The sequence below is a fragment of the Sus scrofa genome, chromosome 6 (assembly GCF_054392235.1).
Source record: "Sus scrofa isolate SSC_HxYL_T2T_F1_AM1 chromosome 6, Sscrofa_HxYL_maternal_Yorkshire_Landrace_v2.0, whole genome shotgun sequence".
Classification (NCBI taxonomy): domain Eukaryota; kingdom Metazoa; phylum Chordata; class Mammalia; order Artiodactyla; family Suidae; genus Sus; species Sus scrofa.
Genome location: NC_139388.1, coordinates 12,068,918 through 12,645,633, shown reverse-complemented (window position 1 = coordinate 12,645,633; position 576,716 = coordinate 12,068,918). Strand labels below are relative to the sequence as shown.

Below are 576,716 nucleotides of genomic sequence, written 5' to 3'. Positions count from 1 at the left end.
ATCTGATGGCTCCACAAAGCAAAAATTAATTGGTGGTAGATAATGTTTTGTATGTATCTATTTCTAGTCCTGTATGGAATAGAGGTAGCTGGGGCTCTAGAAAGGGTACATTTTTTTTCTTATAAATATATATTCTGTGACTGTTTAAGGTAGGCTAGGCTAAGCTGTGATGTTCAGTACCATTTTCAACTTTACATGTTCAATTTGTAGTGGTTTTATCAGGATGTAACCCCATTGTAAGTTGAGGAAGATCTGTACAGTTGACCCTTGAACAGCATGGATTTGGACTGTGAGGGTCCACTTATACACAGATTTCTTTTAGCAGGAAATACTGTAGTACTATGTGATCTGCCATTGGTTATATCTGCAGATGCAGAACTGTGGATATGGAGGGCCAGCTGTAAAGTTATACACAAACTTTTTTTTTTTTTTTTTGCTGCACCCACAGCATATGGAAGTTCCTGGACTAGGGATCGAATCCAAGGTCAGCTGTGACCTATGCCAGAGCTGTAGCAATACCGGATCCTTAACCCATGTACCATAGTGGGAACTCTATACACAGATTTTTGACTTCATGGTGGGACAATACCCATAACTTTCATTGTTCAAGGGACAATGGTATATTGTTCATAAACTCTCAAATAATTAGAATAAGTTTGAAACAATACTATAGCATAAAATACTATAGCTTTCATTTGAAGTTTATTAGGCAGTTAATGTATTTTTAAGGTAATGTATATATATATATATTTTTATATAATTTTTTTATTTTCCCACTGTACAGCAAGGGGGTTAGGTTATCCTTATATGTATACATTACAATTACATTTTTTCCCCCACCCTTTGTTCTGTTGCAACATGAGTATCTAGACAAAGTTCTCAATGCTATTCAGCAGGATCTCCTTGTAAATCCATTCTAAGTTGTGTCGGTAATGTATATTTTTGATGTGACAGATTTGGGTTCATGAGAACTTCGTAAGGTTACATTTAGCAAAGGTGTCTTTGAAAGAAATGAACCAAAACATCAGCTAACTGGGCATTTGCGATACACATAAGGTATTGAATGATTTGAGAAGGAGTAATGTTGAGGATGGAATAGAGGAAAAAGAAACAAGTGGTCTCTACTCTCCCCCAATCTTCCTTGCAAAGCATTGCATTTTCACCTTCATTCGCCTTCCCTGTACCTGTGTACATGTTTGCTTTTCCTACTAAATTATAATATCCTTGAAGGAAGCCTTAATTCATCTTTTTTTTTCCTCAAAGCACTTCGCAGTTCTCCTTGAACAATTTCAATAACTCAGGAGCAGAAGTTGATTTAATGATGTGCTGTGCTTAAGCTAAATGACGAGCTTGCTTTGTAAACCACCACAGTTAGTGAAAAAATATGGTGATCATGGTAATTACCTAGGTAATTAGGTTATCATGATACAGTCAGGGGGTTTGAATGGTGGCCTGCAAAAAGGTATCCAGGAACCAATTCCCAGAAACTGTGAATGTGATCCTAATGGAGAAAGAGTCTTTGCAGATGTAATTAAGTTAAGGATTATGAGATGAAGAGGTACAGTAAGTTTCTTGTAAGAAACATCTGTGAGGGAGATTTGACTGAGAAACAAGGAGGAGGCAGAGTGACCATGGAGGCAGGGATTATTGTGATGCAGCCAGAGCCATGGAAGAACATTGTCAGCAGCCACCAGAGCTAGGAAAGAGACGTGGAATGGATTGTACCCCCTTAGAACCTCTGGAGGGAGTCCAGCCCTGTTGGAATCTTGAGTTCAGGTTTTTGTGCTCTAGAACTGTGAGAGAAGATATTTCTGTTAAGTTATCAAGACTGTAGTAATTTGTTACCTGCTGCCCTAGGAAACTAACCCAGCTTAGCTCTGGAGAATCCCCCAGAGACCACCTACCCTCCCAACGTCTGGAGAACCTGGGTGGCTAAGTGAAGCCATGGGCTTCCTGATGCTCTTTTCTTAAATGCTTCACCACTCCAGGCTGGAGGGCTCCTCCCCTGCATAGATTCTGGGGGACAGAGGAAACATATCTTCACTTGAAACCAGAAACCAGGAGCTGCTGCACTCTCCAGAGGACAGTTGAGGGTCAGGAAGGGGAGGTACTGCTCTCTCAATCTCCTGCTTTTCTTTCTTTTTATTATTACTCAATGAATTTATTTTTTTTCATTTTTTTATTACTCAAATGAATTTATCACATCCATAGTTGTATAATGATCATAACAATCTGATTTCACAGGATTTCCATCCCACAATCCCAGCACATCCCCCCAACCCCCTATTATTACTCAATGAATTTATTGCATTTATAGTTGTACAATGATCATCACAATCCAATTTTATAGGATTTCCATCCCACAACCCCAGCACATCCCCCCAACCCCCTGAACTATCTCCTTTGGAAACCACAAGTTTTTCAAAGTCTGTGAGTCTGTATCTGTTCTACAAAGAAGTTCATTCTGTCCTTTTTTCAGACTCCACATGTCAGTGAAAGCATTTGATGTTGGTGTCTCATTATCTGACTGACTTCGCTTAGCATGATAATTTTTTGCTAAAAATGCTGGTACTTTGTTTCTTTTAATGTCTGAGTAATATTCCATTGTGTATATGTACCACATCTTCTTGATCCACTCCTCTGTTGATGGACATTTAGGTTGTTTCCATGTCTTGGCTATTGCAAATAGTGCTGCAATGAACATTGGAGTACATGTGCCTTTGCGAGTCATGGTTTTCTCTGGATAGATGCCCAGGAGTGGGATTGCTGCACCAAATGGTAATTCTATTTTTAGTTTTCTGAGGCATCTCCATACTGTTTTCCGCAGTGGTTGCACCAATTTTCAATCCCACCAACAGTGTACTAGGGTTCCTTTTTCTCCATACCCTCTTCAGAACTTATTGTTTGTAGACTTTTTGATGATAGCCATTCTGGCTGGTGTAAGGTGGTACCTCATCGTGGTTTTGATTTGCATTTCTCTAATAATGAGTGATGTTGAACATCTTTTCATGTGTTTTTTGGTCATCTGTATGTCTTCTTTGGATAACTTTAGATCTTCTGCCCATTTTTTGATGGGGTTGTTTTTTTTTTGGTATTGAGCAGTAGGAGGTGTTTATAAATTTTGGAGATGAATCCCTTGTCAGTCGATTCATTTGCAAATATTTTCTCCCATTCTGTGAGTTGTCTTTTCATTTTGTTTAGGGTTTCCTTTGCTGTGCACAATCTCCTGCTTTTTGAATAGTTTTCTAGAGCCCTACTTTCATTGCCTTTTGGAATCTAATTCCTGTAAAGAGACGAGGTGCTCTTAGACACCAGGGACTGTTTCTGGCGAACATTTGAACACATTTATGACAGTGCAACAGAGAAGAAAATCATAGGGAAGGAAGTTTTTGTAAGACAGATGCTTCTTGGAGGAAGGGAGTTTTGAGCTGGACTGTGGAAAAAAAAATAGAGGGTTTGAAAAGTGGCAAGTAGAAAAGAACATATTTTAGGTGGCAGCCTAGAAGAAAGAATAAGCAGAAGGGATGAAAGCTAGTGTTGCTCAAAGGGAAGATCAGCAGGGCCATGGTGAATGCTAACTAGGGCATTTAGTTGCCATCAGAAGAGTTTGGGTTTATTATTCTAAGGAGCCATTGTAGTTTGGTGAGCAAGGTAATGAGGCTTTAAGGAGATATCGCCGCTGGTGGGGTGGATGATGCTGTAGGCCTCCTACACGTGTTCTTCCTCAGCAAGTCTGACTTCTCCAGGCAAGGATATATGCCCTTTTCTCTGTGCCTAACGACACTCCTGTGGCGAATCCCCGCATGTGGTTTGGATTCCTCCTAATGCAAAAGGCCGCCAAGGGAGGTGCATTCCCAAACCCAGCACTGGTACCTACCAGTAGGTCCTCTTAACACCACTTCTTCTAATCTCAATTCATTGTTGATTATGACTCATATAAAGGATTAAAGACCCAAATTCCACCTCTTACAGCTGTTGTCCTTTCATAGCCAGGAGCTGTCCAAAAGGATTTTTAAGAAATAATTTTCACACCAGGGCAAATATGACCCTGGTGCCTAATTGAGGAAAACGCTCTTTCATGTTTTCAGTCTCTGTGCGTGGCTCACCCAAGTAGAAAGCGTGTCTTCACTGAGTCAGTATTATGTCTAGAGGACACATGGGGCTAAAGGACAGGGAACTGCCAGTGGTGGGTGAGGACCTGATAATGTATGAACACCACGTTTGAGATCATGTTGAAAATGCATCAGCTAATACACGTTTTGTTTTTTGTTTTTGTATTTTCTTTCTTGTTTTGTATTTACTTTGTGTCGGTGTTCCAATACACTACTTATTGACATTTGTATGTATATTATACTTCAATAGAGCATTTCACTTAATAAAAATGAATATTAACCGGATGCTATGTCTATCCTAGTGTTATCAATCTCAAAATAATTGGATCTAATAGTTGACATTTCTTTGTACTAACATTACTTTTAGTGAATGGATGAGAAGAAATATTTGAAAGAAATTGAAGGGCAAGAAGAAATATAATTTGATTAATTTACCTTTTTATTTTATTTCTTTTAGGGCTGCATCTGTGGGATATGGAAGTTCCCAGGCTAGGGATTGAATTGCAACTGCAGCTGCTGGCCTCCACCACGCCACAGCAACGCGAGATCCGAGTTGCGTCTTCGACCTACTCTGCAGCTCATGGCCACATGTGATACTTAACCCATTCAGCAGGGCCAAGGATCAAACCCGAATCCTCCTGGATACTACTTGGGTTTGTTACTGCTGAGTTCCCAGTGGGAACTCCTAATTTACCTTTTAATCAAAGTAATTGATTAAGAATATTCCCAGATCAGGAGAGAATTCCAAAGTGTTTAAGACAAGATGCTGTGAGATGTTTTGGAGAGATGAAGACCATCCTTTCCCAAAGAGAAAAACAAATAATTTAGAGTAATCTTAAGGTAGTAGACTTGCATACCTAGTTTGTAATGGAAATTTGATTTAGATTGAGTATAATACTTATCCATGGAATAAATATTTGCTGTGCAAAAGAAAGCACATCAAATTGAAATGAATGAGATATCAATTTTGTTTTAAATTAATCCTAAGATATTTGAGGGAGAGATAATTAGCAGCTAGACTTGAAGATATGGGAGCAATATGACAAAGCCAAAATAAGTAAGCAATAAAATAAATGACAGTAGAACATTTCCTAAAATAATTACCTGCATATATTGCTTTCTGGAGAGACAGACAAGGCAAATAAAACAAAATCCCCGATGCCTTTATCCTATGTATATTCAGGTCTTAAAACCTTAAAATCGGGGTGAAAAGTCATCAACATTTAACGTGTGGCTTAAGAAATGTTATGAAAAACCAAGCAGTTGCTGAAAGAATTATGTGGAAATTAAAAAAAAAATCATTGAGAATTCCCGTTAGACCTCTCAGAAGTGTGTCTAGAATAACAGAGAAGATATTTAAAGGCCCATAACAATTTGTTGGAATGTAAATGTAACGAGTGTTACAAATATCTCAAATTATCTTTGTGTAGGACTACCTAAGCACTCCAAATCCCTTGTGTCTGCTGGCGATAAGACAGTCACATGGAAACAGTCAAGGCTGTTGCTTAGCATCTCTATGAAATGAAATTACCAGGTTTTCCCCGACTTTTTACACATTTAGTTTGAATATTCCCAGTAACTAAGATGTGTGAAGGAGGTTTACAGTGTCCAAGTGCAGGACAGTTCTGGTTCTTACATTCAGAATCTTCACCTATAAGATAGTTTAGGAGCACGGTACTTTTACCATATTTGATTTCTATTATGTATTTGAAGAAGGGAGAGAAAGGAGGAGGAAGTGGAGGAGAAGCAGGAGGGGGTGGAGATGGGCGAGGAGAAGGAGAGGGAGGGAAAGGAGAGAAAGCAAGAGAACAAACTTGAGGTTTTAGTCAAATCTGGCTGAAAAAGAGAGATTCCTAAGCTCCAAGACCACCCTGTGGAATTAATAAAAATCTCTTTGGTGGTTCTCATCATCAGCAGAGGTGGGGATAGTTTCAGAGAAATTCGACAACAAATGTAACATTAAAATTATTCTGTTCAGATAATTTAAAAATAGCTTAAAATGCTACTTGCAATACAATATGCTAAGGGTGATTTTTTTTTTCTTTTGTCTTTTTAGGGCTGTACCTGCGGCATATGGAAGTTCCCAGGCTAGGGGTCACATTGGAGCTGCACTTGCTGGCCTATGCCACAGCCACAGCCACGCCAGATCCGAACCGCTTCTGTGACCTACACCACAGCTCACGGCCGGCAATGGCAGATCCTTAACCCACTGAGTGAGGCCAGGGATCAAACCTGTGTCCTCATGGATGCCAGTCAGATTTGTTTCCACTGAGCCATGATGAGAACTTCCCTCAGAGCCCTTTCAATGCCTCACCCCAAAAGAATGAAGAGCCCTCATGATCAGGACATTTGGGGGGATATTTTGGAATAGAGGGGGCTTCTTGGGCTCCTAAAATTGTAACAGACTCATTGAGGGCAAAACATGTGTCTTTTCAACTCTACCTCCAATGCTTACCAGGGTGCCTAGTGTGGAATATAGGATAGTAAATGCTCTGATTTTTGATGCATTACACAGGGTTTGTGGGTGTCACCCAAGGCTAAATTCTAGTAGAGAACTTGATTTGTTATGTTATCATTGCTGATAAGAAGCTTAGGATGCAGGAATTAGATTTAAAATAAATCCATCTATACTGTAAGAGCATTGTTTGAACTTAAATCCAGGAAGGGACTATTTCTATTATGCCCTCCCTGGAACATACAAACCCAACCCCATTTGGAGTGGGAAGATGGCTTCACAAGGAAGAGAGAAGTGGGAATGGCAGATGGAGGAAAGCAGGAGAATACACTCACCTTATCAGCTGTCCTAATACTGATCCTGGGTGGGGTAGCAAGCAGTGGCTAATACCCCAAATCCAGGAGAAATTCAACAGTATCTTTCAGTAGAATCAAATAACAGATAATCTGTATGGTCAGCTAGGTGGTCTAAGAACCTTCTTCTGTTCAACTTTAATTAAAATAAAACAAATTCTTCTGAGTGGAGCTCCCACAGAAACAATCACCAAATAAAATTTCCCAAGGAGAGGTGGGACTCTCAAAGTGTCTTTTATTTGCTTGTTTGAAAAAAACCATTGCATTTTATAGTCCAGCTCTGTGAGGAATTTCAATATGATTCAAGTGTTTTAATAGGCTTAAATGAAAGAATTCTTATTGCTGTGACTAGTTTTTATTTGGAACTTTATTAAATACTCTAGAATATAAATGGAACAATTTCTGTTTAAGAGTGTCTTGGTTGCCACGGGGTAGCGAGAGGATTCAAAGAAATTTTTGTATTTCATGAGAGTAATTTTGGGACCCCATCCACACCTTCGCACAAAATTATGGCTACTAGCCTGTACAGTATTCTTTGTATCTTCTAACATATGGCAAGACATCTGATTTAGAGTCAAAGAGTGTTACATTTTAGATAAGGTAGCCAAATGTATAAACACATTGTTTCCGTAAATTTCACCCTGCCTTGTTATTCGGGCACCTGCTGTTCAGAGAAAGAGGAAAGCTGAAGGAAATCAAACTCAGCACAAAATAGAGCAGCCCTTGAATGGTAACTGCTGGGATGTACAAAGAGGAGACTCAAAATGGAAAAACAAAATGCATTTTTTTTAAAAGATGGGGGGAAGAGCTTCTTTTCAATAGGGTATTATATTTAATTGACAAACAATAAGGTGAAGTGAAATTTGAGGGGAAAAACAAAAGAGTTTTAATTTATTTTAGTTCACAGACTCTTAAAGCTGGAATGAGTTTTATAGAATCCCAATGCTGTCATTTTACAGCTAAGGAAAACAAGGCTGAGAGAGGTTGGTACCTGCAATTCAAGCGACTCTCATGTTTGCTGGTAGAATTCTCTCTAGAACTATCATTTCTTTTACAAACTAAATGCCCACTTTATCAACAAAATGCTCACTTCATTTATTTATTTATGTGTTTTTTCCTTCCTGGAGGAAAGATACAATAATAATATTCATGAAACAGTTGAGTAGTTTTTGGAAGAATGGCATGTGGAAATTGGAGCTGTTTTTTGAGCCACAAGAGGCTAAGTGGACGCTGAGCCTCCAAGTCTTAGCCTCTGTGGGCAGAGGGCTCTTTCCTGGTACCATGCATGGTACCAGGGACAAGGGATGCTGCTGATCTCTCCAAAGACTTCATAATTCAATTCCCCTCTCACCTTCCGGTCATAGACTCTAAAGGCCTTGCTGGGATGCTGGAGATTCTTGCAGAATAAGCTGGTAGTGGAAACCCTTCTGAAAATACTCTTGAGTGTCAGAGGTTGCGGATTCTGTTCAGCATCCACCTGTGGAACTTGGGTTGAGTTCCTGGAGTCTGGGGGCTCCTGTCCCTGGGGTGGCTGGGTCACTGAGGAGTCGCAGGCATGGAGTCAAGCCAGTGAATTTTGAGTCTGCAAGGCAACCATCCTTGTGATCATGAATGCACACTGAAGTCTGCATCTCTTTCATTGTGACGGAAACAGACATCTGGCACATAAAATTCCCAGGAATGGCCTTCTCTGCCAAACACAGAGGCGTTAAACGGGACGTTTGCATTAGTTTCCCTCCAGATTCCTGAAGATATTTCTTTGACTCAGTGTAGAAGCTGATAGCACTAATTTTTTCTCGGTTATCTAATTTGTAGACTTGGAATTAAGAACATTCAGAATCCTCTTGGATCACTCACACAATGAGATGATTGGCCATTTCTCTGAAAACAAAGAACATTAATTATTAGTCACTATATAAATAAGGTGGTTTTTTTTTTTTTTTTTTTTTGTCTTTTTTTAGGGCTACACCTAAGGCATATGGAAGTTCCCGGGCTAGGGGTCGAATTGGAGCTGCAGCTGCTGGCCTATGCCACAGCCACCTCAAAGCAGGATCTGAGCCACATCTGCAACCTACACCACAGCTCACAGCAGTGCCTGATCCTTAACCCACTGAGCGAGGTCGGAGATGGAGCCTGTGTCCTCATGAATGCTAATCAGATTTGTTTCCACTGAGCCACGACGGGAACTCCATAAGTAAGTTTTTAATATTGGCTCTACTAATTTTCCCAGCCTTCTCTCTGAATACCAATCTTGGCTTGATTGCTGTTGTTAAGATACACAATGGGCTATCACAATTCACAATACTCAGACAAAGAAAGGGGAGGGTGGTGCTTGGGCAGAGCTGCCATCAGCTAGCCTGGAGGTCAAGGTTCTGTGGAGGAGTGGAGCTTACTGATTTTTAAAAAACGTATTGGAGTTCCCGTCGTGGCGCAGTGGTTAACGAATCCGACTAGGAACCATGGGGTTGCGGGTTCGGTCCCTGCCCTTGCTCAGTGGGTTGACGATCCGGCGTTGCCGTGAGCTGTGGTGTAGGTTGCAGACGCGGCTCGGATCCCGCGTTGCTGTGGCTCTGGCATAGGCTGGTGGCTACAGCTCCGATTCAACCCCTAGCCTGGGAACCTCCATATGCCGCGGGGGCGGCCCAGGAAATAGCAACAACAACAACAAAAAGACAAAAAGACAAAAAAAAAAAAAGAAAAATAAAAAACGTATTAAGATAGGAGTTGTCTTATGGCATAGCGGGTTAAGGATCCGATGTGGTCGCTGCAGCAGCTTGGGTCGCTGCTGTGGTGTGGGTTTGATCCCTCACTCAGGAACCTCCATTGCTGCAGTTGTGGGTAAAAAAAATTTTTTTTTAATTGAGGTATACTTAATATACAAAGAGTTGCATGTATTGTATATGTTTTGATGAGCTTGGACTGATACATACACCTGTGATAACCATTACCCTATACAGGGAAACGAACATATCCACCAGCTCCAAAGGCACTCTTGTGTTCCTTTGCTTTCTTATTCTCTGTGGAAAGAACACATCGCATGAGCTCTACTGCATGGGCAAGTTTTAAGTGCATAATACTGAATTGTTAACTATATGCTCTAAGGTTTTACATAAGAAGAAGAAGTTCTAGAGAGCTGCTGTACAACTTAGAGTTGTATGATTTTTAAAGATGTGATTATTCAGTGCAGGGTGTTTTGATTAGGTGGGTTGATCCAAGCATAGCATTCTAGGAGGAAAAGAACATTAAGTGTTGTGGCCTTAAATTAAAAAAAAAAAAAATCACAGAGGAAATTGGCAAGAATCTTAGATTAAAAACAAAAACCAGCCGCCATAACGAAAAAGATTGTTGCATGGAATATAAATTATAGAAAAAAGTAATATCATTTATAGTTTCATTTACAGCATAAGTACTTGAAAAGTGATATTAATGTTTTTTGATATTTCCACAAGCCCTTTCTAGCAAAGAATTTAAAAAATGTACTTGCATGATGTTCTTCGTTCATTCAGCTTCTTTCACTGAATGCTTACAATAGGGCACAAACGGTGTGACTCTACAGTGAGTTAAAGAAGAGCTTTAAATGTTGGGAAAAAAAAACAAAAAACCCAACACTCTGGCAGGGTAGAGAGAGAAAATAATCAAGCACATAATATGCTCCCAGGCACTGAGAAGTGTTATGAAGGCAGATAAAGGGACGGTCCTGGTCTGTTTGAGATAGGCCGGTTGTCAAAGTCCTCCCTGAGAAAGTGACTTTGGAGCAGAGACCTAAATTAGGTGAAGGAGGGAGCCCCATGGAGTTCTAGGGGAAGAGTATTCCAAGTACAAGGGACAGCAATGACAAAAGGAAGCTTTTTTTTTTTTTTTTTTGAGGTAGGAAGGAGGGTGTCATGTACCCAGAACAGAAAGAGGAGAAAATGGAGAAGGTGAGAGCAGAAGGATAGAAAAGAACCCTCCAGGCTGTAGGTTTTGCTCTGAATGTAAAGAGAAGCTTAGATTTTTGTGTCAACATTGCTAGTCTATGGTGCTGAATGATTTGGTCAAACACTAGTCTAGATGTTGCTGTGAAGGTATTTTTTTAGATGGGATTAATATTTGAATCCTGTAGACTTGGAGTAAAGCAGATTGCTCTCCATGATGTGGGTGGGCCTCATCCAATCAGTTGAAGGGCTTAAGAAAAAAAGATTGAGGTTCCCCAAAGAGGAAGGGGCTATTCTTCCAGACTGAAGCATAGAAATTCTCGCTGAGCTTCCAACCTTCAGACTCAAGAGTACAACACCAACTCTTGCCACAAATTCCAGCCCACTGGCCTACCCTGCAGATTCTGGATGTGCCAGCCTCCACAACTGCATCGGCCAATTGCTTAAAATAACTCTCTCTCCCTCTCGTTCTCTCTCTCTCTATATATACATACTATTGGTTCTGTTTCTCGGGAGAACCTTGACTAATAAGGAAACAATCCAACTTATTTGAGCAAGGGCATGATATGATCTGATTTCCATTTCAAAAATCATTCCTACTTCAGGGAGGGAGAAATGACTCTTGGCAGCCGGTGGGGAAGCAGGCTGTCCTGGTTCTGTAGGTGAGACCTGACAGCAGCCTGGAAGTGATTGGAGGTCGCTGGTTTTGAAAAATATTTTGCAGGATTTTCAGACAGATCAGATGAAGGGTGAGAGAGAAACAGATAAATCCAGGCCTACGTGTTGGGCCTGAACAGCTGTGTGAATGGTGTGCTATTTATAAAGACAGTTCTGAAGCCTGAGTGAAGAACAGGTGTGCAGAGGTGGTGGAAAAGGAGGGGAAGGAAGATGTATTAAGGATCCAGAGTTTTATTTTGAGCACGTTAATTTCATGCAGCCCATTTGCTGTCCAGTGGAAACGGCAGTAGGACTGTTAGATGCAGACACACGCTGCTGTACAGGGTAGTTAAAGGCACAGTCTCTGGAGCCAGAATGTCTGGATCCAAATCCCAAAGCCACTCTTGAGAGTGAATTTCACTGTCTTGGTCTTTTAATGTGAAAGAACAGGATGATGTACATACCCTGTTAATATGACATGAGGATGAAATTAATCAACATAGCAAGCTCTTAGAACGAGCCTAGACGATCATAGAAAAAGTTATGTAAGTATTAGCTATTGTTACAGATTTGTATCTTTCTGGCCCATGAGATAAATACCTAGATTGAAGCAGGGGCTGGGGAGTGTTTCCCAAGCATCCTGCTTTGCATGTTTTTTTTTTTTCTTTTTCTCTTGGCCACACCCACAGCAGATGGAAATTCTTGGATCAGTGATCAAACCTGTGCCACAGCAGTGACCTGATTCGCTGCAATGACAGTGCCGCTGGGTACTTAAGATGCTGTGCCGCAAGGGAACTCCCTGCATCGTTTTTGATTACTAGTTCAAAGAGGTCAAAACACAAACAGGAACTGGGTGAAGCCAAGTGTTTTGTCTTCCCTTTTCCTGGACAGTGAGCATTTTTGGAATGACATTATCATTCGATCACTGGCTCCATTGCATCATGGAATGATTACAAAATCAGCTTGTCTGAGGCAGCCCCGTTCCCCCCAAATACCTCCTTGTTTTGACTGCATTGTGTATATCACCTTCTTATATACTATATGTGACACGTTTATTTATTTTCTGTCTTCTTCTCTCGGTAGAATGAAAGCTCTAGGAAGGTAGAGATTTTTGACCATCTTTGGTCACTTTAGCGCTTGGAAGAATGCCAAGCTCATTCCTTACAGGAGGAATGAATGGTATTTCCTAGTGTTTCTTGTTCTCTTTGTTTAATTCTACTTCTTCAAATGTTTTCTCATGCCAAAAGCACATCAAAAAGAAGGTTGCACATTAATATGATTCTCTGGACCTTCTACCTTGTACGGAAGGTCAGTATTCATTGAGACAAACCTCATCTATGAAATGGAATTTCAGAGGAGGCCTCTGACGGCAGTTTCAGTTTTGACTTTGGCAATCAATTCTGGAATTGACATATGGTGTCCTAAAAGGGATGATACTTGTCTGCTGTTGGCTGTGCACTCTGTTTCCCTGCCAGGCTAAGTGCGGCGGTAATCCACTCCAACTGCGGATTCCGATCACAGATCTGTGCTCAGCAGAGATTGCTGATGAGCTGCATTGAGAGCTCTGCTGGGTGGAGGCTGATACATGACCAAGTCAATCTATGACTTATGAGACTTATTGTACATCTAAGGCACCGTATTTATTCTGCAGAATGGACTGGAAACTGACCTTCGTCTCACAGACCCTCTAACTTGCTCCTCATCTGTTTATTCCCAATGGAACCTTTGCATCATCCAGCTTTGTTCCCAAATCATTAACTTTTATTTCCCTTTACATTCCGTTGTGATTTTACCCTATGTATGAAGAGCAGACAAATGGATGTCTTTAGTTAGCACAAAAGCATAGGTCCTGTTTCAGTGTCAGCTTTTCAGATGCAGTTAATTTTATCTTCTCTCACCACATGGTTTTAATATATAGATTCTATTTCCTTGGCTAAACAGGCATTGTGTCAAAATAAATTTCATTTGACTCTTACACTACTTGTATCAGCACTTATTAAAAATTACCCTCAGCACATTGTATTACAAGTAGTATTTAAAAATATTTAAAAATTATCCTGATCAGATTAATCCTAATTTCGTAGGTGTTATCTTATTTCTCACTGTGGTTGTATCAACCAGGACATCATAGCACATAGCTGGAGTTCAGCAAATGATAGTTGAAGTGAGTTAAATATTAATTCCTGAGGCTCTACAGGAATGGGCATTGCCAGTCTGCTGCTTTAAGGTTTTCCTTTTATCTATAGAATGAATGATAGGTTGAAATGGACTCCTCATCAGCCATTCTCTTTGTTCTTGAAAGTAGGTATAGACTGGACCTCCAAAAAAAAAAAAAAAAAAAAAAAAAAAAAGAAAAAAGAAAAAAAACCTGTTTCTGAATTAAGTTACGACCCTTTTGTGCCTCTGAATTCCAAGCATGTTTTATATCATTGGAGGATGGTTTTTCCATTCTAATGACTAAAATTAGAGAACATCCATTCTAGCTGGAAGGAAGGCTGTAATTCTACTAGAGAATGTTCACTGCGCAGATAAGTAGCAAGGACTGAGAATTTAGGGACTTACCCCAAGCCTCAGAGTTACCATCTCATGTGGGAAGGAGATTCATGGCTCCTGGACTCTGCTATGATATTAGAGCTTGATTTGGAGGTAGTTACTTGATTTCCTGGGCACTTATCTAAGGCAGAACATTCTGAACAGAACCTCCATTCTGTTTCAGAGATGACGAGATGCTTCCACTGAAGCCAGCCAGACAGGGACATTAGTCTATGAATTTGGTTTCTGCAAAACACATACTGATTCACTTTCTCATGGCTCTTGATGCTCAGAATTGTCCCATCATCATCCAGTTCTTTACTTTTGCTGTGTTTAGTTTACCCGAGAGGGGAAAAAATTGAACCGAGCAACACAAGATATGTGGATAATAAAAAAAAAATTAAATAAACATTTCTTCCCCTAAGGTTAAAAGGAAAGAGAAGGATTCAAATAAAACCTAGGAATAATGGTGCATTTATAATAAACATCATATTCCTTGCCTTGGCTCTATGATGTCATCACTATTATTTACATAACATTCCAGACAGTGCAGCCCAAACTGGTGATGCTGCATCAAAGGGTGGGAAGCCTCACACTTACTGTTATATATCAGTATAGTCATTTTATTCATATACAAATAAATGAACTTAAGTTGCAGTATATTAAGTGATAAATGCAAAGAAGAAAAATAAAGAAGGAGAGGAGAGGTGATGGTGATGACAGGTGGGCAGCCTTAGATAGCCATAGGAACGAACGTCTTATTTTAAACACTTTCCAGGTTTGCAAGCTATGCCCTAAATAGCACTATATGGAATAGATGTGGCCAAAGCCACCAGCACTAAGAAAATGGGGTCACAGCCATGGAGATGAGGCATTTGACCCTTGTGCATGCACCTAGTTCTCTGCAGATAGTGCAAAAGCAAGTGGATATATAACCATACCCCATTTTCTTGAATTTAACTGTTATAATGTTTATTTTTATTTGTATCCAGAAAGAATTCTGACATAGAGAATATCAACTTTATTTTTCAATATAAAAGCCAAGTTATTATACATAATTTTAACAGTGATTCGAGTGACAGATCAACTAACAAATGTTTAATTTAAATCTACTTAAAGAGGACTCTTTCCTTCCTTTTTAAAAAATGTTTATTTAATTAAATATTTATTAATTTTTTTGGGGGTCTCAAGTTGAAGTCACTTTTGAAGCAGCTTTCCTGGACGTAATTGACACCAAGAGTTCCTGCTATGTTCTCTCACTTTTTTCCTTTTATTATAACATGAATGGTTCACAGAAGGGCTGTGTTCTGTGAATATTGGAAACTACAAATATAGAATTGAGCCCTTTGCAGAGATTTTGCAGCTGGAGTGATGACAGACTGGATTTTACTGAGGAACAGAGTCTAAGTCATACCATTCAGGTGTCTACCAAATCTGAGAGGCTGAAAATCCAGTGCACGTGGAAACTATAAAACCCCTGTGCGTTTGACAGTGATTTTCTCTGCATGATGAGGGAGAGGGAGAGGAGGGAGCCTGGAAGTCCTGTAGCAATGAGATGACCAGTATGCGGACCTAAACACCTCCTTGCAATGGTGTGGCGGGCAGAATCCTGGCCCTCTTAAAGACGGCCACACTTTAATCCCCGGAACCTGTGAATGTGTTACTTTCTCTGGCAAAGGAACTTGGGCGATGTGATTAAGGGTATGCACCTTGAGGGGGGGACCTTATCTTGGATTATTCATGCGGACCCCATCTAATCTGGCTTGGCCATAGAGAGAAGCGATGGAAGAGGAGGGAGAAATTCAGAGTGTGAGGGCTCAGCATTGCTGCCTTTAAAGGTGAAGGAAGGGGACAATGACCCAAGGCATGTGGCATCCTCTGGAGGCTTGGAATGGCCCTTGGCCAATAGCCAGGAAGGAAAGAGAGACGCCAATTCTACAGATACAGGAACTGATGCACCAATAACCTGTATGATCAAGGAAAGGTATCTTCCCCTAGAGCCTCCAGGAAGGAACATAGTCCTTCTAGTACCTTAATCGCAGCTGGATGAGACCCATATCAGACATCTGATCTACAAAACTATAAGCCACGTTCTTTGGGGTAAATTGTTAGAGCAGTGGTAGGAAACTATTACAAATGTTAAGAAAGGAATGAAAAAGATGAAGCTTGGGGTCTTCTTTGGGTCACTTTCAGGACTTGGAACAAGCTACCATGTGGAATGAGGCAAAGCTCTATTTGCTTTCATATTTTGAAAACACTCATTATTGACAACTCAGGGAAACACCTGGGTCAGTGAAAATAATGGATAAAGGACACATCTACCCAAGAGTCAGACTATGATGATGTGGTATATAGTTCTTCCTTTTCAGACAGGTCCAGGAGATAGGAGACATAGCCTTTTTGTTGCGATATTAAAAATTAACTTCCGAATTCTTTTAGCGAACTCTTTCTCTTCTTGTTTTCAGGTAGGTGTCCATTGCAATTGCTCAAGCGTCTTACGACAGTTAATCATTTGACATGGAAAGATGATGTAGCCAGGAGTTAGGTCCATTTTTATATCAACTTCTTTGCTTTTTCTCTGCAGTTTATTGAATCTTTTACAGTATCCGTGCTTGAGTATATAGCTGACCCTTGAACCACTTGAGGGTCAGGGGTGCCAACCTTTCATATTATTGAAAATCTGTGTATAATTTATAGTCCACCCTTCAAATTCGTGGTGCCTCCACATTCATGGCTCCTCACCCCGTCTTTCTTCTGTGACCGGAGGAAACACACCTGGTTCCGCATCCGCAGATCCAGCCACCTCCGGTGGTCTAGTTCTATATTATTTAGTATAGCCAAAATCCACTTGTAAGTTGACCTGTGCCCTTCAAACCCATGTTGTTCCACGGTCAGCTCTAATCTTTCTCCCTCACTTGGCTTTGTTTCACTTAATTCAGATTGCTCTGAGAGGCAGGGTCTGAGTCTGTTAAAGGTATACACACACAAGTAGGCCTTGTGAGGTCCATCCTGCATGGGTGTAGTCTCCTTAATAGGGTTAAATTGTTGTGTTTGTGCCCGCGTGTTGTTTTAGGTTGGGCACAAGCCTGACAGATCTTCTCCTCCTTAGGCCCAAGGCAGAGCATTTCAGGCCTGTTATGGACGGAATGGTGCTCCCCTCCCCCCAGTTCACATATTGAGGCCAAAGAGACTGTATTTGGAGATGAGGCCTCTAAGGGGGTAAATAAGGTTAAATGAGTAGGAGTAGGTCCTGTATGATAATATGACTAATGTCTTTTTTTTTTTTTTTTTGGTCTTTTTGCCTTTTCCTGGGCCACTCCTGCGGCATATGGAGGTTCCCAGGCTAGGGGTCCAATTGGAGCTGTAGCTGCCGGCCTACACCAGAGCCACAGCAACACCAGATCCGAGCTGCGTCTGTGACCTACACCACCGCTCACGGCAACGCCAGATCCTTAACCCATGGAGCGAGGCCAGGGATCGAACCCACAACCTCATGGTTCCTAGTCAGATTGTTAACCCCTGTGTCATGACGGGAACTCCCTAATGTCCTTTTAAGAAGGAGAGACGCCAGAGCTCTCTCCTTCTCTGCACTCATAGAGGAAAGACCAGATGAGGCCCCAGCAAGAATGAGGCTTTCTGGAAGTCAGGAGGAGTGATCGCACCAGAAACCAAATTTGCTGGCACCTTGATCAGGAACTTTGAGCCTCCGGAATTGTGAGAAAATACATTTGTATTGTTTAAGCCATCCAGTCTGTGGTAGTTTGTTATGGAAGCCCTGGCAGATTAATACAAGAGGACTTCAGGAGTCTGCATTTCATTCTGGGAAGTCCTTGAGGCAAATTAATTTTGGGACATGCGGCCCTGTCCACTTTACATTTGAAAGCAAATACCTCTGGCTGTTGTGTAGAAAATGACATGCAAAGGAAGGAGAGAATAGAAATGGAAAGTTAGCGGAGAGCCCGCATGAGAGACGACATTCTCGAAGGTCTGACTGTGTAAAGCAAAAATGATAGCTCTAAATGGTGCAGCTTATAGCAGGTGAGGCTAGAATACGTATCACTGCAAGAGCCAGAGTGGAGATTTAGGGTTCATAGACTTATGCTGTGGAAAGGTGTGCTTTCCACGTAAGAGAGTCCACTGTGAACACTAAATTGTGATAATTTTGTGGTTCATCATGTAACCTCTGGGTTAACATGAAAAAGTTACAAGATGTATAGCTAAAAAGACAATAAAGGAACTTAAAAGAAATACTAAGGGTATTTTATTAACTCAAAAATGAGGCAGAAAAGAAAGGATAGAGGAAAGAAAAACAGATGGGACAATGAGACCAAACAGCACAATGGTAAACCAAAATCAAGCTATGTCTAAAATTATATTCCTTGTAAGTAGAATGAAGATGCCAATTAAATGACAGAGATTGTCAAGCAGGAGGTAAAAAAGAAGCAAGATCTAATTAAATCCTATGTACGGAAACATACTTTACTTACCAAAACCAGTATAGAGTGACAGCAAAAGAATGGGAAAAGATATGCCATCCTGACAAGAAACATGAGAGAGATGCGATGGCTCTATTTATATTAGATAAGCTAGAACTGAAGACAAGAATGATGATAAAGAGGGTTATTTTATCATGAAAAAAACAATACCAACTCATCACACAAAGACATAACAGTTATTAATACACATGTGCTTAATAATAGAAATTCAAAATACACAAAGCAAAAATAGACAAAATTGAAGGGAAAAGAGATAATTGCATAATGATATTGAAGATAGTCACATGTTTTCTCAAAAAAGTTTTTTTCAAAAGAAGAGGAGGTATAATTTTATTATCAACTAAGGTGGAACTCCCTGGTGAAAACATGAAGTGGTACAAAAGGGGGAACTTTACAATTATATAAGGTACAGGTCACATCAAGATGTAATAGTTATGACTGTCCACGTACCATATAGCATAACACCATTATTCAGAAAGCAGAAATGATGGGATATTCAAGTAGAGGTGTATTAACACACCAGCAACTAGATACAGAGTCACCTAAATAAACTCAAGCCAGTGAATTTACTAAATTCCTATTAAGCACTGGGGATGTAGCAATTAAAGAAATAGACAAAGACTCCTTCCTCTGTGTATCTTGTATCCTACCATGGAGAGACAGACAACAAGCAAAAGAAGTAAATTATACAATATGGTATAACATGATTGATTCTATGGAGAAACTGCAGTACTGAGGGTGTTCGGTTTCAATTTGAGTGGAATGGACCAGGAAAACCTCAATGAGATGGTGAAATTGATGGATGTTTTGAAGGAGATAACTGGATAAGAGGGTGTTGAGAGAGAGACTGATGGGAAGGAGGTAAAAGAGGCAAGGTGTAAAAAGAACATCTTGAACAATGTAGTTATATTGCCTTTTCAGAAAATTTAAAATATATTATTTAGAGATCTTTTCCCCTCAATAATTAATACAACCAGACTAAAAAAAAAAAAAAAATCAGTAGAATAGATGACTTGAGCAGTGCTGTCAACCTCCTTGATGTAATCGATACTTAATAAACTACAATAGTCTATAACTAGAATACACATTCTTTAAAGAATTTTTTAAAATTGTTATTTCCCCAATACATATTTTTTTTCTACTATACAGCATGGTGACCCAGTTACACATACATGTGCACGTTCTATTTTCTCACACTCTCATGATCCATCATAAGTGACTAGATATAGTTCTTGGAGCTACACAGCAGGATCTCATTGCTAATCCATTCCATAGCAATAGTCTGCATCAATTAACGCCAAACACCCCATCCATCCCACTCCCTCTCTCTCCCCCTTGGCAACCACAAGTCTATTCTCCAAGTCCATGATTTTCTTTTCTGTGGAAAGTTTCATTTGTGCTGTATATTAGATTCCATATATGAGTGATATCATATGGTGTTTGTATTTCTCTTTCTGACTTATTTCACTCAGTATGAGTCTCTAGGACCATCCATGTTGCTACAAATGGCATTATGCCGTTCTTTTTTATGGATGAGTAGTATTCCATTGTGTATATATACCACATCTTCCTAATCCAAATGCTTGTCAATGGACATTTGGGTTGTTCCCATGTCTTGGGTATTGTGAATAGTGCTGCAATGAACATGCAGGTGCATGTCTCTCTCTCTCTCTCTCTCTCTTTTTTTTTTTTTTTGCGATTTCGGCATATGGAGGTTCCCAGGGTAAGGGTTGAATTGGATCTATAGCCACCAGCCTACGGCAGAGCCACAGCAACACCAGATCCGAGCCACGTCTGCAACCTACACCACAGCTCACGGCAATGCTGGATCGTTAACCCACTGAGCGAGGCCAGGGATCAAACCCACAACCTCATGGTTCCTAGTCGGATTCGTTAACCACTGAGCCACGATGGGAACTCCAGCATATGTCTTTTTTAAGGAAAGTTTTGTCTGCATATATGCCCAAACATGGGATTGCTGAGTCATATGGCAGTTCTATGTATAGATTTCTAAGGTACCTCCATAGAATACACATTCTTTTTAAGAGGCATAGAACTTTAAAGATATATGATATACTGAGCCATAGAATAAACATTGATACCAATGTTTGGAAGTATCTGTAAAGCTAAACTTAGGTCTGCCTTATGGACTGGCATCCCTCTTCACAGGTATTTACCACAGAGAAAAGGATAAGTACAAGATTATTCACAGCAACATTATTCAAAGCATCCCAATTCCAAAAAGCAGCTAAATGCCCATCACCAGGAGAATGGAGACATTGTGGTATATTCATATGAAAGAATATAACACAGAAAGAAAAATAAACTTAGTTACACAAGCCATCGTGGGAGAATCTCACAGATGTAATGAAGAGCTCAAGAATCCGGTTATAAATCTAGTCGTGTGAGTTCACACACGTGAAGTTTAAGAACTGGCAAAACGAATCAACAGTTATAGATGGCAGAAGAGTTGGAGTAGCTCTTAATTCCTGGTGTGGGGGACATGCCTGGAAGGGCACATGGGAGCATTCTACATGCTGATAACGTCTGTCCTGTAGTTAAGCCCACATCAAAACAACTGACTGGTGTGGTTTGAGAGGCTCAGCCTTCACCCAGCAAAGCCAACCGTATAAACAATATGAGTTATAAGGACCTTGGTTTTCCAGTCAGGTTTCCTAGGAGCTCCCAGGCGATGCCCAAAAGTGGAGTTGATAGGTCCTTTCCACGCCTCTCCCAATGCATTATTTCCAAATCTGATGACTTGAACTGTGTGCTCCTTTGGGAAGATGCTTACAAACAGGTGGACTTTTTACCAACTGTATAAAGAGATTTTCTTGAGCAAATTACTGATTGAATTGATCCTGCAAAGAGGTCTTTGATTGACCTGAAAATACAAATTGTTAAGAATCCTTTAGAAGCAGTGACCACAAGTTACATACTGATTAATCTTTTTTTTTTTTTTTTTTTTTTTTTTTAAAGTCTACACCTGTGGCATATGGAGGTTCCCAGGCTAGAGGTTGAATCAGAGCTGCAGTTGCTGGCCTACACCACAGCCACAGCCGCACCCATACAGGATCCGAGCTGCATCTGCAACCTATACCACAGCTCACTGCAACGCTGGATCCTTAACCCACTGAGCGAGGCCAGGGATCAAACCCGAATCCTCATGGATACTAGTCGGTTTCATTTCCACTGAGCCACAATGGGAACTCCAAGCTTAATCTTTGAAGTGTGGCTTTTGATGCGCAAAACTGTGTGGCCAGTTGAAGTTACTGTGAACTTGTGAAAAAATGTTTTTCCTTGAAAGCATTTCCTACTTTTCATACATTTCCTTCCTTTAGCTGCCCCTTCCTGACTTCCGTCCTTGTTACTGCAGTAGGTGGCATCTCTTCACACCAGCCCAGACAGGCTTGGGTAGCCTTGCATGAAAACTTTTTTTTTTTGGTCTTTTTAGGGCCACACCCTAGGCATATGGAAGTTCCCAGACTAGGGGTCCAATCAGAGCTGTAGCTGCCAGCTGAAGCCACAGCCACAGCCACACCAGATCCAAGCTGCAGATGCAACCTGTTTCACAGCTCATGGCAATGCCAGATCCTTAATCCAATGAGCGAGTGCAGGGATCAAACCCGCATCCTCATGGATACTAGTCGGGTTCATTACTGCTGTGTTACAACGGGGGCTCCTCATAAAGACTTTTGATGGAAAGGGATTGGGCATTGTGATTTTCCCGGGGTGCCATCGCTTTAGTGCCATCAAATAAGTCTCATGCACATACATGTGTTACTATAGCATGTGCCACTATAACAAGGGTTGGAGTCACATCTGAGTTTAAACAGTGACTTTCATACTCGCAGCTGTGCAATGTTAGGCAAGTTGCTAAAACTCTCTGAGATTCAGTTTCCTTGTCTGTAAAATGTAATTAATAATCATTGCTTCATAGGGTTATTGTGAGGTTACACATCTAGAATGGAGTCTGATATATTGTAAGGCTCAGTAAACAATGGTATTATTACTTTAGGATGTGGTGATGCTGCTACTTCTGCTGACATTAAATGTAGTGGAATGGTGCAGCGGATATGAATCTGACTAGTATCCATGAGGACGCAGGTTCAATCCCTGGCCATGCTCGGTGGGTTAAGGATTTGGCATTGCCGTGAGCTGTGGTGTAGGTCGAAAATGCAGCTCGGATCTTGCATTGCTGCGGTGTAGGCCAGTGGCTGCAGCTCCAATTTGACCCCTAGCCTGGGACCCTCCATATGCCACAGGTGCCCTAAAAAGACAAAAAAAAAAAAAAAAAAAATTCGGTGAAATTCTGACCTCCCTCCATAAATCTGGGCAAAAACATAAGCACACAGTTATGCACAATTAAATGAGTTCTTTTGCTCTTTACTTTCTGGATAATGGGGCTTATCAATTCTTCATAATGCATTGTGTCATTCTAGAGTAAAAAACTCTAAAGAAGTCTAATGACTAAATAAAACCGAAATGTCATTAGTACTTTACATAATTAACACAGAGTGCCAGAGGGATATTTAGAAAATAAATAAGTTGAGTTGGCTCTTGTGTTCTCTGTATGATTTCTACCAAGATGTTAGGAAACCAGTAAAAATACATTATGAAATGTATTTCTGTTGATTTTTTTGAAATCCTGCATTGCTTAGCTGAGGAGGATGTGACAGTAAGAGAGTTTCAGCCTGGTTCATGAGCTTTCAGAGTAAGAGCTCTGTGGATGACGTCATCACCCTCAACCTTGGAGCTCTTGACATTCTGTGCAGTCACTGCAGAGCAGTTCACGTGTGGCCTGCGTACCCGCTCGTTTCCTCTGACACAGTCGTTCTTTCTTAACGTCTGGGGAATTTAGTGGTCCTTATACAAATAATTGGCATGGGGACGCAAAGCGCTTTTCTCTTTTGAAATAACAATATTGCCCTTACCCAGTGTATCTTGGGAAGGAGATGAGATGACAGTACAGGGGACGTCTGTCAAAAAATACAAAATTAATATGTATTTGTTGTTAGTTTTCCATTAATGTTATCAGTGAGAGAGAAGATTGGATGACAAACAGAACATGATATGAAACGCTTAGCTCTGTTTGAAAGAAGTAGGAGTTTAATTCAAGTGAAACAAGGGCTACAGTTTATTATTTAATCTTTGCAGGAACCTGCTTTAAGGGTTTTACACATATTCTCTGTTTTAATCCTTCATTGCCCCTTGTGAGGAAGTTCTTGATGGAAAATACCGTATTTTTTCATCTAGTATTTATTGACTACTATCATGTGCCAGATGTCGTGCAGGGCATTGGGATTTCAGAACAGCTATGGCTGTGGCCCTGGTTCGGTGTAACTTAAAATCTTCTCAAGTACTTTTAAGGTGTGGCTGCATTAGATTCCCAAACACTAATTTGTTTTATTTTTATTTAAAAAATTTTTTAAAAAATGATTTTTATTTTCTCCATTATAGATGGTTTACAGCGTTCTGTCAATTTTTTTCTTTTTTCTTTTTTTTTGGTCTTTTTACCATTTCTTGGGCCGCTCCCGCGGCATATGGAGGTTCCCAGGCTAGGGGTCGAATCGGAGCTGTAGCCACCAGCCTACGCCAGAGCCACAGCAACGCAGGATCCGAGCTGCGTCTGCAACCTACACAGCTCATGGCAACGCCAGATCCTTAATCAACTGAGCAAGGCCAGGGATTGAACCTGCAACCTCATGGTTCCTAGTCAGATTCATTAACCACCGCGCCACAATGGGAACTCTGTGTCCTGTCAATTTTCTATGGTACAGCAAAGTAACCCGATCACACACACACACACATATATACGTACATTGTGTGTATACATATATATACACATTCTTTTTCTCACATTCTCCTCCATCAGGCTCCATCAACAAGAGACCAGATACAGTTCCCAGTGCTAAACAGCAGGATCTCATTGCTTACCCATTCGAAAGGCAGTAGTTTGCCTGCCAAACACTAATTTAATATGATTCAGGATGAACACCCTCAATAGTTAAAGGAGGTAATTAATTGTGGGGAAAACCAGTGGCGAGATAACATGGAACATTAACAGAGAAAAAAAGAATTAAACTTTCAAGTAGATGAAATGGAACAACAACAACAAAACTACTTTCTGAAAGAAAAAAATTCTGGATTTCACAGTCCAGTAAAAGAATTAAAAGAATAGATCCCTGCTGAGAACTTAATTATTGTCTTTGAAACCCAAACGGAATACGTAGCTTACAAGACAGATAAAAAGAAACAGAAATCAGAAGTGGAAGATACTTTTTTTAAAATTTATTTTTTATTGTTATTTCCCCCAACACACTTTTTTTTTCCCCACTGTACAGCATGGGGACCCAGTTACGCATACATGTATACATAATTTTTTCTCCCATTGTCGTGCCGCATTGTAAGTGACTAGACATGGTTCTCAGGGCTACACAGCAGGATCTCATTGTAAATCCATTCCAGAAGCAATAGTTGGCATCCGTTGACCCCAAGCTCCCAGTCCCTCCCACTCCCTCCTTCTCCCCCTTGGCAACCACAAGTCTGCTCTCCAAGTCCATGATTTTCGTTTCTGTGGAGAGGTTCATTTGTGCTGTATATTAGATACCAGAAAAGAGTGATATCGTATGGTATTTGTCTTTCTCTTTCCGACTTATTTCAAAAAATAAAAAAAGAAGTGGAAGATAATTAGCTGATGACTAAGAGGGAAAAAGAGCAAGGAGGAGAAGATTTAATAATGAAACTTTTTCCTGAGTGGAAGGACGACTTAGATCTAAAATTTAAAAAGGCTCAGTGGCTCCCAAACAGCACTGAAATGAAGGGTCTTAACTATCAAGTGGGGATCTAGGAACAGATAACTGATTACTTACTTTAAGATCAGAACTCTGAGGATCATTTTTCTCTTAGGAAAAATTATTATGATTATTTTTTTTTTGGAGAATGCAGGATTCAACTGGCATACTACCCATCCATTGCATGTAAGAAATTATTCAAGTATAATAGAAAAGGTTTGCGTCATCTAAAAGGATGAAAGTAATACAATGTGAACCCAGGATGTGGGTGGATGGCAAGTGGAGACAGACTGGGAGTAAAAGCATTCTGAAATTTTCACTTGGTGCCAGGAAAAGTACCACCGGCAAGGAAACTGTCTTGATTGGCAGCGACATGACTACTTCATGAGCTTCATCAATAGAGAAATGAAGCTTTCATCATATTAGGAAAGGATATATAACCAGAAATAATATCAAAAAGTATGGTTATCTTTCCAAAGTAATCAGGTGTGTAAGTGATGGATACGAGGAATAATATGGAAAAAAAAAAAAACCACTTGCCAAAACATAGTAAAAAGGAGAACAAAAAGCAAACAATGAGTAGATCAGATGAGATTAAAGTATAAGAATAAATCCAAGTATAGACATTATACAGTTCACGAAAAAATACTGGCTGACCCTCCTTAACACAAGTCAAAAAGTCTCACGGGGAGTTCCCGTCGTGGCGCAGTGGTTAACGAATCCGACTAGGAACCATGAGGTTTCGGGTTGGGTCCCTGCCCTTGCTTAGTGGGTTGACGATCCGGCGTTGCCGTGAGCTGTGGTGTAGGTTGCAGACGCGTCTCGGATCCAACGTTGCTGTGGCTCTGGTGTAGGCCGGTGGCTACAGCTCCAATTAGACCCCTAGCCTGGGAACCTCCACATGCTGTGGGAGCAGCCCAAGAAATAGCAAAAAGACAAAAAAAAAAAAAAAAAAAAAGTCTCACGGGATGTTCAAATGCAAAGTAGACAAAGAATATTGACTAACAATTGCTACAATCAAGATATTATTACTTAAATGAACCAAATGTGTGACAAAACTCTAAAAAATAAGAATGAGTTGGACCAAGTTATAATAGTAAAATAGTATAATAGTATAATATAATAGTATAATAGCAAAATTATAGTATAATAGTAAAATTATAGTATAATAGTATAATATAATAGTATAATAGTAAAATTATAGTAGTAGTAGGTTTTTTATATAACTTGTTAAGAAAAATTTTTGTCATCAATACAATTATTGATTTCGCTCATGTAATTAAAAGCTTACACTTGTAATTTCACTCATGCAATTAAAACCTCAAAGCAGGAGTTCCCGTCGTGGCGCAGTGGTTAACGAATCCGACTAGGAACCATGAGGTTGCGGGTTCGGTCCCTGCCCTTGCTCAGTGGGTTGACGATCCGGCGTTGCTGTGAGCTGTGGTGTAGGTTGCAGACGCGTCTTGGATCCCGCGTTGCTGTGGCTCTGGCGTAGGCCGGTGGCTACAGTTCCGACTGGACCCCTAGCCTGGGAATCTCCATATGCCGCGGGAGCGGCCCAAGATCAAGAAATAGCAAAAAGACCAAAAAAAAAAAAAAAAAAAAACCTCAAAGCAGTATGTTCTAAAGAAACATTTTAACTATGTGCAAAGAGCAAGCATTCTTTTTTGGTTCACAGGCATGAATAAGACCATAACATATTAAAAATTCAGAGATTTTACTGGTTACATTTCTGATTATGCCTAATAAAATTAGAAACCAGCAGCACGATTACTATAAAATCTTAATTACTTGTAATTTAAAAACACACATCTTCAATTAAAGAAGGAATTCAAACCATCACAAATTATCTAGAAAAGCAAATGTCACAAGTCTCTTTACATTATAGCGTATGTGACACAGCCATTGCTTTATTCAGAAAAATTACCGTTATTAGCATTAATGTTCAAGAAAGACTCATAATAAATAATAACTAACATAAGAAACTAAAGAAAATGGTTCAACATATGAAAGAATGAAGGTAGTAATAATTAGTGACTTAAAAGATAAAATTAAAGAAATAGTTTTCTAAAGAACCTCTGTACTGTTTTCCATAGTGGTTGTACCAATTTACATTCCCACCAACGGTGCAGGAGGGTTCCCTTTTCTCCACACCCTCTCCAGCATTTGTTATTTGGAGACTTGTTACCGATGACCATTCACTGGTGTGAGGTGGTACCTCATAGTAGTTTTGATTTGCATTTCTCTAATAATTAGTGATGTTGGGCATCTTTTCATGTGCCTATTGGCTATCTGTATGTCTTTGGAGAAATGTCTATTTAGATCTTCTGCCCATTTTTCAGTTGGATTTCTTTTTCTTTTCTTTTTAGGGCCACACCCATGGCATTTGGAAGTTCCCAGGCTAGGGGTCAAAACGGAGCTGCAGGTGCTGGCCTTCACCACAGCCACAGCAGTGCCAGATCTGAGCCATGTCTGCAACCTACACCACAGCTCGTGGCAATCCTGGATCCTTAACCCACTGGGCAAGACCAGAGATTGAACCCTCATTATCATGGATACTAGTCAGATTCTTAACCCCCTGAGCCACAATGGGAAGTCCTGTTTTTTGTTTGTTTGTTTGTTTTTGAGTTGTATGAGTTGTCTGTAGACTTGGTTGGTGTCGCCCTTGTCACTTGCATTGTTTACAAAGATTTTCTCTTTTGTGGGTTCTTTTTCTTATGGTTTCCTTTGCTTTGCAAAAGCTTTTGATTTTAATTAGGTTCCGTTGGTTTATTTTTGTTTTTATTGTCATTATTCTAGGAGGTGGATCAAACAAGATATTGCTATGATTTAAGGCAAAGTGTGTTTTGCCTGTGTTTTCCTTGAAGAGTGCTATAGTATCTGGCTTTACATTTGGGTATTTAATCCATTTTGAGCTTATTTTTGTGTGTGGTGTTAGAAAATATTCTAATTTCATTCTTTTACATGTAGCTTTCCAGTTTTCCCATCACCGCCTATTGAAGAGATTATCTTTCCTCCCTTGTATGTTCTTGCCTCCTTTGTCATGGATGAGTTGACCATAGGTGCTTGGGTTTATTTCTGGGCTTTCTATCCTGTTCTATTGATCTATGTTTCTGTTTTTGTGCCAGTACCATGCTGTTTTGATTACTATAGCTTTGTACTAAATAGTCTGAAGTCAGGAAGCCTCATCCTCCCACTTCCATTTTCTTTTCTAGTATTGCTTTGGCTGTTTGACGTCTTTTGTGTTTCCATCCAAATATTAAAATATTTTGTCCTAGTTCTGTAAAGAACGTCACTGGTAATTTGGTAGGGATTTCATTGAATCTGTAGATTGCCTTGGGTAGTATACTCATTTTGACAATAGAAAAAGAAGTAGTATATGTGTATACAATGGAATATTACCTAGCTGTAAAAAAAGGGTAAAATTTTGCCACTGTGACAACATGGATGGACCTGAAGGGTTCTATGCTTAGTGAAATAAGTCAGATAGAGAAAGACAAACATTGCATATTTTCACTTCTAAGTGGAATCTATGAAATAAAACAAATAGAATTACAGATACAGAGAACAAACCAGTGGTTGCCACAGGGGATGAGAGGGGTTGAGGAAAATAAGTGGAGGGATTTAAGAGGTACAAAATATTAGGTGTAAAATAAATGTTATGGGAGTTCCCATTGTGGGGCAGCAGAAGCAAATCTGACCTGTATCCATGAGGATTCGGGTTCAATCCCTGGCCTCACTCAGTAGGTTGGTGACCTGGTGTTGCTGTGAGCTGTGGTGTATGTTGTAGATGTGGCTTGGATTCTGTATTGCTGTGGCTGTGGCGTAGGCCAACAGTTGTAGCTCCTATTTGACCTCTAGCCTGGGAACTTACCTATGCTGTGGGTGCAGCCCTAAAAAGCAAAAAAAAAAAAAAAAAAAAAAAAGTTACAAGGATATCATGTGTAGCACAACGACTATAATCAATATTTTATATTAACTTTGTAAAGAGTATATTCTAGAAAAATATTGAGTTACTCTGCTTTATACCCCAAACTAATATAATATTGTAAGTCAACTAAAAATGAAAAAGAAGCAGCATGTGGTCAAAGAATATATACACCAAAATATGAGTCTTCAGATAAAGCAAAACACCTGGCATGTTGATTATGGAAAATATGGGAAGATGTACAATAATTATATATACAGTAATTAGTTGTAAATATATACTATAAAGCATAAATGACAATACCACAGATACTGAAAAAATAAACAACTTTAAAGAGAATACTATTTGTATTTTTTCTGAGGATCATATGTTATCGATGACCAGTTTCTTATTTTAATATTCTGATTATATTCATTTCACCTACAGTCTTTGCCATTTTGCCAGCACTTAAGCGCCATCCTGTTGGCAATTCCATTTAGATCGGACAGTTGTCTTCATGGCATCAAGTTACTCACATCGTGTTTCTACCACCTCCGTCTTGCAAACAGAATTGCCGTTTAGCAATAAAGAGTGTTGTTTGCCGTGAACAGCCGTAGTCGCTGTCTAGCAAGGAGAAACTCCCCTGGCAGAGGCAACTTATTTGTTCATTGCCTGTTTTCGTGAACCAACATCAAGAGATTTTCTGTGACTGCTATTGTACTGGCTAGATTCAAGAAGCGCACGGTCTAATGTCAACTTTTGTTTCTGAAACTCAGTATCATGAGGCAGTTCAAAATCAAGTTTTCAGACCCTTGCCTTTGAACTGGTTTTATTGAGCTGACTGAAATGTGTTTGAGTATATATCGGGAGTAAATTTCCTTACGCCATTGTGCTATCCATGGAAGACGCTTTAACCAATCTTCAACCTAGTCATTGAAATTTTAACAACAAATGCAAACAAGTGAAATACATATCTCTTGAGTATCAAAACCAGTGTCTCAACAATGACATTCCTGGGAAATGATTAAAAATGATGATGGTAACTCCTGGTGGGGCATGATGTGAAAACTGACAGAGAAAATCTCTATAGTCAGAGCGTAGAGACTTTGAATTAGACTAGGTAAAACAGCTGCTGATAAACATACTCAACATTTGATGTTATTATTTAAAAATTGCCATTTTGGGATATTCAAAAATATTTTCCCCCTACATTTTCCCACTTACTATAACTGCCTAGGCCACCAATGCTGGAACCAGGTCCTTGGTTTAAGTAGGTGCAAGCTTCTTTTCCATTGGCTTTCCTGCTTAGAGCTTTTTATGTACACCCAAAGCAAGCTTTAACAAAATGCTTTGGCTTTGTTGATAAACAAGACAAAGATAATGTCTGGTAGCTTCACTAAGTTCTAACTAAAGTGAGATTTATTTCCATTACTGTCTGCAATTTGTCCAATAGGTATTATAATATCTTAGTATTATATGAATATTATAATACTGACTTAGTTTATGGAAATATTATAACTAAAACTTTTGAAAATTGAAATACAGTTGAAGTTTAATATTATTTTAGTTTCAGATGTACTGCTTCTCAAGCCAGAACCCACATTTTCTTTAAAACACATAAAAATAAGTTTTAAAGATTGTGATTTTTAATACTGCTATTCTCAAGACATATGTCTAATGGATCTTACTTTGTGCTTTTTGTTTTTCTATCCTCCAAGGAAAGGAATTAAAACAGCCTAGGTAAAATGAGTAAGTGACAGAATGCATGATTTCAGTTCATCTGCTGTCATCTTATTCTAAGTTAAATTATGTGTTTCAATTTTGTATTACCCTTTGTGTACTTATTCTTACATACTTACAAAGAGACAAGCTTTGTTCTGTTGAAAATCCTTGAATTTGTAACTTAAACCTTGAATTATGACAGATAAAATTATCTGAATTGCTATAATGCACTTATCACAAAGCTCCATTTCGCTGTGCAGCGGAGGATGAAGCAGGATGGAGATGATACAAAATGATATTTATTATTTAAAAGATGATGTAGCAAGCAAAAAAATATTTAAACCAATACATGTATTTTCAGGTGCTTAAATAAAAAAACAAATACTAAGCTGAAATGTTTGATAGTACAGAAGCAATTTATAATGAATATATTATAATGTTATAGACCTTACTCCTACTTTGCATCACTAAAGTCCATGTAGCTTGATCTTAAATTTTGTGGAAAGGTTTGCAACCTTTTAAGCTCTTCTCATCTCATCTTGATCCTTCCCAAGGAAAGGGAATTAGGTTGTTTAGTGTCTTTATAAAATTGTTATACATTTATGTATTTTTCCTTCAAAGCAGTAGCAACGATAGTTTATAGAATGCTTTTATGTACACATAATCCTGAAGATTATTCTGATTTAATGACTTCATGAGAACATAGATCTATCCAATAATAGAGCTGGAAACTCTGAGGAGCTGCTTTGGGATTTAGGATACAGAGCATGTATATTTTCTTATTTTCGTGAATAAAGTAGAGAAGCTGTCACAAGAGTGATTATGCACACATGGAAATATTTGTTAGTTGTATCAGGCCCTTATTGTTACACTTCCTTTCATACCCAGCTCCAACTTCTTTAGCTCTTCTTAGAAATATTGTTTGCTTTTTGATCCAGTTGTCCTTTCATCATGTTTGCCTGGCAAAGTCGAAGCCATCGTTCAATCTAATTGTCCGTCTTACTTAAACCTACTCCTGGAGTTCCTGTCGTGGCTCAGTGGAAATGAATCTGACTAGTATCCATGAGGATGCAGGTTCAATCCCTGGACTCACTCAGTGGGTTAAGGACCCATTGTTGCCATGAGCTGTGGTGTAGGTGGCAGATGCGGCTGGGATCTGGCGTTGCTGTGGCTGGGGTGTAGGCCAGTGGCTACAGCTCCAATTCGACCCCTAGCCTCGGAACTTCCATATGCTGTGGGCTTCGCCCTAAAAATCAAACAAACAAAACAAGACAAAAACAAACAAGCAAAAACCCTACTCCTAGGTTGCCTAACACTGCTGGCCGTAGAAGTCAGTATCTATCACTTCATAACCGGTATCCTTACCAAGGGGGAAGAACTGTATCATGGAAATACTGTGGATGACATTTCTCTCTTGCCCAGCTGTTGATTTTCACTCATAGCTTCTTGTTTTTCAGCATTTGATATTAGCATGACATAAACCTAGGAATATATTTTATTTTGAACATATGGTATTTAACATAATCTTAGAGCTAATAATTTGAAAAGTACATGCTGTCTCAAAGAGGTACAAGATACAAATAAAATATATTATTATGTAAAGCTTATATCATTAAGTAATATAAAACATAAATCAATCTACCTCCAAGTCGACAAATGAAGTGATTCCACAGGAACTAGAGAAATATTCCTAGAGAAATATTCTAAAGTGCCAGATGTTTCATTACTTGAGTATATTTTTATAAAATGGAAATTCATTGATTACCATCAGATGGAAGTTAGAAAATCAACTGTTTAAAATCATCTCATCAATTTATTTTATCTGATAATTTAAGCATATATATATATATATATATACACACAGTCATCAACTTTACATATGTATGATTTTGCTAAACTCGTGCAATACAATTTACTAAAACGACTATATTTTAATAAATATATTTTTAATTTTCTTGAAAATATCTGACACTAGTGTATATACCAAATGTTGCAAAGGTAGTGTAATTACTTCCACAAAATGAGGAGAATATGCATCTGTAGCAAAACCTAAAGACACCACCAAAAAACTACAAGAGCTCATCAATTAATTTGGTAAAATTTCAGGATACAAAATCAATATACAAAAATCTGTTGCATTTCCATACACTAACAATGAGCTGTTATCAGAAGTTAAAGAGACAATCTCACAATCACATCAAAAAGAATAAAATACCTAGGAATAATATTTTACACAAGGTGGTAAAATACCTGTACTCAGAAAACTATAAAACACTGATGAAAAAAATTGAAGGTGATACAACAGATGTAAAGATATTCTGTGTTCTTAGATTGGAAGAATTATTATTGTTGAAACAACCATAATACCCAAGGCAATCTACAGATTAAATGCAATCTCTGTAAAAATACCAGTAGCATTTTTCACAGAACTAGAACAAATTATTTAAATTTTTTTACTATTTTAAAATTTTTATAGAAACATGTGCCTGATTTCAGACTATAGTACAAAGCTACAGTAATCAAACGGTATGGAATTGGTACAAAAACAGACAGATACATGAACAGGATAGAGAGCCCAGAAATAAGTCCACACAGTTATGGGCAATTCATCTATGACAAAGGAGGCAAGAATACGCAATGGAGAAGGACAGTCTTCAATTGGCGGTGCTGGGGAAATTGGAGAGCTACGTATAAAAAAATGAAGCTAGAACATTTTCTAACACCCTATATAAAATAAAGTAAAAATAGATTAAGACTTAAATGTAAGACCAGAAACCATAAAAATCCTAGAAGAAAACATAGGAAGAACACTCTTTGACATAAATCATAGCAATATATTAAATTTTTTTTTCTTTTAAGGAAAAGGATACAAAAGCAAAAATAAACAAATGAGATCTTAATTAAACTAAAAAGCTTTTTTCATGGCAAAGGAAACCATTGACAAAAAGAAGAGACAAACTACTGAAATGGGGGAAAATATTTGCCAATGATATCTATAAGTGGTTAATATCCAAAATATTGAAACAGCTCATACAACTCAACATCAAAAACTCAGGTACAAATGGGCAGAAGACTGGAAAAGACGTTTTTCCAAAGAAGACATACAGATGGCCAATGGGCATATGGGAAGAAGCTCACCATTGCTAATGATCAGAGAAACGCAAATCAAAACGCCAGTACACCTCACACATGTCAAGATGGCTAGCATCAAAAAGACCACAAAGAGCAAATGTTGGTAAGGAGATGGAGAGACAGGATTCCTGGCATGCGGTTGTGTTGGTAGGATGTAAATTGGTGCAGCCACTATAGAAAGCAGTATGGAAGTTTCTCGAAATACTGAAAATAGAACTGCCATGTGAAATCCAGCGATTTCACTCCTGGATATTTATCTGAAGAAAATGAGAACATTATTTCAAGAGATAGATGCACCCCAATGTTTATAGGCCTTTGATTCCAATAGCCAAGATATGGAAATAACCTGCCCCTGACAACAGATGAATGTACTGAGAAGTGTATATGTATATATAATGGGATACTACTCAGACATAAAAAAGAACAAAATTTTGCCATTTGCAACAACGTGGATGGACTCGGATGATATTATGCTTAGTGAAATCAGTCAGACAAACACAAAGACTGTATGATATCACTTGTAAGTAGAATCTAAATAAAAAGACAAACTAGTGAATATAACAAAAAACAGACTCACAGAGAGAACGAACTCGTGGTTGCTGGTAGAGAGAAGAAAGGAGGGAAGGGCAAGATAGGAACAGGAGATTAAGGGGTATAAACTACTATGTATAAAATAAACAGGCTTTGAAAAATAAAGAACAGCAGTAAAGGTAATTATCAGTGATGCTTTAAATCTTACGCAAGCGTCTCAGTCACCGGATCTTTGAGATAAGGGTATTTACACAATTTTAAAAAAAATTCAGATGCATATTTTATTTTTTAAATGTTAAAGCAGCCCAGAAAGAGAGGCATGTGGGAGCCCAGTGTTCCCTTTCCAGCAGTGATTCCTCCAACAGGCCAGGTCCCAGCCAGATAAGGGGGCTTTTTAGCGCACTGTATAATTCCCTGTTTCATATGTGCCAGAGCCGGCCCCTGTGTCTGAGCCGATGGTACAATTTTCAAGGAAAGGTACAGAATATAAAACAAGAGTGTACGTTGTAGGCACACACAACACATCCCAACTCCTAGATCAGCTCATGGAGCTTGATGGATTCACCTCCAAAGGCCATGATGCCCAGCAGGAGCGTCTGGAGATTCTTCCTTGAGTGACTTGTCCAAATGGGTTTTATAACCACATTCTCACAAGGAGCAGCCGTCCCGTCTCTGCAACAAAGCTTTCCATTGCCTGTGAGCCATCTTACTCGAGGGGCCAGCTCCCTTGAAAGGAGGTAGCCAAACGTGGCTGATGGGTGTCCTGGGGGCAAAATTTAACCCCCCCCTTTTTTTTGTTTTTTTTTAGGACTGCACCTGTGGCATATGGAGGTTCCCAAGCTAGGGGCTGAATCAGAGCTATAGCTGCCGGCCTATAGCTCCGAGCTGTGTCTGCAACCTACATCACAGCTCACAGCAACACCAGATCCTTAACCCCCTGAGTGAGGCCAGGGATCGAACCTGCATCCTCGCAGGTACTAGTCAGGTTCAAGGAAGGCTACAGTATGTAAAACAAGTGTGTACATTGTAGGCACGCACAACACATCCCAAATAAGCAACAAATAAATATCAAATATGACCTCAAACGGGAGGGTTAAAAATTAAGTGTGGCTAATCCGTAGATTTTTAAAAAAATGGCTTTATATAGTTGGTGCCATAGTGAATAAAGCACTGTTATCAGTATGCAGCGTCCCTGAGTGGGAATCCCAGGGCCGCAGATGCTTCATCTGCCTGATTCTGTGTTTCCTAATCTGTAACATCATAGACTGCCCTGGGTGGCTCTGAGCATTAACCACAGCATAAAACTATGTGTGTGTCACCTGACGAGGATTCAGCCCAAAGCAGCTGTCATCAACAGAAAGGTACTACTCATTCATACTAACTAATTATTATGTCGTTTATATGCCACACCTCATAGGGACATACTGAGCACTTTCCCAAACTAAGTTAAAAAGCTCAGAGAGGCTTATTAAGCATCAACGTGTGTAGATTGTGTAGCTTTCTGGGAGTTCATGTTGAGGGGTGGTAATTAAATGGAAAAAAAAACCAACCCCGACTTCATGAATATACTATTCTTGAGTTTAAACAGGTGACCGTGGAGAATAGGGAGGGTAGAGGTGACATGGGAGCGATACTGTGAATGAGTCCGTGTACCCGAGCATCCAGGAGCTGAGTGGTGGGGCCCAGGGCTTTTAGCGGGTACCACGAAACCACTCAGAGGAGAAGGCAGATACCGGCGAGTTGAAGTGAGGCCAAGGAGAGAAGAATGACGCGGATGAGAGAAGAGAGCTGATCCTGTGTAGGAGGTCAGAGGGAAGAGTCGATAACCTGGAGAAGTAAAGAGAATCGAATGGCTCATTAAGCAAGTAAGCAAAGGAGGGAGACCTCAGGATTCCTGGTGGAAGAGAAGGTAGAATCGTTTGTGTCTCTGGCTTCAGCATTGAATATACTCCTATTTTTCTTCTCAGTTTCTTTTTTCTTTTTCTTTTTTGTTTTGGTCTTTTTGTCTTTTCTAGGGCTGCACCTGTGGGCACATGGAGGTTCCCAGGCTAGGGGTCTAATTGGAGCTGTAGTTGCCAGCCTATGCCACAGCCATAGCAGCACCAGATCTGAGCTGCGTCTGCAACCTACACCACAGTGCACAGCAATGCGGGATCCTTAACCCACTGAGCGAGGCCAGGGATCGAACCTGCAACCTCATGGTTCCTAGTCGGATTCGTTAACCACTGAGCCACGACGGGAACTCCTCTTCTCAGTTTCAATTGAACGTTTCCTCTCCCTCTGGAGACGGTAGAGTAACCGTAGCAAAACTGTTGTAAACATATGGTGTGTGTTACTGTGAGCGTTCGCCTCCTCATTATGGATTTAGTGTGACCATTAACATCTAACTGCCTAATTTCTCCATAACCATTGAAAAATTAGAGCTGCATCACTGCCACCCTACTACTCACCATAGTAATTTTGTCATTTCTAAAAGCATTTAATCTTTGCAAAATGATGCAAATCATTTGCCTTTTGTAGTACTTTGACTTTTGACCTATATTTTTGTATGATTATTTGCGAATTATGTCTGTATAAAATAAAAACCACACATTAACAGTCCTTTACATAAAGATAAATTAAAGTTATCTAATTTTTAGGATTATTTTTCCTTTATGAAGTCAATGTTTATTTACTCTTTGTATATCTGGGTTTATACCAGCTTTTAAAGAATTATCATTTATATGTGTATGGTAAAATACCCAAATCTTTCTCTGTTCGAGTTCCATAAATCACCAAGAATAAATTCTTACTGCATGCACAGGCATGATTCATTATTCATTGGGAAAATTCCTATGAAGCTCAAGATTTTTGTGTGCTTCTGGTTATAGAAGGATATGCGATCTTTGAGTAATTTCCACATCGAATAAAAATACATTAGCAGGTGCACACACAGTAATAATAACATGCAAAGTCATCTATTCTCTCTTTCTCACACATACATACACACACACATTAGTCACACACAATCACACTAAACTGCACACATGTACAATATCTGCACTCTCCAATGCATATGGAGGTATAGATATTTAAAGTGCATTGTGAAAATTTTCCTTTTTATTTAGAGCACCAGGAACGTTTCTTTTACCACTGTATTGTTTTCACTAATATTGAGACACATTCTGATATTTAGCTGCCTTCCAACTTGGATGTGAATAAACAGACCTATTTATTTAATAGGTTTACACTGTTGTGTCAGTTTCTGCTGTACAGCATGGTGACCCAGTCACACACACACACACACACACACACCCACCCACCCACACATATGTAGGTATATATATACTTTTTCTCATGCTATCTTCCATCATGTTCTATCTCAAGAGACTGGATACAGTTCCCTGTGCTGTACAGTAGGACCTCATTGCCTATCCATTCTAAATGTAACAGTTTTCATTTACCAACCCCAAGCTCCCTGTCCATCCCATTTCCTCCTCCATCCCCCTTGGCAACCACAAGTCTGTTTTCCATGTCTGTGAGTCTGTTCCTGTTCTGTTGATAGGTTCATTTGTGCCATATTTTAGATTCCATGTATAAGTGATATCATATGGTCTTTGTCTTCCTCTTCTGATTTACTTCACTTTGTATGAGAATCTCTAGTTGTATCCATGTTGCTGCAAATGACATTATTTTGTTTTTTTTAATGACTGAGTAATATTGCATTGTGTATGTTTCACATCTTTTAATCCATTCATCTGTGGATGGACATTTACGTTGTTTCCATGTCTTGGCTATTGTGAATAGTGCTGTAGTGAATATAGGGTGCATTTATCTTTTTGACTTTACAGTTTTTTGTTGTTTTCTTAATTGAACAGCACAAGAAGTCTGGTAACTATCACCATAGAAAGTTATTACAATATTGTTGATCAGATTATGCTGTGCCTTGCACCCCTATGACTTATTCATTGTATCACTGCAAGTTTGTACCTCTTAATTTCCTTCACCCATTTCACTCAACACCCAGCTGCTTTCCCTCTGGCAACCATCTGTTTTTTCCTCTGTATCTATGAGTCTGTTTTTCCTTTACTTTGTGCATTTTTTGTTTTTAGAGTTCACATATAAGTGAGATCATAAGGTATATATCTTTTTCTGTATGACTTATTTCTCTAGCATAATACCCTCTAGATCCATCCATGTTGTAGAAAATGGCAAGATTTCATTCTTTTTTAATGGCTGAGTAATATTCCCTCACACCATATCTTTATCCATTTATCTATCAATGGACACTTTGTTTTCATATCTTGGCTATTGCAAATAATGCTACAATGAACACAGCAGTGTGTCTGTCTCTGAGTTATTGTTTTTATTTTCTTTGGATAGATAGCTGGGTGTGAAATTGCTGGATTATATTGTAGTTCTATTTTTTAATTTTTTGAGGAATTTCCATACCTTTTTCCAAGTGGCTGCAGCAGTTTACATTCCTACTAACAGTATATAAGTGTTCCTTTTTCTCCACAATCTTTTTTTTTTTTTTTTTTTTTTTTTTTTTTTTTTTGTCTTTTGTCTTTTTAGGGCCACACCTGCAGCATATGGAGGTTCCCAGGCTAGGAGTCCAATTGGAGTTGTAGTTGCTGGCTGATGCCACAGCCACAGCAATGCAGGATCTGAGCTGGGCTGTGTCTGTGACCTATACCACAGGTCACGGCAATGCTAGATCCTTAACCCACTGAGTGAGTCCAGGGATCAAACCTGCATCTTCATGGATTCGTTTCTCCTGAGCCATGATGGGAACTCCCTTGAGTAAATTTCTGTGCTTCTGTTGGCCATCTGTATGTCTTATTTTGAAATATGTCAATTCAGGTGCTCCGTGCATTTTAAAAGTAGGATTGGGGAGTTCCCGTCTTGGCGCAGTAGTTAACGAATCCGACTAGGAACCATGAGGTTGCGGGTTCGATCCCTGCCCTTGCTCAGTGGGTTAACGATCCGGCGTTGCCGTGAGCTGTGGTGTAGGTTGCAGATGCGGCTCGGATCCTGCGTTGCTGTGGCTCTGGCGTAGGCTGGTGGCCACAGCTCTGATTAGACCCCTATCCTGGGAACCTCCATATGCCGTGGGAGCGGCCAAAGAAATAGCAAAAAGACAAAAAAAAAAAAAAAAAAAAAAAAAAAGTAGGATTGGTTTTGATATGGGGTTGTGAGTTCTTGGAATGCTTTGGATATTAACTCCTTATTAGATATATCATTTGCAAATTCTTTTCCCATTCGTAGATTTTCTCTTTGTTTTACTGATGATTTCCCTTGTGCGAAAGCTTTTCCATTTTGACGATGTAGTCCCATTTGTTTATTTTTGCTTTTGTTTCCTTTGCCTGAGGAGGAAGATCTTACATTTAAGTCCTTATCCATTCTGAGTTTATGTTAGTGTATGGGGTGAGAAAGTGGTCCAGTTTCATTCCTTTGTGTGCATCCTTTCAGTTTTCGTAACACTATTTATTGAAGAGACTCTCTTTCCTCCACTTTACAGTATTGCCTCTTTTGTCATAGATTAATTGATCATAAAAGCATGGCCTTTTCTTCTGATCTATTTTCTTCCACTGATCTATGTATCTGTTTTCATGCCAGTACCATAGTGTTGGGATTATTATAGCTTTGTACTATAGTTTGAAATCAGAAAGCATGATACCTTTAGCTTTGTTCTTTCTTAAGATTACTTTGGCTATTCAAGGTATTTTATTGTTCCATATAAAGTTTTAGTATTATTTGTTCTATTTCTGTGAAAAATGCTATTGGTATTTTGATAGGAATTGCACTGAATCTGTAGATTGCTTTTAATTGTATAAACATTTTAGCAGTATTAATCCCTTTAGTCTATGAGCATACTATATCTTTCCATTTGCTGTATCTTTCCATCTTCTATTTCTCTCATCAGTATCTTATAGTTTTCAGAGTACAGTTTTTTTTTTTTACCTTCTTGATTAAATTTACTTCCTAGGTGTTTTATTATTTTTTATTTAAAAATTTACTTCCTAGGTGTTTTATTATTTTTTATTACTCAATGAATTTTATTACATTTATAGTTGTACAATGATCATCATAACCAAATTGTGTAGCATTTCCATTCCAAACCCTCAGTGCATCCCCCCCACCCCCAACCTTTCTCATTTGGAAACCATAAGTTTTCAAATTCTGTGAGTCAGTATCTGTTCGGCAATGAAGTTCATTGTGTTTTTTTAGATTCCACATGTAAGTGATAGCATTTGATTTTGGCGTCTCATTGTCTGACTAACTTCACTTAGCATGATAAAGTCTAGGTCCATCCATGTTGCTGCAAATGCTGTTACTTCTTTCCTTTTAATGGCTGAGTAATATTCCATTGTGTATATGTAGCACATCTTCTTGATCCACTCCTCCGTTGATGGACATTTAGCTTGTTTCCATGTCTTGGCTATTGCAAATAGTGCTGCAATGAATGCTGGAATACATATATCTTTTCAAGTCATGGTTTTCTCTGGATAGATGCCCAGGAGTGGGATTGCTGGATCAAATGGTAATTCTACTTTTAGTTTTCTGAGGCATCTCCATACTGTTTTCCACAGTGGTTGCCTCAGTTTACATTCCCACCAATAGTGTAATAGGGTTCGTTTTTCTCCACACCCTCTCCAGCACTTATTGTTTGTAGACTTTTTGATGATGGCCATTCTGGCTGGTGTAAGGTGGTACCTCATCGTGGTTTTGATTTGCATGTCTCTAATAATGAGTGATGTTGAACATCTGTTCATGTGATTTTGGCCATCTGTATGTTTTCTTTGGAGAATTGTCCGTTTAGATCTTCTGCCCATTTTTTGATGGGGTTGTTTGTTATTTTGGTATTGGGCAGTAGGAGATGTTTATAAATTTTAGTGATTAATCCCTTGTCAGTTGCTTCATTTGCAAAGATTTTCTCCCATTCTGTGGGTTATTTTTTTGTTTTGTTTAGGATTTACTTCACTGTGCAGAAACTTTGAAGTTTAATTAAGTCCCACTTGTTTATTTTTGTTTTTATTGTCGTTACTCTAGGAGGTGGATCTGAGAAGATGTTGCTGTGGTTTATGTCAGAGAGCGTTTGGCCTATGTTTTCCTCTAAGAGTTTTATATTTTCTGGTCTTATATTTAGGTCTTTAATGCATTTGGAATTTATTTTTGTGTGTGGTATTAGGAAGTGTTGTAATTTCATTCTTTTACGTGTGGCTGTCCAGTTTTCCCAGCACCAATTATTGAAGGGCCTGTCTTTTCTCCATTGTATATTCTTGCCTCCTTATCAGCTAGGTATTTCATTCTTTTTGATACAGTTGCAAATACAATTGTTTTCTCAGTTTCTCTGATACTTTGCTATTAGCATATAGAAACTCAATGGATTTACTGAGTTCATTTATTAATTTGAGTAGTTTTTTGGTGGGGCTCTTGGGGTTTTCTCTATACAGTATCATGTCATCTGAAAATAGTCACTGTTTCACTTCCTTTTCAATTTAGATGCCATTTATTTATTTATTTATTTAGTCTGATTGCAATGCTATGTTGAATAAAACATAGAAAGAATGACTATCTTTGTCTTCTTGTTAAGTTTAAAGGAAAAGCTTACAGCTTTTCAGGATTGAGTATGATGTTACCTGTTGTTTTGTCATCTCTGGCCTTTATTATGTTGAACTCTATATGTCTCCTCTATAGCCACTTTGCTGAGAATTTTTATCAGAAATACATGGTGGCTTTTGTAAAGTGTTTCTGCATCTACTGAGATGATCATATGGCTTTTATTATTCTGTTTCTTATTGTGGTATATCACATTGATGGATTTGTAGATATTAAAAAGTCCTTGTATCCCTGAGATAAATCTCACTTGATCATGGTGTATGATTCTTTTTTTTTTTTTTTTTTTTTTTTTTTTTTGCTGAAGTTCCTGGGCCAGGTATTGAACCTGTGCCACAACTGTAACCGGAGCCATAGCAGTGACAATCCTGGATCCTTAACCTACTGAGTCATGCGAGACGCATGGTGTATGATCCTTTTAATGTATTGTTGAATTTGGTTTGCTAGCATGTTTTTTTTTAAATTTTTTAATTTAATTTAATTTTTTTTTTGGCCATGCCCACAGCATGTGAAAGTTCCCAGAACAGGGATTGAACCCGTGCCACAGCAGTGACAATGCTGGATCCTTAACCTCCTGAGGCACCAAGGAACTCTTGACTTGGTAGTATTTTGTTCAGGATTTTTCCTCTATGTTCATCAGCAACATTAACCTGTAATTTTCTTTTCTTTTTTTTTTTTGTGATATCTGTATCTGGCTTTGTTATCAGAGTAATTCTGGCCTCAAAGAACAAATTTGATAGTGATCCTTTCTCTTCACTTTTTTGGAATAGTTTAAGGAAGATAGGTATTAAGTCTTCTTTAAATGTTTGATAGAATTCACCTGTGAAATTGTCAGGTCTTGGACTTTGTTGGAGTTTTTTGATTACTGATTCAGTTTCTAGTAATTGGGCTGTTCAGATTTTCTATTTCTTCCTGATTTAGTCTTGAAAAATTATATGTTTCTAGGAATTTATAAAATTAAATTTTATGTATTCAATTTTGAAATATACTGAATGCTCCTATTCATATCAACCCTTAATTTTCTCTTTGGGTGTTTGATTAATCTTAAAAGCATTGGGAGCAGCAATGACATATAAAGTTATAACTTCAACCTTTCCATTCAATACATAGTAATTCATAAATTTCAAAAAAAAAGAGTTAATAATCATTAGTAAAATATGTTTCCCATTAGGATTATAGCTAAATGCACAGTGATTCTGCCTGAGGTTTTCCTTCTACTTTCTTTTGTAGTGGATTTTTACTTCATGTACATTCATGTCTCACATCCAATCTAGACAAGTATGCTGCATATTACTACTGCATCCAGTCCAGGACAGTTGAACAACTGTATACGTATGAGGTAGCTATGCCTTCATAACCTTGTGTAATCCTTCCGTCTTCATTTTGAGGAAACCAATCCATAAATATGAAGGAATGTATATAAATAACATCAGCCCTGCCTTGGCCTCTCTTTCTTAAGAAAGAGGGGTCTGAACAGGGCCAGCAGATGGTAATGAGGAGTGATTCTGTGATATTCTGCTATGCTTTGCACCTAAGGCCATTGAAACTGTGGCTGAAGACAACATATTCTGCTATCTGACATTTGGGAGTTTCAAAACTTGAACTTAGTGGGTCCCTAAACCTAATTAATCAGTCTGACTTTCTCTGAATATCCCTTTGGCGGTGCGAAAATTAAAACTCAAAGAAGGGAAACAACTTGCTTATGCTCACAAAAATAGTTTGTGTCAAAGCTAAGGCTCTGAGAAAAATCTAGTTCCTAATCCAGAGTGTCTTCCTTTACCCCCTAAGGATTTCTGACCGCCCATTACTTGGGTAATTCACCTGCTATTGCTTCTATTCTACTAAGTTATGAGTGCCTGAATAGGGTGAACTCTATTATGCACATTCTATAGACCTGCATTTTTCTTTCTTGCAGGATCTGTCTCTTAATTATTAGCTTGAGCCCAAATGTGAGTGATTTTGCCAATACCCAGGCCTTCAGTAATACAAATCAGGTTCCTATTATTTTTAGTATCAGTGATTCACCTCTTTTAGAAATGGCTTTTGAAATTGTGTCCAGAAGCTCTTTTGTTATCCTATTTTAAATTGTAAAAAGTGGACACCATGGAAGGGGCTCCTTCAGTTTCACAAGTATCCAAATGATAGTATTGATCTGAAATAAATGTGAGATAAGAACCTGTTTCACACCATATGTTTAGTTCACTCCAGAGTTTTTAGAAGGGGGTATATGCTCAACATTTTTACAATCATATGCGCTTTATAGCTAACTTTATGGAATTATGTTTGGTTGAGACTTTTCAGCAAAAGGATGATTTGAGCAGGTGATAGCATCCAGGGTGAGGATGTGGTTGACCTGTTGGCTGGCTGGAGTTCAACCAATTCATTGGCAGAGTAATTAAGCAGCCTTGATTTGCTCTGTGGTTCTACATGTGCACTCTTTGTAGGCAAGGAGGATGTCTGATGGTTTAGAAGATTTTTATGAAGATATGTATAATGTGAAGTAGATGAATTAATTAACACTTATTATTCAGAGTAGGAGTTTTGGTTTTAATTTAATTGTGCTGGTAGCCGTTTTACACCTGTTTTATTTTTTCTTCTAATTTTTTGCCTGATATATTGTAGGATGTGAGAGGGAGGTAAAAAAAATTCCTGAGATCAAACACAATTTCTAGGTGGCTTCTTCCTTTCCCGTGAATTTACTGTTAATCCTCTTAGGCGTAATCTCTTCAATTGAATATACAACACCATTCTCCTGGTTGAGAATGCTGAATATCATTTCAAAGTGATTAAAAACCTGGTGATAAAAAAATTTCCAATAACGTTCTCATTTTATGACTGTTTCCTTGGATGACTTCCTAAAGATGAAGAAGCAATAATAATATGTGAGCATTTAATATTACGTATTTAGAGACTTTAATAATTTTGAGATTAATATTTATAAAACTTTTATGGGTAACACAGCTAATATTTAATGAAAATATCTCATTACATTGGTATTACTAGATTGATGGATAGAGCAGTGAAATATTAATTATGCATTTTCTCATTGATCCTTGACAAGTTTTTGTATGGAAACATGACTGATGGGGTGGATATTTATAGTCTTTGGAATTGTTCCCACATGAGATTTAATAGTGGCTTTGGGACTTATTAGCGGGGAGGGCTTCAGAACGTTAATTGTGCTCAGAAACGTTTTCCTTACCTAAGAAATGACCATGGTAATTCCTGTCTTCCCTGATTTCTTCAAAGTATTAATGATATCTTGTATAGGTGCCTAGCATAATGGTTAGAATGTAGTGATAATAATAGAGAATAATAATAGTAACAAGATCATTACTGTAAGGAACAAGCTAAAATGTAATATGAAACAGTTAATATTGTCCTTCAGAAACACATTTCTGTTTCCCAAATTTCCAAGTATTTTATTTATCATCTTGCAGTAAAAACCAAGGAATTTAAGTAAGACCTGCTTTATATTCTAGGAATTAAAAGGAGGCAGGAGATGAAGTTTAATTCAAACAAAAGCCCTAATGAACGTTTCCCAAAACCTTTGTAAAAATTGCACCGTCAATAAGGTGGCTTAATTTCATTGCTAGAGGCACCGATGCATATTTCATTCATTTTAAGCATTTTCTTTTTCAGAGCCAGAATGAAAATATAATAATTGCATTGTCCACGATTAGCCAGCTGCTTAGCAATTTCCTTACTGAATATTTTCTGCTGTATCTTTCTGCCAGCAATAGATAGCAAGTAGACACATTAGCTGAGAATAGACTTTTGTTTTGACATAATTGCTGCCCCTTTAATGGAGTAGGGGGGCAATCAGCAGTGCTCACTACCTGTGTATTTACAAAAATGGAAGAGCACATCCTAAATGCACAGGTAGCCCTTTTCATGAAGATGCAGCCAGTTTTTCCACTTTGGTTTTGTAACTCTTTCTTTCTTGCTTTGGGCCTAAAGCCTTTGTTGAGGGAGGACCATGGGCTTCTCTGCCTCTGTGCTGAGTTCTTTACCCTCATAACGAGTCTTCCTCCTGGGCCCTCAGAGCCACCTTCTCTTCACCCCACCCCCAACTCTCAGGCAGAGGAATATTCCAGAGAGAGATTAAACCTGTATTTAACAGTGTAGCCCAGGGCTGGAAGTCATCACAGATTCCTGTAAGAAACATTTCAGGCGTCCAAGGTATACCATCACTCCTTCTCACGACTGTCTGGCTAGGAAATTGCCCCAGACATCATGCGTGTCCCCGAGAGCAAGGCACGCTGTTAAACTAGAGGACTTGGGAAGAAGGGTGGCATTTGTTTGGTGTCCTACTTTTCCATTCTTGACAGATTAGTCTTTCCGCATCGTCGACGGTCTAGCTAAACTCTTCTCTAACATCCCTGCCTTGGCATCCATTCTGAGGGGCCAGGTGCCCTGCAGGGGCCTTGGCCTGACCCTTGTCCCTTCCTCCAGGTACATACCACAGGTAACAGCCTGCAGAGTCATGAGTAAATGTAAACTCCTGATTCAACTCCCCCAGCAGAGCATTCTTCACTGCCTCCCAGGGCCCTCCCACTGTGTGCACCGTATATAAGACCCCTGAGAAGCTGCAAAAGTTCTGTTCTTTTTGTTTTCAACTGACCTGTCTCGCTTTAGCCCAGGAACCCCAAAGCACTCCACCCGTGGACCCTCACAAAGGCACATGCCACAGGTCCTGCAGAACTCTCCGCCTGTCTCCTGCTTTGACCTCCTCCTGTGGCCCCTGGAGATCTGCCATGTCCTTCCTCCAGTAGCTGTGAGCAATAAACTCTTCATTTCTGTTTCCTTGTGGTCTTCTGTTGAACTGCTCGGCTCAGCATCTGATATCCCAGGACTCTGCTTAACAAATGCTAATTTAATAGTCACAACACGGATGAATCCTAAATGTCTGCTGTAATTATCCAAGTGACCCCCTAACCAAGACCAGTGCAGCCCAAGTGGTGTTTAAGATCCCTTTTCTGGGGAGTTCCCGTCGTGGCGCAGTGGTTAATGAATCCGACTAGGAACCATGAGGTTGCGGGTTCGGTCCCTGCCCTTGCTCAGTGGGTTAATGATCCGGCGTTGCCCTGAGCTGTGGTGTAGGTTGCAGACTCGGCTCAGATCCCGCGTTGCTGTGGCTCTGGCGTAGGCCGGTGGCTACAGCTCCGATTGGACCCCTAGCCTGGGAACCTCCATATGCCGTGGGAGCGGCCCAAGAAATAGCAATAATATCAACAACAACAACAACAACAACAAAAAAAGACAAAAAAAAAAAAAAAAGATCCCTTTCCTGCCCAGGAGAGAGACCACGTAGCCCAGACCGTCATCCCCATGCTACATCATCTGGCAGGAGCTTCTAGGATTCCTTTCAAGGCTCCTTACTACCTCTCACTTCCCTACTGCCTCTTATGAGCTGGTCCACGTGTGTGCACTCACACCCATTTCCACTCTTCTGGCACAAACACACATGAAGAGGCGTCTGTCTGTGAATTAACCACCTCTGCTTCCTAGTTTTTCCTGCCTCCTGAGTCTTTCCCCTTGTCTCCAGTCCGTGAGCTGATGCTATTAGCATTTCCCAGGACTCGACTCTGAACCATCCTTCTGGTTAGGGATCAGGTTTGCTTTTGATTCGTGTAAAACCTCTGCTCCATACTCTTAAAGTGTGTTGTAACAACTAACTAGGTACGTTGCATCTGGCTCACTCTGATCCAGCCATCTTCGATGTTTATGTGCTTGGACTGGATTTGAGTTTCGTTGCAACCCTCATACTTGATGGGATCATTAGAAATGTTTCTCATCTTTGTCCCTGTGGGTTCCCCCCCCCCCATATTTATAAAGGGGGACTATATCCTACAGAGAGGAGGATTTTAAAGCCTTCTTGTAAGGTGGAACTGCAATATAGTCAAACATTCCTCTTGACATTTCCCACAGGTAACTCAAAATACACACTGTATGGACATGAATAATCTTCATACAACCAGCAAAGTCAGACAGCTTTTCTTGAAGCATTGATCCCGTCATTTCTTCAGCTGAATGAGGTTTTCCCTTGAGTTTTGACATCATGCTATGTGAAAAAAAAAAATTTAATCCTGGAATCATGTTCAGTGAGCTGAGATACTCACAGTCTTGGAGGCAGATGGGTTGACTGAAGCAGCAGCAGCGTCGGTTGCTGGGGTTGCACTTGCTCTGTGGTATGTGCTCAGTGAGGGAACGGAGAACCCGTTGCCAACTTGCTCCTTCTCCTCGTCTTCAAACAGCTCACTTGAATTTGGTGATATCAAATGTACACATGACAACATCCCACTGTTCTTTTGCGCACCTCCAGCCTCCCCCTCAGCATTTTGCGTGGCCGTGCATGGAGTTAGGAGGCAATGGTGAAAATAATGATCACCATTTATTATTTGCTATGTGTACAAAGTTCAATGCTGTCTTATGTCATAATCCCATTTGATCTGCACAACTTTATGGATTCTGCACTACTAGTCCCATGTCCCAGGTATATATGTAGGGATGAATTTTAAAAATTGAGCTTTGGTTGATGTACAATATTATATGTTGTAGGTGTGTAATATAGTGATTTACAATTTTTAAAGGTTATACTGCATTTATAGTTATAAAATATTGGCTGTATTCCCTGTATTGTGCAGTGTATATATGGATTTTAAAAGAATCTTTGAATCTTCGAAAAAAATCTCCAAACAAACCAAGGAACAGATATCTCTCACCTTCTACTCCACGTGTTTGTGTGTATGTGTGTTTAAATGTGTTTGTGTGTACCTGTGCCTTGAATGCCAGCTGGCTTATAGAATGTAACATTTTAAAGAGATGGGAGTTGAGAAGGTAGCAAAAATGGTTTTCTATTATATTTACAATGAAATGACTGAGGATTAAGGATTAACAATTCTTTCTACGTCATATGGAATTTTGAGCCATGTTGGTTCTCATTCTTTGCATGAAGGGTATCTATTTTCTAGGTTTCCAGGTTTCTCAAGAGCTAGGACTTTGGTAATACTGTAAGGTATTGTATACTACCTGCTTTCACCCTGTAGCTGCTTGGTTTCTGAGTTTTGTTTTTTTTTTTTTTTGAACTAGATAGTTTGTACTCAGCCTTGGTATTTTCACATAGAGAGTATCTTGAAGATTTACCTGTTTTCTAGTGTAATACCATTTCCCCTTGCAAAAAGGGGTTTATTATTCTCTAGGGGCTAATGTGAGTTGCTCTGGGTATAATTTAAAGTGTTTCTTTCAATAAAGATCTTAGTATTAAGTTACCTGGTTGGGCAGAGTAACACTTGGTGTTATCTGTTTCTTAGAGATTTAATATGGAATTTATCGTATTTCCATTTACTGTGATATATCACTTATTCTGCTTTTTAATTTTATAAAACTATAATATCTGTTTTAATATGTCCTTTGATATCTTATTATGTATGATTTTTGTTTTGTTCACTCATAATAGTTTTGAAGATTTAGGGAATATACTTTAATTATTTTGGTGTTTATTGCTATAATGTTAAATTATGATCACATACTTATATACTTTGTATCTTTCTTTATTGGTGTTTTAACTTTAAATGAAATTATATGGCAGAAATTACATGGCAACCTCCAGTTTATCGTTTTGTCGATAGACAAGCTACTTAAGGCAAATCAAAGACTAACAGTCTATTTTCTACTAGAATAACTAGCACCAAACCAGTTGATTTTCATAATGACCTCTTAAAACACACCTTTCAAATTTTCAGGTATATTTTGATTTCTATTAGTCTCAGACTTAAAAGTAGACAGCCTTTAATTGAATTGATTTCCAAATAATAGACGTTTTCTAAATATGGTTACCAAACAACCTCTAGGCCGACAGCAGAATTTTATAATAAAATATTGACCGTTAGGTATTTTCAGAAACTAATTTACATTCTCATTCTTTAAGTACCTAAAACTGCATATTCACCTTTCAAATATAACCATCAGGGGGGCTGTTCAGCACAGTGCAGCAACAGCGTATTAAATATCATAAATGAGACTGTGCCAGGAAGACATTTATAACAGAATAGTATCACCGTCAGCTTTGCAGACATAGGATGTGTACTGCAGTGACTTTCATGAAAGTTGGCAATCGGAAATAGGATGTGGAAATTGACTTTAAATTCAAAGATGCATGTATAAATATGTGTGTGTATGTATACATGTGTTGTGTATATATATATACACACACACATATATAATATATTTAGAACAAGAGTATATATGGATATTATTATATGATCATGTAATAATAGGAAACAGTTGCTCAAAGACATTAATATTTGTGTAATAAAGGAACAGAGAAACTGCTCAAGAAACTGAATCTCAACCAAAGTTAGAACATCCTGAATTATTTTTGCATTTCCGTATATATTATTTATTATTCTTTTCCATTATGCTTTATCATGAGACAGTGAATGTAGTTCTCTGTGCTATACAGTAGGATCTCATTGATTATCCCCTCCATGCATCATAGCTTATGTCTGCTAAGGCCAACCTCCCACTCCATCCCTCTCCCAAATCCCTCCTCCTTGGCAACTACAAGTTTGTTCTCTGTCTCTTCTTTCTGTTTTGTAGATAGGTTCATTTGTGTCATATTTTAGATTTCACATATAATTGATATCATATGGCATTAGCCTTTCTCATTCTGACTGACTTCACCTAGTATGATACTCTCTAGTTGCATCCATGTTGCTGCAAATGGCGTTATTTCATTCTTTTTTATGGCTGAGTAGTGTTCCATTGTGTATATATACCGCATCTTCTTTATCCATTCTTCTGTCAAGAGTCATTTAGGTTGTTTCCATGTCTTGGCTGTTGTGAATAGTGCTGCTATTATTATAGAGATGTATGTATCTTTTTGAATTATTGTTTGCCTGGATATATGCCCAGGAGTGGGATTGCTGGATAATATGGTAACTCTATCCTTAGTTTTCTGAGGAAACTTCAAACTGTTTTCCGTAGTGGGTGTACCAACTTACATTCCCTTCAACAGTGTTGGAGGGTTCCTTTTTCTCTACATCTTCTCCAGTGTTTGTTATTTGTAGACTTGTTATTGCTGGCTATTTTGATCAGTGCAAGGTGGCACCTCATCGTAGTTTTGATTTGCATTTCTCTAATAATTAGTGGCGTTGAGCATCTTTTCATGTGCCTAGTGGCCATCCCTATGTCTTCTTTGGAGAAATGTCTATTTAGGTCTTCTGCCCATTTTTCTTTTGGGTTATTTTTGTTATTATTGTTGAGTTGTATGAGCTATTTGTATATTTTGCAAATTAAGCTCTTGTTGGTTGCATCATTTTCAAATATTTTCTCCCATTCCATAGTTTTTCTTTTTCTTTTTTTTTATGTTTTCCTTTGCTGTACAAAAGATTGTAAGTTTGATTAGGCCCCGTTTGTTTATTTTTGTTTTTATTTCTTTTTTATTTTATTTTTTTTCTTTTTAGGGCTGCACATGTGGTGTATGGAAGTTCCTGGGCTAGGGGTCAAACTGGAGCTGAAACTCTGCAACTCTGCAACTGGGGCCTACACCACAGCCATGGTAATACCAGATCCAAGCTGCATCTGTGACGTATGCTGCAGCTTGCAGCAATGCTGGATCCTTAACCTACTGAGCCAGGCCAGAAATTGAACTCAAATTCTTAAAGAGACAGTGGTACTTAACCCATTGAGCCACAATGGGAACTCCCTGTTGTTTTTATTTCTATTGCTTTAGAAGACTGACTGAAGAAAACATTGGTATGATTTTTGTCAGAGAATGTTTTGCTTATGATTTCTTCTAGGAGTTTTATGGTATCATGTTTAAGTCTTTAAACCATTTTGGGTTTATTTATGTGCATGGCGAGAGGGTGTGTTCAAACTTCATTGATTTACATGCAGCTATCCAATTTGTCCAACACCACTTGGTGAAGAGACTTTTTTCCCTTTGTATATTCTTGCCTCCTTTGTCAGAGATTAATTGGCCATAGGTATGTGGGTTCATTTCTGTGCTGTCTATTCAGTTCCATTGATCCATATGTCTCTTTTGTACCAGTACCACACTGTTTTGATTACTGTAGGTTTGCAGTGTTGTCTGAAATATGGGAGGGTTATGCCTTCTGCTTTGGAGAACATCCTGAATTTTGAAGAACAGGGTTACTGTTAAATCTTGAAACGTCTCACTTGCTTTTTAATTATGCTAATCACTTTCCCAGGAATAAATAGTGATTAAGTGGAGAACATAGAAAATCCATGTGTGTATGCATGTGTGGTCCTTGTGTTTTAATTAAGAACACAAATCTGCAAAGAAAATCTAGATAATAATTCCTGGTTCTTTTCTCCTGGCATTTAACTTGTTGCCATGCTGCTGCTCATTGTGAGCACTGTTTTTTTTTTTTTTTATGGCAGGAAGTGATGACAAGCCTATATTTCATATCAGAGGATTCTTGCACTTTCTTTTACATCTTTTCATGATTCTACAGCTCCGTGTAGATCCCTTCCCTTAGCAGCATGGTGGTTTGCCCTTTGAATTTAGCATCTACTCTGCAAAAGACATGAGGCTCTTTTTTGTGGACAGTAATTCATCTTTCAAGGAATTCATAGGAGAGGTTAAAAAAATTACACAAAAAATATCTGTAATGATAAATTAAATGTAGTAAGTGTAGCAATATCCAGGAAGCCCAAGGAAGAAATAAAAACTTCTCTGGTGCAGTAAAAGAAAACTTCATGGGGGTATTTGTGATTAACCTTAAAGACTGGGTGAGATTTCATCCAAAGAGATGCACAATGTATATGCAAGGAATGCCAATTGGTGGAGACAGAAATCCCTGATAATTATTGCAAGGAATCCAATTTGAATACTGCCAAGGGAATGTGAAGAGGAATTATGGGAGAATAGACCAGAAAATTAAGACAGGTCCATATTGTTTTCCTGGAATTAGTCTTTCCCAACTGGGGTTCCACAAGAGAATTAAGCCTTACATAAAATAAATTGAGTGATTATTTTCTCAATCCTCCCCAAGTTACTACATAGCTATCACCAGTCTAAATGCATAGGAGGGAAGTTAATTCATCACATACAATGGGTGCCCAGAGCATTTGGGTTTAATTCTCTCTGGGAATCTCCATTGAGAAAGCCTGGTCTAGACTCTAGACAAACAAAAAACCAAGGAATATACGTGAGTTGAACTGTGTCATGATGTAGCTGTGTTTCAGGAAAGCTTAAATGACAATAGTATTCAGAAAAGTTTGAGGAATGTGAAACTAAAGATGATTAGACCTTTTGTAAGGTGAAAAATCATGAAGGATGTGAAAATCCTACTTGAAAAAAGGTGATGATGCCAAAGATTTATTGTTTCATTTATTTAAAGCAAATATATATATATATTGGATAACTACTGGATGTCAGGTATTGTGGCTACTATGATGCGTAGAAATAGACCTAGCCATTACCACCTAATGGGAAGAGAGACATTGAGCAAATGAGCACAAGTCTGTGTCAGTTCTTAATAGAGAAAAATGCTACGAAGGGAAGTTTTTCAGTATATGTAACAGTGACCTAACATCTACATACCTAGAGGAGAGGATAACAGTATAACAAAATGAGGCTTTTTGTATGTGTTAAGTTTGAAATTTATTTTATCATTAGTGAGAGACTAATGGATATTTTAAACTGGGAACTAACATTTATAATAGCAATCTCTCATCTCCTCTTCTTCTTCCATGGCTTATGGAAGTTCCTGGGCCGGGGACTGAATCCAAGCCGCAGCTGCAACCTACAGCTGTGGCAGTGCAGATTCTTTAACCCACTGCACAGGGCAGGGGATTGAACCCGCATTTCCACAGTGACCTGAGCTGCCACAGTTGGATTCTTAGCCCATTGCACCGGAGCGCAACTCCTCCTATATCCTTGTCTGATCATGAGATCTTTATTTTAATGATAGTAGGTTTACATTATATTCACTCTAAATTGTAATCTTGTAGCCTTTGTCCAGTGATCATTAAAAGTCACTACTTGATTCTTTCACACCAATCTTTACCAAAGAATACTTTTGTGAAAATTGTAATGATTTTTGCATAAGGGTATAAACACAAATACAAACAGGATTTTCCCTCTTTGTGAGCTGTACAAGCTTAATTACTATATTTATCTACTCTGTTTGCGTTCTATTGTTACTGTAAAGCAGGCTGTACCAGGCATGCTTGAGTGCATTTCTCCAAGTTGACGAAGAAGCAAAACTACTCCTGGAACTCAAATTAAGTAAGAATCAATGAATAGACGCTAACATGAAAGAAACATAATTTTTAAAAGGTTTACGTGATTTTTATGAATCTGTTATTGAAGGTACTGTCAGGAATCTTACCCATTCTCCAGCACATTTAGGTCCCTCTGTGAACATTTCCGTTAAAATTTAGTCCTCAGTCTCATTAGGAAGTTTTTGTGGTTTCTCACTTTTAAAGTCGAGACTTCTATCCTGAATTCAAAGAGATTAATGAACAATTTTGATGATGAAGCATAATTAGTTATACTTTGCTTCTTTGGATTAGAGGTCCTAATTTTCTTCTCTTTTATTAATCCTACTGTATCCATGTCCCATTCAGTTTGCCACTTCAGATAGGGAACGTCTAAGTTAATGAGTCATTATGATTAATCAGACATTTCCCATTCTTAGTATCTAGTTAATTGAGTCTTTATATGATGCTTGAATCTGACACTCTGTTAAGCAAAGATGCCTTCTCTTTGCTAAGCAGGTCATAGCATGAACAAGCTTTCTGGGAATGAAATCCATTATGAAGAACAATGAGCATTCCAGTCTCATTCTTGCTGTTTATATTTTTTATTAAAACACAAGTGTGTTCTGCGAAGAATTGGCAAAGCAGGCTTGGAGTTTTTGACAATGTGAAAGTCAAGCTAAAAATGTGTGGGTAAATCTATATCTCAAGACAGGAAATAAACCATAATTTTAGCTTTTACGGTTGTAAGTGTTGTGAAATAAATGTCCATAAAAGTCTTGACTAACACAGAGGGATTTGGAAAAACAAATGGCAGAGCTACTTTTAGTAAATCCCACTGAAAGTGATAAAACTGCTGAAGAAAGTGTAACAAAAATCTGTAAAAGATAAAGATTTATATGGAACTCTGGGATTTAATTAGATCCGAAGACATGAAAGCTGTGTTATCCAATATGGTAGCTAATAGCCAACTACTGTATTTAATTGTTGAGATTTTCTCTGTGACTTTAATCTTCTTTTGATTTATGAGCGTTGTTTTGTATCTGTCTTGCCCATACAATACACCCTTGTGGACAGCTATCTCCTTGACTGGCTGTCAGCAGAATGCAAAGTCAGAGAATCAGAACCTTGGGAAGAGAAATAACCTAAGGCTTCCATCATCTGCTGCCATACCTTCCATCAAGGAAAACTGTTGTGTTCTAGCATCAGTCATTCCATCCTTAGGCAAATACAAAGGTTTCTTTTACTAAGTTAGAATCAGTTTGTTAACATTGTTCCTAATTCTGCCCTTCAGAGCATCAGGGGCCATGTCTAATCTTTCTTCTGCTCAACATTTAAAAAATATTTAATACAAACACCATAAAACCAAGAAAAAAAATCTTCATCTTTTACTGGGAAGGCATATTAGATGCCACCCATACATGAATAGTTATTGCCTTAATAGTAACTACCCTGTAGTGAATCAGTCAACAATCACAAAATTGTGAACTATGGCTTTTACTTACACGATTTCTAGTACATACAAGGTTAATGTAGATCTGTAACCAACAAGATAATTACTGATGTTTTCCAAGTTTTGCAGTTGAGAGGAGTAGTCACCTTATTTAAGGGACACAAGATGACCCAGATTCAGGTCTGACTATAAATCCTTTGTTCTTTTGCTGTTCTACACACTTTTATATAAATTGCAAGCCCATGCCTTATTGTTAACTCTATTATTCTGGGTGAATCGCATTATTCTTCAAACTCCGGTTTTCCTTTCAAAACAGTTGATTTTGGGGCTGTGGGAGTAACCAATATGATCTTCCCTTGGAGAGAGTAATTTTAGGGAATGAGTTTTAAATCAGGTTTAAGAGGCTGATTGCTTAGAAGAGGCAGGCTCATCTAAGCTTCATTTAGCATGGGACAGAATAAGAAGTTGCCTTGTCAGCAATCAAGAAAGAATGCACCCAGCCTTCTTCATACTCACCACATCTTCGGCTGAGTCCAAGGATATTTAAGTTTCTGGTGCCTGTATATGTCTGTGATTCAAGAACAGCTAATGAATGAACCAATGACAGAGGTTTAGTACCTATCAAATATATATGCATATATGCATGACATATATAATATACAAGTATGGTCTACATGATTTATGTGGTCTTTGTAAAATACATATGTGTGCATATGTACATATAATATACAAATATTATATATGTGTCTATAATATATTTTCAACCCCAAAGAAAAAAGTGCAAATTTATAGTTATAAATAAAAACCATAGAAATGTTTAAAAATAAATTTAAAGTCATCTTTTTAGTACTCACACCCTCCACCACAGCCTTTTAACAATCTGGACGAATATTTCTCTAAACCTTTCCCTGCGTTTAACCTTTCCCTGCGTTTTTCTGTCTTTCATTTTTCAACAAAAAAGTTTAAAGTAGGAAACTCTTAGAACTGATTTCCACAGCATATGATAGCTTGTTCAAATAATAGGTGCCTTTTAAATTTATGGAAATTGTTTGATTATTTTTTGCAAAAAAATTTTTGCAATCCACACTTTAAGAATAATTTAGACATATCTTTTTTCCCCTTAAATTCTCTCCACCTCAGGTCATTATAATTTTTTTAAACTTCGGCTAATCTGATGAGTGAAAAATGTGTCATTTATAATGTATAATTTGGATGCCTAGCAATACTGAAAATCTTTTCATGTTTAATGACCATTTGTGTGTCCTTTTTTATGCAAATGTGCATTGTGCATTACTAAATTTTCTGTTTTTTTTTTTTTTTTTTTTTTTTTTTACTATTTAGGGCCGCACGCAAGGCATATGGAAGTTCCCAGGTTAGGGGTCGAATTTGAGCTATAGCTGCCGGCCTATGCCACAGCCACAGCAACATCGGATCCGAGCCGCGTCTGCATCCTACACCACAGCTCACAGCAACACTGATCCTTAACCCACTGAGCGAGGCCAGGGATCGAACCTGCAACCTCATGGTTCCTAGTCGGATTGGTTTCCATTGCACCGTGACAGGAACTCCATTCTATGTTTTTTTTTTTTTTTAATTTACTCTTATTTATTAGAAGAACTTTGTGTATATTAAACATGTTATCTTTGTGTTTGTCATGATCATTCTAAATTCTTTTGCCCATCTGTTTTTTAAAATCCTCTCCTTTTGTTTATAGAGGTTTCGGCTAATGATTATTTTATGTCATAAAATAGAGTGATCGTAAGAAGATCCCCTCAAGTACGGGTGAAGGTTAATTGCCTGTGTCACCTTGACAGGGCTACAGGCTGTCCAGATAACTAGTTCAGCGCTATTTCTGGGTGTGTCTGTGAGGGCGTCTCTGGAAGACATTAGCATCTGAATTCACAGACTGAGAAAAGATTATCCTCACCAGAGTACGTGGGCATCATCCACTCTTTCAAGGGCCTGAAGAGAACAAAAAGATAGAAGAGTGAATTTGCATTTTCTGCTTGTGCTGAGACATCCATCTTCTTCTGCCCTTAGACTTTCTCCGGCATTTGGTCTCCACCGAGACTTAGCCTATCAGCCCCCAGATTCTTAGGCCTTCAGATGGAGGCTGAATTACATCATCAGCTCTCCTGGTTCTCCAGCGAGCGGACTGTGGGCCTTCTTGGCCTTCACAACAGCATGAACGATTTGCTACAATAAATCTCCTCTCACCTCTCTGTCCTTTTGCATCTATTCTTCCAGAGAACCCTAAGATAGCATGTTATAAAATTTTTCTTCAGAAGCATTTTTGTAGTTGTTACCATGAAATTAATTTTGGTATGTTATGTGAGATTCTGGTTAAGTTTTCCTTATAGCAGAAAAAAAATTCCAACTTTATAGGATGCATTAAAATTCTTTCTATTTTTGCCTATGACTTGGAAAGAAATAGTATTATATTATTTAACACTAAGTACAATTCAGCTGTAAAACAATCTGGAGTGAGGTCATCTTAAAGGAAGAAGTTTAATGGTCTACTCTATGACTGTGTGTCTGTTGAGATGATTTGTCTTATGGATCACGATTTATTGTTTTCCTTTGGATGTCTCACCGTGGATCTTATGCCTTAAATTCCTTGTGAGATCTTATATTTTTCATAAACTTAGCTTTATATCTCTTTAGTTTCTCTCGTTTTCTTAAGTCATGTGACAAAAGATTATCTATGCATTTCTAAACCTAGTCATGTTTGTGTATCCCATTCACCAGTATACCTTGACATGTGATATTCTCTTCTCCGGTGGCAAATTAGCAGGTGATGGAAGGCATGGCAGTTCTCATAGGGGCTCCGAGTGGGTAAGTCTGTAGACACTAACTCTTCTGCTACAGTTTGGGAATGATGCCTCGCTGCTCTCTTTGTCTAAGGAACCACTGCCATGTCCCAAAGGTGGACTTTGACCATAAGTGCTACTTCTTCCACCAGGGACCACTAGGGTTACCAGTAGCTGCTCTAAGGAACACAAGAAATAGACAGACACCTGCCACGCATCCTCCAGGGAACCCAAGACTTCAGCCACTTGGGGCCACTCATCAACAGTTTCCCAAGACTGAGAAGAGTTAAACCTTATTTTTTCTGCCAGGTCTCTTTGACAGGGAAGCCATGCCTTAATTTCCTTCCCTGCAGATGCCAGCAGGACTTGTGGCTTGTGATGCACCCTCCACGGTCCACTGGAAGCATGCTTGCCTGGGTCCGCACCTTCTCAGGAGAGGGGTTTGGGAAGGAAAGTAGAGTGACTAATGTTCCATTAGCTAGAGTCCCACGGGAATGACCTCAACATTTAGATGTGTCTATGGAAGATAAAGAAATCTCCTGTGTTGATCTTTTTTCCTTCTTTATCTCCCTTTAACACATTTTAGAACCTAATGCAACCAAATTTAAGTGCTTCTTTCTTACAAGTGTGGTATAATGTGAATGGAAGGAGCTTTAGAATTTCAACGCTGAATTTTCTGCTCCATGTCTAAGCATAGTCATAGGAGTATCTTTCTGCTCTTCTAGATGCAGAGTGCCGTCTATGTAGCATCTCTCTATCTAAAGCTCTGCATGTGTTCTATCACCCTCTTACCAAAATGCTTCGTGCTTTTCCTAAGCACTGTTGCTGTGGTCTTGACTGTCATTTCGTTAGAACCATCTGTAGACCGATATTTTATGGGAATTTGTATGACTTCCAAGTAAGACTCGAGCTCAACAGGCCAACACATTTAGTTTTTAAGAGAAAAGAAAGTAATCGATCAATTCCTATTGTAGTTCACTCTCTTTTTTTCCCCCTGCTTCTTCCCATTTTACCCTCACATGAAGATATTCTTACAGCTTTGAAATGGAGTCAGATTTCCAGGCGGCACAATTAAATTCCAGTCAAAAATTCCACTTACCAGAATGCTCACAATACTAATAGCGTTGTTAGAAATAAGACACTTGATTAAAAGGCGGCACACTTGTCTATATCTTTAATGTGCATTCCTAATGAGTCTTAGCAGGAGGCTGATTCACATGAAAATGCACAATTAGCTCATCCAAGTTTAATATACCATTATCGGCACCCAGGCCCTCTCTTCATTACCATTTGAATGCACTGTTTTCTTTGGAGTTTTGTGCAGGAAACAAATCCCTATATATGGCACACAGCTCTAGACTCTGATTTGTCTGCATTTGCCCTTTAGAGAAAAGGCCAAAACAACGTGCTCTGTGGTGCATTAATTTTCAGTCTCTGGCTATTTTTGAAATTGTAATGCAGCACGTTTCCTTTTCCAGGGGACTTTAGTCGAACACAATGTGGAAGTGAGTATAGCCAAGGGATTTGTTTGTTATTCTGAGTGGTGGCACACCACCTTTCCCAGTAGACTCCAGATAAAAGGGGCTGCTTTAAAGACTTGAAATCGTATGAAATAACTTATTACTTGAAAACTGATTTCGCTACTATATTGTGTCTGTAATACTACCCGGACTTTGGAATCTGAGACAACCATTTGCCTGAAATGAAAACTGAGAAAACAAAAGTTGTATTTGATTCCTATCAAGGTTATGACTTGGCCTTTCATAAATTTCCAGTGTTCCTGGCATGCCCCACTCCCACAGTTCTCTAAGCTTCCCTGCTCTCTAGAATGCTATTTAATCTGAAACAGATGAAATCAATAACAGATTAAAAATGCTATAAACCTTTAAAATAGTTCCTTCTCACTTTTTTCTAATTTTTCAACATAATGTATCTTTAGCCCTTCAAAGAGAGTTAAATAATTGAAAAAAGTGAAAATGTCTTTCCTATGACGTAAGTGATTCATTATTCAAGAGTAAAAACTGTCACATTGGACATTTTACTAAGGATGAGGTCATTTTAGGCCAATCCAAGTGGTTCTTATTTTGTGGATTTACTTAGTAAAACAAACAGATGTATTACACTTGAGGTGCACACATGGGCAGAATTGTTTGCTTGGAAGGTCATGTGAAGAATAAATTAAAGAGTTCCTGGTATGGCTCCATGGGTTAAGGGTCCAGCCTTCTCTCTGTGGTGGCCTGGGTTCAATTCTCGGCCTGGTGCAGCAGATCAAGGATCTGGCATTGCCATAGCAATGGTTTAGTTCACAGCTGTGACTTGGATTTGACCCCTGGCCACGAAGCTTCCAAATGCCATGGGTGTGATCCCCCCCCCCCCCAAAAAAAAGAATAAATTGAAAAGTGTGAAGGAAACAAGACTTATTGGAGGAAATGACATACTAGAAAGTGGATGATGTTAGAGGTCATTTGAATCTATAATATTAGTTTATAGCCTTTACAGCTTACTACCTTTGTTTCTCATACATTTTTCTTAATTTCTCTGAGTCTCAGAATTCCTCTTTCCTATTTGTAGAAACGGCATAGTAATCCTTTGTTCATGAATATTGCGAAAACAGAGATAAAATTGTATGCAGCAATAAACAAATTCGTAAAGATTTCGAGGCATCAGATCAATTAAAAAATCAGCTGTATTTCTCTACACTAGCAATCAAAAATTTGAACTTGGAATTAAGAGAAAATTCCATTTGCAAGAGTATCAAAAAGAATAAATACTTAAGTATAAATTAAAAAAATAAAGTGCAAGACTTGTACACTAAAAACTACAAAACACTGGTGAAAGAAATTAAGACCAAAAATAAATGGAACGATATTTCATGTTCATGGCTTAAAAGATCTAACATTTTTAAGATAGTAATACTATCCAAATTAATCTACAGACTCAACTCAATATCTCTCAGACTCCCAGCTGTTGTCTTGTAGAAACTGACAAGCAGATCCTATAATTCATGTGAAAATGCAAGGGACCCTGACCCTGATGGCAAAAACAATCTTGAAAGAGAGAAGCAAAGTTGGAGAACTCACACTTTGCAATTTTAAAACTTACCACAGTTTAAATAAAATTTAAATTTACGGAAATTGACATTGTGGTACTGGCAGAAAGATAGACATGTAGGACAATGGAATAGAGTCAAGGTAAAGAAAGAAATCCATATACCTCTGGTCAGTTGATTTTTTGATAATGATGCCAAGAAAATTCCATGTGGAAATAATAATCTTTCAACAACTGGATATCCATTTGCAAAATAATGAATTAGGACCCCAACTTTATATCATACACAAAATTAACTCAAAATAGATCCTGGATATTCTACAGAATATACTTAACTACGAAGGTAAAATGTTTTTACACTGAAAGCTATGAAACACTAATGATTAATGTGGGTACAAATAAAGACATTCCATGTTCATGGATTAGAAAACTTAATACTGTAAAAATGTCTCCACTATTCAACACAATCTATAGATTCAATGTAATCCCTATCAAAGTCCTAGTGGCATTTTTACAGAAATAGAAAAAACAACCCTAAAATTCATATGGATCCATAAAAGACCCAGCATAGCCCAAACAATCTTGTGAAAGAAGAACAAAGCTGAAGGCATCACAGTTCCATATCGCAAAACTACAGTAATTAATACAGTATGACACTTGTATTAAAAAAAATATATATAGGACAAGAGAACAGACTAGAAAGCCCCCAGTAAGTCCACACATATATGGTCAACTGATTTTTAAAGAATGTCAGGAATATACAATGGAAAAGATAGTCTCTTTAATAAACAGTATTGGGAAAATTGGATATCCACACACAGGAGAATGAAATTGGACCCTTATAGAATATACACAAAAAAACCCTCAAAATGTGTTAAATATATAAACATAAAACCTGAAGCTGTAAAACTCCTAGAAGAAAACATAAGGAAGAACTCCTTGGAGGTCCCGTCGTGGCACAGCAGAAATGAATCCAACTAGGAACCATGAGGTTTCGGGTTCGATCCCTGGGCTCGCTCAGCTGGTCAAGGACCCGGCGTTGCCGTGAGCTGTGGTGTAGGTCACAGACACGGCTCAGATCTGGCATTGCTGTGGCTATGGCATAGGCCAGCGGTGACAGCTCCAATTAGACCCCTAGCCTGGGAACCTCCATATGCCATGGGTGCGGCCCTAAAAAGACAAAAAAAAAAAAGAAAAAAATCTTCATGACATTTGTCTTGGCAATGGTTTCTTGGGTATGACACCAAAAGCACAAGCAACAAAAGTAAGAATAGACAAGTAGGACTACATCAAACAAAGAAGCTTCTGTCCAGCAAAGCAAACAATAAACAGAGTGAAAAGGCAACCTACAGAATAGGAGGAAATATTTGCAAATCTTTCATCTGATAGTTAATCTCCCAAATACGTAGGAAACGTTTAGAACATAATAGCAAAACAGCAACAGCACACCAAAAACAACATGTTTAAAAAAAATGGGTTAAGGATTTGAATAGACATTTCTCCAAAGAAGACATAGCCAACAGGCTTATGAAAAGATGTTCAGCATCTCTCATCGTCAGGGAAAGGCACATGAAAACCACGATCATGTCTTACCTCTTACCTGTTTCAGTGGCTCTTTAAAAACCCCACAAGACCCCAAAACCATAACACACACACACAAACACACACAGTAAGTATTGGTGAAAATGAGAAATTGGAATGTTGTACAGTGTTGGTAGAAATGAAAAATTGTGCAGCTCCCGTGGCAAACAGTGTGGCATTTCCTCAAAAAGTTAAAAATGGAACGGCTGTTGACCCAGGTATGTATCTGAAGTGTTTGCAATCAGGATTGCAATGGGATATCTGAACTCTTGGGATCATTGCAGCGCTAATCACAGTAGCTAAAGGGAGCAACCTAAGTATCCGTTGACAGCTGAAGAAGTAAGAAAAATGTAGAATATGCATACATCACAATGTCATTCAGCTTTAAAAGGAAGGAAATCCTGCCACGTACAATAACTTGGGTGAAACCTGGGGACAGTACATGAAGTGAAATAAGCCAGTTGCAGGAACAATACCGCACGGTTCCACTTATATGAGATATTTAAAATAATGAAGCCCATAGAAACACAGGGTAGAACGATTGTTGCAGCGGCTGGCAGAAGCGTGAAATGGAGAGTTAGCGTTTAATAGAATATACATTTTAAGTAAAGAAACATGAATAAATGCTAGCGATCTGTTAGATCATGCTTATAGTTAATGCTCTCTTGAGCACTTAAAATTTTGTGACGAGGGTGGGTCTTATGTTAAGTGTTCATACCACAAGGAAAAAAAAAAGTTCTTAGCACCTGTAAGGGAGCAGTCATTCATGAGCAAGAGTTAATTCAACTACAAATAAGAGAATCCGTCCAAAAATGTGGGAAAAATGAGTTATGATTAAATTAATTGACACATTAAAATAATAAGAAATTCAAACTTCTCTCTCTCCCACACACACACACACATTTATATGACACATTATGGTACTTCCAAATCCGTGGAGAAAAGCAGTGTAAAAAAACTTCTCATGAAATTGAGGTCACAACGTAACATTTAGAGTTGTGTGTTTCTCTGCTTTAAGGGGCAATGTGCCTGGAGACTCGGGACTGTGCTTTTGCTTGGGATGTGAAGTGATGAGTTACCGTGGCAATGATTAGTTGAAAGCCTGTTTCCTTTAATCCTCTAAATATAAACAAATGCCTCTTCCCCCCCCCCCCCCACCGTCCCAGTCCTCTCCTCGCCCAAATTTTCATTCTCAGTCCTCAAACTCTGATCATCTTTGATTCATCTAAATTGACAAGGAATATTTTTGAACATTAAAAAAACATCTCTCGGGGAGCCCCCCCCCCCCCCCCCGTCATGGTGCAGCGGAAACAAATCCGAGTAGGAACCATGAGGTTTCAGGTTCGATCCCTGGCCTCGCTCACTGGGTTAAAGATCTGGCGTGGCTGTGGCTGTGGCATAGGCTTGCAGCTGTAGCTCGGATGAGACTCCTTGCCTGGGAACCTCCACATGCCACAGGTGTGGCCCTAAAAGGGCAAAAGACAAAAAAAAGAACAAAACCAAACCATCTCTCATATACGTTATGATGTAAAGGATGTTAAGATTACACAAATGTCTTTTATTTTTGATGCTCTGACTAACAAACCACTCTGCCTGCCAGGATCTTGACTAATTGATTGTCAGGGAATAGCTAGGGGTTTATTTACCAGCTTCTAGATGAGGATATTTGCAAGTGTGGAGAAAAAAAGCCCTTTTGAAGAAGTGACTTGGTCTATTAAGTATGACTTTAGGAAATTCTTCTGGGTAGGTTTAATTAATTTCCTGGATCAAAATATGAGGTGCTTTTGCTTTTATAATGGAAAAACTATTTTAAAACTAGCTCCACTCATTTTGTAAGGGTTAATCATGATGCCTCACGTTTTAAAAATTTCCGTCCTAATTCTACATCTTATCAACAGACATAGTAGTCAAGATTGAATGTAGAATGATAACAGGATAGTGTGTTGCCCACACTAGTTAAAAAAATGACACTCTCTAGGTATTATCATTTCCTCTGTGGCAGTCTATTACACTAGTATAAATCACACTTATGCCAGGATTAAGTAACATTTGATTAGATTACAGAGAGGTAGGATGTGAGTGAAATGGGGAGAGACCCTCTCTGATAGAAGCCCCTTGTGGGTCAATCTCACTCCGGAAGCGAGCCCTCCGTGGAAGTAGCTAGAAGCCAGAAGAGAATCTAGTGGAGGAGGCGCAACTGATGCCTCATGGCTGAACACTTAAAAGAAGCGACCAGATGTCTCGTCTGCCTCATTTATCTTGAAAAGCCATGTACCTGAAATGTGGGCATGTCTCTTGCCTCCAAGCCTTCAATTCTCTGCAGACAGAGCTCGATTAGGGGGGGTTATTGTGCCCCTTCTGCTCTTTGGTCTTTCAGAATTACAATCTCAGCTCCAATTGCCAGATGGAGGAGCTGGTTTCTAAGTTCTAGGAATAAGAGCTCCAGCTGAGAGCTATTCTACAGATGAATACGAGGATGCTGAACCTCTAAAGGAATATGACCTTGGATGTTGATACAACCTAGGATTTCCTCCTCATTTCAGATGACCTGAGAAACATCTACTTTGGGAACATCAAACAGAGGGTGTAAACATGTGTCGAGAGATTCGGCTGCTTAATTTGTGTCTTGAGCTCCCCTTGATTCGCTTCTAGCTGTCATTATTGGGAGATGAGTGTGGGACAAGGCAAAGAATGCTGAGATTATGTTCACCAATGAAGAGAGATCCAATTACCCACAGAACCTGGATTTTGGACCTTAAGCCTGAGACAAGCTACTTTTTGGCTGACACTGGGCCATATACTGCCCTTTGGGCTAATCTCCAGTTACAGTGAATGGGAATTTTCCAGGATGCAGATTTTGAAAAATTTCTTTTTAGGAAACCTTACATCTTTATGTTTACCAAAATTTCAGCTTCAGAGCTATTGTGCCCATTCTTTTCTCCTTCAAGTCCAAGTAATGGTAATCAAGTCTCCATGGATATCTGTCTTGTGGATCAATTTCAACTTTCTGTTGTTCCCCCATTATAACCAGACGTGGACCAATAAACCCAAAATAACAAAATAATTTTATGGCAAATGTCTTTTTGCTCATCTTTTCCACTTAGTACATACATTAGACAAAATATTAGAAAAATTGGGACTATTTCATGATTCATGAACATAGAATATAAGTTGTATCTTAAATGTTAAATCTCATGGTAAAAAATACTCTTGATAATCAAATAAATACACACTAAGTACCAGAATAAATATGCTAAAGCATACATAGAACACCTAGAAGAAAATTATAAAATATTCATGAGAGCAGTTACAGAAAGCTGAAATAAATGAAGGTACATACCATGGCAAGGGCTTGGAAGATTCCCTTATATTTTTATTTTTTATTAAAGTATAGTTGATTTACAATGTTGTGCCAATTCCTGCTGTACCACAAAGTGACCCAGTCATGCATATGTATATACTTTTCCCTTTTTATACTATCTTCCATCTAGGTCTATCCGAAGAGACTGGATATAGTTCCTTGTGCCATACAGCAGGACCTCATTGCATATCCTTTGTAAATGTAATAGTTTGCATCTACTAACCCCAAACTCCCAGTCCTTCTTGGCAACTACAAGTCTGTTCTCTCTTTCAGATTCAGTGTTATAAAGTAGTATTTTTCTAATATATATAATATATATGAAAATATATGGAAATTTAAATATATGTACGTTTAATTAATCCATCCTCAAAATTGATAGCATTTGACAAGTTTAATTTTAAAATTTAGCCAGACCAATGAGCACCTCCTGTATAACATAGGGAATGCTACCCAATATTCTGTGATAATCTATATGGGAAAAGAATCGTAAAAAGAACGGATGTGTGTATATGTATAACTGAGTCGCTTTGCTGTACAGCGGAAATTACCACAACCTTGTAAATCAACTCTACTTCAACAAAACTTGAAAAAAAAATTAGCCGGAATTGTGAAGGAGTAATAATAGCCAAGAGTCTTGAAGAGGAACAAAGCTGGAAGAATTATGCTATTGAGTGACAATAGTCGCTATAGAGGCACTCTAGATTATACAGCATGATATTGGGGCAAATATAGGCGATTAGGTCATTGGGATAAAATAATTAAAAATGAACCCACACGATCATGGGCAATAGATAACATTTACTCTTTGCAGTGACAAAGGCAAGTGTTTTCAGAAGATGGTGCTGGGTCAATTGCATGCCCAAATGGAAAAAAAAAGGATATTACATCAGAATCCAAAATCAATTTCAGGTGGATCATGGATCTTAAAATAATGCAAACATGAAGATCTCTAGAAGAGATTACATGAAAAAATCTCTTCGAGCTGCAGTTATATACAACGAGGTACATATGTTTCATGAACTGCTGAGCAAGTTCACCCTATTATTACTTTGCTACTGGTTTGGCATGTTCTTTTTCCTCTTGGCATGTGGCTTAGAAAGTCTTAGTTCCCACATACCATGAGCATTTTCTGTCCAGAGGGGGTGTGTTCTGTGAGTCATTTCTATATCATCATCTACATTGTGTAATTTGGAGGATTTATATTTTGCTTTGGAAGTTTATTTGGTAATCACTAACTTGAGCCTAATTTCTGTACTTACTATATCATGCAGATAGTTCGAGAATTGACATCAAAATCCATTTGTTGGGGAATTATTTGCACTTTTAATGTAAATATTTATATTTGATGACTTAGTATTTACACTTTATGTTCTTAGCTGCCCCATTCTGACATAAAAGATAAGGAGATGGCCCAAGATCCAGGAAACAATTGTTTTCACATTTATGTTTCGTGGTGGTTTTATGGGTGTGTACTTCAGACGGGTAAATTGTCTGCATTAAATATGTACAGCTTTTTGTATGTCACTTATACCTTAATAGGGTGATTTAAAATTATGTTTAATGGAATGAGAATAAAGATTTCTTTGTCTTATCAAATCATCCTTGGTTACTGAGTCAGGATAACTGGCGAAGGAATAGGTTATACTTTTGAGAGGGAATATATTGTCACCTAGAAATACCTCATGATACTAGTTATATGTCCTTATTATGCTTTCCTTAGCACTGAGATGATCCGGTGGTAAACTCTTCAATTTATTTTGAGAGGAGTTTTTTTTTCCTGTGGAAGTATTTCTGTATTGGTGGAAAACAAGTCCTAATCTCTGCTTTTGGGGAGCTGGTTCCAAAGAGGGACTCTATGATACCTTTTCAGTACAGTTTGAAAAAAAATGGCAAAGTTTTTGTAACAAGGACTAAGAAGTCATAAAGCCATAACCTCTGCTCCTGTGGGAAATGAAAGTATTTTTTGTCTGTTGGAAACATAACATGCAGCTAAAAAGATGTTGCTTTTATGCTCCAAAGAATGTTATTTTCCATGGATGCATGGTTAAAAGTACATACAGAACATGTTCTCACAGATGGTCAGTAGTGGATGGTCTATATGTATGTATTAATAAATGCATTTTGAATGAATGGAGATTACATTTCTTCCCTAAAGGAAAACTACGAGTTACTATCTGAGCCAGAAGTAGATGCCAAATGAGCTCTTTGGCTTTAGAACTGAGGTAAATATTTCAGGATGAAGAAACACACTTTTCTTGATATACTTGTTTTGAGGGACATCTGTTCTTTGATGAAATTATTTAAAAGTGGTCATTGGATCCTTAGTGTTTTTTTTGACATACTTTGCAGATCAGATCAAAGACTCTGCTCTGTTGTTGGTAGGGCTCCAGCAGCACGCAGGATTGTCAAATGCAGGATTAGGTTACAAGCCCATTTTGCCTTGAGGCTAGATCCAGTTGTGAGATGCCTCAGCATTGTTTCCTAAAACGAGCGATGGGTCTGGGATCCCCCAGTGGGCAGAGTGGCTGGTGGTGAATGTCCTACTCTGAGTATAAGGAAGATCCCAGGAAGGTGTGTAAGAGCTTATGCATTACCTGCTGCGGGACTCTGTAACCTGCTCTAAGACAGCTTTCCCAGGGAAGAGGAAGCCTGGATTTTATCCAGAAGAGGAATCAGTAGCAGGCACCAAGGGTCCCACATTTCAGTAACAGCCTTTCTATTCATCTGTGTTTTAATTTTGAGGGTGTTGTGTTGCACAGTATAATTTAACTAAATGAGATATAGTGATAAGTGTAATTATTCTTTTTTTGTTTTGTCTTTGGTGTTTTTAGGGCTGCATCTGTGGCATATGGAGGTTCCCAGGCTAGGGATAGATTCGGAGCTGTAGTGGCTGGCCTGAGCCACAGCCACAGCAATGCGGGATCCAAGCTGTGTCCATGACCTGCACCACAGCTCAGGGCAATGCCGGATCCTTAACTCACTGAGCAAGGCCAGGGATTGAACCCACATCCTCCTGGATACTAGTTGGGTTCGTTAACCACAGAGCCATGACAGGAAATCCAATTCCTGATATTCCTATTATTATTACTACCACATACAAATTTAGGAAAAGATTATTTTTCCTGGTCCATCTTGTTTAAAGGGTTAATAGGTGTTGTGGATCAAAGACCACAATAATTATCAGCTCTATGTAAAGTTGCCCTTTGTCTCTTTACCTTTTTCTTTCCTAAACTATTTTTTTTTTCAGCCAATGCAATATAGCGAATAGAGCTGATTATTCTATAGGAAACACATAAAAGAATAGAGAGTTAATGGGACAAGGAAGGCAGACACATGTTATTGGGAAATTGAATAATAAAAATAGACATTTGGATAATTGCAACAGATGGGCTTGACACAAAACAGAACAGTGCCAGTGTGGAGACTGCTACATTTTCACAATTAGTAGACAGAACTGTATTTATTTATCCAAAATATTCCATTTATATGTAGACAGACCGAAGTGCACCAAAGTTCATTTTTTTAATACCACACTTACAATGACATAGTTTGTATATGTGTTTGAAAATAAACATTGTTACAAAAATAGCATTATATATAGCAAGTAATATTACAAAAGAGTTGCTACATTTATGGGTCACACATATTTACATATATGCATTCTTATAACTTCAGTGAAAATGACTTCTATGTCCACGCACGAAGTGCCCCTGGGCTCTGGAGAACCAGTCAGTGAATTAGGTCTTATTATCATTGCAAAGCCTGCTTGTCTCTTTTCTGTTCTTTTTGGCTGCGCCCACGGCATGTGGAAGTTCCTGGGCCAGGGATCGAACCCGCGCCACAGCAGCGACCTGAGCTGCTGCAATGACAATGTCAGATGCTTAATCTACTGTGTCACAATGGAACGCCAAAGTCTGCTGGTCTTTGGCCCAGTCTTTTACTTTTATGTATTTATGTTGTATTTTTTTAAAGATTTTGCAGTTCTCGTCGTGGCGCAGCAGAAACAAATCCAACTAGGAACCATGAGGTTGCGGGTTTGATCCCTGGCCTCGCTCAGTGGGTTAAGGATCCGGCGTTGCCATGAGCTGTGGTGTAGGTCACAGACATGGCTCGGATCCCACGCTGCTGTGGCTCTGGCATAGGCTGGCAGCTGTAGCTTCGATGAGACGCCTAGCCTGGGAACCTCCATATGCCGCGGGTGTGGCCCTAAAAAGGCAAAAAGACAAAAAAAAAAAAAAGATTTTAATTTTTTCCATTTCAGTGGATTTACAATGTTCTGTCAATTTCTGCTGGACAGCAAAGTGACCCAGTTTTATATATATATATTCTTTTTCTCACATTGGCGCACTCTTTCTGCTTTCCCAGTCATGTTCTTGACTTTGACCGGGGGCAGGTATGCACCTCCATCTTCTGTTTGCTTCCTCCTCGCTCCTCCAACTCTGAGCCAATCTTTGTCTCAGCTCTGCTGCAAAGTAACTTGTGAATCTGTACTATTTCTAATTTCATACTTTTTGGGGGATCACTGTGAATGGTCACCTTGGCACCTAAGGCATGAGCCGGTGTCTCAACTTGTTGCTTGTTGGGTCGGGTTTGGCAGTTAGGTCACTGATGAACCTAACAGGAGGGGTGTCTGTTGAGAAGCAGGAAATCAGGCTTGACTGGAGTGGGCTGGAGACGAGGAATGGGGGAAGTTCTAGAGCTCTCTCTCTCGAGATATAAAGGGGAACAAAGAAATGAGGCATCAGCTATAAAAATATGAGCATGTGTGTATGTACGTATATAATTTTAAATTATGCTATTTGAATTTACTTTCATTTATTTTTAGATAATGAAACTTGCATGAGCTTGTTTGCTCAAATAAATAATCCGGTTTAAAGAGGGGTAGGGAGGGAGTAATCACATGATCGAAGGGTTTAGCCTGGGTCTGGGAGGTGGCATCTAGGTACTAAGTAGGGGAAGGTATTAGCTATTCTGGGGGGATATGGGGCACTTACTGCCTTGGGCCAGGAAGCAAGAAGGAGATGGATTTGAGGACAGGTATGTAGGTTGCTTGGTGGAAAATTAAATGTATTCACATATGTTTACTCTGATTTTCTGCATGAAATACGAGGCAAGAAAAGTCAGGTGTGAGGAGGCAAAGTGAACGGGCTTTGTCGGAGAAGAAAATGTATGAACTCTTTCTCTCAGGCATGGGACAGGAAGCTTCCTAGAAAATAATAGGATTCGTGAGTCATATTAAGTGCCTGTTTGAGACGTGCAATCACGACTAGAACGGGAATGCAGTCGGCAGGGTTGTTGGTGGAGGGGCTGAGTAGATTGATATCATGGTTCATCCAATAACCTGCGGTGATTCCCAAGGAGAGGGAACGAGCTGAAAGAGCATAACGTTAAGGGCATTTTAAAGGAGTGCTTAAAAATGATAGACCAAGGAAAGAGGCTGGACAGGGGGCGGTGTGTGGGTGGGACTAATGGCATTGGGGGTGCCAGGCCAGGAGACTGGAGGTCTCAGATGGTCATGGATTGCGCTCGTGATGAGGCAAGTGCACTGGCTTGATCAGACACTGAATGCTTCCAAACCCGGGTTTCAGAAGTGGTGTAAAGTGTGGTGAGGACAAGACGCAGGGAGCTAGGGTGGGAGATGGAGGTTTGGGCGGAAGGAGATCAGAGAATCAAAAGTATAAAATGTTCGCCTGTTGCTGTGGACATTCTGGTCACTGAGGATTTTGAGGACGTTGGGGAAATGCTGAAGACCCTGAGTCAGGACCTTCCTGCCTTCATTAGTGAAGAATGTCCAGGAAATGAGCAAGGATGTGCAAATGACAGGTGGGGGTGGCGGGAGCAGAGAGGAGGCTGTAGTCGGAAAGATGAATTCCAGGGACCCGAAGGAAGGGGAGTGTGGAGTGGAAAAAGCCCCAGCAGCTGGGAGCACCCCTGGATGCCGGCGGGACCAGACGGAGGTATGCAGAGCAGGTTACAAAAGCCAGTTTGTGGTAGAGAGTATTGCAGAGACGTCCCAGGGAGGGGCTGGGTTTCTGTAAAACAAACCATTCTCCACATAAGTCAGGGCTGAAGAAAGATGCGTGATCCCAGAGAGAAGGTGGAGAGCAGCACACGCTGTGGAAAGCTCTGCAGGAGAAGGTCAGTTGAGAATTAGATGAGGCACATGGCATCCTCTCTCAGCGATGCTTGTCCGACCAGCTTGCAGACAAAGCACCATGCCCCTTGTCGTTAAGTGAGCAAAGGACAGTGCTGTGTCTAAGCTGGACTCTGCTCCTTTACAGAAAGTCGGGTGGTAAACATATATTGTTAACACAGCTATTGGAAAACAAACGTTCCTGAACTCCCTGGAAAATGAGCTCAGAACCCCTGCCATCCCACCCTGAGATCAGCAACTTCTGTCAACCACTGCTGTCCCTTCACGGGCTCTAGATCCTCAAAACGATCTTCAGTCGGGCTCATTGTCTCAGTTTCCCTGATAGGAAACGGTCAAGGCTGAAATACGTGTCCTCACCTCTGGGGCCGATGACATCAGAGGGATTCACTGAGACACTTGTAGCATACTTCAGAAAATAATAGGAAGGGCGGAGTCATTTAAAGCTGGTTTAGATCACTATGCCAGCCACAAACATGCATTATATTTTGAATGGTTAGATCAACAGTAACGTTTCAATCAACGTTTTGTAATTGCATTTCTTTTGTTGAAGCAATGCAATAGCATAAAAAAAAAAAAAACAAAGAAAGTAACCAAGGCTCGGTTTTGATTTTTTTTAAGTTAAAGACAGGTTTTTCTTTTTCTTTTCTTTTCTTTCTTTTTTTTTTTTTTTGTCTTTTGTAGGGCTGCTCCTGCTGCATATAGAGATTCCCCGGCTAGGGGTCCAATTGGAGCTGTAACCACTGGCCTACACCAGAGCCACAGCAACGCAGGATCCGAGCCGCGTCTGCAACCTACACCACAGCTCATGGCAACACTGGATCCTTAACCCACTGAGCAAGGCCAGGGATTGAACCCGCAACCTCATGGTTCCTAGTCGGATTCATTAACCACTTCACCACGACGGGAACTCCTTTTCCATTTCTTTTTAAAAATGTTGTAGAAATTTTTATTGGTGTACAGTTGACTTACAATGTTGTGTTAGTTTCAGGTGTACAGCAAAATGAATCTGTTATACATATATCCATTCCTTTTCAGATTCCTTTTGCATGTAGCTTATTATGCAGTGTTGAGTAAATTTCCCTGTGCTATACAGTAGGCCCTTGTTATTTATCTGTTTTATATATGTCAATGTATATATGTTCATCCCAACCCCATAATTTTTCCCTTCCCCCAGTGTTTCCCCTTTGGTCGCTATAAAATTGGTTTTAAAATCTTGAGTCTATTTCTATTTTGTGAATAAATTCTTGTGTATCCTTTTAAATTAGATTCCACAGATTAGGGGTCTCATATGCTATTTGTCTTTCTCGAAGACAGACTTGTTCAACATCTTCTTTCATCAGTCCTAGAGTCGCACATCACCCTATGTTTGCACTATGTATCTGATCACTGAAATAGAGATAGTAAATTAAAGCTAACATGACATGTGTTTATTATAATATAATTTTCACACTTTTCCCATAGCTAAATGCAAGGGAGGGAATTCGTACTGATACTACGTCAAGCAAGGAAATTTCCCAGATTTATGTATATAGTTAGGAGAGACATTTGAAAGAGCTGATATCTTTATATTACTTTAAACTTATTTATCCTATTAGAAAAGGTCACTTTCCCAGTAGATTTAAAAAGTAAAGATCACGTTTGCTTAGGATTAGAGGACAGGTGTTTTGCGTTTTTTTTTTTTTTCCTCCTTTTTGGGGCCGCACGTGCAGCATATGGAGATTCCCAGGCTAGGGGTCAAATCGGAGCTGTAGCTGCCGGCCTACACCACAATCACAGCAATGCCAGATCTGAGGCACATCTTTGACCTACACCACACCTCACGACAACACCAGATCCTTCACCCACTGAGTGAGGCCAGGGATCAAACCCGAATCCTCATGGTTGCTAGTTGGGTTCATTACCTCTGAGCAACAATGGGAACTCCTGGACAGGTATTTTGTACAGCTCTAAAATATTTGAATCCATTTTCACCCATCTTCTTTTATGCTGCAAATAGGATGTCACGTAAAGATAAAGTTCCATTAAAAAAGTAGTTATGGACTTGCATGTGGTCACAATTCAGAAAGCAGTCACAGTATAAGAATTAGAGAGTTAGGATTTGAGCCAGGTCGGTGTATTTAAAGTCTATGCAGGAATTCCCATTGTGGCTCAGTAGTAACGAACTTGACTAGTATCCACAAGGATGCAGGTTCGATCCCTGGCCTCTCTCAGTGGGTTAAGGATCCAGCGTTGCCGTGAGCTGTGGTGTAGGTCGCAGGCATGGCTCAGATCCCGCATTGCTATGGCTGTGGCTGTGGCCGGCAGCTGCAGCTCCGATTTGACCCCCACCCTGGGAACTGCCACATGCTGCAAGTGTGGCCCTAAAAAAAAAAAAAGTCTATGCATATTTTTTCTGCCACAAAAGTCTTACTGTAGATCATATAATTTTATAGCTCCATATCTTGACGTTCTAAACTCTGCCTAAATGTTCTTCCCCCCATTTGTGAGTCTGTTTTCATGTCTTTCATTTCCAACGATGTCTTGAATGTAATTTTTTCCATAGAGCTTCCCTTTTCTTCCTACTGATCTTGGCAGTTACATGCACACTCCTCTGGGCTGTGAAACAGTCCTTGGGTTATTCTGCTAGCACTGCATTTACCACATGAGTGGACATAAGCTGTTCATTGAGGCTCCAAGTACACACACACACACACACACACACACACACACACACACACACGAGTTCCATTTGGCATTAGAATGCAAACTATAATACAAACGCAGTACATACTTGATATAAGAATAATCATTATTAAAAATAAAAGAATCTACTTAAGGCTTGATGGGGTCTAATATTTTCTTTATGCTATAGGTAAAGCAAATAAAATGAATAATTTGAGTCTATTGATGGTGGAAGCTTGTGAAGGCTTTCTGGGAGTGAAAATATTTGAGAGAAATCATTACGATCACAGATTTCTTAAAATTAATGTGGAATTGATTTACAATGTTGTGCCAATTTCTGCTGTATAGGAATGTGACTCAGTCATACATATGTATACATTCTTTTTAAAAATATTATTTTCTATCATGGTCTATCCCAGCATATTGGATAGAGTCCCCTGTGCTATACGGTAGGACCTTCTTGTCTATCCATTCTAAGTGTAATAGTTGGCATCTATTACCCCCAATCTCCCAGCCCAGCCCATCCCACTCCCTCTTCTCTCCCCCTTGGCAACCACAAGTCTGTTCTCTGGGGCTGTGAGTCTGTTTCTGTTTTGTAGATAGATTCATTTGTTCCATATTTTAGATTCCACATAGAAATGATATCATATGGTATTTGTCCTTTTTCTGACTTATTTCCCTTAGTATAATAATCTCTAGTTGCATCGATGTTGCTGTGAATGGCATTATTTTGTTCTTTTTTATGGCTGAGTACTATTCCATTGTTTGTACATACTACTATGAGCACGGTTTTTAAAACGTATTTGGAATCAAAATTTCATATTTGCAAGGAACACGGAACAAGATCTTTAGAATTTCAGAAACGTGAAACTAATTTTACAAGTTCCTGGTTCTAGCCTGATTTATGCACTGTTGAGATTTGTGCATTGCCTGTATATAATCTTTACTGCACAAATAACTGCTTCTCGGTGTTTATTTTGCTTCTCTTTCTTCACATGTGGTTGTTTTTCAGATGAAGCAGCAAACTTTTAATCACTTCACATGACACCTTATAGGTCTAGTGATGGATGGAGTATGACCTATTCCTTTGTACTTGAAGGGTATATACCGCAACAAAATTACAAATCACTGCTAGTCATGGTCCTGTGTCTTACCTATAAGTAGAGATTTAGCATGAATACTACATTTGCAAATTTCAAGGTATAACTATTCGCTGTTTACCTAAATCTTAAGATGGTGTTTAGAGCAAATTTTTGCAACTATGCAACTAATGAGTCCAGGAAAAAATCCCTTGGAACCTGCTGTATTTCTTTTGAGAGAGAATTGAGAGCTGAGCTTACATATAAAATGTGTTCCCCCACCAGATTGAATCAGAGTTTTTAATGAAAAGAATTTATAGTTGTAACACCATCCTATTGTGATGGGGTTTTGGAGTTAATGCTACTGCACATGTGGGGAGAAAGCAAGGTTTATTGTTGCCTAAAGCTTTGGAAATAAATTGAGAGTGATCTCAAAGGAAGACCCTTCCACGAATGACCTGCTCTCTTTTGTATTCTTGTCTGTTGCTATTTCAAGATGTTGTTTTGTTATTGCTAAGAGCCAGTCCAAATCTGATCAACAGAGGTTTCTCCAGAGAATGTGGGTGAGCTTTTTATCTTTGGAACTATTCAGTTTATCTTTAACTTTAAACTGTCTGAGTAATTAGTTTGATTTGATGCTTTAATAGAAAGCAATCCTCAAAACTCTTAGTAGAGTAAAATACTGATAACAAAAAAGGAAAAGATAATGAAACACTTTTCTTAATTTTTTTCAGTTTGAAGAGTACAAGATGATAAATTTTATATACTCATAGTATCCTCTGTATATAGAATACACATAGGAATATGGAAATAAAACATAAAAAACTAATAACATTAATAAGAAAGTATAGCATGACTTACATGTTCTGAAAAATGTAATCATATGGCTTAGGAACTTTTAAAAGCCTTTTTCTGATGCTGATTCTTGCCACAACAATGGTTGCGCAAACTGGACCTCAGATGTATGTTTGATAAGATGTAGGGCTATGAAATTATGGATTACTATAATGAAGCTATTTACATTAATGGAATGTTTCTAGTGTCCTGTAAAACAACACTTCTTTTTGTTGCCCTTTAGCATGATTTTTATTCTTCAGATAAGGGTGGATGGTATTAGGCTTGGAGAAGTGAACAATTTACAGAAGAATCGCCTCCACCGCCGGCAACTATGAGGTTTCGCAAAGTCGTCTCTGGGGAGCTGATCAATTTTGAAAGATGGAAACAACGTTGTTCAGTTTTGCCGTTGCTCTCTTTGGAATCCTTGTAAATGTGGGTCTCTACAAAGTCACTTTGGTGAGCCGAGGGCAGAGGAGATGACTAGATTGTCCTTATATTTTATCAACCGCAGTGGCATGTAAGCCATTCATTTGTTTGCAGTCTGGATCAGGTATTCTGTAAAGAAAGTGTCACGGAAAAATAGAGCTTGAAAAATGTTGACTTGGTACAAAACATTCAACTTACACATGCTAAAACTAGGACTGTCTGTCTATCTGTCTGTCTGTCATCTCTCTCTCTCTCTCTCTCCTAAGGTGAAAGCCAGTCTATGGCAGAATCAGGACTATATATTTATTTGTTCTTTATGCATCTTCACCTCTCTCGCTTTTCTGCATCCCTGCTTTCCCCCCACCTCCTCTGCTCCCTTCCTTCCTGATGTCATCCACCAATCATGAGATAAATATTCTATTTTCAGCACACTCTTTGCCCCAGAGGGCACTATGCTCTAGCTTAAAAGGACAAAATAAACAGGTAAATCACAAAATAACATGGTGAGTGCTACAATAAAACTATGAAGGAAAGCTTGAGCACAGTTGACTAGATTACAGTAAGATAAGCACTTGTCTTTCCTGAGTCATGGTATAGTAGTTAAGCACTGGAACTGTGCCATCAGATTTACTTTCAAGTCTTCTCAACGACGGATTAGCTGTGTGACTTTTAATGACTTCCTTAATGTGAATTGCTTCATAATTCTTGGAGAAGGGAGTTGCAATCGGACAAGCACTACCTCTCCTTCCTACTTATGAATCCATGGGAATGTCTCTCTGCCTAAAGTAAAAGCCCGTTTTCCTATATTCATAGCACCCTGATACCACATTGGATGGATTTTTTTTCTCACACCAACTGATTCATCCACTCTCTGGGCACCAATTGGGTGTCCTCCAAGTCAATGATGACACTAATAAGCTTGAGTTAGGGCAGATCCTACAGGTTAAGGGCTCAATGCCGCAAGACTGGTCACCACTTCAGATGCCGATTGTACCTGTACTTCTGACCAACTGGATATAAGTCATGGGTTCCCAGAATCCCTCCCTCAGGCTTCATAATTTGCTATAATGGCACACAGAACTCAGGGAAGCACTTCCTTAGACTTAACTGTTTGATGAGAAAGGACATGAAAAAGGATACAGATGAACAGCCAGATGAAGCGGCACCTAAGGCAAGGCTGGAGAGGGTCCTGAGTGAGAGCTTCTGTCCTGTGCAGTTGACGTGCTCCACCCTCCTGGCACATGGGTGTGTCCATCAGCCAAAGTTCTCTGAACCTCCTGGTTGAGGGATGTTTATGGAAGATCTGTCATGTGGGCATGACTGCTCATTAGCTCAGTCTCCAGCCCCTCTTCCTCCCGGGAGATGGGGAATGGAGCTGCAGAGTCCACGTTTCTCTTCATGCTTGGTCTTTCCAGGGACCAGCCCCCACTCAGGGGCCCATCTAAAGTTGCCTTCTTAGAACAAAAGATGGTCCTGTCACCCAGGAAATTCCAGTGGATTTTGGAGCTCTGTACATAATGCTCCAATCATCTCCATCACTCAGGAAATTAATAGTGTTTTAGGAGTTCTGGGTCAGAAGCCAGAGTCAAAGACCAACTATGAGAACAAAAGATGCACCTGGCACTCCTATCACTCAAAAAATTGCAAGGGTTTTTGGACCTCTGTGTCTGGAATCAGTGACAGGGTAGAAATACATATTTCTTTTGTCACAGTCCACTCTCTGGTCTCAGGCCATGGATTCCCTACAGCAAGAATGATCTCATCTTCCAGGGCATTTACGTTTGGTATAGTACTTGTAGATCATATACAGCAATAGTATCAACATGGATAAGCCTAACATTTGGAGAAGCCAGGGTGCAATAGGGATAGATTTACAGAAACAACAAATTTGTCTTATAAAAGCATTACATACATTTGTTCATCCTTGAGCAGTTTGATTATTCCACCACTGCTTGATTGACTGATAAGCTTGTGCAGAACCATTCAGCACAGCAATCAGCCGATGAACAGCTAGGTCCAGTTCTTTCTCAGGCCTGTCACTCTCCATAGGTACTCTATCCCAAGGAACTTTTGACTCGTTCTTCCAGTGCATTTGACCACCAACATGAGTAATATCATAAGATGTATTTACATGAGGTATTTGCGTTTTACCAACACCACCAGTATTACACCATAACAGCATGATCGTGGCATCATTCAGTTTCAGTACAGAACAAATCAGTCAGGATGACAGAGGTATTTGCTTTGCCTTCCCAACAGGATCTGCCTTTGCCCTTACACAAGACAGTAACGAGGACAGGCACCATTATAACTGGCCATGATTCATTGGTATCTGGGTTCCATGATAACTTGGGACAAATCCAGTCACCTCACCTCATCTCACAGACTTGCACTGAAATTGATTTCCATTTTGTATTGTTACGTAGCAGGGCCCCCCTGTGTTTAGAATAGTTTTCATCCCTACTAACTGTGTATCCCAGGATTTGTTGGACTTTGACTTGTTTTGGGTACATATCGATGTAATTTCCCAGAGAATATTCATCAGCTCAGAGGGCCATGATTCCCACAGGTGTGTCCCTTGAGCCTCAGTGGCTAGGATGGAGGGCCATTACCCCATGGCCACTTCAGCCTACATGTGCAGTATAACAGTCAAGAGATCTTGTTGGGTCAGGGCACAAGCCTTTTCCAGATGCTGAATTCTAACGTTATGCAGCATTGTTTGTTGATTGATAGTATCCATGTTTATATCCTTTAGACCCACATCTCTCTCCTGCCATTGTTTGTTTCTCTGTTTCTTCTCACAGCAATCTTCCTAAAAATTTGCTTAAAATATATATTTATAGCCTTCATTTCATTTCACCTTTTTTTTTTGGCTGCACCCATGGTAGATGGATGTTCCCAAGCCCAGGGTAAAACCTGTGCCATAGCAGTGAAAATGCTGGGTCCTTAACCCACTGCACCACAAAGGAACTCCCATAGTCTTCATTTCTTCATCTCATATTTTTTCTTAACTCTTAGTATACCAGACAAAACAGTCATCACTGTTTATCATTAGGATCTATTGGATTGTCATCTATCTAAAATATTTATTAGTTATTTTTATTAATAATTAAAAAATAAAAGGATAATGAAAATTACTATTCAAAATTGTTATAAGCATTAATCATAGAAAATCTCTCTATATCAGATAATTTTTGATACATGCACCTCATTCAAGACTAAAGAATGTCAGATGTGGAGTTCCCGTCGTGGCGCAGTGGTAACGAATCCGACTAGGAACCATGAGGTTGCAGGTTCGATCCCTGCCCTTGCTCGGTGAGTTAACGATCCGGCGTTGCTGTGAGCTGTGGTGTAGGTTGCAGACGTGGCTCGGATCCCGAGTTGCAGTGGCTCTGGCATAGGCTGGCAGCTACAGCTCCGATTCCACCCCTAGCCTGGGAACCTCCATATGCCGCGGGAGCGGCCCAAGAAATAGCAAAAAAAAGACAAAAAAAAAATAAATAAAGAATGTCAGATGTCATATATGCTTTTTCAGCAAAGAGGGAGAGTCAAGGTTTTTGTTGTAAAAAAGGTGTGTGATGAAGTTCTTCCTATTAAATGACAAGTGACTAATTGGGTGAGAATACTACATTTCTTTTTTATCCTTAGATGTATATTGTTGACCCATTGATTCTTGAGTTTGAGAAAATTATCTATATCATCATCTAAAGTTTCATATATGACATTTCACTTATATGATTGATATCATCATCATTAGAGCCCAGAGTGCTATCTCTTTGTATTCATCTTTCTAATAATTGTGAAATGTGTATTTTCTTTGCCATTATTGGCAGAGGAGAAAAACTGAATTCTCAACTGTGCATAAAGAGAAGTTAAAACAGACTACAAGATAATTTTTCCATAATTCTAAAAACCTTTTTGAAAGATGATGTAATCCTTTAGGTCACAGAATAAGAAAATTGAAGGGTGATGATTTATTTCACTATTGCACTATCCTTTTAGGTGAGTTTAATATTCTCCCATCTTTCTATTTTATTCTTTTTTTCTTAGCATACATGAGAATAATTGATGAATAGTGAATAAATAAATTCTGGGATTATGAAATAAATGATCCTAGATATAAGAAACAAGATCACGGAGATCCCATCATACACCGTAGATTTAGAAAAGGGTCTGATGGATTCAATGTGGTAATTAAAATACAGTGGGTTTTTTTCCATTAGACATGAACTTTTTTATCTGGAAGAACTTTAGGAAAAACTAAAAGTAATAAAATGTCAATCTTCACAAACAGAACTGTTCAAAAGAGAAACTTAAAAGTGAAAATTGGATCCAGTGGACTCTGGGTATTGATTAGCCCGCTCTTATTGAGCTTTCTATCTGCCACAAATACAATAAAATCACCTTTTTAAGGTCATTAATAACTTAAGTCTTGACAAAATATGTAGTCAATTTTGAGTTTTCACTGTAATGAATGTGTTCAAGGTCCTACATAGCAGATTGCACCTTCACTCTGGAAACTCTGTCTGAATGACTTCTGCAACATCACACTCACCTAGTAGTTTTCTTCCTACCTCACCTGCTGCTGCTTGTTCATCTGCTCTTACTCACCCAGTCTGAACACCTATAGCCTCTGTCCCCAGGGTTTCTCTCGTTGGCCCTCTTTCTGTAGATTATCTCACCCAATCCCCCTAGGTTAGTGAGTCTTTATTTGGCTCACGATGAACTGTTGTGCGCCCAGCCTCCACACTGACATTCTCCATCACCATGTCTGCCCTAGCTCAGCAAATAGCACCATCATTCACCTGTTGCTTGGAACAAACACTTACAGATCATCCTTGATTATTCAACGGTAAGCTCAGGTGCCACAATCTTCCGAATATATTTAAGATAGAACTTTTACCATCCCCTGTGAAATAACTCTAGGCCACCCTTGTCAGTCTCTTGGACTACTCAACCTGTCTTGTAAATACTCTCCAATCTTGTTCTCCTCCAACTTCGTTTCCAACCAGCAGCTAGAGGGAGTTTTCTAAAGACACTCTTACATTGTATTCCTCTCCTGCTTCAGACCATTTAAGGGTTTCCCCTTCCAAACTTTAGATGATCTAGTTCTTATCTATACCTTTTTCTTTTTGCTCATCCAATTAGTCTATTCTCCAGGCACATTGGACTTCATTCCGTTTTGCAGACACTCAAGAGAAAACTTTGTCTTCTTCCCACAAGAAGGAAGGATTCCACAAGGACCCTGAGTTGTGACCTTCCATTTTGCCAAAATGATGAAAGCTTCATACTGTAGACCTGTAGTCAAACTTTCCTTGAACCCCGCTGATATGTAGTATTATTCCTCCTCCTTTGGGGGAAAATGGAGTTTGGAAGGGGCGTGGCCAGTTTTGAGTTATGTGCTTTCTATGTTGGAAATTAAAATACATCATGATGCATATAGAGTCAGAAGTAAATAGAAGGCAGATGTCATTTATTGTTGGTCATGAGAACCAGGGGTCTGCTTTTTCAGGAAGACTTATCAGCAGGGAAAAAACCCCTTATTTTACATATGTATATATATATATTTTTTTCCTAAAGTTTTTGACCATGACAGGAGTTCCCTTTGTGGTTCAGTGGTTAATGAACCCAACTAGGATACACGAAGATGTGAGTTTGATCCCTAGCCTCGCTCAGTGGGTCAGTGACCTGGCATTGGTGTAAGCTATGGTATAGGTTGCAGATGCAGCTTGGATCCCACGGTGCTGGCTGTGGTGTAGGCTGGCGGCTACAGCTCTGATTTGACCTCTAACCTGGGAAACTCCATATGCTGTGAGTGTGACCCTAAAATAGCCAAAAAAAAAAAGTTTTTGACCATGATATATTGTTAGACATATACTTTAGCTTATGGCTCCAATCATACAGGCATAAATACATATACATGCAATTGAAACCAGAGTTTCACACAACTCACACTTATTCTTACAGTATGTGATATTCTCTGACATTTTCTACAATATTCTATTTCATTTCCATTAAAGTTGAATTCTGGTTACAACCCACTAAATTGATTTCATAACCTACCAATTAGTCATACGGCACAGTTTGGAAGATACCACCACCTTTGTGTCCACAGGTTGCCATGACAGCAACAAAGAAAAGCATCTGAATCAGATGGGAGGTTCACAACAGGTTTCTCAGGGGACTTCATATTCCCTGGGAAAGAGAGGATGTCCATGATGTTGAAAACAGAATTTGATGTACCTTCTGTGATACACTGAAAAACAAGTTCTCCAGAAGAACTTGCATTGAGACAGAGTATGGATAAGGGATTGAATGAACATGAGAATGGGGGAGTTCAGAAACAGCTATAATGCACAAAAGCCATGCTTAATTCCTATTAATTTAAAATTAATTCACACTTTGAGTTAACATCACATGTTTGTTTTCTGACCGTGTGAAACATATCACATGTGTAAACATTTATCAGAGGATATGAAATGCCTCTAAAATTCCCAGAACGATATTGCTTTTCACTTGTAGGAGTGATTATAATACTTAATAATAATTATTAGGTTGTATTCTTGCATGTCAAGCACTCCTGAGGTATTAAGTCTGGAATATGAAGGTGGAAGACTATGAGAATAATACTGGAAATAATGATAATAGCAGTAATAGCTAATATGTATTGGGTGTATTCTGCCCTCAACATCCATTCTGGAATTATCTTAGTGAGCTTGAGTCACCATGAAAGTGAACTGTAACTTTCACGGGATTAGTTCTTTCACTTAGGCATTGAATTGTCTTGCATTTAATAATTTTCCTATAAAAGATACTTGAAGGAATCTGGTGGGAAAAAGCTGCAATACTGACAGGCATACTTTAACACTAAGGCTTATTCTAGGCAAAATAATGAACCAATGTTAATAGCCCCTTTGTGGTAGGTTTAACTCTTCTGTCTCACATGGGATTTTGAGATGTTTTGTTTTATTTTTATGTCTTTGCTACGGTCCAGGAGAACAGACTGGTTTTCAATAATTGCAATACCCCTCCTTCTTCACGTTCAAGTTTTCTCCCCTTCTCTCTTTTCAGGTTGCAATGTTTCTTGTTACATTTCTCTTTAGAGAGCATAGCGTGGAAGCAACCTAGGGAGATGGGGTTATTTTCCTGCCCGCTGCATGAGGGTGCCTTGCGGGAGAGCCGTTCCCATGTTCAGAGGGGCTGCATGGGATCCTTGGAGACAGAGGCTGGGCTTCCAGGGCTGAGACCCGCCCATATGCAGGTCTCCCAGGTGAAGGGATGCCTTTTGCGTGAAGGATGGAGTTCCCAGGGGGCAAAGTCCAGAGGAAGCCACAGGAATCTGATGAAACAACTCAGATGGGGGAAAAGAGAGAGGATGGCTTGTGGACACCTGGCTGAGCAGGAGGTTTGGAGAATTACCTGTGGGGATTTCAGATTATTTTCTGTGAATATTCTCTCCCTCAACTCCTGCCTAGATAGATAATAATTCCACAGTGCCAGTGGTGCTCTTGTGCGACTGTGTTCTTGGCATAGCCAGTGCCCGATGACCAGGAGCGGTGCTCGAGATCCAGACTCACAGAGCAAGGAGAATTCCCCCAACGTCTCCTCCTCCCTTGACCTGCCCCACAACCTCCAAGTCTCAACGCTGCCCTTAGTAAGCATGGGGCCTCAGGCCAGATCCCCAAATTTAAGTTTCTCCATCTACTGTAACGTGAACAGAGGGAGGGGAATAATAGCCGCATAGAATTTTTCAAATGTTAAGTTTAAAAATGTATGTTTAGGACCAGACAGTTCCCAGGGCTACACAGCAGGATCCCATTGCTTATCCATTCCAAAGGCTGTAGTTTGCCTCTATTAACCCCAAATTCCCAGTCCCTCCCACTCCTTCTCCCTCCCTCTTGGCAACCACAAGTCTGTTCTCCGTGTCCATGATTTTCTTTTCTGTGGAAAGGTTCATTTGTGCCCAATATTAGATTCCAGATAGAAGTGAAATCATATGGTGTTTGTCTGGTCACTAGTGATGGAGCATGATCATGTGAGAAAAAAGCATGTATACATGTATGTGTGACTGGGTCACCTTGCTGTGCAGTAGAAAATTGACAGAGCACTGTAAATCAGCTGTAATGGAAAAAATAAAAATCACTATAAAAAAAAATGTATGTTTAGGAGTTCCCATGGTGACTCCATGGAAACGAATCCAACTAGTATCCATGAGGATGCAGGTTTGATCCCTGGCCTCGCTCAGTGGGTTAAGGATCCAGTGGTGCTGCAGGCTGCAGTGTTGCAGGTGCGGCTTGGATCTGGCGTTGAAGGGCTATGGTGTAGGCTGACAGCTGTAGCTTCGTTTTGACACCTAGCCTAGGAACTTCCATATGCCACAGGTGTGGCCCTAAAAAGACAAAAAAATATGTGTAAATATTTAGGTATATAAGGGTTACTTCATAAAGCTGAATTTCCTTCACACTCTTCCATTGTTCTGCAGACTCCTCTTGGGCTCCACGAGAGAAAGTGGTCACTAACTCTGCCCTGAAAAGATTATGTCAGATTCTCAGGGCGCAGCTGTAGTGTAAGCAGTGCTTTCCTTCAGCTCTGACTGTTTCAAAAAGGCCAATAGGTGCCGTAGCGTATAATTTGCTGCTTGTCTCTATGACCGTGTCTCTCTAGTGGTTCCCAGACTTTTTCTCCAGGTAGCTCTCCTGGCTTCTCTTTCTTGAGAAGCTGATCTCAAGATAAATGATCTCATAGCAGTCCAATCACAGGGAATCTCAAGACTCTTTTTTTTTTTTTAAATATATTTTTATTTCTAGTTTTTCACTGTGGCAAACAATGCTATAACAAACAGCTTTACACATTCATCTTATATACGTGTTTTTCCTAAAAAAAATCACAGTAAAAGAGAATCCCACAAGTAATGTCGCTCGTTTAAAAATAGAGGGTGTGTGTGGGAGTTCCCGTCATGGCTCTGTGGTTAACAAATCGGACTAGGAACCATGAGGTTGCGGGTTTGATCCCTGGCCTTCCTCAGTGGGTTAAGGATCCGGCGTTGCCATGAGCTGTGGTGTAGGTCGCAGACGCGGCTCAGATCCTGTGTTGCTGTGGCTCTGGCGAAGGCCAGTAGCTACAGCTCTGATTTGATCCCTAGCCTGGGAACCTCCATATGCCATGGGAGCGGCCCTAGAAAAGGAAAAAAAAAAAAAAAAGACAAAAAATAAAAAAATAAAAAATGGGGGGGGGGATAAGTTGGGAGGATAGGATCAATATGTAGACACTACTATATATAAAACAGATAACTAACAAGGACTTACTGTATAGTGCAGGGAGGTTTATTCAGTGTTCTGTAATAATCTATGGGAGAGGGAAAGAATGGATATAAGCGTATGTATAACTGATCCACTTTGTTGTAAACATGTGCTAAGAAAACATTGCAGATCAACTATACCCCAATAAAATAAAATTAGAAAAAGGCGTATTTTAGGAAATTCCCTGTGTTGCTGTGGGGTAAGGACTGGCCATTACCACAGTTGTGGCACAAGATGCAACTGAGGCATGGGTTCATTCCCTGGCCCAGGAACTTCCGCACGCCATGGTTGTGGCAAAAAAATAGACTTATTTTATTTTACTTTTTAGGGCTGCACTCATGGCATAGAGAGGTTCCCAGGCTAGGGGTCTAATTGGGGCTACAGCCGCTGGCCTACACCACAGCCACAGCCACAGCAATGCCAGATCGGAGCCACGTCTGCAACCTACATCACAGCTCACGCCAACATGGGATCCTTAACCCACTGAGTGAGGCCAGGAATCGAACCTCATGGTTCCTAGTCGGATTCATTTCTGCCGCTCCACGACGGGAACTCCTGGACATATTTTAAATTTTAATACACATTTCTAGATTATTTCTCCCAATTTGTAGCAATTCATACTCAAGAATCAACAAAGTTTAAGGATGAGTTGTCCTCATTAGCTATGGGTGTTATTGCCTTTTAGAGTTTGTGCTAATCTAATGGGTGAAAAATAGGTTATTACATCAGATGTTCCCTGAATTTTAGTGGTTTGACCTAAGGATTTTTTTTCCTCATTAAGACGGTGTGAAAATGGCAGCATTCAATAGAAACTGTACTTAAAAAATTTTGAATTTTGATCTTTTTCTGGTCTAGTGATGTGAAGTCTGATCCTCTCTTGTGATGCTAAATAGTAGCTGTGAGCTGCAGCTCCCAGTCAGCCACACAATTGCAGTCATGAGGGTGAGCCCTACCTGATACACTTAAAACCATTTTGCACCTGGCATCCGTTCTGTTTTTCACTTTCAGTACAGTATTCAGGAAATTACATGGGACATTCAACTCTTTTTTTAAATTATTTATTATTTTTTTATTTTTATTTTTCCCACTGTACAGCACAGGGACCCAGTTACACACACATGTATACATAATTTTTTCTCCCATTGTCATGCTGCGAAGTAAGTATCCAGACAGTTCTCAGTGCTACACAGCAGGATCTCATTGTAAATCCATTCCAAGAGCAATAGTTTGCATCCATTAACACCAAGCTCCCAATCCCTCCCCTCCGTCTTGGCAACCACAAGTCTATTCTCCAAGTCCATGATTTTCTTTTCTGTGGGAAGGTTCATTTGTGCTATATATTAGATACCAGATATGAGTGATATCATATGGTATTTGTCTTTCTCTTTCTGACTTATTTCACTCAGTGTGAGAGTCTCTAGTTCCATCCATGTTGCTGCAAATGGCATTATGTCATTATTCTTTTTTATGGCTGAGTAGTATTCCATTGTGTATATATACCACGTCTTCCTAATCCAATCGTCTGTCAGTGGACATTTGGGTTGTTTCCATGTCTTGTCTATTGTGAATAGAGCTGCAATGAACATGCGGATGCATGTGTCTTTTTTAAGGAAAGTTTTGTCCGGATATATGCCCAGGAATGGGATTGTTGGATCATGTGGTAGTTCAATGTATAGATTTCTAAGGTACCTCTGTACTGTTCCCCATAGTGGCTGTACCAGCTTACCTTCCCCTTGACAGTGCAGGATGGTTTCCTTTTCTCCACAACCCCTCCAGCACTTGTTATTTGTGGACTTACTGGTGATGGCCATTCTGACTGGTGTGAGGTGGTATCTCGTGGTAGTTTTGATTTGCATTTCTCTAAAAATCAGGGATGTTGAGCATTTTTTCATGTGTTTGTTGGCCATCTGTATATCTTCCTTGGAGAAATGTCTATTCAGGCCTTTTGCCCATTTTTCCATTGGGTTGTTGGCTTTTTTGCTGCTGAGTTATATAAATTGCTTGTGTTTTAGAGATTAAGCCCTTGTCGACATTCAACTCTTCATTATAAAATAGCCTTTATAACAGATGATTCTGTCCAACAGTAGGCTAATGTTAGTGTTCTCCGCAAGTTTAAGGTAGACTAGGCTAAGCTTTAATATTTCATAGGTTAGGGGTATTAAATGTGTGTTTGACTGAAGATATTTTCAACTTACGATAGGTTTATCAGGATGTAACCCCATCATTGGTTGAGGAAGAGCTGCATCTTTAAAATTTGCAATCATTATTTCTTTAAAAATTGTAGCAAGAACACCTAACTTGAGATCTATGCTCTTACCCAGTTTTTAAGTGCATGGTACAGTATTGTTAACTCTAGGCATATGCTTGTATAGCACATCTTGAGAACATATTCCTATTACATAATGAAGCTTTGTTGAACAGCCTCCTTATATTTTGCTCCACCCAGCCCCTGGCAACCACAATGATACTTTCTGTTTCTATGAATATGTCTGTTTTATGAATCTCATATGAGTGGCAGCCTGTAGTATTTGTCCTGTCGTGACACTATTATCTCACTTAGCTTAATATCCTTCAGGTCTATCACATGTGGCAGGATTTCCTTCTTTTTTAAGGCTGAATTTATTGTTGCTTTTGATGTTGTTTATATGGAAAATAAGGTACTTTGAATTTTCTGGAGTGCTGTGAACTTAACAAGTGATACAATATTGTTTCTGCTTTTCCTTTCTTTTTATTTTTTTTTAATTAAACCAAAGTCTTCAATTTAATGTGAAAGCACATTTTACTCTCCAGCTGACAACTGTGTTTTGGTGATTGGTTGTTTATGTGATAATCCGAAACAAGTACACTAAAATTTTTTAATTCAGGGTGTAATTCCCTAATATGATGCCATTTGATATTTTGTAGAATAATTACAATTCAAATAGTCCATTCAATGAAATTTATAAAATAATGTAAGTTAGTATGAGAGTTGTTTCTATATTTTGAGATTTCTATTGTTTAAAAATACACACAATAAGGGAGAATATTTATGTGCGTAAAATGTACTTAGAGGGTTTTTATAACAGCATTTTAATCATTTTGAATTTATAAGAAATATATTTTCTCATGCAGTGACCTCTTTAACAAGAAGATTATCATTATGGCTTCATTTTTGAGACGATGTCTTATGTAGGCATATTTCCATATATTGGCTGTATTACAAACAGACTTTTAACATCTTTCAACTAGTAGGAACCAGAGAGTAATGTTTTCCTTTAGCTGTCTTTTTGGGCTTTATGAAAGATCAGAAAAGAATGTCCCTATTCGGGGGCAAAATTGTAGTGCTAATGACCAAACTATTTCTCTGTGTGCAGTTCCTATGCATTTTACTAAAAATGAGAATCATAACTTCTTGAAGAAAAAAAATAACCACTCTGTACAATGCTATATTCAAATATTTGAATATACGCATTTTTGGGCTTTGTATAAAGTCACATAAACATTGTTGTGATTTTTAAAAAATTGCTGAAGGACATAAAAATATGACAAATAATCTAAAGATATGCCATTTTGCCTGAATGGAAGACTCAATATTTTGAAGATACATTATATCTCTGTATAATTTCATTGTGGTCCCAATAAAACATTTTAAAATAGAATTTGAGAGGTTGTGTTTTACGGGAAGAGCCACTGGTAATTTTGATTCTATTAAGATAAACAGCGTATGAAAAAGCAGTCAACACAGTTAAATATAAGTGACAATGGAGCAAGGGGGAGATATTCTTTACTGTGTTAACCAATAAAAGAGTAGCATCTAGAATTTCCAAAAAGAAACATTTGAACTATTTAAGAAGAATATTCATAATACTATAAAAATGGACAAAGGATAAAAAAAGATGAATCACAAAAGATGAAACACCAAAGTTCAGTAAATATGTATGTATAGTAAATATACATACATTTCAATCATGCATTTTATCATAAAAATTAATTGAAAAAATTTCCCTAAATAGAATGACAAATTTTTTTTATAGAATGATCATTAAAAAAAATACAGCTAATATCAGGTACAGTAAAGGTGCAATTAGGTCCTGTGAGTCCTAGTGGATGGCATAGATCCTAGGGAAGGAAATTTGGTAGCCTTTATTAAGTGTTAAATGTGATGCCTTATGATACTTCTGTTCCTCTTTATGATGTTAACCCATGTGCCCAGCGGTAGGCATAATAAAGTAACTAGGGAGCAGCCACATTGCCATGCCTAGGAAGGGTTACAAAACAGGACATTTGCTGCAGACTGATTTGCAAGATAGGATATGAAAAAAAAAGCAAGGTGAAACTATACAAAGTATTGTATTAAGGAATTCCTGTCGTGGCGCAGAGGAAATGAATCTGACTAGGAACCATGAGGTTGTGGGTTTGATCCCTGGCCTCGCTCACTGGGTTAAGGATCTGGCGTTGCCGTGAGCTGTGGTGTAGGTTGCAGACTTGGCTCTGATCTGGCATTGCTGTGGCTGTGGTGTAGGCTGGCAGCTGTAGCTCTGATTCGACCCCTAGCCTGGGAACCTCCATATGCTGTGGGTGTGGCCCTAAAAGGCAAAAAGAAACCCAAAACCCAAAAAAGACAAAGCAAAACAAAAAACAAACAAAAAACCAAACAAAAACCACAAAGTATTGTATTAAAACGCAAAAATATTGAAAATTCTGTTTCAGTATAGGATGATGTATACTTTCCTAAATGGTACATAATTGTAGGACACACATCACAGGAATGACAGTGGTTCTGAGGCAGAGGAGACCGAGGGTGTGGGTTGGAGAAAAAGAAGGAGTTTGGGTCACCTATTCTAATTTAAGTATTGTTACAGAAATTTACTAAGATATTAACTGTGTAATTAAGCACTTATTTTTAAATTATTCTTAAAAATAAGTTTTATTGGGGTATAGTTGACTTGCAGAGTCATGTTAGTTTCAGGTATACAGTAAAATAAATCAGCTACACATATACAATATTCCTTCCTTTTCAGGTTCTTTTCCTATATAAGTTATTATGAAATATATCAAGATATTAGCTGTGTAATTAAGCACTTATATTTTTTACTTTTTAAAGGAAATTTTATTGGAGTATAGTGACTTACAGTCATGTTAGTTTCAGGTGTACAGCAAAACAAATCAGTTGTACATATATTTATTCCTTTTCAGATTCTTTTCCTATGTAAGTTATTACACAGTATTGAGTAAGTTACCCTGTGCTATATAGTAGGTCTTTGTTACCTATCCATTTTATATATAATAGTGATTAAGCTCTTATTATTAAAAGAATTCTAGGGTGTTCCAGCCACGGCGCAGCGGAAACAAATCCAACTAGGAACCATGAGGTTGCGGTTCAACCCCTGTCCCTGCTCAGTGGTTAAGGATCTGGCATTGCTGTGAGCTGTGATGTAGGTCCCTGATGAAGCTTGGATCTGGCGTTGCTGTGGCTCTGGCATAGGGGTGCAACTGTAGTTCCAACTGGACCCCTAGCCTGGAAACCTCCATATGCCACGGGTACAGCCCTAAAAAGACAAAAGAATAAAAATAAAAATAAAAATAAAAAAGTAAAAAAATTAAAAGAATTCTAATTGTCCATAATTAAAAAGATACAGCTTTGAATAGGGCTTATAAGCAAGGGCATATCGTTTAAATTTTTATTTTGTTTGAAAAAATTTTTTTAAAGTATAGTTGCTTTACAATGTTGGTTCAATTTCTGCTAACCAGCAAAGTGACCCAGTCATACATTTATATATACATTGTTTTTCTCATATTATTTTCCATCATGTTCTATCATAAGAGATTGGATATAGTTCTCTGTGCCATACGGTAGGACCTCATTGCTTATGCATTCTACATGTAATAGAATCTACTAACCCCAAACTCCCAATTCCATCCCCCCTCTCCCTCTCCCCCTTGGCAACCACAAGTCTGTTCTTCATGTCTCTGAGTCTGCTTCTCTTTTGTAGATACGTTCATTTGTACCACTTTTTAGATTCCACATATGAGTGATATCATATAGGATTTGTCTTTCTCTTTCTGACTTACTTCACTTAATATGAGAATCTCCAGCATGGATGTTGCTGCAAATGGCATTATTTTGTTCTTTTTTATGGCTGAATAGTATTCTATTGTGTATATGTACCATATTTTCTCTTTTTTTCTTTTTAGGGATGCACCTGTGACATATGGAGGTTCCCAGGCTAGGGGTCTAATCAGACCTACAGCTGCCAGCCTACACCATAGTCATAGCAAAGCAGAATCTGAGCAGCATCTGCGACCTACACCACAGCTCATGGCAGTGCTGGATCCTTAACCTGCTGAACAAGTCCAGGGATCGAACCCGAAACCTCATGGTTCCTAGTTGGATTCGTTTCCACTGTGCCATGACAGGAACTCCTGTACCACATCTGAATCCATTCGTTTGGGTTGTTTCCATGTCTTGTCTATTGTGAGTAGTGCTGCTCTGAACATATGGGTACATGTATCTTTTTGAATTGTGGTTTGTTCAGATATATGCCCAGGCGTGGGATTGCTGGGTCATGTGGTAGCTCTATAGTTAGTTTTATGAGGAATCTTCATAGTGATTTCCATACTGGTTATACCAACTTACAGTCCCACCAATGGTGTAGGAGCGTTCCTTTTTCTTCACATCCTCTCCAGCATTTGTTATTTGTAGACTTATTAATGATAGCTATTCTGACTGGTGTGAGGTGGTACCTCATTGCAGTTTTGATTTGCATTTCTCTAATAATTAGTGATGTTTAGCATTTCTTTTTATGTGCCTGCTGGCCATCCATATACCTTCTTTGGAGATAAGTCTATTTAGGTCTTCCGTCCATTTTTCGATTGGGTTGTTTGTTTTTTTGTTGAGTCGTATGAGTTTGTATATTTTGAAGATTAAGCCCTTGTCAATTGCATCATTTGCAGTTCTTATCTCCCATTCTGTAGGTTGGTTTTTTTTTTCCTTCTTTCTTTATGATTTCCTTTGCTATGCAAAATGTGTAAATTTCATTAGGTCCCACTGGTTTGTTTCTGTTTGTATTTCTATTGCCTTGGGAGACTGACCTAAGAAAACATTTGTGCAGTTGATGTCAGAGAATGTTTTGCCTATGTTCTCTTCCAGGAGTTTTATGGTGTCTTGTCTTATGTTTAAATCTTTATGACATTTGGGTTTATTTTTTGTGCATGGTGCGAGGGTGTGTTTTAGGAAAACCACACAATCATCTCAATAGATGCAAAAAAGCATTTGATAAAATCCCACATCCATTCATGATAAAAACTCTGATCAAAGTGGGTATAGAAGGAATATATCTCAACATAATAAAAGCCATTTACGACAAACCCACAGCCAGTATAATACGCAATGGAGAAAAGCTGAAAGCCTTCGCACTAAAATTTGGAACAAGACAAGGATGTCCATTCTTAATACTTTTATCCAACATAGTACTGGAAGTTCTAGCCACAGCAATCAGACAACAAAAGAAATAAAAGGTATCCAAATTGGAAGAGAAGAGGTAAAATTGTTACTCTAAGCAGATGACATGACACTATATAGAAAACCCTAAGGACGCCACATAAAAACTACTTGAACTGATCAACAAATTCAGCAAAGTAGCAGGATACAAGATTAACATTCAGAAATTGGTTGCATTTCTGTATGCTAACAATGAAATATTAGAAGAAGAATATAAAAATACTTTGTAAAATCACACCTGAGAAATTAAATATCTAGGAATAAACCTGACCAAGGAAGTGAAAGACTTATATGCAGAGAACTATAAAGCATTAATCAAGAAAACTAAAGATGATTCAAAGAAATGGAAAGATATCCCATGCTCCTGGATTGGAAGAAATGATATCATTAAAAGGTCCATACTGCCCAAAGCAATCTACAGATTTAATGCAATCCTTATCAAATTTCCCATGACATTTTTCACAGAACTAGAACAAACAATACAAAAATTAATATAGAATGATAGAAGACCCAGAATTGCCAAAGCTATCCTGAGGGGGAAGAAAACAAACAACAAGAATGAGGCATAACTCTCTCAGTCTTCAGACACTATTACAAAGCTACAGTACTCAAAACGGTGTGGTACTGGTACAAAAATAGACATATGAACCTAAGGAACCGAATAGCCCAGAAGTAAGCCCAGGCACCTAGGGTCAATTAATCTTTTGACAACAGAGCCAAGAATATAAAATGGGAAAAAGTTTCTTCAGCAAGTGGTGCTGGGAAAACTAGACAGCTGCATGTAAATCAATGAAACTAGAACACACCCTTACACCATGCACAAAAATAAACATCTTTTAGGTAAATGTAAAAACATTCTTTTGCTTCACTGAAATAGAATGCTATTTGAAGTTTATAAGAATGATTGAAGATTTTTTTATTTTTATTTTCTGGTCTTTTTAGGGCTGCACTCATGGCATATGGAGGTTCCCAGGCTAGGGGTCTAAACAGAGCTACAGCTGCTGGCCTATGCCAGAGCCACAGCAACGACAGATCTGAGCCATGTCTGGGACCTATACCATAGCTCACGGCAATTCCAGATCCTTAACCCACCGAGCGAGGCCAGGGATAGAACCCAAAACCTCACGGTTCCTAGTCGAATTTGTTTCCCTGTGCCATGACGGGAACTCCTGAAGATTTCTATAGATAAGATTTGACCCTGAGCTGGGGAACTTCCATATACCTTGGGTGTGGCCCTAAAAAGGCAAAAAAAGAAAAAAAGAAAAACAAAGAGTTTAACTATTTTCATTTAAGTGGACTCATACTGATCAGAAGTGGATTTGTCCTTCTGTGAGTGGCTTATTTCATTTAGCATAAGGTCTTCCAGGCTTATCATTGTTGTGACATATAGCAGGATTCCCTTCTTTTTGAAGATTGAAAAACATTCCGTTGTCTGTATACAGACATTTTCTTTATCTCCTCATCCGCTGATGGACATGAGGTTGTTTCTCAATCGTGGCAATTGTGAGTAATGCTGCCCTGAACGTGGGAGGGAAGATGCTTTTTTGAGATCCTGGTTTCTGTTCTTTCAGAGCTGGGATTGCCAGCTCATACTGTAGTTCTCTTTTTAATTTGGGGGGACCTGCCATACTGTTTTACAAGGTGGCTGCACAATTTTACACTCCTTCCAACAACATACAGGAGTCCCCCCCTTTTCTATTTTTTTTAATATAATTTTTAAAATTTTCCCATCCCCTTTTCTATTTTGTCTTTTTAGGGCTGCACCCACGCAGAGGTAGGTTCCCAGCCTAGGGGTCGAATTGGAGCTGTAGCTGCCCGCCTACACCACAGCGACTCGGGATCCAAGTCGAGTCTGAGACCTGCATCACAGCTCACAGCAACGTGGGCTCGCCAACCCACTGAGCTAGGCCAGGGATCGAACCTGCATCCTCATGGATTGTAGTTGGATTCATTTCTGCTGTGCCATGACGGGAACTCCCCAGTGTTCCAGTTTTGATAATTGTCATCCTACCGCGTGTCCTTGTTGTGGTTTTGAGTTGCATCTCCCTGAGAAGAGTCCTCCTGAACATCTTTTCATATACTTGTTGGCCATTTCTGTGTCTTCTTTGGAAAAATGTCTATTCCTTTGTCCGCTTGAATTTTTGTCTCTCTGTTTTTGTTTTAGAACTGCCTTGTATATTTTGGAAGTTAACCCCACATCAGATGTATTGTTTGTGGATATCTCTTCCCATTCCTTAGTTGCTTTTTTACTCTACTGATTGTTTCCATCGTTGTACTCTCACTTGTCCATTTTTGCTTTTGTGCTGATTACATATGTGAATAGGGGCTGTGTCATTTCAGTGAAATAATATGCTTGCTGCACTGTGGTGCATGGAATACACTAGGTATGTACAAAAGATGTTTCTAAGGATCCAGTTGTTTACGGTAAATCAAGACATTCTTTTTAAAAAGGCCAAGACCATGTATTTTTTTTTTAAAGGAAGCACTATTGGGAGTTGCAAATTTTTGTCTATTTGGATTTTTGATTGGTCCCTGCAAGAGAGTAGTTATTAAGGAAAACAAAGTAAGTAAAACATATTTTATTAATTTACGTGCTTGGGGGCAGCTGAACCCTTAGGGTAGAGATAAAATTTTCCAATAATGTTTTTGTCTCTGCCAGACTGTTGAGATTAAACTTTGTTCAACCTGGAACCTGTGTCCTTAACTAGATTACCAAATAACCCATGAATTTCCCCCTCAGTATTAAGTTCCATGTGGTGATTTCAATATTCAATAAATGCATAACAAGACAAGACACTCCATTAGAGAAAACAATTCTCTTCTCTCTTGATGGATAAACAGTTTAGCATGAGATTGTTTGATAGTTTGTGCCTTAAACTATTTGGTCTCCCAAGGCAGAGGTATTTTTTAGAGCCAGCCCTTGCACTGTGTCATTGTAATGACACCGTAAAACAGTTTCTTTTTATACTTTCCAATAAAGCAGTGTGACATCTTAAATCTGAGTTGCTTTACTTTTTAAAGGGTGAAGAATACATGATTCCTTTCCATCTGCCTCCATCCAGCCAGGCAATCATCAGGCACAAAGGAGGAAGCTCAGGGGAAACACATTCTCCCTCCATAAGTGCATTCAAGGTAGCCCTATAGACGGAGGGGGAATTATTCACAGTCTGAGAAGATAAGACGACAAGGTGACGATAACCTAGAATTATTCAAAGATAGACGTCTAGGTTTTTCAGTGGGTAAAGATAACATAATGGAGGACTCTAGAAGTGGTTTTCAGGAACCATCCCAGGGCAGGAAAGTTTGGGATGAGCCACTGAGACGCTTTGTTCTGAAAAGTATGGCTGGATTCTGTTATAAGGATCAGGTAGGGTCAGGTGGGAGGGGAGGCAGAACAAAAAGGGAAATGTGCAAGCAGGTGGTTTCTGGAAGTTGTGTTCAACTAGAACAGATCTCTAAAAGAAGAGTTAGCATTTCTTTCTAAAACTTAAATTTTGGTAACAAACAAATGCAAAGAAATAAGAAGTTCATCTATTTCCAGTGGACTCTCCCTTTCCTAAAATGAAAGTATAAGCAAGTAAACACAAACAGGACATGCTCAGAAGAGAGTCTGTGTGGCAGATTGCTTATACGTGTTCTGGTAATAATTATGATTTTAATTAATATTATCATGTTGTGCCCTCTCAATTCTACTTTTGCTCTGAGTCAAAATAACCAGCATCTAACTCATCAGAAGGAACTGCGTGGAAGGAAGCATTTGAAGGCATTAGTCTGTCAGAGAAAATGAACTGTTTCTAATAGGTGGTCCTGTTTGAGGATGAGACAGATTTCAGGTAGACGGTGATCCTAAAGTTTAAAGTGACTGTCTTAGTCTATTCTGTTGTAAGAAAATATCACAGTATTGTAAGTCTGGGTGGCTTATAAAAACCAGACACATATCTCACAGTTCTGGAGGCTGGAGGTCTGAGCGTGGGGCATCAGCATGGCTGGGTGAGGACCCTCGTCTGGGTGATGGACTTCTCATCGTGTCCTCACATGGTGAAAGGGGCTAGGGAGCTTTGCGGGTTTCTTTAAGGGCATTCAATCCATCCATAAGGGCTCCACCCTTATGACCTCAGCACCTGCCAAAGGCCCCATCTTCTATACTATCGCATTGGGCATTAGGGTTTCAACATATCAATTTTAGGGCAGCCACAAGCATTTAAAGCATAGCGATGGCTGTGTCCTGATGCTGTAGCCAGCGTTCCCTCTGTGACTCACTCAAGCCTATAACGAGAACCAGACCGCTGATCTTTGCAGATAATCCACAGACAAATGTCTTCTCTGAATTCATAGTTGGGCTGAAATTCCCAGCATTTTATATTAGCAGTGCCATTTTGCAAATATTGGTTTAATATCTTGATTCTCCTTTCTTCAGAGTCCTATATACCTCAGTAAAACCCACTCTCACTTTCTTTAATATTCATTTGCATAATACAAACCGAAGATGGGCATCCTAAATGCATGCTAATGGGAAGCACTTTGGCTTCTCTAATTCTGAAAAATAAAGCTGATGACCATGTGAGGGCAGACCCTGTCTACCTGAATGCCCTCTTTGAAATTTCTAGTCACTTGGCTAAGGAGCATTCTCCTTCCCAGTGGAAATCTCGACATACCGATAATTCTTTAATAATAATCATATTTTATTTTACAGTTTGTTTTTATTTGTATCACACAACACAACTGTTCAAAAACTTTTTGCCACCCTGGAAAAGAAAAGGATTCCTTAAATAAAAGGACCAAGGGGCTCCCCCTGTGGTGCAGTGGGGATTGGCAGCATCTCTGGGGTGCTGGGATGCAGGTTCGATCCCCAGCCTGGCACAGTGGGTTCAAGGATCCGGCATTGCCGCAGCTGTGCTGTAGGTTGCAAATGCAGCTCAGATCCAATCCCTGGCCCAGGAACTCCATATGTTGCGGGGTGGCAAAAAAAGAAAAAACAAAAAATAGAAGGACCAAAATGATAACAGGGAAAATAAAATAGGTTAATGCAGCGAAGTGTGGTTTTGGATTCTTTATCCAAAAATAGTGTGATAGGCAGAAAAAGTTCCAAGGTTTACTTCCAAGAACCAAAACAAATGAAATCCTAGAAAAAGTCTATGGAGACCTATGACCATTCATAGGTATAGTATACCCCCCTTTCCATTAAATTCCATCACCAAGGGGTCCCGTTTCTTCTGCTCGGGGCCAGGAGTGTGTTCATTGTGATGCTCAGAAAGACAGCAGAGGACCGCTTCTTACTTTTAGTGCATAGTGAACACAACATTCCACGGAACCTTTTGGGTTTCGTGTGATGACTGTGAAGAAAAAGAAAACCAGGCTGCCCTGGCTGGAGGAGAAAAGTCTCAAGGTCTCCTTGCCCTGTGCACAGCCTTTCAAACAAGCCCCTGGTTTCCGGACGAGCCTCCCCCCGACACGTCTGGAGCCTCTTTCTGCACAGCCTCTCGGGTGTCTGCAGAGTCACCTCTTCGTCTTTTGGTGATGCCCTGCAGGTCCAGAGACTCCAGCTTTTCCATTCTGCTTCGTTACCATCCCTCCTTGCCTTTTGATGAAAAAAATCATTCATTTCTTAAAGCAATTCTTCTTGTTTCCCCGAGTCTGTCTTGCTCTGATTTCTGTCTCTCTAATGCGTTTTGCTCACACTCTTTTCTTGCTTTCACCTTTCTCAGTCGCTCGCTCTCTCTTTTAAGCAGGAGCCTAATTAGTTTTTTGAGAAGCCTGATTAATGAAGGAAGAAGGAAGGAAAGAATTGCCTTCTGAGGTGGTGTGATGTTGAATTCTGAGTTTGAAGGGAGGTATTTTTTAGAGAGGGAAGATGTCAACAGAATTATACAAAAGAAAATATCATGAATCCATCAGAGGTATAGCTTCCTGGGAGCTAAAGGTATATTCTGTTACACTGATTGTGTTCTGTTGGGCCTTGAGAGCTTTACTTTTGTTAAAATGCGTGCATCTCTTTGCTCAAAAAGTCAGATCTCTTTCAAGCAGTTATGCTACTGAAATATGCCCTGGCTTTCTCTACTGTTCCAAGTTTAATGATATGCATTTCTCAAGACCAGAGTCAAAGTGCAGAAGTTCCAGTTTTGTTTGCTCTTTTCCTCAGGATATTAACTAGCCCATCCACTGGGAGCAAACCTGGGCCTCACAAACACCATGCTTCATCAAGCTGCAAAAAATGGCCACATTTTTAAAAAAGGGTGAAGCTAGCCTATTAAGAGTACTTCAGTCAAATTTTATGAAGCTTTAAATAAATGGATTTTATGGTTATTGTTGCAAAGCTTATTCTTTTTGCGTTAACTTGCAACACAATATGAGGCTTTCTCTCTTTTGTCACCCCAAGTTCTCTTAGCATGCAAACTACTCCCTGGGGATAAGCATCTCAGATGGAGTCATAAGATAACTGTAACTTAATGGGACCCCAGTGGCCTTTAAAAGTTAATGCTGCTAAAGCAATTAATGGAGCTTCTCAAGTAAGGGATGTAAGCCCGAGGATAATTTATGCATTGGGATGATCGAGCTCATTATTGGCATTATTTAACATTCCCCAGGCACTCAAGGAGATCATGGCTATACATTCAAAAATAGGACAAGAAAATATTTTTGACTCCTATAGATAGGAAAATATTTTTCAGATTAGAACAGCGAAGAAGATCTTGAAAGGGAACACAATGATGCGGAAGGAGAAGGAAAGTTCTATAAGAATTCAGCTCCTAAGTACATAGATGAAAGCATGGCAGCATCCTAAAGCTGCATTTTGCAACTCTGGGTGAAATAATGGGTTTAGGCAACCATCATGAATTTTAACATTAGAGGAGCGCTTGATTGGAAATTTTAAAATGAGGACAGGCTGGCATCATCTGAATCCACAGATGCATCTTAGCATCATTAAATATGGCAACCAGATATCATGGGGCCTCAATGATGAAGTCATAGGAAGCATAAAATATCACATGTGAAGTGTGCTGGCCAGAATACTCCAGCCTGGAGTTTCCGTCATGGTGCAATTGTTAACGAATCCGGCTAGGAACCATGAGGTTGCGGGTTCGATCCCTGGCCTTGCTCAATGGGTTAAAGATCTGGCGTTGCTGTGAGCTGTGGTGTGGGTCGCAGACGCGGCTCGGATCCCGCGTTGCTGTGGCTCTGGTGTAGGCTGGTGGCTACAGCTCCAATTTGACCCCTAGCCTGGGAACCTCCATATGCCTCAGGAGCGGCTCAAGAAATGGCAAAAAGACAGGTGAAAAAAAAAAAAAAAGCTTGAGCCTGCCTGTCTTAGGTTCTCCAAGATCTTCCTGTCAACTTAGAGGAAGTAGAGGGAATGGAGGAAAGTGAACAAACACCTCACGAGGAAGTAACCAGTCAAGGGCAGAATTTGGGACATGCAATAGTTCCTGTCAATGGAACAAATAAAACTTGAGCGTTGTAACAACTTGGTGCAATTTGTGGACATCAAAGGATCTTGATTCAAATAAATCAAGTACATAGGAAGCAATCGTTGACTTTTAAAGTACAGTGATTATTTAAAAATAGTCTTAGGGAAGCGTACTGAGTATTTACGGCGGAAAGGCCATGATGTTTTGAATTTGCTTTAAAATATACATATGTGGGTTAATAGCGGAATTGAGGCTGGCCATAGGTTAATATGTGTTAAGGCTGGTAATGGGTATATGAGGGCTGATTAGCATGTTCTCTGTACTTTTGAAAACTTGCATATGAAAAGGAGAACATGAGTAGCCCATGATAGACACAAAGATGGTAAGTGAAAGAGGTGTGTCGTCTAGGATTGAGGACGTGAAGACAAGGTGACATAATCCCATCAGTGATTATGATGGGTGTTGTTTGGAGCTGACATAAAAGTTTTAGACATTGTTTGTTACAATCATGAAAAAAGAGGGATGCTTCAACTTTGTGTGAAATTACCATTCCCAGAGTTCCTCTTCTGGTTCAGCGGGTTAAGAACCCAGCTAGTATCCATGAGGATGCAGGTTCAATCCCTGGTCTCGCTCAGTGGGTGAAGGATCGATCCAGCATTGCCACGAGCTTGTGGTGTAGGTCAAAGATGCAATTCGGATCCTGTGTTGCGGTGGCTATGGTGTAGGCTGGCAGCTGCTGCTCTGATTTGACCCCCTAGATGGGGAGTTTCCATATGACACAGGTGCAGCCCTTTAAAAAAAATGAATGAATGAATGAATGAATGAATAAATAAAACTACCATTCTTGTAAATTTACTCACTCTTTGTGAATTTTTTCCTAACACAGTTTCTAACACATATTACTGATAGTTGCTCTATTAATTTAACCAAACTAAAATAAGAATTTTATTGGTTCTGATGGTTTTAATACTGTGAAAATACTAGATTTCGTAAAACTTTTTTAGCCATGCTTAGGGAAAAAAATGATCTCCCCTTCTTTTGTAAATACTTTCCAACTTTATGTAAATAACTTGTAATGACAAGTAGAATGATCGTCATATTTGCTGTAACTATTTATTTTGAAGATATTTTCTCACCCCTGGCTCAGAGGTTGTAGATACACACAGCAATTTAGTTCCTTTTAAGCAAACCATACAAAGTGCATTTTCAACAATTGTATTATAGGCGATTGTATCCAGTTAAGCACCTGAAATAAACACCAGTGTGAAATTGGGGAAACTGAAGTAATGAATAATATTTAAGGCCCTGCATCGTTTCAAAGGTGCTGAAAAGCAAGACACTATGAATTTAAATAAGGCAGTCCTGTGTGTGTGTGTGTGTGTGTGTGTGTGTGTGTGTGAAGAGGGCCTACCCTATGATAGAAACATTTAGCCACACACATCCTCCTCACAGATTCCCCCCAAAGCAATTGAGTTCATGTGGTGCCCTGACTTCCTTCATCTCCTCTTTATCATTCATCTTTTCAGACCCGTAGAACACAAACCTTGTGTGAGTGAAACTATATCTGCCACTGCTAAGACCTCATCTACAAAACAGAATTTGAGACGTTTCATGCTAATGTCTCACCTTTACACACACACACATGTTTAAATATTCTCTCTCTCTCTGTCTTACACACACGCACACACACAAATATTATTTTGGTGAGAATGCTTAACATGTGTGTATCTACTGCCTAACAACATTGTAAGGGGACAGAACGATATTGTTGTCTCCAGGTACAGTGTAGTAGAGCAGATCTCTGGAAATCTCTAGAACGTTTTTATTCAGCCTGGTCAGTACTGTTATAGTATGTCCCCCTAGTGATCTGGGAGCCGTTTTGTTGATTGTTCTGTCTGATTCCCCTCTTGTTGTGGGTACACGTCTTTGTAGTGAGCGTGGCCTCTCAGATGCGCCTCTGCAAGAGCTCATCTCTTTCTCTTCTGCTGCCCCGGGTGCCACTCCAACGCACAAGACTGGGACTCATGTCCCACTGGGTTCTCTTCCCAGCTTATTGTTGCTCTTAATAAGACTTTAGTTTACATCCACTCCCTGTAGTAAGTGAGACACACTCAACATCAGATAAAAAGGGAGACGACAAGTATTAGCGTCTTGTGGATACCCTTGGTTTCTTTGGGGGATTTCAATTGCAGTGTTTTGCTACTTTAATGAGACTCCGCGTTCATGGGAATAGGGAGCAGCATAAAATGCAATGATGCAAAGAAATCTGAAAGGCCAAACACGCCAATAAAATTTGCCTTTGGGACCCACTAGATCTTTGAAGGAGGCCTATAGAACACTATTGTCTTGAAGCACGGCAGGTCCCTGAGCAGGTGTGAGCTAGGGACATGTGGAAGTTTTCCGGGTGTCGGATGGGTACCAGCCATTGTTTTATGGAAAACATCCAGTCAAGTGTTCGTTAGCTTTTCGTGTGGAAGAAATCTCATTCACATTAAACTAATTCAATGTCTTCAGAGTAGGAAAAAAAAAAAGGATCTCTCAGATACAGGAGATGAGGTAATTCCCAGGTGGGTCTATTCATTTCCTTGAAGTAGTGGCTCTTTCAGAGTTTGGTCTTGGGACCAGCAGCATCACCATCACCTAGATATTTGTTTAAAATGCAAATTATCAAGCCCCACTCCAGATCTACTGATTCAAAAACTCCCCAGGGGCACCCAGAAATCTGTTTTCATAAGCCGACCAGGGGGCTCTGGGGAACGCACACATGGAAGAACCACTGGTTTAATGTATATTTTTCAAAAGAAAGATTTGGAAAATTTTAATCCATTAGAATCTTTTTCTGAATACAGTAAAATCTTTTGAATTAATCCTTCCAGTCAGGTAAACTGAACTCCCCCCCCCCCCTTTCGAAAGTATTGATAAAAGGATGAGCTTTGTACTGGCTTGATAATTCTGCTTATTGATGATAACACAGAAAATATTCATATTCAGTTTTATTACAGCTGTCACATTTTATTGTTTTGCTGACATTCAGCCCTGTAAACGGCCTGATACAGAGCTTTAGCACCTGCATAATTCTAAGGAGAACAAGAAAGGAATGCTCATAGCTCCTTTGGGATCCATGGATTAATAATGAAGCAAAAATTAGTCAGGAAGAGTGTGAAGCTCAGTTCAGTTTCAAATTCCAGGTCTGAACAGCAGTATTTCCCTGGTACATGTGACAGTCACTGTCTTGGCAAGCAATCCAAAGGGGCTTAATGTTAGTTTTTATTATCCACATGCTTTTCAATACTGTTCCAGAGAAGGCTGCTACCAGCTGCCCCGTTCATGCCATTGTGAAGCTTGACTAATTGACAAAAACAAAAAAAAAAATGAAACGCCTCTTCAACAGCCCAGTTTCTCATGTGACTCTACATATAAATTCTAAAGAGAATGTTAGAATATGGCAGTACATGAAACGTCAATTTAGTATGACAAAGTTGAATTCAACTCTCTTCCGATGACCTCTGTCTTTCAGAGCTGTCATTTTATTATAAAGTGATGCTGCTTTGCTTCAAAGTCGTCTTTGTCTAATGTTAATCTAGTTACACCAGTTTTAGTTCCTGATCTTTTTTGGCTTATCATTCCTTATCTCTTGGTTTTAGAGAGAGTTTTTCATCATTTAAAACATATACCTTATAAAGAGCGGGTAGTAGAGTTTTCTTATTTCTAGCCTTTCTGAAGATCTTTGCCTTTTGTAGAATGTTTATTCCATTAATATTAACTTTATGTAGTTATTACTGTAATTACCACGCCATCTCCTCTCTTGCTTTCTCTTTTTCCCTTCTCTCTCTTTGTCTTCCCATGCTTGCAAACCTTTGGATTTATTGAGTATTTTTGTCATTCCCGTTTTTCCCCCTCATTTTTAGTACGCATTAAGTCAATGGCTGTATTTATCCTTGACTTGTTAAGATTTACTTTAAATCAATACTTTAAAATATATTTCCATGGGAGTTCCTGTCGTGGCGCAGTGGAAATGAATCCGACTAGGAACCATGAGGTTTCGGGGTTTGATCCTTGGCCTCGCTCAATGGGTTGAAGATCTGGTGTTGCCATGAGCTGTGGTGTAGGTCACAGATGCGGCTCGGATCTGGCGTGTCTGTGGCTGTGGTGTAGGCTGGTAGCTGTAGCTCCGAATAGACCCCGAGCCTGGGAACCTCCATATGCTGCGGGTACGGCCCTAAAAAGATAAAAGACAAATGTGACATATATATATACACACACATATATATATTTATCCAAAATAATTCAATTTTAAGAGTTTAACTCCGTGTAAGCCCTCCTTGGGAATTTCTATTCTTGTTCTTCTTTCGTGTTACTACCATTCTCTGTTTTGTCTTTGAGGACTTTTATTGTATTTATTTAAAATTCTTTGGAGTTCCCATCATGGCTCAGCGGAAATGAACCTGATTAGCATCCGTGAGGAGGCAGGTTCAATCCCTGGCCTTGCTCAGTGGGTGAAGGATCCATCATTGCCATGAGCGGTGGTGTAGGTTGCAGGTGCAGCTGTGGCTGTGGTGTGGGCCAGCGGCTACATCTCTGATTCAGCCCCTAGCCTGGAAACCTTATATGCTGTGGGTGCAGCCCTAGAGAGACAAAAAATAAAATAAAAATAAAATAAAATAATATAAAATAAAATTCTTTGTCCATCTGTTTCAGTCATTCAGATGGTATGTCTTCTTCAGTTGTGTTTCTTATTGTATTTACATTGCTCTTCCCCTCCCCCTAGTTTTATGGCCTGTGAACTACTTACGCCCCTCAGTTATTAGCCGCCCTAACTGCTAGGAAGAGCTGTGACTCTCCCACTGTGTTTAGACATAAGGGAAGGGTGGGCTTCGTGATGGACAGGTACCTTCGATCTGTTGTCCTCAGCTCTGAAAGGCTCTCTTCACCAGGTGAACCGTCAAGTGGGGGAGGAGGAACCTCCTTCGGTTTGGAGGTGAGGGTTTCACTCTAGAGAATGGAGGAGTCAATGGAAGTGGCAACACAATAGCCCATCGATGCCCATTGGCGTTCTGTTCTCATAGTGTCGTGACAACACGGGGATGCCCAGCTTTAATGTCAGGCAAATGTCGTTCCCAAGCACATGTGTTGAGAGGGGGTGGAGGTGGATGGAGACTAAAGCTGAACTTGGGAAGTTCTCCTCCAAGCTTGAGTCTCACTGTCTTCTGTCAAAACCTGCATACTCACTCTTGTGACACATAACCTTACAAAGAAACATAATACAATCCACCGCAACCTCTGATCTCTTCAGGAATGTCTCATAGTTATTATGTATTTCTTCAAATTCATGCTGTCTTTTCATTCTACAGTATTTCTGCAAAGACAGACCCACTGGCCTAGACTAGGTCCCCACAGAGTCAAGACTGTTATTTCTTTCATGGTCCCCTTCCTGCTCATTTCCTTCAGTTCCCTTCTTGAAAGTCATCAACTGGGTATTTTGATAGAAAAGAAGACTCATGAATCAAAAACCAAAGCTGAGTGTAAATACTTGATAGAATCATTTGCGCTGGGGAGATGATGTGTCATGACAGGGAAAGCCTCTCTTCATTCCCATGTTTTGACCAAGTTCCACATCCAGAAATCAGAGATGGAAATGAAAGTGAGATCAATGGTGTCTTTTTCCTGCTCTCACTTCCTGCTGGCCAATCAGGGGAGAGGAGACAGCCTCTAGAAAGGGGTGGTATCATCACAGAGAAGACCTTGTGCCTGGCTGTGCATTGGGAGCGTGGGAAGGGGCTGTCTGAAAGGGTTTCCTTCCCCATAAGATAGAGATGTAGCGTGAAGTGGGATGTCTGGGCTGAGAAGGCTTGAGAGAGCCATCTAATTTCCAAGGCGCTGAGTGTCATCTCAGAGAGCAGTCAAGTTTCTCCTTTGATATAGGGCATGGGGATAGCCTCCAGGCACTAATTCGGTGGAGAGCTGTCCTGCCCTCTTGGGGCAATTCCTATCCAACCAAGGGAGGTGTTATTGAAACAGGTGTCTTTCTATCTCACCTTCTTCTTGACCTCCTTCCCCTCTCTCCAGCTCCACTCTATGTGAAAACAGAAAAAAAGAAGCAGGAAATTCAGTTATACCAGAAGATGTGGTTGCCAGCAGCATCTTGTCTTCTTAGTTGGTGCTTTGCTTTGAAGAATCTGATAGATCTGCTACCCTCCCCATTAGGAGCAGCAAGAACCTGCTGCTGCCCTGTGGGATTTAGGTCTCAACACTGACTGTGTACTAGAAACATCTGGGCAGTTGTGAAAAATAAACAGGGATGCCCAGCCCAAGACCAGAAACCTTGACTTTAATTGGTCTTGTGTGGGGCCAGGACACAGATATGTTTTAATGTTTCCCAGCTCCTCTTACACATAGATAGCAATGAGAACAGGGCTGGAGCTCTGCCCTGGTGGCGTGCCAAGAGTTTAGACAAAGGAGGAAGTAGGGGAGGAATAATGCAGATCATGACTTCCCAGAATTCCATTCAGAAGGTGACATAATAGGAAAGGCAATGCCTGGCCTCTCCCTCGGGATCTCATATTCATGAATTGTGAGTTCTGCATCGTGAGTCACATTCTTACAGGTGTTGTGAGTTCACTAACCTCATCCATCACATCTTTTCTTCCGGGTTTCTCTTCTCTCTTGTTACTTATGGTGATTCTCATTGTCACATCTTCACACCACTCAGCACAGGTGCACCTGGTTCCTAGTTATTTTCGTATTGATACCTTGGTGGGCAAAGGCATGCAAAATGCTTACAACTTTATTGTATAAGAATTTACTCTCTGCCCTGGCAACTACCATCCTTGCCAATTTGTCTGCTCCAAACATTCGTCGTGCTCAGGAAGCAGCACATCTTTCTATTACTGTATCTCCTCTCCTTAGAAGGAGTGGGGGCTTCTGAAGTAGTGTAGATGTTAGGAAGACCTCTGCTTGTTATTGAATTTGCCATTGTTACTGTTTGGAGGATTTTAGATAAACTTTACTTTCTCAACTTTTAGGATGAACACTCAATAGAATGGCAATTTTGATCTACGGATAGTTTTCTCTCTCTTTTAGTGACTGAAACAAAGGGGAATGAAGGTCACAAATAGAATTAGGTTGCTAATCAAGTCATTTTAAAATAGATTATCCTAGATTATAATCCCAAACGAGTTTTAAAGTGGAAGAGGGAATCTGAAGAACCAAAGAGATGGTAGTGTGAGATGAACTCTGCCATAAATTGTTGGGTTTGAAGATGGAGGAAGGGAACCACCAGCCAAGGAATGCAGGCCTCCTCAAGAAGCTGAAAAAATTCAGGAAATAAATTTGCAACTAGATCCTCCAGAAAGGAATGCAGCCATGTGGATACCTTGAGTTTAGCCCAAAGATGTTCTTTTTAAATTTAGGCTCTCCAGAGCTGTAAGAGACGATCAACTTGAGTTGTTTTAAGCCATTAATTTTGTGACACTTGGTTCTAGTAACAATAGGAAATGAATACATTGTTGCAAAAGGATGAAGAAATTAAACATTCTTTAGAAAGAGGTTTAACTGAAGAGCTGATTGCCTGTTTTTGCAGATTTTTTCTTTCATACTTAATTGCCCAATGGAAAATCAGTTCATAAGGTTCTTAGAAGTAAGTTTAAGGGACTTGAAATGGAGCCGTTTCAACTTTTCTGAGTATAATGTACTCAAATCCATTTTATTCTACCAAGGCAAGAATGCCTCTGTATCCTATCATAGATTTCAGTTTTAATGAAACATTTATTAATCTTAGTGAAAGATGGCAAAGTAAGCATGAAGTCAATCTGGGTCTATATGGTTTTAATTCATTTTTATGCATGTCTATTCATGGAAACTTTTTTTTGGTGTGTGTGTTTCTCATAAGGATTTTTTTTGGTCTTTTTTTTTATTTTGACTTTTTGTGTTTTCTAGGGCTGCACCCACTGCATGTGGAGGTTCCCAGGCTAGGGGTCTAATTGGAGTTGTAGCTATGGGCCTACGCCACAGCCACAGCAATGTGGGATCTGAGCCGTGTCTGCAACCTACGCCACAGCTCACGGCAACCGGATCCTTAACCCACTGAGCCAGGCGAGGGATCGAACCCCCAACTTCATGGTTCCTGGTTGGATTCGTTTGCGCTGTACCATGACGGGAGCGCCTCATAAGGAATATTTTTAATAGAAAGGAAGAGGAGGTAACAAAAATTTTCTTTGCTACCTAATGATAGTTGCAAATGAAGCAATGAGAAGATGAAACTGATAATTAAAAGCAACAACAACAACAAAACAACTATTGAAATACCACCAAGGGGGTCAGACTATTGCTAGCAGCCTGGTTCTTTCTTTGCATAGTTTTCATATAACTACCCAAGCTTATTTGGCAAAGTGGAAGTTTAGTCATTGCCGAAACTGTTTGCAAGACTCTAAGAACAATTCTTGAAAACATATTTGGGATAATGAAGAATTTGGATGTAAGAAAACTAAATAGGTGCTTTCTCCTTGAGGTCTATGATAGCCACTCTTGCAGCCCAGCCTAAATCTATCTTGCTTTGTATGTCCTCGAAGAGAAAATGTTTCATTTTTGTGAAGAGCTGTTGGACACAGCCAAACTTCACCTTCAATTAGATTATTTCTAGGCGCAGGAACAATCGAAGCATTGTTTCTCCAAAATCACTGGACTACACTTCACAAGCCCTCCTTGTAGAATACGCTTTAATTTAGGTCTTATCACGGCTTGTCAGAGCTTTTGTGTCCACCTCTCTTTTGTCTCCAAATGATGAGTGGAGTTGGCACTACACAGACAATTCAGAGAGGTGTTCTGGACTGTCATTGTTTTGGAAGTTTTTATTCTTCTAAAGACCGTGGAAGAAAGATGCGGTAAAAGATGTTAGGTCAGACACTTAAAAAGTTTTTTCCACCCTTAATTCCATTGTACGTTTTCTCTACCTGATGGTGTTGATACATTTATGTGAGGGCATTTTCTTTGACGAGGTTCAAAGATAGAGTACAGGGTGTTTCATTTTGATGGGTGTGCAAGTGGCTGGGGCGACGCTCTGTGGAAGAGAGCTTTCATGGCTTTCTAAATGCCATGTATTCTTTGCTCTATACTTTTCAATTTCATCCAGACACCGGTTTTTAACTTGTGTGTCCTTGGTCCCACTTCTTCAAGAAAGGAACCCGATGGGCCTATGATATTTGCCACGGCAATAAGGAAAATGTGACATAGTTACTGTCAGTACTTCACAGGATGCCCTCGCCCAAATTCATTTGATGTGGAATGATTTTTAAATTATAGAATGTGACTACATAGTTATGGGTTTCTTCATTTAAGTTTTATTGCCATATAGTTGATTTATAATGTTGTATAGATCCTTGTTACACAGTTATGGTTTTAATCTTCTTTCTTAACCAAATAAAGCAAAGGTATGTCTTCACACATTATAAATCAATTTTCCATGAATTCATTGCTTTGAAATTTTCATTTTCCCTTTATCAACTGTTTTACTTCCCTCTACATGATGTGGTTTATCTCCCTGGGAATATATTTCATTTACACACGTATAAGCCTTCTCATTCGAGTTATCCTTGGAACTCTTTATTTTTTTGTTCTTAACATTTTTTCTGTTTTACGAAATTTAAAGTAGAACTTCCACCTAATCCAGCAATACCACTTCTGGGTATATATCCAAAGGAGTTGAAATCAGGATCTTAAAGGGAGATCTGTATCCCTGTGTTCATTGCAGCAATATTTGCAATAGCCATGATATGGAAATAATTCATATGTCTATAGATAGGTGAATGCATGAAGAAAACATAGTAAATTCCATATTTTCACACAATGGAATGTTTGCAGCCTCAAAAGGAAAGAAATCCTGCTGTATATGACAACGTGGATAAACCTAGAGGACATTGTGTGAAGTGAAATATGCCTGTCACAGAGGGTCCGTGCTCGATTTCTCTGCTGTTCAGGATCTAAAATAGTCACACGCATCGAAGCAAAGAAAAGGTGGTGGTTGCTGGGGTGAGGGAGGGGCAAGTTGTTCAAGGAGTAGAAAGTTCCAGTTATGGAAGAAGGATATGTCCAACCATCTGCCATGCAGCATGTGCCACAATCAGCAGTAAGACACTGTGTATTTTAAGGTATGTGAAGAGAATGGAGGGGTTCCCTGACGGCCTCGTGGTTAAGGAATTCCATCCCTAGCCTGGGAACTTCCGCATGCCACTGGTGGCACCAAAAAAAAAAAAAAAAAAAAAAGGATAGATTTCATGTTAAGTTTTCGTACCTTCAAAACAAAGTAAACAAACGAGAAAAGCTCACAAAAGAACATAAGGAGGTTTTCGGAGGTGATGGATGTGTTTAATACGTTGGTTGTGTGAAGGCACCATGGGTGTATACAGTTGTCCAAACTCATCATGTTGTAAACATTAAATCTGTGCAGTTTTTTGTTTATCAGTTATACCTCGGTAAATGTAAATCGACATTGTGTTTATAACTATTGAGACCTGCCTGACTTTTTTACCTTCTTCCTGGAAATCCTTTCTACTCCCAGACACAAGTGCCTATGTTTGCTCCTCTCTGTCCCCACCTTTCTTCAGGAGGCGTGGCCACAAGGAACGTTCCACACAAGGTCTCTCTTTCTATGTCCTGTCGTTTTCCTACAGGAAATTCAACAATCTCATCCTTAGGGAAGTGGTTTCTATTTTCCTTTTCCAATTCTTAACTAGGAATTTAGAACAATCTTAAAAACATGTATTTTTAAAAAATATTTCATTACGCTGTATTTTCCTAGGAAACGTTGGAGAGAATTAAAGCATTCACCAATACACGATGATGATATTTTGATATAGATTACGTTATCTTTATAATGCTTTATTTTAAGGTTGAAGAGCAGATTCTAAAATATAAATTCAAGAAGTTCCTGTTGTGGCTCAGGGTAAAGTACCTGACTAGTCCCCGTGAGGATGAGGGTTCTATCCCTAGCCCTGCTCAGTGGGTTAAGGATTCAGTGTTGCTGTGAGCAGCAGTGTAGGTCGCAGACATGGCTCTGATCCCGCGTTGCTGCACCTGTGGCTGTGGCTGTGGCCAGCACCTGTGGCTCCTATTTAACCCCTAGCCCGGGAATTTCCATGTGCTGTGGGTGTGGCCCTAAAAAGCAAAATAAATAAATAAAATAAATTCAGTTGTGTAAAGTATATGTGTGTGCTTTCGGAAAAAGTTATTGAAAAGCTATAGACCAAAATGTTAGCAGTGAGAATCTGTTGTGGATGGTGGAATTATGCATTTTTTGTATAATTTTTACTTTCCTTTGTTAATTTTTCTCTGCTTTATTATTTTTTAAAATAGCAAAAATATTTTTCTTACAGTTACAACTTATTTCTCTTTGGGGGTCAGGGAACCCCTCCATTCTCTTCACATACCTTAAAGAAATAAAAATCAGTTAAAATTCACAAATTTAGCAAGTACCTTGTGTAGCATCTTGCTTTTTTTTTTTTTAAATTGTTTCTCATATACAATCCTAACCCCCCCCCCAATATTTATTGCTCTGTTCTTTATATCTAGTTTGTTTTCAAAGAAATATTTTTCTTCTGGGCAGCATTCTTTTCTCTTAATATTTTAATGCAGGCAAAGATTGGTTTTTAAGTTTTCTACTGACTTACTGTGATTGTGAGCCTTATTAAAACCAGAATCAGTTCTACTTGATTTAATTTAATTTTTTTTTTTTTGGTCTTTTTTTTTTTTTTTTTTTTGGTCTTTTTGCCTTTTCTAGGGCCGCTCACGTGGCATATGGAGGTTCCCAGGCTAGGGGTCTAATCGGAACTGTAGCTGCCAGCCTATGCCACAGCCACAGCAACGCTGGATCTGAGCCAGGCCTGCGATCTACACCACAGCTCATGGCAATGCCGGATCCTTAACCCACTGAGCAAGGCCAGGGTTCAAACCCACAACCTCATGGTTCCTAGTCAGATTCGTTAACCATTGAGCCACGATGGAAACTCCCGGAATCAGTTCTCGAGTGATAATTCCTTGTCCTACTTCTGGTGGCATCTGTGAGAACTGGTTTTCAAATTTGCGGGCCTGAAACGGACACCTTGTCAATGAAATTATATTCCTTGTCAGTAGGAGGCATACATACATTGGTCAGATTTTTATAAATTAAACATTCCAAGAAATCAAACTCCTTTATCTCTACTTCTGTAGACCATGGGGTGGATTTTTTTAAAAAAATTGTAAGCCCCAGAGAATCTCTTACAAATTTAGAATGTAATATATTGGCATAGAATTGATATGATTCATCAGTGAAGTTTTTTTTTTTTTTTTTTTTTTTTAACCTCAATGGGATTTTTAAAATAGTCTAGAAAAACCAGTTTATTTGACAAACAAGAGACCTTTGCTGCAGAGATGTAACCTGTCTAGGATCTCAGTACGATTACTGGCGTTTAACAAATGATTATTGAATAGCAAATATGTGCTGGGCTGCCTGGTAGATGTTAGGAGTTTTATGCTCGTTGTGAATTATTTTCAGTTTCTTCACAGTTTTGATCATAGGAAGTATCTTTTCCATGGCAAATAATCTCTTTCCTCTCTGAAAACCTGTTACTGAATATGAGGACAGTAGTTGTTCACATTCTGTTTCTTTGGCATCGTTGTTCCTTGTTATATCCTGTTTCCTAGTGGTTCCTTGTGGATGTAAAGTGACTCCCATTCAAAACATGTAACATGTTATTTCCAAGAACATAAAAATTAAAGGAAGTTCTTGCTGCGGTGCAACGGGATCAGTGGCGTCACTGGAGTGCAGGGTGCCAGTTCGATCCCTGGCCTGGCACCATGAGTTAAGGATCCAGCATTGCCACCATTGTGGTATAGGTCGTAGTTCCTGCCTCGGGAACTCCCTATGCCTCAGGGTGGCTGGAAAAAATAAACGACTACAGTAATTTCTTGGAGTTCCCCTTGTGGCTCAGTGGGTTAAGAACCTGACATGGTGCCTCTGAGGATGCGGGTTCAACCCCTGGCCTTGCGCAGTGGGTTAAGGATCCACTGCTGCACAAGCTTGTGGCATAGGTCACGGATGTGGCTTGAATGTGGCGTGGCTATGGCTGGGGTGGTGGCCAGCAGCTGCAGCTCCAATTCAACTCTTGGCCTTGGAACTTCCTTATGCTGCAGTTGCAGCGCTAAAAAGAAAAAAAAAAAATTAAGACATACATTCCCACTGAAGGAAACAAACAAAATAGAAAAACAGAGGATAAAGATTTCTCACCCAAGCACACACATGCCCACACACGTGTGCACACAAGCGTGTTTGTGTTATCCCAGGCCACTTCCCACTGGTCATCTCTACCCCTGTTAAGCCTGGTATGCATGCTTCCTGACATTTTCCTGTGCACTGAAACTTGCACACAAAGAAACCTAATGATATACTTATTTTTATGGAACTTTATTATACTGTACATATTTACCATACCATTTACTCTTCAGAGGGAATTAACTTAAGCAATTAAATCTTTTCTTATAGATTCTTTGGCATCAGCAGATGAGCCCATGTTTCTTAAAGCCTGCATGATTGTTCACAGAATGATTGGGAGAATAATCACGTATTTTTCTGCTTCCTAATGAATAGATGTTTCGACCGCCTCCATGGTCTAGGGTGTCACACACAGGTACTGGGAAACGGCTTTAACCCCGCTTTTGTATAAATACATAGAGATGGAGAACGAGGGCCAAACGGGGCAAACTTGCAGAGGACTGGTGTTTAAATTATGCTACATTGCCCTTCAAATGGTAGAGCAGATTACGGCAGAATCATCTTCCTGCTCCTTTGTCCACACTGCCTGCTCTCCACCAAACCGAACTACAGCGTCCGTGAGATTAGAGAGGACCAAGTGCTTTCCTGTTACTGAGCTTTGCTGGTGGGAATGTGTGTGCAGAAAGACCACTTTAAGTTCTTGCTATAGAGTGGAAGCATGGTTGCAAAAATTCAGTCCTAAGAAATGCGGTAGTACCATTCAAAGGTTTAATATAAGCAGCACATCTGTAGGATGGCTTTTAATGGATGGAGGGGGTGGTAGCAGTGGACCAGCAACATAGCACTGCCAGATGTTATAGATAAGACAGCTTTATCTTTACCCACATCCTAATTTTTTGAATGCCCAGGTGCAAGGAGAAGGACCGGAGAACCAGACTGCCTATATGTTACCCATGTATTTAGCTGAAATCATTTATTGTAAAAACTCCTAATAACTCATCCATCTGATACAATTCTTTTGTTTGTTAGAAGTCAACACATACGTATATTTTTATCAAGGAAAACTTTTGCAGGTGATTATCTCAAGACTGTAATCACATATGATTGGCAATTTTGAACACAGGGTTCTTCAGGGTCAATTTTGAACACAAGGAAAAATAATTTTTTTCTCCTTAATTTGTTTGTAGGGGGAAAATATCCATGCACAGGGGCGCGCGGGCACACGGACTCACACGCCCACACACCCCTCGATTCCAGATTTCTATCTGCTATTAACAACACTTTCGGCTTTATGGGCCAGAACGGAATTTTTACTTTTCTCTTCTCACTTTGTCCTCACAGTTCCTGCCAAGTGGGAGTTCACATGCAGATGATCCAAAATCATCCTACAGACCTGTCATTTCACCCATATTGTTTTCATAAATTTGCTACCTCCCTGGGTGCAAACATATGATTTTCTTCTTCAGTTCACCTGAAAATTGCTTCTTCAAGCCTTCATTTGGCACAGTATAGATTTGGGTGTTGCCAGCAGTCCAGGGATACATTTGAATAAAGTCACTCTCCCTAGATCTAGGGCAATATCATCAGTCACATGTGTGTCATGGATTTGTTTTCTGGCCCCACACCTCTTTGGCTCTCAAATGAGCTAAGTCCCTCACTTAGCAACGGGGTCCACAGTCACCCTGGAGGGGAGTCCTTCTATCAATTTCTAGGTGACTGGACCACACTTTTGCTCAGATGAAGTTTGGATGTGTGGATATGTTCATTGAATGTATAGCTTTCTTCTAAAAGCCTCAACTATTTCGGTAAAAGAACATTTTATCTAAGAGAGCTATTTCTATAAGAAACTAGAGTTCAAATATAAATAGAGTATGTGAAAAATTAGCTGTTCGAAAGGACACTGAAGGCAAGCTCCAAATATGGATAACAGGTCCAAATTGAGTAGCGTTGGGCTAAGCAGAAAAATTCCAACTGTGAAAGAAAAATCCCAATATACAATAAAATAACTTTTAAATTATAAAAAGTAACACAGGCAGTCTGCACTATGAAAACATGGAAAAGAAAAAAATTCCAACTCTCTTGGCAAAGAAAATATCTGTGTTCGTTAGTTTGTTTCCTTCTAGTATCATTTACATCCATATGTCTATATAAAATCCGTTAGTATATTATGTATATACAAATATATGTTAATATAATAATGCTAATAAGTAATATTTATTAAGCACTCAGCTAATGTACATATTCCAGTTATTATTCAATTCTAGTGAAAAATCTGAAATATGTGTATTATTTCATTCATTTTAGACATGAAGACTAAAACTTCGAGTGCTAAATTTTCCGGGGACACAAATTTACTACATTGGTCCTTTGCCTATGCATAGTTTTGCAGCCTTGTCTTTTTTAATCTGCACTTTGCAATTAACATAATTATGTTACATTCATTGTCCATGTTGCCGTGCAGTCTTTACAACGGTAATTTCTAATGACTATATTATGACCATTAAGTTGCAAATGCCATAAACTTGAACTATTCTACAGTTGAAAATTGCAGTCACTTTTAAAAAATTCAGCAGAGTACTTTGTCAAATATATTTGTGCTCATTTTCTTTTCCACGTTTTGGATTATTTTCTTAGGCAATGGGGTCCATGATTAAAATTTATGCTCCTAAAGGAGAAGCATTTACATTTTCGGTATCCCGGATGTGTATTGTTGAACTGTTTTCCAAAAAGCTTATACTGATCTACACATTTACCAGTAGTTCTTAGAGTAGTAGCTTTTCACACCTTGACCAAGATTAATATAGTAAGTTTAGCTTTTACAACATACTTGAAATAGAAGTTTACAGAAATAATAATAAAATTTTCAGGGATGAATAAAATAATGAATTAAAACTTCTTACCTCTCCCCAAAATACACTCCCTGAAGTAGCAAATATTTACAGTGCCCATATTTGCTTCTAAGATACTTTCCATATAAATTTGTCTGTCTGTCTGTCTGTCTGTCTGTCTGTCTATCTATCTATCTATCTATCTATCTATAAAGAAGAGTGTGACATCCGTTATTTGTGTTTGGTTATCTAAGTAATGGATGTCTCCCCACTTCCTAGTAGCCTGTTTTGGGGGGCAAGGTGGTATCTGTTCTCCTGGGCCGGCCTTAGTTTTATGCAGATCCTTGGTCTCTGATTCTCAGGGGTGGGGTTTCTCAGTAACCCCGCCCCTGCACCTGTTAGGAAACATCTAAAGGACTGAGTCCAGAATGGTTTCCTGCTTGTTCCTTGAGGGATTTTCTTTTTCCCCTGTCCCCCTTTCCACAGCCACAGTGGATCTTTCACTCTGTCCTCAGGCACAGCATTTGTGGCCTGAGGCTTTTTGTTCCCCAATGGCTCAAACCTTTCGTTACTTAGAGGAGAAGGTGCCGGGTTTGTGTTTTTCTCCTTTCCCATCCTCTTGGCCTGCAACACCTGTCTTCCTCTCTGCCCCTGCGCTTTGTCTTATGCACCTGGTGAGTCCTATGCATCTGGTGGGTCCTGTGTACCTGGCAAGCTCCTGGGGAAGAGTCTCTAAGTGGGTGCAAAGTGCTGTGTGTCTGTAGCTCTTAGAGGTTCTCTTCTCTTACAGCTGCTCATACTGGGCCTTCCACCATTCACTAAAAATTTAGTTGAACCCCTTTTATCTTCTTGTGTAAGGATCTCATCTTCCTTCTGTTGCAACTATTACAACAGGGCTCATACCCTGTCTCCTTTGATATTAGAGGAGTTGGATGTTCTATTACCACAGCTTTTTGATGTGTCCAAGCAACATTATAATTTTGTACATTATCCTGCATTTTCTTGTCATTAGGGTGGGAGTGATGCTCTTAGCAGCTTTCTACATCGCAGGCGGAAACTGGGAGTCTGTCTACATTCATGGAAAACAGTTTACAGGTATTCCTAAAAAATGTCTTTTGCTTTTGCTGGTTTGCTTTTTTCCTGACTTTCATTTTTTTTTCTCTGCAATTTTTACATTTGGACTGTTTTCCTGTGATGTTTTTGAAACGGTGCTCTTTCTTTCTTCAAAATGTTGCCTCTTTTCCAGAATTGGCTCAGTTTTCTTCACTGCAGTGCCTTTTTTTTTTTTTTAATGTGTTTTTTAGTAATTTCTCCTGGGTTTATAAATGTCATCTATCGTGCGGTCGGTTTGGTAGACGCTTTCATGGCCACATCACAAGCGGACTGTCGAACATTTGCTCTTATCTCAGTCTTCAGTTTGGGATCAGGGTTGTCAACATACGTGGGGAGTCTAATATGATTTAACCCTAGTTTTCTGCTTAGTCCTGCCAACCTGTGTACCCACAGATTTTAGTCCGTTAGATTTCCCCCCAGACTGGACCAGGCTGGTGTTTACTACCACGAGGGGGGGGACTTTCTTTTAAGATTCACAGACATTTGTAGCTCTAGCCGTGCCCTCTTAAAGTCTCAGCGGATATAAGCCCAGGATTGTGTAATTTTAAAAGCTCCTCAGGTGATTCTAAAACCTGATCAATTTCACCCCCTCCACACACACTCAGACAAGTTCTTCTTGTTCTACAGTTTCCATGACCTTACCCAGTGGCAAAACCCTTCATGACGAATTGAGTTTTAAAGGTTGTAGAAAATTTAGCATTGCGAACAATGAGGGAGAAAACTCATGCTTGACAATGCGAGGAGCACAACGAAAGAAACAGGCAGACAAGGGAGGTGAATGTAATTACTCTGTGTTGGTGGAATACAGTATGCTTTTTGGCAATTAGTTTGGGGCTAGATTTTGGATAGCCTTGGAGGTCAAACTACGGATATAGGGTTCATTCTCTAGTTAATAGGAACTCAATTAAGGTTTTTGAAATGAAGCATAGCATGAGTAGCGTTGCCTACAAAAAGACTAATCTACAAGCTTCTATATGCCTGACTGACATTACTGAGACCAGAAGTAAAAGGAATATTTGCAAGAGGCTAGGAGAGAGTAATTGTGGGCTTGAACGAGAGGTTGATCATTGGCGTGTAAAAGTTGTGATAGATGTGAAAACTAATAAGGCAAAAGGATCAATAGGCAAGGGCAGTGCCAAGGGTAGCACTAAGGTTTTAAATGTAAATGATGAGAAAAACTAGGCTGTCATTTACAGCAACTAGGAACAGAGAAGCACAAGCAGCTTTGGGGAAAAGATAAAACATTTAATTGGGGTTAAAATTCTTTGAGGGTTTGCTGGTACTTCCAGTTGGTGATAAGGCAAACTAGTCTAAGTTCATTAATGCAAAAATACAGTCGATCAGGCATGCAGACTTTCTATTTTTAATAGTAAAATTCTATAATTGAGATTTTCTCATTTAATCCAGAATACCCTATGGATATTTTGACTACTCGAATTTATTCATTTTGCATTTAATAAGTAATATTTCATTTCATAATAATAATGTGATCTTTTGAAGAGTTTTCAAAACTTTAAATCTTTTAAAGAAGGAGTCATGAAATTAGATGTACTCTCTAGTACGAGGTCCTAACACTATTTATCCTCTGGTTTCTTTTGTGATTAATTCTGACATTATGTTTTAATTTTAACATCATAGTTTCATTGTTTTTCATCTGTATTTTAAAACCATTTTTATCAAGTTGTAATATACATCTAGAAAAGTGTGCAAATAATAAGTATAGACCTTGAAGAATTTTCACAAATGTCCCCTCCATTGCATTGCCCACCTTCTCTAGAGGAAACCACTTTTTTTCACTTTTAGATTGGTTTTGTCTGAATGGAATAATGTAATGTGTATTATTTCATGTCTGGTTTCTTTCACTCAAAGTTATGTGTATGCTATGGTTGCATTTTGTTTTATAAATAGTTATTTATCTTTATGAATTCCTCTAATCTTTATTAACATTTGCCTTTTTCTGCCTTGCAGCTATCAAAGAATGCTATTAGAATATATTTATGCAAATCTTTCTGTATGTATATCTGTGTGTGTGTGTGTGTGTGTGTGTATAGGTTCTTTTAGATCATTTTCATTAGATTCCACATTTTGGTGACCTCATATGATATTTTTCTCTCTCTTTACGACTTTACCTAATATGATAATCTTGAGGTCCACCAATGTTGCTGCAAATGACATTATTTCATTCTTTTTTATGGCTGAGTAATATTCTGTTATATATCTGTACCACATCTTCTTTATCCAATCCTCTGTTGATGGACATTTAGGTTGCTTCCCTGTCTTGGCTGTTGTACATAGTGCACAACTGCAGTCTTTTGAATTTCAGTCAAATTGATATACATGCAACTGTAAATCACAGTTGGAATTAATTTACACTTTTATGGTGATTAAAGAGACTCAACATTTTCTCATATAGAAAACCGGCAGGACCCTCTGGGGCTCCTGGGCACAAATCCTTTTTGGGTTCCCCATTTCTTGTTGGCTGAGCATCATTCAGCCTCCTTGACTTTCCCTAACTTTCAAAGGGCACATTCAAACAGTTGGTAATCAGGAAAGGGAGGGGATGCAGAGACAAGGGAAGGAACAGTCAAGAAAAAATAGTGTAGGCTTGGGGCAGGGTGCTGCTTCCTCCTCAGGTGATATACATAATGATATCTTTGAGTTCTTCTGTAGGAACTAAGGCCCCCACCCAGGTAGAGGCTGAGCTTAAGATTCCTGGAGCACTGCCCTGTTACCTCATCACCAACCAATCAGAAAAAAGCCACACACCCTGCAGCCCTCACCCCAAATTTTGCCTATAAAAACTTCTCCCCCACAACCATCAAGGAGTTTGGGGGTTTTTGAGCATGAGCCACCCCCCTATTCTTCTTTCTCAGCCCTGCAATAAACCTTTCTCCACTTCAAACTCTGACCTTTCAGTTGGTTTGGCCTCCCTGTGCATCAGGCCAACGAGGTATGTTTGGTAACAATATGTTTATGATCACAGGTTATCCTCATCGGAGGAGTCGCAAAAGATTCTTGGCTGTCTACTTTTTTTTTTTTAATACAAGGAGTTTTATTACAGAATTAAAAAAAACTGAAGTGCAGTTGATATACCTTATTATATGTTACAGGTGTACAATATAGTGATTCAGTTTTTAAAGGCTATACTTCATTTTTTATTGTACAATATGCCTGTGTACTAATTTTATACATAATAGTTTGTACCTCTTAATTCCCTACCCTTGTGGTGGCTGTCTTCCCTTCCCTTTCTCTTCGGGTAACTACTAGTTCATTCTCTATGTCTGTTAGTCTGTTTCTTTTCTGTGGTATTCATTAATTTGTTGTATTTTTTAGTTTCCACATATAAGTGATTTCATACCCTGTTTGTCTTTCTTTCTCTGACTTATTTCACTAAGCCTAATACCCTCCAGCTCCATCCGTGTTTTTGCAAATGGCACAATTTTATGTTTTCTTATGGCTGAGTAATATTCCATTGTACTTACATACCATGTCTTCTTTATCCACTCATCTGTTCATGGGTACCTACGCTGCTTCCAAGTCTTATAATTGTAAATAATGCTGCTATGAACATTAGGGTACATGTATCTTTTTGAATTAGTGTTTTGGCTTTTTTGGAGATACTACTATGAATGGAATTACTGAATCATATGGTAATTCCATTTTTAGTGTTTTGAGAAACCTCTGTTTCTCTCCACATTGGCTGCACTACTGAATATAATTTTTTGATATAATGTCTTTTTTTAGGTAGCTTAAGGAAGACTTCTTTTAGTATTATAACAAGTTTTTATCATGAAAACATGAAAGAATGTTGAATCTTAGTATATGCTTTCTTTGAAACTATCAAGATGACCATATATTTTTGTCTTTTATTTTGCTACTGTGATGAATTGCATGACTTATTGCTTTATTAAAAGCAATTGTCCATTCCTTGAATTAATCCAACTTGTATATATTTCTGGATTATTTTTGCTGCTATTTTATACAGAATTTTGTTTCTATGTTTATGTCTCTCAGATTTTGGTATGATAGTTACATTGGTTTCATAAAGTAAGTTGATAATTTCTTTTTTGTTCTATTTTCTAGAATAGTTTTAAAAATAAGATCAGTGTTAATTATTTTTTAAATAAAAGAGAAATTCACTTATGAAATCCTCTCAGCCTGACGTTTTCTCTGAAGATTTTCATTTGAGCTGCAGTTTTTAATAGCTAGACAATACTCATATTTTCTATTTCTTTCTATGCCAGATTTACTAAGTTGTGTTTCACTATAAATCTGTTCATCATTCAATCAAAGTTTATATAAAGTTGTTCCTATCTTTTTACATTTTCCTTGTATTTTTCTTTCCTGATATGGTGTCTTTGCATCTTTTCCCTTTGTGTTTCTCTTCAGAGTCTTCCATGGAGCTGATAGTTTAATTAAATTAGTATTTATTTTATTAAACTATTATTTTTCAATGTAGCAGTTTAAAAATGTTTCTCTCATATGTGTTTTTCTTTGTGTTTCATTGATGTCATCGTATTTTTACTATTCTCTTTCATTGGGCAACTTACTGAGATGGACGCTTAGAACATAGAGTATCAGCATTCTTATTATCAGCATTTATTCTTATTTTTTACTTTGTATTAAAGTATAGTTGATTTACAATGTTGTGTCAGTTTCTGCTGTACAGCAAAGAGCATTTATTCTTTTTCTTAAAATCCCTTCAAGGCTATACATTTCCATCACAGACTCTTTAAATTGTCCCAGAAGAGTCAATATGGTTATGTTTATTCTCTTTCCATTTGACTGATTTAAAACATTACATTATGACATTAACTTGGACTCAACTATTGGGAGATATTCTGGTCTTACTTCTCTTTTGTTGTTTCCTCCTTAATTCAACTTGGTCAGAGATAAACATGGAATTATTTCAGTCCTTGAAAATGTGTTGAGACTTGCTATGATACCGCATATTATCAGTTTTGAAAAATTCCCCACATCATCCTGGGAGAAATGTGTGTTCTCTGTGATTGAGGAGGTTGTTACATTCATTGATGGCATCAAAATTAAAAATTTTTCTCTTCAAAACTTTTCTGTTTTTACTTTAATATTGACTTCCTTTAGATAATATAAGAAAGAGAGTGTATATATATGTATGACTGGGTCACTTTGTGTACAGCAGAAATTGGCACAACATTGTAAATCAATTATACTTTAATAAAAAAATAAAACAACAAAAAATATTGACTTCTTGTATTAGTTACTGAGAGCAGTAGTTGAAATTTACTACTTTGCTTATATATTTCATACACTAGTTTATGAGATATATAAATCTTTCTGATGGATTATTTAATCATAATAAAATATCTTATTTTTTTCTCTAATAATCTTCTTGCCTTGAATTTGATTTATTTTTTTCTATTGATATAGCTATACTTAGACGTGGGGGCAGTGTTTGTATTATATATCATTTTTGAAATCTTTTACTGTGAAAATATCCTTCTCCTTATATTTAAGGCATGTGTTATTATTGTACTTCATTTTATTTAGCCAGTCTCATGAACTTTCTTTTAGGAAGTATTTAGTCCACTTATATTCCATTGAATTACCTATGTATTTTGGATTATATTTAATATTTTATTAATATTTCCTGACCCTATAGTAATTTTAGCACTTAAAATTTTTTGTCTGCTGGTGAACAACTCTCAGGTTTGTTCATTTGGAACTCTTTCGATTTGGCTTCAGTGTTGAAGGATGTTTTAGGTATAGCTATCTAAGTTAAAATACTTTTTTTTTTTTTAATTTTAGCACTTTGTTGTGCCATTGGCCTTCACATTTTCCATTCAAGTGTACACTATCAGCCTTATTGTTGTTCTTTTGAGGCTGATTTGTCTCTTTTCTCTAGTTTAGGAGTTATGCCTTGGTACATGTTGAATTTTCCTATTCCCTGAAAAAGTGGAGACCTCTGCTTGTTTCCTCAGATTCTGTTGGTGATGTTATCAGCTTTACCTCTATCTGTCAGAATTTTTGCATCACTAGTGAACTCTATATGGTGGACTGCATATATGGGCCTGATGGGTTTTTCTGGAAGGCTGCTCTAGTTGATCACGTGGTAGTGCTTAAAATGCTCAGGAATTAAAAATCCCTGAAAGTAGTCCTTAATTAATGACTGGTAGTTGTTGCTGTATAAATTTTAACAGCTCCCCGAGTCTTGGGTGGGATAATCCTGAAGTATGTGTTTTACACCATTTTTTTTTCTTTTTAAGGCCTCAACCTGTGACATATGGAAGTTCCCAGGCTAGGAGTCAAATAGGAGCTGCTGCTGAGCCCTACGCCACAGCCATAGCCACAGCAACCCTGAATCTGAGCTCCATCTGCGAACTACACCACAGCTTGTGGCAACACTGGATCCTTAACCCACTGAGGCGGGGGATGGAACACACATCCTCATTGACACTGTGTTGGGTTCTTAACCTGCTGAGCCACAGCGGAAACTCCTACACCATTTTTTTTTTTTTAACCTTGCGTTTCCCTTATGGGATTAGCTAGTTTAGTAACGTATCTTTTATTAGTTGCCACTCCTATTCTGCATCGCTTCCTCCCCGTGAGTGTTCCCTTCACTCCCAAATAAACCACTTGTGATCGAATCCTCATCTCAGGATCTGAGACCTCTCTATTCTCAAAAGACTGAAAAAGATGGCTATGGTCCTCCTGCTTGAGAGGGTGACACAAAGGTCAGGTGCTATAACGGAGTCCTGGCCCAATTCTGTCTCACTGTGAATTCAGCGGTTCGTAGTGTACCCTAGTGAATTCCCTAGTCCCACATTACATAATAGAGGTGCATATAATTTGGCATAATTCTCACATCGGGTACCTGACTTTTAGGGGAAGCGACAAAAGTTTGGGCAAAACATGTAGCATCCCCTAAAATTTCTCCCTGGTTACGAGATTAATGGGAGGTAAATGAGAAGCGTAATATATCCTGAGAGAAATGGCAGATTTAGTGCCACCCTGTGGGCTTAAAGGACATGAAGTTGGTGGTCCCTGTCATATTTCTATTCAGTTAACTAACCTGAGTCTTGAAAATATCAGTAGGATAAGGAAAATTTTGGGGAATGGCCATACATTTAACCAAGTGATAGCACCAATCACTGTTGTGTGTTTGCAGTTGTCCACACAGTGATAAGGGCAAATGAAACCTCAATTTTAGGATAATGTTGACTCCTGAAAGTGTCATGGACACCTGCATAGTCTAGGGACCAAGAGTGGGAGTTGCAGTAGTAGCCCCTTTAGCTGTTACCCCTAATGACCCATTTGAGGAATTTGTGCTTCAGCTTCCAGAAGAGAAAAACTTCTATCAGGCTACACAGCATGAGTTCCACAAAAGCTAAAATTACAGCTATTCCCTCGTCATTCTGCGCGCTCACATAGGAGTGCAGAGGCAACTGAGAAGTTATTACACTGTCGGTAGAAATTGATCATTATTATCATGAGGCTATAGAGTTGCTGCTCTATAATGAAGGCAGGAAGAGTCACCGTCTTTAGCTATCTAGTAATTTATGAGAAATGGGTACTAGCAGAAAGCATGACCTAACCAGACCATGGTAACTAGGGACGTGGACCTTCAAGAATAAAGGTCTGCTTTAGCCCAGATCATGAGAAGTACTGGCCAATGATAAGGGGAGATTAAGTGGTAGAAGAGATATATAGTGGATATTGGTTGCAACTTTTGCATGAATGGCCATGAAGCATGTCTCTGGTTTCACTAAAACTCCTGTACATGCATTTTTAAAAACATTTGACCTTGAAGAAGAAATGACAGAATAGAGCAAACTTAACTTGTGGTGTGCGTTGTTTTGAACATCACAAAGGGCCGACTATATGTAGCAGATACTGTCAGTACCTTCTCAAATACCCCAAAGCTGACCATATCTGTGTGCCCTAGGTAACTGGCAACTGACCATATCTACATCTTAATGCTTCATGATTTATTCTCGAGGGCAACTCTACTGCACCCAAGGAAGGCTAGAAATGCTCTGGAGTTAAATAACACCTCTTCAATAGCCTTCATCTAATGCCTGGTAAGAAAGAATGTGCAAAAACCTCAGCCCCATCAAGCCTTAGATGGGATTTATCTGAGCACAGGATGTGTTTTGCAACACTTCCCAGACTCTAGGGTTAAGTTATAGCTGTCCTTCGTATCCTGCTTAACAGGGTAGTCCTAATTGGAGTTTTTCCTTCCCTATATCAGCTCCCACTTCCCTCTTGACCTTCCTGGCATCTCCCAAAATGAACTTCATGCACCAAGATCTTTATGTCAGGGTCTGCTTCCAGAAAAACTCAAACTAAGACAGATGTGTAGCCACTACTTTTTGATAGGTTTTTCTGCTTCTTGGCCACTGCTTGGGAATTAGAAAATGCCTCATGGGTAAAAGTAATTTTAAATATCAAGCTCACTTCTCTGCTCTTCTTTTCTCCCTGGGTTTTTGACCCTTCCAGTCCTTCTTGATTTGATAGCCCTCTGATGCCTTCAAACAGCCTCTAAAAATGTATCTGGTTATTACGGTTGTTCTCAGTGGGAGAATTGGTCCAACATAACTGATAGCAGAAATCAGTTTCTTTCATATATCCATATGTGAATCCAAGAAACGTTAATGAGAACTTGAAAAAGCAGTTACTGCCTTCTTCCATGACATTTTGAAAACTCAAAGAACATGTAACATCCAATTTTCTGGAGGTGAAAAATAACCAAGCCAAGCTCAAGGCATTCTTACGTTATAACTCGTTCAATCACCGCCGATTCTTTGCTTTCGGCCAATCTCTACATCTTTTGGGTAGTTTCTTTGCTCTCATTTTAGGAGATAGGATTAGACTTTTAAATTTGCTATTGTTTTCGTGACATGCGCAAGGAGTAATTATCTGGCTTTTAAGGATCAGACACTCATTCCTTTGGGGGTAAGGAAGCAAGTATAAAACAGTCATGTTTCTCTTCATTTTTGTTCCAGTAAATATATTCTGAGGGGGTACAGCGTAGTGTTTTAAATGGAAAGAGAGGTTAAAGGAAGGAAAAAGTGCTTGTTTGAAGAGTGTACCGGTAAGACTCATTCTGTAGATTAATAGATCACCAAGTCTCCAGGGTTAGCAAGTCAACCATTTCATTAAAATTAAATTTACATGAAAATGTGAAGGAAATGAATAGCATTTCAATCTTTGTTGGTAGCAGGTCAAAAAGCCACATCCCTACTGAATTTGGAACTCTGCTGTATAGTGACTTTTTCTATGACCTATTTTCCAGCTTTCATTTTATTGACTGACTGAAGGCTTCTCCATGAACCAGTTGGTTTCTTTGTACTTTTCAGTTTCATGTATTCAGGAAGCTGTAAGTATCATGCTCCATGTGACTTGTCATTTAGTGAAATGCCCTGAAGTTTGATTGTTTCATGAACAGCAATAGATTTTGCCTAATTGTCTCTGTATTCAGGAGTTGGACACAGTGTCGGTATCATCTCGTTTGCTGATGGAAGGAGTAAGCCCTTCATGACTTGAGAAAAAAATAAGAGGGGAACAAAGTATGTCTTACTTCTCAAAAGGATGAGTCACAACTGAATGTTTATCCCATAAGATCAAAAAAAGAAAGAAAAAAATGCCTAAGTTTTCTCCTTCTGACAATTAAGTATAGGAAAAGAGTTTTCGTTAGTCTCTCTGAGAAAGAATATGAGTTGTTGATCTAATATTCATTTTCTCCATTATAAGAGACTACTCGGTAGCCAAGGGGTATGAAAATATTACCTTAGTCCTCTAGGTTAAGCATCAGAAATGCTTTTAGGTTAATATCGAATGTGCAAAAGCAGAGTAAAGGAGGCTTGCCTGTTGTCTTAAACTCTATGTGTTCCTTTCTTACTTTTTTGGTAAGTCTCCTACTTAACCCTGGCATTTGTACTCTTGCTCCAAACTTAAAATTCCTTGAGAAAAGAAGAGGTGGACAGAAATCTTGATGATCACTCTTGTCCACTGCATTGTGGGTGCTTAATTGGCACACCCAACTTGAAACAATTTAAATCATGAAGCAGAGTCTATATCAAATGCTTTAATATGTGGCAGTGATCTTGTCTAAATTTTCTTTTTGGTGATGGTAGGGTGGCCATCCAAATACCGCTAGGAGAGGTACCCAAGGAGCAGTTCTGATATGGGTACGATGGCTTTTTAAAAATGTCTCTCTATAGAGGACTTAAAAGTTAGATCATTTCACTTATAGCCTATGTATATTCATCAGATGTTCTCCCTAAATGTCATGCAGTATTTTAATATATTTGCTATCATTCATTCATCCAAAACATATAGAAAAGTTATATGCTAAGAAGATTGCTAAGTTGTTGATTTAAAAATATTTTGAAAATAAATGGCTTGCTTTCAGAGAGCTGGCTGAACACTGGAAATTTCAACTTCTAAGTCACATACATATTTCATTAGTGTTTGTCTTTCCAAAAGTAAGTGCCAGATTTAGGGCTAGATATTTATGCTAATGTTTATGACTCTATGTTTAAACACCATGCTACATAATTTATTTAAACTAATGTTCAAAATTTCCTTCAAAGGCAGACCAGAAAAGAAAATCCAACACGCACTATCCTGAGATCAAGATGAATTTTTATTGTACGAGGTGAATCTGGGAAAGAGAGACAATGTAGCGTATGCTCGTCTCATCCCAAATAGATTTTTTTCCCCCCTGTCTCTGATATTTACTGAATGCTAACAATGTACTCTAAGCAATTATTGCCTTTATATTGCATAATCCCTTTAGGTGCTGCTGTTAATGTTTCAGTTTTGCAAATAAGGACCCTGAGCTTGTAGAGTCTCAGGTCACATGGTTAGAACGTGTCCAGCCTTCACTCAGCCCCTGCGCCTCGAATCCTTTTGTTGCCTTACAATCAAGAAAATTTGGAGTTTGTGTGCAGATTTTCTTTTTAGTTTATAAACCATGGGTTCATGATGAGTTATGGTCAAGTCATTTGCCTCACAGGCCCATCGAAATGCTTAATAGCATTTTGAGCAGGAGGGCATCCTGCACATCAATGCTGCCCCTGTATTTTGTTCCTGCCTGATTTTTTATGTTCAAGGGAAACATGAAATGAGGAAATGAGAAGTTTTGTAGAAATGAGTGAGTGCTGTAGGGCATTTGTGGGATCAGAGCAGCAGATTAATACTCTAATCTACTGTTAGCTGTCTATTTTTCCTGAGTACCACATGCTGGCATCAGTAGGGTTGGGGGATTTTTCTGAGTTTTCCTGACTTAAAGCAAGGAAGAGGAGAGGGGAAAGTGACACATGAACAGAAGAAAGGAAGGAGTGACATGGCAGGGAGAGTGATGTTGGAATGGAGGGTGAGCAAAGAGGACGCATATGGAAGGGGGCAGCCCTGAAACACCGGAGTGCTGGCTGGATCCCTGGCAGGTGCCCATTCTGTCAATTACTCCCTTCCGCTCTGGTGAGGAGGGAGAGAATTCATCAGAAGCTCCTTTTTTTTTTTTTTTTTTTTTTTCTTTTCCTTCTTCTTGCACATTTCTCTCTGGGGTTAGAAAGGTGAGCAATTTGTTACAAATGCATGATGAATTTCATTAAGTATTCACAACTGCTGTTAAAATCACTGGAGATCTGCAAAATAGAACCCAACATGCCCAGAACAGATTTGACACACAGAGCAGAGATGTGAAATCTGCCAGAAATTAAAAGCGGTGCTGGTAAATTCAGGTCCTTTATGATTCTTCTACATTTTTTTTTTTCCTGGAGCAGAACATGATTTTATTGAAATAATGACAGTTACATGTTTTATTAATGTGCTTTTTAGACAGGCTTCATAACATGATCTCATCATGAAATTCTGAAGGTAATGGATTTATCATTCAATGAGTTAATGCAGGAGAGAGTGTTCTATAGCCTGGAAAGTGCTAAATAAATATTAGTTATTGCGATCCTAATCCACGTGGCATTTTGTCTTATGGTTTTTTTTTAAATTTAAATAAGCTTTTTATTTTACAACAATTTTAGATTTACAGAAAAATCGTGAAATTGTATGTTTCCACACCCACCCCTGGTTCCCCCATTATAAACACCTTAACGTGGAATGGCACAATTATCGTAATTAAAGAGCCATTGTTAGTACCTTATATAAAGCCCCGCATTTTATTCACTGAGGGTGGCGGAACCCCGTAAATTATGTGAGATTCTCCTGCTCAGGAAATTTCTCCCTCTCTCTTTCTCATTTATTTATTTACTTACATAACCATATACTTCGTATACTTATAACCATATGGAATTATAAATATGTGTATTTTACTTTGTATTAAAATCTAATATACTTTTATACAAAGAAAATGTCTATTGTTTAAGCCACCCAGTCTCTGGTACTTTGTATAAAATCTAATATTAAAATCTAATATTGTGTTGCTCAAATGATTCCAGCTTTGGCCATAGGGAGCATTTATGTTGGTGCTTAGCTCCCTTTGGCATACCTGCATCATTCTGTGTGGGGTTTTTTTGGGTCTTTTTTTTGGGGGGGGGCACACCTGCAGCATATGGAAGTTCCTGGGCTAGGGGTTGAATCAGAGCTGCAGGTGTGGGCCTATACCACAGCCACAGCCACAGCAGATCTGAACCACGTCTGGGACCTACATCACAGCTCATGGCAACGCCGGATCCTCAACTCTCTGAATGGGGCCAGAGATCAAACCCGAGTCCCCGGGTTTATTATCACTGAGCTACAACAGGAACTCCTTTTTTGTTGTTGTTGTTGTTCTTAATGATCATTTTTGTTTGGCACTTTCATACTTTCTGGGATTTACAAGATGCTCTAGGCTCACCTTGCAGATATTCTGCCCCAGTATTGGGATCAACTGTTTCTTCCAAGAGCCCTGGTTCCTTTTATTGAACTGGCATTAGAAACTAAGATAGGAGTTCCCGTCGTGGCACAGTGGTTAACGAATCCGACTAGGAACCATGAGGTTGCGGGTTCGCTCCCTGCCCTTGCTCAGTGGGTTAACGATCCGGCGTTGCCGTGAGCTGTGGTGTAGGTTGCAGACGCGGCTCGGATCCCATGTTGCTGTGGCTCTGGTGTAGGCCGGTGGCTACAGCTCCGATTCAACCCCTAGCCTGGGAGTCTCCATATGCCGCAGGAGCGGCCCAAGAAATAGCAACAACAACAAAAAGACAAAAAAAAAAAAAAAAAAAAAAAAAAAAAAAAAAAGAAACTAAGATATGAGGGATACTATCACTACCAAGATACTGTTTTTCTGGGTTTCTCAGATGACAAAAAAGAAATACATGTGTGTATACTAACCCATGTATGTACACTTATCTATAAATATTTTTATGTAACCATATTCATGTACATTAAGATAAACATGAGTTTATATTGGTGTTTCTAACCATAATCCATTATCACATGAACTACCTCCTGTTCTTGCTTATCTGTGTTCTCTCTCTTTTTTTTTTTTTTTTTTGGTCATGGTGTGCAGTGGTTTGATATGGGATCTCAATTCCTAGACCAGGGATTGAACTTGGGCCATAGCAGTGAATGTGCTGAATCCTATCCACTAGGCCACCAGGGCACTCCCATGTTCTTGCTTATCTGAAACATCTCATTCCAGCAGTGAAAACCTTGACTCCGAAGATCACCATTCATTTATTTTAATGACTTAGTTATAGATTTCAGCATTTACTGTTTGTATGCGTCTTGTGTCCAAGAAGCAGACATCTAGATAGAATTAGAATGCCCAAGGAAAGCAAGAGCAGGAGTAGATAGAGAGAGGTATTAGACCATGATGTAGGTGTCACACTTGTGAACAAAGAAAGAGGAGGAGGAGGAAAGAAAGGAGGGAAAGGAGGGAGGGAGGGAAGGAGGAAGAAGGGAGCAGGAGGGACCCCGCAGTGTGGTGCAGCCCTGAGAGAATCTCAGTCAGGACACTGAAGAGTCACAGAGCAATTATTGCTCATTGGAAGAGATCCATGTAGGGCAGAAACAGCCTGGCTCTAGAGCCCTCAGTGTGCCCAGTCATTGGCTGGGAGCATCTTGGAGAGAGTGTGGCTTCTGTGTAAACATTACAACAGATCTCAGGGGGTGGAGACTGCCATCCAATGGTGTGATTCGTTGTAGAAGATCTGTAGAGGAAGATCTGAGCCAGCCCCTTCCATGGGCCTCACAATTCTCTCCCATGTAGATCTGCTATGGGTTAAACGATGTCCTCTCCCAAATGTATATTTCGAGGTCCTGCCTCCCCACCCCGTACCTCAGAATGCGACTGTTTTTAGAGATAGGACCTTTTCCAGGAGTAATTAGAGTAAAGCAAGGTCATAGGGTGGGTCTAATTCCAATATGACTCATGTCCTTACACGGAGAGAAAATCAGGACACAGGTTCACCCAGAGGGAGGACCATGCAGAGACACAGGGAGAAGATGACCATCAAACTGGCCAAGCAGAGAGACCGCCGAAGAAACCAACCCCGCTGACACCTTGAACTTGCACTTAAAGCCTCCAAAACTGTGAGAAAATGTCTATTGTTTAAGCCACCCAGTCTCTGGTACTTTGTTACGGCAGCTCTAGCAAACTAATACAATGTCCAAACATTTAAAAGTCTTTAATGAAAAAAACACCACCAGTTCCATCTCAGACATCTTCAAGTATATTCAGGTAGAAGGCTGGGGTGTCTGGAATTTAGTTTGCTGTACTTCAGCCAGAAGAAAGGAGGACAGATGATAAAGAATGGCCATATGATTATCCCTGTGGAAGCTGTTTGGAGAACATGAAAATTCATCATCTGTTCTCTCTATTTTAGTGTGTGATTGAAGATGGACATAATAAATAGTTTCAAAATATAACTAACTCATTACTATTAATTACTGATGAGTCTACTGAGTATATCATGCCAGGATCTGTATGGATTTAAAAATGTTAAATTTAGAAAACCTTGATGAGAGTTACTTGCAGAGAGTCAGGAGTTCGACAGCACACTTATGTAAGCTTTTCCAGTGGTTCTAACACAGACTAATAAGGTAATTCTTACTGGCACTAATTTATGAAGTTCGTACATAGCTTACTTTGGACTTGAACAGTGGCCTACCTGTTTCAAAAGCCAGTGATATTCCCACCCTACTTTTCCTTATGCCTTCCAGAATCATAAATATTTTTACTGAGTATAGACTATGTGTCTGGCCTTTTGTTGGGTGTCATCTATCTTGAAGAATGTCAAATCTGAAAAAAATACTTTTTATGTATCTGTTGATACGCTCGTATGATTGTTCTGATTTATTCTAGTTAGGTGGTAGAATGTAATTGATATTTAATGCATTCGTATATACTTGACCTGTAATTAATTGCATACATTTAAAATTAATAATTTATTAGATTTTCATATGTCTTTGCCCCTGTGAAACCATCCCTACAAGCAGGATAATTACCGTTTCTATCACCTCCCAAAGATTCCTCATGTTCTTTTATAATTCCTTACTTCAACCCCCTTCAAACCCTCACAACCAGTGATCTGTTTAATGTCACAATAAGTTTGCTTTCATCTTTTAGAACAATTATCAGCAAACAGTGGCCTGTGGGCCAAATCTGGCCCAACCACCTGCTTCTGTAAACAAAATTTTATCAGCACCCTGGCATACTCATTTGTTTCCCTATTGTGAGGGTTGGAGAACACGGCCAACATTTGGGCAATTTATGACTTTCCCCTGGCTTTCAAGTTTCTGCAGATTCTCCTTGTATTGTATCAGGGCTCTTGGGAGAGAGAGGGCCCTCCCTTGTTTATCCTGAGTGTCTGTGCAGTTTTGCACCCGGACACAGGCTTCCTGGAAGCTAGAGATATATGGGAGCCTATTAAGGCCCCCTAATAGTATCTCGTTGCATGACCCTGGTTAAATGTGTGGCTAATCGGGCAATCTGCTGCCTGCCTCCACCAGAACGGCTGTCTCAGTCTGGCTGTGCTTTCAGTCTCTCTGTCTGCTTCCCACCAGGATTGCTACTGTTTTGGCCAATGTCCAGGAGTTTGGGATTTTTCTACTTTCTGATTCAAATTATGTCCATGCCCTGGAGCAGTGGAACTGCTGGTTCCTGCCTAGTGAGCTGTGGGGTAGGGGTGGGGGAGATGAAAGCCGCCCCAAGGTAAAACGCCATCCAGTCCCACTGTTTTTGCCTCAGGTTTGGTAGGTTTTCTTCAATCAACTCTTCTTCATTTTTAAAATAGGGCTCCCGTTGCTCTTCAGAGACCGGAAATGGTTGTTTCGGTCAGTTTTGTCCAGCTGCATCATTGCTTTCCGGGGAGAGGTTTTGCAGAGCTCTTCACCCCACCATTCCAGAAAGTCCTGCCTCCTCCGTGCCCTCATTTAAGAACCATTATTATTTCATTATTATTAGTCCTCTGATTACCTCATTCCCCTCCTTCTAAGAGTGGTCAGCCGTAACGTTCATTTTTCTTTGACGAAGTTAAAAAACTCACATCCTGTTTTGTGACCTTCATTCCATCTTCTGTGCTGTCTATAAATTCTTTTATTCCTTTAACAAATATTCTCTCTGTATTTACAGTTTGCTTGTTTGTGTGGCAGGTTCTGAGTTAGGAAAGGTGCCTCAAACTGACTGGGCCCTTGCCCTCCGGAAATTCATGTGAAGTCCATATATAATAAATAGATAAACTGACATGTGAAAACAATCAGTGCTTTTTTTTTTTTTTTTTTTTTTTTTTTGTCTTTTTGCCTTTTTGCCTTTTCTAGGGCCGCACCCACAGCATATGGAGGTTCCCAGGCTAGGGGCTGAATCAGAGCTGTAGCCACTGGCCTACAGCCACAGCAACACGGGATACGAGCTGCATCTGCAACCTACACCACAGCTCACAGCAACACAGGATCCTCCACCCACTGAGCAAGGCCAGGGATTGAACCTGCAACCTCATGGTTCCCAGTCGGATTCGTTAACCACTGAGCCACGATGGGAACTCCAAACTATCAGTGCTTTTAAGTAAATAAAACAGTGTTCTAAAAGGGGCATAACTGGGGTGGTAGATGAGAACTCTTTTGGATAGAATGACAAACTTGAAAAGAAGCTGTATTAAAGTATAGTTGATTTACGATGTTGTATCAATTTCTGCTATACAGCAAAGTGACCCAGGTATATATATAGTTTTTCTCATATTCTCTTCCATCATGTTCTTCTCCAAGAGATCGAACATGGTTCCCTGTGCTCTACAGTAGGACCTCATTGCTTATCCATTCTAATTGTAATAGTTTGCATCTCCTAACCCCAAACTTCCAGTCCATCCTACTCGCTCCCCCTACCCCTTGGCAGCCACAAGTTTGTTCTCCGTGTCTGTGAGTCTGTTTCTGTTCTATAGATAGATTCATTTGCTCCACATTTTAGACTTCACATATGAGTGATGTCATATGGCATTTGTCTCTCTCTTTCTGACTGACTTCACTCAGTATGAGAATCTCTAGTTGCGCTGATGTTGCTGCAAATGGCATTATTTCCTTCCTTATGGCTGAGTAGTATTCCATTGAGTATATGTACTACATCTTCTTCATTCATTCATCTGCTGATGGACAGTTAGTTGTTTCTATGTCTTGGCTGTTGTGAATAGTGCTGCAGTGAACATATGGGTACATGCATCTCTTTGAATTGTAGTTTTGTCCAGATTTATACCCAGGAGTGGGATTGTTGGATCCTATGTTAGTTCTATATTTAGTTTTCTGAGGAACCTCCATACTGTTTTCCATAATGGTTGTACCAGATAGCATTCCCACCTACAGTGTAGAAGGGTTTCCTTTTCTCCACACCCTTTCCAGAATTTGTTATTTGTAGAACTTATTAATGATAGCCAGAATGCCATGCTTTTAAAAGGGAGAGGAGTTCCTGCTGTGGCACAGTAAGTTCAGGGTGCAGCATTGTGTCTGTGAAGGCATGGGTTTGATTCCCCAGTCCTGAGCAGTGGCTTAAGGACCCAGCATTGCTGCAGCTGTGGGGTAGGTCACAGCTGTGGCTTAGATCCTGTCCCCAGCTTGGGAACTTCCATATGTCACAGTGTGACCAAAAAAAAAAAAAAAAAAGTGGTAGTTAAACGGTGGTGTGAGTGCTAAGGCCTCCTGATGTGGTGGACTGGGGAAGTATGTTTCAGGAAGAGAACGCTAAGGGCAAATACTTTTAAATTGCCAGTTGACAGCATGTAAAATGATAGTCCTGGAAACTGGGCGAGGTGAAATCTGGCAAGCAGGAGCTATGGCGAAAGAAAAAAAAAAAGGTCAGTAATTGTTACAACCACTGGAAAAACGAATGAATATTATAGGTATGAATTTGAATACATAGGTAACATTTGCTCTAGAACCCACTCATATGGTGAAATTCCATTTCCTTCTTTGACGTTTTCAGTAACACAATTTTATTTCCACTCCCTGAAGAAAGTTCCAGACTTTCAAATGGATGCTCTCTTTCTATGTCCTCCCAATTTGTTGAAGATTTTTCATTGTCTTAATTTCAAACTAGATATCTGAATTACTGGGCTGGGAAGGAAGTTTAACATTTTGGTTTGGATGGGCTAATGTATCAGTTCCTCATACTGTCTAACTGTTTCGTGAACCAAGAGATGGTTGACACAAATAAGGATAAAAACTGGGTTATTTTATTTTATTTTATTTATTTATTTTTTTATTTTCCCACTGTACAGCAAGGGGATCAAGTTATCCTTACATGTATACATTACAATTACATTTTTTTCCCCCCACCCTTTGTTCTGTTGCAACATGAGTATCTAGACAAAGTTCTCAATGCTACTCAGCAGGATCTCCTTGTAAATCTATTCTAAGTTGTGTCTGATAAGCCCAAGCTCCCGATCCCTCCCACTCCCTCCCTCTCCCATCAGGCAGCCACAAGTCTCTTCTCCAAGTCCATGATTTTCTTTTCTGAGGAGATGTTCATTTGTGCTGGATATTAGATTCCAGTTATAAGTGATATCATATGGTATTTGTCTTTGTCTTTCTGGCTCATTTCACTCAGGATGAGATTCTCTAGTTCCATCCATGTTGCTGCAAATGGCATGATGTCATTCTTTTTTATGGCTGAGTAGTATTCCATTGTGTATATATACCACATCTTCTGAATCCAATCCTCTGTGGATGGACATTTGGGTTGTTTCCATATCCTGGCTATTGTGAATAGTGCTGTAGATGCGGGTGCATGTGTCTCTTTTAAGTAGAGTTTTGTCCGGATAGATGCCCAAGAGTGGGATTGCAGGGTCATATGGAAGTTCTATGGATAGATTTCTAAGGTATCTCCAAACTGTTCTCCATAATGGCTGTACCAGTTTACATTCCCACCAACAGTGCAGGAGGGTTCCCTTTTCTCCACAACCCCTCCAGCACTTGTTATTTGTGGATTTATTGATGATGGCCATTCTGACTGGTGTGAGGTGGTATCTCATGGTAGTTTTGATTTGCATTTCTCTTATAATCAGCGATGTTGAGCATTTTTTCATGTGTTTGCTGGCCATCTGTATATCTTCCTTGGAGAAATGTTTATTCAGGTCCTTTGCCCATCTTTCAATTGGGTTGTTGGCTTTTTTGCTGTTGAGTTGTATAAGTTGTTTATATATTGTAGAGATTAAGCCCTTGTCTGTTGCATCATTTGAAAGTATTTTCTCCCATTCTGTAAGTTGTCTTTTTGTTTTCTTTTTGGTTTCCTTTGCTGTGCAAAAGCTTTTCAGTTTGATTAGGTCCCATGGGTTTATTTGGGAGACTGACCTGAGAAAATATTCATGATGTTGATGTCAGAGAGTGTTTTGCCTATGTTTTCTTCTAGGAGTTTGATGGTGTCCTGTCGTATATTTAAGTCTTTCAGCCATTTGGAGTTTATTTTTGTGCATGGTGTGAGGGTGTGTTCTAGTTTCATTGCTTTGCATGCAGCTGTCCAGGTTTCCCAGCAGTGCTTGCTGAATAGACTTTCTTTTTCCCATTTTATGTTCTTGCCTCCCTTGTCAAAGATTAATTGATCATAGGTGTCAGGGTTTATTTCCGGGTTCTCTATTCTGTTCCATTGGTCTGTCTGTCTGTTTTGATCCCAGTACCACACTATTTTGATGACTGTGGCTTTGTAGTATTTCTTGTAGTCTGGGAGAGTTATGCCTCCTGCTTGGTTTTTGTTTCTCAGGATTGCTTTGGCGATTCAGGGTCTTTTGTGGTTCCATATAAATGTTTGGATTGTTTGTTCTAGTTCTGTGAAAAATGTCATGGGTAATTTGATAGGGATTGCATTGAATCTGTAGATTGCTTTGGGTAGGATGGCCATTTTCACAATATTGATTTTTCCAATCCAGGAAAATTCAATATCTTTCCATTTCTTTACATCTTCTTTGATTTCTTTGATTAAAGTTTTATAGTTCTCGGCATATAGGTCCTTTACCTCTTTGGTCAGGTGTATTCCGAGGTATTTGATTTTGTGAGGTGCAATTTTAAAAGGTATCGTATTTTTGTATTCCTTTTCTAATGTTTCATTGCTGGTATACAGAAATGCAACTGACTTCTGAATGTTAATCTTATATCCTGCCACTTTGCTGAATTTATTAATCAGTTCAAGGAGTTTTGGGGTTGAGTCCTTAGGGTTTTCTATGTATAGTATCATGTCATCTGCATACAGTGACAGTTTGATCTCTTCTCTTCCTATATGGATGCCTTTTATTTCTTTTGTTTGTCTAATTGCTGTGGCTAGGACTTCCAAAACTATGTTGAAGAGCAGTGCTGAGAGTGGGCATCCCTGTCTTGTTCCAGATTTGAGTGAGAAGGCTTTCAGTTTTTCCCCATTGAGTATTATATTTGCTGTGGGTTTATCATAAATGGCTTTGATTATATTCAGGAATGTTCCCTCTATACCCACTTTGGCGAGGGTCTTGATCATGAATGGATGTTGAACTTTGTCAAATGCTTTTTCTGCGTCTATTGAGATGATCATATGATTTTTGACTTTTTTTTTTTTTTTTTGTTAATGTGGTTGTATGATGCTGATTGATTTGCGTATGTTGAACCATCCTTGTGAACCTGGGATGAACCCAACCTGGTCATGGTGTATAATTTTTTTGATATGTTGTTGGATTCGGTTGGCTAAGATTTTGTTGAGAATTTTTGCATCTATATTCATCAATGATATTGGGCGATAGTTTTCTTTTTTGGTGGTATCTCTGTCTGGTTTTGGAATGAGGGTGATGGTGGCATCATAGAATGTCTTTGGGAGTATTCGTTCTTCTTCAACCTTTTGAAAGAGTTTAAGGAGGATGGGCACCAGTTCCTCTTTATATGTTTGATAGAATTCGCCTGTGAAGTCATCTGGTCCTGGACTTTTATTTGTAGGGAGTGTTTTTATGACATCTTCAATTTCATTTCTAGTGACCGGTCTGTTCAGTTGGTCTGTTTCTGCTTGATTCAGTTTTGGCAATCTGTAAGATTCTAGAAAATTGTCCATTTCTTCCAGATTGTCAAACTTGTTGCCATATAGTTGTTGATAGTATGCTCTTATGGTTTTTTGTATTTCTGCTGTATCCGTTGTGATTTCTCCTTTTTCATTTATAATTTTGTTTATTTGGGTTCTTTCTCTTCTCTTTTTAGTGAGTCTGGCCAGTGGTTTGTCAATTTTGTTTACCTTTTCAAAGAACCAGCTCTCAGTTTTATTAATATTCTCTATTGTTTTTTGAATCTCTATTTATTTAATCTCTATATTATTCTTCTTTGATCTTTATAATTTCCTTCCTTCTGCTGACTTTAGGACTTTTTTGTTCTTCTTTTTCTAGTTCGTTTAGGTGGAGGGTTAAGTTGTCAATTTGGGATCTTTTTTTTTTTTTGAGAAAGGCCTGGATTGCTATAAATTTCCCTCTGAGCACTGCTTTCGCAGCATCCCATAGATTTTGAGAGGTTGTGTCTTCATTATCATTTGTTTCAAGGTAGTTTTTAATTTCCTTCTTGATTTCCTCATTGACCCATAGGTTTTTTAGTAGCATGTTGTTTAGTCTCCATGTAGTAGGTTTTTTGTCTTTCCTTTTCCCATGGTTGATTTCTAATTTCATGGCATTGTGGTCAGAGAAGATACTTGAGATAATTTCTACACTCCTAAATTTATTGAGGTTAGCTTTGTGTCCCAATATATGGTTGATTCTTGAGAATGTTCCATGAGCATTTGAGAAGAATGTGTATTCTGATTTTTTTGGATGTAGTGTCCTGAAGATATCAATTAAGTCTAACTTTTCTATTGTTTCCTTTAGGATCTCTGTTGCTTTATTGGTTTTCTGTCTAGAGGATCTGTCCATTGATGTGAGGGGGGTATTTAGGTCTCCTACCATGATTGTATTCTCATCAATATCTCCCTTTATGTCTGTTAATATTTGTTGTATGTATCTGGGTGCGCCTATATTTGGGGCATATATGTTGACGATAGTAACATCCTCTCCTTGGATGGATCCCTTAATCATTAAGTAGTGTCCTTCTTTGTCTTTCTTTATGTCTTTTGTTTTAAAGTCTATTTTGTCTGATATGAGCGTTGCGACTCCTGCTTTTTTGTCATGTCTATTGGCATGAAATATTTTTCCCCACCCTTTCACTTTCAATCTATATGTATCCTTTGTCCTAAGGTGAGTTTCTTGTAGGCAGCAGATTGAAGGTTTTTGCCTTTTTATCCACTCAGCCACTCTGTGTCTTTTGATTGGGGCATTCAGTCCATTGACATTTAAGGTGATAATTGATAGATGATTATTTATTGCCATTTGAACCTCGTGTTCTGGTTGATTCTATGGTTCTCCATTCTTCCTTTCTTTTTTTTTTTTGGTTGGATGGTCTCCTGTTATTATCTGCTTAAGTGTATTTTTTTTTCATTTTTTGCAAATGCAATATTTGGTTTTGGCTTGTGGTTGCCCTGTTTTTTAAGTATGCTAACCCCTTCCTATAATTGTGTGTTTTAGCCTGATGATCCTGTAGGTTCAAACACTTCATTACTATGTTAAAATTAAGAAGAGAAACATACAAACAAACAAACAAAAAGGGTTATTTATTTCCTATCATCCCTTGCCCACATTTTATGATTTTGATGACTCTTTTTTATTTTTTTCTTTTTAATTTTATTTTGTTTGAAGCATGTTCATGATTAAATCTGTATGCTGGCTTATTTGAGTGACTGCCCTCTGATTGGGGTTTCCTCAGTCCCAGTTCTTCCTCTTCTTCTTCTTCTTTTTTTTTTTCTTTTTTTCTTCCTTTTCCTTCTTTTTGGTTTACAGAAGCCCTTTCAGTATTTCTTTTAGCCTGGGTTTTGTGTTGCTGTATTCTTTAAGTTTTTGTTTGTTGGGAAAAATTTTTATTTCCCCTTCTATTTTAAATGATATTCTTGCTGGATAGAGTATTCTAGGTTGCATATTTTTTCCTTTGAGCACTTTAAATATCTCTTGCCATTCCCTCCTGGCCTGTAGTGTTTCTGTAGAGAAATCAGCTGATAATCTTATGGGGGTTCCCTTGTAGGTGACATTCTGCTTTTCTCTTGCTGCCTTTAGGATCCTCTCTTTATCACTAACTTTTGCCATTTTTATTATGATGTGTCTTGGTGTGGGTCTATTTGGGTTCAATTTGTTTGGGGCCCTCTGTGCTTCCTGTGTCTTGAACTCAGTATCCTTTAGATTTGGGAAGTTCCAGCAATAATTTCTTCAAATATATTTTCCATTCCCTTATCTTTTTCTACTCCTTCTGGAATTCCTATTATGCATAGATTGGCCCGCTTTATATTATCCCATAGGTCGCTTATATTGCTTTCCAGTTTTTTGATTCGGTTTTCTGTCTGTTGACCAGATTGAATGATTTCCATTATTCTATCTTCCACATCACTGATTTGTTCTTCTGCATTATTCATTCTGGTTTTTACTGCCCTTAGTTCAGTTTGCATCTCTGCAAATGAATGTTCTAGTATTTCTTGGCTCCTCCTTATATTTTCTAGTTCCTTTGTGAGGGTATCTGCATTACAGTTCATATCTTCTCTTAATTCCTTCAGTATTTTCAGTATTTCTCTTTTGAACTCCAGGTCTGTCTGACTGCAGAGATCTGTTTCACTGTTGACTGTTTTAGGTGAGTTCTCCTGTTGGTTTGACTGGGGGTGGTTTCTCAGCTTCTTCATCTTGCTTGTTGTTTTCTTTCTCCTGAGGGAGTTGTACTCTCTGTTATCGGGCAGTGTTTGCCTTGTCACTGCTGTGGAATATTTCCTGAGGGCTGGCATTGTTGGTCAATCTTTTTTGAGGCAGTGTGGCTTTTCTGGATTGTTGATGGGGCTAACAGTGTTTCTTTGAAGCAAAGGAGGACTTCCTGAGGGCAGACAGGACTGGGAGGTCCACACCACGATGGTAGCAGATTTCACTTGGCCATGCAGAGCTTGCTCTGGTGTTTTTAGGCTGTGGGGTTCTTGCAGGGGGTTGGCAGTGTTGGGCAGCTGCTCTTCAGGGGTGCATCACCCCCCGGGGGCTGGAGCAGCTATCTGGGTTACTGAGAACCTATGAGGCTCTTCCTTAGGGTAGCCCAACTCAGAAGGACAGCCTGAGAATGTAGGCGGATCTTTTCACGGTCTGGCCGAGCTTGTTGCAGCTTTTCTGGGCTGCAGGGGCTCTTCCAGGGGGCTGGTGGTGCTGAGCAGTTATTTCACGGGAGTGGGGCACCCCCTGGGGGCTTGGGCGGGTAGCAGGGCCGTTGGAAACTGAAGAGGCTCCTCCCCGGGGCAACCCGACTCAGAAAAACCGTCCGAGAATTAGGCCGATCTATTCACAGCCTGGCTAAGCTTGTTCTAGCTTTTCTGGGCTGCAGGCCTTTTCTCGGGGGCTGGTGGTGTTTGGTGTTGCTCTGCGGCGGTGTAGCCCCTCCAAAGGGCAAGCAGGCCTGTGCAGGGACAGCCCTTGTGGTGGTAGGCTTCAGGCAATTGTTGAGGCCAGCCCTCCCAGATGGCAGGCAGCCCCAGGTCCGGCGAGTGGGTAGGGGGTGATGGGGGTGGGGGGAGGGGATGCACTGGGAAGCACAGCCTTCTGCTAGCTAGCGGGCCGGTAAGCTTGCTGTGGCATGGGGAGTATTCTATGGGGACCCACCCCTTCTCTCCCCTCCCCAGCATGGGCACAGACCAGGCTCTTCTCCCAGGTTCCCTCTGATGTGGCTTTCCACTTCCCTGCCCCTAGAGTATTGCTCCCTTCCTCTGTGACAGCTTTGTTTTCTAGTCTCCCAGGCAGTCTCTGCCCCCTCAAACTTGATAGACCGGTTTCTAGACCTCCCAAGCAGTCTCCGCTCTGCCCCGCCCCCCCAGCCCTTTCCTGGGGACTAACCTCCGGAGCCGAGGTCTCGGTGCCCAGCCCCCACCCAGGTGTCTCAATTTTTGGTGACTGTGCCCACAGTTTAGATCGTCCGTTCAGTTCTCGATCTGCTTTTCAGAACTCCAACTTACTGCTACACTCTTCTCTGCATCTGGAGATTCCTCTGGTTCGTTTGATCTTTCCCCCGAGTAGGTGACTTTCCAGGGTGCGGGATCCCTTTCTCCTCCTCCGTTCCCTTTTGGGAGTGCCCATCCAGCTTTGATTCACCTTCTCTCACTCTCCTCTTTTCTCTTGTTTTGCCTAGAAATGTCACAAACTTCTTGCCGTTATTGGAGTTTAGGTTCTTCTGCCAGCGATTGGTTGCTGTTCTATGCGAGTAATTTATCCTGTAGATGTGCTTTTTTTGTTGTGTTTGTGGGAGAGGGTGAGTGTGTCCCCCTACTCTTCTGCCATCTTGTCTTCTCCCAAAACTGGGTTTTGATTTTCTCTCATTTGCTGACTGAGGTTAGGGAGCCTGAACATGATGAGTGGTTTCCTTACTACAAGTGTATTAGGGCCCTTGACCCTGAAACCTGGTTAAAAGTTAAAGTCCAACACCCTTATTTTTCACAATGAGGTTTTGTTGCAGCTAAACAGCAACCAAGGGATTTACGTGTTATGTGGCGGTGGCAGCACATGACAGCTGCAGCAGCAAATTACAGAACCCCAGCCTGACCTTAGCTTTTAGTAAACATAAAAAAAAGTCGAAGAAAGCATTTTACTTTCAGATATGAAAAATAAATATCTAAGCAAGAATTCAGATAATGAATTATTGTTTTAGACTGGACATAAACTGAAACAGATGCAAACAATGGCATCTACCAGGGGACCATTCTGGACCTTGTATGCTGTCCCTCACAGGCCAGAGAAAAGAGAGAGAAACTAAAGTCCTCCAAATTCAAATAAATAAATTTCTTTTTCTTTTTTTTTTTTCTTTTTTTTTTTTTTTTTTTTGTTGTTGCTATTTCTTGGGCCGCTCCCGCGGCATATGGAGGTTCCCAGGCTAGGGGTCGAATCGGAGCTGTAGCCACCGGCCTACGCCAGAGCCACGGCAACGCAGGATCCGAGCCGCGTCTGCAACCTACACCACAGCTCACGGCAACGCCGGATCGTTAACCCACTGAGCAAGGGCAGGGACCGAACCCGCAACCTCATGGTTCCTAGTCGGATTCGTTAACCACTGCGCCACGACGGGAACTCCTAAATTTCTTTTTCCATTAGACTTCTAAGAACAAATATAATTTTGGCAATATATAATACTTCACAGGAAGGCATCACAATTTTTATTTATTTATGCAGAAATGGAAACGGATGACCTCATACTCTTAGACTATAGATGCATGTTCTTCAAAGGATGAGTATATATTGTTAGATACCTATTTCAGCAGAGAACTGACATAACACAAGTGCCTTCCATGAAAATGATGAAATCGGAAACATGTGAAGTGTGAAAAGAATCATCTTCAGAGAAATATTTAAAAGTTGAGCAGAAAGTCCTGAGAAATCCCATATAACCATGTCCACACATTCATATCCTTCCCAGCTGTCAATATCCTGCACGGAGTGGTCCTTCAGTTATAACTGATGAACCTACACTGACACTTCATCATCCAAACTCCCTAGTTTACCTTAGGGGTCACATTATCCATTGTGCATTCTATGGGTGTGGACAAGTGTCTAATGACATGTATCCACTACTTTCATAACGTACAGAATAGTTTCATGCATCTAATATCCATGAAGATGTGGGTTCAGTCCCTGGCTTTGATCAGAGGGTTAAGGATCCAGCGTTGCCATGAGCTGTGGTGTAGGTCACAGACGTGGCTGGATCTGGTGTTGCTATGGCTGTGGCATAGGCTGGTGGCTCCAATTTGACCACTAGCCTGGGAACTCCCATACGCCCCAAGTGCAGCCCTTAATAAAGGAAGAAAAGAAAGAAAGAAAAATATATACGCAATATAATATATATTTCATAACATGAATGCAAAATTCTAAATAAATTTGTAAATAAAATCCAGTAATTATAATTAACACAATATATCATGAACAAGTGAAGTTTATTCTAGGGATGCAAGATGAAATTAGCACAGGCAGTTCCCGGTTAAGGATGCAGCATTGCTGCAGATGTGGTGCAGATTGCAGCTGTGGCTTGGGTTGGAGCCCTGGCCAGGAAATTTCCATGTGCCAGGGATGTGGCCAACAAAATAGAAAGTAAAACAAATGAGTATGCTTTAATCACTAACAGAGTAATTGAGAAATGCCCAGTTCTCACCTCAATAGATGAAGAACAGTCACTTCATAATGCCACACGCATTGTTTAGAACAGTTAGCCCCCTATCAATGGAAACTTCCTTAGAATGAGAGCATCCATAGATTCCTAAATAATCATTAATGTTCAGCTACCAAAGCTTTTATTTCAAGATAGAGTCAAACGAGGAGGCCTGATCCCGTTGCCTCATTCAACATGGTAGTGGAGAGCTCAGCCCATTCAGTGGTGCTGACGTTGACGTGAAAAGAGTCCGGGAAAGGAAACCAGCCATTACCATTATAACCATAAATGTATACATGGAAATTATTTCAGCAATCTAAGCACAGAAAACTAGAATATACTAGTATCTAACTATATACAAAATTCGTATAAGACCGTTTAATTTGATATTTTACAAACTTACAGAGAAGGTGCATAAACCCTTTTCCTAAGGTCTTAGCATGGACTTAATAAAGCAGAAAAATCTATGGATTTTTATTTTCAACTCAAAACCAGGCATTGCTATGTATGTGCTGTGTATCTCAAATGATTTTAATAATATTTTATTTACCATACACAGGAGCAAAATTTACCCACTCCTTCTAAGGGTTACAATTAGATTTTGTATCTATGAGAAATGACCTGCCATAAACAGAGCTGGAAATGATGAAAATCAGTGCGACGTGGTACATGGATGAAAGAACAAATAACGTTTTGTCTGTCTTCAAGGATGTTGCTTGCTTCTGAAATTAAACCCAGCAGGTAGGAAGATTCTAAACAGACTTCACATTGCTGAACATCTGCTTGCCCTAGCACCATCTAAAACAAGGAATGCATAATATGCTACAATGCTAAAATTCATGCCATCTAGTTAGAATCATTACACGATTAAATTTTGGGGCAGTGGGGGGAAAGCATGTCTCCAACAGAATCCAAAATAGCTTTGCTTCCAAGTCACCAAATACTATGAAACTGACCCAAACAATTCTTTCATTATGTTAAAAAATAGTTGACAATCTTTTGCTAATTTAGGTTAATATCATTTCTTAAAATGTCTCAGAATGAAGAGTACACTTAATAAACTGTAAGGCCAATTATATTTAGATGAAAGAGAAATTTAGATTTCAGCTTTAAGATGAAGCCACTTGAGTTTCTTCTTGCATATCCATATGGTACTGTCATATGTTCTGGTTTGCTGCAGATAAGAAAAGGGTCCGTGCAGGTTAGGGTGACAAAAGTACCCAAGAGTTTATTCTACTTACTAATGCAATGGTTATTCGAAAGAAAATGCTTGGGTCCTTCTAGTCCTGATGTCATAACCCACAGCCATCACAGAACTTGAATATTCTGCTTCTGTAGACAGATGTCACCTATTCTGATCTGCTGAGGTCCCAATGTGTACAAACGACTTGGCTTAACGAGTTTAAAGACTAGTGGGTAAGAAGCTGCCATAAATGGCTCAAGAAGTTCGTCTTTCACAGCTGCTCTCATTGCCCAAGTTCATTTTCTGTGCTGAAAAAGTCAGGTCACCCCTCAGCTTTCAAGTTGGTCATGTCCCTAGTCACAGACAGAACAGGTTGAACCCTGTTGGACGTTCTCCAAAAGACAAAAGAATAGTGATGGATGCGTCCAGTTTCCAGGGCTTAGGGGAGGAAAGGAAGGTGTAGCTTCTGAAGGGATAGCTTTGGGGTTTTTTTTCTGAGGTGGTCGAATAGTTCTGTATCCTGATCATTATGGTAGTAACATGAATCTGTACATTTGCTGAAATTCACAGATGTGCACACCCCCTCCACAAGAAGAGTCCGTGTTCCTGTACGACAATTTAAAAGCTAACATTAAAAAAAAATCCTTCTAAAAGAAAATTCAAAATGTTATTATTTGTAGAGAGGGTCTCTGCCTGACCCCAGATCCACACCCACGCAATCCAGTTAAGTAAAAAGTTTTCCAAGCACATGCCGTCCATGTTCCTCTGTGCCTTAAACAGGATTATTTAAAAGCATGCTAAGGCAATTATCTCCTGTTGATGCCTAAGGAGAAGAAAAAAGCTGCGTTTTAAAAAGCTTTTAAACAACATTTAAAGCGGTAAACAGCCTTTGAAAAAGCTATTTTCTTAAAACATGCGCCCCTCCTCCCCACAAATGGTGCTCTCGTTGGCGCCTGTATGAGACTGCAGGCGAGAGCAATACATTCAAAATCCTTCACTTTAATGTAAAATTGACTCAAGATTGCCCTTTCCCCTTTCCTCTCTCAAATCCTCACGACCACGTACCTGTATCATTATTCAACAAGTGTGAGAACAAAGAACAATCCGTCTTTGATGGCACAGCAGTATAGAAAAGCAAATTGTAAGGTTTGTGAAACTTATTTTTTTTCTTGTATTGTGTGCTTTATATTTCTGGTACTGCAGTTTTTTGGTTTTTTTTTTTTTTTTTTTCCAAGAGTGGAGAGTTATCAGATAATAGAAATGTAGAGACAAGCAGAAGCAGGACTGTGATTGCTGTAATTTGTCCGAGATAAACTAAAATCATAAACGTAGCATATTCTAAGAGTTATATCTGAATAATTTATTTATAAAAGGATAGTGTATGTAAGAATTAGTATGACAAGACTGCATGCATGCATGGCTGTAAAATCAGAGATAAATCAATAGCTAAATATCGTGGAGCTTGTATCAGGGACTTCAGCAACATTCTTTGTACTTGGCCTTTTCTCTTTTTGCAGCGAAAGGAATCAACTTACTCAGAAAATAGTTAAATTTGAAGACATCTTTTTATGTCTTTGTCTTTATGTAAATTTATCACAGTGCAATAAACCTGAGTTTCTAGCTAAAATCATTGATTTCCTGGCTAGAAATATGGGTAACTTTTCCTGGATGTGTGGCTAGCTTATTCATTCAAGATAACTTGTTTCATGAGTTCCTGTCATGGCTCAGTGGAAATGAATCTAACTAGTATCCATGAGGAACACAGGTTCGATTCCTGGCCTTGCTCAGTGGGTTGAGGATCTGGCGTTGCCAGGAGCTCCGGTGTAAGTTGCAGACACAGCTTGGATCTGGTATGGCTGTGGCACAGGTCGGTGGTTAGAGCGCCAATTTGACCCCTAGACTGGGAACTTCCACAGGCCGTGGGTGTGGCCCTAAAAAAAAGACAACAACAACAAAAAAGATAACTTGTTTCCAAACAAGAACCAACCCAACTACCAGGGATTGTACAGAACCATATGCAGACCAAGCCCTTCTTGGCTTGCACCTTTCATGGGGGGTCTCAAGATGCTAGAACTCACATTACTCAATAAATTTCCTTGTACTGAGTCCCTTTACCCTATGAGTCTGAGAATTGAAAATTTAATACAGTGAGAAGTGAGACTTAGTTCTTATTCCAGATGGGCGTGTTCTTACTCTGTGATTCCTTTTCTGAATTTCTCTGGGCAGTTCATTAAACTATTTCTGTTGGTATATTGTATCACTTGCCTTAGAATATTGCTTTCATATTTTTTGCATTTGTTTCCAGTCGTGCTTAGGTTGCTGCTGCTTCTAGACGTAATACCACATGGGTAGTTTGTGGTATAAACATATTCTTAACAACCATGAGACAAGGGATTAACTAGAAAAAAAAAGAGATTTAAAAAGTGATGAGAAATCAATTGCTAAAGACTATTGGTAAAATGTATTACATTATATTTAGGAAGAGGTAACATAGAGAAGAGTTATAAAACTAAGTATTTCAGCATAGAAACTGGCTTGTTTATCAAATACCTGACTTTCCTTATAAGCAATGTGATTTTACCTGAATTGATGAATGTAACTGAGACATTATTTTTCTCAGCAAATTTACATTATAATAATAACGCTCTCTTAAATTTGCTGTGAAAATGCAACAAACCAATATGTACAGTTGACGAAGGTCTGGCATAGTTCCTGGTAGATAGTGAGCACGTGTAATTCCTTCTCCTTGTCTTTGGACATTTAGAACCGGGTTCTCAAACTTTTAAAACCCAGAGAAACTTTTATTTTCTAGTGAACTCTCACCTGGAGCCTATCACATCCCAGGTGAAATTGGAGCTCTTTTGGTTGCAGAGGAATTGAAATCCTACGTGTAGAGTCTTTGGTCTGCTGCCTTCTTCCCCGCATCTACTTTACTCTCCTCCGCTTCCTCTCTCCCTCCTCCACTCCCATCCCCACCCCCACAGTTCTAGAAGCTCTAGACCTCAATATTCTAGAACTCTAGCCACCTTGAAAACTCTAACAACAAAATTTAGAAAGGGAGCATGCCCAGGTTTGATAGCCGCGGTGTCTTGTACGCAATAATATTCGCCACAAATGTATTAGACACAATTATGTTCGTTAAACAGGAAAAATCATGAAAATATTCATGTGAACCTAATGTTTTATGTTCACTCAAAAACACATGCGTGAACATTGTCTTTTCTCATAGAACCAATTCCTTTTTTTAAGAACAGGGTGCAGTTAATTGTGGTTCTTAGGGAAAAAAATGCCAGTAATTCTATTACCTGTGATATCTAGTTTGACTTAAAAAAAGTGTACAGTTCAGTGGTGTTAATTATATTCACTTTGTCATGAAGCAGATCTACAGAACTTTTTCCTGTTGCAAATCTCAAACCCTCTTCCACCTCTCCCTTCCCTTCTCTCTGATGGCATCTTTTAAAAGGAGAGTAGTGCATTAAAGAGACTTGTGTAGCCATCTAAGAGTAAAATCTTTCTATTTGTGTTTCTGCACTTGTCCTGGACTGTCATTCGTATTAATTCAAAAGCATTTTTACATGATGTTCTTTTATCGTGTCCTTCTAAAGCATTCAAATTACTTTTCTCAGAAGAAACAGGTATCCTCTTTCCCTCATGGTTCATTGTTTTTCGTTATAATTTTGTTACAATTTAATTGCATTTCATGTACATGTATAGAAAGCACAAATTAGCTTATGACATGAGACTATCTCCACGCACTCTTAGTAAACACATATCTGTTTGTAGAAGCAGGGACAGGCACTCTAGCAAATGGTCTACAAGCCATGAGCTGTACCATGTTGGGAGCATGCTATGAACATGTGTGAAATGTATTGATTAATACAACGTTTGTCAAATGCACATCACTGGCAATGAGAAAATGTGCTGCCATTTATCTATCTATCCAAGTATCTATCTGATCTATAGGAATATCTGTCTCTATATCAATTTGAAAATACGGAGTTGGAACGATGAAAATGATCCTGGCCACTAATTGTGCACTTTGAAAATGGTTATATGTAGTTCGCTATACCATATAGCTCAAGGACTTTGCTATGATGCTGAAGACATCAACAGGAGAAGGCAAATAAATAAATCCATCATGTGTAACCATAAGCAATATAGCTTGCTTTCCCTAGCTAAGACATAAAATTTGTCTTTTTCTTCAATGTAGCATAAATTCCCTTCGTGTGCTGCCTCAAGTATGGGGGAATGAGTGTATTGACTCTGAAATGGAAGGAGCCAAGGAGGCAAAATATTTTTCAATTTGGGAGCAAGAAAGTCTAATTGAGGGTTACAAATTCTAGGAGTTCCCGTCATGGCTCAGTGGTTAACGAATCCGACTAGGAACCATGAGGTTGTGGGTTCGATCCCTGGCCTTGCTCAGTGGGTTGAGGATCTGGCAATGTCGTGAGCTCTGTTGCTGTGGCTGTGGTGTAGGCTGGCAGCTACAGCTCCGATTGGACCCCTAGCCTGGGAACCTCCATATGCCACAGGTGCAGCCCTAGAAAAGGCAAAAAGACAAAAAAAAAAAAAACAAACAAAAAACCAAAAAACAAAAAAAACAAACCAAAAAAAAAAAAAAGGTTACAAATTCTAAGAGTATGCAGACTTTAAGACAGAAATGTGGGTTTTTTTTTTTTTTATAGTCTGAAGACCAAATTGAAAGTTATGAAATATTTCAGAGCTCCAACATGTGAAATTGATGTAGAATTTATCAATGGACGGCTGATAAGGCAGAGCAGCCCACTGCTTCCCCTTGGAATGTTGATGAAAATTTCTCATCACACTTGTACTCTTCACTCACACTGGTGAGCAATTAGGTACAACTTCGTTGAAAATCTTCGTCACCTGCTGCTTTTGACGAGCTGGGAACGGATCCAAGTCTTTGACTTACGGCCGTTTTCTTTTAACACTTGCTTTTTAGCTTCTCTCTTTCATCTTCAGAGCGTTGTCGATCAAACTCTGTCAAACTCCCATCTTTAAAACATGAAAGTCCAAGATAGACCTTACAAATCTGGGCTTCTCTTTCTAACAATTTCCAAACATATCTGTTTGTTTTTTAACGACAGATACTCTATAAAGGGATTAATGGCTTTAACTCACCTCCTATGAAAGCGCCTCTCTCATACTCCTTGGCTCTAGGCTATTTTTTTCTCCAACATCCTGTTGGTTTTTTGAAAAATTCAGTTGCTTTTTCAGTGGCATGTGTGAGAACCTCGAGACTGCCACCTTCTATGTCGTACTCTTTCAGGTTATTCTCGAGATGAGTCACATGGCTTTGGATTCCACTCATATAAGGTTACAACACAGAAACAATGTCTGTGAATTCTTGGAAGCAAGCAAGCACTCGAGTGCTACCAATTAATTCTGCCATCCTTGAATCCATGTTTGGTGTTTCAGCTAAAAAAGGAAGCTGCGTAATACATAGTTTGGATGTCTCATGAGTTGATGGGAGAATATATTCTGTTAAGACGACCTACGAAACAAGATCTTCTTTGGGGGATTCTGGTTCAGTAAACTGCTCACCATGTGAGATTCAACGGTCTGGTCCTCAAGCAGGCATAGTGTGCTGATAGCAAGTAGTTTGTACATCTGCCATTTATTTAGCTCTTGAGTGTGCAGCTTGGTCCAGGCTCAGTGGAGGATGCTTGTCTTTCTTGCTTGTGGCTGGGGCGGGGAGCAGATTTCGGTTTTAGAATGGCTGGCTCACATGAATGACAAATTGGCCACCTTGTGGCTCTTCTTATGGGCCTGTGTACTGAGTCTTTGCAAAGGTTGCTCCAGCGTCCTTACAGCATGGTGTCTGGGGTTCAAGAGGGAGTGTCCCAAGAATCAGAATGTAGAAGCTACCAGTTTCCTAAGGCAGGGGCCAGAAACTGGCACCAAACCTATTCCCACCTTATTGTGTCGTTACAGCACAAATTCAAATGGAAGGCACATGCATCTCACGTCTTGATAGCAGAGATGTCAGAGGTTTTTGAGCTGTGTTTTAAAACTAATATGTCGTTTATTTATAAGTATTTTAAAATGTAAACTATTATTTTTTTTTTTTTTTGTCTTTTTGCCATTTTCTTGGGCTGCTCTCACGGCATATGGAGGTTCCCAGGCTAGGGGTTGAATCGGAGCTGTAGCCGCCGGTCTACACCAGAGCCACAGCAACGCGGGATCCGAGCCGCGTCTGCGACCTACACCACAGCTCATGGCAGCGCCGGATTGTTAACTCACTGAGCAAGGGCAGGGACCGAACCCGCAACCTCATGGTTCCTAGTCAGATTCGTTAACCACTGCGCCACAACAGGAACTGCCCTATTATTTGTTTTTGATAGCTAGCTTAGTTAAATCAGAATTGTTTACTTTATATATAAGGGAATTTTCTAGTTATATTGTTGTTACTAAATTCAAGCCTAATTTTATTCTATGGTGGAAGATTATTGTATAGCAATCAGTTCTCACAATGCTTAGGACTTGTTTTATATTTCAGGATATGATTGTTTTTAACAGTTCTTTATAGAACTAGAGGAAAAATGAGATAGAGTCCAAAGTTTTGGGGTGTACCATTTAGTATATAAGAGTTAGGTTAATTAATTTTTAAATTATCTATGTTTAAATTTGCTCTATTATTGATCATTTTTATTGGCTTCTTTAATTAGGTGCTAGGGTCAATTAAGATATCACGTTAATGATGGATTTTCTATTTTTCCTTTAGGCTCCATCAATTATTTTCTGTATGTATTGTGATTTACAATATTGCATGAGATTCAAGTATACAACATAAACTCTTTTCATCCCTCAATATTTTGATAGATTGTACATCATTTAAAGTTATTATAAAATATTGGCTATAGTCCCTGTGCTGTGCACTATGTCCTGGTAACTTCTTTACTTTATACCTGGTAATTTGTACCTCTTAATATCCTTCATCCATTTTGGCCGTCCCCCAACACCCCACCATCTGGTATCTACTAGTAAGTTTTCTGTATCTGTGGGTCTGTTCCTGTTTTGTTATATTGGTTTGTCTTATTTTTTAGATTATACATATTAGTGAAAATATGCAGTATTTGTCTTTATCTATCTTACTTAGTTCACTAAGCATAATACCCTCTAGGTCCATCTATGTTGTTGCACATGGCAAAATGTCATTCTTTTTTATGGGCTGAGCAATATTGCATTGTGTAAATATCACATCTGCTTATTCATTCATCTGTTGATGGACACTTAGGTTGCTTCTATATCTTGCTTATTATAAGTAATGCTGCTGTGAATGTAGGGTACACATATCTTTTTGAATTTGTGTTTTTATTTTCTTTAGATCGGTGCCCAAGAGTGAAATTACTGGGTCGTATGGTAATTCTATTTTTATTTTTTTTGAGGAAACTCCGTACTACTTACTGTAGTCCCTGCACTAATTTACATTTCCTGCAACAGTGTACCAGGGTTCCTTTTGCTCCAGATCCTTGCAATGCTCCTTATTTCTTGTGTTTTTGACAGTAGCCGTTCTGACAGGTGTGAGTGATATCTCATTGTGGTTTTGACTTACAATTCTCTGATGGTGAGTGATGTTGAACATCTTTTCATGTGCTTCTTGGCTATTTGTTTTAAATTACTCTTTTTATTTCACCTACCTGTGCTGTTTCTTTTCCTTTCCATCCATATCATAAGTTAAAATGTATATTTTCTTTTGTCTTTTCTCCTCCATGATTTTTTAAGTTACACATTCTTTGAAAAATCTTTCAGTAATTTTCTAGAGATGCAGAGATTCATGCCACATGCATAGCTAACTTATCAAAGTTAACATAGACTAAAATTGTTCCTTCCCAGAGAAACCAAAATTCTAGTAGTATATTAACTTGATCTATTATTGTTCTCAGGCATTTTAATTTTCTGTATTACATATTTTAAATGTCACAGTGCCTTATTATTATTTTATATAGTCAACATTCATTTAGAGTCACCCAATATTTTACACTTTTACACAGAATACCTTATTGGTATTTTAAAAAATTTCACTTTGGAGATTTCCTTCCATGTCTGTTTCTGTAATTTCTGCTGAAAAGTCTGTTGCTAGGCTTATTCTTGGTTTCCTGAAGTTACTGCATATATTCCAGTGAATAATTATAAAATTTTTTCTTTTTATTTGGTTTTCAAAGAATTACAAAAAGATTTCCAAAACATGATATGCCTGTAATTATTAGATTATTGTTTGTTTAATCCTCCCTCCCCCGCCTTCAGCTTTTTGAATTTGTGGTTTGATGTCTTTTGGCAGAATTCTCAGCCAATCTTTTTTTCTGCCCTTTCCTCTCTATTCTCACTTTCAGTTTTCCAGTAACAGGTAAACTCTTTTCATCCCTCAAGTAACTTACACCCTACTTTTACTCTTTTCCCCTATTGTTTGGTTTGGCCATTTTATTTTTTTTCCTGTGTTACAGGAAAATTGATTTTCTCCTTAGCTTTGTATAATTTGCTGTTAAACACATGGATCGTTTTTAGTCTCAATAATTGATCATTTCGCATTGTACGAATTCTATTTTTATTTTTTTGTTGTTGTTTACCATGCCAAAGTTTTCGATCTGAACTTTTCTCTCCTTAAGCATCCAATGCAGAGTTATTTTAAAATTCATGATAATTCCGCTACCCAAATCCTATGTAGATTTATTTGTATTCTCTGTTGCTTCCTTGATTTTGTCATATAGTATCACCTGCTAATAGGGACTTTTAAAAAAATTCAGTGATGTATATTGTGAATAAGAAATCATCAAAATAATTTGCACCATAGAAGAATGTACTCTTTACCCAGAGAGGGTTTAAGTTTGTTTTGAATGGAAGGTAGGGTCATGAGAAATCAATGATCCTATGAAGGATGATGCATCTCAAGCTTATCCTTTTTTTTATTGGATAGCCTTTGTCATTTATCAAGTTTTTCCTCTTCTTGGAATTTCCTTATTTCTTTTCTCACATTCCTAAACTTGTAAGTCTGTCAGAAGAGTTCCTGATTTTTTCAGCCTCTTAGGCACTTCTAAAATTAACATCAATTTCTGTGATAAATATGGACTTTAATTCTGGATTCATCTCACTGAGTTTCATAGGCTGGACCTTTGCTTTTTAATTTTTCTATTGCCTCATTTTCTTTGGTGCCTTCACATATAATTTTGTAATTTTTTTCCTTTCAGTTTTCCTCATTGTTCTCAACTAGAAGGTTATATTCTCAGAGGTAAGGTTGGCCATTTCCCAAACCAGAGTTCTTATTTCTTAAGTACAGCAGAAATTCTACAGAATTATTAAGCAAATAATTTATAAACATGTAATTATATTCTTAGGTTCTTATGGTTAGAGCTGTGAGATGCAGGTGTTCTGTGACCCATGAAAGTTTTCATCAACCCATCACTGTTATTCAAACTTCTGACTTAGGTCCACTCAATTTTGTGACTGTGCTTAAAATAGAATGCGTTAAATTTTTTTTAGAAACATCTTGAACATCAGTCAGTCTGTCCATTTTATATATCATGTAATACAATGTAGAACAGTAGTGGCAGCCACAAGAGCATCATTTATGCTAAATGTGCAAGACAGGATTTTTACCTGTTATCATACAAATAATGAATGTTTAGGTCAAACATCACGCTTATCCTATACACTCACTTTATTGAGTATAAGGGTATATCTCAAGGATACTTTCATCCTGAGGCCATTAGGACTCTAGGAGAGTTTTGTCACCAGTGTCCAACAAATGCTCCCCGTAGACTCTTCCATGATTTTCTGCATGAACATGATAGTTCCTTGCCATGTACGAGGAAATGGTTCTCCTTGTTAAAGCAAAATCTGTTGGGTTAACCATTGCCTATAATCAGGAGACCAGCACTGAAAGATAAGGTCAGAATAATTTCACTCTGTCTGTGCAAGAACCAGATCAAATGAGGAGTGAGGAGACAGTGTGCTTAATAGTCTAATTTTTTATATTTAATACTTCAGCACATCTAGCTCACACACACATAAAGAAGTGCAAAGAAAGAATCTCTGAAAAATTGTGTCACTTCAGACCTAGAACAGAAGATAAAGATCAGTGAACTTCTTGTTATAGATAATACGTTAACCATCATTTCAAGAGCAATTATTTTTGAAACGAAGTCCTAGTTCTAGACTCCAGACACTTTATTGCCATCTAACCATGTAAGAGAATATGTTTTATTCTTTTCTACGTTTTTCTATCACATGCTAGCTGCTGAATTTTATGCAGTCTGTTACATTTTATATCAAGGTTATCAGTTTGAGGGTGTATTTATGCACTACAAAAATCTTTATCACTTTCATTTCAAAACGACCTTATTTTGAGATGGGAAACAAACTTTTCTTTAACCAAACTAATTTACATTTTAAATCTACCCTTAGTGAGATATAGTAATTCCAGTTCAATTTAAAAATTAGGTGTCAAGCATTACACATGATTTTTTTGGTTATTATCCTTTTGTTATTAACATGAGTCAGGTTAAAGGAAAATATTAAAACGAAAAAACTGAAAAACATATGTCGTATGGGAATTTCTACTTTTAAAGAACACATTTTCAGATAAACATAGGCAGTTGGTTTATAAGCTTTCAACTAATTTCATTAGCGTTTGAATCAACAAAAAATACTAGATTCTGAAAATAACAGGAGCATATCTCAGGTAATATGATTTCAACATTATGTCTACTTTTTTCTCTATTACTAATATACGATGGTTGTAATTCACAAGCCATTATTTAATGCCGTATAAATTTAATATGCCCTTAAGGGAATTTGCCCTAGGGACACATTAACAAGGCTAAATATGGTTTTGAAAGCTGTAAACTGTGTTTTCCTATTTAGTGTTATTCAATCAGACCTAATTTATATTTTCAGCATAAGCTAGAAACAGAAACAGAATAGTCAGAGTTTGCCTGGTTAATGTCCAGGCAAAAAGGAATTTCTAAGCAACTCCTTTAATTAATAAATTAATACTTCTTGGTTTTTTTTTTTTTTTTTTTTTTTTGTCTCTTTAGTGCTGCTTCTATGCCATGTGGAAGTTCCCGGGCTAAGGGTTGAACTGGAGCCTCAGCTGCCATCCTACACCACAGCCACAGCGACACCAGATCTGAGCCACAGCTGTGACCTGTGCTGCAGCCTCCAGTACCATCAGATCCTTAATCCACTGAACGAGGCCAGGGATTGAACCTGCATCCTCATGGAGAGTAGTCAGATTCTTAACCCAGTGAGCCATGACAGCAACTCCTAGTTGATACTTCTATTGATAAAATACTGACAATATTTATTAGTATCCCTCAAGAGAAAGAAATGCTTCTGATAGCCTTAAATGTATTTGCAAACATCATGTTGCATTTTGGATCAGTGAACTTATCTCACCCAATTCCTTTCCCTTGGCATGATTGTCAGTATGGGTTTCTGCCTCTGTTAATAGCAGAGGTTTCATTGTAAGTCTGATTCGGTGTCTAATTGTTCTCCTCCCACCCCTGGCTTCTTTCTGGCCAGGAATCAGTCTTTAAGCTTGTGCACCGTACCCCTAAGTACTGCTATTAACACTGTGACCGACAAGTACAGCACGTGTCTATTGACATATCCCAGCTGTGCTGGTAATTGTGACAAGCAACAGAAATACAAACTGCTTTAGCTGAAGGAAAGCAATTTAGAGACTCCAAGGCCAAAAGTCCATCTCACGGACCTTGGAGTATTTAGGGGAACTGAATACCGTTGTCTTGGCTGTGAAGACAGAAATGCCAACATGTGCAAGCTACTCTCTGTATAAAACCTTCCACCTGCGTGATTTCGTTAAAAAAAGCAGCATGGCTGAGGTCTAATTCACATACCATAAGCGTTACCCCTTTAAAGTGTACGACAATTTTTGCTGAATTTATAGAGTTTTTCAGATAGTATCGTTCTCCTCTATTTCCATCTCTCCGCAGAGATTCCTCATGTCCATTTGGAGAGAGTTTCAGTTCCTACTCCCAACCCCAGGCAGACAAGACTCTGCTTTCTGTTGCTATAGATGTTCCTTTTCTAGACATTTCCGATATATGGAAACATTTCCTACAAATGAAAACATATACGTATGGTCTTTTGTGTTTGGCTTTTTTCCCCTTAGCATAATACTTTGGAGGTTTGTCTATGCTTTGCTTGCAGCAGTAGTTCGTTCATGTTCAATGCTCAGTAATATTCTACTACATGAATGCACTACATTTTATTACTCTATTAATCAGTAGATGGGTTTTTTCACTTTTCAACCATTATTTAAAAAAATTTTTTTTTATTGTTATTTCCCCCATATAATTTTTCTTCTACTGTACAGCATGGTGACCCAGTTACACATACATGTATACATTCTTTTTTCTCACATTATCATGCTCTGTCATAAGTGACTGGACATAGTTCTCAGTGCTACACAGCAGGATCTCATTGCTAGTCCATTCCAAAGGCAATAGTTTGCATCTATTAACCCCAAGCTCCCCATCCATCCCACTCCCTCCCCCTCTGCTGCTGGAAACATTAATTCACAAGTCTTTGTAAACGTATTTTTCATTTACCTTGAGGAGTTACCTACAAGTAGAACTGATGAGGTATATGGGCAATTTGTATTTAAAATTTTAAAAAGGGGCAACACCATTCTCATTCCCACAAAAGTTTTCTCTATGTTTTTTCTAAAACTTCTTATGGTCCATTAAATTAAAAAAAAATTATAGCCATTCTAGTGGTGTAAAGTGGGATCACGTGGTATTAATTTACCTTTCCCTAATCACTAATGATGTTAATTATCTTTTCTATGCTTATTAATCACTTATTAACCTTTTGGGGTAAGATGTCAGTTCTATACTTTTGTCAATTTTAAGTCATATTCCTTAGTTTTCATCTATCTTACTTTAGGAATTCTTGATGGCTTTTGGTACATCTTTTATGAGATATTTTGTTTTGCAAATAATTTCTACTCATGCCTATTTTTAAACTTTCCTAATGGTATCTTTTAAAACATAAGTGTTTTAAATTTTGATAAGGTCTAGTTTATTTTTTCACTTGTGAATGGTGTTTTTGGTGTTGCATCTAAGAAAGTTTTGCAGAAGCCCGATTAATCTTATAGTGTCTCCTATATATTCTTTTGAAAACTTTGTAGTTTTGGCTCTTTCATTTATCCTTTGCTATGTCTTGGGTTAACTTGTCATGTGGTTCCTTCCATCTTCAAAGCCAGCACAGAGACTTTCTCTTTTGTTTTGCTTTTTAGGGTCACACCTATAGCATATGGAGGTTCCCAGGCCAGGGGTCAGCTGCTACCTACACCACAGCCACAGCAACGCAGGATCCAAGCTGCATCTGTGACCTACACCACAGCTCATGGCAACACTGGATGCTTAGCCCATGGAGGAAGGCCAAAGATTGATCCTGCATCCTCATGGACAGTAATCAGATTTGTTACCCCTGAGCCACAACAGGAACGTGGAGACTTTCGATTTGAATTGCCTCCATGAGATTTAAATCTTTTTCTCCGGGAAGAATCTTGTCTATTTTTAGGACTCACCTGATTAGGCCAGGCCCCTGGGGGATCCTATGTTTTTTAAAAAGTCGATTGTGCCAAATAACACAACCTAATCCTATTCTCTCAAATCTTCTAGTACCTCCCACATTCAACAGAAGACGGCTTTATAGGGGTGTGAGTCTTAGGGAGGAATCGTAGGAGTCTGTGCCATAACCCTATGTCTATTAAGGCATATTCTATTGAGGGAAAAGGTGTGGGCTAACCGCTCTCAGGGAATTTTTTAAGTCAAGAGGAATGGAATGAAAACAAAACTGTTTATTTCACCTTCAGTTTGTGTATTCAAATATTCTTGGACTATGATTCTTGCATTGAAGTGTTCTTAAGTGTGAAATTTCAGGCCTCTAGTCTGATATATGATTGTTCAAACTGAAATAGGTGTAATCACTATTTAATAGTAGGCAATGCAAACTTCAAATCTCATAGTTTATTAAAGATATTTTTATTTGTAACACTCTTTCATTTTCTATTTGCTAACGCATAAAGATGAATAGAATGGGGTGAGAAAAATATTTTTGTGATAAATAAGAATTAGTGTGGTTGCCTTCAGAGTTAATGTGCAGTTTGTGCTGGTCTTTTTCAAATTCAAGTGCATGATAAATTTTATTTTCAAGAAGATACCTGTGTTTAGAATGATGGACTCACAGGAGCTATAAAATGCTATACTTAATGGCTTTGGAAGTAAAAATACAGTTATTTGGAAACTGATATATTGAGGTAGGTTAGAATGTATTTGATTTTAAAAGACTTAAGCCACTCTAATTCTTCATTAAGGAAAATCAATCACAGGATGAGAACATGAATTAGATATCCCTAAATGTCATAACATTTATATATTGGATTTTATTTTTACTTCATTAAGAAACCAAATAGGACTGTAATTACAGAAAACGATAGCATATGGTAGAGAGGCTGTTCGTGGTTTTCCCAACTTTAAATGGCATTAGAAATTCTACACTATGAAGGACAAGCCAAGTGAACTTATATGCATAATTGATTAGAAACTTATCCATTTTTAAATCACAGAGAAATCTACTTTTATTTAATTTGAAATCTGTTACACAACTCTGTTTGAAATTGGATGCCCTAAAAACTTCCCATGAAATTTGAAAGGGTATGAAAATAAATGAGGGAGCAAGGGCTTGAAAAGTTCCCTCGTGATATTATTTAATTTTATAGACTTATTTAGAATAACTCCATCTTGCAATTAATTTTTTTATGACGTCTATAGTAACGGGTCAATATTTCTCTTCAAAATTGTGGGACAATAAAAATCATTTGAATGCTCACTGTGCATCGAGTGCTGGGAAAAATTCTGGGCAAACTGAAACAAACGATTTGACTCCTGCGCTCATCCAGTGGGTTGGAAAACAAGAGAAGCCAAGTACTAGTTACAAGATGTTGTGATAAACGCTTTCGGATCTGAGGAGAGTGATTCGAGGACACACCAACCTGCGATCTTAAAAGTTACTGGGATCACCCACAGATGATCAGGATTCGACTTTATTTTTTTCTTCTCCCATCCCAGGTTTCTGGCTTGTTCACACAACTACAGTTTTCCTTCTCCGTATTCATGTATTTCATAAGTATCGACATAAATAGCTTTCTGAAGTCCATACTGATTTTTATGCTGGTCACTCTTCTAATCTTATGAAACAGTAGAAGAACGAGATGCCTTGGAAGGTCAATACTTCCTGTTTTCACTCAGGACTGAGCCAGTGCCACATGTGTAGCGTTTGAATAGTTTATGTTTCTTGGTTTGGTGTGGGTGGATTGATGTGACGCGTGTTGTGGGATGGGGTAATGTGGTCTCTAAGGGATGGTCGATGTGGGGGGGTGGCGTGGAATGTGGTACAGTGTGTGCTTTTCGCTGTGGTGTCGTGTGGTATTTTAGGGTGGTACAGGTTGGGATGTGTGGGTGTGTATGTGTGTGCATGTGTGTGTGCACGCACTGTGGGGTGTCATGTCCAGGGTGGTATATAATACAGTAAGAGCTGTCGATGTGGTATATAGGTGGCATATTCTGAGAGATGGCTCGTCATACACATTGCGTTGTATTGGAGATGTGAAGGCCTGGGAGCGTGGGGAGTGGTATGATACGATGCTGTATTTTGTGCTACTTTTTTGAAGTGCCATGGTCCCTCAGTCCTGTAGACACTGAAGGGAATATAAGGTCCCGCCATCAACAAGGAACCCAGCTTATACTCATGTAGTATTTACTGTGTGAACTTGCCAAGTTGTGATATATCCTTCCTGTGATCGATGCAACAGCCCACACATATCAAACACTTGTTGGACGCAAGGCTAGGGACCGGATGGCCTAAGATGAGGACGGCAAATTGAGGAAGCGTTCTTTAAGAGCTCTGGTCTAGGAAGACCCATGTGCCACCAATGTGCAGTTCTGATCATTGTGACAGCAAGCATGGGGTGTCCCTTTAGGGAAGGAAATATTCTGAGGGAAATAGCCTAGTAGACAGCTGGAGCTAGGAGGTGAAATCACACAACATCTCACCGTCAAGAGCTACTCAGTGTAAAGAAATCAGATATCTTTTTGATTCTTTTATGTTTTTCTTTCTGATTGGAAAAGGGGGGAGAATATACATGAAAGAGGAGACAGAGAAAAAAGGGACTCAGTGAGTGGGGGGTGGGGGGATGAGAGAAAGGGAAGCTGGCCAACAGTTGAGCTTTTTTTATGTTTAAGACCAAATAGTGTACATGTTACACTCTTTTCAAATTTCCCTTTTTCTTTAAAACTACCGTCGGGTTTCGTAACCTCAGAGTGGTGTGATGAGGGACCTGCAGAAAGTGGTGTGAAAGGAGATAGAGTCCAAAAAAATTCAATGGAATCTCAAGCAGAGAGGGTCCAAGAGCAAAGTCTTTCTGTCTATGCAGACATTGGAGCAGGTTCTCTGTTACCCTGAGATGCAGTTTTAGGAGCGCACCCTAGTCTCAAGGGACAGGGGAGACCCAGGCGAACTGTGATTTATATGTATGAGCCCCCTCCTTCAAATGAGGGAGGAAGAAACAAACTGATATCAGAAAGTATAATTTCTAATTTCCGCTTATTACGGACCTGGCTTCTTGGACTCTTTAATCAACAGAAATTGATTATGGGCCAGACAAGAAATTCAGGCAAGGCTTGATTGGAACTTGTGCTTCAGCAGGAGGGAGCAAGAATAAGTAACAGGTGCCCTTGCTTGTTCCCAGAGGGTGGGGGCAAGATGGTGCTTTAAATAGTTTGAAGGTCTGGAGAAACTGGGTGTCATTATTGACATAAAGTTGAGAAAAACTTTTATAATTTTCTCACATAGTACGACAGGCTGGATATAGAATGAGAAAGAGCTCATACTCAATTCCTTTTCTTTTTTCATGTAATGTTCTTGGTCCTACATGCCTTTTCTATTCACCCCGATATGACTATGTCTCCTCTTCTCCCATCACCACTCTTTCCCTCTTGTTATACCCTTTCTGTCCTTCCCCCATAGCTCCTGACTGACCACTCATCTCCTCTGTCCCTAAAATTTCATTGTACAGGTGGTCGACAGTTAGTGGGAAGAAATATGAACTTTAGAGTTAAAGGAAAACTCAGAATACTCACTCTGATGGACAGACTCTAGGCATCCCTCATGCTTTTTGACTTTGTATCCATACCTCGTGTAATCCTCCCCTGAGTGTGGAAAGGACTTGGGACCTGTGGGCTTCTGGCCCATAGAATATGGAAAAAGTGAAGGCGTTATTGCAGGTGTCATGAACGTGTTAAATCAGTTGATTTCATGTTAATCAGAAGGCAGATGTTCCTGGGGGGGGGGCGTCTTAATCAGCTACAAGTTCTTAAAGAAGGACTGAGCTCTCATTGAGGCGAGGTCCTCTCTCTCCATCACTTTAGAAGAAGTAAGCTTCTGTATTGTGAGAGAGCCTATGGAGAGGAACAAGGAATCATGGGTGGCCTCAGGAATACCCTTGGTTGACAGAACGAAAATAAAAACCTCAGTCCTGCAACTGCAAGGAGATGAATCATACCAACACCTTGAGCGTGTTGGCGAGCAGATCTTTCTCTGTTGGAGTCTTTAATGGGAACACAGCTCTAGATTTAGCCTGGTGAGATCCTGAAGCAGAGAAACCAGGCTCGTTGGGATTGGACTTCTGACGTATGGATACTATGAGATAATAAATGAATGTGGTTTTAAACTGCTAAGTTTGTCATGGTCTGTCAGGTAGGACAGAAAGCTCATGTGCTTGCCAATTTTAACTGGGCTGATCCAAAAAGATCTTAGTGGTCTGAAATGATCAAAGATACCAAATTCTGGTCCAAATATAATGACCAGATGACTAAGTGGCTGAAACACCAGAAATTTATTTTCTTATAGTTCTGGAGGCTAGAAGTTCAAAGTCAAGGTTCTGGTCTGTCTGGCCTTCAGTGAGGGCTCTCTCCCAGGCTTGCAGACAGCTGCCTTCTCGCCATATCCTGACACGCCCTTACCTTGGTGCATGTGTACAGAGATCCTCTGGTGTCCCTTCTTAATGTCACTTAGGACAATAATTCTCTCGACTCCAGACTCTACCCATATGACCTCATTTAACTTTAATCACGTCTTTGCTCTAAATGTAGCCACACTGGGGATTAGGGCTTCAGCCTATGAATTTTGGCAGTTGGCATATGTTCAGTCCATAAGGCTACTTTCTTCATTTTCATGCACTCCATAGGGATATATAACACATAAATCTATAGGACATAAAAAAGCTCCTACACAATAAGCAAAACGATGACTAGAATGACAGCAAACGTGGCAGAAAGATCACTAACATTATCTGAAAAGGTCACTTGATGTCCCAATAGTAAATGTAGAAGAAAATCATGACATGGATTTTGCTTATAAAATTGCAAAGATTAAAGTAAAAATTCTCAGTGATGATAAATATGGAGATAAATAATCTTATACGTGTTGCTGATTTGACAGTTTTCAAAATTTAAAATAGACATGCAATGAAGCATATAAAAAGATGTCTATTATAACATTGTTAGTGGTAGCAATATATCAAACTCATCTAAGTGTTCCATTAAGAGGACAATAGTTGAATAAATTACTGTGGCTATCACTCTAACAATCTGAAAAAAAACAGGTAGGTCTATTTGCATTGATTTTTAAAATAAGCCCATTATATAGTATTAAGGGAGAAAAAAAGTTGTAATTTACTTTTTGTAGTTCATTCCTATTTTTTTTTTTTTTTTTGTCTTTTTGCCTTTTCTTGAGCCGCTCCCACGGCATATGGAGGTTCCCGGGCTAGGGGTCTAATCGGAGCTGTAGCCGCCGGCCTCTGCCAGAGCCACAGCAACGTGGGATTTGAGCCACGTCTGTGACCTACACCACAACTCATGGCAACGCTGGATCCTTAACCCACTGAGCAAGGCCAGGGTTAGAACCTGCAACCTGATGGTTCCTAGTCGGATTCGTTAATCGCTGTGCCAGGGTGGGAACTCTTCTCTCTCTCTTTTTTTTTTTTTTTTTTTTTTAACAAATATGCTTAGCATCGTGTATATGTATCACTGGAAATAGTAATGGTATCTGGATATTTTCAATTTTGGAATGATTTTTATTTTTTGAAATTTTCTCTTTTGTTTCATTTTTTTGTTAAAATCTTTTTAAACCAGGAGTTCCCGTCGTGGCACAGTGGTTAACAAATCCAACTAGGAACCATGAGGTTGCGGGTTTGATCCCTGCGCTTGCTCAGTGGGTTAAGGATCTGGCCTTGCCGTGAGCTGTGGTGTAGGTTGCAGATGCGGCTCGGATCCTGCATTGCTGTGGCTGTGGCATAGGCCGGTGGCTACAGCTCCAATTCGACCCCTAGCCTGGGAACCTCCATATGCCGTGGGAGTGGCTCAAGAAAAGACAAAAAAAAAAAAAAAAAAAAAATCTTTTTAAACCATAAATTTTTTAAAAAAGTGGATTGAGTCTTGTTTCATAAGAATGTCTATACAATTAAAAAGAAAATATCATTTTTATGTAAAGTTCTATATTTATATTTTGTTTTTAACCAAATGAAAGAAATTCATTACCCTTATAACTGTGTTAAAGCTTGCCACTGTAACTATACTCGATGATTCAGCTTTTCTATTATTCACTTAGATGCAACAGTTTTTCATTTTTAACAGTATCTGTGCGGTTGGTGATTCATTCCAATTGGTTTGGTGAGTTATGTTCTATTGCTCTCCTCTTTACAAAAGAGGAATACAAACTTTAAGAGTGGTTGCTTTGCTGAAATTAAACAAATCAGTCATTTTTTGCAAGTAGCCAAAAAAAAAAAAAGATAATATTATTTGGGTGATTTTGTACTGGATTCTCTTACAGAGCTGTAATTCTCCCATGTGTAGAGGTGTTCTGTCTGTTTGATTATGCAGAGAAGACCTAAATAACATTCCCTCCCATCGTATTCATTATTCTTTTATTAGTGCATTCCCCCATTACTTCATTAGGAAACAAATGATACCATGATTATATTTAATGAGCATGTTCAAATCACTATGGATGCAGTCACTGGGAATTTTACACCCAATCAGTCCCTCGTTTTTCCTTCCTTTTTCCCTAAGGTCTGTCTCCTTTTGTAAGATGATATGATCCAGTGTTTATCACTATAAAATAATGTGTTTATCTGGCTCAAAAGAAAATCCTAAAAAGGCTGTATGTTATTGGTCCTAAGCAAACATGATTTGTGATAGGAAAGCCCTCTTTAAATGATTAAGAAACTGTAAGACATCTGTTAAGTGACTGCGTGGGGAAAGCGAGTGATTATAAATATAAACCTCCATGCGAAACATGAAAAAACTCGCCTCTGAGTCAGGCTGATTATACACTTTCTCATATCTTCTTTTTTCTTGGCGGCGAAATGTTCGCAGCTCTGTCTGGCTCCTGATCCCTGTCTTTGTCCTGCAGAGAACTAGATATAAATGACCTGCATCTTCAGTTTGACCTACACAAGCTTTGTCCAAATGGCTCTGCAAGTAGCAATACATATGCTATTCGAGCCGATTGCCGAGATAACTAAGGCACTGACACACTTTGCCTTTGAACATCAACACTGATGCCTGTATTGACCAAACTGGTTTTTCCTTTGCTGCTTGGGAAAATAACTCATGTAGGACGTAGTTAATGAAGAAAAGAAGATATCTGAAGGTGGAATTTAATCTTAGGACTACAATCAATATTTATTTCCTCTGATCTCTTTCACATTATTAATTATATTTTCGAGGGGTGAAATATTTGCGGCTCCTTGAAAATGAACCCCAGTAGAAGTTTTATTAAGTTACTGATATCCTGACCTAGTAATAAGTCCCAGTCACGAGAAAGACGGTCTGGGCATCCTCCCTTATTTTTTGGTTCCGTTCTTGAATGTGATTCGCATTGCTACATATTTGTATAAAGTGGCCTGAAACACAAACACATTTACTAAAATTGTTGACGTAAATAGGATTACTTTGCCTAAATTTCCCTGCTAGGTTAAATTTTTTTTTTTCATTTTTTTCAGTGATAAAACCAAACTCTCAAAATCATCCTTCTTTTTCTAAGGAGACCTAAACTGACACCGCAGTCTATGTTGGTGGAATCTGTTATCCAGCTGAGTAGAAATTGATGTTGCCCTTAATTTGGATCTATTATTCCAGCCCCGATAATATTTTATAATGCTGTCTCTGAGAGCACGATGATTTATCAAACCCTCTCAGAGAAAGGATGTGTGACCTTGTTCACAGGATCTTTCTTGAGATTCTGTGTATAAAATGACATGATGTGTGTGGTAAGCTACGCCATAAGAATATCAGTGTGTAAAGTTGATTAATTAGCAATAAAGGTGAAAACAGTAGTATACATGCATAAGAGCACGGTAAACAATTTGTGAAGTTCAAAAAAATGTATTTTGTGTTTACCAGACTTCATCTCATTGATGACACGTTTCAAGACAATATCATCCGGATCTTTAAATTCAGTATGTGTTCATTTGTTCATCTATTTGATTCAGATATTTACTGAACATTTATTATATGTCAGATGTTATGTTCAGTCCTATGGACACAAAGATACATAGGAGCCCGCAACTGCTCTTAGGAGTTCACAACACTGGGACGAGGCAGTGTGAAATCTTCGGGTTTTAATACGTCTGGCCAAGCACACCTATAGAAATGCATATGGGGTATTAATATAGCATGAAGAAGACACGTGAACCAACCTGGGGCTGGTCTGGGAAGTTTCGCAGAAGAAGCCACAGATAATCTGAAAATTACAAGCTCTGTAAGAGAGTCAGCAGAAAGGACAAGGAGACTTCTTAGCAAATTGGGGGTCACGGGAGAAATAACCTGGGGCTAGGATGAGCAAAGAGGAAAGCAGGTGAGCAGTCCAGCCGCCTGTGATAGGAGATGGGAGATGGGGAAGAAGATAGTGGTAGAGGAAGAGGAGCATGGACTTCCTAGCGTGAAATCCTCATTTTAGCGTGTTACCGGTGCGTATAAAAATAAACTTGGTCCTGGGGAGTTCCTGTCATGGCGCAGTGGATAACAAACCTGACTAGGAACCATGAGGTTGCAGGTTCGATCCCTGACCTTGCTCAGTGGGTTAAGGATCTGGCGTTGCTGTGAGCCGTGGTGTAGGCCGGCAGCTGCAGCACTGATGAGACCCCTAGCCTGGGAACCTCTCTATGCCACGGGTGCGTCCCTAGAAAACAAAGACAAATAAATAAATACATAAATAAGTAAATAGAAAAAGAAAAAAAAAAAAACAACAAAACAACAACAACAACAAAACTTGGTCCTAATAGGATATATTACTCTTGAGAATTCCTCTTGGCTATACAAAATAATATTTTTGACACCAATATTCTAGTTATTTCCTTTTGAAAAATACTTCTTTTTCTGGAGAATATTCAACCTGTTGAAGGTCTAAGCTCAGTTGATCCAGACTTCAGGTTCTCTGTCCTGCGCGGGACCACGACGCTCCCACGGGGTTACTTAGTATCAGGGAAGCACTAACAAGTAGCTTGAGCAAGCGACCTCCCAAGAATTGTAAAGAGGGTTTTGCGTGAGGGCCATTGTAAGAAGGGCAGTGGGTAAAAGAGGGTTGAGAAAGCGGGAAGCTGGGGATCCCAAGGGAGAAGCAGCCACCTACAATATGTTTCTGCTGGGGGGACAAATAGAATGAAGGGGAAGAAGAGGAAGAGCGGGGGAGGGCATTGCTTTCTCTGAGCAAAGTTGCAGTGGAAGGGCGAGAATCACACAGAGACCGATAAACATTCACTTGGCAGGAATGTAGAGAGAGGAGTCAGTGTTGGTAAAACAGAGATGTTGCATCCTATTTAGGGCATTTGATGTGGAAGTGAAGCACTGAGATGGCTTGAGGCACGGTGATGGGGGTGTGTGTGTGGGGGGGTCTATTTCTTTTTTGCTCTCCATAGGGCAGCATGTGTGATTCTCATTGTAGTTGAAAGGATTCTTTTTTGGGGGGGTTATTTTTTTCTGTTTAGGATCAGAGATAAATGCAAGCTCTAAGATACTGTTTGTACTTTGTACCCATAAAACATTCGTGTTCAGGGTTCTTCAGAGGGTTAACGTCCTCTGTGTACCTTGGTAAAGCTGTTCAGCTGCCTAGCTGGTGTTTTAAGGAGAAGCTAGCTAGTTCACGTCCCCTGGGTGCTTGGTGGGGTGGTTTCCTGCAGGTACAAAGTCTCCCTCGCATGGGGCTCAGCCATTTAGAAGTAAACCTTAGGAAGATGTTCTTGGATGTTTATAAAAGAATTCTGAAAATGTTCTATTGCAGACGTATTTAGGTAAGCACATGTCCAATTCTCTGATAGTCAGTGTAAATATCCATTTTTCTCCTCTTGTATAGGAGGGATAAGAAGTGGATAAAGTGGAAATAAAACTGGTTCACGTTTTGCTTTCGGTATATTAACTTTACTTCCCAGTCTTTTCTGGTAAAATCATGATCGCTTTATTACCTGTCCAACACAAAGATCACTGGGTAAATAAGATCTGAACATTCAAGTCGCAGAAGAAAGCCTGAGAAAAAAAAAATAACACAATTGTGTCTTCTTGTTCTTTGTGGCTGTGAAGATCCCACAATTTAATATCCCTCCAAGTGCATGTGGGCTTATTGTGTATCAAGCCAAATAAAATTGTCTGCCAATTATTGCATTAAAAAGGAACTTTGTATTAACTTAGAAATGAAGTAATTTCTTTCTTTGAGTGAGGAGAATTAAGTTGGAGGTGATTTTGACATTATTGAGGGGGACTTAATCACACCGTCTAGTTAAGTTGTTTATCCAAACCTTTTCATGAAACCGCCTAAGGGTTGTTCTCCCAACCCCCCATTGCTACACAACTGGAAAGATATTCGATCTTAATAGCAAGCCAGACTGGTACATTTTCTACGAGGATCTTTTTAAAATCTGGGATTTAATTTAAGGATTTAATCTAATTTCCTCCTGAATCATTCATTTCTTTTCACAGTGCTGAAGTGTGGGCTTTCATGTAAGGACTTTTAATGCTTCTGTGCTGGGTGAATACCTAAGCCGACATTCAAATAAAAATTAAAAGGAAATTTCAGGTAACTGAGGATTTCTCTTCCCACATCACTTTTAGTGAAGATAAAATTTAAGCCTGCATATAGAAGAAAACATAGCGCCTTTGCAAAGCTATTTAGAAAAGGTAATAAGGAAAGATAACAATAATTATTCGCTGGGACTAACTGAGCACATACCATCTGCCAGGCATTGTTCAATTGATTTGCATTCATTGTGTTATTCGTTTCTCCCAGGAATCAGATAAGATAGCTCCTGGTATTATTATCCACAGCACAGAGAGGTTAAGTAACTTAAATAAAGTCACATACCTGGCGAGCCTGGAATCTAGAATCTAGACTTAAGCGGTCTGACTTCAGGACTACAGATGATTTTCAAAACATACCCCTTGAGTTAACATATTTCATTGCTCAACAGTTGTTAGTAATGAGCTGATCTTTAAATGTAATATAGAATTGTGTAAATCAACAAAAATAGAGAAATAACTAATAGCCTACTAGTTATAATATTTTACATAAACTTATCTAAAAAACTTATTTTTTGTTATTTTTATTTTATTTTATTTTTGTCTTTTTGCCTTTTCTAGGGCCGCCCCTGCGGCATATGGAGGTTCCCAGGCTAGGGGTCTGATCGGAGCTGTAGCCACCGGCTTCTGCCAGAGCCACAGCAACTTGGGATCCGAGCTGCATCTGCAACCTACACCACAGCTCACAGCAACGTCAGATCCTTAACCCACGGAGCAAGGCCAGGGTTCGAACCTGCAACCTCATGGTTCCTAGTCAGATTCGTTAACCACTGAGCCACGACGGGAACGCCCTAAAAAACTTATTTTAATAGGTTCAGTTCTCTAAGATTTTTTTCCCCTGTGTTTTCCTGAACACTTTAAGTATTTTTTTCTGTCTTCCATCTAATTCAAATCATTAATCCAAGTGCTGGTCATGTCAGCACCGGCCGGAGTCCCCTGTCATAAAACCTAAGTGTGCCTCATGGTGAAAACGATGCAGCAGCTTTGATAAATGGTAAAATTAAAATGCAAACTTTATGAAGAGTACTGACTTCCCATTTCACTGTTTTGTCCGTCTGAATGAAAAGTTGAGTCCGATGGCTTGGTGAAATCGATATATCCACAGGTTTCAGGAGGTGAACCTTTAAAAGGGCCAAGGGCCATGCTGCCAGGCCACTATCATCTCTGATATCCCACTTTAGCCCCCAAAAAGGATGTTTATAAGTGTAGAAAAAGGAAGGTGCGTGAGAAGCCAGATTTTTTTGGAAGGTTATTTATTTTTTTTCCTTGGAGAGTAGGAGTCACCGTCCTTAAGACTTTGTGCTTTGAACTGTAAAATCCTGAAGGAAATGTTCTCTTCTTATCAGTCAGGGACAAAGTGCACATGACTGAGCTTTCAAGAAGTATACAGACTGTACTGTGGATGCTATCAGAAAAAAATGGTGAATTTTTTGGAGAGACCTCCACAAAGAAAACCAGTGGGTGCCTGCCGCATCCTTTACCCACGTGATTCACAATAGATTCTAGGAGCTGGGCAAAGAAGCAAAGCCATGGGACATCTGCAGGGGAGGAGGCAGCAGGTGTAGGAAAGGAGAGGCGCAGAAAAGGGGCAGGAGTTCCCATCGTGGCGCAGTGGTTAACGAATCCGACTAGGAACCATGAGGTCGTGGGTTCGGTCCCTGCCCTTGCTCAGTGGGTTAACGATCCGGCGTTGCCGTGAGCTGTGGTGTAGGTTGCAGACGCGGCTCGGATCCCGCGTTGCTGTGGCTCTGGCGTAGGCCGGTGGCTGCAGCTCCGATTCAAGCCCTAGCCTGGGAACCTCCATATGCCGCGGGAGCGGCCCAAGAAATAGCAACAACAACAACAACAACAGCAACAAAAAAAAAAAAAAAAAAAAAAAAAGAAAAAAGAAAAGGGGCGGTTCCCAGTCGGGGGAAACTACAGCACACACACAAGTGTTTGTGACGATGGCAGATGGCATCGGCCAAGATGCCAGCAGAGGACGAATGTGGACCCAGCTAGCCGGAGTAAGGGGTGTGTCCAGCTCCTAAATAATTTCCCATCAGAATCATACGTCTGTACATTGTTGGACTCTTCATTTAATTATTCAGTGCCCTTCTTTAGAAGTTTACCTAGAGGGTCATTAAGGAAGTCTTTAAAACAATGATTTTTGCTTAGAGGTCTGGCTGGATTATGTGGTGGAAGCAGAATTCCCTGCCTGGTAGAAAACTCTGTGGGTGATGTCTCCAGACCCTAAACTGATGTCTAACCCCAGAGGATTGTCATGCACTGACTCCGAGCCCAACCTCATGCTCGTGGTGGGGTTAAATAACGACAGGGCAGAAAATCTTGTGTTCATAAAAGAAATTGTCATATGAGATGATTCCACTTTAAATTAGGAAAATTTCTCATACACATTTTCCTGTTCTTGAATCAACCTGGCGTCTCAGGTTGTAACCAGATTTATCACACATAGGCCCACACACAGATACACGCACACACCCACATTTATTATTGCATCTTCAAAATAAGTATAATTTATTTTTATTATTTATTAGTTAATTAATTTAGCTTTTTAGGGTCACACCTGCAGCATATGGAGGTTCCCAGGCTAGGGGTTGAATTAGAGCTGTAGCCGCCGGCCTACCCCATAGCCCCAATGACGCCATATTCACACTGCTCCTGTGACCTACACCACAGCTCATGGCAATGCCAGATCCTTCACCCACTGAGTGAGGTCAGGGATCAAACCTGCATCCTCAGGGATGCTAGTCAGATTCGTTTCTGCTGAGCCACGACTGGGACTCCTCAAAATATATATAATTTAAAAGGTAGGATTGCGAATATTTCACTGCCTGACGAAAATGTCATTAATATTTGGTAAAAAATATTTCCAGATGTCATTTAAAAGGTTATTTTTCAAATGACATGCTTTATTTCCTTTTGCTATCAACATAAATCTCTCACATCCACTAGGCGAGTGGTGGAAAGGCATGGAGCTTAATAATCTCATTCATGACTTCAGAGGTAAGCATTTAAATTGGAGGTGTCCATTTGGGGATATTTTAATGACTACAAATTTCAAAAGAGATTGAAGTCTGATAAATCCCAGAATCTGTCATGAAAATAACAATCTTCATGCACTCTCTATCAGTTTCTTTTTAAACATAACAATAATTGAATGTAGAAACTCTATGTTGGTACATTTCAGTAGCTAACCCTCTGAACTTTCAACATGGATTAAATGTGCATTTCCAAGGCTAACTCCAGCTGCATCTTCCCGCACTGCTGTCTCTAAGGTTGGTCTGATTTGATCGTTTGAATCTTGCAGATCAGGTGGGTGGGCCAACCAAATGCTATGAACAAACCATGAGTAGATGGGTCTCTGGAATTATGTGGGGTTTTTTCCTTTTGGGAAATTCATGTTCAACATCATTTTGAAATTTATATTTTAAATTCCTAGAGGTAAGGTGATATATAAGACTGAGGAAGACATTTGCCAATTTATAGCTTTCTTGTACATTTTTTGGTATATTTTGTGCTAAAATTATCTGTTAGATCACCGAAAGGGGTACCTTGGTTTTAGCTATTTCTTAAAACATCAGCTCCATATTTTAACCTATTCTCATGGCATACAGTAGTATAACCAGAGAGTGGTTCTTCCATCACACCTTGGGAGGAAGTGCTGTTTCTGTGGCAAGTACATTTCTGGGCACCTTGGTTGGCTCTGTGACCCTGCTCCAGGAAGATGTCTTGTTGAAGAGAAATGGGGTCTCCACCAGGGCTGTTTGACCACACAACGCTGCAGGAGCTCACCTAAAACTGTCGAAATGGCATGGCATGGAAGAACACCTAACTTGAGAAGTATGAAATAAAATCAATCAGGAAATCATAAGGCATATATTCCGGGCTGTGAAGCAGAACGTTTTCCCTCAGTTGTAGAGAAATTGCCAGTAAAGAATAATTTCTTATTGCCACTGAAGAATAAGGTCCAGATGAAGAATAAGGCAAACAAGAGATAGCAGTTCACACACATGTTGTGAAAAATGGCTTGGAATTCCTTCTCAGTATTCAACCACTTTACAATGGATCTTGGAACTAATGTACTAAGGAGAAAAATAGGAAATGCACTTTTATCGAGCACTTAGGAAGAGTTGGTTTTTTGTAAGACACTTTATGTGAGCTCCACGGCTACTCTCTGAATGATAATTTTTACATTTCTTGTTAAAGTAAATGGGGCTTAGAGACATGGAGTTATTGTGATGCGTCAGAGTTAGAGGCAGAATTCACAGCCAGGGCTCTTTAATTTACCGTTCTGGGCCCATCCCGAAACACTGTGGAATCCACGAATTCAACTGCATTATGGTAGAAGATGCCGTTTTATTTAAAAAGAAGTTCCTTGTTGTAAGTCTCCAGTATGTTGGACCTTGTCTCCTTTCTCAGCTCCTCCTCTTGACACATCTCTTTTGCGTGGTGTTCTTTGGTTTCCGTCCTAGCCGTTTTGAGCGTAGCCTCCCCGCTGTGCCCAGGTGCTCTTGTGCCCTTCCATGGACGCAGTTATAGTAATTCTCTGAACCAGACTCTCCTTAATGGTGGCGTCACCAATGCCCACCATTCTCAGCGACACACGTCTGTTGAACCCTTCTGCCTGGTAGACTGCCTTTGCTACTTCTCCTCCTCCCATTGGAGCTGTAGGCTGATCTCGGTCAGTGGTTTTTGTTCCCAAACGTGTTTAGGCAAATTGGACATTATATTATTTTGTGTATTTTAGTTGGCGATTGTGCCAGTTAAAAATAGATGCATATAGGGGAGTTCCCGTTGTGGCACAGTGGTTAACGAATCCGACTAGGAACCATGAGGTTGCGGGTTCGGTCCCTGCCATTGCTCAGTGGGTTAATGATCCGGCGTTGCCGTGAGCTGTGGTGTAGGTTGCAGACACGGCTCGGATCCCGCATTGCTGTGGCTCTGGCGTAGGCTGGTGGCTACAGCTCCGGTTGGACCCCTAGCCTGGGAACCTCCATATGCCGCGGCAGCGGCCCAAGAAATAGCAAAAAGACAAAAAAAAAAAAAAAAATAGATGCATATAAATATAGAGTTTCTATTAAAATCACATTAAATGCCCTGGAAAGACTTGATACAGGAACCCATTTAAAGTTTTTTTCGGTTGATGTAAAGGTTAAAAAAGGTAAGAAAGAATACAAAAAATCTAGAATTCTGTACTCAGCTATTTTTCACAAGGGAAGCTGAAGAGACTCTTTACAAAAGGTTCAGGGAAATCAACAAAGAATAATTCAGTGCCTCAGACCTAAGACCGGTGAGAGACTTTTTACCTCCTGATACGTGAGGAGACCCAGGGATAGTAGCCATTCTATGTGAATAAAATGGAGTTTGACTTTTGGTGGAGGGTCAGCTGAAGATGCTCCAGCAGGAAGGAAGCCACAGAAAAAAGCCGCCAACCTCTTCTCCTTCTGCTTCTGATACCCAGTTAGTGCCCACTATAGGAGAGATTAACAGAAGATAGGTAACATAGTCCATCCCTGTTGTCTTTTGCATCCACTCTTGATTTTTGTATGGTGGGAAATTCATGAACTCAACACAAATTCACAAGCCTGATTCCATAATGTGACATCTTGAGGAAAGACCAGTTAGAACATAGTCCTTTCATTAAGTCTAAAATGCTAGCCGTACCACTGTTCATATAAGATTGCAGGGGGAAAGGGGCGGGACGCAATTAACAATAGCAAAAACAGACAGGGTCAATACAGTTGTCATTTATGTAGCTTTTCACAAAGCCAAAGTCGAATATCACAGCTTCATTCCTCTACTATTCTCTCTGTGTTTCACTTAGTGTCCTGCACTGTCTTGATCTAATGTTCTTTTCCTGAAGGGTTGAGTCAAAATTTAATTTCTAAAGAAACACCTATTAGTGGGTGTTCCTGTTTTTCAGGGAGTTACCTCAATTTTTCACTGACTGGGGTTCTTGGACTATGGGGTACTAAGTGGCACCCCATTGAGTCCCCTAGATTCCACATATGATTTTACTCATACATACCCTTTCTCACCATTATGTAGCATCAGCTCAATGTGCTCCTAATAAAACCAGTCTTCTTGGCCCCATTCATCCTATTCGTCTGGCACATGAGGACCTAAAAATGGCCAGAGACTTGCCTCATCTTCAATTCCACCAATCTGTGATTGTATTCGTTGGTGCAAAATTGCTCTCTTGGACACTAGGATTTTCAAACTCCTTCAGCCACAGTGTTGCCAGACAAAGAAACAAAGAATTCATCAAATATATTTCTTGGCTTGACAAAGACACTCCTACCTCCACCTCTTGGTTTTTGGATCCGTAGATTCCTGAACAGTCCTCGTCAGGAAACACCATATTCTGTTGTAATGCACTTGACCTTGCAAGGCGTAGTCTCTCAACTGGCTTCAGAGACCAGAAGGTGTGATTTATATGGGATGAGCCAATTGTTGAACTTCCTTTGCTATAAAAGGTGTCCTCCCAGTCTGAGGCAATGTTGTATCATGGATAAGTGATCATGGATAAGTGATTCCATAAGTCAGGGATGATGGGGGGTGGATGCCACTCTTTCACACTTAAAATCATATCCTTGACTGTTCTTGGTGTTCAGCCATATCTAACCCAAGACTATAAGGAGTTCCTCCAAAAGTGCCTTCAAGACTTTCTGATTTTCAGCTTGCTTTCTAAGTTGGTTTTCATTTTATACTTTTATCCATATACATTCTTTACAGCTCTCAGAAGCAGCCAGGTGACCCTGTTTTCATTGTTGTTATAATCCCACGATAGCAGCTACATGATCTCTCATGTCTTGCCTTTCACTTGCATCTCATTCCATGTCATCACCTAGAAACATCTGTGTAATCGTGCCATCTCGTCCTGTGGCCTAACGTTGTACCACTGTCCCACAACAAAGTGGATTTCTGTGTATCCCTCAAAAATATGAGCAACACATTTCAGGGTCTCATTTGAAAGTTTGTTTCCTGGGCCATTTCTTATATCACTCACTGTATCTGCCAAGGTTCTCACAAGGAACAGAGGGCACACAAATGGGGTGCTTGAGGAGGACTTGTTAAAGGGACAATTTGTAGGCATGTGGACTGGCTTTAATGACACCCAGAAAGGAGAGCCTATGTTATAAAGGCAAGAAGTCATAGGAATATTTTACTCTTTCTAGATCTCTAGCCTTACTCTTTTTTCTCTCTTTTTCTTTTTGGCTATGTTACTGGCATGGGGAAGTTCCTGGGCTAGGGATGGAATCTGCGCCATAGCAATGCCCTGAATCACTGCAGTGACAGCAGCAGATCCCTAACCCACTGTGCCACAAGGGAACCCTTGCCATACTCTTTTAAAGGAACCAGGGAAGGAGCAAGTTCCGACAGTGTAGCATAGAGAAAGAGCTACTTCCTTTCTTAGCTCCCAGCCTTCTGTGTGACAATGGGCTCTTTTTTAAAAAATTTTATTTTTATTAGAGTATAGTTGATTTTACAGTGTTGTGTCCAGTTCTGCTCTACAGCATGGTGACCCAATCTTTTAATTGGAAGGGACATGAAGAAGGGAGAATAATCATTCTCCTTTTATTCTTACTCATAGAAATAAACTCTGTGTATATTCATATGTACATGCATTTTCAAAAACTAGTATTTTCAGCTCAGTAAAAATTTATTTTTTAGTAAAAATACTGAAAAAGAAATAATGTGTGTTCTTCAAGATACATTGAGACATGGTGAAGAGGCTAAAATCACTGAAGCTTTCATTCATACATAGAAAATAATATGGGTTGATTATTGATATATGCTTAGAAATCTGGAAGAAAATATTTCATAGACTATCTGGACTACTATGAAGAATGTTATAATTTTCTCACAAATAGTTATAATCAATTCATAAATCCCTCTATATTTCTATAGAAAGACTTATATTTGGATTGCGTTCTACATGTACCCAGAAAAAAATCCTCTCTCTGTATTTCATAGTTTATAGTGATTTAACCATAATTTTTTTTTAGGTTTTTTTTTTTTTATAATTTTAAAAATTTTCCCACTGTACAGCAAGGGGGTCAGGTTATCCTTACATATATACATTACAATTACATTTTTTCCCCCACCCTTTTTTCTGTTGCAACATGAGTATCTAGACAAAGTTCTCAATGCTATTCAGCAGGATCTCCTTGTAAATCTATTCTAAGTTATGTCTGATAAGCCCAAGCTCCCGATCCCTCCCACTCCCTCCCCCTCCCATCAGGCAGCCACAAGTCTCTTCTCCAAGTCCATGATTTTCTTTTCTGAGGAGATGTTCATTTATGCTGGATATTAGATTCCAGTTATAAGTGATATCCTATGGTATTTGTCTTTTTCTGGCTCATTTCACTCAGGATGAGATTCTCTAGTTCCATCCATGTTGCTGCAAATGGCATGATGTCATTCTTTTTTATGGCTGAGTAGTATTCCATTGTGTATATATACCACATCTTCTGAATCCAATCATCTGTCAATGGACATTTGGGTTGTTTCCATGTCCCGGCTATTGTGAATAGTGCTGCAATGAACATGCGGGTGCACGTGTCTCTTTTAAGCAGAGTTTTGTCCAGATAGATGCCCAAGAGTGGGATTGCGGGGTCATATAACCATAATATTTTAAGTAGACTAGCATGACTAATTTGTCATCAGCAAAAGCATGAGTTTCTGGGACTATGAAGACTATTTCACAATACAAATCATGCTGTGAGATGGCTTTAATGAGAATCAGTCTCATAAAGCCTTACACACATACACACACACAGACATACACACACATAGGCTTACAAACATTTTTAAACTGTATGGATTACTTAAATCAAGTTGACTTTGAAGATTTAAATCATGAGTTTGCTAATTGAAGACAGTGTTTGAAATAGCAAGCTCACTAATCATTGACTACAATTTGACCAAACCAGGCTGTTTCAAACTGTGAGATCAATCAGTTCCTTGGAAATCGTTGCTAAATCTGATGTATAGAATTGCATTTTTAATTGTACAGAATTTAATTTCTTGGTTTAATTACTCTGCATTGCTCAGGTTGTAAAAGCAACCTGATGAGTTATTTTTATTTATAGAGCTTCCATTCAAGGTGCTCCTAATTATATTTCAGTGCCATGGAAATATGCAATCATCTCTTTCAGTGCCTTTAAGTTTTTTGAAATTAAACTTTTACGAGAGGTTAAAAAACTATTTTTAAAGATAAAATATTACTTGCTAAGATGATAAATAAGGACATTTGCACATACATGCATTGCAAAATCGTTACAAATAGATAGAGTTATAATTTCTCTTTGGCAAAGCCATTGAGTTTCAGAATCATTAAACATTTATTGAGTGACTTCTGTGTGCCATGCATTTTCACACGATGCCTTCATTTAGTTCTCAGAAATGAATAGCAAATCTACTCTTACTTAGTAGGCGCCTTGTGAGTATTGTCACCATCAGGCTACAAAAAGATCCATTTCAGCTTCTATGACTTGGCTTGGAGCACCTCTCATGGCCTCCCTCTCCAGCCCCACTCTAATCACTCCCCCAGGCACATCTCCCATGAGAACTGTTCTGACCTCTTTTGGTTCCTAAAATGCCTTGCCCTCTTTGGTTTCTGGTCTTCTCCCTTGCTTGTCCTCCTGCCTGTCTTGATTTCCATTCCTATTTTGTCACATTTCCACGGAACCAAGTCCAAAGCATCTTTCAGGCACCAGCCTAAATTCATCTTAGTCATTGAATGATGCCCCCAGGTATTTATCAAATGAATGATCTGTTCCCACTTGACTAGGTGAGGTGATGGTGCTACATATTCTTATAGACCTTTCAAATCCTATCACAGTACTTATCAACTCTTACCATGATTTCTCATTTAATGTACCCGACTCCCTCGCAGGACTCTTAATTCAGTGACCAGGCAGTGACTATGTTGTTTTCCCTTTAAATTCTGCTACCTGTCACCAGTTCTTCTCTGTAATAAATGCACATAAACATTGGAGCAAATCAATCACTGAACACAGACTCTTCATGGGTCCCTAAATACTTTAATAAGTAGTATAGAAGAGGCACAGAATCCAGGTGGGGCAGAGTCCTCAACTTGTTGCAAATAACACAGTGTTCTGTCTTTCAAGCTGGAGGATCAGCTTGGGCTGTAGAGAGAGTCAGAGCTTGTGAAGGAGGTGTGTCTTTTATAATGGGAGCCTGGTGTGGCCATTGGGCTCTTCAGAGGGAAAGACCTTAGCATTCCACCCTTCTGTGTGCGCAGATGCCACACTGCTTCAAAGCTGATGCATCAGATGGTTTTCATGTTGAAAGAGCTCCCAACAAAGCATTAGCGTCTGCACAGTCAGTTCATAGCATAGCAGCTCAGGAGCACCTGAAGATACTCTGCTTGGTTCCCACAGTTGCCCTTTCTGCCTGGAAGTCATGCTGGTCAATGCTCTGTGGGTGTATTTTTTTTTTTTTTTTTTTACTGAAGAAATCAAGAATTGTAAAGAGCCCTCAGGTCAGAAGTGACCCATGCAATGATGGAAACACAGCAGTGGAAGATATATATGCGAGAGAAGAAAAATTGTGAATTTGGTGACTCTAATGTCTCACCTGGTTTATAGGAGATTTTCCTCATTGGTTGAATCAGCAGGTGAACCAGCACAGCGGCAGGCACCCCTGGGCTGATCTGCGCTGTCTGCATCTTAAACATTCGTTTTCATTCCTGCCTTCCTCCCCCACCCGCATTCCCAAAACTTCATCTTTAGTTGTTTTTGTCAATATCCTACGACTGACAAATCAGATCCTGTAGGCTGTCACATTTATTGATTTACAACAGACGTTGCAAAAGGTCTCTCAAGCTGGGGGAGGAGCAGTAAAGGGAGAGACTGCTAACCACTTGTCGAGGATAGTCAGTCAAATTAAATTGCGTTTCCTAAGCCTTAATGTAGGAGTCCCATCAAGTGATGCTGAGCACGGCATCCCTTCCCAGCGGAGGTGGTGGGGGCCGTGACCATGTCATAAGGCTTGTCTACCTGTGATGAGCGCAGGCAGAGAAGCCCACCTACATTTTCATTTTCTTATAAAAATCAAACTACTGATAGTAGGAGGGACAGAATACCAAGTAGGATGTTTGGGGCATGAAGGTAATTTAGTGGGTGAAGAAACAAAAATACCATTGTCACTCTGTTGCTTACAGCAAATTAGCAGGTGGCCCAGAGAATGAGGGAGCTGGTGAACATTGTGCATTCACGAGCCCAGGTCCCCAGGGTGCAGCAAAAGAACACGTTCATCACGGAAAGCAGGCATCGCTTCTGGACATGGCAGCACTTATTTTTAAAAGTGTGGAAATAAGTTTTGCTTTAATATGAATCAGAGCTGAAGCTGGGTAATAATTTTCTTCCCCCTTTGGGTTGCCTTCAACTCTCAATTCAAAACTGTATTGCCTTGACTAGAAACAGACAGACACCACACAATTATTCACACACATTTTATGATAAAAACACTTTATGCTTTACCTTTATGAATGACAGTTCCAAGAGGCTTACAGGTGATTTGATCATTGTAGCTAATTTACATAAATGCAAGATGAGGAGGGATTAGTATCATCAAATTGGACAAATATATATATATGTATATACATGTACATATATATATATATATTTCTTTTTCAGCTGCACCTGTGGGACATAGAAGTTTCTGGGCCAGGGATCGAATCCCAGCTGGATTTGCAACCTATGCCATAGCTGCAGCAATGCTGCCAGATCCTTAACCCACCGCATGGGGCCAGGGATCTAACAGGCACCTCCACAGAGACAAGCTGGATCATTAACCCACTGCTTCACAGTAGGAACTCCTGGACAAGGTATATTTTTGAGTTTGCATAACGTGTTGCGAAAATTATTCCATTTCCTTATTCTCCACCCTGGATTTCTCAACACAAGATCTCTATTGGATTTATAATCTCTGAGTGGGAAATGACTGATGGAACAGAATGAAGAAGTCTGTGTAAAAGATGAGCGTCTTTGAGCTGACACAGGCTTCAAAGTGACTTTCCTTATCAGAATCCCCAAACGATTAATCTACAGTCATTAAAACAGTGTGATGCTGGCATAAATAGATCAATGCAATAATTTGCATTGCTTTTAGGGGACTCCGATGTGATGATACATGTCATAAAATGAAAAGGGTATGGGATTTGATTATATCGTGGAAGTACCCCTCCTACCATCTTGTGGCTTCTTCGTTGTCTTTGGGTGTAGGAACATCTTTTTTGGTCCGTTCCAGTCATGTTTTGTCAATGGCTGTTGAGCAGTTAGCTGTGATTTTGGTGTTTTTGTGAGAGGAGGTGACGTAAGCCCTTCTGCTCCACCCACTTGTCTCCTCTCTCTCACCTGTCACTTTCTGTTTCGCAGGTTCCTCAGGTTTCTGACAACCACCCAGCCCTTTGCCCCTATAGAGAGGTGGCCGGCCTTTGTTGGTTGCCCTTAACATCTTCCCACATCTTTGTAAAGGGTTCCTCAATTACCCTACTGAGTTTGGCATCAGCTTACTGTTAGAGTATATCAAAATAAGTGAGAAAACACCTCTTTTGCAGTTATAAAATCTTGATATTATCTTAAGAAAATTATGTTTCAGTGCAAATTCCCATTTGAGTTCTTTCACAGGCTCTATGCACTTATCTAATAAAAATTTTAAATGGATATTAATTTCAACTTTAAATGATCAAAGACTTATTTCCTATTACATCAGTTTCTTTTGAATACAAACAAGAGAAAAGGAGCTTTTACTCTTCATTACTTACAGTTGGTATTAATTTACAGTCATTAAAATTATAATCGAATAGCCTTGCGAACTCAGAAAAAATATTTCAACTTTGGAGGGCATTGAAATGAAGTAAAACTGAGCATTATGAATATGTGCTTGGGAAAGTAACTTTTTAATATAAGTTGTTAATTGTCTTCATTAAAACCACCAAACAAAGATAAATATCCACGAAGTAATTGGATGCTGCAAAGATGACAGAGCTCCATTAAGCTGGGAATTTTGTGTAAATACTTCAATAGAGCAAAAATAGCAAGAAAAATATGAAGTCAACTTACACTAATTGAGGAGAATTCTCCCTGAAAAAAATAATCAGAGATCACAGGTAAACTGTATAATAGCAGTTAAAATGGAATTAAATGTACGCATAAGAGCATTTAACAATGTTTAACGCCTTGATTCATAAATTCAGAAAATAAGAATAGAAATGAACAGTAACAAGCAAACCCCAAAAGAATAAAAAGGAGATTTCAAAAAAGGAGTAAAAGGGTAAAATGGAAAGCAGTGGAATACGGGAAGAAAGGGAAAACATTCATATCATTTCAATTCCTGAAGAATAAAACAAAACAATGGAGTAGAAATAATATCTTAAACTCTAAGAACATTTTCTGTATTTTTACTCACGTGTGTACACTAATGTTTTATGTACATCTGTGTGTACACACTCTGTTTTACATGTACATATAACGGGTACATGTAAAACAGAGTACATATAACCAGTTATATGTACATATGCATTTTGTGTGTAGATACACACGTACAGAGACATGCCTATCTTCTAAAGTCAATGTCATCTTATTTAATAAGGAACAGTAGGGATATTTCCAAAAAGAACAGGGCAAGTATGCCTACAATCTCTGCTGCTAAGCAGCACTGTGATGCAGATATTAACCAATGTAACTGGTCATGAGAAATGACTTAGAGGTGTAAGGATAGATAAAACAGACAAAGAAAGAAAGTCAAACTGTGATTTTTTTTTTTTTTTTTTGTTGTTGTTGTTGCTATTTCTTGGGCCGCTCCAGCGGCATATGGAGGTTCCCAGGCTAGGGGTTGAATCGGAGCTGTAGCCACCGGCCTACGCCAGAGCCACAGCAACGCGGGATCCGAGCCGCGTCTGCAACCTACACCACAGCTCAGGGCAACGCCGGATCGTTAACCCACTGAGCAAGGCCAGGGATCGAACCCGCAACCTCATGGTTCCTAGTCGGATTCGTTAACCACTGCGCCATGACGGGAACTCCAAACTGTGATTTTTTTTTTTTTCAGTTTTTAATTTTTTTTTGCTGCTGACTTGAATGTATACCTGGAAAACTCTAAACAATCTAAACAATCAGTTAGGAAAGTAACAAAAAATGTTTGTAATTTATGAGGATATGTAATTAACATATGAAAATTAATAAAAGCGGGTAGAGAACCAGTTGAGAAAAAGTATGAAATATTTCTGAAGGACCACAAAGTAGACTCAAACAAATGGAAAAATATCACCTGTTCTTAGTAACTCAGAATTACAAAGACATGAGTGCTGTCTAAGTTACTTTCTAAAGTTTAACTCACTACCTATCAAAAAGCAAAAATATCAGCAATCATTTTTTTATGGGGTTAGACATGGGCATTAAACTTTATGAGAAAAGGGAAACTGTAAGAGTAGCAATGAAAATAATGAAAACCTATGAGGGGGATAAGCCCCACCAGATATTACTAAAACTTTGCTAAAACTTAAGTAGTGGGGGTGGCCCTAAAAAAGACAAAAAAAAAAAAAAAAGTTATAGTGATCTGGGTTCTTACATTTCTAATTCCTGTGAACTAATTTATATATGTTTCAGAGGGTAAGGGAAAAAAATGAACTAGGCAACATTTTTAAGGCTTCCCTAGAATAAGATATATCTGCATAGTTCCTTACCAATTAATCATATTATGTAATAATTGTTATATATGTTATACTGAATTTCTCTAAGATACTACACTTTAGCGAGATCCTAATAGTATATTGCCAAAAGTAATCTTACTGATATAATAAATCAAATATAAAAGATATTTCCACAAGTTGATTTTCTCACTCATTCTTCCATCCATCAGTATAATCTACAATTATTAAAATCTTTTAATATTAGGAAGCATGTCAATTAATGATATTAAAGCCCTTCTTCAGTAAACAATTGAGTTTCTGAATCTATAACTATAATAATTAAGAAACTTTTCCATCTAAATTCATTGGAGTAAGATTCATAAACTAGCAATTGCATAGAGATTAAGCAAAATTATCAAAGAAAAATTTTCAGAGGTACATCTCATCATGTTAGGTAATATTAAATAAAATTTTAATAAAATGGAATATGAAAAATTTATTTAAATAATCTAGATTTATGTAGGAATTAATATGGATATCTTACTCTTTATATAATTATGTTAAATAATCATTTGGTTCTCAGAGACTATACTGCCTACTGCTTCAATCCCTAAATGCTCATTTGTAACTCTAAAAGTCAGACATTTGCCTGTGGTGAGAAACCCAATCTGCTAATTACTGCTATTAATTTGGATGGTGACTTTGCATCTGTAAATATGAAATATTAGCAGATGTGATAAACAATGCATTTGAAATCTTAAAAACATAACAAACACACAAGTGCTTTTTTACTTTTTTGCTTAAATATGCCTATATATCAAAATCCCTATTTATATAAATTTGTGTGCATGTAAAACTTTCTCCATGTCTCCTTTTTACTTATAGATATATTCACTCTCCCTCAGGGTAATTTAGTAACTTTCTTTCAAAATATCTTCAAAGGTTTAAAAATAGATATATTTAGGAGTTCCTGCTGTGGCACAGTGGGTTAAGAATCCTACTGCATGGGCTCCGGTTGCTGTGAGGGTATGGGTTTGATCCCCTGCCTGGTTCAGGGGGTTAAAGGATCCAGTGTTGCCACAGTTGTGGTTTATGTCACAGCTGCATCTCAGATTCAGTCCCTGGCCCAGGAACTTCCATGTGCTGTGGGTGCAGCCATGAAAAAAATAAGCAAAAATAAAAATAGCTATCTTTACATTAATTTTCTTTTAAAAATGCAGTTACATGTCACATTTAAAAGTAAGAATTAACGGTTCTTAACTGGGGAAAGTCAGCCACCACGTGATGATGTTCTGTGGGCAGTCTGAGGCCTGGGGGTGCCTCAAGGACCTGGAGGCAGCTTCTAGGAGATGAGGGCAGGCTCTGGCTGACAGCCAGGAAGAAGTCCAAGCCTTCAGTTCTACGCACAGAAGGAGGTTCCTTCTGCCTCTAACCCGAGTGAGGATGCACGTGGATTCTTGACCATTCCAGCTTCCGGGTGAGAAGGCAGCCGGAGCTACACCTTGATTTCAGCCTCGTGAAACCCTAAAGGGCAGAGTTCCTAGCTAAGCTTACCCACAGATACTGTGACGGGATAAATGTGAGTGTGTATGCATGTACGTAATAACGGTATTTAACTACTGATTTTGTGGTAGTTTGTTACCTAGCAATAACTCGCTAATACAGATAACTTTCTTTCCTTTTCTGTACGGTGCCCCCAAGAGTTTTGAAATTAAAGAATATTGGTCTGGTTAAAAAAGCAGCAGCTTAGAGGAGTTCCCCTCGTGGTGCAGTGGAAACAAATCTGACTAGGAACCATGAGGTTGCGGGTTTGATCCCTGGCCTCGCTCAGTGGGTTAAGGGTCTGGTGTAGGTAGCTCGGATCCTGCGTGGCTGTGGTGTAGGCCAGCAGCTATAGCTCCGATTCGACCCCTAGCCTGGGAACCTCCATATGCTGCAGGTGTAAAAAGCCATAAAAAAAAAAAAAAAAAAAAAAAAAAAAAGCAGCTTTGAGCTATAAACTATTGATCTGAAAACTTCTTGGAATTTAAAAATATTAAATACAATTAAAGAAGTTTTTGTTAATTAGGTTTCTGCTAAAGATTAGGCAAAACAAAGAAGAGATAAGTTGTTCTAAAATAAGTCCAAAGAAGTTTTAAACTCTTAATGATAATTTTTGGAAAATTGTAAAATTAATTTTCAAACACTTAGTTAATAGTATATCAGACAATGTCTGATATGATTTCATGTGGAAAGAACATGAATAAATGAACTGCAGATAGTGATAGATACTATTAGATATTATTCAAAAGTATAATGGTTATGTGTTAGTAAGAAATATATATATATCTCAACTTCCCACTAAAATAATGAGAAAACTCCTCAGGATCTTAATTCTTAAAATATTTTTTAGTCCGATTCTTTACAATATTAAATAAAGGTTTAATTCAACTATTCTTGAAAAAATTAAGAAGAGGAAGAGAAGTTAAAATTTAGAGGTAACTTACCTGATACATTTGCAATGATGTCTTTGTAAAATAATTTCCTGTTCTACTTTTGGAAAACAAGAATTTGAACTGGGTCTGTTTATGAGATGGCAGGCTCATCTGAACCAATACAGTTCTTAAATATTCTATCTTACTCTGTCTATAGAATAGCAACTATTCTAAAAAATTCAAATTCTTTGATATTAGTCACTTAAAAAATAATGTTTACAAGTATCATAATAAATTGCCCAAATGAATGAAAATATAAGCTACATATTCTTTCATTCATCAGTTCATTTGTTAAAAACACATATTGAGTTTGTGGGAATTCATCAGACTGTGTACAACATTTAGGAGTCATATCATACTTCCTTTGTCCAATTCTGAGGTTAGGCCGCTAAAACATCAGTTTTTCCATTTTATTTTATTTATTTATTTATTTATTTATTTATTTATTTATTTATTTTTGTCTTTTTGCCATTTCTTGGGCCGCTCCCATGGCATATGGGAGGTTCCCAGGCTAGGGGTCGAATCGGAGCTGTAGCCATTGGCCTATGCCAGAGCCACAGCAACGCGGGATCCAAGCCGCATCTGCAACCTACACCACAGCTCCCGGCAACGCTGGATCATTAACCCACTGAGCAAGGGCAGGGATCTAACCCACAACCTCATGGCTCCTAGTCGGATTCGTTAACCACTGTGCCACGACGGGAACTCCCAGTTTTTCCATTTTAAAACCCCTCTAGCCAGACCAATGAAAACCTCGTTTGCAAATGTATTTCATTAGCACAAGCACATTTGTGTTCAGTCTCATTCACTAGCTGGCCTTCCTACTGGCTTCTTGGCATTTTAATTCTTTTTCTACTCTTTCCTCAGCTAAGGTCAGTTTCAAATTTCTAAAAGTATTTTATTGTAATTAAAAAAAAATAAATATTTGAATACTCTACAGAAAGCATATGCTTCCAGGCAATGGTTGGTTCTATGAAACCAAGTAATCAGTGGATATTTAGCTCAGACCAGCAGACAATCTTCCTGGCTCAGAAGTTCTGTTTAGCATTTTTCCTGGGTACTCTTTCTGTGTACAGAACGCATCAACATCATCGTCGCCATCATCTCTCTGTTCATGTCCATTATGCATCTTGAGTGATATTCAAGCTGCAGTTTGATAGAAGAATGAGTTTCCCATTTTCCCTGCTCTGTCAGCCCCACGAGGGTCCCCAGTTAGAGCCCGGATGATGGAGATCACATTTCTCAGATGTGCTCCTGATATTTCAGGAAATCGTTCTTGGAGTAATGCGATGTTTGCAGCGACAGGAATCCTTATACGTGGTTTGTTTAGATAACACTTACCATAACAGCTATCCTGTGCCACCTGTGCCCACCAACTTCCTGTGCACAGTGGGGCAGACCGAAAGTGAGAAGTCACAGATGTCGTAGAAGTCAGCTCTGTGTACAAAGGTGAAAACTTTTCTCATCTACACAAGTTTCTCCAAATCAATGGCTCTATTCTGTTCTCCCATTTTATGCTAAATACACACATTTATTTATAATTTTGCCTCATGAAACTTGTATAAAGACATATTCATTGCCAAAGGGAAATCATTTTGAAACCCAAAACACTTGGAGAAACAGAAGTTTCTCCTTCTGCCCTATTTTGCCCTCCCCCCTTTATGTTTTCCATTAATATTCTATATTATAGTACATAAACATTAGTATGGATCAGAATTTCTCAGTTAACATACATTTCAAAGCCATTAGAAAAAGCACAGACTGTGGTTTCTCTTTTTATGAGAATGGAGATGGAAGGCAGCTGTTTTCAAAAGCACTAATGTACTTCAAACAGTGATGTAATATCTAATGTACATAACCTTTTTAAGCCTGGTAATATAGAAGACATTTAGATTTACACTGGAAATATGTCTCAATTTTATGTCCTGCAAAAAAAAAATACAGAGAGGCATGTGGAGTTTTGTTTTTCCATTTGGTATCTAAATGCCACGGCCCATAAATAAACCTGCATAGTACCCAGAATTGGGATAAATTTGGCCATTATTTCAGTCTAACAAAAAGTGTAAGAAACTCTCGAGGATCATAAATCTTGTCCCTCTAGACTGATCGAATTGACGATAAATATCCTGCTCAAGTGGGGACTGATGAAATTGTTTGTTTTGCTCGGAAAGCGTCATCCCTTCTATAAATATTAATTGAGCATCTAATTATTTTCAAAGAAGTCCTTAGGAAACAAAACAGACTCAGCCGTAGTCTGTCATGGGGGGTGGTTTGCATGCGGAGGGGAAGACTTTAATCGCATCAGTACAAGATGTATTAGTTTCCTGTTTCTGCTGTAACAAATTGCCACAAACGTAGCCGTTTACAGATGCCCAACTTTATTGTCTTAAAGTTCTAGAACTTGGAGGTACAAAGTGGGTTGATAGGGCTGCGTTCCCTCCTGAGGCTCTAGGGGAAGATGGCTTCTTGGCCATTTCTAGATTTTAGAGTTCTCTTGTCCTCCCTGGCCTCTGGTCCCTCTCTCCAGCGTCAAAGTCAGCAGCATCATGTTGTCACCTCTTCTGTCTCTGTTTGTGTCATCACATCTCATTCTCTGATTCGGACCCTCTGCCTCCCTCTTATAATTACCCTTATGATTACATCAAACCCCCAGATAGTCCAGGATGATCTCCCATCTCAAGATTCCTAATGTAATGATATCCGGAAAGTCCTGTTTGCTGTGCAAGGTGATACATTCACAGAGGGGTGTATTTGGGGAGTGGGGGAAGGAGGCATCTTCTGCCAGTGACACGGGGTAAGCTATGTAAAGTGCAGGAGCCCCAATAGAAAATGATAAAGAAAAATCTAAAGGTGGGAGATGGTTTGGAACAGGGGATGAGAGAAACGAGTGCGAAAGAGGTGGTACTCTGGGTGTTGCTTGAATGTTTAGAATTGATCAGATTATGCCTCTTGTCAGAGTGTATTTGTGAAGATGTCGAGCAGGAGAATAAGTTCATCAGATCCCTCTCGGGGTAATTAATGTTGGCAGAACTATGTAGTTTTGTGTTATGTGCTTATCTTGGTGGGTCATAGGGGATGCTAGACAATCAACTGGAGTTAAAGGAAGAAATTTATTAATTTTAATTTTTATTCATTGTAGTGTCAAATTATGTTTTATCTATAAGGTACAAAGAGTTAAGTACAAGCAAAACATGAATAACATTATAAATACTTAATATACATATATTTAGAGGGCATGTAATTTTTTTTTAATCTTAAACTTCCTTCTAAATGGCTCAAACCCAACAACAATAATAATAGTAGTGATACTCAGCCCTAATGAGGTTGGAGATGACTAGTTCAGGATACACCTCAGATTGGAGAGAAATGGGAGTCAACTTCAGTCAGAAACTTCAACAGCAGAAGGGCCAGAAGTTAGCCTGTTATTTTATACTTTCCACTTTGTAGAGGTAAAAGCTATAGAATTTTGTGAATCATTGTATGTGATTTTTACAATTATAAATCTGGGGAATGTGGACCCTGAGACAATGTCAGTAGCCTACACTTCAACGAGTGTTGGTATAAACTGAATTAAGGCACAGAATACGAATTAAGAGAAATCAGGTGAGAAAATAATGAACCATAAAGTCAGAACCTCAAAGAATAAAAGTGCTCAGTGCCAACCATGAAGTTTTAATGAATAAAAGGATGAATTAGCTCTGAGTTTCTTTTTTCTTTTTTTTTGTCCTTTTTAATGGCAACACTGGATCTGAGCCACATCTACAACCTGTTGGATCCTCAACCCACTGAGCAAGGCCAGACATCCAACTTGCATCCTCATGGACACTATATCAGGTTCTTAACCCATTGAGCCACAGTGGGAGCTCCTGTACTAAGTTTATTTAGTCAAGAGATGAAGGTGATTGAAGATTGGTAATTCTCAGGGCAGGTTGCATGTTCCAAAGCTTTGACATTTACTTTGTGACTGGTGGTCACTAAACAGAGTTTATTGGTAGTAGTTAACTCTTTCCCATCCTTTATTGCTGTTTTTAGAAACCAATGAATTAATAATCATACATAACATTCAATTAGTACTCAATAAATACTAGCCATTATAAAAGAACACTCTATAAAATGTTAACAAATAACTGACACAGATATGTCACATGTAAACATTTATTCTATTAGGAAAAAAAAACACCCAATTTTAAAACTGTTTAAAAAAATTCATCCAAGACATAATGCATATGTCAACACAGAAACAAAATTTGTTGACATAAGATCGCCAGTAATAGTACAAAACTGATTTCATGTCCTGCAAGGCCACACAACGTTAAGTTTGGGGACTAAACAAAAATCATGCACCGCTTTAATAGACAAAAGTGTACAAGTTAACGTGAAACTCCCTAGAATCTGGACTCAAATACTAAATACATAGTAAAACAGAAGCAGATTCCCCTTGAGAATTAATAGTGATTGTTTTGCGGAGACCCAGTCAACAGTGCTCCAGGATGGCAATACAGTGACACAAAGTCATCCTTTTGCTTTATTTCCACGTTTTCAGTAATAATACTTTTATGTCCATTGTGCAGTACAGAACTGAGCTTTAGAAAAAAGTCAGTGTATCCAAGATAAAAAAAATATTATGAATGGAGAAAACAGGATTTCAACATACGTAGGTTGGATGTAAATAATGACTGATAACAGTTGCTCATCTGTATGGATTCTTAATGATATATTATTCTGTGGGTTCATGTGGGTTTTACATGAATAACATTTAATTCTCACAGTAAACTTGGGATAGGTTCTGATTCCATCGCCATTTCTGTAGTGACAGAAAACAACTGTTTGCCAGCCGTCTGTACTAACTAGAAAGAGGAAACATGAAAGCCATTGGCAGTACATGTTGCCCTGAGAATCATCTATCTTCATCCAGCTGTGTTACTTGAGAAGATGAACCTGAGCCTTGGATACAAAATAATACTGGTCACAGAGCTAATTAAACTTGGTGTGTTCTGCAAATCTCATGATGAAGAAACTGAAGAATTTATAGATTATTTGTTTTTTGAGAGTCTAGGTGTAGTGACTCATATTTTCTCCCTCGATTTCCTTTCTTTTTTGAATTTTGTTTATTGATTCATTTCATACCAGTTTGATTCATGTTGAAACCTCGAAGTCATCTCAGGGACTCTACTTCTCCACCTATTTAATTATATATAGTTATCGACCGTAGCTTATAGTTCTACGTCTCCAAAGCAGTGAAAGCTCAAGATTAATAGTAGCATTTCTCTAACTCAGCCTGATCCATCTATCCCTTCCAAGCTGTCTTCTACATCAATTATCTCTGATCTCAACGAAGGCAAAGACAGGGCTGTTGTCAGTCCTGGTCATGTTAATATTGTTTTTAGTTTAAGGATTGAGGTATTTGGGGGAAATCAAAGAGTCAAAGGAAGGTGTAGATGCCATACAAAACCATACATGTTTATAATTCATGGCCATGTTCTACTATACTGAAACAGTGCGTGCCTCATAACATTGAAACACATTTGAAATCACAGATAGGAAGTAAAAATAAATCAATGCTATTTGATTGTCTTGCACGTTCGCCCTCTTCATCCAGAGTGTACATGTTTCACTTAGGAGAGCATAACGCCCAATCGATGCCAACTTTACCTTTCCAAAAGAGGTAGCTGTTGGTCCCACTTTCCTACCTAATCTCGTTAAACACATGCCAGGAATCAAAATCCCCTGCCCCTAATTCTGCCCTACTTGTTATAACATAGTTCTCTCTGTTTCCAATGTCTTTTTTTTTCTTACTCACCATTTTCCATAGCCGTCTATCAACATTAATTAAATACTCCCAAGGTAGCACATGTTTCTTTACGGTCTTTTTCCATCCTTCCGGTCTATGGGTCGCTCGCCCCTATTTCTATACCAAGGACTACTTCTGTCATGACAGTATGCAGTTGACACTGTGGCGTCCCTATCAAAGTCTGTCTTACCAAGAGAAACTCAAAGACTGAAGCTAAGTCTTTGTTTTCTCAGGAGTCCTTTGCAAACAGTGGCCACCTGATAATGGGATGTCAAATAATTACTTTCTTGGAAAGCAAGAGTCAGACTTGAATGAGTTCTCACTTGAACAGATATTTTTATATTCACTTCTGATTAAATCCCAGAGATCACCTTTTCTGTGTATTTGATGATCCTGATTGCTTTGTCGTATTTTTGCTCGAGTGAGATGGTGGCTTGCAGAGAGATTTCTACTGTTCTCTCAGTCAGGTGTCTCTAAATGGGTCAAGATATTCTTGAAGGAAAAGTTCACATAGCTCTCAATTATTTTCTTCAGGAGGCAGAATTGAAACATGGTTTCATACAACTCTATCACTGCATTTGAAAACATGATGTTTGAAGCAGTTTAGTAATTTCTAAAGAGCTTTCTTCTGCCTCTGCTTACATAAAAAGAGCAACCACAACCATTTTGCTTTTTGTAATGGTTTTAAAATTTAACTTAGACATTCTAATACACTGCCATGTTTTCATATCATGATAAATATTTAATGTTAATGGAAAAGAGGCATATATTTTGAACATAAATGGGGGAGAAATCTTTAAAAAATAGAGAAAGGAGAAATTTAAGTTTCTAAAGGTATTTTATTTCTCAAAACGCTTTCCTACTGCCAATGAATCTGCTTTTAAAAACCTTTATGTTATAAAATTACTAATGAATGTGTGTTTAGCATAGAAAGTAAGGAGAAAGTACCTGCTTTAGAGAGATATCTTGGCAGGTCTAGAGGCAAACAATTTTCAGTTCCATCTGTGTCTGGAACTGATCTGCTACCTTAAGAATTCACAGATGCGATGGCTCTAGTGCACAGAGAATGAACATAGGGGACGTGGGTCTTCCATTATAGGGTTACTTAAATATATTGGGCTGTAAGGACTCATAGGATGTCAACACAAACTTTCCCCTGATAACACTTCCCCAAAAGAATGAACATGCATCTGTTCTTTGAAGAGTGTAATGCCATGGTTCTCACAGAACTGAAAAATAATGAGGCAGCCCAGCATTCACCTGGTCTACGTAATAGAAAGTATTATTAGACATCACTCAAGATATAAGGTTGGATAAATCATTGGGAATTTGGGATTAAGATATACTCATTACTATATAGAAAATAGCTAACCAACAAAGACCTACTGTATAGCACAGGAAACTCTACTCAGTATTTTATAATAACCTATAAGAATCTGGAAAAGAAACTCTCTCTCTCTCTCTATATATATATATACACACACACACACACACACACACACACACACATACATTTCACAAAGTGATATCTATCTATCTATCTATCTATCTATCTATCTATCTATCTATCTATCTATCTATCTATCGATATATAACTTTGCTATACACCTGAAACGAACATGGCATTGTAGATCAACTATACTTCAATGAAAAAATAAATTTAAAACAAATTATCAAAATGTAGAATGTAAACTCATTTTCAAAAAATTTCAACTCCTCCTCAAAGACATAAGGATCAAAAGAAATTGGAAAGTTTTTGTCTTTTTTATATAATTTTGCTCACTTAGGGAGAAAAAAAAATACGGAAGAAAAACAGTCCACTTGAACTGAAAGTTTGAACTGGCAAAGTGTAAGACATGGTGTCATAATCTGAGAGAAAATGAAAACTGACATTCTCTAGCTTGTATTACATGTGTCTGCATCAGAAGGTAAGGAGCGTTTTGTCCGTGCCTGTGCCTCTCCTAAATTATCGAGGGGAAGAGAGATACAGGTGAACTGGTGAGCTTCATGACTAGGAATGGGGCCGCATTTTGCTCCCAGGTACCGATACTGCAATAAATTGGGGTAATTAAATGCACAATATTAGGGAGCTTTGAAAGCCTTTCTTGGTCCTTCCTCCTCGTGCAGATCCGAGCATCATTACGTCAGTGTCAGCGTGACCATCAAAAACTGGCCCCGTCTCTCCCTCTGCTCCCTGCACCAGGCGCTGACTTCCTGAACTTCACCGTGCACTCCTTGTTCAGGTCCTGACAAATTTATAGCGTGCCTTGGGGTATAAACTTAATTGACTATCCTTTCAGGCTTTGTCATCAGAAAGGTCACTAGAGAAAAATACATAGGGAAATTCTGAAGTATGAAAATTGTCAGTTAATCTGAGCTTTTCATTTAACTAACATTTTATTTTTAGGCTCAATTGCGCTGCGCTGCACCAAAGGCCACTGTAAAACTTGATGAAGCAATAATTTTCCTTTAAAAGCAATATCATGTTTAATTGTAATTCTAATTATATTCAACTTAATGGTAATATGTAGGTATATTTTGAATGGAGGTTGAGTTCTCTGCTTTACTCCTTGGCAACGGTGGAATTGTGAAGCTAGTGAAGTTGAATGGCTTTTAGAATTACCTGCCGACTGCTTACTATGCACTGGATGCTAAATTCACTTCCCTGGCTGATGTGACAAAATGTTCAAATATATGTATATGTATTTTAAAGATTGCTTGCATTTCAAATCATAGGAAAGAAAGATACACAATTGGAAATGTGGCTATCTTGGATTTCCTTTTTATTTTTACTTGTGTATCATTTCTGTTTAGTCTATGGATGGCATTTTACTTCGTAATCGTTTCCTAAAACATATACAGAATTGTTGTCTGTATTTATTCTTCCTCTTTTCTGCTATAATTGCTTTACTTACATTCTTCAAAAATTCTTCTTTTCGTGGGTGACTAAATAGAAGTAAATATTAATTTGCTGTCTCCAAAGAAAAGTCAACATAACAGTCTCAGCTTACATTGGCTCATTTGCATGTTCATTGTTTTCCATGCGTATTGAGTACTTCTTGCATACATATAATTTACTGGTTGCAAGGAAGATTGAAAGTAAGATCTTTGGCACATACCATCTTTAAAGAATGTCGTAGGAATGTAAACATTCTAGGATTTTAGTACACACCAAATCGCTAGAACAGAAAAGAGGTAAATAGTGTTTTTTTAAAACCACTGGGGAAGACTTCGCCATAGACTAATGGAAAAGATTCATGAAAGACAGGAAACTGCTATAGAGGTGAAGAATAAGGAGAATTTGGATGAGTCAGAAATGAAATGGGAGGAATCACGGGGAATGAGATCAGCAAGAGCCGAGGCAGAGTTAGGAATAGAATGGGCAGCAGGTAAGTAGGGGCAAAAAGGAGGGTTTGTGTGAGAAGGAGGAGCAGTTACTCAAGGGAAAAAGTATGTCAGATGGGAGAAAAAATTATGTATACGTGTATGTGTAACTGGGTCGCCATGCTGTACAGTGGGGGAAAAAAAGTGTGTTGGGGGAAATAATAATCAAAAATAAATTTAAAAAAAATGTCAGAGCTGATTTTACGAGGCTTTGATTTCCAACTCTTTCGTTCGTATGGGAAAGCGATACAATTATCCCTGGATTTCTGTGAGGGACTGGGTCTGGTAACCCCGAGGATGCCAACATCCTGTAAAGCCTGACTCCTGGGTGTGAAATGGGCCAGTACAGTTGGCTGTCAGTATCCCTGAATGTGAAACCCCCAGATGTAAAACCCTAGATGGGAAGCCTGTGGATACAGGGGCCACTGTAGTGCTAAGGGTTGGCGGTTCCAGTCCCTAAAATTTGCTATTGTAGCAAAGCCAATAACACCCTTGATACTTTTGTAGCAGATTAATGACCACTTGATACATTTTGAGAAAGTATTCTGTTTTCTTATCTCATTTAACACTGGAACTAATGGAGGATGAGGAGCCTCCTACTTGCTCAGATAAACTTTCCTATCAATGTTTTAACAGTTTTTAAAAAATTAGTAAGTGTTGCCTCAATCACAGACTTGATGGAGCAGGGTTATGTCACACCTCGCTGTTCTTCACCCTCTCTTGTCTGTTGTCATTTGATGACAATGATTTTAAAAACTTACTTTTTCATTGTAAAAATGAGTCATTTCATATTTCTCATCTTCACAAATGAAACTCAAACGTGTTATTCTGAGATGCTCTCGTTTCTGAAAAGAGTTAAAATAATACTTGCTTTCTAAAATTCAGCAAAGTTGATATTTATGGGCCCTGGATATTTTCCGAATTATGTTACCTCCTGCTGGCTGCCTTAAGTGATTGTTGCATTAGGCAGATATTAGAAGTTTACAAACACATGCGTTTTGCTTACAGTCTTCCAATCAGATATCGTCTGCCAATAAGCAGCCCAATTCTCTGATGTGTTTAAATCCTTCTGGTGCTTTCCATGTTTCTCTGATATATTTATTCATGGCCATAATTTGGGTGTCAGCAACATAGTCCTCTGTCTTCAGTTATCCACTTTTGTCATTCAAATTATTAGTTTGTTCATTAAATGAGTTTTCATTTACATGCAACCGTGCTTTTGTTACTACTTTTAAATCTCTTTGAGAATCTGAGATCTATTTTTAGAATCTGACTGTGGATTATGATCCAAATGGCTGTTCATTTCTTCCTACAAAAAAGACATGTCATTGCTTCATATTTCTGAGACCAAGTAGTTGCACACCAGGAAGAGCAGCCAGAGGAATAAATACAAGCCAATAGCGAGAGATCATTTAAGTAGGATATTGCTAATGTAACTCAAGAGAATAATTTATGTGTACATACAGACATAAAAACCAAACTTTAGGGAATTCAGGAAGAATTACGTGTTGAAGGAGTAAAAAGGACAAATAAAGCCCACCCATTTTTAATGATTGGCAGTTATCTAAAATGAGAAATAGAAAGGAATTCTCCTTTTGCGCAGAGAGTTGAAGATCTAGCATGGTCCCTGCAGTGGCTTGCGTTGTGGCTGTGGCGTGGGTACGATCCTTGGCCCAGGAATGTACACATACCATGGGCATGGCCAAGAAAAAAAAAGATTAAAAAAATGTGTGTATAAAACAAGAAATAGGTGAGTAAATGAGATAGAAATACGATCAAGTGAATGTCTCGTTGACTTTTCAAGAAAGAGGAACATCTATGTGCCTCTATGAGGATGAGGGAAAGGACCAATAAGGGTCCAAGAATGCAGAAAGAATGTCGTTATTATTATAGCCAAAGTCCATGGAATGATGGATGGTGATTTCGAATCAATGGTGTAAGAAGAAAAGAATTACAGTTTATCGAGAAAGTGGAGGCTGGTGGAGGGAAAGATTGCAGTGTATGTCTCTGCATTTTGAAGTAAAGAGTGCCGCCCTCTTGGTGACTGAAACTCTGTATCTGTTAAACAGCAGCTCCTCATTGTCCCCTCTCCTACCACATTATTCTCTGCTTCTAGGAGTCTGATTAATTCAGAGACCTTTTGTAAGTGGAATCATGCAGCATTTGTTTTCCTGTGACTGATTTATTTCACTTCGTATAAGGTCCCCCAGGCTCTTCCATGTTGGAGCATGAGATGGGATTTCCTTCTTTTTGTAATGGCTGCGTAATATTCCATTATTCGCAGACAGCACATTTTCTTTATCCAGTTATCGTTGACATTTAGGTTGTTTTGGCCTTTTGACTACAGTAGATAATGAGCATGAGAGTGGACATATCTCTTAGAGATCCTGATTTTAGGGAGTTCCCATTGTGGCACAGCAGAAATGTATCCCGCCAGTAACCATGAGGGCGTGGGTTCAATCCCTGGCCTATCTCAGTGGGTTAAGGATCTGGCGTTGCTGTGAGCTGTGGTGTAGGTCTCAGATATGGCTTGGATCCCACATTGCTGTGGCTGTGGAGTAGGCCAGCAGTTGTAGCTCCAATTTGACCCCTGACCTGGGAACTTCCATATGCTGCAGGGATAGCCGTAAAAAAGCCCCCCCCCCAAAAAAAACGGAAGATGCTGATTGTAATTCTTTTTTTTTTTCTTTCTTTTTTGTCTTTTCATGGGTTACACTTGTGGCACATGGAGGTTTCCAGGCTAGGGGTCTAATTGGAGTTGTAGCTGCTGGCCTAGACCACAACCACAACAATGCCAGATCCTTAACTGCTGAGCAAGGCCAGGGACCAAACCTTTAACCCTGTGGTTCCTAGTTAGATTCGTTTCTGCTGTGCCATGATGGGAACTCCTGATTGTAATTCTTTTGGATAATGTCAAATAAGTGGCATCTGCTGCCTATTATCAGGAGTAGAAGTCTGAGCATCTCTGACCACTGTGTCTTGATATTGGGGTCATCAAAGAAAACAATGCCATCAAGCACTTGATGGAATAACGCTTTACTCACATAGAGAAGAGACAGAGCAAGATCAGCTTCAGTAGTGGATGTCAGACCCCAGTGGCCAGCAGGTCCCTCCCCACAGCTGAAGGAGGTCAGTTGTTCCGTGTGTTCACTCTTTCGATCCAGCAGAAGAACCCTTTCCCCTCCTCTTACAGAGGGCAGAGATAATTATGGGGTTGGCAAGGTACCATCTGAGGTACATGCTCATGCAGAATGATCTAAGGCACACACAGTGAGTCTGAAATAGGAAAAGATTTTCCCACAGAAGGTGACAAGTCCAACACAGGGTCTGAGGACTCTATCTCCTGGTAAAGGAGTGTGTTAGGCCCAAACACATTCTCTTTTGCTTTTTAGGGCTGCACCTGTGGCATATGGAGGTTCCCAGGCTAGGGGTCAAATTGGAGCTACAGCTGCTGGCCTATGCCACAGTCACAGCAACAGCGACGTAGGATCCAAGCTGTGTCTGCGACCTACACCACAGCTCACAGCAACGCCAGATCCTTAACCCACTGAGCGAGGCCAGGGACTGAACCCGCAACCTCATGGTTCCTAGTCGGATTTGTTTCTGCTGCGCCACAACAGGAGCTCCCTCAAAAGTGTTCTTAGGTAGTTAAGTAGGGGTTGAAAAACTGTATTCATGGGACCACCTTTCCCAACAGATCGATGCCCAGCATTGAGATTGTTGTATCACATAGTAGTTCTATTTTTGATTTTTTAAGGAAGCTTCATACTATTCTCCATAGTAGCTGCCCCATTTTACATTCCCATCAACACACACAGGGGTTTCCACTACTGTCTTCACATCCTCAGTGACACTTGTGTTTTCCTGTTTTTCTGATAAGGCTATTCTCACAGATTTGAGGTGATAGCTCATCGTGGTTTTGATTTGCATTTTTCCGGTGATGACTGATGCTAAACATTTTTTCATGTATCTGTTGCCCATTCGTTTGTCTTCTTTGGAGAAATGTCTTTTTAAGACCTTTGCCCCTTTTAATATTGAGTAGTTTATTTGTTTTGTTTTGTTTTGCCTTTGAGAAGGAGCTCCTTATTTATTTTGGAAATGAGCCCTTATCAGATACATGGTTTACAAATAATTTCTCCCATTCTGTACATTACTTTTTCACTGCATTCATTGTTTCCTTTGCTGGGGAGAAGCTGCGTGTTTTGATAGTGGTGTAGCTTGTCTAATCCCTGTAGGTAACCTTTTCACTCCATTGATTGTTTCCTTTGCTGGGGAGAAGCTGCATGTTTTGATGTGGTGTATAGCTTGTCTAATTTCAGGTCTTATGTTTCACTTTTTAATCCATTTTGAGTTGATCTTTTTGTATGGTGTAAGATAAGGTTCCTGTTTCATTCTTTTGCATGTGGATATCCAATTTTCCCAGTATAATTTGTTGAAGAGAGTTTCCTGTCCCAATTGTGTGTTCCTGACAGCCTTGACAAAGAAGTTGACTGTCTAGGTGTGAGTTTATTTCTAGTATCTTTATTCTATGCTGTTGGTCTATACGCCTTTGTACCAGTACTATATTGTTTTGACTGTAGTTTTGTAATGTGTTTTGAAATCAGACAGTATTAAACCTTCAGTTTTTTTTTTTCTTTTTTCTCAAGATTGTTTTGGGTATTCAAGGTCCTTTGTGGTTCCATATGAATTTTAGGATTTTTTTTCTATTTATGTAAAAATATGCCATTGGGGTTTTAAGATGCATTGCATTGACTCAGTAGATTGCTTTGGTTTTATGGACATTTTAACAATATTGTCTTCTAATCCATAAACACAGGATGTCTTTCCATTTTTATGTGTCTTCTTTCATACCTTTAGGCAATGTTTTGTATTTTTCAGTGTAATAATGCTCCTCTTTTGTTAATTTTATTCTTAAGCATTTTATTCTTTTTGATGGTATTGTAATTGGGATGGTTTTCTTAACTTCCTTTTCAGATTGGTCATTGTTAGTGTAGATACACAACTGACTTTTCTATGTCTATACATGTTCTCACTTTAAGCATGTTTTGAAACATAGACTATGGAGAAGAACACCAGAAAATTGTAAAGACCAAGTTGGGGAGGTGGGAGGAGATGAGTTATGACAGAAAATTAGTACAGGTTTGGGAGTCAAACAGGGTAATATAAGCTCGAGTGTCATGGATAATGAGACTCAGGTTCTCAACAGTGGGTTCATCCATCTTCCCGGCATACCTGCCGTTACCTTGTGACAGGTTCAGTGATGTGCAGTGGAAACACAGTGGTGAGAGTCCAAGGGCAGGAAGTAAAACTGAATATCTGACTCTTTCAGAGACCGGAGAGAACTTCTGTAGAGCTCAAATACAGAGTGTTAGGTCAAGGCAATAGAAGATTTCAAGAAGAGGGGGTCAACACTGCTGCATTCTGAAGAGATATTGTTAACTTAAGGGAGCATGGCCCCTGCGTTAGTTATAAGGCAGGCAATGGTGAAATTGACAAAAGCACTTTTAGTAGATTTATTTTGGGTTAGAAGCCGTATGAAGGGATGTGACAGGTCAATGAAAGGAGAGGAAATGAGTGGAAAACTAAGCCCCAAACAGATTAAGGCCCTTAGTGCCTGGAAGCATAAAGACAATACAGCCCACTGTCTTAAAGGTTATTTTCAAGACAATTATATTTTTAAATATGACCCAAGTTTATATGAAATCTGGAGTTGCACAGACATCATCTAATTGCATAGCTCTGCATGAATACGCTATACTGGACTCCTTGGTATTTTGTGCCTTTGCTTTGCTGATGCCACAGAGCTCAATGCTCAGCATGTATGTGGTGGTCCAGCACTGAAGGGGACTCATGTTAGGGAACCAGACTTTAAAGGAGAGAAATTAGATGGATTTAAAAATGAGTTGGGAAATCAGGGCTGAGGAGTTTGGGGAAAGGAAGGTATTATGGTGTTTTTCAGTTGGGGACTGCACTAGAATATTTGAATGTTGAAGCAATGCAATCCATGAAAAGAAAACATTTGGATATGCATATGAGAAGGCGTGACTGATGAAGCAAGTTTGCTAAAAAGTTGGCAAGTGTAAAATAGTGAGAAGACATGAAAAGATGAGGTAGTAGTTTCAAGGCAAATCAACAGAATGCAGCAAAAAGTTGGCACGTGTAAAGTAGTGAGAAGAAATGAAAAGATGAGGTAGTGGTTTCAAGGCAAATCAACAGAAGGCAGCAGTGTAGAGCATCCAGTGGTTTAACATGTCGTGCTCCTCCTCAGTTCACACAGGTGTGGTTCATGTAAACTGCGAAACATATGCTTGTGTATTCATTTATTTTTCCTGAAGCACATTATGTTTTGAGGATCTTAATCAGAGGAATCTGTTGAATTAGACCTTATGTAGTGTTACCTTAGAAAAATTTAAATAATAGCTAGCAATTTCTAAATGATTCCATGTACTAGGCATTCTGCCAAGTAGTTTACAAGCATGTAAATTTCATTTTCATCGCAGACCTATGGGTTAGCAATTACTATTATTATTGCCAGGGGTCGTGTAGACAGAATATAATCTAGGATTCGATTGTAAAGCTCCTGGTCTTATCCATAATGATGAGCTGTTTTCGATCATTTACCCTGTTTGAAGTAAGATCGGACATGCAGAAACAGTTTCTGTGACTGGTTGTGTTTATCATAGACCCCAGTGCAGCTAGATGGGGCCACAAAGGTAGAGGGTCAATTGGAATTCAAGAAAGGTTTGATCACACATCATCAAAACTCAGTAACTAAGCTGCAGCATTTACTTAAAGGGATGCTTTATAAGCAATGGATATAGATCAGTTTAAAAGGTGAATGTTTCATGGTAAGTGACAGATATGTAAAATAACAAAGTGATGCCTACCACACACAAACACACACAAATCTACCGAAACTTGTGAAGAAGTTTCTTTGATATGGGATATGCCAAAAATTCAAAGGCATATATATTCTTTATTTTATTTTTATTATAGTTGATTTACTGCGTTGGGTCAATTTCTGCTATACAGAATAGTGACCCAATCTCATATATATATATGTATTCTTTTTCTCATACTATCTTGCATCATGTTCTATCCCGAGAGGTTGTATATAGTCCCACATGCTATATATAGTAAGACCTCATTAATGGTGTCATATACCTATGACTCTGTGAGTCCTGAGACTGTCTCTGCAGGACCAGTTCTTCTTCTCTTCTGCTTCCCTCTGGTCCACATATCTGATGCTCTCTGCTGTCTTCTCTGTCCACCCCAAAGCCATGTATTCTTGACTCATATCCCATTGTCGCTTCCAGTCTGTCTGCCACAGGCTCCATACACGCCTTGCACAGACATGCCTGCATTTCAATTCAACTTCCAGCCAGGAGGCCTACTCCATATGGTTTTATTTAGACACATAACACTTACGGGAAGGATGGCCTACTGTTTTCATTTTCCAGTTGAGAAAACTGAACCTAGGAGTGTTTTTTTTTTCCCAAGGTCCAACTCAGAATAATTAGTGTTGAGGAGGCTTACATTCTTGCGTCCTAATGCCAAATATCACAGCCTTCTATAGTGTAGTATTATGTGGATATAGAATTCTCCCAAGACAATTTGGTAGCACAGTGTAAACTGCTTTGTGGATCTCACTCATTCAGATCATAATTCTTGGGTTTGACAGGTAAAGATGCTGAACTGTGAAGAGTGACGGAAACAGTGTGTGAATATAGGTAAGGGCACAGATGGTTGCTGAAAATTATAAAACCAAGGTGTCAGGGGTTATGAAGAATCATATACAAGGTGTACACGTCCTGGATGTTCTCAGGATGATAGAAGCTTATCATAAATATATGGACGTATGACATCCTTGATGTTATTTTTCCTATCACATTATTATCAAATATTCTTAGTGCTGGTTTATCACCATAATACATGTAGAAAAGTACTACTAATGCAGAACTACTACGACACAATGAAAAATCACCAGTATAATAGCAAATTTCTTTAAGAATGAAAAAGGGCCTATTAGAAGCATTTGACTATGTTTTTCTGTTGCTATGTTTTCTATTTCTTACCTTACTTTCTCTATAATTACAAAGAAGAAGCAACTACTCTTGCCTCTTATTTCAGAGGCTAGAAAGGAAAATGAGTGAGCATTTTTTCCTTCTTGCCTCCCATGATTTATTTCATTGTTGTTAAAAGTTTTTTCAAAATTATAGACAATGCAAAAAATGCCAGTTCAAAAGAAACTAATGCACTAATATTATATAATCTACAAACTTCCTAGTTGATCTCTTTATATTTCTTTAACAAAATCAAATATTTCCTCCTCCCTTCTTATTAGGCATACTACTAATTAGTCACATAGCTCTGCAAAGGTTCAAAGAAAAATATCCCTTCCTGTTGAAGATGCACTCATTATATGGACTACTTGCCTTCCATCTGATGTAGCTATGTAGATAACAAGTTTAGAGTCTAAGGCTTCATTTTAAATGTTCAATATTTAGGAATTCTCTTGTGGCACATAGGTTAAGGGGTCTGGCATTGTCAGTGCAGTGTCTTGGATTGCTGTTGTGACCTGGGCTTGAGCTCTGGCCCAGGAATGTCCACATGCTGTGGGCATGACCAAAATTTTAAAACCACTTAAAAATGTTCAGTAATTTAATATGTATTTTTTAAAGCAAATGTAAGGCAAGAGAGCCTATTAATATCTTTCTAAAAATGAAAGAGCAAAAAATAACAACTCAGTTATTAATTTGTAAACCCTAAGGAAGTTAGTGAACTCTGTGAGATTCAATTTTCCCACAAGGATGGTATAATAATTTTTTCCCCCATAAAGCCAAGCTTTTACATAATCTTTGTGATCTTGTTTTAGGCAAAGAGTTCTCAGACATGACACCCAAAGCACAATCCATAGAGAAATAAATGGCAAACTCTTGACTTCAAAATTAAAAGAGTTTGGTAATCCAAAAGACTTCTTTAAGAAATAAAAAAGATAAACAGTAGACTGTGACAAAATATTTGCAAATAATGTATCTGACAAATGATTTATATCAGGAGTATCTAAAGAACTCTTACACTTCAACAACCAAAACCCCAAATAAATAACCCAATTTAAAAATTGGAAGAGACGGGAAATGGAGAATTATTGGTAATGGGTACACGCTTTCTTTTGGAGATAATGAAATGCTCTGAAATTAGCTTCTGGTGATGGTTGCACAGATCTATAAATAGACTAAAAACAGAGCTGTACACTTTTGATGGATGAACTGTACCTCACGTACATAACGTTTCAAAAAACCATTAATAATGGGCAAAATATATGAACAGACACTTCCCCAAAGAAGGTATGTGGATGACTAATAAACACATAAAAGGATGTTCACCATCATCAGTCACGAGGAAATTGCAAACAGAAATCGTGGTGAAACAGCACGTCACATTCACTAAAATGGTCGTCATAAAAAAGATAATATAAGCATTGGCAATCGTGTGGAGAGACTAGAACCCTCAAAGATGACTGGTGAAATGTACAATTATTCAGTTGCTTTGACAAACAGTAGGACATTTTGCAAAAAACAAAGATGAATATATCATACAGCCCAGCAATTCCATTCTAGGTATCCACCCAAGAGAAATGAAACTGTATGTTAAGATTTGTATGGGAATGCTCATAGCAGCGTTGCTCATAATAGACAGAAAGTGGGAACACTCAAAATCTCCATGAACTGGTGAATGGATCCGCAGAATGGGTATATACCCACAGAGGAGGATATTACCCTGTCATAAAAATGAATCATCACTGATACCTTCTAGAACATGAATGAAATTCCAAGTATTATGATAACTGATTAAGAAAATATGCATAAAAGACTATTTGTTGTATGATTCCATTTATATGAATTGTCTAGAAAAGGCAAATCTATATGAATAGATGATTAGTGGCTGCCTGGGGTTGGAGGGGAAAGAAAGGATGAAGGTAAATGGGCCTGAGGAACCTTTTTTGGGATGATAGAAATATTCAGTGATAGCTGCACAACTGTATACATTTTGAAAAATAATTGAATTGTACACTGAACATGGGTGACATTTAATGGCATGTAAATGACAACTTCAAAAAGATTTCAAAAAAACAAACAGAGGTAAAAATAAACGAGTTATTTATAGCATTAAGATGTACCAAGAAAATTGCTGTTTCTCTTTCCATACATCCACATTGAATTACGAATCAGATATATACGTGATAATGTATGTACATAATTATTTACACATAAGATTAAGAGTCTAATATATATATATGCCATTACTCTTACACTTCCGTAGGGGTACTGCTGGTTAAGCAATGGGAAATCTCAAGAATAACTGTAAACGAGAGTAGGTTCTTTTTAAGGTAGTGAAATCAGGAGCTCTTGCGATGTAGTTGAGACTGCTTACCAACTTTGCCGTGACTTAATCACTGTTGGCGGAATGATCAATTAACTCCTGGGGGTCCCTTCAGGGTACAAGTTAAGTAGTTACTATGATGAAGAAAAGTCTGTTTATTGAAATGGTTTGGATTATGCTCATTTTTCTTTTATTGTTCATTGCTAATGGTAAGAGGCATACGACATTTGAAAGATATTGCTGTTCACAACTGATTTCCTTTTCCTTGGGTTGTGTTTTACTTATGGAAGTAATTCCTGTGAGAGGTTGAGAACAATAGCTAACTGTTGATTTTCTGAGACCTAAGAGACAGTTTAGATCTTTGGGAAGCTTTAGAAGTTATTTGCAAGGTGGGGAAGAAGAATCTGATGATGGGAGAGCCCATCACAGTAGTCACAGGGAAAATTCAGAGCTACAGGACATGTGCTTTGTGGGTTGGAAGACAAGAGAGGAGGCATATGGTTTAAGATCTCTCACGTGAATCCAAAGATACACCGTAGAAGTTCATGGTCCATTGGCGTGCTTCCAGGGTCGAGTATTCCAGATGGTACAGTCCATGCCTCTGCGTATCAGTGCTTCCCTTGATGTCATTTTCCTGGGCTGATGAATTTGCATATCAAGTACATTTGCACTGGTGACTTCTAACATCAAAAATACATATTCCCGGAGTTCCCGTTGTGGCGCAGTGGTTAACGAATCCGACTAGGAACCATGAGGTTGCGGGTTCGGTCCCTGCCCCTGATCAGTGGGTTAACGATCCGGCATTGCCATGAGCTGTGGTGTAGGTTGCAGACACGGCTTGGATCGCGCGTTGCTGTGGCTCTGGTGTAGGCCGGCGGCTACAACTCCGATTTGACCCCTAGCTTGGGAGCCTCCATATGCCGCAGAAGTGGCCCAAAGAAATAGCAAAAAAAAAAAAAAAAAAAAAAAAAAGTACATATTCCCCCCAAAAGTGATGTAAAAATGTGCCTTAACTTCTTAGTCAAAAGGGTACTTCATCAAAATGAGGTAGAACATGTATTTTATGATGTTTGCTAGAATTCTATGAGAATGGAAGAACATTTCCTGAGCTGAAACTATTTGGTATACACTTTTTTGGCCAATGTACGGACATGCTGTATAGTATAAGTAGGAATCGCATATTCAGCTCAATTGCTGGGATCACCTAACAGGACCCATCAGTCACTATGCTTTAATTGCAGAAGGTAACAGCCACCTAAGGCAGGCATAAATTATGCCCAATTGTTAAGGACAATTATGTCCCTTATCAACTGGTCAGCAGCAAGAGACTGGAATATATGGACCATTAATCTGTGTGTGAGCATCTGTTCCATTGTCCCTTCCAGAGAGAAAGTAAGAGACCTTTTGACCTCCCTTGTCAATCATCAGCCAATTAAAAACAACTTAACTGGCATCTTCTACATTGCAGGTCATTTTTAAAAGGCGATTATTAGCCTAGATAATAGATTTGTATTACTTTTAAAACCAGTCAAGCTTTCAGAGCCTTTTCCCTTCATACATTCTCATATTCTTTAACTGAAGCATTTCAGGGAGAAAGAGGCTCAAAACCACGAGAGTCTTATGTCATCATGACCTTAATTCTTCATTGTCCTGTATTTGCTTCCTTACTTTTGTATTCTGGCCTTGATCATACGAAAAGAAACTGGTCAAATACACAACTAACCAAATCCGTATTTTAAAAATAAGGAACAGTGGAGCAATAGAAGTAGGGGAAAAAAAAAAGGATGAACCAAGGAGATTAATTGCTAAATTCATCCTCTGAAGCTCTGTGTTTCTAAGTCTGGTTTTAAAAATTGCGTTTTAGAAAGTTTACCACAAACTTACCTGACTTTAGAGTAGCAAAGGCAAGGATAGAAATGATTCATACTGTCTTTCTGACAAAAACAATCAGATGATAAGAAAAACCACAATTCTTAATACTGCCGCTGGAAAGAAATTCATCATGAAAAGACTGTTGTGTAGGGACGTATGTCATCAGTAGCATTCTTATCCATGATTATGAGAGCAGTATGGTCTTCTTTTTCTTTCTTTTTTAATTTTATTTTTAGTGCTGCATTCATGGCATATGGAGGTTCCCAGGCTAGGGGTTGAATCAGAGGTACAGCTGCCAGCCTACGCCACAGCCATAGCAATGCCAGATCCGAGCCGTGTCTGCAACCTGCATCACAGCCCGTGGCAACGCCGGATCCTTAACCCACTGAGCAAGGCCAGGGATCGAACCTGCAACCTCATGGTTCCTAGTTGGATTCATTTCTGCTGCGCCATGACGGGAGCTCCCATCTTTTTATTTCTTTTAACATTACCAGTCAGGGGATGGCATAGTACCAAAAAGGTGCTAGGTAAAATCATTGGTTCTGGGCAACCCTTGGAAGGCAGACTCTGTTCTAATGAGCTCCAGGGGAAGGGATTGGCAAAAAGAACCTCAGTAATGCATGTTGGCTAAGTATTACAAGGAAAATATGAGCTCAGGGAGGGATTGGCTGTTTTATAAGCAGGAGAAGACTAGGTGTCACCTGGACGGGAGCTGAATCCGTGGACTGAATGGCCATTATGCTGACACCCTTGGCGAGAACATGAGTGTTTTTCACTGTTCGTGAGGAAGAGTCAAGTGAGTATTTGGCTAGGACAAATGCAGACTGTGGCAGAAACTGGCAAGACACTCTGCCATCACATCTCCCATTTCTAGACATGTGGAAAGAGTGGCCAATTCCAGTCCCATTGCTGGTAGATGGGGGCCAGGGGACTAGATCTGGACAGTGGAATGTGACCGGGGGCGATGGGCCCTTTTCCTAGGCCTTGGTCTTGAAGTCATTTGTGTGGTCCCATGCAAGCTCTTTTCTTTTTTTCTTTTTTTTTTCTTTTTCTTTTTTTTTTTTTTTAACAGGCCAAGGCATCTGAGCATTTATTAGCATTTTTTTTTTTTTTATTTTCCCACTGTACAGCAAGGGGGTCAGGTTATCCTTAGATGTATACATTGCAGTTACAGTTTTTTCCCCCACCCTTTCTTCTGTTGCGACATGAGTATCTAGACATAGTTCTCAATGCTATTCAGCAGGATCTCCTTGTAAATCTATTCTAGGTTGTGTCTGATAAGCCCAAGCTCCCGATCCTTCCCACTCCCTCCCCCTCCCATCAGGCAGCCACAAGTCTCTTCTCCAAGTCCATGATTTTCTTTTCTGAGGAGATGTTCATTTGTGCTGGATATTAGATTGCAGTTATAAGTGATATCATATGGTATTTGTCTTTGTCTTTCTGACTCATTTCACTCAGTATGAGATTCTCTAGTTCCATCCATGTTGCTGCAAATGGCATGATGTCATCCTTTTTTATGGCTGAGTAGTATTCCATTGTGTATATATACCACATCTTCCGAATCCAATCATCTGTCGATGGACATTTGGGTTGTTTCCACGTCCTGGCTATTGTGAATAGTGCTGCAATGAACATGCGGGTGCATGTGTCTCTTTTAAGTAGAGCTTTGTCCGGATAGATGCCCAAGAGTGGGATCCCATGCAAGCTCTTTTCTTCTCTCCTCTCTCTGGCCCAGGCCCTTAAGGGTGGGCACCCCGTGGAACTTCTGACCGGATATCTGGGAAACCATATGGGAGAGGGTGGCTAGCCAGCCACTGCACGTCAAGTTGTGATGTGCTCTAGAGGGCGTTACCCTGCATAATCCAGTTTCTTGAGAAAATAGCTGTATTATTCATGAAGAAATAAGTGAGGGTCAGAATTTCCCTATCATATTTTATTTTTATTATCAATATTTAGTCTAAGAGTATTTATCACACTTATGTCAGGATAGTGTAATTTCAGACTGACTTAAATTTTTCTTACTTGTATCATCAGCAGAATTTTCTTTCCGTGTTTGAAAGACGGAGTTAAGTGACCTCTGTAAGTCACAGAGTTCATGAACTTTTCTGTTGGAATTTTTGCCTTTTAATTTATTATTATTTTTTAATAATTTTTTTTGGCCATACCTATGTCATGGGAAAGTTCCAGGGCCAGGGGTCCAACCTGCACCATAGCTGCGACCCAAGCCACAGCAGTGAAAATGCTGGATCCTTAACCCACTGCTCCCCCGGGGAATGCCCTCTTTTATTTTTATTTTTTAGTAGGGAGTGCTTTGGTAGGTTTTTCCATTTATTGTTTGTTCATATGTTTCTGATGGGGTCAACTCTAGTTTTATTATATCATTAAATATTATATTTGTACTTATATTTTCCTAGATAACCCTCCATTGCATTAAAAATTTTAGGTTTATTGGGATTGAAATTGTGTTATGTCATCATATGGCAGAAGAATAAATACCTGGCCCTGATTGGGCCTATCTCTACCATTCAGTACTTGTCTCAAGTCGATAGGCTGATAGAAATGACTGAAAAGTTCCGTGTGCTTCATTTTCCTTACTTTTTGTCCAAAGGGCAAACGTATCTATTATGTGTTTATTATGAGAATTAAGTACATCTGCACAACCCAGTAGGAGCTCAATGTGTGTTGAGGAACTACTGTTTCTCAGCATCCCTGGCAGTTTATCTACGTGCATGATATGTTGTATTCATTGTTCTTTCTCCACTAGACCATTAATAAGCGGATGGACTAAAGTTTGAGTCATGTCCCTAGGCCCACATCCCCACCTGTCTCTTCGCTGCCTGTGGCAAGTCGTGGACAGGCAGGAGCGGGGTGTAGAGCATTGGGCTTGCCTGACAGTTCCTGCAGGGGAGTCCGTACTGGTCACCCCTGATCTTTTTATCCTTGAATGGGGAAGGAACGTTCTTTTTGTACAGCAGACCAAAAGAGAAACAGGAGCAGACAAAGATGAACTAAATGTAAGTTGTGGAATCTTTTTTTTTTTTTTTTGCTTTTTGGGCTGCACCTGCGGCATGTGGAAGTTCCCAGGCTAGGGGTTGAATCAGAGCTACAGCTGCCTGCCTCCACCACGGCCAGAGCAACACCAGATCTGAGCCACATCTGTGACCTACCCAACAGCTCACAGCAACACTGGATCCTTAGCCCACTGAGCAGAACCAGGGATTGAACCCACATCCTTACAGGTACTAGCCGGATTCATTACTACTGAGCCACAATGGGAATTCTAAATTTTGGAATCTTAATAACATAAATTTTTAAGGTACATTGTAGAGAATGGATTATTAGAAGGAAAAGAGCATAAATAGTAAGGTCTAGGGTGAAAGTTTTAGGTTATTTACATTAAAAAGTAGCATTTAGGAGTTCTTGCTATGGCGCAGTGGGTTAAGGACCCAGCATTGCTGCAGCCGTGGTGTATGTCATGGCTGCAGCTCGGATTTGATCCCTGGCCTGGGAACTTCCGTATGCCATGAAAAAGAAGGAAAGAAAAAAACCACAAAAACAAACATAGTGCATTAACAGTCTTTGCTGTAAAACTTAAAAATGAAGATCACTGACTTGTCTTTGTTGGTCAGGATACACAAAACAAAGAAAGGATTTTAAGAGGCAAGAGGTTTTTTTTTATAAAGATTAGGAAAACCAACTCTCTGTATGGGTAAAACAAAAAAATAAGCATTAATTGAACATTTCCAGCCCTGCCATTTGTTAACTATATAACCTTAAGCAAATTCTCTCCTACCTCTGAGCCTCCATCTCGTCGTTAGTAAAACTGGACAAATCATCACTTTTAATGGGATTTTGAGTCACTGTATAAAAAGTACTACAAGTAGCACTGAGATGAGTCTAGGAGCTTAATACATGTCAGTCCTCTTTCTCTTTCTTTATTATTCCTATCGTTTATAGATAGACTCAAGGCGAGGGTAATAAAGAAATCTTAGCTGTGCTGTGTATTGTAGTAATGGGTAAGGAGTAATATAAATAGTAGGCTATTAATGGAATTTTGATGCAAACTGAAATGGAGGTCACGCCATAAACACTGAGCAGGAGATACTATAAAAAATTACTGTAGAGTTACAGGCAGGATTTTAGTTTACATTTTTTAGATTCAGAATATATGATTATGCACAAGACTATCAGTGTCTGAAAGTAAAAAAAATATATATATATATCAGTTGAGGTATCTTTTCCATAAAGAAACAAAATGTACTGATAGAATATATAGAATTTTTTCTTTAGGGAGCACTCTGTTCTTTTGTTGTTCTGTGAACAGAAAAAAAATTGTGTTATTTTGGAATGGAATCTTCCAAATCACAGCTCTTTTTTAATATATAATTTCTAGAACTATGGCATAGAAAATATATGCATATTTATAAGATTATGAGTAAACATCTAAATGAAAGGAAAATAATTATCAAGTCTATTTTATGACGTCTCAGGAAGAGCCTATGTACTCGTTTTCATGGTTTTTTTTTTTTGAGTGAAACTCTTTAAGCTTTTCCATTCATTAATAATAAATGGAACATCTTAGAATTAATTTTGTGTGACCACAATGTTCACCAACAAAACAGTACAAAAAAAGCACACATGTTAAGAGCTCTCATTTCAGATTGATGATTCTCCAGTAGTAATATTTTATCCATCAATTATTTAATTCCTCAGCAAAGAATTAAAACAAGACTTATGATCCATAGGGCAATATCATGTTTTGTGTGATGCACTAAAGGAGTGTTTACGGGTCTTACGTATATAGTATGTATTTACATATATAGTACATAATTATAAATTATGATCGCTTAGATCCTTGTATGCCAAATCCAACATGTGGTTTGTTACAAGATCTATCTTCATTAAATGCCTTTCATCTTAAATATGGGTCCATTTTCTTCGTGGGTCTAATAATTATAGTTTGTATCTGGTACCATGTGAATATTAAATTTTAGAGATTCTGGATTGTTTTATTCCTCTACAAATTGTAGCAGATTGTAACAAATATAAGAAACTGTTCATGTTAAGGGGATATGTTAGGCATTTTCTTTTACTATGTCTTTGAAATCTAGCACGTATATTATACCTGCAGCACATATGCATTTGGACCAGCCACATTTCAAGTCCTCAGTAGCCACATGTGGCTACCATATTGATGCACAAAAGTATCTGTAGTGATCTCCGTTAAACTTGTCACAGGCAACCAAATTTGAACTTTTTGCCAAAATTAAAGAGCAGATAAGACCGATTAACCTATGATTTTGAAGGATTTATCTTTGTCCATCAGACTTTGTGAACTGTTCCTTTTGCAATCAGATTTGCAGATTAATTTGTTAGCCGACAAAGAGAGGTAGGTTTTACAGGCTGGTGTTTCATTGGGATTGACCAGTAGGTAAAACAGGCAACTAAAAGAAAATTGACAAAGTTAATGAGATAGGAACTTCAAACCACATGGAGGCAATTGTTGCTGCAGGTAGAGCAATAGAAGTTCCAGGAGGAGATAAATATTAAACACAGAAGGAATTTAGCAACTGAAACAGAAAATAACTGGACAGAAAGAGTAGCTAGTGTTTCACCACAGCGTTGAGAATATTATCTAGAAGGATTCAGTATTGGTGAGCAAATCATACGTGTCTTTTCTTTTTTCATATGCCTAAATGCTCCTTTTCTCATTCTTTGGTTTTCAGGGGGAAAAATATTTTAATTGGAGATAAACAGAAAACACAATTAAGTAGAGTCTTTAAAATGATGATCATTTAAACTGTCTTTTGGGATTAGAATTTTGAGTCTTACTCTTACATTTTTAATAGGACTGTTTTCTTCTTAAGACTGTTGTCTATGCTATCTCTTGTTTGTCTCTTATTATTTGAGATAAGATCACAGTAAGTGCTATTAGCCATATTTCTATTCCCATGTACTAATCAAGGTATACAACTCAGGATAATTGACTTGGATTTTGTTCTATTCCTCCTCCTAGTTAATTAAATATATAGTTATCACAGCTAGGGAAAAGAAGTAAAATGCCCTAATTAAAGGAATTATTTCGAATATTAAAGACTCGGTACTTGAGTTTCAGAATCAGGATTTGGAGAACTCAAAGTTGTGATAAATTTCCTTAAAATCAACTTACATTCTTATAATTAAAATATGCTGGTTCCCTAGTCTCACAGTTTTGAAGGTCAGTATGTGAGATAAATCATGGACATAGAATGGCTTATCTCTCCCATGTTATTTTCTGAAAACACAGAAAAGTGCATGTTTCTAGGTAGTGTCAGGAGGGAACAGAGATAATTGCCTTGAGAATTTGAATGAAAGGTCAGTTTCATAGGGCAGAGAAAGACCAGCACTTTTCTATATGGCATTGTAAGTCCCAACAAGGATAAAAGGTGAAAATAAATGCTATCATGAGTCTCATGGTAAAATCATGAAAGTGATGTTATTTAACTCATTTCAAATAAAATAAAAACATGGAAGCAGTTTGGAGATCAGCGGTGTAGACTACGTGAAAGGTTTTTTAAAAAGCTAATCCTCTCTCTTTCAGAAGATTCATAAACATGTAAAATATACTATGCAACCGAAAAGGCGCTTTATCTACAAAACTGGATGTACTGTTTCTTTCACTGTTGCAAATCTCTTACTATGGTTACAAAATTATACCTGATCATGATATGGACTGGCCTGATGAGAAAAAAATGTATGTTTAATTTTTCCTCCTTTTAATATCAACCTTTTTACTTTGAGGTAATTTTAGATTTGCGTGTAGTTGCAAGAAAGAGATTAAGTAAACCAGCTATAATGGAAAAAAAAATCATTATAAAAAAAAATAGCATTATGTGACCCTGTCTAGTCTTTGCCCTGTTTTGCCAGTGGCACTATCTTGCAAGATGGTAGTACAATATTATAACCAGAATAATTACATTGATACAATCCACTGTTATTCAGATTTTCCCATTTTTACATGTTCAGTTGTCCTTGTCTGTAGGGTATTGGTTCCAGGATGCACTATGGTTACCAAAATCTGGGATTTTTTCAAGTCCTATAGTCAGCCCTCTGTATCTGAGGAAGTTTTGCCTCTTCTGATTCAACCCATTGCTGATCGTGTAGTACATACTGTATTTATTGAAAATAATCAAAGTATAAGTGGACCATGCAAACCCATGTTGTTCACGGGTCAACAGTATTTTGGTGTGTGTGTGTGTTTTAAGCAATTTTATCACATGTCCAGGTTGATGTATCCACCACTGCATTCACAATACAGAACAGTCTTGTTACCACAAAGATCGCTCATATTACCTTTTGTTACTATGTCTGCCTTGCTCCCACCCCCTACTCCCATCCCTAACCCCAGACAACCCCTAATCTCTTCTCCAGCTCTATGATTTTGTTATTTCCAGATTATATAAATGGAATTATACAATATGTAACCTTTTGGACTGACTTCTTTTCACTCAGCTCATTTCCCTTGACAACATTTCCAAGTGGTTCTGGGTATCAAATGTTCGTTCTTTTTTGTGGCTGGGTGGTATTCCACGGTGTGACTGTACACACAATGTGTTTAACCATTCCTCCATCAAAATACACGTGGTTTGTTTTCATTCTTTGTCTTTTGAAAACAAAGATGCTAAGAACATTCATCCACATGGCTGTATGTGTTCTTTATCTTTTCCAGAAATGTATGTGTGAATTCTATAGACTTTGTGATACAGACTTTCAAGAGTTTATTTTGTTTAAAATTGTCAATGAAACAAGATAGACAAACACGATAATTTTTTTTCAAAGATGCTTTACAAAACGTGTTTTGGAACTGTCATTTAAAAGTAGTTTTTAGACTTGTCTATAAAATGAATGCGAGCATATTTGAGATCAGAACTTTCTTGAAAGAGAAGAGGAGGCATTGGGGTACGGCGTTCGCCTTGAATCAACTTAAAGTGAAATTCCAGTGAGCTCTCACAGAGCACCCTGGGCGCTCTCTCTGAGCATCTGCACCCAGGAGGATGAAGGCAGCAGGGGTCGAGCCTCTGGCACCCTTACAGTGTTTAATCCTTCCTTTTTCCTAAGAGAAAGTGAATGAAGACTTGGCATAGGGCTGAATATTAAACGGATCCATATCTCTCTACCTTCCCTGTGGCAGGAAACAGCAAGTGTTGGAGATGATGGTCCCTACCTTTCGGTGATCTCATAACACCAAATATTTCAGTGCGGGATGAATGCCATTTTGGATTCCTTTAGAATTACTTCACAGTGGTCTTGAATCGTAGGTGTCTTCTGAGGAGCCTGTTTCTGTTTGTTCAGCTGAGGGCAAAGACCTTGCCGAGGCAAAAGCTTTAATGCTCTTTACCAGAGACTCACAGTAGCAGTGACCTTTTTAGAACTTGGAGTGAAAAGAGTGAGAGGTTTTCACAGTACACTTTGTCTCCTTAATAAAGTGGGGGACTCTGCAAACTCCCTGTTTAAGATAAAAGTATATTGCTTTCCTCAAAAAAATAATACCCTGAAAACACAACAAAACAAAAGCCCAGAGATGGGGCATGTTTTGAAAAGAGAGCAAAGTTTAAAAAAACCCCACAAATTCTGTACAATACCCACTTGCCTTCTGGTATAGCTCTATTTCTACAGATCAGTCAAAGGTTTAAGTATCTCACTGAACTATAAAGCAGAACTCATGATAATAAATCTCATCGCCAACAGTGGGATTAGGCATCATCCTTGGCTCATTCAGTTTTTCAAGAGGAAGCAATTCCTTGGCTCATGACCCGTCTGTGTGTTCAGAGAGGAGGCTGCACGGCGCCCTTCAGAAGTAGGGACTGTTGGGTTTTTGTGTTAAGGTCATTTAAGTCACAAAAAACAGCTATTTCTCTCTTTCTGCAAATTAAACACACTCCCCGTCGTGTTGTAATGGATTTCAGTCCTTTGTAATTAAAGATCCAACTGTTCACCTCCTGAAACCACGAGCTTTTTACCACATTGTTGCTTCATTTATCTCTGGGGAAAGACACCCATCCACCCATTTGCTGCTGGAGTGACGCAGCATTCTCAGGACTGCTGGCAGTAACACAGCAATAAAAGGGAACAGTCGACATTTTGGAGGAGAACCATTACCTTAAGTCTCTAATGAGTTTTGTTTTTCAAGAGCTTTTCAGTAAAAAAGATTTACAGCAGAGGAAATCTCAGAGTAAGATGACTGGCTTTTCAGAGTCTTAGCACTGCTCTGCGATTAAAATACTTCCTCTCAAGCTCTTCAGCTAGACTTTAGGTCTCATTTTCCTCATATTTCCTTTCATCTTTCAGAGCAGCATTTCATTTCTTGCTTATTTTCCTCTCTTTCACTTCTAACTCATTCCGTGTTTCCGTATCATCCATGACAAATTCTTCTTTGACGGAGTCCTATTCTGGGTTCCTCTGAAAGCCGAGCCTGGGGCAGAGGGTGGGTGAGCTCTTTCCCAGGGAAGCCTGGAAGAGTGAGAGGGAGGGAGGCAAAAAGGAGAAGGATGTGTTTTCATACTGATGTTACTAAGTTTGTTGAGTGTGGCTGGTTGCCAGATCCATGGGAACAAGCCTCCAAGAAGCTGAAGAGATTGCCTTAGAGTCAACTTTAAGCGGAAGGGACTGCATCCCGTTTCCATTCGAAGGTTCACCCTCCTCTGTGGTCTTGCATCTCTGGAGATGCATGTATGGACACCTGTATCCTCTTGCTTCTCCTGGAGAACAGGAGTAGAGGTGCTGTCAAGGGGGATGTTTGTGAGTCAGGGCACAGGCAGAGCTGGTAGTGACAGCAGCTGTTGGAACAGAAGACGATTGAAGCCTATCCTGCATGTCGTGCACACGGCTGTTACTTCCTGTGGGTCCATTCAGAAGCACAGGTGAAACTAGTCCCTGGAATTGAGGGGGATTCAAAATCGTCTTGGAATTATGTTCTTATGATTTCAAGGGTTGACTCATTCGGTCCTCTTGTAGCAACTAGAGAACAGGGATCATGCATGATTCATTCTGCATGTTCAAAATGAACCCTAACGTTGGCCACAAAGCAGATGCTCAATACCCTTTTTACTAATAATGAATATTTATGGATAAGTTGCAGTTTGGAACCCTCTGATTTGCAAATTTCGTCATGAAAAGAATAACTTCAGTGTACTTTCACGGCACCGATGGATAGGATATGACCAATCAGATGTGGAAGTTCAGTCTCTGACACAGCAGGGTCATTGAAGAGATCTACTCTTAATAATTGTCAGCACAGCTCAGGAGTCTCTGGAGACTCTCGTGTATCCATTTTCCTTTCTATTAAAGGAGTTGATTTCCAGTGTTGTACCAGTTTCTGCTGTACAGCGAAGTGACCCAGTCCATGTGTCCATTTTCATTTGACAGGTCTGGTCTTTTCAAGTCTCAAAGTCCTGGACACACAGAGATGTTAGTCAGTACACATGAGCGTGATGGCGTTTCTTATAGCTCAGGTAGTAGCCACTCATTTGTATTAATGCTAGCTTAGGAAATTTTAGCTAAATTGTTCTGTTAGGAACACTAAACTAGACAAACAGGTTAAAACATACCCAAATAAGTTTGTAAAAGCAATATTACATTGGACCGTGTTTATGTGGCTTTCTTTTGGTTTTTGCTGAGAACTTTTTTTAAGGCGAGGTGAACTAAGGATAGACTGAATCTTAGGACATATTAAGCCATTAGATTTTTAAGAATAATCAAAACGTTATTGTTATAGGAATATTAATTTACATTCTAGACTAAGGGGCAACCGAATGGTTTGCATCGTCTTTCAAAAAAATTCAAGCAGATGTTATTTTCAAAGCTGTTAATAGACTCTTCAGTTAGATATTTTATGTCCCGTAAAATTTTTCTTTTGCAAAACACATCTCACACTCATCAAAAGAGATATAAGGATTTTGAAGTCATATTCTTTGAATAAGGTTTAAGATGGATGACTACTTGATTTGTCTAGTAGCAGATATGAAAACAAACAAAATTATACTCCCACATTTTTATTTAAAAACTTAATTGTCCGTAAAATCTGCTGAATCCACCCAGTTTGATAGGAGGATTTCCTTCCTTCCTTCCCTTCTTTCTTTTCTTTCTTTCTCTCTTTCCTTTTCTTTCTTTCTTTTCTTTCTTTCTTTCTTTTTCTTTCTTTCTTTCTTTCTTTCTTTCTTTCTTTCTTTCTCAATTTTCTGTTTATAAAATAATGAAAGTGCGCATGCATTTTCATGCAGCATTAGCACCCAGAATGAGAAACATTAGGAATTAAAGTGTCCATTTCCTTGTGCCAGTATCCACACATCCTTAGTCAAGAGATGGCAGTTTCTCTTGCATGCTCTATCGATCTGTAGGTCTATAGATAAACATTTTTCTTGACTTGGATTGTGCTGTGTACCTTTTAAATTTGCTTTCTCCTGGATTTTCTTCATGAACATGTCTTCCCCTGAAGTCAGCCTATTTCAATACCCAAGCAAATGTTCAGCTGACTGTAGAGTCTCAAAAATAACTTCCCATGTAAATCATTCAATATCATATTATTTATGGGTTACCCACATTTGATCATAGACAAGTCAATGTTCTGAAAGAAATCTTCCAGACCTCCAAGGTGAAAAACACATGTTATAAGAAACTGTGCCCAAATTCCAGAGAGTGAAATCAACACCCCTTATTTATATATTTATCACTATTTCTTGCTATCAGAAGTGGCATCAGATAATTCCTCTAGAATCTTCCTGGTTTTTGGGTGATCTGCTGCTCTGCCTGGCACATTAGTTGGGACATGGAAATAGGAAAACCTTTCTTCCTAAGTCTACCTAAATCACCTGGAGATAACAGGAGCTCTCGATGTCTCAAGTCATGCTAGCAGTCTGATGCCATCTCTTGTATTACAGAAGTAGAGGAAAGTATAGATGTTGTTAAAAAAAAAAATCCAAATGGGTAAATTTGAAAATCAAATTCGTTTTTCTCAGTGATTCACAAATCAGATGGCATCCCATCCAGCGAAGAGAAGGGTGCTCCGAGGAGTTGGTGGTTATAGGAAAAGGTTGGAGCAAGGAAGTTCCTAGCAAAAGAAAGGAAAGAATTGTTTCAGGCCAGGGAAAGTTAAGGGTCTCTCCACTGGATCACCTCGTGTGTGTGTGTGTGTGTGTGTGTGTGTGTGTGTGTGTGTGTGTGTGTGTAATGGTGGGTGGGGCTTGGGAGGCCCGTGAGTCAGATTACATCATTGGTGCTGACTAGAAGATTCCAGACTGGCTGGTTATGATTGCCGACTGGAGGAAGGTCAAACTGCAGTTGGGTCAGGTATTCAGTCTAGCTTTGGTACCACGGGCTTTGGCATGAGTGATGCTATTTGGGGCCTGTGGTTTCTCTATAACAAGGTTAAAATTTGGGGCTCCAGATATAGGTTGCCACCAGTCAGATCTCTCCTCCACCATTCCCTAGCTGTGTGACCTCAGGCAGGTTACATAACACTCTGTTCCTCAGTTTTCTCACCTATATAATGGTCATTAAAAAAAAAAATTCTAAGCCCATAGGCTGTCATGAGGCTTAAGTGATATAACACCTACAGGGTGCCCAGGACATTGTGGTGCATAAAGGCCTCAAGGGCAAGCTATGATATTTTCTCTTCGCTCTGCCCTGCTTGGGGTTCCCAACATCTCCTTTCATGCTTGAGTTTCCTCCTTTGTAAAAATGCCCTGCTTTACAAAACCACCCTGTCTCCATGGCTTTGGGTGTGTACAGTAGTTCCTCCCTTATCTGGGATTTCACTTTTTATGGTTTCAGTTACCTGTGCTTAGCTACAGTCTGGAACTCTTAAATGGAAAATTCCAAGAGAATGGAAAATTCCAATTTTTAAAAAACCTGTAATTTTTAAACTGTGAATATTCTGAGTCCTGTGATGCAATTTTGTGCCACCTGGGATGGGAATCCTCCTTTTGTCCTGCACTTTCCTTAGCCTTAGTTACTACTTGGTTATGGTTGACTGTCAAGGTATCACAGTGCTTGTGTTTGAATAACTCGATTCTACTTCGTGATGGCCCCACTGTGCAGGCAGAATGATCCTGGCTATCTGGATATGCCAGAGAAGAAGCTGTGAAGTGCTTCTTTGAGTGAAAAGTTAAAAGTTCTTGACTTAATAAGGAAAGAAAAAAGAAAAAAATCCTATGCTGAGGTTGATAAGATGTATGGTGAGAATATATCTATCTGTGAAATTGTCACAAAGGGAAAAGAAATTCATGCCAGTTTTGCTGTCACACCTCAAACTGCAAAAGTTAAGCCACAGTCTGTGGTAAGTGCTTAGTTAAGACGGAAAAGGTATTACATCTGTACAATAAGATATTTTGAGAGAGCATGCTAGAGAGAGACCAATTTATATAATTTTTATTATTGTGTGTGGTTGTAACTATACTATTCTATTATTAGTTAATGTTGTTAATCTCTTGCTGTGCCTTATTTATAAATCAGACTGTATCTGAGATGTGTGTGGATAGGAAAAAATCCAGTATAAGTGGGAGTTGGTATTGTCTTTGGATTTAGGCATCCGACGAGGGTCTAGGAACACTATTCTCTGCAGATAAGAGGGGCTGGTGTATTTTCTTTTTGTTCTTCTCTATCAACTCTCCCTTTCATATGTTAACAGCCTACAGAGCACCTTTTTCTTGTGTAAAGGCTGATAGAAATGTAAATAGTTCAGCTTTCTGAGGCGGGAAGGAGGCCACATATGGGAAGAGGAAATAGGTTGCCTTCTGTGCTCCTTCCCTGCAGATAACCTCACCATCTTGAACCCTCAGAGAGCTCAGCAAGAGAATCTATGGCCTGGGGAAGTGGCCAGAGCATTTTGTACCATTATGCAGCAGAGAGTCTTGGAAACAATGCACTATTTCTAGTAAATGCTGCCTTCTTCGTGTGTAGGGGGCAGGCTCTGTAGAGTCCTGTGAAAACAAAGCATCATTTGCCTGGATGCAGAATGCTTCAGTCTGTTCTTTCAACACATCCCCTTTGCAATTCCCTTTTTAGTTTATTACACCAGGGATAAAACACACTTGTGTGTTAGTGCGGCTCCAGTGCATAGGTTCTTGCTCCGCTGTCTTTGTTCCTGGGCCAGGGAACCTCTGTGTCAATGACAGGAGCACGGTGACTCGTGAGAATCCTTCAGGGGGCAAATGGTAAAATTCCCAAGATCCACATCCTGAAAGCAATGAAACAGTGAATGGTTTTTGTGTTCTAGGTTGACACACACAATACATTCACAGCCCATGTCTGTTCTCGGATGGCGATGCTTTTCCCCTGAGAAATCCCCCCTTTCCTCTGAATCGCACATCAAGGATGGTGACAGGTGCAGACACTGAGGATGAGGGATGTATCCTATGGTGCTGTCACAGGTAGCATTCTGGTCCAAAATACGTTTTCTGGGTCAGTGTTGAGGCCGTGAGGACCTCAGTACTATCAGATTTTTAGCACAGGACACACGAGAATCATATTTTCATGACCTTTCTGGATTTAATGCAATCATTTATTTTAGTCCCCCCAAAGGAAGCAACAAGCAATACATTATCATCTTCAGTTGGGATTCAAAAGATTAACTGTTTGAAATCCAGAAACCAGCACTTGCTGCTGCTCGTTGGAGGCATTATACCAGGTTGGTGGTCAGAGCATCTATTACCTTTTGTCACAGATCATAAAACGGGCCTGAGTGCCTTACATCCACAACATACAGTGGCTGGAATGCGTGGAGGAAATAAAAATAGCACCTGACAATTGCGTACTTCAGTGATAACCTCTGATTTAAATGCTTGGCTCAGATGTTTGTCAGAACTAAGACGTGTGTTTTCTGATTGCTCAGTGCATGCATGGGAACATGTGAGGGGACACACACACACACACACACACACACACTCTTTCTCTCCAAAATTTCTCTTTCATTTTATTATAGTTACTGCTTTGTTTTCATTGTATTGTCTTCCAATCAAAACTATGCAGAATAAATAAGACTAAAGAAGTATTGTGATAAATAAGGAAGCTAAGTGTTGATGTCATTTGCACAAATTCCTTTTTTAAATTATAGTTGATTTACAATGTTGTGCCAATTTCTGCTATACAGCAGTGACCTGGTCATATATATATATGACTGATATAAAAATATACACACACACATTCTTTTTCTCGTGCTGTCATCTACGGTTTGTATCTACCAACCCCAAACTCCCCATCCATCCCACTCCCTCCCCCTCCCCCTCTGCAACCACTAGTCTGTTCTCTAAGTCTGTGAATCTGTTTCTGTTCTGTAGATAGGTTCATTTTGCACAGTTTTCTTTCTTTTTTTTTTTTTAAGTTTTACTGACGTTAATTTACAAGGTTGTGGTAATTTCTGCCGTACAACAGAGTGACCCAGTCCTACATATACATCATATCCATTCTCTCGCAGATTCTTTTCCCACAGAGATTATCAGAGAATACTGGGTAGAGTTCTCTATGCTCTACAGCAGGTTCCCATTGGCCAATCATTCCACATACCTCGATGTGCATATGCCAATCCCAAACCCCCAGTTCATCCCTCCTACCATCCCACCTGACCCTTTGGTAACCATAGGTATTTCAAAGTCAGTGAGTCTGTTTCTTTTATGCAAATAAATTCATTTTTATCCTTTTTTTTTTTTAAGATTCCACATGTATGTGAGATTGTATGATGTTTGTCTTTCGCTGTCTTTCTAATTTCACTTGGTATGATGGTTTCTAGGTCCATCCATGTTGCTGCAAATGACAATATTTCATTCTTTTTTATGGCTCAGTAATATTCCATCATATACATGGAATCTTCTTTATCCATTCTTCTGTTGATAGACATTTAGGTTGTTTCCATGTCTTGGCTATTGTAATAGGTGCTGCAATGGACACTGGAATGCATGTATCTTTTCAAATTATGGTTTTCTCTGGATAGATGCCCAAGAGTGGGATTGCTGGATCGTATGGTAGTTCTATTTTTTAGGTTTTTGAGGTACCTCCATACTGTTTTCCATGGTGGCTGCACCAATGTACATTCCCACCAACAGTGTAAGAAGATTCCCTTTTCTCTACACTGTCTCCAGCATTTATTATTTGTAGACTTTTTGATGATAGCCATTCTGGTGGATATAAGGTGGTACCTCATAGTAGTTTTAATTTGCATTTTGCTGATAATTAGTGATATTGAGGAGCTTTTCATGTGTTTTTTGGCCAGCTGTATATCTTCTTTGGAGAAATGTCTATTTAGATCTTCTGCCCATTTTTTTTTATTGGGTTGTTTGTTATTTTTTGATATTGAGCTGTGGGCAGGAGGTGTTTGTATATTTTGAAGACTAATTCCTTGTTGGTTTCTTCATTTGTAAATATTTTCTTCCATTCTGTGGGTTGTCTTTTTGTTTTGTTTATGGTTTCCTTTGCTGCATAAAAACTTTTAAGTTTAATTAGGTCCCAGTTGTTTATGTTTTATTGTTATTACTCTAGGAGGTGGATCTGAGAAAATATGGCTGCAGTTTATGTCAGAGAGTGCTGGCCTATGCTTTCTTTTGAGAGTCTTACAGTATCTGGTCTTACATTTTGGCTTTGTATATGGTGTTAAAAGAATGTTCTAACTTATTCTTCTGTATGTAGCTGTCCAGTTTTCCCAGCACCACTATTGAAGAGACTGTCTTTTCTCCATTATATATGCTTGCCTCCTTTGTCATAGATTAATTAACCATAGGTGTTTGGGTTTATTTTTAGGTTTTCTGTTGTGTTATATTGATCTATATTTCTGTTGTTTTTTTTTTTTTTTGCCAGTGCCATATTGTTTTGATGACTGTAGCTTTGTAGTATAGTTTTAAGTCAGGGAGCCTGATTCCTCCAGCTCTACTTTTCTTTCTCAGAATTGCTTTGGCTATTCAGGTCTTTTGTGTTTCCATACAAATTTAAACATGTTTTTATCTAGTTCTGTGGAAAATGCCATTGGTAATTTGATAGGGATTGCACTGAATCTGTAGATTGTCTTGGGTAGGATACTCATTTTGATGATATTGATTCTTCCAGTCCAAAAGCATGGTATATCTTTCCATCTGTTTGTATCTATCATCTTTGATTTCTTTCATCAGCATCGTATAGTTTTCACAATACGGGTCTTTTGTCTCTTTAGGTAGGTTTATTCCTAGGTATTTTATTGTACTGTAAATGAATTGTTTCCTTAATCTCTCTGTCTGATCTTTCATTGTTAGTATATAGAAATGCAATCGATTTTGTGTATTAATTCTGTATCCTGAAAATTTACCAAATTCATTGATGAGCTCTAACAGTTTTCTGGTAATGTCTTTAGGATTTTCTAGGTACAGTATTGTGTCATCTCTAAACAATTGTAGTTTTACTTCTTCCTTTCCAATTTGGATTCCATTTATTTCTTTTCCTTCTCTGATCGCTGTGACTAGGAATTCCAAAACTATGTTGAATAGAAGTGGAGAGTGGACATCCTTGTCTTGCTCCTGATTTTAGTGGAAATGCTTTCAGCTTTTTACTGTTGAGAATGATGTTAGCTGTGGTTTTGTCATATATGGCCTTTATGGCCTTTATTATGTTGAGGTAGGTTTCCACCATGCCCACTTTCTGGGCTTTTTTTTTTTTTTTTTTTTTTTTCAGAAATGGATGTTGGATTTTGTCAAAAAGTTTTCTGAATCTATTGAGAGGGTCATATGGTTTTTATTCTTCAGTTTGTTAATGTGGTATATTACACTGACTGATTTGCAGATATTGAAAAATCCTTGCATCCCTGGGATAAATCCCACTTGATCATAGTATATGATCCTTTTAATGTATTGCTGGATTTAGTTTGCTAGTGTTTTGTTGAGGATTTTTGCATCTATGTTCACCAGTGATATTGACCTGTGATTTTCTCTTTTTTTTCGGTGGTATCTTTATCTGGTTTTGGTTTCAGGGTAATAGTGGCTTCATAATAAGTTTGGGAGTGTTCTTTCCCCTGCAATTTTTTGGAATAGTTTCAGAAGGAGAGGTAACTCTTCTCTAAAATTTTGATATAATTCACCTGTGAAGCCATCTGGTCCTGGACTTTTGTTTGTTGAAAGTTTTTAAATCACAGTTTCAATTTCAGTACTTGTGATTGGTCCTTTCATCTTTTCTATTTCTTCCTGGTTTAATCTTGCAAGATTGTATCTTTCTAAGAATTTGTCCATTTCTTCAAGGTTGTCCATTTTATTAGCATAGAGTTGCTTTTAGTTGTCTCTTATGATCCTTTGTACTTCCATGATGTCTGTTGTAACTTCTCTGTTTTCCTTTCTAATTTTATTGATATGAGTCCTCTCATTTTTTTCTTGATGTGTCTGGCTAAGGGTTTATCGATTTTGTTGATCTTTTCAAAGAACCAACTTTTAGTTTCATTGATTTTTTGTTTTCTTCATTTCTATTTCATTGATTTCTGCTCTGATCTTTATGATTTCTTTCCTTCTGCTAAATTTGGGTTTTGTTTATTCTTCTTTCTGTAGTTGCTTTAGGTGTAAAGTTAAGTTGTTTATTTGAGATTTTTTTTGTTTCCTGAGGTAGGCTTGTATTGTATTCTTCCCTCTTAGAACTGCTTTTGCTGCATCCCATAGGTTTTGGATTGTTGTGCCTTTATTGTCATTTACTTCTAGGTATTTTTTAACTTCCTGTTTAATTTCTTCTGTGATCCATTGGTTGCTTAGTAGCATGTCATTTAGTCCCCACCTGTTTGTGTTTTTTGCAGTTTTTTTCCTTATTGTTGATTTCTAGTCTTATAGCATTGTGGTTGGAAAAGATGCTCGAAATGATTTCAGTCTTCTTAAATTTACTGCAGCTTGATTTGTGGCCCAGAATGTGCTCTATCCTAGAGAATATTCCATGTGCGCTTGAGAAGGATGTGTATTCTGCTACTTTTGGATGGAATTTTCTATAACTATCTATTAAGTCTATCTGATCTAATGCATCATTTAAAGCTTGTGTTTCCTTGTTGATTTTCTGTCTGGATGATCTGTCCATTGCTATAAGTGGGATGTTAAAGTCTCCCATTATTATTGTATTATTGCCAGTTCTCCTTTTGAGGCTGTCAGCAGTTGCCTTATATATTGAGGTGCTCCTATATTGGGTGCATATATATTTACAATTGTCATATCTTCTTTTTGGATGGATCCTTTGATTATTTTGTAATGACCTTCTTTGTCACTCTCTTTTTTTTAATGATTTTTATTTTTTCCATTATAGTTGGTTTACAGTGTTCTGTCAGTTTTCTACCATACAGCAAAGTGACCCAGACACACACACACACACACACACACAAACACACACACACACACACACACTCTTTTTCTTGTATTATCCTCCATCATGTTTCATCACAAGTGACTAGAGGTAGTTCCCTGTGCTTTTTTGTCTCTTGTAACATTCTTTATTTCAGGATCTGTTTTGCTCTCTTTTGATTTTCATTTACATGGGATATTTTTTTCTACCCTCTCACTTTCAGTTTATATGTGGCCTTAGAACTGAAGTGGGTCTCTTGTAGACAGCACTTGTTTTGTATCCATTCAGCCAGTCTGTGTCTTTTGGTTGGAACATTTAATCCATATATATTTAAGGTTATTATTGATATGTAATTTTTAATTGCCATTTTGTTAATTGTTTTGGATTTGTTTGTTTGTCTTTTTTTATTCCTTTCTTCTTGTGTTCTCTTCTTTTGTGGTTTGATGACTATCTTTAGAGTTGTGTATGGATTGCTTTTTCCTATGTGTGTGTATATCTATTGCAGGTTTTTGGTTTGTGGTTACCATGAGGTTTTGATATGGGAGTCTATATATATACAATACTGTTTTAAGATTATGGTCTCTTAATTTCAAATGCATCTCCAGCATCATGCATTTGTACCCACCTCTTCTCACAATCGCTGGTTTTGATATCATATCTGTGTGGATGATTTCCTACCTTTAATCTATGTTTGCCTTTACTGGTGAGATTTCTCATTTGAATTTTCTTGCTTCTGGTTATGGCCTTTTCTTTTCCATTTAGAGAAGTTCCTTTAGTATTTGTTCTAAAGCTAGTCTAGTGGTGCTCAATTCTCTTAACTTTTGCTTGTCTATAAAGCTTTTGATTTCTCTTTCACATCTGAATTACAGCCTTGCTGGGTAGAGTATTCATGGTTGGAGGTTTTTTCCTTTCATCACTTTAAGTATGTCTTGCCACTCCCTTCTGGTCTTCAGGGTTTCTGCTGAAATATCAGCTAAGCCTTATTGTGGTTCCCTTATATATAATTTGTTGTTCTTCTCTAGCTGCTTTCACTAATTTCTTTGTCTTTGATTTTGGTCAATTTGATTAATATGTGTCTCAGGATGTTCCTCCTTTGGTCTATCTTATATGGTATTTTTTGTGTGTACTGGATTTGAATGAGTGATTCCTCTCCCATATTAGGGAAGTTTTCAGCTATTATCTCTTCAAATATTTTCTCTGGCCCTTTCTTTCTATATTCTCCTTCTGCACCTCTGTATTTTGAATGTTGGTGCATTTAAAGTTGTCTTAAGAGTTCTCTTAGTCTCCCTCATTTATTTTCATTCTTTTTTCTTTATTATTTTCTGCATCAGTGATTTCCACCAGTATATCTTCCATCTTGCTTATTTGTTCTTTCACCTCCTGTAATCTGCTATTGGTTCCTTCTAGAGAATTTCTTATTTTGGTTATTGAATATTGGAGATCTGCTTGTTTAATTTTTAAATCTTCGATTTCTTTGTTCAAGTTTCTTCTGATTAATCAATCCTTGCCCCAGTTTTTTGTCGTCATTATTGTTTTTAACAAGATCTTGGATCATCTTTACTAACATCATTCTAAACTCTTTTTCATGGAGGCTGCTAATCTCCAGCTCACTTAGCTGTTTTTCTGGAGTTTTGTCTAGTTCTCTCACCTGGGTTTTATTCCTCTGGCTTTGCATTTTGTATAGCTTTTCATCTGATTTTCTTTTTGCAGGCTAGAGGGTTGTAGACTCCCTTCTTCTGGTGTCTGCCCCCTTGTGGAGAAAGTTGATACAGGAGCTTGTTACAGGCTTCCTGATGAGAGGGACTGATGCCTGCCCCCTGGTAGGTGGAGCTGAGTCTTGCCCCTCTTGTTGGTGGTGTTTTGTCTCTGAGTGTGATTAGAGGCAGCTGTGTGCCTAGGAGGACTTTAGGGAGCCTGTTTGCTGCTGGGTGGGGCTTTGTTCCCATTCTCTTTGTGGTTTGGCCTGGGGCTTCTCGGTGCTGATGGGTGGTGCCAGATTTTTCCAAAATGGCACTCTCTAGTGGGGCTAACCCCAATGAATATTCCCAAGACCTCTACCTCCAATGTTCTACCCCCACAATGAGCCACAGCTGCCCCTTGCTTTCCCAGGATACCCTCCAAGATCCGCAGATAGGTCTGATATGGTGTTCAGAACTCTCACTCCTGTGATTTATTTTCCAGTCCTTGGGTTTCCCACCTGGCATGTGTGGAATTGCTTATATTTGCAAGAGCACCCCTCCTACCATCTCAATGTGGCTTCTTCTTTGTCTTTGGGTATAGGAAATCTTTTATTGGTGGTTTCCAAGTCTATTTTATCAATGGTTCTTCCATGTTTAGTTGTAATTTTGGTTTTTTCGTGAGAGAAGGTGAGCTTAAGTCCTTCTACTCTGCCATCTTGTCCCAGTCTTTCTGCACAGATTCTTAATGACTACAAAATAATTTCATCTTCCTTTCTTTAAAGGATCTGTGGAGTTCCTGTCATGGCTCAGCAGAAATGAATCTGACTCATATCCATGAGGACACAGATTCAATCCTTGGGCTCACTCAGTGGGTTAAGGATCGGGCATTGCTGTGAGCTATGGTGTAGGTGGCAGATGTGGCTAGGATTCTGCATTGCTGTGGCTGTGGTGTAGGCTGACAGTTGCAGCTCTGTTTTGACCCTTAGTCTGGGAATCTCCATATGCCTCGAGTGTGGCCCTAAAAAGACAAACAAACAAACAAAAAGATCTGGAATTGATCCCCACATATAATGCAAGAAAAAGAGAGATGAACCTAAACCAGAACAACCAAATGTGCAGTAACTCAAAGAAACCCCACCAATTTTAATGGAGTTTTGAGTTTATAATGTGAGCCTAGCATAATCAATATAAATAGCATGTCTCTCTAACATTATAGAACTTGCCAGTCACCATGAAATTTTATTATAGTCACTTGCAGAAAATTTTAATATAAACAGCCAAATTAAGATAGATAAGATATTTAACTATATGTGCTGATATATGAAGAGCAAGTCCAAAATGTTTTAGGTCTGTTATAATTTATCTTATGAAGTTCCATCATTTGCCAGAGCTTTTTCTCATTTTTTTCCAAATATTTTTTAATGGATGGGCTCACTAGTATTGCTTGAAAGAGCAGAAAAAGCCCTTGTGAACTTATCCAGTTTCCTCTAAATAAGTTACCTTTTGTTATGCTCCATCCTGTCATACTTGCAAATTCTCCTAATAGATTCATCTTTGAAGTCATTTGATAAAAACAGACAGAAATAAGGTTGCTATGATGTTGGCTGTGAAGGAGCCGTGTGTGTGTGGTTATAAACATACCTATCCATCCTTAATGGCATTGCTTTATCACAGATCCAAGAAAGGGGGGAAAAAAAAACCATATTACAGCAGAGTAGTGGCCAGTAAAATTTGATGATCAGCCTGGGAATTGAATAGCAAGTTATTATTATTTTTATGTAAATTAATAAGAGAAGGTAATATAGTTTTAGAAATGGTTTTAGTCTTTAATTCAGAGAACATGTGTAGAATTTGGTAATTTAATTTTTTTTTTTTTTTTTTCAGAATCACATGCTCATTAGTGAGAACAAATTCAGGGGAGAGAAGCTCACCTAATCAAAAGAAATAAGATTACACACGGCTCTTACCATAGGGCAAATTTTTAACAAAGCTGGATTCCCTGAGCTCCTCTGACATACCCCCTGATGTAGCCTCATTATCTGACAAGAGTAACAGTTGCATTTTGCAAAGGCCAACTACTAGGTGCAACTTGCAGATAAGAGTGTCTGGCATCAAAACAGCCTATCATTCTGAGGTGCTAGGGAACAGGCACAGCTAAGAAAGAAAAACCTGTATCCAGATTCTAGGTTTTGGCTTACAGACCTGGGATATGAAGACTCAACTAAAGGAAATTTTATGATTTGAAAAACTCAATTTGGGAAAATGGTGATCTGGGATTAATCTTATCCTTATGCTCTCCCCTGACTCTTGTGCTATTTTAACAAGACGTTCAAGGCAAAAATGATGCAGCTCAGTTTCTCACATGTATGATCAGTTAGAAAAAGGGCCAAAAGCCATCTTTCCTGCAAGCAGGGCCAGAGCAACACTGACTGTTGCAAAGACGCACTGTCCCCAGAAGGTGTTATAAGCACTGCATCAGTGAACACTTCGCAGTTTCCTTCTTGTTACAAATGTGTAACAAGTGCTTGTGGTGATTACCTAGTTATCTCATCAGGAGTGTGTATTAGACATGTTAGGGTTCAATAAGATGATCATTTGACCATAGGTAACCAAACAATGAAGAGCACTTCTGCATTGAAAGCAATGCACATGACCCAGAGATCCTGGACTGAGAGCTGGAGAGGTCAGTGGGCCAGACCTTGGCAGGATCTGCATAGTTTTAGAGGCATGTGGGAAAGTTACATGATTTTATTCAGGATTATTTTTTCCAAAATACTTACATGTGTGGATGCTAAGGAGGCAAGGAATAACATGCAGTTACATTTTTGTCTGCTTCATAATTATTTTCCTTTTGGGAAACTTTATGTGAGCTGGGGGCAGCTGTCCATCAGATGGGCGGGGCCTTATGGGTACCTGCTCTCAGGTGGGCAAATCAGGGCATGCCACCCCTGGACACCTTGATTAATGTGTGGGTGGAAATAAGAAGAGTCATCAGTAGTTGCATGGAAACTGAAATGAGAATGTGGAAGCCTGAGGTGCCAGGAGCATCTCCCAGCTGCACAGAGATGGCCATAAGGAGGAGGTGAAATAGAGATTGGGTACCCAAGAAATCCAGTGATGCCCCAGGCCTTTTCTGGGCCCTGGGCTTTCCAGGAGTGTGAATATTTATGTTTTGTGTTAGCTTCCTATTTCTGATATGACAAATGATCACAAATATGGTTTAAAACAGTACACATTTATTATCTTATAGTTCTGGAGGTCAAAAATTGAAATTGGCCTAACATGACTAAAACTAACGGGTCAGCCGAGCTGCGTTCATTCTGGAGTCTAAGGAAGAATTTGTTTCCTTGCCTTTTCCAGCTTCTGCATGCTGCCTGCCCACCTGGCTTATGGCCCCTTTTTCCACATTTAGTGTTAGTTATTCTCTGTCTGCTTCCAGTGTCACGTCACCTTCTCTGACTCTAACCCTTCAGTGTGTTCTTATAAGGACACTTGTGATATTGTAGGATCACCCATGTCAAGATCCATAACCTGAGAGTTCCCATTGTGGCTCCGTGGGTTAAAAACCCAACATAGTCTCCGGGAAGATGTGGGTTCCATCCCTGCCTCTCTCACTGGGTTGAGGATCCAGTGTTGCTGCAAGCTGTGTGTCGTTTGCAGGTATGGGTTGGATCTGAGGTGGCTGTGGCATAGGCCAACAGCTGCAGCTCCACTTCAACCCCTGGCCTGGGAACTTCCATTTGCCACAGGTGTGGCCATAAAAGGAATAAAAAATACAGTAAAATGATCTTTAAAGAAAAGATCTGGAGTGTTCTTGTTGTGGCCCGTGGGTTATGAAGCTGACTAGTATCCATGAAGATATGGGTTTGATCCTTGGCCTCACTCAGTGGGTGAAGGATCCAGCATTGCTGCCAGTTGCGGTGTAGGTTGCAGATGTGGCTCGGATCTGGTGTTGCTGTGGCTGTGATGTAGGTCGGCATTCAACCCCTAGCCTGGGAACTCCCATATGCCACAGGTGCACCCCCCAAAAAAAAAATCCCCTAACTTGATCACATTTTCAAAGTGCCTTTTGCCCTGTATGGTAACATTCGGACAGGTTCTAGGATGTGGACACAGACATCTTGGGAGGGCGGTATTCAGTCACCACATCTATTTTCAGCTGGCATGAATTGGGATTTGTCCCTTTCATCCAGGAGAATCCTAATTAAGACACAATGATTCTGCTTCTGTATTTCCCTTGGACGTCGACTACCTGTTATTAATATATCCTCCTGCATTTAGTGCATATTGTGAATTCTAAGAAGCAGAGATATTTAGAAGAAATGACAGTAGAATGTGAATTATTAGTATATTAATCCTCACTAGAGAAAATTACATATTTGCTTTCAGGCTTAGTTTATTCATTTATAGTATGCAGATAATAACTCCTGATTTGCCTGATTCACAAGGTTATTGTGAAAATCAAATGAGACTTAAAAAGATCCACTAAATCCGTGCTGCGTGCCTATAGAAATGACTTCTGTTATTTTATCTCATGTATGTGTCCACTTTCAGGGTAAGTCATTCACTCAACAATATCAACTGTCGTTTTTGACCACGGATCTTGCTATAATTGCTTTTGCATATTCCTCCAGCCTAATGGAAAAAAAAAAAAAAAAGGATATACAGGTCCCCTCTAACTTAAGAAGGCAGCGAACAATCAGTTTTCTTTTTTCCTCTGCTTCACAACCCCTGGGGGGAAAAGGAAGACAAGAGAAAAGGAAGGATACAGCAGAAATGACCATAACGCTGTCAATCAACTATACTTCAACAAAACTTTGAAAAATGAAAAAAAAAAAAAAAAAAAAAGAAAAGAAAAAGAAAAAAAAGGGAGGGGAAAACCTAACTTTTATGGATGCAGGGAAATACATCCCAACACACCACAATGGGAAGAAGAGGTGTTAAATATTGTGAATTAATGCTTAGAGACAAGTGAGGATAGGAGAAACCAAAACGTAGCTTTTCCGGTATCAGGATAAGGATTCTCCTGACAGCCTGTGACTGAGTCCAAGATAACTCTTCTCTGGTTCAGAGAGACAGGATACAGGCATGTGAATAGGTAACACCTCAGAATGGCAGAGGAAATGCTAATGAAGGGAAAACGTGCTACAGCACATAAAAAAAAAAATCTGCAATTTAGCTTACAACCTAAGGGGGTGTCAATACTTAACCTAAAGAAGGTGAGAAGGTAAATAACGGTTGCCAGGTCAAAAATTAATATGCTCATGTTTGCTGTGGGCACACTGACATTGTGGATACTAAAACAGAAGGGCAAAGTACAGAAAGAGAAGAAATCACACCTTTGTTTGAAGTAGCATGCCCAGATCTGCTATGAATGCCTCTGTGAGGTTCACGGATGAATAATGCCTATGGAGGACCCGTCAGAGAAGAACCAGTGTGAGACCCGAGCACAGTCACCCACCACTCATCAAAAGGGAAAATGTGTTAAAATATGGGGGCACAAAGATTATAGATCATAAAGAAAAATTGCCTAGAGGAGGAGAGGTCAGCAAGATAATTTATATAATCAAAATCTCCCTAAACATATTCCTTAAAAAAAGATGAAACTATTTTTAAATTGCATGACAAGAAAATAGAGTGAGGGAAAAGAAACAAGATATTGCAGAGGTGAAATCGTTATCTATGTATCTATCTAGCTGGTCAGAAAGAGGTAAACTGAGGCTAGCTGGCATTACCAGATACTGAGTTTATTTGGAAATAGCAGAGGAATTACATGTTAGGAAATGCAAACGTAGCAAGCTGCAGGCAATTCTGCTGAAGGTTCGGGGTGGACCTTATTGGGGTGGGCGTGGATTGCTAGGAGGGGGAAGCCCAGTCAGAGTCTAAGCAGTACGTTCATTGGCTTGAGGCTGGGGAGAGATCCTTGGTGGGTGTGTATTGGTCACGAGATAAGTTTTGGTCTTCTGTAAAGCAAGCATTTATGGGAAATCAGTTTCTCAGCTCTCCTATTTTGTTTTCCTAAGGGCCCCTGCATGAGATTCTCCATTTCATACCCCCCCAGTTCCTTTTTAAATTGAAATCCTTTTCCAGTAGTATATACACACAAAATGTATTCCAAGTTAATTTTAAAACATAAAATTGATCGGCGTTTTTTTTTTTTTTTTTTTTCCTTTTCTTTTTTCTTTCCTTGAACTAAGACCTTAAATTTGTGTGGTGAAAAGCTATACTGTGTCTCAGGAAAAAAGTTAATGCCAACTTTCATTGGTATTTCTAAAAAATGTAGGTTTTATTATTATACAGGTAAGAAAGACGAGGCAAACAGATCAGGAGACAATTGGCATTAAGTGAATAGTTCATTTCTCACAGTTCCCAAGAGGAGGGCACATCTTGCCAGGCAGGGCCACATGGGGTAGCACCAGGGTCTATCAGGAGACAGGCAGTGAAGACAAAATGTGGGCAAGAGCCTTGATTGTGGTTCTGTGGGAAGGAGTGGGTGAGGCAGGGTAAGCCAGTTTAGGACTGGTTAGTTTGGGTAACTTCAGCAGGCTCTGGGGAGGAAGGCTGCCCCTAGTTGTCTGTACCTTGGAGTTGTCTATAACCCAGTCTTGGGGTAACTAGGATAGGAAATACTGGCTTGAGTGTGATTGCCCTATGATTGCCAGATAAAGGAGGAGGATGGGCTTTGGAATGGCCGGTTTGCATATGAAAGGCGTACTTTAGTGAGGTGTTGCTGTCTCTAGCAATTACTTCATCCTGCAGAAAAGTCTCTGCCAGGGTCAGCAAAGCCTCACATGTCATAGTATCAGGAAATACAGAAAATCAAACACATAATTTGCAATAGGAGGGCTCTTATTAGGCAGTGAATGGCAATTCTGAAGAATGGTTTGCCATCTTTATGCCAAACATTGCCATTTATTGTGCATGTGATGTAATGTTTATTTAATTAATTAAGGCCTAACAAACTGACATTATATATTAGATCACTGAGTTACAGGGAGATATACTTTGGACAATTTCACGTGGTAGTGTTCAAAACGAAGTTTGTTTTTCTTTCATATTAGGTATTCTATGAATGCTCTACTGAAAATTTTGTATTTTCAAGGCAGAAAGTTGGTAATGCCTCCTCTGAATTTGTATTTCATGCTATGTAAATTAACACCTGAACAAAGAAGTAAGACTAATACATTTTAATAACAAAGAGATACTCAAAGAATTGCATAGATGGATATATTTCATGCACATGCCCATAGAAACTCCAGGCTCATGAGAGTTTGCCTGTAATTGAAAACTTGGATGTGTGAAAATCTGGGTAGAAAGGAATTTAGGATTCCAGGAAAAAAACAAAAAGGGACAAACACAAGTACTATTTATTAAATTAGTGGGAGAACTTTTCATCCAGACTCATCATCATAACAATTAAGCTCACTCTGAAACAGGTTTTTTCTTTTGTTAAAATAATTGCTGCCCTTGGTATCACTGATCATATGTGGTGGTGGAGAAGGAATGAGAAATAAAACAAATTTATTCTGCAGAAATGATTGGTCATTGTATAGCACTTTGTAGGGCCTATAAGTATGAGGTAAATATTCAACAAGCTCTCATTCAGATGCTTGTCAACAGAGTAAAAAAAAAAAAAAATTCCTGGGGCAGCAGGGGGCACGTATTATTTTAAAATAATATCAGTGCGTTAAAGGAAGGCATTGAGAATGTGTCTCATTAAAATTACAAATGGCATCGGTATTGGATGCGAGGACCTACAGTCTGTAACACAGAAATAAGAAACAAAATTCCCTTTTTAAATTGGAGGATGAAATGAACTGTCAAAACACAATGAAACTGAAGAGGGACTGGTTGGCTCATTGACTGTGCACGTCCGTCATGAAAGTTCCCATCTGAAAAACAGACATAAAAGCAGTAAACAGGCAAAGGACAAAATCCTGATCACAACCTGGCTACTAGAAGCCTGCAAATTTTTGATATAACGTCTATACATGCTTGGCTTACTTCTAAATGCCATGTGTATGAAATGCTTTTAAAATTTCTTAGAGTTAAGTTTCAATTATTTAATTTTTGTGGAGGGTTAAAAAGTATTTTCCACAACTTTACAAAACTTTTGGGATAATTTACACTTCTTCCTTCGGGGTCTGTGCATTTGTTTTGGAGAGGAACAGAAAAAGATACTTCAAATGTCTAAAATAGCTGCTAGCAAACACTTGCTTTTCCATGTATCCTAGGGCACTCAGTATTGCCTTTGATGAGATCTCACTTCCAGCTCTAGGCAGACCTTGAAGATCTTGCAGGTTTGGTTCTAGACCACTGCAAGAAAGCAAGTAACATGAATTATTTTGGTTTCCCAGGGCCTACAGAATTTATATTTATACTACATTATAATCTATTAGGTGTATGGTTGCATTATGTCTAAAAAGACCAGTGTTCATATCTTAATGAAAAAAATACTTTACTCCTAAAAACTGCTAACCTTTATTTGAACCTGCAGAAAGTCCTAATCTTTTTGCAGGTGGAAGATCTCGCCTTGACGTTGATGGATGCTGACTGACTAGGGTGATGACTACTGAAGGTTGGGGGTGGCCTTGGGAATTTCTTCAGTAAAACAGCAATGAAGTTTGCTACCTTGGTTGATTCTTCCTTTAATGAATGATTTCTCTGCAGCACACAGTGTTGTTTGATAGCATTTTATCCACAGTAGAACCTTTTTTCAAAACTGGAGTCAGTCCTCTCAAACTCTGCTGCCGTTTTATCAACTATGTTCATGACATGTTCAAAATCCTTTGTGGTCATTTCAACAATCTTCACAGCATCTTCATCAGCAGCAGATTCCATCTCAAGAAACTGCTTTCGTTGCTCATCCTTGAGAAGCAACGCATCCTCTATTAAGGTTGTATCATGCGTTTGCAGCAATTTGGTTGATCTTCAGGCTCCACTTCTAATTCTAGTTCTCTTTTGTTACCACGCCTGCAGTTACTTCCTGTAGCGAAGTCTCATACACCTGAAAGTCGTCCTTGAGGGCTGGACTTCTTCCAAACTCTCGCTAATGTTGGTGTTGTGATCCCTTCCTATGAATCACAAATGTTCTTAATGGCATCTAGAATGATGAATCTTTTTAAATTGACTTTGCCCAGATCCATTAGAGGAATCACTTTTCTGTGGCAGCTATAGCCTTGCAAAATGTGCTTCTTAAATAGTGAGACTTGAAAGTCAAAATTACCCTGTGATCCATGGGCTACAGAATGGATGTAGTGTTAGCAGCCAGGAAAATAACATTAATCTCATTGTCCATCTCCATCAGAGCTTTTGAGTGACCAGGTTCATTGTCAATGAGCAGTAATCTTTTCCCCTGAGTAGTGGGTCTCAACAGTGAGTTTAAGATAGTCAATTAAAAAAAAAATTTAGTAAACCATATTGTAAACAGATGTGTTGCCATCCAGGCTTTGTTTTTCCATTTACACAGCATAGAGTAGATTTAGCCTAAATCTTAAGGGCTTCAGGATTGTTAGAAAGGTAAATGAGCCGTGGTTTCAACTTCAAGTCACTGGCTGCATTAGCCTCTAAGAAAGTCAGCCCTGTCCTTTGAAGCTTTGAAGATAAGCCTTGACTTCTCTAGCCATGAAAATCCTAGATGGTGTCTTCTTCCAGTAGACAGCTGGTTCTCCTACATTGAAAATCTGTTGTATAGTTTATCCACCTTCATTGATGATTTTAGCCCGATCTTCTGGGTAACTTGCTGCAGCTTCTACATCAGCACTTGTTGCTTCACCTGGCCCATGGAAATGGCTTCTTTCCTTAAACCTCATAAACAGAACTATGCTAGCTTCAGATTTTTCTTCTTCAGCTTCCTCACCACTCTCAGACTTCATGAAACTGAAGAGCATTAGGACCTACTTTGCTGTGGATTAGGCTTTGGCTTAAAATGTTATAGCCGGTTTGATCTTCTATCTGGACCACTGAAACTGTCTATGTATCAGCAATAAGGCTGTTTTGATTTCTTATCATTCATGTGTTCACAGGTGTAGAACTTTTAATTTCCTTCAGCAACACTTCTGTTGCATTCTTCACAAGCTGGTTACCTGTTCGGCACAGAGGCCCAACTTCTGGCCTGTATTGATTTTTGACGTCTTCCTCACTAAGCTTATTCATTTATTCTTTTCTATGTGGTACTCGTTGCACTTCCTGGATTTGAGTGAGTGGTTCCTTTCCCATGTTAAGGAAGTTTTCGGCTATTATCTCTTCGAATATTTTTTTCTGTCCCTTTCTCGCTCTCTTCTCCTTCTGGCACCCCTATAATATGGATGTTGGTGCATTTAACATTGTTCCAGAGTTCTCCGAGACTCTCTTTGTTTCTTTTCAATCTTTTTTTCTCTTTTCTGTTCTGCATCAGTGATTTCCACTAGTCTGTCCTCCACCTCACTTATTCATTGTTCTGCCTCCTGTATTCTGCTGTTGGCTGCTTCTAATGAATTTTCATTTCAGTTATTATATTTTGCATCTGTCCTCACTTAAGTTTTAAATCTTGTATTTCTTTGTTCAGTGTTTGCTGTAAATTATCCATCTTTGCCTCCAGTTTATTTCCAGTGTCTTGCATCATCTTCAGCATCAATAGTCCAAAGCCTTTTCCTGGAGGCTGAGAATCTCCTGATCACTTAGCTCTTTTTCTGGGGTTTTTTCTTTCTCCTTCATCTGAGTTATAGTTCTCTGCTTTTTCATTTTTGTAGGTTTTTGGTGTGGTGACCTTTTTGCCGACAATAGAGTTGTAGCCTCTCTTACTTCTGGTGTCTGCCCCCCCCCAATGGCTGAAGTTGGTGCAGGGGCTTGCTGTAGGCTTCCTGATGGGAGGACCGATGCCTGCCCACTGGTAGGTGGAGCTGATTCCTATTCCTCTGATGAGTGGGGCTTTGTCTCTGGATGAGATTAGAGGTGGCTGTGTGCCTGGGGGGTCTTTAGGCAGCCGGTTTACTGATGGGTGGGGATGTGATCCCACCTGGATTGTTGTTTGGCCTGGGGTTTCTCAGCAGTGAGGGTGGGGCCGGATTTTCCCAAAATATTCACAAGAGCTTTGCCTCCAATGCCTTTCCCCCATGACAAGCCACATTTACCCCTTTTTTCCAGGAGATCCTTCAAGAAGTGCTGTCAGGTCTGACCCAGATTCCTCTGGAGCCTTTGCTTTGCCCTGGGACCCAGTGCACATGAAAATCTGTGTGCCTTTCAAGAATGGGGTCTCCATTTCCCCCAGTCCTGTGCAGCTCCTGTACATAAGCCCCTTTGGCCTTCAGTGCCAGATGCTCCAGGGGCTCTTTCTCCCAGTGCCAGATCTGCAGGCATGGGGATTTGACGTGGGGACTAGAACTCTCACTCCTATAGGTGATACAGTTATGTTCCAGTCTGTGGGGCTTCCCACCCAGGAGGTAGGGGGTTGCTTATATCATGTAATCACCCCTCCTACCTCTTGATGTGGCTTCCTCTTTGTCTTCTGGAGTAGGATATTTTTTTGAATGTTTCCAGTCTGTTTGGTTGAAGGTTGTTCAGCATTTGGTTGTAATTTTTGTTGTTTTTATGAGAGAAGTTGAGCTCCAGTCCTTCTATTCTGCCATCTTAATCCTGTCTCCCACCTTATTCATTTCTAGATTTCGATTGAAAGTGAAATGCATGTGACTCTTCTTTTCACTTGGACACTTAGAGGAGCTTCCATATGCCATGGACATGGCCAAAAAAGAAAAGAAAAAAAAAATTTGTTGACCATGTATGATAATTCTGCTCGGTGTCATATTTGAAAAGAGGAAAACATGTAATACATACAAGATTTGTCTTTGTAGATCTTGTACTCTATGGAGATACAAAATGGATCTATTCAAAATCCAATCCTCCCATATGCCACAACAGCTGCATTTTTTTTTTTAAATAAGGTAAACTCTCTGTTTCTGACACATCCCCCAGTCTCGTGATCTTACGTTTCCTTCCAACTTAAGCCTTACTTATTGACATTTGCTGCCTTTTATCTTACAGCTTTCAAAGCACTCATGTTTCATCATCCCATTGTCCTGTCTGCAAATCAATCATGCAGAAGCCCCTGTGTGCCTTTGTGTGTGATAGTCCCTTATTTAGAATTTTCTGGAAACAACACTGGCTCATCAATGCATATTCTTTAAGATTTGGCTCAAATTCCACCTTTTCTATGTAGCTTCCTCTGATCTATCCTCATCTTCCAACCTTGGGATGGTGTTATTTCTGAATCTGACACCTTGCTGTATATCTGTAGTTCTTAGTTGAGAGCCGTTTTTCTCCATAGGGGCATTTGGCAATGTCTGGAAACATTTTAGTGGCCACAACTAGGGTGATGCTACTGGCATCCAGTGGGTACAGGCCAAGGATACTGATAAAAGTGCTATGATGCTCACAACAGCTTCCCACAACAAAGAATTGTCTGGTCCCACATGTTAGGAGTAGAGAGGTTGGGGGAGCTAATGGTGGTGATTCTGCCCCAACCACTAGGTTATGACCTTCCCATGGCTAGTAGCTCTGTCTTATTTTTCTTTGTGTTCTCAGCTCCATGTCCAAAACCTGCAACATATTGAATAGATATTTCCTGACTAGGTGAAAGAAGGGAGTAAAGTGTGCATGACTATGTAAATAATTAGAAAGTGCCGGTTTAATAGTAAATACAGTGACAGTATTTTGGCCAAAAAACAGTGCTTCCCAATTTTAGTAATTCAACTTTTGAAATGGGGTGGGAAGTGGCAGAAGGAACAGGGATGTGAAACAGAGAAATCATAGGAATTGAGCTTTAAAGTTCTAATGACAGAAAAGGAAAATTAAGAGAAAATATCAGAGATTCATATGTACAGTGACTTTTCAACCGTTTAAACCTTTTATGAGATGGATAAGTGTTTGAATAATGTGTATTATTCAGCCAATCAAGATAATGGTATGTGTAGTTTCCATAAACAAAGTTATTTATTGATTTATTAAAATAAGAGTTGATGTAATCTATCTGAATATTAACACAGCATTGATTATTTAAGATGTGCTGTCTCAGTCTTTCTTGCTCTTTATTCCAGGTATAAAATTCTGTGTAAGCAAATGCTTCCTTTTTATGATATTAGTTGATGGTAGGTGAAAGAATTCTTATAAAATAAGAACTACTTTAAACTGTCAAACTGAAATCAAATGGAAACAGTTTTGAAGTTTAAAATAGTTCTTTAAATTTTTATGCTTTTTGGAATATATTATTTCAATCAGCCTCAGCCAAGAAAGCACTAAATTACTACCAAAACCAGTTCTTGAATTACTTCCAAGTTGTGTAGGGAAAAATCCTCCCAAACTGAACGGGCTGAAAATCTCATAAGAAACTAGTAGGAAATGATAAGAGGGTTAAAAAGGCATTAGAAAACAGAGAATCTGAGAGCCTGAACTTCCTTAAATGGTATAAACACAACTTTTAATAATATCACATTTTCTCAAAAGAGATTAACATACAGTGTAACTAGAATTCCCATTCCTGCCCATAGAAGAAAATATCATTTCCTAATGTATTTTCATGATATCCCATCCCAGAATTGAAGATAATTCTCCTCCCTGCCTTTCAGGTTCTTATAATGTACCTCCCCCCCACCCCCCGCCCCGACATTCTTTTTTAACGTTAAATAATAATTTGCAACATTTTTACATATGAATAGTCTCCACATAGATAGGTACAATGGACATATTAGTTTCAGGTGCACAATGTAATTCAATGTTTGCAAAATGGCCTTCGCAATGTCTCTTTAACACATATCACCATACATAATTACAATTTGTTTCCTGTGTTGAGAACTTTTAAGATCTACTTAGCATCTTTCAAAAGTGTAATGTCAATAATCAACTCTAGTTACCAGGACTGATTTTATAACTGGAATTGTGTCTTTTGACCCTCTTTACCCATTTCTCCCTGTCCTGAGCCTCTGATGACCACTCATCTGTTCTCTGTATCTCACATACATCCATTTTTTATGTCCTACCCTTTAAGAGTACTTTAACTAAAACTACCCGTCAATGGAGTGCTTTCCACAGAGGATGCCTGTAGTCTTTTTACTTATAAATTTTATTACATTTTAAATCACCATTTTCATCAGCACTAAAATTTTATAAGCAAAATATTTTCTACAACTCTTTCTCCTCTGGTATAAAAGAACTTGAAAGAGTCTGACTCTTAATACCACCTATTGGTTATTACGTAATTGCAGCTACACAGAAATTTCTGACCCCAGATTTGTACGTGGCTACATTAAGAGTCAGGAAATAATGGCTTACAGTAATCTCCTATATGCCTGAAAGAGACTGGTTAATGGCCCCCCAAAGATATCAAACTCTCCCCTCCAGAACCTATAACTGTTACTTTATAGGGGAAGGAGGTCTTTTCAGATGTAATTAAGTTAAGGATTTTGAAATAGGGTGATAATTCCGTGTTATCAATGCGGGCCCTAAATGCCATCCCAAGTGTTCTTACAAGAGAGAGACAGAAGGAGACTTGGTACAGAGAACAGAGCAAAAGACACACACAGGGGAGAAGGTGATGTGCCCTCAGAGGCTGGGTTGGAGTGGCGGCGCCATGAGCGAAGGAGTGCTGGCTGCCACCAGCAGCTGGAGGGAGCTGACAGCTCGATTTCAATCTAGTGACATTGATGTCAGACTTCTGGGATCCAGAACTCCAAGGAAATAAACTTCTGTGGTTTTAAATCCCTAAATTTGTGGCGATGTGTGACTATAGCCATGGGAAACAAATATATGCCACTTGGCACCAAAATATATCTTAAGAAAAAGACAGAGGAAAAAAGGTAAAAAATACACGTTCCATCCATGAGTCCATGTACGAGGGTGAATGAAGCCATGTGGAGAACCATAGAACAAGGTTTTGAGGTGTGTTAAGAAATCATTTTGAGTTCCATGTAGCTCAGTGTGTTAAGAATCTGGCATTGTCAGACTCTGGTTATTGCTGTGACACAGGTTCGATCCCTGGCCTGGGCACTTCCACATGGTATGGGCAGGGCCAAAATACAAAACAAAAAAACCCCCTAAGAAATCCTTTGGGTGAGTTCTTGTTGTGGCTCAGTGGTAATGAACCTGACTGGTACCCATGAGGATGCAGGTTCAATATCTGGACTTGCTCAGTGGGTTAAGATCTGGCATTGCTGTGAGCCGTGGTATAGGTCACAGGTGTGGCTTGGATCCTCTGTAGCTATGGCTGTGGTGTAGACTGGCAGCTCTAGCTCAGATTCAACCCCTAGCCTGGGAACTTACATATGCCCCACGTGCGCGGACCTATAAAAGCCAAAAAAAAAAAAAATCATTTGGTCCACAATCTAAGACCTCTCTATAATAACCTCTCTCTTGGTTGATAATTAAGCATTTATTTACATGAGTCCTTTTAGAGACACGGAGTTCATCATTTTAAAGGCACTACATTTAGTGACTGGCCGTCCATATAATGCCTTGAAAAATGCATGTATCTTGATAAAAATTAAGACAGGACCTATTTGTATATGAAATGATCAGCCACTGGGGACCTGCTGTATAGCACAGGGAACACTACCCAATATTCTGTGATAATCTCTATGGGAAAAGAATCTGAAAGAGAATGGACGTGGGTACATGTATAACTGAATCACTTTGTTGTACAGCAGAAATTATTACAACATTGTACATCAACTATACTTCCATAAAGCTTTAAAAAATGAGAAAAACAAGACAGGACCTATTTATACATTTGGCAGATATTAATTAGCATCTGTAAAATGTCAGGCGATTCTTTTCAGACATTGGGATACAGCACAAATAAAAAAGAAGGAAAAGAGAAGATCATTTCGTCATTCATCGTAGCAGCCACAGGAAACTAATACATGCTTGATGCAAATCGCGTGGAGATAAATTAGAGCATGGTGCCTGAAGTAAGAAATCAATAGTGAGAATAAAAGAATTCAAAAACAAAAAAGAAAAAAAAGAGGTTATTGATAACAAAATGATGAACTTTCTATGTATAACAAGCTGTTGGTGGAGGATAAGTTTTTCAAAAATGAAAAATTACTATTAAAGCAATTGCTTTGTCATTTATACTGTATAGTCATTCATACCCTCTAGACAATGCAGACTAAATGGGTTTTCATGTAAGTACAGATAGTTTTAAGTGAGGGAATACAAATAACTTATATTAATTAACTATATCATTTTGATTCTTCTAAGAAAAGAAAAAAATCCTGAATACTATTTAATAAATAATATAGTTCGCTTACCTGTTTAATGATGAACAGGTGTGTTATCTTTTTAGTTCAATGAAGTGCTGAATTAAGTTGCTTCTGAACATCATGTTTTGGCTTCTCTTAAAATATGACAGTTCAATCCCATGAAGGGGAAGGCTGTTGGGGTATTATGAGGAGAGGCATGACCAACAGAGGGAAGAATTGGATTATCTGTGCCTTCATGGCTGGATGAGGCAGATTATGGAGAGTCTGAATAAAATTTTGAAAACTAGGAAATAAAATTTTAAAAGTTAAGTAAGCAGAAGGACATGGGAACAGGATCTTAACTGAAATAGCTTAAAGCAGACAAGCAGTAGGAGACTGAGAGATGAAATTAGGAAGGAGAGAATGAGGGTTAATGAGGCAATTACGAAGTGAGCCCTAGAATTGTTTTGTCCAATGAGAAACATAAGGAGAGAGAAGTGGGACAATTCAGATGAAGAATCCACAGAACGTACTGACCTTATTGGATAAAGGGGAATGAAGAAAGATAAGCCAAACATTTCTCCAGGATTTACGTAGTAGATGATTGCAGAAAACAAGAATGAGGAATAAAAATTACCAAGATAGGATTAAAAAAAAGTGAATGTGAAGTTCCAAATAGAAGTTTTCAACAGGTAGTTAGCCATGCAGAAATGGATTAAAACAAGAAGCCAGAATTCTGATTTTCCCAATAGGAGCACACCTGGGGCCATCAATCGATTCTATATTCTGATTTGCTTTAGCTGGTGGGAGTAATTCCTCTCTGGCTCCCTTTCTCTGATGCTGACTAATAGTATGAAAGATGAACATGGAAGATGGAGCACACACTCAAAAGATGACGTGTGGCTTTGGTGGAGTGTTCTGCTGGCCTGTGGATGAGAAAGGATTCTGTCAAGATGAACCTGAGAAATACTATTTTTTTTTTTTAAGTGTATGATTGATGTGAGGAGATATTTGCAACGGGGACACTCATTAGCAGCAGTCTTGGGAAAGGATCTATTGGAAATGGGTTATCTGATCATGGAAATACAATTCTGATGTCAGGGGTGACCTAGGATGACAGTACGGCCATGGGGACTCATTGGAATTGGGATTCTAGGTCCTCTTTACAAGATGTGGTGGGTAGTGGGCAGGATACTCACCCTGTCTGGACTTCAGGTTCTTTGTCTGTAAAAATAATATTTTCTGTTGTTCCAGAATCCAACTGCACCACCTTGGGTGGCGGTGGAGGCACAGATTTGACCCCTGGCCTGGCGCAGTCGGTTAAAAGGATCAGGTGTTGCCACAGCTGGGGATTGGATTCAATCCCTTGCTGAGGAACATCCATCTGCCAAGAATGTGGCCACTACAAAAAAGAAAATTCTTGTCTTCATAGGGATGTTGTAAGGACACAGAATCCTTAATGGGAAAACCAATGAGATAATGTCAATCACGGTGCCTGGCTCTTCACAGGTACTCAATAGAAGTTAATTCCAGTCTTTATACCCTACCCACTTCCCACCCACATAAAGAAAAGAAAATATCTGTTTTTAATCGCCTGGTTAGAGAAAATGATCATATTCATATTATTTTGTGATCAAAGGCTCTGATCAGTGTATAGGTAGTAAAACTCTACCTTCAAGCTTATATTGTGTCTTTGAATCTGAAGTCATTGAATGAACATTTCTCAGGCTTTCGATTACATGGAAATAAAAAGAACTGGAAAAAATGTAAATCAGAAGACTTTTATTGGGAAATGTTGAGTTTTGGTGTTCAAATGTTAGCCTTTGAGAATTTATTGGACTGTCAATTGATCAGAAGAGCTATTTTCTGCATGTATAGTTCGGTAAAAAGTTCAAAATCTTAAACTTTCTTAGTTTAAAAATTGAGCAAAAGTAACAATAAATGTCATGTATCAAATAATATGTCAATGATTTTGAATATGTTATTTGCACTTAATCCTGTGAAAACAAACATTTCACCTTCCATTGATGAAACAGTCTGGCGTTTAGGCACACAGTGTGGCAACATTCATATGTTTTGCACTTTAATAAAATAGTTTCACAGTATCCACACTTATGCAAGCCTGGGAAGCATAGATGTATTTAAAATTGTTGTGTTGTGTTATGTAAGAGACACTCAAGGAAGCAGGCATATTAGCCCTTTTAGAGCCCAGAAGAGAACCGAGGACCAACATAATGCAGGGTAAATAAAAAGTGCTTAAAATTTGAATAGTTGGGTACGAATCAATCCGTTGTCACTGTAATTTGTTTAATCCAGAATATCATCTAGCAGTTTACTCCAGGTAGATTTTTGAGCTTCAAAGGCACACCGGATTAGAATTTTTTCATGGTGTACAGCTATGACTAACATCGAGAAGAATGATGAAAACTTTTTAAAAAATGCTGAATGCTGGGTCCACTTAGAGTTCATTTCCGTGAAAAATATTATGATCATTGAGAAACTAAGGCAAAGTGTTTTTGTTTGTCTTGTTTTTTGCTATTTTAGGGTGCACCTGCGGCATGTGGAGGTTCCCAGGCCAGGGGTCGAATTGGAGTTACAGCTGCCGGCCTACACCACAGCCACAGCAACACTGGATCTGAGCTGCGTCTGCCACCTACACCACAGCTCAAGGCAGTGCGGGATCCTTAACCCACTGAGCAAGGCCAGGGATCGAACCCGCATCCTTATGGATCCTAGTTGTGTTCGTTAACTATTGAGCCATGAAGGGAACTCCTCGAGTGCAGCTTTAAGCAATACAACATGAGTCACATTTTCCAGTCATAGCTGGAAGTGAAAAATACAGCTGATATTTTTGTGAAACAAATTCTATGGTTTTTTTAAACCTGAGGAAGAGTAGACCACATTGCACCTTTCCTGGCCACCTCTATTTTTTTATTTAAAGGTCATAGAGTAAAAAACGTTTTAGACCAGCTTCAAGTTGGGCTTGGGATAGTCCTCTGGGAGATGACAAACAGCAGACATTCAGCTTACTCTATGACTTCAATGTTTGGAACATTTAAAGGAGAAAACAATGTGAAATTAGGTAAAACTAGCCGCATTTGTAAGGGAGATTGGTTTACACAGTTCATTAAGACAGACTATGGAGTCAAGAATGCAATGCCTCTCAGCTTTTGTTTGGGCCTCTCTCTAGCTTTTCATAAGCTGATCTCTGCTTTGCAATAATTTAACTATTTTTTCCCCTACAAACCAATCCAGTAAATCAGCAAATGTGCAGATAATGAAAAAATCCATGCGCTCTGTCAAATGCTCCCACTTCTCTTCAGATAATTCTCACTTTGGAAAGAAAGTAAGGCACTAGGATATTAAATTCTTGAGAAAATAATAGGACAAATATTAGCAAAAACTCACCTAGGATTTGGGGTCAATTCAGAAAGTATATTTTTCTCAGAGCCCAAGTCATGTCTCCTCTCATAGTAAAGTTATTTTTTTTTATAGTTCTGATTTGCATTTCTCTTCATAATCTATTTTTTCACATAGATTTATTCTCTACATTTAAAATGATGTAGCTTAAAACTCAAAGAAACTTATTCATTAACATCATCCAGTTGTAAATACTGGCATGTACTTGTTTTTTTCTGTCCATTTTTTATGGTTTGCCTGATTTGATGGGTTAATTTAAAACGATAATTTTTTAAGACCATAATAGTTTACTTGGTGAATTCTCAATCTGTATTATAACTTTTCATTTAAATCTAGAGGTTTAATCAAAAAAAGAACCTGTTTGGAATAGGAAAAATGGCCATAAGCACATGGAAATATTTTGTTGGGAGTAGTAAAATATAGACATAAAACTCATTTCAATAATATGTAGTATTTATTAAAAAAAAGACATAAAACTCATTTCAATAATATTTAGTATATATATCTCAGAGTTGATATATACTAAAGAAAAGAAAAATCCCATGTTCTTTTCTCATCTGTTTCTTCTTTTGTTTTCCAAACAAAAATCTAATGCGTTCCAGAGAAGAAGCATTTGATTTACCACAAAGCTTGCGAATATAGCTCTCCTTTCATAAAAGGCCAGACTGTGTCCACTATTCTTGCTACTCGTAGAATTCTAGGATATATTTTCCAAACCTAAAAATTTATGACCTCATTTGATGAAAGAAGCTGGAAAGATCTGTAAAAACATTTTAAAGATTCCATCCCACCCATAATTTCTAGAATCTATTAATTACCAATTTGGAGATTCTTGACTCTACAAACTTTAGTGTCTCTTTTAATATGAGAGCACGTAAGAAGCAAGGATCAAACTTTCAGGAAAAGACAATGAACACCCAGTTGCACCATTTTCCTTATATATTTTTCGAAATATACATTTTGGGATTGTTGGTTCATAACATAATCTTAGGTTTCTATGCGGAAGACTTAGAAAAGAAGATTAGTTTCTAATGATATCCATTTATGCTGTTGCTAGTTCTGACGACTTCATTGTTCGGCTGGGCTAAATATCTTAATTTGCATATCTTATATTTCACCTAACAGTGTTTTAAGATCTGTTGTTATATAAAACTCTGATGGCTTTGCTGAATTCATAACTGTGAGGAGCAACATATTTATGATTAATGATGGAAAATATGCTTCCAAGATGTTTTTATTTGCATTTATAGATATAATTTGCTAAAGGATTTATGTGAGCACTACTCATAAATGTTCTGATCAGATGTTTGACTGTAAAACATTTCTAAATGCCACACTCCGCAGGCTAGTGATCTATTCTTCCAAAATAGTATTCTGACTCCTGTAAGTGGTATATATTTTAGATCTTTTAGAGAGACCCTTTGTATCCTCCTGTTTTAGCACCTACTTAGAACAAGAGCAAACTGCCTGGACTGGGAGAACAATTCAGCAGATACAGCTGATGATGGGCCCTCACCTAAGAATCGAGACTTAATGAAGGGCCCAGGAAAAGTAGAGTTTGACTTCAAAAGTCAAGGTGAGGATTCACACGTAGCCAGGAGAGCCAGGAACACACAGAGCATCACAGTAAAAAGGGGTATAATAGGAAGTCACTTACCAGATGACAGAGTGTTGGATATGATGAAGGATCTCCATGAGAAACTGAAAGGTGTCCTAGCTATAGACAGATAAACAATGAGGGGTACCGCCTAGGCCATCTCGATTTCTAGGTAAGGTTGTTCTGTACACATCAAGGGAATATTTGTAAATTCACCTCCCCCCATGCAACTACTGTTGCCCCAGATCCACCTATTAAATCCTATCTCATCTTTTCCCCACGAATACCTGGTTATTATCTTTTTCTCTGGGCCACCTCTTCTAGACATTCCAAGGCAAGTCGGCTTAGCTCTGTTCTAAGTCCCCTATCTTTCTTTTTCTCTTTTTCTCTTTATTCTACATCTCTTGTTTGTTGTTTAGGTCTACTTTATTTCCTGCATTCTTTTTGAAGCTGGGAAAATTATACATTGATAAATTGTGAAAGCAAAAAAAATTGCACCAAAAGGAAGATTTTGTTTAGACTATTGTAATAGAAGAGAGAGACTGAATTCAGCTCCCCTGGAACAAAAGGTGGGAGAGATGTCAAGCACTGGGGTGAGGTGAGTTTTGGAAAAGTCCTGGAGGACTTCAGTGGGAGGTTGATCAACAGGATGTGAGGAACACACCAAAATTATTCCTGAGTTTGTAAATGTTTTTCACTGTGATTAGGCTTTAGTGTTTGCTAATTAGTGTCCATCAAAGTTACTCCCTTACTCATCCATAGAGACTGGGAGATCAGGTGCTGTCCCCTTAGTGTTTACTTTCAAATGTCCCCAGGTCCCTGAGAGAACATTTCCCAGGTTGTAAAACCAGCAAAAGCCTGAGAGAGGATCTACGTACCTTCCAGAGGGACAAAGAAGGATGTGTAATTGCAAGTTTTCTAAGTAAACCCTTTAAGAATAAAGAAGTCAGAGCCTATAGACAGGAAGAAATCTGTCTAAAGTCTAATGAAATGGAAGAGGATGTTGGGGCTGTCTCGATCAAATGTTTATTAATTTTAAGTATTAATGTTTATATCTACGCTGCATCAGTTACATATCTTATATTTGAATATAAAGCTGTAACACACAAGCAAATGCATGAATGTACATATTTCATCCCAGACGTTCATTTTCTGTGTTCTGAATTCCATTTCCTACTAGTAGATTTCCATCATCACCTATTGAGACAAAATTTGCTAGCGTGCCTTTAGTGCCCGACACCAAGACAGCTGAGATGCCATCCCTCCTCCCCGGGGCCTCTCTCCACTGGCTTGGAGGATGCCTAGGTCTTAATTGCCTCAGGGTAACTCCAGGCACAGAAGAGCAGGAGGGTGGAACAGTGTACTATCCAGCAGCCTTCGTGCAAGCTGAAACACTGGGCACATAGTCCGGAAGAATACACAAAGCCGTCGTGCGTCCCTTTGACCATGTGGTACATTCCAGTGCAGAGAGTGTACCCAGTAGAGAGACACATGCTGTTCTACATTGCTCATAGCCTGGGGGCCTCCCTATAATCTTTGTTCAAAGCTGCAGAGCTGTACTGTCCTGTATAGTAGCTGCTAGACACGTCATGACTCCTGAGCACTTGAAATGTGTCCAGTACAGTAAGAAGTGCTGCAACTTACACACATACCCTGAATTTCAGAACCTTAACCTAAAAGTAATGTAAAATATCTCTGACAATTTTTGTATTTATTGTTTGTTAAAATGATGCTATTTGGGATATAGTGGGCTAAATGTTAGGATGAATTTTATCCGTCTTAGTTTTTAGGAATGATTACTAGGAAATAGAAAATTACATTTGTGGCATGCATTAAATGTCTATTGGTCATCAAGTCTCTGGAGAGTCAGACATCCCCCCTTGCCAGTTCCTAAAGTATTCCTCTTTTTCCTATTGGTCCCTATTAAAAGGACTATTAGCTTCCTTTCTGCCTGCCTCTCTTGTTTAAATACCCGCTGAAATTGTACCTCTTCCCTATAGCACTGAGCTGCTTAACACTAATTTATCATTCATAGTGGTTATATATGTATCATCTTAGACCTCACACCGAAACGTTCCTTTTGGTAGCTAATCCTCCCATGGAGTTTATAATTAAACACATGGTATAGCTCAATAAATACCCATTTAATGTTCTAAATTCTGATCAAACAGCTAGCTGAAACCCACTGTTTTCAATTTACTATCACATTCCTATAATTTCACTTGAGGGAGGAGGAAGATGGAAAATAAAGCCTTTATAAACAAGCTGCTTCTCTGAGTCCAGAGTTTGAGAAAACCCAAACTTCCCTCCCGCCCCAGCCTGATCCTTAGGTCTCAGTCAAGCGGCTGGAGCCAGTTAACAGCTGGGCTCTGAATTCTTGCTTCTCTAAAGGAGCTTATGCTGAATTCAAGGATAAGTTGAGAAGAAAATTTTCTACTTGCATCAGAGCAAGGAAATGATGATGAAAAATATGCTTTTTATTGATGTGCCCGTTTTTTTCGTCATAAAGAACCTTACTCAATGTTGTGATTGTTCCTGTCTTGTACAAGTGGTGTTGAACGGCAGGATTCTCTCCACACCAACTGTCAATAAGCATCCTTGATAAACCAGTGAAAGAAATGAGAGGATTCATTGGAAAGAAGTTCAACCCCATGCTGACTTCAAGCAAGAATAATTTAATGGAAACATCAATGACAAAATATTCCTATGGTCAGTGTGGAGTCCTATAAATTATTAAATTCTCCAAGGCTGTGAAGGAATGGTCAAATTCAGTTTTCAAAGTGTTTTAGGTAAATGTGTTTTAAAAGACTTGCCGCTTGAGGCACCCAGAGAACAGCTTACTTTGTTCCCTTGTAAAAGGCTAATCGAGTAGCTTAGAGCATCATAAAAATGATGGTCTCCCCCTGGGAATGGAAAACACCATTTTATCTTTCACGTTGTCCATTCTGGGCACACGAGGGAATTATACTTGCGGCTCAAGCAGATGAGTGAGCCCTTACATAAACACACTGAGAAGGAGGATTTATAGAAGCGGATTCTAGAGGCAACGTTGGGATGAGGCATTTATTCACATTGAGGGTCTTCCAGCAGCTGACCCTGCAGCTCTTGGCCCCAGGGTCATGCACGCTGTGGAGACCTGCGTGGAACTTAGCAAGATCCCAGGGCGAAGCGCCTAGCTCAGTGAGACATGCTGTAAATATAAACTTCCTCCATTCTCCTCTACTTTCAAGGATGACCTTGAGACTCTACCGATGACAGCAGTTTGATGAAGCTAAACATTTCAGTTCCGACAAAAGGAACCAAGGCAGTACGTGCTCCAAATAAGTACATGTATCACACATGTTAACTCAAAAAAAAAAAAAAAAAAGCATTATGCTTTTTCTATATTTAAAATTTAAAGGTCGTAGTTTTTGACAGGATTCCTTAGTCTTGGCGCTGTTATGATTTTGGGCTGAATGGTTCTTTTTTGGGGGGGACGATGCTGTCCTCTGCACTGGAGGATACTTAGCAACATTCCTGGCTTCTCTACCCACCAGAAGCCTATAGGCTCTGCCCCTGGTTTGTGACAATCAAAAAATGTCTCCAGACACTGCCACATATCCCCCCAATTTAACATTTTTAGTTTATTTACCTTAACATTTTACAGAGTTCACTTACATATGTGTGCATTTGTGCAATTCACATACTCACATACACTGGATCTTTATCAGCGTGCTTGCAGGGGCATGTGATCGCAGAAAACCCGTAACACATCTAAGTACTTTACAAAATCCATGAAATAAAACTGCAGTGCAATCACTGTCAAGGGAAATCAAGAGGGACAATAACCGTCTTCTCAAATTATATATTTAAGTGCCCATTTTTTTTTGTCGAACATGTGCTTTGAATATTATTATGTTAATTATAAAAGCACCCATCATTATAATTAAACAAAATACAGTATTCTAAAAATATTTGCTGAGCAAATTCAGTGAGCCAGATGCGATTCCAAGGGTTTGGTCTGAAGTACAGAAGTGAAGCAAATGGATCCCTGCCCTCGTGAAGCTTACAGTAGCGAGAAGTCATGTAATAATTAAATCATCATGCAAGCAAAGAGGAAATTCACCATGGTGGCATAAACTCTGAAGACTAGATTTACAGGACAGATACTCCTCCAAGGAAGTGAATTATAATACGTATGCTCTGCTGCATAACCATACATATGGCACGTGTCAACAGTGGTCTTTATCATTTAAACCAGCGGTGGTGCTCGTGGGATTCCAACTCAGTATTAGAATAGCTGGTTGGAATCAAGGGACAGGTGACTGCAGTTATCCATGAAGGCAGATAATCTTGGCTTCACATAAAATGAAAAAAGACTGGGATTCAGATTAACCTTTCTTCTCCATAGGCTGGAAGAAAGAAGAGACTGGGAAGATGAAGAAGAATGATATTATAGAGCAAAACAAAAAAGAAAAAGAATGCATTCTATGGAGTTTCTACTGTAGTGCGGTGGGTGAAGAATCTTAACTGCAGTGGCTTGGGTTGCTACGAAGGTACAGGGTCCATCCCTGGCCTGGTGCTGTGGATTAAAACTTCCACATTGCCTGTCCTGCCTGAGAACTTCCACATGCTATGAGTGCATCCATTATAAAAAACAAGAAAAAAGAAAAAAAAGAAAATCGAATGCATTCTAATAAGAACCACAGGTGAAACACACACACACACACACACACACACACACACGTATTTATATATACATAGACATATATAATACAGGATTTTAAATAGCAATTCTATTTGGTAAAAATCTTATAAAGGAAAAGACTTGGGGATTTTAAATTTCTGAGCATCAGTTTTCCTGGTCAGCAAGATAAGAGGAGATATTTTACATGGTGGCTCATAAACACAAGATGTAGGGGTACAATTTTATTTATAGGCTGTGTACTGAGTGAATAACTAAATCCATGGCGCAAGAGCTGTGACAAAGATGACCACTTTTCTCCATAGCGAATAAGATATTTCTCACTCCTGCTCAGAGTCCGGTGCAGGATAGGGTTGGGTGGTTGGGAGAAGATTCTGGTTTACATGGCAGAGCAGGTAGAAATGCCACTATCTTGTAGCTGAACCTTCTGGCATGCCATGGCAAGGCAGGGGAAACCAGGAAGATCGAATGGTGGCCTTTCCCTGGCCATTTCACTGGCTATAACTGTCACATGGTTTTGCCCAGCCATGGAGGGGAGAAAATTAACTGTGTGGAGACTATTAGCACGTCTGCCACAGGCATCAAGATAGGTATTTACAGAAGTTTTGTACACTTTACAACTGTGTTTGTGTTTGGTACTGCAGAGTCTATGACAGAAACAAAAAAGAAGGAACTAAATAATCATTTATGTAGATAAGTTAAATGCCACCACCGGGTGGAATAGTAGGGGGCAGAAAACGATGGCGGAAGTTCTCCTGGGCTTATCTGGAAAGAGCCACAAGAGGTATGGTTAAGGACAAAAGAGAAAATGTAGGGGAACTTTCATAGGGTTACCCTTCTGCTGGCACAATTGGGGGCTGGGGGTCCAAAGAGAGACTTCATTATTATTATTTTTTACTTGCTAGCCTTCCATACTTTTTGCATTACTTTTTGAGTTTTTCATTTTTACATACGCATTCAATCAAGCGTTATTGAATTAATAGGCTAAGAGAATATAATGGTTGTATTTTGACTACTCAGATGAGAGACATATTATGACTGTAACAATATCACTGGAGCCCATTCAGAAATCACAGTGCATAAAGGAAAGAATCTTTAGACGCAATACAAGCTTAGAGCAATTTTAACGTGTTCTCTTTCTCGAGCCTAAAATTGTTCAATGAGCTCAAACTCCGGCTGGCATTTTGACCATCAATTATCACTGTGTATTTATAGATATGCTCTTTCCCAGCAATTTCAGAAGGTTAAAGCAAATCTATATAATCAGTCTATTATTTGCCAGAAGATAAAGTGCCATTGAGGCTTGTGTAATCAAAGGAGAATGGTTCCAAAGATAACTTTAGCACTAGCTGATGTGAAAATGTTGAAAGAGCTTTTCAAATATAAGATAAAGGTATATATTTACTTTCAAATATCGTCAGATCGGGGCTTAAAACTACAGTCCTTTATGTATGAATATGTTTTTCGTGCTGCACCGTCACGGGAGTATATTCTTGGAATTAACGTTTATTAGGAGTGATGGACGTGTCTCGAGTCCGGCTGAGGCAGCCTCATGCACTCTGAAGCCGTTCTAAGCCTTAAGAGATGCTTCCTCTGGTCACAAGCTTTCCTCTTTCACTCAATCGATATTTACGGTTCAGGTAGAAATTCAGAGTCACTTCTTCAGGGACACCTCCGCTGACCCCAAGACTGGGTCAGGACCTCTGAGTGGATGATTTGAGCACGCTTCACTGTTTTCCTTGGCTCCGCTTCAAGTGTGTGTTTGCCCTGACTTGTCTGCCTCACGTGACTGTGAGCTCCAAGCCTGCCTTGCTCGCTGTTGGAGACACATGTCTGATGGCAGGGGCTGAACCTTAGGAAGTTTGAAAAGATAGCCAATGAATGAGCGCATGCTGGCGAAGCTATGTGTTCATGTTCACATGCACCTGTGTGTGTTCTGTGCAGAGAAACTTACAAGAGGAGGCTGGGGTCCTTCAGGGAGAATCAAGAGTCAGGCCATCCGTCCCCTCTCCAGTGAAAGGAACTCAAAGAGAGTGATGTATCGTGTCGGAGTCTGCTCTGAACCATCCTGCAGGATGTGGAGAGTCAAGGCAAGCCCTGCATTGTCTGGCCCTAGTCCAGATGGCGTGTGATTTTTGAAATCATACTCTGGGCTTTGGAAAACGTCGTGACTCCTGGACTCTTAGGTCCCCCAGGCTGTCTTGGTTGGGGTTGGGGGGTGGGAATGGGGAAAGATACTGGGATTATATTGACCCCTGACAGTAGAAGTTGGATGTTCCCATAGAGAAGTGAAGATATAGACTGTGAGGCTTGACTATGGCATAGCAGACCATTGAAGATGGAGACAGGACATGGGAACTTGCAGTGAAGGTTATTTTGAGGGATACTTTGAGGAGGGCTTGATCTTTTCTCCTGCTCCTTTAAACAGTCACCTTTCACTTGTGATATTGTAGTTTCTTCTAGATTCCCTAAACCATCAGCAAGTCTATTCCTCAGCACTTTCTCCCAGCAGCAGGCTGAGGCGTTAAGTCAAGATTAAGTGGGGGAGACTCTGCTCACCTAGGAAGGTGTGGGCTCCTGGAGCCCAGGCTGGCATGTGTCAAGGTCATCAGAGAAGCCAGGCAGCGTGGTAAACAGATGATCTCAGGGCTGATGGTGATGATGGAGGTGATCCCTGGGTTGGACCAAGGAAATGTGGACAAGAGATCACATAGGAACTACAGGGACATGGGAGGATGAGAAAAGACTCTGTGAAATTTTACAGTGAGAGTGGAGGCTGCCCTGAAAAGTTGCAAAAGGTTGTGTCTCGGCTAGGAGGCAACCTGCAACCAAAGAGGGGAGCATCTGTAGTTTCTGAGCAGCTGAAATTTCTCGTCTGTCTAGGTTTCAGAAAGGTAACTCACGTCCAGGTGGAGGGAGGGCAAGCCACACCGAAGACATTCAAATACCAGCACAAGAAAGAATAGCTTCTCAAAAAGAGAGATCCCAGTTTCTTATTTTCTATTTTTGTAAGTATCAGCTGATTGTTTTCACTATGGACATTTAAAAAATTTATTAAAATTATGGGAAATTATCAAACTTGGAAGACATACTAGGGTTGGGGAAGGGGATCAAGATTTTACTAAAGGACACCTGTTTCGTGACATTAGAAAACAGGAAAAGAGAAAATCTGTAAAAGCTTAGTATTGGTTAAAAAAGACATAACCATGCATGTTATCGTTGGTCAGCTCTTCATGGCATAGTTGAGACAACTGGAATCATAAAAAGAGATATATTTGTATGGTTAAAGAATGAGGTTTGTTATGCCACTGGAGGATGTGTTTGTGTGTGTGTGCATTTGTGTATGTTGAGTGCATACACAACACACACACACATACACATTTTGTCTGTCTCCATAAAATTTAACTTCTCACCCGAGATTTCTAAAATGTAAATACTGTAGCAGCGTTAATTTTATTATCTGACAGAACTTTTCCCAATAATTGCTCTGCAAGAATTAAATGCTAAATCATCAAACTTCGAGAGTATTGAGTCGATCTGCTATTATGCAAGATTATGCAATTTCTGTTAAGTGGTTCCCAGAGGCTTCCTAAACAGGTTAACTCTGTCCTAAATGTAGATTAATTTCTTTACCATTTCCCAGCCTCGTTTAACCTCTTTACTGTGAAACATGATTAGTTCATCTCGTATTTTTATTTGATTTGAATATCAAGAAAATTAACTCTTGAAAAATGTTAATTCCTTTGATACATTTTTGGAAGTATAGCAATAGAGATCTTGCTACGGAATTGGCTCGTACTTTTTTTTTTGGCTCTTTCACCTCTAAATATGTTTTGCTATCTATATGTATATATGTATATTTGTATGCCATCTAATGACATTTAGGAAAGTTCAGTTGCTATAGGAGAGTTTCTCTGGTAAATAAAGGCTATTTGTTCAAGGACATAAACCTTGAACCTGCCAAAACCTTTGTTCCGTGTACCCTGTTAAGTAATATATGTGCTTTATTTGGCTTGTGCTTCCTTGGTATATAATTCCTTAAAAATATGAGAATATAGCAACCTCAGCTGGCCCAGAAGCAATGCTATTAACCTGTGTGATCAGGGCAGTTGGAGCCATGGGGGAGCAGTTAATCAGCTAATGGATGTTTCTGCAGGATTTCTGTAGGGAGAGGTTGTCCGCTGCTGATGTATGAGTCACACAGCCTAAGCGGACGGAATCGTGAGTCCACAACCACTAAGCCCTTTTTCCACGTTGTTTTGCTGCCTGTCTATGTGAATCTTTTCTTCTGCTGGGCTGCTTCACCATCGCCCATCGTTAATTTATGAAGTACTTGTTTCCGAAGTCCCTGAATTGAATGATAGGATAAAGGACGTTTTGAATTCATAAAAGAAACAAGTTTAATTTTAAATTATGTCCATCCTATGTGTACGTTGCACTGAAGTCAGGCTAGTTTTTAAAACATTACAGTGTATTTTTCTCTACATATGTAACATTTTATAGCTTTCTTTTAATACTAGAAACTACAATAATTATACAATATAATATGATGTAAAATGATATTATATAATATGATATAATAATCTATTAACAATAGGTCCAATTATCACCACTAGATAAACCCTGGAATCAATCACCCTTTCATTCATTTCACTTTCAAATTCCACTGACAGCCTTTCTGAAAAGGGGAAAATGGTGTTTCATCGTTGTTTTTAGTTGTATCCAGTGAGTGATATTCTCTTTTCTTATGGGCCATGGCCAAAAGTGTTTATTGCATCTATGTTCAAATGTTTTAAAATATGCTTATTGAAGAGAGCCATATATCACATGCAACCCTTAGGCTTGGAGTCAATGTCAGTGATGAATATACATATCATAAACTTTAATAACTTACTCTTCTGAGTTCCCATTGTGGCACAGCAGAAATGAATCCAACTAGTATCCATGAGGATACGGGTTTGATCCCTGGCCTTGCTCAGTGGGTCAGGGATCTGACGTTGCCATGAGCTGTGGTGTAGGTGGCAGACATGGCTGGGATCCCGTGTTATTGCGTCTGTGGTGTAGGCCAGCAGCTGTAGCTCCAATTCGACCCCCAGCCTGGGAGCTTCCATGTGCTGCAGGTGCAGTCCTAAAAAACAAAACAACGACAAAAACAAAAACTTACTCTTCATGGTAATTGGTAAAATCTGAGAAAACATAAATAGTATCAATCATATATATTGTTCATCAAAACATGTTTTGGATTTTTTATCAAGCAGAAGGACAAAGCCATAGGCTGTCGATTTATTAAAAAGTAGACGGGTGGCTCTCAAAGTGAGTTCCCCAGAGCAGCTGCATTAGCATCACCTGGGGACTTGTTAGAAATGCAAAATTTGGGGCCCCACTGAAATATACTAATTGGAATCTTGGGGTAGGGTCCCCAGTATGTGTTTTAACAAGTCCTTCAGGTGATTGTGATGAACCATGTTGAACTTTGAGAATAACTGGCTTAGATCAACAGTGCAGAGTGTCGTTGGAGATGCTGCTCGAAGTACTTTTCTCACCTCCTGCATCATGTTACTATGCACATTTTCTGATAAAGCCCTGACCCTTCCCCCAAGACACACATGCACACGCATTGCATCTATTTTTATCTTTATTCTTGAATCTTTCCCATGTAACAGCTTTGTTAATGTATTGCTACATGTGGAGAATCTATTAGCTTTTCAGATAAAAAGTTCATTTGCTAAATTTTTCCCATATGTTCACACTCGTAAAGTGTTTGCTCTGATTGCTATTTATAAACAAAAACCATATCACTCAATTTGGCATAGTGTTAAGAATACTTTTGTGGACTTGGTTGGAGAAGTTTTGAACATGCTGTATTAAAATCTAAAATCGTCCGTATTAGGGAGTTCCCACTGTGGCTCAGCAGGAATGAATCTGACTAGTATCTATGAGGACTTGGGTTTGATCCCTGGCCTTGCCCAGAGGGTTAAGGATCGGGCATTGCTGGAAGTTGCAGTGTAGGTTACAGATGTGAGTAGGATCCAGCATTGCTGTGGCTTTAGCATAGGCTGGCAGTTAGAGCTTATATTGGACCCCCTAGCCTGGGAACTTCCATATACCATAGGTGTAGCCCTAAAAAAATAAAATAAAATCTTCCATATTAGAGGTCATTGTAGAAGCCATAATGTGTGTCAAGATTTTAGACTGAAAATTTCAAATGTTTTATTCCTAAAGGTAGTGAGTGGAATATAAGTATTATGACTACCGCTATTACTACTTATTTCTAATTTAAAATGTGTTGCGGTGACATTGGTTTATAATATTCCATAACTTCATGTGTAAGACATTATATTTAAACTTCTGTGTATACCACGGTGTGCTCACCGCTGAAAGTCTGGCTTCTGTTGATCACAATCCCCTTACCCATTTCACCCCCTGAAAGTTCCCCTCTGATTACCACGACTCTGTTCTCTGTATCTACGTGTTTGATTTTGTTTATCACTATTATTATTAAAACTATGTGTGTTACTATCTTTACATATTTCCTTCAAACCTTATAAGAACTCTGTTATTCTCATTGAATACATACATTTAGGGAAATATACATTATAAAAATGAATTGGATAGGAACTCAAAATTTAAAATTTGTTTAATTGGGACTATTTAATTAAATTCTACTCATCATAGCAAATTCTAAATAGACTTTAGATTAGCCTAGAGGCTTTCAGTGAAGTAAAATTTTATTGAACAGTTTTTATATTTAATATTTACACAATTCTCCTGTTATCTAATATTGTATCATTTCAAGTGGGGTTTAATAGGATTTTTAATATTGAAAAAGTTTTGACATCCTGATTTTCCCTTCCTTCCTTCCTTCCCTCCCTCCCTCCCTCCCTCTCTCTCTCTCTCTTTCTTTCTTTCTTTTTTTCAGGGCCACACCTGGGGCATATGGAGGCTCCCAGGCTCAGAGTCGAATTGGGGCTGCAGCTGCTGGCTTACACCACGGCTCATGGCAACACCAGATCCTTAACCCACTGAGCGAGGCCAGGGACTGAACCTGCATCCTCATGGATACTAGTCAGAGTCGTTTCCACTGAGCCACAATGGGAACTCCCTGATTTTCTTTCTGTTTACTCATTGGAAAGGTATCGTCCTAAGGAACTATAACAATGGTGTTGTGTTGTGAGTTTGAATATCTTCCAGGCTGAGGAGTTTCTGGAGGATTCGTAAAAGTTTTCTTTTCTACAGTGCGTTTCAGTCCAACTTGTCATTTTCTAAATGTTGAGAGTCTATAAATTCATGACTTCGAAGAATGGTACAGTATTGAAAATGCAGGAAAGAATAAGAAAAATGGAACCCATTCTTCCATAAACAAATTCACTCTGCTCCCATTACAGCTAATCAGAATTTAAGAATAATGCAAGAGCATAGTGTCTATTTATTGTTACTTCATGAGCTACTCATTTGGAACAAACTTATGAAGAACTGTGTTTACTTTTGCTGTGGAATCTATTCAAAAGACAATGTGAAGAAAATTGGAAGCACTCATTTTCTCATTTGCAAAAAAGCAACAAAATGGATTTTTTACTAAATGACATATGTACCAAAATAGGAGGTGGTACTTTTATCAAATACTGCATTTTTTTGAATTAAACAATGAGATATTTTAAGCACAGATAAAGTAAGAAATCTACCTTCCTGTAGTTATCAAATAGAGAGGAACCCTAGGATATATGAATCGCCCTTTATGAAAAATGTCATCACCTTGGGCACTTTGTAACTTTTTTTTTTTGCTTTTTGCTTTTTTAGGGCCACACCTGTGGCATATGGAGGTTCCCAGGCTAGGGGTCGAATCAGAGCTCAGCTGCTGGCCTACACCACAGCTGCAGCAATGCCGGATCCGAGCTGCATCTGCGACCTATGCCACAGCGCATAGCATCATCGGATCCTTAACCTACCAGGTGAGGCCAGGGATTCAACCTGCATTCATGGATCCTAGTCAGATTCATTTCTGCTGCTCGACAACGGGGAACTCCCTTTAGTAGCATTTTAATGGTAGAAAAATGGAGATTGCACTTAACACTTTTAGAGGAGAAGTGGACATGACACAGTGATTCTGCACTGATGAGACTTTGCCTTCCTTGAAGGACAGATATGCACCGTTTGGGTTGTAAAAACTATATTCTATTACATTCAGAGAAACATTCTTGGTTGGAAAAGTAGTGTGGGATAAGGTATGTGTGAAGTAACTGGGCAGTCCAATTTATAATTTTTTGCCAACTCAAAATTTATCTCCAGACTGGTTTGGGGGAATTTCCCAGGGGGGTTGATTGGTGAGAAGCTGGGGGCTTCCTGCCAAAATGGAAGCCATAGGAAGTCACACCTCCTTCTTGACTCTCTGGCAGCCAGTAGATGGGCGTGCATCTTGAGATTGGGCTGGTTACTTGCTTCTCACTCAGGCCAGGTGCAGGTGAGCCCAAGACCATGGCACAGCTGGTCCCTAGCTCTTAGCTCATAGGGCTGCTCTGGTTTCTATGCAAGTTCTAACCAAAGTCCTTGAGAAGCATCCTGTGAATCTGCATTATCTTTCTGCTGTATTTCCTTCTTGCTTATGATGACCAGTGCTGGTTTCTTTGGCTTGAGATCAAGATCTCTTATTTAAGAAATATTTTTGCACATATTTCTTTAGGTATTTTCTTTGCCTCAGTTTTAGTAATGTGCAGATGTTGCTGTTTTATTTACTAGGGAAAATCACGGCTTATGCCTCCCCAAAATTTATAACTTCAAGCAGGAGGTGAATCAGTATGGAAAGAGCTATCTATGTACAGAGTAATAAAATAATCTGAGTGTTAATATGCATATTAAGAAACCAAAATTTTATGCAAAATATGTTTTGAGGCAACTCAATAAGATGCCAAGGACTTTTCATACATGGTAGCTCTACTTTCATTGGGAAAATTTGCAGAACAACTCGTGTGTGTGTGTGTGTCTGTGTGTATTTGTGAGAATGTCTGGGGGAGTTAAAAAACCTATGGATGACTTTCTCAAAGATACCCAACCCAGAAACATTTTTTTTTTTTAACATTAACTGCTATCTCCTGGGAATAAATGTGATTTGAAAGGGAACTTTAAGATCCAATGACTGACTTTTCCAATAAAAATAAAATTAATTCGTCTTTTCTCTTACCTTCCTATAACTGAAAACAACTTCTCATTATAAATATGAATAATTCAAGTCTTTTGAATGAAAAGTTTATCTTCCAAATGTGCTGATGACCAAGTGTGTAGGTGATTCTATATAACCTACCTGCTAGCATAACCTCCTATTGGATGTAAAGAAATCTATTTAAGCCGTTGCTCCCTTTATAAACTCTGCACTTAACACAGTTCCTCTGTAAAGATAAAAGGGAAACAAACTGTTTGTTTCTGTACACTTTCTTCTAAAATAGATCAAGTTGTACCTACGAACTTTGATTCCAGGTTCAATAGTGAAACCTAGCTATGTGTTTACCAATGTAAAGATTCCTGGCAGCCAAACTTTCAAAGTAAAAAACCATTTCATATTCTTCCAGGGAGATAAGTAGGGGGAATGATGGAGGAACTTTTTGAATGTGATAATGTTTAATCTGCAGCTAAATTATATATATATAATAATATATATATTATTATATATATATAATTTTATTATATAATATATTATTATTATATATATTAATATATATATTATTATATATATATATAATTTTATTATATAATATATTATTATATATATTATTATATATATATAATAATATATATAATTTTCTTCCCTAGTTCATCATTACATTCCTTAATGGAAAAAAAAGGCTTTGTCTTCAAAAATTGCCAAAAAGAGACAATAGGCAAAATTATAAAACTGTTTTAGTAGTGCAACAAAATTGGAGATAGATAAAACCCAAATGTAAATCTGTCAGCTACTGCAAATTACCTGGATTTAGTATCTGATTTACAACTGAATTTCACACTATATCCATGTAGAAACTTGTCACCAAGAAAGAAGAAAATGGGTATTTGAAATAGGAGGTGCCTGGCTTTAGATAGTATTCGTGCATCCATTAGGGAAGCATTGGTGTGGGTGGAAGTGGTGATCAGATGAGTTTTAGAACATCCTATAATATTAAGTACCTGGACAGCAAAGAGAGTTTTGTGATGTCCAAAACACGTGGCCTCTCAGAGTCTTTGGTATAGAGGTTGGAGGACCATGCGTTCTCTCTAATAATAGCACATCCTTCCCCTGGACCTCCCCACTTTTATTACTCATCTGTCAGCTTGAGTCCTTTTCAGATTCTACCCTAGACGTTTAGTTGAATATGTTGCATTGACCACGCTGTTTCTTTTTTTCCTTTCTCAAATTCCACTGTTATGACAAGAATGTCTTTGAAAAAGGAATCAACACATGTGGAAAAGAAAGGAGTCCTGAGAGTCCACCATTGACTAAAGATATCAATGGCTTTATTGGGAATCCCAGGTGACTGAGGCATGGGAACTAATTTAGGAAGCAATGTAGTTCTGAACCTGGAACCTTGTCTGGATGAACAGTCAAAGTGCTAGTCCCAGAGGAGCCCTGAGAAGCTCAGAACTCAGTTTTCCAGGTACCCTGTAGTCAGGGTCAAGCCTTGAGCTGAAAAGAGAGAAAATTACCTGAAATTTTCTTGACAGAACACAAAGGAAATCCTCCTTCCCTCTGCACATACAGGAACTTATTTATTTATTTATTTATTTATTTATTTATTTATTTATTTATTTTGTCTTTTTGCCGTTTTCTAGGGCCGCTCCTGTGGCATATGGAGGTTCCCAGGCTAGGGTTCGAATCAGAGCTGTAGCCACTGGCCTACGCCAGAGCCACAGCAATGCGGGATCCAAGCCGCGTCTGCAACCTACACCACAGCTCACGGCAACGCCGGATCCTTTTTTGCAATTGATATATTGTATTTACTCAGATAGTACTAAGTTATTAGGGATTTAGCTACATAGTACATTGTTTGGTCCCAACAACTTTAAAAAAGGGGAATCATTTGCTCTTTCTTTTGCCTGGGGGTATTGTGAAAATAATCACAGATAAACCCACAGAGCCATGAACTGAGAAAGTCTGGGACCCTTTGGTCGGAGCCAATTAAATCAATACCATTCTTTTGCGTAAGATCCTAACTGCCCCAGTCTGCCTTGGAGTTAGGAATCACCTTAGGATTCAGTGTTGGTTAATGAGATGCAGGAGAAATTGTACTCATAACATCTTAGAAAGTTATTTCTCTTCCTAATAAGAGCAGTCCGCAGGAGATGAAAGGTTTTTGCCATCCTGGCCAACCCTGGCTTCTTGCTTTTGAAGGTGGTCCTGTTGCCTGGAGCTGAGTTAGCCATCAGGCGATGTGATTTGACAACTGTAAGAATACAAAGCAAAAGCCTAGGACAGCAGGAAAGAACAGCAACCACCTACCTCCAGAGTTCTTGTGAAATAAAAATAGAACCTCGCTTGGTTTAAATCACTGTGGTCGGCTTTACTATTCCTTGTGTCTGAAATTCCTGACTGATGTAATGAAAATGTAAACTCGGATGAATCTTGAGTTAACCAAACGTATGAAACAGCAACTATGTGTGAGGAGTTTGAGAGGCTTTGGGGAATGGTGAGGATGCACAAATTTATTACTTATCAGGGTCAAAAGCAGACACATCATGTGCAAAAGTACATCACTTTTTAAAATGTGGAGATGAAGGGCTAGGGAAAAGATTGAGGGCGGCCGCCATGAGAATTATGACGAGGAAGGTGGGGGAAGGAATAGTAACTAACATTTATTTTGCTCTATGTTTCAGGAAATGTGCACACTGTTTCACACATCTGTGCACAACAATTCTATGAGGCAGAGAATTTTTAACAGCTCCATTTACCAGCTGAAGAAAGTAAAGCAGTGTAGCAAGTGGAGGTCCATTGTGGCTTAGAGGAAATGAACCCAACTAGTGTCCGTTAAGACGCAGGTTCCATCGCTGGCCTCACTCAGTGGGTTAAGGATCTGGTGTTGCTGTGGCTGTGGTGTAGGCCAGCAGCGGCAGCTCCCATTTGAGTCCTAGCCTGGGAACTTCCATATGCTGTGGGTAAGGCTCTAAAAAGCAAAAAAAAAAAAAAAAAAAAAAAAAAAAGAAAGAAAGAAGGAAAGAAATTTAGCAAGTAACTTAGCCTAGTGACACAGTTAATACATAGAGGGCATGGATAAAGTTGGAGATTGCTGATGTTTATTGTAAACTTTTTAGTGAACTTTTGCCTTTTCCCTAAATACCTTTATTAATTTAATGAATATAAAAATCATTTAAAGGATTTCAATGACTAAAGATTTATTCACTTTTTTTTTTTGGAAGGAATTAAGTATCCCTGAGTTAATATCCCTGAATTGTTATGTAGTACTATTATATTCTTAAATTTTTTTTCTTGTTATGGTTGCACCTGCAGCATAACATCCTAGCCACATCTGTGACCTACGCCACAGCTTGTGGCAACACCTAATCCTTAACCCACTGCACTGAGCAAGGCCAGGGATTGAACCCACATCCTCACCGACACTCTGTTGAGTTCTTAACCCGCTGAGTCACAACAGGAACTGTATAGTCCTAAAAGATAAGAGTGAGAATATTGGGTTTGAAGAGACCTCATAGTGCTTTAAATTGATGTCTGTGATGTCTGGTAACACTTTTGAAAGTGGACTCCTGATGAATACTATTCTGAGATGTCAAGCATCCTGAAAGAGACCGTGGGTTGAGTTTGGCAGAGCTTGCATTTACACGTAACGTAGGTGATTTTTTTTTCTATTTCAGTGAGCAATGCACATCCAAATAGATTGAGGTAATTTTAAAGTAAGATCAGGATAAAACTAGGAACAATGTAAATAAATTCACTTCGTTTTTGCTTTTATCCTAGAGAAACTACTACTACCTCCTTTAAGATAATTTCCCATCATTTTCTTGGATCTGAACAAGGCTTTAAGAAGTGTTTACTCTAACTTGGATCAGGCATATAAACATCTCCAATAACTTTAAGGGAATGAATTACCAGTACCTGTTCAATAAATCCCATGACAAGGAAAGAAGACCTTTTGAGGTCCTCCACAAGCATTCCAGTTACGTGTGACAGGTTCTTACTTATATTGGAATTACCTTTACAAAGGAATAATATTGATTAATTAAGCTTGAAATAACACATATTTATCGAAGTAATATACATAAATATATTTATATGAAAGGCAATATGGGAGTTTCTCAGATGCTTTCCTTTCCCGTTAGAGTTTACCCAAATCAAAGTGGCTTCTAGGTAGAGTTAGTTACAAAAGACTTCTCTCTTGGGGAGATGGGAAAAGGGTGCTAAGAATTACTTTTGTTCTTGCTGTTCATGTAGGAAATGAAGTAAATAATTTTGTCTTTATGAAAATCTAAACCTTGATAATTCGTTTTATCTATGGCAACAAGTTTTATTTTCATCCATTTGCAAATTATGATCCTTAAGTCATCTTCTACATCCGATAGTATCTTCTCAATCAGCAGTACTTCTTACTCATACTTTCTGTCTGCGGGACCACATAATTCATGGTATTTTAAAATATATATAATATCTTGAAAAATGATAAAGCCATCACTTCATGACTTTCATCCTTAAATATATTTGATTTAACTGCCAATATAGAACATGGTTACTTAGGTCACACTTCACTAATCCAAAAGAAGGCAAAAGAAGGGAGAAAAGATGAATTTTATTATATTTATTTTTAGTGTTTTTTAAAGGATAATTGATTTACAATGTGTGCCAATTTCTGCTATACAGCAAAGTGACTCTGTTATACACACACACACACTATATATATATATATATATATACATATATATATATATATATATATATGCACTCTTTTTTAAAATATTCTTTTCCATCATGGTCTATCCTAGGAGACTGATTATAGTTCTCTGTGCTATATAGTGGAAACGTTGTTTATAAATTCTAAATGTAATAGTTTGCATCTATCAACCCCAAACCTCTAGTCTACCCCACACTCCCTCCACCCTCCCCCTGGGCAACCAGTAGTCTCTTCTCTATGAGTCTGTTTCTGTTTTGTAGATACGTTCATTTGTGACATATTTTATTTTATTTTATTTTGCTTTTTTAGGTCCGCACCCATCGCACATGGAAATTCCCAGACGAGGGGTCAAATCGGAGCTCAGCCTACACCACAGCCACAGCAATGTGGGATCCACGCTGTGTCTGAGACCTACACCACAGCTCACGGCAATGCCTGATCCTTTAATCCATTGAGCGAGGTCAGGGATCGAACCTCCATCCTCATGGATCCTAGTGTCACATATTTTAGATTCCACATGTAAGTGATAGCATATGGTATTTGTCTTTCGTTTTCTGACTTACTTCATATGGTATGATAATCTGTAGTTGCATAGAGAAGATGGAATTTAAAAGTTGTCTGTGGTACAAAAACCACATCCTAAAGTTTTAAAAATAGATGTTTGTACGTAGGAAAGTGTTGTCTTTTTATTGATTTTACATGGGCATGGATTTTTAAAAAAATCATTGCTTTTCATGGTTAGAAAGTTGAAGGAAAGACATTTGGATGTAAATATTGTTTTGTATTTTCACACTGATTTTTCAAACACTAGATGATTCATACAAGCAGCTTAGCAAACAAGGCTGGATACAGGATCAATATACAAAAGTGAAGAGTTTTTAAATACACTATCAACAGTTAGAAGACATACACATTGTGTATATGTATTTAAGATCTATTACTTACAACTAAAATTATAGTAGATGCAGAACAAATCAAACAAAAGAAAATCCCGTGCTTGGGTGTTATTAAAATTGTGTTGAAATAGATTAAATAAACGTTTAATAAATGGAGGCACAGCCCATGCTCATGATGGAAACAATTATTTACTCTTTAAAATTTTATTAGCGTGTAGTCGACTTGCAGTGTTGTGTCAGCTTGAGGTGTATGGCAAAGTGAATCAGTTATATATATATATACACACACATATATCCATTCTTTTTCAGATTATCTTCTCATATAGGTCACCACGGAGTACTGAGTAGATTTCCCTGTGCTATATAGTGGGTCTTTGTTACTTACTGATTTTATATGCCCATCTCAACCTCCCAACTTATCCCTCCCTCTATTTCCCCTTTAGTGAGCAAAAGCTTGGTTTTGAAATCTTTGAGTCCTTTTCTATTTTTTGAATAGGCTTTTTTGGAATCCTTTTTCATTAGATTCCACATATTAGTGATCTCATATGAAATTTGTCTTTCTCTGTCTGGCTAATTTCACTTAGTATGATAATTTCTGGATCCGTCCATGTTGCTGCAAGTGGCATTGTTTCATTCTTTCTTAGGGCCAAGTAAGATTCCATTACATTTGTGTTCTTTATTCAGTCCTCTATTGATGGACATTTAGGTTGTTTCCAAGTCTTGGCTGTTGTAAGTAGAGCTGCAGTGAACACTGGGGTGCATGTATCTCTTTGAGTTAAGGTTTTCTCTGGATATATGCCCACGAGTGGGATTGCTGGATCATATGGTAGTTCTATATTTAGCCTATAAAGGAAACTCCTTACTGTTCTCCATAGCGGTTGCATCAATTTACATTCCACCAGCAGTGTAGGAAGGTTCCCTTTTCTCCACACCCTCTCCAGCATTTGTACACTTTTTGATAATGGCCATTCTGACTGGTGTAAGGTGATACTTCATTTTAGTTTTGATTTGTATTTCTCTAATAATTAGAAAACATTTATTATGTGAGGCTGTTTATTCTTCCTAAACTAATTTATAGACTTGAGACTTCTCCAATAAAAATTGCTAGACGTTTTCCATGAAATATGATAAAATGATTCTAAAGTTTATGCAGAAGTTCAGTGGTTCTAAAATACAAGGCATATCTATCTGAACAAGAAGATGGATAATGAGGGGAAATCTTTTCTTATTTAGAGATGAAGTTTTAAAAACCATGGTAATTAACATAAGGTATCACTGATACAAGGGTATAGAAATTGATAATAACACACAAAGTCCATACATGGTGCCAATAAAATTATGTCTAAAAATCTAAACTTGCATTTCCTAAGAAAGGAAGCCTGTGTGTTCAATAAGTAAACACTTGAGGAAAAATATAAATTCACCATAATCAGAAATATGCAGAATGGCCCACTATGTTGTGCTCACTCAGCTGGTAGAAACTAAGAAGAGGCAAAATACCCAGTATTTGAGAGGATTTAGAGCAATGGAATTTATTCTTCATTGCTGGTAGCAATTTAAATTGGCACAACCATGTTGAAAACTAGTTTTATATCAGCTTATAAATTTGAAAATTTATATACACAAAAATTCCATTCCTAGTGACATATCTAGTAGAAATTTTACACCTTGTACCTGGAGAAATAAAGTAGCTAATTCGGAGCACCAATGTTTGTCATTTAAAAATCCAGAGATGGCCTAATTACTTTTTTTTTAATTGGACTATATTCACACAATAGCTAGCAATGAAAATGAACCACATTATCCAAGGGCAACAGAACCAAATAGATTATTCTTGTAACATCCTATTAAATGAAAACTAAAAAGACCACATGCACAATGGCTCTTTTCATATTGTCAAAAATTAGCAAAACTAGGGTTAGTTATAGGTATTTCTTTTATCGATTATTTTATATTTATTATTTTTTCAAAATTAAGACATAGTCTAAATATTGGAATTAAAGAGAGAACTCATGGTGTGAACTCATCGTGATAGGGAATTATAGACCAAAAATTATGGTTTATCCCATTCCACGTAGCTGGTTAAAAAAAAAAATTAGAGGGAATTCCTGTCGTGGCGCAGTGGTTAACGAATCCAACTAGGAACCATGAGGTTGAGGGTTCGATCCCTGCCCTTGCTCAGTGGGTTAACGATCGGGCGTTGCCCTGAGCTGTGATGTAGGTTGCAGACGCGGCTCGGATCCTGCGTTGCTGTGGCTCTGGCATAGGCTGGCGGCTACAGCTCCGATTCAACCCCTAGCCTGGGAACCTCCATATGCTGTGGGAGCGGCCCAAGAAATAGGAAAAAGACAAAAAAAAAATAAAATTAGAAATCAGTTTATTTGTCAAATGTTATACAAATACAGTGGTACAGAAACTTAAGTCATTCAGTGGGATTTGAATCCAATACTTTCCACCATATCACACAGCCACAAAGAACAGGGGAATAGAAAAGAGTAGTTGTCTAAGATAACTTCGCACAAAATTGCAAAATAACAGGTGTACATTCCTGGCAACTCTTTAGCAACATGGTTCTCTAAGATCCCTAACTCTAATTTATGCCAAGTTTGTCTCTCCTAATATTTTTCTTGCCTCCTTGGAAAATAATGAAATAAAAAATAGCTATACAAAAATGCAAGAATGGCACTAACTTTTAAAATATTTACATTGAAACTGAAAGCAAATTTTGCAATGCAGTCTCCCATGCACTTTGACTCAAACATCTTTTCAAACATTTTCATAACATTTTGCCTTATCAAAGTTGAAAGGAGCATTTGAGATCATCTATTCCAAATCTTATCCTAAAGATCCCAAAGTGAGAGGATTCACAGCCAAGCCTGGACTCAAGGTCACTTTTCCTAGTATCTAAATCCCATGGAGTTTCAAGCCCTGATCTAGTGACCTGAGGGATTTCCATCATTCTGGACAGAATAATGCTTTTAGAAGCAATTTGAGAAAGAGAAAGTGAATGCCAAATATCACACAAGAGATGGCTCTACCACAGATTTATTATGCTTCCCCAAAGTGCAGTCACAGTGGAATTTTGCAGCTGCTCTCGACCAAGCAAATCCCTCTGCTGCTTCAGGTAAACTTTCTTAAAAGTTAGTGAGGACAGAGAAATAAATTAGTTGATTACTTAAAACATAAAGGAACAAAACTGGTGTGACAACATGGGAAATGTCCTCAGTTATTCTCACCTAATCTTAAATAGGGAAAAGGCTTAAAATACTTCATTCCTATATTTATGAAGAGATGCCACTTTTGAGGAGACTCAAACTAAATCGAACCTCAACCTCTTGTCAAAGTATTTTTTCTGTATTAATAAAAAGTAAGCACTCTGAATGTCTTCCAATCCAAGACACAGCTGTCTTTCAAATTCATATTTTAGGCTCACCAAAAACAAAAAAATTCCCCAAATGCGGAGTTCCTGTCGCGGCTCAGTGGTTAACGAACCCGACTAGCATCCATGAGGATGCGGGTTCAATCCCTGGCCTCGCTCAGTGGGTTAAGGATCTGACATTGCGGTGAGCAGAGGTGTAGGTCACAGACGCAGCTCAGTTCCAGGATTGCTGTGGTGTAGGCTGGCAGATTCAGCTCCAATTTGACCCCCAGCCTGGGAACCTCCATATGCCCCAGGCGTGGCCCTAAAAAGACAAAAAAAACAAACTCCCCAAATGTCATTGCCTCTGCCTGGAAATTCCCTCTCCTGCCTGGAGAGTGACTTAGATTCCTGTCTATCATTTCAAATACAGTCTATATTTTATCTCCTCTGAAGTCCCAGTGTATTAAGCTTTCGTTTTTACCTTACAGTATTCCTTACAATACGACTTACTTTAGAGTTTCTGACATGCATGTCCACCTCTGCACTGTGACCCTGTGCAGGTAGGTACTATGTCTTGCTGTGCTGGTCCTTTGCCATTTGGCCCGAGCACCATTTTTGCCTCTCAGTGTTTTTTGCCCATGTTGCAGGAGGCTAGCAACTTGTGGGCTGCATTTCCCACACTCTTACTGTTTCTGAGTTCTCAGTTAGTAGGAGTTACAAAGAGGGGGGAAGCTATTCCTTTCCTGGACCTTCTTATATGAGCCGCAGGGCAGGCACGGTGCCAGGAGGAGCCTAGGCGGCAGCATCAGTGCAAGTGCCAGGGAGCGCAGGCACAGTTCTGAGCATGCGCTCTGGCAGAGTTCTGAGCATGCGCTCTGGCAGGGTTCTGAGCATGCGCTCAGGCAGTTCTCCCCCAGCTGTGCAGCCCCAGGTGTCCTGGGTGACATTATCCCCTTCTTTGCTTCTCCAGCTCAGGAGTGGTGGTGTTTTCCTGCAGTTGTTTATCTTTGGGTAACCGTTCCTTCTGTTCTCATATTCCTTTCAATACCCATGTAAGAAAATTCTGTGTTAAACTCCCTGTCTTTGAAATTCATAGACTCATTCCGTTTATTCATGTTTGGTGCTAGTGCAGCGCTTAATACAAAATAAGGAATGAAAGAAACAGTGTCGATAAAAGAAGGTCCTTACTAACTAAATACGATTCCAGGGCTGCAATTAAAAAGCTTTGGAGGGACGCAAAACTCTTAATATCAAAGCAGTCATTTAAAAAATGATTGTAAAGTCAGATACCTCTAAATTATTGTTTCTCTTTAACCCCAGCAGAGCGCCCCCCCCCCCAACCCCACTCACTGTGTTAGGTCATTTGTAGGTTAGGTCATTGTTGAGTATAAAATGTTGTCAACCTTGTATATACCCAGCAAATTAAATGCAAATTTATTTCAAACTTCAAAAGATGATGATTTGAATATCAAAAGCTTCAGAAAGGCCCTTGGAAAAATTCACTGAAGACCACAAATATTTTTGCAGAATTCACCTTTTGTGTTTATATTATTGAAGTCAGCCAGATGCAACCGGTGTCTTTTCATGCTGTCACACAGTTTTGTCAGAAAAATAATGCAAAAATAAAGAAAAAGACGACTCAGCATGAGTTAGGTTATTTCATGGCTACAAATTCTAGGAGTTCCCTGGTGGTCTAGGGGTGAAGGATCTGATGTTATCACTGCTGTGGCACAGGCCTGGGAACTTTATGTGCCATGGGCATGGCACAAAAAAAAAAAAAAAAAAAAAAAATTCTTCCTGTCCCATGCACACCTGTTTTTGTAATATGACATGCCGCTTCCCCCCTTACTGAAGTGGAATCTCTGAGCTGGACTTGTGACTTGCCTTGATGAATAGAACATGTTGAAAGTGACATAGTGTGACCTCTAGACGTTAAGCAGTTTATTTCCTCATCCTCTTTGACCACTGCCTGAAACCTCCAAGTGAGGCAGCCGCGTTAGCCTGTGGAGAGCGGAAACGCTCCGTTTGGCGTCCAGTAGCCACGCGTGAAAAGAGGCCATCTTGGATTTTCTGGTCCACCAGCCACTAGAAATAGGAGAAATAATAAATCATTACTGTCTTCAGCCTCTGTGTTTTGGGGTGGTTTTTACACAGAAGAGTTTGGCTAAAAATACATTTGCTTCAGTTTTAGATTATTTTAATATTTAGCAAAGAATTGCAAGATTTTCATAATTGCTACTTTTTAAAAAGACAATGCCCTTATGCATACAAAACAATAAAGAATTCATTATTTTATGCATTGATTGTATTTTTATATCCAATTTTATATTTTCTTCAGGTAATGAGTGAATAAATCTGTATCACTGTCAGAAATCTCAATTTCTGAAAGAAATTAAATGGACTAGAGGAATGGGCACGCTTTTATGAGCGATTGACATATTCATCCTAGGAGTTCCTGAGGTGGCGCAGTGGCTAATGAATCTGACTAGGAACCATGAGGTTGTGGGTTCGATCCCTGGCCTTGCTCAGTGGGTTAAGGCTCCGGCGTTGCCATGAGCTGTGGTGTAGGTTGCAGACGCGGCTTGGATCCCGCATTGCTGTGGCTCTGGCATAGGCCAGCGGCTACAGCTCCGATTGGATCCCTAGACTGGGAACCTCCATATGCTGCAGGAGTGGCCCAAGAAATGGCAAAAAGACCAAAAAAAAAAAAAATAATAATAATATTCATCCTAATACTGGCTCATATCTTCAAGAAAAAAATGACATTTAAGAAGCAGGTCTATGCTTTTGATGATATATGATATAATGAGATGTTTTCAAAGGAATCCATGAATTTCTTAAATTTTCCCTTTGTGTTTTTAACAAAATAAGCAGGGTCATTGACTAAAGGTACAGTTTATTTGAGAATGTGCAGCTTTATAATTTGTGTAATTGTTATGTTGTTCAATTTTCTTGAAGTTGACCGTCACTTCACTGCAGCAGCAAAAAGGAGTGTACATTCTGATTGGCTAATAACGTATAAATCTCCCTCCTTTTGAGGGAGATCCTCTGACACTGAAATTTTCTTGAAAATGAGTCTAATGAAGAGATGAATAATGAGCCTAGTAATAAAGTACCTTTAAAACTTTCAAAACTGATGTCATTGAAATATTGTTAGATACGTAGCTGTATATAACTATACATATACACATATATTTATGAGAAACACAAGACAAAGCACAAACACATTTTAAAAATTATTAAGTATAATCTGACAGTGGATCTTTATTATCCAATGGCATGTAAATGGTGGTTCTCATGCAAGAAAATTTTGACATTCTTAATTTGATTAGCACATTCAATGAAGTAAAAGAATTTCACAAGGACTTTGTAACTTAAAAAGGCTCCTGTCACTTTGGAGGGTTTTGTTTTTGGTTTTGTTTTTGTTTTTTTGTTTTTTGTTTTGCAAATAAAGAGAACATAAATATAATGATTTCAATAATATATATATATATATTTTTTTTTAGTGCAAAATGGATCTGGAGTAGCATCATCTGTGTATACAACAGATAGCTACAAGAATTCAAAGGGGTCAAAAGTAGCATCTACCATACTGCCCCTAGTGAATGTTATATCTATGATACATATGTTTTAAAATCTAAGAGTACATATGTTAAACCTTTGATTTGGGCTAAACATGTAGTGACATCAAATACATTTATAATTATTAGGTGTTTTTCGAAAGTTTTATAAACGCAGCTTCTTAGGTTTATTTTTTAAAAACTACTTTATTGAGGTATAATCAACATACAGAAAGCTGTATTATATTTAATGTATACAAATTAAACATTTTCTTGGGTTTATATTAATAATGATTTAACCAGATGTTAAACCTTCATTGTGTTATGGGACCTTGAAAATTTGCATTGTTTTCATATCATGTCCACAACACATCTAGAAGGCAAGTTAAATATGAAGTGTTAGAGAGATTTGGTGATGTGCTCTACTGTGTACAAACTACCCCAAAACACAGTGGCTGAAGAAACGGAAATTCAAAACTCTTGTTTTGCTCAGCCCATTCACCATTTCATTCAACTAAATGTTTACTGCAATCAACTTTATTCTATTTTCAGGTCTTTTAATTTAATTTTTTAGTGAGTCTAATGTTTTCCATTATAGTTGGTTTATGATAGTCTATCAATTTTGTAGTGTACAGCAAAGTGACCCAGTCACACACACACACACACACACACACACACACACACACACACACACACACAATTTTCTCACATTATCCTCCGTCACATTCCATCACAAGTGACTAGATAGTTCCCTGTACTGTAGAGCAGGATCTCGTTGCTTATCCACTCCAAATGCAATAGTGTGCATTTAAACGTGTTTCTTTTCTCTTCTTTTATCATGTTCAAGCTATGTCACCCTGTTTCTTAAAAATTGCTTATTTATTTATTTAAAAATGTGAACCAGAGTATCATAATTTATATTAGATGACTCTTTACTACTATTACAGAGGACTACTGTCTATGAGCCGTCTGGGTGGTTATCTCAGGCAGCAAAGTTCACTTTTTATCCATAAAGAGCATAGAGCCGTTTTTCCCATTTTGAGACTTTACCATCTGAAATGTTAATGCACATAATTTCAGTAAGTTTGGAAGGAAAATTGCTTTTAAATGCTTTTATTGGAAAAATTAGGTACTGAAATATTGACCTGTTATAAAAACTTTCCCAGCCTTTGCAAACATCTAGAGCAGCATGGTCTGGAGTAACTGCTTTGATGGGCACGTCCCATATCTGCATTGTCCAACATGGCAGCTGCTACTGAGCCCTTGAAATGCGGGTGGTACCACAGAGCAGCTGACTCTAAAGTTAACATGAGTGGTGGGTACCATGTTGAACAGCAGGTCAAAATGAAATGAATTCATGCATCCATTCACCTCCTAAGCCCAATCTTCCAGACGCTTCAGACACCACACAGATAGCAAGCTAATCTTTTTATGAAACCAAGTGAACCCTGTAACACACTCTTCCTTTTTCTTGCTGCTGTAGAGATGGCACCCTTACCATCTTTGGAAAAGTGGCAGCCAGTTTTACTTGTAGGAGATAACCCTAGCTATCCTCACTCTTCTGTGACAGTGGTTTTCTGTCTGAGAGTTGGAGAATTGCTCCCTTAAGGCACTTTAGGGCACATCTGCTGGATGGCACAAAACTTGGCGTGTGTTGTGGATCTGAAGATCTAGGTGGTGGGTGGATTTGATTTTCTTGGACTTGCCCAAGGCCAAAATTGTTTCTGCTTCATTATTCTGAGAAATGGAAACTTTCCATGAAGCAGTCTAGTGTTCTAAAACATAAATACTAGTGGATATAAAAAATATTCAAAGTCTTTATCTCCAGATTTCTTTGTTTTCTGCAGTAACTGTGTTCCCTTATACTTAAATCAGTTCCCTATAAAGATATCACAAATCTAGGCATGACATTTCTTAACGCTCTGCATTCCTACTGGGATAAGCTTTTTCTATCAGAGAAGTAAAACTCTGAATGCTATAGTCACAAGGTTTTAGTGAGACAAAACTGTACAGGAGGTAAATCCATCTTTGGCATGTAATTATCTTTTTCTGCATCCTCCCTTTTCCCCACCATGTCTACCCTTTATTCTGTTTTTATTTTTATTTTTTCCTTTTCTTTTCTGTCCAGCCCTCTTGAATCTGGTGACCGTTGCCCTCTCCTAAATCATGGTCAGTTCCTAGGAAAAGATCTGAAATGCAGATGAGGTTGATCAAAGACAAACTCACCTTTTCAGTATACTTGAGTTTTAAGCACAGTGTTATATACGTTTAAGGAATTGAGTACTTTGTCTCATGCTAAATATATTTAAAATAATTGGATGGAATTGAGGATGTATTTTCTAGCTCCTGAAATCTCAAAAATCTAATTTTGTATACCTACTGTTCTTATGTGTAAAGTTAATCCTGATTTATGGTCATCCTAATATTTCTACATCAAAGACGATAAGTCAAGAAAGATCATATAAGGCAAGTCTGTCAGTGAATATTGGTGTTATGATGCCTTATGGTATTAAATCGTACATGGGCACATCCACATAATACTCAGCTTAAAGAAAAATTCAAGAAAATTGTTTAGAAAAGAGGTTTTTTAAAAAAGACCTTTTCCCCCCTTTCTTTAACCGCTCCATTCTTCATGAAAATTTAACAGACTTTTGGTCACGGACATCATTTACAAGGAAGATTCTTCATAGAACAGCTTGTTCTTTTTTTTTTTTTTTTTTTTTGTATAGCAGAGGTATTTAATGCCATTTTAAAAATACTTCCAAGCAATGTAGAGAAGCAGGGATCATTTATCCTCTTAATTGAAACAACCAAAATAACAGGCAAAATATGAAAAATAGTGTTGGTTTTAAGATACTAGATAGACGGTGACAAAGGACAATGATCGCCGAACGTTGAGAAACAGACACGACGAACTGGCGGTTGCCTCAGCTTGTCGCCTCTAGAATGTTCAGGGAGGAGAAACTCAGACACCGAGTCTGGTGGATTCCTTGAGCTGAGGCGTTGGAACTACGGATTTGGGAGGACCAAAGCAGTTCACTTTCACAGAGGAGGGTCCCACAGAGGAAAATGTTCACAGAGAGAGAACCTCAGACATCTGTGGAGGGTTCCTCTTGAGTTGAATGTTCAGCAGAATGCGAACCAGCACATGTGTGGGAAGAAATGATCTGAGACCAGGAAAAAACACCCAAACATATTCGAGGTAAGAGGTTTGGGCACTATCACAGCATACGAAAAAATGCCTATGCCTACCAGCCAGACAGGCAAACTTATAACTCATAGGGCATTGGATAGTATACTCAGCAAAGGCGTGCCTTAGTAGTGGGGAATAATTAGTCCTAAGGTAATAACTACTCCAGACCCACCTAAAAATCATAAAAGCAAGAACTGAGTGGATCAAATTATTTATAAGCAATTTAACTGCATCTCAGAATAAAGCTAAGATGATTGAAAGGAATACAAAAATAACTTGTAATGAACAAGGTAAAATCCGCACAATGTCTGGCTTCCAATCAAAGTTACCACACTTGCAAAGAAGCAGGGAACACAACCCACAATGAGGAACATGATAAATAATAATCTAATAATAATGTTATAACAGATGCTATAATGAGCAGATAAGGATATTAAAAGCACTTATTTTATATTTTATATGTTCGAAAGTTGTGTCATTGGAAGAAGAAAAAAGGATGCAATTTGAAGTACTTGACCTAAAAGTGACAGTGCATAAGATGAAAAACACTCTGGGTGTAACAGCACATTAAATGTGGCAGAACAAGATATTAGCGAACTTGAAGACATAGAAATATGAGCTATCCAAAATAAAACACGCAGATAGTAACTAAAAGTGAAAAGAGGTCCTGTGAGTTACCGGACAACTTAGAGTAGCCTAATATCATGTAATTAGAGTCCCTGAGGATGGTGAGGGCCAGAAAAAAAATTAATTAAAAAAAGGAAGAAATAATGGCCAAAGTTGTCCAAATTTGATGAAAACTACAAAATGTAATCCAAGATGCTCACATTCATGGATTGGAAGAGTTAATGCACTTAAGATGTCATGTCTTCCATCTTGATCTGTAGATGTAACACAACCCTAAATAAATCTCAGACAGGCTCTTTTGCAGATGTTGGCAAACCGATTCTAAAGTTTATACAGAAAGACAAAAGACCTAGGATCGTCAACACAATACTAAAGAAGAACAAAGTCAGAAACTGGCATTATCCAACTTTAAGACTTCCTGCAAAGCTGCAGCAGTCAAGACAGCATGCTCTTGGGTGAAAGGATAGGATCCAGATTAACAGAAGAGGGAGCCCAGAAGTACACCCACACAAGTGGGGTCAACTAATCTTTGAAATGGAGCAAAGGCAATTCAATTGAAAAAGAGTTTCTTTCCCCCCAGACATTCAACTTTCACACAAATGGACTCAATATAGGTTATTAACCTATATGTTGGAAGCAAAACTATAAAACTGAAAAACTTTGGTGAGGAGGACCCATTGTGGCTCTTTGGTGACAAACCTGACTGTATCCATGAGGACACAGTTTTGATCTGTGGCCTCGCTCAGTGGTTAAGGATCCAGCATTGCCATGAGCTGTGATGTAGGCTGCAGGTGCAGCCCTACAAAGACAAAAACAAACAACAACAACAAAAAACCTTTGGTGAAAATCTATGAGCTCTTGATTTTGGTGATAAGTTCATAGATACAATATCAAAAACAAGATCCATATAAGGGAAAATGTATATTTTACTAAAATTTAAAAAATCTACTTTGTGAAAGAACCCATTAGACAATGAATAGATAAGCCACAGGTGAGAAGATATTTTTAAAACATAGATCTGATTAATATATTGTTTCTGAAATATATAAAACAAACTCAACAGTGAAGAACTAAAGATACCCAACCAGAAAATGGGCGGAAGAGCTGAACAAACACCTTACCAAAGAATATCTACAGATGGGAAATAGGCATATGAAAAGATGCTCAAGATCATTTGTCCTTAGAGGGTTGTAAACTAGAGCAACAATGAAATATAGATGCCCACTAATTAGAATGGCTAAAATCCGGAAACACTGACAATAAAATTACTGGCAAGGATATGGAGCAACAGGAACTTTTGTTCATTGCTGGTAGGAATGCAAAGTGGAACAGCCACTTTGGAAGACAATTTGGCAATTCCTTACAAAGTTAAGCCTAGTCTTCCTAATGATGTAGCAATCTCACTCTGAGATATTTACAGATACGAGCTGAAAACTTGTGTCCACATGGAATACTGCACGTGATTGTTTATAGAAGCTTTATTAATAACTGCCCCAAACTGGAAGCAGCCAAGAAGTCCTTCAATCATGAGTGGATAAACAAAAAATGGCATACTCAAACAATGGAGTGTTATTAAGCAATAAAAAGAAAGGAGCTCTTAAGCTATGAAAAGCATAGGATGAATCTTAAATGTGCATTGCTAAGCAAAAGAAGCCAGACTGGAAAGGCTACATACTTTCATTCATGACATGACATGACATTTCTAAAAAGGCAATGACATGACATTCTTAAAAAGGCAAGACTATGAGGGTCGTAAAAAAGATAGTGGTTTCCACGGGGTTGGGGGAAGCGTAGGAAAGAGTTAAATAGGTAAAAGATAGGGGAATTTTTTTAAGGCCAAGGACCATTTTGTGTTCTACTGTAAGTATGGGTACATGACACCATGTATTTGTCAGAAAGCACAGAACCCTCAGAACCTCACAGCGCAGATTCAACCCTAATATGAGAAATTAGAAAAAAAAAAAATTGTTTAGGAGGGCAGAATTCCCTGGACGGAATGTAGAGTGTGACCAAATGGTTACCTGTGTTAGAAACTTTATGCAACGGGATGGGGAAAAAGCTTCTGAACTAATTAACTTTGGAAATGAGTGGAGTCTGTAAGACTAAAGAAATGGTGCCCGAGCACTACACTCACTTGGTAAAGATATGTTCCATGAGAGTACAGATTATAAATTGTGGTACTATTCTAAAGGCATATTGAATTGATCAGTTAAACAAATGGTGGTAGATAATGGGAGACAAATGTCTGACTGTTGGAATGGAAGTTCACCGATAAGAAAAAGAAGAAGGTGGAATAGTCCTGGTGGTAACAGGTTCGAGTTGGAGATGTCAGCATGAAGTCCTATTTGGCTTAATATAGGTACCAAGGGATATACATACAAATATGTATAGATATCTGGCTATAAACACGTTAGTATGTATGCATATATTTCTTTGCTCTTTTAGCTGAGAGGACCTAGAATTAAGGGTACAACAAGGACACTTAGCATCTAGATCTTGGTGTCTGATACCCTTCTCCAGGAAGAAGAACCAGGGCTCTTTAAAGAAATAGCTGAATCTAGGTCTGGGACAGGGAGTGTAAAAGATGAGCTAGAACAGTCAGTGCTTTCCAGGGGTTAGGTGGGGAGAAATGAGTAGGTAGAACACAGAGGATTTTTAAGGCAGTGAAAATTCTTTGTATACGGATAAAATGATGGGTCTGTGTCACTATACGTTTGTCCAAACCACTGAATGTACAACACAACGAGTGAATTCTAAAGTGAACTATGGACTTCAGGAGTTTCCCGGTGGCCTAGCAGTTAGGGATCTGGCGTAGTCACGCTGTGGCTGAAGTTGCTGCTGTGACACGGGTTTGATCCCTGCCCTGGGAACGTCTGCATGCTGCAGATGCAGCCAGAAAACAAACAAACACACCCAACTATGGACTTTAGATGATTAAGATGTGTCAGTGTAGGTTTGTCCTTGGTAATAAATGTACCACTGGTGACTGACGTTGACGAGGGGGAGGCTTTGCACAGAAGGGGATAGAGAGGATGCGGGAACTCTGTGTGCCTTTCTCTCAACTTTGTCCTAAAAATGAAAAACGAAAAAAAAAAAAAATGAGCTTAAAGAATTTTGTGGTGCCAGAAAGTAAGGAAGTAAGCACGCTCAAGTGTGCTTGTATACGTGTGTGTGTGCGTGCTCAGACAGACACACACAGTGATGGAGGGATATCAGAAGGATATCGAAAACGGGGTCCTATTGAAAACGTTGGTGATGGAAACCATTTGCTCTAAAGGTGGAACAATTTGAGCAAAAAATAAAGTAATATTGGATTATAAGCTAACACATATGAAAAGGATCCATGACTCCATTTAATTGGTTTAATAAGTAACTTGGAAGAACAGACAGATCTGTCATGTGGAAGACTTGCAAGTGATTTACAGAGATACTCTGCCCTCCAGGAGGGGGAGTACGACTCCCCATCCTCACGTATGGGATACGACGGTGACTTGCTCCCAAAAAGGAAGGAAGAAAGGATGAAAAAAAAGAAAAGTAAGCTGACAGGAGGAAACACACACACACCTTCTCCTGCAAGTGATCTAGTCAATATCATCAATGAAAAGTCATGCTGATGATATGTATTCTTGATATGGCGGCTACCTTCGTAACCTCTTAAAAACTCATCATCCTTGTTTGATCATACAGAAAACAACAGACGAATTCCAATACAGGACATTGTACAAAGTAGAGGACCAGTATGCCTCAAAACTGTTAAAATAATAGAGAATAGGGAAAGTCTGAGAGACAGTTATCTCCAGAAGCACCCTAAGGAGGCGCAAATACTACATATAATGTAGTATATCCTGGATGGAATCCTAGAACACAAAAAGTACATTAGGCGAAATGGAGGGTATCTGAGTAAGATATAAACGTTTCATTCATAAAAATATATCAATGTTGATCCATTAATTATAACAAATGTACCAAACTAATATAAGATAATCAGTAACAGGGAAACTGTGCATGTGTTGGGGGGGTGGCAAGTAAGTGGGACATTTCTGTACTATCTTTGTAAATATCTAAAAATGTTTAAAATTAATTTTTTAGCAATACTTAATATTAAATATTTAAAATGTTCGAAATAACATTTAAAAATGAAGACTTTCAAAGGGCATTAAAGACATCACACTCACTGCACATTTTAATCAGAATAGCTAGAAAATCCTAAATACTCTCTATGAAAAACTGTATTTCATTTTAAATTTTGTTGAATTATGCAGACTATGTATAGAGATGCATATCTATAGTCTTCTGAACAGAGCACCTAGCATTGCCTGTAACTTTTAATTTGCAAATTGTCTTCATTATGTAAAGATTGTGTCAGGTAAGATGTTAACAGGAAAAGTGCTCTGCTAGAGAGGGGGGCATCTGCAAAGTTGCAAAACTCAGTATTTATACTATTATCAAAGTCATCACTTAAACTATTTGTAACACAGTGATTAAAAGAGAAAGCAAAATAATAATACTTAGGGCAAAATAAAGATCATTTACAAAAGCGCCTCTACGTTACAGAGGTTTTTTTGTTTGTTTGTTTGTTTTTTTTTTTTTTTTTTTTTTTTTTTTGCTGCATCTGCAGGATATGGAAGTTCCTGGGCCAGGGATTGAATCTGAGTTGCAGCTGCAACCTATGCCACAGCCACAGTAACGCCAGATCCTTAACCGACCACACTGGGTGAAGAGCCAACCTGAGCCACTACAGAGCCAATGCTGGATCCATTAATATTTTATTAATGGTATTTGCTTTTATTTTGTAGTACATTTTCAGGACCTGAAACTATTAACTTGATAAAATTTCAATCCTAACAACAGCAACTAATGAATATTTTTGTATGTTGACTGTTATGGCAAAGAAAACATTCTTTATATGCAGGGTAAATATATTTGGGAAGGGGCTTTTGCCAAAAATGTTATTGCCTCATAAATATATTTCTGAGACCAATTTCAACGTGTGTAGGGTGCTAAGTGACAAGCAATTCTCAGACACCAGCAGCGTGTCCAGAGATCATATCAGATTCCATAGGTTAAGGGTTCAGTCCTGGAAGACTGCCACCCTGCCCTCACTTCAGACTTGAGTCACAAGTCTCGTTGTTACCTGCACTTCTGACTGACCCGCTATACATCAGAGGTTCCCATGGCTCCCTCCGTGGGTTAAATTAATTTGCTAGAGTGGCTCCCAGAACGCAGAGAAACGTTGTACCTACTAGGTGAGTGGTTTATTGTAAAAAGATGTAACTCAGGTTCAGCCAGATGAAGAGGTGCATAGGGCAAGGTCTGGGGAAGGGGCATGGAGCTGCCACACCTCCTCCGGGAGCATCGCTGTCCTCTCCACGTGTTCACCAACCTAGAAGCTCTCAGAATCCTGTCCTTTTGGATTTTTATGGAAGCATTAATTACCTAGGTATGATTGATTCAACTTCTAGCCCCTCTTCCCTCCGTGGAGCTCACGGGTGAGATTGAAAGCTCCAATTCTCAAATCACATGATTGGTTCTCCCAGCCCTCAGCCTCCAGCCTTAGCTGCTTCTAAAAGTCACCTCATTCACATAACACAAGACACTTTTATCACCGGCAATACAGAGGAAATTCCAAGGCTTGTGGTAGCTCTAGAGCCAGGTCTCAGGAGGAAGACCAAATATATATATATGAATTCAGATGACCAAATGTGTTTTTCACAAATCATGAAAAGAATCAATTTTGAGTAGTGATATCAACAAAACTGTAGAATAGGAAGCATAGCCTCTCTTTCCTCCAGGGAGACATCCACAGATCAATTGCCTCTGTAAGAAATCCAGAAACCAGTGAAGAGGTGCAGACACCAGATAAAATAATTCACATGAATCGGGGAAACCAAGGAGTCTCATTTTAAACTCCTTCTAGTCTTCCGATGTGACTTTGTTCCACTCTGACCTAATGGTCCTTTTCCAATCGGAAGCCCAGTCCGGGAGCCTCTGTGTACCCTGTGGTAGGACATCCAGTTCTCTGGCAAGCTGTACTAAGAGGAAATGGAAATCCCTATTTTGCAAATTCTAACATTTCAACTTGATTTATAATGCTTTCTCAGGCAGGGTCTGGCCCATAATATGCATATGCCAAACCTGAAGCACCAGCAGTTGTTTTTATCTTAATCAGTGGAAAATATAACCACAAATGCATACACGGGGAGAAATGATTTGTGACGTCTGAATCAGCAGTACGGTAATGTGCAAAATGAGGTCTCTACGCTTTTCTGATTTTTCCCATTCAGACTCGATTTCCCACCCCCACCCCCCAACATTAAGCACCGCTCTGGTAGGGATGGACAAAAGCAGCACAAGTCAGGTCTTGGTGGCCAACTCTCTTCTGCCACCAATGAGTCATGTCCCTCTGGCAAGCCGTAATTCCTCTCCTCATCAGATTTCGCATCTGTGCAAAGTGAGCTGTAAGATACAATGATTACAAGAACAACATGGATTGTTAACTCTCAGGGGCTTTCATTTTACTGGCATGGTCTCAGTCTTGAGGTTGATATGCTTGGTTCACAGGTGAGGAAAATAAGAACCAGGGCTGATATGCAGCTTGTTCAGGGCAGGCTGGTGGGAGGAAGCCCTGGAGCAGCCCTTGAACCTGGGCCGCCAGACTCCGATTTTGCCCACCCAAACCATTGCTCACAATGCAGAGATTCAAAGCCAGGCAGTAATTGCAACCTTGCTAGGTGCTAGGCACTCAGTAGGGGGGTTGTCACCCATTAGATCCCAATGGTTCTTTAACCATTATTCTCATATTTTTTTTTAAAAAAAGGGGAATCAAAGACCAGAATAATTGAGTCACTTAAGCAGAACCACAGTGAAAGCTGAACGCATCTCTAGGTCTCTCTGGTTTGTAATGTCCAGACACTCTCCACTGTATCACGTGGTCCATGTGGCTCTCTCCCCTCTGTGGCCATCAGGCACAGTCCGGTGGTGGAGTGGCTTGAAATGCTCAGGAGTTCTATTCAGTGCCAGCCTCCAGCTCCTTCTGTTCCCATAACCCACGGACATGGAAAAATCCATCATTAATAGCTGCTATGAAAATTGACACTTTCTCTTAAAGAAGTTATTATTGCCAGGGGAGGTTCATTTATTTTTCATTTTTGATATAATCCTTTAAAAGACATTCTCTAATTGGTTTTATGGGTTTTCATAGGAAGACACCTTTTCTTTTTTTTTTTTTTTTCCTGTTGTTTTTTTAGGGCCGCACCTGTGGCACATGGAGGTTCCCAGGCTAGGGGTCGAATTGGAGCTGTAGCCACCGGCCTGCACCGCAGCTCACAGTAACACCAGATCTGAGCTGCATCGTGGCAACGCCAGATCCTTAGCCCATGGAGCGAGGCCAGGGATCAAACCTGCATCCTCATGGGTGCTAGTCAGATTCATTCCCATGGAGCCACTATGGGAACTCCAAGACAACTTTTTTTTTTTTTAATAATTTTTTTTTATTTTCCCACTGTACAGCAAGGGGGTCAGGTTATCCTTACATATATACATTACAATTACATTTTTTCCCTCACCCTTTCTTCTGTTGCAACATGAGTATCTAGACAAAGTTCTCAATGCTATTCAGCAGGATCTCCTTGTAAATCTATTCTAAGTTGTGTCTGATAAGCCCAAGCTCCCAATCCCTCCCACTCCCTCCCCCTCCCATCAGGCAGCCACAAGTCTCTTCTCCAAGTCCATGATTTTTTTTTCTGAGGAGATGTTCATTTGTGCTGGATATTAGATTCCAGTTATAAGTGATATCATATGGTATTTGTCTTTGTCTTTCTGGCTCATTTCACTCAGTATGAGATTCTCTAGTTCCATCCATGTTGCTGCAAATGGCATTATGTCATTCCTTTTTATGGCTGAGTAGTATTCCATTGTGTATATATACCACATCTTCCAAATCCAATAATCTGTCGATGGACATTTGGGTTGTTTCCATGTCCTGGCTATTGTGAATAGTGCTGCAATGAACATGCGGGTGCATGTGCAAGACAACTTTTCAAGAAAGCCTGACTTCTTCCCCGGTGTAGGGTCATTGAAGGAAATTATTTTAGAGCTTTGCAGACTGAAATACAGATCCCAGTCACTGCGGCGCTGTGGACATCTTGCTTAACTTCACTGAGGTTCCATCTGTTTTTTAAATCGGCATGTTGATATTTCCCTCAAGGATTGCTATAATGATTTAATTAGATAACAAACAGCATATAATATGTGTTCAACAATATTTAATCCTCTTTAAGGGGGAAGGGGAGGGAGTGGGAAGGACTGGGAGCTTGGGGTAAATAGTGGCAGAATGTTGCCTTCGGGATGGCTTAGCAATGGGATCCTGCTGTGTAGCACTGGGAACCCTTGTTTAGTCACTTATGATGAAACATGTAATGTGAGAAAAAAGAATGTACACATGTAAGTGTAACTGGGTCACCATGCCGTACAGTAGAAAAAATACATATATAAATGATGATTAAAAAAAAAATCCTCTTCACTAACCACTTATCAGGAATTGTCAATTTGTATGTGCTTTTGCTTGACATGTTATGTGCAAAAATAACAAAATCAGAATGTAGTCCTAGAAATACAGAGTCAACCCTCAAGCAATGACCTTTCTTTTCCACTGCCTTTTTTTTTTTTTTTTTTTTTTTTCCCTTGCCAGGTTTTCACTGCCACAGACAGAGGTCAGGAAGGAGCTGTACTCTTATCTTGCGGCAGCAAGTCCCAGGGAGAGAGCAGGAAAATTGGAGTCAGAAAACCAAAGCTCAAGCCTCAGTGCTTTACTTAGTAACTCTGTGATCTCAAGTTGTTTAAATTCCCTGTTCTTGTTTTCTCATCTGCAAAACAGGCAAAGTAAAATGATCCTCTGCTTTGTTTGTAGGCAAGAGTTAGCTCTTACAGTTTTATGGGAAAACACTTCTGTCCGTTCCCTTTTATTTCATTCATTCCATAGCAAAGTTGTTGCTGCCGAAGGCTTGTTTCTTCTGATGTATAATCATCAGGAAGTGCTTGAGAACCTCAGGATTCCTGGTCTATAAAATTTAGCAGAGCATCAGCTAAATATCTTGACATTTAATTTCAAGAGATTATTTATCATTCTGTGACATTCTGTGATTCAGTTATTATTATGTGGTATGAACTCCATCATTTTAGTATTCTGTTCAAGAACTGGCCGTATCCATGGATCAGCCATTAGAAGAGTGATTTTTCTGTAGTCTGTGGTCTTCTGAACTCAACTTGACACTTCTCTCCTTTAGACTATTTGAATTACATCTTTATATTGTTTAGGTTTGGGGTGTGTGTGTGTGTGTGTGTGTGTGTGTGTGTGTGTGTGAGTGAGAGAGCTCCCTTTCTTCAGTATCGTATCCATTTTATTTTTGGGCCTTTTGGGAATTGTTATTAAAGACTTTGATGGTAGAATGCCACTGTGAATTCACAGCCTGATGCATTCAAATAATCTATCCAAAGCATTCAGTTTGTGGATCTGTACTCCTGATGCACTAAAATAAGGAATTTTAATTTCTTGCAGACTATTACTAGATGATTTTAAATATCTGCCAAACAGGAATGTCTGTTTGCTTGTGAGGCATTTCCATAATAAAATCCTGGCACCAGAGCTGAAGAGGATAGTTTTATATAAACAGAGAAAAACAACAGCAAGAATTTTCCCCAAGGACGGTTTTAGCTACAATTTACCAGTGCGGCTTAGTTCTTGCTGTCTCATTTTATGCTTTTGTTTTGCAACAAAACACAATTTTACCTGGATGCCCTCCCGGCTGATCAGGAATCAGCTCGGTCGGTTGACTGGCTCTGCCGAAGGCAAGACCTTCGGAAAATCAGGAGGCGCCACCGCCTGGCCCCTCCCCCCACCGACATCTCCGGAGGGGAGAAAAGGGTTAAGGATTATTGAAGAATCGAGCAGAGGGGAGGGAGCCCCGAGGAGGCCGGGGAGCTGCAGGCCGCGCCTCCAGGTCCGGCTTTCATCACAGCGCAGCGCGCGTGGAGCTCTGAGCGCGGCTGTGGATTTGGAGGACGGATGCGGCTGCCAATTTCTGGGACCACGGCGGAGAGGAGTGGGCGTGGCCTCGGCGGTGTGGATGCTCGTTAGAAAAGATGCTGGGCGCTTTTCAGGGAGCAGTCAGGGCTGTGGTGTGTGTGTGTTTGTGTGTGTGAGAGTGAGAGGGAGGGAAGGAGAGAGGGAGAGAGAGAGAGGAAGAGAGAGAGGGAGGGAGGGTGGGGGGGAGGAAAAGAGAGAGAGAGAGAGAAAAGCGAAGGGAGGAGAGAGGCTGAGAGACCCAGAGGTGCCGAAGACCCAGACAGAACTGGGAGAGGGACAGAGAACGCGACCCGATCCCTTGGAGAGCCACTCAAGATCTTTTGGGGAGGCCAGATAAATGTGAACATGGGGTCTGTCACCGGAGCTGTCCTCAAGATGCTACTTCTGCTATCTACTCCAAATTGGAACAGGGTTTTAGCTGGGAATTCCTGTAAGTATCCAGCAAATGATTTAAAACTTGCAGGGGGCCTCTCTGCAAAACTTTAATTCTCTCGTTTTTTATGATTATTATTTACAACTGGAATTGCCGCAAAGCATGTTGCTATAAATGAAGCATCACTTAAAAATCTTGCACATATGATTGGGTTGACACATGTCATTCCTTTTGGTCTGGTCAGAATATGCAAAGTGTCATTTGTCTTTTTGTCTAGGCGCAGCATCTTATCCTCTGGTCTTTGTGTGTTCCCTGAGAAGGCTCAAGTTCTAGTAAAACACTAAATGAGCGTCTTGACCAGAGAATCGCCTGTGCATGGCTTCCTTTCTTTCCTTTTTTAGGTTTACTAGATTTTATTGGAATTGAGTCTAACAGGAAAACAACTGGCAGACTTTACACTATGCTGCATTAGCTTAGGTTTCTGAAGTTTGCTATTTGGCATCCTGATGGCTGGCTGCATCTATAAAATGATGCCAGAATAATAGCTGAAATGTACTGCAGAATTCAGGGGCACAGTTGGTGGAGGTAAACTTCAATATTAAAAATTGCGCCCTTGCTGCTCTAAGAATGAGACTCGAACATTCCTGGGAGAAGGGGCTTGCTTCCTACATGCTGTGTCCTGAAAAAAACAAAAAAAAACCCCCAAAAAACCAAAAAAAAAAAAATTCAGATGATTTCCTGAACATTCAGATGATTTCTTTGGTGGCCGAATTTTTAACTTTATACATGTGTGTTTGAATATGCTGGTTCTGAATTAATGGGCTCAGGGAAGATTTATTAAGATCTTATTTCTAATTTGAGTATCATCCAGAATAATGTGGCAGAGAGCCCTTCTTCCACTTTGTTTGAGAGATAAGAAAAAGTTGTCAAAGTTATCTTTGGCTTAAAATCTCAAAAATGGGAGCATTTTCCCTCTCCTTTGATGAGTGATCAACAAGCTCAGCAAATACAACTTTTTCTCTCTTTCCTGGATTTTAAAAGCTCATCTGCTTTTCAAGAAAGAGCTATGAGGCCTCTTCAGGAATTTATGTTACTGCTGTTCAGCCAGGTTTGGGTTTGGGGGACACGAATACGCCAGTGAGCAGGCATTTGTTATGACACATCCCTGGAGTGTACGAAAGTGCTCTGATGTGGGAAGAGCATTGTAAATGACCTCACTGGCACCAGTCAAATGATCATTTACCCTGTGTGGCCACGGGGATTTCGTGCTCCCCTTCAGTATCATCGCATGTCCTGGTGTCATCTGTCACTGTGAAAGAACTTCACTCAGGCCCTGCCCTGTGCTGCTGTTTAAATTTTGGGATGTCAGAATCCCGTGAGTCAGTGAACGGTGCATGTTTTCACCTAGTCAAAAATCTTGGCATGCTGGTAGCACTTGACAAACATTACAACAAACAGTAACAACACAGAGCCACATGCACACACACTCACACACACTCACACACACACACACACACACACTCACACAGTTTTGTAGAAAAGTAATTCATCGTACAACTATCGAAGTTCAACAAAAAAGGAAGGCACTAGAGGTCACTCTTACAATGTAAAGTGCATCACTTGAAGCTTCAGTCCCTTTAGAAAAGCAGAGCTTAAATCTGGCCTAGAGGCAGTCTTGTCTTTCCAATAGGCAGCCTGTTTGAGTTGATAATCAATGTGACGGACTGGGCTACTAGTTGTTTTCATTTCTTTGTTTTCTTTAAGGCCGGTCAAAGGCAGATCAGCATTAAATAGCTTTCTTTGTAATAATATCTTCTATAAAGGAAAGATGAGCTCTTGAGAAGATCCGAGGGGAGCAGAATATTCATGGGTGCTCAGCTGTGGCTGGGCCTCTCCCAACGCTCAAAATTTCAGTGCTCGTTCTACACTCTTCTTCAGTGTTGGTTTACTCTTCAGGAAGCAGTTTAATGCTTTTTAAAAACATTTCGTAAACTTAGAGAACCTATAACATTTTAGATAACTAGGAGCATTTCAATATTAAAGTTGGAATTTTTGGCTACCGCTCTAAGAGTTGAGTATTCTTTAAGTCATAATTGAAGTTGCAATTTAAAAATGCAATTAGATGACTTCAGATACTTAAAGGTGTATTTAGTAATTTCTTGGTGGTATCACATTGACAGTATGATTTGTAGCAGTAGACGTAAAAGAAAAAAATTCATTTCCCAATTTTTATTTTGCTGTTCAATATTTAGTAAGTATTTTTTTTGGGGAAAGGAAGCAACATCTACTTACTAACAAGTCGTGGTGCTTCATATGTGTATCTTTTTTTGAAAAGCAAGTCTATGTGTTTACCAGCAAGGTAGGAATTCCCTGTATGGGTAAGTGACCATCAACCAGAATAAGTATCTTTAAGTATTATAATAACTCCAGTAATTCTTTTGGACAAGCCTTTGTATTAAAACACGAATCAGTCTTGATCACCAATATTAAAGTCAGGGAGAACGGAATAAAAATAAAGGAAATTAAAGGTCTGTCTCTCAGATGAATACAAAGATAGTTTCCCTCTATTTACAGCTGATTCACCAGAAGCAAATCTACTAAGCACTGAGTCGTCTCAAGACTGCCCAAGGCTGCCACTGTGAAAGCTTTCATGGGACAGGACTTTATACATTAGGGACAGCTCATGGATTAGCTGCATTTTAATATGAATGTTAGTTGTTCTAATTAATCAATAGGGTAACTCTAGGAGGATTCTGTGCAAACATATATACATGTTCATGTGTATGTATTTGTGTGTGTGTGAATATATCCATATATTTATATAAACATATATGAACTACTAGGCACATCTTTAGTGGCTATGATTCCTCCTCTTCTGCCTAAAGATGAAATATGTCGAATGGACCACATTCTTTGACTCCTAGCGCCCAGCTTGATGTTAAAAAAGCACTGAACCAGCTTCAGGTCTTTCCTCCTTGCTCTGGTCAAGGCGAGTTTGTTATTATGTTGAAGGGTTCCTTCCATGAAAGGTTAGAGTCCGATCCTTCTAGAAGACCTTCCTCTTTGTTAATTGCAGGGGCTGTTGGTTTCTTCACTTGCTCCTAAGAGAGATGCACTGAGAAGGGGGTCATCTCTTTCATCATTGCTCTTGTGAACCCACAGTTTCCTTCTGAGCATTAAGGCATTGCTGGGGGAGGGCTGACATGCTACAAAAGAAGAACAGGTGTAAGTCGTAAGGCAACTAAGAGGTTTGCTTTTGTTTTTGCTCTTGGAGATCATGTGATGGAAACTCTCTGACTTCAGGCATATTGAGAATACTTAATGCTCACCAGGTAGCTTATGAATGACATAATTAGAAGTTAATTTCTCATGGAGTTCTTTCTTTTCCCTAATTGGAATAAAGGCTATGTCTGATATCTACCCTGAAAGAAGCACTAAAGAATATGTTGAAATTAATAGGCGGAAGTAATGACTTGAGTAGATGATGACTCTTGTGGGTTCTGGGATGCCCCCTAAATGCTCCTGGGCAGATTCTCTAAGTGTTAAAATTCAACTTTGTACTTCTGTCTAGAAACTTCCTTCTTCTTCTCCTCCTCGCACCCGACTTCCTTTCCATAGCAAAAAATGACCAGATGACAGTAGTAGAGCACTGATAAAATACAATTATATGATGCAACACAAAGGGGTTGGCCTTTGGGTATAAAGGTGAATCTGAACTTTGTCTCACTTGTTTTTAACAGCAATGCTGATGTGTTTCAATCAGTCTGGTGCATTCTCCCCTCTCCTGATTGTACACATCCCAAATCATTTCTGACTGGAAAGCCTCCAGCTATGGGGATAACACAGCTCGTAGCCAACACAGGGACTGAGCACATGACTTTCACATGACACCAAGTGCTTTACTTTAAGTAAAAAAAATTTAATGTCGTCTAAAATTAAATTTCAGAATTTGTATCATATATAGACAATTCCTTTATGGGAGCCCACCTCTATATCAAGATTGAATTAATTTACCTCTTCAATGAAAACAAATTAATAGAATTGTATAACATCAATTGTAACATAATGTAATATTTTGTTCAGAGGATGGTAAAATATGACCCATGGGCCACATCTGGCCCACTGCCTGTTATGTGTAGCCTGTGAGCTGAGAATGCTTTTTACATATTTAAATGTTTGAAAAAATTAGACAAATAATTTTGGGGGGCACAAAAGAATTATATGCAACTGAAACTTCAGTGGTTCATTCTTCACATTAGTAGACCTGTATGGCAAAACTTTATACTCGATTATTATTATATTTTTAGTTTTATCAATAAAATTGTCTTAAAATTGACTACCCTTTTGTTATACAGGGACCTATATAGTATTCTTTACTTTCTGGCTCTTTATAGAAAGAGTTCATTGACTTTTGATTTAAATAGTATGCAATGACAGAGTTCCCGTTGTGGCTCAGTGGTTAATGAATCCAACTAGGTACCATGAGGATGTGGGTTCGATCCCTGGCCTCGCTTGGTGGGTTAAGGATCCAGTGTTGCTGTGAGCTGTGGTGTAGGTCACAGACACATCTCAGATCCTGTGTTGCTGTGGCTCTGGTGTAGGCCAGAGGCTACAGCTCCGATTAGACCCCTAGCCTGAGAACCTCCACATGCCATGGGTGTGGCCCTAGAAAAGACAAAAAGACACACACACACAAAATAGTATGCAATGTAATATAATGATGAGACATGGATAGTGTATAAGTTATATGCTGCTATGATAAAATTTAGTCTTTATTATTCTGAACACAAATTGAGGAATTGTGGTGCTGGAGGTAATGCTTCTACTGCCAGAAACTATCACAGAAAAAGCCTTTGTTCGTATCTTCTTCATATGTGTCTTCCTAAAAACTGTATTCTTCAGAAATACTGCTATTTCCATATGTATGAATTATTTATAACTATTAGCAAAGTTTCAGCAGTTTTGGTTGCTAAAGAGGCACTTTCAATCTCAAGTAATCCCATTAGTATAAGAAGTTCAATAAAGTGTATAAGTAATTACATCTTAGATATTTTGAATGAAAATTCTGTTGTTATTTTATACTTTCATGGGTGCAAAATATCCCACTTCATACTAATCAGGAACTTGCATTTGAAATCGCTGTTGGGATGAGGGAAATGATCTCACTGCAGAGTGTTCTTGTCCCTGTGACTTTTACAGTATCAGCTTCCTCAAAATTCTGAAATTGGCAAACTTTCTAGAATAAATTGAAAAATAGATTTTCATTTCAGCACTGCCCACTGAGAATTCATAATAATTAAGCAGGTGCCTTTCACCTCCTCGTGCCAAGGTAATGAATTTTTATGTAAATGCCTTGTCCATTTGGAATTTATTTAATTTTCATTTCCAAGAACTGATGAGGGGCCTTCAGTGGCCATCAGTGTTTGTTAAAAGTTTAAGGAAGTTAAAAAATATGATAGGGTATATAGAATATTTACAAAATTCTTTTCATTGAAATTTCACTGTAGCGCTTTTTCCCCAAACAAATGGCCATCTGTTGAAATTAATTTATTTTTCATAATACTGCTGCTGATGATTCAGCTCTAATGCAGATTTCTGTCTTATCAAAAGACCAATTTCCGGATCAAAGACAACCTAGGACCGTCTCATAGAGCTCACTTCATGTTACTGACTCTGGGTGTCGACAAGAATGATGATGGGGTCCATGACTTTCCACAGCAAACAGATGATAAAGGATAGTGACATTCACATTACATGGTTCTGGACTTTTTTACAAGAGAATATCAGTCTTGCTTTGCAAACACCTATTTTTCACGATTTGATGCTATATGTAGAGCCTGAATCCCCTTTCCTTAGAAAATCATGTATTAGGGCCTTAATAGTGTCAATGCATGAATCATATGACTGATGAGTTGGGTTATTTAAGATGTTCTTCTCTATCCTTTTAAAAAATCTTTTCCTCTCCTCCTTTGTGACTGACGATTTGCAGAGTGGCCTCGCACCTGAAAACAGTAGGAAGAATAGTAAGAATGAATCCAGCATTGTTATATAAATCCCAGATATGCACATTCAGATTGGTAGGTGAATGTTTCTGGTGAAATATGAAATAATGCAGACTTTGACTTTTTCAGTGGCCTGGTGTTTCCATTGATGCTTAGCTTAGTTCTTTTTTTCATTTTTATCGATTCAGTAATCTTGGCCTCAATAACTTATTTAGTGGTTACTTAGAATTATTGCAGTTTTTTCAAGTTAACATATATGATAAGGAAGGATTGACCCATCAGACAATATGTGCTTAAAATAGGGGATGTTTTGTGAGTTAACCCTGATCATGAGATGAAGCAAGCTGTGTTCTTGGTGGTGGTGGGGGGTGAATTTCCATAGAGTATAATGGATCATTTTTTTAATGAGTGTTTCAGTTGACAGCTTTTAGAGGTACTTTTCAACAATCAGATCTTTAAAAATACATCTTGAATTGTAGCCTCAAATGCTAAGGTCAATTTGATTTTGGTCTCTTCAAAAATAAAAATCGCAGAGAGAGAATTAAATGCCCCAAACTAAATGCAGATCAAAAATTATGGTGCTTTAGAAGGCCTTGTGGCTCTCACTGGAAGTCCTTCAAGGAAGAAGGAATGCATCAAAAATCTCAATTAACTGAATATCCTTAAATGAACAATTTACCCACAAGATTAATATTGTCATTTGAAGGCTTCGAGGGTTTTTTTTTTCTTTTTTCTTTTTTTTGTCTCTTTAGGACCGCACCCAGGGCACGTGGAGGTTTCCAGGCTGGGGGTCCCGTCGAAGTTGTAGCTGCCAGCCTACGGCCTACACCACAGTCACAGCAACACCAGATCTTAGCCGCGTCTGTGACCTACACCACAACGCATGGCAACGCAGGATCCTTCACCCACTGAGTGAGACCAGGGATCAAACCTCTGTCCTCAAGTTTCCCCTAAGCCATGATGGAAACTTCAGAGGGTTTTTTTGTTTGTTTGTTTGTTTGTTTAAAACTTCTTGAGAAATAATGGGTAGTTTACCCATAACACCAAGCTATAATAAATGGTTTTCTAAATAACCGAGGTGTCATTGACCATTGGATTATCTTCTTAGTTCCCTTTGGGGAGGAAATGTCATGTCTGAGATTTTAACTTTTAAATTTCTTCAGTGAATTCTAAATCTGTCATTGTCTGGCTGTGTGCTTCAGTTAGGCATCTCTGTATATATGTGTTGATTTATTTGACGTTTATCATTCCCACTTTGTAATCTATGAATTTAGATCTTCCCTGGCATTGATCACTCTAGGGTCTTCATGACTCTGTTTTGGTAAAGACTGTATCTGATGTGTTACTGTGCAAGTAAAGATAGTTTTGCTTCCCAGTTAACTTTGAGAGGATAAAGTTTTTGGCAGAATGTCTTTTGCCAGAGTATTCACATACATGGTACCTGAAATGACAATATTACTTAATGCTAAAGAATATTACAAATTATCATTATTACTTCAGTTCCTCAGAGGAATTGGTATTTGGAAGAGGAAGAGTATGTGCTTCATTTTTTTTTTTTTTCTCCCCAGTGAATTTTCATCATGGTTCATGGGAAAGTGGTACTCTGGTCATAAAACCGGAGAAATAGCATAACAGGAGGTAAAAATGAGCCTGTTTATGTTACAGTTAATGAGTCATTCCAATGTAATAATTGGAAAAGTGAGTGAAGCCTGAAAACATTTGACATTTTAAGTAGTTTAAAATTAGTAACTATAAAATTTTTCATGCCATAAGTATTTAATAGAGCAGTGATGAAATTTACCTCTAAGGTTTTTAAATCACAAAGGAAAAAAAAATGGTGTGATATGTATCAGTCGGCCTATAGCTCTAACTACCTTTTTATTAAGTACCCCTTATTACTTGGCAGTGCTCTAGAATAAGATGTTATGTGCTTCTAAATTGTAAGAGACATATTTGTTTCTGTAACCATTTTTTTCCCCCTCACTGGCAATTATGGTACTTAGACGTGAGGTCACAGGTTGATATTTAGTTTAGAAACGGAAGGTGAATATATAAATTCAACCGCTTTCCCAGAGTGCATTTATTGTATAGTTTTAAGACAAATGACAATCTGTAATATCGTTTTCTTCAGACGTACTCTGAAGTTGTAAGTTAGAGAGAGACCTTTTTTGAATGTCCATGGAAGGGCATCAATAAAATGCCTTGGCAATTGGTTGCCAGCCTTGGAGCTGGTAGATGCCTGGATGACAAGGAACAGACCTTTGCACCTGGCAACCCACGGCTGCTGCGAGCTGGGCAAGTGCTCCTGTTACTATAAACCAATCACTCGCGTTCTCCTGTTATTATAAACCAATCCCTTTCGCATATCAGTGAGATTTTTGAGAACATTTGAGGAAGTTTAGTTTCTCTCTGGACTAATAGTTTTGTTCTAAAAGATTGCCTAGGTGTTTAGGTCTTTGAGACGTGTCTTTAGTTTTCAGAGATATTGAGACGTGTTTGTCTTTTAAGATATGTTCATGCAGAGAACCAAACAGAAGGCAAGGAACTAAATGGCAAGTGGTCTGTGCGGAAATGCATTGCTGAGATGAAATTATCGTGTGTGTGTGTGTGTGTGTGTGTGTGTGTGTGTGTGTGCGCGCGGTCGCACATGCACATGTTGGAAGATGTTCTGGGTGCGAATTGGGAAAGAGGCCATGTTGGCAGAAAAATGGAAAAACTCCCCTAGGTGGCACATTTGTAATTAACTATTATTGGGATACCTAATACAACTTTTATTTTATTGCTACCATACCAGAATAAGCTCCAGTACAGTGTTAAAACGGCATGTGGGATTGAAAAATAGCAAGAGGTCTTTTTGGATCCAGTTTAAACTCTTCTCAAACAGAGGGACAGTGTTGCCCTTTTGTGAACCCCAAGTGCTTTATTTTCTAGGATATGCCATGAAGACCCCAGGGTCCCTAACACTTAGCTTATAGTCCCTCCCAGAGTGCTGGTCTTTGTGAACATGGCAATGAAAGGCAGAAAATGGCAGGAGAGATTTTGGACTTAAAAGATAAATGGACATAGAATTTAACTCTTGAAGACAACGTGGTAAAGTGATACTGACACCAGGAGAAGGGCATTCTAAACGAAGTTTTGCATTTTTCGCATCATTCTCGTTTATCTCTCGTTTTGGCTGATTTTAAACAAAAAGAATCTAGCTTCAAGGTAGAAAGCTGCATGAATGCTTACTGATCCTCATAATTAAGGATTTGTAATACATATTTACATTTGTCATGTTTTAGATGCTTAGGACCTAATTAAAGGGACATTGCTAAAACAGAAGCTATTCTATCTAAAGTGGTGGTGAGGGAATTCTGAGCAAGGTTATAAAGCTGCTCAATTAAGCTCTTTTGTTCCATCGTGTGTATGATTTCTGTGCTTCTTTGAACTGTTGTACTTGAACATGGAGCCTGTATTATAATCCTGTTAAGAAAACGCCATATGCCTGTGAAATGACATAACACAACCTCTTACGTATCATAAGATGTATAGCCCTTCCTAAAACACACGATAGGGACAGAGACTTTGGGAAAAGAACCAGGGTACATTTAAGAAAGCAAAGCACAAACACCGAAGAGAACGTTCGGTTTCTTAAACTCACAGCAACCTCTAGGATCTCATCATAAATGGCATGTGATAAAATACAATATTTCATAGTTAGAGGTCTGCTAGAGAAATGGAAAAAGGAGGCTACCAAAAATAAGATGCAGAATTTTAGGTACTAAGAATAAGATTAGAATCACAATAATTTGCTGTGCTTGATGCATAAAACTGAGTCATGTGCTGGTGTGGCGTTGTAAAATGATCTATTCATCTCTTGAAAGCCTGAATATGTACTTGTCTGTGGAATGTTTTTCTCTCTCTATGCGTGTGTGTATACATAGATATTTGTCAATATCTATCTATATACATAATTGAAACATGAGTTGGATTAGAAGTAAAAGAATGTACACAGTATCCTTAATCACCGCAACAGTCGCTGGAGAAGATGCCAGCAGTGCTCTTTCTCCGAGTTAGCAAAAGGGAGCCTTCCGTGGTCATTTTCCTGGAGGTGAGGATGATCTGGCTGTGGCATCTGTCATCGTCGCGATTGCCAGGGCTGGTTTGGCTGCTAGGACTGGCGAGGCAGCTGTCCCCATCCTCCGTCCCTCACTACTTCCTGTGACTCACGCAATATTTTTAAATACTACACATATATCGTATTTTTAGGTCAGTCCACCGTAATGCATTGATATATGTAATCAATGTCTAAGGTTTTTCTCAAAAAAGAAAGTCTTGCTTTGTGGCTGTATTTCATTGCTAGCTGTTTTCAATATTAAGTTCAAACTTCTTAACATAGTAAACAAGTATCTTCCTCCTCGTATTTGCTTAGCTTTCCCCCTTTGTCTGTTTTAACTTCTTCTTCCCTCACAGTCCTGACTCCCCCCACCCCCCCCCATCCAGTGTCCTCTGGTGTCCGTCACCTAGACTTGACGTCTGCTCTTCCCTTTGCCTGAGTGACTTCCATCACTTCCTCTCCATCCTCCTGGAAAACCTGTCCTGAAAACAAGCCTCACCTCTGTCCACTGTGGGGGGGGTCTTACCTGATTAAACCACCTCAACTCGCTCCATTCTTTTGCAAAAGAATGGGTTCTATTCCTGATCATAGAGTAACCCATGATTTTTTTTTTTTTTTTTAGAAAATCTCTCTCTCTCTGCTTCCTTTTTTATTTAGAGCAAATGTCATTTGATAGCCCATGGTATCACCAGATCATTTTTGCATTGAGGATGTTCAATGGACAGGCAGATGAAAATTCCATCAAACATATCCAGCTAGAATAGGATCTTCTCTCCTGCACCCCAGGCCATCACTGTGCCTCTCCATCTCTGTGGCGCCTCCCAGGTCATTGCCTTTCATTTGGGAAGTTATGCTACAGAGTTCTTGCACATTTCGGGGAGAAATTTCAACTCCTTCCTCTGTCTTGCACTTCAGCTCCTTTATTTTACATGTTCCCATTTGGAGGCTTTCCTCCTTTGTGAAGGGTAAAATAAAAATAAAATCAGGAGTTCCCGTCGTGGCGCAGTGGTTAACGAATCCGACTAGGAACCATGAGGTTGTGGGTTCGATCCCTGCCCTTGCTCAGTGGGTTGACGATCCGGCGTTGCCATGAGCTGTGGTGTAGGTTGCAGATGCTGTTCGGATCCCGCGTTGCTGTGGCTCTGGCGTAGGCCGGTGGCTACAGCTCCGATTCGACCCCTAGCCTGGGAACCTCCATATGCCGCAGGAGTGGCCCAAGAAATAGCAACAACAACGACAAAAAAAAATATAAAAAAATAAAATAAAATCAGTTTTGGAGCTCCCACTGTGACACAGCAAGATTGGCAGTCTCTGCAGTGCCAGGGCACAGGTTCAATCCTTGGCCTGGTGCAGTGGGTTAAGGACCCAGTTGCCACAGCTATGGTGTAGGTTGCTGCTATGTATTGGTTCTGATCCCTGGCCCGGAAACTCCATATGCTGTGTGGTGCCTAAAAAAGAAAAGAAAAAAGAAAATCAGTTTTATCTTCTTTCTTTTCATCATTAACTTTGTAAAGAGTGTACCTGGAACTTCTTTGCTCTTCTTTTGTCTGTAAACACATGCAAAACTTTTTTTACATTGCCTTTAGTAATTTTGACAAGCGTTAATGAGTTCTGAACTTTTAATTTTTTCCTTTTACTTGCATGCGTTTTAAAAAATTATTTTCCTATAAAACATCATCACTTTTTTAATGTGCCTCTCATGTTTCTTCCTGCTCGTGGTATGTCATTGCCAGAGTTTTATAGTTCATAGCTTTCCATGCATATCGATTATGTTATTAATACTGACAGATATTCCTTTTACACGGGGCTCTGTGGACTCGAAGGTGGTGGAGTGTACCTCTCAGACCTGGGAGGCAGATGATATTACCACTATTTTACAAACTAGGGAACTGAAAATTTAGGAGGTATGTCCAAGGCCCCCGAGTCAGGCAGGATCGAGCCGGGACTTGAGCCCACTTTAATGGGTTCGGGAGCAAAGTCCTCTGCTCTTAGAAGTGGAATATCCTCATCTTCTCCGTGAACCTTTGAAGTCACCTCCCCTGAGTATGAGAACCCACACGTGCCTGTTCTCAGGGTTCCCTCCAGGCTGTGACAGATGATAAGGTAATGTGCTTATTTTTTTCCAAGGATTCTGTCACTTGCATGTTGCCTACAAACGTTTCTTTACTAGTTGCAGCAACGTGTCAAGCATTGCTCAGTGTTTATGGAAGTGTAGAATTTCCATATTTTAGACTAGAGAATTACCAGTCTCCCCCACCACCCTTGCTCTCTGGTACCCAAGGAGCTATCCACATTCTGTCTAAATTCCTTCTTTGAGTCAGCAGTTCCAAGAATAGGGTCTAAGGGGCTGGAGCAGCTTAAATGACAAAGAAAAAGCAGCTCCTTTCTTTGAGACTGCAACACTGCCTGACCAAGGCACTCTGCCATTTTTTTCCCTTTCCTCTATAAAACCCCTCTCTGTCCCCAGGGACCTGCTCCCTTTGGGTGCTGTGTTAGTCTGCCAGGGCTGTCCTAACAAAATATAGACTTGCTGATGAGGTGGCTTAAATGACAGAAATTTCTTTTCTCAAAATTCCAGATGCTGGAAATGAAAGATCAGGGCGCCAGGGGGGGGATGTCTGGAGAGGCCTCGCTTCCTGGCTCGTAGATGGTCACCTTCTCGCTGTGTCCTCACGTGGCCTTTCCTCTCTGTGTGCGGTCAGTCAGAGAGAGAGCTCGCTGGTGTCTCTTCCTCTTCTTCAAAGGCCACCAGGAGTTCCCGTTGTGGCTCAGTGGGTTAAGAACCGGACTAGTATCCACGAGGACGCAGGTTCGATCCCTGGCCTCACTTGGTGGGTTAACAATCGGGCATTGTCATGAGCTGTGGTGTAGGTCATAGACATGGCTCAAATCCTGGGTGGCTGTAGCTGCGGTGTAGGCGGGCAACTGCATCTCTGATTGGACCCCTAGCCTGGGAACGTGCATGTGCTGCAGGTGCAGCCATAAAAAGAAAAAAAAAAAGAGAAAAAAAAAAAAAAACCCACATAAGGCCACGGGTCCTATCCCATGAGAGCGCCACCCTTATGCGCTCACATAACCTTAATTATCTCCTTAAATAAAGGTCTTCTTTCCAGATCCAGTCACATGGAGGGTTAAGGGGGAAGGGACATTATTCCGTCCACAGTAAGTGCTCTCCCTGTCTCACCTGCCTGAATGAAATGTATTTTCTCCTGGTATTTGAGAGAGAGAGAGTGCCCTGACTTATTGAAACCTGTCAAGTGAGTGAGGTCATCTAACAGGTTTTTTTTTTTTTTTTTCTTAAGTCGTCTTCCACCTGAACCCCTCCTCAGTGGCGTTGCTGCGGTCACAGGCTGTGTACTTATCCACCAGCTCCCACCTGGTGGCCTCGGGCTGCTACCACCCCCTGCCTCTTCTCACTTTCCTTTCATCTGGACCTGGTGCTCTTTAACTGCCTCCACCCAAGAGTTTCTGATACCCGGTACGGGAATGTGCCCCAATGACGCTCCAAAAAATGCCTTCCAGTCACATGACACCCGTTTTGTACCTTTGAAGCCATATTGTGCCCTTGGAGGGCGTGCTTCTGTTCTAAATACTTCTTCGAGCCAGCCTTAGAGACTTTGTAAAAGTCACCTCTCTTAGCACCGACTCTTGCACAAGTGTTTTCACCAATGTTCTTTTATCCCCTTCCAAATCTGACTTTCTCCTTTATGTTACCGGGTCCAGGTGTGCTGTGACTGGCTCCCTGTGTTTCTCGGGTCCCCTTCTGGAAAGCTGATTTTGCAGTTGGTTTCCTCTGGCACTTTTCCAGCTGTGATCTGTAAAACCCAAGCACGCAGAGTCTCCCTTCTTTCCCTGTGATGCCGTCTGCGTTGGGCCGCACCCACACAAGCCAAAGTGAAACAAACGAACAATCATCATTCTAATAACTTCTTTAGATTCGATTTAAAATTTGCCTGATTTAAAATTTGTAGAATGCCCTCCTAGGACTGGGAACTGGGACAGATGTTTGCCGAACATGGCATCACTCAATCTTCACGCAGCATCTGTTCACACCAGTCTTTTCTCTTGCACATGTTTCTCCCTCCTCTCCAGTGCATTTCTCTTGTGACTAAATAATCTCTGTATTTATCTTTTTAAAAGGTTCTTAGGAACTTATCATGTGGATGCACTCTTTTTTAAACATGCTTCTCTTTCGACCCAACTGGTTGTTCCTTGATTTATTTTTAAACTTTCCCCGTCTACCAGTGTCTGCTTCTAGTAGTATACAGCGCTCTTCAGATTCCTGTAATTCTCTTAAGATCACAGGATCTTAAGCCATTTACAAATGTCACTGTCATGCAATGTTCAATGTCTCTGTCCCACTTGAGTGAAAATCTGAATTTATTTTGGAAGGAGAAATTTAAAGCGATAGCTGTCTTACACCCTTCCCTTTCCTGCTCAAGAATTTATAACACTTAAAGATCTTCCTGTGTCTCTTGCAGCCGTATCATTTGTTCAGGCATGAATCAGAGGTGGTACGTAGAGATGGCTGCATGTGACAGATCGCAGGGGCACATCTGTCACCCTCCAGGAAACCTGCTCACTCATCAATTGGTCTTGTCAGTTATACACACAGCCGTCTCGTCTCGACAGCCCTCAGCGGCACCACCAATCATCCCTACATGTGTCCCTCTCAGAAGCCCAATGCCCATGGCCTTGGATGGGCTGCTGCAAACGCAGGGTGTCGGTTGTAACCGGGAGCCTCGTATCTTCTCCAGGAGGCACGAGTCACTTTGTGGGAAGAACGTCTCAACAGCCTCCCACTCCTCCCTTGGTACTGACGTTGATTTCCTGCTGGTGTCTTCCACTTAGTCTTCCTTTTAAAACAGTATGTGATTTCTTCCGTCTTTTTGAGAAGAATTTGAACATCTCGAGAAACCGACTAGTGTTCCTCTGTATTTTTATTTCCTCCTTAAACTGGAAAAGCAGCATATATTTAATGAAGGCTGTAGCAAAAAGTTCTGATTTTTAGTTTTGAATGAGAACTCTGTTCCCCTGGCTAAGCCAGGACCGGTACTCCCTGAGCCAGTCTCCCAGGGTGGCTATGAATCTATGGAATAAATATCTGATACGCCTTTGAATGGCAGTCATTAACTGCAGTCTCTTTCTGAAAAAGACAAATATCAGAGACATTCAGGCATTTTGCGTTTCCTTCTTTCTTTGACTGTGACCCCTATTCATCTAGTCTCACTCTCTTTGTATCCATGCCTGAGGCTCCTAATAGTTCCCCTTTCCTGTACCCAAGCAGTACAGGACACCTGTCGAACACAGCAATGAGATCGTCATTTTGATATTATCTTTGATATAATGACATAGATGAGCTTTCTAATTCTGGATACAACACTGAATGCTTCTCTTTCTATCTTCCCAGTCCCACAAGTAGAAAATATTAAGGGAAAACAACTTCAAAGGACATGAATTAATTAGTTCTAAAATGGATTTCATCTTAACTTGTACAATCCGTCTTTTAGGTGGACTTCTATGACTCTGCACTTATGGCAAAATCTGTCACAAAGTGTATCTTCATAGTTTTATGGCTTTGTTGCTTGGAACTAATTGGATATTGTTGAGAATAAATGTATTTGATCACATTTGCTTGTATTTCATCTGCTAGGCAAAATGCCAGCTGAAATACCACAAGCAAATGGCTAATCCAAGAGTTGAAATTTATTGCATCTTCTAGAATGAGCCCTTTAAAAAACAATTAAAAGATACAGGTGATGCCCAGAACTGTGGGCAGAGTGGTTTGTATTGAAAGTTGTGATCAGTTTTTATTCCTTATATTCAAAAAGAATTTCTTAAGCCTCACCTTCTTTGAAAAGCAAGAGATGTAAATGAGTAAGTCCCTACTTGGGTACCTGCTGTCATTTCGGGACTTCTGCTTCTTTTCTAAGCAAGCTTCCAGTATGATGCACAGCAAAGCAAATATCAGAGTTACCCTGGAGTTTCTGGTGTGGCGAGAGTGAGTGGGGGAGGTAAAGAAATTATCCATTCATGCACTGCACCTCTAAAACTACATGTGAGTTTCTTATTCGAGTCAGGGGAGTGGGGTAAAATTATAAATCCCTACCAATCAGGGAACCAGAACTACGTGAGGCAGACAGAAGGATGTGTCTAAAAGTAACTCAAATGAAAGGCAGACTGCGATGCATGCTTCACTGTAATCTAGATTCCTGATGTATTGCCATCCTGATTTATTTAGTCACCTCTGTGTTTCCTCTCATTTCCTTTAAAAATCAATATATGAACACTAATATTACTAGAGTTGATATATGGTGAGGTTTTCTATTTTTCACTGACTCTGAATTTGGAAATTTATCCCCGCGAATTACATTCGGTGAATATGTTCCAAAATAAATGAACTCTGTAATTGCACTCTTTGGGACCTTGGTTATTTTTCAGTTGGCACTGACGATTTAGAGAATTATACCTAAGAAAGCAAGAAGTACTAGCTAAAAATACTACCTAAATTCTTAGTAAAATAGTGTTTACATTGCCTGGATGTATTTGGTTTCATACAAACCATTCCTTTTCCTTGGGTTGGGTGTTTGTTTCTTGCGTCAAAACCTTCCTTACCCTTGTAATTTCTGAGGCTTCTCAAGGTTTTTTCCTTACTCTGCTCATTTTATTCATTTATTCACTCAACAAATATTTAGTAAGCCTCCACAGCCAGCTCCCTATCGTTATACGTGTGTTCAGCATCGGTGGTTTTGAAATATTGTAATAATCAGAATCCGTAATTTCTTGCTAACAATTGAGATGGAAGTTTTGACCCCCAGATACCTAAGGGTTTTGTGATCATATTTGGTGCCTAAGGTTTTGATTTTCTTATAAGCAAATGTGCGGTGTTGTTCAGGGTGCTTGCAGGGTGGCCAGTTTTACTACAGGCGGTGTGCTCAGTTGGCATTTGGCTCACTCTTAATCAACCCATCCTGGGCTTAAAGCTCAGTGTGGTCACTTTCTGGTTCTGTAGAAAAGCACAGAAGAGAGTGATTGGCATGATCAGAGAGAAGACTACAAGGAATTTAGGCTGGTTATAGGCAGAACATCAGAGAAAAAGCTATTTCTTGGACAAATAGAACAGCCAGGAGGGTGAAGTAGGGGGGAAGCCACTTTCCAAGGAGAATGAGCCTCACAAAGCAGTGGAGCCTTTGAAGCCACCACATGTAATCCAGAAGGACTGGCTGCAAGGGAGAAGTGGCAGCAGATAAAGTTAAAGAGAGGGAGTTCCCGTAGTGGCTGAGCAGGTTAAGAACCCAACATAGTGTCTGTGAGGATGCGGGTTTGATCCTTGGCCTCGCTCAATGAGTTAAGGATCCGGCGTTGCTGTGAGCTGTGGTATACATCACAGATGCGGCTCAGACCCCGCGTTGGGGTGGCTGTGGTAGCTCTGATTTGACCCCCGGCCCAGGAACTTCCATATGCTGCTGCTGTGGAAATAAAACACAAAACAAAACACACTAAAGAAAGAGTCACGAAGCATCCCTGGTCGTGTCTTGTATGTAAAACAAAGACTAAGTATTCTCCAGAGGAATCACCCTAATGTTAGAAGTGTTATATGTACCGCACATGGGTGACCTTGATTAGACTTGCATTGTGTGAAGTTAAAATCCTTGGCAATAAGAAGGAAGGACGATGAGGGAAAGGGCGCGGGGTTTATCCTGGGAACACGGAAGCGGATCTTCAGCGGGTGAATTAATTCCTGTAAGATGTAATAGGAGCTTTAGGCAAACTGAGACAGTGACCATGGTGACAAATTGTTCCATGTCACCCTGTAAGAGTGACAGAATGTCACGAGTGATTGAATTCGAGGCCCATGAGAGCGAGGAATGGTCACTTCCGGGTGGTGGTTGATTCAATTTTACAACATACCCTCCAATTAGGTTCAATTTAACTGAACAAACATTTACCAAGTGCCTTCCATGTTGAAACATGTGCTAGAAAACAGATATATAAAGATGCGTAGACTCTTCTCTCAAAACAGAAGAGAGAGAAAGAGAGAACTAGTACTGTTCATTGCAGTGGTCCTAATTGCACCTTTTTGGGAAATGTCCCATCATTTAAACTCCACTTCTTTTACTCTGTCTGAGGGTTCAGAAGTCATAGGTGGATGCTATCGAATTACTGAGGTACCATCTTTGATACCGAGGCATTGAGAAGAGCTGTGGTAATTGCCCCTCTAGAGAGCTTTAATTCTCCAGTGTGTTTTACAGGGTTACAGAATCTTGTGAGATTTAAAAATCTGTGGCAGGAGACATTTGAGGCTTACCGTTGCTCTCCAATGGCAACTGTTACATTTTTAAAATATGCCCCTGGACATATCTAACTATGAAGAAAAATCCAGAAGGTTTTAACTCAACAAAGTTGTAAAGAAGTAACCTTTTCTAATTTGTAAGTGAACTCAGAGAATTTATGAAAAATGAGAAAAACTCTATTAAAATATTTTGGTATTTTGAACATCAGAATTTCAAGTACAGCAAAATCAGCTTGGTCTTTAACAAGCTGTATGAGTTGATGATAACCATTTCACTAACCCTTCTTGGACACTCAGAGCATCCATAACGTACTATTCCTTTGTTTAAATTTTGCTTAAAACCAGCAAACATACATTTAAAATTCTATTATATAGGAATGTGCACTACCCATATTAGTGCTCTACATTACAAAGAACTTGAAATATTGAATGAATTATAAAAGAGGATTATTTACATTTATTTTTATTCAACCACGGTGATATATTTCATTTATTATGGTGCAACTTTTGAAAATAAAAAAGGACCTGTTCTTCCAGATGTGCATATTATGAGATATTTTACAATAGAGATTAAATCCTCAGGACTGAAGAAGGAGATACAGATTTTTATAGGAAAATCTTGCTTCCTTAAACTTTTCTGCAGCTAATTGAAATATATATTCTCAGACTATGAAATAATTGGTTGTTATCCTTTAAATTGTCAACATTTATGAAACAAAAAGAAGTTGAGAATTCATGAGATAGATAGGTAGATGGATAGATAGTTATATTTTCACTCTTCTGATTCTTCTGTGTCATCCTCCAGCATGCTGTCTTCAGTTCCCTTTACCCAAAGATTCCAAAGAACTTGCCCTTTCTGATTTTGTTTGGCATTTGCAACATATACAAGCTTCTACTTTAAATATTTCTTTTACAAATATTGTTCATACTGCAAGATCAGATAAATCCGAAACTGACCTAGAAGCCAGAGATCATGTCTGCTCTTATGTCCCCTCCTCTTTATATCAATTACCTTAGTTTTCCTGATAACCTATAGTCAGAAAAGCGACAAAATACTTTTATTTCTCTGCTACCTTCATTCATCTATTCGAGTGGTCACAAATGACTGGTTCTTCCTTCTTCAGCGTCTCTACATCAACCCCTTTCCTTTCACTTTACTGTCACAGCCTTTTCATCTACACTGTGGAGCTAAGCATTAAGACGAGGACAAGAAATGTGCAAACACAGAATTTCAATATACTATTTTAATTACTGTGCAAGAGCCTTATACAGGACAGGGAGGACACTAGAGCCCAAGGAGGTCAGCCAGTGGCTCCGTGTATAGAGGCCATTTCAAGCTGACGGTCTCAGCAGTGGCATAAAGCAATGAACCTGAATAGAACAGCTACTTTAATCAAAATATAATAGTCGAGTTTAAGCAAAATGTAATCATCAAAATGTAACAGTCTTGGAGCATTCGTATGAAGGGTTGATGGGATGGGGGCAAGTAGAATTAAAACATGAATTTAGAATGAATACCCCAGGTTTTGCACATGGCAATTAGATGATTGAGATTACCCCCTTCATATGTGTGGGGATAGAGGAGGAGCCATTGCTGGGGAGCAGCCAGAGCCTCTGTTCTAGGGTCCAACCAAGTACAGAAATTCATTAGAATCTGAAGTCAATGCAGAAAACCAGTAAGTGGAGTGACTCCATCCTGGAAGTAACGAGGAGGCTATAGTTTTTTGCTCCCTAAGGGCCCAACAGTCTGCAGGGATATTGGCCAACTCGCTTGTAAACCATCTCCAGAACCACACTCCTATCAGTGGGGACATTTCAGGCTCTCTCTTACTGATCAAGGAGTATGGGAGGTGGGGTTTTCGTGCTGATTATGGATTGGGGAGAAGTAGGCAGGGCAGAAATGATGTTCAAATGAAGTTTGCAGTGTACTGATTGGTCTTACCTGACTGTGACTCACTGTGCTCTAGAACCTGGGAGAGATTTTTAATTCCATTTTTACAGTGTTTTAGCTTCAAAAAATTAAATTAGTCAGTCCTTTGAAGGTGATGTCTATAATATCAAAGATGCAATTTTAAAAAGCTCACTAGGGAAAATAGGTTCCTTTGTCCTCTCCTATGTAGAACTTGGCCTGTCCCACATCGTGTCCACTTAGGGGAATGTACTCAATGTACTTGCTCAGAGGACTCTTTAAAAGTTCAGGTAGTAAAGTGGGAGAGTTGTGCTAGTAGCATAATAGAGTCATTAAAAGTAAAGATGTTGAGTAGAAAAAAAAATGCCCAAAGTCTTCAGCAAGAAATTAAAATTCTCTGACCTTCAGTTGCCCATCTAGAAAATGGAGATAATATCTCCCTCACAAGGTTGTTGTAAGGATTTAATGTGGCTGAGACAGAGCATGCAATACTAGTAGCTATTATTGTTATTAGCATTTTTCTCTAGAGGGCTCCAGTTAAGATACCATTGGTACTCTGGCATGGATCAGTTCATCCTATTAATACCTTAGCTGCTACATGTAAAGTCACTTTGCAGTAGATGAGATGTTATGACATAGGGAAGTACCTGAGTGATGGGTCAAGGAGAATATGTCTTTTGTATTACAGTAGCGATAATGTGAACAGGTAACAGATACTTGATCAACTCAACAGCATTTTGTAGGAATTAACATGAGCATCATAACTCATACACATGAAAACGAAATAAAAACTATACCATTCTTTCTACTTCCAGAAAAGTGAGAGTAGAAATATACAAAAAATTAGCATAAAAAGAAAATTTTGAATGAGACTGTTGAGTTTTGTCTTTTATTATGGGAATAGTCATTTATAAAGCTTGGTAGTCTTGAGAAGAAACATTACCTATTATGGCCACTTGTAATACTGTCATCATATTAAAACCTCTAAAGCTTATTTTGAGGTAATTATGTTAAGTGTTAGAGTCAAATGACAAATATTCAAATCTTTAAAAAAAAACCCTGTGTTTCTGAGGCCAAAAGTAAACCATAGTGGGATATGCAAAAATGGAAACATGTGTTTTCTATTTTTAAATCATCTATGATCTAAATCAAGACAGAGTACATAGATCTAAGATAATACTAACAATTTAAAAAGTGGTATTTGCAAATAATATGTGTAGTCATTTACATTAAAAGAGCAAGAAGTAAATGAGTTACCAATATTTGGCTTATTTACAAAGAAATATTATCAGGATGTTGGCAGGGTTACAATAATTTTAAAAAGAGGTGAAGGAGGAGTTCCCTGGTGGCTCAGTGGCTTAAGGATCCAACATTGTCACTATTGTGACACAGGTTTGATCCCTGGCCTGGGAACTTCTGCATGCCTTGGGTGTGGCTAAAAAAAGAAAAACGAAAAAAGAGAGAGATGATGGACCTAGAAACATTAAAGGTGCCTTAGATGGAGGACTCCATCTAAGGCTTGGAGACAAAGTCTCCAAACTCCCAGGCTTATTGGCAGAGTTACTTTGCAGTTGAGGCCCTTATTGTCATGCTTGTCAGTCTGGAGCTGTTCTCAGCTCTATATAGTAACACATGACCGTTTGCTCCTACAAGGACAGTGGCAACAGTTATACTCACACTTCATGTCCTCTCTGACTTCATTATGTCTTTGACCTTTAAGACTTTTTGAAGGGCTCCCCTGATTTTGTCAGACCAATCCAGGTTAATCTCGCTTTTGAGCATCTTAAAGTTAACGAAATCAGGGATCTTAATTAATTAACCACGTCTGCAGGAGCTCATCCTCTCTATAACGGACCATAAGCACAGGGCATCACATCGGCATGTTTTGCCCGCAATCAGAGAAGGGGGATACACAACATCCTACAGTGGGGGGCTGGGATCCTGGGGCCGTCCTAACGCCCTGCCTACTGAGAGGCTCACACACTTGACTCTGGATGTCAGGATGGTACCTATATTTAAGGTGATCTGGGGCTGGAAATGTCCAAGTGTTCCTGAAACACTGGTGGTTCTCTGGTGGGAGTATGGCCTTCTTGAAATTGGGGAGGTTCCAGAACTCAGAACTGGTATCAGCCTGTTGTCCTGTTGAGGTAACTCACACTTGCTCAGCCAGCTTTTAACTATGCTGTCAAAACAGAGTGGAACCCGATCCCAGAGGCCAGCCTAGGCTCGTTCCCTGCTCAATTATGAAATCAAATGCAATAATCTTAGCCAACAAATGGAAATATCCTCCATCTCACTTCATGTTATTACTCGGAGAAGCTTATTGTTCCTAGTTAACTTGGTCCCCCTTCCATCCCTACCTGCTTCCCCTTAGTTAGAAGCAGCTGTTTATTAAAATAGCTTTGTGGACTCACCTATTAAAATGCATTTATCTGCAGAAAAACTTCTTATCACTATGGAAGACGTGCACATTCATCTCTTAAGTGTGATATTTTGAGATACAAATAACAACTCTCAAAATAATTTGGTAATAAATGGAATATTTGTTCAGCAGTGTCAAAATGTCATCTAATATGACTAGCACAGGAATTGAATTGAGGCTTACTCAATTTTCCCCCCAGGAATCAAAGTCTAAAACATGGCAATTTCAGGTTGAAAATATCAGTTAATGGAAATAGCACATGCTTAGAAGGTCATCATTGCTGTGGCTTCACGCACAGGTGAAGTAGCCTGGCACAGCGTGAATGCTCCATACATTCTAATTGCATCATTGAAGGAAGCTAAGCAAAAAGATGCCTGTGTCCTCTGGATCCTCAGCACTTTCCTTATGAATCACGGCCGCTCAACTTCTGCATCATATGTGGTCTTAAATTCTGTTTTTTTTTCCTGGAGCAAGTGAAACAACTCTATAATTCAAGAGCTCTAAAGAAAAATATGGCCTTTTGGAACATTAAAAATTATTCCTTAGTAGAAAAGCAATGCATCAAGGACATTTAGCTTCCTTTTTTTTTAGGTTAATCATTCTATGTCAATTTTTTTTAGAGGGGAGGTAACAATGTGATTAGGCATGTTAAATGCTGTCCCCCTCTCTCTTTCTCCTTCTAAGGGTTAATTCTTTTTTTTTTTTTTTTTTTTTTTTCATTTTGGGGCCGTACCTGCGGCACATGGACGTTTCCAGGCTAGGGGTTGAATAGAGCTACAGCTGCCAGCCCATACCACAGGCACAGCAACGTGGGATTCAAACTGTGTCTGCAACCTACACCGCAGCTCATGGCAATGCTGGATCCTTAACCCACTGAGTGAGGCCAGGGATCGAACCCACATCCTCATGGATCCTAGTCGGGCTTATTAACTCAGTGGAGCCATGAAGGGAACTCCCAGGGTTAATTCTTATAATAAAATTTTTGTAAGAGATATCCAGTTAAATTTTATTCAATTCCAAGTCTTGAAATTTTTGAATTTGTAATAATAATTACTTAAGGTAGCAATCACCGACACTTACACAATACTTACTATACACCAGGTACCAGCACTCTTTATATGCTGCTTCATTTAATTCCCAGAAAGCCCTGCTTGCCTTAGTACTGTCATTATCCCCATTTTGAGATGGGGAAGGCAATTTAAATAAAGTGCCTAAGATCAGTCAGTAATTGGCAGAGGCAGGACTTAAGCTCCTGGAGGGTAGCTCTGAAGCTATACTCATAATCATTGCACTATGCTATGTTCTGGCTTCTGTGCAAGGTATAGGGTGACTTGTGATGCTGACTCTCCACTTTCATCCCAGCAGGTAAAGACCCAGTTTACCTGAGAGATGTTATAATAGAAGTCTGTTCAGGTTATGGAGGGACCTTCTTGAGGGATGAGAAGGGTGGAGGATGTCAGGAGGGGTTTCATAAAGAATAGGAATTACGCCTGAGACTTGGAGAAGGAGCAGGTGATCAAAATGAAAAGAAGAACATGCGTCAGCTTTATGCATTGAGAAGAGCATGGGGATAATCTTCCGAGTGACTTGGGGAATGATACAGTGTCGTCTAGAATTATAATCACACATATGGATCCCATTGTTAACTGTAATGGCTTACTCACAATAGGAGGTCTCATTATTAAAGCAGTATATAGTCTCATGATATCAGTCTCAAAAACTACCTTTTAACCATCTTTGGACAGTGTTTGAATCTGAAAAAAAAAAATTTGTTTTTTGACCCTGCACCTTCAGTTTGGTAACTGTGGTGAGTATTGCCTCCCATGGATATACACATGTCCATGTCTTAATCCCTGGAATCTTTGAATATGTTACCTTACAAGGAGACTGGCAAAGGAACTTCACACATGTGATTAGATTAAGGCTCTTGAGCTTGGAGAGATTATCCTGGATTATCCAGTTGGGCCCCATGTAATCAAAGAGGCGAAAGAGGGTAGCAGGAGAGTCAGGAAGAAGCTATCATGATGGGAACAGAAATCAGAGGGCCATGCATAATGCAGTTGGCCTCTATAAGCTGGAAAAGGGAAGGAAAGAGATTTTCCCCCTAGAGCTCCCAGAAGAAATGCCACTCTGCTGGCACCTTGTTTGAGCCCAGTGAAACTAATTTTGGATCTCTGACATCCAGAACTGTAAGTAATACATTTGTGTTGCTTTAAGACACTAAGTGTGTGGTCATTTGTTACAGCAGCGACAATAAACCAATACAGCAGCCATTCACCTACTCCGTTTCCGTTTCTGGGTGGTGAAAGCAAGCAATTGCCTATAGTAATTCATTCAAGAGTTTTTACATAAACGTATTAAAAAGAAAGAAAACACCAGAAGAAAAATGCTTTATACTTATACATTTAAATCATATTTACTTCTAAAGACACACCTTCATTACCATTTGACTTTAGTTCCATCAGAGATTTAAAGGCATGTTTATATTGCATGCAATAAATGGAGGAGGACTCACATAAACTCCTGTGCTGTATACATTTCGTTTGTGCTGTATACATTTCGTTTATGCTGTATACATTCCAGAATCTGTGTCTGAGCACATGTTGGCAGAAATTCCTTGGATTCACTTATACCAGGTACTTTTTATGGCTTTCATATTTCTTCTTGCTTGACTGTATGTTGTGTGTTCAGACTGTAAATAGCATAGACCTCATGTTTGGTGAACATCACTTTTAATTGGATTAACTATCATTTTTTGTAAATCCATTTTTTTTTACATATTTATTTATTTATTTTTTTTAGGGCCGCACCTGCAGCATATGGAGGTTCCCAGGCTAGGAGTCTAATCGGAGCTGTAGTCGCTGGCCTATGCCATAGCCACAGCAACACAGGATCCCAGCCACATCTGTGACCTACACCACAGCTCACGGCAACGCCGGATCCTTAACCCACTGAGCAAGGCCAGGGATCGAACCTGCAACCTCATGATTCCTAGTCGGACTTGTTTCCGCTGTGCCAAGATAGGAACTCCTGTAACTCCGTTTTTAAATGTTGATGAGAATTTTCTTTAGACCAGGCTTCATCTTCATTAATTTGAAGCGTGCTCTGTCTTATCCAAGTTATACACCTATTAATGTTCTAAATCTCTCCCCTCCTCCACTCCACAAAAATCCTAAATTTATGAGAGGGCCCTTTATATCTCTGTTTTAAACATCATACATTCTACTGTCTATTATTTGAGTGATTTTGAGTTTTATACATATTGCAGTTTCTCTCTTTAAGCCCTTTTCTAGTCAGAAATTTATATTTGGTCATAAAAGGAATGAATTCAAGATATGCTTAAAAGTCTCACAACTGCTCATCATGGTGTCACATGTGGCCATGTATCTGTCCGTAAAAGCCTGTGTTGTGTGCGGGTTCCTAGAACGTTGACATTCTCTTGACTTTTTAATTATTTCTTGCACTCCTTCACCTTTGGTTGGTTTTGTTTGGTGAATTTGTAGGTCTCCTTGTCTTAATATCTGGACCTCAAATAGTTGCTATTAAACTTCTAAAATCCATCAGCCCCTGGCTATGTTGTCATTAAAAGTTAACTGCCTTCCCGTTCATCCATTAATTGTGAAGATTAATTGGAAAAGCTCTTCTACCCAAGGGTATCGCTTGGGGCATGGAAGGCAGAGTTGGCCTTCAAGTCGAAGCTTATCCCATTACCATCACAGAGTATTAACATCTGTGTTATCCAACACTGGCTTATGTAGGAGAAAATGCATAGAAACTTATAGGCTGCTGCCAAGATGAATTCTTGACAACTAGAAAAATCATCCTTGTCTTTGACTCAGCTCTAGAAAAAAATACTGATAAATATTTACTTGTTTTGAGTTGCGGCAATATGTCACTTTGTAGATTTAAGCCCCGATTGACAAAGTTAGAATTATGTTTGTCTTTATATCTAAAGCTAGTATCCTCAGTGAATGTTAATTTGCATGTCAAAGTCAAGTCACTGCTCAAGCTAAGAAATTGAGCAGTGATCTATACTCCGTGGTATCTAAGTGAGTTGAAATGTTATTTTAGGTAATGATGAGAGAGAAAAATCAGGATAGGCCCATATTTTGTCATCTCCTCTTCTGAAAAAATACATTTTATTCAAGCCCAGTCGTATCATCACTATTCCTTAAAATGTATTCTCTTTCTCACCAGAATGTCACAGTGTGGTAGCTGCCTCCACACACTGTCAGTTGACATAGTTACATGGGGAGAAAGGCATGGGGTGTGATACCATAACCATTTCTTCAATCTTTAAATAGCCTCGTGAAACAGTATGAAGAGCATAAAGAGATTAGCAAAAGGAACAAAACTCTCTATTGGATAGAGGGTAATTTGCAAGTCTATTTTAGTGGTTTCCAAATTAGCATGGTCCTGGCTAAACTACATCCCAGACAAAGTGAGTCAGAGTGACCTGGAATAGGGCACCAACATGGGCAAGTTTTAAACCTCCCTCGTGTGATTCTACTATCGAGCTAGGATACATTACTCAAAAGTGCATGCTTTATAGAAGTGACAGCCTGCGGCCGATCCACATATACATACTGAAAATCAGGAAATTGATGCTACTTTTCATACTTAATCGGGGTCTTCTACACATTCTTAGGATGGACGTTTATGGCTTTTCTTTGACGCGCTGAGTGAATGCTTGGGGTGGTTACAACTGCGAAGATGAGCCTGCAGAGCTGGGATGAACTCATCCACTGATGTGGAAATCCGTGAAGACCACCCAAATTAGAACAAGCACAGGCTCTCTATTCAGAGTCTGCCGTAGCAAGGGAGTCGGCCACCATCACTTGTGTTTGGCAGAGACTCCAAGGCAGGCAGGGGGCAAGGGAAAGCCGTATGGTAAAAAAAAACAGACAAGAGAAAAGCCTTCTGGGATGCCCTGAATGGAAGTGATTGGCAGGGGGATGCTGGCGGCAGGCTAACCACAAGCAGGGCAGCCTATGTGATTATCAGGTGTGCATGTTTGGCTTCTGTGTTTAGCACATTTGGCTTCTGTATTTAGCAGAGATTTAGCCAGTCCTAAACTGAAAGCAGGGGCGCAAGTTAGGATGGCTGTGAGATATTTACCAAATCCTGGCTGGGCCAGTTGCTATGGGGATTATTGTTAGGCTTCCTGAGCTGGCTACTGAGGAGGGTAGGTTGGTTCCTGGGGGGATTGCTGCAGATTATGGGTCAGAAGTTCTGTTTTTGTATGGAGTGTGGCCATTGTCCATTTGTATATTCGGTGCCATTGGGCAGGAGTCTGATAAGTATCAGAGACTGCATTCTGTATCGGCCAGGGCAGGAAGACGCGACTCTCCTGGAATTCTGAAACTTGGCCTGAATACTCTGTGGCACAAACTCGGCTTTGGCTAATGGTGAGCGAACAATATTGTTTTCTCACTTTGCAGATGAAATCTTGCCTTGTACACAATATTTCTGATGGATGTAGGCATAATTCCACACTTTCCCCAAATTAGTCCATGATTTCCAATTTCAGCTGGTTGGCAATGTCAGTAATATAGATGAGAATAAACCTTTTGTTTAAGGAAAGAGATTCCTTGAAAGGAAGGTCATTCCTTAATCCTGAACCTGTCAATGGAATATTTGGATTAGGTCTAACTAGTAACCACTTTTCTGAAAAGACTGAGATTCCAGCATTTTCCAAAGCTCCCTATCGAAGGTCCCACTCCTGCCCCTAGTGTAGGGGCACTTTTGAAGATTTTAAGCATGTTTTCTATTTATCTTACCCTGTCCTATCCTGTCCTTCTCCAAAGACTAGTCCCATGGGAAATATGATTCATTAGCAGGCATGGAACTGATTTTGGCAGGTCTTCCAAATAACACAGAAGGTTGTTTTACTCAGTGGCAGCTAAGCTAACTGCAACTGAAAATCAACCCTATTTTGGGGGGGCAAATTTATTTTAGATTTCCAATACCTATTTTAACAATGTACTGGCTGGGAATAGCAGCCCTGGGTCTCTGGGTAAATTCTGTAACGTTGTATCCCTCTCTCCTCAATTGTAAAATGGAGTTAATAGTATCAAATAGTATGAGGTATTTGTCAGAAGTTAATACATGTAAAGCACTGAGCACATAAGCAGCCAATAATATACACCTATTATTTTAGTACAGGTAGTATTGCACAGAGATTAAGAAAATTGAATTACTTTTATTAAAAACTGAACAGCTTTTACTTACTTATGAGAATTATGCACTCAAGACCTTTGCAAAATAAAATCAAATTACTTTCGATCAAGCTATATTAAAATACTTTCAGTATAGCTTGCATCTTTATTTGTAAGATGCTATTGAGTTTTTTCATAAACACAGTTTGCCAGAGATCTAATTTATCATTGTCTTTTTAATGACAATGGTAAGTTCTTCTCTCGCAGTGAGGAATAAATGATGTCTTTTCTGAGAAATTGACTCGAAAGCTGTGGATGTGTGTTGCATGCGTGTGTTTGTGTGTGTGTGTGTGCGTTCACATACATGGACGTGTTTCAACAGAAACTAGGTAGTTTTTCCCCTTAGAATATATATTCTAATGATTCAGTAATACTCTCTACATGTAATCAATGCATAGAAAACCTTTTTACAAAAAAAGATAAAACTGTAGTTTCACATTTCTGACTGTATTATCAGATTTAATGTGGAAATTCTAATATGACTATGAAAAATTGTATAAAAAATAATATTTGGGAAGAGCACAGAGTGGAAACAGTGATGTTCATTTCTTTCTCTGATAGAAAAACAACAACAAAAACAGAAACTAATTAACCAAACATGCCTTGCTACCATTTCGGATTGTGCAAGCCTTCCCCTTCGATGACTGTATTTTTACTTTTAATTTTTTTAGGGGGGGTCTTTTGTCTTTTAAGGGCCACACCCGTGGCATATGGAGGTTCCCAGGCTAGGAGTCGAATAGGAGCTGTAGCTGCTGGCCTGCACCACAGCCAGAGCAACTCGGGATCCCTAAGCCGGATCTGTGACCTACACCACAACTCATGGCAAGGCGAGATCCGCAACCCGCTGAGCGAGGCCAGCGATCCAGCCTGCGTTCTCATGGATGCCAGTCAGATTTGTTTCTGCTAAGCCACTGGGAAATCCAATGGCTGTATTTTAAAATTTCTCTGGTGTCTGGAGTCTGTCATGCTCTCCCTTGCACCTTTTACCTAGAAGGTACTTTTATTTTTCTGGTTGAATTCCCATCTTTATTAAAGTTATCAAGCCAAACCTGGTCCTCAGGGACCTCAGCTGTGACTTTGGCTGCAGAGCAGGTCACCCAAAGCGCCTGAACTGGGTGAGGAGTGGGGGTGAGGGTGGGAGCTGAATCCCAGCATGCAATGGGGCAGCCCAAGGCTGGGGAGAAGCTGTTTTTGCGCTCTTTACCCATCTAGGGGATGGTACGATGCAGGCCAGAGCTCTCTTGCTGCAAGGTAGACAGCCCTGTACATCTCAGGTGCAGCAGGTGGTGGGAGGTACCTGTGGTGGGGGGCCCAGGAAGGCCTCAGTCTCCCAGGGGCCCATCCTGAAAGTTGGAGAGAGCAACAAAGAATTTCCATCTCTCTTCTGCAATTGAGAAACTTGGCTTCTTCGAGTCAAAACATAGCAAGAGGGGAGCGGGGAGTTACAAGCTTCATGGCCAATGCAAAGTGAGAGCTGAACAGAACCAGAGCCAGTGGCACATACCTGCCACTGATGTGCAGAAAGCAAGAGGGGTGAGCAGACTTTAGTGCCAGGAGTGAACTGGGGGTGAGGCGAGGGCCACAGCCTGAGCTGCTCATCTATCTAGGGTGGGCCAAGGGGCCTGCAGACGTTGAGGATCCAGGCACAGACTCCCCACTCCACAGGTAGCCCAGGTTCTCCCTGCTTGGCAGTGTCTGTGGTGAGTGGTCCTCTGGAGGCTTGCAGGAGTGTATGCAAAGGTGCCAGAATTTGTACATCATATTTTTATATATGCAAATATGTAAATTATATATACATCTAATGTATCTATAATATATGTGATATATTGCAATGGATGACATAATACATATGTACATATATGCAACATATATTGTGGATATGCATTTTAGGTGTTATTATACATAGTATGTTTACACATGTAAATACATGTGTATTACTGTATATAGTATGTAAATATGAAATATACATACATATGTATGTGAAATACATTTGCATATGTGTATATAACCATATGTGTTATTAATAATACATTCATATATATAATAAGTATATATATATAAAAATATGTTCAGACATATTTATATAAGGATACCAAGAGTGTGCTATCACTTCAATTTCTGATTTGATGGTCAACTTAGCATTATTACAGAGTCGGCTTATATGCATTCTATATGCATGTACACACATGCATTATAATATACATTTGTATATTGTAATATATGTATGTTATAAAAAACATACACATGCCTATACCTATGTGTATCATAACTTATATGTAATTACATATGTCTATGTATAATATATGTATAATTGTACTATCTGTATTATACATATATGATTATACACATACATATACAAGTGCAAATATACATATAATGTGTATATATTATAATACATACATGCTATTATATAAACATATGTATAGTAGATATATATATGTGTATGTATTATATGTATACCTGGTGAAGGGACCAGAATGGTATGATGACCTGATATAGTACTTAATTTAAAAAATACAGTTTATTTTGAGCTGAAATAGTACATTGTTTCAGATTTGAAAGGCTCCTTCCTTAAATGTCTATATATTTATACACTCTGAATGATGATTATATGCACTCTGAAAAAGTGTAAATTAGAACCAACAGCCATTGAAATTTGAGAGGAAGTTGAGAATTCTAGCTGAGAGGTTAGTCCAGGGGAAGACTAGTTCACTGGGTCGTTTTACCAGAATGTAGGATAAGGTTTCCCAGCCACTGTGCTGTCGGCATTTGGGACTGGATCACTGTGTGTTGTGGACGGCTGCCCTGGGCACTGTGAGGTGTTTAGTATCCCTGGCCTCCACCCACCAGATTCCAGGAGTTACTCCAAGTTTTGGTGACCAGAGGGTCTCCAGATATTGCTAAATGTCCCCTTGGGGGTGGGGAAATCACTGCCACTTGAGGTTCTCAGCTCTGCAAGACCAAAAACTGCATTTTACTGCTTTAACTGGTGCAGTCAGAGAACACTGGTTTTCAGGATACCGATACTTAATCCAAAATTCAATTTCATTCATGTCTAGAGGGAAACATCCCTTTTACTCACTCCAGATTCATTATTGCTCTCTTCCATCCCCTGCCCTGGTATCAAGATGATTAAATAAAGATCAAGTTGTTAATAAACGAATACCTTGGCAAACTTGGAATTTGAGTGTGCACCTTTCTGAGAGATATTTTATTCATACCATGGTGTCTGATGAAATTCTGGTGCTCCAAATCTAAAAAATTGGTAATTATAGTTATGCTGTTCTTACATACTAGATTTTGGACCCCAGCTCTGTAAATATCAAATATCCCATCACTGTGAGATGAGCAAATTAACCAAACTCTGTGTCTCAATTTTACTTCATCTGTAAAATAGTATTAGTACCTCAAAGAGGAGTGGTTAAGATTGGTAACTGTGTGAAATGGCTGTAAATTCTTAGCAGAGAATGCTCACTGAACATGTGTGTTCGTTATTATTAGTTCTATGTAAGAATAACTTTAGAATGTTTTATTGTTAAATATACGTATCATGTATATACTTACGTAACCATCAGTCTGGCTGACAACTGGAACTTTTCCAGACATTGGAAGCCCCCATCTGCACCTCTTCAATCCAGTTCCCATTTCAGATGCTCCACTCCCCACAAATGGATAAACATCCCTTCTCTTAAATTAATCCTATTTTTAAGCTAAAAATAGAAGAGTATTGATTCTCAGTTTGTAGTGGCAAAAACAAATGCACAATAAATATATGCCCTCTAGAGGCATTACCCTAGAGAGGCATTTTATATATGAGACATTGATTGAATCTGCATAATTGATTGTGAATTGCAGTTTAACAGCCTTTTTGGGTCATACTTATTCTGAATGCTGATAATGATTCGAAAATGATTGTAGTTTTGATAAGCACACACCCACACATGTCCCCCGCCCCCCCATACATAATGTGCTCATTTGTGTGTGCAAACACACATGTAATAGTTTCTACAGCACTCTGAAGCATTCAGTTGTTGCTTGTGGTTGGGTGTAATCAGAATTTCCTTCAACACTCCATGGATTGTTGTATCTTTTTATGTCTGCACTTTTTGAACACTTGAATTACAGCTAGATTGGCAGTGTCAGTATTTAAGCCAATCATTAGACAGGAACTGTGGGCAACAGTATCAAATCTGTCTTAAAAGAGTTAGCTAAAGAATTTAAGGTGTGAAAGAAGAAAAAGTAGAGTTTAAATGATGAGCCAATCTAAAAAAACCAAAATGCTATCTTTAGCAAATTCTTTTGAAAGGCTTGCAAATGTTAAGTTGGTAAATTTTTACTTACCACTTATGCTTTAAGCCTTTAAAGTGAAGTACATATTTCAAATAGCAGGACTGCAGAAAAATATCATAGTTTGAATATTTAAGCAGTAAAATGGCTATTGACTATTTTTTTTTTAAAAAAACCTATCTTCAAGCAGAACAGGCTTCATAAAATTTCAGATGAATCTAGATAATTCCTAGATTTATTTAATTTAAATTATTTATTGTTAATTTAAAAATTGGGACAATAACCCTGCATTATTTTTCATTACCAATATATGGGAAGTCCTAAATAAAGAGAAATATTTTCTGATTAGAACAAAAATGGCAAAAACAATAATTGTTCAGAGTGAAAAGCTAAAGATTGCATGAAACAAAGAATTAGCTGAATAAAATAAGGCTATGTAGGTATGTCATGGTTAACACGAGACTGTTTTTATACTTTTTCTCACCCTTTGTGTCTTATTTTTTATTTGATATGTGATAACATATTATATGATCTTCCATAACTTTTGTCATTAAAAATTTTGTTTCTATGATCCAACTTTTTTTTTTCTTTTTTTTTCTTTTTGGTGTGTGTTGATACAGTTCTTTTCACTGCTATATGTTATCCCATTGTGAAAATACTATGATTTATTGATCTGTTTTTTGGATAAGTGGATTATAATTACTTTTTGCAATCATGAACATTGTTGCTAGAAAAATACCACGTCTCTGTGCGCAAATATAGGCGTTGGTCTAGGTCAGTGCTTCCCAATTCTCTTCTGAAGGTTCACAGAAATGCTAGTGTTTGTATAACCCCCCAAAGGCAAGGCCTCTTTAGACCAGCAGCTCATCATAGGAAGGCTTTGCCCAGGAGGACATACACATCAATGTAATCCATGGAACATGGCATAAAGAAGTTCAAATATGCAAGCCTATGACAAATTGTTTTTTTTTTTTTAAGTATATGCTTGTGTTTATGCTCCCACTAGCAGCAAGTTGGAGCTGTTCTGGGCCCACATTGCCACATTGTCTGGACCATCTGCTCTTGTCAGACATACTAAATCTTGCTGGTCTACTGTCTGTAAGATAGTATCTAATTGTAGTGTTAATTTACACTTGAAGCATCATTTTGTAGTTCTGTACCGCAAACTCTCTGGTCTAGCCTTGTGTCATTTTTTTCTAGCGTGTTTTCTCACGGATTTAAAGGGAGTTTTTGTTTCTCCTTATTTTTTTGTTGTGTTTTCCCCAGTTTGTAATACTAATTGTGAACTGTTTTGGGAGTACTTTCTCCATGTTGTGCTATTTCTCAACAAATGACATATTCAAACAGGGTTTAACATCCAAAATATATAAAGGACTTATACAACTCAATATCATAAAAATCAACAGTTCAGTTAAAAAATGGGCAGTGGACCTGAAAAGACATCTTTTCCTAAGGGATACATATGTCTTTACTTTATATGTCTTTTGGCCGCCTCAGTTCTTAATTTTAATGTAGTTGCATGTATGATTCTTTCCTAATATACATTTATTTTTGTTAATTAGGGATACTGGTGAGGCTCTTCGTTTCTTGTTTAAACCTTTTCTCCCTCAAGATATTATTTTTATAATTTCTGGGAAGTTTTCCTTCTCCATTTCCATATTCTCCTGTCTTTAAATTTTTTTTTTTTCTTGATCTTCTCACACCTCCAAGAGAATACTACGTATAAACAGTGGGCATATTGTTAGAGAGTCTAGGTTTCTCATTTCGTTTCATTTGTTTTTTCTGTATTGAATCCAAGTGAGCTGTCAGCACGTTACTAACCCGAAGTGGGATTTTTCCTTTGACAGATGATTGCGATGCCCCTTTGGTGTCTGCCTTGTCTCAGGCATCATTCAGCAGTTCATCTGAGCTTTCTAGCAGCCATGGTCCTGGATTTGCAAGACTAAACCGAAGAGATGGTAAGTCTGCTTTTTTCTGCTCTGATTGGTTCATGATGAATCTCATTAATTTCCCAGTCTCTTTTAGTAAAATCATTGCAAGTGATATATTGTAAAAGGAAGTAAATTTCTACATAAGGAAATGGCAGACACTCGTGGGAGGTACGTGATATTTAGGATTGGGTCTGGAATGGCAAAGGGATGAATCCTGTTTCAAAATCCTGTATCATTGTTTTAGCACCCAAAGAATCAAATTCCCTCAATCTTGTGGTTTTTTTTTAATGTCTTATAAAATAAACTTTCCTTTAAAATTTATTTTATATTTAAAAATTGAAATATAGTTCATGTACTATACTATTCTAGTTTCAGGCATACCCCATATTGGTTTGATATTTAAATACACTGTAAGTCATCCCCGTGTTAAGTCTAGTAACTGTACAAAGACGTTACAGTGTTATTGACCATATTCCTTAGGTTGTATATTATATCCCATGACTTAAATTATTTTATAATTGGAAGTTTGTTTCCCCTAATTCCCTTCATCAATTTTACTCATCCTCTAAATCCCCCTTCTCTGTCAACCACCCCTTTGTTCTCTGTATCTACGAGTCTGATTTCATTTTGTTTGTTTTTTAAATTTCAGATATAAGTGTGATTACAGTTTTGTCTCTCTTTGACTTACTTCACTTAGTGTAATACTCTCTAGATCTATGTGGTCACAAATCTCAAGATTTCATTTTTAATGAAGAACAAATATTCCCTTGTATGTGTAGATACTACGTCTTCTTCATCCATTTGTCTACAAAGGACACTTATATTGCTTCCATATTATCTTGGCTATTGCAAAAAATGCTGCAATGAACATAGGAGGGTATATATCTTTGTGAATCAGTGTTTTTATTTTCTTCAGGTAAATACCTAGAAGTGAAATTGCTGGACTTTATGGTCATTCTATTTTTAATCTTTGGATGAACCTCCGTACTGTTTTCCGTAGCAACTGCACTAATCATTTGTCCCTCCAACAGTGCACCAGGGTTCCTTTTGCTCTACATCCTCACCGACACTTGTTTTTTCTTGTCTTTTGGATGACAGCCATTCTGACAGGTGTGAGGTATATCCCACTGTGGTTTTGATTTGCGTGTCCCTGATGCTGAGTGATGTTGCTCATGTTTTCAAGTGACTGTTGGACATCTATATGTATCCCTTGGAAAAGATGTCTTTTCAGGTCCATTGCCCATTTTTTAATTGAACTGTTTTTTTTTATGATATTGAGCTGTATGAGTCCTTTATAAATTTCAGATGTTAAACCCTGTTTGAAGATGTCATTTGCAAATATCTTCTCCCATTTAGTAGACTGCCTCTTTATTTTGTTGATGGTTTTCTTCACTGTAGATTTTTAGTTTGATTACGTCTCATTTGTTTTTATTTTTTATTTTTATGTTTTTGTCTTTTAAGGGAGGCACGTGCAGCGTGTGGAAGTTCCCAGGCTAGCAGTTTAATTGGAGCTGCAGCTGACAGCCTATACCACAGCCACAGCAACGCAGGATCTGATCCGTGTCTGCTACCTATACCTCATTTCACAGCAACCCTTGATCCTTAACCCACTGAATAGGGCCAGGGATTGAATCTGCATCCCCATGGGTTCATTACCCATCCCTCAGATGGGTTCATTACCGATGATCACAATGGGAACTCCTCATTTGTTTATTTATTCTTGCCTGAGAAGATAGATCCAAAAATACATTGCTAAGATCAATGTCAAACATACTGCTCATGTTTTCTTCTAGAAGCTTTATAGTTTCAGGTCTTACATTTAAGTCTGTATCCATTTTGAGTTTATTTTTGCATATGGTATGAGAAGAAGTCCATTTTGATTATTTTGCATGTAGTGATCAGTTTTTCTAGCACCATTTATTGAATAAACTGTGTTTTCCCCCTTGTACATTCTTGTCTCCTTTTTTATAGGTTAATTGATCATGTAAGTGTGGCTTTATTTTTGGGCTCTCTATTCTATTCCAGATCTCCGTGTCTGTTTTTGTGACAGTACCAAACTCTTTGAATTAGCTTCATAGTATAGTTTGAAACTGGGGAATGTGATACCTCCTGCTTTATTCTTCTTTCTCAGGATTGCTTTGGCTATTTGGGGTCTTTTGAGATTCTATTCAAATTTTAGGATTATTTGTTCTAGTTCTGGGGAAAATGCCTTTGGTATTTTGATAGGGTTTGCACTGAATCTAGATTGCCTTAGGTAGTTTGGACATTTTAACAGTATTAACTTTTCTAACCCATGAGCATAGTATCCTTCCTTTTGTATCTGTCATTTTCAGTTTCTTTCATCAACGTCTTATAGTTTTCAGAGTACAGGTCTTTCAACTCCTTGGTTAGATTTATTCCTAGCGGTTTTATTCTTTTTGATGTAATTGTAGAAGGGATTTTCATAATTTCCCTTTCTGATAGGTCATTATTAGTGTATAGAAAAGCAACCAATTTCTGTTTATTAATTTTGTATCCTACAACTTTACCAAATTCATATATTAGCTCTAATAGATTTTTGGTGGACTGTTTAGGATTTTCTGTATAGGGTGTCATGTCATCTGCAAACAGTGAGTTTTACCTCTTCCTTTTGAATTCGGATTCTTGTTATTTTTCCTTATCTAACTCTTGTGGCTAGGACTTCCAAAACTATACTGAATAAAAGTGGGTGAGAGTGGGCATCCTTGATGCCTGATTTTCTAATCTCAGGAAATTCAGTTTTTTATTGTTGGGTATGATGTCAGCTTTGTCATCATGTCATTGTCATGGCTATGATGTCATTTATAGCCTTTTTTATGTTGAGGTATGTTCCCTCTATACTCAATGTGTAAAAGTTTTTTTTTTATCATAAATGGATATTGAATTTTGTTAAGAGCTTTTTCTGTGTCTACTGAGATGATATGATTTTTATTCCTCATTTTGTTAATGTGGTTTATCACATTGATCGATTTGCAGATTTTGAGCCATCTTTGCATCCCTGGGATAAATCCCACTTGGTCATGATATGTGATCCTTTTTAATGAATTGTTGAATGCTTCCTGCTAATATATTGTGATTTTTACATCCATCTTATCTGATGCTATTAGCCTGCAATTTCGTGTGTGTGTGTGTGTGGGTGGTATCCTGGTTTTGGTATCAGGGTAATAATATTAGCTTTTTGGAGTGAGTTTGAAAACATTCCTTCCTATTCAGTTTATTGGGGAATGGTTTGAAAAGGATAGGTGTTAACTCTTCTTAGGCTACACCCGTAGCAGGCAGAAATTCCTAGGCCAAGGATTGAACCTGCACCAACCACAGCAGCAACCAGCAACCTGAGCCGCTGCAGTGACAATACCAGATACTTAACCTGCTGAGCCACATGGGAACTTTTGTTGGGGGTTTTTTGATTATTGATTCAATTTCATCACCAGTAATTGGTCTGTTTAGATTTTCTATTTCTTCTTGGTGCATTCTTAAAGATGGTGTGTTTCTAGAAATTAATCCATTTTTTCTAGTTTATCCTCTTGTTGGTGTGTAATGGTTTGTGGTAATCTCTTATGATCCTTTGTATTTTTGTGGTGTTGGTTGTAACTTTTCCTCTTTCATTTCTGATTTTATTTATTTGGATCCTCTTTCTTTTTTTCTTAATGAGTCTGGCAAGAGGTTTATAAATTTCGTTTATCTTTTCAAAAAAACAAGTTTTTTGTTTCATAGATGTTTTCTTTTTGTTTCTTTCTTTTTGCTCTCTATTGTAAATTTTTGTTCTGCTCTTTGTTATTTACTTCTGCTGACTTTGGGCTTTGGTTTTTCTGCTTTATTTATGTGTGAGTTTAGATTTTTTATTTGATATTTTTTCTTGCATCCTGAGGATTGCTATAGATTTTGGAATATTGTATTTCCATTTTTGTTTGTCTCAAGGTATTTTTTGATTTCCTCTTTGATTTCTTTTATGAGCCATTGGTTATTTGGTAGATATTATTTCAATTCTGTGTCTATGTTTTTTTCTAGTTTTTTTTTCCTTTTAGTTAATTTCTAGTCCCGTACTGATATGATCAGTAAAGACGACTGATATCATTTCCATTTTTCATAAATTTACTGAGACCTTTTTTTGTGGCCTAACTTGTGAGCTATCAGGGAGAATGTTCTATGTGCACTTGAAAATTATGTGTATTCTGCTACTTTTGGATGAAATGTTCTCTATATATCTATTAATCCATCTGGTCCAATATGTCATTTAAGGTCAATGTTTTCCTATTGACTTTTTAAAGATTTTTATTTTTTCTATTATAGTTGATTTAAAGTGTCTACTGTTCAGCAAAGTGACCCAGTCATACATACACACACACACACACACACACATATATATGTATTCTTTGTCTCCCATTATCCACCATCATGCTCCATCACAAGTGACTAGATATATAGTTCCCCATGCTCTACAGCAGGATCTTACTGCTTATCCTCTCCAAATGCCATAGTTTGCACGTATTAACCCCAAACTCCCAGTCCAACCCATTCCCTCTCCCTCCCTCTTGGCAACCACAAGTCTGTTCTCCAAGTCCATGAATTTCTTTTCTGTGGAAAGGTTAATTTGTGGTGTATTTTAGATTCCATATATAAATAATATCACATGGTATTTGTGTTTTCTCTTTCTGACTTACTTCACTTAGTATGAGAATCTCTAGTTCCATCCATGTTGCTTCAAATGGCATTATTTTGTTCTTTTTAATGGTTGAGTAGTATTCTATTGTGTCTGTATATCACATCTTCTTAATCCATTCATCTGTTGATGGACATTTAGGTTATTTCCATGTCTTGGCTATTGTGAATAGCACTGCAGTGAACATACAGGTGCGTGTATATTTTCAATGAGTTTTGCCTGGATATATGCCCGGGAGTGGGATTGCTGGTTCATTTGGTAGTTCTGTATTTAGTTTTCTGAGGTACCTTCATATTGTTTTCCGTAGTGGTTGTACCAGTTGACATTCCTACCAACAGGGAGGGTAGGAGGGTTCCCTTTTCTCCACACCCTCTCCAGCATTTATTATTTGTTGACTTGTTAGTGATGGCCATTCTGACTGGTGTGAGATGGTACTTCATGGTAGTTTTGATTTACATTTCTCTAATAATTAGTGATATTGAGGATTTTTTCATGTGCCTGTTGACCACCTGTATATCTTCTTTGGGGAAATATCTATTTAGGTCTTCTGCCCATTTTTCAATGGAGTTGTTGGTTTTTTTTTTTTTTTTTTTGCTGTTGAGTTGTATAAGTTGTTTGTATATTTTAGAGATTAAACCCTTGTCAGTTGCATTGTTTGAAACTATTTTCTCCCATTCTGTATGTTGTCTTTTTTTTTATGGTTTTCAACTTGGTTTATTTTTGCTTTTATTTCTGTTGCCTTGGGAGACTGACCTAAGAAAACATTTGTATGGATGATGTCAGAGAATATTTTGCCTATGTTCTCTTCTCGGAGTTTATGGTGTCTTGTCTTATGTTTAAATCTTTAAGCCATTTTGAGTTTATTTTTGTGCATAGTGTGAGGGTGGGTTCCAGTTTCATTGATTTACGTGCAGCTGTCCAGTTTTCTCAGCACCACTTGCTAAAAAGACTTTTTTCCCATTTTATATTCTTGTGTCCTTTGTTGAAGATTAATTGACCGTAGGTGTCTGGGTTTATTTCTGGGTTCTCTCCTCTGTTCCATTAGTCTGTATGTCTGTTTTGGTACCAGTACCACACTGTCTTGATTGCCATAGCTTTGTAATATTGCTTGAGGTCTGGGAGAGTTATGCCTCCTGCTTGGTTTTTGTTCCTCAGGATTGCTTTGGCAATTCTGGGTCTTTTATGGTTCCATATAAATTTTTGGATTGTTTGTTCTAGTTCTGTGAAAAATGTCTTGGGTAATTTGATAGGGATTGCACTGAATCTGTAGATTGCATAGGGTAGTATGGCCGTTTTTACAATATTAATTCTTCCAATCCAAGAGCATGGAATATCTTTCCATTTTTTGGAATCCTTTTTAATTTCCTTGATTAACGTATTATAGTTCTCAGCTTTTAAGTCTTTTACTTCCTTACTCAGGTTTATTCCTAGGTATTCAATTTTTGGGGGTGCAATTTTAAATGGTACTGTGCTTTTATATTCCTTTTCTAATATTTCATTGTTAGTATACAGAAATGCAACCAGTTTCTGAATGTTAGTCTTGTATCCTACTTTGCTGAATTTTTTGATCAGTTCAAGCAGTTTTTGTGTGGAGTCTTTAGAGTTTTCTATTTATAGCATCATGTCATCTGCACAGAATGACAATTTTACCTTTTCTTTTCAATTTGGATATCTTTTATTTCTTTTGTTTGTCTGATTGCTGTAGCTAGGACTTCCAATACTATGTTGAAGGAAAGCGGTGGGAAAGGGCATCCTTATCTTATTCCAGGTTGTAGCAGGAAGGCTTTCAGCGCTAGCTTTTCTCCATTGAGTATTATATTTGCTGTGGGTTTGTCATAAACACCTTTTATTATGTTAAGGTATGTTCCCTCTATGCCCTCTTTGGTAAGAGTTTTTTATCGTGAATGGATGTTGGACTTTGTCAGATGCTTTTTCTACATCTGTTGAGATGATTACATGGTTTTTGACTTTTCTTTTTTTAATGTGGTGTATGATGTTGATTGATTTGCATATGTTGAACCATTTTTATGAACTTGGAATGACTCCCACTTGGTCGTCGTATATGATCTTTTTTATATGTTGTTGGATTCAGTTGGCTAAAATTTTGTTGAGGATTTTTGCATCTATATTCATCAAAGGTATTAGCCTATAATTTTCTTTTTTGGTAGTATCTTTGTCTGGTTTTGATATTAGGGTGATGGTTGCTTCAAAGAATGTCTTTGGGAGTGTTCCTTCTTTAACCTTTTGGAAGAGTTTAGTAAGGATGGGTATAAGTTCTTCTTTTATGTTTGCTATAATTTTTCTGTGAAGCCATATAATTTGCCTGTGAAGCCATCTGGTTCTGGACTTTTATTTGTAGGCAATGATTTTACACATATTTTTGTTGGATTGATCCTTTTACCATTATGTAATGTCCTTTGTCTCATTACAGTCTTTGTTTTAAAGTCTATTATGTCTGATATAATCACTGCTAACTTAGTTTTCTGTTTATTTTCACCTCCTCACTTTTAGTCTATGACTGTCTTTAGATTTGAAAGGAGTCTTTTGTAGGCAGCATATATTATATGGGTCTTTTAAAAAAATTCATTCAACAATTGTATGTCTTTTGACTGGACTATTTAGTCCATTTACATTTAAATTAATTATTTATAGGAATGTACTTATTGCCATTTTGTTAATTATTTTCTGGTTATGTTTGTAGTTCTTTGTTCTTTTCTTGTTCTCTTTCCTTATGATTTGGTGATTATCTTTAATCTTATATTTGGATTACTTTCTCTTTTGGTGTGTATTATAGGTTTTTAGTTTTTTGGTACTCTGAGGTTCATATATAATGATTTATTATATATAGCTCGCTTTTAATTTGATTATCTCTTAAGCTTGAGCACGTTCTAACAGCCCTACATTTTTACACCCCCACCACATTTTATGTTTTTGATATCATATTTTATTTTGTGTATTCCTGAACTACTTATTGTAGATATAGATGATTTTACTAGTTTTGTCTTTTAACTTTCCTACTAGCTATTTAAGTGGTTGATTCACTACCCTTACTATATGCTTACCTTTACCAGTGAATTTTTTTTTCTTTTATAATTTTCTTATTTCTAGCTGTGGCCCTTTCTTTTCTCCTGAGAGAAGTCCCTTTAATATTTCTTGTAAGGTCATTTTAGTGGGCTGAACTCTTTTCGCTTTTGCTTGTCTGTAAAACTCTACCTGTCCTTCAAGTCTGAATGATAACCTTATATTCTTGGTTGTACATTTTTTTTCCCTTTCATTTTCTGAATATATCACTTTCTCTCTTCTGGCCTGCCACATTTCTGCTGAAAAGTCAGCCGATAGTCTTACAGGACTTCCCTTCTACATAGTAGCTTTTCTCTTGCTGCTTTTAGGATTCTCATTTTAATTGTTAATTTCCCCATTTTCATTATAATATGTCTTGGTGAGAACCTCTGGGTTCCTGTTATTTGGGACTCTGCTCTACCTGGAATGTCTATTTCCTTCCTCAGGTTAGGGAAGTTTTTGGCTCTTATTTTTTCAAAAAATTCTCTGTTATATTCTCTCTCTCTTCTTCCTCTAGGGCCCCTGTAATGCGAATGTTTTTATGCTTGCTGTTGTCTCAGAGGTCCCTTAATTATCTTTGTTTAAAAAAGGTATTTTTCTTCCCATTCAGATTGGTTGATTTCCACTACTCTCTCTTCCAGATCACTGATCCGTTCTTCTGTATCATCTAATTTACTATCGATTCCCTCTAGTATATTTTTTATTTCAGTTACTTTATTCTTTAGCTCTGTTTTTTAAAAAAATTTTGTGGCTCTTTTTTGGTGTTCTTACTCTGTTCATCCATTCTCCCAAAATTGATACACATCTTTATGATCATTATCTTGAATGTTTTTGTGTGCTATTTAGGGCTGCACTCATGGCATATGGAAGTTCCCAGGCTGAGGGTTGAATAGGAGCCACAGCTGCTGGCCACAGCCACAGCCACAGCAACACCAGATCTGAGCCATGTTTGTGACCTACACCGCAGGTCATGGCAATGCCAGATTTTAAACCACTGAGCAAGGCCAGAGATTGAACCTGCATCCTCATGGATACTAGTTGGGTTTGTTACTGCTGAGCCACAATGGGAACTCCATTATCTTGAATTCTTTATTGGTTAGATTACTTATCTTTGTTTCATTTCTTTTTCTGAGGATTTTGTCTTGTTCTTTCGTTTGGAATAGATTTCTCTCTCCTCATTTTGCCTAATTCTCTGCAATTACTCTTTTATGCTACATGAGTGTGTTACATCTCTTGATCTTGTAGAAGTGGGCTTCCATAGGAGATATCCTGTGGGGCCAATGGCACTTTCCCCTCTAGTATCAGAGCTAGATACTCCAGGGGTGTCCCCTGGGTGGGCTGCAGGCACCCTTCTGTAGTAGCAGGGCCCACTGCTCTGGGTGAGTTGACAGGTAGGGCTGGCCCCAGACCTGGCTACTGCTGTGGCCGCTGTGGTGGGTGTTGTCGGCTCCTGATAGGCTAGAGGGAGGATTCCAGAATGGCATTTGACAGGGATGGTGACAGCTCAGTCAAAGACAATTCCAAAAGTGGCTGTGGCCAGTGTCTCAGTGTCCAAGGGAGTTTCAACTGCCTCCTGCCTCTCTCAGAGGCTCTCCAAGGGCATTAGGTAGGTCTGACTCAGGTGCCTTTCAAACTACTGCCTCTGCCCTAGGACTTGGAGTATGTGAGATTTTGTACACACCCTTTAAGAGTGGACTGTCTGTTTTCTGTTGCTCTCCAGCTCTTGCAAACATATGCTCTGCTGGTTTTCAAAGCTTGACCTTCTGGACCTCATCTTCCCTGTGCAGGGCCCCCAGTCTGGACCCAATGTGGGACTTGGACACCTTGTCCTTTGGGAGAACCTGTTTGGCTGTGATTTCCCTCCCGTTTGTGGTCACTGATCCTGGGCCGTGGGTCCTGACTAGACTGCATCTTTCTCCCTTCTACCTAACTGTGACTTTTTCTTTATATCTTTAGTTGTGGAAAATATTTTTGCTTGTCCTGAGGTCCTTCTCATAGATCGTTGCTCTGTGAGTCCTTGTAACTGTGGTGTTTCTATGGAAGGAAGTGAGGTCAGGGCCTTCCTACTCTCCCATCTTGATCCTAAAATACGCTTTTCTACAATGCTATCCAGTCGTTGTGTATAAAGTAGTCATGAAAATTTAATTGGCCCTCTATTTCAAGATAAGGGAGCTTGCAAGAAGTGATTTTAACAGTTGGTAGTTATTTAAAAATACTTATCCCTCGGTTTATTTAATTCTCAATGTGGATGTCATGATTTTCTCTCCTATCGAGGAATGGAAAGTTCATACGCTTTCATGCTCCTTTAGGGAGCATGGTGTTGACTCTCTGTTAGGTAGGTTGTGTTTGATTGCTCGAGTATGTTTAAAGGAAAGTGCAGATAATTCAAGGGCAACTTGCTGCGGAAATAAGAGAATTTCAAAACTCTGTGCACTTGAAGACAGAGTATTGTTGTTATCCCTTTCTATAATATGCTACAGCAAAACCCATCTGCTCTTGCATCCTATGGAAAGAGGATTGGTGATACGAACAAAGAAAACATTTTTAACAGCCATAAAAAAAGGACACCGATGTCATACATTATTAAAACCATCACTCATTCTTTTATCATTCCCTTCTCACACGCCATATGTCAACCTCTTCTTCTAATTTTACTCACTGATCTTATCCTTGGTGCTGTTGTTTAATGTTTGAGTACACTGAGCTTTGGACATAACAGGTAAAGCGTGTGCGTGCGTGTGTGTGTGTGTGTGCGTGTGTGTGCATGTGCATGTGTTTTGCCCTTGGGCACATGTTGTGATATCTAACCCTGTAGCATGAGTTTAAGTTTATTTAAAATTTTCATCTGATATTATTTGATACCGTTATCTACATGTATTTCTTTTTTTAATTGGGTATAATTGCCATAACTTTGTGAGTTTCTTTGTGTGAGAGTATCACTGGAAAGTAGTAATTGAGATCCTTGTATCACATGGGGAATTTTGAGGGCTTTGAATATATTTGTGTAGATAATGCTTGTCTGTTGCTTTTATTTGTCTTATAGTGAAAGCTATTGTCATATTGCACTATCTCTTCCTATTTTCAGTTCTGAATCCCTTACCACAGGCAAGTGGGCCTTCCTAGGCCCTTTTGGGGTCAAGTCCAGATCCTGCACCAGGGGTCCTCCCCATAGGAAAGCCGTCATCACAACACTGATCTCAGAAGGAAGTTTCTATCCTGTAGTTCTTTGTAAAGGAGAGCAGAATTCATGGAGTTCTCCTGTACAGCTTTGTCACCGACACAGCTTGAGTCACTGCTGTGGTACAGGTTCAGTACCTGGCCTGGAAACTTTTGCATGCCATGAATGTAGCCAAAAAAAAAAAAAAAAAAAAAAAAAAGCAGAATTTAACATTTACCACCATTCCAATTGAGTAATAAGAGCTTTCATAGGATTTGGCCCATGAAAAGAGATACAAAATTTAATGTAACTATTTATCTTTATTTTATTTGTTGAAGTTCAATAAATCACTGACTATCTACATGAAAGTTATTAATTGGATCAAATCGTATTTTTCACTAATTTATATACTCATCAAGAGTCTCCATCAGTAGGATTCATTTTCATTCTTAATTCATTTCTTTGGCTCTTAGCGAAACACAGTATTAAACTCCATGAATCTCATTTGCATGTTAATGAAACAGAGAAACAAAACAGGATCATTTTAATTATCTTTTCCTGGTTGTCAACCTACTTGATTACATTTTTTTTCTTTTTTCTTTGTTTTTTCTTTTTTTTTCCTATTAATTACATGAAGTGTTCACAAAGGAATGTCAGATTTTGAGTGATTTACTAGAAGCTATATATATTGTACTAGTATAGCAACATTCCTTGTGGTATTTAAATCACAAGGAAGGATGGTCAGTTAAGTCCCCAGGTCGTGTATAAACTCAATCATCAATTAGAGATCCTAGTATCCTGGAAACATAGATAAGGTGACCTCTTTGCTGTGGAATCTGGAAAACTTAGAACCAAGAACAGACAAGCAAGAAATGAGGAATTAAATTCAACAACCACTGCTTTCCATCTATGATATAAGACATGCCTCAGGTAACACTGTGATAATGACTAGGTCCTGTACTGGGGAAAGAAGATCAGGAAAAAGACGAGTGTTAACGTAATTATTCTATTTCTACCAGTCGGGGAGAAGAAAAATTTACTTTTTTGGTATAGTAAATACATTTTGCCACTTAATTCCACTGTGGGTTGTAATGTGTCCTCTAAAAGGATGTGTTCATGTCTTAACCCTAATACCTATGAATGTGGCCTTATTTAGACCTAAAGTCTGTGCAGATGTGATCATGTCACAATAAGGCCATGTTGGATTCAGGTGGGCTCCAAATAAGGCTGATAAGGAAAATGAGATTAGGAGACAGAGGGACAGAGAAGAGACAGAGCCAGGAAGGCCAGGTGAAGACAGACGCAGGAATTCAAGTAAAGTAGCTACCATCCATGGACCTTCAAGTTTTGCTGGCAACTACCAGAAGCTGGGAAGAAACAAGGAAGGATTCTTATCCAGATCTTTTAGAGAATGTGCGACTGGTGACTCTTTGATTTTAGACTTTTGGGCTTCAGCATAGTGAGGGAATATGTTTCTGTTATTTTAAGCTACCTAGTGTGGGATACTTTGTTACAGCCAATAGGAAACTGAAACAGATTTTGGTATTAAAAGTGTAGTGCTACTGAAACAAATAGTTTAAAATATGGGAGTGGCTTTGGAATTGGGTAATGGCAGAAGCTGGAAGAATTTTCCTGTACATGATAGAAAATTCTAGATTGCCTTGAAGTGACTGTTGGTGGAAAGGTGCCGGATAAGGTGCCTCCGGAAAGGTCTCTGAAAGAGAAGATGGTCTTTTTTTTTTTTTTTTTTTAGTTCAAGGAGGTTTTATTTTCCTATTTCATGTTATAGACTTTTTCCTTAATTGTTATTTCCCCAACACATTTTTTTCCCTACTGTACAGCATGGTGACTCAGTTACACATCTATGTATACATTCTTTTTTCTCACATTATCAGGCTCCATCATAATTGACCCTACATAGTTCCCAGTGCTACACAGCAAGATCTCATTGTTAATCCATTCCAAAAGCAATAGTTTGCATCCGTTAACCCCAAGCTCCCAATCCATCCCACTCCCTTCCCCTCACCCCGGGCAACCGCAAGTCTATTCTGCAAATCCATGATTTTCTTTGCTGTGGAAAGGTTCCTTTGTGCCATATATTAGATTCCAGATATAAGTGATATCATATGGCATTTGTCTTTCTCTTCCTGACTTACTTCACTCAGTATGAGAGTCTCCAGTTCCATCCTTGTTGTTGCAAATGGCATTATGTCATTCTTTTTTTGTGGCTTATATACCACAACTTCCTAATCCAGTCATCTGTCGATGGACATTTGGGTTATTTCCAGGTCTTGGCTATTGTGAATAGTGCTGCAATGAACATGCGGGTGCATGTGTCTTTTTCAAGGAAAGCTTTGTCTGGATATATGCCCAGGAGTGGGATTGCTGGGTCATATGGTAGTTCTATGTATAGATTTCTAAGGTACCTCGATGTTGTTCTCCATAGTGGTTGTACCAGCTTACATTTCTATGAACAGTGCAGGAGGGTTCCCTTTTCTCCACACCCCCTCCAGCATGTGTTATTTGTGGACTTACTGGTGATGGCCATTCTGACTGGTGTGAGGTGGTATCTTGTGGTAGTTTTGATTTGCATTTCTCCAATAATCAGGGATGCTGAGCATTTTTTCATGTGTTTGTTGGCCATCTGTATATCTTCCTTGGAGAAATGTCTATTCAGGTCTTTTGCCCATGTTTCAATTGGGATGTTGGTTATTTTGCTGTTGAGTTGTATGACTTGTTCGTATATTTTAGAGATTAAGCCCTTGTCAGCTGCATCATTTGAAAGTATTTTCTCCCATTCTGTAAGTTGTCTTTTTGTTTTCTTTTTGGTTTCCTTTGCTGTGCAAAAGCTTGTCAGTTTGATTAGGTGCAATTGGTTTATCCAATTTTTTAATTGATGTAAATAGTTAGGAATTTAAACCTTTGCCACATTCGCATTTTACAAATACGTTCTTCCTAACTTCTGTTCCTTTCCTTTGTTATTCATGATAAAAACTCTTACTCTTAGTGAGTAGAGGGAGCAAAACATACTAAAATCCATTTATGACAAACCCACAGCAAATGTAATACTCAATGGAGAAAAGCTGAAAGCCTTCCCACTAAAATATGGAACAAGACAGGGATACCCACTCTCACCACTGCTATTCAACATAGTATTGGAAGTCCTAGCCACAGCAATCAGACAAACAAAAGAAATAAAAGACATCCAAATAGGAAGAGAAGAGATAAAACTGTCACTGTATGCAGATGACATGATACTATACATAGAAAACCCCAAAGACTCAACTCACGAACTACTTGAACTGATCAACAAATTCAGCAAAGTAGCAGGATATAAGATTAACATTCAGAAATCAGTCACATTTCTGTGTACTAACAATGAAACTTTAGAAAATAAATACAAAAACACAATACCTTTTAAAATTGCACCCCAAAAAATCAAATACGTGAGAATACACCTGACCAAGGAGGCAAAGGACCTATATGCTAAGAAATATAAAACATTAATCAAGGAATTTAAAAATGTAAAGAAATGGAAAGATATTCCATGCTCCTGGATTGGAAAAATTAATATTGTAAAAATGGCCACATTATCCAAAGCAATCCCTAATATTGTAAAAATGGCCATATTACCCAAAGCAATCCCTATCAAGTTACCCAAGACATTTTCCCCAGAACTAGAGCAGACAATCCACAAGTTTATATGGAATCACAAAAGACCCAAAATTGCCAAAGCAATCCTGAGAAACAAAAACAAAGCAGGAGGCATAACTCTCCCAGACCTCAAGCAATATTACAGAGCCACAGTCATCAAGACAGTGTGGTACTGGTACCAAAACAAACATACAGACCAATGAAACAGAATAGAGAATGCAGAAATAAACCCAGATACCTATGGTCAATTCATCTTTGACAAAGGAGGCAAGAACATAAAATGTGAAAAAGACAGTCTATTCAGCAAGAATTTCTGGGAAACCTGGACAGCTACATGCAGATCAATGAAACTAGAACACACCCTCACACCATGCACCAAAATAAACTCAAAATGGCTGAAAGACCTAAATATAAGAAGACGCCATCGAACTCCTGGAAAAGAACATGGGCAAACATTCTCTGACATCATCCTTACAAATGTTTAGGTCAGTATCCCAAAGCAGCAGAAATAAAAGCAAAAATAGACTTTTTTATATATGATGATTTTTATTTTTTTCCATTATAGCTAGTTTATGGTGTTCTGTCAATTTTCTACTGAGGTACCTTTGAAAACTATACATAGAACTACCATATGACCCAGCAATCCCACTCTTGGGCATTGCAGCACCATTCACAATAGCCAAGACATGGAAACAACCCAAATGTCCATGGACAGATGATTGGATTAGGAAGATGTTGTATATATACACAGTGGAATACTACTTAGTCATAAAAAAGAATGTAATAATGCCATTTGCAGCAACATGGATGGAACTAGAGACTCTCATACTGAGTGAGGCAAGTCATAAGGAAAAAGAAGATAGTCATATTATGAGACACTAGAGGGAAAGCAATCCTGGTTTTAAAGTAGTGAGAGTGTTGGTGATTTGTATTTTGGTGTTGGGTAGAAAGTAGAATTTGTAGGTGGTGAACTTGATATTTACCTCAAAATGTTTCCAAGCAACATATGGAAGATGGGCCCTGGTTTCTCCCTGAAGCTTTATCATAAAACACAAGAGCAAAGGGATAAATGGAAGAAGGAGCTGTTTGGCAAAAAAAGGAAACAGAATTTGATGAATTGGAAAATTTTCAGCCTATCCATAGTACAAAAAATGCTCCAGAGAGAACATCAAGGATATGGCTGGGCAAATTTTGCTGAAGAGAGGAGAAGTGTGACTCATGGATCCAGTCAGTCATCTCAGCTGAACCCTGGGATATGGATGGGGTTATCTAGAAAGATCTGCAGAGGGCATGCTTCTGTCAATTGCACAGGAGTTTTTGAGAATTTTATTCTAGCAGAAATGCTGCTCGCCTAGCCTGAAAAAGATGGAAGCTAGGGCCAGCAAGGTCTCCATGGGTCCAGATTCTGGGGCCACTGGGGCCTCTGCAGGCCCAGAGGGTAGAACATCAAGCCACAGAGGATTCTTTCTGGGCTGTGAAACCTAATGGAATTTACCCTGCTGTGTTTCAGACTTACTTTGGACCCATAGCCCCTTTATTCCTTCCAATTTCTCCCTTTTGGAGCAGGAATGTCTATCCTAGGACTGTCTCATTCGTGTGTTTTGAAAGCAGATAATTTGTTTTCTAGTTTTATAGGTCCATGGATGGAGGGGAATATTTCCTCAGATCATGCACAGAATCTCACCTGTATCTAATTTGGGTGGTTGAGAAGATAAGATTTTTGACTGCTTGTGGGTTGACTGTATTCGGATGAGATTTTGAACTTAGTGTTGATGCTAGAATGGGCTAAAACTTTGGGGAATATTGGGATGGGGCGAGTGTATTTTGCAGGTTGGTAAGACATGAATTTTGAGAGAGTAGAGGGTAGACTTCTGTGAGTTGAGTTGTGTCTCCCTAAATGATATATTTGAGACCCCCAACACAGTACCTGAGACAGTGACCTTGTTTAGATCTAGGGTCTTTGTGGACATAATCAAGATAAAGTCACAACAGACTACAGTGAGTCCTAAGAGGGGAAAGAGATGCATGGAGACACAGAGCCAGAGGAGCCAGAGGAAGTCCATGCGGAGATGAAGCAGAACTTGGAACAATGCAGCAACAAACCAAGTATTGCCAGCAAACCCCAGGGGAAGGATTCTTCTCTAAAGCCTACAGAGGGAGAATGGCCCTGGCAGCACCTCACTTTTGGACCTGTAACCTCCAAAACTGTGAGGGAGTAAATTCTGTTCTTTCAGGCTGTGCAGTTAGTGATACTTCGTGATAGCAGCCCTGGGAAGCTAGTGCAAGAGCCGTCCAGTCAGTGACTTCTCTTTGGTATTCCTTTGGCACTGGGAAGATGCATCTCAATTTGAACCTGATATTTAATAGCTCAGAGATGTGTGATCCAAATTTAACTGGACACCATGCACACAGGCAAAAACCAGTCGCTGCTAATACTGGCTCTGTAGTGGAATTAAACTTTTCTGCCCTCGTGTGATAGTCCCATTGTTGAGGTTTCAGTGTAGTTTGAATTATAATCGGCACCTTAAGTTTTTGCTGTTATTAGTATAGGGATCAAACAGGTTCTGATGTGCCATTTGATGGTCCATGTGTGTTCTTAGGACAGACTGGAAAGAAGCAGGTATGTAGAGCTGTTCCCAAAGTTGCAGTATAGGCCAAATGAGTGTTTTTTTATTTTCATGTACTTGAGAAACGTTGGAAATGGGTTATTGCAAATGATAGGATTATATAAAGCATTAAATACAGTGATTATATGCAGCAAAAATGAAACATTTGCAAGTATGAATGTAAACTTGTATATGTGCCTATGTTTAATTATGTAGCAGGTTGCTTCCATAAGTAACAAATACTGTTTCCTCTCATGAATTCCATAAGATCAAAAAAAGTGCTAAAAATAGAATATTTGGGGAGTTCCCGCTGTGGCACAGTGGAAATGAATCTAGCTACTATTCATGAGGATGCGGGTTCAATCACTGGCCTGGCTCAGTGGGTCGGGGATTCAGCATTGCCATGAGCTGTGGTGTAGATTGCAAACATGGCTCAGATCTGGCATTGCTGTGAGCTGTGGTGCAGGCTAATAGTTGTAGCTCCGATTCAACCCCTAGGCTGGAACCTCCATATGCCTCCATATGCTTCTCTAAAAAAGTAGAATATTTGTATTTTCCCATTGTCTATTTTATTTACCCACAGCTAAGTATTTCTACTCTGCATTCTTGTAAAGCAATGCTTTCCTCATGCCTATAGAGTTTGCTGTTAAAATCAAGCATCTGTCTGGAGAGATATTAGAATATTTAGTTAATATTTAGACCTCTAAATATTTAGAATATTTAGACCTCTCATTCCTGGACGTACGTCTAGCGAGAAGAGTTAAAACATTCTATGCAGAATTATTTGGTGACTCTTACAGCCCTAAATCATTGTGGTTGTTTGCATACAGCGATTATGCTTAAATTAAAATCCCAAAGGTAAATCCCTAAGGTGCCTGGTGTACATCAGTGCTTAAGAGGACAGATGAGGTATGTGTTTCCTGCTGTTACGCATACTGCATAAAATCATTTATAATTATCCCATTTTAAAATAATAACATTAAGGAATTCCCTGGCAGCTCGGTGGGTTTAGGATCCTGCATTGTCACTGCTGTGGCTCAGGTCACTGCTATAGTGTGGCTTTGATCTCTGGCCCAGGAACTTCTGCATGTCGCAGGCCTGGCCAAAAAAATTAAAAAATAAAAATAAAATGATAACATTAATATGTTCAATAACCAATGCTGTACAGCAGAAATCAATAGAACATTGTAAAATCAACTAGAATAATAATAATAATAAAAAAATCCCATACCTGCTTTATGAGGAAGAGAATAAGAGATAAATTTTGTCTTGAACTGAAACACCTCAAGCCTCAGGAAAGGAGAGCCTCATTGGCAAAGGGGATGTGGGTCTCCACCGTGCCCGATGGCCCCCAGGGCCAGAAGTGGGGTGGGTGAGGCTCGCAGACTGCGGAATATGTGGAATTTACTGCCCTGGGGATGACCCGTTCTTATAGAGTTTGTTGGAGAAAAAAAGATGCCGGCAACTTATCTGCCTCTGTATCGGCTGCTTCCCCAACACACCCGGGATGTGATGTGCCTGCGTAAGCCCTCGACACCCAGGTAATTACCTGCATTACAAGGATCCCACACCCATGGGCTGAGTCAGGCTGTAAGTACACGCTTCACATGAGCTCTGCCCGATTTTTCTGTCTTGCTCTAATTCATCTCCGCGATTCAGAGACGTACAGTTTCTAACGCGGGGATGAGGCGCTCAGACCTGACAAAATCCTTGCGTGAACAAAGCCCTGAGGGATGCTCCTGCAGGCACAGGACGCCAGCCTCCTCAGCACACGTGAACCTCGGCTCACCTCGGCTTCTCCCCCTCCCACTCCCCCCCAGAGGATCGTGACGTTTTAGGGGAAGAGCGAGCACTTGCTTTTAGACGTATGCGGGATCGAGGCACCATTCTTGGGTTGAAGATGCTACGGCTTCTTATTCCTTTCGAGACGAAGAGATATTTAACCTGCATGCTTTTATCTCTCGTTTTCTACTGGAAGGCAAGGGTGAATACTGAAATTGTCTTGGCTTTATGGAAAAGGATCAAAGCACTGCAGTGTGGCCACAAGAAATACAAGAGCACAGTCCCAAGAGCATGTTAAACAGTTTCCCAGTGTGTGCTGCCAATTAACCCCGCTTTAGCAAACCTCCCAGGACCAAATATATACATTCGTTTTTATGCATAGGTAATCTCAGCAAATTCAGGCTCCCGCTTAGCTCTGGTAGAAGAGTTGATTTAATCATGATTAATTATAGAGCAAAGCAGAGTCCAAGAATTATATTTCTTTTTTTTTTTTTAGGGCTGCACCTGTGGCATTCGGAGGTTCCCAGGCTACGGATCAAATCGGAGCTGTAGCTGCTGGCCTGTACCCCTGTACCACAGCCACAGCCACGCAGAATCTGAGCCCTTGTCTGCAGCCTACACCACAGCTCACGGCACCCCGGATCCTTAATGCCCTGAGCAAGGCCAGGGATGGAACCTGCGTCCTCATGGATGTTAGTCAGATTTGTTAACCCCTGAGCCATGACAGGAACTCCAGAGCATTATATTTCATATATTCATTACCAGCTTGAAGTAAAAATAAAATGTTTTCTCTCTTAATCAAAGTCTGTGTACTAGGATTATCTGGTGGTTTTACTTACAATATGTTTACCTTTTTAGCGATTTGAAATGGCTTTATGAAGTGAAAAAAAAATGCGTATTTTGATAAAGGTTTGGAAAATGCAGTTCCAGATCAGTTTAAGAGTCAGTGGTGTGTCCTGCATGCTTGGAGATTATATGTTGTGTCCTGGCCTTGAGAAGGTGAAATAAAGGGGAGTGAAGACTTGAGTCTTTTTATTAAAGCCTAGAGGAGTTTGCTGTCACTTCTGGGATAATATAGAATCGCTTTGATTCTTCTGTCCATTCATTTGATTTGACACCAGAGATGACGGTCCACCTGACCGCTTGGTGCTTTGGATGCAGCTCTTCCTTCTGGTTCCCCTTCCCAAGGACACGTCCCACCCTCTTCGGATCTCTCACCAGTGTCTTGGCACGCCCTCAATCTTACCCTCCATCTTCCTCATCTTGCTTTCTTCTGCACTAAATCAGTCTGACGGTGCAATCCCAGTGCATGTGCCACGGAGCCAATCCTGAGTAATTTAGAGTGATCAGAAATGCTGCTATCAGAATCACAAAACCTAGGTTATAACACTCAGTTGGGGTGGCCTTGGGGAAATGACATTTCCCCTCCTTTCTTCCTTCCTTATAAAAGTGTGGGGTTGAATCTGAGAAACTCTTAAGTTCTATGACAATGCACTCTTTTGATTTGTAAGAGTCTATAGGCGCTGCCTCTTTTCCTTTTAACTCACGCTAAAAATGGAAATTTTCAAAGCGTGTGAGCGAGTGACGATGATGGCTTTTCAGTAAGAAGGTAAGGAGAGAATCTTGAGGCTGCCTGTCCTTCTAAATCCCCTCTAATGACAAGACACAGAATGCTCCTGGCTTAGGAAATGTCTTCATTTGTTATGAAATATAGGAATTCAGGTTATAAATATGATTCTGTGGGCATTGATCTAGGGACTCCCATGTGGTCATTTAACACATGTTCATAAAATTAAAAATTACATGGTTAATGCATTCATGCAAAAATTATATCATTAATGCAGAACTTTGCATTTCCTTGTGTATATCTGATTTTTTTCACTGTGTCGAGTTGGGCACTTCTGCACGTGGGTACGGTGAGGACACACAGTGAGTGAGCCATCAGGTGGTGTCTTGGGTGGAGTTCTCCCAAAAGCATACCCTGCACCAGCGATTCAAGTGCCAGTGGTTTATTAGGGGACGACTCCCAGGAGCAAACCATGAGGGGCTGTAGGAAGCAGGATTCAGAAGGGGAGGAAAGCAGTTTCCAGTGAAGGCCCCCACACAGCCTGGTCTCCCAGGAAACGCCGTCCCTCCTCATGGTAAAGGAACTCAGTCTGGCAAGGTGGCTGTATGATTAATTTAGAAAAGCTGGTGGCTTAGTCCAGCAGCTCGGGCTGCTCTCGTAAAATACAGCAAACTCAGTGGCTTGAACAACAGACATTTTTTTTCGCATGGTTCTGGAGGCTGGAAAGTCTGAGATCTGGGTTGTCAGCAGATGTGGTTCCTGATGAAAGCGGGGCGAGCTCACAGCAGCTGCCTCCCCGCCGTGTGCTTGCATGGCCTTTGCTTGGTGCGGGCGTGCGGGGAGGGAAAGAAAGCACTCTCTGCCTTCCTCTCAGTATAAGGGCACTAATCCTATCACAGGGTCTCACTCTCAAGATCTCATCTGAACCTCACTACCTCCTAAAGCTCCCAGATGCCATCACATTGGAGGTTATGGCTTCGACAGGTGAATTTTGAGGGGCGGAGGGGCCACTCAGCCCATACCAGTTAACTCCACTTCTGTAAACTAGGAAACCAACTAGAAAGTGTTAACAGCTTGAAGATAGCTGAGATAAACCCAGATAGGCAGGCCTTCAGGGGCGAAGATCCTGGAGAGAAAGGAAATACCATCTAGTGAGCCTGACATTTTCTGTGCCAAGTAACAGTGCTTCAAAATAGAGAAAAAAGGACAGAAATCATAGGAGAAATCGACATGACAAAATGAAACACGGAAGAGGAGTGAGGGGTTTTTAATCTCTCTCTCTCTGTAGCTGATTGAAGAAGTAACGGGAAAGAAAAGGTTAGTGGAAATAAAGATTTTAAATAGCATAGTTAACACATTTGACAAAATATATATGTAATTTATATTTGCATGATGGGTAGCCTATATACAACTCTGCCTTTACCAACTGCAGGATATGCATTCTCGTCCAGGAAACCTAGACTATTTGCTTAAACTTAGGCTGGGCCGTAAAAATTGTTGCATCGAATCTCAAAGGATTTAGACCTTGCGAAGTAAAGGCCCTGGGTACAGTTGAATTAAGCTAGAGGTCAATAATTAAAAAATACTTGAAAACCCCAAAAAGGTGTGAATTTAATTAATATGCTTGTCAAAAAGGAATCTCAATGGAAATTAGGGGACATTTCACCTCGGTGATAACAAAATGCTATCGGTCAAAATTATGAGATGCAGCTTAGATCAAATTGATACCCTTAATTGAACATATGACAAAAGAAGGGAGGTTATATATTAATGTCCCATCCGCTGCCTACTTTTTCACTTTCTCAAGAAATTAGAACCCCAAATTCAGGAAAAGGAAAGGGAAGAGAAACCTGTTAATGAATGACATAGAAAACATGCAGTATAGACAGTCAGTAAGACAAAAACTTAAGAAAAGGATCTTTTCACAAACTTCCTACTAATCATTGAAAAAATATTTGGAAAAAAATATTTGAAAAACACAACCTAAAACAAATGTACCCAAGAAATAAAACAGAAAATTTGACTATTCCTCTGTCAGGTAAAGACAGTGAATGAGTAATTCACAAACCCCAAACCACAGGCTAATGTGAATTCATATGTGAATTCTCCCAAATGCTTATAAGGAAGCTCTAACTCTAATTTCGCACATTCTTTTTCAGAGGACAGAAAAAAGTCAAAATACTCCCCAAATCATTCTATGAGGCCAGCATAACCTTGAAACCACATCCCGTCAAGGACAAACAAGGAAGGAAAATTAGAAACCAGTCTCTCTCCTGAATATAAATGTGCAATACTCTAAACAAAGTATTAGCATGCATGTGCGAAGGGACTCAGGCTCGGCTGCAGCATGAAAAGGCACCGCTCTTGGCTGGGGTGCACATGCGCTCTGAAGGCATGGAGGTTGGCAGGACCAGAGAAACAGTGAAAGCAGACCTGGAGCTTTCTTGTCGGATCCATGCATATGTATCTTAAGCATCTTACCTGGGAGAGGATGGAACACAAGTGTGACGATAGCTAGCAACAGAAAACCCTCTGCTTTGTATTCACTCAAGCTAGAGAGTGTGAGTGGATTTTTTATGGTATAGATGTGTTGTCCATTCCGTGCCTCCTAGGGAACTCTCACATCTTAGCCCCACCTCTTTCTCCAGCTGAACTTCAAAGACCAAGTTCAACTTCCCACAGGTATAACAGATCTCATTTGGGGCAGTACCACTTCCCTGTCGCCTCCTGTCCTGTGGTGGCTCCCCTGATGCTGGGGGATGAACTTCTCCCAGGGAATCCACTGGGGACCAGATACTCTGATGCTGGGATAAAGGGGCTATTGCCTGCCTCTGAGGCTAATCCTTGACGGACTGAGGCTGATAAGAAATCTTGCCCCTTTGTCCTCAGGGTGGAAAGTTCTGAGATGCCCAAGGCCGCTTAGAGATGTTAAACTTGTCATTTTATTCCTATGGTGTTTTCCTGGTTTTATCTATCTGCGTTCTCTTGTATCTCCTCGAACTCCCTTGAGATGATTATTTTGAATTCTTTGTTAGGCCACTCATTTCTTTGGGCTCGGTCGGTGGAGGTTTATTGGTGTCCTTTGGTGGTTTCATGTCTGCCTGATCTGTCGTGATCTGTGTAGCCTTGCCTTGTCTGTGCAGTTGAAGGCACATCATTGGGTGGGTCCCAGGGCAGACAGGATCGATCCCAGACCATGTCTGTGTGTGTGTTGGGGGGGGGGTAGGGAGGGTGGGGACCGATTCCCAGGGCTGCATCAGGGTCCACACCCAGGACAAGGTCAGCTGGCCTGCCTTCCGGGGCGTGGTGGCATGCGTCTCAGGTCTTGGGGGGAGGGGAGTGGACTGCTCAGGGAAGGGGTTGGGAGGGGCTGGAGCCAAGGCACAGGCCCCTTCAGGGTGGAGATGTCTCCTTCTTCTTTCCTGAGTGGGTTGGGCTGCCCCTGCTCCGCAGCAGAGAGGGTGTGGGGCTGGGTTCCAGGACCACTTCTCTAGCCACAGTCAGACTCAGCCTGGGGTTTGAGGGCTGACATGTACCCTGGCATGACTGCTCCCTGATGGCAGCTGTGAGGGCCTGGGACTGGGTTGTGGGGCCACGTCAAGATGTTCTGGCACAAGGGCATGTCTCTGTATGACTGGGTCACTTTGCTGTACAGCAGAGATTGGCACCACGTTGTAAATCATCTGTACCTTAATAAAAATGCAATTAAAGAAACAAGATGTGCAATCACGCCAAGGTCGGCTGGCCTGCCATGGGGGGACCACAGGTGTCTCCTGTGCTGTCCCTGGACTGCAGCTGGGCGTGGGGGTGGGGCTGAGTCACAGGGCTGCTTCAGAATCTTCTTATGGGCCAGAATCATTGAGTGAGTCTACCTGTCTCCTGCTGGGTCCCTGGTGGGGCAGGACTGCTCCTGGCCTGCGGCTGGATCCCAAAGCTTCCAGGAAGGCACTTTTGTCCATGGACGACTGCAAAATTATTGTTGCTCGGGAGGTATATGAATCGGAGGCTTCCTGTTGTGCCATCTGGCTGGTGTCATTCATGTATTATATGTCTGTCTGTCTCTCTGATAATTCTGTAATTCAAAATCTGTTCCCCTAAATTATCTCATTAGATTTTTGACTGTAGCTCTTTTGAGGGCTGCCTTGCAGATGTAATTCCATGAGAAAAGGTGTAGGAAAATTACATGATTTTAGAAGGATTTCTCGGTGTTTCTTCAAATAGGACTTTATATCAAAGATTTTCTCCCCCGGTAGGAATTGTTAAGTCCTAAAAGGGTCTCATAATTTAAGTAGCAAGCTAGCCTAAAATCACATTTCAGTAATTTGGTAATTATTTGTTAATTTTATCTCTGATTTCTCTTTTAAAAATTTTGACGTGTAATGAATATTAATAGTAGAAGTTTAAGTATAAATTGGCCATCTCAAATATAACCGGCTTGATAGACTATATAAAAATAATCTGACTGTATAGAAATGAAAACCAAGAGCAGAGACTCTGTGTCAACATGAACATGTTGATGTGGGTTTTCCCAAAGTCTCATGTTTGATCTTGACCTTGTGTGTGCCCTCCCTGAATGAGCTGGTCCACGGTCAGGGCCTGGGAGGAGGCCTGGGCAGACACCTCCCACACTCGTGCTGGAGAAGAAACAAGTCTCACCGTCTCCTTTCTAGTATTTTCAACTGCCCGCTGGAATTTTCCAGCTGCCTGCAAGATGTCTTGCCTTCGCAAGAGAAGCTCGACATGTCTTAAGTTAACTATATCACCACTAAACCTGCTTTTGCTTATAATTATTTTTCTTTTCTGGTTCCTGGTGGTTATGTTAATGGCCATGGCTTAAATTCTTAGAATCACCTTTTATTTCTCCCTTGATCCCTCCTCTTGAAGATGATAAAGTCTGTGTATTTGTGGTTTGCACTCTCTTGTACTCTTTTATTTATTTATTTATTTTTTGCTGGGGGACGGGGTGAATTCCATTGCTAGTGCCCTAATGCAGTTTTTTTGATTTCTAACCAAGGTTATTTTAATAACCTTGCAATGTTGAAGTCATGCAATTTTGAGGCTTTCTTCAATAAAAAGGAATGTAACCATGCAGTTGCGACCTTGTTTTTTGGCCTGCTTTATAGACTCTTGACCCCGCTTCCCTTGTATGTACAGGGGTTTCTGAATGTGCTTTCCAAGTCCAGCTAGTATTCTGCAGTGATTGAACAGACAATTTTGTAGTTACAAGGAAAAAGGAATAAAAATATTCGTAAACTTTGCACAAACGCAACTGTAAAAATTTATGAATTGTCTACAATTCACCGACAGATTACAAGCATACCTTGCTTTATTGCCCTTTGCAGATATTGTGTGTTTTACAAGTGGAAGGTTTGTGGCAAGTCTGTGTTGAGCAAATCAATTGGCATTGCCAACTTTGTGCCACTTGTCTCACGTTTTGGTAGTTCTCACAATATTTATAACATTTTCAGGACTGGAATATTTGTTATCTTGTGATCCGTGACCTTGAGATGAGTGCTATGATCCACTGAAGGCTCAGATGATGATTAGCATTTTTAAGCAATAAAGCATTTTTAAATTAATGCATCTAAATTGGGTTGTTTTAAGATATAATGGTCTTACACACTTAGTAGACTAAAATATGGTGTTATATGCACTGGGAAACTGGGAAATTGCGAGATTCAGTTTATTGCAACATTGGCTTTATTGTAGTTGTCTTTATTCCATAGTATCTCTGAGGCAAGCCTGTATACTTTCTGTTAACTAACCTATCTTTGCTTAATTTATGTACTATTACTTATAGTTCTACAAATCTAATAAATATATAATATCATAAATGTAAGGATTGGCTTCAATTTTAGTACAAAGATGAAACTGTAAAATCTGGAATATGTGAATATTTGAATGTGGTGATTTCATATAAGCATCTAAATAAGAAAAAACTGGATGGACATCAAACTTACTGGACAAAGACTTTAGATTGTCTCTTAAATAGTCTCAGAGAACCAAAGGAAACCAGGAGAGAACCTCAGCAAATAGAGACCATCAATAAAGTGTTCCAGATGATAAAAATAGAACAAAACACGCATCTTCTGATGTGAATGCTATGATGCTATGAAGTTTTTTGTAATGGAAAAGAATAGAACAAGATATGCATCAAACTTGGATTTCTAAAGCTAAAGAACCCATCTCATGATTAATATTATGCTTGGGGAGCAAAGCAGAATTGATTGCAAAATTCCTCTCCCCAAAGATGCTATACAAACCTATATTTTTTCAGTGGTTCTGGATGCAGAGGAGTAAAAGATTCCAAGAAAATATTATTAGACCCCTGCTTTCTTCAGTGTAAGAACAACTTTAATTTCTGAGTTTTAATCCCACTTCTACCCCTGTCTGCACAAAGTACTCATCAGTCTTTAGCTGGCTCGCCTTGGTGACCCAAACTGTGGCAGATGCATCTTTCCTTGTGTTTTGGATCACCTGGAGCATGTCTCAGAGTGGAAGGTGCTGTGGCACTGGGCTGAGGCAGCACTGGATGGACCACAGAAGCCTCATTCACAGAGGAAAGTGGGCAGATTGCTGCAAGCCTCTGCGTGACAGTCTTAGCAAACCGCGGTTGCTGTCAAGTGTGGGGTTGGGGGTTCTTTTTGTTGTGTTGTGCAAAGAAGTGGGCAATGGTTTCTGCTTTTTTGCACGAAAGTAAAGGTGAGTGTGCAAAAATTCCTGGAACGAAAGATGAAAGAAGAGCATGTTTAATGACACGGATTGCGTCACAGGCTACTTCCAAGCTTGGGAAGATGTGGGCAGTTGAAATGGACATGATCTCCCCACTGGTCTGTCATCCCCCCTCCTCCCAGCCCAGAATGGCACTCACCACCCATTGCTTAAGGCAGAAGGGGAGTCATGGCTGGCTTGGGAACAAAGTTAAGTTGGGGCCATGCAGATCTTCAATATCAATGATTTGAAAGGGAAATGACCAGCCTAAAGGAATGCCCTTTGCCTGAACCCCACTGAGGGAAGAGAGAAGGAGAGTTTGAATAGGAAGAAAGGAGGATGGGGGGGGGGCAGGCTGAAGGATCATTTTCCCTGGAGTCCTGTCCTCAGACTACGTTCCTAGTAGGAAACTTTAAGGGACCCTAATTCACACTCAGGTGTTTGTGAAAAGTGTGCTTCGTGTGGGTGCTTGGGGAGGAGACTGACCCTCCCACCCTGAGAGGAGTCACTGAATCACCCTCCTGCAGGGGGACAGACAGTGGTGTGGCCGAATCCCCACTTCAGCCCCAGATGGCAGGCACATAAGGGGACCTGGGAGCTGCCTTGGGCACCAAGAATGGATGCGGAAGTTAGGGCATGAAGTGGTGGGTGTGGACAAAGCACCATCCCTGGGGTGGGAGGAAGAACCTGAGAATGAAGCATGTCCCCAAACACCTGCCCAGGTCACCAGAGCAGTGTGGAAGCTGCCAAACTGCCTGTGTGAAAGACAGAGCTCCACTGCCCCCAGGGTCTGCCGGAAGGGAGGCTGATCTCTGGAGGTGAAAGCAATAGAATCCTGAATTGACTGAGAAGTCTGTGAACTGGACCAAGTGCCTCTGAAACGATAAGATTGATTTTCTACATTGGGCAGAATAGGAGCTCAGGAGAGAAAATTAGACTGAGTTAGGAAAAAAAAAAATACATTTTTCATACCTGAGGCTGTAACGGAGAAATTCATAACTTCAGTATGATTCCAGCTGCTTTGCCCACGTAGCTTCTCTGCGCTATGGTCAGTCCGCTGCTGGCGTGTGAGAGCAGCTCTTCTCAACTCTGCCTTGGCAGGTGGGGAGCTTGAAATCTGCATGGAGGGAGCATTTACACCATAGGAATTGATAGATGCTATAAAGGAGTCTTTTCCCCTTAGAGAACAAGTTTTTAAACACTTGCTGGCAAACTACTTACCTGGACTTACCTGAGACAAGATATACTGATGTTTGAGGAAAAGATATGAGAACTTCTTTTAAAAATTGGACTGGATGCCAAAGACAGGAACCAAAAGAGTTTGACATGTCCCAGTGCTTGATTGTTGCTCCAGAACATAAATCCATAAATCTGTTAATTTGTATATTCACAACGTGCATCTGCTTTTCTCAGTGACATTTAAATTAAGATTTTTTTTCTTTAGTAAATATCAAGAGCGAGAAGTTAAACCAACTAGCTATCCATCATCCAGCTGGGTATAGCTTGGTAAAAGATGAGCAATACCATCTTATAAAAGAGTATGATGAATCATGCGTATTATGAGTGCTCTTAAAATATTGTTTATTCTGTACACTTAAAATTGTGGATGGTCTTTCGTTATTACGTGAACTCAAGTTGGGGATCCACATGTATGAGAAACACAAAACAAACACTAGGTAGTTCTCAGATGCTGCGAGTTTGACAATCGCTTTCTTAGCTTCTAATGGAAGACCCTCTACTCTCTGGTTCCACTCAACTTTCTGACCGTAATGACTGCTGCCCTCACTATGCCCCCTCACTCCCTTCAGTCCAATTACTGCCATTCTGAAAAATGTGCCTTGTGTTTGTCTGCCCTCATGTCACTCCTCTGCTCAGAAGGCTTCAACCCTTCATTTTGACCCTTCAAAATCCCACCCTAGAGCCTAAATGAAATACTTCTGTTTCCCTCATAGCTCATCCAGCCCTCCCCCTACGCTCAACTTCTTCAGTGTGTAGTCTGTTTCACTTCCTATGTAATGTACATCATCCACTGATGTGTCACCTTCTTTCATAAAAGATAAACTCCATGAAGGTAGAAGCCACATCATATGCGACAAAGAACAGGCTCCAAAGTCAGACCATGTTTAGGATTTACTGCAGCCCTGTGATCTTTCACAAGTGACTTTACCTCCCCTTGCCTCAGTCTCTTTATGTCCAAAATGGGAAAAATAATAGTTCCTATCACTTAAGCTTATTATTAGAATCAAATGAGTTAGGACAGTGAACTTGTACATCAGCGATTTTTAATCATAGTTAACAGATCCAGAGTCATTCCTAGCTTTTCTTTTCTTTTTTTTTGGTCTTTTTTACGGGCGTACCTGTGGCACATGAAAGTGTCCAGACTAGGGGTTGAATAGGAGCTGTAGCCACTGGCCTACACCACAGCCATGGCAACACCAGACCTGAGCCGTGTCTGCGACCTACACCACAGCTCACAGCAATACTGGATCCTTAACCCACTGAGCAAGGCCAGGGATTGACCCTGCATCCTCATGGATCCTAGTTGGGTTTGTTACTGCTGCACTACCATGGGAACTCTGCATTTCTTTTTTTTTAAAACTGAAGTTAGTTGATTTACAATATTGCATTAGTTTCAGGTATATAGCAGAGTAATTCAGTTACATATATATGTGTGTGTGTGTATATATATATATATGTTGCAGATTCTTTCCCATTATAGATTATTGCAAGACGTTGAATATAATTCCCTGTGCTGTTCAGTAAATCCTTGCTGTTTATCTATTTTTTATGTAGTAGTGTGTATCTGTTAATCCTATAACCCAAATTTGTCCCTGCCTGGTCCCTCTCCTTTGGTAACCATAAGTTTGTTTTCTCTGACTGTGTCTATTTCTGTTTTTTCAATAAATTCATTTGTATGATTTTTAATTTTAATTTTAATTAAATTAATTAATTAATTTTTTTTGCTTTTTTTAGGGCCGTACCCCAGTACGTGGACGTTCCCAGGCTAGGGATTGAATTGGAGCTACAGCTCTCAGCCTACACCACAACCTGGGATCCGAGCCCTGTCTGTGATCTACACCATAGCTCACGGCAGTGCTGGATCCTCAACCCACTGGAGTGAGGCCAGGGATTGAACCCACATCCTCATTGATACGAGTTGGATCCATTTCTGCTGCACCACAATGGGAACTCCTGTATTATTTATTTAGATTCCACATAAAAGTGATATCTCATATTAGTCTGTCTCTCTCTGGCTTACGTCACTTAGCATGATAGTTTTTAGGTGCATCTGTGTTGTTCTAAGTGCCCATATTTCATTCTTTTTATGGCTGAGTGATGTTCCATTGTTTGTAGGCCATATCATCTTTCTCTGTTCAGCTGTGGATGGACACTTAGGTTGCTTCCATATCTTGGCTATTGTGAAGAGTGCTGCTGTGAACATTGAGGTGTATGTATCTTTTCAAATTAGAGTTTTTGTCTTTTCCAGATATATCTAGCATTTCTTTTGATTATGTATGTAGTGTTGGATATATGGATTACATTTTAGTTCAGGTTTTTAGGATGTAAATTGTGGGTATTATTGATCATGATTAGAATGATACTGATAATTCCTTGTGTACAATATTTTTCTCTATTTGAAAAGTTTTTGTGTGATCTAGTACTGAGAACTATAATTAGTCTCTGTGTCTTGGGAGATACATGCTATATTCTTTGTTACGAGGGGTGACATTTAGGAATTTTAAAGAATTTTATAACCTCGAATTTCTTGTGCTTAATAATTTTTATTAAGAATTAGAAATATCGGAGTGCCCGTCATGGCTCAGCGGTTAACGAATCCAGCTAGCATCCATGAGGATGCAGGTTCAGTCCTTGGCCTTGTTCAGTGGGTTATGGATCTGGTGTTGCTGTGAGCTGTGGTGTAGGCCGCAGGTGAGGCTCGGATCCCATGTGGCTGCAGCTGTGTCTGTTGTGTAGGCCGGCAGCTATATCTCCAGTTGGACCCCTAGCCTGGGAGCCTCCATATGCCTTGGTGTGGACCTAAAAATACATTAAAAAAAAAAAAAAGAAAGAAAAAAAAAGAATTAGAAATACTCTAAATTTCATAGCCTCTCCTAATTCAACCTGTAAAATCTCTTCTTCCTATGTCGAAAAGGTGTGAGGAGAGTTTGTTAAGTGTTTAGATTGTTTAAAAATATAAAATCTAACCACTTTGTAATCTACACACAAACCACAGTACTTTAAATTTTAAGATATTTAATTATGTTGACACTTTATTAAATTAATATTCAGCCAGTATTCATTTATTCATTGGAATTCAAGACACAATATCAGGTACTCCAAAAAAAAAAAAAAAAAAGATTGATGAGAATTAATCAGAACTGTGTCTGAGAAAAGAACTGGCATCAAGAGATTTTAAGATCCTTTGAAACGTCATCTTTGCTCATTTAAAGAATCTGCCATTTTACTTTGTTCCTAGAAAGGAAAACTGCCACAACCCTTTGACCTTTTGAAGTCATCTCAGAATCTCTGATTTATTTCATTCGCTCCGAATCTGGCCGTATTAGAACAGTAACAGTTCAGCTAACGGCAAGCCCCACTTTCTTGTCTGAGCAGCCCACAAATGTTTTTACCGAGCGGGTTTCAAATATGACAGTGATATTCTAATAGGGAACTTGATTCTTAGTTATTAATTTAACGGCATTATCTCAGGGTACAACGTTCTTAGAGCTAGACTGTGGGAGAGGTGGGATTTGAGCTGCGGCTGAAAGGTAGAAGAAACAGTCCTGGCGGAGTGGAGGTGTAGGAATAAGTACCACTCACATGATGTTGTGGGGAACGAGAACACACTTTAGAGAAAAATGGACTATTTTCTAAGGCTCCAATGCCCGGTCGAAGTTGCATTAAGCACTGTGTGAAAAAGGATGCTTTTTGTAACTGGGAGAAAAAATTTTCAACCTGCTTTTACAAAAAACAACAAACAAACAAACAAAAAAAAAAAACCCTCTGGGAATGATGGCAAAAACAGATCAGCTGTCTAAAAGGCATAGAGTGAAGATATTTTTAGGAAGGGCAGGCCCTTGGGCTTGAAACTCAATCTCCTGATTTCCAATCCAAACCCTGTAAACGCATGCAAATCCCACTACTTCTTCTTTTGTTTTCATCACCCTAGAAGATCTGCCCTTCTGTTCCAAAGGGGGTCACTCACTGTATCCTGCATCCTTGCGCTTCCTCGGGACTTCTGGTCCTTCAGTTTTACATCTTTCAGATTTGCCTTCTGCAGATGAGTCTTTATTCTCAGTATCACCATCCAGAAAGTTCGCCAAGCTATCATCCTTGACTCTGTCTGCTTTCTACTCCTTTCCCTCCGACCATCTCATATTAAAGGGTTAGCCACAGGTTGTCAAGTCCTGCCAATCCTGCCCCACTAAGATCCCTCAAATGCTTTCATGTCTCTTCATTCTTTCATTTACTCACTTCGAAGTTGTCTCCCCACTTGCTAAAAATAAATCCAGAAAATAAGTTTAAATGAGTGCTTGCCATAGGGGCTTAAACTAAGGTAGGAATAACAAAAAGCCAAAGGGACGATGAAAATCACCTTGGAGGTAATAGTAACCAGATTTGGCCATTTCTAGACCTAGAGAAATTTATATCATCGAAGGGGAATAATTAGAAATGATTTTTACATTTAAGTCTGAGTGACTTGAAGATGGGAATGATGTGGCCATCTGGTTTGGACAGGAGGTGAGGCATCCGTTTTTGGAATGTTGAGTTTGAGATATCTATAGGGCATCCATGAATAGATATATATATAGGAAGCATTCGGGATTTGGGATACAGATTTCAAAGGAAAGTCAGAGCTAAAAATAAAGATTCAGACTTCATCATCCAAAAACAACAAAATTAATCATTGCAGCCAGAGGCATGAGAAATGTAGTCCCCTGAGAATGCTAGGGAAAAGAGGAGAGCAGAGTTGTGCCCGCTTTTCAACAAAAGGAGAGAAAGGGAGCTCTGTGAAGGATGCTGAGAAGGGTTTTGCCGGAGGAGGGAGGGACAAAACTGAGAAGTCTTGGTCTCACCTGGAGCCACAGAGGAAGGGGCTTGCTCTAAGCGACAGAATTTTACTCTTGCAACATTTCTGATGGTTCTATTTGCAGCTCATTTATTGACCTAGATAGAGATTCTAAAGATAGGGGATGTCCGCAGAGCGAAAGCGAAAAGCTGCTTTTTGCTTTTTGTTTTTTTTGGAAAGCATCATCCCTTAAGAATCATGTAAATCATGACTTTCTTATTGAAACTTGACGCGGAGCTCATCCGGGTGGTCGTGTTAAATGCCGTGCAATCGTATTGTCCCTCCGTTTTTATGTAAAGGAGCCTAAAATCCTAGAAAGTTTGTACCCGGGCTCGCACACAGTTTTGACAAAAGAAATTATTTTATGGAGGAGATGGTTAACACACTACAATACTCTTCTCTTCAGTGACACATCTGTTGAGGGACTAATGGGAGCCTTTAAGTAAAAAGGTCAAATTCTCGCCATTTATGTTTGACAAGCTCCGCTGACTCCGGAAATACTACCTTCATATTTCTTACAATTACAAATTGCTCATTTCTAAAACCCGTCTGCTGAGGGATGATTCATCTGCAAAAAGTGTCCACATTAAATGTATACCACTGGATAAGTTTGGAGCTACGTAAATACCTATGACCCCTCACGATGATCAAGGCTGTACACTTGGTCATCACCCCCGAAAGTTTCTTTCCACCCTATCTATTTATCTGTCTTAAAATTTTAAAAAAATTTTGGTGGTAATTTAAAAAATTAGAATGCAGCATTTTAAACTCTGGAGGTACATTCCAAACAGTATCAACAAGTCAACATTTTTTTTTTTTTTCCGGGAAAAGAATACAGTAAAAGCAAGAAGAATTGCAACATAATAATCCATGTGGATCATTGACTTTTCCATTTTGCTTATCAAAAATACTTTTTAACAGACATGATAGCTGTCGTCGTGGCCCTGCATTGAGCGGCCTCTGCTAGGATGCTGTTTTCCAGTTGTCACCTTCTCTCACGTGGCGAGAGAGTGTGCGGGAAGGCACAGTGTTTCCAGGAGCAATTTGAAATTGGTTAGGCAGAAGCATGACCTGCTTTTTCGGGGGGGGTGTCCATCTTTTCTGATCTAGAAAATGTGTGCATGAACTCTCACTCCCAGCTGGAAGCACTACTTTATTGTGAATCGGTGGATCCCTATACCCTGGAGACCAAGAACCATGATATGTGGCCCGACAATTGCGTGAAAGGCCTTATTGGTCTGAGTGGAAATGAAGGTGCTTTGTGAGACTCTCTTTTGGTCAAAAAGGGCAATTGAGAACTTTCCATTGTGCATTACCAATAGAAATAAGATGGAGATAAACAGGGCAAAATGATGTGTTTTTTCGTCTTCTGCTGCTGCTTCCTCACCTTTTTACATCCTGAAGGACTCAATCATGTGCCCTCAAAATAAGATGATTTTTATCCTGGTGAAGCCAGGGCAATATGTGCCTGTCCTTTCTAACACAGAAATAATTGGTGGTGTATAATTTTAGAAGGTGTTTACCTCTGCATTTAGGTGATTCAGTGACCAAACGACAAGTTTGTAAAATCAGGTTAATTAATAAAAGGGCTTGATGGGAAAAAACCACCCAGCAGTGGGTTTGTTACATTTACCTCAATTTGGACTCTTCACTGTTTTGGCACAGTAAACCATCCCCAAATCAAATATGTTGAAACTCGGTTTGTTTTGTATAAGGAGGTAGAGAAACCATTTGAAACACATGCTATAACTGAGGATAATTTAAAAAATCTAAATATATAGCAGTCGCTGGCAAAGTAATGGTCATGGATCACCATTTTGACATAAATCTCCTAAGAGCGTATTTTTTCTCTTTATTTTTATAAAATTGTAACCCTTGTGTGTTCCTCTATTTATTTGTACGTAGGCCAGGAGCCAGATGGAACTGGCTGGGGTGCTCGGATGTTAGAGGAAGCTATTCATTTGTATAGCAAGAGCATCTGCAATCTAAAGCATTTCTAGAATTGAATCTGGGCAAAGAGAAATATTGTACCTGCTGGCTTCAGACATTCAACCCTATTTGTATCCTGGAGAACAGTATCACCACTAAAGCCAGTAGATTGGGTGTGTGCATTTGTGTTTCTTTCTTTCTTGTTTGTGCCAAAAGTCATTGTGATGCCCAAGGAGTACTGAGTGATTCTGACTGTATCAGTGCTATGCGAATGGCAAAATGTGTTTTGAATTGTGTGGATATATCAGTTCTGGTTGATCACTGGTGGACATATGCAAATGACATTGTTTTGGATCATCCACATACCGTAGTTTTAGAAAGTCATAATTTATGTAAAATGCGTAATCAGGGGACGTTAAGCATGCACATGAAATAAAGATACCCTAGTATCTTCCATCTTTCAGATCTGAAATGCGGATTGATTTGGTTTTCTCAAGCCAGTTTCAACCTATGAGTCTGCAGGTTATGTTAGGAGTTGAAAAATAACATGGAAACACCATATATTTTTCAGTATTATCGGAACATTAGCAGCTGTGAGTATTGTTTTAAGACGGGGGAGATCCTGTTGGCTCTTCAGACACTGTTTCCCTTTTGTGCCCACATATTAGGTCACCTCAAGCCCTCTAGCCTCTGCTGGATAAAGTAGCCTCCTTTGTTTGTGGCGGTCTCTTCCAGGTAAATACTCAGACCTTCTGATTTCCTAACCTTCCCTCTACTTCTCTCCAAAATGGCAGCTGGCATGAGATGATGCCATGGCACAGTTGGGTGGGGGCTCCCCGGGCAAAGAGTTGTTGTCGTGTTGGCCATCACGGAATCATTGACTGGATTCTTACGTCCCAGGTCTGTGACATGTGGTTTGGCTGGTCCTAATCCTGGGTGTTTGTTGACATACACTTAAATTTAGTGGCCACTTGGTCTTTCCGACTGTACGCTTGGCAAAGGCCGTCACCTTTTCTGGCTAGGCCCCAGGGCACTGCTTGTTGCTATTCAGATTTCCTGAAGCTGATGATGGCATTTCTGTGGTTAATAAGTAGAGCAGGTGTGCAGTAGTCTTTGGGTGCTGTCACTATAGCGCTGCATCCTTCTGGTTGGACCCTCATTCACTTCAAGAGTTGTTCTTTATCTTCTCAGACTCGGATTGTACAATGGTTTCTGGAGAACATGACTCATTAGGTAGAAAAATGAAAAACACATCATTGTAATAATAATAATAAAAAAAAACCCAACAACGCAATTATCTGTTGTCAGAGAAAATTGCACCAGATTGAGTTAAAAAGATAAGAAAGACTTTATTCAAGACTATAGCAATGGGGTGTCAAGATTTCTGCAATAGGGAAAAAGGGTTGAATTGAACTCGGCTGAAATAAAGGTGGGAGAGTTTTTAAGCTCTGAGCTGAGCTGGGGGAAAAGTACTGGAGAACGTGGGGGGAGGTTGGTCAATGGGATTAGACCATTTGCGTTTGCTCGTTGGTGCCTATGGAAGTTGGCACAGAGGCTGGGAGATGGGGGCTCTGTCTTTCTTGATGATTACATTTCAGAGGGATGACTCAGGTTCTTGAGAAAAACATTCTTGGATTGTAAAACTGTAAAGAGGCTTGAGGAAGCTTTACACATCAAGGGACAGAGAAATCATTTACCACTGCAGCTTCCCTAGCCTACAGATCAGGGGGAAAGTCCTGTCTCAAGTTCAGTCATGCTGAGGGCAGTATTAAGGCTGCCTCAGTCATAACCATCACTGGTAGTTTTCCCCATTGTCTGTGAAAAAAAGTTTCCACAATAAAATAATACTTAAAAAGGAGTAAATGGTGAAATTAAATAAAGTGTGTGTCTTCAAGACTAAATTCAACAAATACCTAAGCCTAGAGGTAAACATAGCTCCTTAACTGGGGCTCATTAGGCTCTGTGACCATGTTGTAGCATTTTGGCAGATTAGCAGAATATTACATGATTTAATCAATCAAATGCCTGGAATTGGCTTTGCGCGTTTTACCTTTTTGATGTACTCTGCCTTAGTGTTGCTGGCTTTCCCAATCATTATGTGGAAATGATGTCTGTTGGGTACAAGAGAGTGCCTTTAGTTTCTTGACCCAGGAGTGATATGAGGACATTTGACTCATGACAGCTTATCATCTCCCTCTGGCCGGGGAAGATAAAAAAAAAAAAAAAAATGTAGGGAAGCAAAAAATGGCTTTTCAATCTCTGGGATATTGTCAGTAGGCTCTATCTGATGCATGAGGTCATTTACTGAAATGACCTGCCTCACTCTAGTAGTCTAAATCGAAACTTTTAGAAAAGTATGATAATGGCCTCAGAAAGCAAAACATGGGCAAATCCTGTGATCTGCATTTCTAGACACCATGTGCTCCAAGCCATTTTTCCAAAACTTCTAATTTGAATGAAATAAAACTGGCTGTGGTGAAAACAATTAAAGCAAGAATGTGGTGTTTTTGTAATTTTCGTCCAGTCTTCTGGAGGAAATTTGGCTGTCCCTAAATTTGCACATCAAATATGCAAATCAAAATGCCTGAGCAGAGAAAGGATGTAAATATTTACTGATCAATCCACTGAATTATTAAAGGCTTCAGAAATGTTTGATCTGGCAATACAAGAAGTAAGACTGAAAGTCTGTCTGCCAATTTGCTGGGACGAAAAATTGATCAAAAGCAAAGCACTAAAACTGATAAGCATTTAGGTATTATTAATTTAGAACTGCTGGGGAAATGAAGCAGAGAAGCATCTTTTTCATTGTATCGAAAAATCCAGACGCAGAACAATAAATACATCTAGGAAATGTAGTTTACAAGTGATTAAACTGGTGGACATTGTGTGTGTGTGTGAACCAATGCTTAAGCTTTCTCTTCAAGAACCTCATTGAAAATACCATTTTGCAAAGAAAAGTTATCTTCCGCTTTTATTTAGTTTGGCTCAAGTTCCAGCTTTTGCCACTAAGTACGGTGTATTCATATATTGTATGCGAATTTACACAGTCTTATTAGATCCATAAGGAAACGGATTTACTTCATTCCTTTACACAGTCAGTATTTATTAGGCACCTACTACGTATCCGCCAGTGTGCTAGACACTTAGCATCTATCAGTGAGCAAAATAAGCAAAGTCTCTAAGCCTCATGGAGCTTAAATTCTAATAGTCTAAGATAAAGGATAAAAACGTAATACATTTTATAAAATATGTATAAGGATGTCACTCTCTGACCCAAAAAATGAGAAAGTGGTTTGGGTGAAGATGAATGGGAGCAGGATTGCTGGGTGGAAGGAGTTTGGTAGGGGAGGTAAAGACACACAAGCTTGTGTGAGAGCAGTCCTATTTGAGCAAAGACCGGATGGCAATGAACCCATGGACCCAATCTATCTCAGAGAAGAGCACTCTAGGCAGAAAGATTATTTAGCTTAAGGAAGCATGGGGTAGGAGATGGGAGAATGGCGTTTGTGCAAAGAACCTCAGGAGACCGTTGTTGTTGGAGGGGCGTGAGCTGGAAGCCAGACCTGGGGTGGGAGCCATGCCAGTGGGCAGATCATGTAGGAATCCAGAGGGTGTATAGTCATGACTCTCTCTGTTACTCTGTGTGAAAGCGAGAGCTACTGCAGTGTCTGGAGCACAGGAATAATAAACCTGTTGTGTAGAGAACAGAGTCTCTTTAAGCAAAGGAAGAAGCTCGGGGACTTGGTAGGCTGCTATGGCAAGAATCCAGGCTGGAATGGAAGGGAGTACTGGTGACAGTGGGGAAATGCTCTCATCGCAGAGAGCTGAGTAGCACAGAACAGAGTCTCTAGGCTTGGTCGGGAAAGAAGAGAGTCGAGCACTGCTCCATTTTTCTTTGTTCTTTTTGTCCTGAGAAACCGTGAGAATGGAATTGCCATAAACTGGGTTGGGGAAGCATGTGACTAGAGTAGGGTTTGGGGGAAGAAGGGGCATTGGGTTTGAGAAATGTTCAATTATCAAGCAGAGAATTGAATACTGGGGAAGAGGCGGGGTGGAGATATAAATTAGGGATTTACTGGACATGACTGTTAGAGGGGTCACCAAGGGGTGAATGTCGAGGGAGAAGGGGCAGACAGAGGCCTGAGACCTGGAGCATCACAACCTTGAGGGGAAGAGATGGGAGGAAGAACCAGTGATGGAGATTGAGAAGGAGCAACTAATAAGCTAAGAAGAAAATGAATGAGCTTCTGTGGAAGCTGCATGAGCAGAGCTACCATGGCATCGGGAGGGGTCCAAAGTGTCACGTGTTGCTGACAGGGGGGGGTTGGCGGTGGGAGCGTAGGAAAACTGAAGTCTGACCATTCAACTCAGTAACACAGAATTCTCTGGTAACCTTGCCAAGAGCAGTTGTTTGAATTGAGTGGCATGGACTGAAAGTCTACTTGGAATTGGCCTAAGAGAGAATGAGGTGAGAAGCATCAGAACGAGTGCATGCAGACGTCTTGTTTGCATTAACATTTTACCTTAACATAAAAAGCAGGAAAAAATAGAGTGGAGTCAGGGGAAGCTTTTTTCCCCTTCTTTGCAAATGGGAAAACAACAGCCTGCATGTACATAAATGGGAATGATCTATTAAGGAGAAAAAATAATGAAGGACAGAGTGGAGAGTTGCTGACCCGTGGCTTGAGTAGGTTCTGCCCAAGTGGGAGGGGCTGGCTGATGGCTTAGGTACCTGGAAACCCCGGGAATGAGAGCCCAGCTGACTCAGAGGTGTCTACCGTGCTGTCAGAACTGGGTCTCACTTCATCTCTAAGTTCTCCATGGCACTATGGTGCATCCCTTGGGTTTGCCACAACGATCGCTCCTACAGCCTGATGCTCAATTTCCATCCTTTCTGCATTCACAGCAGAAAAGAGGGTCTTTTTCCAAGAGTCCCAACAAAACCCTGGAGTTGCCCCACTGACGTAGCTCAGCCAAGCAGTAACCATCATTGGGACCAGAGGCAGCAATGCCAAGACGCAGGAGCGCACATGAGCAAGGACGAGCCAGGCACGGAGCACTGAGAGAGTCATGTTTCATTTCGGCAAAAACAACTACACGGGCAAAAACACGAAGCTTGATAAGGTTCTAAGTGGTGGCCCCAGGACACTGCAGACCATTTAAGAGCGTCAGACCGATCCTGGCTCTATGTTCTTTCTGTTTCTTTACATTATTGTAATTCAGTGTCAAGATCAGAATGATCCAGGTGGACTTAAACTTTGGGGGGAATCTCGATGAAATCACGTGTGAAAAAAGTAATTATCGTAGAGAGAAACTTCCCTATGACAATTTTAATTAAGCCAATTATTTTCTAGAACTGTAGATGCCCGAATGGTGGCTCAGACTGTCATTCAACTGTGTTCACTTGTGTTTTGTGTCCTTGAGCATGTGTCCTTCTGTGCTTTCAATCTTGAGAAGGAAACAGAGCTCCCCTTTTTTCTGTTGTTCCAAGCTTTGCAAAGTTGGAACACCCTATGACATATCACCTTCACTCCTGACCCCTAAGAGTGGCAGTCATGCCACTTTTAATATTAGTCAGGGATAGAAGTGCTTCTTTTCTGTATTTTAAGGCTCCAACCAAGAGTATTTTTTCTTCAATTTTTCTTTCATTGCCATGAAATTATAAGATGTGCCTCCATGTCCAGAACTAAATTTTGGTGCTGCCTGGTGGATGGGATATTGGGGTTTTAAATATAATTCAGCCAGCTAGCTATTTATATTTAAATAACACTGAATATAGTATTTGAATACATTTTTGGGATATATCACTCTGGAGCAATGATAGTTGTATAATTATCTCAAGAATAAAGAGTGAAAAGGGAGGCAGTTTTAAAAATGAAATCCTGGAGTTCTCTTGTGGCACAGGGTTTTAAGGATCTGGTGTGGTATCACTGCAGTGGCCTGGGTCACTGCTGTGGTGTGGGTTTGACCACTGGCCTGGGAACATCCACGTACAGGCCCCCTCTCCCAAATGAGATCCTAACAGATTAAAAGCATTTAAAAATAAGTTCTCATCTGTACTAAAAATAATTTGCATACTATTGAGAAATTTTTCTTAGCTTCTGTAAATCTCTTTTCTTTAAAGCTTTATTTGAAAAGAAGAGATGTTAAAATACATTTCATCTCACCAGACAACTTTAATAATTAAGTTTGATAGAGTACATAAAATTTCTGGTAGAGTACTTAGCATACAAGAGGTACTAGATAATTTTTAGTTTACTTTTCTTTCCTAACAGTTCATAGTGGCATGTGTTATAGAAACCAGTTCCTTAGAAACCTGATATCTGAGTGGTAGGCAATAGATATGAAACTCTACGTCCTATGGTCCTTCGGTAACTAAATTTTTTAAAAACTCAATTTTACTGTGGAGTCAATAGCAATAGCAGTTGTTTTAGAATTTAAAAAGTAGCAACTACCCTATATACTCACATGCTTGCTGTGTAGGAGAGAAATCAGTATGCACTTATGCTTTTAAAATTTAAATCTCATAGCAATACACAAGGTAAAAGTTTCATCAGTGGGAGAGGGGGTTAAGAGTGAGTTTTCAGGCTGTGATATGAAGATGCAAGAAATGTTTGAATAAATGCATCACATTTTCTTATGCCAAATCTCAGTAGTGAGGCCACAGCAGGAGAAAAAGGAGGGAGAGATACGGGAAGGCTGTGATATGGGCAAAAAAAATGAACAGAGGGACAGGACTCTTATTTTTGTTTTATGGATTAAGTGTCAGGAACCATGGAATAGATGGGGTTATGGAAAGACATTTGTTGGTCTCGCATTGGTCTACCGTGATATCGAATATATTGGCATACAGAAAGCATCGTTAAGGATAAATCATACTTGACTAGAAGCTGAAAGGTTTAATTAATAAATAAAAGAAAGAATTCATTGTATTTTATAGTAATTCAGAGTTAACCATTTGCTGACTTAGCCAATGTTTTCTGCATTCAGAAAGTAAATATGACAATAGTATGTCTCCAGAAGGCTTGGGGTTTTGGCGGTGGCCATATGCCTGATGTCGCTTAACCACAGCTGCAGTTGTGTTTTCATTTCATATCACTATTGTCCCTACCTGTCATTACAGGCTGGCACTACCAAAGTGTGCCAAGTTCTGTATCCATAGCCATGTATCTATATCTTGCATCTTCCATGTTACTATTCAACATTTGTTTTAAAATCAGAAGAAGCATAGCACTCCATCACACACTTAGCCTGCGTGTGTCTGCAGAGTCACACACTTAAAAACCCAGAAGGAATCTCTGGACTCCCTGTGGCCGAATTATCCTGCTGAATTAACTTGGTGAAGCCTGGGAGCATCTGAATTTCCATTACTTTATTGGTGTACCTCGTTAATGATGCCGCTTGATTAGCATATCAGTAGTACCATTTCGCCACAGGTGAGAAATTGAAATGTTCAAGGTCAATTAACTGTGAATGTTTCAAGTCGGTTAGTGCAGCTGTAACGGTGAGTGATGCTGGGAAGAGGGAGCGGTCAGTGAAGGTTCCTCTTGCTCCTGATGAGAATTGATGATCCAATTTTGACTCGCTAGAATCACACTGATTCTTTTTCTTTTTAAAGTGCTTCTCTCGTGTGTTCACGTTTTAAATATTGGTCTATAAGGGAGTGTCAAAATGCCAGAGAAATAGGCAATTTTGCATTAAAAATATATCTTCATTACTGACTTTAGACCACTGCAAGTAACTAGAGGAGTTCCTGCTGTGGCACAGTGGGTTAAAAATCTGACAGCAGCCGCCTGGGTCACCATGGAGGTTTGGGGTCTGATCCTTATCCCAGCCCCTTGGGTTAAAGGATCCGGTGTTGCCACAGCTGTGGTATAGATCCCAGCTCAGATTCAGTCTCTGGCTCGGGAATTTCCATTTGCAGCGGATGCGGCCATAAAAAAAAAAATAAAAAGTGAAAAAAAATAAAAGTAATTAGAAGGTGCAAGAAGCAAAATAATCTGTATTTTCTCGAAGGTATAAATTGATACAGATAAATTCCAAACAGAAATTTCAGGCAAAGATGATGGCTGGCTAGGGACACTTCGTTCATTCTTTCCTAATTTTTCTACGTAAAAAATGAAATGATAAAAACGCACAGAGATATGCAGCTGTGGCATATCTGCACCTATACTGCAGATGGACCAAGGAGGCTTGGTTAACAGAGACCCCAAAAGACTTGCAACTCCCAAACTTGTGATGGCCCCTGAGGCAGAATGGTAAAATTAGACTGGACAGTAGAGAGAAGGGTTTATCCATTCACCACTCTCATCAAAGTCATGGTCTTTTGTTAACTCTAGGGAGGAAAGTTGACCCTACTGCCTGGTAGCCAGATTTTCCAACTTCCATTGCCACTGTCTTCTCTACATCCATTGGGAACTGCTGATTCCCTTTTATGTATCACAACAAAACGGGAGGCACTTAGTATCCTCGTTAAGAGCACTGTGCCTCTTGCTGCTCTGCAGACCAGGGTAAGGTGTTCAGACCCTCTGGGTATGACCCCATATGTTGCTTTGGCGATTAAATACCAGGGTCTTCACAGAGTGCCTGACACAGAATACTCACTTGCTCAGTAGCTATTGTCATACCATGGTACAAAAAGTGGAAAAGTTGGATGCAGTTTTATACATCCTGAGAAATGAAATATGGAGGAAGTCTCGGCTTTGATATTCAAATAATGCTGTGGGGGCGGTTCCCACGGAGGGTTCAAGAACTCCCGAGCTCTTTCCGGCAGGGTGCTGTTTAAGGTGTTCCTCAGACCATTCAAAGTAAGTTCTCTTCCCTGTGGATACTAGGCTGCACAAGTTTGTCCTTTGTGGACAGCAAAGCCCTGCCAGATTAATGACAGTGCCACCCACAATGCAGTCAGGGCCAACGCCTACCCATCAAGCCCTCTTACTTAAAATGCGGGAATTTTCCACTCTATCCTAAACGTGGTAGCTGGTATTGGGGACCAAGAGAACCCCACTCATCCAGGTTACTGGCCAAAATCACAGGTTCTTCAAGGGCAAATATAGAGAAAATTAAGTCTAAACACATCAATCAAAATTGCACAGGGTGGAGTTCTTGTTGTGGCGAAGCAGGAACAAATCCGACCAAGAACCATGAGGTTGCGGGTTCAATCTCTGACCTCGCTCAGTGGGTTAAGGATTCGACGTTGCCATGAGCTGTGGTGTAGGTTGCTGATGCGGTTTGGATCTGGCATGCTGTGGCTGTGGTGTGGGCCAGCAGCTATAGCTCTGATTCAACCTCTAGCCTGGGAACCTCCATATGCTGTGGGTGCGGCCCTAAAAAGACAAAAAAAAAAAAAAAAAAAAAAAAATCCTGTCGACTCAGTTTGAGGCCCTGACTAGAAGCTGGTCAATTCTCCTCATTGAACAGCTGCTTATGTCCAAACCTGACCACTTCCTTTATTGGGCTCATACCCGCTGTGACCACTGTATGTCCATCCTAATCACCCCAGAGCCAGGTTCAGACCCCTGGGCAGTTGCCCTATTCCCTGGAGCCCCTTCAAATTAGCCAGTCTACAAGAAGTGCACAAAACCTTGCTAAAAGCCATACATAAGCTAACTCCTGCAGCTCCAACTTGTTCTCCTTTCTGTAGGTGCATTTCCCTCTATGGCCCTGCCCTGGCAGTTTCTTCTTCTTCTTCTTTTTTTTTTTTTTTTTTCAGTGTTTCACTAATTACAGCTTTTTTTATAACATTTTTTAAAAATTACTCAATTACATTTATAGTTGTACAACGATCATCACAACCCAATTTTATACCATTTCCACCCCAAACCCCCCAGCACATCCCCCAACCTCCCAACCTGTCTTATTTGGAAATCGTAAGTTTTTTAAAGTCTGTGAGTCAGTATCTGTTCTGTAAAGAAGTTCATTATGTCCTTTCTGGAGAATCCCTATGTAATTGATAGCATTTGATGTTGATATCTCACCATCTGACTGACTTCACTTAGCATGATCATTTCTAGGTCCATCCATGTTGCTGCAAATGCCATTATTTCTTTCCTTTTAATGGCTGAGTAATATTCCATTGTGTATATGCACCACACCTTCTTTATCCACTCCTCTGTCAACTGACATTTAGGTTTCCATGTCTTGGCTATTGTATATAGTGCTGCAATGAACATTGGAGTATGCGTATCTTTTCAAGTCATGGTTTTCTTTGGATAGATGCCCAGGAGTGGAATTACTGAATCAGATGGTAATTCTATTTTTAGTTTTCTGAGGAATCTCCATACTGTTTTCCACAATGATTGCACCAATTTACATTCCCACCGACAGTGTATGAGGGTTCTCTTTTCTCCACACCCTCTCTAGCATTTATTGTTTGTAGACTTTTTGATGATGGCCATTCTGGCTGGTGTAAGGTGGTACCTCAGAGAGGTTTTGATTTGCATTTCTCTAATAATGAGTGATGTTGAACATCTTTTCATGTGCTTTTTGGCCATCCATTTGTCTTCTTTGGAGAATCGTCTGTTTAGCTCTTCTGCCCATTTTTGGATGGGGTTGTTTGGTTTTTTTTGGTGTGGAGCTATGGGAGGTGTTTATAAATTTTGGAGATTAATCTCTTGTCAGTCACTTCATTTGCAAATATCGTCTCCCCTTCTGTGGGTTGTCTTTTTGTCTTGTTTAGGGTTTCCTTTTCTGTGCAGAAACTTTTAAGTTTAATTAAATCCATTTGTTTGTTTTTGTTTTTATTGTCATAACTCTAGGAGGTGGATCTGAGAAGATATTGATGTGGTTTATGTTGGAGAGTGTTTGGCCTATGTTTTCCTCTAAGAGTTTTAGAGTATCTGGTCTTTTATCTAGTTCTTTAATCCATTTTGAGTTTATTTTTGTGTATGGCGTTAGGAAGTGTTCTAATTTCATTCTTTTACTTGTGGCTGTCCAGTTTTCCCAGCACCACTGATTGAACAGGCTGTCTTTTTTCCATTGTATATTCTTGTCTCCTTTGTCTTAGATTAGTTGGCTGTAGGTGCATGGGTTTAATTCTGGGCTTTCTATCCTGTTCCACTGATCTATGTTTCTATCTTTGTGTCAGTACCATATGGTTTTGATGACTGTAGCTTTGTAGTATAGTCTGAAGCCAGGTAGTCTGATCCCTCCAGCTCTATTTCTCTTTTTCAGGATGTCTTTGGCTATTATGGGTCTTTTGGGCTTCCAAACTAACTTTAAAATATTTTGTTCGAGTTCTGTGAAAAATGTCCTTGGTAATTTGATAGGGATTGCATTGAATCTGTAGATTGCCTTGGGTAGTATAGTCGTTTTTATGATACTGATTCTTCCAAACCAAGAGCATGGTATGTCTTTCCATCTGTTTGTGTCATATTTGGTTTCTTTCATCAGTGTCTTATAGTTTTCAGGGTACAGGTCTTTTGCCTCTTTAGGTTGGTTTATTCCTAAGTATTTTATTCTTTTTGATGCAATGATAAATGGAATTGTTTCCCTAATTCTCTTTCTGAACTTGCATTGTTAGTGTATAGAAATGCAGTCAATTTCTGTGAATTAATTTTGTTTCCTGTGACTTTGCCAAATTCATTGATGAGCTCTAACAGTTTTCTGGTGGTGTCTTTAGGATTTTCTAGGTATAGTATCATGTCATCTGCAAATAATGATAGTTTTACTTTTTCCTTTCCAATTTGGATTCCTTTTATTTCTTTTACTTGTTTTATTACTGTGGCTAGGACTTCTAAAACTATGTTGAATAGTAGTGGTGAGAGCAGACATCCTTGTCTTGTTCTGGATCTCAGTGGGAATTTTTTTTCAGCTTTTCACCATTGAGAGTGATGTTAACTGGGATTTTCATATATAGCCTTTATTATGTTGAGGTAGGTACTTTCTATGCCCACTTTCTGAAGTTTTTTTTTTTTTTTTTTTTTTTTTTAATCAGAAATGTGTGTTGGATTTTGTCAAAGGCTTTTCCCGCATCTATTGAGAATATCATGTGGTTTTCATTCTTCAGCTTGTCTGGTGTATCACCCTGATTGATTTGCAGATATTGAAGAATACTTGCATCCCTGGGATAAATCCCACTTGATCATGATGTACAATCCTTTAGATGTATTGTTGGATGCAGTTTGCTGGTATTTTGTTGAGGTTTTTTGTATCTATGTTCATCAGTGAAATTGGCCTGTAATTTTCTTTTTTTGTGGTATCTTTGTCTGGTTTTGGTATCAGGATGATAGTGGCCTCATAGAATGAGTTTGGGAGTGTTCCTTCCTCTGAAATTTTTTGGAATAGTTTCAGGATCTGTATTAGTTTTTCTCTAAAGGTTTGATAGACCATCTATAAATGTTTGAAGCCATCTTGTCCTGGATTTTTGTTTGATGGAAGTTTTTAAATCACAGTTTCAATTTCAGTACTTGTGATTGGTCCATTCATCTGTTCTATTTCCTCCTGGTTTAGTCTTGGAAGATTGTACTTTTCTAAGAATTTGTCCATTTCTTCTGGGTTTTCCATTTTATTGGCATATAGTTGCATGTAGTAGTCTCATGATCCTTTGTATTTCTATAATGTCTGTCGTAACTTCTCCTTTTTCATTTCTGATTTTATTGATTTGAGTCCTCTCTCTCTTTTTCTTGATAAGTCTGGCTAAGGGTTTATCAATTTTGTTGATCTTTTCAAAGAACTAGTATTTCATTTCATTGAACTTTTGTTTTCTTGATTTCTGTTTCATTGATTTCTGCTCTGATCTTTATGATTTCTTTAGATCTTGTCTGTTCTTCTCTCTCTAGCTGCTTCAGATGTAAAGTTAGCTTGTTTATTTGAGCTTTTTCTTGTTTCCTGAGGTAGGCTTGTATTGCTATAAATTTCCCTCTTAGAACTGCTTTTGCTGCATCCCATAGGCTTTGGATTGTTGTATCTTTGCTGTCATTTTCTTCTAGGTATTTTTTTTTTAATTTCTTCTTTGATTTCTTCAGTGATCCATTGGGTGTTTAGTAGCATGTTATTTAGTCTCCACATGTTAGTGTTTTTTGCAGATTTTTTCTTGTTGTTGATTTCCCATCATATAGCCTTGTGGTTGGAACAGATGCTTGATATGATTTCAATTTTCTTAAAGTTACCAAAGCTTGATTTGTGGCCCAGAAAGTGATCAGTCCTAGAGAATGTTCTGTGTGCACTTGAGAAAAATGCGCATCCTGCTGCTTTTGGATGGAATGTCCTATAAATATCTATTAAGTCTGTCTGGTCTAATGCATCATTTAAAGCTTGTGTTTCCTTATTGATTTACTGTCTGGATGGTCTGTCTATTGCTGTAGGTGGAGTGTTAAAGTCCCCCACTATTACTTTGTTATTGTCAATTTCTCCTTTTAAGGCTGTCAGCAGTTGCTTCATATATTGAGATGCTCCTATGTTGGGCACATATATATTTACAATTGCTGTATCTTCTTCTTAGATTGATCCTTTGATCATTATGTAATGTCCTTTTTGTCTCTTATATTTTTTGTTTTAAGGTCTATTTTGTCTGATATGAGTATTGCTACTCCAGCTTTCTTTTGATTCCTGTTTGCATGGAATATTTTCTTCCATCCTCTCATTTTCAATTTGTGTTCCTAGAAATGAAGTGGGTCTCTTGAAGACAGCATATATATGGATCTTATTTTTGTATCCATTCAGCCAGTCTATGTCTTTTGGTTGGGGGGTTTAGTCCATTTACATTTAAGGTAATTATTGATATGTGTGTTCTTATAGTCATTTTATTAACTGTTTTGGATTTGTTTTTGTTGCTCTTTTTCTTCCCTTCTTCTATTATTCTTTCCTCTTGTGGTTTGATGACTATCTTTAGTGTTGTATTTGAGTTGATTTTTCTTCTTTGTATGTGTATCAATTGTAGATTTTTGGTTTGCTGTTGCCCTGAATTTTTGATATAGGAGTCTATATGTATATATATATATATATATATATTTATATACACACAAGATTGTTTTAAGTTGTTGGTCTCTTATTTGCAAATGTATCTCCAGTGTCCTGCATTTGTACGCTCTTCTCACAATTTCTGATTTTGGTAGCATATTTTTGTGTGGATGATTTCCTATCTTTACTGTATATATGCCTTTACTAGTGAGCCTTGTCATTTGTGGTATTTTTGTTTCTAGTTGTGGCCTTTTCTTTTCTGCCTGGAGAGGTTCCTTTATTATTTGTTGTAAAGCTGGTCTGAATTCTCTTAGCTTTTGCTTATCGATAAAGCTTTTGCTTTCTCCTTCAAATCTGAATGAGGGCCTTGCTAGATAAAATAATCTTGGTTGGGGGCTTTTTCCTTCCATCATGTTAAGTATATCGTGCTACTCCTTCTGACCTGCAGAGTTTCTGCTGAAAAATCTGCCGATAACCTTATTGGGGTTCCCTTGTGTGCCATGTGTTTCTTTTTCCTAGCTGCTTTTAATATTTTCTCTTTGTCTTTAATTTTAGTCAGTTTGATTAATATGTGTCTTGGGGTGTTCCTCCTTGGGTTTATTTTATATGGTACTTGTTTTTCTTCCTGAATTTGAGTGAGTGGCTCCTTTCCCATGTTAGGGAAGCTTTCGGCTATTATCTCTTCGAATACTTTTTTCTGTCCCTTTCTCTCTCTCTTCTCCTTCTGGAACCCCTATAATATGAATGTTGGTGCATTTAATGTTGTCCCAGAGTTCTCTGAGATTCTCTTCATTTGTTTTCAATTTTTTTTCTCTTTTCTGTTCTGCATCAGTGAGTTCCACTAATCTGTCCTCCACCTTGCTTATTTGTTCTTCTGCCTCCTGTATTCTGCTGTTGGCTTCTTCTAATGAATTTTTCATTTGAGTTATTGTAGTTTGCATCTCTCCTTGCTTAAGTTTTATATCTCATATTTCCTTGCTCAGTGTTTCCTGTAAATTATCCATTTTTGCCTCCAGTTTATTTCCAATGTCTTGCATCATCTTCAGCATCAACAGTCTAAAGTCTGATAATCTCCAGATCACTTAGCTTATTTTTCTGTGTTTTTTTCTTTCTCTCTCATCTGAGTTATAGTTCTCTGCCTTTTCATTTTTGTAGGTTTTTGGTGTGGTCTCCTTTTTGTAGTCTTTTTGTAGAGTTGTAGCCTCTGCTACTTCTGGTTTCTGCCTCCCTTGTAGCTGAAGTTGGTACAGGGGCTTGCTGTAGGCTTCCTGATGGGGGAGGGACTGCTCACTGGTAGGTGGGGCTGATTCCTGTCCTCTGGAGTGTGGGACTTTGTTTCTGGATGAGATTAGAGGTGGCTGTCTGCCTGGGGGGTCTTTAGGTACCTGTTTACTGATGGGTGGGGCTGTGATCCCACCTGGATTGTTGTTTGGCCTGGGGCTTCTCAGCACTGATGGGTGGGGCTAGACTTTCCCAAAATGACCACCTCCAGAGGAACACAGTCTGATGAATATTCCTGAGAGCTTTGCTTCCAATGTCCTTCCCCCACAAAAGACACATTCACCCCCTGTTTTCCCAGGAGATCTTTCAAGAACTGCAGTCAGGTCTGACCCAGATTCCCACGGATCCTCTGCTTTGCCCTGGGACCCAGCACACACAAAAGCCTGTGTGTGCCTTTCAAGAATGGGTATCCCTTTCCCCCAATCCCATGGAGCTCCCATGCACAAGCCCCCTTGGCCTTTAATGCCAGCTGCACTGGGGGCGCTTTCTCCCAATGCCAGGTCCCCAGGCATGGGGACCTGATGTGGGGCTTAGAACTCTCACTCCTGTAGGTGATTTTCTGTGATACAGTTAACTTTCCAGTCTGTGGGCTTCCCATCTGTCAGGTATGGGGTTGCTTAGATCACATAGTTGCCCCTCCTACCTCTTGATGTGACCTCCTCTTTGTCTTCTGGAGTGGGATATCTTTTTTAAAGTTTCCAGTCCATTTGGTTGAAGGTTGTCCAGCATTTGGTTGTAATTTTGCTGTTTTCATGAGAGGTGAGCTCCAGTCCTTGTGTTATGCCATCTTAATGCCATCCACCAATTCTCAGTCATCTCTTCTTTGAAGCTCTCAGTAACACAGAGTTCCGCTTTTCGTCTCTCAGAGTGTCACTGTGTGGTATCTGCCATCAAAAGGATTTTTAAATCTTATTAAAGCAGTTTTTAACACAGATGTGTCTTTTTAGGTCTCACAATGTTGTGCGCTGTATCATAATAGCAAACATTTATTGGTCATCTCTTTGTCATAGGGACTGATTCAAGGATTATAACACAGGGCACAGATGTCAAGAATAATGCTTGAATAAAAACTGTGTATGATTAATGGTGATCTCTGGCTAAAATGTCAGGATTTATTATGAGAGCCTCAAGGTGGATGGCAAAAGAATGGGGAAAGGAAAACAGGCACTTGTGTTCTCTTTGGGTATGTTATTAACAGATATTGCATTTTAATAGATATGGAATACTAGATAATTTACTGGATAATCATGGGTTCAAGAATGGTTAAACCCTATTTCATGACTTTTACAGTGATTATGTATTACTTGCTGAGTCAGCAGTGTCAATATTACTTAAAATAATAAATTCCCCAAAGAAAGCATTATTCTAGTAAACAGGAAGACTGAAACATCTTAACAAAACATACAGTAGGTAGTCACATCTATAATTTTCTTGTGTGCATTGGATAAAAGAAAGCATGATAAATTCTGCTCTACCTGCAGTTCCTTGAATATAGAGCAGACTTCTATTTTTCACTTCTGAGTGCTCAAACACAACTTACTCTCTGATCTTTTCTGTGACTCTCCCAGTCCCTGTCCTCTGACCCCTCAGCTCCCTTCCCAGGTAGGATGCAACCAGTGATGTGCCGGTGAAATGGCTGTGAACAGACTCCCAAGTGGTTCTGATTTGTAGAGTTTGCCAATTTAAATGTCCCCACCACGGCCAGTTGCAAAGATGGCTATGTTTAACAATCATTTTGCAAAATCCCTGAAAATTTAATCATCTCTCATACACACTTACAAGCCTGGTACCACTGGATAGTACTCTCTGTCATTTACTGTGTTACTGTCCCTCGCATCTGCCTCACCATTAACATTTTTCATGTCGTGTGTCAAATGTGCTTTTCATGATCTGTTCCTCCTCTAAGACCACAGTGAAGGTGGGAATTATTCCTTGACCATCCTCATATTCCCAGGCTTAATGCTGTACCAGTTTCTCTAAGGAGTCCTAACACAATCAGACATGAGAGGTAGTTTTCTAGTTCTATTGTGGTGTGACAGTAGATCAAGTCCTGGGCACAGGGTTGGAAGGCCAAATCATTATGCAGTCATGCATTTGGGCAGTGAACATGCCACTTCCAAGTGTTGACATGAATGTCTGCCTGTTGAATTAAACACCGTAAACATTCAGTGAGTTTAATCTCATTGAATCAACCCTCCCAGTGTCAGAAGGTTGTAACACCTAGAAATGAATATAACTAACATAAGATCCACCCATTTATATTACATTTTTGTTTCTCTGTGTTTTCCTACCGTTATGGGACGTTTCGTCTTTTGGAAATTTGACTTTAAGTTCCATAGAGGAATATAGTCTTACTGATGTTTCTAGTTCACGAACAGATTTTTTTTTTTTTTTTTAACAAATTCTTCTTTGCCAATTTCTCCTATTTCTCTTCTCATAAAAGGAGCTGGTGGCTGGTCTCCACTTGTGTCAAACAAATACCAGTGGTTGCAGATTGACCTTGGAGAGAGAATGGAGATCACCTCTGTGGCCACCCAAGGGGGATATGGGAGCTCCAACTGGGTGACCAGCTATCTGCTGATGTTCAGTGACAGTGGCAGGAACTGGAAGCAGTATCGGCAAGAGGACAGTATCTGGGTACGTTTCTTTAACAGATACACGGTCTCTCCAAGAAAGCAGGGCAGTCATCCCTGCTTACTCTTGACGAATCTCTTAAACCAAGTTTGGAAACAGAATCCTTAGGGTCACGTAGAAAACATTTTTCAAGAGAAATTGTGTGAATATTCATTTTTTAATACATCTTACGGTACCATTTATAAAAATACTAAAGGTAAACTGATTTCGGAGTTCTCAGAAACTGGAAAAAAAAAACTTATTAGTGCACTAAATAGTGTGGAAGTATATGAAATTAACCAAACCTGGATGAAATTGTTTTTTTTTTTCTTCAGTCAATAACATAGTAGTGTTGTGTTGTCTTTAGTTATAGTTGGTGAAAATAATTTATTCTTTTTGATGAGTCTGAGATTTATGAACTAATCTCTCTCTCTAGTATATGGAGCTATTCTATACAATATTTGGAATATTTATATATGATACACACACACATATATATATTATTTATATCTAAAGCATTCTTTGGTCTTTTCAAGTCTGTAAGTGTGGATTATGCTGTTTTTTTTGTGCACAGGGGCACAGCTCCTATAAGGAAGACTGACAAGGAGGCAGTTTGTAATAAAGTAGGTGGAATTTGTAGTTGATGATCAGTTGATTATCCTAAATAAACACCTGAAGGAAGAGGGAAGCTAAAGGAAGTTTTCTGGGTGGTGAAGAAAGTATTCTTTTTTTTTTTTTTTTTTTTTAAGTGTAGAAAAGTATTGGTTTGGATCTTATGTGGGCCAGGAAAAACATACTGTCATCAAAGAACTTTTTTTTTTTTTTTAATTTTCCTCTGACTGAGCTGCTGGAACCAGAGAAAATGAGTAACTTAATGAAGCATCCTTCTTAGCACACAGATAATTTGGAAGCCTATTTGGGCACATAATGATAATTTTCTTTGATCAGTCAGTGGCTTCTTTTGAAACTTCCTAGAGCTCCATGATACATTATAAACCCATTGAAGAAATGGACTGTGGTTTACTCACCTTTGCATCTCTAAAGCACTCGGTGGCCATTCAGTGTGTGTGTTTATCGATGTCAATTAAATTGAGAAGACGTGGCCCTTCTCTTTCTCCAGAGAGAACAATAGCCAGGCTGGAAGAAGTTTTCTATATGCATTTTTAGGAAAAGCTGCCTTAAAATCCAAAGCAAGTTGAAGTTCTATATAACAGCAAGAAAAATTGGATGTTGTGGTTGAATTAATTCCATGAAAACTATTCAAACTAGGGATAAAATAAACACTAGTTAGAAACCCATAGCAGTGAAAGCTTAATGAGGTATTTATTTTAACTAGGTGTTTGGATGATCTTTTACTCTTTTCTCTAAATGAGAATGAATTTTAAGCTAGAGAGGTAGTGGCCGGTTCATGCTAATATTTAGCTATGTTGAAGTAAGGTGTATATTTCTGACATTTTTTAAAATGATAGATTATCCACGAAAATGACTTTTTTTAATGAATAAAGGTTGAGTAAAGCCAAACCTAGACAGTGGTAGTTGCCTTTTTTGCTTACTTATTAGAAGGGAGGTGCTCAGGTGCAATAATGATGTGAATAATACCCTTAAATAATCCAAACCAATCAATGTGAAGACAGATCTTCACAGGCATCTGTGACAATTACCTGTCAAGGTAATACTATTTTTTAGGCCATGCTATAATTTGTTGTTTTAATCATTGTCTTCCCCTCTTGAGTGTGAGTGAGCACCCTGGAAATAGAGGCTCTGCCTACCAATGGTTCATCCCCAATTTTAAGAGTACCATGTATGTTGCAGGCAAACACTAAATGTTTGGTGAATGAATGAATGAGGGAATGAGGGAATGAACCCATAAATGAAATGCACTTTCTTGTTGGATACTTTTATGATCACAGCAACTAGAAGTGACCCCTTCCTGCATCCATCAACTCCTTTCAGCACATTTATATCAGTTTATGTACTGAGAAATAGCAAGCTCTATTTCTCTCTCTCCTATACAATTTTGAACTTTTTTTTTAATGGGAGATGGTTTATCTTCCTCATCTTTGTATTTCTAGCATCCAGCATCCAGTGTGACACATGACTTGTTGAGTGAATCAGTGAAAATTACATCAAGGAATGAATAGATCTGAATACATTAATCTCGTAATCTGTATCTAATGTATGAAATTTTGTATTGAAAGAGGTCGTGTCAATGTTGTTGAAAAGATAAAGTGCATCAGAACAAACAAAAGACGGACTCAGAGGAGCCCACAAGTGTGTGGTGCAGACTCATAGAGCTTTGGAAATTGACAAAATGTGGCAGTCACCATAGGCTAAATTTGTCAAAAAAGCAGGGCTTGTGTGGGTATTGAAAAAAACATTAAAGCTTAGGTTATGACAGGAAGGAAGTTATTCCATGAAGCTGGAAAATTGTGAACAAAAGCATGGCTATTGGAGAGACCCAGAGATACAGTTTCCCATGTAATTACCGGTGAGACTGTGGTCAGGATGGACTGAGTAGTTTGGGGAGGACTGGACTATAATTTTGCATGTGGTAAAGAAAGTAGGTGGTTAACTCTGAATATCAACATCAGAATTGACATTGGTGCCACTAGTGCTATGACCACAAAAGAAATGGGTAAAGTTATGGTGTATGTAAACTCTTAAAAGCTTAGTGATATATGTGTACACACATACACACGCACACACACACAGTCTCACAGTGATTCAGGCTGCCTTCTGAGGGAAGCCCCCTCTCTGTGAATGTACAGTTGACAATGTGGGAAAAATGAAACATGATGAATCATGCCTTGGCCCCTGACATTTTTCACCTGGAGTAACAGCTCGCTTCAAGTGTGTTTTTCTGTTTTTTTGCCAAAGAACAATTAAATTTTTTTAAATTTCCACAATACGTTATTTTTTTTCTACTGTACAGCATGGTGACCCAGTTATACATACATGTATACATTCTATTTTCTCACACTCTCATGCTCCATCATAAGTGACTAGATATAGTTCTTGGCACTACACAGCAGGATCTCATTGCTAATCCATTCCATAGGCAATAGTCTGCATCTATTAACCCCAAACACCCCATCCATCCCACTCCCTCCCCCTCCCCCTTGGCAACCACAAGTCTATTCTCCAAGTCCATGATTTTCTTTTCTGTGGAAAGGTTCCTGTGTGCCATATATTAGATTCCAGATATAAGTGATATCATATGGCATTTGTCTTTCTCTTTCTGACTTACTTCACTCAGGATGAGAGTCTCTAGTTCCATCCATGTTGCTGCAAATGGCATTATTTTGTTCTTTTTTGTGGCTGAGTAGTATTCCATTGTGTCTATATGCTGCATCTTCCTAATCCAATCATCTGTCAATGGACATTTAGGTTATTTCCATGTCTTGGCTATTGTGAATAGTGCTGCAATAATGAACATGTGGATGCATGTGTCTTTTTTAAAGAAAGTTTTGTCCAGGTATATGCCCAAGAGTGGGATTGTTAGGTCATATGGTAGTTCTATGTATAGATTTCTAAGGTATCTCTATACTGTTCTCCATAATGGTTGTACCAGCTTACATTTCTATGAACAGTGCAGGGTTCCCTTTTCTCCACACCCCCTCCAGCATTTATTATTTGTGGACTTATTAATGATGGCCATTCTGAGTGGTGTGAGGTGGTATCTTGTGGTAGTTTTGATTTGCATTTCTCTAATAATCAGGGATGCTGAACATTTTTTCATGTGCTTGTTGGCCATCTGTATATCTTCCTTGGAGAAATGTCTATTCAGGTCTTTTGCCCATTTTCACATTGGGTTATTGGCTTTTTTGCTGTGGAGTTGTATAAGTTGCTTGAATATTCTCGAGATTAAGCCCTTGTCAGCTGCATCATTTGAAAGTATTTTCTCCCATTCTGTAAGTTGTCTTTTTGTTTTCTTTTTGGTTTCCTTTGCTGTGAAAAAGCTTGTCAGTTTGATTAGGTGCAATTGGTTTATCCAATTTTTTAATTGATGTAAATAATTAGGAATTTAAACCTTTGCTGCACGCATTCGCATTTTACAAATACGTTCTTCCTAACTTCTGTTCCTTTCCTTTGCTATTTTTTTTTTTTTTGGCCCCAGTTTTTCTAGATATTATGGGATGTATCCAAATTATACAAAACAGGCCAATTTTCTTTAAGATCTTCACAGTCTGCTCCAGATGAGACAAATAAATCTACAAAAGCGAGTTCGGAAACACATAAGGCATTATATGAGTATGTGATGGAAAGAGGAAGAAAAGGCAGTTGTTTCAAGTTTAGAAACGAATAAAATAAAACCCATCAACATGGATGGAATTGCAGCAGTGAGGATACCTCATTCTGCCTTATTTTGTCCTTCCTCAAGCACTAGAAGGCATACTGCCATGTGTGTACCTGAAAGAACTGATCAGATGCCCTGCTGCTTCTTACAAATAATGTTTAAAAAGAAAGGCAAACTATTTTTATTTGTTATCTATGCAGTCACGCATATATTTAATAGAACTGAAAACTTGACAGATATATGATATTTAAAAACATTATTCTTTAGAATAAAATTTATCATCCACTGCTCATAAATGTAATTTATACAAAGTACTCTACTGGATGGCATATAAATATTTTCCAAAAAGATTAGAAAAATGCAAGCTGCTAAAATTGCTCCTCTCAAATTGAAGACAAAATAAACTTCCTGAACATCTACGATCAAAAGACTTTTCAGCCAGTTTATTGTAAATGATTGGAAAAGGAAACGTAAGGTATAATTTTCACTCATCTAAGAACAATTGCTGAAATTTCATGAAACTAACATCTTAGAAATTACTTTAAGAAGATCACCATGTGTAGGAACTTTACAGCCGAATTATGCGAAGTCGCTCAAGCATCTTTTTGCCCTGCAGCAAAGTGTAAAAAGGGCAAGGAGTGGGACGGTACTAATTTTATGACATATTTAAGAAAATTTGATTGTTAGGCACAATAGCTTATTTTTCTTTGAATTTCCGTTGTATCTGGTTTTTCAAACGAAAAACCTGTAATTTCATATGAGCATATTTCTAAAGTTAGAATAACTGTTTTTTTGGTTAGAAGTGTCGAATGTGGTAGTTCTGGGTTTGGCGGGTGAAAGACATGGAGCCCCTGTGACACGTGTCATCAATTAGACTTGTGCTCTGTTACAAAATAGTCATGGCATTATTAGCACTGTGCATGATTGAGTTGTCAACTCTCTGAGCCAGACAGCGCAGAAACACCACCTGCAAAGATCTTAACCTGTATCCATCTCCGGTCAAGTAAATAAGTGACGGGGGGCATTCCGTAGAAAGTGCAAGGAGGCAGAAATACAAGAATACAAGCGGGAGTGTGCAGTCAGCCTGGTGGACTCCCTGCCTTGTGAGGCACCGCTTTCCTAGACCTTTCCCCACCTTGAGCTCTTATTCTAAGGACCTGAGCCTACGAAAGTCACGTGTGGTAATAGGAAGTATCACAGCGCTGATGATGTGTGTGAACATGTCAACCCCTTGAGCTTCATGCCTTGCAGTCCTTGGCTCAGGACTTGGGCAGATGCCTAGAGTGCCTTCAGCTGCTCCTGCCTTTCAACACAGCCTCTGCATGAGTGCCAAAATGATGTTTTTATTGAAGACCTATATTATTAGTCTGTAACCTCTGGGAATCTCCTATTTCCCTTTCTACTTCCTTGGGAGGTCTCCACCCATTTGAAAATGATTCATCTGGAGTGCAGGGTTAAAGGTGGCTGCCCTGGGGTTTTTGATATGGCAGCAGCCATGAATCGGAACAGGTAGGTTGCTGGGCACCTTCTCTACCCAGCAGCAGGCTTTATTCCACCTTGTTGCAGCTGTGCCCATTCTCTTGCATGTTATGTCAGTTCCTTCTCAGAAATTTCTTTGTCTGCACATATATTGGAACTTTATCTCAATATGTGCTATACCAAAAATATACATGAATTCCTATGAACGGTGGTCACTCATGGTGATGTTGCTTCACATTCTTCCAACTGATCTGCCCCTAAGAAAGCCAAATGCAAATAATTTGAAGAGAGTGGTTAGAGTCAGTAGGAGGTTTGATCAGCTGCCCTCTGTAGTGTGTACACTCACAATCAGATTATTCTCAAATCATCACCCAGGGGAAGGAATGTGTTTTTGTTTTTGTTTTTGTTTTTCTGTCTTTTTAGGGCTGTACCTGTGGCATATGGAGGTTCCCAAGCTAGGGGTCGATTTGGAGCTGTAGCTGCTGGCCTATGCCACAGCCCCAGCAATGTCAGATCCAAGCCACGTTTGTGACCTACACCACAGCTCACGGCAACGCCAGATCCTTAACCCACTGAGGGAGGCCAGGGATCGAACCTCTGTCCTCGTGGATGCTAGTCAGATTTGTTTCCACTGTGCCGTGATGGGAACGTCTCCTTTTTAAAAGTTTTATGGAAGTGGAGTTGATGTACAATGTTGTGATACTTTCTGCTGTACAACCAAGGGATTCAGTTATCCACGTACCCACATCCATTCTCTTTCAGAGTCTTTTCCCACGTAGATGATCACAGAATACGGGGTAGAGTTCTCTATGCTCTACAGCAGAGGATGGCATGTTTTAAAAACATTTTGCAACCTGTATCTCGCAATTTACCATGTGACAGTCAGTGACCAAACATCACCCTTTTTCCTCCTGCCTTTCTTGCTGGTTGTTCTAGATGTCTCCTTCTGGCTTCTCGCATTCCCCTGTCCCAGGAGACTCCATTTGGGGATCTCGTCTCTCGGAAGCAGTCCTGTCCTTTTGAAATATTTTCTTATTGTTCTTTAAGACCCAGATAGCAAGGTCTTCTAAAAGACTAATGGATGCGTCTCTCTGTCCTATTTTGCATTTTTAATTTCCAAACGTATCAAGCAGAATTCAATCAGAGAAGAGGATAGCAAGATATGCAAAGCTAGAAAGGAGATAGGATTTGGCAATGATAATATATATCCCTAAAAAATCTTAGTGAATCAACGGACTATTTTTAAAAAATTAATTCAGTGAATTTTGTGCCTAACAATAAAATTAATTTTTAAACCCAGAAATTTATCTTCCTGCACATAAACAACTAGGTATACAATGTAAAAAGATTGTATCCTCCACTGGTAATAGAACCAAAAAGGAGTAAATAGCAAGGAAAAAACTTAAAATAAATGGTAAGAGATACATGAAAATAATACTTAGAGTATTACTAAAGGACATGAAAGAAGACGATTAAATGTGAGGACTTAGCTGTTTGAAAGAGAAAACAGAATTAGAAAGCTATTCATTCTACCTAAAATAACTCAGAAAAGTTAAATCATTCTGAATTTCATATATAAACAGTGAATATGAGAAAATAGATAAGTTAGCAAAAATAACAGTAGTAAAGAGAATCTACATGTTAGGAAAAAATTTCAAATCTCTTAGTAAATTAAAACACACCGATAACTGGTCCAGTGAAACATAGTGGAACACAAAATAGGACATCCATCACTACACCCAAATACATTTAGGGATTTGCCTAAGATAGATATAGCATTGAAAATATGTGAGGAATGTAAATTAGTTAGTATGAAACTTGGTAAGCTATAGCTTCTAGAAGAAAAATAACATTTTTATATCAAAATGGATTCCAGATGAATTGAATATTTTAAAACAATACAGACACAGGGAAAAAGTATTAAAAGGACAGAGTATAGATACACATATAATATTGAAAGGGGGCACATCTTTCTAAGCATAGAACCAAACCCAGATGCTACAGAGGAAATGATTTTAAAAAATAGCTAATGTTTTAAAAACCACATGAAAAATAGCATAAAGAAAATGAAAAGAAAGTTTATCAATGTTGGAGAGTATTTCTAGCCCTCCAGGGTCGCAATGCCCACCTTTACTCACCAGCAGCAGAAGCCTTGGGTTAGCATTGATTTTCCGACCGGTATGATTGGACATACATCTGCAGATGTGCTCCACTCACTTGTGCCTGCTGTGCTGTCGCTCAAGGTCCAACTCCTCCGAGACACACGCCAGCCTCGTTTCCTGGTGTACCTGCGTCTCACCAATCCCGGGTTACTCACTGATTACACGTTACGCCTCTGGTGCCCAAATTTACTTCCCATTTGAATTCTGATGCCCGGGTAGCATCCATGCCAATTAAATAATGTTTGGGCACAGGAGCCCAGGCATCGGGGTTTAACAAAAAAAAACTAGTACCAGGAGATTCCAATATGCTGCAAAGTATGGGAACCATTGGATTACGCAGTACACTTGACAATCAAGTCCATACTCTTCGTTTAGCACAAAACATGATCAGAAGGATGCTGATTCATCTTAGATCCAGTGTACTTCTGTGTATTTCTTGAGTATACGTTGCAAGGTGGATTTGGCTAAAAATCAATATTAGGTTAAAGAAAAGCTTTAAAGCCGATGTGAACTCAGTCCTTCCAATGAGAAAGAGCCAATTTCTTTAGTACTTAAGGCTATGCTGTTCAGTATGGTAGCCACTAGCTATATAGGGTTATCTAATTTTAAATTAATTAAATAAAATAGATTAACGATAAAGCTTTTCAGTCATACTAGCCATAGTTTAAGTGCTCAATAGCTGTTTTCAGTCAGTGTTTATTAGCGCGGATAGAGAATCTATCCATCATCACAGAAAATTCTGTTAGCACAGGCACAAAACAGTCTTTAAAATGAATTAAAAAAAGAAGCTTTGTTTTTTTAAAAAAGTAGGCAAAATATAAACATGCAGTTCATAGGAAGGAAAACAGTGTATATGCATACATACATACCTAAATATATGTAAAAGTGTCTTTAACCTCATTTAATATTGAAGAAATGCAAATTAAAACAGGCGTCAGGTAACACTTCCTAAAAGATCGAAAGAAATGGGAATTTTGGAACAACGGTGGTATTTAAAACATTATTTTCTAAAACGTGGTATATAACAACATAGTATCATTTTTAATTTTAATAGTTGTGCATTTAATGTAATGACCTTTCTTAAACAATTCTAAATTGCTCCATCAAACCCATGGTATTATGGATTTTACTGTGTCACACAAGGATAAGTTAAAAATGAATTTTAAAGAAAAGCATTTAAAAAACAAGAACAGAGAAGACTTATTAAATACTTTGTATATTCCAGGGAATTGTTTACATGTCACAATGTATTTATGTATATATTTTCACACATACTATATATCAAACACATGTATATTTAATATATTTGTATGTACTATTTATTCAGTTAATCTTAACAACCCAGTGAGTTAGGTACTGTGATAATAGGCCAGTGTGTATGTAAGAAAACTGGGGATGATGAGGTTATTTTCTCAGGCCACCTACCTAGATGAGGCAAGATTTTCCCCCCCAGAATCTGGAATGAGTATCATGTATGCTGTACAAGTATCATGTGTATGAAATCAACATTTTAAAGGAGATCACAAATGGTTTAAGACACGAGAATCAGGAGTTCCCATTGTGGCTCAGTGGGTTAAGAACTTGACATAGAGTCCATGAGCATGTGGGTCGATCCCTGGCCTTGCTCAGTGGGTGATGGATCCAACATTGCCTCAAGCTACAGTGTAGGCTGCAGATGCTGCTCAGATCTGGTATTGAAGTGGCTGTGGCGTAGGACTCAGCTGCAGCTCCGATTCGACCCCTACCCTGGGAACTTCCATATGCTGCAGGTGCAGTCGTAAAAAGAAGAAAATAGAAGAAGACACAAGAAGCATCGCCTTGGAGTACAGGGAAAGGGTGCTTCCGAGCTCTGTTGGTAGGAGAATAAATAGGTACAAACCCTTGAAGGGAATGAATGTTTTTGGTGTATCAAGGAAAGAGTCTCCAAAATAGTGTTGGCTAATGCTTTATATCTATCCAGGTATCCAATAAACCCCCAAATCGCAAGCTTTCCCGTCAACCCATAAAGGAAGTAGATCAATAATATTTTGATCTTGAAGAAACTGAGATGAAGATAGCAAATTTCCACCTGAGTTCATGTTTTATAAAATGTTTTTATAAAACATTTATAAAATGTTTACACGTAGCTGTCTTCCCTTCTGCCAATAAAGACGAATAGTCAAAGCTAGGAAAGACAGTAGCTCAAAATATACTGAAAGAAAGGTATTCATGATGAAGGTTAATCATCATTGGTTTATGTCATCTTCTCCTAACGCCTGAGAACAAAAATAATACATTATGAATTCAATCCTGTGCTGCTTATCAAAATAGGCATTGAAGTTCAGAGTTTAGACTGACTTTCTGTGTGGGAACGTTAGCATTGCTCTGTTTCTCCACAAGCATTTTGCAAATGAGTGCCTAGGCCTCACTGCGGAGTGTATCTATGGATTAATACACATTTGTTGTTGCATCTGGGATGGGGCTGTTACACACATTTGTGGAACCAACATAGGCACACCCCTATTTTATTGAAATGTTCCTACTTGGCTGGCAGACCTGATGGCCCTGTCCAACTCCAGATCCGACACATTTCATTGGTGGCTGCCTCATGAACCGCAGCGCCAATCTCAGACACTTAATTGCTGCTCCTAGGCCGTTCACCAAGGTTTGTTGTACTTTCACCCTTCTCTGTTGGGTCATGTTCTTCACTTATCTAAGACCGGCTTCATCCCTTCCAACTTAGGGGCTTCCAGTCCCTTACCCTCTAGTCCCACCTGCCCCATCCCTTTCCCATCATCTCTGAAGTCTTCCTTGCCATGACATCTTCCATAGTGTTATTTCCAGGGAGACTTTCTGGATTACGTTGGATGATTTGTCTGACCTTCTCTGGGTGAACTGCAGACTCATTCATATGGTTTTCATTCTCTTCCACTCTCCTTAAATGTTTTCCTTTATTCCAAATGATACACGTAACGCAAATAAATACCCAAATGCGACTGGCTAAAATGCAGACTAAAGCTGCTGTATTTCCTGAAAAGTATAACCATTTCATAATTAAGGCTGTGAATTCCCGGGGGAGGGGAACTATGCCCAGGAGACAGTAAACATGACTGCAGATAGGAACACCATGCTTTTTTGCTGCTGGGGTTTAGAATAGAGATTAATAAAAGCATCGTCGCATAGAGATTAATAAAAGCATCGTCGCAAAAGGAAACACTTTTGTGATTACTTACTTCAAATCCAAAATACAATTACTGGGTGATATGCCTTCTGGTTTACCATGCAGAGGTCTGTGTGTGTACTGAGGTGAGGGCGTCTGTTTGCTATTTTGTATAAATATGTAAAAGAAGAACTCTTCCTTTTGAGAACCGGGGATTGAACCAGATGGCTTTATCCATCCATATTTCCAGTTGCCCTTAGGAGTGCTGCCCGAGAGCTGGTCTTGTCTAAAACTTGCCCTTTATAGTATTATTTGCCTCTTGCCCCTTTCAGAAATGTTCACCAAGAACAATCCTTTGGCTGATTTAGAAAAGCCATGCTTTAAAAAAGTGTTAGGTTGTTTGTCCAGAAGTAGTCATGAGGATGAAAGGGGGAAAACAAGATGCAGAAAGACTAGGAAATATTCTGCAGAGCTATGTCTGTAAATCAGAGCGATACAGTTCAAAAGAAATCATATTTGATTTGTATTCTGCAAATGAAAATTTTATTTGCCTTTGAACTCCGATCTTCCCTTCTGTGCTTCTTATTGTTATTATTAATCTCTCACACTGAAAGGTTGTCTTCCTTTTGGAGCCTTGAACATTTTAAGTACTTAATAATAGGGTTCTTTTTCAATAAGAGAGAGAGAAGAGAAAAATTGCTGGAGCAGTGAAAAAAGAACCACAGGGAGCAATGGCTTTATTACAATATGTCAGAGTCATCATGAATTGGGGGTGGGCTGGGGAATATCAGTTTCAGGACAAAAAAACTTATATTTATCTTAGCAAGTTTGTGGAAAGTTGCAGAAAATTGTCCCAAGAGCTACAAAGCTATTACGGTTGTGGCAGTTCCATTTTTACACTCTGAAGTTTAGAAAAGGTAAAAAAAAAATTCTCTTTTAATATGTCACTTTGGAAATAGATTTTTGATCCTTAGAATACATACATGAATTAATTAAGCTCACAGTGATACTTATGCTTTCTTTAAAAATTTGCATGTCAGTGATGACAAGTAAATATAAAAATTTCTCTACGTTAGAAAGAAATTAGTCTATTTAATCTCTTTTTTTTTATAAAATCAAACCATTTGGATAATGAGCACACAAACATTGAATATCCATATGGGCTTCTCTCACTTTCTGAGTTTGTACTTTTAAATTCTTAGCCTTTGGGTGTTTATTCCATCTGAGCTGAATAACATATACACTTGTTTAGAACACACTTTTTCTTTTTCCCCCTCTTTTGGCCTCCCTGCATCATGTGGAGTTACCAGGCCACGGATGAGATCTGAGCCACAGTTGTGACCTATGCCGTAGCTGTGGCAATGCCGGATCTTTTAACCCCAAATTTTTAAAAGACATTTTCACCAACAAGGAACTATAATTTGTGTGATTAGAATTATGCATAGATTCATGAAGTAAATTCCTCCTATTACACTCTACTTAGAATGGTGCATAGGGCTTTTTGCACTGGAATCTTTTGCCATGTGGGACTCTATATGTCTTTTAGTGTTCACAGAACCATAGAACATTATGGTTTCATTAGGATTAGGGTTAGGCTTAGGGACTCTTTCTGGGACTGTTCTGGGAAAGTCCCTGTGAATCATCCTTTTCTCTCCTCTCCTCCACTGAAACTCACCATCCCCAGGCTCTGGGGAAACAGTAAATATGATTAGATCTGATAATATGGGTCAATGATAGCAAACGCCATCAGCACAGTGACTCAATTTCTATATGCATGACTAGGGTGGCTTTTTGGAAAAACCATGGCCCTGTTTCTCTAGTCTGAGCCAAGAGCTGGAATCGCACATCAAGTCCAATCCAAAGTGCCACAGGTATAACATGCAAAAGGGAGAAGAGGTGAGAGCTATGGATGGTGATTAAAAAAGCCATCTCTCTTATCAGATTGCATGCCTTCAGATGTGGGCTCCCTCTCTTACAAGCTGAGTGATTTTGGACAAGTTGCTTTTACCTCCTATGCAAAAGGGGCACAGCTGCAATACACACCTTAAAGAATTTGTATGAGGGAAGGAGGAAGGGAGGACAGAGGGAAAGAAGAGAGGAAGGAAAAAGGAAGGAAGGAGGGGGCTTTTGCAGAATTAAATGAAAAAAAAAAACCCACACAGAATTAGCAATAGATCTGAGGTTATCATCAGTTCAGCTAAGAGGTGAAAGTAAACGCCTGGCTGAATGCAGTGGTTTCTGGAAAGGAAGCACTTTGGTAAGGAGGAGAGGAGATAAAATGGCAAATGCTATTCCCAGTAGTTTGGCTGTGTAGAAAAGGGAAATGGAACAAGAGTCAAGGGACAGGTAGAGCAATGCACGGAAGATAGAGGATTCGTTAGTGGAGAGACTTGAACTTGGTTAGAACTTGAGCGAAAGCCCTTGGAGATCCAGAGGCTGAACATGATGGTGATTCCAGAGGGTAATTGATGGAGCAGGGGGATCTAGATCACAGCTGGTTTGGAAGAGAGACGTGTTCTAATCAAGGAAGAAGAGAAAAAGGAAAGATGGGTTTGAACTTCAGTTCATCGAGAGGCCCTCAATGGACAGAAAGATCCCGTGTTTACTGAGAATAAAGAAGGAGAAGTGAGAGTGGCGCTGACTAGGAAAAGAATCCCCACATAGCACTGAGAGCCCAGCGTAGCCTGCAGACCATACACGGGGCACCCAAGTGCTCTGTCATATGGTTTTCTCCACCTATGGGCAGCTGCATGCAGGGGCAGAGGGCATAGATTCTTAGACTGACCCAGGGTTGGAATCTATGGGGATGCTTTGGTGGGAGGACGTGTCTAGGACAAAGACATATACGGGCTGGCAGGAGCATAGAGGAAGGAGTGTCACAGAGTTAGCACCAGGTAGGGAAGGAAGTGAAGGCAAGGCAGGGGGAGGTACTGATGGAAGGACTGTGTTAGTCAGTGTTCTCCAGAGAAGTAGAACCATTGAGATGTATGTAGATTTATTTTAAGGAATCAGCTCGTGTGATTGCGGAGGTTGGCTAATCCAAAATCCAAAATCCAAAATCTGCAAGGGAGGCTGGCATGCTGGAGACCCACAGGAAGATTGCAGTTCAAGTCTTAAGCAGTCTGCTGGCAGAATTTCCTCTTCTAGGAAGGTCAGTCTTTTGTCTACTAAGACCTTCAACTGATTGGATGAGGCCCACCCACCTTATGGAACATAATCTGCTTTATGCAAAAGTCTCCTGATTTAAGTGTTGACCCCGTTTTAAATATACCTTCACAGAAACACCTAGAAACATGTTGAACCAAATGTTAGGTTGATCCATAAAATTAACTCACAGAGATGGAAGGTGTCAAAGAGACAGTGGCGGTTTTTGAGGCTGAAAAGCACATCAGAGTGAGTAAATGGGATTGAGAGAGTTGGAAAGATCTAGTGGTCTGGGATCAAAGAGTAGACTTTAAGCTTTTACAATTTCAAAGATGGTGCAGTCACAGGAAATAGTTAAGGACCAAGATGTGGAAATAGCAAGTGAAGGTCATTTAAGTCCAGGATGTTTTATGTGTCATCCAAAGGGTTTTGAAGTAGAGAATTTTGTGAGAAGATTGCAGCGAAGATGAGGAAGTGACCTGAAGTTTGGGGCAGGAGCCAGGCTGAGGGGGCCAGAATTGGCTATAACCAGCTGACATTCATAAAGAAGGAGAAATGAATTTTCTCTCTCCCTCTCTCTCTTTTTTTCTTTTACTGGCTTCTTTTTATGAGGAAGAAAGAAAAATCATACGGAATTGACAGAAGATGCATAAAATACTTCCTGGCTCCATGAACATGTAGCATTTGGGAAAAATGAGCAAAATTCACTTTCAGTTTCATAAGTGCTAATTTGGATTTCACGGGATATGCTAATCTCTTTTGGAAGCACCCCCACGGACATACCCAGAAATAATGTTTTACCAGTTATCTGGGCATCCCTCAGCCCAGTCAAGCTAACTCATAAAGTTAGTCATCACAGATGCCTTTCACTCTACACCGTTCCTTAGCAGTTACAGGATCTAATTAAATCTGAGCCCTAGTTCTGGTCCCTAACAAATTACACCAGTTCACAGAAAGACATGGGAAATGGGAGAAGGGAATGCCGAGGGCTCATGATTTTGGGGCTTGACTGTGGAAGGCATCCCAAGGAATTTCACAGAGCCTGAAAATGAATGAAATTAACAGGAACGCTTGTTTTCTTTTGGAGTTGGCCTTGGTTTTACTTTCTCCATTTCTGATTTTAGCTGAGTCAGTTCCAAAATATGTCACTCTTTCTCTTCCTGGTTTTGTCTTATTATTGCCATTCTGGCTTCTGCATGGCAGCCAGAGGTCACACCGTAATTACTCAGATGCTGTTTTATCATTCATGTGAGATGCATCTATTAACCATGCCTTGCCTCTCAGTGGCCCTGGAGATTAACCACGCTGTGACATTCTCTTTTGAGTGACTTCACATATTCTCCTTCTGATTGAGTAGTTAGGTGCACACACATCAGTTTCAATCAGTGCTGACTGATCTTAGCTGGTTCTGACCAGGACAATGGTTCTCATCGCTTCTCTAAATTGATTCATAGATGTGTAATAGTCTAGCTTCCTGGACTGTACTTGGGTTAATGATATGTGAAGGATTTCTCTATGCTTAAGTTCAGATTTTAAAAGATATGTTTAACATCTATAAAAGGGTGTATATCTTGATGACCTCAGGGTGTGAAGTCCTTGGCTATCAGTATATATGTGTCTATCTCGCTTAATGACATTTGCACAGGTACTTGATGTGGGAAGCCAGGATTTCATAATGAACGTTATACGTATTTTTTTTTGAGAAAAGTACTCTATCCGCTGAAACTCAGGTTTGCTGCAGTTTCTCAAGACAGTCTAGGTCCATTATTTTTTGCTGGCAAATGTGTTGAAAATGACCCTATATTTCAGACTAGATGACATACAGTATTATTTCTTTTAATTTGAATAAGATATAATATCTAAAGGGTCTGTGGCACCTAAAATGAAAGCAGTGGGGGTGAGGGTGGTGACAGATACATATAACTGCTATTTCTGGCATGGATATACAGAACTGGGATTTGCATCTTCTGACAAACTCTGCCCTTCTCTGTCATCACGTAACTGGTCCCAGTCTCACTGATGAAAAGTACTTTAGAAACTAAGTTTCTTCAGATTGCAAGATTACTTTGAAATTAGTGTTGCTATATTTTAAAGGGAAACAATGCTGTGCTTTTTGTCTTCTCTATTTTTTTTTCTGCTTCTCCCCCATTTTTCAGTGCAAACAATTATGTGAATAGTCTTAAGCAAGGCGTCACAACAGCAGGACTAAGAGATGACTCTGAAAATGAATTAGGGGACCTTTTTTTCCTTAAAAACTTTCATCAGTTGCTTATTTGTTATTAGAGATTCTACTTCAATATAGCTGAGGAGCTTTGTTCATTGCACTAGACAATGCTTGGAAGAGAACAATGTGTACTTGAATCACCCATAAATATTTAAAAGTTCTGATGATACAGCAGTTACCGAGGATAGAGCCAGTGTATGCTCAGGAAGACCGATACATAGGATGCTTCTTCAACCCCACAAGCATCAATATGCGCACCTTAGAATGCCCAGAAAAAAATTATGACCCATTGTGAACTCAGTTACTTATGTTTTAGTTAGATGTCTACCATTATAATTTTTACAATATTGTTGTTGGCCATCCCTTGATCTTATCTTCTGTTATTCTCCTCTCTGACTGTGCTGGGGCCAAGCTTTCCCACATACCTTATAACTGCTTTTGTCTATTACCTGTTATCATTTACCCATAGTTACTTTTTCCTAAAGCTTTCTCAGGAACTTAGCAATACTTCCACCTTAGCTTCACTAAAATGCATCTCATTGCATGGGCTAAATTTTAAAATCTAATAACTTTAATGAAGGAAACTTTTTTTTTTTTTTAAGTTGACATTCTCCAAAACTCAGTGATCCCTGGAGAGATTTATTCAGAGGCCACTCACGTGTCTTTGGAGTAATTTCCCCAAGCTGACACATGGGAAAAGATACAATAACTTCCTTGTCCTTCACCCAGGTCTTTTCTCAGCAGAGACTGAGAGATGTATAGCTCTCCCCATAAGAAGTCAGAGTAACAATTCTGACGTCATAGTAATAGAAGGAGGATGCAGGTGGTCATTGGTACTTGAGGAGCTGGGCTGGAAAAGGCCCCCAAATTTCCTGTAGCATGGCCTGGATCTACTTAACCCTCCCTTCATGGGAGCATCACTTTCGTCTGGATAACCATTCAAGGGTGAGGACCATTTAAGAAGATGAGCATGTGGTCTGCCTTTATCCCTCATATTTGTTCCACTACCTCGACAAAGACAGGTGAAGAACATGGGGAGATTACTGCCATTTATTTAAATAAAGGAAATGAAAATATACACTTATAATTACATATTTGCTAATTTTTTTAAGTAAATGGGAGGATGAGCAAGACCAATTTAAAAAAGTTATCTCTGTGATGACTTATAGGTGGAGGGGTGGAATAGGGATGGAGACTAGACTTTTCTGGGTAGATCTTATTTTTTAGATTTGACTATAATGCGATATATACAGATTAGTAGTTGTACACCAATATTGTTAAAATACAGGAAGCTATTTCTAAAGATCAAAAATAACAAAACAAATAAATTTGTGTGTTGTTAAAGGCCTACGTGCAGAAAAGAATAAGTTTAAGCGACTTAAAAACATAGCACTTATGTATTCTTATTGTTTTAGCATCTATTGAGCAAAAAATCTTAAAATGCTTTCAGTAATCACATTTTGTTAATGATAATCATTATATTTTATTTAAAATATTGTATCCCGAAGTGGTCCTATTCATTATCATTAGAAATCATGATTTCACTGTAAGAGAAACAAATATAAAATCGAAGAAGTAAATATCCTGCAATTCTGAATTTGAATTGGCTAGATCAGTATGAACTTCAGATATATTTTCTCTTAAGGGAAATAGAACTATTTCCGGTTCTGTCATCCGGAAGGTGTAACCAACTTAGGGCAGTGATCTCACCTAGCACCTAGATCGTGGGCCTGCATGATCACTTTACTCTAAAAGGACTTAGGACTCTGAAAAATAACTGATTCCACCTCGGAAGCATGAAATATACAAGATAAATCTGGAATATCTTAGAGTAGGAGAAAACTAGGATTTTTACCAAAGACTGCTGGGGTCATGTCAAAAAGACGCGGGAGCCAACGTGGAAAGGATTTCACTGGCCGAATGAAACAACTAGAACATTAATAAGAATAATATCAGAAATGTGTTGAAACACCATGTAGATTACATATTCATTAATTCATAAGAATACGAAACTTTCCTTATTCATCATCATTGGAAGATGCTCGAGAATCAGCTCACTATTCTGAACACTTGTTGATAAAGGGATAACCAGAACTGTACTTTCTCTGATTAAACTGCATCTCAGGGTAAGCAAGTATTAATGAGAGGAAGTTGGTCTTTACAGAAGTATTCTAGACTCTTGAGGAAGGGATGATAGAATATCATCTTTTAGAACCTCTAATGAACTAGTGTGCTCAGAGAATATCAGTGATCAGTAGAATCATAAAAACAGCGACAGCCAGGGGTAATGCATTTTCTAATGGATGAACACCACGAGTTTTTTGAAGGCTTTTGGCTAAAAGCAAACCTAAGTCAAATCAAGCCCCTGTATCTGGGTATAAACTGGGTAGGAGCAGGGCGTATGACACTGTAGAGAGGCAGTCAGCCAACTGCGAACTCAAAGACAGTTTCTGATAACAAATTGAGAGAAAACAAAAGAGAGGCGATCCATGGGTAAAACGACATTTAAAAGAGATGTCAACCATGTGGAAATTTTTGACACGCCGGTTTGAACAGTATTGTACACACACGCACACACAGGCACAGGCACTTTCAAGAGGTAAGCCGTCATCACAGGATGCTGATGATATTTCAGAATGGCTGTCAACATTTTAGGTGTTGCAATTAACGGTACCTTTACTTAAAAAGGATAAAAATCCTTATCCCTTAAAGACATATTTTGAGATGTGTATGCATGCAGTAATATGCTGTCTGAGACTGAATTTAAAATAATCTAGTAGGCAGGGTCACACAGTGGAAGGGGATATGAGTGGTGGTGAAATAAAACTGGCCGCGAGTTCGCCATCTTTGAAACTGGATGTAGATGACGTTATTGTTTTATTCTCCCTACGTGAGTATATGTTTGAAAATGTCTATAATAAAATTTTTAATATCAGATATATGCTTCTCTCTTAACATTTTTAGTGGTTTAAGTTCCCATTCTTACACAGTATAATTTTACTGCCAATAAGGCTGACAATAATGGACACCATTAGGACCAAGTGGGATTTGATTGTCTCCATCGGGGAGGAAAGGCAGTGGTCCAGACCCAAGGGAGATGGATGCTGGCATAGACGTGGGGAGGGAGGAGTTGAAGACTTGATGCTACCAAAGAATTGAGAAAAGGAATGGAAGGCAGATCTCACAGGGAAGAAAAAGGGGAGAAATGGGGAAAGGGGAAAATAGGAGGGTGGCCACGTCTTCTCTCGTTTCTCTGCCCCCAACCGCTCAGGCTAAGTGATGTTGGAGTCCAGGGACCACGTGTCAGCTCTGACCGTGACTGACTTGCCATTCACTTTCCCGTGCCTGCAGTGGGTGGGGCAGTGAGGAGCTGATAAATGGATTAACCTCTTCAGGTTCCCCCTCCACAGTGGGGATAGATTCCTTCACTCATGGAAGGTGATCGGAAGTGGTCCTGTCAGCCCAAACTTTAGCATAACCTTGAAATCATCTAATCTACATTTGTCTAGGCTTTTAAAAAATAATTTCTAAGGTAGAAAGCATACATGATAACACATTTTCAAAGAAGATTTTCTTTTACGATGATTCATCAGCATCTGTATTTATAGTTCTGCTGATTTTTTTTCTTCTTAAAATACCTAATATAAAGTAAAATTGGAAAATGGGAACAACAGGGAAAAACATACATTTCCGTACACAAGCTGCATTTGAAGTGTGTATTTAAAATTTTAAAAGTCAGTGATTTCATTGAGTCATTACTCAACAAGGTGCAATATTTTTTTTAAGAAAAACAGTTTAAGACATACATATAGTGAACCTATACATGTGAATATATTTTGACACCTGACAGGTGCAACTTGTAAAGTATGAAACCGCTTTTATGTTAGGAATATAATTATAAGTCTTTCAAGATAATTTTTATGACATATTAATGCATCTTGTTGAATTGCCTTGATGCTTACTACAGAATTTTCCAGCAGTTGGCTGGAGCAGTAAGAGTTTTACAATAGTGGATTTTCTTCTCATTATCTGTGATAGTTGTATAATAAAATATAACTACCTGTGAATACTGAATTAGCAAAACTAAACTGTTGCTTCTGAGGGAAATACAGAGTTAGGTTCCGGTGGGCCTGTGGTCACATTTTCATAAGAAATCAATGCATGACCTTGTTTTATGTGTGTTTCTGCTTAAAGACACTCATATGTACAGACAGACTTCAGAGGTATTGCAGGCTCCATTCCAGATTACCGCAATAAAGCAAATACTGAAATAAAGCAAGTCATACGAATGTTTTGATTTCTGCCGACATATAAAACTGTTTACACCTTACTATAGCATATTAAATGTGTAATAGCATTACATCTTAAAAAAACATGGACAATTGGCACAACATTGTAAATCGGTTATACTTTAATTTTAAAAATTTTAAAAAGGGAATGGAAGAAAAGCAATGTACGTACTTTAGTTAAAATACACTTTACTGCTAAAAAAGGCTATCATCTGAGCCTTCCGTAATTAGTATAGTAACATCAGAGAATCCTGATCTCATTCTCTCCATCACAAAGATACTAATAATGGAAAAAGTTTGAAATATTGAGAGCGGGACCAAAATGTAACACAGAGACAGGACATGTACACATGCTTTTGGAGAGTGGCGTGGATGGCTTGCTTGATGCAGATTTGCCACGACCCTTCCGTTTGTAAAAAACACGCTGTCTGCGGAGTGCAGTGAAATGAGGTATGCATGTATTGTCAATTCGTTAACATTGAACTCACGGCCAACAGCAGTATAACTCATGCCGGAATGAAGTTTATTGATCACACATATTTTCTCCGTGAGGCACATCGCAGCCTTCTTGCCCTTAAGACTAGATGGCACTTCAGCATTAATGCATGGAGGTAATTTTAAACAGCAGAATCACCAGCAAAAGTACAAAACTGTGAACGTATGACAGTAAATAGAACACAAAAGGGACACTGGCGTAGGGATGAGAACCGAAAACAGAGCATTATCTTGTTTCTGCTCCATTGGAAACAGGTACCATGAGCAACTTAACTTTTTGACACTGCACCTGTCCACCAGTGACCACAAAAGCACCAGGGATATTGATTTTGAGGTTACAAATACATTTTAATGAGTAGGAGAGCTTAAAAATGCAGACGCTTTGAATAATAATTGGCTGTTGCTTACCATGTGCCTAAAAAAAAAAAAAATGCAGTGTGGGTCACTAGCACAGGTATATTTTCTACAACTTTTATGATATGTTTTCAGAACTGAGATTAGGCACACTCATGAAGCAAGCCCCTCTTTTTTCTCCTAGAAAAGGTCTTTTGCCTTCTTAGGGGTACACTTTTTAAAAATTCATTCTGTGTTGGCTTACAGGAGTTAATAATACTGAAATCTAAACTGAAAGCTCCCAAAGATATGTCTGTCTGCTTTACATTGATTTTCCAGAGCCTCACTTTGGTTACTCGAAACATAACAGGTGCTCAGAAAATATTTAGACAAAAATACATGAATATGTGTCGTTAATAGAATATATCCTATTATGGTAGGCAGAATGGCCTCCAAAGATGTTCGCATTCTAAATCTCAAAACCTGTGAATGTATTATCCGACATTGCAAAGGGAATTTCAGGTTGCAAATGGAATTAAGGTTGCTAATCAGCTGATTTGGGGAAAGGAAAGTTATGCTTTATACAGGTTGGCCCAGTGCAATTACAGGGGTCTTAAAAGTCACAAAACAAAGCAGAGGAGGAGATTCAGAGGGGGAGATGACTGTGGAAGGACCTCATAATTATGTGATGTGAAAAGGACTCAACCTGCTGTTGCTGGCTTCGAAGATAGAGGAAGGAACCCTGAGTCAAGGAATGCAGGGAGCCGCTAGCAGGTGGGAAAGGCAGAGAAGTGGACTGTCCCTTAGAGCTTCTTAAAGGGAACATACTCTGATAAATCTCCATTGGAGCCCAATAAGGACCCATGTCAGATTTCTGCCCTACAGAACCGTAATACAACACAACATTTGTGTTGTTTTGAGCCCCTCACTTTTTGGTAATTTGATGTATAGCCATGCCATAGAAAATTAATGCACTCACCAAATGCTGTTTGTAGTCTAATAAATGACATCACCAATTCGAAAAGCCATTAAGACACACAGCAGTGAATATTTAGGTAGAAATATCAGACGTCCTGGTGAGGACTGGAACTGATCTTTAGGGAGAAACTCATCCCCAGTGTTCAGATGTCACTGTATAATTTGGCAGCTATTCATGAACTTGATGGATTCTGTAAATCCTTTGGAACCCATGGTCTATCTGGCTATAGGGCCAAAATAACCGATTTTGTTATCTCCTTGTTTTGTCATTTTTGCATGTGAGATAAATTATTGTTTTATATATTTATAAATCATGTACTAAGCAATGCCCCGTGACGTGTAAGTTTTTTAAAACCAGCTTTGTGATAAACTAGGGTAAGATCTACCTCACAGTACTAAAAAACATTGCCTTTGAAACTTCAGAAACAATGTTCATGAAATAATCTAGCAAAGAAGTCACGAAAATTAATGCTGTTTTAAAAACCATTGAACATGGACAAAAATCTTGATTGCATGTTGTCCGCCAATGTGATTTAACAGAAGTTTAGATAAGGATGATTATGTTGTCATGAGAATCAACTAGGATGAGGCACTTTTTTTTAGTGCCGAGTGTATAGGCTGTGCTCAGTCAATGTTAACCCGTTAGTGTTAAGGTTGGCATTGCTGTTATTACAGTAATATACACAGTAAGGATATATCTCCCTCTTCTTTTCTGGGGTAGTGAAAATAGTTCATTAAAAAACGTTCAGGTTTCTGAAACCCCAAACTATGTAAATATGAGTCATTAGAGGTATTCACCAGTCTACTTTTCCCCAAAGCGAGAGGCTTTGTATTTCACTGACTTGGGAGCATACAAATCACGCTCATGTGTAGGTAGGTAGCAATTACTCTGCACGTTCCTACCTTGTGGATTTCGCTAAGTCAGCATCTTGTGGTGTCAGGAACATTTCTGAGACATTTACCCAGCGAGTTCATTATAGTGTGCTGCTTATCTCATCCATCCTCAGAAAGGCAGCAGCATTGTGTACTGCCAGGAATTCACTCTCCTAGAAAGTCAGCAGTTTTCACACATTGGTATAATAATTAAAATGGGAAAAAATACTTTCCTCTACGCAGCAAAACACCATTCTTTCTTGTTTGGAGCCGTCATGAAGTGGTTCTGAAACATTTCAGCCTTGTACATCCAATGGACTGTTGATTAAATGGATTTGAAACAACTGAAAGAGACATGACTACAATTCCAGTGTTTTCATAAACTTGTTAATTCACACGAGGTAGGGTGACCACAAAATAAAAGGAAAAGCACAAGACACTAAAATTGTAATTATATCATGTATCATACTAGGATTTGTAATAATATCTCTGGTGTATTAGTGTCATTTCCTATGATACATAAATATGTATCTATTGATTTATTGCCTGTTGATGCCAGGAAATATTTGAGACTATAGACATATATTTTTTCTCAAGTCTACCTTAACAGAAATATTTATTGCCATTGTACATGCAAGGAAACTAAAGTCAGAGAAATTAAGTATTGTTTTCCAAGTCATACAACTTGAGTAGTGTATGACTCCAAAGTAAATCTGCCCACAAATGTTCTGCTTCTAGAATAAAATCATGCATTTTGTGCCTTAGACTATAATATTTAATAAGAAAGTCTGGGCCCTTATAGCAATTCCAGAAGAAAAAAAAAAAGCAATTCTTAAAAAATTTTACCTGTATCTAATGAATAATATATAGGTGCATATAAGCCAAGATGCTACATATTGGTATAATATAATGTAGACCACACTGTGTAGTATGTAACAGAATATAAGTATGTACAAGCATATTTTTCACTGATAAAAGAGAGTAGATGTTGCTAAGTAATAGGGACAGTCAAATGTTAGGTAATGAATGACCAGGATAAAAGCCTTCCGTGTGGGTGGGATCAGGCAATGCCGTGGCACCACATAGACCTATAGAAGTGTGTGTCCTGACACATACACATGCACACGTAACACATCAGCTGGGTCTGTATGGGGCTTGTATCCACCCTGAAATGTGTCTCAGGTCAGTGTCATGGGATTTCTTTCTGCAGCATTGCTGACAGCAGTGCTTCTCTCCAGGGCTTCAGCGGTTCTATGTGTGGGAACCTCATTACCTGAAAATGGTGACCCAGCCTGTGCTCAGATACTCTGATTCCTCCTTCTAATATGCCTACTCGAACTAATGTGTTTTCGTTTGGGTCCTCCCAGTAGCAGACGCTGAGGCAAGAATTTGAGTGCAAGTTATTTATTTGGAAGGTGATCTCAAGAAACAACAGCAGGAGACAGGGGAAATGAGGCAGAGCAGGGAAAGCAGCTCATAAAAGTGCAATTTGGGGCCGGTGGAGTTTTATCCCAGCACGGGATTCTGGGAGCAAGTGTCCTGCACGGGTCTCAGTGTTGTCACCCACAGAGCAAGTCATCCGTCCCTCCGGCTGGTCGGGGGTGGGGGGTTCATCCTTCCACCCCGGAAGACAGGTAGAGCCCTGAGATAAGCTTCACGGTGCTGGAATGTATGTCTGGAAAGCAGGAAATGTCTGGAAAGGGCAAAGGCCTCAGGTGTACATGGGTTATTGACAGCTGTTGCTACAGCTGTGCGACCTGGTCTGGTCTGGTTGGACCTGGTCTGGTGGAGCAACTTTGTTGACGCCATCAAGTTCTTTCTCATCATTGCACTTGAGGCTTGTTGAGCTGGACCACATCCTGAAGACCAGGGTCTGGACTGTATCCCTTTGTCAGAACTCACCTTCCCCTTCGGTGTGTGACGACTTCCTCTCAGAGAAGCTCGGGATTCCTTTGCTCAGGAAGCTTTCACAGCAGGGGTCTGTTCATGAACAGGAGCTCAACTCTATGTCTTCCGGCCCCGTAAATAATAGGTACCAGAAGACTCTACTTGTTATAGACCTGGTTCCTTCCCATCAGTGCATTCTCAAGGGCAGTACAAGTCGGAAGCGTGGCATGTGCCCTGGAACCAAAGTTGTCCCTATATTCCCACTCCTGGCCCTAAAATCTGTGTTAATCAGGGTTGTCCAGAGGAACAGAACCAATTTTATTTTTTTGGTTTTGTTTTAGTTACAAGATTTTTTTTAGTTTTATTGAAGTATGGTTGGTGTGCCATGTGATAATTTCTGTTGTACAACAGAGTGCTTCAGTTATACACAAACACACATCTATTCTTGTTCAGATTCTTTTCCCACATGGATTATCACAGAATGTTGGGTAGCATTCCCTGTGCCATTGTACGATATTGGCGCATTGGGGGGTGGAGGCTGAGAAGTCCCATGATTTGCTGTCTTCAAGCTGGAGACCCAGGAGAGCCAGAGGTGTGTGAGAGCTGGAGGGCCAGTGGTGTAGATTCCAGGCCACGTCTCAAGGATCAGGACCACGGAGGGCAGGAGAAGACCCAGGTCCCAGTGTATCAGTCAGGCGGCCATGAACCCACCTTACTTTGCTTGCTGCTCTGTTCAGGATGGTTGATGCCCATCTGTTCTGGGGAGGCCCATCTGCTTTCCTCAGTCCACCAGTTCCCATGCTCATCTTTCAGAAGTAATAATGCTTCCATGCTCATCCTTCAGAAGTAATAATGCTTCCATGCTCATCCTTCAGAAATAATAATGCTTAGTCAGATACCTGGACATCCAGCAGCCTAGTCAAGTTGACACATAAAATGAACTGTCCTAATCCCACCCTTGGTCACCTTGGATTTCACCCTCTTTCCTCCTTGGCTTTCTTAGATAAATGGAGCTCTTTTGATCACCTCTGGGTTGAACCATGGGCGTTTACCTTCCCAAAGTGTGGCAAGTACAGAGTCTGGTATTTTCAGTTCCCATTAACAGCTTTGACTATGGATGTGAGCAGTAAGTCACACTGACTTTTGCCAAAGTGTAGATTTCTACTGCCCCTTTGCATATGGGAAAGAATCTGATGTGGTAAACATTTCCAACATAAATGACCTCAAATGTTACTCTACTCCACGTCTCTTAGTATTCTCTACCCCAAACAGCAACCTACCTCTGGTGTCCTTTCCCAACTGTTGTAGTCTTTCCAATTTGCATCTGGCTTATAGAAATTGTTCTTTTATGGGGGAATATACCGTTTGCTTTTCTAAAATGTGCTGCTATGGCAAATGGTGTGCCTGGATTCATAGGGGTCACGCTGGCATTTTATGGCTCCACTAGATTACCTCATATGAAATTCGCAATCTGATTTACTAATCAGCAGTTTCAGCATCACCTAGGAACTTGTTAGAAATGCGTAATGTGAGACTCCACGTCAGACCTCCCCAAACAGATCCTGGACCTGGGGTCTAGGAATCACGGTTGAACGATGCTTCCATTCTTCTTGGTGTGATGTCAGATGCACCAGGCTCCAGCAGCACAGCTTTACAGCTTTGCTTCTCCCAGTGTGGTTCAGGGACCAGCAGCCTCAGCACCACCCGAAAGGGGAGCTCGTTAGGAATGCGGAATTTCAGGCACCACTTCAGGCTGAGTCAGAATCTGCATTTCAGCAAGGGCACCAGGAAATTGGTGTGTACAGTAAAATAACACTGTTCCACAGGATTTAGCTTGTGGGTTCAGTGCCAGTAAGTAATAAGTTATGTCAAGTTAGTCAATAAAATTAGCATCAGAAAAGGATCCTAATATATTTTTAATTAATTATTTTTATTTTTGTTTTTTTGGCCTCCCCTGCAGAAGTTCCCAGACCAGCAATTGAACCTGTGCCTCAGCAGTGACCCAAGCCACATCAGTGACAGTGCCAAATCCTTAACCCGCTGAGCCACCAGGAATTCCCCTAGTCTGTTTTAAATGGAGAGTTGTGTTAAGGAAATATTCCTAAATATTACCCACCCTATAGGAGAATCCATATTAACTCTGAAATCAAATTCTCAGTGAAAAGCCACGAGTCAGGATATTAAGTATCTGTAATAGGAGTCCTATAAAAAGATAGCAGCTAGAGAAAGAAAGGTAGAGAAAGTTACCCTACAGATCTACTTCCAACTTCATTACTTCTTAAAAAATAACAAGACACTCTAAGTCTACTCAAAATGATTGGAACATATCCTTGAGGAAATGGGGAAAAATGTCTTCTCTCAGTGCTTGGTGCAGAGATATATTTTCTAGCAAACAGTGCCAGCTCTGCTCTGGCACATATTGTCATTCGGGAAATGTGCCTCTGTCAAACACAAAGAAAAAATAATTTTTTTTTCTGTGTATTGAGTCCTTAGGGAAGAACCCTTATTCGAAATAACAAATGGACATGGAATTTGAATTTTTAAAGCTTACACATGGACACGGGTACCTGGGCACAGATTCATTCCTTTTGCACAGATGTCCCTGAGCCTCTCACTTAGAGATGGCTGTCAACTGTCACAGCAGCAGGGCAGGTGGCTGCAGGTGTGGTGCTGCGAGGAAGGGAGCCAGAGCCTTTGAGCCAATGCCTCGGCTTCATACCTCGCCATTTGCTTCTTGCCAAGTCTGAGAAATGGAGTCTCAGCCTAAGAGGCTTATCAATTTTATCACCGAGATGTGAATTGCTCTAAGCCTGTGCAATGGCTTTAACAACTGTGATTGTCTAAATCTCATTCTGAAATTGAGCTTTTCATCACCCTTCTGCTCCTGACAGATCACGCTCAAAGCGGCTCTACCCCTGGGAGTTTGGGGTTAGTAGATGCAAACTATTACATTTAGAATGGATAAGCAATGAGGTTGTCCTGGGTAGCGCCGGGAACTCTATCCAATCTCTTGAGGAGATGGAAGATGATATGAGAAAAAGAATCCATATATATAGATGGGTCACTTTGCTGTACAGCAAAAATTGGCACATTGTAAATCAATTATACTTGAATAAAAAATAAAAATCAAACAAGTAGGTATGGCAACTCACATGCACATAAAATTAAACCGAATTCCATCTATTTTATAGACCAGCTGAGAACGTAAATGGTTTAAAAAAGGGGTAGGGGCTCCACCGCATTCAGTCTCTGCCTTACAACCTTTTTCCATTAGGGAAAAACCCTTATACACTGATGCTGTACTATTACTCTCGTTCTTCTGTGACAATTGAGGACAACTTTAGTATCCACTGAGAAGCTCCAGAATATGCCCTTGATAGGACATGTGATGAAGTGATCAATAAAGCTCAGAGGTAGTAATAATCATGTCACACAATGAGGAGAGTGTGTGTCACCAAATCAACCCTCCTTCGTACTCACACTGTTATGTAACCTGGTGACAATGGCAGTAAGCGCTCGGCATTTGGGTCATCACGCAGGAAGTCATCCGACCATTCGGTCCAAGTGTGCTGAGCACTGGGCACCCGTTCTGGGCTCCTGGATATAGGGAGATGGATGAGACAGAGTTCTGGACCCTGCTGTGATCATGGCTGATACCGCACAGAGCATGTCCTGTCGGGGGGGTGGGGGGGGGGGTCAGGCAAGGCTTTAGTACAAGTCTCATGGGGGTTGAGTGAGAGCAGGAGGAGGAGGACGTTTGACGCAGAGGAGAAGCATCTGCAAAGTTTTGGTGGTTGGGGAGCGGGGCACCACATGCAAGCAGCAGGGAGAGCTCCAGAGAGGAGGGGAAGATACCCTGGAAGAGCCTGGGCTGACGCTGCCAACAGGCCATCTTCATGTTGAGCCGCCTCCCCCAGCCAGCCTCCCTAAGAAGGTTCTTCAGGCTCCAGTAGGACATCTGGCTAAAATATAGAAGTCCTTGATGCCTCTTTAGAGAACTGTTGGACCTATCAAATAGCTATAAAAGAACTTAAACATGAGGGGCTTAAATGGGGTCCCGGGAAAAAGAGAGTCATTGCAAATGACTTATTTCATTTAGACTGTGAACGCTTCGGTGTGTCAACCATTTTCCCTGATTGTTTTTCCTCTGGATATTCTTCTTCATGGGGTTGAACAGAGAAGCTAAAGATAAAGATCCAATGGAGCAGGGAGAAAAGTTACGCCTGTTTATTATGGCAAGCTCTGGCTTGTACAGCATCTGAAAATTCATGAGGACATGCATACCTTTAAAAATTCATCTTACGGTTTGACATTCATCATGAGAAGCTCTGATCTCAGTGGCAGAATAGAGTTGGTTTTGCAGGTTGACCTCAAGCGAGCTATTCAAATAGTGTCTATTTAAATGGAGTTTATTCTGTAAATCACAGATGCCACGTCCTTTACTGTCGCTGAAATCGAGAAGGTTGTATTCACAAGTGCACATACATGTACATGCCTTATAGTGTTTGCAAAGTGTGAAAAGAACAAATATGTCTCCCAAATACTGATTAGCTACAATAGAAATTAAAGATGATATATTTATTGGTCTCCAATTACAGTTATGAAATGCTTTAATGGATGGGACTCCTAACTTTCGGCAAATGACTAGAGGAAGCGACCCAATTTTCCACTCATTTTTAAGGTACTGAGATGGTGAGGTCGATTTTTTTTCTTCCCTTTGTCTTTCCCCCCTAAATTCTATAACAGCATGTTTAAATTACTTTTCTAATGAAAGCTTTCTCTATTTAAAATCAAAAGAATACTTTGAAATAAAATAGGTATGTTGAAATTCCATTTGAACATTCTTGGTATCTACCTAAATATTGATTTCGTTCAATTAAAATGCTGTCATTATCAAAGAGGCGCTAGGCAGTGTCCGGAAATGAATGTATAAAACCTGGAAGGAGTATAGAGAGATTTCAACCCCTGTGATGCCTGATGTGTCGTTCCCATCTTCCTCCCGGGGAAAGTGCCTGGGGTTGAAATCACCCTTTTATATCTTCTCCCCTCATCAGTACTAACAGGTCAGAGACTCTTTTTACTTAGGACCGTAGTTCCCCCACTTTCCCAAAGTGATAACATGATGAATAAATTTCTGCCCATTTCATAGAGCAATTCGCCACATCCCTGTGAGCAGAGACACCAAGACGGTTGTGTGTTGGAAAGAGTTTACCTCTGATGAAGACACATGATCCTTCCAGGACAATACATGGAGGCTGGTTGGAAGCACTAAGGTCGGACTTTGGGAAGGTCATGATCTTGTGGTTTTTTTTTTTTGTTTTTTTGGTTTTTTTTTTAAGCGCTGCACCCACTGCGTATGGACATTCCCAGGTTAGGGGTTGAATCAGAACTGCAGCTGCCAGCCTACACCCCAGCAACGCAGGATCCAAGCCACATCTGAGACCTACACCACAACTTGTGGCAACGCCAGATCCTTAACCCAATGAGCGAGGCCAAGGATCGAACCTGCATCTTCATGGAGACTGGCCAGGTTCATAACGCACTGAGCCAGAGCGGGAACTCCCGGAGCATGACCTTCTGAAACGGCTCCAGTCAGAGCCTCAGAGGACATCAAAACACTTGACATTATGAAGCTTTTTCCGCTTTCACTATTCCTTTTTCAGGCTGAAGGTTATTTAAATAGAGTGTGATAAATTATTTCACGTGGAAAGAAATTGTATTTTGAAAGTATCTTCAGTAAAAATAAATGTACGAGGGAAACCTTTCGGCAGTTTCTTCTTGCTCACACAGGCTAGTAACAGCCACCAGCAACACCGTGGCTCCCCTGCAAAGATCTCTGGCTTTTATTAACCTGAACTGTCGTTAAAATAAAGTCGTTAAAATCTTTTCTCAATCAGAAAAGATCTCTCCATCACTTGAAAGGAAGGCATTTGAAGTGACTCCATGATGTGGAAATCCTTGACAGATGTTGCTTCCTGAAACTAACTTCTTAGGCATCTGTATGTCTAAAACAGCAAAAGCAATGACTTCGCATTCCTGGAAGCCCACACCATAGCTGGCCATTCACTCCAGCAAAGAATAGCGGAGGTGTGTTTTCAGCAATGGCTGCCCAGCAGCCAGACGCCACCAGAAAGAGACCTGTGGTCAAGCAAAGTCGGCTTCCTGCTTCTTACAGCAAGGGCTGATGGGCACCATATGTGAAGACCCTAGTTTTAACCTAGGAAATGGAGAATGGGTCAGGACTCAAGCCGTAATTGGTAGAAGGGGCAGTCCCTCATGCTGGCCAAAGACATGGGCACCATCCTTTGGTGGTACAGATGTTATTTTAGTTTGGGGGCACCTTGAGGGCTCTAGGATTACAGGGTGGTCTTATTTTTGTCTCACTCCATCACAGTCACAGCATGACCTTGTGGCTGTTGGTGTCTTGGGACATTGTTTACGTTCGGTAGTAAAGCTCCGGCCTGGCCCCCCGCTGACAGCAGCCAGGGCTGCATGAATCTTTCTCACTGTCCTTCACCTCGTGTAGATTTTGTATCTGTCAGCACGGCTGGGGCTGCACACAACTCACTCTTCAAAACTGCCCTGTTCAGACAGGAGGCATCATTCTGCCCAATTTACACATAGGACTTCCCCATTGCTCAGAAATCCTGGAGCTTCCCCGTGGACCCTCAGGGAAGGGCTGGAGCTATTTATGATAAAACCATAACCAGGCCAGTAAATAAATATATAAGAAACAATGAGAAGTTTCAAAGGAAGCGGAGACACAAGGGGTTGAGGGGAACCAGAAAGGTTCGTGGAACTGGGGCCCTTGGGGGTGTGATTTAAGTCAAGACAGAAATCCCAAGAGAGGTTTCCGGGAAGTAGGGTGTGGGAAGGTGGGAGAGTACAGAGAACAGGGCAGCTGAAGTGACAGCACCCAGAGAGGGAGTGAGGACTGGGGGTGCAAGGCTGGGTGGATTTGAGCCCCTGGTGTGAGAAGGCGTGCCATCGGTTACTGAAAGCTTTTGATGGAAGACTGAAGAGCATCCTGAGCAAGGCTTGGGGTATGTCATAGAAACAATCATTTACCAAGTTTTGAGCATCAAATATTCTTCCAGTGATCCAGCAAATGCTTATTCAGTGCCGTGCCTTCAGCAGTGAGATCCTGGCAGGGAAATCCATCACGCATGAGCCCTTCCCTTTTCGTAGAGGATACAACAGCCACACACAATCGGGACTGTGTACGCCAGCTTCAGCTGGAGTAACCAGGTGGATGGGGACCCAGGGCTCTGCGGGTGAAGGAACAGCACACCCTATGTGGGCACGAGCGAAGGATTTACACAGGAGGTGATGTTTGAGCCAGGAGTCTAAAGGGCGGGGAGCAGCTTCCAGGCAGAGTATCCGTGGGTGTTGGGGGTGGCGGTGGTGGCAGATGAAGACAGAGAAGTTGCTAGATGTGATGGTTGGAAGAAAGTGGGTGATTCCTGAGCCTTTCATGTTCGGAAATTTTCAGCGAAGGAGGTTAAATCATAAAGGTGGGATCAGCAGAGGCCATGGCTGTCTGTCCCCTCCCTTTCCAAGGAGAGTCTGGCTGGGTGTGCGGTGGAGGGGAAGGAGGCTTAGGAACGTGCAGACACCAGCTCAGATGGGGGTGATGGGGGTGGGTAGGGTGGGTTTCATCCTTTTCTATTTCTAGGAACAGAACCTATAGCAACACTCACCTACCTAAACGTGGCAGTAGGTAAGCCCCAAATAATAAGTCCTGAACCCTAAAATACAAAAAAAGTCCATTCAGAAATTCTGTCATTTTATGAAGAAGATTTTATGGGTGTAATCACCGTGTTGTCCGTAAACAACTGAAAAAACAAATGCATATGTGACCCACACATAGATACACATACACACACACACGCAGAAGGGAAGAGAGAGAGATTTTATGCCACAGGAAACCTGAGATTCATGCAGTGCAGAGGCTCTCAAATTCTGCCTCAGAATCATCCAGAGGGCTAGCTAGCTGCCCCAGACCCTGCATGCTTGACATCTGCTTTTCCTTAAAACCCGCTCTCCGAGCCTTGGATGCTCAGGTTGCTTTCAACTTATGGTCACCATGCTGCAGAAGACATCACACCCCCCTCGCCCCTTTATGCACTTAGGTGGGAATTGTGTTTGACTGTATTACTAGAGAGTCACTAGGTAACAGGTGTACACCTCTCAGTGAGTGATGGTACTACACAAAAAGCAGGGATATTCTCAGGAGTAGCCAGGTCTGTCTGTGCTCCCACCAGCCACACATGAGGTCCCTGTAGCCCCACATTCCTGCCAGCCCTGCTCTTGTCCAGCTTTCTGAGTAGCCAGCTTTTTCAGCACAAAGCCCTGACGTATTTCTTATTGTCTCTTTCAGTAAGAATTTTGAGCCTCTGTTCATACAGCGTAGGTATTTTATCTCTTTTAACGTGCTAGCTGGGTGATTGTGGATGTCCCCTCCCTTTTCTAAGGTTGAGTCCTCGCTGTAAATCTCCCTCACAGAAAGGACCTGGGACGAGAGATGTCCTGCAAAGGGGTGTGTGCAGGGTCAGCAGAGTCGTAAGGTCCCCCGAGAAGTTTCCTGTCTTTGTTGTTATTCCTGGATTTGATTTTTAAAATGATTTATCAAAAGGCACATTTATAAAACGTTTAGGGAATTGGGTTACTATGAAAGCTGCCAAGAATTGAAATTCAGTTCCAAAAACCCATGTAAGAGAGCAAGAGAAACTGCAGTGGATAATGTTCAGGAAGTGGATCATGTCCAGGATGAGGGGATTTTGGAAAAGGTCAGAGACTAATAGTGGATGCAGAAAGGATAACATATGTTGCCTTTCCTTTTTTTGTTTACCTTTCTATGTATCAGTATTATAATCACATCATTAAAAATGGCCCAATAGAGGACGTTAAAAAAGAAATCTGTTTATCTCTGAACAAAACACTATTAAAACATTAATGCATCATCTTTATCCTTATTATGCTTAACTTTGAATTAACTTATAAGTATGCTGCTCACACACTCATGTATCATACTTAAGTAATGAAGAGAGCATGCTAATTTTTCAATAGTCTGCAAAAATCACCATTTTAATTGCTTCATAATATTCCCTCAAGTGCATGTGCCAGGGTAATTATAGTTTAGTGCTCTGGACTGGAAAATAATTCAGTGTCTTCAAAAATGTATAGTGTAAATTACAAATTATTTTAATCAAATGGATTTAGACGTGCTAACCTATCTTAGTGGAAGTCAGTGTGCTTAATATCTCGTATTTGCACGGCTGCGTAGAGAGCAGACACTTTGACTAATTTTATCTTCAAGCAGCACTGTGATCTGGGCAGTCTGGGTATTATTACTGTGTTAGAGTTGAAGGAATCAGCTGAAAGTGTGTATTTAAGAATATGCTTTAGATCTGATCTTTGAAAGAACCTGTACAGGATTCCATTCTCCAGTGAACTTCCTTAAAACAACATCATTCCACTTCTAAAGCAAGAGAACTCAGAGTAAGGGGAACTAAGGGGAGCAGTTAGAATCTCTCAGTATAGTTGGGATTTGGCAAGATTTTTTTTTTATTTATATAGTGATTTTTATTTTTTCTATTATAGCTGGTTTACCGTGTTCTGTCAATTTCCCACCTTACAGCATGGTGACCCAGTTACACATACATGTATATATTTTTTTTCTCCCATTATCATGCTCCATCATAAGTGACCAGACATAGTTCCCAGTGCTACACAGCAGGATCTCATTGCTAATCCATTCAAAAGGTAATAGTCTGCATCTATTAACCCCATGAACCCCATCCATCCCCCTCAGCAACCACAAGTCTGTTCTCCAAGTCCATGCATTTCTTTTCTGTGGAAAGGTTCCTGTGTGCCATATATTAGATTCCAGATATAAGTGATATCATATGGTATTTGTGTTTCCCTTTCTGACTTCACTCGGGATGAGACTCTCTAGTTCCATCCATGTTGCTGCAAATGGCATTATGTCGTTCTTTTTTATGGCTAAGTAGTATTCTATTGTATATATATATAAATATACCACATCTTCCTAATCCAACCATCTATTGATGGACATTTAGGTTATTTCCATGCCTTGGCTATTGTGAATAGAGCTGCAGTGAACATGCGGGTACATGTGTCTTTTTCAAGGAACGTTTTGTCCAGGTATGTGCCCAAGAGTGGGATTGCGGGGTCATATGGTAGTTCTATGTATAGTTTTCCAAGGTACCTCCATACTCTTCTCCATAGTGGTTGTACCAGCTTACATTCCCACCAACAGTGCAGGAGGTTTCCCTTTTCTCCATGCCCCCTCCAGCATTTCCCTCACACCATGCACAAAAATAAATTCATAATGGCTGAAAAACAAATATAAGACAAGACACCATCAAACTCCTGAAAAAGAACACAGGTAGAACATTCTCTGACATCAGCCTTACAAATGTTTTCTCAGGTCAGTCTCCCAAAGCAGCAGAAATAAAAGCAAAAATAAACCAATGGGACCTCATCAAACTGATAAGCTTTTACACAGCAAAGGAAACCAAAAAGAAAACAAAAAGACAACTTACAGAATGGGAGAAAATAGTTTCAAATGGTGCAACTGACAAGGGCTTAATCTCTAAAATATGCAAACAACTTATACAACTCCACAGCAAAAAAGCCAACAACTCAATTGAAACATGGGCAAAAGACCTGAATAGACATTTCTCCAAGAAAGATATACAGATGGCCAAGGAGCACATGAAACAATGCTCAACATCCCTGATTATTAGAGAAATGCGAATCAAACCACGAGATACTATCCAGTCAGAATGGTCATCCTTAATAAGTCCACAAAGACTGATTGATCGTTCTGAAATAGCTCAGTGGGTTGTATCCTTATATAAGGCTCTGTTGAGATTTTTGTAAGCCTTTAATGAATATGTGAAATCAGTTAGCTCAGTGAATAGACATGCTAGACATGTAAGATTTAATACAAGAATCGCAGAGCACTTTATGTAAACACGCATGCTTTGAGTACTTCAGAACATGTGGCAGTGGCCTATTGAAGAGTTTATGACACATGTATGATAAAAGCATGTGTTTCGAATGAGGAAAGAATTTCAGTTCTTGCGTTCCGATAGAAAATGGCACCGAATTAGTCAACTGCTCAAATGCAGTTGTTAATGAGCTTCTCGTCACCAGAATTTTGTTCTTTGGTCTCACCCTCTGTGAGCACTTTTAGGTCCCACTATTCTAGAGACCACTGTAAAGGCACACACGTGTAGCAATGGCTCCTTCCCTGTGGTCAATCGATAAGCAAAATAAAATGGAGCATTGCACCTTTCAATATCCTCAGTGTCTAGATAAACTATTTTGGAGACATGATGTATAACATGCAAATGGTCCCGAATTTCCATTGTTTTTAGCATAACTAAAGAGTATAATATGGAAACTGATAATTTTATCAAACATAACCAGTCTTGATTACTAACTGGTTCATTGAGAGCTTTTAAGTTGACTAGATACATTAAAGCAAATAAGTTTCTTTCCTGTTGGTAGCTACCTTTCAAAATATGTACTTATGTTAAGTAGAAGAACATTTTAAAGGGAAGCATCTCTCTGGACCCCATGTTGGCAACCCCCCCCCATTTTTAAGGGATAAAAACCCCTATAGGATGATAAAGAAGGGAGGGCTCTTCTCCCCCCTCCCAGTAACCCTGGGAGCTCTCTGCTTTTCTTCAATAAAACCTTTGCTTGCTTGCAAAAAAAAAAAAAAAAAAAAAAAAAGGGAAATATTAGCTTATAAATATGCTAAGCTTCTTACATACACCAGTTCATTTAATCTTCATAACAATCACTGCCCACATGTCCTCCATACACCCAAGAAAGAGAAGAGCAAAACGAACACCTTTTTACACATTCCCCAACTCTCAAACCATGGCCAATCCTGTTCTATTCAGCTGCCCAGTGTGTTACCCCTATTCTTTTGAAGCAAAACACAAACACCCTAGCCTTTTATCCTTAACTATCTCGGTATGAATCTCCAAAAGGTGAAAGCCTTTCTTAAAGCAGAACCAAAAAAAAGAACAGTAATTCATTTATATGATCAAATATCTATCTTCAAATTTCCAACAGTTAACTGGAAGAATGCATTTCATTATTCCCAGTATACAAGTAAAGATCTTAACTTTCCAAAGACCCTCTACCTAAGAAATCAAGTTCGTATTAAGGACTGTTGATGCCAGAGCCTGTGTCTGCAGGTGCATTCTGTACGGTACTGGTGCTCAGTGAAGATTTTAGGCCCTGATGAATTGTGAAGGTGTCCGCGTTCAGAGCAGATACTTCTATTTTTATAGAACCATGATTTTCATACCCGAGCTGAGAACAAGGCCAAAACAGGTCACTGCATCTGTCATTCCTTTATTCATGCTCGTTCCATGTGTAGTCTAAGAATTTGTGATTTTTCTGGAAGAAGGCAAAAGAAAGTTTGAGCATAGGAGTAACAGACTCTACACTATTGTGGTGTTAGGATATATTATTTAAGTGTAAAATAATGAGCCCCAGGACTGTGTCATTGGAATTCTGGTAGGTTTTCCTTCAGCTTAATTTAAGTTCTTTGTAGAGAGCAAGGAGGCATTTTATCAGGTCCCTTAAGGAAATACTTACGGTTATTCTGTATATTAAAGAAAATGTGTTTTCTTAAAATTAAATAAGCAGAGTTTTAATACCTATACAATATCATCAAAATCACATGCAATATGTTTTATAAACAGACCTCCAGGATGTATAGAGCTATCTATAAAAGTTATCTGGTTTAAATGTATTACATACTTTCGAAACATTTTTCAAATGTTCATCAACTAATCTCAGTGGCATTGAAACAGAAATAATATGGGCATTTAGGAAGCTCTTATTGCTGCGTGGTGCTATAATTACACTGACTGAAGTATAATTTCCAGAATTTATATTCAAACGCAAATGAGTTGCAAAAGAAAGAAAACTCTGCATTCAAGACATGAAAACTATTTTTGTTGAAGTAACTTTCTTCAGACGTATTTTCTTGACAGTGTTTGTCTTAAAGTTAAAAATATTCTCAGCTACTTTCATTTAATATATATTTTTTTATTTTCCCACTGTACAGCAAGGGGGTCAGGTTATCCTTACATGTATACATTACAATTACATTTTTCCCCCACCCTTTCTTCTGTTGCAACATGAGTATCTAGACATAGTTCTCAATGCTATTCAGCTACTTTCAAATGAGGATTTGGCTTTATTTCTTGACTGGGCTTGCCCCTTTGATCAGAGGACCTTGAGAGGAGTTGCCATTTCTCTTTTCACTGTTTGGCTGGGAGACTCAGATATTAAACTCAAAAGATGCTCTTCAGTCAGACCAGTTGGCTGTGAGGGACAGTGTGCCATCTGCGAGGACTTCAGAACTACAGCAACCGCAACTGTGCTTCATCAAAGCTTATTATGAGCCAGGCAGATATTCATTTATTTTCCTTAACTCAGACTTCAAACTTTGAAAGTAATTACGTCGGAGTTACCACCGTGGCTCAGTGGTAACAAACCTGACTAGTATCCATGGGGAAACAGGTTCGATCCCTGGCCTTGCTCACTGGGTTCAGGATCTGACATCGCTGTGGCTGTGGTGTAGGCCAGCAGCTGCCGCTCTGATTTGACCCCTAACCTGGGAACTTCCGTATGCCATGCGTGCAGCCCTAAAAAGACTAAAGAAAGAAAGAAATGGAATGATTTCTCTTCCTCATTGATTAATGAAAAGACAGATTTAGGACTATATCTCATGGAAATTTCTCTAGCCATTAAATGGTAGGTCCAGGTCTGTTAAAATCCACAATTGTCTTGTTTTCCAAAGGCAAACTAAGGTCTCCAGATAAAAGGTTTAAATGAATGTCTTTAATTTTTCTCTGTGAAGAAGGGATGAAGGCATTATTGATGTTTCTGTTGTTGATGGAATAATGATGATGGGGGCTTTAAAGAGTTGTCTACAAAGATAAAAGAGATATTTGTTTGAATATGAAATAAGGCCATTTTTTATGTCTTTGTCGAGTAGAGGAAATGTTTTCCAAATCTCAGACATCCTGGCATTAAAAAGGGAGCACATGCATTAAGGCATTTAGGTTTTCTGTTAATCAAGTATACTTTAACAAAAAAAGGCATTTAAGTTTTCTGTATTTTTTGGTTCCATTTATCTATGTTGAGGTCCTCATGGGCTTGCGAGCCTTTTAGTGGCTTGTTTTCTTATTTTGTTACACCTGTCAGAGTGTCAAAAGGCAATGCAGGTAGGCAGGTGTTATTATCGATTGAAATAAAAACACTTTTGCACTAGTCCCTCTAGCCCAGTGGCTACTGCATGCATTTATGTATCCTCTGCTCTCGGAGGGCTGGCGAGTTTGTCTCTTTGGTGAAGAATGGGATAGGAAAGTCTGCAGGTTTTTGCTCTCTGATTCCATTATTGCTAAATAAAGTAGTCTCTCTTTTGACTTTCTGCGTAATGAAACTTTAATTGTGTGACCAAGGTATATAGAATCTGAAGGTCAAACCGCCCAAAATAATACTCCATTATAGTTTCATCTTTGTGTTCTAAAAATATTTGGTTAAATTTCAAGTTGGCACCAACTTTTAAAAGAATACTTTGAAGGCCATTCATCTTTGTGCCTTGCTAAAACTCAGTGTTACAATTAGGCACGCCTCAGAGATTACATAGCTTCCCTGAGTGACAAGCTTCTATGAAGGTTTAGATTATAATCATTATGAAGATACAGTGTTCTCCAGTTAAATACAGTGTATAGTTTTTAACTTGTGTTGCAATTTATTATACAATATACATTACCACACATTTAATATACAGTAATAATGTAATATACCTAATATATGTTGAATAAGGAATGGCTTCAGAAGATAAAATGAGAGCCATTGACTCTAAAACTATAAGGGACAATAAGGGCTGATTGAACTCAATGCAAGTTTTTTAAACCTGTCAGTTTTTCAAATTAAGTGTAATAAATGGGTATTTTATTCTGCTGGAAAGATTGGTTGATTTTTTTAGTCTCTTTCGAAAACTCATATTTAAGTTTCTACTTGGGAGAAGTATTAGCAGTTCGTCAAAGAAAGAAATGGCATTTTGAAGCACTCTGAAGACTAATCAATGTATTAGAAAAACTGTGAAAACATTAACAAACTATAGAGGTAAGTGAGGGCTATTGTACTTTAAATTTTACAATATCTCTAATAAAAACTCAATAGTTTTTTTTTTATCACTGAACAGTAGTTATTTTAACGGTAATGGTCTTAAGAATGCCATTATTCTTTGTAATATTAATGGTAAAGGAAAGATGCTAATGGAGCTTATTATGGTATAATGCATGATAAATTATATGATATCTAAAATCCAAAGTTGAAAGGTACTTCTCATGGTGTTCTTAATGATCTATAGAAAAGCACAGACGTGAAAAATACAACTTTAATGAGGTATTCTTCAGAATCTTTCTTTTCTTTGCTTTGAGATAAACACATGCAAATTTAAATCTTGATTGTCTTCACTGAACAAGTATTTAAAGCATTAAGGACCTATTTCTTTTGCCAAGTCCCCAAGATGAGTTTCATTTAACTTTTTCTTTTTTTTCTTTTTTTTTTTTTTTTGCTTTTTAGGGCTGCATTTGCTGCATATGGAGGTTCCCAAGCTAGGGGTCTAATTGGAGCTACAGCTGCTGGGTATGCCACAGCCAGAGCAACGCAAGCCGTGTCTGTGTCCTACACCACAGCACACGGCAGTGCCAAATCCTTAACCCACTGAGCAAGACCAGGGATCGAACCCACAACCTCATGATTCCTAGTCGGATTCGTTACTGCTGTGCCACGATGTGAATTTCCCTAACTTTTTATATTGAAGTACAACACATCCCGAAGAAGGTGCAAGGCGTGTAGGTATACAGCTCATCAGATTATCAAAAAGTGAACACACTATCTAAATATTATGTAGGCCAAGAATATTATGGGGTCTCAAACACCTCTTTTCATCCTCTTCCTGATTACTTCTGCCTCCCTCTTCTCCCAAATAATCTCACTGTGATGACTCCTGATGGCCAGTTTTGATCTACGTGTGAAAGGAACCATAGGAAGTGTATGTGTTTTACTCCTGGCTTCTTAGGTTAACATTATGCTTGTTAATCACATCCACGTTGTGGTGTGTAGGTATACCTGATGGATTTTCATTGCTTTACAACATTCCATTATATGACTATGTCTGACTGTGTTTATCCGTTCTATTTCTTTTTATTACTCAGATGAATTTATCACATCTGCAGTTATATAATGATCGTCACAATCCAGTTTCACAGGATTTCCATCCTATAACCCAAGCACATCCCCCCACCCCCCAAAATTGTCTCCTCCGGAGACCCTAAGTTTTTCAATGTCTGTGAGTCAGCATCTGTTCTGCAAAGAAGTTCCGTCTGTCCTTTCTTCAGATTCCACATGTCAGTGAAAACATTTGATGTTGGTGTCTCATTGTACGGCTGACTTCACTTAGCATGATAGTTTCTAGGTCCATCCATGTTGCTAAAAATGCCGGTATTTCGTTCCTTTTAATGGCTGAGTAATATTCCATTGTGTATATGTACCACATCTTCTTGATCTACTCCTCTGTCAATGGACCTTTAGGTTGTTTCATGTCTTGGCTATTGTAAATAGCGCTGCAATGAACATCGGAGTACATGTGTATTTGCAAGTCATGGTTTTCTCTGGATAGATGCCCAGGAGTGGGATTGCTGGATCAAATGTTAGTTCTAGTTTTAGTTTTCTGAGGATTCTCCATGCTGTTTTCCAGAGTGGTTGCACCAATTTACAATCTCACCATCAGTGTACTAGGGTTCCTTTTTCTCCACACCCTCTCCAGCACTTATTGTTTGTAGACTTTTTGATGATGGCCATTCTGGCTGGTGTAAGGTCGAACGTGTGAGTAGTATTTTAAGACCGTCCAGAATAATACTTCAGAAACATGCATGTGTTTCAGTGCACAACATCTGCTTTTCTGGTGGGTGCCTTCTTCAGAGTGGAATTGCTGGCTCATCAATGAAGCATACGTTAAACTCCTAGTAGCATATGTGACAGGCTCTTTATGGGGATTATGCTAATTTACACTCTCCACCATGGTGTATGAAAATTCCATTTGCTCAACTTTCTGGACAACACTTGGTATTGTCAGTTTTATTTTATTTTAGCTTTTTAACTGTTCCCTCAAGTTTTGCCAGCTTGGTGCAGAGCTCTCACACTGCGGTTTTAATGTGCATCACCCCTTGGAGTAATGAGAGCAGACACCATTTTATAGATTTGTTAGTCGCTTTGATATTTCTCTTGTCCCTCTTTTTCTTATGGCTTTGTAATCCTTGTTATCTTCTGGCTACTAATATACTGAAAAATAAGGTCTCTTATTCTGTGGCTTCTGTTTCCACTGTTTCCACCACATCTTTCAATGAAGAGAGATTCTTAAATGTAATAGGTTTGGATTTGTCCATCTTTCCTCTTATGTTGTGCCTTTTGCAATCAATGTTTGGGAAATCTTTGCACGCCTCAAAGTTGTGAAGATGTTCGGCTATGCTGTCTTCTAGCAGCTTTATTGTTTTGTCCTTCACATGTAGACCTGCATTCTCGCTGGAATTCATTTCTGCCTGTGATTTAAGGCAGTATCAATCTCCAATTAATTCCCCCCCCTTTTTTCCAGTGTGGCTATTCATTTGGCCTAGCACCATGCATTTAAAAGAGGTAGTTATTTGTTTCTTTTTTTCCTTCTCTGCATTGCACACATTGTCACTATTCACTGTCCATACATGTTGAACAGAATCAGTTTCTAGATTCTCTATTCTGTTTCATTGGTCTGTTTGACTAACCCTCTGCCAATATACCATTCTCTTATTATTTTAACATTATGACTTCATATCCGGTGGAGAAAATTTTCTGACTTTATTTTTCTTCACCAGTAGCTTGATGATTCCTGTCCCTTTAAATTTCTACTACTGATAAATGAGAGTTCCTATTGCTCCATATCCTCACCAGTGTTGGTGTTGTCAGTGTCCTGGATTTTGGCCAGTTGAATAGATGGGTGAATTCAGTTCACACTTGTATAGACACTTTCATCTAGCACATTTGCTAAATGCACTCTGTAGAGTTAAAAACAAAAAAGATTCAACCTACACAATCACACACTCTATGAATAATAGCAGTTTTATTTCATCCTTTCCAAGCCTTATTACCTCTTAAACATTTTTGTTACCTTTTTGCATGAGTTGGAATACTCACTACATGTTGAATAAACGGGTCTATAGAGAACATACTTGTTTGGATCCTAAATTCAAAACAGCTCCCCGCCTTTCATCCTACCCATGATGCTTACTGTAAGATTTTTTGTAAAAAAAAAAAAAAAAAAAATGAGTTCCCGTCGTGGCGCAGTGGTTAACGAATCCGACTAGGAACCATGAGGTTGCGGGTTCGGTCCCTGCCCTTGCTCAGTGGGTTAACGATCCGGCGTTGCCGTGAGCTGTGGTGTAGGTTGCAGACGCGGCTCGGATCCCGCGTTGCTGTGGCTCTGGCTACAGCTCCGATTCAACCCCTAGCCTGGGAACCTCCATATGCCGCGGGAGCGGCCCAAGAAATAGCAACAACAACAACAAAAAGACAAAAGACAAAAAAAAAAACAAACAAACATTTTTTGTAGATACCCTTTTCCGAGTTAGAAATTCCCTACTCGGCTAAAAGTTTTACTCTTGTTTAAATGTTGAAATTAATCAAATGTCTGCATCTGTCTAGAAGACTGTATTTTCTTCAGCTTGACTGAATACTTTGAAGGGGTTTTAGATGTTAAGCAATCCTTATGTTCCTGGAATATTCCTTGATTGTGTTATGACCTACTATATTTTTATATTCTAGAATAATTTTGTAACTATTTTTTAAGGATTATCTTATCATTTAATAAGAACGGCTTTTACTTTCCTTCTTACAAATTCTTTGTCAGATTTTGATATGAAGATTTTGGCCTCCCAAAACAAGCTGAGAAGCATTCTGTTTTTTTATTTTTTGAAGGTGCTTGTGTGACGTCAGTGTTGCTTTATCCTTAAATGTTTAGAAGAATTCACTGGAGAGACAGCAGGGCCTATAATTTTCTGTGTAGGAATGTTTTTAAATTATGTATTCACTTTTGCCTGTGTATAGGCAACTCAGATTTTCCTGTTTCTCATCTGCTTTGGTGATAAATTACAATTTGGAATTTGTCTACGTCACTTAATTTTCAAAATTATTGGCGTAAGATTATTCCAAACATCCTCTTACCATGTTCGTGTGTGTAAGATCATGGCAGGATGCTCTTTGCCTTCCTAATCAAGGTGGTCTCTCTTTTCCGTGATCAGTCTGGCTAGAGGCTGTTTCATTTAAGTGTCCTTCAAAGGCTTATTTTTATCATCTGCTTCCAATTTCATCCTTGGTTTTAATTTGCTGTATTTTTTCCTAATGTCTTCATTCATCCTTGGCTCATTCATCTCCTTTCTTCCTCAATGTCCATGTGCTTCAAATGAATCTTCTTTCACTCGTGATGTGGATAATTTGGGTCTCTCTCTCTTATTTTTGGACAGCATGACTAGAGACTTATCAATTTTAGCAAACTTTTCAAAGAACCAGCTTGTTCTTTTGTTACTTTTCTCTAACATGTTCCTGTTTTCAATTTTAATTATTTGTGGTCTAAATTTATATTATTTCTTTTCTTCTACTTATTTTAGACTTACCTTGCTCTACATTCTTTAGGTTCCTAAGATGGATATTTAGATATTTAGATCTTTGTGGGGTTTTTTTTTGTTTGTTTTTGTATTTGTCTTTTTGTCTTTTCTAGGGCCGCTCCTGTGGCATGGAGGTTCCCAGGCTAGGGGTCCAACTGGAGCTGTAGCCACCGGCCTACGCTAGAGCCACAGCAACGCAGGATCCGAGCTGCATTTGCGGCCTACACCACAGCTCACAGCAACACCAGATCCTTAACCCACTGCACGAGGCCAGGGATTGAACCTGCAACCTCATGGTTCCTAGTTGGATTCGTTAACCACTGAGCCACGACGGGAACTCCCGATCTTTGATTTTCCTAGTATACCTACTTAATGCTAGAAATGCTGCTGCATCCCATAAATTTTAATAAATTGTATTTTGATTTAGATCAATTTTTTAAATATTTCACTTGCGACTTCTGCTTTAACTCTTGGATTCTGTCCAAATGTTTGGGGACTTTCTAGCCATCTTTGTTTTACTAATTTATAGTTTAATTCTATTGAGCTTTGAGACCATACTTTGTATGATTTCTGTTCTTTTAAGTTTGTGAGGACATGATTTGGGGCCCATAATGTAGTCTCTCTTGGTGGGTGTTTCCTGAGCTTGAGAGGGCTGCTTCTGCTGTTATCGGATGGAATGTTCTCAAATGATGAATAGTAATATAAGGGTCTTCTCCATTCTTACTGTTTTTCTGCCTCCTTAGCATATCAATTACTCCGACTCTAATAATGTCTTTGTTTCTCTTTACACTCCTATCAGGATTTGCCTCTTGTATTTTGACTCTGGTACTAAGTCCATATGCCTGGCGGATTTGTTATTCCATCTTGGAAAACGGATCATTTTGTCATTGTGTGATGATAAGCTTCCTTCTTCTGGAGGCTACTTTGTCTGAAATTAATTTAGTTATTCTAGGTTTCTTTAGACTTAGTGTTAGTGTGAAAAGTAAAATACAAAATGAAAACCAAACTTGAAAATTCCCTGAGCAGACAAAACCGTTAAGCCATGTAAGCAAAACTAAAGCTAGCCTAATTCATGAATCTAAGCGAAATTTAGTTTACTTCTTCATGAATGCCTCTGATAATCATAAAGAAAACTTAAGTCATCTTCCTAAAATTGGCATAAAAAGAGTTCCCTTGTGGCAAAGTGGGTTAAGGATTTGATATTGTCACTTCAGCAGCTTATGTTGCTGCTCTGGTGTGGGTTTGATCCCTGGGCTTGGAAACTTCCACATGCTGTGGGCACAACCAAAAAAAAAAAAAAAAAATAGTATAAGAGAATCAGTTGCCTGTTGTCTGGAAACCCCCTTTACAATAACCAGTGATTATAAATGTTCGACCACTTCCTCATTTTCACTTGATAAGCTATTATGTAATGTTAGGTCTCTGAGATGTGTATCAGTTTGGGGGTTGAAAGCTTCCAGTTCTCAAACTGTTCTTAGATGCAGAATAAACTCTTACTGATTACTATTTTATTGATCTGGAGGTTTTTATTTTGCTATTCCTGGATTTTTGACACTAGCATGGCATATTTTTCTCCATCACTTTACCTTTTATCTTTTTTCCCCCCTTTTGGCCGTCCCACAGCATGTGGAGTTCCCAGGCCAGGGATCAGAGCTGAACTGCAGCTGACCTACATCTGCACCTGCTGTGGCAACACCAGATCCTTAATCCATGGTGCCAAGCTGGGGATCAAATCTGCATCCCAGAACTCCAGAGATGCTGCTGGTCATGTTGTGCCACAGCAGGAACTCTTTAATCTGTTTTCAATCTTTTATTTCAAGTTGATCACATGTAGTTGGGTCTGGTCATTTTTTATGCTCTGACAATCTCTGCCTCTTAAGTAGTGTATTTAGATCATTCACTTTTTTCCCCTTTTTCCTCTTTTTAGGGCAGTACCCGTGGCATATGGAAGTTTCCAGGCTAGGGGTCGAATTGGAGCTGCAGCTGCTGGCTTACACCACAGCCATAGCAATGCCAGATCCAGGCCATGTCTGTGACCTGTCACAGCTCATGGCAACACCAGATCCTTAACCCACTGAGAGGGGCCAGGGATTGAACCTGCATCTTCATGGATACTAGTTGGGTTCATTACCACTCTGCCACAATGGGAACACCCATAGATCATTTACTTTTAAAGTGATTGTTGACATATTTGGATTAATATCTGTCATGTTTATAGCTGTTTTCTGTTTGTTGTATCTGTCTTTTGTTTTTTGCTTCCCCTTTTTAATGCCTTATTTGAATTTAACTGAGCATTTTGTATAAGTCCATTTTATCTCTATTATTTCTTTAAACAATTATTTTGTAATTAAGAATAAGAAAAATAAATGATTTTATCTTACCTGTTTTTATTCCTTCTCAAGTGCTCTTCTGCTTTTTACATAAATCCAATTTTGTAATCCTATATTGTTTTCCTTTTGTCGGAAAAACTTCTTTTAAATGTTTCTTGCAGATCAGATCTGCTAGCCATGAATTCCATCAGTTTTTGTCTGAGATCATCTTGACTTCTCATTTACTTTTGAAGGGTAACTTCTCCGGATATAGAATTCTAAGATTATTTTCACTTGTTTCAACATTTTAAATATTTCATTTCATTCTCAACGGACTTCCTTGTATGACTTCTGATGAGAAGGCCAATATCATTCTTATCCTTGTCCCTTTAAGGGTAAGGTATTTCTTCTCCTCTGGCTTCTTTCAAGGTGTTCTCTTTACCTTGGCTGTCTCCAGTTTGAAGTGTGTTATGACTCAGTATAGTTTTAATTTTGATTTCGAACCTGCTTGTTATTTGCGTTTTCTGCATCTAGTCTGGTGTTTGTCGTTAATTTTAGAACGATGTTGGCTATTATTCCGTCAAACATGTCTTCTGCTCCATTCGTTCTTCCCTTACCTTCCTCTATTCTAGATACGCACAGCTTACCACTTTTGCAGTTATCCCACAATTCTTGGATATTCCCTTCTGCTTTTTTTCTTTTTGCCTTATGGTTTAGAGAGTTTGTACCTGCTTAGCTTCAGGCTCACTGATTCCTTCCTTGGCTGGGTTGAATGTATCAATGTGCCCATCCAAGCCGTTCTTCATTTCTGTGACAGTATTTTGGGTCTCTAAACAGTTCGGAGTCTTTGGTTCTTTCTGAGGTTTTCCTCTCTCTGCTTACATTACCCATTTGTTCCTGCATGTTGTCCACGTCTCCCATCAGAGCCCTTGGCATATTCATTATGGTTGTTGTTAATTCCTAGCTTGGTGATTCAAGCGTCTATGACACATGTGAGCCTAGCTCTGACGACTGTTTTGTCTATGCAGACTCTGTTTTTTCTTGCCTGTTGGCATGCATGGCAACATTTTGTTGACATTTGGACATGTCCTGTCTAGTAATGAGAATTGAGGTAAAAAAGGTCTTTAATGTGAGAATTTCTATTAATCTGGCTAGAAATTGGGCTGTAGTTAATATTTGCTGTGGGTGCTATAAATGCCAAAGTCTTCAAATTCATCTAGCACTCTTGTTTGTGCCTCTCCTTTCGACTCTTCAGAACTGGTCTGGGTTTCGCACTTCTTTCATTTGTCATCCAGTATTCTTAGACTGGAGTCCTGTTGGTGCGGTGGTGTGACGTGAAGGAATCAGATCGTTCTCTGACAGTGCAGTTAAGCATCAGTGTTTTTTAGTGAGTCTCTGTCTTAAAACAGTGACCTTCACTAGTGTTTCTAGTGGTAAAACTTGATCCTCCCCCCTGCATCTCCTTTTCCTGGCTTTTCCAATGTATGTCCTTGAAGCCCTGACTCCGGTTGACTACTTTTTCTCTTGGGCGGGACAGGAAGGCTAGGGAAACTAGAGTGGAAGGAGTGTCAGATAAGGTTCTGGATGAGGCTCTGGCAAAGTCCTTTCCCCTGGATGGCTTTGTTAGGGCGATCCCTCTGGACCTATTTCACAATGATGACCTTCCCGCCTCCCTGCCAAAGCCTGGAGGAAATCTCTTTTCTGATCTGGGCAGAGCACAGAAAGATTCCTGGGGGGTAAGGCCCATAGAAGGGCCCTTAAGACGCTCATCCTCAGGTGTTTCTGACTTTCTTATGAGTCCACACTTTGTCTCCATTAAGTCCTCAAAACTGCCCCAAGAGTTCCTATCCAATGATGGCACCAGTGGCTTCTGTTCTGGGCAGACAGACAGGTTTCTGCTCTACCTCTCTGGATGCTCTTTTCTCTCTAGATTCCCAGGGGTAGTTTCAGGCCACTACAACAAAATGCCATAGGTTGGGTGGCTTCAACCACAGACATTTATTTCTCACAGTTCTGAAGGTTGGGACGTCCAAATGTAAGTTGCCCGCTGGTTCCGTTCCAGCCCTTTCCTGGCTTACGGATGTCAGTCGTCTTGCTTTGTCCTCACCTGGTGAAGGAGGGAACGCTCTCTCTGTCCTCCTCACACAGGAGGACGCTAACCCCCCCTACGGGTCCGGCCCTCATGACTTCCTCTAGGCCTAATTCTTTCCTAAAGGCCACATCTCCAAACACTGTCACAATGGGGGTGGTTAGGGCCTCAACCTATGAATTTTGAAGGGACACAGCTCAGTTCTTAGCACCCTGTAACCTCCGTTTTCTGATGGGTCCAAGAAAATGCGTTGATTTTCAGTTTGTCCTGCTTTCTTGTTGTAGAGGATGATGGTTTCCAAGTTCTTTATTTGTTCGCTTGCTTTTTCTCTTTTGGCCACCCCAAGGTATATGGAGTTCCCATACCAGGGATCAGATCCCAGCCGCAGTTGTGACCTACCCCACAGCTGTGACCTACCCCACAGATGTGACAATGCTGACTCCCTAACCTACTGTACCAGGGCCAGGGATCGAACCTGCACCCCAGGGCTCCAGAAATGCCACTGAGCCCATTGCACCACCGTGGGAAACTCCCCGAGTACTTTAAATAACAGAGCCGATGCCTTTCTTATTTACTAATATACGTGTTCAAGACTATAAATTTCTCTTTAAGAACAATTTTTTGCTGAAGTTTTATTACTTTCTCTTGTGTGTAGGACATTACGTATGAAAAATTCAACAGTAATTTGAGAAGTAGAAGGATATTCCTGCAGAATATAATTACAGTTGCTTCTGCAGGCAGCAGGGAGCACGAGGCATCTCTGACCATTGTCATATAATTTCACAGATGGAGAAAATGGGAAGTTGAATTTTCATCTCTGTGGGGAGTTGTCTCTCTCTGACTTATCATTTATTCTGAGTTGTAGACTCTCGAAGCTCTGACATAAAACCCGTGGAAGCTTATGGGATATTCCTTTTTTTGAGGGACCTAGAACTTAAGTTTAGTCTCTGACCCTGTGAGGTTGTCACAAGGTCTGCTCAGTTTCTCCTCTTCAGGAATCAGAGAGTCACCTAAAGAGGAAAAAGTGAGCCTTAACAGTAGGGCTGGTCTCTTTGGCTGTTCTTTTCACAGATCTTGAGCATTTGATATTTTATTGTCTTTTGAAGCTTCAGTCCCTATTTTTCTTTTTGTTCAGATTTTTTAGCAGGAGAAGTGTTCAAAAATCTGCTAGTCTACCATTACCATAGTATCATTTTATCATTTGCCATCATATGATAGGGCGTGATAATATTTTATCGTAATACCGTAATATCATTATTTTTAAGTTAAAGCTATTTTGCATCTCAAATTTCATTCTTCCACTCATTTATACATATACCAACCTCACTGATGACCTGTCTATACATCATCCAGGTAACAATTTATCGTTATGTCTCAACAATAGGTATGGACAAAGCAAGGATTGCACCTTTCATGTGGTTTTTTTCCCTTCCGCGTTGGTGTTTCTGTCTTGAGAATTCAAAACCTCCTGTGCTCAAAGGGCCTGGCCGGTATATTTTACAACATTGTGCCTTCACAGATTCTGAGATAATAGCTGGCTTGTGGTCCCTGCATGAATTAATATTAATAATTTGGTATCCTTTAAAATAAATATTTAAAGGTATTGAATATTTTCTAGGAGGGGTAGTAGAAACTGATTTAATATTAATGAAATTCTATACTTTTATATTGAAAATTGAGAGTTATACCCACAGAACAAAACTTCATGATTTGACTGCTCTACTCTCCTTTTTCTATTACATTAAATGAATTCTGTTGCATTAAATGATAGAACCAACTTTTGTAGGTAGAGTTACAATGTCTTGTTCAACATATGTTTAAACATGCTCCTCAGTGGGGCTTTTTGTCAGCAAATTTCCCGTTTTTCGGTAGTTCTTATTTTTCTTGGCTTTTCTTTTACATGTTTTGAGACCAGATGATCTCATGGGAGACACACTTAGTAAAGATTTATAACTAATGTCATAAAATCAAGAGCTAATTTCCATTAGACAGCATGTTGCTATGGTATATTTAGTGTGTGCATATTAGCTGACTCTGTCAAAATGACTTGTTCTTAGAAAGAGGTCATGTGTTAAGTCACATGAATAAGAGAGGTCAGAGGATTTTAATGTTTGCCTGTTTGTTGTGTTGAATTTCTACTAGTGCTGCTGTTTATCTTGGTGGGAGCTGAACGAATTAATATGTAAACACAGATCTGCGATATAACCACTTGTAACTGGTCCCATGTTTCTGATTTATGACAGCAGTGTTTGGGGGCCCCTTATGAACTGCCATATGGCCATCTCTCTTGATGCATCTTGGCTTTCATAGATGACTTGCTCAATTAATATTTGAGAAAGAAATTGAGTGGCTGCTGGTGCTCAGGTTGGCACAGAGGGCCCAGACCCCTGTACCCAACCGGCCCTGTGTGCACAGGCCAGGTTGGGAGAGCCTGGTCCTCCTGAGACCAGGGCGGAGAGGGAGCACAGGAACCTGGAAGAGGTGAGGACGGGGGGGAGCTACCCCCCAGGGAAGCTGACAACACTTATGACTTGAATCTAGCCAGAACCCAGTTTGGGACTTGAACCCAGGTGCTGGGACTCAAATCTAGCCAGAAGTCAGATTGGGACCTGAACCCATGGTTTTTAAATTAGAATTGCTCGCCTGGTATCTGGACTTATGGAAGTTCAGGTTCTCTGTGTCTCAGTGTAGACAGGAATTCAGCAAAAGACCAAATGATAGGCAAGAAATAGATTTATTAAGATAGTATGCTTAATAAAGATATACAAGATATATAAATGGGCAGGCAAGGAGGCTCTGCCCTGAGGACTGGGTGGGCTGCATTTTTATAATCCAAGGAAAGTGGGTAGTGGAAACAGGTCACTTCTTCCTCCTTCTTTGAGTAGATGTCCAGCTTACATCTAATGATGTATCTGGCAAGAGAGTAGTTGACCCTGTGAGGTCAAACCAGGATTCTCATGGTGCTTATTCAAATCAGCAGAAGGGTGGTAACATATGCTAAAGTATGTTGATTCATCTCAGGTTTCCACATAATGAGGCTGTCCTCCTTTGGAATGTCATCTTTCCCTTAAACTCCTGTCCTTGGTGGTGAAGGTCATTGTCTTGCTGAACTTGAATGCAGACCTCATTTTATCTTTCACTCAATGACATGAGGCATAGCTCATGCTTTGATTTGTGGTTTCATAGTTAAGCAAGCTTGCTTTGTTCGGATGGCTTTCTTGAGTGATAATCAACTTAGAGTGGTCTCCCAAAGTTCCCTAGGTTTCCCTCTCTATCTCTGGCCCCTTATTGAGACTTCTGCAACTATCTGTGTGACGGTCCTACTCCATCTCTGTCACAGAGGTGAAGATGATTGTCCCTACCGGTTACCTTGTGGTTGGGAAGCTTGAGTGAGACGGTGCCTGTGAAAGGTGAGGATAGCACAGGGCCTAATGGGCCACACTCTGGCCCTTCTTCCCTACATCAACATACGAGTGAATTCAGCTCAAGGAATTGCCATGTTCAGTGCTCCCTACAGCAGGGATGTAATTTCCACCCAGGACACCAGGAAGAGGAGCAGGAGAGGCAGCTGGCCCAGGATGGGCTGAGGGTGGGCACGGCTGTGCCCGGTATGTGGGGATGGGGCTCTAGCAGAAGCCGGGGGGTGGGACCCCAAGAGAGCCTCCCTCCACTCTGTTAGCCAGCCCTGGCTCCCTGCAAGGTGTGGCTGGGAGGAGCCAATCCCTATAGTTTCCCCAAGCTGACCCAGACAGGAGATTCAGCCAGAGAGGGTGGGGGCCCACCTTGGGGTGGGCCTCAGGGTACATAAGAAACTGATCTGAACCCTGAAGCCTCCCCTGCCCCCGCCACCTCCAGTATAAAAACCAAGCAGTTAATGATGAGGACAGTAGAGTCAGAGACTCTGATGGACTTTACTAAGTTTTACAGATGCCCTAACTGCCCCAAAGGAAAAAAGCTAACTGCATGGTGGCCAGACTGGAGCCATGACATGAGCTGCTCCATCTTGAGCAGTACCGAATCTATGGCCGGCACGATTCCAAGATCGGGTCTCAAGAGCATGGGCTTAACATTATGCTCATCACAGTGTGTGTCTTTGTAGCATCAAAATAATTATAGTTCACTCTGCCTGTATATGCCAATGGGCAACTGAAATTGTCAGCAAAGAGATGCCACAGACCCATCTTGCCATCTTCTACTCCGAGAATATGACACCTTAGGTCAGCACGAAGAAGTTATAGGAGATAAGACCTTTGCCCCTCATCTCATAGAAAGGAATGATGTTTGACAGTGGAGAATTGAAAGCAGTTCTTTGGCTCCTTTCCTATTGGCCCATTTCTAGTCCCCTCTAACCATAAAAGGACCTAATTCTAAGAATGGGACCCCCAGGCAATTGAAACTAACGTCCAACTTCGGCTCTCCTGAGTGCACATCATGACTTGTTTAAACTGTTGGTTCATTTTCTAGATAAATAAATAAATACATAAGAATGAAGAATTAAGCTGTTAAAAAATGAGTAGCTTTCTATCCCCAACAGCCCCCTTAGCAAGCCTGCTGGCAGATTACTCAGGCATGATAACATCTGAAGAAAGAGTCAGCCAGTCTGCACTCATTGGAGCAACATGCAGGACCCAACCTCCTGCCTTCATGATTCATTGAGATTCTTCCCCCCCACTTCCCCCTCCTTTTGGGGGGTTGCACTCTTAGAGGTGTGTGGAGGTTCCCTGGGCAGGGATCGAACCCACACTGTAGTTTCGAATGCACCTCAGCTTCGGGCATCCTTCACCGGCTGTGCCACACAGAACCCCCCACCCCCACTCCCCACACTTTTCCCTTCAAAAAGTGTCATGGTTGAGCAGAATCTTCCAAGTTGTCTCTGGACACGAGCCTATCATTTCTCAGACTGCCAATTTTTCTGATTAAAGCCCCTTTCCTGAAAAAAATAGAAAAAAGAAATCAGTGCTACTACACTTCTTCATAAACTTTAGAATTGCTATGAAAATACTTAAAATCCTGTAAAAATCTTTAATTCATTAACTCCATAAATTATCTTGGTTAGAATACACTTCTAAACCGTCTATGAACACCTCACTGAGTTTGAAAATCATCAAATCTCAAAAGAAAAATACAATTAAGGCTTTTTAATTTTTATCACATAAGACACATCACCTTAATTTTACTTGTAGATATTTGATGATCTCATGGCATCTTCTTTTCCATTATCCATCTATTAGGAGGTTATCATTTATATGCAAGAGTCTCATTGATGATTAAACATTTGTCTTTTATTTTCATTCAACTGCAACAATTTTGAGAAAATGCGAAGTTAATAGAATCAATCCTTTTGTCTCTAAAAGTCAACTGGTAGAGCTGTGTCCCAATGCGGTAATAATCTAAGTTGCATTTACTTGCAAATGTGGCAACGATTTTAAATATAAATTATGAGAAAAAGGGAAAAAAGTTTCCTCTGGGGTGAGTTGTTTGCTTTCATGTTCTGTTCGAGTGAGGCCTTTAGATGGCTTAGCTAAATTATGGGCTTTTGATTCAGTAAAGCCTGGAATTAAATCCTTATTCTGTCACTTTCTAGCTGTGTGGTTTTAGGCACATAACCTCTATAATTTTTATTATTCTCAGTTTTACAGTGGGTACAAAAATACTTCCCAGGGTTGAGGCGAATATTAAAACTGCAGAATATATATTTCTGCTGTGTCTGATGCTGAGACACAAGGCTTCGTGTTGGAGACATTCAGACTGAGGGCCCAGGAGGCAGCTGTTACTTATGTTCTCCCTTTGGAAGTTTGTCCTAGTGAACACGTCTCCTAAAATCTTGTCTTTCTCTGAAAAATTTTGAGATAAAATAGGAAGAGGAAAAAGAGCATGATTTATCCACAAAAGCCAGAAGAATGTTCAAAGAGCAAGCCAAAGACCAAAAGCACAGATCAGCTTGGCTTCCCTTGAAATGCAAGGTCACAGCCCCTCCCTCAGTAGTGGCTGAGCTGCAAGATCTAGAAATCTGTTTCTAAATAGCACCTGAGGAGCTCATGGCGCAGTGGAAATGAATCTGACTGGTACCCATGAGGACACAGGTTCAATTCCTGGCCTCGCTCAGTGGGTTAAGGATCTGGCGTTGCTGTGAACTGTCGTGTAGGTTGCAGATGCCACTCGGATCCTGCATGGCTGTGGCTGTGATGTAGGCCAGCAGCTACACCTCCCATTAGACCCCTAGTCTGGGAACCTCCATATTCTGTGAGTGCAGCCCTAAAAAGACTAAAATAAAATAAAATAAAAATTAAAAAAAATAAATAGCACCTTTGGTAATTCTGACATGTCCTCAAACTCAGAATCTATAATATAAGGCAAGACATCAACATTCTCATAATAAATTTTTTTTAAAGAGGATGAGACATTTAAATTCATGCATTTGTTTATGAATTGTGATGGCATGAAAAAAATCTTCTTAGCAAATGGAGCAAAGTTTCCTAGGCAAAAGAATTACATGAAAAACATTAGTTTGCATTGGACTTTTCATTTATAAAGAAACAGAGCATCAATTCCAGGTCTCATTCACAGACATTCTAAAAGAATTCCTGTTAGATAATGAATTCCACCCAGAATCTTTGTTATCTTCTATATTAAAAGTTATCAACCAGTGGTGCAAAAAAGTACAAATATTATTGTTTAGTTAAATATATTTATTTAGTAGTAATAATGCACATTTTCCCAGTGACATTGAAGTTAGAATGTTCTTTAAGATACCAGAGCATTACCAAGTGATATTTCTGCCTATTCTCTCACTGTACACATCCCATGCTGTGTCTTACTTTATTTTACCAAGTATTATAAAATTAATACATTCTTATTAAAAACAATTCAGATATGGGTAAAGTATGCCAGGTAAAAATCCCATATCCTCCACCTGCCATTTCCCTCATCCTTTGTGAGAAATAATCACTTAAATTTTTCAGTGTGCCCAGATATTTATTACTTATGCAAACAAAGTAATTTACATTTCTTCTTTATGTTCTGCAAGTTTAAATAACTCATAAATCTGTCAGGTCACCTATGAAAGGCTTCCGTTTACAGACATCCCCTTTCCATTTACCTGTCTGTTGCCACTGTCGCCTGCATCTTTTCTCCCAATCCCATATAAAATGCTGAGGTCATTATCGTGCCATCCATCTCAATCCATGAACTTACATTAATTTGGAAAAAAATGTGAGCTCTTTTGGAGGGTTATCTAATTCATCACCCAGCTGTTCACTGCAAGAAATCATAATTAGGTATTGTATTAACCTGCCAGGGGTACCCAGGAAAATAGAATCGAAGTGGAAGAAAGTCTGCTGAGGATTGAATGTCTATAAGCCAGGTCCTCAACCCTAGAGGGGCAATACCCTGATTTGGAGAGCCTATAAAGACGCATGCGGACGCGCGCGCATGCGTGCGCGCACGCACACGCACACGCACACATGTAGCTAGCACACCAGTGCCCAGTGTCTGCGCACTGGGAGTTTTAACATGTAGCCTGAGTTTGGGAGACACTGCTATCAGCCATTCTAAAGAAGAGGTTGATGTAAGTAAGCAGTCATCCCATTTTCAGGCAAATGTTGATGGTTTTGACAGGAATGGAGACTGTGATGCCCCAGAGGTGAGGTAGGGATAAAGATTAGCTGGTGCAGTGCAGAGTACAGATAACCTTGCTCACCAAATCCTCAGTATGAAATTTCAACTAATGGCATAGCATGGAATGTTCTAGAAGAGTCTGATTATCCCAGTCCAGCCGTCTGTGGGATTACACAATGTTCTGTATGTGTTCTGGGAAATATCATACAAACAAAGTATTAGTAGGAAGTTGACTGATAAGGGGAATCAAAACAAATGAATTTGACTCTGAAAAACCCAACTTTTTTTTTTTTTAACTGTATGAGAAAATATTTTGGTAAATGCTGGTAAAGGGATATTTGTGAAACAGAACGAGAAGGGGGCAAATGAATAGATTCCCTGGATACTAGTGTTCCTGAAATATTTCCTTTGCCTTGTATGATCTACAGGAGGGTGACCTCATTTGTTGATCTAGCCGTGCTGAGGGGACCTATCAAGAGACGGAATAGGTCATCACTCTTTGTTTGTGTCCTGTATATACTTGGTGTTACAGTTAAGCAAAAAAGAAGGAGGAGGAGGAACAGGAGAAAAGGAGGGAGGAATGGGAGGAAGAGGGGGAGGAGGAAGGGCAGATGAAATAAAAATGAAATATCCCTTATTGAGAACAACTTCGGCTTCACCCTAACTTTTTCACGTATGAAGCTTTAGCATATGTCATGTAGGGGAAATAAAAGCTGTGTGTGTGGGTTTTGGAGGTGAGGTATGAGTTAGATATTGTGGAAGGAGCATAGCTCCTGGCCACACTGTGTAATAGTCTTGCAAACACCAGAGGGTTTTTTTCTGCATTTAATTTCCTCTTCTACAGTTTTCTGGTGCAGCTCAGCATCGTTCTTATATGTCTTCCTAGCTTTCAAATACTAGAGTCTGTGAGTCTCATTTCAAGTCTTTCCAAATTATTATTGATTCCAATTTCCCTTAACAATTTTTAAAATATGGGTGCTTTTATTTTATTATTTTTAACTGAATAAAATTGACATGTAATCACAATTTTTTTTTGTTTTTCTTTTTTTTTCTTTTTTTTTTTTTTTTTTTTTAGGGCCACACCTGTGGCACATGAAAGTTCCCAAGCTAGGTGTTAAATCGGAGTTGCAGCTGCCGACCTACACCACAGCCACAGCAACCCAGGATCTGAGCCACATCTGTGACCTATGTTGCAGCTCATGCTAACGCTGGATCCTTAACCCAATGAGTGAGGTCAGGGATTGAACCCGCGTCCTCCTGGATACTAGTTGGTACCCATAACCCGCTGAACCACAACAGGAGCTTGCACCACAGTTTTTAATGTGTGTATTGAGCGGTGTAGTGAATGAAGTTTAACAACCTATTGTCAGAGTGTAGCTCTGACTTGAATGTCTGGTGATACTTTTGTTTATGCTCCTGAGAAAGTGAAGCAATAGAAACACATCTTAAACTTAGTCACTCATCAACCATGTGAGCAGCTTCTCCACTGAATCACATCCTGGGTTTTGAATACGAATATTGAATATTGGTTTCCTCAGTATTTCTCATGGTTCACGAAATTGATAGCTTTTATGTTTCACCTGCGCTTTATAGAAACAAACTTTACGGAGGGTTTCATAGCTGAAAGCTGGCTTAATGTAGATGGTGAAACTTAAACTACTATAATAGAAAGAAGTTTAGACACTAGTAGCTTCTGCAGATAGACGTTACAGCATAACTGTTCATAATATGACTTTCTTAAAAGAAAGTCACCATTTTATAGTAAAAAAGCAAATCAGACATTGCTCATTGACATAATAGGGGACAGAGTGAAATGAATATTCTCCAGATACTGGCTGAGATATCTTTGTCTCTCCTTCTAGGGATTTGCAGGAAATGCAAATGCAGACAGCGTTGTCTACTGTAGACTCCAGCCTTCCATCAAAGCCAGATTTCTACGCTTCATTCCTTTAGAGTGGAACCCCAAGGGCAGAATTGGAATGCGAATCGAGGTGTTTGGATGTGCATATAGTAAGTGTTTGTTTATCCAACACAGTGAAATGGATATCAAAAGAGAGGTTTGTTTATTTTGATTGCTTTTTGGCCGTGCCGGTGGCTTGTGGAAGTTCCCAGACCAGGGATAGAACCTGTGCCACAGCTGTGACCCAAGCTGCTGCACGTGACAACGCTAGATCCTTAACCCGCTATGCCACAAGGGAACTCCAAAGGAGATGTTTTAAAAGCCAAGCTGTGCACTGAAATCAACTTTAGAGCTAGGTACAGAGATGTAAAAACTGGAGCTGTTTTTGTGGGAAGCTTTATTTGTGCCCACACATGTTAATATTGACTTACGTTAGTGTTAATAGCTTTTTATACTCAGCTTTTTATATGTTAAATCAGAAATGGAAGGGTTTTCTAGACAGAAAAATTGATATGGAGATAGATAGCTGTAGATACATGTTTGCAAACCCATGTGAATCCTTTTATCCAGATCTGATATTATTCACTAGATCTTAACTTTTTGATATTAGAGCCTTCTCCCTGTAGACTGTGTTCGATGATGTTTAATTTGAGCATCCTAAATTTAGTAAGGGAGACAGTGGTCCATTTAGTATAACCAATCATCTGTTAGGAGACCAAAGAATGTTTTTCTCTCCAGGCTAAAAATAATATGCCATGAAATTCACTTACAAATAGGCTAGGCCCTGAGCATAAATTCATAGAAAAGGTAAAGACCTCTGCCAAAATATAAAATGTGTTCGAAATACTCTCCCATAAAAAAAGCTAGAAACCACAGATTTCACTTAGTCTCCTCTTAATGAAGCATTTTATTATGTCTTTCTGTGGGATGGGGACCTAAGCGTTATTGATAGCCCACCTCAAGCCACACCATCCTGTCAGATGCTCTTTTATTCTAGAACAATGAGTTAGTTAATAGGATCTACAATTATCAGACGAGCGTCTGAGGTTTCGAGAGAGTCCGTCATGTATTTGCCCAGCGTCTCACAACTTAGTCCACGGAAGAATCCGGAAAAGAACCCAGAACTGTTCACTTCCACTACATCCTTATTCCTCTCGTGAACCTTTATTTACTTATTTATTTTTAGCCGCTGCAGCTTTTTCACACCTGTTTCATCCCCTTTTCCGGGTTCACTCTATTTACGTAAAAGACGAGGCACGTCACCGAGGGGGAAGGCAGAAACCCCGTGACAGAATCGTCGTAATGGTATTTATTACGAGCAATCGTCATCATCATAATAGCATTAGCCCTGATGTCAATGAGATTAATCTCTGTAATTCTAGAAATAACCAATTTCTCTTGAGTGCTTATCTTCCGCCTGATACCATATTAAGCAGGTAGTTTGTACTTCCAGACAAAGTCCACGTTAACGTTATTAGGTAACTATTTCATCCCCCTGCTTTGCAAGTGGGGAAGCCGACGTGTAGAGATTCAACTGTGAGATCGTGGGACTGGCTCCAGCTGCCCAGATAGGAAGCGATGGAGCTGGGTTTGTAGCCAAGCCTGCCAGACTCCAGAACCCCAGCTCATGCTCATGCCTCCTCCAGCTGTTGAGTCAGAGATGAGCCCTGGGCACTTTCTTCTCCTCATCTGCCTGACTTCCAGCTGGCTTTCTTGGCTTCCTTAATTCCACTTGGCCACTCCTGCTGTGTATCAGCTCCTCCCTTTACAATGATCCCACTTGAATAAAATCATCCTGAAAAAAAAAAAATATCCTGCCCCAGATTGCAATTCTGGGACCCAGAATCTGGACAGTCCGTCTTATTTGTCTTTGGGTTGTAGAGTTTTTAGCCAAGCCCATGCCACACAAAGGACAATCAGCAAAACAGACTCCAAAATGACTCATATTTATAGTTATGTTCCCTACCGATGTAGCACATCCACCTTGCAAAATATTCATGTATCACATTATAATAATAGTGAGCCGTTATTGAGTACTTTGTGTCAGATAACAGTTTTTATAGACATTCTAATTTAATCCTAAAAATCACACATCTGATAGAGTCACAGAAATATTAAGCAGTTTTCCCAGCATCACACACTTGATACACATTCAGTCTAGTATGTAAATTCAGCATAGGTTTAACAAGGCTATTGACTCTGTTTTTTCAAAACTAAAGCACCTGCCACCCTGTCCCTATGAAAATGACTGCTGGGGTGCAGGTTCCTTTCAGGTCTCTGCTGCCACGTGTTGGGTGAGAACTCAGACTCCTCCCATCCCCTCCTTCTATTGATCTGCAGCCCCATGGAACATTCTTTTGGCTGTGACTTTGTTTGCTGTCTCTTGGAGTAAGCACACTGTCCATACATGTAGTCAGCCTCGTTTTTGCAGGGACCCAAGGTTGAAGGAGCAATACTGGGAGCCAACATTTCTGATTCAAACACAAACACACATGGTCAAATGACATGGCAGGATTCCATGCAAAATGGCTGTTGGATAATTTTGGATAAAAGAGAAAGAGTCATAAACGTAATGGAAAAGTACTGTCACAGATAACCTAAAGTAACCTCGAAATGGCTTGAGGCTGAGTGCCTTATAGGAATGTTTTTGATTAAATTGACTTGAACTCCTCAATTACACTGTGGTCAACCTTCTTATTCTCTGCCAATGGGAGTTCCCATCATGGCTCAGTGGGAACAAATCTGACTGGTATCCATGAGGATGCAGGTTCGATCCCTGGCTTTACTCAGTGGGTTAAGGATCCAGGGTTGCTTTGAGCTGTGGTGTAGGCAGGCAGCTGCAGTTCCCATTCAACGCCTAGCCTGGGTACCTCCATAGGCTGTGGGTGAGGCCCTAAAAAGAACAAAAAAAATTTTTTCCCTGCCTATGCATAACATTAGCTTTGCGGAATATTAATTTATTAAAGTGTGGTCCTGTTTAATCATCATTTATTAAACAGGGAGTGTGAGTTGGTTACTATTCTTCATAGTTCCAGCAGCACGGTGAAGCAGGTCAGGTATTACCGTTTTATGTAGCAGTTGAGGAGGTGACTTGAATGGCCTGCTAAGTGAGGCCTGCGGTCCGCTCAGGGCTGCCTGGCACAGAAAGAGCTGGGACCAACTGCCCTCAGAAGGAAAAGCTGCCTGTTAGTCCAAGACTCCTGCTCAAGGTTTTGTCCCCAACTTTCCTGAAGAGTCCAGATCCAAGATCAGACTAAATTTTCTCCCAGTAGAGAAGGCTGTTCTGCCACAAATCTTATGAAAATGAAAACTGTGTGTGTGGTGCAGGGAGGGGGTGGAATATGAGCAGGGTCGCTGCTGGACCACAGTCTCTGGACACCTGTCCATGCGGGCAATGAACGGGCCTCATGTGAGCTTGAAAGTCCAGAAGGATTTCATCCAGCCGGCCAGCCTATGTGTTCCCATTGCCTGCACCAAGCTCATATGGCTTTTAGATGGGCCTTGCCTGAGCTGCTCACACACGAGTGGGCTCTACCAGGGTGCCTCAAGTCTTATGACATGGGGGAAAGTGGACTTAGAGAAATTAAGACCTTTTTCTGGGATTACAAAGCCTGTGTTAGAGGTAGGATTTGAATTCAGATTTATCGGAATTCCTGTTGTAGCTCAGAGGGTTAAGAACCCAACTAGTATCCATGAGGAAGTGGGATTGATCCCTGGCCTCTCAGTGGGCTAAGAATCCAGTGTTGCCGTGAGCTGTGGTGTAGGTTGCAGACGTGGCTCGGATGCCACACGGCTGTGGCTGTGGTGTAGGCTGGCGGCTGTAGCTTCAATTCAACCCCTAGCCTGGGAACTTCCATATGCTACAGGTGTGGCCCTAAAAAGACAAAATCCATCCATCAATCAAATCAGATCCATCAGCTTTCAAAGCCAGTGTTTTTGATGACTGCCTGAATCAAACATGTCCATCCTTTGAATATCTGTTGACACTCTGCTAGCTATTGGGTGTAGGGAGGAATTTAAAGTAATGTGTATTTTTCTTAACAAAGATGAGAATGTGCAGTGTCATACAAAGCACACCAGCTCAATGCAAAATATGGTAGCATTAGTGTGGAATAAAGTGATTGATAAAGTGAGGTTAGTATGAGGAAGTCCATACATAGCAAGAGGTTTTGAAACTAAGATGCAGAGATTTTCACGGGAAAAGCTGGAAGAATGGTCCAGATAGGAGAATAGATAAATTCTAGTCCAGCACAGGAATGAGGATTGCTTGGAGGATCCATTTATGTTTGAGGGTGGGTCATTCAGGCTGAAATGAGGAGTCAAGACTGGAGGCAGCAGCTCATGAACTCCTCTGTGTAAGTGACATGTGGAGTCACAAACTAGAGGACCAGCAGAGAAGGGAGAGTGCTCCTGACTTGATTCAGATTCACAGTATGCTGAGTCTGTTGAATCAAGAGAACGTAGTGGTCATATGTGAGGGGTCCCTGAACAGCTCTCTGCAAGGTGGTGTCATTTACTGGGAGCGGGTACTGGAGAACAAACGAGTTCTGGAAGGCGGCAGGAGAAAGAACTCATTCCATTGTTGACTCATTGAGTTCAAATGACTGTGAAATTTGGAAGATTGGTGCTTCATACCCTCTGGGTTGAAAATTCAGAATCGAAACCTATAAAATATCGTTATTGTTATTAAATAATAACGTTTACACTTACTCTTGATAATGAAAGTGCAAAGTGCTCTGTTGGAACAACCGCTCATCTTTGAAAAACAGAAGTGCATTTCTATCGTAATGAAAGCAGACCCTTTATACTGGTTTTCAGGTAGTGTATGTTTTTATTCCAACCCCCCCCCCACCTTGTGCCTACTATGTGTGTGTTGGCTGAAGTGATAGATGCAAGCTGGTCCTGTGAATATTGCTAGGAAAGTAGCTGTTGGGAGAACCACACATACTTTTATTACCTTCTCTCCCAATGAGTTAGAGCAGTAACTTGTTATGAAGGAGCATCAAGTGAATGGAAAATCCATATCAAAGGGCATGTTCTACTTTTATGTCGGTAAACCTGAAGTTGTTTCCTGAGTAATGAGAAAAGCAGAAGCTAAATTTTATGGGTTTAAAGGGAAAGCATAAATTTCAGATGTCTTAGCCATAGCACCTGTGAACATCTTTATAGATCTAGACAAGAGGTGTGTGTAAGGAAATAGCTTGTAGAAGAAAGAAAAAGGAAAGACAGTGTTTGATGATAAAGAAATACTACGCTGCTCCCTGTGTCCCAAAGGGTAAACAATGGTAAACAAAGGCAAGAGAGGAAAATCACTGGGTACAAGTGAATGCGTCTGAGGAGTCCTTAGGAAGTGGCAATTAAGCCACAGGAGATAATGTTTAATTGTGGGTGAATTGCTGAGGCAATTGCCCTGAGTATAAATTCTAAGTTTCTTTTCTCTGATTCTTGTGTAAACACTCTCATTTTGCAAACCGAGATCTCTCCTTCCTCATCCTCAACAGAGTAAGAGCATCCAACTCCCCAGCCATAGCAAACCATTACAGGGTTTTTTTTTTTTTTTTTTTTTTGACATGCCACTGTTTCCTGACTTTTCTAGTCATAGGATCTTTGCATGATCCATAGGGCGACCACCACACCTCCAGCCTCTAGATAATTCTTTTCCTGACTGTCTTTTTCTCAGCATAGCCGTCACTGTTTCTGATAGCTTCGCTCTCACCTTGTGTTAAGGTCAGAGCACATCTCCAGCTGCTCCTGAAGGGGCTGTTTTGTTCCCAGTCATGTCATGCGTGCTTTATACTGTATTGAAATAGGATGTCCCTTTTTTGGTACTAGTCTTCCACATACGTAAATGAAGACTCATGGGGAACTCAGGAGGGCTTTTCCCATCCTCCAAGTTACATATTCAGCCTTAAAGATCAGGCCTACAGCACAGGGAGAACTGGGTGAGAAGGTGGCAAGAGAAGAAACGTGCAGAAATGTTACACTACTGTGTTTATTTGCTTATATAAATGCAGACCATTGAAGAGAAAACCATGGATTCTATTTAGTGAATGGAAATAAGTCAGTAATTGCAAAACTCATGTTAACTCGAAAAATAAGAATGTACATCTCGTAATGTAAAAAGCATTCACAGTCAGAACTACTTACATCAGTGGTTTTCCTTTTACAAAAGATATTAATAGGAATGCAAGAAAGTAGCATAAGTGCACGTGTTCACGTGGGTGAGAAAACACTGAGACAAAACTAGGTAATAGTCTTCTGTCTATTCAGGATGCCCCTCTCTCACACCACGTGTTGGGTCGGGGAGGAGGGGGGTGCATGACAAACTGGAAATTTGTAAGATTTACTCTAAAGAATACTTGCGATTGAATCCAGTACCTCCTTCCTAAGCTTCTCCAACCTGTTACTGCTAGAATCTTGACTGAGTGCGTTATGATCGGTCCCTGCTGTCTGATGGTTTCTCAGTTAACACCATAGCTGAGGAGCCTATTTTAGGTCAGAGTTTAAAACGAAGATAGTTTCAAACCAGGGTTGGCCTGAAATCAAAGAGGATAAATTCTAATTCTTTGCAAAGATTATCGTCTTAAGATTTTAATTTGATGATATGAAAAGGTATATTAAAATTCAAACAAGGTTAGCTACTAGAATACCAGAAAATAAGGACCCTGAACCCCCACCGGCATTGTGTCAAAAGAACTCAGAGCCAACTGAAGAGACTCTCACTGATGGAAATGTTTTGGCATCCATAAAGGTAGTAACGGCAGTTTTGAAGCATATGAAAGAAATCTAAGTGAATGAGCTCATGATAATACTAAAAAAAAAAAAAAAAACAAAAAAACAAAAAAAACCCCCAAACCCTCATTGATCATTAGGTCACTAGGAGAGCTATTACAGAATTGACTCGGTATTTTGAAAACTAATAAATGACCAGAAAACATCAAGCATTTACCTTACCCTTCTGATGTAATCTGTATCTTCAATTAATCAAATAGAAGGTTAGAGGGGAATTTCTCTTTGAAGTTATATTTATAGAACTAGAGAAGGAATCATAGAATCAATATATGCCCATTTTGCAATGGTAAATAAGTTAGTGGGCCAAGGCAATAATTACAAAAGTTGCCAAAAAGAAAGAGATTTGCTTTTAGGTCCTGGTCATAACAGAGTAACTTTTTTTGCACTGGCTTGCTGCCCATAGCAATTATACCTGCAGGACAAAATATGTTAAACACAAAACTACTTCAGGGTTTTGAAGTTCAACTCAAAACAGGTAGAAAGTGGAGAAGACTTGATTCTGGAAAGATGGAAAGCAAACTCTGGGAAACCCACATTTAACTGACGTTTTCCTAAGAACATTTAATACTCAATCAGAAAGTAGCCAGATTTTCCTAGACTGGGGAGAAGGCAGAGGTCAGAGTTCAAGGTTGCCAGAGTAGCTAGTGGGTGGAATACTGAAACGGAGGTGTCAGAGAGAGAGAGCCCTGACTCCTGCATACGCTCTCCCCTTAAATCCTTGCCTGATGCCCGACCTGTGCATGCCCACAACCCCCTAGGCAAAAGCAGAAGGTGGGAGACTCAAGTCCTGAGGATTTCACTTAGCATCCGCCTAGTCCTGGGAAGGACCCACCTTTGGAGTTCAAGTCCTGAAAATTTAGAAGCACTTGTTAAAACACATTGGGCTTTTACCTAAACATCCAGAAAGGTGTTGCTTTAGAAATAAAGACCATAACTGAAGACCATTTGTTATGTCCTGGGACCAAGGACAAAACCAAAATAGACCTGTCCCAGCAAACCCTGGACGCGGGCTTTCACAGGGTCCAGGTGCTTCACCCACACTGCGGCTTCCTTCCTGTGAATCTCTTCTTTTTTTAGTTCCTGCTGCACCATCCGTTCCTCCCAGCCTCTCCCACCCTCCCAGTTCTTCTCACCCTCTCCCCTCCTTCCTCCTACTCCTAGACTTTCTCCTAGGGTCATCGATGCAGCTTTTAAGTATCACTTCCTCGGAGATGTCGTCCCTAATCCACAACTTAATTTGGAGTGTTCTGCCCAAAGAGGTCTTATCACCCTGCCCTTTCCCGTCAAGTTCCACTTACAGTTTGTAAAAACCATCTGTTCACGTGGGATGAGTTGTATCAGCTCTTCCTTATCCTTCTGATTGGAAAATGCACGAGGATAGAAAGTGTTCACTGCTACACAGGCGCCCACTGTAGAACTTGGCTCAGGAAACGCTCAATAACTATTTGTTAAATGGGCGTATGGAAAAAACGATCTGATTAGCCATGATATCAACCAAACAATGAATAAATAGGTAAACATCCGCATCTATTATTCTCAAGTGGCAGCAGGTGACGAAAGGAGACATGTCTCTGAGGTAACACATAGGAGATTTCATAAGTTAGTATTAAGGTGATTAGAATAGCATCCTAAATAATAACTGTCAAGGCATTCTGATATTTTCATTGGATACTAGCAGCTTTTTTGGTGTAGCATGAAAGGATGGAATTATCCTCCACATGTTCCAAGCAAGGAAGTTGAGAATCAGCACTTAAGTGATCTCTGTGATATCACAAAAGTTATAAATACAAATTAGAAACAGAAATCTAACTTATATCCCGCAGCAACACCCTCCAGTGTCCTTGCCGTGGTAGATGTTACCTGTTTCAAGTCTATTTAAAAGGGTAATTTCGACTGATACCTACGTGGCTGGGATTCCGTTTGCTTCCATAACCTCCTGGAACGTCATCACCGACCTTAATTCAGTCTCTTTAAAACCATGATAGTAAAGTCACCTTTTTCCCTGTGGTTTTATGCAGCTCTGGATCCTGTGCCTTCTTCCTTTTTATTGTATTAATTTTAGTTGTTTTAAACCAAAGAGTTCCTTAAATCATCCTATGTTCTTTGATGCTACTGTGCAAAAATAGAACAACCCATTTCCTGTTGACTTCCTTGCTCTCCTCTCCATCGCTTTAAAACCCAGTTGTGTAATGCAGCTCTCAAGTGCCTATACATCATGCTGTAGCTTTAATATTTCACTGTATAAGAGTTTAACGGTGACTCATTCTGATGAATGTTTCTTAGAAGTCAAAATTGGACCTCTGTTTGTGTAATGATTTATAGGTAGTCATTTTCAAATAAAGAGGCAGTATGATTAGTGCTTAGGACTGAATTCAATTTCGCCAAGAAGAGTGTGGTCCCTAGTGCTCTTCTCCCGTGGTGGTACTCTTTTTTTCTATTTACATTTTTGAGGCCATTCCCAGAGAATAATTAGAAGACTCTCTTTTTCAAGATTTCTTTCATAACTTTCAATAACGTCAATTTTCTAATTTTTAATGATGTTAATGATTCCCCCCCCACTTCACGCATTTTCTATTCCAATTTTTCTCTTTTAAGTTTCTTAGTCAACTGACCTCATCAATAATGAATAATGTGATGATTCACGGTTTAACTCACAGCATCCATTTCTCCCTGAAATATCTTTCAGGAACAAGTCGCTACCACCTCCACAATTTTCTGCAAGTACCACCTACAGTATAGATAAATAAAACAATTTTGTTTTCTGTGGTATAATTCAGTAGGCGCTGAGGTTGTTCATTTTCAGAAGATAGATTTCGGTAAGCTTCTTGTTCTTCTCATCCAATAACTCGCATGTTGTTGATTCCCTCAGGATCACTCAGGGACCTGTGTTCTTGGGATGACTTTGAGAGATTCTAAACTAGTAGATATCAGGCAGAGCCCAGGATGCTGAATGTTTATGAGGCCACCGGAGAGTCTCCTTAGTTGAGTCTAACAGGGTGGGACCATGGAGCCCAGTTTGAGAAACTATGCTTGTGGATGTGTTTTTCTTAGTAATCCACTTTTTTTAGGGTGGGGAGGAATATGGCTGTTTCAAATGGCAACCCCTCGCTAATGGAGTGGCCTCAAACCTCTGGAACAGGTGTAGGGTGCCAGGCTGAGGGAAGGACACTGGGTCAGGTGGAAGAAATTACAATGAGAAGTGGGTTGGCGTGTGAAATAGGCAGAGGTAGAAAAACGGTTTGCTGCTTACAGAGGTGATGAATTTCTGCAACTTAGTTAACATCCTTCTTTGAAACTGAGAGGTTCAGCTCCTCCTGAACATGTGAGAAATCACTGGAGACCCAGCTCTGATGCAGAAGCGAAGCTCCGAGCACCGGCATGAATGATCACATCCCGGGACGTGTGTGTTCCCCACTAGACCGTAACCTCCTAGAATAAGGTGTACTTCGTTTTATGCATTGCTGTATCTTCCACTGTGTTCACAGAAAGGTCTCCATAAAAATGTGCTGCAGAAGGAGCATGGCATACGTGTGTTTCAGACGTTCCACTTCTGACACGACTCCCTGAAAGAAATCTGAATATTTTCTATCAGAAAACCTTTTCTTTTGAGGGAGATTGTATTTCTGAATCATGCAAATCCAACAGGCTATACCTCTTTCCTGGGGTCAGGAGGAGAATTGATATGAGAATAGGGCCTGCAGTCTTTGTAAGTCTCCCCGTTCCTTCGTTCCTGCTGCAAATGAGAAGGTCTGAGATGGAGGTATTCACTGAGGAGGATTCAGGTCACCGGCAATTGCCATGGTGAGTCAGCTCAGGCATTTACTGACAGACAGAGAAAAAGCCACAGAACCCGCAGATGGCTCAAAATCATTCTTGCTGCATAACCTGGCAATGACATTGGTAATTGAGCACTTCTTGTGCACTTCAGAAAGTCATTATTTTTTAAAGAGTCCACTTAAAAAATAAATACAGCAGATGTATTTATTAAGCAATTTTTGCTATACCTTTCCCTGCCCAGTATTCTAATAATATAATAGCATTAATAGTAGTTAACATCTATTGAATTCTAATTATATGCCAGCAACTTTCAAAAATTATATAGATATGCATTCATGCAACAATCTTATGAATATGCCATTATTGGAGTTCCTGTATTGCACAGCAGATTAAGGATCCAGCATTGGGTCTCTACTGAGGTACAGGTTCAGTCCCTGGTCTGGGAATGTCTGCATGCCATGGATGCAACCAAAAAGAAAGACAAGAATATACTATTATTAACCCGATATTATAAATCAACTGTACTTCAACTTAAAAAATGAATATACAATTATTATTTCCGTGTTGGAAGGAACAGGGACAGAGAGGGGGAGTAATTTGCTGTGACAGAATGATGCCCTGTGAATGTAAATATATTAGATTATATGACAAAGATGCTTAACAGTTGTGATTAAATTAAAGATTTTGAGTTGGGGAGAGCATCCTGGATTATCCAGGAGGACCCAGTGTAATCACAGGGGTCCTTATAAAAGAGAGGTAAGAGGATCAGAGTTAAAGAGGGAGATGTAACTATGAATTCGAAAGTGAGAAATAAAGGGAAAGAGAGAGAGATCTGAAGATGCTATGTTGCCAGCTCTCTCTCAGAGATCTGAAGATGCTATGGTACCTGAAGAGAGGGGCCATGAGCCAACGAATGCAAGTGGTCCCTAGAAGCTGGAAAGGCAAGAAAAGAGATTATGTTCTAGAGGCTTCAGAAAGAAAGCAGCCCCTGCCAACGCCTTGATTTTAGGACTGCTGAATTCCATAACTGTTAGATAACAACTTTGTGTCATTTCATGGAACCCAGTGTGTGGTCATTTGTCACAGCAATAATAAAAAACTCCTCCATGTGCCCAAGAGTGAAGGGTCAAACCCACACTGACTAGTTGTTTTAACTACTAGGCTAACCTAGGATATGTATTATGAAAAAGTGGCTGAAAACGGGGCTAGACTAAGCGGAGGCAAACATGTCAGAACAATTTGCAGTTTTTTTACTAGAAACTTAGATTTCATGCCCTTTCCATAGTGAACCAGGGTGTGATAGAGCCATATTCTTAATACTGATAATAATCCAATCTTTAAAAATATAACCTCAGTAACAGGCCAATCTCTTTTGCAAAGAGAAGTAAAAAGTAAAAAAATTTAAACAAAATATTAGTGAACCAAATATTATCCCTATTAGGTGATGCATTGGGATAATATATCTTGCACGTCTGCATCCAGGAATACAAATTTAAACTGGTAATCAAATCATATACTTGTGTTAACAGAATACAGAATAAGAAGTCATGTGGTTATCTGAATTGATACAGAATAAATATTTGAGAAAATTCAATACCTAGTTCATGAGCAGAACTCTTGACAAACTAGGAAACAAAAGGAACCACTTAAATCTGGTAAAGTTTATCTACAAAGAACTTACAGCCAGCATCCTGCTTAATGGTGAATTGTTGAAAGTTTTCCCCTGAGATCAGGAGTGAGACAAAGATGCCTACTATTACCACTTCTGTTCTATACTCTGTTAGAGGGCTATGCAAAAAAGCAATGAAAAAAAAAAAACTAATGAACAAATTTACAATTATAAAAAACTAATGAACAAATTTACAATTATAAAAATTATTTTTCCTTGCAATCAAGTAACATGTATCCTTCTACATCTTTGAACTGCAGTTCTTTTACTGTTATAAATCTTATTAACTTCTGATTTCCAGGTTTTTTTTATAGTCCATTTGCTAATACCTCCTTTTTTTTCCTATTTATACAATTCAACTGTGTACAGAAGACTCTTTTCCCAGAAGTGTTTGACAAAAGATTGAAATGAGTTATTGATTGTTAACTTATTTATTAATATTTTGGGTGCTTAGTTTTAGTGCTCCTGTCTAAAGAAATAAATATTGAGTTGGATTAATTTTATTAATGGTATATACCCATGTTAGTTTCAACATGAAGAAATATTGTTACAAATCATGTGAACTTCTTCTTTTGTGAGAATGTGTTTGCATTATCAGTGCTCTTTCAGGAGTTTAAGAATCAGAAAATCTGTGTGAAATAGTGAAAATAAATTCAGACTTGACTAGCGATGGCTAAGACTTAATAGATGTTGCTCCTGCAGTCAATGATGTGAAGCCCAGTTGCACTTTTTCAATTAGTGATGTTAAAAGTAAAAATTAAAAAAAGCTAAAAGCATGTCTCTCATTCAAATATAGAATAAATATGTACCAAAGATGCAATTATAACTTTGCTGTAAAGCAGAAATTGACCCAATGTTGTAAATCAACTATAATTAAAAAAAATCTTTAGAGATGCATTTGGTTTATTAAAGAAGGAATCTGAAGGATAGCAAAGCTAGTTCAAAGGATATTTGAGAGACTGAGTCTATATAGGAATCCAAGAAAGTTGTATTACTGTTACTCAGTTGGGTACACAAATGGTTAACATTCAAACCATAACCTTGGGGGATATATTTTCTACCAGATGGAAGTTATTTGTGTCTTTACTGGGGAAAAAAATCTGTAAAGTAATATATAACTTAGAGTCTGGCTCTAATGTGTAATAAACAGTGAAATTGGACATGTGTGAATTCACCTAGAATTCACTAATTTTTAGTCAGGCCTCTTTAACAAAGCTCCAGCATGTCATTGAAAGGACATGAGGCTATTCCTTTGACCTATTTCCAGTTTTTCCAATTTCTCTTCACAGTGGTAACATCACTTTCAAGGGAGACTATATACCTCTCTCTCCCACTAGCATCCCCTTGGAGAACTAGATGCTGATATTAAATTCAGATTCCCTCTCTTTTCTCTCTCGCTCTTATTTTTTGTCAGATAGATCCAGATTTTTATGTCATTAACAGTATGTATCATAACACAGTGTTTTGTTAAATAGCTTTTATGAGTGAGTTTTCTATCTAAAACAATACTGTTAGGAACCATCCTGAATTTTTGTTTTTATTTCATGGGAATTCTTGTATGCATACTGCCTGTATGTAAGCTGAAGTTCTCCAGTACTGATATTATACTCATGTTCTGAATTATATTTAGCTTCCCAACCCTGCCCCCCAACCCAGAGGGTATTTTTCACATGCACCTGAAGTCTGTGATGTGGTTGTAGTGAGTTTGTTGCATCCTCTACTTCACTACTTTCTTGTTTTCAACCTCCCCACCCCTGTTCAAGGGGAGCCCCTGCTCCTGCTTCTGAGAGCTGAGTCGCTGACTGCCACTGAGGTTTCTCAGCATCCTCAGAGCTTCCTTTTGTGACAGTGAAGGACAAAATGTAGGGAGAATGTCTAGGCCTCTTGACATTAAACATAATAAGAGCGATTCTGATGTATGGGGACAAGTTTGGAGCTTGAAGATGGAGAAGAGGAGGAAGATTATTGATTACCACCTGCTTTAGCCTCAGGTTTATAGACCTGAGAACTGAGTTTCCCCAGCTACCTTGCTTAACCAGAGGGACCCCAGGCTTCTTTAGACTTGATCAGAATGCCTGCTACCACCTGTAATGTACATAGGTCTGTAATGTAATGAACTTACTGTTTGGTCACTTGCCTCATGTCCATCTTCACCAAATGTAAGTTGTCGAGGGCAGCAGCATGCTGGTGTTGATCCCCCCCTTTTTTGAAATTAAAGTATAAATGAACCTTTCCACAGAAAAGAAAATAATGGACATGGAGAACAAGACTTGTGGTTGCCAAGGGGGATGGGGAGGGAATGGGATGGATTGAGAATTTGGGGATAATAGATGCAAACTATTGCCTTTGGAGTGGATAAGCAATGAGATCCTGCTGTGTAGCACTGGGAGCTGAATCTAGTCACTTATGATGGAGCATGGTAATGTGAAAAAAAGGAATGTATACAGATATGTGTGACTGGGTCACCTTGCTGTACAGTAGAAAATTGACAGAACACTATAAACTAGCTATAATGGAAAAAATAAAAATCATTATAAAAAAGTATACTTAATTTACAATGTAGTGCCCATTTCTTCTGTATAGCAAAGTGACTCAGTTATACATATATCTGTATTTATAAAATTTTCCATCATGGTCTAGTCCAAGAGATTGGATGGAGTTCCCTGTGCTGTACAGTAGGACCTCATTGCTTATCCATTCTAAGTGTTATAGTTTGCATCTCTTAACCCCAAACTCCCAGTCTAGCTCCCTCCCTCCCCCTCCCCTTGGCAAACACAAGTCTGTTCTCTGTGTCTGTGAGTCTGTTTTGTAGATAGGTTCATTTGTGCTATATTTTAGATTCCACATGTAAGTGACATCATACAGTATTTATCTTTTTCTTTCCGACTTCATTCTGCATTAGAATTTCTAGTTATATCCATGTTGCTGTGAATTTCATTATTTCATTATTTTCTATGGCTGAGTAGTATTCCAGTGTGTGTGTGTGTGTGTGTGTATACCCAACTTCTTCATCCATTCCTCTGTCAATGAACAATTAAGTTGTTTCCATGTCTTGGCTGCTGTGAATAGTGCTGCTATGAATATAGGGAGTGTGTGTGTCTTTTTTTTTAGTATAATTTTGTCTGAATATATACTCAGGAGTGGGATTGCTGGATCATATGGTAGTTCTATACTTAGTTTTCTGAGGAACCTCCATGCTGTTTTCCATAGTGGTTGTACCAATTTACATTCTCACCAGCAGTGTGGGAGGGTTCCCTTTTCTCCACACCCTCTCCAGCATTTGTTATTTGTAGATGATCCCTCTTTTTATCTCAGCATCCGTCTCTGGGCCTCCAACAGAATGGGCTAAATAAGCATTTGTTGAAAGAATGCATCCAGTTACTTCATGTGATACCTGTGAAGTAAGAAGATAATAGGTAAGATTGAGAGAAAATGGCAAGTGGCTTCCATTTACAAGAGGAAACAGCCTACCATTGCTTTAGACATCTATAGTCTAATATGTTTTTCACTTTTCCATTTTGCTGATGGAAATATTCCAGGCACCAAAGCTTTTGGTGCCATGAAAGGCTAATATAACCATTATAATGTAATAACAGTACTGAGAAGGAGGGGGCAAAAAAGAACTAGAAGGCTAAAGTATCACAGGCTAGACCTTCACTGGGGGAAAAAAAATTCTCTTGGCAGCTAATTCCAAAAATAGACTTTATCTGAAATAAAATCATTATAATGATGGTTGCCTTTAAGCGATGCATTAACTCAGAGATAACTGCATGGCTCCAAATGTGTCAGCATTTAAAGTCTGTCTTATTGGAATTTTTCTTAATTTATTGTAATCTAATAATCATAGAACACATTATTTGTATTTGACACAGAGTTATGTTTTTGCCATTCACATCCATTCAGCTATATAACAAGGAATAATTGTTCGGTTAACATTATTCTTTCTACAGAATGCAATGTTTATTCATGTGCACTTGGTGAATGAATTCTTTATAAGCACATTAACAAGATGTGGAAAAATCAAACCTCTGAATTTTCAAAAGATAGCTGTGTAAAAATAGTTGAAAAAATTTGGGGGTGGTGGTGAATATAAATGGCTCCCATTAAATATGATGGATAATCTGAATGAAATGCATATCTGGGCATACAAGTAGATGTGGTAATTTTGTCAAATCAAACAAGATGAGTAAACTGTAATGTCATTTTGTTTGCTGGGAGAAGTTGCCTAACCAGATGAAAAATAGCTTCCTGCTTTATTGGGTATCCCTAACCCCTTCATTTATTACATAAATGCACTCTCAAGGGTAATTGCCTTAAAAAAAATCTTTGACTTGTGATATGCAGAAAACACTGCTAGGCTTTCTGAGTATTATCAGTTCTTTTTTGTGTCTCTTGCTCAGGGTACAACTGATTTTGACAGATGTACTCTTATGTTACTGGTATAACATGACATCTTTTTTCAGATGAACTGAATAAAAGTGATCTTGACAATGCGTAGATAAGACAGTGTCAGAAAGCTGGAAAAACCTGTCAATGTCACGGTTATGACACAAATGCAGCAGAACAGGCCTTATAATATTATTAAGTGAGTATCTTCCCAACGACGCCCTTGAGAAGACAGAAAATAGAATTGGTCTTAAATACCATCACTTAGCCACAAAAATAATAAAATAAACAAACACGAAGGTCAGTGTAATGGGTGCTTGAGGTGACATTTGATGAGTCTGATGTATCTGTTTGTATGTATATGTGAATCTCTTTTATACATGACGCACGTGAAAGCATTTTGAGATTCCAAAACTACTTTTTCAAGTGGTAAAAAACCGCTAGCTTCAACATTTCAAGAGCACACTTAAACATATTGATCGTGAAATATGCCAAGTGGCTTTATGGATATTGATTATAACCTTTTCCCTGATTTTTTTTTTTTTGTGGAATGAGAAACAGTCTTTAATAATATAAGAGAAAATTAGGAATTCATTTCAAAATGGTTTTGTAAATCGCATGTTTTGTAACTAGGTAAGTAAAGACTAAAATGGAATCAATCCCAGGTGTAAAGAAGGAATTAGACATTTGGTGGTTTTATTTTCCATTATTATGATTGACTTGGAGCGGAACTGTGCATGGTCTCTCTCTTTATATACATTTAAAATGCTTTAATAAAAAGCATATGTATCTTTAGACTGACTGTTACCATCTTTGTCTCTAGGATCAGAGGTGGTTGATCTTGATGGAAAAAGTTCCCTTCTCTACAGATTTGACCAAAAATCCCTGAGCCCAATAAAGGATATAATTTCTTTGAAATTTAAAACCACGCAGAGTTATGGGGTTCTGCTGCACTGGGAAGGGTTAAATGGAGATCACATCACACTGGAATTAAGAAGAGGAAAACTCTATTTTCTCATTAATTCAGGTAAAACTATTGTGTGCAGTGCTTGCAAAGCTGGTCATTTAGATATCACTTTAGCAACTTTATGCTTTTAGAGCCTATCTTTTGAACAATTAAGGTGCCTTACTTCCACATCCAAGGGTTTACATGGTTATGCCAATATTGTCCTTTCAGGAAAAATGGTCCCTAATTTGCAAATTGTACAAGACCCTCATGTAGTGTTTCTTACATGGTGCTGCTAGAACCACTTAGCTATTTTCAAACATCATGGCAAAAGGGATGGGTCATTGAAAAATATTGAGGCAGTAAAAATCATGAGGTTGTAGCAAAGGTAAAATTTACATTGAAAATGAGTGTGTGATGATGGGTCATGCTAATAAAAAGAATTAACAGTGGAAGAAGTTACACCAAGGTTGAGAGGATATTGTATTCAAATGAGGTCAGTTCAGACTCATGTTTTGGATGGAGTGCATGGAAAGAGATCGAAATCATTATGGGAGACTCTGGTCCCCCAAAAAGAAACTTTAAAAAAAAAAAAACAACAACTTTTTTTTTTTTTAAACTGGGACTCATGGTACTGTTATTTTTCTCTTCTAAGGTGATGCTAAGCTGGCCTCCTCTCACGCCCCTACCAGCCTCACCCTGGGCAGCCTGCTGGACGACCAGCACTGGCATTCCGTGCTCATCCAGCACTTGGGCAAACAAGTCAACTTGACAGTGGATGAACACAAGCATCATTTCCACGCCCAGGGAGAATTCGGTTACCTGCATCTTGATTATGAGGTGTGATGGTTGCGTTTTAATTAATTCTGGTTTTGTGAGGTATATGTGAACCCACCTTCAGAGTCCATCAAGGTCCTAAAGACGTGTTCTTGTAGGTGACCTAACTCGCGGTAGCAGATTTTGTGCCTAGACTTCCGAGGCTTCATTTTTCTCCCAATATGTGAATTTATGATTGTTAGAGAAATGTCTTCTTTTTTCGCCTGCAATGTGGTGTCACAAATTGTCACATATAGGACATCTCCATAAAGAGAGCTCATTACTGGTAAATATAGCGTGTCGCACGAGTTTAGGAGGGTGGGGTGTAGGGCACTCCTGCAGATTTATGGAGAGGACGTAGCAATAGATTAATTAACTAATTAATAATCAATTCAGATGCATAAAATATCAATGCCTGCCAGAAATGTACGTGAACTAAAATGTCAGTACAGTCAGTTACATTGTTAAAGATGTAAAGATGGAGGTAAAGATGTATTTTTCTTCAGCTCCCAAGAAATATCAAATTCAGGTGTGATTAGCAAGTTGTCAGAATCATCAAGGTTTAGTGTAAGTGAAAGCCGAATGCATATAAATTTGTTTTAAAAATTGCTCTATCTATGGTGATTAGAGCTATAGTTGCTAATTGTAATTATTTAAGCAGATTTTCAGAAAATCACTAAACAATATTATTGATGCCATGTTTCTTTCTAAGATCAGCTTTGGAGGGATTCCAGCACCTGGAAAATCAGTGTCATTTCCCCATAAAAATTTTCATGGGTGTTTAGAAAATCTCTACTATAATGGAGTGGATATTATTGATTTGGCCAAGCAACAAAACCCACAGATCATCATTATGGTAAGAAAGTCTTCCTGTGAATGAATGAGGAAAACGACATGGCTTTTCCACACACACACACAAAATTGCTTCAGTTTGCATTCCTACTTGATAGGATATTTTAGAATTTATTCTTGTTCTTAAAAAAAATTCTCTGTTTGGCAATATGCATGTAGGGATTAATTCTGTATATAAAATGTAAAATTCACAGGGCCTGATTATTTTATTTTTATATGAAATAAAGCAGGTGTTTGTTTTCTGATACAGCTGTTAATTTATTTTGTTGTGATATTTTTACTCCCGGGAGACTAATTTCTTTTGCTCTGTCATTTCCTTCATAAGCTACCCCCTGATAAACTCTCTGAAGAGGCATACTGAGTTTCTAGAATCAGATAACATTCATGTATGTTGGAGAAGTGTTTGAAAAATTTGTATTTTGCCATGGTCATTCATAACCAATAAAAGAAACTAATAGACTCTTAGAAGATTGCATCTGGCAGTCCATCCCAAGAGCCGTGCTGGTCAGGTTGCATTATGTTCTAATTCTATGGCAATATGGCAGAATTTAAATACAATTGTACAGGTCAGGGTTCAGTCAGGGAAGCAAGCTTATGAAGGAAATTACACTATGAGTTTAGGAATAGGAGCTCTATTTTAGGACTTGGACCTTTGCAGTTGTCAGAGGCACTGGAAAGTGGAGACCAGCTGTCTGGAAGAAGAGGTAGAGCAGAGTGAAAAAAAGCTGGGGAAGGCTGGAATAAGCCAGCCTTTCTGTGATCATCCTTCGCTGTGCCTTATTATACACAGAAAGCCTTAGGGGGAGATGGCCAGCCTTTCACTTCAGACTCAAATATCACATAAGCTCCCTTTTTGGCTATCTTCTAACCAGAAACAGACACGAAAGGAAATTCTGGGACACAGAGTTTACAGCTTAACCAGTTTGATGATATAAAGGCAGACACAGCTATCCATTTGAATACATTTCTTTAATTGTTCAAAATTTAAGATGTATACATTGAAGCTCATAGCAAAATCCAAAGCACATCATGGGGATATTTCTTGCTTATAAAATGTTTTATTCCTAATTCGCTGTGGGAGTTGATAGTATTTATATGAGTACACCATCCAGCAAGATTTTCTTTTTTTGGGGGGGGGGGTCTTTTTTGCCATTTCTAGGCCGCTCCTGTGGCATGTGGAGGTTCCCAGGCTAGGGGTCTAATCGGAGCTGTAGCCACCAGCCAATGCCAGAGCCACAGCAACGCAGAATCCGAGCCACGTCTGCAACCACACCACAGCTCACGGCAACGCTGGATTCTTAACCCACTGAGCAAGGCCAGGGATCGAACCCGAAACCTTATGGTTCCTACTCGGATTCGTTAGCCACTGAGCCACGATGGGAACTCCCAGCAAGATTTTTAAATAGTTATTATTTTGAATAAAAGGAAAAGGGTTGAAAAGGAACATAAAAATATTACAGAGCGATAGATGTGAGTATTATATTGCAAAATGAGTTTCCAGAAACTGCTCATGAAGCTAACACCCACTCTTCATTGCCAAGAGAATTTGCTGCTTGCAGGGTGGCAGACAGCTGTCCAAATGCAGCTGGTAAATGTTTCCATTTTTACCAGGTTTGTTAAGTCTTATAATTGCCTTTACATTATGGGTCAGTGCAGTTCACTCTTCAGCTTTTGTTCCTTTCGTTCGTTGGGACAAAGTATTTGTCTGAAATGAAAGCTAATTCGCTTTTAACAAAATCACAATGTAGCCACATGTTTTTGTTTAGCCAAGACCAGTGGTTTAATTCCAGTGGGCATTCTTCTAAATAAAGTGATTTCTTTGACTTTTCAAATCTATATTTAGAAAATTTGTTAAAGATTTTTTTCGGGAAAAATGAAAACATTTATCTTTATTTCTGAAGCCTGTTAAGGAACATACTAATTATTTCTCAATAATAAAGGTTAAGTTCAAACCTTAGCTTTCTTTAAATCCTTAAATATGTATTTAATAGCAAAATAATTTTTCATGTACAATATTTAATGAAAATTCATACAATTCAAATGTATCTTGAAGTCTATTTAAAAACTATCAGATGAGAAATAATAGATGTAAAACAGATGACAAGGGCATAGTGATAAGAAAAAGACAAAAATGGTTCAAAAAAAGAGTGTAAGTAGTACATTGTTCATTGTAGTGTACAATGTTAAATCTAAAAAATGAGAAATGTAAAACAGGCAGAGGGTATAAACAGAGCCTTCTGAAGAAGCAACAAAAGAGCAACAGACTCATGAAAAATGTCTAGATTCACTATTAGTCAAGTAAGTGCAAGATAAATAAGAATGATATATCACTTTGGCATCTGGTCATTAAACGTACACAAATTAAAAATATATCTAATACTTATTGCTGTCAGTGATGTGGGGAAAAGCATAACTTTGTATACTACTGTTGGAAATGTGGAGTATTCTAACTTCTTTGGAAGGGGGGAGAAGAAGCTGGAAGTATTTGTTACAACAGGTAGATACAGTAGTTCTGTATTTAGAACCCTCCCCTGCAGAACTGAAAATGCCAGCATATAAAAAAGCATGCAGAATTATTTTTTCCAGCATTGTTGAGAGAGGCAAAACCTGGAAACAAAGTGAATGCATATGAACAAGAAAATAATTGACTAAAAATTGGAACATAGTAGGATATTATGCAATCCATAAAAGTAGGAATTAGGCTTATGTCAGGTAATTCAAAGGGGTTTCCATAAGGCATTTGCTAGTGACAAAATCATGATACAGTAACTAGCATAAAACATGGCTCTTGTTTTTATAAAACAAATCATGCCTAGTGTGATATATATCCCTCTCTCTATAGTATTATACGTATAGTATTGATATATAGAGTATACTATTTATAGTATCTATCTACATCTATATTATCAATGGAAACAGAAAATTATGAAAAAATATGGAAGGAAAACCTGTAGCTCATTAATATTAGTTGCATTATGGGGTGGGTTAGAGGCCAAAGCCTCTAAATGAGAAAGGAAACCTAGGGTGAAATAAATGGGAAAGGAAAACCTAGCAAAACATAAAGCATTGTTGCAAATAAATTTTTATCAATTTCAGTTACATCGAATTAAATGCCTTTGTGAAACTTGAGAGATGGGGAGAAGATAATTTCACTCAGAAAACCCAGGGAAAGATTGGGTTTCTGACCATGTATCACTGGATTTGAAGAACCAATAAGATATATGGCAAGGATTTGAATTATCTGTGTTGATAGCAATGTTTATTGTTATTTTAAAGCAGGGATAATTAAAAACTGATAAACAGCCTTTGTATTTCAGATTCTGTTGTTAATGTGGTATGAGCGTCATTCTTAAAGCTTTTTCTTTTTCTTTATTCTCAGGGAAATGTGTCATTTTCTTGTTCACAACCACAGTCTGTGCCTGTGACTTTTCTGAGCCCCAGGAGTTACTTAGCTCTGCCAGGAGCTTCCAGGGAAGATGAGCTTTCTGCCACTTTTCAATTTCGAACGTGGAATAAGGCAGGGCTTCTGCTATTCAGTGAGCTTCAACTGGTTTCAGGGGGTCTCCTCCTCTTTCTTAATGATGGAAAACTTAAGCTGAATCTCTACCGTCCAGGAAAATTACCCAGTGACATCACAGCAGGTAATAAGTGTATTCCTACAGGCAAGGCATATGGGTTTGAAAGATTTCATTATCTCTCTGTCCCTTCTCCATGATATTTTATGCACAACCCCCAAATTAATATTTGTTTAATAAATGAATACTCGAGTTAATAAGATGATCTCTTCCTTAGAGGAACTCAATTTCAATTTTCTTTTAAAATGTGGCTTCAACACCAGCAGTTCTTATTAACCAAAATGATAGTGGTAGGGGAATGGAAATTTCCTTCCGTGACCCTCTCACCCGGTCCAGATACATCAGCATATCCTGAGGAAGTGTGTTTTGGGAAAACTGTGAAGGACTTTGAAATGAGCCCCAAGTTCTCTGGGTGTCTTCAGTGGAAGATGAGCTTTTATGTAACTGTGATTAGTCTTATCTGTTGTTGGAGAGATGGAGAGGGGTCTTTCTGGGATTTATATCTGTATCTCTATATTAGTGTGAATGTAAGACCGAAACATTTAGTCACATTAACTTTACTTGCTGATGTAGTTTGTATAGATTTGCATATATTTAAGAAGGATGAAAAGATTTGTGTAAAGTACCGCATTTGGGGTCCAAGTGGAATTCTCTGCATTTCTAGGCAATACGGTACTATTTTAATGATTGGAAGTAACATAATTAAGGAAACTATATGAGTATCTGGAAAATTAATGTCTAATTTAGGTCAGTGCTTTGGGTGAGGGATATTTTTGTCTCTTCATTAAAATTATATAGTTCTTGACAAAGGATCTCCGTCACATTTTCATACATATGGAATAATACCCAAGCCAAGCAAGTAGAGGTCACATTGGGGTAAATTGCTGCATCGATTTAATAAATGATCTTTAAAAACAATTTAAAGATGCCATTGCACTGCTCATCTATATTAACTATGACCAAAATTATCTGACGAGGAGATGAAAAAAACGTTAAAATACAGTCAGAAACTAAGTATAAGAAAAACAAGTCTACAAAGGAATATGCCTAGTGTTGGTGCTTGCTGTTCATATATCACTGCAGCTTAAATCTGGGACCTGAAACCTCAATATCAGTAATCATTTTTGAGAGGTACCGTGCTATGACTTTTTAATGTCATACGCAAAATGGGGTAGATTGCAGGCTTGACAATAGGAAACAAATTAATCAGTGTCATATTAATCATTGGTAGGCTCCCTAAAACGAGGGCCTAAAAAACGTAAGCTTGCCATTCCTATGTAGTTTACTGTGATGTATTTGACACCCTCTGAGGTAATTGTATTCATAGCCTAATTTTCAACATCTTAAAGAAGCTGCTTCAGCGAAACGTTGTTGTAGTGAGCCCCATGAAGCCAGTTCATTTCTGAACACTTTACAAGCCTGTAGATTTAATAAATTGCGAGACGTAAATCTGCCTAGATGCTCCTGAATGATGTTAAAAATCTCCAAGTTCATGTTGCAATCCGTAGAGAATATAATCCGTTATGACATCGCATGACTTCGTGCGATTGCATCCATAGCTAATAACGAAGATCCTGGACAGAATATGAGTCAACATAGTAAAAGTGTTACCCTTCCGATAACACAAGTCAGCCAATACTCACCAAGTCCCCCATTCCCATTTTTTCACTTTCTCTTAGAGTACTATCTTCTGCTAGTTTCAGTGAGGCAAGTACATTTAGTGGTTGAGAGCAGGCTCTTTTAAATGGGTGGGTGGTCCATTTGTTTCTCTCATATGAGAAGACTTTCACAGGTACCATGTTGGATCATTAAATCAGTTGTTCAGAATGTAGCATAATGACTCAGAAGAGAATTGATGACTGTTGATGGACTAGTATCACATTACACTCAATCATTCCCTTGTGTATAGGATGGCTCAATTTTTCTTAGCTACTAGAGGTACAAATTATTAATCTTACATGTTTTCAGAACTCAGAGTTTTTATGTTTAAATTGTGTTGAGGAAGAACAGAATATTGCAGATGTTTGAATTATCAGGCTAAATTTTTAAGGTGGTGTAGAGTTTTGCAAATTGTCATTCGGAATGGTTCAAAAATATTACGTCAACCTACGTCATTTTTGAAATATTAAAGATATTGTATTAGTCTAAACCATAAAACATATTAGCAGAACTATAAAATCCCTCGCGGTACACAATGTTTTCCATCTTTGTCACCTTTCTAGATGACAAAGCAGAAATCAGTCGGATGGTATCTAGAACCTAATGAACAATGCAGGGATATTTTCCTATTTAAAACAAATTCTTTGCTGTCACATTTGAGATGTCTGTTCTGAGTTTAACATGTCGGCTGTTGCTCTGGCCATAAGGTGAAAATCAGGCCTGAAGACAAGCTTTGTGCTCCCAGGGGCAGGGCGTGGCAGAGGCAGGCTTGCAGCCTATGAGAGGCTTCTGCCCATTTCAATTACTAGGCATTCGTGACTCTCGGGGCCTTGGCACTGGGATTGCTGTTTTGATTTGCCTCACCCAGGAGAAGCCACTTTTGAAAATTCCCCCTTTTTCACTGTCGGAATATCCCTAAATTTCACCTAGAACCCCATCTGCAGTTCCCACTTTCCCTAAAGTGATGGGCAGCGATGACCTCCGTTAGTTTCCTCTTGGATCTTTAATTCTGGTGAGTGGCTATTCAGTGAATATAGGAATGTCCAGCACGGTTTCAGGGCACTACAAATTATTTGGAACAGGCAAAACCCGTTCGCTGCTCCTTGAGTAATGGCCTTAGTGTAATTGCCTTTTGCTCCTTTGCAAAGAACCTCCCATATACAGCAGGCTTTTGGTCCCCTTTATACATCTTTCTGCATGGATGCCTAGGGTAGACTCAGGAGAGAAGGGTGGCAACTGGGCTGTCACAATATTTCTGTAGCAATTTTGGACTCCTACCTCAGGAGTATATACACCTGTGTTTTGTGTGTCTGTGTGTTTAGTGCCTGAGAGAGAGAGAAAAAGAGACATAAAAGGAGAAGGAGGGGTAGAGACAGGAAAAGAGGAAGAGAGGGAGAAGGTTGTTGTAAACAATCCCACAGTCTCATGGAAAAAAAAAAAAAAAAACAATCCCACAGTCTCCTACAACCTGCAATTGCAAACTCTTCCATTTACTCGTCTTTCCTCCCAGCTGGAATAGTCCATGGTTTCCACCCAAAGACTGCAGTGATCACACCTGCAGTCAAACAGACTGGGTTTGTTGCTTATTGCAACAAGAATACTCACCCAGGGGAACCGTAGAAGAGGCTCATTGCAAAGGTGTCAGGGATGACTTGTCATAGGATTTTGGGTGAATGTTAGCTGATTTGGGAGGGAAGTTTCATGAAAATGGGAAGTTGCTCTGGATTAAATGCTGCCAGGAGGTACGGGTGATTGCATGATTAAGGTTTTTTTTTTTTTTTTTTTTTTTTTTGTAAATCTTATCTAGAAGGATGGAGGAATGAAATAAGGCTAAATCTGTAATTGATTTAAAAAAATCAGTTGTCATTCATGTCATCCAGAAGAGGATTTGGTGGTTTTTTTTTTTTGTGATTTGCAGAGCGGTCTTGCTTTTGACTGGGCTTAGACCAGATTATAGTTTGGGTTTTTTGGGGGTTTTTTTGTCATTGTTTTGGTCCCATTTCGTTGTAATGAAAGAGTGACCTTGTGTGACATGGATGTTCTGTGAGCTTGTTTATGCTCTTGGGGAGAACACCAAGGCCTCACTCTGGGTGCCTGCCAGCGTCCACACCTCCAAGGCCTCCCTGCGAGCACCAGGCCTGTTCCCAGCTGGTAGGGGCCTCTTTGCTCTTTCTTCACGTTGACACATGAGCAAAACAATTAGGGAACCACGAGCAAAACAATTAGGGAACCACGAGCCCTGCAGACAGAGTAGAGTGGGGGTTTTGGAATCAGCTCACCACCTGAATCCCTCTTTGGGTGACTTGTTTATCCTCGAGCTTTATTTTCTCCATGTTTAAAATGAGAATAGCAATAGAAAGGTCAGGGATTAAATGACACAACACATATAAAGCCTGAATAATAGTCATGAAACGGCTATTATTTGATGATTGTACCAACAACACGTCCCTTCCCCTGGATTCAAAAGTTGTGAACGGTGGGAACAGTGTACGGGAATTAGCATTTCGTTACCTAAAACCCTGAATCAGAAAAAATACAAATTCTACAATTCCTCTGTCTCCTGCCCCTCTTTCACTGTGATGTGGCCTTGAAAGGGGCTCCTTTTTCTTGAGACATTAAAGGGGAAGAAGATACAGACTTAAAAGAAAAATAGAATCCAAATTTCAAAGTATCCTTTTTAGTAGGTAGGGTGAGGTGAAATGAATTAAACAGGTCTTTCATTATTTGAGTGATAAATCCCATTGACGGGTAATAAAAGGCTCCTCATTGTAAGCAAGTGATGTCTATTAAAAATGAGGCTCAAGAACAGCTTACTGAAGGTTCCTCCGCAAACACAGTGCAGCAAGCTGCTAGCTGGGCAGATGGGTGCATTTACCTACGTCACATGACAGAGGAGGGAGGCTGTCCTAGCAGACTTGTGTTCTTAGTCTACACTGGCTTCTGTATGGACAGACGATGTCCCCGAGCCTTCGACTTGATCCTGCTGCAGCCACTTAGCAGCCACCTGGAGCACTGTTACTCAGAAGGTGCCCCCTGGAATACGCTGTTTCAGGGACATACTCGTTAAACCCACATGAGTGCAAAAGCGAGAGTAAGCGCTTAGAAACTCCTCTAGCAAGAAGGTATGGCAGCAGCATCTCATCTCAGCATATAGTCAATGGCTTGTACACTTCTTTCTTTACGATTTTAGTAATTCATTTTTACTGAATTTTATTAAAGTACCAAGCTGCAGAAGATCAGAAAAGAAAATGTCCACCACCACAGGTAGTTGGAGAAGCCCTTTCCCACCCAGGGGAAGCCTCAGATGAGATGACAGAGGTAGAGCCCTGTGTACATACAGGCACCCCCGAACTTTGAGGAGGAGATGTTTGGGCTGGAGAGGGTGGGAAGTGTTCAGCCAAGTGACGCAAAGCTTAGTGCAAGGATTTTCACCCTAAATGTATCTCCTTAAAGGAAGCACAGGATGACGAATTTGGGGCATATGATTTATTTTAGTCCAATCTCATACCGTCAGGGATTATGTAACTCTATTCAGCCGTCAGGCATCTATTTCAGAGTCCACTCTTAGAAAATGTGTCTAAAAGTATCTAGCCTACATTCTTCATTTGTCAGTTTTTAGGTCTTTCTCATTATCTTTCCCCAACCAAATCAGAGTTGGGTCTTTGGAAATCATTTTTGCTTCATGAATATAATGTCCAAATAAGTGTTGGTGCCAGGAGGGGACTGGCGTTCTACCAAATGGGTCCAGGCCAAACAGCTTCATCATCTAAGGGAGCCTCCCTGCATTTTCTGTGTGAAAGCTTATGGTCAAAAATAGCTGGGGAAGTAAAGAGATTGCATATAATATCAGGGAAGAAACTCATACCTCTAGATTTAATAGAATACTTACTTTTTTTTTTTAGTAATTTGATCTGCAGAATCAGAATCATAGAGTTGAATATTTATTTGTTGGATGTAAACATTACTGGTTTATGTATAACAGAGCGACTTAGATTCTACCTGTCTGCTGAGTATTCAAAACAGAACCCCTGTAGGCTTCATTCTAAGAGGGAAAGGCTCATGGATCCATGACACTGGGACTGCCTCAGGAAAAGCCAGAGATTTTTTAATAGACAGGAAGAAAACTTTTATTTTTGATTTTAGCAACTTACATATATATACATATATATATATATAAAAACTCTGAAAATACAGAAAAATGATAAAAAAAAAACCCCACAATTTTCCTTTAAGCGAAAATTACTCTATGTATGTAGGGATATTTCCTTTCACTCCTTTCTCTTATTTAAATACAATTAGGAATATAATTAGAACTGTGTAAAGAGAGTCAATTCTCATTAATTGCAATAGTTATGTTCTGTGAAGTTGCTGCAAACATGGAATTAGCAAATACTGAACTATTGTTCCTGTGAGACTCTAGCTGCAACATTTTTTGCCAGCCAGTCAACACCACCTTGTCTATGTGATTGTGATGGAAGACACCTTATTTAGTAGTTATTGTTGATTCACAAACATTGAACTCCTGGCCAACAACACAGTAACACATGCCTGAATGAAGCTCATCTATCACATGTATTTTCTCCATAAGGCAAATCACAGCCTTCTTGCACCTCAGAACACTGGACAGCGCCTCATCACTGTGTAGGGGGTCTTGTAAGTAGCAAAATCATCAACAGAAAGTACAAAAATGTGAAGACAGGTTTACGTCTGCGAGCTGAAACAAGATTTGCCTTGCTTGACCTCAGCTGGAAGCATGCATCTTTGTCAACTCACATTTTTCTCTGTGCATTTCTGTGCGTGACCACAAAGTGCCCTGAGTATTGATTTGAAGGCTACAAATAAATTTCGGCAAGTAGCTGAATATGCAAATTGCACAATCTGCAAATTGTGATGATCAGCTGTGTAAACAAGGTTTTACACATGGCCTTATTTTTTAACTCTGCATTATACCATTACACTTTCAGCATTCATTACAAGGTCTTCAACTATTTTTTCATGATTGACTTGCTATACTTTGCTACAGAACCTCATCTCAGATTATAAAAAAATGACTACTCCAAAGTGCAAAAGAGCAGATAACTCCTTTTATTGGGTATAACCTAGGATTTTGGGAAGTATCTGTCCTCTTCCAAACCCCTCCTTTTAAAAGGTCAGTTACATGATGGAAGCTGAAAATTAGTCCATGCCGAATAATTGAAAGATTTTAACCATTCAGGATTGTCCAATGTTGAGAATTAAGAGTTTTGTCCTCTCTACTGAGGCCCAAAGAAGGAAGATAATAACACACCATTTCCACACGGAGGTTGCACATTTCCCACAACCGCCTGTCCTTCTCGTCCTTCTTAGTTTCTTTCGTTAATGGTTGGGAGTGCTGCACTTGACTGAGTGATGGGTACATTGCTGCTTCTAACCACCTGCCGACACGGCTTACTGTTCTCTCTTTGCATGATTGTATCTCCCCCAGGTGTTGGATTAAATGATGGACAATGGCATTCTGTCTCCTTATTTGCCAAAAGGAATTACCTGAGTGTGACGGTAGATGGCCAGGTGGCTTCTGCTGCTCCTTCCATGGGGCCTGAGCACATTTATTCAGGTGGCAGCTATTATTTTGGAGGTAAGAGAAGCAGTCCCTCCATATGGGCGACTGAACTGTATTTGCAGTTACTTTCCCTGTGTCTTAACGTCATCGTGTTTTAACCAATGTCAGTACTATGGAATGATGTCTCACTTTCTTTCAACATGGAAATTTGAGTGGATCAGGATGACAAATTGTGACCTAAAATGCATTTATTTGAGGTGGACTGACATAGGTTAATGATTTCTGTAATGACATTGATTGCCAGTAGGCCATCCTCTTCAGTTCTTACTTTCAAATTTTGTTATGTTTTTTCTAATGTGAATGGTCCTTACATGTACATCTTTTTCAGATTTTCGCAGGCTTATTTCCTTGCTGTGTTTTTCTGATCATGCCTCTCAGCTTTCTAGAGCATCCTTATTGTTTTCCTACTGCTCAGTGCAGAAGGTCAATATTGTACCAATGCACAGATAATCTAACTTAATTAGCCACAGAAGCCTCTTCTCATTGCTGAGTAGTAATGCACTGATAACATTTGATAAAATTAGGGCATCAACCATCAATACCAGGCCATCTCTCTTAAAGAACAAAAACAAATGAAGTATTTACTTATCCAGTGATGTTTGATTGAACTAAAACCTTCAAAGATAAAACTTGGAAATGGAAATGAATCTTTAGCATTGGAAATTTAAAATAAAGCAGTATTCGACATTAATGAGAAAGGCAAAATTGTAAAACTGTTACTAGTCTTATTTTTACTTAGGACTTGAGGTGTTTCTTGTTATTTTGAATTGTAATCATGACTTCTGTCTAAAATAACTTTTTAATTTGTTGGAAAGACCAGTCTTCATTATTCACTAATAAATCATTATTCATAGAATTCCTTTCTAAGAATTTCCAGTAAATACACAGACCATGAATCATTCATTTTATATAGAAAGGAAACAAACCAACCCCCTCCCTACATAATCCATTATTGTGAAAGGCAGCATAATGCCAACAATCTTAAAAGATATAATTGCTTCTTTTAGGGAGATTGGTTCATGTATAAACCAAGTTGTTTATGAAACCTTATGGAATATATGATTGACTTTGATAATCTACAGGAACACATTCCTTAAGCGGGTGCTAAGACATACAGACAATCCCCGGTTTAGGAACATTTGACTTAGATTTTTTCAGCTTTACGATGGCGCAAAACAATATACAATCAGTAAAAATGACTCTGAGTTTTGATCTTTTCCCAGGATAGTGATGTATGGTATAATATTCTCTCGTGATGCTGGGCCGTGGCAGTGAGCCACAGCGCCCCGTCAGCCACACAGTCACAAGGGTGAACATTCTGTTCCCATCCAACCCATCCGTTTTTCACTCTCAAGACAGTATTCAACAAACTAGCTGAGATATGCAACATTTTACTATAAACTAGGGTTTGGGTTTGAAGATTTTGCTCATCTGTTGGCTCATGTGGGTGTCCTACGCATGTTTAACATAGGTGAGGCTAAGCTATGATGTTCTGTAGGTTGGATATATTCAATGCATTTCTGATTTAGGATATTTTCAACTTACAGTGGGTTTACTAGGATGTAACCACATCGTAAGTCAAGGAAGATTTATGTTAGAACAGCTTAATTAAGAGCTTTCGGAGTTCCCGTCGTGGCGCAGTGGTTAACGAATCCGACTAGGAACCATGAGGTTGCGGGTTCGGTCCCTGCCCTTGCTCAGTGGGTTAACGATCCGGCGTTGCCGTGAGCTGTGGTGTAGGTTGCAGACGCGGCTTGGATCCCGCGTTGCTGTGGCTCTGGCGTAGGCTGGTGGCTACAGCTCCGATTCAACCCCTAGCCTGGGAACCTCCATATGCCGCTGGAGCGGCCCAAGAAATAGCAACAACAACAAAAGACAAAAGAAAGACAAAAGACAAAAAATAAATAAATAAAAAAAATAAAAAAAAAGAGCTTTCACTTTAAAGGAAAAGATTTAGAAGCACCAAAAGAGAGAAGAAAAAAAAAAAAAAACCAACCTAAGAATTTTGTTAAATGATGCAAAAAAGAGATGATAAAAATAATAGACCACGTAAAAGTGTAAGCCGTGAAAATGGAATCATCACTCTTAAATTGTTTTACATCCTGCGTGTTCAGATTTAATGGTGCCTTTTTCATAGAAAAATTTGATTGATTTTATTCATACTATGGTATTATAATGAAACATATCACATGTGCACGCTGTGATTTTGCTTGTGTCTTATGATACATGTTATACACCATTATAATTAAATGAACGTATGGTTTACAAATAGTTTTGATTTACCAAAGAGTTAGAAAGACAGAGAGTTGCCATATGCCCCACACCCAGTTACCTCATATTGCTCCCATCTTACATCATATATATAATTTAAAGAATACTAATTATTTAAAAAAATATACATCTACACATGCATTCCCCAGCTTAAGAAAGAAAATATTACCAACGTCCATGTATCGCTCTGTGAGCAGACCTATTTATCTCCTCAGGTAACCCCTGTCTTGAATTGGGCTTTCATCCCTCCTGTCATGTTCTTCATGATTTGACATCTATTAAGGTATTCCTGAGTTCCTAAACAATAAACTGTGGAAGCTCCCACAATAAATTTCCAACTTGGGGGCTGGAACTTAAACAACCAATCTTAGGTTTACTTAGTCATCTCTATTTATGTATTTATTTGCTCGTTTGTTTGTTTTTTAGGGCTGCACCTGTGGCATATGGAAGTTCCCGGACTAGGGGTCAAATCGGAGGTGTAGCTGCTGTCTGTGCCACAGCCACAGCAATGCAGGATCCGAGCCACGTCTGTGATCTACACCACAGCTCACGGCAACACCGGATCCCCAACCCACTGAGGGAGGCCAGGGATCGAACCTGCATCCTCAAGGATACGAGTTGGATTCGTTTCCGCTGAGCCACAACAGAAACTCCCCATCTCTGTTTATTCATTCGTCTTCTCAGTTGGTATCCTTGAGTACCAGAATATGTTCAATCTTGGCATAAGATTCTCTACTATTAAATACATAGCTTGCAAACCCCAGGGTACACTAACATTCCCAGAGTTGGGGTCAAGCGTCCAAAGGAAAGCGGGAGCCCTCCTGCTGCCTCACTTCTCCCTCGTCCCCCAAACCTTTTGCCTCCAGGACCAGGGAGAGGAGGTCCATCCTTCCTGAATCCCAAGTAGAGCTTTTGGGCTGGGCATCGTGAGTTCTGGGAGCAGACTGGAGGGGGAGATGGCTCCTAGTGGGCACCTCACCTTCCCCTGCGAGGCCTCCTGGGGCCCTGGGCAGAAGCATGGCTGGAGGAGGGTTACGATAGGGTCACCTAAAGTGCAGGACTGGCCCAGGGACTCTGATTTCCTGAGTGGTACTGGCATTGGGGTGACCAGATCTCCCAGAGCCTGGGAAAGCCCTCTTCACTTCCCACCCCCAGAGCAAACCTGACAGTTGATCACCCATCTCTGCTGTGTGGACGAGAGTCCTTTTTATTCCTAGAATCTATTTTCTCCAGGTGAAAGGCATTCCTTAGGCAGTTAATTCTTCAGCCAGTTTATCTTCAAGTAAATAAATATCCCATGTTCTGAGACACTTCCCATCAGTTCTCATTTGCTTCTCTCTAAATTCAATTTCAAGTTTCCAGTTATCTTATCAGCAGTCCATCTAACCTGGCTGCAGTGCCCCCGTGCAGAGGGGTGGTCTGTCCCACCAGCCTGGGCTGTATCTATTTTCTGTGTCAGCCTAGAGAGTGACTGTCATACTGGGAGGGTGGGCTGCCCCAGAACTCACAGAAATCTGCATATTCTTCACCACGTGCCACTCTCTGCCCATCGTTGTTGACTTTTCCTTCCTCCTCAAATGTGTGCTTTTCCAAAAAAATCACTGCAGTGGCTTTTATCACTTGTACACCATAAATTTTAAATCTGGGTTTTCCAGATTGAGGTCCAACTTCTGTGTATCCCCCTGTGCAATCTTTGTGTGATGGAATAACACACCATGCAGGGCTAGCTCTGAGAGACTAGACTGCGTGCCGAATCTTCACTTTCCTGCTTGGGGAAATCAGACATGTTCCATCCATGGTGGTACTGGCTGTACCACCATGAAGTCAAGCCCGACATCTTACTTCTGGTCCAGGGACTTGCAGTGATCATTTATCTGCCATCCTCAGGGCTGCGTAAGATGCTGCCTGCCTTGAGTAATGGCCCCATCGTGAATTCCGCATCAAGTAATCCCTGGAAATCTTCATATTGTAACACTTTGATCTCAAAGCGGTTCAGTGCTGAACTACTCTCTGCTGTTGTGTTGCATTAACCTGTGGATGCCTGTTTCTGTAGACTAATGAGGTTCGCCTGGGTTGAACCCAGAATCTCTTGCTTATTAAACATTGTATCCAGGAGTGTGAAGGGCCTCATCATATGACCTGTGTGCTCTCTGTAAAGTTCTCTGACCTTTCCCTGTGACACTGAGTTTGCTTCCTTGTGCTCCCTAGAGGCATACTGCGCAGTGCATTTTCTTCTGAAATAGTTTGAAATGTGTCAGGAAGCACCACCTGGAGAAAAGAAGATTAGCAGAGCTGTTTATATTCCTGGCATACTGTAGTTGCCCCAAATCGTATTGCACTATTATCCTCAGTTTGTATTTTAACATTCTTAATTGGTTAATAAGTCATCTAGAAAACACATCACATGAGGTTAACCATACCCTGCACCACAGAAAAAAATTTAAGCACTGAAAAGGTGTGTAGAACCATGTACCATAAATTGATACTCAGAAAGCTTTCATTACCTTTTCTTGATATAGCAAATTTGAAATCTCAGTCTCCATTGCTTAAAATGCATATTTCAGTGTGTCTGATAACAGTTTTAAATATGAATCCTGGCCTTGCTGTGTAAATGTGTTTTGTTAGGAAAACAAAGCATGAAGGAGAAATATCCTGTCAGAATATTTAATTATAGCGGAAATTCCCAGGTAGGAAACCAGCATGGATTGTACAGGAATTAGTAAGTTGCTGATTCATTTCTTATTCTTTGAAATTGTAATAGTGGTTGACAACCATAACGGCAAAGAAAGATTAATGAAAAATACATAAGTATAATATATGTGTTCATACTCCATAAAATTGTTTATTTCACTTGGATAGAGAAACACTTAGAACATCATTAAACCCTAGACAATAATGGTTAATATTATAGTTCTTTATTATTTAAATAATTAGAAAAAACTTTTAGATAAATGTCAGGAAAAAAATCAATATAAATGGAACATTCTTTGATGAGGCAAAGAGTAGTCAAACAGTGAAATGTTTTTGACATTAAGCCATTATGATTTAATGAAATGCATGTATATGTCTTTCATAGGCACATGGAAAGTAATTAATAAAATAGTTTGTAAATTTTTTTTTTTTGCTTTTTAGGGCTACCTCTGTGGCATATAGAGGCTCCCAGGCTAGGGGTTGAATCAGAGCTGCAGCTGCCAGCGTACACCACAGCCGTGCGGGACCCAAGCCATGTCTACACCACAGCTCACGGCAATGCCAGATCTTTAACTCACTGAATAAGGCCAGGGATTGAACCGGCATCCTCATGGATACCAGTTGGGTTCATTACCCCTGAGCCACAGTGGGAACTCCCAATAGTTTGTAATTTTACTCCAAGTCATTGTAAATCCTTTTCTGAATAGCCTTAAACACAGAGGTATCTCAACATTTTTTATTTATCTTTTCTTACCTATGCACATTTTCATCTTTCATGCTCTTTTTGCATTCCGAAAGACTGAGTTCCAGTGTTTAAGTCAAACATTATTTAATGGTACTGGCTGACATGTTTAGGGTTCTGGAGCCTATATGTGTATTTTTAAAATGTGGATCAAGTTAAACCGTCCTTGCACATGATTCTTATAACACTAGTAATTTCCTGTGAATCCTCTGGTAATAAAGAGAAATACTTCATATGAATTGCAATGTATGGCTTGGTCCAAATGAATGTTGACTGAAATGGGTTTTTTCAGCTTTTAATTCAGTGACCCAATGCCTATTTCTTTTATCTTTTTAATGAAGATGCTGCGTGATGATTCATTACCATGTATCCTGATTAATTTGGTTTTGTTTTTATCAGGGTGTCCTGACAACAGTGTCGCATCCAAATGTAGAAGCCCACTCGGTGGGTTTCAGGGATGTATGAGACTCATTTCTATCAGTCACAAGGTGGTAGATCTGATTTCAGTCCAGCAGGGGTCCCTTGGGAACTTCAGTGACCTTCAGATCGACTCCTGTGGAATCACGGACAGGTAAAGGCAAAAACTCACCTTTATTTTGACCTGTCCATTTTCAAACTTTCGGCCGCAGATTGAAATTTATACACAAAATGAACATTTTTCTCTCCTGTTCCCCACCACCATTTGTCTGACAGGAAATAGATAATATTCATGTTAGACATAAGAAAAATATGCTTTTACTTTTATATTTCATATTTCCAGTGGGAACATTTAGGAAGAAGTCATGTGACTATATTTATATCTACACATAGGTATCAGTTCACAGAAGATGATGTTTTTTTTTGTTTGTTTTTGATGCTGCTGTCATTTTAGAGGGGTAGAAATGTATCAAAACCTATCATTAAACTCAATAGGTTGGGATACCCTAACAGTATTATAATTGTCAGTTACCAATAAATCAAAGACCTTTGTGTTGGGGTATAAAACTGGCCTTTGCTTCTCTGGGAGCCGAATAATATTTCAGAAGCATAGCAATTTCCCTGGTTGCAGTGGGACTAATGGGTACCTTTAAGAACCCTTTACTATCTTCTCTGCAGGGAAAATGATGAGAAAATTCCCCTGTGGAAAAGTTTGGAGCCGTAGTATTGATAAAGGGTGAGGTTGATTTTGGAGTTTCGGTAGGAACTCCAGTACAGGACATGGTCATGCAAGATGTGGGAGTCTGTTGCAGGGGACGAGTAGCTTTTAAAATAATAATTGATCGTTAATAATTAAAAAGTATTTTTAGGCATGAGCAACTATAGCCAAATAATCTTGGCAGTCATGCTTTAAAATCAAGGCTATTAATTTTAATCATTGGGTTCAAAGAAATGTCATGGCCATTCCAGATTAAAAAAAAAAATTAATGTGACAAACTTATCCCCAGCCATGGAGGGGTGTTCAGTATGTATTTTTGAACAGATACGTAACTTCTGAGTTTTAAAAATAGCATTATTTGTATGAAACATTTTATCCACATAAATACACATCCGTTATATCTGAAGACCATTCAATCTATCAATGTCTGTTGATCCTGTTTTGCACACTAGTAGATATTTTGCTAGGGGTAGAAATAAATTATTATAATCTTGCTTAGCAGTGGATTAGAAGGACTTCATTTCCTCTTTATGAATGTTGTTTATTTAACTCAATTTATGGGTAAAATAATTCTTTTATTATAATGAAAGATGACATAGAAAGGGAGAATAGAGATGATAAACCTTAATTGAATTGGGGATTAAATGATAACGACTCTCTCCATAGTTATGGCCATACCAGGTGGGGAACCTTAGTCCCGATTAAAGCCTGTAACAGGGCTTTCTGAGCCAGCTCCTGGGGGGGGAGGTTAGGGAACATCACTCACAGAGGTAGGGTCCTCCCCCCCACAGGTAATAGCCTCCAGGAACGAGGGAGGAGGTTCAGTCATCCACACTTTGAGTGATGGTTGCCAAACATTCTTTTGGTGCAAGTAGATCCAGCTGCTGTTTTGTACAAGGAATCCGTGTGGCCTGCCTTCTAGAGGTACACGCGTGTAAACGAGTGGGATACGGCACAGTGGAGGAATACATGGCTTCAGTACCACACTTTCAAAACACTTTTCAGAAATGGCAAATTATGGATAGATCTTGACCGTACTTTCTGTTTTAAAGACAAGTTTCAGGCTAATGGTAATCCTTGCAATCTTAAAAATAACAGCTAACACCAACCTAACTTGTTTGTAGACCTTTTAAATTTCCAAAAGTATCTCGACTCATTCTCTTATATTCAGAAGAAAATATATATTCATCTATTTTTGGTTTACCTGTTGACATCACTTCCAAAACATAGAGACTTAAAAAAAAATAAATCTCCTCACCAGGCAGTATTTATTCTACGCCCCTAACATGAATTGATACTGTATTTAAGTTTGTGTGTGTGAGTGACTTGTGTAAGGATGATGTGAGTGTGGGAGGGGTCTGGGAAAGCGTGTCTGGGTGACATTATGAGTGTGTGTGTGTGTGTAGGGATGCCTGGCCGTGTGTGAGTGTGTGCATGTGTGAGTGTGCATATGCATGGGTTACTGTGCAAGGATTTATGTGATTGTGTGGGTCGGTATTTGCGTGAGGGTGAAAGACAATTGCGGATATGTGAGTGGGGTTATGCAGGTGTGTGTGAGAGACTTGTGCAATGATTATGTACTAAAGTTAATTTTAAATAAAATAATTAATATGTATTTAACCTAATCTTCACAAAAACCCTTAGAGCCTATGCTTAAGAGGGTTTGTTTTTTGTAAATATGGAAACAGATGCACAGAGAGGTTAAGTTGGCTGAGAGGATGTGGCTAAAGGCAGAGCCAGCGTTAGATCTTAGCCCTGGTTCCAGGGACTCCCCGTGCATGTCTGCCTGCCAAGCTGCACAGCCTCTATGTATAATAAACGCATAATTTTATGCTTTAATCAGTTGTGACTAAAGCAGACAAGGACATTAAAAATACGTTTAAAATCTTATAGATTCTTAAACAATGTAGTTCTCTTTTTACTGTAACTGACTTTAAGCTGGATCAGACCTACACATAAAGGTGTACAGATATTTACACACATGCTCACACTCACACCTACACAGTCATTCACACTCATTCTTTACATGTAAACTAACAAAATTCTTGCACTGTCTCCCACACACAGATACACCCTCATATGCACACCCACCTATCCCAAAGCTTCTCACCACATATGGCCCTTGCACAACATCCACACACTCCTTCCCATTCATTCATCTGTACACAAGTGTGCTCACACACACATTCTCACACTCCCATAGCATCTTCACACGCAAGCATGCTCACTCACCCTCACATAAGATCATTTGCACACTCCTTACACACTCACACCTTTCTTACAGGCACTCACACACACATTCAGCTGGAAGCCCTCCCCTTGTCCTCTGCGGACCCATGTCCTCATGTGTCCTTGGGTCAGGAGCTGACTGAGGGCTGAGGGCCATCAGTCCCTCAACGGAGGTAAGGACAGAGCTGCAAAGGTAAGGACAGAGCTGCAAAGGGAGCTGGGTCCTTGTCCCCATACCTTGGGGCTAAAACCCAAGAGTGATAGTTGTTAAGGACATAAATATTTATTAAGGTGCTTGGACCCAACCACTCATTAAACAATAGAATTAAGTACATCTTTTTTTTTTTTTTTTGTCTTTTTTGTTGTTGTTGTTGTTGTTGTTGTTGTTGTTGTTGTTGTTGTTGTTGTTGCTATTTCTTGGGCCGCTCCCGCGGCATATGGAGGTTCCCAGGCTAGGGGTTGAATCGGAGCTGTAGCCACCGGCCTACGCCAGAGCCACAGCAACGCAGGATCCGAGCCGCGTCTGCAACCTACACCACAGCTCACGGCAACGCCGGATCGTTAATCCACTGAGCAAGGGCAGGGACCGAACCCGTAACCTCATGGTTCCTAGTCGGATTCGTTAACCACTGCGCCACGACGGGAACTCCAAGTACATCTTTTGATATCCACTTTGTGAGAATATTAACTGATTGGGGACGGTCCGTCTCAGCTCTGATATCACTGACCCTTCATGAGAGCAGTAAGGCGGAGGGTATGATGTGTGCCTGGTCTCAAATGATACCAGGCTTCAGAGACTCCTGACAAGACTTAAGAGGCTGCTGTGGGACCATGTTCACCAAGGCAACCTGGGGAGACCCAGCACCTCCCTCCTGGCTTCCTCAGCCTGCAGCCTTTGGACCACCATCATGGCTGGTAGTCATGGACCACCATCATCCAGCTCCTCCCATCACCTGGTCCTTGGGCTTGGACCAGCATTGGACCATCTTCCCTCCCTCTCCTCTCCTATGGAGCCTTTTAAGCCTTCCCTTGTTCTTTCTTCTTTCTGTTCACATGTGGTGTTTTTTCCCCTAGTCGATTCAAGATCATGGTGTTATTCTGTCTCCAGTGATACTGAAAAGGTGGCTTGTTTAATTCTTAGGGGGAGGGTTATGTGAGGGGTGAAGGGCTGGTTCTTGTCGATGTCATAGTTTTGAGGAAGGATATGAGGTCTGAATTCAGGTGGTCTCCATGTTCCTAGGACCCATATGTATCTGACTTTGTTTAATTTTCCTAAATGTGATAATGTTATATAGATTTTTACTTCAGTATCATTACTTTCAACCAAGGTCTCCATTGTGTGGAAGTCTTTTGAAATTTTAGTTGCAACGAACAGGAAATCAGGATAAACCAAAATAGGACATATCATTGAAGTCTGGGGCATGTTGATGTATATATTTGCTTAAGTTTACAAGCAATGAAAAGTCATTATGGAAATGTCTAAGGAAAAGCTTTGAAGGCTGGGAAAACATAGGTTGATGGATTGTTTTACTTTGTATGGGAGTGACCATCGGGGAGAAAAGCATAAAAGATAATTGTTTAGAACATGTAGTGGAATTAGCATTTCACTCTGCAATGTAATTTGCCGTAGGTTACTTACTAATACAAAAACAGAACCACTGTACAACGAATTTAAATAAAATCCACAATCTCGTCTTCCACATTGTAATTTAAAAAAATGTGAAAAATCAAGTCTATCAGGAATAAAGGAAGATGGATTCAATCTCTTTCAGCACTAGATCAAATAGAAATGGCCCATGTATCACAATAATTAAGGACTCATTTTTCAGAATTTTAGGCATTTTTAGTCACTTATGTCTGCTTCCTTTTAAAACATGATTTGAGCTCTGTTAAAGAATAGCCTTCTTGGGAGTTCCCTTCATGGCTCAGTGGTTAACGAGCCCAACTAGGATCCATGAGGGTGTGGGTTACATCCCTAGCCTTGCTCAGTGGGTTAAGGATCCAGCGTTGTTGTGAGCTGTGGTGCAGGTCACAGATGCAGCTCAGACCCCGAGTTGCTCTGGCTGTGGTGTAGGCCTGCAGCTGTAGCTCTGATTTGACCCCTAGCCTGGGAACTTCCATATGCCATGGATGCAGCCCTAAAAAGAAAGAAAAAAAAAAAAGCATAGCTTTCTCTGTCCTTTTCTGATCACCAAATAGGATTATTTTTGTTTTAATTTTTAAAATAATTCCCTCTTTCTTGTAGGTTGTTGTTGATTTGAAATACTTAAAAATTAAATACGTCTTTATTCTTTGAGTGGATTCCTGTGAATCTATAAAAATGCTAGAATTCTTATAAACCTAATTGGCCTGGAAAGATGCCCATATTTATTTTTGAATCCTTAAAAAGCAGGTTGTAAAGTAGCATGTACTTTATGATGACTTTTATGAATGCAATACATTTTACACACACACGTGATTATTGTGGTAATTTTATATGTATTGAGATTACAGACTACATTTCTTCTCTGTTGTTAACTGGATTGTTCGATTTCTGTACAGCAGATATCTATGTTTCATAATTAGTAAAAATCAAAAAATCAATAACATTATTTTCAGTTAAAATTGGAAAAGTCCTATAAGCAAGACATGATGTTCCCAGCCTTAGTTTTAACAAAGGAGGTGGCAGAAACTTCATCAAGAATATATTTTTGATGGGTCTTGTAATTTATTTATTTTCTAATCTGGAGTGAATTAGAACACTTCAAGCCTTAATAGAACTCTCAATTTTATTTCAAAAAAGCATCTATTATTTGATCACGGCTATTTAGTTGATACCAGAAGCTCCTCAGCTTTTTTGTCCCTGGTACCTTATTATTTCAGCAATTTGTTCACAGTGTCTCAAGCCAAAGATACAACTAATGCTTTCATTTAAAATTCATTTTCATTTAAAAAGTGGCTTATTTCCAAGCAATTTTGTGTTTACGTCCTAACAATTTAGGAACCTTTTGAAAAAGTAATATATACATATACCACTTATATTTTTGAATTATGTATGTGTGTGTATATATATATATATAATTTAATTTGAAAAATATTTTAACTGTATTTTTAATGTACTGTACAGTCTTTTAAAATTTGGAATCAGACCTGATTCCAAATGGTCTGATTCCAAAAATGAGGGACTACCCTCATTTTTGTTCAACATGATTTCACACTGTGCTTTTTTTAAATCAACTACTGAAGATCCAGTTTCTCAAAGTATCTTTGAGAAACTGGATTTTCAGTAGTTCTGTTGTTTTTGGAATGGATTAGCAATGAGATCCTGCTGTGTAGCAGTGAGAACTATGTCTAGTCACTTATGACGGAGCATGATAATGGGAGAAAAAAGAATGTATACATGTATGTGTAACTGGGTCACCATGCTGTACAGTAGAAAAAAAATTGTATGGGGAAAAAATGGTGAAAGAACAATAAAAAAAAAAAGGAACGGGTGTTCCCGTCGTGGTGCAGTGGTTAACGAATCCGACTAAGAACCATGCAGTTGCGGGTTCGATCCCTGCCCTTGCTCAGTGGGTTAAGGATCCAGCGTTGCCATGAGCTGTGGTGTAGGTCATAGACGCGGCTCAGATCCTGCATTGCTGGGGCTCTGGTGCAGGCCAGCAGCTACAGCTCCGATTCGACTCCTAGCCTGGGAACCTCCAGAGGCCGCGGGAGCGACCCAAGAAATGGCAAAAAGACAAAAAAAAAAAAAAAAAAAGGAATGTATTATGATCTAATATTGAAGTTGAAGTCCCACAAGCTAGTAAGTTGCACTGTCTCTGACAGATGTTGAGTATGCCTGTATTTCTCTGAAATTTTTAAAATGTCCTGGGAGCACCTGTGATTTTGATTGAGCACCTTGCATAGCTTGACCCACTGCTTGAAATCTGTGATCTGCACCTACACCTTCAGCATCCCTGGATGTACACGGCAGGTGAAGAGAGATGTTCTTCCCTCCCACTTCTTACTTTCCTTCCCTCTTCTGTTTTCCTTCTTCCTTTAAATACTCCCTGTAGTAAATCCATATGATTAAGTGTCATTTCATGTAAACGATAGGTATTTCTGGCAACATGTTGAATTAGCATTATGTCACTAAGGGAAAAGAAAGGGCCGTGATATAGATGGACAGGCTGAAAATGAGGCAGTCGCAGCTACCTGAGAATGGGTTGAAATCTGATGAATTTATTGATCTAAGGTTTCGTTCTGTGATTCAGGTGCCATGATGACAGACTGAATATCAATGAGTCATGGTCTGTTTACTCTTTACGTTCCTCTCAACATTCTTCTTTCACATGATCGTGTGTAAATTATCAATATTTTATGATGTCTCAAAATGAAGAGTAGTAATTCCTTCTGCACCTTCTTTTAGGTGTTTGCCCAACTACTGTGAACACGGAGGTGAATGCTCCCAGTCCTGGGACACCTTTCACTGCAACTGTGCAAACACTGGTTACAGCGGAGCCACTTGCCACAACTGTAAGCCACACACACCTGCTTGCTCTTTCTTCTGTTCTGATTCCCTCGTTTCATTTTCCTTCCCTTTGCTGTGCATATGTACGTCTACTTAGGTACAACCATGTGTTAGAATACACAACCCAGCATCTTAGCATCCAGTTTACTTCTTGTTTATTTTTAATCCACACCTCTCTCCATAAAGTCGTGAAAGTAGCAAATAAAAATACATAAGAGGGAGTTCCCTAGTGGTTTAGTGGTTACGAGTCAATGCTTTCACCGCCGTGGCCTGGGTTCAGTCCCTGGCCTGGGGACTGAGATCCCACATCAAGCTGCTGTATGCTGCGGCCAAAATAAAATAATGTAAAAAATAATAGGTTTAAGAAAAGAAATACATGAAATAAAACAGGACGGAAAATAGTAGGAGACCTGGCAAAGAGAAACTACATATAGAAAACAAAGGCAGGAGTTCCCGTCGTGGCGCAGTGGTTAACGAATCCGACTAGGAACCATGAGGTTGCGGGTTCGGTCCCTGCCCTTGCTCAGTGGGTTAACGATCCGGCGTTGCCGTGAGCTGTGGTGTAGGTTGCAGTCGTGGCTCAGATCCCGCGTTGCTGTGGCTCTGGTGTAGGCCGGTGGCTACAGCTCTGATTCAACCCCTAGCCTGGGAACCTCCATATGCCGCGGGAGCGGCCCAAGAAATAGCAACAATAACAACAACAACAACAACAACAACAAAAAAAAGACAAAAAAAAAAAAAAAAAAAAAAAAGAAAACAAAGGCAGCCAAGGATAAATACACAGTACACTGCAGAATCTTTAAATCCTTTTGCAACCCCATTAATAAGGATGATGAGGACAAGATAATGGTATTAATCACAATAGTTAATTTTACTGAGTATTTTCTAAATGCCGGGTACTGCTTTAGTGTTTTACATGTCCCAACTCATTTAATTCTGCTGACCACCTTAGTAGGTGCCTATTAATGCATTAATCACCGTGCCCAGAGCACCTGAAATAGTGGAGGCACAGTGAGAATGTGAACACTTTCTGCCGTTATACTCCAGAGCCTGGGGTCACCACCTGTCCTCTTTTCCTGTGTTAGAAGCCATGCTTTTTTTTCTTTCTTTTTTTTTTTTTTCCGGTGACCTGTTGGCATGTGTTGTCAGACTGATGTCATTTTCTTTTTTTTGTCCTTTTTTAGTAGTCAATGAATTTTACTACATGTATAACAATCATCACAACCCAATTTTATAGCTTTTCCATCCCAAACCCCCGGCCCATCCCCCACCCCCAACGTGTCTCCTTTGAAAACCCTACGTTTTTCAAAGTCTGTGAGTCAGTATCTGTTCTGCAAAGAAGGTCATTGTGTCCTTTTTTTAGATTCCGCACGGAAGCGATAGCATGCGGTGCTGGTGTCTCATGTCATTTTCTTGTCCACTTGTTCAGGACACAGGATGGAGAGACCCCTCAATGTCTGTTTTTTTTTCCACTCCATTTTTATTCCTATTACTGCTGCCATTGCTGAGCAGTTGAATTCCTAGTACTATGGCCTGTCTCCTTGGCATTAGGTACCGTTGTCAGCCTCACCGCACTTGTCTCTTCACGATGCGCAGCTTTGTACTCCTGCCAGAGTTGAGACGGGAGTCCTGGGCTCCCAGCCCCAGAGTCTCCAGGGGCCCTGAGAAGTCCTGACCTGGGGCTGGAGAGGACATGAGCAGGGGTACGTCCCGGCTGCCACCACTGCAGCTAATGTCATCCCTGGGACATCCACTTGTGCGGTTTGGAGCCTCCTAAGATCAGGGAGAATGCCCGCTGTTGCCGAAGCCAGGGCCAAGTTCCTCGTCCTGAGTCAGCAGCAGCAAGAGGACCGTGTTTTTAAATTTTTCATATCCTCCATTATCCCAATTATAGTAACCAACTCAGAATAGAAAGTGAATGGAATATGTTTTAATGGACTAATTGTTTATCTTCAACTTTTATCAATGACGGAATCTAAATAGAAACACAAATAGCTCTGAGCCAGAAAAATTAGATGGTACATAAATATTTTTATCTGTGACCAGCAATTTGGATGCAATCATTGAATTATTTTATTAGGTTCTTCTCAGCAGGTAGTCTAAAGAGAGCAGAAGGTTTTTTGCCAATGACCTGAGAAATGGGGCCAGGATGACAAACCTGATTGTAGTAAAGCCATGACTTTCATTAGCCTGAGCAGAGGGAGGGTCAGTGGCGGGGTCTTGTAAATGGTTTTATTAGAAAATAACATGTTAAACAGTCATGTTATAAAACAAATCAAGCAATACACGTAAAGCAAACATACTCTCAGTTATCCACATGCCATCATGTGTCCTTCTAACACCAGCCTTCCTGCAAAGTTATGCGTGCATCCTGCCAACTTCCTTCAAGGAATTTATGAACTTGTACGTGTGTGTAGGAATATATAAATAAACCATTTTCATATGCCCACTTCACTGCACAAAATACAAATGTGACCAGAAAACAATCCATCTTATATTTCTATGTAATATACAAAAAGAACCAAGTAACACCAAGAAAATGTGGAGTGGAGCAGTAAATTTGTATGGGCATCTGAAATTTCTGTGACTCTGAGCAAATTAGTTACATTATTTCATGTTGCCTAAAAACTCATTAACATCATTTTCAAAAATTTAGACTAGATCGAGGAAGGACGTTCAAGGAATGGTTTATTTCTCATTTAACGACATTAAAAGTTTGATGGAAATCACCCTGACAATGGCCAAGCGTTCCATGAGATGAGCACATCATATGCAATTGTTAATATCAAACCTTGTTCGTGACAAATACATAACTGTACAATTAAAAACATCCAATTATGGATCAGAACACATTGAGACCACTTGAGGGCATATTTAAATAAATATTTCTTGTGCTTTGAATTTTAATTATCTTAAATTCTCATTACAGAGCATTAGAGAAAGTTACTTTTGTAAATTACTTTTTAAATTATTGATGAGGAGCTTTGTAAATCATATTTGTTTTATGAAAAAAAAGGATTTTATCTGTGGATAATTTTATGCGAGAAAGGAGAATACTTACAGGCTTATTTAAAACTTTTCTATTGCATAATTGTTGGGCAAGAGTAGATTCTTTAAAGAGATTACACTATTGTGTTTCAGATGTTAGGTTATTAATATTTGAAAATGGTTGTCAAAAGATCCATTTGGATGGATGTCCAAAATGGATATCACGTTGAATTTGTAAGTATCTGAACATTCAAAACACCTACCTTCTCTTTTGTCGTTTTTACCTAATGTAAAAATAAAATAAATTTTTGTTTTGACTGCATAATCCCCTATTCTTTCAGTGATAAAATGTCATGAAATACAATCTCATTCTTCCTTTTTTAAAATCTCACCTCCTTTCATCCCTGTTAATTTTAAAAAATGAGTTTTGTTTTAAAGGATATGTTACCTTTTCTCCTGGTCAGGTATGTACATATTAAATTTCAAGACTTGGAGTATTTCGTGTTCAAATTAAAATTTAAGATGTTAATTTTATACTGCTTCATTTATGATGATCCCTATTTTTTTTTACAGCTATCTATGAGCAGTCATGTGAAGCCTATAAGCATAGAGGAAACACTTCAGGGTTTTACTATATAGATTCAGATGGAAGTGGTCCTCTGGAACCATTTCTTCTATATTGCAATATGACTGGTGAGTTAATCAACTTTCATTTAATAGTTAAATTTGCGTGAATGCTTTAAACACAAGATTAAAGTGAAACTAGTAAAAAGTTGACCTAATTTGCAACTTGATTAAAATGGGTATTGTTCAACAGAACTTAAGGTAAATCTTTAAAAATAGTTTAATGGTGGAGCTCCTGTCATGGCTCAACAGAAACGAATCTGACTAGCATCCATGAGGACGCAGGTTTGATTCCTGGCCTTGCTCAGTGGGTTAAGGATCCAGCATTGCTGTGAGCTGTGGTGTAGGTCGCAGACCCAGCTCTGATCCCATGTTGCTCTGGCTCTGGTGTAGGCCAGCAGCTACAGCTCTGATTCTACTCCTAGCCTGGGAACCTCCACATGCCATGGATGAGGCCCTAAAAAGACAAAAGACAAAAAAAAAAAAAAATTTGTTCAATGGTAATGATTTAAAATGCCATTATTTTATTTGCATGTGGTATCTGTGTAGAACATCTAATAATAAATGTATCGTCTTATTAGTTCCCCAACAAAATGGAGAGACTTTATTCCTCTGAGAAGAGTAATACATACCATGTGTTCTTACTCACATGCTGAATCCAGAAAACAAGAGAAATGAACAAATATAACAAAACAGAAACAGACTCATAGATACAGAGAACAAACAGGTGATTGCTAGAGGGGCACAGCATGGGGAATGAAAAGGAAAAAAAAAGTAACTATGTTTGGTATGAATGCTAATTATCTTGATTATGGTGATCATTTCACAGGGTATATTTATATGAAAGCATCACGCTGTATACCTTAAATGTATATGATTTTTGTCAATAAAACTGAAGTTGAAAAATATTTTAAATAATAGCAAAACTAAAAATATTGATGCATGTGACAGCTTTGAAAAATATTTACTTTTAAATTTGGGTAAACATGAATTTTATTCTGGCATTCTTGACTTACATAAATTTAAATAGGAAATCATAGTCATAGAAAATGTGTTTGATTAAATTCAGTATCTATTCATGATAAAGAAAAAATGAAAACTCAGTAAATTATAAATAGAAGAAAATTTGCTTAATATGTTAAAGAGTGCTCACAAAAAAACTTTTTACCAACATTAACACAAGGACGTGCTATTATCACTCTGTTCACCATTGTATTAGAAATCCTAGCCAGTGTAATAAAGCAAGAGAAAGAAATGAAAGACATATTGGAAAGGAAGAACTATAACTGTCATTATTTGTAGGTGACAAGGTTATGTATTGGGAATATTCTCAATAATCTATAGGTTAACTATTAAAATTTAGGAATGTCACTAAATATCAAGTTAACATAAGACTTAATTTCATTTCTGTGTGCTACCAATAAGCAATTAAAATGAAATTTTGGAAGAGTCTATTTGTATTAGCATCAAAAATCTCAAATACATGGTAATAAACCTAAAGAAAGATGTTCACAGCTTTTACTCAGATCAATGTAAAATAATCTTGAGATAAGTTAAATCCTAATTAAATCGAGAAATATAAAACTTTCATTGATTAGAAAACTCAATATGGTGGTATAAATTCAGTTCTTCCCAACTACATATTGATTCAGTGCAAACCTTGATTAAAACTTCAGCAGGGTGTTTGTCAGTTGGTGTAACTGATTTGGGAGAATTGGCAAGAAGATTCTAAAATTTATCAGCTAATTTGAAGGGTCAGGAAGCACCAAGTCAATCTTAAAGAATAAAGTTAGAGGACTCAACTCTACCAGATTATAGACATTATACTGATAGATTAAGTAAAACAGTGTGTGATTGGCACAAGGATAAACAAATAGACCACTTAAACAAAATAGACAATCTATAGGTAGATTCACTCAAATATGGATAGTTGATTCATCGCAAAGTTGGCATTGATTTACAGTGAAGGAAAGATGATCTTTTCAATCAGTGATGCTGGGGGAAATTTATGGAAATACTGTAAAAAGGAATCTTCATCCCTTCATCATCAAACACAAATGACAGATGAACTGTCATGTCCAATATGGTGCACACTAGCGACAAATTCCCATTTAGAGTCACATAGAATTAAAATTAATTAATATGACTAAATGAATTGAGACAAATTTTACAAATTTAAATTAATTCATTAAGATAAGGTTAATTTAAGTCAGTCCCTCTGTCTCACTAGCCACCTTTTAACTGTCCAATAGCCACATATCCCATCATTGCAGAAAGTTTACATTTGATAGTGCTGTGTTAGAAAGTCAGTGTTTTATGGAGCAAAATAAACAGAAAAAGGAAATATTAAATTGGAGCAGGAGGTGTGGCAGAGAATTCACTACTTAAAATCAGGCAATGAATATCTAAGGAAAGAGCCTTCCAGGCAGAGGAAAGAACAAGTGCCAAGTCCTGAGAAAGGTGATCTTACCAGATCCAGTGTGGCTGGAGCATGATGAGTTAACTGATTGGAGAGCAAGAGGGAATCAGATGGGCTAGGGCAGGACAGGAAGAGTCATGGGACCTTACGATGTGTTCATTCTGGTTTTCGTTCTGAATGAGAGGACATTGGAGAGTTTCAAGCAACGGTGGGTGTAGTCTAACTTCCTTTAATTGGATCATGATTGAGCCTGTGTTGGGAAACGCCTATCTGGGAGCAGGGGTAGGAAGGTGTTAGAAGACATGTACATACCTACATATGCATGTATATACCAAATGCATACATACACATGGATAAAATGTATGTGTATAACAGGAGTTAGGAAGCCCATTTGGGGACCAAGTACAGTAATGCTGGAATCCAGGCAAGAGCCAATGATGGTGGCTTTCACAGGAGGATAGCCATGTAGACGGCTGGCGATTCAGCTTTCTTTTCTCCTTTTTTTTTTTTTTTGTCTCTTTTTAGGGTCACACCCACGGCATATGGAGGTTCCCATAGGGGTCGAATCAGAGCTACAGCTGCTGGCCTACACCACAGCCACAGCAAAACCAGATCTGAGCCTCATCTGCGACCTACACCACAGCTCACGGCAATGCTGGATCCTTAACCCACTGAGCGAGGCCGGGGATCGAACCTGAAACCTCATGGTTCCTACTGGGATTCGTTTCCACTGCGCCATGACGAAACTCCAAGATTCAGTTTTCTTATTGATTATGTGTACGGGGTGAGAAAAAAGGAAACCAAGACTCCCACCACATTTTTGGCTTGAGCAACTGTCCATTGGTGATTGAGTTGCCGTTATTTGAGATGTGATCAGAAAAGGTCTGTGGGGCAAGATCAGGATCTCAGTTTCACACATTCGGAATTCGAGGTGTCTGTTACACCTTCATATGAGATACTGAGAAGGCAGCTGAATATGGGAACAACAGTCCCTTTGTATTAATATGTAATTCCAAAAACTGCTGGGTAGTGGTAAAACCTTGGCGACAGATATTTGGGGAAATTACTATAGAATGGATCTTTAGAAGTTTTCCTATAGCACAACGTCCTGTGTGCTCTCAGCATCCCTGAGGATGCCACCTGACTTCATCTGTTTGGGCTGCTCTAGCGAAATACCACAGACTGGGTAGCCTGTTAACAAGAGAAATGTATTTCCCACAGTTTTAACCCTAACCCTAACCCTAACCCAAGATCACAGCGCCAGCATCTTCAGGGGAGGGCTCTCTTCTGGGTTGCAGACTTCCTGTGATAGAAGGGGCTTCACGTGATAGAAGGGGCTCCGTGGGGTCTCTTTTTCTAAGAGTCCTCATCCCTTTCATGAGGGCTCCACCCTGTTGACCTCATGACCTCCCAGAGGTGCCACCTAGTAATACCATTACCTTTGGCGGTTAGTGACTCCACCCATGAATTTTGATGGGGGCACAAACCGTCAGGCCACAGCGCTGCCCCGTGTGCCAGAGCAACCTAAGACAGCTGCCAATTCCTCCAGGTTTATCCCTCAGTGGAACCCCAAGGCTGCACAGTACAGATTCCCAGGCAGCACCCTGAGGCAGGAGGGCTAGGGTGAGACGAGGAAAGCAGTATTTTTTAAAATCTTCCCAAATGATTCTTATGTGCACACTGGTTTGGGAATTGCTCTTTTAGACCCGTGGTTCTCAAACTTTAGAGAACCCTCTGCTCTGCTATGTGACAATTAAACATAATAAGTGTGCCACGACTTTATGGAGAGAAAGGACCATTTTGAAAATGAAAGACAGGGGTTCTAGCATCAAATAACTTTTTGATTTTTTTTTTCCTATTGTGAGTGAGGTTTAATCATCTCTCACTGAGTCCCCACCAAAACATCCTAAACTATTCACATACACACGCTTAGGAAGTTTTGATCCTGTGAACCAGATACCTCTAAGTTGATAAGTACCTGTACTCTTTAAAGCTTTGAAGCACAAACACATACAGACACACACACACACGCACTTCTTGTTATCCGTGGTGGTCGTGTTCTGTAAAGTAACCACAGGCATTTGAATTGGTAAATACTGGACACCTGCTCCCAGAGGACATACGGTAAGATTAGGGTCCTGCCAGCCTCTGGTCATAATAGTCTCATCAGCCCATCAATACGTAACCTTGTTTTACTGGTGTTTCAGGTTAGGGACACCTTATTTAATGCATGCTGTTGATTCATTAACATCGAACTCAGAACCAACAGCACTATCATTCACACCCGAAGGAAGCTTATTTGACATGTTTTTCTTGGAAGGCGTATCACAGCCTTTGTCTGCTTGTGAACACGGGACAGCCCTTCAGAACTCTGCGTGGAGGCCACTTTAAATAGTAAAATCACCAAGCACAGAGAACATGGCACTAAAGAGACCCCAAGAAGAATGTGTGTTTCCAGTTGGAGGGCTGAAACAGAGTCAGAGCCTGGCTCTGTTCGACCTTAGCTGGGCAACTGAAATTCATATTGGGCAATTCAGGTTTTTTTGCTGCTTTGTGTCTGCACACATGCGAGGGTGCCTCAAGTATTGATGTGGGGGTTAGTAGTAAATTTTGGTGAGTAGGCAAATTCACAGATAATAATTATCTGCAGATAATCAGGACTGACTATGTACACACACATACATGCCTGAATTATATTACGCATAATAATTCAGTAATTTATAGGCCATGTGCATTTGTCATGACCACTTAAATGATAAAGGAATTATCAATTTCATCTTATTGAATGTTTCTTTTCTATTAAATCAACATCGACCTCGCATTAGTACATTACTAATTAATGTGCCTTCTTTTAGGCACCTGTGTCTCACCTCGAATCTACAATAATTTGACTAAATTTACATATGTACACACACAGAGAGGTTAAAGGGGCTTTAGCAAAATTCTCAGGAAGTATTGATGAAAAAGCAGACATTCACAAAACCTAAAGCCATTTGCAAAGCATCAGTGGGGGGCGGAGACACAGATAACCCAGTTAGGAGACAGGAAGTGTCTTCAGAAGCTCTGGAATATTGAAATATACTCAAACAAAAGTGCCACCCCCAGAATGTTAACAACCTAGTGAGAAATAACATGTTACAACTTGAAACTTGCCTTATGGATCTGCTTTGGCAAATGAGGAAACCAAGACTCAGGGAGGTTCAGGGAGGCCAGCTAAGGAATATTATTGGGGAGAGATCAAGAGCTAAAACCTTGGTCTCTTCTCCCAGCCCCAAAATATTCCAGCTGGAGAAGGCTCCATCCTCTCAAAGACTCACTGCTTGTAGCCAATAACACATCCTCAAGATCGGAGGTCCTGTCGTGGTGCAGTGGAAACACATCCAACTAGGAGCCATGAGGATGCGGGTTCGATCCCTGGCCTTGCTCAGTGGGTTAAGAATCCAGCGTTGCCGTGAGCTGTGGTGTAGGTCACAGATGTGGCTTGGGATCCCGAGTTGCTGTGGCTGTGGTGTAGGCTGGCAGCTGTAGCTCCGATTTGACCCCTAGCTTGGAACCTCCCTATGCCACAAGTGAGGCCCTAAAAGACAAAAACAAAAACAAAAACAAAAAATAGCCCATATCCTTAAGATAGAGCAGCCAGTTATACCAATTACCAAGATGACAAAATGCTGAATCGTTAGATTACAGATATGTAGCTTAAATAAATTAAAAAAAAAAAAACAGTTCTGAGTCTAGAATTACTGCCCAACAGATGACTCCATATGAATTTCAATATCTTTAATCATGAACAAGCTAAAAGATCCCAAGAACATGTCTTTTGAACAGATGATGTCCTCAGCTATGTTAAAGACTGAAGGGTCTTTCTAAACAGAATATTCTAAATATCACTTTAAAATAATTAGGTTAATATGAACCCTGCTGGTTGTCCCTATTGAAATGTACAGAGCCTTTTTTTATTCGTCTTCTACACTAAAGTCACAGCTTTTTCTATAAGGAAATAGTTTTATGTTTAAGAAATATCTCATTATCAAACACTGCCTTATAAGGACAGTTTTTTTCAGTGCCGAGTAATTGATGAAGGGGACAGCCCTGGCTTTCTAACTTCTGTGAAAATGATCCGTCCGTGGCTTAAACTCACCTTTTCCCAACTGCACCCCCTACCCAGACTCCTGGATTTGGTTCCACTGACTAAGTTTAGAGACCAAGGCTTGGGTCTCTAATCAATTCAGTACAAGCTTCTTATGTGATTCTGAGAGAGGGACTCCTGAGCAGGCTTGACAGCAGAAGACTTATCATAGCAAAAGTATTTGTAGGAGTATGTGCTGTGGCTCAACAGGTGAAGAAGTGAAGAACCCAGCGTTGTCTCTGCGAAGATGCAGGTTCAATCCCCAGCCTCACTCAGTGGGTTAAGAATCCGGCGTTGCCGTGAACTGTGGTGTAGTTCACAGACGTGGCTTGGGATCCCGAGTTGCTGTGGCTGTGGTGTAGGCCGGCAGCTGTAGCTCCGATTCGACCCCTAGCTTGGAACCTCCCTATGACACGAGTGAGGCCCTAAAAGACAAAAACAAAAAAATAACCCATATCCTTAAGATAGAGCAGCCAGTTATACCAATTACCAAGATGACAAAATGCTGAATCATTAGATTACAGATATGTAGCTTAAATAAATTAAAGAAAAAAAAAACAGTTCTGAGTCTAGAATTACTGCCCAACAGATGACTCCATACGAATTTCAATATCTTTAATCATGAACAAGCTAAAAGATCCCAAGAACATGTGGGTTCTCAGTGGGTTAAGGATCTGGCATTGCCACAGCTGTGGTATGGGTCTAAGATGCTACAGCTCAGAGCCAGTGTTGCCCCAGCTGTGGTGTAAGCCTCAGCTGCAGCTCCAATTCAACTCCTGGCCGGGAACTTCCGCGTGCCACAGGTGCAACCATAAAAACAAAAACAATTTTTAAAAACAGAACTTTTTTTTACTTTAGGGATGGCAATGATAAAAACCTTCTTGAGAGCTATGAGAATTAATAACTAGCCATCATTATTCAAATGCAGCCTTGTTTAGGTCAAGTTTTGCTCCAGGATGCTAGCTGTCTTTTCATCTCCCAGCTTTCTTGAACGCAGCACTTCCTGCCTACTCTTAGGGTCTTTATCACCTTATCACCCACAGCTATTAATCCTGAAGAAACATGCACTCTGCAACTGTATTGCTTAAACCGCATGTTTTTTCTTTACACTGTTATCACGCTAAAAAAGAGCAGGCAGCCCAAGATAAATCAAGTTGTTAATTACTCAGTTGCTTTGCATACAATCTATATATTAGAAATCACTTCAGGGAGAGGTACTCACTGGTAGATCCAAATTACCTTTCAAGGGTTTAGTGTATTTATGAATTTCATAGATTTTCTGCTATCTCTTCCGACTCATTTCCCTGTGTTTCCTTACCTTGACAACTCTCTCTGCATTTGGTAAAGGATAATTCCCCTCCAAAAAATAAAATCATGACTCTTACACGGATATAAAATAAAAGCTATACAACCCATTTTGAAGATCTTGTGTAATGTTTAACCTTATTAATGAGAAAACTGGTAAGATGTTACAACCAGTTCTCGGAGATGCAAAGAACAGACATACCTGCTACATCAATACTCTTGAAATGACTGTGCGAAGGGAGGCGAAACTGGCTTTTTCCAGAGTGGAAGTTGGTCTGCGTAGCAAAGCAGAATTTGCTTTTCTATAGACAAGAATTACTTGTTATAAGGAAACAATGCCTTGCTTGCTAAGCAATCACATAACAAAAACAAAAAACTGGAAGTCTGTATTAAAGGATAATTTAATGTAAATGTGTCTTAGACCTTAGAGATAGTGGATTTCTCTGGAGAGATTTAAAATTTCTCTCTCCCAGGTGCATTTGCCTACCTTCTAAGAATGATTAAGAACAAGACCAAACCAAACCCTAAAGGCTCGTCTGCCGTCTCCTCAGAGAAGATCTGTTGCATTCCAGAGCCAAAGTTCCTCTCCCTCTTTGGAGAGGAGAAGCTGGGCCAGCACTCCTCCATAAACTCCAGGTCTTGTAATTGGGAGGTCCCTCTCTCATGGTGCCAGTCCAGTGGGCGCAGGTGCATTCGGCACTCACTGTAGGTAGACAGATTGGCAGAGAGAGCTAAACAGATACAATTCGTCTAGGAGGTAAGATCTTAACTTGCTGCCTTGCAAGTGAGACAGCATCTTCTACCCCTCAAAGTTTCAGCCTGAACATTATTTGGCAAATGCATCGGATACCTATTTGCAGAGTTCCCAAACTGCTAAGAGGTGATGAGAATCTCAGAGCCACCATAGCATCACAGCCAGAATACCTGGGCGGCTGTGCTCTGTCTGGTCTGGACAGTGCTTTGTTTCTATTCCTCCCAAAGCTAGTGTCTTTTGCATGTTGTGTCGAGCCCACAGGCCAGAGCTAGTGTAGTTTGCAAGTCAGAACCTGTCGCTCTTGTAATAGAGCTCACAGACCAGTGGCGGAGGGGTGGGGAACCAGTAGAATAAATCACAAAATGCTGAATTAGGAATTATGAAGTCTGTGACTTTTATAGTTGTAATTGCCAAATAGGTGTTTGTAAAATACATCAGAGAAAACGATCCTGTCCTAAAAAACAGTACAGAGGCTTTAGGCTAAGTTGGCAGAGATTCTTCTGCTTGGAAAGCCCAGGAGATTTGAACCCTGCATGCTGGGCTTTCACTTCCATTGCTTAGAATCTTTTGTGAGGCTTTCCTTGTCTCTGCCTTGCCCTGGACTCTAGATTGTCTGATAAGCTCAGCATCCATCTAACTGCATCCTGGGTAGCACTTTTTATTAGAAAATGAAACCACTTACAGAAACGAGCATAGTATGGAGATGTTAGAATTTCAAAAGGAAGCATTTCTATGAGCTGCCCTTTAACAGTTGTCGTGCAGTATGGCCTTGGATTTCTCACACCTTAGAAGATCTTTATAGAGTCCTGTGTTCATCCTGACCCAGTGGATACTCACCGCCGGGGAAGGCAAAGAGACAAAGGCCGCAAGTAGGTTTATTGTCCTGCTCTTTTGGCAAAGCCTCAGCCAGAGTTGAGCTGCTTCATGCACGCCATTGATTCACCACCAGAAAAAGAGGAATCATTCTGCTGAATAATGAAAGCAGAGTCCAGAAGAGACTGGGGTTACAGCTCTGCCTGGTTAATAATCTTAAATTTTTTTTTTTTTTTTTAGTCTTTTTGTCCTTTTAGGGCCACCCCCACGACATATGGAGGTTCCCAGGCTAGGGGTCTAATCGGAGCTATAGCCACGGGCCTACGCCACAGACACAGCAACACCAGATCCTTAACCCACTGAGTGAGGCCAGGGATCAAACCTGCAACCTCATGGCTCCTAGTTGGATTCGTTTCTGCTGTGCCACAGAAGGCACTCTTAAGCTTCAATTTCTAATAGCCAAGGTTATATAATTCTAATGATAGAATTTCAGACCTGCTATTGTTGCTTCCTAGATACCACCTCTTTTTCTTTCCTTTTTTTTTTTAAATTTGGAAATAGAGGCTCAGATTTCACCTCCCAGTGATCTCTGCCCTGTCCTGCTGTCTGGCCATCCATAATTAATTTCATTAGCTCATAGATCATTTTGAGGGAACGCATTTATTGATGAAACTCTTTGGTGACCGGAAATGCACGGTGGAAATAAAATAGCAGCCATCGTTACAGAAGAAAATAGTGATCCAGACGTGGAAGGCATTACAGCTGTGACACTCGCCTCCTGTCTCATTTGTTTAGCAGGCCCCTCCATGCAAAATTCTTATGACCAGGAGCGGGGTGGGAGTGAAATGTCTTTTTTAGTATGATTGTTGATCTGGAGGTATTAGTTTAAAAGAGGGGAACATTTTCTACCTGCTGTTTTTCTCCAATTTGGAATACTTCTCTGTAATACAGAAGAGTGATGTGGCTGAACAGCACATTTATAGCAGAGTTTGACAAACCTCCAATCTGTTTCTCACCTATTACATTAGAGGCCTTTTGATTAACTTGTTCTTGGGCCTGCATATATCACAGTAAATATAATATGGAGCCTGTTGCCAGGAGGGTTGAAGGATAGATAAATATGCCTATTGTCTGTTACCGACCTTGTAGGATTTTTATTTTCTCTAAATGATTTTGATGATGAGTATGATGGAACAGTTTACAGACATCCAGGTGCCAATAATGACAGCTCTAGAACATACACAAAGATATTTTATTTTTTGTGTTAGTTGAGTTGCAGACGCTGTGTCACGTGTTCAGAAGAGTAACTTCCTGTCGCATTGCTAACTATGCAGGGTACCAAAATGAAGAGTTCAGGTTTGATTTAAAAAGAAATCAATGTGCACTCATATTGAAAAGTTGTCTGATGAGAGATAGGCTGTAAAAATTTGACTTTCTTATTGCTGCCAGCATGAATGATTTCTAAGATTAGAAGTATTGTTACTGACATTGTGTCATTTAAAATATTTAAAATATTCAGATAGTTCCCATTGTGGCTCAGCGGGTTAAGAACCTGCCTAGTATCCATGAGGGTGTGAGTTCTAGCCCTGGCCTCACTCAGTGGGTTAAGGATCCCGGGTTGCTATGGCTGTGGCGTAGGCCAGCAGCTGCAGCTCTGATTCGACCCCTAGCCCAGGAACTTCCATATGCTGCAGGTGTGGCCCTAATTTAAAAAAAAAATGGGGGAGAAAATTTAAAAATATATATATTAAAAAAATTCAAAGATGCATGTTTTTTCATGTTGTTATGTCTCTGAATTCAGGGTGTGTCAACAATGTTTTACAGTTACAATAGGTTGCATTGTTTTTTCTCTCTTGAAGAAAAATAATGATGCATCTTCTGAAAGTAGAATGTCCGTCAGAGTTGATGAAATGTACCACGGACTTTAATAATCAGTTTTCCTAATGATTCCTAATGAATATTCTAGGGTCATGGACCTGAGGAAAATCTGTGTATTAGCAGTCACCCTTATCCCCTTATCCTGCCCTAGAATGGACCCTAGAATCATGTAGAATGGATTTCAGGTGGAAAAGAGGGAACATGTTTGCAAGTGCGCGAATGTCTTCTGGCTCAATGATGTGGCCAACGTAGACTAAAATCAGTGCAAATGCACGCCACGTGTATGCATTTCAGGGAAAAGAAGCACTTTACTATGGTTTAAACATTTGGAGAGTCCACTTGTGTTGATTCTGCCTCTCAGGTTTGATGACTAGAGAAAGTTGACTCAGATAAAAGGTGATTTTGATTTTCTTTATTTATTTTAACTTTTGCAGACTAGTGATGGTCTCCTCTCTTTCTTCCCCCATTTCTGCCTACAAGAAACGGCGTGGACCATCATACAGCACAATGGCTCTGACATAACGAGAGTCCGAAACACCAATCCCGAGAACCCCTACGCTGGGTCTTTCAAGTACGTGGCCAGCCTGGAGCAGCTCCAGGCCACAATCAACCATGCAGAGTACTGCGAGCAGGAGTTGACCTACTACTGCAGGAAGTCACGGCTTGTGAACGAGAAAGGTACGTAGATGGAGGCCCCCTGTCCCCCCACACGGGGCCCAGCCTGGGCTTTACATAACCAGCTCCTGCAGCGTTTTCTGGCTGTCATGGTGCTGGCATAGAGCTGCCAAGGGTGGGTGCTTAGCAAACATGTCACAGTCGGGAGGTTACAGAGATGCCATTGCCGGAAGAAAAGAACAAGGTCCGTTGACCCTGAGCTTTGTTCAAAGCCTTGATTGTCTTTAGAGTCTTCCCCTGGCTTCACCCGGGAACTGGGCAGAAAAGGGCTTCGTTGTGATACTCGACGAATGCGCGGGGTGGATCCCTTAGCAAGGGCAGGTGACACACACGATTTGTTTCATCACGGCCAAGAGCTAATAAAAATATGACTCTGTTTTCTGAAAGGGACTATTCCCTGTGACTCTTTTTCATGGATTGTTGACAGTTACCCTCTGGGTATAACTGAAAATTAGAACAGGCTGCTGGAAACACAGGGTTTTTTTTAGCAACCCAAGGAGAAATCAGAAAACTACTTTTAACTCTTTGTTCTGCTTTTAAGAACCACTCTGCTCTTAAACGATGGTTCTGGTGTTGTGTTTTCTCCCGTTGGAACGTCTCATTGTGTGAGACTTTCTCGAGACCCAGCAGTTCTGTCTCCGTGGGGCCTTAAAGACTCATTCATGAAGTTATTGCAAGACCTTTCCTGCGGGCCTCTCAGTTGGCCATCTGTCCATATCTCCTAACCACCCAATATACAAGCCTAAAACTCGTCTTTGTGAAGAGAATTAACCCCGAGGAAACACTGCTTCCATTAGGACACTTTACTGATGAAGTGCGTTCCTCTCTACTGTCTGACTGCTACCCACTCAGCTGTGTGTTCCTAGACTCACCTGCTTCTGAACCTTCATGCTGCTTCCCCATACTCTCTTTTCTAGCAGCAGTGTTCAGGTGCATTTTCTTTTAGAAATCAGAGAAGATTCTAAGACATCTGTACAAGAAAGCCACTCTGTTAACGTTCACGCTCACCCTCATGGGTTGTCTTACGAGAGGTTGGACTTCCAGGGAGAAGGACAGGACTTCAAAGAGAAATGTGTTTCGTATGTGAATAGCTATGTTGTGTGGATCATGCAGAAAACGTTTGAACGCTTGGTGTGACCTTTGAAACTTTCCTTTCCACTGAAGCTCCTCTCCTATTTACTTTCCCCACTTAGGAAATCTGATTCCCTTCGCCCTTGTGCCTGAGTTCCACCCCCTCCTCCTCCTTTTCCTCCCTCTTTTCAGAATGTCCTCCCTCGGCCTCTTGCCCCTGCCACCTCTTCACACCTTGCTGTGTCCCCTCATATCTTATCCCCCCCTAACCTCAATGCCATCTGTGACTGCCCATCAGATAGTTGTCGTGCAAACACCATGGGATTTGGAGGCGGGGGAGAGATCTAAGTTCAAGTTCCAGGTCTCTTGTTGATTAGGTACAGAACTTGGAGGGGTGAATATTTCTCAGTCTTTGTTTTCTCTTCACTGAATTGGGAGCAGTAATACCAAGCCGAGGCGGGTGTGGTCATTGTTGGGTGGCATAACCCCTATAAAGTGCATGAGGCAAGCTCCCCTCTTCCCAGCTCTGTGATGCTTTGTGGTTCTAGGGAATATACCAGGTCCATATGCAGTGGATTTTTTCATTCTCACTGAGTATTGCTCTGGGAATCTAAGAAAAAAATAGATAAGCAGCTATAGAAGTGTATTCTAAGGAAAATGAGACCCATAACTATAGAAGGATAAGGGAATGCAAGGGAACAGAATGAACCGAGTGGCTTAACTAGAGAAGAAAAACAAAAGGAAAGGTAGTCATCAGAATCACAAGTGAATCAAACTCTCCAAGACCCGGAAAGCAACATCCCCAAGAATGTGAGTGAGCCAGCACCACGTAAAGGAAAGGAACACCAGAGAATAGGGAGTCCTTGCCTTCAGGGCCAGAGGTTCCCTGGGCATCTTTCTGTTAAGGCTCCTCAGGTGTTGCAGCCAGGCTTGGGACCCACTAGTAAAGAAAATAGTAAAGTCTAGAAGACTGTAGAACAGGGGATAAGGATGACTGTTAAATACACAGATTTTCCTCAGGCCCATGACCCTAGAATGAATGTAGAATCATGTAGTCCCTAGAATGGACCCTAGAATCATGTACAATGGATGTCAGGTGGAAAAGAGGGAACGTGTTTAAATTTTAAGTACATGGGAGTTCTCATTCTGGCTCAGCAGGTTACGAACCTGATTATTATTCATGAGGATGTGGGTTTGATCCCTGGCCTCACTCAGTGGGTTAAGGATCTGGTGTTGCAGTGAGCTGCAGTGTAGGTCACAGATGAGGCTCGGATCTGGCGTTGCTCTGGCTGTGGCGTAGGCCAGCAGCTTCTGCTCCAATTCAACCCCTGGACTAGGAACTTCCATGTGCCACAGGTGCAGCCCTAAAAAGCAAAAGAGAAAAAATAAATTAAAAAATAATAATAAAAATAAAATAATTTTTATTAAAAAAATTAGAAGTATACATGTCAACACAAATATATTTAAATGCACACATACTCATTTACACATATGTACATGTCCACATAAATGTGTATATATGTGCTTATTTAGATGTAAATAGAGCCCTGTTCTTAATAAATAATCTCAAATAAGATAAACAGAACTACAAAACGAGTAACACAGAGGAAGTCTGCACAAAGAAAAGAGAAACATCAATGTCAATATGAAAGTCGCGGAACAATTTTTAAGACAAAAATAGTTGTCTTCAATAATAGTTAAAAACGTGTTAAAATCAGATTTTTAGAAAATTCAATTGAAAACGATGTGAAAATTAGTAACATAAAATTAATGGTGGCAAAAGTGTGTTGAGATTGAACATCTCACATACTTCCATTGGAATAGATTTTTCTGAAAAATCGAAAAAAGTAAAGAAAAGATGGAACCAGGAATTCCCGTCGTGGCACAGCGGAAACGAATCCAACAAGGAACCATGAGGTTGCAGGTTCGATCTCTGGCTTTGCTCAGTGGGTTAAGGATCTGGCGTTGCCGTGAGCTGTGGTGTAGGTCACAGACGCAGCTAGGATCTGACGTTGCTGTGGCTGTGGCGTAGGCTGGCAGCTATGGCTCTGATTAGACCCCTAGCCTGGGAACCTCCATGTGCTGTAGGTGTGGCGATCAAAAGAAAAGAAAAGAAAAGAGGGAACAATTTAGCTTTTGAGATGACAGCAAGAAATAGATGGGGAAGATCAGGAAGGTAGTGTCACACAAGTTAATTTTACAGTTTTAGATCTTGAAAATGTAGCAGTTCAAGTAGTGTTGGTGCCGTAGTTGTGGATGAATGAAATGAAATACGTATGAAAATACATTTTCAGCAAGCCATGGATCTGTAACTCAGCATCCTAGAAGGATGATCAGCCTGAATACACAAGCTTTTTGGGGAGTTCCCATCGTGGCTTAGTGGTTAATGAATCCGACTAGGAACCATGAGGTTGCGGGTTCGATCCCTGGCCTTGCTCAGTGGGTTAAGGATTCGGCGTTGCCGTGAATTGTGGTGTAGGTCACAGACATGGCTCGGACCTGGTGTGGCTGTGGCTGTGGCTGTGGCTGTGGCTGTGGCTGTGGTGTTGGCCGGCGGCTACAGCTCAGATTAGACTCCTACCCTGGGAATCTCCATATGCCAGGGGAGCGGCCCTAGAAAAGGCAAAAAGACAAAAAAAAAAGAAAAGTTATTTGGGATTTTAACTATAGGGATTTAACTGATCTCTGATATTTTATCATTTTAATTTCAACTTTAAAAAATTCCTCATCATTTTCTTCTTACTTACATGAATGTAAATTCTTCAGGACACTTCGAAACATCCTGAAGGAATACCGAAGGTATTCGGTACCTTTAAAACATAAAGTGGTTGCTATTTTGTAGGGAAGATAGCAAATTTAGATGTGAAAATATTATTCAGCATTTAGGAATTATGATTTCTTTTTTAAAATCTATGAACATAACAGTGTTTTAAGCAGTATGTTGAAATAGCTCTATGAAGTGTTTCAAGAAGGTTTTCTGCCTTCAGTTGATGAGTTAATCATGCAGTTAAAGAAGAAGAAGATTCTTGATATTAATTAATGCACAACACAAGCTTCCAGTAACTTGTTTTCTTAGCACAGTGGGCAGGAACATACAGTAATGCTGGCAGCAAGGCTGCCTGTGTTAGCAGAGGTCTGACCTAGTAGAAAGTATTTATGAGCCCTGGCAATTTTAAAGGAGAAATTAGTAAAAGTAGGGCCAATAACAATTTAAAAGTTCTGAAGATCAGTGGAAAAATGATCAAGCATCTGTGAGGAGCTGATTCAATGTTACCTTCCGCTCATGCCCTGATTCTCAAGTGACTGATTTTTTCGCTCTAACTTGTTTTTCCCTAAGACGGATTGCCTGCATGCCGCGTCTAAACACTGTGTCTATTCTTTGCTCTCATTCCTCAGCATCATGTTTAGTCTGAGCTCTGTGAAGGGACTGGTAGCTGAACATTTCATTGGAGAAAGAAATGCATTTGTAAGGGAAATTTGGTGTTTGAGTGTCGTATTGGCTTCGGGCATAAAGATTTTTCAGTGTTATTTCTATAGTCTCTAAATATGTGGCCACACCAGTAAATGGAAGAAAAAAATACATGCTTCCCAATATATCTTAAATCATACAAGAGAGTGCCATACCATGCCTAATGTTGAATAAACAGCTGGTTTGTTTTTAGCCAGTACATATATTGAGATAAATCACTGACTTTACAGAGCATTTCATAATGTTTTAATGGGCATTTCATGACCTCAAATCAATTTTGTTTCTGAGATGTTAATTACTATGATTTATAATTTGATGCCTTGTTTCAAAAATTATTTTTAAGGAAATTGCATATGTGAACTGCTCTCAACACATTTTTCTTTTTACTCTTATGCGTGAATTAAACAGAAACTGCTGGTTTCTTTTCTATTCCAAGAAAAATATATCAATCATTTAAGCTTAAGTAATGAAATATCAGAAAAAAAAAAGGTTTCTTAAGGAAATGCCATCCGTTACAGTGTAGGGACTATTACTACACCCAATCAATCTTGCTCTCTCTTTCTCCTTTTATCCTTTTTAATGATTTGGGAAGGAAGGGAATTATACTGGCCTGGAAGGCATTGGGGTAGAAAGCAACTGTCACATCTCTCCCCTTTGTCTTTCAGATGGAACCCCTCTGAGTTGGTGGGTTGGAAGAACCAACAAAACACAGACTTACTGGGGAGGTTCTCTGCCTGATCTTCAAAAATGTGCTTGTGGACTAGAGGGGAACTGCATTGACTCCCAGTATTCCTGCAACTGTGATGCTGACCGGAATGAATGGTGATTTCCTTATTCAAATCAAGCCTATTTTTTTTTCTTTCGTCAGTCACATGTTTAGCAGATGGACGTTCCCAGATTGGGGGTCGAAGGAGCTACAGCTGCCAGTGTATGCCACAGCCCCAGCCGCACAGATCCAAGCCATATCCGAGACCTACACCACAGCTCCATGGCATCGGTGGATCCCCCCAACCCACTGAGAGAGGCCATGGATCAAACTTGCATCCTAATTGATACGAGTCGGGTTCTTAATTTGCTGAGCCACAAGGGGAACTGCTATCATATTTTGATAAAGGACATCTCTAATGTTTAGCGATTTGGAGAGCAGGCTGGAAATATTCTTCTAAGTGGCTGTGGTGTAGGCTGGCAGCTGCAGCTTCAATTTGACCCCTAGCCTGAGAACCTCCATATGCCTAAGGTGGGGCCTTAAAAAGTTAAAAAAAAAAAAAAAGGAACACTAAATTTTTTTTTTTTTTTTTTGGCTGGGGTGTCAGAGGAAAGGTCATTTGAAGCTGCCAGAATGACTAGAAATTGACTTCTGAACATGTCAGAAAGGAGAAAACCACTTGTGGGTTTTATCAACTGCCCTTCTGACCCCTGAGCTGCACCTGCGCAGGGAAGGTACTTTGGAACCCAGCAGAGAGGGGCAGCTAGAAGACTGAAGAGGCCACCCAGAGATTTCACCAGCTCAAATTTGGAGTTTTAGTCTCATGAATCAAGATGAGCTTTGTAGAGCCGTCAGCTTTCCAAATGCGAGAAGGTCCGTGTCTTTATAGCAAAGACTGTGTTTCACAGCTGAGTATGATTGAAAACTGAGAATGGAATTGACTCAGGTCCAGCTCTATGGTGGATAAAACCAAGCCTCCTTTATCACAACCTTGTGTTAGGTCCTTAGCCCATCCTTGTGATGAGGTTGTGATGCAACTGCCTGTGAAACAATCTTCAGAGAAGGATAACAGAATCAACTCTCTCCAGTGGATCACCCATAATATCCAGAACTTTATAACAATTAGTGTTTATGCCAAAATAGAGCAAACTTTGATCCAAAGCGAGAAAGTAAAAGTAGGAATTCCTGTCCTGGCACAGTGGAAATGAATCTGACTAGTGTCCATGACGATTCAGGTTCTTGGTCAGTTGGTTAAGGATCCTGCGTTGCCGCGAGCTGTGGTGTAGGTTGCAGATGCGGCTAGAATCTGGCATTGCTGTGGCTGTGGTGTAGGCTGGCGGCTACAGCTCTGATTCAACCCCTAGCCTTGGAATGTCCATATGACTCGGGTGTGGCCCTAAAAATAAATGAATAAATAAATAAATAATAAATAAAAATAAAAAAAGAAGGAAAGTTAAAATAGCCATTAGCAGCAAACCCTGGGATACTGGTGTTTGACTAGCAGGTAGAAACTTTAAAGCAACATGTGAAGAATTAAAGATAAAAATAGGAGTTCCCGTCGTGGCGCAGTGGTTAACGAATCCGACTAGGAACCGTGAGGTTGCGGGTTCGATCCCTGCCCTTGCTCAGTGGGTTAATGATCCGGCGTTGCCGTGAGCTGTGGTGTAGGTTGCAGACGTGGCTTGGATCCCGCGTTGCTGTGGCTCTGGCGTAGGCCGGTGGCTACAGCTCCGATTCAACCCCTAGCCTGGGAACCTCCATATGCCGTGGGAGCGGCCCAAGAAGTAGCAACAACAACAACAACAAAAAAAAAAAGACAAAAGATAAAGATAAAAATAATCCCAGGTGAACAGAGGGTATTCTCAGCAGATAAATGAGAACTTTATGAAAGAAGCACCTACAAATTTCAGAATTGGAAAATACAACATCCGAAGTAAAATGTTCACTGCATAGACTTCAACTCTTACAGGAGACAGCAGAACAAATCTTTGATGAATCTGAAGATGGATCAATAGAAATCATTGAATCTGAAGAACACAGGAAAAGAAAAGATTGAGAGAATAATTAACCGACCCTTTGTGGCTTGTGGGAAAATATCAATGATTTAACAGGCAAGAAATTAGAGTCCCAGAGAGATAGGAAATAAAATGAGGCCAAAACGTTTTTGATGAAATGATGGCTGAAAATTTCTCACATTTGTTTAATCAACATCTCTGGAAGCAAGACTCCAAGGTGGCTGGCTCCCGATTAACCACACTGCCTGTTATTCATGCTGTTGTGTAATTTCCTTCTCTTATGTGTTGCATGGACCTTGTGACTTGCTTTTAAAGAAGTGACTGTGGTAAAGGTGACGAGGTTACAAAAGACTGTGACTTCTCACTTGCTCGAAACTCTCTCTGCCTCTTCTAGTCTTCTTGTTTTGATAAAGCAGTCTGCCATGTTGCGAGCTCTTGAGGACAAAGAAGGGAGGGTGGCCTTTAGCCAGTGAGTAACTGAGGGCCTCAGTCAACAACCAGTAAGGAGTAGAGTACTGCCAGCAGGTGCCTGAGTGAGCCTAGAAGCAGATCCTGCCCCACTCAAATGCTGAGTTGACTGGAGTCCTTGCCAACATTTGATTGTAGCCTTGGGAGAGACCCTGAGCCAAAGGATCATAAATCAGAAGAATCATGGATCATAAAAGGTGTTTTTTTTTTAAGTCACCCCATTTTGGGATAATGTATTATGCTGTATCTCACTAATATGACTTTAATGTACAGATTCCAGAAACTCAGAAGATCTCAAGCAGAATAAAAACTGGAGAAGAGCACACGTTGGCTTATTGTTCAAATTGCTAAAAACCAGTGATAAAGATGAATGTTCGGAAAGTAGCCACGTTGGGTGAATCTGGAGCAGTCCATTCCATACACAGAATAAGGACACATCTGCCTCTTCAGAAGCACAGATCAGAGGACAATGGAATGATATCTTTAATGTGCTGAAAGAGGAAGCACTGTCAGTCTTGAATTCTATAAAGGATGGAAAGACATTGCACAAGTAAAGATAAAAAGTCCTGATTGGATTAAAGAATTGCTGAGAGAATTTGTTGTCATCAGAGCTGTACTATAAGAAATGCTGACAGGGGAGTTCCCATCGTGGTGCAGTGGTTAACGAATCTGACTAGTAACCATGAGGTTGCGGGTTTGATCCCTGGCCTTGCTCAATGGGTTAAGGATCCGGTGTTGCTATGAGCTGTGGTGTAGGTCACAGATGCAGCTTGGATTCAGCATTGCTTCGGCTGTGGCATAGGCCGGTGGCTGTAGCTCCCATTAGACCCCTAGCCTGGAACTTCCATATGCCGCAAGTGCGGCCCTAGAAACGACAAAAAAAAGAAAAAAAGGGAAAAGAAAGAAATGCTGATGGCAAAAAGGAAAAAAAGAAGAAAGAGTTCCCCTTGTGGCTCAGTGGAAATGAATCCAACTAGTATCCAGGAGGATGTGGGTTCGATCCCTGGCTTCCCTCAGTGGGTGAACCATCTGGCGATGCCAGGGCTGTGGCGAAGGCCAGCAGCTGTAGCTCCCGATTCGACCCCCGGTATAGAACTTCCACATACCACAGGTGCAGCCCTAAAAAGCAAAAAGGAAAAAAAGAAAAGAAAAGAAAAGAAATGCTGATGGAAATTCTTAAGGCTAAAGAGAACTAACACTGGAAGAAAACGCAGATCTTCAGGAAGGAATGACGAGCGCTGGAAATCCTGAATGTGCCAGTAAATGTAAAAGCCAGTGTCTAAATTCTTCTCTTGATTAAACAAGTTAAAATTCACTCTTTAATTGTATTATAAACTTGTAACATCTGGATTTAATATACATTACAACCATGGTACAAAGAACAGGTGTGTGTGTAGGGAAGGGCATTAAAAATTATCCTGTAGGAAGCTTCTGACATTTTATATTAAGTAATACAACATAAAATCTAAGTAGACTGTGATGAATTAAGGGTGCATTTTGAAATCCATAAAGCCAATATTAAAATACAATGCGCAGGCATGTAGCTAGAGTGAGGAAAAAAACAAAGTTGAATGCAAAAAAAAAAAAAATGGAATAAACCAAGAGGAAGCAGGAAAGGGGAAACAGAAATAGAAGATACCCTGGGGGGAAAAATAAACAAACACCAAAACGGTAGATCTACAAACACAATGCTAATCATTACACTACATGGCAATGGATTTACCCTCTCATCCAAATGTAGAAAACAGCCAACTGAATTTTAAAATATTCCATCCGGACTTCCTGCTGTGTGGTGTTGCCGCAGCTGTGGCATGGATTGAAACTGTGGCTCATATTTGATCCCTGGCCCGAGAACTTCCATATGCCCTGAGTGTGGCCATTAGAAAAAAAAAAAAAAAAAAAAAAAAACCTTTCCCCGAGAGATACTTAAATGTTGCCCTATTTTTCCATGCTGGCATGGGCCATTTCATCCCGACGCTTTTGTGTGTGCAGATTTAGCTCAGAGCATCTTGGCTTTGAAACGCAATAAGGACTATTGTTCCCTTTCTAATTATGTTAATCAGAATAATTTTAAGAATCATGTTGTTGTTCCTGTTTTTTTAGGACCAATGACACGGGATTCCTTTCTTATAAAGAACATCTGCCTGTGACTAAGATTGTGATCACAGATACCCATCGACCGCATTCCGAAGCCGCTTATAAACTCGGGCCTCTGCTCTGCCGGGGAGACAGTAAGTGGTGGTGACATGCATGTGTCTGAGGAAAGCAATGTCACTTAAGAACCGATTTCTAGCATATAACAATGAATCTGACGTCTCTGGGGCAAACTCAAACGCAGTGTGTGACAGAATTCCTGAAGTCAGTCCACAAACAAAATGCCCCTCTAACGGGCAAAGTTCTGGAGTAGATGCTGTGACGGCAAACCTTGTTAAGTCCACTAAGCATGTTGCTTCAATCGGTTTATAAAATCCCGCCTAAATTTCTACATGCCACTATCCGCATAGAAGAGCCTCGGTGCTGTATAAAATGATTAAGACTGTGGGGTGAGTTTTCCCCCTGTTGGGCCTGGGGTGAAATTAGAACATCAGTAGAATCGAATGTCAGTTTAATCAAACATACTTCAACTTTTAATCTCATTTTTTTTTCCAGTTTGTGTGTGTGTGTGTTTACTTGAAATCAATGGGACATGCTGTTTTGTATATTCGGTGTATTAGCACTCTAAACTGGAATTTTTGAATTAAACTATCATTTCACAGGTGATACATATTTTCAACAGGAAATGAAATGAGCATGTGTATCCATTCTGAACCTCTCTGAAGTCAGGCTAGAGACTGATGCATTAATTATTTATGGTTATTTATAGAACTTAAAATGCAGAAAGAAGAAATATTTATTCCTATTAAAAGTAGATCCTAAAATAGGAGTTCCCGTTGTGGCTTAGCAGAAACAAATCAGACTAGTATTCCTAGGATGTGGGTTCAATCCCTGGCCTCGCTCAGTGGGTCGGGGAGCTGGCGTGAACATGAGCTGCGGTGTAGGTCGCAGATGTGGCTCGAATCCCGAGTTATTGCGGATGTGGTATAGGCCGGCAGCTGTAGCTCCTAGCCTGGGAATTTCGATATGCTGTGTGTGTGGCCCTCAAAGGGCAAAAAAAAAAAAAGTATATCCTAAAATAAAATTTTATTCTAGGAGCTCAATAGTGAAAGAGGTGATTTGAGAATGCATTGGATTTATGGAGATACACAGCAGCAGTTGCTTAGTTAAAAAGCCAAGACGATCCTGGCCTATAAAAGTGTACATATACATTGTAAAAAAGACAGTCTGCTGTGATACCTACCACCCCTAATCTTTATCATTTCTACTTCCTGTTCTGCCAGTGGGCCTATGAAGATGACATAGGATATTTCATGGAGAGAAAAGTTATGTGCAAAGAGATGAGGTTGTAAACGCAGATGCATCCAGAGGAGTGCAGGGATTTTGCTTGACTGCGGAGAAATTGTTCAATGCATCACATGAGCACTGCACTGCTGGCTCTGCTCTTAACCCTTCGGGGCTCAGGCTGGCTTCCCCCAGGCCCCTTAGTCCATTGGCCGCAATCTCTGGGGAGTTGTTCTGCTTTGACTCTGGTCATTACCAACGCTGTCCCTTAGGGGTTCTTTCTTGCGAACTTTCTATCATGAATTTAAGCACATAGCATCTTTTTAGAGCAGTGAGTCTCCGTCCAAGGTGATTTTGCCCCCTCAGTGGACATTTGGCCCTATATAGAGACATGTTCGGCTGTCACAATGGTGGGGGGTTTGAATGCTACTGGTATCTAGAGGGGAAGGCCCGAAATGCTATAAGTGTCCTATAGTGCACAAGACAGCTGTCCACCACAGGGAATCTTCTGGTCCAAAAAGTCAACACTGTGAGGCTGAAAAACTGGAGCTTTAAACCTCTGTGACCAGACATAGGGCACAGATTTGTGGTTTCTGAGCTTGGGGGAGAGCAGGATGGACTGGGAGGTTGGGGTTGGTAGATGCAAACTATTATATTTAGAATGGATAGGCAATGAGGTCCGACTGTACAGCGCAGGGAACTATATCCAGTGTCTTGGGATAGAACATAATGGAAGATAATATAAGAAAGGGAATGGATTATATGTGTGACTGGGTCACTTTGCGGTACAGCAGAAATTGGCTCAATACTGTAAATCAACTATGCTTTTAGAAAAAGAAAAGCAGAACTACAGTATAGTCTAAACACAAAACAGAAACAAAACAAAAAACCTTCTGCAATGATGGGCAGGCAGGGGGGAGGATAATGGCTTTAGGAATAAAGATTTATAAATTGGGTATTTAGAGACCTGGTAATTAGCCTCTGACTTATTAATGAAACAGTCCCTGAGAGCTTGCCTTGGCCTTCTTGTCCCCTACATCTGCTTTAGGGATGAGACTCATCCTCCCAGGAAAGCATAGAACATTTTCTGCATGAAGGGCCCTTGTTAAATGTTCTCAGTCAGAAGAGCAGTGGCTAGAGTGTAATGACTGCCCTCTTTTCTCTGTAGGAGCAACTTGCGCCCCTAAAGGTGCAGTGACCTAGGCATGGTTGGTGGTCCTCCTTTCCAAGGGACAGAGACTGGGCAGATGTGGGGCTTCTAGATACGGGATCATGCACAGTCAGCCTCATTAGCGGAGGACAGTTATGTGGATGTATTCCTGAAGGCATTAGGGCTGGAGCACTACCTAGGACTGGAATCACTTAAGACTGAGCACAAGCTTAATCCTCAGACTCCAGCTGAAAGCAGGTAGATCAGTTAGACACATAAAGACCAGCCACATGACCTTTGACTGGGACAAGGAAAAATGATGACGGCTTGAGCTAGGCAATGGTTGGCATGGGGCCCAAGTAAAGGGCTGAGATAAGGAGGTAAATTCAGTATGACGTGGAGGGGAGTGGGGGTGCAAAGGTCAGAGGATGACCTCAGCTTTCTGACCGAACTAAAGCCGATAGCACCATTTGTTGAGACCCTGAGAATGTGGGTTCCCTTCAATGAGATATGGAATTGTTAGATTTTCTTTGAGCAGAAAAACGAAAGATGAACATTTTATTTAAAAATAATATTTTGGTTTTAGCACACACATGAGAGAGGTTGATATTTTTCTCCCTACCCATGTTTTTCTAGAAAAGAAGGCAGAGAAAGCAAGACCAATAAGTAAAAATGAGTGAGACCTACAGGTACCAAACCTGAACTGGCCCCTCATTCCAAATCCTTCGTTTCGGTGTTAAAAATATCGATGGGTATAAAAGTTAGTGTTACTGTTATTGTTTAATGCCAAAAGTCATAGATAACATCCTTAGGTGTTTACTGAGGGCACAGAACAGAGGAACGATAAAGTTCCCTTTAAAGTTGCACCGTCTCTATAAAACATTCTAAACATGGCTAATGTTAAAGAAATTATTTATGAATAGGGAAATAAATTTTTTGAAAAATATGTGAAAAGTAAATGGTAGAATTTAGCATCCTATTTATGAGTAAAACTAGGCAAACTGGGAACGAAAAGATAGTTTGAATAGGTATTGTTGCTTCATTTTTAAAGACTGTTGTTGTTGTTTTTTTTTTTTTTTTTTTTTTGTCTTTTTTTGTCTTTTTTTGGGCTGCACCTGCAGCATATGGAGGTTCCCAGGCTAGAGGTTGAGTCAGAGCTGTACCCACGGGCCTGCACCACAGCCCCAGCAATGCGGCATCTGAGCCGCATCTGCGACCTACACCACAGCTCACAGCAACACCCAATCCTTCACCCACTGAGTGAGGCCAGGGACTGAACCTGCGTCCTCATGGATGCTAGTCAGATTGGTTTCTGCTAAGCCGCCATGGGAACTCCTTAAAGACTATTTTTAAATAGTTTTAGGTTTCTAATGAAATCGAGAGGAGAGTACAGACATTTCTCATATATTCCTACCCCTGCACGTGCCAACCTCCCCTGTGATCATCATCCCTTTCCAGGATCGTGTGGTTTTTCATTTGTTCGTTTCTTTTGCCAAGAATGAAGGTTGCTTCCTTTTCAAATTTAGGTCATTTGGAGTTCCCGTCGTGGCTCAGTGGTTAATGAATCCGACTAGGAACCTGAGGTTTCGGGTTCGATCCCTGGCCTTGCTCAGTGGGCTAAGGATCCGGCGTTGCCGTGAGCTGTGGTGTAGGTCGCAGACACAGCTTGGATCCTGTGTTGCTGTGGCTGTGGTGTAAGCCAGCAGCTATACCTCCGATTAGACCCCAGCCTGGAACCTCCATATGCCGCAAGTGCGGCCCTAGAAAAGACAAAAACATAAAAATAAAATAATTTCAGTCATTAAAGAAATACCAGAAGTAAACTCATAAAATGTAAAAACTAGTGAAGTCTTTAGTAACATAGAAAGTCTCCCAGGCTACTCCTAGGATCCTACTGAATATTTTTCAGCCTTGTATTAACTTTGGAGGCAAAGGGTCGAAGGAAAGAATCCCAGAAGACATCTGGGTTTACAGTTAGTGGAAACGTTATAAGGAAGAGGGCCCATGCATATATTTTCTACTCACTGTCCCGGGAGCAGTGGGAATGGCATTTGTGAGGTACCATCGGAAGTCTTCTAGATCAGTCACTCCTCAACTTCCACATGCAATAAAAATTACCTGACGAAGGGAGCTCTGGTCATGGCTCAGTGGTAACGAACCCGACTGGTATCCATGAGGACAAGAGTTCAATCCCTGGCCTTGCTCAGTGGGTTAAGGATCCAGCATTGCCGTGAGCTGTGGTGTAGGTCACGGACGTGGCCCGGATCCTGCATTGCTGTGGCTGTGGCACAGGCTGGCAGCTGCAGCTCCAATTAGACCCCTAGCCTGAGAACTTCCATATGCTGTGGGTGTGGCCCTAAAAAGACCAAAAAAAAAAAAATGATCTGAAGAGTGTGCCAGCTATAGTCTGATTATCTTCAGAAGTCTCCCTACACACTAAGAAGAAGGAACAGAAGTCTAGTATTGACCCCAGGGTTAAATGTTTTTGACATTAAGCAGGAAGATATAAATGGACCTTCCCCTACTTCTGCAGGTCCTGTAGTTCAAAGAAAATGCATCAACCACCGATGGCATCTGGCTCCATTTCCTATTCACGTGCTTGCTTTGCTTCATCTGCAAAATACCCCTGATCCTTTTGCTGAAAGCTTTCACACTCATATCACAGCCTTCCTCCATGAAGGCTTCCACAGGTCTCTGGAGGACTTAATCCTAGACTTTCAAAGAATGTTGAGTAAATTACAAAGATAGACCTCTCGTACTGGCTTTTAATTATTTTTGAGCCTCTCAAGAGCAGCGCCATTGCTCATTTATTATTGCGTTCCTGGCACCTAGTCCATTACCTATTACATGAAAGATAATCAATAAGTAACAGTTTATGAAAGAATGAGAATGATCCATCATATACAGCTCGAGAAAACTATAGCCTGTGAATTACTCGTGAGACACTGGAATAAGTTTATGATTGTATAAGCAATTAAATGATATGCAAATATAGTCTTTTAATTAAGGAAGTTTAGATTATATTTTGAAAGACGTATTCTGATTTTTTTTTTAAATCACATACTACAGAGGACGTCTCCACCCTGAGCTATTTCTCATGTGTACATTGGGCTTTTGGGCAGTGAAAATGCCTTCCAATAAGCATGGGATTTTACTTAATACTTTTGATTTTCACTCTTTTAGTATTACAGTACCTTTGTACAACTGAAATACTGTCTGCTTCTTGGAGAAAAATATTTCCTGACTTATTTTGCATGGTTTTGTTTTCTGTTGCTTTGAAAAGATTTATATTGTTAACAGTAGTTGATATTCAAGAAACTTCCCAAATGTGGGGGAACAAACATTCTTTCTGATACTTTCAAAAGAGTTCCATGTTTCTGAGACTGGAAATCCTGATAATTCTCAGGACTACAATAATATTCTTTTGTGACAAGATTATAGACGTATTTAACTTCATTCATTGTTTTCAGTATTAAGTATATGGAGTTTCCGGTGTGGCTGAGTGGTAGTGAACCCAACTAGTATCCATGAGGATGCCAGTTTGATTCCTGGCTTTGCTTAGTGGATTAAGGGTCTGGCATTGCCAAGAGCTGTGGTGTAGGTTGCAGAGGCAGCTCGGATCCCGTGTTGCAGTGGCTGTGCTGCAGCTCTGATTGGACCCTGAGCCAGGGAAGTTCCATATGCAGCCGTAAAAGGGCAAAATGAAACAGAAAGTATTAATGACAATTGATATGAAATTATGAAATCATTGTAAAATTTTAAAATGTACAGAAATGTTGAAGAAAAGACTGTGGTACTCACTAAGCGTCACTCAACTCAGAAATGATTAATTCCGGTGACATTATTCCAGACATTTCTAAATCTCTCTAGTACAGGGGTTCCCAATTCTGGCGCTTTTGACCCTTGGGCTGGGCAATTCCCTGTGGTGGTCGGGGGCTGTCCTGGGCACTGTAGAGCCATGAGCAGTATCCCTGGCCCCTACCTGCCAGGAGCACCCTCCCTGCTTATGACAACCAGAGAGGTCTCCGGAAATTGCCACATGTCCCCTGGGAACAGAATAGCCCCAGGTTACGAAGCACTGTTCTAGACAGAAGAATAGATTTGAAAATAAAATTGCAAACCGTTATTAACTGGAATTGACAGTGCAAGAAGAAACCAAATTGAAGCCATAGGGATTGCTTTGTATTATTTATAGATCTAATAAATATACAATCAACTTGCATGATTTTGCTCAACTTAAAAAAAAAGATTGTAAAAATTTAAAAGGTTATAGTCACCAGATTTTAGGTTAAGTCATTTTAAAATTTTAGATAGCATCGACCTATTCTGAAAAATGGGAAAATGAACACACATCTGTCCCCGACTTTTTTCCCCCGCTCCAACCCAGTTTTTGCTGGTTATGCTGTTATTTGTAGAGTTGTTTATTTTTGCTGTTATTTGTATAGTTGCTTATTTTGTAATGCTATTATATGTATAATTTATTTTTACAATTGGTTAGGGTTAGGGTTAGGTTAGGGTTAGGGTTGTATAGTTGTTTATTTTATTTATTTATTTATTTTTGTCTTTTTGCCTTTTCTAGGGCCGCTTTCTTGGCATATGGAGATTCCCAGGCTAGGCGTTGAATCGGAGCTGCAGCCACCAGCTTACGCCAGAGCCACCGCAACGTGGGATCCGAGCCATGTCTGCAACCTACACCACAGCTCACACCAATGCTGGATCCTTAACCCACTGAGCAAGGCCAGGGATTGAACCCGCAACCTCATGGTTCTAGTCGGATTTGTTAACCACTGCGCCACGACGGGAACTCCTAGTTGTTTATTTCTGGATGCTAACTACTGGTCCTATCACCAGAACCTCTTTCTTCTTGAATTATTTTTATTTTCATTTTTATTTTATTTTTTGCTTTTTAGGGCTGCATCAGTGGTGTATGGAGGTTCCCAGGCTGGTGGTCGAATCTGAGCTGCAGCTGTTGGTCTACGCCAGAGCCACAGCAATAAGGGATCTGAGCTATGTCTGCGACCTACACCACAGCTCACGGCAACACCAGATCCTTAACCCACTGAGCAAAGCCAGGGATCGAACCCAGATCCTCATGGATACTGGTTGGGTTCATTACTGCTGAGCCATGATGGGAACTGCTGATTTTCATTTTTATTTTTATTTTTTTATTCTTGTATTACATTGTCAGGTAATTGAATTTTCTGTAGTTTTCTTTTTCCTCTAGCAAGACTCCTGAGAGTTGAATTTCCTGAGTTGGCCCATGCTTGGAAATATTTGTTTTCTCAGTACGCTAAGACAAAGTTGGCTGGTTTATTAACCTTAAACGTTATGTTTTGGTAACAGCTTTATTAAGATATAATGCATGTGCCCTTCAATTCACATATTTCAAGTGTACAATCTAAGGGTCTTTTAGTGTATTTAATCATTTGATTCAATCATTTTCGCTTATTACACAGAGTTGTACAACCATCACCGCAATCCCTTTTAGAACATTTTCATGCCCATAAGGAAACCTGCACCCATGAGCAAACACTCCCCATTTTCCTCTCACTCCTACCCCAACCCTTGTCAACCATGGATCTACTTTTTAACTCTGTAGACTTGCCTATTCTGGACATTTCGTATAGATGAAAACACAGAATATGTGATCTTTGTAACTGGCTTCACTTAGTATGATGTTGCTAAGATTTATCCATGTTGTAGCTTGTATCAAATAGTCACTATTTTTTAGGACAAAATAATATTCCTTTGTATGGATACACCATATTTTGTTTATCTACTCACCAGTTCTTGGCCATTGGGTTGGCACCACTTTTGACCTGTTATCATTAGCGCTGCTCTGAACATCCATGTATGCATGTGTTTTTTTGAACATATATATATGTATATTTATGCTTCTTATGAGTATACATCTAGGAGTGGGACTTCTGGGTTATAATATAACCCTCTGGTTAAGCTTTTTAAAAACTGGTGTAGGAGTTCCCGTCATGGTTCAGTGGTTAGAGAACCTGACTAGCATCCATGAGGATGTGGGTTTGATCCCTGGTCTCGTTCAGTGGGTTAAGGATCCGGCATTGCCGTGAGCTATGGTGTAGATGGCAGACATGGCTCAGATACCGCATTGCTGTGGCTGTGGTTGTGGTGTAGACCGGCGGCTACAGCTCTGATTTGACCCCTGGCCTGGGAACCTCCATATGCTGAGAGTGCAGCCCTAAAAAGACCAAAAGACAAAAAAATAAAGAAAAAACAAAAAAAAAACAAATTGGCATATGTTTTTGGGTCACATTTTGTGACTTTTCAGCAGTTTGTGCATAGTATCCTCTTCTGTCTGCCTCTTCTAAGAGGTGCCATCAACCTTACCTGTTATAGCTTTTCCAGATATCCTTTGGTGGACTCTATTTCAATATGAAGTAATAATTTATTTTGATTCCCCCTGAAAAAAATTTTGTATGTGCTTTATTTTCAGAATTCTTTAAAATTTGAGAATGTCTACCTCTTGCCTTAATACTTAATACTTAACCATAGGTAAGCTGGATACCTTTGCTTTCCCTCAGAAACTTGTGGACACTGCTCCTTTATCTTCTAGGGATAATGTTGCTGTGGAAATTGGTGAGGTCAAACCGACTTTTGCAGCTTGAGGTGATTTGCTTTTTTTTTTTTTGGCCACCTGGCAGCACCTGGAATTCCTGGGCCAGGGATCAGATCAGAACCACAGTCACGACTTCGGCAATGCCGGATCCTTAACCCACTGTGCTGGGCCGGGAATGGAACCTGTAACCTAGCACTCACACCCAAGACACCACCTATCCCATTGCACCACAGCAGGAAATCCTGGCTTTTTTTTTTTTTTGTCTTTCTAAGGCTGCCTCTGCAGTATATGGAAGATCCCAGGCTAGGGGTCAAATCCGAGCTATAGCTGCTGGCCTACACCACAGCCACAGCAACACCAGCTCCAAGCCACATCTGTGACCTCCACCACAGCTCGACAGCCACCCTTAGCCCACTGAGCGAGACCTGGGATTGAACCTGCATCCTCATGGATACTAGTCAGGTTCTTAACCCACTGAGTCACAACGGGAACTCCCTGATTTTCTTTTTTGACTGAATAATTTAAGGAATAGTTATTCTTACAGGTCAGTAATTTAACAAGGATGCCTCTCCTCGCTGTGCGCTGGTGTCATTTTTCTTGAAATAGAATGCGGTGTGGTGGAATGGCTACCTGCATCTTACAATCCATTTAAAGCATTACAAGCATGAGCTGAATGTCTGCCCTCAGCTTGTTAATCTGACCAAGGAGGTATTTTAAACTCTTTGGCATTTGAATTTTTCAACCAATTTTATGATGTATATTTCTTCTCAGTTAATTTCACTGTGTTGAGATTTTACATCTAGATCAAGGCACCCTCCAAACTTCCATGGCTGGAAAAGATTGTCTAAGTTTCTTGTTCTCAGATCTTGTCACTGAAAGGAGTTTCTTCATTTTGTCTGCATTGACGTGTTCAGCTGTCTGAGAAATCACAGCTGCCCAGGATGCATTAAACAATCAAAGGTGCATGTAGGCAATAAATAACTTTGCAGAAGTTGTATTCTTAGACTGGAAAAAGATATTGACGAGTGATTTGGCTAATTTCTCTTCCGTTTGACAGGGTTCTGTTCCATTTGGCAGACTACATATAAACCATTTAAAAGAATCGGGATCAATTCCATTTTAACAGATAATCATATAATTTTGCAAGCACCACTGTTATCTGATCATCCTCCACCATTAGGAAATTCTTTTCATTTTAGGTCTTAGGCTTTCTTTTCTTTCCTTGGGTTCCCTTTATTGAGTTTTTTTAAGTCTCTCCGCCTCTTTACCCCAACTTCTTCGTCTTCTTTTTCCTGTCTTCTCTCTTTTATTTCTTCTCTCTTGACCTCCCTTTTTCCCCTTGTTTACCAAAAGATCTGAGTATATTTGTGGGATACATATGATATCACCACACTGGGAGTGATGACGCTAAGCTTTCTGATTGCTCCCATGACAAAGCGAATCTTAGCATTGCCTACAGGAAATACTTATTGAGCCCATTCATTGTACTTTCTTCCCCACGTTGAAAGTGACAGGAAGAGAGAGAAAAAGAGAGCGAGGGTGAGAGAGAGAAGGGAACAAAGTAGACAAAAATAAATAGAAAATACTATCTACTTTCTTGGAGCTCAAGTTCTCTTGGTGGGAGGGGAGAGAGACAACAAATAAGTGAAATACATGGAATGACAGACACTAGTGTGTAGGGTGAAGGCACTAGAGCTGAGGCAGGAATGAGGTGGGATCAGATATTTAAAATAGGATGGCTAGGAGGTGCCCACTAAAAAGGTGGCATTTGAATAAAAACCTGAAGGAAATAAGAGAGCAAGGGCACGTGGAGAACTGCGAAGGTGTGCTTTACCCAGCGGGAAAAGCCAGAGTACCTGCACAGAGATGGGACCGTAGCTGATACACTGATGGAGCAGCAACACCGTCCATGTGTTTGGAGCAGAATGTGCAGAGGGGAGAATGGCATGCGTGAGGGCGGAACCTGGTGGTCAGATCGTGGAAGGGTTTTGAAAGGTCTTTCTTCTTCTACCTGAATCAGAATAGAACACAGTAGGGAGTTGTGAGCAGAGGAGCTGTGTGCTCTCACTTAGGCTTGAATGAGCCGGAACAGGGTCAGGCTGAAGGAAGGAGACTGTTTATGAGACCACATCACCCACGGCTGAGGGATTATGTTGGCTTGAGCCATGGGCACAGTGATGCTCGTGTGTACAGTTCAAAAAGAGAAGCAGTCCCATTTGCAGATGGGTTGATGTAGACGGCAAAAAGAAGTCAAGAATGATACCAAGGCGTTTGGTCCGACCGTCCATTAGAGGCACAGAACTGGGATTCATTGCTATAGAGAAGACGGCCGCTGGGGTGCAGGAGTTGCAGAGGAATATAAAGAATTCCACTGCTGAACATCTGAAAGTTGAGATGCTATTAGACATTCAGATTGAGATGTGGAGTTGTTAGTTTGAGAGTTCCAGGCTTCAGCCGTGCATTTGTTAAGGCATCAACATGTTTAAAGCCACAAAATGGACTGGCAGGAGTTATTATGGGTGGGGTAGTGTGATGACAGGGCCTTGGGGCATTCCCACGGTGGTAGGATGAGGAGCTGAAGAAGAAGAAAGCAAACTGAGGATTATACCGAGAATGAGAAAGGCAAAAGAGAGTTGGTATCCTGGACTCCAAATGAAGAAAATGTTTCAAAAGAGAGGGGGACGATCAACCATTAATTATTGCTGACAGGTTAAGATGAGGGCTGAGAATTGACAAAGGACTAGTGTCTAGAATATATGAAGACCTCTCAAAATTCAGCAAGGAAAAAAGCAGCAGCAGTCCAGGTAAAATATGGATGTTATGAACTGAATAGTTTCACCACCCCCAAAACTTGAAGCTCTACTCTAACCCCCGCAGTGGGGTCTTTCAGGAGATAATTTTAAGTTAGATGGTATCAGAAGGGTGGGGCCCTAATCTGGTTGGATTCACGTCCTTATAAGAAGATGAAGAGACACCAGAGAGCCCTGTCTCCACCTGTGCACAGAGGAAAGGCCCTGTGAGGTCACAGTGAGAAGGCAGCCACCTGCAAGCCAGGCACACAGTGGGTAAACAACAGAAAGAGGGATTTCGACAAGTGAAGAATACACTTGGCAGTTAAACATACGAAAAAACACTCAAATCCATTAACCACTGGGCAAATGCATATTAAAATCACCATGAGATAGCACTGCACACCTTTCAGAATGGCTGCCATTAAAAAAAATATTCTAGGAGTTCCCGTCGTGGCGCAGTGGTTAACGAATCTGACTAGGAACCATGAGGTTGCGGGTTCGGTCCCTGCCCGTGCTCAGTGGGCTAAGGATCCGGCGTTGCCGTGAGCTGTGGTGTAGGTTGCAGACGCGGCTCGGATCCCGCGTTGCTGTGGCTCTGGCGTAGGCCAGTGGCTACAGCTCCGATTGGACCCCTAGCCTGGGAACCTCCATATGCCGTAGGACTGGCCCTGGAAAAAGAAAAAAAAAAATTCTAGCACAGAATTCTAGCCAGAATGCAGAAAAACTGACTGCTTGCACGTGCTCATGGGAAAGTAAAACGATATGGTTGGCCACTCTGGAAAACATTGCCATTTCGTAAAAAATATGCGTACAGCTCTCATCCGACCCAGGGACCTGAGGTCTAGAGAACTGAGAACTAACATTCATGCAAAAACCTGTACATGGATGTTCACAGCAGCCTTATTGGCTGCCTTGGCATTTCTGTATTTCACTTTATTTTATTCACTTTTAAGAGCGGTAGTGTTGCGAGTCCCATCATGGTGCAGCGGAAAGAAATATGACTGGCATCCATGAGGATGCAGGTTCTCGCCCTGGCCTCACTCAGGCTCAGAGCATCAGGGATCCACCAGTGTTGGGAGCTGTGGTGTAGGTCACAGATGTGGCTCGGATCCCGTCTTGCTGTGGCTGTGGGGTAGGCCAGCAGCTGTAGCGCCAATTCGACCCCTAGCCTGGGAACCTCCATATGCCACAGGTGCGGTCCTAAAAGAAAAGCAAAAAAAAGGGGAGGGGAGAGAGCTAGTGTTACAAACTCATCAGGTTGTATACACTAAATATGTACAGATTTTTATATGTCAAGCATACCTCATATAAGTGGTTTACAATTAGAAGGAAAGGTAGTGGTAGCCTGTCAGATGCATTTTGATTTTACAAGTAAAAGGTCTTAAAAAAACACCGTCTTTTTTGAAAACTGTCCTTTTTGTAAACATCTTTATTGAGATAGAATTCGCATACCATGCAGCTCGCCCATGTAAAGTGAATTATTCAGTGACTTTTTGTGTCCTCATAGCATTAGGTAACATCGGCCGTAATCAACTTTCGAACATTTTCATTGCCCTCAAAAGAACTCCCACCTCTTAGCCCCTGTCATTTTTCAATTGCCCCATCTTCTCAGCCAACGAATCTACTTTCTGTCTATGTAAGTCTGTTGCTTTTAAAAGGAGAATCATCACTAGTTAAGTGATATAAACAATACTTTAGCAACACAGATATTTTAAACGTTACTGATAATCTTAATATGCTATGAAGTTAATTTTCCTATTTGGGCTCTTTTTACTTTGTATATGGAGTTAAATACGTCTTCCTTCCTTTCTTCCTTTTATATGTGAAAAACTCTGTGGAAGTTCCCAGACTAGGGGTCAAATCAGAGCTACAGCTGCTGGCCTGTGCCACAGCCACAGCACCACCAGATCCTTAACCCACTGAGAGAGGCCAGGGATCAAACCCTGGATTCTAGTCGGATTCGCTTCTGCTGCTCCATGAAGGGAACTCGAAAAACTTTTTTACTTTATGTATGGAATTAAATATGTAGTATACCTTCCTTTTCTATGTGAAAAACTATGTTATTCATCGTAGTTTGCTTTGAGTTCAGGAAAGTTAATAGATGACATCCGAAGAGGAATGTTTCTGAATCTTTAACACCCTATATTGAATTTAATTGAGAATATATTAATTATCGATTACCTTGTACTTATTAACTAATTAATTAATTAGAACAATACATCATGATTTGTTTTTGTTGGGATGATAAAAAGCATTCGTAGAGCAAGTGATTACATTCAGGTCAGCTCTCGGTGCAGCTTAGGGATTTTTATTATAATTGTTATTATTATTATTATTTTGATTTTTAGGGCCGCACACACAGCAGATGGAAGTTCCTAGGCTAGGCGTCAAATCAGGGCTGCAGCTGCCAGCCTATACCACAGCCACGCCAAGGCAGGATCTGAGCCATGTCTGTGATATACACCACAGCTCCTGGCAATGCCAGATCCTTAACCCACTGAGGGAGGCCAGGGATCAAACCCAAGTCCTCAGGGATACTAGTTGGGTTACCGCTGAGCCACAATGGGAACTTGAGCTTAGGGGTTTTTAAACCTCCTTAGCCGGGAGTTCCCGTCGTGGCGCAGTGGTTAACGAATCCGACTAGGAACCATGAGGTTGCGAGTTCGATCCCTGTGGTGTAGGTCGCAGACGCGGCTCAAATCCCGCGTTGCTGTGGCTCTGGTGTAGGCCGGTGGCTACAGCTCCGATTGGACCCCTAGCCTGGGAACCTCCATATGCTGCAGAAGCGGCCCAAGAAATAGCAAAAAGACCAAAAAAGAAAAAAAAACCTCCTTAGCCATGAAATCCTCTCTTCGAAAGACCTGCCCCTTCTGGCTGGTACCCACCTGCTGGGCTCTGCTCTCCTCCTCTTTCTTGCTCCTCCTTTTCCCAGGCAGCCCAGATCCTCCTGGATGCTTCTTAGCACAGTCTGTGAAGGGCTGTGCTGTCGTGTGTCAGCATTATTTGATCATGGAAGCATTGGCCTTCATTTTCTTTATAATTGTTGTGAATTAGCAGCAATTTCTAAATTCAGTAAAATGTTCTTCATGTTAAAAATATTACTTGAGTCTGTAAAATAAGACTTGCTAACTAGACAAACTAGGTACTATAGGTGTGAGAGTGTTAAGCTACCTAAGGTAATCAATCGTTTTAATTACTGTAGAAGCATTCATTGTAAAAATAGCAGCAATTCAAACAATTGTTCCTCTGTTTCACCCAGATCCCTGAAGCCCCTTACGTGATGCTTTATTGGGTTAGTTGTGATACAAAAACGAAACAAATGGAATATTATGTTCTTAGGGTAATATTATCGAATTTAGACCTTGAAGTCATTTGAAGTGTTCCTCTTAGTAATCAGTCCAAATGAGAACGATTTAATAATATTCTATAATTTACAGTTAACAGCTTTAATGTTTATACGTTTTCAACCGAAAGACATATAATTTCTTCTAAAAAATAGGTCAGGTGAGAACTTTTAAGAATACTAATGCGTTATTGCCCCTGACTTGGTATTTGCATTTTCGTGCTCTCTTTCCTAGAGATCAAAGTGTCAAGGCATAGAAAGAGCTGTAAAATGGCAATAAGGACAACTTTGGACATACTCAGAAAAAAAAGCGTTCCTTTTGGCTGTAGGGGGAAAAAAAAGCTCTCAGCAGAATAAAGTCCGCTCTAAAATTGTGCACTTAAGAGCTGAGAATTGATTGAATCAGGTCCGTAGGAAAAATAGAAAAAGTAAAATAGATATAAGCACTGTTTGTTTGGATCCAGAATTTACAGAAAATAAATGAAAATCTAAGGAGCAGATAGAAGCCAAGTCAAGTGTGACTTTTTTTGTTTGTTTGTTTTTTAGGGCTGCCCTTGCAGCACATGGAAGTTCCCAGGCTAGAGGTCGAATCGCAGCTGCAGCTTCTAGCTTAGGCCACAGCAACACCGGAGCCGATCTGTGTCTGCAACTTACACCGCAGCTCATGGCAACACCGGATCCTCAACACACTGGGCGAGGCCAGAGATGGAACCGTCATCCTCATAGATACTCAGTGGGTTTGTTATTGCTGAGCCACACCGGAAACTCCAAGTTTGTGACTTTGAACTCTAATTAGGTATCTGTTCTGGGCTAACATAGCAGACTGTTGTTTCGAAATTACTGTGTTCTGACTCCAAAGGATCAATACGCCTTTCTTCCAGGAAGGAGAGTTTTATTCAGTGTTGTGAGTGTGTATGAAGACAGTTGCTTAAAACTCAAGATGTATATTTATTTTTGATGTTGAGAACTTGCGGGTGGCAGCTGCAATGCCTAGTTCGTTTCTCTGAGAATGCTTCTCATCAACCACACATATCTGGTGGATTTCATTCCTGTCACTTCATGCGCTGCATTGATATTTTATTTTCCATACTTCCTGCTATCTAAGACCCACAATTCTCTTCAACGAGAAAGTTGTAGATATAACCAAAAAATGAATGGAAAAGTAAAGTTAAAGGTTGTATTTGGATAGAACTTATAATTAACATTATAGTCCACATAATTTTTGGCAGATATCTCACTTTATACCCCATTTTTTATTTTTATTTTTTATTTTATTTTATTTTTTGTGTGTTTTCAGGGCCACACCTGACACATATGGAGGTTCCCAGGCTAGGAGTCAAACGGGAGCTGTAGCTGCTGGCCTACACCTCAGCCACAGCAATGTAGGATCCGAGCTGCATCTGCAACCTACACCACAGCTCACGGCAACGCCGGATCCCCAACCCACTGAGGGAGGCCAGGGATGGAACCTACATCCTCATGGTTGCTAGTCAGGTTCATTAACTACTGAGCCATGACGGGAACTCCTACATCCCCATTTTTAAACATTTCATCCTTATCTTGAGCATTTTAAAACTTTTTGAGGACAACTTTCCTCCTGTCCACGTCACTATTATAAGCAAAACAAAAGATAATTTTGAACAAAAAGAGCATTTTCATGAGAATATCAACATAGCGCAGAGGAAGCAGTGTCTTGATCTTTAATTGGATGAGGATATTTTGACTGCCAGTCTTGGTGTAGAAAATCGCAAAGCCCATCCATGAAAACAGTGCAGGAGGGTGTAACTCTGTGAGGTGTGTGCGTTAGAAGTGCTAGAATAGGAGTTCCCGTCGTGGCGCAGTGGTTAACGAATCCGACTAGGAACCATGAGGTTGCGGGTTCGGTCCCTGCCCTTGCTCAGTGGGTTAAGGATCCGGCGTTGCCGTGAGCTGTGGTGTAGGTTGCAGACACGGCTCGGATCCCGCCTTGCTGTGGTTCTGGTATAGGCCGGTGGCTACAGCTCCGATTCAACCCCTAGCCTGGGAACCTCCATATGCCGCGGGAGCGGCCCAAGAAATAGCAAAAAGACAAAAAAAAAAAAAAAAAAAGAAGTGCGAGAATAAAAAACACTCTGAACTTCCTTAGAGTTTGTTATTCAAAGCAATATGCGTGTTTAAAATTTCAAGTTGTTAAAAATTTGTCTATTACCGTTTTGCAGGACTTTATCACAACCTTTGGCATTTAGGCTGAAGGCTTTTTTTTCTTTGTTTTAATGTGAAATATGGCATTCAGATCATTTCTGCAGCAGCTCTCTTATGGTGGAAGGAATCCAGGATTTCAATCTTTGTGAAATCTCTGTCATGTCTTCATGTCTTGTATACTCTATAATTTCCAGAGTAAAAGAAGCGCAGGTTTGTATAAATGAGCAATAATTTAATGTAAAAATGCAACATGAGTGTTCCCTCGTGGAGAAGCAGGTTAAGGATCTGGCATTGTTGCTGCAGCAGCTCGGGTCACAGCTGCTGTGTGGATTTCATCCCTGGCCTGGGAATTTCCGCATGCCACGGGTGTGGCCAAAAAGTAAATAATTAAAATAAAAATGCAAAAAAATAGAAAATGTAATTGTGTCATTTATTTTATGAATTTGTTTTCTTTTTGATTTTTTTTCCTTAAAAAAAAAAAAACAGGATTATTTTGGAATTCAGCTTCCTTCAATACTGAGGCTTCATACCTTCATTTTCCTACTTTCCACGGAGAACTTAGTGCAGATGTGTCTTTCTTTTTTAAGACAACAGCTTCATCTGGGGTATTTTTAGAGAACCTGGGGATTACCGACTATATCCGGATAGAGCTACGCTGTAAGTTTTCTTTTCCTTAGAAGTCTGTGGGATTCTATTTAGTTGTAAATCCTTTAGATTTGAAAGTACTGTTGTTGCTACTTACTCAGCTGAATCTGTTCATTGTGTCCTTTTGGGAAAAACTGTAATATTAAGGTAACAATTTTGCAAGAAAATTATTTAATACTTAACATGTGGTCATTTGGAAAAAATTATTAGTATCCTCACGAACCTACAAATAAAAATAGATAAATAAAAAGGCTATATTATAAAAAAGAAGTCTTACAAATTCAAAAATTACAAATTTTGAAAAGTTGACCTTGTCCGTTAATTTCAAAATTACGTAATTCAACCAACCAATCGTATTATTTTGATATCCTCTTGGACTGCTGTTTGCATTTTGATATGAAATGTATATTACATGTAAGCTTTTGAAATTAAACTTACAATCAGTGTTAAAATTATTTTTATATAAACTACCAGACATGACCTAGTTTTCTTGCCCTGGCTAAATAGCTTTAGTTTTTATCAATATGAAAAATTAACTCTGGGGGTGAGTTTCTTAGCATCCACTCCCCCCCCCCAAAAAAATGCATTTTACTGTCTTATTCCACATCTGTTCTGTACAACATCCTTGGTTCCTTTCATAAAATCTGCACCAGCATCTTCATATTTGCTTATTGTTTTTTTTTAATACCATGGTGCTTGCTCTTCCTGAGTTTATTAAAGACTTGGCTCTCCATCATGGGGACCAATTTGAACAGTCCTTGGGTCTGATATTTCCAGCTCCTGCAGTCGTGACGTTTTCATTTGATGTGGGAAACGGGCCTTCTGAAATCTCAGTGCAGTCACCCACTCACTTCAACGACAACCAGTGGCACCACGTTCGGGTTGAAAGGAACATAAAGGAGGCGTCTGTGCAAGTGGATCAGCTCTCGCCCAGGAGGCAGCCTGCTCCGGCCGATGGGCATGTCCTCTTACAGCTCAACAGTCAGCTCTTTGTAGGTAGGTGGTCCTTGTTTTTGGTGCTTTGTCATTGATTGTGTGATGTAAGTACAGAGATGGGCCCAAGTCAGATCATACCAGCTATATAAGAATGAAAACACCACCACCCAACCACTGTTTATTGAGAACCTATGTCCCAGGCTGTGCTAGATGTGGTATTACTTCCTCATAACCAACCTGTGAAATGGGTATTTTTCCGATTTTATGGATGAGATTGTGGAAGTTCAGGGGGTTGAAATGACTTGCCTTCAGAAATCCACCTAGTAAATGAAATTCAAATTTGTGTTTGACAAATTTCAAAACCTGCATTCTTTTTCTTCCAGTTTTATTGAGATATAATTTACATATGGCACTGTATAAATGTATCTTAAACATTCTTAATATTACAGATTGCGTGATTTATTCCAGTTTGGTTTTGTTTTTTAACATTAGTGACTTTAGTATGATATCGGAAATGTCTCTCTCTCTTCCCCTGGAAGTTGAATTCCAGCTGATGCCAACCAGTGACCCCTGCCAAAAACAGGCCAATAGCAGGAGAAAGAAAAAAAAAAAAAGCGTGAGAGTGTGTAGAATCCATGGTGTGACCAGTTTCACCAGTTTTTCTACTGGTATCCTTATTTTTGCCCATTTTTTTTTAAATTACTCAAATGAATTTATCACATCTGTAGTTGTATAATGGTCCTAACAATCCAATTTCCCAGGATTTCCATCCCACAGCCCATTTTTATGATATATTCTGATCATCTACTTCATATTTCCATCCAAATGTTGTTCCTTTAATTTCCAAGTACATTAATTTGGTACTTACAGACTTGATATCGGAATCCTTCTGGGTGTGTTTGTTTTTCTTTGCATCTTTTCTAATTATTTTGCAGAAGTTATCAACCATGACGTTCAAGGAATTCTCTCTTACTTGATCACTTTTCGTATGTCTTACTGTAAATAAGGACACAGCAGCACTCTGAAGCAGTATAAACTCTAAATTGTCAGAAATTATATTTCAAGCATTTGTAAAAGCTATGTTCTAGAGCAAAACCCACCAGATCCCCATGTCAGCTTCAGTTGCTGAACAGCCTTGTTTTATTAATTCTCGCTCACTGCCAAGGATGAAGCTTATTTAGGGGTATGGAAATAATCAGGAAAACATGAGAAGAAATATATAACTTTTCTTCTAATAACATGCTAGGAGCTCAGTCAGGAAATGGACATAGATATTTCTTGAGTTAGAGAAAAATAAGAGATGGCCGTAGCAAAGGGTATGGCAATTTAAAATCTGTCAGGATCTGGGAAATAGCCTTACTATTCTTAGAAATTGAGAAGGCTGAAACAGTCCTCGAATTTTTCAGTGAAATCTGCTGCAGTTTGCCTGTGCATGACCTTTCATTCTTGGTATGAATTTTAACTTCATGGAACTGGAGTCACTGTATATTATGTCTGATACGAATCTTGGCTTTAATTTGATTTCAGGTAGTTGTAATGGATAGAAGGACTATTATGATACAGAAAAACTTGTTAGAACAGACTTGATTCTTTTGCCATTGATCATGCGTTATCATTTTAATAAAGATCTAAGAGATTTCATCTTTATGGAGGCATTTGGTTAGGCTTTTGACTCTCCCATGTGTGTTAAATTCAAGGATGATTGTGTTACTTGTAAGTTTGAAAACTGAAGTCTTTATTATGTTCAAGTCAAAGTCATTGAAAATTCAAAAGGAGAGGCAGAGAGAAAGATCTCTGGATAAACCTATTAATAAAAATCATGTTTTACGGTTCCCTCCTTCGTACTCATAGTGTCTGCATAAATTGAAACAATTAGTGTGATAAATTTAAAAGACAGACTCATGGTTAAAAAAAACACCCTTAGCGGAGGCATGCCATTGGCTGTCAAGAGGCCACGTAAGGTTCTGTTTTTATCTTTACCTCTGCACAAGGAGACTTTAGCTTTCTTTGGAAAGGGCCCCAACCAAGTTAATAGAGTAGTACATACAAGACAAAATAGTAATTTGTCAAGTCACAACATTACTATCCAACAAAGCAGAATTTTTTTTTGGTTTGGGGTTTTGTTTTTTTTTTTTTGAAATGTTTTTTAATTTCTAGGTGAAAATAAATAGCTTTTCCTTGTAGGAAGATTCAATGGAATTTAAAGTATAATTTTAAAGTTATGCTGAGTTAGAACAAAGTGGGTGAAAAACTGTGTTAAAAAAAAAGTAATAATTCCAGCTAGTTTAATGTAGCACGACCTAAGACCAAAAGTGATTCTCTGCCTTCCTGAGAGTACATTTCAGCGGAAGAGAGAAAACACTGCCAATAAAAGTAAAAAATATGAGCAAATAAAATTTTTAAATTATATACCATATATATATATATATATATATATATACACACACATACACACACATGGATACATGCATATGTATGTGTGTATATATATTATATATGTATAATTTCAGATGATAAATACAATGAAATAAAAAGTAGGGTAAGGCCTCCGACAGCAGTTTGGCTTGGTGGGCCTGGGGGTGAGGGGGCTTCTATTTCAAGTAGGGTGCTCACAGAAGTCCGCTCTGAGGACCTTACTTTTGAGCAGAGGCCAAATGAAGCAGAAGAGGGACCCCTGTGGACGTCCCACTGCGGAGAGTTCCAGGCGGTGGGAATGAGCCGCAGAGAGTTAAGGGGCGAGTCGCGGTGGCCGAAGAGCGAATCAGCCAGGACAGTGGCAGGCAAGGGCGAGTTGTGTGCTGGGCCTGGGAAGGCCGTGGTGAGGAGTCGGATTTTATTCTCAGGGATCAGACGAGTGTCAGCGTCTCATTTATCGTTTCCACGTTCTCGCGCGCTGCTCCGAGGAAGATGGAGGGAGGGCATCTTCCTGGAAGCAGGCCACGCCTTTGGCCCCGTGAGAGGATGTGGAGGCACCTGCAGAGGGGAGATGATGATGGGACATATTTCAGGTGAAGATGTGCACAGCCTGCTGCTGCGTTGGCCGTTGCTCTTAGTGTCTTCCTACTCACTCCTGCTAATATCCTTCAGCAAGGTCTCTGGGCTTCTCACACCATATCGTGGTCTTTACTTTCACCTGAAGCCATCTTTTCTTGTTTTCTTCCTCTATCCTAACTTACAGGGCAATTAAAGCTGTACTCTGGCCCCACAATCTAGAGCATATCCTATAATCCGTGCTATTACCGGGCTGGAAAAGGCCCCCAATTATTCTTCATAGTCCAGGGGAAAATATCCCACCCCCATCTTCTCCTTCAGCAAGATTCCACCTGCCCCGTCATCACATTCCCACGGGGAAGTCAGGCTGCTTTGTTTATAGGTTCTTAGAAACTGTTTCTCCAAGCTTTAAACCACGGGGGAAGTCTGCTCTCGGGGCCGGTGACGCCGTGGGTGACGGGGACTCTGTGCTTTAATCCAATAGAATTGATTTTCTGGTTAAAGTTTTAAAGGGCAATTTCATTTCCCTTACTTAGAAGTTCAAGAGTTTAATTTGTAGTTCACCCATCCACATTAAAAATAATTATGACTAATCAGTATTTTCAAGTGTGCATAACGACTATCATTTGTATTTGGGTTTCAGGACAAATGAATGAGATGAATGTAATTGCAAAGAGTAAGGCTCTAGTTTTCCGTGTCACTTTTTTCTCCTAATAAAACCATTTAAATTCACACAGTAATGAAGATGATGGTGATGATGATTATAATAATATTTCAAATACCAAATAAAATCATTTTATAGTACTATAAACATGAAACCGTAGAAGTTTTGATAATGTAAAAATTCATTTGAGATACTACTATCTTTAACACTTTTACCTATGAGTCAACCACTGAAGATGTTTTAACATATGTTCATTTGGAGGGTTTTTGGGTTTTTTTTTAAGTTTTACTGAAGTATAGTTAATTTACAAGGCTATGATAATTTCTGCCGTACAACAAAGTGATCCAGCCATGCATATCCATTCTCTCTTGGATTCTTTTCTCACATAGATTATCCCAGAATATTGGGAAGAGTTTTCTGTGCTGAACAGCAGGTCCCTGTGGGCCAATCATTCCCTAGATTTCAGTGTGTACCTGCCAATCCCAAACCCCTAGTTCATCCCTCCCACCCTCCCTCCTGTCCTCTTTGATAACCACAAGTTTTTCAAAGTCTGTGAGTCTGTTTCTGTTCTGCAAAAAAGTTAATGTGTATCTTTTTTTTTTTTAGATTCCGCATATATGTAATATCATATGATGTTTGTCTTTCACTGTCTGACTTAACTTGATAAAATAGTTTCTAGGCCCATCCATGTTGCTGAAAATGGCATTATTTCATTACTTTTTATGGCTGAGTAAGGCCGGTGTATCTGTGTACCCCATCTCCTTTATCCATTCCTCTGCTGATGGACACTTAGATTGCTTTCATGTCTTGGCTATTGTAAATAGTGCTGCAGTGAACTTTCGGGTGCGTGTATCTCTTCCAATTATGGTTTTCTCTGGCTAGATGCCCAGGAGTGGGATTGCTGGATCATATGGTAGTTCTATTTTTAGTTTTTTAAGGAACCTCCATACTGTTTTCCATAGTGGTTGCACCCGTGTACATTCCCACTAACAGTGTTAGAGAGTTCCCTTTTCTCCATACCTCTCCAGTATTTATTATTTGTAGACTCTTTGATGATGGCCTTTCTGGCTGGTGTAAAGTGGTACCTCATAGTGGTTTTGATTTGCATGTCTCTAATGATGAGTGATGTTGAGCATCTTCTCATGTGTTTTTTGGCCATCTGTATGTCTTCTTTGCAGAAATGTCTATTTAGATCTGCCCATTTTTCGATTGGTTTGTTTGATCTTGAGCTGTAGGTGGTATTTGTATTTTTTAGAGATTAATCTCTTGTCACTTGCTTCATTTGCAAAAATTTTCTCCAGTTCTGTAGGTTGTCTTTTTTGTCTTTGTTTATGGTTTCCTTTGCTATGCAAAAACTTTTAATTATAATTAGGTGGCATTTGTTTATTTTTGTCTTTAGTCATTGTTCTAGGAGGTAGATAATGTATGTTCATTTTTATTTAAATTATATTCTCCTGCTCCCTGTGCCACCATAGCCAGGCCCACACTGATGCTATTTATTGACGATGCATATTTTTTTTTTTTTTGTCTTTTTGTTGTTGTTGTTTTGTTGTTGTTGTTGTTGCTATTTCTTGGGCCGCTCCCGCGGCATATGGAGGTTCCCAGGCTAGGGGTTGAATCGGAGCTGTAGCCACCGGCCTACGCCAGAGCCACAGCAACGCGGGATCCGAGCCGCGTCTGCAACCTACACCACAGCTCACGGCAACGCCGGATCGTTAACCCACTGAGCAAGGGCAGGGACCGAACCCGCAACCTCATGGTTCCTAGTCGGATTCGTTAACCACTGCGCCACGACGGGAACTCCTGACGATGCATATTTTTGAGATGAAAGTTTTCAGAGCTCTCTAGGAAGTGACCACTGCATAATATAACATGAAAGAACCCAGTGTGTTTTCTCCATTGCTTGCTTCACTTCTCCCCTAACAATCCATCATAAAATGTGTTCACATCTCAGAATGAAACTTGGAGGCAAGACTAATGCCTTAACTTCTGAGCACCATCAGCAGAAATAAATAGAAACCATGAGAAATAAATAGAAACCATGATTAAAAATGTGATTCAGCTGGGCAACAATTATATATGACAATTGAAATTGGAATAAGGAAATGATAGATAGTTCCAGAGGTTCAACTAGTGTTAGCCTATACCCCAGAATCATAAAACAGAAGAATTTAATATTCTCTTTAGTTCCAAATATTAGCACAATTGTAGTCAACTAATCTAAACCATAGGACAGCATGTAAAGTGAAGGCGTAATAAAATAATGAACAAAAATCCTTGTATGGAAAGTGAACATTAATGCAATACCATAGTCAGATGAGAAACAGTAGCGTCAATGCTGTAAATGTCTTCCCATGCCCAGGTTTTCTCAGCTAACACATTAAAAATGATGATTTTCCTCCTAGTAGCCCATCTTTCTCCACCTTTATTCTTAATTATGGCACTGTGTCTTCAGCAACCTTTTCGCATTCCTTCACTTTGTCCTTTTTCATATGTGTGTGATTTATGACATATCTCAATTAACTAGTCCTATTCAGAGGGACTTCTCCTATTCCTTACCTTAAGAAACAAATTTAGTAGCACGATGCTGGTTGGTGTATTAAACACATGCCCTTGACCTTGTAAACACTGAGGACTCAATGTCAAGAGTTGCTGCGGTGATTAAACACCCACAGACATTCTCCAACCACGGAAATGATGCAGAGAAAAGAATCAATCTTTTTTTTTTTTTTAAGCTGAAATGTGACAGTGGTCATTTTCTATTTTGGTTTGTAAACTCAGCATTTTTCTTAGAAGCGTCTTAAATTAGCCTTGCATTGATTTTCATTCAACCAGCTCTGCAATTTTTGTGAGCAGCCTAAATTCTTTCACTGACAGGTTTTTCAAATGGGGCACACTTCATTTCAATAATTTGGGACTGGGACCTGAAGGCGAAGGCAGGACTCTTACACAGACTCACAAGTCATTTGCATTGCATTTGAATTGCATCACATCTGCAAAGATTTCTTGAGCAGCTAGAGCAAACAATTTCTAAATGCCATACACACAGGTTAATGTTGACGTCTAAGCGTATGGAAGCTCTGAAGTCTTCTTTTCCATCTAGTTACACATTCAACAGATCACCTGGGGAACTTCTAGGACACTGCCAGTACCACTGCAAGTATGTATTTATTTCCTGGGGATGGGCATTTGTGTCCTTTCACCGTTTCATGTTACACAGACATCCTTGTGCTCTATTGTTTGGTGAATGTAAGCTTGCATTTCTCTTGGGCGTGTACCTGGGAGTGGAATTCCTGGCTCATAGGAGATATACATGCCAAGCATCAGGGGTCAGAGCCACATCTCTGTTCACCATTTGGGTACCCTCCTTTATGAAGCGGCTATTTAGATCTGTTGCCCATTTTCTGCATGGTTGTCCTCTTTAAAAAAAAAATTGTAGGAATTCTTTATGTATTTCGGATGAGTCCTTTTCAGATAAATTTGCTACAGGCATCTTTCTTTCTCTGTATGGATTGCATTTTCAAATTGCGTATGATGTCTTTTGATGAGCCAAAGTTCCTGATTATAACAGATTCCAGATGTGTTTTCCTTTTGCTTTCGGGTTTTTGTTTGTTTGTTTGTTTTGGCTGTGCCTTGGCGTGTGGACGTTCCTGGGCCAGGAATCAAGCCCACACTACAGCTGTAAACCTGAGCCTCAGCAGTGACTATGCTGGATCCTTACCCACTGAGCCACTTGGGAACTCCTTAGTTTGTTTTTGATAGGCTAAAGGGTAGTTACAGGAAGAGAATGCCAAAGAACTTTGAATGATTTTCATTGGAGACTAATTTTCTTTTGAGGTCATAAGTACGATCCCCCGTTACGAAGGTACACTGCGACACAAGTTATGTTTCTGTTTAAAGTAGTCATATCATATCTATGTCATGTCATCAATCATCCTCCTCTCCCCTCCTTGAGGTGTCTTTTTCATGATTAGCCAGTGATGCTCCCAGTATACTTTTCCATGTCCAGCAAGCCAATCAGAGTGACTAAAATCAGAACTCAAATAGGATCCCTTGAGATCAGAGGATGTAACAAATACCACCCATATTTCATTTCTTGAAAACAGGCCTCTGTATGGTCAAACCAGCCAGCCAGATGGCACTGTGGCCTTAAGTCAGAGTACACACCTTACCTGCTGCTACTACCACTAGGACACATGCTAACCACTGACTGATTCAGAGAAAAGTGACTGGACCTTCTCTCCACGCCACGGGTGCCTACACCAGCTGCCTCTTTCAACTTGATAGTTCTTTGACCATGAGGAAGAACTTTCTCCTCTTTCTGGCCTCCCAGGGCTTTGCTCAGCGAGGGGCATTTCAGGGCAGAGTTATAGCTTGTTAGAGTTCCTGCTGTGGTGCAGGTGGTTAAGAGTCCATCTACAGCAACTCAGGTGGCTGCAGAGGCACAGGTTCCGTCCCTGGCCAGCTCAGTGTGTTAAAGGATCCGGTGTTGCCACACCTGCCACGTAGGTCACAGCTGCAGCTCAGATTCAGTGACATCCGTATGCTGCAAGTGTGGCCATAAGAAAAAAAAAAAAAATTATAGCTTGTCTCCTAGTCCTGTAGCGCTCAACAGTAATGAATACCATCATTTCTGCAAGGCTGCATCTTCTCTCGTGTCTCGGGGACGGCTGGGCAGGACCGGACTGACGATGCTGTAGGTGATGCACAGCAGACTGCTTTCCTCATCACTCCCTTGACTTGGTCCTGGGCCCCCCCGCCCCCCATGCCCACTCACGTCCTACCCCCAGTTGATCACCGCCAGGGCCTCCCCTGCCTTCTTCTGCACAGGGCGCTCCACGGCCAGTCCCTGTACGCTCCCAGACAGGCTTCTGTAACTTGGAATTGGTGGAAGAAGTGCAGGGATCTTGATTTCTTTTTTCCTCTACGGCCCCTGGGCAAATAACGCCGTTGTTCCCAGCTAATCCTCAATAATATTCAAGCGCAGCACATGAATCATTTGCCATTAAAAAACGAAAGGTCTTCTTGCCACAAGAGGCGTGGAAAATTGGCGTAGGAAAGAGGCAGCTTGTATTCTGTGACAGTAGCATCTGTCACGTAGTCTCACTTCCTGGGACTATGAACGCGGTAAAAGCATTGGCCCCAGTCTCTGCTCGGCACCCAGTATCCTGTCCCCGTATACAGTGGTATATGCAGTGTCCCCATTCTGTTGCACAAGTGAACAGATTCAGGTGTATTCATCCACATAGAAAGGTGGGGCATTTGTTTCACAAACTACTCAGTGTTTGTGAAGTTCCGAAATCCATTATATCTGATAGAGTGTGGCAGGTAAATTGATAGAAAATTAATTGGTAGACGGTTCCAAACATAATAACTCAGCAGAAACATCCAGAATCAATTAATCAAACTGCAACTCATTTTAATTGGACATACTCTAACCTGGAAAAGTCATTGGAATCTTTAATTAAGCTTTCAAACCCCATCCTGTTTACACTAGCCTTGTTTTCCTGAACAGTTACATCTTAAAATAAAAAAAAAAAAAGCTATTAACTTGAAACCTAATGGTAAGGTAAAAATCCTCCATATATGTGTGCTGCATATGTTTATATTTAATTAGAGATTGCCTTTCGTTGGTAATTTAAAAATGTAGTTTAAAGCTGTTTGATTTGGCAAACATTAACTCTTTCAAAGTACAGAATTATTAAGAAGGCCTGTTTACAAAGCTGGGTGTTGATTTTCTTCTCACTGTTCCAAAGGCTGTTTAAACATGTGTTGCTCATGTGCATACGTGTATTGTTTTCTGTTCATATCCCCATCCTCTGATCTTCTTCTCCCTCTGGTGTATATTTCCACCACTAATATCATGGGGTAGGCATGTGTTTTCCTGCCTGAGTCTCTTGCTAGGCTGCAAGATCTCTGAGACCAACATAGGTTGCATATAACTCTGTACCTCAAGTGTCAGACACAGTATCCAGCCAAAGGCTGCTAAATAAAGCTGGCAGGGCTGCAATGCCATTCCAACCAAAAATGATCTGAGGAGGAGGAGGAAATGGAAATTTTCTCCTTTGACCATGTTTTGGTGTGGTGAGGAGGGGAGCATCCTTGTAGCCAAAGGCCAGCTGTAGGCTCCAGTCCTAACTCGGCCTCTGACTAAAAGAGTTTATTCAGAAAATTTTCAGCTATGCCTGGGGCTAGTCCCTGGATGTCTCTGTGCCTCTAGTTTCTCAGCATCTGAATCAAAATAACAGAAAACAAACAAGCATGAATGAGTTGGAACTGATGAAAATGGATGTATTCAGTTGTTGGACTCCTGGTTATTTAGTTATTATTATGTCACTGGCAGACCGAGATAAACCCCTAAATCAGAGAGACGGTGGATGTTTCAGAGTGACAAATGCATAACAGACCGTGATTTAGTGGTACGGTGTACTATAAACTCTACACCATGATTTAAAATACTGTAACCCCGAGTAAATGAAATACACCAGGAATACACCTCTAATCCAGGCTTCACAGCATTTGGCTCTCCTCCAAAGAATGCCTGGGCCAGAGCTAAACCCAAGGCTGCAGGCTGCCTTCCTTACCCAGGAGAGAAAACTCCAACAAGGATGCCCAAAGAATCTCTTTCAAAAACTTGGTTCTGGGCCCTGGACTCTCTCACTGAGTTGACTTAACAGCAGCTTTGATGTAGAAAGAAAAGAAGACATGTCTTGAAGGTAAGGAGAGAAGAGAGACTTCAAGGATGGCAGGAGATTGAGTCCATGTAGGAGGAATGAAACTAGAAGGGGGCCAACCGTTCTGAAAGCGGGATGAACCCCACTCTTTCCCAGGCTTGCCCAACACAGCTGGCATTGGAAGATGTCTGGTTCCATACCACTCCTCATCAGGACGTATAGACAGAAAATATGACTCCCACCCATAAGACGTTCCTATTCTTCATCGAAAAGGCACCGATTATGTCAAGTGAAGCCATTTGAATACAGACACCGAAACACAGTCATTTGAAGAAGGACCATTATGTCTATGAATCTGAATTGTAAATAGCCTTGGGACCATGAATCCAAAATTCTCAGGAATTCCTTTCATCTCCCCTTCGTGATACGGCATGATCCAAAACCAGAGAATTAATTTATTCAGACAAATTGAGTCTTATGATCATTCTCAGTCTCAGGGACACAAACATCCCTGTGTGGCAGGGCTGTTCCCTCTCTTCACCTTGGGAGGCACCCAGCCCCCATCTTCTGCTCCTGAGGTGTAACCCTGTTTAATGAACGAGTGTGTTAGTTATTTATCAATAGTAAATTCATTGTGTACTCATAATAGTTATGATTGGTGATAATTGATAATTAGTGTGGTAGTAGTTATGGCATCTCTCTCATGTATCAGGCACTGTTCTGTGTGCTGGGGACACAGTGTGATCGAAACAGCTTTCATTGAATGTCTTATTTTGATGGAGAGACACTGATAATACGCAAAGTAAATTGTTAAACTGTAAAGCTTGCTGATGACGACAAAGGCCTATTTATTTAGGGTCTTTAGGGTCAATTTTTGGTCCAGAAAATACAAAAAAAAAAAAAAAGCAAACCCTGTTTAATCTGTGAGCATAAGGAGATCTTAAGTGACCGAGGCTAGATTAGCAACTAGCCAAATGAAGGGGAGAGAATGGAGTGGACAGGTTCTGGGAAGAGAGACCAGGTGAGGAGCAGGTACCTGCCCTTGGCAGTGAGGCAGCATTGTCTGCTCAAAGAGGAAGCTCTTTTTTAGAGGCTCCATGACACTCTAACCATCTCCGGGTGAATTGCCCAGATTATTTAGATTAAGTTATTTTCCTACTTGAAGTTCTGAGCAGTAATTGATGATATTCCTGGACACACATTTATGTGTGAGTGCACCCAGAGCTTACATTCCCGTTAAGATAGTGCTTTAAATGTGGGAGTCGGTTGACTGTCTGAACAAGGTTCACCTGTGCTTGTTGACCATTTAGCCTCACAGCCTTATTTCTGGCCCACACTATCAGTATTTCATGCAGTGAGCCCCTGAGCATGTATTTTTAAGTCTTTCCATGTGATACTCATATTCCATAGCATTTGGGAACCTCTGCCTTAGGACAGCAGGGTCTGATTCTCCCCACCAACTTTGTCAATCTCTTCAAGGGTGACATCTGTTGAATAATATATAACAATATATTATTATATGTATACACCACTGTGTTTCTTCATTCACCCCCTTTCCCATTTGTTTGGAGACTCTTTCCAGGCTTAAAATAATGAACGCCAGTCCAACACCTAGAAAAACTCCCTGGGAAATCTGCCCAACAAAAGCAAACACTCTGGTGCTCAGTGTGATGCTGCAAGTTTATGATGAAAGGATAACAGCCAAAAGACCATGTCAATGCACAGTCAAGTTGGGAAAACTCAAGGATTCTGTCAACGAAAATAATCAATAAACAATCCATAGGAAGACTAGAAAGGAATTTTAGTTGAGCTGAACTGAGAACTAGCCCAAAAGCCCACTTCCAAGATTATTCTGAGAAACTGCCCTGGAGAAGCAGGGTTTTCAGCACAATTTTTTTTATCTTGTCAGAACAAAGAACATTAAAGTCGAGGTTACACTGCTTCACGGTTTCAAAAAAAGAGCAGTGCGTATACAGTGCGTACAGCCTGGGCACATGGGAAGGGAGTCTTATCATCAAAGTGGTGCCTCGCAGGAGTAGGGGCATTTAATGTTTCTATTTCACATGGTCGTTCTGTACTTCCGGTCACTGTGCCATTTTCTTTAATAGTTAAAGCAGATGTACAGTGTATGTCTGACAGGCCACGAACAGGCTACTCTCCTTAACACCAAATTCAGGTTAACTCAGGTATAAGCTAGAATGACTTCCCTGTATCTCCATATGTGAACATTGCTTTTATCATTCCCAGCAAAAGCAGACAGTCTGGTGCTCAATCTGATGCTGCATGTTTTTGAGGAAAGGGTAGCCACCAAAGACCACATCAGCACACAGTCAAGTCAGAAAAACTCAAGGGGTCCTTCCTAATTCTCACTCAGTTAAAACTGTGCCACCATCAGGATCAGGTTTCAATATGAAAGACCAACCACACTTAGTCGCAAATACATGCTTATTTAAAATTGCAAGAGAAGGAATTCCCATTGTGGCTCAGTGGGTTGCAAACGCAACTAGTATCTATGGGGATTCAGGTTCAGTCCCTGACCTTGCTCGGTGGGTTAAGGATCTGGTGTTGCAGTGAGCTGTAGAGAAGGTCACAGACCTGGCTCAGATCTGGCATTGATGTGGCTGTGGTGTAGGCCGGCAGCCACAGCTTCAATTCGACCCCTAGCCTGGGAACTTCCATATGCCATGGGTATAGCCCTAAAAAGAAAAAAGTAAAATAAATAAAATTGCTTCTGGTCAATTGGTTTTTACATGTGAATATCTATGCCTAATACTGTTATTTTGATTGAAAGCAAGATAGAGCCTTTATGTTGTTTTTCTTTGAAAGGAAGAGACTCATTTTAAAACTCTTCTAGAAAACAATCTGTAACAAATTCAACTTCGGGGAAAAAAGGAAGCCATACTTTGTCTTTTATTCTTTTGAATTGTAATATTTCGTCCCATATCCTACTTCCAAAATGATGTTGCCTCATCAAACTTAGGCCACAATTTTGGCCATCCTCAGTTTGATTCGGCCTTTAAATCCTGAATAAAACACCTAGGAACATGTTTGCATTTGCAGTATTTCCCTTTTAGGTGGGACGGCCACCCGACAGAGGGGCTTTCTGGGTTGCATTCGGTCCTTGCAGTTGAACGGCGTGGCGTTGGACCTGGAAGAAAGAGCCAAGGTCACTCCCGGAGTGGAGCCAGGCTGTAGAGGGCACTGCAGCAGCTATGGGAAACTGTGCCACCATGGAGGGAAGTGCAGGGAGAAGCCCAGTGGCTTCTCTTGTGATTGCACCTCATCTGCATACGCAGGACCATTCTGCTCTGATGGTGAGTGCAACAGGAGTGCCCCCACGCCAAAGCCTATCCAGCATGAATAAAACCTCCCACAGTCCTGTCCTCTGTAGCTGTTGGAAACAAAAATATTTCTGGTTCTGGAGTTTCCATCATGGCGCAGCAGAAACAAATCTGACTAGGAACCATGAAGTTGCGGGTTCGATCCCTGGCCTCCCTCAGTGGGTTAAGGATCCGGCATTGCCGTGAGCTGTGGTGTAGGTCACAGATGCAGCTCAGATCCCATGTTGCTGTGGCTCTGGTGTAGGCTGGTGGCTACAGCTCTGATTAGATCCCTAGCATCAGAACCTCCATATGCCACGGGTGTGGCCCTAAAAAGACAAAAGACGAAAAGAAGGTATTTCTGGTTCTGAAATTTTTTTAGCAAATTTTGCCTGTTTTATGCCAATCACACTTCATTATTTCAGTATTTGCCTCAGTTCTTTAAAAACTCGTGTCCATTGATGACAAACCCTCTAATAGTCGCCTCTTGGTGTGGTAAAGTGTTAGCTGCTGGATCTCCTCTTTTCTATCTACAATTAATGCTCTTAAATAATATGAAGGTCCCCTAAAATTTTTTTTTTAAAAAAGCAAAAAATAAAAGGGAGTTCCCATTGTGGTGCAGTGAGAAATGAATCTGACTAGTATCCATGAGGATGCGGGTTCCATCCCTGGCCTTGCTCAGTAGATTAAGGATCTGGCATTGCCAAGAGCTGTGGTGTAGGTTGCAGAGGCAGCTCAGATCCCGCATTGCTGTGGCTGTGGCGTGGGCCAGCAGCTGTCATTCCAATTCGACGCCTAGCCTGGGAACCCCTATGCCATGGGTGCAGCCCTAAAATAAATAAAAAAAAATAAAAATAAATAATACAAATGTCAACAACCTGTCCCATGGAGCAGCTCTAAAATTTAAAATTCTTCAAAGCACAGTTGTTGTTTTTGATGGAGATAGTCCGCAGGGCAGAGACAGGAAACTTTCCTGTTTTACTAAGCAGGTGTTGTTTCCGGGAATGTAAATAACTTTTCACCAAATGTTGATGTGTAACAAAATAGAGATATTCGGGTGTTATGCTCTGTGAGATGTCGACTGTCTGTTGGTGAAGTGAAAGAGTGGACCATTTTTCAGCTGGTCTTGTTCACTGATCCGTGTCATGGAAGAAGGAAAAGAATTAAGTGCAGTGCTCAGTGTTCTGAACAGACATCTCTGAATATACAAATATTTGCTACGCCTTCATAGTTGCTCATAGAAAACTGTCAGCCAGTTTAATTCAGTTGCTTTATGTAAGTGTTTCTGGACTACTGAAGCTTTTCCTCAAGGAGCCTAACCAAAATTGGCTCTGCACACAAGATTGTAGATCAACTCTGCTTCAATAAAATCAACTCTACTTCAGTAAAAATTGGCTCCAAATTGAAGTAATCCCTGATTTGCGATGGAAGTGTTTGGGATTAATTAACACCAAGTTGGCCACAATGCACTCTTCAAATCTTTGGCTTTTTATCAGGAATAAGTGATTGTTTGAAATCAGCCTGTGGTGATCAATCACTGCTGCTACCTTTCTGTACTTCTCACCTTTAAGTTAGAACTAAGACCATGTCTTTACAAAAGCATGGCTTCACTTTCTGAATCTAAACCATTTCCGGTTCATCATGCTCAGCGCAATCAGGAGTGTTATTCCACATCCACATATTATGTAGGATATAAAGCATATATTATAGGAGTTCCTGCTGTAGCACAACAAGATGGGCTGTGGCTGTGCAGTGCCAGGACCCAGGTTCGAGTCCCGGCCCGAGCACATGGGTGGGTTAAAGGATCTGGCATTGCTGCAGCTGCAGTGTAGGTCAAAACTGTGGCTCAGATCTGATCCCTGGTCCTTGAACTCCATTAAAAAGGCAGTCAAAAAAGCAAAAAAAAAAAAAAAAAAAAAAAAAAATTAAAAAATAAAATTATCTAAAAAAAAAAGCCTGTCACAGATAGGAAGAGTAATAAAACAGACAAAAGGCCTAAAATGCTGAAGACATGGAGGTGTTGCTTCATGACCCGTGAGCATTTTCTACAGCTCACGTTGCACAACTGCCCTTTAGAGCAGTGCAAGAAAGCAGAGGTCAGGGGTCCCTTGCTAGTTAGCGCCCCACACGTCTTCATCTTTGTACAAAAATATTTGGGGGGGTATGTATGTATGAGTTTAGGATATTAAAATCTCGTGTAAGTAAAAGGACTTTAAAAAGATTGGATAATTATTTTTTTAATTAAAAAAAGTATTGATTCTTATACTGAGACAAAACCTTGTTCCTCATTTTTTTTAACATGAAACGTGCATATCATTTCAGAGATTTCTGCCTATTTTGGATCTGGTGCATCCATCATTTACAATTTTCAAGAAAATTACTCCTTAAGTAAAAATTCCAGCTCCCACGCTGCCTCGTTTCAGGGTGACGTGAAGCTCAGCCGGGAAACCATCAAGTTTAGCTTCCGCACGACACGGACGCCAAGCTTGCTGCTCTACGTGAGCTCCTTTTATAAAGAATACCTTTCAGTTATCATTGCCAGAAATGGTGAGTGCTTTACACATGAGGGAAAACTGAATTAATACGGACCTTCTCATATTCTTGCTTTTTCAGCTCCAAACAGGGAACAAAACCGTGCCTGTGTTGTGCGTTCAGTTTTGCTTTTTTCAGTACTCTCCTGTAACTTTAAAAGGTTTATTTAAAATACTTAAGATGTCTTTCTCTCTTCAATGTGAATTTTTAATTTTTGTAGATAAAATATTTTACTATACTTTCCTACTGCTAGAATCTCTTTACTGTTTCATAAGAGTATCAGTATCAGTTTTGCAGTTCATTTTGAAATAAAATGCCTATTTGTACATAGGAAATATTTCCTTTAACTCAAAGTAGAGAAGTCTTGGGGACATATTAACAAACTGGAATAATGTATAAGAAAATGTTCACAAAACAGTCTCTTGGTTCTGATTTTAGGCAATGAGGTAGTTGTGGAAAATGTTAGTACATCAATGCAGGATAATACTGTGTGGCTTAGGATGTGTGTGCGCTGAAGAGACCTTGTCTCAGCAAACCACTTACTCTTGTTCTTGTCCCTTTATCTGGATTAGAGACAAAATTTTGTCAGTAGAACCTACATACATGTGAATATACCATTTCCACTAAATCAAAGATGGCCCAAGGGCACCAAACACCAAAATAAAAATAATAATGTTGAATAAGTCATTTCTTCTCAAGATGTACATTTTGAGCTGGAAGCTTATCTCTCTATACATTAGAACATTTTTCTTTTCTTTTTTTTTTTTTTTTTTTTTTTTTTTGCTTTTTAGGGCTGCACCCGCGGCATATGGCAGTTCCCAGGCTAGGGGCTGAATTGGAGCTATAGCTGCCAGCCTACACCATGGCCATAGCACCACTGGATCCGAGCCATGTCTGTGACCTATACCACAGCTCATGGCAATGCCAGTCTTTAACCTGCTGAGCGAGGCCAGGGATCGAACACGTGTCCTAATGGATACTAGTTGGAGTCACCTCCCCTGAGCCACAACAGGAACTCCCCATTTTTTTTTTTTTTTGTCAAACTGGAATATATCCTGTGAAGTGAATTTATTGACATCTTTGCTGGCAACTAAGTGAGTAGTGTTAATTCTAATAATAAGTTTAGGTTAAAATCATTCATTTCATCCCAAATTCCATGACCATGACCACTCAGAACTATTTCTGATCTTTAGCAAAACTATATTTGCTTATAATAATTCCATTAATTGATTGCATTTCAGGAATGACAAATATTTTTTTGGAAAGATGAGATTACAGAAATAGAACATTATTGCAATATTTCACAGTAATGTGACATTTCATAATAGTAATACCAAGTCTTCTTGTTTTAAGTTAGAGGCTAGTACCAAGATTTGCCTATGCTTAATAACACACTTGACAAATTAAACATTTGCAGAAAAGAGCCTGCTTATTAGTAGCACATGTGCTGATAATTTTGAACATATGCCCTTTCACATGGAAACTGACTTCTAGGAATTATGATGAGAGGGTACATCCAAATAAACTCTTGTGACTTTTTTTCCCCCAGAAATCAATTAATAACAAAAAAGGACTGAGTGCCCTTTTTTAAAACAGTTTTTAAAATACAATTGTAATTGAAATATAACTCCTCCCCCCCCCCACTTTAGGAAGTTTGCAGATCAGGTACAAGCTAAATAGATATCAAGAGCCCGATGTTGTTAACTTCGATTTCAAAAACATGGCTGATGGGCAACTTCACCACATAAAGATCAACAGAGAAGAAGCCGTGGTCTTTGTGGAGGTAAGAGAAAAAATGCAATAGACCCAAGGAGGGCAATTATAATCCCCAACAGGAAGGACCTACAGCAGAAATTTGATAATGGCTAGATTAGATAAAGGCATCTTTTCAGTACTACTCAGGCACAGATCACAGACCAGCAAATGTGTTCCGTTTTCTGTCCAAATGTGTTTCCGTTTGGACAGAAGCAGTAAGATTCTGTCCAAGATATTATTAATATTTGATACTTAGAAGGCCCAACTTTCCTACTTGATTGACTTTGCTCAGGAGGGAAATGCTTTCTGGTTTATCACGATTGCTACTCTAATGAAACCAGTTTACTTCAGGTGGGTATAAATGCAGGTGTATTTCTAGCACAGACATTAGGGATCGCAGTATCACAATGAAATTTTTAAATGATGTGAGTTACAGCAGAGGACGTGGAATTATCCACTCTACCAGTGTTTGAAGACAAGCAGTAATGTTCCGGCCCTCTATCTGGAAGAAAATTCTTAGCTGAATAACTCAAGTAGAAATACTTCGTTAAGTAAAAATACGAAGATGAAAATAACTTGTATCTTTTTTGTTGGTTTTCCCCATTTTGAATTTCTTGTACAGTGGAGAAAAATAAAGTGATATCAGGGCTAGAAGGTGGGGTGCCGTGGTATCTGAGGGTAGCATGGAAATAGTTTAGAAAATAATATTCACCTTTATATAAGTGGCTGGTGCTTTCAATTTTGCTTTTTTAAATCTCTGGGGCCATATTAACAGTTGCCTGTTTTACTCTTTTCTCTTCCACTGCTTTCTGTCGTCTTCTCAACAACGGCATCCATTTGGATGTTTGCATCTCATGTAACAATGCTGTAGATTGACGAGAATGCCAGGAGACAAGTCCACCTGGCATCAGGTACAGAACTCAGCGCAATCAGATCTCTCGTACTGGGCAGGATTCTAGGTAAGTAAAAGGAATGGCCTTTCCCCCGCAACCCCGAGGCATAAACACAGACCAAAAGAGTCAACTTCCAAACATATAAATACACAGGCGTGCGTGTGCGCATCGCATGCAGTTTAATCATGCTGAAAGAGATATCTTCTTTATTTCACTTGTGAAGTGAGTGACAATCAAGACAGAAAATGCGCTTTCTCAGAGGGTTTGTAATTATGAGCAGGGACCTCGTGCAAGATGAGTAGGCATGCTCCTTTGATTTTAATGCCTCCATGGTGTCGGCCAGGCGTCAGTCCAGCATCATGAGACACGCGATTGCTCTCCCACTTCAAAAATACCCAATAATAAAGGTAGAAATAATGGACTGTGTGTCAGTCAGCTGCCAGATATACCACCTGTCATCTAATGATAAAACGAGGATTAGCTCTAAAAGAAAATGAAGAAAGCTGTGCTTTTCTGCTGGCTAGTGAATATGTTTCCATTGTGGCCGGAATCCTGTTTTTGCCCTGTTGAGATGCAGTGGCCGCTTTTGCTGGAGCCCAGTGACATCTGACCCAGTGTCTGTCTAAATGCCTTGTAATTTTTATTTCTACCCACCAGTTCCTTCTGATTATAGCACTGAGTTCTGTAGAAACATACTCTTGCCATTTTAACATCAAAATATCTATCCTTTTTTTCTTCCATATTTGCTCACAAGGACTACATGGAAAGAGTGGTGGTAAATTTTAAAAGGGGTTTTCTTTTTAGTGGTTGTGAAAGTGGGGGTGGGAGACTTCCTATAGCCTGGTTTTCATTCCTGGTGTGGTGTTGACACTCACCTGGAGTATTTTGTCCAAGATAGTGAAGAGAATCTTTTATTTTTATTTTATTTATTTATTTATTTATTTATTTTGTCTTTTTGCTATTTCTTGGGCCGCTCCCGCAGCATATGGAGGTTCCCAGGCTAGGGGTCGAATGGGAGCTGTAGCCACCAGTCTACACCAGAGCCACAGCAACGCAGGATCCGAGCCGCGTCTGCAACCTACACCACAGCTCACGGCAACGCCGGATCGTTAACCCACTGAGCAAGGGCAGGGATCGAACCCGCAACCTCATGGTTCCTAGTCGGATTCTTTAACCACTGCGCCATGATGGGAACTCCGAGAATCTTTTAATGTTTGGACCATTCCAGTTTCTTGGTCCTCAAGGTGTCATTTCTCACATTCCCTATACATAATCTCAGAATCTTAAGAATGTTTGCTGAAACCTATGGATGAATGATCAAAATGTGGGCCCTGGAGAAGATCAGCAGTTAAGTGTATAAATATTTGTAGGCTTTCAAGTACTAGGTATGATAAGCCCCAACACTATATGCTTTTACTCTTCATACAAACAGGGGAATGCATAAATGGTATTGTTCTCGTAGAATGCTGTAGTGAACATAAAAAATATGTGCCAAGGACTACTTAGATATTTGGAAAGCTTCACTGGAAAATTCCAAGTGAGTTTCATAATGCAAATTACATAAATGCAATCATATTACCATAGTAATAAAAATCAAATAATTATAACAAATCCTCATCTCAAGAGTTCCTCCGTCTAGCAAGGGTCTGAGATGAGGCATTACATAAAAATGTAAAATACAAGATAAAAAATTCTAACAATTATGCATCATGTTGATAAAATCATGTTTTTGAAGAAATAACATCTTCAACGGTAATGCCATACTTACTGAGGAAATCACTTTGTGTGAGTAGAAATATGTTAAATATATTATAAAATAAAGGGAAAACTGATCTGCATTCTTTGAGGAAGATTGTCTTAACCAAACGGTAGAATAATAACATTCATGATATAAATATTTGTTTTCCTTTTTGTAATGACTATGGGAGATTAGTACAGAAATAAAGTTGTTAATATATTTATTCAAGGATACATATTATTAAAAGGCATATCATTCATGCTGGAAAATAAGATTAAAGTCCAAAATCAGCAATGAACTCTGTAGTCTGAATTCATTCATTCTGCTAGAAGCATAAGTAAGAATTTATTTGGTATATGCTTAAGGTATGGATCTTGACCAGGAACTAATGCCAGATTTAAATCATTTGCAATTCAAAGGAGACTGGTAACTATGGTCATTTAGTATGGTATATGAATTTAGAACAAAATGTTATGTAGTATATTATTATATTTTAACATGGTGTATTAATTTATACTAAAATAGATGCTAAAATGGAGCTGTTAATTTTCCAGAGAGTTGTTCTGGAGAGAATCTTTTTTTAGTTGAATTTTCTTATTAGAGTATAGTTGATTTATATTGTTGTGCCAATTTCTGCTATGCAGCAAAGTGACCCAGGTGTGTGTGTGTGTGTGTGTGTGTGTGTGTGTGTGTGTGTGTGTGTATCTCCACATATACATTCCCTTTCTTTTATTTTCTTCTATCATGTTCTATCCTAAGAGACTGGATGTAGTAGCCTGAGCTATACAGCAGGACCTCATTGCTTATCCATTCTAAATGGAGTAGTTTGCATCTACTAACCCCAAACTCCCAGCTCATCCCGCTTCCTCCTCCCTCCACTTGGCAGCCACAAGTCTGTTTTCTATGTCCATGAGTTTGTTTCTTTTCTGTGGATAAATTCATTTGGGCTATATTTTATTTTATTTGTCTTTTTGCTTTTTTAGGGCCACACCCTTGGCTTATAGAGGTTCCCAGGCTAGGGGTCTAATCAGAGCTGTAGCTTCTGGCCTACACCACAGCTCACAGCAACGCTGGATCCTTAAGTCACTGAGTGAGGCCAGGGATCGAACTCACAACCTCATGGTTCTTAGATTCGTTTCTGCTGTGCCACAATGGGAACTCCCTGTGCTATATTTTAGATTCCACATATGAGTTATGTCACATGGTATTTGTCTTTCTCTTTCTGACCTACTTCACTTAATATGAGAATCTCTAGTTGCATCCATGTTGCTGCAAATGGCATTATTTCATACTTTTTTATGGCTGAGTAGTATTCCATTGTGTATATATACCACATTCTATTAATCCACTCATCCCTCGATGGACATTTAGATTATTGCCATGTCTTGGCTATTGTGAATAGTGCTGCTCTGAACATAGGGGTGCACGTATCTTTTTGAATTATACATTGTTCAGATATATGCCCAGGGGTGGGATTGCTGGATCATAGGATAGTTCTATATTTAGCTTTCTGAGGAACCTCCATACTGTTCTCCATAATGATTGTACCAAATTAAATTCCTACCAACAGTGTAGGAGGGTTCCCTTTTGTCCACACCATCTCTAGCATTTGTTACTTGTAGGCTTATTAATGATGGCCATTCTGACCAGTGTGAAGTGGTACCTCACTGTTGTTTAGGTTTGCCTTTCTCTAGTAATTAGTGATGTTGAGCCTTTTTTTCACATGCCTACTGGCCATCCATATGTCTTCTTTGGAGAAATGTCTATTTAAGTCTTACGCCCATTTTTTTTTTTTTTTAAATCTTGTTGCTTGTTTTTTTGTTGTTGAGTTGTATGAGTCGTTTGTATATTTTGGAGATTTAGCAATTGTCAGATTTAGCTCTCGAATGGGCTAGTAATTTGCAGCTGTTTTCTCCTATTCCATAGGTTGTCTTTTTGGTTTTTTTTTTAATGGTTTCCTTGGCTGTGCAAAAGCTTGTGAGTTTGATAAGGTTCCATTTCTTTATTTTTGTTTTTATTTATATCACTTTGGGAGTCCAATACTCATATATTAAACTTAGGAAGAATCATAGAAATAATTTTGGATTATTGTCACTAGTTTTGTTTGGCCATGCCAGAGGCATGCGGAAGGTCCCAGGCCATGAATCAAAACTCAGCCACAGCAGTGACAGTGCTGAGTCCTGAACCAGTGGGCCACCAGGAAACTTGCAGAATTATTGTACTATTAACCAATGTTACTAGCAGATGTTGAAAAGGAGGGTAAATTTTAGAAATAATATCAAGCTCTATTATGATGACAGGAAAACCACGTTTAACTCCTTATTACGCTTGAAATATTTAAGGACTCAATAACTTTAGCAATAATAGTCAATAGTATTAGGGAACTGGGGTGGGAAGATCAAGGATTTAGCCAGGCAGCTCTGTGCAGATACTCCTATAATCAAAAAAGTATATTAAATTTGCCTTTAATATTCATAATTAACTGTCCAACTAAGCTCCACATTCTATATCTGGATATGTTCATATGGTCGAAGAGTTTTATGATTTATCTGAGGAGACGCTGGGAGATTATTTTCACTCATGGGGAGTAGGAGCTTTAGTATAAATATTAGAGGCGACTGGTAACCATTAGTGATCCGTTCTCTCTTCGGAGGCCACAGAGCCGGGAAGTGCACTTGCATTACTGCAGTGGAGATTTAAGCCACATGTAAATAAAGTCTGCCATCAGCCAGGGAAGGACATCTACTCAATGTCCCGTGAAGACCTTTGAGAACAGTCTCCAGGTGTCAGGAATCCTTTACATAAAACTCACTGCAGCACCCAGAGGTGAAGGAGAAAAAGTGAACCAGGTCACGTAAGAGCTTTGTGGTTTTGTAAATACATTGTCCTATGTCTCTTAGGATAATGGAGGGGTTATTTTAAAAGCACGTTTTGAAAGAGAAGTATAGTTTAGAGCCAGAAAAGGTAAGGGATCTACTTAAAATCATTTTTTTGGTATTCATCAGGTTGATTTTAAGGCCACATCCACAACATGGAAGTTCCTAGGCCAGGGACTGAATTTGAGCCACAGCTGCAGCAACGCCAGATCCTTTAACCCACTGCACACCTGGCCGGGGATCAAACCCACACCTCTACAGCAACCTGAGCTGCTGTAGTCAAATTCTTAACCCACTGCACCATAGTGGGAATTCCCTGATTTTAGAATATTTCAGCAATTAAAATATCACAGACGATCTTCAGTGCTTAGCCCGACTCTGATCCTTGTGGAGGCTTTAATCATTTCCAGTCAGCTACGTCACTTTTGAACTGGCCATACCTAGAAACTTAAAAACATCTTTTCTCCTCGTCATGATACACGTGCATAGATTAGAAGCGTCACGTTCCAAACCCAGAGAATACCCATGATGCTGAGACATATTACCTGATTTTAATTATAGAGCAGATGATAGGGTAAACATTGGGATTTGTCAGAGGCAGATATAATCACGAGTACCTGCCCCAGGTGGGATGGGCAAGTGGATGCCTTTGCCAAGGATGCCGCCCTCATCACTTTGATGTGGCAGTCAAACATAATAAAACAGAGCTCTACTGACACTTCAAGAAACACCGAGCAATAAAAGCCAGAGTCCCCAATCCCAAATTATGTATTTATCAGCTGCCAAAATCTAGAAACCTTCATTCAATGATAAAACTCAAATTCTAAAATGAGAAGGAGAAAGCCATTGTTTATTTCTTTAATTCCTAAGGTGCTTTAAAATGTATCCGCACCAGGAATAAGTAAAAAAATAAAGCCATGATCAGAGACTTAACGCTATTGTGCAAGTGAATTTATTTAAAAAAAAAACGAAAAAACAAACAGGCATTGATGGGCAAGAGAGAGAGGATGGAATCTGTACGAGGTATGGATACAGCACTTTAGGGTAGAGAGAGGGCACAGCTGCAGCAAAAAGGTGCTGGAGCAGCCAGACTAATGTGAACTCTAGGACTAGGCAGAACGAGGACAGTGAAATTTGAATTCTACCCGAGTTGTCTGATAACGTGTAATAGAGGACCAGAGGTTGTTTCCATGTCATCCTAGTACAATCGGATACTGTGCTTATAAATTACCTTCAATGCTGAATAGCTGCTAGTAATGGCTTATTAATGATGATTGGGGCTAAAAATTGTTCCTACAGTCCATTCTCATTTGTAGAAATGAGTACTGGGGAACAGAGAGAAAGCAATTCCTTTCTTGCTGTTCTTCCTTCTGAAGAGGCGGGTTGTCTGATGTCCCTTCTTTGTTAAGTATGTTCAGAATGTGTGAAGTCCTGAAGCCAAAGTGAAGGATTCCTGAATCAGCTCCTTTAAGGGATCTCTTTACTCGAACATTATATTAAAAAAAATTAACCTCTCTCTACAATGTAATTAATCAAAAGAAGTATGCAGGTATAAAATTGTTTTGCTAATTCATTAAGCGTTTATGGGGTCACAGTTTCACTACCGGAAAAAAAATCTCAATTCAAAACTCTTGACCTTGCACTAAACCCCTCATAGCAAAATGTGTCCACATTTTGAATAAGGGTATGGTTTCACCTGTTGCAAAATGACTGAAAATCCTTGTGCAAAGGCTGAGTGACGTTTATAATGACTCTGGCTTTTCTTATGTCAGATATGTAATGATGTAAGCACACTGACAGCAAAACTTGGTTGGTACATCCTTGGTGGTGGTGGAAAGAACCAGGCTGCATCCCATAAATGGGCTTCCTTTTCCTTCGTGGTTAATAGGCGGCATTGCATTTGCTTTGCAGCTCCAGAACGCACTGGATTAAGTTCTGAGTTCTGTTTACATGTTGTTTCTTGGGTGAGCAAAGTTTTCTAAAGGCCTGCAGATGTTTCCCTTCACTCTGAGCAGGAGCTTCGGTGTATTTATAGGCAGTGACACGGGGGGACCATTGATATCTTCTGAGGCTGCCGGGCTGCAGTGGAGACCTCAGCCAGATGTAAATCAAGGATGCGGTCAGAGGGGAGTCGCTGTCTCCTGCATCTCCTCACTAGAGCTTCAGGAACAGACTTCAGTCTCGGGGATGTTTGCTGTAAAACCTGCTTCAAAGCCAAAGGGCACGTAAAAGGGTTTAATTCAGTTGCGTAAGGACCCTGAGATTTTTGTCAGTCCAGTCAAATGACACTTCGGTTGAGGCAGGTCCTACTGAAAGCAAAAGAGAAGACGGGTCACCCAGAGACGCCTCGCTCTAAATAGCTTTTCCATTCATCAGGTCTTCAAGGTCATCTCTCAGAGCAGTAGGCTTGGTGGGCAAATAAATACCTTTTATGAAAAACTGCTCCTTTATCCACGCTGTATTTGCTTCTGCTTTGCCATTTTGCTTTTCCACTAATGTTTGTTATTGGTAAATCCTTTGATGGTAAAAATGTCCTGCTGGGCTTTAGCCCATCCTCTCTTATTTATTGCACCACTTTCTGGCAAGCCTTCTTTGTCTTTAAGGATTAAAGCTCTTGAGATCTTCTTTTAAAGATGGCCACAGTCACAGCAGCGACAGTGCCTGATCCTTAACCCACTGAGCCACAAGGGAACTCCAGACAAGAATGATCTTTGTGGGTACTTACCATCATCCCCTGAAGAGCAGATGAATGAAGCACTGGACCCATACAGAAACAAGTCCTAAACGAGAGAAATCAGGAGGGGAAATAAAATCCCAGGTAAAGACTATCCAGACGGATCCCAGTGTGAATACACAGCCATCCGGAAGAATAAAACAGATGAAAGTGAAACAAACATTGCACGCATAATATATGAAATTTTCTAAGCTTCGTCTACGGCCATTCCACCCTGCACGCGCCTGATCTCGTCTGAAATTTTCCAAGCTAAAGAAAAACCTTATGACCACAGATCAAAAGGGTCCACATGTTCTAAGCATAATAGATGAGAGAAGATATACACCCAGGAACAATCTGACAAAAGTCACGAAATTTGAGAAAGAAGGAATAGGGCCAGAAGATGCAGAAGTAGGCTACAGGCACTGAGAGAGCAGGGCTCTGCAGAGTCGTCCTTAAAATAGACACACACAAAAATCACCTAATCCATCAAGATAAATTTCTGTTGCAGATAGACTCCATCACACTTTCTAATTTATTTCTTCATAGTGTTATTACTCTTAAAATTTTCATCCATTCCGATTGCATCATCTGTCTCCCCTCCTTAGAGTATAAAATGCTCGAGCAGCAGGGAAGGTGTTTCCTGTATATTTAGCTCTTCAAACAACTATTAACGGAGCATTTTAGGTTTTCGAATTTCAAGTTTGTTCTGCAGACTTTTATAATATATATGTATTTTCATTTTGAAGGTTTTAAAGGGATTTTAAAAGTTGCCTCAAAGCACATTTTTACCAGAGATGTGAATCTCACCTGTTTACTTTTTGGTTTGTTTGTTTACAAGGTAAGATTTTTTTTAAATGCTATAGAAACATTATTTACGATTTTAACCTTGCAGAAGACCTATGAAAAGCATTGCCTTGATTACGTTGCTAGTAAAGCATATTCCTTTTTATTTATTGCTAAGTAAAAAACAAACAAAAAAAGCCAATGAAAAACCCCAAAGCAAGAGTGCTGTCTTTTTCGAAAAATGTGTGTTTGAATGTCTGTCCATCCATTCAAATGAGTGAGTGCTCTGAACGGAGTCAGTTCTTTTCGTTTGTACACGTTGATGAAGTGGCTGCTTTGTAACAGTGTGGTGCTGAGTGTTGAGGGTCACATGTCCGCAGAAGGAGCTTCCGTGTTGCACGTGAGCAGCGGAGTGATAGCCTCTCGGGGGCCCTTTGTGCCGTGAACCAGGGTCGCCTGGTAGTGAGACCGCAGCCTCCAGAGCTGGAGTATCTGGGTCTGAGTACCGTATTCCCCAGCACAACAGGAAAGTGATGTCAGCGCTCTCCTTTCCAGATTTTTTTTTTTAATGGAGAATGATATTCATGATCCTGAACATCTAATCAGTAGTTTTATGGAAAGGTATAAAATGTGAGTAAAAACGGAGCAAATGACATGTTCTTCAAAAGCCTTCATGTAACAAGACTGATGCGGTCAGCATGGAGTTGCCCAGAGTTATTTCAAGACCAGCATTAGTCCAGAAAAAAGGGAAAAAAAAAATCGCAGAAGATATAAGCCGAGTAAAGGAAAGAGCGTGTCAGTCATAAACAAAAGAAGCTCATGATGTGGGGTCCAGCAGACCTGGAGTCCAGCGCAAGAGGCCAACAGCTGAGAAACCTCAGGCACATCACTAAAATCCTGATGCCGAAAGGCTCTTGTCTGGGACTAGAATAGAATACTCTTGGCTGGCTGCTCTAAAGTTTAAACTCAGGAGTTCCCGTGGTGGCGCAGTGGTTAACAAATCCGACTAGGAACCATGAGGTTGCGGGTTCGGTCCCTGCCCTTGCTCAGTGGGTTAATGATCCGGCATTGCCGTGAGCTGTGGTGTAGGTTGCAGACGCGGCTCGGATCCTACGTTGCTGTGGCTCTGGTGTAGGCCAGTGGCTACAGCTCCGATTCGACCCCTAGCCTGGGAACCTCCATATGCCGCGGGAGCGGCCCAAGAAATAGCAAAGACAAAAAAAAAATAAAAATAAAAAAAAATAAAGTTTAAACTCAAACATGCAGATCCCTTAGAAAAGTGCCTCCCATATCATCAGCATTCAATAAATACAATATTTTCATATGAGTTTTTAAACAGAGAAACCAAAATGCAAAAGTTGGTGTCCGCAGATGCACGGCTCAGGGGAGTGGTCTTGCTGTTTAAGAGTCACATGGGGTGATGTCTGCATGGCAGTCTGATCACATTTAAACTTTAAAACTCTGCAATTAATTCCCCTCATTTAGATTTCATGCCTGACAAGCATGAAATATCTTCTGCACTGGAAAATTATGAATTAATATTTTGACATTCAAACCAATCCCTGTCCCACACCAGTCCTGTATTAACTACATGCCCATGAACATGAGGGGAGGGGTTGCCTGTCTCTAGGGGGTGCACGCCTGTGTCTGTCTGAGTGGACAGTGAAACAGGGAGAAAAGGCAGTGAGGTAGGAAAGTTTTCACCGCTTCCCATGCAAAATAGGAGAGAGTCCCTAAAAAGTTTAAGATACAGCTTCTAACAGGGTAACATCCATGTGAACTCAGATCAGTTCATTATCTGACCCATGCGTGTATAGACTTTCATCATTTCCAGAGAGCTCTCAGTGTACTTAATTAGCTGTTCTTAAAACTTGTCTTCATTAGCCTGGGATGTCTCATCAAGAGCTGTGGAAAACTTGCTGGCTCTCTTTTAATAAAGACAAAGAGAAAGGAATTTAACAGCTGCATATGTATTGCTGTTGCCTTACTAAGATTTGGAAAGGCCCATTTTTGGCACGGCCCGTTTGCCCTTTGCACTGTCATTAATACGGCTTTGCTTCTTTGGCTTTGCAGAACACAGCGAGGTGGACCAGGAAACTGCGCTGGCTGGTGCCCAGGGCTTCTTGGGCTGTCTCTCTGCAGTGCAGCTCAGCCACGTGGCCCCGCTGAAGGCTGCGTTGCACCCCAGCCGCCCAGCCCCCATCACCATCTTAGGGCATGTGACAGAGTCCAGCTGTGTGGCCCAGGCTGGCACTGATGCCACATCAAGAGAGAGGACGCACTCCTTTGCAGGTGGCGTATGGCTCTTTGTTACCCACAAACACAGGCTGTCCAGTGGACATTCAAGTCTTTTGATATTGCCGTGATGCTGTGTTCTGGAGATGATTTCTTAAAATTGGCTTTACCTTTCAGATCTTTCCTATTTCTTTTCTAGATTTTCAATTCCTTATGTGTGTGGGCCATAGTTTAAGGTTTAACATTACAGACAGCCCACGTGGACCTCCACGATTCTCTTCTGGTTTAAAATGTTTATGAATTTTTCATAAGTTCTTTTTTTTTTTTAAACTTTCCTGTATCACCTCTTACTTTTTTGTGTGTCCTTTAATTGCAGATCATTCTGGAACAAGAGATGGCAGAGAACCCCTCACTAATACAATCAAAAGTGACTCTGCAATAATTGGAGGTAAGAGAAAGCATGAAAGAGCTCTTCTTTGCTGCTTCCTTACTATCCTGACTAATAATGGTGAACCCTTAGCATTATAGAAACTGTCTATGAAGAATCTACACATGTCCCCAAAGTCCCAAGCCGTAATCCTGAGGTCATTGGGACTGTTTATTATTTGTATCAAATTGTCTTATAGAGTCATCTTGAATTCCCAGTCTCCCTGGAGGATTTTTCAGTGTAAAAAATTGATCATTTCTCTGAAACACCACACTCAAAGAATAATTAACTGTGTGCTAATGAATATCATTTAGCTTAACAGGGGCCGTCTACATTCCCTAGAGAGTTCTGACTCTATTTGTGTGTCATTTTTTTGTTACCTCTTGGACATAGCCCTGCTTCTGCAAGGGTTTACGCAAGATGTATGAAAAACCTGAGATTTAACCTTTCGAGCCTCTATCCCCAGTGTTCATAGCAGCCCTACGTACCGCAGCCAAGACATGGAAGCAACCTAAATGTCCATCGACAGACCAATGGCTAAAGAAAAATGTGGTACATAGATACAGTGGAATATTAGTCATGAAACGAAGGAAATAATGTCATTTGCTGCAGCAGCATGGACGGACCTTGAGATTATCATACTCACGTGAAGTGTGAAGCAAGTCAAAAAGAGAAAGACAAATACCCTATGACCATCTCTCATATGTAGAATCTAAAATATGATGCCGATGAACTTATTTAGGAAACAAATTAGACTCACAGACATGGAAAACAAATTTATGGTTACCTAAGTGGAAAGGTCATGGGGAAGGGGTAAATTAGGAGTTTGAGATTAGCAGATACAAACTACTATACAGATAAACAACACAGCGAATAGGAAAGAATATGACATTTCGGGTGTACCTGCATCACTTCGCTGGACACCAAAAGCTAACACAACATTATAAATCAACGATACTTCAATAAAAAAAACCCCAGGACATTAGAACATTAATGTCCCCTTAATGCTTGATAAAGTGGATATTTCCATGGTTGAGATGCTCCTCTCAACGAATATTATGTTTTTATTTGCAGTAGACTAATGGAATAGAAGTGATTCACCTTTATTTCAAATTGCAAAATTAAAACAAAAGTTTTTAAAATATATCTCTCTGGCAGTGAAATGGCATATTCTCTGAGACATAATTTATTCAAAGCTAACCCTTCCAATGAACCTCTTTCTTCCTGATTAATGGTTTTAAGAATGTTGCTAATCAGATTAATTGAAATGTTAAGTGGCTCACCTTTCCTACGTTCCCTGAATATGATACGGTCAAAAAAAAAAAAAAATAACAATTATGGAGTTCCCGCTGTGTCTCAGTAGTAGCTAGTCTGACTAGTATCCATGAGGACGCGGGTTCGATCCCTGGCCTCGCTCAATGGTTACAAGATCTGGTATTGCCCTGAGCTGTCACATAGGCTGCAGATGCAGCTGCCAACTGGCGTTGGCATGGCTGTGGTGTAGGTTGGCAGATACAGCTCCTATTCGACCCCTAGCTTGGGACCTTCATATGCCACAGGTGTGCCCCTAAAAAGACTAATAATAATAATAAAATCAACAATTATTTTATCACATTGCCAGGTAATGTAATTACTCATATACCTTAAGCAACATATATGGGTTTTATACCTGTACATTTGGTTCTAATTTTTGCACTCTTACCTATCTGGATACCAACTTTTTATGATTTTTATTTAGAGAGTAGTATTGGTCAAATCTTATGAAAATATTAACATCCCCTTTGCTTTTTCAGTTGTTTTTCTTTTCATCAAATTAATGTATAAATTAAAGATGCATAAATTAGGTTCCTCAGAGTTGCTTCTGTGGTGCGATGGGTTAAGAATCCAATTGCAGCAGCTCAGGTCACTCTGGAGGTGCGGGTTCAATCCCTGGCCTGGGAACTTCCATATGCCAAGGGTATGACCATAGAGAGAGAAAAAAAGGTTTCCTCATTTTGTCATATAACAAGTGAAAAACCAAAACTAAAATCCTGTTAGAAGAGTAGTTAATAACCGCATGTCTAAAGTCAATACATTAATATAGTATAAATACGTTATATGGTAAAAACTTATTTAAAGTTATAGCATTTAAATGTGCTCAAAATTTCACTTTTTTTTTTTGTCTTCTTTGGGGTTGCACCTGTGGTATATGCAGGTTCCCAGGCTAGGGGTCAAATAGGAGCTATAGCTGCCAGCCTACACCACACCCATAACAATGCAGGATTTGAGCAATGTCTGTGACCTACACCACAGCTCCCCGCAATGCTGAATCCTTAACCCACTGAGCAAGGCTAGGGATCAAACCTGCATCCTCATGGATACTAGTCAGGTTCATTAACCCACTGAGCCACGACGGGAACTCCTAGTGCCCAGCATTTCAAAGTAGGGTTCCCAGTCAAACAGGTTGTCTCCGTCTCAATGGTGCTTTTTCTGTACATTTAACTAGTATAGATATACAGAGATAGATATAAATAGTAGTTTTAGAGTCAAGCCGATGTTAGAACAAGTATTTAATCTTTAGAATATTGTCGCATTGGGCAAAGATTACGGGCAAGACTTGTAGAATTAAGAAAGGGGTATGTTTATAAGTCATTCCGTGTTATTCTGGAATAGAAACATGTTATAGAATCACCAGTACAATTCTCACTTGACTCAAATGCACAGAGCAGAGTGAGACACTAGGGAAGGTTTGCTGCTGGGATTCTCCCCAGGGTCTATGCATCCAGCAGTATCTGCTTTTGATCACTGCAGAGGCTGAGCCTCAGAAGCAGAGCAGCCAGTCACGGCCGCCTGAGCTCAGAGAGCCTTGTCTGGGATCACGTGCAGTTCTCTGCTAGATCACAGAATATTACTCTCTAGTGTGTCCCTCCATCTGCTAGTGCTGTGGTCGAATTCCTCACCTGTGGTCTCGTTACTCATAACCCGCACTCACGGTGTCACAGTAATTAATCCAATTTAAGGGTTTTCCATTTGACTAATCCCCTCTGTGTTTTGCATTTTAGGGGATCTTTTTCTTCCGTTAGCAAGCAGTGAATAAAGAAAGAGAGTAGATGAAAAAATCACTTTAATCAGACCTTTAAAACCGGTGACCCGGATACTGTAGAGGGTTTCTAGCGAGATGACACAGATATGCGTGGTCAGATTTAGACAGAAAGAAAGCGACGTGATTTCCTCAGAAAAACACATGCACACAGAGCTTCAGATGGCAATGTCCTAGTGTGCAGTAGATGGCCGTGTTTCGTTTAGAATCTTTTTTCTTTTCTTCCTTGTTTTTGTTTGTTCGTTGGTTGGTACAACAGGTTAGATCAAGGTTTTTCTTGACTACGACAAATCCTGACATCACACTTGCCCTGAATTAAAAGAGATAAATCACCTGCATGGAGCAACCTAGTTGCAGAGTCCATCCCTGATTTTGACCGTCAGGATGTCCTAGCCTGCTCCCCATAACCGCTTGCTCAGCTTTCCACATTGCAATTGTTTCGAGTCTCTTTCTTTAAACTAGAGGGCTACAACCAGACAGTAGAAATATTGGTAGCAACTCAACTGATTCCTTTTTTAGGTGCAAAGCAAAAATATGTAACAACAAATAGATAATCTGATTATGATGATCTTTATTAACAATCTTATTTAAATTTATGAATAATTTAAATTATTGGGCGTTCTCTGATGGCCTAGCGGGTTGAGGCTCCTGCGTTCTTCCCGCGGTGGCTCTGGTTGCTGCTGTGCAGCATAGGTTCAATCCCTGGCCCAGGAATTCCCATAGACTGCCTGTGGGGCAAAAAAGAAAAAAAGAAAAACACACACAAAAATAATAATAATAATTTAAATTATTAAATATAATCATTTCTGTTAAACATAATGATTTAACTTTAATAAGTTAAAGTTTTATCCCTTAGTAACTTCTTCAGATTTCAAGGACAGTACAGAGTTTAGTTACCAGGTCTGTGGTGGATCCGTCAGCAAGGAAGGCTGTCCCTCTGAGATGAGTCTGACCTGGTCAACCATCAGGTTAGCTTCAGCCAACAGATATCATGATTGGCCATCAAATCATACACTCTGGAATCTACTATGACTGGTGCGGATCTCCGAAGCTTTGGCTACCGTTGGATTTATTCAGGTTTTCATACCTAATTTAATCTGGAATGAAGAGCCTTCATTTTAATACGAGGCTCCATCCACACCTCTGGTTTCATTGTACCAATCCACACCTCTGGTTTCATTGTACCCATGTTTGTCTGAAAACACTGCCTGAAACTTCCACTGATTTCTTCAGCAAAGTCCAAGTGTGAGGGAACTCTCAACGTCGTGGTGACAGAGAGCAGTTTTCCAAATTCTCTTTTTCACTCGAAAGCTTGGCTTTTATCATTGGCATCATACATTGTCAGTTGTTTTTCTTGAAGTGACAGATTTACCACAGTTTAGAGTCAGTTTCTGCCAGATATCCAAGCGGAAACAACCACCGTTTGTCAGTCGTCCTTTCACATAAAAACCGTGTTCTGTGAAGCACGAAGCAAGTCGTTCAGCTCACACCTCAACGCAGGTGTTCACCTGGGGTTCTGCCTGGTGACCCCCCATCACACTTCAGAGGCGTTACAAGTACTTTGCCAATAATTTCCATTTCGTTACACAAAACGTTAAAAAGACGTATGGCCAAAAGCCCCAATTTGATAGAATGCGTAATTTTCAGAGCCTCATCAGGGGCACTCTTCAGTGTATCTGGCAGAGCCATGCCTGCTTCCTCCATGAAGTCAGTGGCCACTTTTGAAGTGTGGTGGCCGTGCCTTGATTCACGCTAAGGTACCAGGGATTTTACCTAACTTTGCTTTCTACCATCAGTGGCTAGGTCAACACGATGAAAAAGGCACCTCTGAATTATTGTGACTAATGTGGACCCTGTGGACGCCTTCAGAGTGTCCCGGGGACCACTGCGAATTCATAGGTCACCCTTTGAAAGTGACTGACTTAACGTGATGCTGGAATTGATAACCACGTGCACAGCTAACAATCGTGGCATTTTATTTATTTATTTATTTATTTATTTTGTCTATTTAGGGCCGCACCCACGGCATATGGAGGTTCCCAGGCTAGGGGTAGAATCAGAGCTGTAGCTGCCGGCCTCCACCACAGCCACAGCAACACCAGACCCAAGATGCATCTGCGACCTACATCACAGCTCACGGCAATGCCGGATCCTCAACCCACTGAGCGAGGCCAGGGATCAAACCCGAAACCTCATGATTCCTAGTCAGATTCATTTCCGCTATGCCATGATGGGAACTCCCACGATACTGGTATTTAAATTTCTAATTTACAATCAGATGTTTCAGATAATCTGTGTTCCTCATGTAGATATAATCTGATCTGTATACCAGATGTGTTTCATCGGTCAAGATTATTCATATATATAACCTATTCCTCTCTTTAGCAATATAAAAATCATTGATCATCAACTTCATTGAAATGTTTACATCTCTAAGTATTGAAAGCACATTTAATTATTTTATGATGTTACTGCTGCTCTGTAATTTCAAAATAATTAAAACTTTCCTGGTACTCATATGTAGTAACCCCACAGTCTTTGAGACACATAGGAAATATCTTGTGTTATTAATATAGTGTATCTATAAATGCACTAAATGTATCCAGTATATTATACATTCACGATAGATGAAGGTGAACCCCCAAGACTGATAGAACTAGGGAGCAAACTCAACAGATTTTTATACCTCTTGACCAAGAAATACCTGAGGGTTTGATATTTCCAAATTATGTACACTAGATGCTTGTTTTCCATAGAAAATAATTTCATGATGACTTATTAAACAGTGAAGTCAGCCCAGTTTCTCTTGGGACAACAATTCTGATGTCGTATTTCTCTTCTCTCCCCAGGTTTGATCGCCGTTGTGATCTTTATCTTGCTGTGCATCACTGCCATAGCCGTTCGCATTTATCAACAGAAAAGGTTATACAAAAGAAATGAGGCAAAAAGGTCAGAGAATGTAGACAGTGCTGAGGCTGTTTTGAAAAGTGAGCTTAACATACAACACGCAGTCGGCGAAAATCAGAAAGAGTACTTCTTCTGATTGGCAGCCATGATTTACCTTATAATTACGACAGTCTGATTTAAAAGCCAGGGCTCTCAACGGACAAAAAAAAAAAAAAAAAAAAGTTCTTATACTGAATGTACAGGCAATGGATTTGCAGCACTGCCACGTTGCCGTGTCCAGACGCGAGCTGGCTCCAGGAGGCCTCATCCAGTGACACATCTCCCATCACAGTCATTCTGTGCAACAAGGAATTAGCTGTTGCTGCTCATTTCCCACGGTTCCGATATGACCTAAAATAGAAGTGTAACACGCACTCAGTGACTACGGTTTTTCAACGTGAAAACTGTAGCTCCGGTCTCGCACCCATGTGATACCCAAGTTTTGTTAGAGGTAAAGATCAAAATTGGACCGTAATGACCTTGCTTTATTTGAGAACATATGCTGTGTTTGCTTTAGTGTCCCCATGGTGTTCTTCATAGACCTGGAAATGCTTCTAAGATCCTGTTTGGCTGGTGTTTGCATCTTCAGTGGCCAAAAGTATATAAACCCCTTTGCCTTTCTCTGTATTGCATTCAATACAATTTATCGGTAGTCTCGAAAGATGTTTTGTTGTCATTGGTTTGTTTGGATTGCTCTTTTTCTACTTGGCCCTTCTCAACGATTTTGCAAACATTAGGTTTTGAGTGTCAGACTGCAGCCTTGAACATAAAATTCATGGATACCAAGACGGAGAAAGTGCATTGGCCATCAGTATGTGATGTCTTATTTTTTTTCCACTTATTTCTTTAAAGATTTGCTACCGTGGTTCAGCATTGGCAGTAGGGAAGGCCTTGGGTAATGCCAGTTTCCCAAAGAATGTGAAATGTTTGCAAGTAAACTTGATATGAGAACCGTAGTTCTTAACACCGCGAAGAATTATTTTTATTTACAACTTCAATATCTCAAATGAAATATACTTCCCAGAATACACCCCCCCAAACCTTATGTCAGTTTTCCTTACAGGTTTATACTTGTTTTCCTAAAGTTTGTGGCCAACTTTTCTTTGGTCTCCCTTGACCATATTCCATGGAGCATCTTCGTATATGTTAGACAAAAGAGACAGCGTCGTGTACTCCGTTCCCCATTCTAAACTCTACCCCCATGTCAGGCATCTATTTTGCTCTGCACTGACCTCCAAGACAAACGTTTTAGAATATAAGCTGCAGCCATGTCCCCTTTTTTGCAAAACCAGTAGCATCATGAAAGAATGCTTCTTATAGGGGGTGATGGCATATTATGTGTAACTTTCTAAGTTTGTCATTCTAGTCCCTTCTCATTTATGACAATGGCAGAAATTTCTCAACAAGTCCCCCAAGTCAATAAAACTTACTAACTAGTACATTCTGATTACGGGATATAGACATAGCAGAAGATCAAATAATTCTCAATAATTTTAGAAACTGTTACAAAAAAAATGATTATCTTTGAGGCCAGGTAAACAAGATGCTGGCCTGTAGCTATCTTTAAATTCCACAAGGCAATGATGTAATAAAGGCACTTCAGCACTGATACTCACAGTTTCCAGGTGTCTGCCAAGGAAAAATGGGCTTCCTTAGTTTGTCCACACACGAACAATTTGGAATAGTTGTACATTAAGTAATGTGGAAATATGTCAATGAAACACCTCTTTTCCTTATTTTCCCCCTTAATTCTCCTTATAAAACTTGTGTCTTTTGTCGTAGCCCTATATCCATTTTGATGTTTCTGTAAGTGCCTGACTTAATCTTAAAGATATGAATTAACGGTAGTTTAGGAAGGACCTACATGGATAAATGGCTTTTTCTCTTTTTCACTAAAAGGCTTGTGGTAGCTCTCGAAGGATTGACATGGAAATGGTAGTGGTTTTTGTTTGATGCACAACGGAATACAAACATCCTAGTAGCCCTGAATCTTTTACACGGGTTCATGTTACTTAGTAGCTGGAGTATAGACAGGTTGGGAGCTGGAATGTAGACAGGTTTCTAAATGGTGAAGCCTCGCAGTACTCTAGAGTCTGACTGCTAGGAACTGCCACAGTATGGCATCAAAACACACTGATATATGCCATGATTTTCATTTCCTGATTTGTAATCTTAATAAAATGCATTTTTAAAGTAAAATGCAGAATATATTTTCAGATGTTGTATAAAAGTTTCAACTGAGGGAATTACACTGGATTTTTTTTCTCAAAACAGTAAAAATTGTGTAGATGTAGCATTCTTTACTGACGTGTGTTTTTTTTTTTGGTTTTGTTTTGTTTTTTAACCATTTGGTACACCGCATGATTATTATGAATTGTTAACAGAAGGTGCATTTAAAATGTTTTTTTCCTCTTAACTGGACTTAGAAATGAAAGAAAAAAATAGAAAAGTGTTTACTGATTGTATCGGGTAGAGGAAGTTAAACTAGATTTGACTCTTAGCAGTTATTTGCTGAAAGGTTATTATTACATATTTAAGTTGGATGATGTCCTTTTACTTTTGCAGAGAACCTGGCCAATGAACACCAAATAGATACACAGGATTATGTGGAAGAATATAGCAAACCCTGCTGTAAGATAAAGTTAAAAAAATTCTCTATTGGTGAAAATAGTGAAAAAAGTGAAAATAATATATAGCTAACATTCTTGTTGAGAAGACTGACTTTCCCAAATCTCATTAAATTCAAATATGCAGTATGCAAATGAAGTGGAGTTAATGTGGCATGTGCAATGGGGGTCACGCATGACAAATGATGTCTTAATTTTGTAGAAACCATGCCACTGAAATGGTTCTTGTCCACTTTAGAAAACAGCTCCATTTTTAAAAATCCTTTCCCAAGTGTTACTCTTTAAGGCGCATTTAATAAATTATTCAGTTAAAGACAAGAAGAAGAAGAAGCAACCAGCCAACCAGACAGAAGTCAAGCATTCCAAATGATCTTTTATTAGATGGTATTGACCTTCATCTAGAGCAGAACCTTGCAACAGAGTCAATCATGCAACTGGCCAATCACTGAAATATGATTTGGTGTGACCCACTCAGTTTTACAGATGAAATGTCCAAGATGCAGGTAAAAGAGGTTATATTCCCAAGGGGACGTGTTAATAGTGTGTAAGTGATAAAGCTGTGACTAGAATTGCATGTTCCCTCAACATTTTGCTCGTCATTAGTGCTTTCAAGACCTTGAGTTGATTTTGCTTGTTTGTTTTATTAGACTTCACTTTGTTGAGCTTCATAGATGTTGAATTTTTTAAAGTGTAGTAGATTTACAATGTTGTGCCAATTTCTGCTGTACAGCAAAGTAACTCACTTTTACGCATATATACCTTCTTTTTTAAATATAATTTTCCATCATGGTCTATCCCAGGAGATTGGATAGAGCTCCCTGTGCTATACAGTAGGGCCTTGTCTTTTATCCATTCTAAATGTAATAGTTTGCCCCCACAGCCCAAGCCCCAGTCCCTCATCTCCCTTGGTAACCACAAGGCTGTTCCCTAGAAGACCTGGAGTTTTGACAGTTATTCAGTTGTATAGAAAATCTGAAGGATCTTGGCATCCTCTTTGTCCAGAATGACCTGTAGTTCTAGATCTCTTCCATTTCTTTTAAAAAATGATCATAAACCTTTCCTGGTAGGTCATTGCCATTGATGGATTTATTTTCTTTAAAAAATATGCATTAAGCTTATGATTCTTGACTCTAGGAAAGGTCATTTTACTGACGCACTTTTGTATAGTCTTTGTCAAATACTCAGTATGAGTTAGATCTGACTGAGTCATCAAATATTTTCCTTATGATAGAAGATGATCCATCTCAGATTAAAACATGTTCAATTGATTGTTTGACTTTCCGATCCATGTACCAACTGAATGATGAATCTACCAGATTCCTTCGGTACGTCCTGCATGTCTTCCACTTTTCTGAAGTTGGCATGATGGAGAGTGGTAACAGGGAAGAGAAGCAGAAGCCAACTGTCTGTGTTGAGGGAGTGTGTGAGTGAGCCCATGCATGTATACAGGACAGAAGGCAAAATGAGAAGCAAAGGAATAGGGAAGTTTGCATGTAATGTGGAAATGGACTTGGACTTTTGGTTTATCAGTAGCTTCCCAGGAGCTGGATTTTGAAGATATGCTACTGAAAATAAAATGGGATGGAAAACAATCTCACCCACAATTATGATGGCTTCTTTGGTGAAATCGTTTTTATTCTTTTCACTATTTATAAAATTATATTGAAATTTTTATTTAAAAATACATGCATGAATTTTAAAATTCAAGTAGTATAAGAAATCTTGCAAGGAAAAATAGTTCTGGTTGCTATATCCCTCCCCATCACTTCCAGCTCCTTTAGCTGTTTCTTTCTAGTGATCTTCGTGCATGTTTCTCAATTACATTCTTTAACAGACTGGGTTTTCTGGGAAGCAAACTCTGGCGACAGAGGTTATGGTGAAGGAAGTTTATTAGGGGGTATTGTAGAGATCAACATCTGTCGGGGAAAGGAGCATGCAGGATGGGGCAGATGCAGAAGTTGGCCATGGTATAGTCATAACAACGACTCAGGCAACCCAGTTGATGCGGCCCTTTAAAGATATTCTGGCTTGATGTCCAAGGGCTGGGCATTTTTCTTCTCCTGTATCAACCAGGCATCGGTTACTGACTGCTTGGTGACCAGAGTGTGAACTCAGACAAACAGCTGTCTGCAACCTGGGCAGGTGCTGAAGAGGGAGGCTAAACCTCCTTAGCATCTGGGGAAAATAAATGTTAGTCTGAAACAGAGGTCTGGGTAGCACAGTGTACCATCCCTGAAGGTCCATCCTGTGCTGCTCAGACCCACCCGATTCCTGTGAGTTCTGGGAGCAGCTCCTTTAGGACTCTGATGGGCCTCATCAGGAAAGAGGATATAACAGATGTAGACCCTGCCTCTGCAGTTGGTCTCCTGGCTGCATCTGGGCCTCATTTTCTCTCTCTTCTATAATTCATTCCAGCGGACAACTCTGCAAAGAGTTTAAACTCTTGTCTGTAATGACCTTTTCAGGCTGTTGTTGCTATCCTTTTTCATTTACCATTAGAACTGGTCAAAGAGGTATCTACATGCCAAAGATATTCTTCCTGCCCCCATAGCATAACAAGCAGCTCTGTCATTACTGATCAGAACAGTTCCCCCTGACATAGCCTCCCACATAGCCTAAGATCCACAGGATGGCAAAGGATGTGTGAAAGTGAGCAAATGCTGTGGGGTGTGCTGGTCCTTCCATGGCATACCACCAGAAAGTCTTTGTAGATCCTCAAAAGGTGGTATGGGCTGATGCCTTACAGGCAGGAAAGGCAGCTCATACCTGAAAAGTCATGACACTAATCCAAAGTAATATTTGTTCATTTCAGGGTAGAAAATGTCTGATGTAGTCAGCTTGCCACAAAACAGGTGTCCTTGTAGAGAGGGATCATTTTGGGGAATGAACACTGGTCTCTGTTGCTGACCATGTGGTCATTCAGGAGTGGTAGTAGTGACATGAGTCCTGATGGATGGGAACTAATCCTCTTAGGATGCATCGCTCCCATTCCTGCCTCCATGGCTACTCTGTTCAGACACCCATTATACTAGCCCTTCAGTCGTCAGTGACTGAGTGATACCAGTGGCTAAGTCATTCCGTTTACTTGGATGTTTAGTGATTATTCCACCATGGCATCAGCCTTCGGGTGGGCACACATCTTGACGTTCCATGCTCACTCCCATGGGTCCATCCACAAGTTTCTATTCAGACCTCCTTGTCTCTGATCTTCCACATCTCCTAGGTCCTGACAAACTGGCCAAATTACTGCCTGCAGGTCCATATGTATTATAACCTTGGACCGTTTCTTTCACATCAAGAATTACTGGGGACACCATCTGAAAGTTCTGTTCACTGGGAGGGTCACTCCTCACCACTGTCTTTCTGTGCTATCATGATTAGGACCATAGATGTGCTGTCTTTCAATCTAAGCTTCACTTACTTGCTAAATCAGCCCATCCATGCACCAAGTTCACTTTTGACCTTCTTCAGTGGTTGGTAATAAAGGGCATTCATGCAACCCTAAGTGTGAGCCAAGAGAAACATGCTGGGGAAGAGAAATAGATGACATGGTGGTCTGGCTTGGTGCCTTGTGCTGATGGCTTGTTCCTGCTGACCCTTGATCCCAGATGCACCACGTCCTGTTTATGATGGCCATCCAATTAACATTGTGACTTGGTGGTTCTAACAGAACGCAGATCATTATGGACAATGTTGACCTTGTGTGCTGTGCCAGCGTAAGGCCCTTCCTTTCTAGCTGGACTCAGTAGCATGCCAGGAAAATTTTCAGAGAGTTGTATATTTCTCTGCTTCAGATGACATGGTGTTGCCTCCAAACTTTGAATGTCTGCAACGTATTGTTCCCATTGGTGATTATCAGTGAAATCTGCATGACATCTTTTTCCATCAATGATACTGCTAAGAGCATAGGGTCCCTGAGGTTATATGGTCCAAGAGGCAGGCCCACTTGTCTGCTATCTAAATCCACTGTAGAACCCTTTCTTGCTCTGGGCCCCGTTCAAAATTAGAAGCCTTACATGTTGCCCAATATGTAGTCACAGTTCTATTTCCAGGTGTGGAAAAGGCTGCCTCCAGAACCCAAAGAAGCCTGTCCCCCTCCCTCTCCCCCATGGGAACCATTAGTTTACTTCCTCTATCTGTGAGTCTCCCACACCCCATTGGCTCTGTTTATCTTCATCCAACTGACCAGATATCCTCCAATTTAGATTCTTGTTCTTTGAACCTATATTCATGTGTCTCTTTATGCTTCTTTGTGTAAAATACTTCTAGGGCATTAGTTATATAATATCTGGTCCATTTCTTTGTGCACATTTGTCTCACTTTCCTTCTATGGAAACAGTGCAAATAATGAATCTAGCCAGAGTAGACCCTTGCTTCTGGCTCCCTGCTCCTCCTCTGGAGAAAAGGTTGAAAATTCTTGTAAGTTGGCTTGCTCAGTGTCTTCATAGTTTCTCTCTGAAAATTAGGAGCTCTGTTATTTTTGAAAAATACATTAAATTATTAATATCTATCTTATCAAGACATAAACTAGCAAGACCAGTTCTTATTATAATTCCTTGTGTCATACCAGACAAATTTGTGTTTGCTCGTAATAAAATAATGTTCCTGTTCCATGTGCTGATTCTAGACATGGCTTTATGCCCATTGAACTCACACATCTGCTTCCAAGCTGTTTATGTGAGAAACTTTCTGATAAATTATGTTTCTGTGAATGAATTCATGTTTCTCTATATTTTCAACAGGAACAAATTAATTTTTTAATTGAGCAGTCAAATGACCTGTTCTTCCAAAATACATGTTCAAATAAGATGGTTACAAATGGCGACGATGATTAAGAGGCTCTTTGCAGGAATTTTTTTCATTTGCTTAAGATATCTGACAAACTTGTCTTAGTAGAAATATGTGGCACCAAATAAATTATTGTAGAATGACATTATCTGGAAAAGGATTGTAGTTCTTGAAGGAAATTAAACCAAATATAACAAAGCACCACATTTTATCATATCAAAAGACAGAATCAGAAACTAAAACAAACACTGACCAAACTAATTTCAACTTGCATGACTTCTTTCAACTTGTATGATTGTAGTTAAGAACTATAGTGGTGATAATTCTGGTGATAGTTTCTGAATGGTGTCACATGTCCACACATCTTTTTTCTACTTGTAATTTTTAAGAGAAGGAAAATCTCTCATCTTTCCTGATGCCTTTCTTATTGGAATTCAGCATGCTTTGACCTTATCATGTTTGAAATTTCATGATGTATGAAATTGATATGGTGATAAAATGCCTTTAAAATTTTCTTTGAGCAATTTCTACTTTTCCTTCGCTTCTGTCATGAAATTGAAGCTTAGCTATAGAATTTAAGCTATAAAACACAAACGTGGAGTCTGTCTAGTCTTAAAATCTATAATTTGAAGGGAAGTATTTCCTGAGATATAATATTATACAAACAAAATTGCAACTAAATGACTAAAAAGTCATAGTTATACACATGCAACTATTTTTTGCTTTTCTGCTGAAGAAGTAGGTATGGGGAGAGGTTTAGAATCCCCTATTGATTCCTAGACAGCTCAGGGAAACCAAGCTGGACCTCCAGCTATTTTCTCCAGCCTTCATGTATTATCCTTTTATTACCTGTATAAAAACAGTTTGAGTTCTTAGCTCCAGACTGTAGGAAGTTGAATCTTTTAAGTGTATGCCTCCTCCCCCTAAGACCTTCTGGTGGCCCCGAAGGAATGGTGTCATATGCTATAATCCCATCTTGGTCATTACATGTTACTCAGCCAGCTGGCCGTGTTAGACCTTCACTCTAGTGACAAAACTGGGGTCTCGTTTAAGCTAAGTAGATTCGCTGTTTGTTTTTTGTTTTGTTTTGTTTTTTATAGCCAGCTTCTTCTCGATCCCACTCAGGATTTTTGTTTATTTCATTAAATACAGAGAAGACTTTATGTAATATGTAAGAAAAAAAAATATGGACATCGTGAGAGTAACATAAATATTCACAAAGCAGCAAAAGTGAATTCAATCCGATATTGGTTAATGCAGCTCCTAGAGTCCACCAATCATGCCCCTTCAATGAGTTATTCTGTTTAGTCTTCTGTCCCACTGTCCCTCCACCCAAGGTGGGACAATCACCTTCCCACTCCCCAGACATAAAGCCCATAGCCCAAGGGGAAGCACAGTTCCTTGCCAACAATGGGTTTCCTTCTGCCCCAGGATGAATGACACTCATATTATTGAGTCAAATATTTACCTCAGACACAGAATAGAGCCTAGTTTCCAAGTCTTCGCCAGGGCAATTAAAAGGTTGACAGTGAATTTCCTAGAGTATAGGGTATCCATCTTTGCTGAGTACCACGTGGAGAATTTTGACATTCTCTCTGGTACATTCCATAGACTCACCCCTGCATTAACACGAAGATTCGCCTCATCTTTCATGCTCTACTTCATCCCAGCTGTGCCTCGATATGCATCTTGCTCCGGTTGGCCTCTCCCAGTTTTGAAGAATAGCAGCACAATCCACCTAGCTGCCAAAACTTGAAATCAAATCAGGTGCCTTTTCATCACACTCCCTATTTGATTCATCACCAAGACATGTCCATTTGTCCCTTAACCTATATCATAGGCCTCTCTACTTCTCTCATTCTCCCAAAGCCTTGCTCAAGTGGTTGTCATCACTTGGATGGTTGGTCCACGGCAGTGTCCCCCTAGTTAGTTTATCCTATGAGAACCACAACCCCCTGACCTCCTAGCCATTCCCTGCTCTGAAAACCTCTCTCTGTGTCATCTCACACTCACTGTCCATCTTTAGAAGCTTCTCTTTCTTTGATCTGAAGATGATCATGGGGACCATATATTCTATACAGGTTACCTTAGTGTTCAGCTTAATTATAAGTGTATCATATTTCACTATCAAGAATGTTCCATTTTTGGCGTTCTCGCCATAGCACAGTGGGCTAAGATGCAAACTGCAGTGGCTTGGGTGCTGCAGAGGTATGTGTTCGCTCCCTGGCCCAGGACAGTGCACAGGAGGTTAAGGATCCAGTGTTGCTCTAGCTGTGACGTAGGTCACAGCTGTGGCTCAGATTCAATCCCTGGCCCATCTGCTTAATGATAAATTAGGTGGTCGACCTAAGCATAATTGTGATCTGGCTCCAGCCTCATAGCAGACAGAGATACCTCCCCACAAAGCTTCTTTTTGTTCTCTTCCATTTATTTTCCATTTCACAGGTTATGCCTGCAGTTCCTTTGTAGTAAATTCTTTCTTCTCAGATTAATTAGTTAGGTCATCCTCCTCTTTTTGAGCGTCACTGTTTCGGCAAAGATTCTCTGGTCTCCAATGCTAGATCAGATTCTCCTGCTGAAACACCTGACTCACAGCACCCTGAGGTGTGTCTCTCTGTTTCACATTGTCTCACCACCAACACAGGGTCTGGTTAACAGCCACCCAATAGAGTTATTGAATGTTATAGATTAACTAAATAATGACTGAGCAATGATTGCTTTCTGTGTACATATAATTGATATAATTGGAGGGTCAATGTCTCACGACCTACCCCATAAGAGAGTAAGGCTGCTGTGAGGAAAAATAATTACCTTTATCTCCAGAACCTGAAGACTATTAGCACCATTTAAATGTGGCCTCTATTATTAGCAAAACAGATTAACCCACTCCTCACACCACTGTACTAATCAATAAAGCAGCTTTAGTCAGCATCTTGGTTACTATTACCTTACTAAAAAAGCCAATCTTTTGCTGTCTTACAAACAAGCAAACAAAACAAATGGCCAATGTGTGCACTGAAAATTTTGTTCTCTACTAGTTGTATTTTTTACCTGTCTAGTACTTGTATCTCTTATTTGCCCTTAGTGAAACATTAGCCTCCAGCCTACTTTTTTACATGTTGTAAAGAGTGCTAGCCTGGAGTTCCCATTGTGGTTCAGCGGTAATGAACCCAACTAGCATCCATGATGACGCAGGTTCAATCCCTGGCCTGGCTCAGTGGGTTAAGGATCTAGTGTCTCCGTGGACCTGTGGTGTAGGTCATAGAGGTGTCTGGAATCTGGCATTGCTATGGCTGTGCCCAATTGGACCCCTAGTCTGGGAACTTCCAAGTGCTGCAGGTGTGGCCCTAGAAAGACCAAAGAAAAGAAAAGAAAAGAAAAAAGAAAAGAAAAAAGAGTGCTACCACAGTCCAGTCATTTACTTCTGTTCAGTATTGTTCATGCTGTTATGTCAAATTGCAAGCTAGTGTCTCAACAGTTATCGGATACATAACTTTCCTTTGCTGAGTTGATGGAATATGCTTACAGTATGTGCCCACAGTTATACAATATCTGCTTCCTGTTCTGAGCATTTGGTTGAGTTGAAAAGAAAAAGGTTACGGTTTGAGCATCATGGGTCAGACCATGTGTTAGAATTGGAGGAAAATGGGATTTTCAATATCGGAACTTGTTGGGTGGATTATCTTCTCTAACATAGTTTGGTTTGATTTGAAAATTGTCTCACTTGAATTGCAAGTGGAATGAGGTTAGGGGAAGAGTGAGCAAGCATGTGCTCTTTAATTGGATTGGATGATCCCAGTTGTTACAGAGCTGGGCCGGACCGCCCCAGCCCTGTTGTGGCTTCCACAGGAGTCAGCATGGCTCCATTTGCCAGTGACTTTGGCATGCGCCATGATTGAGGGTGATTGCTTTCACTTACTTGATTAGAATTGGTAGAAGCATAGACAGTCCTCCCGTTATTTTTTATGCAGCTTGCTGACTATTGTTTTTCTTTTTAAATGGACATTTACTACCGATTTAGAGCAATAAAATACCTCAAAGCAAACATTAAGCAAAACGTAGCTTATCTATCACATGCCCAGCTCCTCCTGATAGCAATAACCATGAATACAATGTCCACGACATGGGAAATTTTACATTTTTACAAGTTGCTTTATAGATTCATTTTGTGATCACTAATAAACCTATTTTGAAAGTATCTAATTAAGAAAACCTTAATGAAAGTCAATTACTCAGTGCTTTAAATTTGCTAAATTTTATTTTTGAGGTCCTGAAATGTGTTTTAATTGCGTCATAGTATATACATTAGTGCTAAAAATGGTGCCCTCGTTCAATAGCAATTTACCCACAGTAACACTTATGGGCAATTAACATTTCATTTTGCATGCTACATTCATCAGTAATTTTCTTTTACTTATTGTAATGTTGAAAGAGTGTAACTACATTTAGAGTAAATGCATTTTATTACTAGTCAAGCTGGACTTTCTCGCATGGACAGACCTGGCACTTTGCATGGGGTGGCGGGGGTGGTAAGTGCCCATTCAGACACCGGTAGCAACTTTGAGAAGAATAAACTCAACTGTTTACCAGAAAGGAAAGGAAATGTCTCAGTAGCATTTTAGATTTCCGTTGCAAGCAGCACGGGAAAGGATGGGGGCCACATGAAAATACTCTGTATCTTTTTAAAAACTTTTTTACTTGAAATGAGTCCAGCAAAGTTGTAAAACTGGGAGAGAATCTACACTTACCCTTCTTTCAGCTTCTCTAATAGTAACAACTTACACAGACATTTTAATTATAAAAACCATGACATTAACATTGGGTATTAACCTACAGATTCTTACGCAGATTCCTCCTCTTTTCCCTCTAATATCCTATTTTTTTGTTCCAGGATCTAGCACAGGAGCCCGGATTGCACGCAGCTGCGGTGCCTCTTTTAACGTCTTTCCATCTTTAGTCTGCCC

General features: G+C 39.6%; 1 protein-coding gene across 5 annotated transcripts; it reads left to right on the top strand.

The window, feature by feature from the left end:
- The first annotated feature begins 293,467 nt into the window (after positions 1–293,467).
- On the top strand, positions 293,468–572,266 carry CNTNAP4 (contactin associated protein family member 4). 5 transcript variants are annotated; one of them, XR_014805402.1, is made up of 25 exons: positions 293,468–293,657; positions 328,678–328,788; positions 381,599–381,792; positions 440,715–440,862; positions 458,200–458,403; positions 458,978–459,162; positions 459,851–459,994; positions 463,370–463,631; positions 470,689–470,838; positions 476,927–477,098; positions 484,282–484,388; positions 487,945–488,064; positions 499,771–499,968; positions 505,171–505,327; positions 509,798–509,925; positions 527,614–527,784; positions 528,550–528,768; positions 542,112–542,351; positions 544,680–544,904; positions 546,539–546,672; positions 547,516–547,603; positions 557,724–557,942; positions 558,262–558,333; positions 564,241–564,788; positions 566,903–572,266. XR_014805402.1 is itself a non-coding variant. In XM_021097087.2 (24 exons), the coding sequence occupies exons 6-24, from the start codon at positions 459,101–459,103 to the stop codon at positions 564,432–564,434; spliced, it is 3,057 nt and encodes a 1,018-aa protein (XP_020952746.2). In that variant the 5' UTR covers positions 293,468–293,657; positions 328,678–328,788; positions 381,599–381,792; positions 440,715–440,862; positions 458,200–458,403; positions 458,978–459,100; the 3' UTR covers positions 564,435–564,998. The 5 variants fall into 5 exon arrangements, 4 of the variants coding, with proteins under 4 accessions (XP_020952746.2, XP_020952744.2, XP_084815654.1 ...); XM_021097087.2 differs by lacking the exon at positions 566,903–572,266 and having other exon boundaries at positions 459,856–459,994; positions 564,241–564,998; XM_021097085.2 differs by lacking the exon at positions 566,903–572,266 and having other exon boundaries at positions 564,241–564,998.
- The last annotated feature ends 4,450 nt before the right edge of the window (positions 572,267–576,716 follow it).

Excerpts from the sequence above, each read along its gene's own strand:
- CNTNAP4 (XM_021097085.2), top strand. The coding sequence starts at position 293,573 with ATGGGGTCTGTCACCGGAGCTGTCCTCAAGATGCTACTTCTGCTATCT. Across the intron at positions 527,785-528,549 it reads TATCCGGATAGAGCTACGCT|CTCCTGCAGTCGTGACGTTT; the intron begins GTAAGTTTTCTT and ends TGATATTTCCAG. Across the intron at positions 546,673-547,515 it reads AAGCCGTGGTCTTTGTGGAG|ATTGACGAGAATGCCAGGAG; the intron begins GTAAGAGAAAAA and ends ACAATGCTGTAG.